Source organism: Aythya marila (genome assembly GCF_965140915.1).
Source record: "Aythya marila genome assembly, chromosome: 1".
NCBI lineage: Eukaryota > Metazoa > Chordata > Aves > Anseriformes > Anatidae > Aythya > Aythya marila.
In genome coordinates, this window is record NC_139042.1 from 146,263,138 (window position 1) to 146,673,298 (window position 410,161).

Below are 410,161 nucleotides of genomic sequence, written 5' to 3' on the forward strand. Positions count from 1 at the left end.
TTTGATAGTAAAACTGATTGTTAAGAAAAGATAAATCCAGCATTTATTTTCTTTAAATTGGTAAGCAAAACAAATGAGTCTAAGTTCAAGCCACTGGGTGCTAGCTTGCATGTGTGTAGGATACTAACTGGATTCTCCCTACCACCAGTTTCAATCCATATTTTGTGCCTGCTCTGATCCCATGACAAACAGCAGTAGCACAGCTTGCTCTTTTGTCTTGTGGTTACACCAGACCTCATTAGACTTCTTTATTTTATGGATACACAAGTAAACACTGGTGACTGAATTACTGGTGTCTGAGACCTGAGTCAGAACGCTGAACTGTGTCTACAGTGTTATGTGGTGTCATGATCAGAAACCTATACCTTGTGGCAGAAAGGTGAGGAATGAATTACCTGCTTGTCTGGAAATTGCTTTTGCTTCTTCCAGGCAAGTAAACGGCTTCTCCAAGGCCACAGTAAGGCAAGCATGAATGCAGCTGTACCCTTGAGCAGATCATTTTTTAACTGTTGTGCTCGGCTCACACTGAGATAAAACCATTTTGTTGTTGTTGTTGGCAGGTACGCTGGTGTTTGAACTTGTGGGGTAAGGAACTCCTTCTTATTCTATGGACTAACAGAGAACACCAGACCAGGCTAGGCTCCATCGTGCATTATGCTCCCTTTAAAAGGGAGAAGAAAACAAAACAAAACAGAAAACATTCCCCTATCTATTGTTTTAGGGTCTCAGAATCAGACTTTTGCCTTGTGTAAATGCGTATCAATGGAAAGAATGTGGAAGGCTGCAGGCTGTCCCCTCCTTCTCCTCCTAGTTTCCCACTTAAAGGCCCAACAGAATCCAGAAGAACAAATCTGTTTCTTATTTTCTGCACAATAGGGATGCAACTCTTAGCTACAGGGAAAGGAAGGGGAAAAAAAAAAAAAAAAAAAAGACACAAAACAAAGTGCATAAGTTCATGAAACAAGCCTCGGTACAAGAGAGACTGCAGCAACTAGAAAACTCAATAGCAGACATATACTGCAATAAAATTTGCCAGATGTGAGGTTAAAGAAGTGGGAGACAGGGGACTTGCAGGCCTGCTGTTTTTTCTAACAGTGGTTTCCTGGGTGCCTTTAAGTAAATGATAGAAACTACTCTTTAGATGGATTTGGTGTTTTCAGTTCCTGATATGGAAAGTCCCATACATTTAGTGTTGCCTCAGATTACCAAAGTGGGGGCAATAAGATCGCATTTGTCAATTCATGTTCCTAGCTTTTCACAAGTACTTTTTTTTTCCCCCTGCCTTTTGTTTTCTGTTTTTATATAACACCAAGGAAAGCCTTGATCTAAATAAGGGTTCTAAACAACAATATGACCCCAAACACCCTGACCAAACTTGGAAGTTAACCCTGGTTTGAGTTGGACCAGATGTCCAACCCAACATAAATTAGCCTGTGGTTCTATGTCACTGCAATAGAAATTCAGTGCTTTTAATAAGCAGACAGGTTGGTCATGAAAGTCTGCACATTGTCAAACTGCAGCTTAGGGAACTAGACAGCTTGCTGCAGTTCCTAAAGTCAACTTGTTGGACATTACTCACAGTGACTCCCACATTCATCTTGGGTTCAGCAGGCTCATATATCTGTGTATAGTTGGTGAGCAATAACCCATCTCTCAGATTAAACAGAAGGTGCAGTTAAGCCTATTGCTGATGATACCAAGGAACAGCAAAGACAATTCATGAAGGCAATCAGTCACACAGTGAGAGCTAACCCTTTCCTTCTAACTTAGCTTAATTTCCTTTTATGACAAGATTACCCATCTAGTCAAGCAAGGGAAGCTAGCAGACATAATTATTTTGTATTTGCAAGCCCTTTCCAACATGGGATATTCTATGACCCAATGATTCTCCCCAAAATAGCCAGTAAAGTCACTCAGAATTGAAAAGGCTTTGTGCAACTCTCCCAGTAGTGGCAGAACTGGAAACCTCAAGAAAAATATTTACCCCTTGCAATTAAGGATCTCTGCTGTATTCAGCAGAAGGGGATACTGCATGCATTGCCTATGAGGAAACAGACACTGGAGAACACACTGAATTTGTAGCATCCATCTCGTCTCCTGTTGAAATAATCCATCAAGCTTGGATTAAATGCTATGGCTACAGAACTTAAAGTGAATTTTCTTTCCAGTTAAACAGAAAAAAAAAATAAAAAAAATTCTCTTGCTGTATGTCCAAAGAAGGCCCATACCAACCAGCTTTTGTTTGATTATGTTGTTTCTGAACTCGTGAGGATACATGGCAAAGGGCTACAAAAACTAAATGCCCCATATTGTTTAGAGTAGATGTGAAGCAGAAACAGGGAGGTTTGATACGTCTGGGTAAGACAGAAATGCAGATCTGAGACAATTATAAATAAGCATCTCAGCCTGGAAGCAGAAAGTTCATTTCTGACATCAAAAAGATCCAACTCCCCAGATGTTAGGTAGGGAAAAAAAAAAAAAAAAAAAAAAAAAAAAAAAAGGGCTAAAGGGAAAAAAATAAAAAGCACTGCACTTGCAATGATATTTCTGAACCCCCAGGTTCCTGAATCTAAGGCCTTCACATACTTACCACAATTTTTATAGATGTGATTTTTTTTGGATGTCTGAGTTGCAACAGTGAAAAAGGCTGACACTTAGAAGTATCTGTGAATCTGTATTTTGGAAAAACTAATGTAAGTGTTTGCTAATTAAAAAGTAAAATAAAATAAAATAAAATAAAATAAAATAAAATAAAATAAAATAAAATAAAATAAAATAAAATAAAATAAAAATCTAGATTGCTGGCTTTTAAGATCAGAATACAGAAAAAAAAGTGTAAAAGTTATAGAGGCTTTGGAAAAAAAAAAAAAAAACACTTTCAAATATGAGAATGTTAGAAAATATTAATATGCCAAATCAAACAATGACCAACAAACCTAATTATTCCTTATTCTCTTTTCCTCACATAGGCACACAGATGCCTAACTTCCAGCTACAAGTCTGACCTCCCTCATTATCAAAGGGAAAAAATATCCAAAATGAGCTGCAAATCACTGCAATACCAAACTAGGTCTCCCAGGGGGAGGTCACTTTTTAGAAATGAGCACTACAAACACAATTCAGATTGACTGGAAATCCAGTGTCAGAATTTCAGGCTGACTTGTAGAGTCATGCACTCATGCAGCTACAGACATACTGCTCATATGGTTTTATATTAGGGGACACTTATTTCTGTCTACAAGCTTAAATCTAAAATCTACAAACTGTCTAGCAGTTTACTGTAACACATTTTTGGTTGTATCTGTTATTATATCCCAAATTTCCATCCCTCACTGCAACATTAGATTATGGATAACTGAAAATTAAAAGCTCAAGTGACTGTGAAGACTACAAAGAACTTTTTATATCTGTATGACACTGAGAAACTGTTGGTTACTGAGTGACCTTTTATTCTGCTATCACCTCGTTCAGTTGGACACAACTGATTATATCTGTTCTTCCATCTTACATTTGATGAAAGGCAGAATGGAGGAACAAGGAGAACAAGAAAACAGCCAGAATAATGACTCTCAAAAGTATATATGGTGCCTTGCAACCCACTATTACCTACTTATGGGAGGATACTGAGACCCATTAGCAAAATGCAGATACTCCTGGAGATAAATATATATTCATCCATGGAATAAGAAAGACCAGAGCTTGTTAGAACATCATTAGTTCTGCCAGCAAAGAAATGGATGTGATACATGCACACATTAACAGAAGTAGGCAGGTAATCATACGCTATTTCTAGAGAATACAATCCTCAGGCCACTGGATAAATATGTCAGCAACAAAACCACAAAATTTTAGACACAAAATATTATTCTGAATCACACAATAGCTTTGTTTGATTTGTTCAGACTGGATAGGGCTACAGGAGCCAAAATACCATTCAGAGCTACCTTTTAAATCTTACTATTACATTTTTAAATCTCTTCTTTATTCTCCTATCACCTTTAACAAACAAAGGAAAAAAAAATAACTTTCTATCTACAATGTGTACTCAACCTTTTGTCCAGCATAAAAGAAATATGCACCTAAATTGACCTATACCCACCCCTTGATGAGAGGCCTTCTACTTCCCTGTAACTTTGACAGAATGCTGCATCCCAAAACCAAATACCTCTCAAATGACAGTGAATTACCCCATACAGTTCCCTCTCAGGCAATTAGATGCTTTGGTAGCAAATGCAGAACAGACTAGGCTGACAACAAAAATTCCTCTGATACTCAGTGCTACTGCTTTCTGTTACCTCCCTTGTTAGATAGCAAATTGATTAGAGATATTAAGCAGGCAGTGATTCACCTGGTTTCCCATCAAGCTACAGATTGTCCATGTGAGTTTAAGTCCCACAGGGTAGCTCCTGTTTCAGGTTCATGGGATACAAAATCTTCATTTTTCTGGGTCTTGGGATTCACAGCTCACTTTCCTACCTGCAGGATTGCTTGCGTTAACAAATGAGAGCAGCAGCACCACTCATCCCTATTTTTTTTTTTTTTTTTAATTTTTTGATTTCTCTGGTAGTACCCATGTAGTTGGCACGGTCATAGTTAAACTACACTTATCACTACAGTCAGTCAATCAGAAATACAAATGTGCACCTAGTGCCACGTAAGATTATAGATGGATGGATCAGAAGGAGAAAAAGGGAGCAGCTCTGAAAGTTCCCCTGTCCTGAGTTACGCCTGCTGTGAACTAATACGGCTGCAAATGTAATACCCATCTATCAATATCAACACTTCAACATGAAAATATGAGAGCCAACACCTTGAAATTATGGGACCACTTCCAATATTTACCTGTTTTTAAACTTAACAACCTTGGCAACGTCTCTTACAAGCATCACTACCTAGTTTAAAAGATCCCTTGTGAGAGAGAACAGCAGTTTAACTGCAGGGAAATACTGAAGTCACTTGGCTGAAGTGAAACTGCAAGGATGGTTTTTGTTGTTGTTGCTGTTGTTTTTGTGTTGGTTTTGTTGTTGTTTTCCCAAAGCAAATGATTCCCATCAGGATTCTTTCTTTCTTTTTTCTCCTGAGAATGGCTTTTTTTTTTTTTCCATTGTAGTTGCAATTATGAGAGGCAAAGATTTTTAAAGAAACATTTTTAAAAAATTACATTTCAGATGTAAAAGAAGGAGGGAATTCCCCACTTAAGAAAGTGCATGAGAAAGATATTTTTATGTATGTGTGTGCATATGTTTATATGGATACACATATATATGAATTTCACCAGCTTTATGAAAGATTTTTGTAGGGTAAGTTGGCTAGAAACCAGCTTTGAAGCAGCTAAAACAGCTGAACTGATGAAGAACAAGGGAAAATTACAGCAAGAATTTGAAGCAAGAATTGGGCTCTCTTCAGAGCTGCATCCACACTCAAGAGTTTTGGGGTGCAAGGATTGTATGCGAAGCTGCACAATCTTTCAATCTTTTTTTTTTTTTCTTTTAATGGCAGGCCAAGCAGCTCTGCCTGCAGGTGGTGGAACACCTCCAGATGTTGCTGTAAGGGCAGCTCTGAACACATCAGAGAGCACCTCTTCTCAACAGGCATTCCCAACGAGCAGCTGCCAGCCATTTGGCGCAGCTTGTTACAGCAGGGTACCCCAGAGGAGCTAGTGCTTTGTACCGCAGCACGTACAAATGTCAAAGCTGTGCTTGGTACTGCTTTTGTATGGTGCAGGAAGGCCCAGAATAACCCACAACCAGACCAAATCCTTTGCCAGCTCCAGCCAGTCCAGTACAAGCAAAACTTTTAGTCTTCTTAGCACCATTATTATTAATAATAATATTCTTGGGCTGTCTGAGACAGCAGGAAAAGGGCGTTTAAGATATCTTTTAAAAGAGACAAGCACACAGCTGGCTGCTAGCAGCAGTGGTGAACATCAAAGGGCCCAGGGCAGAGGTGGGGGCCAGAACCATATGTGAGGGAGGTGTGTTTGTGGCATGCCCTGTCCCAGGCAGACAGGGCAGGGGAAACACCACGAAATGATTCAGGAATATGGCTTCAGGATGGAAGAGTGACAACAGAACCGTGGGGAAGTACCACGCTGCACAGGAGAGTCCACAAGGATCTCAGTGCCTGAACAGCATGGAAGCTCACAAGTGTGGCAGGCAGGGCAGCTGCTGAAGAAGGCGAGAGAGCAGGCAATGGACATGACAGAAATTTTGTCAGCCACACACAGCTGGGCAGAAACAAACGACGCCATTATGTGATTATGGGTTAGCCCGAAACAGTGTTAAATGAAGAACCTAAACTAAACTGGGCAGTGAATCAGTGCGTGCACTGGCAAAATGCTCTTGAGAGGTATAGATACAGCCCTGAGGTGACCTATATGCCTGTGTTACAGTCCTGCTGGTCTCTGCTTGATCTCTTCTAACAATTTGGGCATACTAAGAGACTGAGAAGATTTAACCCTTTTTGTTACCACAAGTCTGAAGATGGCCTACCTAAAGGCCTACCGCTCCCTTCCCATCCACTCCCCCACCAAGGCACACGTGCAGAACTTTTATCCTTGCGTCCCTTTCTTCCACTGCCCCTAACTCCTCACAGCTTTTGAGTCACGCTAGTTTTACAGCTCTGCCAGAAGCAGCAGCCCAGCTCTGCTGGCAAATAACAGAAGGAAACAGCCCAGCCACGGCATGCGCTTCTTCACTTTTATTCTGTACATTTCCACACAAGTCACAATACAGAAAAAGTGTCCAAAAGGAACAGTAACCAGCTCTTTCACTGCATACAGATTTCCTCCTTCCCCCTGTTTAAAATCTCCTTGTTTAGCAACACAGTGATCAAGATACTTCATATAAAGAGGAAATGCAAGAAAATGAGGGAAGAAAATACTTTCTTAGTTAAAAAATAATAATAATAATAATAAATAAATTGAAAAACACCTTCCCCTTCCCATGTCCCTCTTCACTGCTGGTTACCTGGACCCTAATTTTCTGTTAAATGTAGCTTCATTTCATGGGTGCTGCTGTGTGCCTCTGATTCCTTTTGCCAGCTGGCAGCCTCATGACGCACAGCTCCGGGGCATTATGCATGGGGTCAGACAGCATAAAAGAGCCCTTTGTGATGTTATTACTACTCCTGGAGCAGATGTAGGTTCAGATAATAGGATATGTACAAATACTGGAACTCTGGATGCCCATGAAATGTTGGCTGAATATGCGCATTTATTATTTGGCTTTACTATTCTGTGTAGGGGACTAAACACATTACGGATTCATCCAGATTCTGACCTCTGTCACACCTTCGTTCATCTGGAGCGAATTCAGATCAGGATCTATATTTTATCCTCTACCACCTCTAGGAAGCAGCAAGTGAGTATCCATTGTATAGTCTGATGGAAACAGCCTTTCCATCTTGAGCCTGTTCATCAGCATCTCTCCTGACCACAGCTCCTTCTTTGATAAACCACAGTCTTAGCCTTGTTCTTTTTTGCAGGTGACATCCCCAGCTCTCTAGCTCTTCACTTACTCTTGTCCTTGTTCATCGGTTTTTATCTCTCACTTCCCCAGTGGCCAGAGCAGATACCAGTGTGAAGGCCAGGGAGTCTTCTCCCTCAGATGTTTGGCTTCCTTCCCTAGAAACATTTTGCATCAACAGACAGGATGGTGATTTCTGGGTTGTTGGAAAAGCTACTGTGATACCTCAATGGTAGAACAGAGGCAACAGATAGAGGTGTTTTCTGAGACAAACCCAACAAGCCCTCACAAATGAAACCCACAGTGCTCAATGAACTCAATATGATGGCATACAACTGCTCTAAAATTCAGTAAAATATCCTCTGGAGGGAGGGCCTGAATGCTTTTATTGACTAGACATGTCACCTGAGCACTCTTTACTATTGCAATTAAGTCAACCTAACTAAAAAGCATGGGACAGAGCTACTCCCACTTTCCATCAGGAATGATTCCAGATGAAGCTGGATATCATGTGGGAGCAACATTACTATACACAATGAGAAACTGATGAATGGTTAATATACATAAGTTTTTGGCCATGCAAAGCAAAACACCTTACTTGAGTGTGTGGTTGTGGGTGGTGGTGATATCATTCCCATCAGACAGAAAAGGAAACTGAGGCACAGCAAGGTTAAACAACTTCCCCAATAGAGACTCAAAGACAGTGGCAGGAATAAAACCTCAGCCCCTTGATTTGTTACCCTCTGCCCTATTCCTTTAACCACAGTACCTCTGGTGAGATATGCTGATTAATTACAACACACAGTGTTTCCCTATTCTGTGACATGTTCATGTGACACATGATCAGACTTGTAAACTACCATGACACAGTAGCATATCATTAAACATAGTGATCAATTTTTTTATAACCTTTATGTTTTTTAATAAAATAAGAGGTCGATTCTTGCTCAGAATAAATCCCCACTGAGCTAGCAGTGACAGCCTCATAAACCATCTCCAGCCCTTACGTACATTGCATTTTCATTAGCACGCATTTGCAGCCTGATATTTGTATCCATAAGAAAATAATCTTTCCTCAGAACGCATTTTAGTTTTTCCCAGTGAGAGGCTACAAAGCCATAGCTGTTGTAAGAGCTGTGCAGAAGAAAAGTGGCAATAACTGTGGCACAGAGGAAGGCCTGTAGTTTGTAGCAAAATGTTCTGCTCACTGACTCAGAGAGGACACTGAAACCTCCATGGACTGCCAGAAGGTTTGCATGGGAGACGCAGAACACAAGTCCTCAGCTACATCATTTTTTAGATTTTCCAAAATCATTCAACAGACTCCTGTTTCTAAAAGACTGGCTGCATCCAAAATGACTGGCACAGAGCTTACAGCACAAAATAATAAAGATAGAAGAAAAATAACTTTCATTTCCCTCTGTGAAAGCACACTTTACCTTGCAGACACTTCTAGAGAGATGCTGGCAGTCCCAATTCTCTCCATTCCCCTCCGCAATGCACTGCAGGCCAATGGCCAAGTCTAGCAACTCCCAAACCCATCAACCTAGAGGAGGGATTTTAACCCTTATTTATGTTGCTTTCCAGTGGAGTTGCAGGACATGGAGCACATGCAGTCCGCAGTGTGAGGGTAGCTGGATGTCACCACAAAGGGCAGTCCAGTGCTGTCTGCTGTGCAAGGAAATAGGTAAGAGACCCCACTGCCACTGGAGCTGCTGCCCTGCCCCAGCACTAGGAAGAGAAACACACTTGATGAGAAGAGCTTTGAAGAGCCCTTATGTAAAGAAGGCAGCTCCTACAGGCTTACCAATGTCCTTACGTATTTTAGATTCTGCCTGGCTCGTGGTAGGGTGCCTAGAATACGTAGCCTCCAAAGAGGTGATACTTTTGCCAGAAAGGTGATATATGGATTTTTCTGCACGTAAGCCACCCCCTTTCCCTAGATCTGTGAGGTGCAGCACTGAGCTAGAGGGATGCGAAGTTCCCAGGGGCCTCTTCAGGCTTTGAAGGCTCAGCCACTTATTTTCTTTTCTCCCAAAGCTGTTTTGTGATCAAAGGAGGCAGATGGAAGAGAATCACTCTGCAGTGACATGCAAATGGAACAGAAGAAAAAAAAATTATAAGCCTCTGCCATCTCCCTGTGATTTTTCTGAGATGCAAGCTGAGCAGAAAACAGTGCGGCAGCAAGGCCAGCCATTTCACACCAGAGACCAGCACACTTGCTCGCCAATTGAAAGCAGCTGCCACTTCTTGCGAGTATGTCACAGAGCAGTATGGTCACATTTGCCTAGGCAAAAAATACTTAACAGAAAAAAAAAAAAAAAAAAAAAAAAAAAAGACTTTTCCCCTCTTCATATTAAAACTAAGCCTGGAAAGGTTGTAATCAACCCCACAGGTGTGAAATGCCCCAGCCTATCATGCTTCCCATCTGCTTAATCCTGGCACGTTACAGTTATCCTCAGAGGTGCCTTTAGTGCTGCATGTCTGACTCACTGCTAGCACAGCAGAATTTTATTATTCCTATCCATGTTTGGGTGTGGTCAGAGGACATCCAGCCATCTGTGACACTGGTCAAGCAAAAGTGTCCCAGAGGCAAACAACTGAGCAGGGTTTTGACCTTTCCATCAAAAATCAAGGTAACATGAGTTAAGGAAAAGTGCAGTGATAGAAGAAGCAAAGACTTCAGTGAAAAGGGACTGAAAAGGACAAAGTAGAAAAAAAAAAAAAAAAAAAAAAAAAAAAAGCATTCAAGATGATTTTAAATCAAATTTAAATAAAATTATGTTCCATTTCCTTCCTGCCATTAGCTGTCAGCAAGCGTACTTCTTTTCTTAGCTTTGACATGAATGTGCTGCTCCCTTGTGCGATGGAGATAGGGACACTGTTACAATGGTGGCAAAACCACAGGAGAAAACAACTCACAGCTGCACCCAGCTCCTATTAAAGTAAACGTAACTAACAACAGTTGTCCCATTCTGATCAAGAAAAAAAAAAATGGTTCTGGGAAGAGGTCTGAAATGGAGAACAGTAGAGAGAAGACCGCAATTTGCTTTGTGGCCTGTAGTAGTCATATCTTTTGATGTGGCTTTGTTTACATTAATTTACAAACAAAATCTTTGATATGGCTAAGGAAAAGGGAGAGGTGATGTGCATCTTATATCGCCTCATGAGGTCTCAAGACTTGCAAAGAGAACAGTGAGCTCCAGAAGCTTGTGTGGTGATACCAGTGGGGGCAGGAACAAGATGCCCCCTGCATATGGATGACATAAATATTGGGAGCAGTAAGCTTGGAGAAGAAATAGCCCCTTCTCACATTATTAAAAGTGGATAAATCTGATTATGGTGCAAAATTGCTCATTACAGTGATCTTCAACAACTAGCACTGCAACTCTGCCCAGAAAATAACAATGACTATGGAATCCATTCTGTAGGGTCCCCATTCCCAGGTTCCAGCTTAGTTTTACTTTTCTAATCTTGCCTTCTTTCATTTCCTGTGTTAATAGCTAATAATAATAATAATAATTAATAACAATAAAAAGAGAGAGAGAGAGAGAAAGTGAAAAGGAAAGAAAAAATCCTAGAAAAGGCAGACTACCCATTAGAGCCAAACTAGCCAAGTAGAATTTGTTCATGTCTGTTGAATCATGCTCAAAACCTTCTTGAGTTTCTCCTCCATACCTACAAACCTTACTGGTTCCTACAGTTCCCAGACAGGACCTACATTCCTGAATACCTGTAGGAACAGGTGCTGTGTTCTCCCTTTGCTTGGCCACAGGCTTGAGTGAAAAAAAAAAGGAAAAAAAAAAAAAAAACAAAAAAAAAGTGATAATTGAAGGTCGTTAAGACAGTTGGAACCAGAAGGTCATTTTTCTCATTAAAATAAAGGGTGAAGCTTAGAAATGAATTGCGGCTGTGTTTCATGCATTAGCAGTTAGCTAATTGCTGCAGCACTTGTCATAATGGAGCACCAGATTGGCACCACGCACACTTTGCTGAGTGGTAGGTTACACATCAAGCATCCTCCTAGACAGGGACTAATTGAAGAGCCAGGTGTTACACTCTGCCCGCAAAAGGAGGCTGGTCTAGATGAAGCAATTACATATGTAGTACTGTATTGCTAAAACAAATAGTGCTTATTTCTCGCATGTCAAATTGCTACAGCTTCCATGTACTTTGTATATGAGAGCTGGAGCTGTTAGCATACTTGGGAACTCTGAAATAGCATTCCCAAATCAGAGTTCTGTCTCTAGTAGATGAGGACAAAATAATATAAACCATTTTCTGAAGATTGTCTGTCATTTGCTCTCGGAGGTATTCACCTTTTGTATGTCTGTGTCAAGAGAATCACTGCTGCCTTAGATTCCCCAAATCTCCTCCACATAAGGGAGGCAGGATCATAAGCTGAATGCTTTTAAAGGGCTAAGTATAAAATTCTTTCCAGAATTATAGATGTGTTTATGTCAAAACCTGCTTTTGTTGCAAGGCACCCCCCACTTAGACTTCTTAGAAGAAGACGTGCTACATCAGAATGAGGAATTTTAAAACAAGCTGCTTGTCTTCCCCACTCCCTAGGTAACTGAATACATGTGTACTGCATAGGATAGATTGTCTTTAAAAAAAAAAAAAAATCTGGGAAACAAGAAACTGCAGCTGAGATTGGAATGTGGCACCTTATAAATAAGGCAGGAGACAAGATGCACTCTGATGGCTGAACACAGTAAGGTTATTCAGCTCTAAGCCTGCCTAATCACTGAAGTCAAATGTAATGAAGTTACTGGCATGATCAAGGCCTGAGGGAGGAATTTTCCCCCTTTGCAGTAGCAGCACCATAGGCAGGCCAGGAAATCCCTTGGCCAAGGTAGGGGGCACTGCGCCAGCACATAACTACGGGGGGCAAGAGAATGCTGCTTTCTGTTGGCACCGTCCTGGCCAGGGGTGCTGGAAATGTGCTGGGGAAAGAAAGGGGGGCCCCTGAGCTCTGGTACCTACAGAGGGCCTCAGGCAAGGCAGTCAGAAGCAGCATGGTGCCCCACAGCATAGCTTGGAGTACGCTTAACCACAGTCACTGCTTTGACTGCCGGGTAGCTCATCCCTCCCAAGCCAACTTTGAAAGAGAATTGTAAGTGAGGAACTTCCCAGCTACCTATAGCCCACTTTTGGGCAGCCTAAGCCAAGATGGTGCTGTCTGTTGGCGTTGGTAATGCCTCAGCAAATGCTGGGACATGTTGCCCCTCTGTATAATCTGTTTGCCCTGAGTGCTGGGTTAGGTTATAACTCCTCTTAAAGCATTTCCACAGGGCAGCCATGCGCTGCCTCTGGCACTTCCAAACGGAGTTAAAGCTCTGAAGCTCAAGACCCATTCTCCATATAAAATTCAGGTCTTCATCAATATGCTGGCAAGTCACTTTTGGCACATTACTGAGTCTCCATTGCAATCAACTGATCTTGGCAGGCAGCTCTGGGATTTAAAAGCTGCAGCTATCCATTACTAAGAAAAATAGTTGTCTGCATTGTTGCTAAGAAAGCAAAATGAAAAGATGAGTACCACCGCAGCGAACCCTGTAACACTATGTCCTGTAGCTTCACAAGTATCCAGAAAGGCACAGATTTATGGTAAGGTCTTTTAAAGACTGCTGAAATAATTGAAGATACTCACATTTGATTGTTTAGATTAATTAGGAAGCAAACGACCCAATATTGTTTTGGCTCAGATTTAGTCAGGAAAATAAAGGGAGGAAATAATGTCTGATGAATGGAAAAGAACAGATATAATGGAAAAAGAAATGTTACTTTCAACATGGTAGAAGAGCTGTTATACAGAATTTTAAACTCCATTCTTACAAAGTACTCCTCCATGGATGTTAAGTCTGATGGAAAAGAAGCAAAAAAATGAGGGAAAGAAAATTACACACTCATATAGATCTGCAGGAGAACTGCTTCCCTTTTGGAGGGAAATGCAAGAACAGAATTGTCCTTGGAGTGACTGCAATGCATTCATGTTTCCAGTACATCCATAAATTTCTTGAGTACCATTAAACACCTGCAAGACTAAGGCTACTTGAGGCTACCAATGTACCATGCCCATGTCATAGTTTTTGCCCAGACAGATCTCCTCCACATGTTCTTGACAAACTGGAACACATAAACACACCCCATAGTAGGTATCTGGGTTGGCTGAAAAGAAAATAGCTACCTTCCAGGTGAGGTTGTGCGTTACTGATTTTCATTACCATGCATGTCATTGTCACAGAAAAATAATAAGTTAAAAAAAAAAAAAAAAAGACAAAAATGAGCAAAAGAATACAAAAAATACTGCTAAAACAGAACTTACACTTCCATACCACCAGGAAAAAAAAAATAAATCTATTCATCTACAACGGCTTCATCTCTGCAAATACAACTGGGAAGATCGATGGCAACAAACATTGGTTTTGTTCTATTTTCTTTGTGCCTATAGTGCTTCTATGTGATGGTCCTTATGTAGCAGGGGACATCTCATGTAGTCAGAAATCCAGGCTACAGCATCATGAGTGGAGACTGAGCAATTCCATGTCTGCTGGAGAAAAGGAAGGGTGACAGGTGTCAGTAAAAACATCTACAGACATCTTAAAGTGTAAAACCGTGGAAAAGCCACCATGTAAAATGGTGAAAGAGCCACTGGACTCTGAGGTACATTTTGTAAGCCAGTGCAAATATTTGCCTTGAACTCCTGTCTTATATGAGTCATTCAGACTCACACCTCACACTATTGAAGGATGCTATAATTAGTGAGAAATGTATGACACTATCGTGCCTTGGAACACATAAATATATTTCTAGCACTGAAGTGTGAAATAATAAAAGTAACTGATGCTATTAAATAACAAAAGTAAGTTTATTTTATCAACATTATAAATACTTTATTTCCCTCCATGTTACTCCAGAATGAGATAGTCAAACCAGTACAATGGAACAGTTCAGGAGCTCCTCAGTTCTACTGAAAAGGGTCCCCTTTAATAACAAATTAAAATGGAAAATGACATTTTGTCAGTCCGGCAACCTCAGTAGCTGAGCATCCCTAGGTACTTTGTCATTCAAATGGCACAGTTCTAAAAGTGTGCATGAGTCTATATATATGCATACTGATATTCATAAATATACATATATATAGCAATATACACACATAAATAGACACAGCCACAGACAATTTTAGTAAATCAAAATGTTTTACATGTAATTTAAGTGGGCTCCCAGCTGCATGCTGAAATTTGGGCCCTGCACAGTGTAGGCACAACGATACTGTACTAAGCTAAGCCCCCAGTGCTCAAGAGATTCAATATGTATGTGTCACTGTTAACTGCTGCAGAGCCACTTGTGGTGGCTGTCCAAAATTGAGAATACAGTAGCACTGGGGAAGGAGTAGGAAATAACCCTGCAGTATCCTGGCCCCAAACTCTATCCCTTAGTGAACCACTCTCTGATATCCCTGGCTGTGTGTGAGCCATCACAGAAAAAAAAAAATAGTACATGCTCTGTTATCTACATATACAATAGATTGCCAGTATCTATGCATTACTTGTGCAGTGCTTTGGGACACCTTGAATATTAAAAGGCACTACATACAGCCAGCTCCTCTCCTATCTCCAGTGCTGGGGTTTAATTTTCATCACGCAGTAACTGCCTCCTACCACATATACACAGCAGGAAGCTTTCCAGAGGCATGACCACCTCACTCTGATCATAGCATGGCACTCCAGCTGCCAGGGGAGAAAGCATGCCAGGCTCTGTTGTGTGCTCCAGCTCCTTTCAGCAGCCTGAATGGCACCAAGGAGCTCGGGAAGTCTGACCATTCCTGACAAGCTGCTCCAGAGCCAGTCCCTGCTGTGGGCACCCCCCACAGAAGAGGGATGCATCACAAGGGATGGACTACTGGGGATGGAAAGGGATCGGACCTGGCTTCATTGCAACAATTTGCACGTGGCCTCTGGAGGCTACCTGTGATCAGAGCAAGCCTTTATTGTTCCACCTTCTTCATGGGACTTCAGGACGAGGGAGCTGCAAGGTGCTCTCTCAGCATCCTCTGCTCAGGCCCCAGTCTGGCCTCAGCACAGGACGGAATCCAGCCCCCGGTATCGTTGAAGCTTCCTTGGTTTCTTACATCAGTAAAACAGCAAAAAGATACAACTGATACTAATATCATTCATATTTTTAGTCAAATATATAGAAATATTACAGTGTTGTCTTTCCTCACAGCTGGGAAATGATGCAAGGCCTACTATGAAACCACAGCATGAGGATCTTCCTTATGCAAGTTTCACATACACAAAAATTATACTCGGATGTTTTAACATTTGCCAAATTCTGTTCTAATATATACACCTTTGCCACAAGCCCCTGGATTATTATCAAGGGAAGGAATTTGGCTTTCATATTTTATTTTTTAAACAAGAAAGGTAAAGTAAAGATAGAAAATAAGACAAAATACATTTCATGTCACCATTGATCTATAGATTACAAATATATATAGTTTCCTTCCAGAGGAAGAAATACTAAAGAAATATTTTGCTCATATCAAATGAACTTTTGAAAACTGAAAAAAAAAAAAATAATATATATATATTTTAGCTCTTCCCTTTCTGCCACAACAATCACTCTTGTCAAGAAAGAAAGGAGGAGAGAAAGGAGAGAAGGAAGGAGGGACAGAGGGAGAGAGAGAGGAAGGTAGGAAGGAAGGAAAGAGTGAAAGAGAAGAGAAAAGAAAAAAAAAAAAAAAAAAAGAAAAAAAAAGAAAAAAGGAAAAGGAAAAAAATGAAAAAAAAAATAAGAAAAAAGAAAAAAAGGAGGCAGGAATGAAAGAAGGCAGGGAGGGAAAGGAAGGGAAGGAGAAAAGAGAAGGGAGAGAGGGTGGGAAGGAGGGAGGGAAGAAAAGAAAAAGGAAGGAATCTCATTCATTTCATTTTTACAACTTCTAATAAGGAAGAAGAAAATCTTATCTGAATAATGACCTGAGTTATTTCCATGGTTTCCAAATTGCATGTAATCCTGATGATCACCATCTAATGGAGACCTTCCCCTAGCAATGCATGTGAAACCAAACACCATTGGATCTTTCAAAGCAAACAGCAAAGCAAAATTCAAAAATCTATTGCAAGAATTATGCCAAAAGTGGGCCATGAGGATCTTCATAAGAACTGAGCAAAGTGGAAGCTCTGCTATTTCTGGCAGCTGAATTGTCTTTAGTGATTGAAAACCTGAAGATGAACATTTTACGTATGTCTGTGTATGTCTGCTTTTTCTTCTTTTGTGGTTATAATCTTTGAGGTAAGACAGAGAACAGACGAGTACAGTAGACACAACTGGCCTTTATAGCGGCTAAACAAGTTTAAGTTTCCAAGTCTATAGAAAGTAATGAGGCAAAGAGCTGCTGCCTGTCCTTCTCCAGGGGGAGATCCTCTCTTTAGAACTTTGTTCCCCATCCCTTGGGGAATCAGGTAGTTTACAGGCTCAGCCAGAGGATGTTTTCCTATTCCCAATATGACCAGGGCAATGCCTGTTCATTTGTTCATGGCTGACAGATAGCCTTCCAGGTTTCCTCTCCCCATCGTAAAACCCATCTTGCCAGAAGTAAAAATAGCTATCAGCTTTTAGATTGGTCTGAAACCTGAGCAAACCCAGTTGGTCATTATAAGCTCAACGGTGATGCAAGAAACCTTAGGGGTAGATTTCTGCTCTGTCATACAATGCTTAATATCCCATATAACTCCTTTCCAATCAAACGCCTGTCTCATGAGGATACCGTAACCACATACCCAGCAACAATGAGGACGTTCGATTTTGTTACTGCTGTAAATTTAACTGTGTCCCACACCCTAGAAAGCAAGGCAATAGGCAGAATTCTCTCCAACAGTGAGAAAACTCCCCAGTGATTGAACACTGAGGAAGCAGCTTCTGATGGGACAGCAAGGGAGGGAACACAGCAGGTAAAAATGTTTTTTCCTAAGGGCATCCAGAGCTCCTCAAAATTTCTGCTACTGCCTGACCATTTGTGAAAACACAGAGATAACAGGTACTATTTAACTGATGACAAGTGAGATGAATGGGAGAATTAAAGGTATGCAGGAAAATGTAGGGATGGAGGAGGGCCTGGCTTGGTGTTTTAATGTCCCAGTTAGTTTGGTTCCCCCACACCAACTTCTCTTTTTTCTTTTTCTTGTTTTTTAATAAATTGTACAGATGAACATGGGAGAAGTTCATGCTACTTGCTGGAAGCAATAAAGGTAAATTTCCGTGGCCCATGGATTCCACAGACCTTTGAGTGTCCCACCTCATCCATCATGGGCTATCTTATGGAACCTAACTGTTCCGTGGCAAGACTCAGTAGCCCTTAGAAACTGGTGGCATGTCCTCAGATATTTTCCACGAGGGCAAGAGACACGTTGATTCCATCAGCTTCTTCCTCACACGATGCCCAAGTGCTCAGGTGCAGCCTTGCTATTTCCAAGGATCCTCTTTGCCGCTTTCAGACATCAGACTGCTGTCTCCAGATCCTCATGGGGAACCATTTGGTAGTTCTGTCGACTCTCCAGGTAGGAGGCCAGATCTGGGTCACCAGCTTGCTGAGCCCTGTCACGAGGGGTCTTACCCTAAAACAAAGAAAGATGAAGAAAAAGTCTTGTGCCAACATATTTAGAACAGATGAGAGTGCAACCCAGAGAAATTACTACAGGAAGTACAGAAGTGCATCCAAAGAATTTACTTATTTTCCCAACAAATAAAGTTGGTATCAAGTCAAGGTTTTCTATGAGAGTCATGAGATTCTGAAGATTTTCAAAATCCTTGTGTGGTTTAGGACAAATAATTCAGCTCTATAAGGACATGCTATTTGATACCTTGCACAGAAGGACTCACATGCTGGAAGGATCTGAGTTTTCATTCAAGGGCTATAGTCCCTCTGTGAATGAATATAATGCAAAGTACTGTAGATAACACTTGAAAAGCATACTTCACAAACTACGCACAATTTTACTAAGGATGTGGAGAGTGAGATTCCTAACATTTGAGATGAGCTCAATGTGGTTCATTCTGTCTCATGTCAATTTTTTTTATTTTTCAGTGCATCACTTTGCTATTTTGTTATCCGAGCTACCCTACGATTACTGTAGAATTGGACAGTCTTGATCATGAACCATCAAAAATATTGAAAACACATTAATTTATCTCCACAAAACCATTCTTGCTTCCTGGATTTCTGCATAGATGAAAATTAACAACTTAGAAGCCACTTATCTGGATTTTAGATGTTGCAGAAATTATCTTTTACAATGTATAGTACTCTTATATGAAAAAGTGATGGTCTCTCTGGTTTATAGGCTACTCCATAGAGCATAACATGGAATTTTTTGTCTTGTTGCAGTGAAACTGCTTCTAACTCTAGAATCCAGACATCCAACCAATTTTCAGATACTGGTCACAGGTCTGTTATGTTTAGAAATGCCAGAGGGGCAGCTTCTGTACCATGTTCCCAAGCGATCAGATTGTTGTATTGAGAGGCTGTTCCTAGGATTTATTTTTTCCCAGACATCTTCCTCTGCTAAGCTTACATGGAGAGAGGGTTGTGGTTAGCTTTGCATTAATAAACACGGGGGCAAGTGAGGGCAGTAGATGATGGTTAGCCCTCCTCACAAAGCGAGTCAGCCACAACAATCAAGCCTCACAGACACTATGCAATCAAAAACCAAGACTCCCCCTGCCCACAGGCCTCTCTTTTGACCACACAGGAGAAGGATGTTGCTGTGCCATGGAGATGCCTCATTCACACCCAGCACACTGAATAGTTTGAGGCCAGGCTCTCACTATAGTGAAGATGACCCATGTTGGGGACTGAACTGAAGTCTCTTGTACTTGTTTCAATCAATACAGTTTTCTAAATAAAAATAGCTTGCGTAAAAAAGAGCTGCTCTTGGCACACACAAGGAAGCCTCAATCATGCACACAGCAGGGACGGATGCTGATCAGTCTCGCTTGGCTGCAGTGTTTTATAACTGGTCGACTGGGCTGGGTTACCTTGGAGTCCGTCTTTCTCAGCGAGGCTCCTGCATCCACCAGGAGCTGGCAGATGGCACGATGGCGCTGGCAGGCTGCCTTATGTAATGCCGTCTCACCCCTAGACCAAAGTACAGAAACCAGCAGTGAGATGCATCCCACCAATGTACATTTATGAAGTATAAGGTGCGATGAATAGATTATGTATTTCTGCAAAGCTGCATTTTGCCAGCAGAGGTGGACTTGTACCCTCTCTCCCTTACCATCTACATCGTTTGATTCGGTAAGAAAACTTGTAATGCGCAAATTGCAGATGGAGAACTTCTGAGGAGTGGGAAAGAAACATGCACAGATTTTTTATATTCAGAGAGCTGAACGTCACATTCCCATCCAACCAGCACTTCTGTTAACTGCTGCAAAGGCAAACCAAAGACCTTATTTCACAGTAGGCTAAACTGTAACAGCATTTTTTTCTTCCTACTATTTCTTACGTGAGCCTCTTTCTTGGAGGCATAATAGAAAAATCATGTCCATCAAAGCCATGACAGCTACCTTTACTGCCCTGGTTCTGACACCTGGCTCTCATGGATATATGAGAGGAGTTTTGTGGTTTTGTTCTCTACCGTTGGACTAGTAAGCTACTAGAGAAGCTTGAACACATGCTTTTCAAAACAGAAGGCTGTGTAGTCAGTGCAGGTTTATTGCAAAGCTCCTCAACTCAGGCCAGAGCTACATGTAACAGGATTCTGAGGCTGGCTGTGCCAACAAGGTTAAAAAAGTCTGTCCAGCTTTGACTAGAAAGAAGAGGAGGTATGCTTTGTGTGGGTTGCAAGTGGTGTCCATAAGACTAGTGTCAAACAAGAACAGCTGTTACATATCCCCTAAAATAACAAAGGACAAGAATTGCCTTTAGTAGGGCAGATCTTGCACATACCTGACCAGAAAGGAATTTCAGTCTCAATCCTTGACAGGGCAAGTTGAAATATTAATAGGCAGCATTGCAATGAATTTCTCTCTGCTGCATGAGAGCTAAATTAAGAATGGGGTGCTACCTGATTTCACACTGAGGATCAAAAGGCAAATTCATGCTGGCACATACAGCTTGAACCTTCCCTTTTCAAGAGTTAGGAGTAGAGGAACCTTTGTAAAGGGAATCCCTCATAGCTACATTCACTTGAACTTTATTTCAGTGTCTGTGCTGTTACAACTGCATGAGGAGAAGCAGGCAGTCCATCTAGACTCCATCACCCCTGGATTGCCCACAGACCCTGTGCAGAACCTTCCTGACATTCTTCATTAGCTGAGGACAACTGTGGGATGGGGAATTATAGGCTAAACCCCTATGAGAAAGGCTGTTTTGTTTCCCATATATTTCATATGCTTTCCAGGATTATTCATGGATCCCTCCCATACTCTTTGTGATATCGTGATTATACAACAAGATATTGAACAGCTGGGAATTGGAAAGTAAAGACTTTTTAAATAATATCAGAGATGACTGAGGTTCTAAGTAATTGATAGAAATCTTTGCATTTGCTCTGGCCATTTAGAACAGCTAAAGCAGAGCATTCTGGATGAACCAAAAAGGGACTAAAGAAAAGGCATTGAGCAAGAAAAGTTACGTCTTGACTTTTGGAATTAATCCTACATGTTGGTCCCTCAGCTACTAGACTCTGGAAACACTGAAGCACAATGCTGGACTTGTATCTCTCTAGAAAGACTAATGAGTAATGGGAAGCAATAGAGAGGAAAACCTTTTTGGAGCTCGAGAAACATTTGTTTTAGGCCAGAAAGCCATATGTGTTGCTGCTGTTGTTTGTGTTTGGGGGGGGAGGGTTATAGTTGATTGATTGTTTTTGAAGAGATGTGCCACTATGAAAAATGAGAGACGTCTGCTACTGTAACACATGTATTGAGGAGATAGGGTAGATTGTACTTACGTTTCACTGTCTGTCATGTCCAGTAATTCAGATGGACCTGCAAAAGACAGTCAAGTATGTCACGTAGCATTTGTTTGCATGACTTTAGGAGCACAACTATCAGGAGAAAGTATTCAGTGCAAATATGTAAAAGAAACCAACTGAAAGCTCAATTAGCACGCATATGCTAAACTTCAAGGTAATGTTTGCACAAGCCCTTGCACTAGCAAAATTCTGAATGCACAGTCACTGCTGGAGTGTCAGCGTCAGAGAGGAGCAGCCTCTAAATTATACTGGAAATGAATATTCATAGATCTTATTTTCTCACTCTTCACCTTGCTCAATTAAGTGGTTCACATAAGTACAGCGCATTGAAAATGCTGATATACTGGAAACCCTGATATATAACAAGTTAAAATCTATTGTTAGTATTAGACGGAAAATGTCATTAAGAAGTTGAAATTAGCCAAATTCTGTTGTGAATGACATCCGTGTGCTACTTCATTTAATAGCACTATATAGAATGTAGATCAGGGTGGAATATTCCCAGCGGTCTTTATATTGATATGCAAATCCTGTACTCTACTGGTCAGCAATGATCGGGAAAGTAAGATTAAGAAAAATAGAAAAGATTTTTGTTAAGTGGGACAAAATAATTCATTTACAATAATGTCCTTTTGTTCTTGATATTCACTGCAGGCAGATGTTTATAGCAGTAAATTCCATCATTGAATCACAACGATATGGAAAAGCTAGGATCTAGATTGCATTTGAAAAAAGAAGAACTTTTCCCTTTGCAGTCTGCTTTATTATTCTTCTCTCCACTGCTCTGGAGCATAGTGCCAGATGGTATGGGGCAGTTAGCAAGGGGAACAGTGAAACTTTATAGGAATTTTACTTCTTTTTCATGAATATTTCTCTTCATCACAGTGTGAGTTTCAGATTCAAGGGTCCTCAAGCTTACAGCAAAATCTCACCTGAAACTGAGGAATTTCACACTATTTACTTACAAAGACCTACACACAACTTCTCTTCACTTATTTCACTGAATATGTGTTGAAGTGGGTCAGTGCTGTTCGTCTCTCCCTCACTCCTTTTACAACATATACAGGCAGTATTGTCGGGGAAGCTGGCTGCCATAGCTCCTGGAACTGCAGATAGCTCCTTACCTTTATATTCCACCATTCTGTGAAAGAGGTGGTCAAAAAAACTAGCATGCCTAGTCCCCAGGGCACAGTGCACCTGCATGCCTACTATGGCAATTCTCCAAGCTCATTAGCCTCTCTCCTTTTTTAAAACACAGTGCATTCTAAAGAAAATCACATCACGTTGTTCAAAAATAAATGTGATTCCCCATGGCTTACTACAACACCACATCCCCCAGGTGGGTAACAAGGAATGACCTGCAATGTTAACTTAATAATAGTCTATTTCTGTTCATAGATGGGACAATGAAGGTTGTGATGCAATGGTAGAGCACAGTGTCTGGACTGGCTGTACTGGGCATAGAGGTACTTACCCTGGTAAGTTGAGAAAAACAGAAAAAAAAGGTTAAAACATTAGGAGTAAAGAAGGAGATAAGTTAGAAGAATATGATCTGAGAGGACAGAAGAGCCAGAGCAGAGCAGGTCTGGTGAGATGGAAAACCAAGGATAAAGGAAAACTGGTCAGGAACAGGAAGAAACAGCAACACTATGTCAGAGGAACCAAGTGCTGAGGACTGAGTGGGCAGTCCATGAGTACAAACCTAAGTAGGTGCCACGTACAAAGAGGGCTCTCCAGCAAACTGTTCCAAATAAAGCATCTCATGGGAGCAACCCAGTTCCACCCCAGACATACTTAAGACCTAGATATTGGGGTTACTCAATTTGCAGCAACATCCAGAATTTGTTCATTTCATTCCCTCTGCTCTATCTCTGAAATTAGATGGTTCCAACTCACACACAGTCTGATCTGTGCCCCGCACTTCTTTATTTTATTTTTGCTTGTGCTTCTCTTAAACCATCTCACGCCCTCCTCCTAATTCCCTTTCCCCTCTCTTTTGGACCTCATTTTTACATCAGTCTCCCTGGCGCTGCCAACCGACCATTCCAAATCCCCCTCTGCCCTGGGACAAAAGCTGCACAGATGTGGGAAGGGCTGGTACTGGGAAAGCTAACAGCACTGTCATCCTGGCCCAGCAGGGAGGCGGCTGTTTTACTCTAGGACAAGAGGCAAAGAAAGAAAAGGGGACCAAGGCGCAGAGAGAGAGAGGACAAAATAACCCCATAGAAATCCGGAAGGGAAATGCATGAGTGAGATTTCTATCAAGGAAAGCAGCAGGGGGGGAAATAAAAACAAAAGATAGAAATGTGTGGAGAGGTGGAGGGAGAAAAAAAGAAAAAAGAAAAAAAAAAGAGAGAGAGAGAAAGAGAGAGACATGGGGACTAAAGAATGGCAGGATGGGGACGCAGGGGGAGAAGTTCGCATGAAAGGAGCTGAAAAGCATGACGCACTGAGGGGAAGCCCAGCTGAGATCACTTTCTTCCCTTAACATCTCTGATAGACTGTCTGTGTAGAATTATTAACTTTTTTCCTTCTCTCCTTCTATGCTCTTTCACTCCACTAAAGCCCCTCTCCAATTTCTCAGGAGGCAGAGCAGCCTAAGCTGGGGATGGGAGGAGGGAAGGGAAGGAGAAGCAGCTGCCCTTTAGCTGAGCTCACTACAACATAAAAGAGAGGCAAAATGACCATATTTCTGAGGCATTTCCAAAACATACAGCACCATGCAGTACAAAAGGCCTCCAGGCCTGCAGCACACCCTGCCCTCTCCAATGGAGGTGGTTACAGCTACCCCCAGGAGACCCACAGCTATTAACCCCTGCCAGTCCCTTGTCTTGTCAGTCCCTTCTTTGTAGAACTGAGGAAGAAGTGAATTTACCTTAAACAGCAACGTCTTCCATTAGCAGCATTTCTGGGTGTTTATCTGTCAAAAACCTCTTTGGTCAATAATTTGATTAAGGTTTTTAACTGTGGAACAAAAATGTATTTGGTTCCTTACAGCTGAAGAGAGAATATTTTTAAAACAGCAGTAATACGAAAAGGCAGAACTATTTCAGGTTTTCACCCAACTCTGCACTCCTCATTTTTACCTGATGTGAAGATTAATAGTGTCTCTTTTGTACTACTAGTGTCTTTTGGCTTTGAATTTCCACTGTAACATGGAGTGTAGTCTGATTACAGGATCACACCTTCCATTTGAACAGTCTCTCACCCATGTTAACCTGAAATTTGGTAAATTTAGAAAATAAAATAGCCTATTTTATACCTTGTGCCTTCTAGGAAAATTGAGCTGTTTTCTGCTTAGGGCCCTCACAAATGTCCTCCCACCATAAAACACTCTGCAAATCTAGAGATAGTAGTGAATGTCAGGCATACTCACTCTCCTACAGTGTTACTTTCTGATGGCTATCCAAATTTTGTCCCTGACATACATCTCTGTCACAGAAGAATTTGCTTTCCAATCATAACAAAAAAGTAACTAAAGACTCTTCTTGCTTACTGGAGGATGCTGTCCAGTGGACCAAGGACATTGAAACCTGAGGTTACAGAAATGCTCTACCGACTGACTATCCCACTAGAAGTTTCCAACACAAAATCCTAAGCAACTGTAATTAACTTTCCTATATTCTGTTTAAAACTAATAGAGAATTCTTGCTTGTCTTTTGAGCCTCTAGAGAAGAAGATAAAAGAAGGAGAAGATCAGCCTTGGATTGTTTGTCTTGAATAACGGTTATAGATTATAAATAGTTCAGAACTGGCAGATGAAGATTCCAAGTCAAGTTTGATTCCAAATACAAATGTTGATTTAGGAGATCTTCTTAAGCCTTCCCTACTTCTGATTGTGTTAAGCAAGTAAACAGTTAACTCTTTTATAATGTGCAAGCATTGGGTTGTGAGACAGTTGCTGACTGCAGCCATAAGCAGATGTGGTTCTGATACCTACTGAGTTTGGCCCTCAGTTTCTTGCGAAGTGTTTCTTAGCCTAGCTACAGACAGATCTTAAAAGGTGACCTTCCCAATACAAGCAAAGGACCCCTGATTTATGAAGGCCCTCTTGAACAACATTTAGGTCTGTGTTTCTGCCCTTTGTACACAAAGGATAAAGAGAAACTGTTTTGCAGGAACAGCAACCAGCATGACCATTCCTGCAGCAGTAAGCAGCTGTCGTTCCACCACCTACTACATCGGTGCTTCAGCTTCTATTCCAGGCTTGTGCTAGTCCTCTGATAAGTATCTGGCAACACTGCACAGCAGTTTGTTTGTGTGACTCATCTCTGCTTTTTTCTAGCTTGAGAAGGGTTATTTTTTTCCCCTTGACATCTGAAATCATTCTGATCGAGATCACAGAATAACCTCTTGTATTAATTCCCCTGCATGTTTGCAGAAGGTGTAAAGCCATCACTGAAAAGAACAGCCTCAGCATCACAACACCATTTTTCCTGCCAGTCTTATGGATGTGGTGTGTTTGTTGGGGAAGGGGGGGGAGAGAATTTCCCACCTCTTTACCACATTTGATTCACACCAGTAGCTTCACATGAGGTAGTTAAAACTCTTGGTATGGTGGGTTTTGTCTTGCTGGTTTTGTTACTTTAAAATATATTCAGAAGATTTTCCCTGTGATTAATAATAGGTTTTCTGTGCTGTGTGCTGGAGGGTATTTTGCTGTGGAACTCCCGATGTTAATAATCTCCAGCCATGTATGGAAAGCAGACAAACTATGAGGGAAGTAAAAGTGGGCGGAGGTAATTGCCAGAACAAGCGTAAGATCCATTTTTATCAGGGGTGGGTATCAGCAGAAATGAGAAGCTAGATACAGGGAAAGACTCAGATATTAGTAGCGTTGGATTAGGTCTCATACGCTAATTAAAGTTGAGAAGATGCCAGGTGCCAGAGAACGCAACAGAAAAACAAGGACATTATGATGATGATGATGATTCAGCAAGAGGGCTCGTTTGTGACTGAGAAGTACCCGGGGTAGAAATGAGTTTCATTAATTGCTTGGTAGAATAGAGAAGGCCTCTTTCTATTACAGTATTGTCCCATGCACTCTCTGATCCCTAGAGAATGTTAAACAAACAATGCATTTGGAGAAGCCCAGAAGACATATGTCTGGAAAGCTGCAAAAGCTTCCTGCCATCCCTGGGGATAGAGGGGGGAGAGAGGAACTGAGCTGACATTTGCTCAACCTTCTGGTTTGTCTTTGTCTAGCAGCCCGTAATCCCTCACATTTCTCTATTCACTTCAAAAATTCCCATGGATATCCTACTCACATCCTTACCAGCTTAAATTACCTCATTCTAAACCTTCACCGAAGGAATGGTAACTGGGTCAGTTTGTAAACTAAGGCATATGAGCCTAAAAAAAATCCTGGAGAGGCATCCATGACAGTGAAGTGGCACAAGTCATGTGCACTGAGAGAAGAAACTAGAAACAGTAAACCAATGTATGTGTAATTACACCTATTTACTGAATTTAGAGGCACATATATGAACTGTGACTAATGAGATAACCCAGAGATGTTGATAGAGTTAGTAATACTAGTTAGTAATAATAAGACTTGTTGTGAGAAAAACAGCTAGTATTTGAATGTAAGACCAACTACACATATCTAATCTTATGGAGGTATTTACACATTAAAAAGGGCAATTCAGATCCCCCTCAGCCAAATATCTGGGGCGTAGTTCAGTTGCATACACTTTTTTGTTGTTGTTTTTTTGTGCCATTTGATCTCTTGAAGGGCAAGCCTTGGTTTGCATTTGCAATGACAGGGATGTTTTCCTGGCTCTAGCTACCAGTCCAGAAGGATATGAGCCTCCAACAGGCCTTTATGTTACCTTGTACACCCATGCAGATGTCCTGGATGTTCAGGGGCAAATTACATTAGACAGTTATTTTTAGCTAAATGAATGAAACACACAGGTAGCTGTAACGTGGATCACTTGCTGGGCTCCAATGTCTACTGTGCCTAGGATCTCCCTTTAGCTACTCACACTGGAAGAGTACTCTATTGAAGAAGCTCATCTCACTTCCATCTGACACTGAAAGAAGACGTCTTCTCTAGTACCTCTATCATACATGGACAAATGAACTTAATCTCTCTTGACAGTATGGGAACTTACACCTATAGACTACATGACACCTGTATGTAAACATCTAAATGTTAGAAGTCAAACTGAAGTTAAATACCACCCCAATTAAAACAAACATTAACAGATGAATTATTGTCTCTTCCTTTACTATGAGGAGTGGTTTTTTCTCCTCTCTGTACAGTTTCTGCAGTAACTTTCAAGCATTAGCTAACACATTCCATTTGTCAGAGACAGTCTCTGTGTTTAGTGCTAAGACTTCTGATGAATTAATATATCTGATTCTGACACCCAAAAGTCAAAATAGCCATTGATATTTTGGAGAGGGGGTCAGAGAATACTTACAAGAATGTTTAAAGGACTCAATCATATCCTGCAGAACAAGAGGATGATCACTGGACTGTAGCTCTGCATTCAGAGCAGTGACTGTTATTGTCTGTATCATTCTCTAGCAACCATGGAACAAGATTACTGAAGTTCCAACAGGCAGAGAATCTACTGCCTCAAACATATGGGCACACACAAATTGTTGTATAGCCCATGTAAGCATGCCTGCAGTCCTGTTACTGACAAAGATAAAAAGAGTCCAAAGGAAAAAAGGAACATGGCAAGATCATAGACTATAAATATATATACATAAAATACAGATCACAATTTTTGTTACAAATCTTGAATTTAACTGAGACGTAATATTGGAAGGTTGGAGAATACACAAGGCAAATTTAGTCAAATGCACGGTTTCCTAAGCAGAGTGTTATTAAACACTGAAATAATATCAGTGATAGCAGGGGCTCTCCATCGCTGTAAATGTTTTCATAGAGATTAGATGCTTTCTACAACAGATGCTCTAATTGAAAAACAAATTAGTTCAGAGGAGTCCCATGCCAGAGATCAAGCTAGAGCATCACACTGGGTCTTCACAGCCTTACAACTGATGCAACTGTGCAAATACCTATTCTCCTCAAAAAGAATAATTATTTTAGTTTCCCTTTATCTGGAGTCACCACTGCCATTTCTAACACGCTCCAAGCCTCTTGCTCACACATGCTGCAGATGGGCATTTGGCTGAGGGTGACCATAAGGAGTGAGGGCACTCCCAACCATGCTGTGCTGTGCAATTTTACCTACTGACACTTGGCTGAAGTACAGTTCTCTGTGGGTTTGCCCACTGTGACTCACCGTGCTCCAGGATATATTTCACAATCTCTCCGTGCCCAGTCTTGGCAGCGTGGTGCAACAAGGAGCCATGGTCGGGTCCTTGGATTAACAAATTGGCTCCTTTTTTACAGCATTCTATGAACTGGAAAAAACAAATAAACAAACAAACAAACAAAAAAATGCATACACACACATGGGAAAAGGATAAGGAAGGAGAAGCAGAAAAACAAATATGAAGGCAAATCATTTATCATTTTTTTGTAGGAAATCAGTACAACAATGCAATGCAATGTGATGAAGTATAATATTACTTTCAAGTCTGTTTTTAGGCCTCAGTGAATAACATCTGAAACTGGAAGTATTGACAACTGTATGGGTTAATAAGACCAGGTCATATTTCCTGTATAATGAGGCATTGCTGCTTTACAAGCACTGAGTTACTGTTTGCTAGCCATGCTTGCAAACCCATGTCCAGTGAAGTTGTTGGGATATTTAAAAATATACATATTTGATAGAAAATGTTGGTTCATTTGCTGAAAATTCCATTTTTTTTTCCTCAGTAAGGGAGGCATACCCAAGGCAAACACTTTCTGAATAAATCAGAAAACTCAGAAATCCACAGGGAGCTGGAGTTGAGCTGCCCCAGATCTCCCTTCTCACACACTCTACCTTGTCCAGGGCGCTCTGAGGGGAAAACACTATCCAGGGTAAGAAGGGACAGGGAACACCCACTGGTTAGCTCTCAGAATTGCTGCAGACTCTGTGGGGGCTTCCAGTACAGATTAATGCAGAAAAGAAGCAGCAGCTTGTCACAGTGGGGCATTATTTATGATGTAAAACATGTGAATGAAGGCAAGAAATTTCCCTGTCAAACCAAACACGGGCAAAAAGCTTTCAAGAAGCAGAAACTGGAATATATGTTTATGACTGCTTGATTGAGGAATGCTCCCTAGGTTCTACAGCCACCACAGCCAAGGAGGAGGTATGGAAGGTGCACCTGCAGGCAAAGAGTTGGGCTAACAGTACTGTCATTTTTACAAATGGCTCCAAGCTGGCTTTTCCCAGATAATATTGCAGTCATTAATCACAGCCTTCATCCAAATTCTGGAGCAAGTTTGCAAACCCTGACTTGGCTACTGAAAAACACAGCCTGAATAAATGTCAGACTTTGGGAACAAAACTTTTTAACACAGGTGCCTTTTCCTCCCAAAGCAGGGTACCAAAATCTGACAATACCAAGACATTATGTGTTTTGAGATGTCCATCAGACCATAAGACACTAAACTGAGTTTCACTCTACCTGATCCTGTCACTATGTAGGAAGAAGTTAAGATGTCTCTAACAACTCTAGTGGCTTGGTCACCAATATCACTACAATAAAATCTCATTTACCGTGTAAGGCTGCACCAGAACTACCCGGTTCAGTGCTGCCTCTGCTAGTATAGTAATTTCCCTGTTAGTAACTGACACATTGCTCCACACAGTGCACTATGGATCCTGGGCTGAAAGGTGCTGCCTAACACCAGATCCTATTCACTCGAATTTCACACCTCACCTGACTGATGTGTTCCCCTAATATTCAAGGTTTCCTGGAAAGGTTGTAAAATAGCATTTGCCAGCAGTCCCTACAGCAGTCTATTTATGTTCTGAGCAGAGGTGTGATATAATTTACAGTATATCAGACCTGCAAATAGCTGTGAAAACGTGGACACTCAGTGCTCTGTGCTTACCTTCAGCAGATCACCAGCTATGACTGCCTGTAAAAGTGCTGTAAAAGACAAACAGAAAACTAATGTTAGTCAGAAAGTATTCTGCATATGGCCTCTCAGCTGAGAACATACCTCACAGTATGTCTGGATTAAGACAAATGCCTCAACCCACTTGTGCACTCATACACTACCAAAATTGATGAGGACTCTGGACTGACACGTGAGGAAGGCAGAAGGAAGATTGCCCATGTTGAGTGAATGCTATATGGACATCAAGGCAGTGTTTCCAACGCTGTCCTGGAATTTCATGCTTCTGTCGGAATTATTGCCTTGAAGCACTTTAGGGAATTTTCAACAGTGTTCACAGGTTGGGGCTGAGACCCTGGCACCTGAGCCTTAATTGAGGACACCTATGTCCAACACAAAGAACCCTCAGACCATTCATAGTGATGGTGACGTGGTCAGTCAGTGTCAATGACACAGAGAGTCCCAAGTGACAGATGACTGAGGGGCAAAATAGAGATTTCTTAATATTTATTTGTATTACAAGAACACCTTGATATGCCAGCTGGACAGCAAGTACTGCCAGTTGTGTAGGCAGGGTCAAACACAGAGCAAGAGTCAGTCCTCACCCTTTGTAATGTAAAGGGATGCAGAAGGAAAGAGAGACAAAGAGAGGAAAAGTAAACAAGGGCTCACAGCAAGGCAGGGCAGAGCTGTGAATAGAGCCCAGGTCTACCCACTGCCAACACCTGTTGGGACAAGTCCAGGAGAAAGAACAAGTTGGGCAAGAGCCTGGAACTCTGTATTGCCCTGGGTATAGGCTACATTCAGTAACACTACAGGTAGCAAGCAAGTAACCACCTTCTTTTCTCCTTCTCGCTATCATAATATTTATAGTAAAAACAATTATGAGTAGTCTTTCTGGGAAAGCAGTTATTTAGTTTGCTGATGCGAAGAAGAAGATTCAAAGAAAGCTTTAAACATTTGCCTCAGTTCGTATCTTTTCAAGTGTGCCTAACCCCATTTCTACCCTCAAGGCTAGGCAGTGCAATCAAGTGAAGCATTTGCTCAAGTACTATCCTTGATAAAGGCGCCAAAAACTCAAGTAGAGAGGAACAAGGGGGAAAGAAATCCATAGTACAGACTTGCCCCTGAGAAATAACACACAGGAACTGCACAGTGTGAATTTCATGAGGAGCTTGTTATAGCTCCAGAAGTGACAACACATCCAAGCTAAACACTGCAGAAGAAGAAGGGTATGCAAAGATGACTCAACAAATGTCCCTTTCTCTGAAAACACCTGGAGTTGTGTGTGGCTTTCAGGGGTCTCAGCAATGCCTAATGCCCTGGTCTCATAGCAATGGGAAAAGAAAAAGAAAAAGAAAAAACAGTCTAGCTAATTCAGGAAAGCAGGAGCTGCAATCACGGGTAATTCTTGTAACATTGGATTTGGAGCTGTTTTACAGTGAGCATAAGTTAAACTAAGTCCTGTAAATCCCCTGGCATCTGTTGGGGGCTAGGACACACTGCTTTGAGGAATGGAAAAAACAAACACCAGCAGGTAAGATAACGAACTGGAAAAATACAGACACATCTTTTCCTCAGATTTCATTTTCAGGGGGGGACAGCCTTTTTTTTTTTTTTTTCTTCCCAGCATTTCTAATACTGGCTCAGGACAAATTAATACAAGAGCAGAATGTGGCCCTTGTGCCATTCATTTCATCTTTTTCCTCCTTAATCACAGGTTGGATCTCAGAGATACAGTTACTGGGTGGGCTGCTGCAGTCTGGGATTGTATAATTATTCTGCTCTCCTCACACGTGCAGAAATCAAATGAATTGGTGACATCAGCTTTTCATTGCCATCTACATCCAGTATTTTAATACACAGTTGCCCTGAAATTACTTGTTAAGAGACAAAGATGCACTTTCTCATGCAAAACAGAGCTGCTAGCTAAGGTTATAGCTCAGAAAAGACAGCAACAAGATCTAGAAAATAGTGAAGTCAAAAGAAAAGCCTAGCAATCTATGGCAAATCTTCTTCATTGAGTACTCATAACCAGAGGATGGTCTGATGATATTAGGGTAAAACAGCTCTAAAACACATTCAACAAAATTAAACTAATCTTTTCCTATATTTTCTAAGCATCCAATCCAGCAAAGCATTTAGGCAGGTACTTAGCTTTGAGCTAATCACAGTCTTGTCACCAAGCCTACCTTCAATCTTAATTTTAAGTGCTTTGTTAGAGTAGAACCTATTGCATAAATGAATACATTACAGATCAACAAAACCAACAGGCATAACAAGTAGATTAGACTACTGTAAAATAAGCCACAACTCTGGAAGACTTGGAAGGTATTGAACTAGAAATGGGGAAAGTTTTTTTAGAACAGGGTTCACATTTGCATACGTTTATGAATATTGCTTAACACACTAACCCAATAAATTCAGATGGGACTGCTGGGCATATTCAGGAGGAGGGTGAAGATAGCAAAAATCACCTGATTGTAAAAGAAGTTGTTAAAACAAGCAAGCAGATGGTATTGAAAAGAGAGTTGAATGAGAAATTGGACAAAAACATGGTTAACATGCAATGCCAAACTACCTTAAAATTAGAAACATTAAAGTAAGAATGGTTTTATTTCTTCTGAGCAACACTGCACCACTCATGTAATATATAACATGAATTATTCAATTGTTTTATATCATAACATACCTTCAGGTCTTAAAGAAGCCTCAGAAATTACTTGATTTAATAAATATTTAAATTAAGTCTTTTTTTTTTTTTTCCTCAGCTTTTCCTGAGACAAGCATTTGTCATGACTAATAGAAATGTTTTATTACCTTTTTCATTTATTTAGCAAGCAGATTTATTGCTGATGAAATGTGACAGCTTGACAAGACTGGAGACTCAAGTGCTCTGTCCATATAACTAGGAATCACTCAGCCTGTCGCAGTGCTAGACACCCTGGGCTGCCTTCTCAGCAAAGTTCAACCCTCTGTACCAGTACACCCCTACAGACAGCCTCTATCCCTTCTCTGCAGCGTCACCAACTGCTCTGCTGAAACAGCCAGCAAATATAAATCACTGACTGGGGAGATGGATCTTGACAGAGACCTTACCTGCAAAGATATGGACAGACAGAAATTCAGTTTATGTGTATAACGGCTGCTAGGGAGCAGCAACTTGGGGTGAATTTTGACACATGGTTCTAGCTACCTCCCTAGGTCAACTTACAAAAGGTGCTGCATTAAAAATAAAAACGTAACAAAACATACATTTGAATTGTAAATTAAATATTAAACCATTCAAAGTGAATAATGCACTAACAGGGAAAAAAAAAAAAAAAAGAAGAAAAAAAAAAAAAAGCCAGGTTAAAAAGGCTGCTAATTGAATTCTGGTAATTCTGCAAGCTAGTGCAGCTTAAGAAATAAAAATTACCTCCCAGCACATCCACATAATAATACATTTCCTGTGGTATGCCTTATTCATGCTATTTCCATGTTAGCACCCAGTTTTTCTATTGGAAACAGCTATTTTTATTTCCTATTCTAAGAATAAATTTTAAGGTCACAGAGTTGTAATAAACATTTTTGTTTCCTATTCATATAATTAACCTACTGAGCCACAGTTGCTCCCTGGTTTTGTATATGTGTTGGCAGCATTACAACTTAGCGCTGCAAAACCAGTCATTAAACACTGGGAAGATAACAAAGAAGTCAAGTATTTGCACTCAGTAACTTCAGATGCTGTGAGATACCTAGAGGAGGCTGGTCTCACAGAGCTGCCTGGATGGCCAGAAGAGAAGTAATCTTCCAGAGAAAGTAACTGGGAACCCCTGCTACAGCTCCTGTTGTGCATCACCCTCCACAGACAATCTAAGTTTTACAGGAAATGACCTCCCAGCTGGAGCAGCTAAATTAAGAGCTGAAGTAAGACAGCGAGGAGATTCTTCAGGAGTGCATTATGCCAGGAGACATGCCCAAATGCCTGCAAAAACAGCCAAAAATGGACAAAATGGAGCATCCTCATTTCAACTACTCCTTAAAATGAGGATGATACTCCTGGTACCAAGCAATGCTCAGGATATTTAGCAAGTTACATAAATAATCGTTAGTGAGACTGATAGCCATAAACACTCTCCAGATTTTAACAGTCATATTGCACATTTGATTTGACCCTTCCCTGATCATAGTTGCAACTGCTGACATTATGCAAACTAAACCCCAGTGAATGTTGATAAAATTCTGTGGCTCCTTTGAAGCTTTCACCATCTCCAAGGAATCCTTCCATGGAGGGTGTAAGGAGAGTCACTGGAGGGAGCAGAATTATTGAAAACTGCTTTAAAGTGTAAGTACTGCACAAACGAGTTGTCATGTCCATAGATAAAATGAAGCTAACTGGAGGCCTACGAATGAAATGTGCTGTGTGAGAGCAAAGTATTATTTATGACAATACACCTTAAAATGGGTTAAAAAATGCAAGGCTAACTATGCATCTGAACAGTGTATAACAATAAATAAGGATTCATGCATTTAAGTACATGGGGAATTCTGTTGGGATTTACCTACTATAACTCCAACACATAACAAAGTTAGGGCTGATAAAATCTTTAGCTCTTTCAAAAGACAGAGTAAGATAGCTGATGATTTGAAGGGATCAGGACCTTGCAGAAATTTCAGTCGGACAGTGCCTACAGCTATCCATCTCATTCTAAGATACAGAACATGGAATTAATACACCATCCACATTGCAGTACTGGGTATTTCTTTCTGGTTAGAGGCAGCTAATTAATATATTAGACATTAAGGCTTTTCTGTCAATCCTTCTGAATTTGAATCTTAGTGTGCAACACCATTTCCTGCTAGATTTGCTCAAGGGAATTCTTAAGGATCACCTCCTCAAATACTGCCTCACTCAAACCTTGCTGAGCTGATAATGATAAAGAAACTGCAGCAGAAGATGACATCATCAAATTTCTTGACAGTTATTAAACTTAACTTGGCCTATCATTAACTTCCAGAACATTTCCAGCTCTTTATTACTGTAGAGGACTATGTGAAATTCATAGAACTGGAAATTTAAAGTAATTACTGTTTTACACATTGAGAAGTTAAAAGCAGACCCAGACTAGAAGGGTGTTCTTTTTACACAGCTGGATTCTTCTGAGCTATTAAAGATCAGCAATACAAAAATGGTAAGAAAACAAGCTCTTATTCCTAATTTCACACCGGTTTCATATAAATCAATAATAACGTATATTTCAATCACTCGAAAAGCTAAGCTTTCAAGTGAGTGTGAAGTCCAGATAGATTATCATTCAGAAATACATTGTTTTCTCTATAAAACAACAATTTTCTTGTAACAGCTTTGTACAATCCAGTAAAGATCAAATCTAATACCAAAAACTGACAATAACATAACTTTCCTAGAAATGTACAGAACTGACTCTTTTTCTACTCTAGCCACAATCTTCAGCCTTGGCTGGCAGAAGGTGGTCTGTGGACTACTTGCCTTCCAAGATGACTATAAAAACCAAGCTTCTAAATTATACAGCAGAGCATACACATGACATATCTGAAGGGTCTGCCAGTCCCATAGACAGATTTTAGGGATCCACAGAAAAGAAAGGTTAAAAATCTCTACATTTGAATCTCTACATACAAGCTAGTTACTTCATCCTACTATTTAATCTGCTTTTAAAGTTACAGGGAAAAAAAAAAAAAAAAAAAAAAAAAAAAAAAAAAAAACCACTTTAAAATATGTTTGCCAAACTATCTACAAAATAGAGAAATTAAATTTAAAAATTAATAATGCTTTATTGGAATGAATACAAGCTTTCAGGTCTTTGATTTACAGAAAGTCTCAGGGCTTACCAAAGCTGGTGATGCTTAAACATTTCTCTTTGAAGCTAAGCTAAGTGGAAAGAGCAATTAAATGTTTCTTCATGTATTTTATGCACCTGCGAGTATTGGAAACAACTACTGGAGATAATGAAAAAGAAAAGTAAATGGAAAAAAGCCTTGTTGGTAGATGGGTTTCCTAGATGCTGAGACAAACAAACAAACAAAAATAAAGCAAACAAAAAACACACAGAAACAAACAGCTCTACGTGGGTATGAGAGTCAAAAGACTAGCTAACAAAAATGTCCACAACAAATCAAATTGTCCACTAGAAAGACTTGCTTGAATTTCTGCACAAGAAAATAACTTCTATGTTCACTGAAACAGGACTTTGCATTAAATAGCTGTCTGACTCTTACAACCAAATTTTCATCAGCTGGGCCAAAAACCTGCACCAAGCCCTAGTAAGGGATGCCCACTGACTTTGGAACCTATTATTACAATGGTGCACAACAGAATGATTTTTTTCTTACTGCTGCATGTAGGAAAAGGGAAAAAAGAAAAAAAAAAAAAAAGAAAAAAAAAAAAAAAGCCCACTTTCATGAGAACACACTGTAAAATCTGCCATGGGAATCTGCCTGAAAATAAAGCTGAGTAATGGTGTTTCATAGCAAGACTCTTGGGTATATCTGTCAGATGATAACCTTGATCTTGTTTTCTTTTTATGCTGATTTTTACCTTCACATTAAACTAAAGCTCATGTATTGCAGCAGGAAAAAAAATAAAATAAAAATAAAATCTTGCACCAAACAGAATAACATTTTTCTGTTGTTTTTGAACTCTGACAATTCTGATGCTGAGCAAAAAGATGGTTAACATACCAGCCTCACATTTCAATACTTGAGAATTATAACCAAACTGTTATAACCATTATAACCAAACAAGGGATATTTTGGCAGGAAATTTGCCTGTAAGCCCAAAGAGACATCAGTTTTTAAAGTTATTTATAACTAAAAATAAAAAATAAAAAATTAAAAAAAAAAAACCCTCTCACTATCCCTTTTGAGAAGTTTATTCCTTACTGAAGGAGCAGTGTGGCATGCGGATTGGGAAGAGGCAAAGGTTTCTTGACTTCCTAGAGAAGTTACACCTCAGCCTAAAGACTGTTTAAAAACCATGATGGAAATAAGACAGGAAAAATATAAACAATTTGGTGATTTCTTGCCTACAGGACACAGTGTTTCTCATGCTGACTACAGCAAGGATTGATTGATTTTGAAACTTTACAAAACGTTTCTGTTTGCTGCCACTATGCAGTACCCAAAAGAAACTGATGGTAAACAAGATTTCCCCACAGGATTTCAGCTTTGGGAAAGGCTTAGGCTTCTTAGGGAATCTGAGAGTTTCAGCACTGGTCTAGGTAGCTCACGAGAGCAGTGCTGTGAGGCACTATTTCCATGAAAGAAAACCAGATAAAGAGCCCAAGAGTTCAAAATCTTCCCAAGAGACCAAGAAAACACAATGCAGCAACCTGCTGCAACCAAAAGCTCAAAAGCACATCAGCTGAACAGCAGCCAGACAGAAGTCTGACAACTATTCAGCAAGGGGAATATTATGAAGGCCTTCACATAGCATCTCCAGCTAATCCATCTGTACAGGAAAAACATGTGCATAAGCATACAGTCTCCTGTGGTTTAAGAGACACCTTTGAAGCATGCTGGACGCCTGAATAAGTCATACTTCAATAACATTTATTTCTAGGATTGCACAAAGAGTTAGAAAGTCTTTCTAAACATTTTGGGTTGTCCTTTAGCTACAAAAGTACCACATCCTGTGCAAATACAAAGGAGAGAACTGACACAGTTTTAACTGCAGCTGTTTGGGAATTAAAAAAAAAAAAAAAAACTTATCATGAAAAAAACATCCATTACTCAGGTGGTTATAAATATGCATTAAAAACCTTTTCCTTTTAAGAATTTTAGATTTAAACAACACGCAGTATCAAAACACTGTTTAGAGAGAAAAAAAAAAAAATCATACACAGGCTTCATGAAGGAAAGGAAGGCCAAATTCTCGCTTACACAGAAGTCCCTTCATAAAACTCTGGAAGGATAAAGAGGCTTTCAAGCAGATGTAAATTACACTCAAACTGTCTTTAAGGTCCCATTTGCACTGTCAGACTAGTTTAAAGGTAATTTGATGCCAATTAGAGTCCACCCTGAATTGTTTATGTGGCATTGGTGCTGAGCTAAGAGTGCAATTAAAAGTTAGGAGTGAAAGTATTCAAACACTAATGCTGAACTTTTCCTGCAAGACCATTTCAATCAGTTTTACAAAGAGAAAGGATAACCATAAGGAAAAAGGACTTCCTTTATAGATGGTCAAGAAAAAAAACAAAAAAAAAAAACAAAGAGTTGCAGATAAACTAAGTACTATCTGGCAGGCATCGTGACTTTTTTTTTTCCTTTTTCCCATCCACCATTTTTATTTTTAAGCCAAGACAGGAACAATTACTGTCATTTTCAGGAGTGATGTGGTGGAAGAGAATGTCTCTGATCAAGCAAGAACACCAGGCAGGGAGACTTCGGCTGACTAATGCAGCCACTTTATCAGTAGGGTTGTATTACTTTGGCAGGAAGGGAGTTCTAGGTAAAATGATTAAGCAGTGATTTATTTTTATATTTAAAAATAAGAAAGCATAACAAAAAAGGAACACTGTGAGTCATGCTATCCCTCCCCCTTTCCTAACTTGGTAGATCATTCCTATCCTAGGCACTCCTATCGCAATCCCTTCAGGTTTTTGCCACTGCAAGGCTGGCTGCAGTGCCTTTGCCTAGGAATATCTAAGTAACTCATCTTCAGCAAATAGGTCTTCATAGTAGGACTAAATAATCTGAAAGTCAATTCAAGCATTTATTTGCTGGAGGAGGTCTTGAGTGGGTGGAGGGAATTGTTTTCCTCTTTTACATTAATAGGTTACCACATTTATCTGACCACAAACAGCATCACTGCCTCCACCAGAAACAAAAACCAGGAGTGAAGTACATTGCAAGGTTACTCAGGGCTTCTGCTTGAAAACAGGGCCCCTGATCCAGACAACACTTTCATTGCTCCTACTTCCTTCTAAGAGGAAAGGGATAAAGATAGTGGCCAATGGGAAAGAAACATTTCCCATTTTTCCTCTGCAAGTCATTCAGATGCCCACATCTGCCAGATCTCTCCCTCCCAGCTGCCTACTGATCCCTCAGCCTGCTTAGATATTATAGGAGCTGGGGTGTGGGCACCTTTTAAAGATTTCAGACTAAGAGGATCTCCCGCATGCCTGGAGGAGTGGTTTGACAGAACACTTTCTCTTGCCATAGGTACCATGGCTATACACCAATCCCACCCTCTGCTGAGCTGAGAAGTGAGTGAACAAATTCAGAGCAGATCCCCACACAACTGTTGGCTCAGCTGGCCACAGACAGACTTTCAAAACACTGTCCAGGAGGGCTTTCTTCCCAAAGTGGCTAATTAATCAAAATAAATACCTGCAGTCAGGAGCCCCCCCACAGCACTGTCTTTGATTTGCGCAGTGAAAGCATTCCAAGACATCTTAATTTGTTGCTAGGTAAATGGCTGCAACATCACTCTGAAGAATATAGCTTCTCAGTTGGAGCTGTGCAAAACCATCACTCTCTTTTGATGGAATGATGGAATATGGTGTATAAAAGAGAGGTGCTTTTTTTTTTTTTTTCTTTTTTTTTAAATGATTCTACCAGCACTGAGAGGTTTAGGTTCCTCTGAAGTTCTCTGCTCTTCCTTTTATTCAGATAGCAGAATACTTAAAAAAAATAAAAAATACAAAAAACTCCTGAGGAGACTGTTCTTTTGCAAACTATGACTAGCAAGACTAACAGTAACTCCAAAAATAGGAAAGAATGTTGACAGCATGAAGGCCAGCCTCCCAAGGCTTCCAGGGAGAACAGGAAATCCTCATGTGCCAGTGTGTTCTCAGCTCTTGTGCTCTTTTATGAGACTCCTACAGCCTTCTTCTTTTTTCACGGGTTCTGACTTCTCCTTAATGGGGCAGACAGTACTGGAGTACACACCATAAAGCACAGCACATCCTGCCTCAAAGGGAGAAGTTTGTATTGAACAGCAAAGCATTTTGCTGTATGGAATGGAATTGTCACCACCTTCTGTATAAACACTTGATCACTCCCTTCCTTATAATTCATACAGCAGCTCTCTTCTCCCAGAGGGGCATCTAGAGGTTTGTATCTCCAACCCTAAGCTTCCAGTTTGAAACTATGCCAAGCAATTCCTGTAGAAAATTCTTCAAAAAATGTTAATTTGAAGGTCACCATTTAACCCCCACTTCACTTCTAATGTACCCCTAGCTCTGCAAAAATACCTCCTAAGGACAATATATCCAGACTGGGTGACTATCATAAAAGCATTCCCTGACAGAATCTGAGAGATCTTTGGGTGTCTCCGTTTGTCTTTTTAAAAAGAAAATCACTCTTCATCTTCACCCATTGTGTCATATTATGACAATGTAATAACTGACTGTCTCCAAAATATCTCCTTTGAATATATTTGCCTCTTGCCTTAATTTCTCATTTGTGCCCTACTCCCTCATGAATTTGGAATGTAATGCAGCAAAAAGATATTAAGTTTAACATAGCAGAGCCTGCTAGAAATTATGCTGATGCAACATAAAGCTCATCTGCTAGAAGAAAAGGCAAAAAGCTCAGTTTTGTGGGCTTCCACTCTAAGCTCCTCTCTAAACTACTATGCTTTGAATTTTACTTAGCTAGTTCCATTTTGTCAGACAATTAGGGAATTTGGGGTTAGCTTTTCTATCTGTTCTTTTTGTGTTTTGGTGCTTTGTTTTGTTTAAAAACAAAGAAAGTGGATGAATTTCATTCTTTAAATACTCATTTCCTAAATACCTGTACCAAAGACAAAGACAAAAACCTTCTCAAAATCTTTGAGAGATTTTGTTTATTTGCTTGTGAGGCTTGGGATTTTCTATTAGCACTGTTTCCCTTTCTGTGGCAATTAAAGTGGTTCTGTTTTGTAGCTGATAAAGGTGCCTTTAACACGTGTTCACAACAAGGAGCATTGTGCACTACTACAATTGTTCAATAGATGCCCAGTCCCAGACAGATGGTGCTTTATCCTCACCCTCTCCTCATACAGCACAATGCGTTGTCCTTTCAGGGATTAATGGAAGTGACATATAAGATGCTAATTCTGATAGCAACTCTGTTACTACACTACAGATGCTAAAACTACTGCTTACAACTAGAAACAGGAAGCAGGTGCTGAACACTGAACATTGAGAAACCAAAGTGATGAGCACAATGCAAGAACCTATTCACAATGCAACCAGAAGATCATAGACAAGGAGAAAGAGACATTTGAAAAGGAAGACAAGGATGATGGGAAAGAAAAACACAGAAATTTTAGGGGAAAAAAAAAATACCAAAGATTAAAGAAGAAAAAACAAAGACCAGGAACCAAATGGGAAGTTAATATAAAAGATCCAACACAACAGAGAAAGTGTCTTTTCTCGGTTATGGCCAACACATCAGTAAATCAGCACTAGAAAGGTGCCTCATAATAGGGAAAACCAGCTGAAAAACGCGATGGCATTGACGTAGATTATTCTATGGTTGGATTTTAACCCGCTATATACCCCAAAGCAATACTGGCTTATAAATCAACTTATAACTGTTTAACATGTTGAATAAGCAGACAGTTGAGTACTGGTTATTAATGAAAATAAAAGTCCTAATACTGATTCCTGGATCCCTACTCCAAGAAAAAGTAGAAGTGTGCATAAACACTTTAAAAGGCAGACAGGTCAGAGAGAAATTTTCAGCTCTGTCGTGGATTAGCTCATTTTGTGCTTAGATAGATTTCAGATCAAAGACTAATTTGAAATGCTTTCTCAGTTATGCTTAAAGTGGGCTGAGAAGCACCTAGGCTCAAATCAGCTTGTGGTACAGCACATCTGTCATGTTTTCCTTTTGGTATTGTGCTCATTTACCATGGTCTGCATGTGGCACAGCAGGGCAGAGGAAATCCAAAGTATTGGTCCTCTCTTTCTGAAAAAATCATTGGGGCATGGGAAATCTTTTGTGTTTGAGATACATTCTTACATATTTAAATGTTTGACAAATCTAGCCAGATATGTCACAGTCATGAAACATAAAAATTTGAATAACTAGCACTACGCCATCAGTAATTGGTCAAGGAGACACTGGCCTTTCATCCTGCACTTCAGAGAAGGTTTCTTAAAGCAGAAAGGGAAGAGTGAGAAAGAGGAGGCTACTCTGAGATGTTTATCAAGGCTGAAAAGCCAGACCCTTCGCAGCAGATGGTAGATGGAAAACAGGAAGATTTTGAGAAAGAATAGAACAGTATAAAAATACTGGAAAGAAGGAATGCATTATGATAGTAGAAAATACTGAGGTTTAAAGTTATAGTGGGAAATACATTCTACACTGTCTGTTTCTCCATTAATAGATAAAAAATGAAGCAATAGAATAAATAGAAGGGAAATGGAAAAGCAAGAGCAGTCTATCACTAACAATCTTATCCACTAAGAAGATTAAGTCCTGATCTTGAAACAGCATAATAAACCATAATGTTTTCAAATTTATTCTGAGGGCTAGGGAAATGGTAAATACTGTTAACATCTCACACGTCTCTAGTACTTTGTATTAAGAAGATATAGTCATGATAAAACACAGATGAACTATTAAATAAGAAAGCTACCTTTCGCTCACAAAGTCAGTGTGCTGCAAATCACTGGAAGTAGAGTGAGCAGCAAAGTCAAACTGCATGCATCTTGTCAGGGGATCCACTGCTATCAGGCAGTAGGAATGGACTAGGTGGATCTTTGGTCTAACCTCTTTATCCATTCCTATAGCTTTCTTTACTAAGAAATAACATGTCAAGGAGATAGAAAAAAAAAATATTAATGATGGTATGTTTGACAGCCACTATACTGGATTAAAAAGGTCTCGGTTGAGGCAAAGGACAATGCGGGTCAATACCTAACTAGTAACCTCCCACTCCACGCAAACATACATCAGTTACACTCTGTAGCATCTCTAGAGTCCCACAAAACCTCAATTAGTATTTTTATTGCTCACTTGTGTAGCACTCCACACATTTCCATGCTCAGACTCCCCTTACATCTTCATATGCAATTGTCTTTGCTATTTCACATCTGGACCTTTCTTCAATAATGCTTATTGTATTGTCCGGAAATTTTGCTGATTTTGTAACTGCATATAATTTGGATGCCAGAAAAAAAAAAAAAAAAAAAAAAAAAAAAAAAAAAAGATATTTATTTCTTTTGCAGTCCAAAATAATATTACAGATTCAGAGCTACATAATGAACTTTCCCCTCTCAGTTTCATTCTCCTCTTTTTTTTTCCCCATTCCTTGTGCAACTCTGCCAGTGTGATTCCCTCCTGACTTGCAGCATGCCTCTGGACCTCAGTATCAGTGCCACCATACTTTAATGTCCTCTAAAGGGATATATGTACAACTTAGCTCTAAGAACCTAAGTTGGTCAAGTTATTAACCAGCTAGTCACTGCATTCTTCTGCTTTAGTCCATAGGGAAAGATTAAACCCTTCAGCCTTCTTCAGAACAAGCACATTACCATAGCCTCCAACTCTTGCTACTCAAACAATGATATTTTTACATGTAGAAGCTCCTAGCTGTGCTAAATTCCATACCCTGCTACTGATTTTATTTTTGAGGTAACCCAAGATAACTTAGGTTCAAGCCTTTAAAGCATAATCCTCTCTACTCTGTTACAAAAGTACTGTCCTGTGAGCCATAAGAGATCAGTTCATCTTCACTAAAACCATGTATCGTTCTTTAAGTCCACAAATAACTTTCCGTAGGTTCTCTATGCAGTCATGTGTATAAATTGCAAACACTTCCAATGGTTCGGGTTGCTTGAGCAAGGTTCATTTTACAAATAAGTCAGCATAGCCTTAGCTTCTGCCAGGCCCAACTAAATGAACCAGTACTTCAGGTCTAGGTGTGAATGTTTGAGCAACATTGAACTTTCATTTTTATAAAGTCATTTTTGCCCAACACAACTGTCATTAATCTCATTTTTAATGTTATTTGTATACATAAAACAGATCTTACCTTGATCTTCTGAAGAGACGGGTGACCTGAAATATAAAAAAAAAAAAAAGAAAAAAAAAAGGAAAAAAAAAAAGAAAGAAAAAAAAAAAAAACACAAAGTCCAATCAAACTTTGGCATGAAAAGGTCACAAAGAAGTTTCAAATTGTACTGTGGGGAATTGGATATGGAGGAATTGAAAGGTTTTATTCCTGGGCTTACTTAGAAGGAAGGAATGGAAGACAGCTAACAAAAAAAATGTGCAGAAAAATGCAAAGACCTTCTCTAGCAGCAGGTCCTGCAGACCAGAGCGGCCATATAGAATTATGTTCATAAGACCATGATCTCACTATTAAGCACTCAGGAAAATAGTTTCTTTTGGATACATGGCAAAGAACTTACCTACTACTGTTACTGTCAAAAATAGCTGATGTTCCTGTTGAGAAAGTCCTGATCCCCCAGAGATTATCAAAGGGACCATAATTAAGTGCAAGCCGGGAGGAAACCTCACAGCTAGAGGTGGTGTAAGAAATAATAGCCTCAGAGGAAATAGCAGTTACTAAGGAGGCCATTTCTCTTACTACTCATAATTAATGAATTAATAATAATAATAATAAGCCAATGCTGCTTTCACAAAGGCAACAGAAATGGACAAAGAAAAAAAAAAAAAAAAAACAAACAACACTCTCTGGACAGATGTAAGTGCTGCAAAAATAAACTTAACAACACCAATGCAAGAGTTAGAGGATACCCTACCATTGACTTAAACCTCTGACAATACTCCAAGAGCAAGGCATTATAAAACGATATCTCAGTGCTCTGGCTGATAAACAGAAGGTCCCCACTAAATTTCAGGGATCTGTTTCACAGTTCCCTTCACTAAAGAACTCACTCCTCATCGTATTGCCCAACATACATGACAAAAAGAACATAAGAGGTGTAAATTATTGGCCCTTCATTTTTGCCTTTGCTGCAATAGCTTGGCTCAGAAAAATTGGGCTAATTGTACAGCCAAATCTGGATATGCCTTGCTCATTGAGACTCAGTTTGACAACACAGTGGATTGGATCATTGCCTCAGCGCCTCTCTGACAATGATTTTCAACTGCATATAAAGTCTTCCCACACAGGTAACAAGAAGTTTGTTCCTGCAGTGAATGGAACAACTTATGCTTCCTTACCAATATATATTTAATTCTGCACCAATATACAAAACTAACAAATTACTAAAAATTTAAAACTGTTAGAGTCGTCAACAAACAGATCAAAGCTGACATCTGAAAATCAGCCAGAGAAGGGAAAATAAAGTACACAAGGAACAAAAGGGGAAAGAAAAGATATATATTTAACTGAGTCAGTGGGGGATAGAGGGAAAGCAAAGGGTTGGAAATCCTGGATTTAGAGGAACAGAGGAGCTGGGGAAGGATTCTTGGTCTTATTCCATAATAGGGGTTTGAAAGGTAAGGTTGAATGATCATAGGACATCAGAAACAGATATGCACACATGTGGATGGAAAGAAGGAAAAAAAAAAAAAAAAAAAGGAAGTTTTCCTAATGAGGTATGCAGATTTTTATTTTTAAAATATAAAATTGCAGAGAAAGAGATGAAAGAGTTACAGCATGGCTGGAGCAACAGTCACTGTGAAAGGAAAAACGTGATTACCTAATTAAGATTCTGACTGTGCTAGAAGCCAATGTATCTGTATGGATCAGAATTAATTAATCCCTACTCCCATTAAATCCTCGCACTACTGCTGCACATCATAACTATGTTTCCCACTCTGCTGCCAACCAAACCAGCTATACTCTTCAACTTCAGCCATGTCTCTGGAAATATGGTACGAATGCAGGTAACCCAGAGGATTAGTAGGCATCACTCAGACTCCCACAGCTTTAATCAGCAAGCCAACCCTCAGCAGAAGCCCTTATGAGGGTCAAAACTCAAGACATAGAATTTCCTAAAAGGTTACACCATGCAGAATGGGCCATATCAAAAGGTGTAATGCTTAGGTCCTTAAAGATATTTTTACATGCAGGAGTCATGCCAGGGTCCTTCGTTCACCTATCCTGACACTAGACCCATTTCCAAACACAGTATCCCACAGTATCAGAGGAATTTATTCCTTTGTTTCATTTCTTAATTGCACAGTTTCATCACCTTTTAGATCTTTATGTGAAACAATAAAATAAACTAAACAGTTGGATTATCACATAATTTAGATCATCATTATGTATGGTAAACCATATGTTACTTGCCCCTTAAAAAATAAAGAGATACTATTGCAATAACGTGACTATCTCCATACAAACACTGAAAAGAGAAATGAAAAATGTTTGTGCGCATTTAATGAGCCCAAAATTAGAATGTATTTTAAAAAATGCTAATCCCATGTACTTCTGATCCTTTTTTGCATTCCTTGAACTTAGTGGTTAAACAGTGAGTAATCTAACAGGTAGTACTGTCACTACTAGCAGTGTTTTCATTTGTAAAGCTTCATCAAGCATCTTTTCCATAGGCTGGTATCCTAAGAAAATAAGGTCTATGCACACACCAAGGTGCTCTGATTATGTGTATATCTCTGCCTCAACTTAATAAAATTTGAGCCCATTGGCTGACTTAATCCTTTTTTAACAGAGGGGGCAGAGACCCAATTATTGCTTTCACAAGGAAATGCAATAACATGCGCTCAAACTTTCTGAGGTAGCTTTGAAGACACAAAGAGAGGTTCTGAATACCTCAGCCACAGGAAAGCCTCAACAAGAGCTTCCACAATGTGTGATACTGAAGGATGAACCATAATAAACTAGGCTTCCTTTATTCCACTACTCACAGAAAGAGCATTTTGGCAAAGAGTAGAGCAGACTTTCAACACTCTCCTACAATTTCAGGCCATGCATTTAAGAAGGAGAGATTTTTCCAAAGCATTCAAGCACTGTCCTAACTACGCCCAAGGAAGTCTTGCTTGTAACTATAGCATAAGGAAGTGAGGCTGCTGAGTTTTTTTAGAGTCCAGGCTGATAGTGCTGGGCACTTTATGCACTGTTTGGGCTACCCCATGCTTATGACAGGGAGGAAGGAAAGAAAGAAAGCCTAATGACCTGCTCTAAACCACATCCACTCACTCTACAGTCACAGGGGGCTTGCCTGACAGCAAAAAATCTGGTGGATGCTCATATTTCCGGTCACACATCTTTCTTTCAGTTCTTTAACAAGTGCGAGGGATATACTGTGGCAGCAATGGTCACCAAATGGGTGTCCTGAGAAGGGTGGATTCTCAGCTGCTAATGTCCACAAAGAAAACATCTAGCTAGCCTCTGGCAGCTGCCCTCTGAGTATGATTTTAGTTGTTTTACAGTCATAAAGAGTCAAGTTATCATTCTCACAACTTCCATGTCTTAAAAAAATAGAGAAAAGTCAGAGATATTTCAGAAGAACTAATATGATGTCAAGATGTTTGCCCCCACCTGGATAAATACACTTTACCAAATGAAATCAAGAAAAGACTTCCATTTGCTTAAAATAAAATAAAATTAAATTAAATTAAATTAAAAACAAACAAACAAACAAAAAACAAACAAACAAACAAAAAAAAAAAAAAAAAAACAGGAAAAGCGTCAGGCACTGCAATATCCTAATCTTAGCCATTTCAGAACAGAATTGCTTATTTTCTTATATCGACAGTTACTTGCTTGTGTTCTTACCTTCTGGAAATGTAACTTGCAGAAAATTAACGGTGCTGCTAAAATTAGCTTCTAGGCTCATCACCCCACCACCCCATCCTTCCCAGAAGAGCGTAAAGAGGATAGAATGTCTATGGCTGGCTACATTTTCAGAATTGTGACATTCTTTTACCAGCAATGCACTTTCACACACTTAAGTGTGAAAGGGAAGCTCAATTTCTAATATTTTCACAAAAAGGTAGCAACTTGACTTCTCCCCTGCCCTGTGTTGGCTTTATGAAGAGTTATTGCTTTAGTGACTAGTTAGACAAATTTTACTGTGATGATAAGGAAGAGGATGAGAAGAGAGGAGGACAGAAATAATGTTACCACCTCCATTTTCTTTCCATGCTGTTTGTACCCCTCTTTTTGCTACAGGTCCTGCAGTGGCGTTCTCTTCCTGCTGCAAAGTAGCAAGCTCTGCTCAGAAGACATATCAGCCCTTGCAAGCCTCAGTCTGAAGTGGAAGCTGCACTTTACCTGCTCCACCATTCCTTATGCAAACAAAGCAGTACTTTCTGTTCGTACATGAAATGCACAAAGCCCTCCCAGTAAATATTTAGAATGCACAAAAAAGCCTGAATAACAATGTAAAAAGCCTTCTAATCATACAGTCATGAGATGCTTCCAGGAAATTGGAAGACTTATGGTACTGACGGCATGAGATGTGCCCACCTAAAGCAGCACCGTGCTTCAGAGTTCAGGGTCTGATCCAAAGCACACTGGAATCATTCCACTTTTACAGGCTTGGGATCAATTACTGGCAAAACTCTAATCCCCAGTATAGCCAAGACAGCCTTCAGCATCATGCAAACCTTCCCCAAACAGCCAAACACTTGCAGCTGTTTCCCAGTGCGCTCTCCAATGTGCAAGCACAAGATTTATTCAGCACTGGAGGGATGAAAGAGGGAATATTCATTTCCAAGGAAGGCAGGGCAGGGACTGTCACAATTTAGAGCCTAGTCAACCAAGGCTTAAGAACCTAGAGAAACACAGCCAGCCTCCAGCAGACAAATTCTAACAAAATTTCAGGAACTGGGTACATTATTCATGAAGACAAAGCCTCTGGAGAAACAAACCCAGAGCTGATGTAAAGCAGCTATTTTAATCAATAAACCTGTAGCAGAAAGCATCTGCACCAGGTCTATTTAAAACCAGCCATTTAGAATTTAAAGGCCAAATAACAATCCATGTGCAGCCTTTCTGCTGGGTTTTATGACCATTCCTCTTTTTCCCTGCTTAAGCAATGTATTTCTGCAAACTTTCTCATTCACTCTGACAATACCTGCCTGTGAGCAACGAAAGGGAAGAGCTTTTAGATTAAATCCACTCCTCCTCATTTTTTGCATACATCTCTTTGGAACTGACAGTGGCATCCCCGTGGCATTTATTCACATATTCTCCGGTTGTAATGAAAGAAAAGTTTTAGCAAATTAAGTATTTTTTCAAATAAAGGCAAAGAAACGCCCTCATTTACCACTCTGCATCAATCCCTCTGGGACTGGCAAGTTTCCTGCAGCCCTTGCTGCAGATGGTTCCTTGTATTTTACTGGCAGAAGAGCAGAACTGCTTGCTTTCCTGCTCCCTCAGCATCTCCTACTTGGAGAAACCCAATGAGAGTTAAATATAGTGTTCAGCCTGGACAACACTATTTTCTTCAATGGCACTTGATGGAAAATACAAGTCTAGGAATTACTGAGAGCTTCCCCACCTTTCAACCTACACATGCCCAATTCCAACCCTGACAGGCTGGAAGAATGGGTTAGCAAGTCCAACACAGGCAGATTCAAAGTCCTGCACCTAGGAAGGAACAAACCCATGCAAAAAAGGCAGGCTAGGGGCTACCAGCTGGAAAATAGCTTTTCAGAAAAGGGCGTATGATGTTAGCTGACCACAAATTGAATGTCAATCAACAGCGTGATCTCATGACAGTGGAGGCCAACTGTATACTGGGCTGTACTCGCAAGAGCATAGACATAAGGTAGATGGAAAGGACTTTTCCCCTCTAGTCAGTACTTGCGAGACTGCATCAGGTGTATTGTGCTGAGTCTGGAGTTTCCCAGAAACAAGACAGACATTGACAAACTGGAGTGATTATCACAAAGATGGTGAGGGCAAGGAGAGGCTGAGGGAGCTAGAGTCATTCAGTAAACGAAGAAAAGGCTCGGGAGAAATCTTATTGATGCCTTCAGCTATCTAATGGGAAGGTATAAAGAAATGAGAGCATTCTTGAAGTAAGAAGGAGGAGGAAAAACAGGATGAAAAGCAACAGTCACAAGTTGAAACATGGAAAATTGGATAGTAGGGGAAAAAAAAAAAAAAAGTTATCATGCAGATGACCAAAGGGGAAAACGGGTTGTGCAAAGAGATTGTTGAATCTCCAGCCTTGCAGACATTCAGAACTCAACCAGACCAGCCTCTGAACATCTTCATCTACAACACGACTTATTTCAAGCAGGGGTGTGCATTAGACCTTCAGAGGTCTTTTCTGACCTATTTTTTTCAACTATCTTATAAACCTCTCTACAAGGCTTTCTTCTACTATTACTCCAGCTTTTCTGTCATTCTTTTCTCTCAGATATTTCTCATATGCAATGATGATAAATAGGCAATGGCAACACTGTCTGTTGCATGCAGGAAAATTCTGACCAGCTATGCTCCCTAAATCTAAAAAATTCCATCCAAGTTTTTTATTATTTTGCAGAAATTTGTTCAGACATACCCTGTTAATCTGTACCAACAGTCTGGAGAATCTAATTTTTTTCTAATTCTGTTAAAGACAAAGATCAGCATAGCATTTTTTCTGGTGTCTCTGTAGCTTCTTCCTGCAGCCTCAGTCTATACCTGCACATAAACTGCTGCCTCAGGCTGTTCATGAACAGCCCAACATGCAGGATTGTAATCTGGTGCTTCTTACAAAAATGAAGACAGCTCTGATGTATTCCTTACTGTGTCTCAGGCATGTCTGTCCCTTAAACATTCCATATCTTGTCTCACCACTATCTAAATTTTTACCTCTTAGCATTTACTGTATTTCTCTGTCCACTGTAAAATACTTTGAATGAAGGTGTGGAGCACCACAATGCTGCTATACCTGAAATTGTACTGACACCCAGAGGAGTGTTCTGGGAATTGCTGCTTAACTAAGGAATAAAAAAATCTCAGAACAAAATGTTAAGAGAGGAGGGCAGGGCAGGGAAGAATGTTCTAATGTCCGTATTAGAATAGAATGCTTTACCTTGGAATCACCATCAAAACATAAGTTAATAAAACTGTATTGCATCCATAGAGAAGAAGGCTTTTCCAGAAAAAAAAAAAAAAAAAAAAAAAAAAAAAAAAAAGCATGACCAGCATGATCAATGTAGGGTGATCTAGGTGATTTTTTTGTTTGTTTGTTTTGTTTTAATACTTGGCTCCTGTTTCTCTCACCATCACATGACACCAAAGTATCTCAGGGGAACATAAGACACTCGGTTTTAAGAAGGCTTATCCAAGCCTCTTTGAATAGGTATTCTTCCATTTCCAGACTTGAATTAAATCTTTAAAATTTTCACTGGTCTACTCTGACAATTGTTGAACAAATCCTGGGTGGGGGGAGAGATTGGAGGAGGAGAGGCAAAAGAAAGGCAGTGGCTGATGTGGCACTAGCCCTAAAAAAATAAAGTGAGATCTAGACAGATCATTCAATATTCAGTTGAAATGACAGACTGTTAAGGAACTGGCTGCTGGATATAAGCACCACCTTAACTTCCTACGTGAAATTTAATTAAAAAAAAAAAAAGATGTTAAGAACAAGCAGGTAGCAAAACATCTGACTTCTTTTCTCAATAACCAATTTGTGTACTTTTACATTTCTCAGGAAAAGATTACCTCAAATGTCTTTTTTTTTTTTTTTTTTTTTTTTTCAACCTTAACTTTTTGTTTAACACAAAGAAACAATTGATTTTTGGTAACTGCAAAGTCATGCCAGCCACACTGCTTGCACATTAGGTATACCCTGATTAAGTCACATCCCAGTTTTGCCCTGAGGCTGGATAAAGGGAAAGCACAACAGCAGCTTGGTATCCTGAGACACCATCCAAATAATTTCAGGCCATCTTTGGTTTCTAAACAGCTTAGAAACTGCCCTAAGTGGTATGTTTGTTACCACAAAGCAAACCAGTGACTCCTGGTAAATTGCCTTTAGTGGTTTTGGGAGAAGGGAGACTGAAACATAGGAATCCTTTACAAAAAGGTGCTTGCAATAATGTTCATAAATAAGTGGCCTGATTTTCACAAGTGCTAAGCATCAAGCAAACCTCACTTGTTTACCATCGATTTAAACAGACAAACAAACAAACAAAAAACTTCAGTTAATGAAAATAACACACAGGTCTTTCTATAATCCTAGGCAGAGCAGAATTGCTGAGCTCTTTACACTTCTGCTATGGGATAAATAATGAAGAATAAAACTTTGTAATGGGAGTTTCATATATGGTTTTGTGCTACACTTTTAGAGGCCTGGCAGACAAACAAGAATCTAGGAGTCAGGGTTATACTGGCTCTAAGCCACCTCTGGCTCTCTGATTTCAGCTCTTGGCATAATTTAGCCAGGTCCATCTGTGTCTGCTTGCCCATGGGCATCAACGCTGCCAGGAACTGCAGCTAGGCTATGTGCTACGGCCCCACTCTTCATGTATTTCACTCTCAAACACACACCTCTGTGCCAAAACTGCTAAATGCTCACTCAGTCTCAGCTCCTGAGACAAAGCTGTGGGTTTTAGTGCTCCTTTCCCAGCACAGAGAGGTAGCAGGCAAGCAGGGACAACTTTTCTCCCTCTCACTTTGAATATTTTCCAGATGTCAGGATTTTCTCCTCTTGCTCAAGATAACCTTTATCAGGCTTTTCAAGAACAGACAGTGTCTTCTACATCGTGACATCTAAGGCTGCAGCCAGGGACCTAGAACATGCAACCAAGGCATGGAAGAACAAGGGCAGCAACACCAAGACACCCAACCTGGGAAAAGAGCTTCCTCATCCTCAACAGTTCCCAGACAAACTGGAGAGTCTCTCCTCAGCCTGAGCATGTTAAACCCAGGCCATATTCACAAGTAGTTTTTCAACAAAGCAACATTTTCCGTAGAAATAAACCTCTGGCACACACACAACTACACCAAGCAAAAACAGATCACCAAGATATTTTTCAAGCAGCCCTAGTGAAAAAAAAATCACTTTTAATTCAAGATTCCAGTGAATATTCATGTCAAAATATTGCTCTCAGCCTCATCAAAATTCTGTGAACTTTGTGGGTCCAAAACACTAAATTGCAAACCTCAAACAATGACCTATTTCACGTGACTGTGCTTAGCCTCTAACTTTTTCTGCATAGTATTTTGACACTCGCCTTTTCAGTTTCCAGGCACAGCTGAAATTAAAACATGTAGATATCTAAAGAGTTAGAGAAAGTTGGCAAAGGTTTAGCTTTTAGGAGTGTAACACAGTCAATTCAGACAAAGTAGTGCTTCTGTGTGATAATTTAGAGCAGCTTTTTGTTTGTTTGTTTTGTTGTTGGTTTTGTTTTATTTTGTTTGTTTGTTTTACAATATTGCCTTTCTATTCTTGTTGCAGGCCTGTTAAGCCAGAACTTAAGAATATGAATAGGAAGTCAATAAATACAGTCTGAATTCAAATTATGAGATGTCCTAGTGTGAAAGATTGGACACACTATGTATTTAAATGCATGTGTTACATATGTACAGGACTATGCATCATACCCGTGCCCTGAAGCTCTAAAAGCTTATTAGCCTTGGCTTTGATAAAGCTTAGTACTGAATGAGAGCACATTAAGAACTGGTCTCCTCTCCAAACAGATGGCTGATCCTTATGGCAGGGACATAGAACAGGGACACAAGCTTGCTGTTCCTCAGAAAACTAAGACCTAGATGTTGGTGGGTTTTGTTGATATTTTTTTTTTACTTCAACTCTTACAAATAAAGAAAAAGAATACACAAATACATACGTACATGTTACCTAAGACAACAAGGTTCACTACTTTTCCAGTATCTATTGGACTGGAATCTTATAACGCTGGAGAATATTTATCCTATATTTATCAGATTGCTTAAAGCAAGCCCAGAATAATACAGGCTCCCTTTCTGTCAATCATCCTGTATCACACTACTAAACCTAACTAGCCCTTCTTCCCGTGTCTGTAATGTCACTGGGGGCCCTGGGTCTGCTATTTCCACTCCAGAAAGCCATTTATATCCCACAGTGGCATCATCAACTCCACTCTCTCCTCTACCCATCTCTTGCCAGTTACAGTTACCACATGCCTGATATTTGCAGGACAGCAGTAGGCCCTAAAGATCAAATTATCCAATGTCATTTTCTTTTACCCAGCAAAACATAAAACAATTGTACAAGAAGTGACTGCCTTGATACAATCCCCTGTCTTCCATGCTATACAGCTGCTTTACTTCTCAGCATGGATTTTGCTTCTCACTCCAGGGGCTAAACTAAGCAAGCCAGAAGAATGGAAGCAAATGAAAAAAAAAAAAAAAAAAAAAAAAAAAAAAAGTTGAAGTGAGAAAAGAGAAAAAAAAAAGAAAAAGAAAAAGAAAAAAGAAAGAACTTTTCTACTTTGGCCTTGGCAGTCAGCCAGAGAGCAAAAACAGATTTATAGCTGTTATGGTAAACAATTTAAAACTAAGGCACCCAGCTATCTGTAGTCTGTCAACATCAATTTCATCCTTTAAACACACTCCAAAACTTCCATTCCACTTTGAAAACTCATTTCCCTTGCCTTATCTACTGGAAATATTTGGTAAGTGTTTTCAAGCTAGATGGCAGTTGACTTTCTCAACATCCAGTAGGTAGGTGCCTTTCTCAAGCACCTGCATATTCTGTTGCTTCAAGTCATATAAGAAGAAGAGAACTGGACTGCTTACATTTCTCTTTTGGAAAGTGGCTTGCCAGTCTAGAAGCAAGATCTCTCTAAGATGCCAATTTGTAGTCTCATGGTGCATAAGAACATTTTGCATGTTACTGTCTGCCAAAATAACATGTCAGCAGGGTGAATATCCTCAGCATCTCAGTTGAGATGCTACAAAATCCTTAAGAGCCCTCATTCTGAGGGCTCAGGGGCAGGTGGGTGGGAAAAGAGGAAGCTCAAATCCCACCCCATCCACTCTGGGGATCTATATCCTGAATAACAGAATTATTTGATAATAAGTACTGACGAGAGAAAAAAACATCCTACAGGATACAGTACAGGATGTACTCTATTTCTATCACATACTGAAGGGGCAGAAACACAAACCCACCACCTCAGATGTGCCTGCTGTTGTTAAAACCCCTTAGCAATTCAGCATCTCAACAGCATAGGCTGGAGACTTAATTCTGGAAGAAAAAATAAGAACTATTTGCATTGCACTCACATGCACAAATAAGGTCATACACATGCAAATCAAAATCAAATTCTAGTTTCTTCCTCTTCTAATTACACTCAACAAGAGCAGAAGCAAAAGACAATGTCTTAAAGCTCAGTAAAAAAAAGCTTAAAGCTCTGGGAAAGGGGTTGTCAGGATGATGTGTCTAGGTTGTGTAAGTACCAAATACTAATGACTATTGAAGACATTTTAGTAAGTAAAAAACATGTTTTTCTACACAGCACAAGTTCTCTGTATATAAAGCTAAACTTTGGCAGTAGTGACATCAAAATCTTATTAATTAATGGAAGTGGTGATTAAAGAAGGTCTTCCCTGGATTCAGTCACTTAACAGAGACAGTACAAGTTGCTAAAAGTTCATATTAACAGTTTTCAGAATCATCTCATTTTCACTGTTTGCAGAGTTCCCTCAGGTCTGGTGGGTGCAATAACTGTAGAGGTGTGGTTCATCCCCTGATACAGCAGGGAAGGTATGTGGTAACAAGTTCCCAGTCCTGTATCTGCATCTTCAGGTGTCAGAGCAAAATGCCATAATTTTCCCATGCCCAGAGCTGTCATTGAATTGGTAACATCATGGCCAAGGTCATGCAAAACCTCTTGAATCTTGAGTTGAAAATGACTGTTCTCGGGTTTAGCCTCACATGCGCAGTCTGTGTGTGATACAGCCAGGATACACCAAAAACATTTTGTGGGCCAGTCTTTGGAAAGAAGTATTTGGGTAATAATATTCCTCTCCATCCCCCATGATTTTAAGCATTGCTTTTCTCTCTAAACTGTGTTCTTTTCTTCTGCAGTTTGGTCAAGGTGTAGTTGACTGTATTCAGACATGTCTAGGAATCCGTCATCCTGGCTATGATAGGGATGAGTATCACTACAAGATACATTTCCCAGGGAAAGTGGACATGAATTAATTAACAAGGTTGGAGAGATTCAAGACTAACTTGTGAATTAAGATTTGTCTAGGTGTAAGTCTTATTTCCAGTTTCATGACATGCCATTTAAGAAATTCATCTATACCCTGTATATACAGCTGGATATGATCAAGCTTGTTGTACAAGCAGCACTTGAAGGAAAAGGAAAAATTTTTCTAGAAAAAATGTCAGAGCTGGACAATTAAGTTAGCTTCCAGATAGTAACAGATACCAGCAGCATCAGGTGTCATTAAAGAAACTTTTGAAATCCCACAGGCTACTAAGAAGCACAAGGCACTAAGCAAGATTTTTATTTGCTGTCAATCTGGAAGGAGTACGAATTTCACTGGGAAGTATTTCTATCCACAGTTCTACAGTCTCCAGATTGTTCTTATATACAATGACTGTACCACAAAATCAAAATAACTATCCTGTTTTTGAGAATCTCTTTACTGAACTGTCTATATTAAGAAAATAAGAGAATCAAGCTTTTCAGGCAGGGCTTGATCTTGAAGATATAGATGTCACAGAGAAAACACACTTCTTTTTGTAAGCCAAATTCAACCATTTTAAGTGTGTTGCTATTTGTCAGGATGAAAAAAAATAATATCTGTATAGCAAGAAATGAAGCTTGAAAACAAATTACTCAAGTAATGCCACAATTCTCTTGGATTTTCATTGTTACATAGTAAGTTTTTTTAAGGAATGTGAAAGGGCATGAATATTTCTTCTCAGAACCGCAGGCACCTATCATCAAGGTAGAATTCCAAAGGAAAGCAGTAACTGCTCCTTTTTTTTTCCAACTGAAAATCTCCAGAAACAATGAAGAAGGCCAAAATATTGAAGTATATGGAGAGAATAAATATTCACATCAGGAGCATAAAGTACTTGAAATTCACTATTCACCATGTCTGAGTGCAATAGCATAGAACAATTAAGAGGTGCCTTCTTTGTCAAGAAATGGGAACAATGGAAGATTTACAGGATCAACTATAAGATTTTAGCTACTGTGACTGCATTACACTGACAGTAGTGAGAGTTTTCAAAATACAGGACCAGACTCCACATTCAGATACATCAATTTTTACTGCTCAGTCTTACTGAGGAAACTTGCTTTCACTCAAACAATTTATTACCTATTTGCTACATTCTTATAATTACATGATTTTTTTTTTTTTTTGCATTCTTCAAAGTACTTTCCTATTTAACCCACATGTACCTTTCCCTTAACCATTCTCAGCTTTCTATACAGCATTTTTCCTTTTCTTTTAGTCCTCATCTTTCTTTCGCTAACATCCTTCATTTTTAATATCACTATCCTAGCAAGAGATGGAGAGCTGATTTAAGCACACCTTTTTCATGTTCCATCTTAAGGTAATAAGAATGATGCCTTACAAGCTATTTGTAAAAGTATCTAGACAACAGAAGAAAAAGGAAATGGAGCTGAGTACAGACGCTGCATTTCATTATGTTCTAATTCTATTATAAGGACTACATGAGTGTACAGTGAAAGTGAGATATGATCTACACCATCACTCAAATAAGGCTTCACTAAAAGTAATCACTACTCATGTAGCCTCACCTGGGACTTTAAACAATAGAAGAGTCATTTGTTTAGTTGTACACAAATAGGTGGTTAAAACATACACATTTTACTCTTATGGCTTTAGCCTGTAAACTAAATCTGAACCAGAACACTAATTCACATTTTACTATCAAAACTCACCAGGACAGACTTATTGACTATTTAAGAGCTGATGCAGAGTTTTCCAGTGCAAGAGTTTTGGGGAAACACTGGAATTTTTCTGTCCTTCGCCAACCTTTAAACCTTTAAATGTTCACTATTACTAGGCAGCTCCTGCTCATTACATTCAAATGCAAGTGACCTCTTCATATTTTCCTAACTTTCACTAGATGAGCATTCCTTTTCCTTTCTGCATGCGACCTTGTATCCCAAATGCTCTTTTCACCTTGTACCACACCAAAATTTCTCTTAAAAACAAAACAACAACAAAACTTGTAATGTCTGTACAGTCACACTGATTTCCTGGGCAATGATCTGTTTCTTGTGGTTGAGTTAAAACACTTGGCATTTAGCCTTTTTCTTCTTTCCTCTCAGGAACTAGGTTATTATTGCCTCATAAAGCAGTGCCTGGGTGGTATTACTAGCTAATTAATGTCTATTTAGTGTAAAGAGCTTCCAGCCCCTTTAGCTGCTTTTTCTTTCTTTCTCTGACAGGGCCAGATGGCACTCTGGCCAACCTTCATCCACCCTTCACGAGCCATACACTCAATTCAGACAATGAATCTAGCAGCTTTGGAACTCATTCCCTTTACATGTGTTAGGTGGGCAGACGCTGGAAGAGTGGTTGTTATTGCTCCAAACAATGGGTAAATAAGTGACTTCACTTAAAAGACATAGGTTAAACATCTATGAAGCAATAGTCACCTTTTCATTTTTGTACGCCGTTGTGTTATTTGTTTTTATTTTCTATCTTTCATCATAAAACAGGGTGACAAACACATACCTACAAAAAGAAATACATGGTCAACAATGAATACTTGCAACAGCCTGTAAGGCATTGATCATGCCCACCTCACCATACCATTTGATCACAGAATAAATTAGGATGATGAATCCACTCATGTTCAAAGAAAGAGCCCAATTACATTCTTCTGTGAAGCCAGCCCAGAATACTTGTCTTTTTTCAAGATCAAGCACCAGTAATCCAAGTAACTGTCTTCCCATTGGTGTCGTATGCACCTTTCACACTGATTTGATGTTCCTATTAAGATATGATCCTCCCCAGCTCCAGATTACTGCATCAAGATGCTAATTTTCATGTCCTTTACACTCCACAAATTGGTCACACATCAAAGAGCCTTCAGAAAGGGTAAGGGAAGGAGGAACAAAATGTAAAATATCATTAACCAAATGCCATCTGAAAATTAATTAGCATGAGGCTCACCTGATTAAAAGTGTAAATAATTTTCTCTCAGAAAACCACTGCCTCAGAAACATTACAGACGAATTGTTTTTTACCCCAAAAGGTTGCGATCAGGAAAAATTCCAAATCTCACCATTATTTTTAGATAACATTCTCATCTCTACTTTCATTGAATTAAGTCATTTAAGGCATCTCTGTATTAGTAGATTTTGTCTTTTTATCTTCATTCCTCACTTCTCAGAAAGCATTATTACATCTTAGAGAGATTAAATATATATATAATAGTGCCAGAGACACTCCAAGCAGCCTGCAGCCATACTATGATTGGCTGTGGTCTAATCTGCTTTTAACATCTGAGGAGTATCACTACTGATTCATGTTTCAAAGACAAATGACTACTGAGAAAACAGCCCCAGCTGGTCAACTGACTGACGCGTTCTCTCACTGCAAATCCCATGTCACTTGCCCTAGTGACAGGATATAGGGTCTCACACTTTGAGCTGGAGGTGATGTGCAATATTTCAGGCCAAACATAAAACACTGGACAAAGATGACCTTCACAGGGTCCATGAGAACTCCATGGGTGGGAGGAGGTGTCTCCTTCATGCTCTGCCATATTCCTTTTTAGGGAACTGTACTCCAACTCATTAAGATCCTCTCTGCAAATTCTATTTGAAAAAAAAAATAAAAAAATCTGAAAGGACAAACCTCTGAGCTGCTTTCAGCTGCCAAAAATATAAAAGAACTTTCTAAGCTTTTGCTTTAAAATGACAGGTTATAAATGCTTGACTTTCCAACCTAAGTTTGGTTGGAAAGTCAAATGCTTAGTTGGAAAGTCAAATACTCAGAAGCTTGGAAATACCAGAGCTCGTGTTATCTGAACATCATGCTCCAGCCCTGTTGCACTCATACGTTACAACAACCTTTAATTACATTGCCACGTGCTACTTTCTTCTATTGGACTCTTGCTTTGATGTTTAAAAAGACCTGCTTAATATCCTTTTGCATTCTGTATAAGCAGCGCACAGCCTCGAGGTTCATTTATCCCACACTACCAAAACTGTGCACAGAATGTAAAATGATTAATTTTCTCCTAAGCATCTCTGACAGAGTCTCCCCATAATATCCAAGTTTCTTGTGACTGTGAAATTTACCCTCGCTGTGTTCCTCTAAGGTGAGGTTGCAACATTATCTGTATTCCGCAGGTGGGAAAATGAGAGTCGGAAGAAAGAAGGCACAAACTTCCCATTAATTTTAGTAACACAACCTAAGGCACACAGGAAGCATATTACTCAGTTTCCAGTCCTTCACTCTGTTTCAAAGTCTCCTTGCAATGGCCTCCCAGCCTACTTCATAGCAGACATGCATAAAATGAGGAGCCTGTTGTTACTGGCCATTTGTGAAGTTTGTTTTTAATCTGCATCAGTCAGAAATTTTGTGGAGGAAACTGAGGAGAGAAACCAGTCCTCCAGAGTAGCTTTCAGCTGCCTTAAGTGTAATATCTTGCTTTCTCCACTGCAATCCTCTGCTTCATTTACAATACATCTTTCAGCTTTGCAGCAAATGAGGCAATGTCTAAACATACTTCAGAGCGTGCCCACCTTAATAACGAATAATCTGCATCAGCTCAGAACTCTAGATTCTGGAGAGAAACGGCCACCAGGTCCCTAGCCTGTCTCCTTCTCTTATCTATCCTCACCCCATGTTCTCCTCCTTTTTTTTTTTTTTTTTTTTTTTTCTTTTTCTTTTTTCTTTTTATTTTTATTTCCCGTTGTGATTTCTTGTTCTTTGCTTTCTCTGCTTCTCTCCAACAGCCCCCTAAGCCTGCACAGCAGCCTGTCTCTTCTCATCTGTTACAGCCCAAAGTCCCTGCGGGCTGACATTTTCTCCTTCACTTCCTTTTCCTCCTGTTCCCTCTTCCTCTTCCCCAGATACCTGACTGTCCTCTGGGCTCCTCCATGGCTACTTCCCATCTCCTAATGCTGCTCCCCAAGTTGCTGCATACACTCATTTGTTTTTTTTTCTACTCCTTCTTTTGTTTTTTTTTCGTCCTATTTTCCCTGCTCCTCCATACATCTTTACCAGCCTATCCCCATTTGACCAAGATTGTTCCTCCTGTTTTTTTCCTTCCTGCTGGAGATCAGCAGCACAGTGCCCCCTCCTCAGCTTCTGTGAGCCTCCTGCAGCCAGGAGTAAGCACAGAGAGACCCCACTCAAAACCTCCCTGAGCATGTACAGACACAAATTTTTGAAAACACAGCTCCTGAATCTGAGGTCTCCAACAGGTATCAACAGCCTCAGGGCAAACTCAGGAGCACAAGACAGCAAAAGGCATTTCCTCAGTATAATGGGGATACTTTTAAATGTAAAGCCTCAAAAACTTCAGTGCACTAACAGCACTAAAACTTCTCAGAAAACAATTTCTGGATTTATTTAATTTACAGAAAGTAATTTAAAGCAATACATTTTCCCCAAATCTTGTATTCAGAAACTACTGAATTTTGTTAAACTTTAAACTAGAAGAAAAAGAGAAAGATTCAAAGACTGAGTCTTACCAAAAAAAAAAAAAAAAATCAGCCAAAACAATTACAGTTTAGAAAAGCTTTAAAGGAAACTATGCCTTACAGTAAACAGTGACGGGTACACTTTACTCTGGGCAATACTACTGTGCTGATAATTAATAAACCTACCAGATAAACATAATTGTTCCAGCTAAACAAACATTTCCAGTCACACTGGCGTAAATAAAATCATTCCTTTCATCAGTTAGAAGCAAGTCCACGTGTTGTCACCATCTCTCCACACTGCCTAGAAGTGTCTAAGCATCATTTTTCCCCCAGCTTGGTAAGACCCAAATTTCAGGCTGTCCATTCCTGTCTGATGAAAAGTGCACCTGAGTTCGCTATCCCTAGCACAAAAACAAGAACTGATCCAGAATTCCCCCAGAGTAATGGGGGAAAGCCTGGTGAGCATTTTCTGTCAGTGAAACTGCAGATTACCATTCCTTCCCACAAAAAATCCTCCTTTCAGCAGCATCCATTTTGCTGCGAAGTTTCTGGTTTGTAGCCGTGCAGCTACAAACTCCCACCCACACTGTATCTGCCCTGAAGCAGTACTCAGCAGGCACCATGCAGCCTCAGTTTGAGCACATCTGAGACAGAACACCTGGTTTCAAAAATCTAAAGTTGAAGGACCAAAAAGCTGAGAAACACTTCTAAAATGGGCTAGAAGAATTAGAAACAAAGCAAACAGGATCACAGAGTCCATAGCCTATTTTTTGAACTTTAAAGCTTTTCCTCTCCTAGGACAATGCTTTTATTCCAACTGGAGTTTTTATAATTTATTATTCCTTAAGAAATATTTTTAAAACATACTAGTGTAGAAACTGATGCTCATTTTACTGAATCTTTGGTGAAGACACAATTTTGTATACCTTCTTAAAAGGACAAAGCTGCACATTTTATTTAAACATTTAATGACCTAAGATGTCATTACTTTAAAAGCTATTTTACAAACATCTTGCTCAAGAGCTTTCATCATGGTCATGGCAGCCAAAAGGGCCAACCATACACTGGTGTGCTTCAGGCACGGCATTGCTAGCCAGTTGAGGGAAGTGACTGGCCTGCTGCGCTCTGCCCTGGTGCAGCCTCATCTCAACTGCTGTGTGCAGTTTTGGGTGCCTCAATGTAAGAAGGAGATAAAACTATTAGCATCCAAAAGAGGGTTACAGAGATGGTGAAGGGTCTATGAGGAGTGGCTGAGGCCCCTTGGTTTGTTCAGCCCAGAGCACAGCAGGCTGAGGGGAGGCCTCATGGCAGCCTGCAGCTCCCTCACGAGGGGAGCGGAGGGGCAGGCGCTGAGCTCTGCTCTCTGGGGACAGTGACAGGACCCGAGGGAACGGCATGGAGCTGGGACAGGGGAGGGTCAGGCTGGGGGTTAGGGAAAGGTTCTACACCCAGAGGGTGGTCGGGCACTGCAACAGGCTCCCCGGGGCAGTGGTCATGGCACTGAGCCTGACAGAGTTCAAGGAGTGTTTGGAGAGACTCTCAGGCTTGATTTTTGGGTGGTCCTGTGTGGAGCCAGGAGCTGGACTCAATGATCCTTGTGGGCCCCTTCTAACTATGTATATTCTATGTTTATCAACAGCAAAACCACTGTTTAATCATAGAATCACAATGTCTGAGTTGGAAGGGACCCATAAGGATCATCGAGGCCAACTCCAGTCATCCTATACCTGCAATGATATCACTGGCTAAAGACAATATGAAAATTATTGCCTACAGCTTTGAAAGTAAGCAGTAATTGTAGAAGTTTCTGCTTTTGCATGTTGCATCAGAATTACCTTAAGGGTGAGTGCATCGGTCTTTTTCATTAACAATTGTTGTGAAGGTTCCTACTGGAACATCAGACATCCTAAAATAATGTATTTACTTTTGGAAATATGGATATACATTTTTAAGAGAGTGGAGTGACACGGAGGGGGGGAAATAAATAAATAAATAAAAAGTAACAATTAAACAAATAAAAATACCAAAGGCAAGAACATATAATAATGGAGAAAGAGGATGAAACAGAAGTGATTAAAAAAAGAGAAGAATTAGAATGACTTCTGTTATTTTGGCATGTCAGCACAACTCAATAGCTTAAAAAAGCCACTAGTCTGTGGTGATGGTGACAGTGTGTCATCAAGCAGAGAAATGCAGAGGGCTCTTACTGCAGCATATGGGTCTGGCTGGCGTCCTTTTGTTTGTCAGGTACCTCGTAGTGTGGGGAAATCTTGCTGAGGCCACTGTCACTCAGCATCCTCTTTCGAACTGCAGGGTTCCATCGATCTGATATTCTAGGGAGGGAAAAATGAAGAGAAAGGCATTCAACTCCAGAAATTACTTTGCATGCACCACTTTGAAGCTCTTTTATGTCTGTTTGTCCCCATGATTTTTCAGCCCACAGCAAGCTAGTTTAGCTAAATTCACCGTAAGTACAAGACTCTTCCTACAGAAGATAAGGAACATTTCTGGTCTGCCCAGAGGATGAGAAGAAAGAGACATTTCACCACCATTCTGAGGCTCAAAGGACTTCATGGACTTATATACTGGTATCAAAGCCTTGACCATGCAGAGAACAGCTTTGTAACTTGTTAGATACAGATTTATGCCAGGGGCAGATGGTCTGTGAGGGTGTGAGGACATTGAAAGGTGCTGAAGATACCTCTTTAGTCCTGCTGTTTGCTTCAGGATGTGTAATACAGTAGATTTTACTCTGCTGTCCTTCTGACATTACCATTGCTGCACCTGATCCTGTCCCCAAGTCCCCACCCTTTACCATAACACCCCCACCCTCTTCTGAAAAGGGGACCAGAAAAGGAATGCCCAACTCTAATGTGGCTGCTGAAGGCCAGATTCTAGCACCACTCACCCAGAGGCCTGCTCCACTACCAGATCAGGCATTCCGGGTGGCGTCCCCCCCTGCTGTGACATTACCAGCTCTGGGTCCAGAATAAAAATCTCGTCCTGCGAAATTTCCGTCACAAAGTGCAAATGTTCCTGTCGGAGTGATATAAGGAACAGATAACAAACCTGTGGCATCACTGGTCAAACAGAAAGCCCAAATGGCTACAGGAAACCTGGCAGTAGATCAGTCTGAAGAGCATTCATGTGACTCTGTGTGTGTATTTATTTAAGTGCATACATATACACACACAGTAATAGCAATGCTACTGTGGTTGTAAATAAGCAATTCTTAGATTTTAAACAAAACAAGATTCCCAACCAACAAGCTTCACATTCACAGCAACACTTAAAAGGCTGTTGCTCAGTGACTCAGGCCCTGTCAACGCCATTCAGCTGAAAACTGGACGTCTACCCAAAAAGCTGAGGTTTGCATTTCCAAATGAGGACCATCATCTAAGATCTGCCCTCAGCTGACATCTGACAGGATTTTTCATAGTTTGCAGGTATTTTCTCAACCCTCAATTGCTTGTATATTCTGTTTTTGCATCTCCATTACCAAAGCTCTCTTTCTCAATCCCTCTTTTCTGTTATTGACACAGAAGTCCCATTGTCTTTCAAAAACACTGAGTGTGAGTAGGCCTGTCTAAGTAGGTGGATGGACAGGAAACTTCCGACATTTTGTGCACAGGGACCATCACATAGCATTGGTCTTTTGCCCACAGAAACATAGGGCGATGAAGTAGGAGGGAAGGATGACAATTTGTACAGAGTCTGAATTAAAGAAATGCAGAATAAACCAAACAGAATGACACTGTCCAGTTTAACCTATAGCAGCATCTTCTTCATCTTTGCTTTACAAATGTTAAAGCACAACTTCATTAAAGCATGTATATGGCTGTGTGCAAAGGCCCTTGGTGGCTATATGCAGACACTGAACCTGGGACCTCTGAGCTAAAGTCACAGCTTCTTCTGCTTGAACTAAAACACCAGCTGCATATGTCCATGTAATTCAAAAACTGCTTACATAGTTCTTAGGGGGACCAGGTGCAAATGACCAATAGGTGAAGCAACAGTTTACACTTAATGCTGAGCCACTAATTGATCTGTTCTGGCTACAAACCAGGAACACCAAAAGCTCTGTAAAATTTTCAGTGTCTTTCAGAAAATAAATTCAGATTGGCAGATCTACACCACAGGTTTGAATCTAATGAAACTACATGCTGTTTTGGGTTTCCTTGGGAATATTTGATACAGCTCTGCTCATCATTCTCAACTTGTAACATCACATTAATTTCCACAGCTATTTCATGTCACGCAGAGGATCAGGTCTTCTGGTGACCAAAAACATCATTAGTGAAAAGATAAAATCAAATAAGCTAGTGTCACACAGATACCCTTAGAAAGACATGATAAGAATGACAAATATAGAAAATCTCGATTTGTATATCAGGTTGGCAGAAAAGCACACCATCAGCAGATATAAATCTTCAGTGAGCTCAGTGAAATGATGTGAATTATATCAACTAAAAAAAAGGCCCAGAGTTTTTTCTCTGATTTTCACAAGGCATCAGCAACATCCTAGAATACATGAAAGCAATGGCAGATAATTCATTTTAAGCTGCATGTGGCATAGCTTTAGAAAAAGATTTATAGAAACAGTAACCAAATAGAGATTTACCTGAGATCTGTCAATGCGGTAAAAACGATCAGCAGAAGTTGCTGCAAGGAAAACAAACAAGAAAGCAGCAGTGAAGCAAGTGGTCTGAGCAGGACTGCATGAACAAGATGGGCTGAACTGACATCGGCACCATGTAAAGACAATCTCTGTGTCAGTGAAGTGACATGGGTTTCATAAGAATATAATTTGATTCATTCATCATTTCCATATTTCTACCCCATTAAATGATGAATTTAAATGTTGGGCTTAACAAAACAAATATTCACTGAAAGTACTGACTTGAAATAAATAGTTAAAAATGCAAGAAAATTGGGTTTCAGGCATATAAGAAGACTTAATTACATTAAAATGTGTGACAGGAAGAGATGCATTCTTCCAATGACAGTAGAGCAAGCACATCGTAGAATTTATAGGTCTAATAGTATTAATTCAAATTTTGAATCCAAAAAAAATTGTAATGTGCTTGGAATCTCCTTGTAAATTAAATGCTCAAATATTCAGCCTGAATTACCAATACACTCAGGAAAATTTATTCTGCTCATGAACAGCACATGAAAATCACACACAGTGATTAGAGAGAATCACTAAATGAAGTCCTAATATGAATTTTGGCATTGCCAAATAATCTATTTTGATAAAACCAGATGTATTTTATCTCCTACAATTCACTTCATCAGATGCATTTTGTTGTTGTTGTTTCTGCTTTGCATTTAGTTTGGCCAGTGAAATCACAGATTTGTTCATTCTAGGCTTTTGACACAGCAGTGCAGTAATATAGCATTGTAATTTTTGGCATTTCAAGGGAATATCAAATACCTAAAGACAAAAACTGAATGCATCTACCCAACCAGCTTTATCTGAAAACCAAACAGATCCTAAATGCATGTTTTATCAATTTCCCTCATGAGAGACAAGGAAAAGTGATTAGAAACCATCAGGGAGAAACTGGTTTTGTTTTGAACAATAAAAAATCAGTCACCACATGCTGAAGCTTCTGCAAAAGCAGATGCCATCCATTTTGGCTGCTAATTCTAGTGCTCTGGAACCTGATGTAAAGCCCAGTTAAACTGTCTGCTTTGGCAAAGTTTGGGTCAAATACAAGAGTTACATGAAGTGCACTCTTAACAGGGGAGGGCAACACTTTTCCATCACCTAAACGCTGCAGTACTTACACAGAAAAGGGAATGAAGAACATTGTCTTGCTGACAGCAGTGTGCTGCCACAACCACCTGCACTATGAGTCCAGATACTGCCACGTGATAAGGGCTGCATCACAGCATAGACGCTAATAACACAGATCCCAAACCACCCGTGGAAGAACATGACTCCTTGGGGCAACAATGCTACAGAAGACACTTTGATTGCTAAATGAAGGCCCTGTTTCATTTTTCAGAGGAGAAAGGGAGACACACAGCTCTCTTTTCAACTGCTCAGCATAGCAAGAAAGAAAGCTACCCCTTCATGGTGGTACTCTTAGATGCGTTATCCTCCACATCTGCATCAGAAGCAAGCACTATGCTAGGCACAACAGAAGGGAGATGCACTTACCATCTAGGAAGCACCATCTAGGAGAGAGCCTCTGAACAGAAAGGACTCTTGGGAAAGAGCTTTCTTGGTCCTGGATAGGGCAGGGAAATGACATAAAATAAAAAACAAATCTCTTAAAAGAACTATTTCCTAGTATCCACTTTTTTACTTTTCTCTGCTGATATCACACGATTTGCAATACCTGCATAACTCAAATTCCCTGGATATGTTCCACACTGACATCAAGGTTTTAATGTATTATAACAATTGTTATAATTAATGTAGATAATATAACGTATTATAATAATTGTTATAATTGTTAGAATTATATTTAATGTATTATAACCAATTTAATGTATTATAACAAGAGAGCAAACAATTTACTCTTTGTAAGTAAACTTCAACTACATCCTCAGCTATCTTCCCTTCAGCTCAGCAATACCAAAAAGTGTTGCATCAAAACTAGCTTTCTCAGTTGTCTACAGCTCCCTTTATTTGTAGGGACAGGAAAAGAGAGGGAGGTGAAAGAGAAGGTCAAAGATACACATCAGTAACAAACAACAGCTATGAGCTCTAATTACTATGCTTGTTTGATGTGTGCCTGTCATTTTCATTTATCCCAGAGCAGTGTTTTTATGCCCTTTCCCACCTCTGTCAATCTGCCACTCAAAGCAATTGCCCACTTTGCTTGTTCCTAGTATGTCCCAAATGCACATCAGGGTGAAAAAAAAAAAATAATGTTATTCTCTGCATCCAAAATACAGACAGTGTAGGCATGGGGACCACCATCAGCCAAGACAGCAGACATCCTGCATCAATATATTCCCATTCTGGCTAAAAAGACCTGCTCCTTGGGGGCCAAGGAACATTACTTCAAGAACCAAACCAAATGTCTGGGGAGGAACAAAGGACTTCAGACCGCCTGCCCTTTGCTTTCTCAGCTCTCACTGAGCTGGAGACAAAAGGGATCTCAGAATGAAGGTGGCCATGGCTCTGTGCCATGCTGCCAGTGGATGGCCAGCTAACTTCCTAAAGCCACTGAAACACAACATCAAAACACAGATTTGCACAAGACAAATCACAACAGCATGGATTGTGGACACCCACACACAATTTGCATAGAGGGAGATTCTTTCCTTGTTTATATCTTAGGCAATAAAATCAGCGCACCTTCAAATGATGTAAATTCAGGCACATACTGGCTCAAGATTAAAGTTTATTCCTCCTGAAGACAACAGACTATGGGCAGATATACCAGTGTGCAAGGCAAAAAAATGAAAAGTGGAAGCAATGGGGAGGAAAAGTGCCTTTAAGAAAAGTACCTTTAAGAAAAGCACTGTGCTTTGCACAGAAATCACAGGATGCAAATAATCCATGTATATTCATAACATAGAGAGGTGACCACAGACTAGGATACAATCTCACTAGGACTTGCCAGAATATCGTGAACAAGGTCACCACCTTTCCTGACTGCAGGATTCAGGACAAATGACTTCTGTTTTGGAGATTGTACAGCTATATTTAGTGAGTAGTCATTTAAAGGTCTAGCATCAGAAAGCAAAGGCTGGCTGAAGGAGGAAGTTCCAAAAACAGATTTCAAACAATCATGGGTTTTCAGCTAGCCTTCTAACAGGGCTATGAACATTTAACCACTAGCATAACGCAGAAATCCACACTACAGCTCATGCTTCAAAGTTACCACTCCAGTCTGAACTACAGCAGACTTTTAGAAAGGCATCCAGCCTAGGTGATAGACTCCAAGAGACAAAAAAAAAACACCAATCCCTCAGGCAGCTGGCATCATGTCCATGGTTTAAAGGAGGAAAGTGAGACTGCTTTGTATACAAGAGGGAAAGTGCAGAAACACCACAACAGAAATCGAAAGTTTATGCTACATCATGCACATCCAACACACCTGGAACATTCATACAGATTCTCAAAGGTTTGAATTATTTTATATATTTCACTCTGGTTATACTGCCTGCTGTCTATATCATCAAGAAACCCTAGAAGTATTAGCTATTTCTTGTCAATTTATCTTACATTTTGCAAATCTGACATATTCCTAATACATTTCTAATCCAAATTGCCATGCATGAGAAAAAGTTAAGAAAAAAATAAAGAATATGTCCACAGAAAAATGGCTGTTTCACTGGTTCTCTTCCCCAGACTGCCCACTCATGACTCAGTAAGACTGAGAGGAAGAAGCTAATTGCTTTCTTCAACCTGAGGAAAATCTCAGAGAATACTGAAGGAAGTTGTCATTTCCATTTGAGGGGATAAAAAGACTTCCAAACTGATTACAGAACAAATGGTGCCCTCATATGTCAAGAGACAGACCTCACTCTTTGATTTACATAAAGGTATCTGACACATTTTCAGCTGAGAAAAAAAAAAAAAAAAGAGGTTGTGTTGACGTTGTATGGATACAAGCGAGTCTTTGGTATCCCTATATTCCCAGTCAGCAGAGTGTCTGCATGCACTAAGTGTTGTTTTCAGGCAGATGTGATGACAATTAGCACTTTAAATTTTGATAGATACTCATTTCTCAGCCAGGTGAACTGATCTCAGTGCCTGGCATGATGCCACTGCAAAATGTTAACAATTTTATCTGGTATCATTACAGGTTTTGTATGATTCATATTATTAGCTTCTGCCACTGGGATTGACTGAAACTTCCTATTATTGCCTTTCCTTTCTGGTTATCCAGGACAGAAAAGCAAAGACAGCTCCAGACAGCTCATGTGGCTTCTTCTCAGTGCCCTAGACTTTGGAACTTGGCTATTGTCCTGGCAACAGATCTTGTCTGCAATGTTACAGCTTCTTACAGATTTTGCTCAAAACAAACAAACAAACAACAAACAAACAAATAACAACAACAACAACAAAAACAAATCAGAAGAGATTCATGAATCTATATTATGAATCTGCATCTATAGCCACTCTGACAAAAATCAAACCTCAGTTCTATCCCATATTTAGACTCACAGATTCTACTTGATCCCTTAAACATTGCCCTAATGTACTGGTTTTGTCTCCAACTTCTCTGCATTACAGGAGAGATGAAGAGGACAGCATAAAACTCAACAACGTGAACTATTTCTGCAGACATGGACCAAAAAACATATCTCAGTCGTTGAAACGTCAGGTTTAAAATACACTTATTTCTTTCTCTAGTATGGGTTTATTGAGTTGTGGGATTTAGGTCTACTTCTATCACAGCTGAGGTGTATGTTTGAGAATCAAGGGCTTTCTGAAATCCACTACATTTGCTAACTTCAATATATCTAAATGCATAAAGCTGTATGTGTCTTAATATTTACCCCACTATTTGAGTAAAGGTTTGGGCTGAGATACAAAGGAAAGAAGGAAGAAAGCACCCAAAGATAATTATTCATATGAAAATGGTAGATGATATGAACAGGAGACATGAGTAAAAGTTTTTAGAGCTGGTACAATGGGAAAATGAAGATAGTGATAATGCTGGTAAATGTAAATGTAAGTCACAAACTGCATGGGCTCTTTTGAAGAATGTCCTACAGCTCAAAAGAAGAACTAACTTGGGAAGTCTCAGGCCCATGAGAATAATATTTCTTATACATTTAGCTTGTTAGAGAAAGAAAGCAGAATGAAGAACAACTCTAGCATCATTTTTCTCATTTGCACTCAGGCTTGCTGATATTGTTTTTGCTGACTCCACATGTGTTAAGCTGCAGAGGAATCACACAAGAAAACCATGTTTATGAGACCTAAAAGAACCCGTGACACCTTATTAGTGAGATAAGAAGTTTCATCAACTCAAGAACTTTTTCATACCCTTTATCCCGTTTTTCTCCCCTTCTGTAATTTATAGAGAGATGCCAGCAAATGTGGAACAAACTTCAAATTAACCTAGCAAGACAGTTTGTAGAAATGATCTGCTGAGAATAAAACAGTATTTGAAGAATTCAGGATAAACAAGTACCGAAGACAAAACACAGAGGGGGTGCATTCAAAAAGCAGCATCATAAAAAATTGATAGCAAGTTAGGGATCTCACACTGATGAGCACCAGAGGAAATGGCTGGGCAGTTAATTTATATACTGCTGTAACTGCAGAGGTTAGAGCCGACTATGGGGCTGATTTCTGACATTTCATTCTCTGTTTTGGCCCTCACCATATGCACAGATTTAGTTCTTCATTTTACCTCAGGCAGTTTCCTACACATGGAACAGTCAGCAGCCACTCAGGTTAATTTATAGGGAGTGGAACAGAATAATACATGCTGGTTTATTAGGCAATTCACTAGACACTAATGTTGTGCTAAAACTCAGTTCCAGGGCAATGATTGACACAAATGTCAAAAATATGAGGTTAAATTTGGATGCTGAAATGCAGAAACAAACCATGAACTGGTATGAAAAAGACAACTTTAGAAAACCATGCCAAATCTGCATTTTCTCATAGTGTCTTCCTAGGTTCAGCAAATTTACTGGCAGTCCTGCCAAACTGGAATTCTGTATCACCCAGGTAATCATTAAGCCCTGAGAAATCATCTACAGTTTCACCACTATGCATTCTTATCCACTGGATCTCTGCATGTTTTCTCAGTGAACACATTCCTGCTGATCCCAACAAGACTTTCATTGTTAAACCTAGGAAAAGGCTATCAACACCATGCAAGCTTCAGTCTTGTGGTCCCAGGCACCGTGTCAACTGACCATTGTTTGTGTCAAGTCTCTGCACTAATGTCAAGTTAGCTGAGGAGTCAGTAGAGTTAGTCTAAATTAGTTTACTCCCAAATAAAGCACTGTGCAGTGCAATATTTTACTGAGAGTAATATGTGCTCTTGAACAATGCTTCCAACTATAAAGCCAAGTTCTGTATTTTATAAACTGTAGAATATAGCTCTAAAGCACACAAAGAACACAATTTTGAAAACTAGCCACCTAGAAATAGAATGTCATCACATACAAAAGACAGATTCATGTTCAGAATGGATCCAAAAATTACTCTGCAGATTATGTTAAATGAGAGGTAGATGACTGTGGTGCACAGAATTATTAGAGGTTAGGCCTTCTAGTACACCTCTTTTCTCAGTGGTAGACATTATTACTACATCTATGCAATATACCATGTTGTTCCATTTCTCAGAGAAACAATTTTACTTCTGTCATTTGTCCTAAAGCAAACATTTTCCCAATCACTTCAAGAGGCAAGGCACATCATGTTGTGTTAATTTTAAAGATTCCATAAGGTTGCAAGGAAAAGGATTGTCCTAGGGAAACCAGAATGAACTTCCATCATTTGGGGGCAAGTGATAATCAAAAATTCCTCTAACATGTTTTCTCATAAAAAGAAAATCTGGGTTCAAATGCAGAGTGCAGTTTACATTGTTTAGTGTCTTTTTTCTTTTTCCTTTTTTTTTTTTTTTCTCATTTAATAAAAAGAAAGTTCATCTTACCTGGTAGTGAACTCTCTGTGTAGTAGAAGATACCGACTGTAGGTCCTAGTAGGAGGATGAAAGACATGCCAATGATGAAAAAAATAAATTATCAGAAGTTATTTACAGTTCTGCTATATGAAGTGGTTGGGCAAACACCATAAAATAATTTTACAAGTATTTCTCATTGTTTTTAAGGGCATTAAACAACTACCAAAGAATAGCTATGGAAAGCTCACTTAAAGCTTAGATTTGCATGCATTTGGTCAAAAAAGAAAAAAAGAAAAAAAGAAAAAAAAAAAGACGTCTACAAAAACTTTTACAAAGGTTATGTTAATGGATCTTTACCATATCGTAGACGTATTTGTTCTATAAAACCTAAATTTAGAAATATCAGCAGCAAAATGAAATAAAAATGCTATAAGCCCTAAATCATTTTTGGAAATATTTCTGAGCAATTAATATACTAAAGAAAACCACTGGAAATTCTCCCTGTTTTAAGACAACCTCATGCCAGAGAGGTCATATCAGAATGACTGTGCTGCTTAGCAGGCTTCAGGAATCTAATTTATTTTGACAGATATTTTGTCATACAATTTTAGCTTATGATGTAGCCTACCAAAAATCCTGACCTACAGGCTATAGCTCCCCATTTAGCATGCAAGTTGGCAGAGTGCAGAAGGCCTTGGCACCTCCATTCCCAGCATATGGGACTGAGCCAAATCAAGCCAAATAAATAAATAAATAAATTAGACCCTTGCAAAAGGCTGGAAAAACACAATTCATCCACAACCACTGTGGGTAATTCATTTTCTAGCTATGCTTCCTCCATCGCTGCAGAACCACTCTCCATCAAATACTGTCCATATTAGGCAGTTTTGAACTCAGTCTGAGATCACATGTGATTTGTAAACTGCTGTGAACATCATCCCAATTATTTTATTGTATTTTTCCATCATCAGATATCTTAAGTATTTAACATTGCTTTACAGTAAGCTTTTATGCCCAATAATAGTCATAAATCTGGTCTGAAATGCAAAAAGGTGAAAGCCTGTAGTCTATACAAAGGTCCATATTCTGGATGCAGGTGGCAGAGTTTCATAATCACAGCAATTCAGTGCCTCTCAAATAGTTTAATGGGAAGAATGAGATCCATAGCTCCCATGTCAATTGGGACAGATATTTAGAAACCCGTGTAAAGTCCTCACACTTTAAAATGGTTTTGAAAGATATCAGTAAATGATTAAGAAGCAGTGAGAGGTACTATGTTTATGAAAATACATCAGCTTTATCACTAATGCATACACATTTAAAATTATTCAGGTAATGGGGTATTTGGATTCTCCATTTTCCATACTGTACTGTAGAATGAACTCTCTTATGGCACAACATTCAAGATGATAAAAGCAACATTATTTTTAGTTTATCAGCATACATTTCTGTATATTTGGAAATTTCAAATTGATATCCACTGTTGGTGTCTCTGTTTACTCCATAGCAGTGTTAGAGAATGATATTTGCATAATTAGATCCATTCAAATACTATATTTATCCTTATATAACACACTTTCTAATATCTATTTTGCTTAGAGATTTGTATAATTTCAGCAATGTACATGAAGAATCCTAGTATTTTGTTCATGTTCAAGCAGAAGCAGACACAATCATCCATGTCAATTCTTTTATCATTTAAATGGTTTCAGTGTGATCTATTATTTGCTGTTTAAGAAATGTTCTTCTTTTGTTAGCATATCAAAACTCTAAGTTTTGTTTTCAGCAGTAGGCAAACTGCAGTACTCTCAATACAAGGTTGTTTCAACTATTAGACCTCTGCACTCGGGACTAGAAGAAGCAGAGCACAGATTAATAAATGACACTTAAATTCACAAACAACTCACCTCCTGAAGACGGTCAATGTACATCCGACAGGTCTCCAAGTCACAATCTCCTCGTACAACTATAATTCCTAAGGGGATGGCTGGGAAAGCAAAAACAAAGAAAAAAATGTCCTTAAATGAGGCCTGTTGCACTTTAAAAGAAGATTTGCAATATTTCGTTGTTGTTGTGGCTTTTTAGTATCCTTACTAAAGCTCTCTGTTATCTATATCTTAACAGTCACTTAAAAACAGGAATAAAATATTCATTATTATGATGAAAAATATCATTAGTCTTACCCATTTGTAATTATTAAAGATTCTGGCTTTCAACTGCCTTTCATACTGAAGAAGCTAAAGCAGATTCAGTTAAATCCTGTACTTCATTGTCTAATGTGGACATCAATTAATTAATGCAATGAAAAGAACACCCTGCAGAACAACAGTTCAGGGAGGAGTTCTTGTGCATTCAAATATGAGTGAAATTTCATTTTCAAAACTCTTAAAATTCTACAGAAATGATTCAAAGTATAGAAAAATAAGAAAAAAATACTCAGATGGTTAAAAAATAAATATATTTTCTAATTTATTTTTAAATTCTACTAGGATTTTGTTGTAAACAGTATTTTTGGGTTTTCCTCTTTATTCTCCAGCAGATCTATCGTGGAACTACATCAACTAATATGAAAGAATAGGGCTGCTTCAGTTTTCCAGCCTGAGCTTGTTTGTTTGTTGATATATATATATATATGTCAACAAACAAACAATATATATATATATATTATATATATATATTCTATGATTCTATGATAAGTAAGGATAGAGATTTATTTTATAATTATACAAAAAAAAAAACACACTGCAGCATGGGTATTACTTCACTTCATTTCATACTAGTATTTAAGGGAAAAGAAAAAATACTCAGATGTTATCAGCTTCAGCTTTGTATCTCCAAAGCAATGTGGCAACCATAGAAAGCATCCATAGTAAAAGTAAACCAAAGTTAAAGGGTATCCCTGAAGTCACAGCCTCACTTAAAACAAAACTGTCCAGCATTGTACTATTTTGATGTAAGGGTGCTTTTAAATCAAAACAGGTATTATTCCATCTACAAACAACACTGACGTATGTCCATATTTTCTCAGGAAAAAAAAAAAAAAAAAGTAAAAATACAACAAATAATTTCCCTCAGATGAAAGCAGCATTTTTAATAACATGGGTTTTAGCTTTTCACAACCATTCAATTCGTGCAGCCACTAGGAGGAAAAAAAAAAAAAAAAAAAAAAAAACAACAAAGAGAGAGGGACTGAAAACGTGAAAACGTGTGAGTCTACCAGGAAGGTATCAGGAGAGCTGCCTACTAAATCTCATTAAATAAAAGGAAACAAATAAGAAAATCCTCAAGCACCTGAACGCCTGAAACTGAATCTCTAAATTACATTATTTTTCCTCCCTGGAGAGTCTTTAATCAAACAATGCCCCCAAACATAGGGAAGCAGCAGGAGAGAGATTTAAATCATCATATGAAATATTCCAGAAGGAGAGAAGAATATCATCTCATAAACAATTTTGGTAACTGAAAAACAAGAAGCAACTTCAGGTCACTGAAGGTACTGAAGTAACTAGAAAAAATAACTGTGCTGCAGCTCCTCCTGTCATTCAAAAAAAGTTGATTAAGAGGGAGCCTAAGATACTTATCTACTGAGAAGCTCTCCATTCTGATAACGGAACAAGACAGTGATAACAGGTAATGGGGAAGGTCTCTGTGGCCCACTGAGGCTGGAAGCGCACAGAGAAATTTAGTGGTCTCAGGGAGGAGAGTCAGGCAGCACCTACAGCTGCCAAGGTCATTATGGGCCTCAGAGGCCAGTGCAGGACTCCAGAGATACATCACCAGTGCTGGCAGCATCATATTCGGAAGGCAATTTAAACAGCAGAGCAGCTATGAGTCTGGGAAAAACAGAAACAGGAAACAAACAAACAAAACACCACCAAAACAACAACAAATGGCAGGGAGGGAGAAACAAGGAAAGTGCTAAGTAGAAAAACTCGGAAAGAAAGGAGCTGCCTGCACATCTCCTGAAGTAACACTGACATCTAACAGTGATCCCAATCCACCTGCTCTTTTTCAGAAAGGCCAGCAGGCAACAATGCTTATTTCAATCTCTAGGGTTTTTTCATTACCCAACAGAGCTTGTGAGACAAGTGCAACAAGGGTCAATCGCCGGCTGGGTTTGTTTTACGTCTGCTGACACTCTGGGTTACAGACTGATTCTCTTTGCTTAGTGTTTGCTATTGCTTAACCTGCTCTGACAGCAGACCCTTAAGCTCTTTGCAAAGAGTACTTAATGACTATCTAGTTTCAATTCAGGAGATCCCTCTGCAGCCCTTACTGAAGGAATGTTTGTTAAGATCTTTTATAGCTCTAAAAAGTGAATTGCAGCAGACATAGTCCTCCAACAGTTACAAAGGCACTAGGGAGCTACACCACTGACTCATAAATTGTCACCACACATTTTGTCTTGTCTATCCAGTTCCTTCCTCCATGAAGGTGTATATGCACTTAATGGGGACCAGAGCTTTGACCCACTGAAACAATGCAGCTAACACAGAACGGCAATCCTTAACCATTACCATTCCTGACAGCCCAAAGCAGAAGGACCTTAAAAACATTTGGAATTCTAAAGAAATCCACAAAAAGAAATAACAAAAAAAAATAAATCTGAAAATAAAACATTAGTATGCAATAGATAGTTTAGTTGTGGCACTTCTGAGCCTTATCTGCATGACTGAAAAAGCAAGTGATAATTCACAGGTGCAATTAAATTATATCACATCTGTTCTCGGTGGCTATAGAAGAATTTTTGGTCATGTGACCTTGCTCTTAAAAAGAGCTGTGTGACTTCTGCTACCTGGAAATCTGGAACAAGCACAGCCTCTGGTTTTATGGGTCAATGGCTAGCCAAGAGATAAAGTGTGTGAGGTGGGTCTCAGATGGTTCCCTCCCATGTAGTTCATGCTTTAAAACCTTTTTAAATGGATAACAGAATCACAGAATCATCTAGGTTGGAAGAAACCTCCAAGATCACCTAGTTCAACCTCTGACCTAACACTAACAAGTCCTTCACTAAACCATATCACTAAGCTCAACATATAAATGTCTTTTAAAGACCTCGAGGGATCGTGACTCAACCACTTCCCTGGGCAGCCCATTCCAATGCCTAACAACCCTTTCGGTAAAGAAGTAACGCTACAACACAAGCTAAAATTTTGCTTGCCAAAAGTTGCTTTTGGGGAGGGTGGGATGTGGGTTGGGGATTGTGAGGCCCATTTGCCTTCCAGCAAGTAAAATGTTTCCAGCCCTCATTTATATCATAAACCATGGTAAGCATGCACAATACATCGTGCAGCCAAGATTTTCAAAACACTTCACAAGAGCTGCTGTTTGGAAACAAAAGCAAGCCCTTGCTGGTTGACAATAGGATTGAAACTGCAGGATTGTTGCTCCTTCTAAATATAGGGCAACACTGTGTAACAAAGCCAAAATGGGGTAAGTTATGATGAATCAGTTAAAGGCATAAAGTTAACCTGCATACAATGCCTGGCATTCAATGTCATTGTGGACGCTTTCACTGGGGAATAAAGGGACTTCTACCTTTCCTGAATATCTCAGTGTGGATGAGGATGTGAACAATACAAAACAGTGCCATGGGACACGGTCATTACTACACGTGTCAGGTCAGAGGTGGGAGGGGAAGACAAAGCCTTGCACGTGTTAAGATCACAAGCACCGCAGATCAACTTTCCCATACACCCACACACTGTCCGCTCCTATGACTACATGGATATATCCATGCGCGGGAATATGCCAAATATCAGATAGTCTCAGATCACGGGCCAAGCCACAGCATTCGAGTGCCAGAAATTTTTCTCCTGAGGCGCCTGCTCTTCTGGCTGCTTGCATCCAGCTCCCAGCTTCTTTGTGCTCCCTGAATGGTGAAAAGAACTCTGTCCAAGGAGCTGTGGATACAGACTAATATTGCAGTGATGAGCAGCAGTGCAAGAACCCTAGGAGATGAGACAGGCATGCAGTTGATTCATATTCTGAACCAGCACTGCGGAAAGCTTTTTTGTTCCTAGCAGTGCTAAGCACAATCAAGTATCAGCAGGAGGAGGGTGAGGTAGGTGCAGCAGTATGGCTAATGTGATGCTCTAATGACTGCAAGATTAGTAGTGATTTCCTAAGTCTTCATGAAATTAGATATGGAATTTATAAACAAAGAAGAAATATTCCTATTAACTGTCCATTAGGTTGAATACCTAAAGCTATCAACCTCTTTAATAGTACCGAGAACATAAATGGAAGAAGCCTGAAAATATTGCATACTACACCATCAAGAAAAAGTAAAATTCAATTAACTTCCCCATTTATTGTTATGAAAGGATTCAATTTGTGATCTTAACACCATGATTAACCCACACAAATCCCAAACAAAACAGCCCCAAGACAGATCATTAAGGTAGATGTGAGTGCCAGGAAAACTCATTCCTATTCTGACATACCTCAAGGGGGAAAGGGAAGATTAGACATTAGACTGTAAATGTTTAATGTAGCAAATAAAGGATCCTCACTACTGAAGATGTTATAAGAATGTCATTTTCCTGAGGGGTTTCCACTGATATTAGAAGTGTGTAGAACCAAGTTCTTGTGAGAGAAATCTAAAATATTCAGACACTTAAATTAAGAGGTTTGACTTTTCCAGCATGGTTTTAATACAACTAAGTTTATATGAAAAGATTTTCTTCCCAAACAAATCTAAGCCATGTGTCTCTTCACATCTTTTTTGTTTATTCTACTGACAGAAATTAAGCCTCATTCAGTTGGCTTGGCTGTTTGCTATTTTTTTTCAGCACTAGTGATTCAATTTTAAAATCCTCATATGTCAGGAAGTAAAACACAATGGAGGTAGTTACCAGACCTGTTTTAGAACATTTGAGAGGGTGGTCATCCCCTCCAGGCTGTCAGTGACTTCTCCAAAACCTTGCCACACCAAGGACGAAGACCATGAAGAGCTTGGAATTGAAACTGGTAAGGAAGAGGTATTAGGGCTAAGAGCTGAAAGAGGCCTGACTAAGCAATGCATACATGTACGTGTTTAGCATTAAGAACAGGAACATGAGCTGTGAGATCTGGAGAAATATACAAAGATGGGCAGGAAGGATATGAGCGGGACAGGACACCAAAGGGGAAGACCAGGAATACGGTAAGAGGAAATCACACAAGGAAAGTGTTAGGAGACAAAACAGCAGAAGTGGAATATGCACAGAAAAATCTCTCAGAAAAGTCTATGCCATAAAGTCAAACTACAGCATGATTTCCTGTAAAGTCTGCAATGGAACTCAGTATTTTCTTTCTCCTACTCCTGTGGGGTCAATATATATTTATGAAATGTATTGGAATACTGCCCATCTCTTCTAGGTCAAAGAGGAGGACAACCTACATGTGACAGTTCCCCCACTAGCTCAGAAGGCAAGAGACTGTGTTAGTTGTGGATATTGCTGCTCTATGTGGAATCAATGCCACGATGTGAGATGGAAGTTCAGTGGTTTGGGTTTATTCTTATGTTGTTGTTGTTTTTTTAATCCAGGCAATGAGATATTCTGTTAAACAAATGTTGTTATGACTACAAAATCAATAGCTCAAATTAGAAAAAGCCAAGATTAAAGTTGCCTATTTCAAAATGTGTGTGTATACTTATATACTGCCTTTAATTATCTGATCACATCATATTTTTTCTTCTGTTGGACTCCTGTGTCTTTCTAATCTTTGAATACATGTGTGTATGCACACATGCATGCGTGTGTGCATGTGTCAAAAAGAGAAATGTAATTTATTGTGCTGTCTGGACAAAGCCCACAAGGTCTCATCCAACAAAAGATGGAAAAAAAGATTTTCTTTGACACAAACAATGCCTTTGGTAACTTCATCTTTGTTTTTGTCATTTCTGTTTCATTTACAAACATTCATCACTGGTTTACATCTGTAAACACCAGCATGAGAATCTAGGAGTACAGAAACAGCAGAGTTTCCAATATTTAACTCACAGCTGACTTCTAATCCTCTTGGTTTATCATCTTGCTAAGGCAACCCATTCAACCCTCTCAGTTTCAGATCTTATTACACCACTGTGAGAGAAAAATACATGAATTAGCTAATATCTGAACAACAAATGTTGAGAAAGCAAAGCTGTTAGAGCAATATGGTGACTTTTAAGCAGAGTGAAATCTAGTAGACTTTGGGCAATGTTGCCTTTTACAGAACCTCTACAAATAAGCCACCATGTACTCTAAGACACCTCCTGACAAATAAGTGACCGTTGGTACTTATGTTATAGGGCAAAGGAGGGGGGTTGTGCAATGCATTCCACCTACACCCATCCAGATCAAAGTAGCCTCCCAATCTGAGCACATTTCCTTAGGTGGCTAATCAGCCTTGCCCTGACTTCATCTGCTAGATCAGATTTCCCTCTTTAAAATTGATGCCTAGTAGAAGATCCTATGTCCTTTACATTATGAGGATTCAAGATGTAAACACCAAATCCTCAGCACTGACCTCTTCTTATTTAGCTAGTTGCTCAAAATCATATGAAATACTCTCCAAACTGTCTTCACCCACTATATCCCTGAGCTTTAAAGAATCATAATACATTTCATAGATCTGGGATTCTCAAACTGTGCTAAGTACACCGCTGTGCTTAGGGAAACCACGTTACCTCTGTACATGTACACAACTCAAATTACCCACAACCTTGTTAGCCCATGTACTCAATAAGAACTCATCAGATGACCCCAAAACCCTCAGATAACCTACAGAAATTGAAGGCAGTGACATATGCAACATAGCTATTTGGCTAGATATAATCAGTAAGGGAAAGGTTACTGGAGGAGAAATAAGAATCTGAGGTTGATGTCACATCATGTTACCCTCCATCCCTACACACACACAAACAAAAAAAGCAAGGAGGTAAAAGAGAAAGCTATTTAATTTACTGTGCCATCTTAATCCAGAGGAGATGAGGAATGGCTGGTTCTGTGTTAAAGATGGTGGTGTGAGAGACTGAGAGCTGTCACAGAGCTGAGACTTATTTCTGATACTGCTGCCACTGTGATTGAGTGTGATTCCCTCTTAATTTTAGTGGTGTTGAGCTACTAAGATGGGATCTGCAGGACTACGGTATGCAAAACATGTAAAAGGCACTAAGAGCTGACAGGTTCTATTAAAAAAATAATAAAAATTATAAAAAATAAATTTAAAATATCCTGTGCATTTACTGCTGCTGGTGAGCTAATTCACCCCTCCATCTTCACAGTGCAAATCTACAACAATGTTGCTAGGAAGGACGAAGAAGGTGTGAGGACCTCTTGGTCACTAATTAACTTATGGATGTGTTTGGTTTTAATAATTATTTCTGCATATACCTCCATTGTCAAGAATTCCTTAGTGGCAATGGAATGGGGAAAATTGGGTATCATAAACAGAAAGATTTTGCCTTTTTTAAGAATAATCCTATTGTTCCCCCATGTTCAGAGGGTTGTGCTTCGCAGTGCAGTCTGGCTGGAGGCCTGTAGCTAGTAGTACCCCCCAGGGGTCAGTCCTGGGTCCAGTGTTCTTCAACTTAATCATCAAGGACCTAGATGATGGAATGGAGTGCACCCTCAGCATATTTGCTGATGACACAAAGCTTGGAGTTGCTGACACCCCACAGGGCTGTGCTACCATTCAGAGGGCCTCAACAGGCAGGAGGGTAAGGCCAAGAGGAACCTCATGAAGCTCAACAAGGGCAAGTGCAGTGTCCTAATGTTCTAATGGTAGGAATAATGCCAAGCACCAGTACAGGCTGGGGGGGGGTGCCCTGCTGGAGTGCAGCTCTGCAGAGAGGGGCCTGGGAGTCCTGGTGGACAGCAGACTGACCGTGAGTCAGCAATTGGCCCTTGTGGCCAAGAAGGCCAATGGTATCCTGGGGTGCATTCGGAAGAGTGTTGCCAGCAGGTCAAGGGAGGTGATCCTCCCCCTCTACTCGGCCCTGGTGAGGCCACACCTGGAGCATTGTGTCCAGTTTTGGGCTCCCCAGTACAAGAGGGACATGGAGCTACCGGTTCGAGTCCAGAGGAGGGCTACAAAGATGATCATACAAGGACAGGCTGAGAGAGCTGGGCCTGTTTAGCCTAGAAAAGAGAGGACTGAGGGGAGACCTCATCAGTGTATATAAATATCTGAGGAAAGGGTGTCAAGAGGATGGAGCTAGTCTCTTTCCAATTGTGCCCAGCGACAGGATAAGAGGCAACAGACACAAAGTTAAGCACAGGAAATATTCAGCACAGCTGAATATGAGAGGGCACTTCTTTACTGTGAGAGTGAAAGCACTGGAACAGGTTGCCCAGAGAGGTTGTGGAGTCTCCTTCTCTGGAAATATTGAAAACCTGTCTGGATGCCATCCTGCGCAATGTGCTCTAGGTGTTCCTGCTCAGCAGGGCCGTTGGACTTCAGAGATCCCTTCCACCTCCGGTCATTTTGTGATTCTGTGATTTATAATGCTGCTTTGGATCAACTATCATATTGGGCAAGAGGAAGTGAAACTGGTGATTAGGGTGACAAGTGCTTGGGATATATAAGGAAGGCATTAGAGTTGACAATTACATTTGCAGCAACAAAGAACATTACAACATAAAATGGAGAGGATATATCCCTTTCCTAAGAGAGTGCATGGAAGCATTCACCCCCTCACAGAAGGATCAATAAGCATCCCTTGTACCAGCATCAATCATCGCACAGACAATACTGAGATGCTGACAGAAGAAAGAATGAAGGAGAAGAATAACATAGGAGAGAGAAGGAAGGGGAAATTCAGAAACAGTGTCTTGGTTAAATGGCAGCTGCAGTGCTTTAAAAAATAATTAAATAAATAAATAGAGAGCAACAGAAGAGACCAGGCTAAGAGGAGTTTTGACCTTCAGAGGACAAAATGACATTCTTTAATTGCTCAAGTTTTCAGAATGAGGTGTCTGCCTCCAGTACAATGAAGATTAATCTTCATGGAACAGTTTGTATGATGAGTTGTTAGATGTCAGGAAGTACAATTTCAGATGAAGCAGCTGATAGAATCAAATCAGTATTTCAAGCAAACAAGGGGAGTGAAATGTATTTACTGTGAGTTAAAGTGATCCAGATTATTACACTGATGTCAGAGCTTTCAAAACTCTATTATGGAGACATGTGACAGGCAAAAACCATAATAGCTTCTTTGCTATTGTTCCTTTAGGGATAACAGCATGATTTGTTATTAACTGGCTTCCCTTTCCTTTTCAGATTGCTGTGGGATTCTGGTTTAGTTTTCAAAAGATCTGGGGAGGTAAAAGTGCTTTTAATTGGTGTGGGCAGGGAATGAATGGTAAGGCACAGTATTCTGGAATTAAGTTGCAGGTGTTCTGCCAAAGCCTTGACAGATATGCAAAGTGAGTCTCTTGTGAGTATCAAGAAAGACACACATGCACCTGAGAGCTGTATTTGTGCTGTAGGAAGCTACCCCTCTTAAAATAGGCGCTGAAGAAATACTACTGTAACAAGACCCAATGTGAGTGCTTTTAGAATCACAGAATATCCTGAGTCAGAAGGGACCCACAAAGATCATTGAGTCCAACTCCTAGCTCAACACAAGAATACATAAAAAATAGAACATATGTTTGGCAACATATTGCCCAAATGAACACTGGCAGAGGCTCCCTGGGGAGCCTGCTGCAGTGCCTGACCAACCTCTCAGTGCAGAACCTTTTCCTAACACCCAGCCTGACCCTCCCCTCCATGCCGTTCCCTCTGGTCATGTCACTGTCCCCAGAGAGCAGAGCTCAGTGCCTGCCCCTCCACTCCCCTTGTGAGGAAGCTGCAGGCCGCCATGAGGCCTCCCCTCAGCCTGCTCTGCTCTGGGCTGAACAATCCAAGTGGACCCAATGAGGACCTCAGCTGCTCCTCATATGTCTTGCTCTCTAGATGCTTCAGCATGTCCATAGTCCTCCTTTGGATGCTAATAGTTTTATGTCCTTCTTACATTGGAGCACCCATAACTGCACACAGTAGCGAAGGTGAGGATGCACCAGTGCAGAGCAGAGCAGGACAATCCCTTCCTTCAGCCAGCTAGCAGTGCTGTGCCTGATGCACCCCAGAATGTGCTTGGCCCTTTTTTCTTCTAGGGCACACTGCTGACTCCTATTCAACTTGACATCAAATACAGCCCTCAGATCCCTTTCCATGAGGCTGCTCTCCGGTCTCTCATGCCCCAGTCTGTACATATACCCACAGTTGCCCCATCCCAGGTACAGAATCTGGCAGTTACTCTTGTAAAACTTCTTACTGTTGGTGATTGTCAAGCCCTCTAATTTGTTGAGTGCTCTCTGCAAGGTCTCTCTACTTTCAAGGAAGTCAACAACTCCTCCTAAATTAGTATCAAACTCATTGTATTTTGCTAGTGCACAAATATTATCTGTGTTTTAATTTTAGATTCAGACTGGCAAAATTTCAATCATTAACTTGTCATGGTGATTTATTTTGGACAGCAAAACTCTTTCTCCTCAACCCACCCTGCCCATTATAGACTCCTAGGTAAAGAATAGGAGTTACTTCTTATGCCTCATCACTCCCCTCTTCCTCCTCTAACCAAATAAATTCTAGTGGCAATGCTCTATGAAAAAGGTTTGCTAGTGAGGACTGAGGTGGCATGCTTATTCCACAGATGTGTTTAGTAAATGATAGGGACAGGCAGGCAGTGATCTATAGAATTCCCATCAGAAAACCATTTAATATGTATCCAATTATCTATGTCAGAAATACAATTAAAATGGCTATCTGCTCTTCTTAAAAGGAACATTTATGTGATTTTCCAACTTCCTTCCTCAAAAACTGAAGTTGTACAGTCCCCTAGTATAATGATTCAGCTTGATGTCTGACTACATCTCAGTTCCCAGAGGAGATACAAGCATCTTGCCGTAAGTCACAGGGAAGCTGGGATCTTAGTTCCATGCTCAGTGAACCACAGGGATTTTCCATTTTTCTGCTTCATGGAATTCAAGGAGCTCATATTTTAAACAGTTTGATTTCTGACTGTTTAGAGAGTGCTTCTCTGCCCACACAGGATTTTCTTCAGTCATAGTTAGCATTAGCTAGGAGTCTTCAAATCAAGATCAGCCTCCTGTAAACTTGTTAGTCCAACCCTTAGGTTAGACAATTCTGATAGGACACATTAAGATTTATGTCCAGAAAAACAGGCTGATGACTATCATTGTATGCTGTGAGTTGTGTGCCTTACACAGGGCTTTCCTAATACCTGCAGAGGGTAATGTGAGATATCTTTTCTGATTTTCTTCTTGTAGGCTGATGGGATATTATTTGCTTTCTGATATTTTAATGTGAAAACAGTAATACACAATAATCATTGAGACAGGTAAAGGAGGGCAGACAGGAAAAACAACCTCATGAACACAGTCAGGGAAGAATACTCTAGCCAAGCTATGTTATATTGTCAAGCTGACTATACACAAATTTGAAAATGATACAAAAGGATCCCCCTGAAGATAGTCTGCCAATGTCTGAAAAGAACCATTTTAACTTTTGGTGTGCAAACATCTACTTTTTGAATGAAAACCTCTTAAACACATGATCAGCAAGTGATCAAATGCATGTGTAGTCTAATACCAAGTTTCAAAGCAGCAAGATCATTATCTGGACATTTTCTTTTTAAAATGTTACCATAATGGTTTTGAAGGTGACAAATAAATACTTATTTGCAGTTGCAGTGACAACAGTGTAAAAGGTTGTACATCTCTTGTCAGACCACATAAATAACTCATAAGGACTATTTAATGAATACTAAATAAACAAAATTTACGTCTGTAGTAAGGTTGGATGAGAATAGTCATCCTCAGCTAGAAAGGCATAGGAAGAACCACCAAAGGAACCAGATCATTTCCAACAGGGTTGGAAACATCTATCCAACATGGCCCTAAGGATACTCAAGGTCAAACTCTCAACTTAAACATTAAAGAAATCCTTCTCCAGTGAGCCATAATGCTCTTCTTGTTATTATTCCTCTCAGTCCAGAGATGAAGGCTTAGATTGCTTTAATTATGGCTCAAATGTACTAACAAACTTCAGAAAAAGACTATCAGGACCTACATTAAAATTCAAGCCATTTCAGTTCTTTTGTTGGAAAGAGAGCAGATGAACTGAGAGAAGAATAAGGAGGGGTGGAACTGGAGGGGTGAAAGTGAAACAGTTTAACTATCTTCCAACAGTAAGATAAGCAAACCAATTAAAAGGAGTGTCATCCTGTAATTACCAGAGCACTCTATATTACAGAGGGAACTGAAGCTTTGTTACACAACAAACAGTCATGCTTATAATTTAATATGAATAATGAGCCAGATGCATGAACAAGACTCTATTAAATTGTTATCACAAGCAGACGTGTCCCTCATTGATTAATGACTGTGTGTCACCAAGGAAAGGAACTCCATTTCTAAGCATGGATCATCATCATCAGTGTTGCCAACGCAACCGTCTGTCTGCTTTTGACTTACCCCTGAATGTGGCAATTAAACCATTACATGAGGAAACAAAACAGTGATTATTTTCTTATGTGCAAAACTGAAGGCTCTTAAAGAGTAAGGGAAACCAGATTTGCTTCTCAAGATAAATGCACCTGCACTAAAACCATGTTCAAGATCAGATTGCCCTTGCAATATGAAATTAATCGTGGTCGCTCATTCAGTTTCAAATTTGGTGCTAATCATAAAACCTTAATAAGTTTCATATGCTAGGAGAAACCCAGTAGAATCAACAGAGACACACAAATAAAATAAAAGAGGTATGAAAAACACTTATTTTACAGCAAATAAAATCAACTTGCAGAAGGCATAATTAAGTAAGAAAACACCTGAATTCTCTGCGTATGCCCTTTATACAGGCAGTATTTATATAGACAGAATGTATATATGCATATGCACAGATCTATAGATGAACGTATAGTCCATATATGGCTCATTCAAAATGTGTACTTGACCCTGGTTTGTTTTTGTTTTGTTGTTAATGCTAATATAAGATCTATATGGAATGTTCTACCAAAAGCAGCTACAACCTGGCTTCTTCCAACTTACAAGCTTCACGCAGTTTTTCCTTGTCGTAAAGTAGTCCCTCATATTCTTGCAAATTAATCCGGTTCACTCTGATCCGCAGGCGATCTGGGATGGAATGAGGACTGTAAGAAAAGAAGAAAACTTGTTAGACAAGGTTTTCCATGGAAGAATAAAGATAAAAATAAGATATGAAGAGATTTTAATCTTCTGTAAAAGAAGAATAAGAGCAAGCCTCCTCTAAACTGGGCCAGCTCCTCCCAGGCCCATCACCATGTTTGTACAAGATTAGGACTACCCACTGTACAAAATACCTGTTACATCCTAAATGACAAGCAAGATCAAGAAGCCCATTTACTGGCTCTGTGGTCTGGAATTGTGCAGGCTTTTCTGAGCTCTTCAGTCTCTATATAAATAGCCCTCCCTGCTGCAATCTGCCTTTTTGTACATATCTACAGACCTATTAAAGTTAGAAAAGCTTTGATTCAGGATGCAGATGATTTCTTGGGACATCTCTCAGGACAATTATTTCTCTGTCCATGAGAACATCCACCCAGATCTTCAGAAGATCCTGTTTCAGCAGCTCTGTCCTGGGTAGCAGGCAACAAACATGTTGCCAAGAACTGTATTTCTAAAGTAGAGTCCCATACACAAATTACAAGGGGACTTTCAAAAAAAAAAAAAAACTGACACTTCTTTTCTACTGATTTAGATACCTCAGCTGCCTGCATACTTTTGAAATTGTCCATGGGTTCCCATCTATAAATTTAAGTGCCCATATGTTGACAGAAAGTTGTTCTGAAGTGCTTTGTTTTGTTTTCATATTTCATCTTGCTGTTACTACTTTATTTTTTTTAACCAAATGCTATGTAAATTAACTTCATCACATTTGCATTTTCCAATTCTAAAAAGAGAAAGATAGCTTGTGTATTGTAATTCACAGATCAAAAGTCTGTCCTGGCAGGTCTGTCCCATTTAAAAGTAGATTATTCATTCAGTGCTTCCACTGAAAGACTATTTTCACTATATTTTATTTTAGTTGATGACAGAGCACCTAACATACACACAGCCTTTTAAAAGTTAGCATTCTGTGCACTGCCGTAGACAGACTTACTGTTCCCTTCGTTTCAGTTTTAAAATATTTGACCTACAGCATTTGTACTGCTAGTTTAAATACCAATGAGCACAATCCACATTTTTTTTCCTTTTTAAGTGAGCCATTTTCTTTATGGCCTGAAAATACTGCAGATCTAACACATAGTTTGGAACCATCTCTTGGTAAAGCCACTGAGATGGTAATTAGCAAATATTTCAGAGTTTTCTTAACTGCATACTTTTTGTCTGTCACTTATGGACAGCTCTGTCACACACGGACAGATGAAAGTAGAGATTAAAAATCAAATCCCAGTATAAAAAAAGCTCTACTGGCACAAGTACTCTCAGCCTAAAAAGTGATAAAGGATAATGAATTCAGGGTGCCTCAATAATTGAAGTGTAAGACAACATGTTACAAAGAGCTGCACTCCTTCTGTTCTGAACAGGAATTTCTGTATTAAAAATGAAGATAACCCTAAGATACATGGAGAATAACTTAGAAATAAGTAATCCTTAATAGTAGCTGTAAGACTGATGCACCCAGTAGCACGTAGGCTGCCCAATGTGTTTCCTTTGCTGAATGACGGGGACTGTTGCATAAAGACATAGGCACACTGTTCATATTTAAGGTAAGCTTTTGCAGTTTGCTTGACAGACACCTGGGATGGTAACTTTCAGCAGAGCTTCAGGGGCAGGCTGCTAACTCAGGTGCCATTATATCATCCTACAGATCCACAGTCTCCACCTGCAGACTCTAAAGCTGGCTCAGCAACCCAGGGAATATCATCACACACAAGCTGGAGGGAAAGGTACGTAGATGGAAGAAGACTGTAATTGCAGTGAGTCTGACACTTCTTTTTTTTTTCTCATAGATAACTTTATTGTCACATTGCCGGATCAGAAATGAACACAGTCTAAGGAACTGTGTTCCTTCCCTTCCAAATTATACAAAATGCAAGTCTCAAAAATAAAAATCATGGGGGGTTTTATTTTTAGCCAAGAAAAGATAATAAAATGTTTAAGTCAGGAAACACAGGAATTTAACTGCATAGTCTTTGTCTGAGGGGAAAAAAATGAATTCATTGCACTTAGGAGGGTTCATGAAAATGACAGACTGACAGCCTTGAAAAGTGAAATCTTTTATGCACTGGTACAACATGAGACGAACCTATGCTGCTACCACCACATATTATTATGACGGTAGCTCAGTCTTCCAGCAGATATGCTTATAACCTGGGGATTATCATTAGGTCTGGAGGAGTGACTGGTTATGAATCACCTCTTCTTTGAGCTCAGCTGGAAAGAAAGGGGATGGAGAGACAGGAGAACTCAACAATGTCTTATTTCTCCTGTAACACTCAACCATGCTATAAAGACAGACATCCTTGTTATGCCCTGAATTAAGCCAAGTGTAAAGCCAAACCAAAAATTGTCTCAAACTGTTGTTTTGTCTGAAACCAGAACCAAATCTATATTATTCTTCTGAAGTCTGAACTACCAAAACTGGAATTGTATTGCACACACACACACACAAAATAAATAAATAAATAAATAAATAAATAAATAAATAAATAAATAAATAAAAACACACTTTCCAATCCCCACTGAAAAATAAGCATTTTACGAAAAACTCTTACCCAAATAGGACTTTCTTAGCCCAGGACTGGTGATGTTTGCACTCTGAACCAGAACCATCTGTTCTCTACTCACCCTTTTCCATTTCTTCCTTGCTACACATCTCATTAGTGTGTAACGTTCAGGCCTCCCAGTTCCACTCTGTGACCACAGCACTGCTCTCCATACCAGAGGGAAAACACTTCAGTTTAATTCACATGGTAAGCTGCAATTGCAACTCCTAAGAGATCACTTAGTCCTTTTTCTCCTTGATTAATCCTTTTTGATCACCCATAGGAGATATCTGACTGATATTTGTCCTTTTACCATATATTGTTTCCCACCAGACTGGTTCATCCAGCACCTGCTGGCATTCTTCACTGTGAAAGATGATTTTTTTAATGTGTTTTTGTGTCTCTGCAATGTCTATGTGGGATTTACTAAGGCTGTGAAGTCTTTAGTACTTCGTACTCAACATTTCACTTCCTCTCTTTTCACACACTGTGGCCTTTCTTGTGTTCCTTGGTGCACGGCAGGACAGGAATGTGTCAGATACAGGCAACTGCAGACAAGCTATGCTCTACTGCAAGAAATACTGGGTGAATTTCCTGGTACATCAGTGCACTGAATATCTCTGAATTAGCATCCATGATGAAGCAAGAACACTATCTTAAATGTAATGTATTACTTGAGGAGAAATAGCTCCTTTCCAGGTCAAGTGCAGGAGCATAATCAGCTGAAAAGTGTCATCAGGGTTTCCTATTTTCTTCTCCTGCTCACCACCTTTCTTCAAAGACACGGAACATTAAGATACTACTACATAAATAAGATGTATGTGTTAAAAGATACAACTGAACTTGCCATTTTGCCCATTTGAGAAATTCAGCTATTTTACTCATAAAAGCATAACCTCAGAAACTACAGTTTCTAGAGAAAATTAGCTATTTTCAGAAACATGAGAGCTCAGAGGCCCTTTCTGCGGGGTAGAGATTTTATATACTTAGCTAAGTCCAGACACAAATAATGCAGTTGCAACTCAAATACATATAAGTACATGTATGTGTATATATGCACAAATACATACACATGCAAAAAAATTTATTCAGTGGCTTAAATCTGAACTTTTGGTTATGATTTATTTTCAAATACTCTTTGCTCTATCAGAATATAGTTGTTGGCTGACATTATACTTTCTTACGGAATTTTATAACCTATTTAAAATAGCTTTGCCTCTAAAAATTCACTATGAATATTCACTCTTTGTGATATCTGACGTGTTAAGAGTATTGTCCTCATCAACTAAATAATTGACTCATTCAGTCACACAACTCATGAGCTGCATACAGAGCTCTCTTAAACACTGTTGAGCAAAACACTTCCACCATAAATACTTCTGTAATCACCACAGATACTGTATAATAATCCTTACTATTATACAAATTGCACTATTCCTTTTGTTTAGACATATTGAGCATATTCAGAAACCACAAGGCTCAAGGACACAAGTGTATCTATGCAAAAACTAATAATACAGTGCTGAATGTCACTGAAAGCAAATGTTGACATTGTATTAATAGAAATTGATGTTTCTAAATACTGCATATAACAGCTTGCCCGTGTGTAAGGACAGGAAGAAAAGCATTCCAGATAGAGCAGTAGAAAATTTATATATAAATCTTCACAAACTGCTGCACTGCAATTCAACCTAACATATTTAAATTTCTTGCACCTATTATTCTTCAAAATAGTGTATTACATAGTCAATGAAAAGTAATTTAAAGCACAGATGAATGAATTCCATTAGTTCCTATAGAACCTACTTAAGAACCTCATTCCCCAAGCGGGTCAATCCACAGAATTACATTCCAAAGGTCATATGTCCCACAGGACCATAAGTACAGATTCAGGTCAACTGAACCATTCTGTTCATTCGTGTTGATTAGCTATAATGGTTTCATTTAAATACAAACCTAAATATCAAACTTCTCAAAGCAGGAGCATGGATAGGCTATTTTACCATATTGAATTTTATACGATGGACTTTTGATTAACATGGACCAGAAGTGCACATTTGAGACATTATTTAATAATAATCCAAATGAGCCTTGTAGAAAAACCTACAAATATTAGTTCATTGAAACAAACTATAAATGATTGTATGCAGATGTTATGAAGTCTTCTCAAAATTACTCTAATTCACCCTCATCAAAAATTATGTAATTTCAGTAATAAAGAATTATTTTCTTTCCTTTTCTGGCTTGCAAAGTAGCTGTAAAGTACAAGGAAATAGTATTAGTTTCTATCAAACAAATATGATTTCATTTTTCCACAATACAGAACATGACAGATATTGAATAATTCTTAATTTAAGGGAAATGGGATGTTTTCTGGGAACTCTTAAAACTTGTAGACAGTCATAAACATAGTTTAAAAAATTAAATGTAAATAAAGCATAAAAATTGTTTGCTTTAACCTAAAAACGGCAAAAAATATATAAAAAATAAGTAGTATAAATATAAAAAATAGCATAAAAATTGTTTGCTTTAAAGCCTACTCCTCTCTAAGTAGATATTCATCAAATGGCACACCAGGGTGCACACTGGAATTGAAACCACTCTACAGAGGTAGCTCTTAGAAAGTCAATGTCATGCTGAATAAACTGTTTATAAGGTGGACTCATTTTTAACACACACACAAACCCCCATACCTGCTGCAAATTGCTTACTGTAGAGGTATGTTTGTTTCCCTCCTACACCTGAGCCATAGCATTTCTGCAATTCTAGCAAGATTGGGGGGGGAGGAAGGAGGGAATAATAAAAACAGCAAACACCTTACAAAAATGAGAAGAATGAGAAGAGCTTATTTTTTTCCCCGATTCCATTGCTTGCGGTTCAAACCCCCAGAAGCAGTCGCATGTACCTATTCTGAGACTGTGACCTGATCTATTCCACTCACCAATAAAACCCACTCAGCTTTGCCTAAAGCTGTAACTTCCTCCTCTCACCCCTATTAATCATTCAGCAACTGGAAAGAGGATACCAGCCAACTCACTTGGAGCACAGCTGTTTCTCCTAAGAAATGTACTCCTGCATCCAGTCACCCAGGAAAGAGAATACAGGCAGAGCAAGATTAGGTCCTGTCCTAGGTGCTCCTGCACAGCAGCTGGATAACACTGCTACTATGTCACCAGCCTGATACAAATGGGAAGAGAAACTTTTAAATTATGTATGTCCTAATCCACATATTAATTATTAATAAACCCTGTGAACCATTTCGTATTCTTTGTGTCTGCATAAAGGAAGTAATGATGATGATAAAAACGGTCCAACAATTCTACAGTATCCAGTGACAAATTTCTGATAGGCCTTCCAGAATACAAGCCACATCAAGCTACCCACATACAGATTTTAATTTGATTAGGCAAACAGTAAAGGAAAATAAAATCTTCTCCTGCCCCTCCCTTGCAAAAATTAAACTTTAGAAAACACCACATTCCTCTGGGGCACGTTTGCAGTGACAGATTAATGAATTGCCTATCTCCTAGAGAAGAAATAAACATGCAAAACTGATTAAGTGTTCCAGTGTTTAGAACAATTGTAAAAAGGAAAATAGCAACCAGAGGAGAAAAATAATTTAACCTTACTTTTGAGATCTCATTCACAGAGCTTGCAAATGATATATTAAAAATGTGTTTTTGACAGCTATTCTCTGCTTAATACATAAGTACTGGCACAACAAACCAGAATAATCTAGCTTCTTCTAATGGGCAAATTTCAATACTTAGCAGTATTTGCTATTAAAATAGCCGTCCGCTGCTATTTTAAGGCAAAGCTCTTTCTGAGCTTTTTACCTAAAACATATATATATATATATATTTATATATATATATATATACACATATATATAAGTTTCACTGTTCCACCAGGGAAAGACTTTTTTTTTTCCTTCTGTTTGGTGAGTTTTATCCCAGATAAGCCAGGTTAACCCAGTTCTACTAAACCTTTTTGCCCTTTTTTACTTCACACTTGCTTCAGCAAGAGTTCAAAAATTTTTCTGTGTAAAAGCTAGACCCACCCATACACTTAAAACACTTGCCCAGGTGCCACATAGAATCCCTGTCTTTGTTTTCTTTAATTTCACCAGGCTAGCTCTGGTCCTCCCATGCTTCCCTCCACAAGCACTGTGGATTCTCCAATAGTAACGATCCCACTAAACAGGTACCCACTTGCTAAACAGGAAAATCTGTCAAAATAAATACGAGACTCAATTTCTGGTAATTCATTTAGTAAAGAAAAGGAAGATGTATACAAGCACTTTCATCTTTAATTATGCATTTGGAGAATAGCTCACTTTGTAACACTTTCTTCCTTTTGCCTCATTTCTCCCTGATCATCATTAGATTCTCCTCCTATACACAATACCCATATTCAACCCAACCCACAAAGCTGATCTCTATACACAAAAATTATTCCTTTTACCCCTTTGCTATTCACATAGCCTGCATGCCATGCATACAAACTTTCCAGGCACACCCTATTGCGATCAACTCTATTAATAAAATCTCTTTACCAATAAGGCAGTGTTCACATTCTCATTTGCACAGAGATTATATTTAAAAAAAAAAAAATCACAGTATATCCACAGTTTGTTTTGATTGTAAGAAGAACTGTACAGCCTATGTGAGTCAATTTTTAAATGGGATTTTTTTTTCAGAACTTCTTTTAATTAACCACATAATGCAGATGCACTGTCATATGTATATCCTCCTGCAAGTCTTTACCTTCCTTTTAAAACAGTCCCAGTTAAAATTTCAGCACTTGTATTTACACCCTGTACAAACATTTGAAACAGATCACACTACAGTTCTACTGTCTCTACAACAAAGACCATATGTGCCTAATAATTTTGGCTGCCTCAAGCTCCCATGCATACACTGCTGCAAAAAAAACTTGGAATTTATCTAACACAAGCTGTATCTATCACCATGACTCTGAAGAATCCATCATGCTGTTCAGTACTAACTATAATTCAGGCTCTTTATATATTGTTCAACAAACAAACACCAAAAAAAAAAAAAAAAAAATTGAATCTCAAAGCCATCACAACCCAAATCCTTGATACCTCATGGGTTCTTATTTTAATTTGTCAGACACATTAATTGGCAGCCACAGTACAGAAGCGTGTTTAATCTATTTTTGTTTGTTTGTTTGTCTTTTACAGATTTTAGGATAGAGAATATCTTTGACTTTCAAATTAGTTTGTGACTTATGAGTCTCTCTGTTCTCTCTTCCTTATCCTGAGAACTGATATCAACTGAGACATTTAAATGAAGTGTATCAAAACTTGGATGTCATTCTCCAAGGGATATCCCTCAACTTGGCAACAATCCTCCTTCTCCCAGACTTACAGCTTGTTTAATGTTCTGTGTAAGCAATAAGGCATATCTCAAGTATTTTTAAAGGCTTACTTAGGATACTAAATCAATGATAGAGAAGTTATTTGTATTATTTTTTCCTCAGCTGAGTACAGCCAATATGACACAATGGCACACTGAATTGGAAATCATTCCTTGTTTGCAAAATAACAAAGGAGGAACTTGCAGTTTTCTGAAATGTGACCGAATCATTGAGGTTGGACAGGACATCTGGAGGTCATCTTGTTCAACCACCCTGCTCAAGCAGGGACACCCAGAGCCAGTAGCCCAGGAGCATGCCCAGACAGCTTTTGAGTATCTCCAATAAGCCAGACTACATGACCTCTCTGGACAGCCTGCGCCAGAGTTTGATCAACCTCACAATAAAAACACTTTTCCTTATCTTCAGATGGGACCTTCTGTGTGTTAGTTGGAACCCATTGCCTCTTGTCCTGTTGCTGGAAACCACTGAAAAGTGGCTGGTTTGATGTTTACATCCTCCCTTTAGATATGTAAAGATCCTGATGAATACCCACACCAAGCCTTCTCTTCTCCAGATTGAAGAGTCACAACTCTCTCAGCCTTTCTTCACAGGAGAGAGGTGCCAGTCCCTTAAACATCTTTGTCACCCTTTGTTGGGTTTCCTCCAGTATGTCCATGTCTCTTGTACTGAGGAGCCCAGAACTGGACCCAGCACTCCAGGTGTGGTATCACCAGTGCTGAGTAGAATGTAAGGATAACCACCTTTCACCTGCTGGCCGCATTCTTCCTAACACAGCTCATGACACCATTAGGACTTCTTTGCCACAGACGCATGTTACTGGCTCATGGTGGAGGACCTTCAGGTCCTTTTCTGCAAATCTGAGATCTGCTTTAGAATATATATATATATATATATATATATATATATATATATATATATATTCAATCAATTTTCCAAATAATCCTTGATTGGCTGAAAAATTATGTCGTCTATTGCACATACCCATTTTTTAGGGCAGGGAAATGTTGGTGTTTTTTTTGTTGTTTGGTTTTGTGGTTGTTGTTTTTTTGGTTGGTTGGTTGGTTGGTTTTGTTTTGTTTTACATAATCCATTGCTTTTCTTCTATGATGAAATAAGAATTATGCCTGGAATCAAGTTTCTGCTGTGAATATTTGGATTTATAGCTCAGCACTTTACTATTTTCCATCATGCATCTCCAATTTATTTGGTAGTCCCATTTGAAAAGATATCCAGCATAAGACTGGCAAAGCAAGAAGACAAAAGGGATGTCGATAAAAAGAAAATTTGTGTGTGTGTGGTGTTTTGTTTGTTTTTTTTTTTTTTTTTGACTGAATAATCAGGAAGTATTTCTGAAGACACACTGTATTGCCTGAGCTTATATATTAAGTCGGGATTTTTTAAATTTTTTTATTTTTTTAATTGCGCACACAAAGATCTTTTCATAATACAGCATGTTTCCATAAAGGGGATGAATTAGAAGATACCTACATATAATGATAAAAGTGCCAATTCAACATATTTAAAAATATTAGTATTTTCAATATTGTAGCTGCAATCTAGCAAGTTACTACATGGGACTTGCTAACAATCAAAACATTATTGAAGTGGGGGGGAGGGGTCTCCATCTTCAGTGCAGCTGCAGTCAATATCATGACATTTATCATGCTACTTCTTTGGTAGACCAGTTTTCTATTTTGTTCATTTCTTATCTAGAAATGTTTTATGGCTGTGTTCATACCATGTTTTCTATTTAAACCAAAGGACAAATGCCTGTCATCTAAACTTGTCTTGTGGGTGGTACCTGGCACTTCTCAGACATGCCTGTCACTATGGATTTGTCTGGCAATCTGTACTCTGGGCTGAATATAGTCACAATTACCAGACCTGCCCTGCCCCCTTTCCTTAGGTACTGTGCGACTGCACCTTAACTGGCTAGACCATTGCTCCACGCCTGCCATGCTGTGTCCTGGGTTCCCATTTCCCCTTTGTTATTAGATTTTACTGGCATGTCTTCTGGTTGAACAATGCACAATGTAAGAGCAACAAATTATGGAACTTCAAAGGTAGAAAAAAGCTGGATACTCACACAGTGAAGGAATCAGGGGGAGCTGAGACTCTCCTCAGGTCAGCAGACTGCACTTTATGGATACTATAGGCAGCAGGAAATGAGTGGCCAGGTGAAAGGCAGCACAAGTGTGGACAGACAAGGAAAAAGGAAGAAGAGAGAGAGATTGGAAAGAAAGAGCAGAAGAGAAGAAAGAAAGAGAAAGACATACAACATTTAAACAGAAACAAAAAGAATGTGTCACATAAAAGTTGAATGAGAGACATGCAGAGCTCCAAGGTCACGCTAAGAAGCCAAGAGCAACAGAAGACATGCAAATGGAGAAAAACACTTCTACACAGCACTTAGGAGCTTTCTAAAGACATGAGCAAGGAGGACCAATGACAAGCTAGGTACACAGCTGTACAAAGAAGACTAGGAGCCCCAGGATATGTGTTCCACAGGCACTGAAATATTTCAAGGCAGCAGACTTTGGAAGCAAGTCCAGAAATGCAAACGAACATCAAAGCCAAGATCCAAATGGATGGAATTGTCTACAAAGACTGGTTAACTTTAGTTAACTTTTAAGAAAGAAAAATACCCTTACTAGAGATTTTGTATCCACAATGAAAAATTGCAGTCTCCATTCTTCTTTCATGTACCTTAGGGAAACATGCATTTTATATAAAGTGTCTCCCAAGACTGACTCTTAGTGTTTATATTCAAATGGTCCCTTTGTTTTCTTCAAGCATATGAAACATCATTTTACCTATAAGCTGTTCCTTCTTCTGTCTCTTCTACCATGCAGACCATTCTTCCTCAACCTGAACTAAAATCTATCTTTTGGGGTTCACACAATGATCACTAACTGAAACTCACTGAGCAGCATACTAAACTGTAGTTTCCAACTAGAAAATGATTCCTATAAAATTGAGCTATGGCTTCTCTTGTTATTCCACACACATTTTACTTTTAATTCACAAGACCACATTCCTTGCTTGATCGTAGAAAACCAAGCTCTCATGTTGTCTCTTTTGCAAACTACCTTCAATAATGGAGATTCGGGAATCAGAAATTAGCTGGTAAGTCTTTTTAGAGAAAGAGAGTAAGAACATTATTATTATTATAATTTAAAAAAAAAAAAAAAATCTGCTGATCTGACAGTAGCAAAAACTTGCTTTTGCTGGTGCATTTAGCAAAACACGATGGGGAAAACCAACAGAAGAGACATATGAGAAGAAAATAAACCTGCCTTTTTTGCCACAACCTCACTATCTGCCTTGTTTCCATCCATAATCAAGTGTCAACTGCATCACCTCATTCTTGCACCTATATTCCTTGCATCTAAAAAGTTGTTTCTGGATTGAAACACTTTACTGGTTTGTTATTTATCTCTATTTTTAATGCATTGTAGGATAACAAAGAGATTATGTCTGCCTTTTATGTTTGATCAGCCTCCATTAGAAACAAACTAGAACAAGTATTGTAACTGTGTTCACCAAGCAATGACTGTCCTCCACTGTGCTGCAACTCAAAAATTTAAAATCGTCACAAGAGTACAAACTGAAAATAGACCATCTTCTCTTGCTCAAGAGTATGCTTATAATCTGTTTGTCATATCAAAAATCCTTTACCTTCCAAAAGAAAATATTGAGAAATAAATGCTTGATGAACAATAAGAAGAATTCACTATTTGCAGTAAGTAGCCCATAATTAATTTGAAATATTTAATATACCAAGAAAGTCATTATTTGTTTGCAGGCAATTCAGCAGTGAAAGAAAAATTAAGTAACTAAATAAAATATTAATTACTAGAAATTTGCTCAGCTCAGACAAAATTCAGCACAGCATATTTACTCGTTCCCTAATAGCTTCAACGAAGCTATTCACTCTGTTGCTGCTATCAACAGGAAAGGCATGCTCCTTCAGTTCAAGTAACCCCACAAAAACAAGTTGTTGTTTTTTTTTTCCTTAATTTAATTGCATAGTCACTGGTTTTATTAATTATTTTTAACAAACTAAGAAATTTTACACTGTTCTGAAGTGCTGCTTAATTTCCCTGACACCTTGAAAAGGTCAAATTATTCAGTAACAGATAAAACAGAATCAACATAAAGGAATTTCAACCCTGAAGGGCTGCGTAGAACCATGTGAGGCAATGTCTGTGCAATTATAAGGTGCTAGAAGCATAAAAGTAGGAAAGTGGAGGGAAGAAACATGTCAAACAAGGTCCAATCCTTTTCTGCTATATACAGGTGTCCTCTCTAGGAGCATCTCCACATTTGAAAGGAGAGCAGCTGCAATCAGGAAGATGGGCAACTGTTACAGTCTCAAGAGAACCGTGTTTCTAAAGCCTTCCTGCTCCCAAGCAAGAAAAGGATGTAATCTCAGTTCCTTCTCAGTTACACTAAATATGGGTTCTTCAATTTTACAATACTATTTTTCCCCAGAAACTAGAGTACATCTACAAGGCAAATGACAAACTCACTATACTCTATAAACACTTTCTCCTCAAAACTCACAGAACAAAGAAAAATATAATAAGAAAACAAAAACACAGTGTGAGGCATCTTAAAAATCATATCTTTTTCCACTTATGACACTGGATTAGATAAAACTGCAAAGAGCTCTCCTACTTATTCTCCTTATCTATCAATAACATTGTGGCCAACAATAATAGCAACTCTGAGTTACTGTGATACATGATAATTTTATAATCACTTTCCTTGCAAGGAGCTTATGAACAGCTGCCTAACAATTGAGTGAGTAGCTCCAGACCCACCTACTAATCTCAAACATATAATATTCAGATGACAGTCTTAAGGAAAAAATAAATAAATAAATATTATGTTCAATCAAATATAAGAATTTCTAGTAGATTTTAATGGAATGAGGAGACATTCTAGCTATCAAGTTAAGCATAGATAAACATATTTAATTGAATATTTTCTCTTGTGAAATACTGCAATACAGCCTCATAATGAATGTACTTCTTAAAATATTAAATGCCTCCTCGAGTTTAACCTTTAACGTGTCATTTACTTTTTGTCACACTAGAATAAGCAATTCCTATCTCTCATTCCCCTTCCACATTTCAGAGCAACGTACATAAACATGCATATATAGATATATTCACACTATTGTCAATACATGAATCTGAAACTAAAATATTCAACAGATCATTTGTACTTTTACAGAACACAGATCTACAGGGAAGCTTCTTAGCCAAATCAAAAGACTCAGATAACAACAAAGCATGTCATCATAACTTATCCAAGTCAAGCTAAGTCAGAAAAATTATCTTCTTTACAACTGGCATACACTACGGCTGCATTTCCCTATGACAGTTCAAATTCAGACATCAAAATCCAAGCCTAGCCATGCTAATTATCAGATCAAATTATCAGATTAAAATACCAGGAATTTTCTTTTCTCATTTGCATTAGCTTGCATTGGTGTAAAAAGAGATGCCTCAGGATTGCTCTCCGTCCAATTCCAGCTTTCACAAATGATTGAGCTGTGGTGGCTGGATGAAATCAGGCATCACTGCTCACAGGCTATTCTTCACTCTTTAAGAGCGATGAGCAAGCCCTATGTATTTTCCTGACAAACAGGAATTGCACATTACAGATACAAGGGTCTACTGAAGCTTAAAGCATCAGTCTCGGTAAGAGAACACTAAGTGCTAAACTGAATAGGAAGATGTTGAAAGTAACCAAGGAGGCCTTGATTACATGAACAGACTGACAAACAGAATAACAAGAATCTCTGAAGGGTTGAAGACGAAGTTTGAAGAGAAACAATATCTTTCACTCCACAACACAGACTGAAAACACAGACAACCTTTAAAATACCTAAAGAGAAAAAGGTGTATCTGAGACCTTGTTGGCTTTTTCCAACTAGATTAGTCTAATGAAAGACATTACTTCTCTTCACAAGTGTTTCCTCACTTATTCCCTGACACGATAACACCTGCAACAACAAAATCTCTCACCCAGCTCCCCAGAAAAGTGAAATCTTCAGTGCATGGATGCATGAATGAACTGTGTATCCTTCATAACTTAAAACTTTTAGGTCAGTACCTCTATGTATAATGGACAGACTATTTTGCATCACTTCTAAAATTTGATGAAAAACTGCAAAGGCACTTATCCCTCATTTTAGCACAAATGAAGACCTCCTGTATGAGTAGTATAATAATTAGGTCTACAAAAATAACCTGAGTTATTTTGTTGGGTGAACATTTTCATAGGTTAAAATGAAAATATCTTTTTTCTATTAAAATATTGCTGTAATACTTATAAATAAATTGTAATTATGAAAAGGAAAGTTAGTCTTGTACTTTCTTCTTTGCGTGTTCCTGGTTTCCAGTTGCTTTTGCTTTTCCCTGTTCATCTTTACACTACTTGTGCTACCTCCATCTCATGCTATATATTCTTATTTTCTGATTATCTTTCCTTACTTTTCCCCTAGTTGCTGGTTCCTTAATCCACCAATCTGATCTAATCTTCAATAGTACAGTCTACTGCCATTGAGCACAGGAGACTAGAGGAAGATTTCTTACTTTTAGCTAAGTTGCACTGGATTTTCTCATTTGGGTTTCTATACTGGAACAAGGTTCCCTACAAAAGTGCAAAAATCCCTTTCCAGGACTCCAGGACTCTCTCCTTTAGCAGTCCCAGGCAGCATGCTCTCACAGTACAGACTGCAAGAAGTCCTGAGTAGCTCTTGATTGTGGCTATTTGTTATAGTCTCTAATGGAGCTTAAAAAGCAGGCTGATAGAGCTCAGAAAACAAATCATAAGAACTGTAACGGCAAGTAGCATAGATAATGCAGAGCTGCCATAAGCCAAGAGGCATACTGCTGAGCCTACGCAGACTTCTCTAAATATATAACTGAAAGATACAACACCTTTCTAAAAGCAAGACAGAGGAGAACCCAGAAGGTAAAAGAACAGGAGAAAGCCCGTAAATTAATTACAATACAGTAGAGAAAAAGTTCAGGAGATGTGATTTTTTTTTCTTTTTAAACACACTGCAAGTCCAGTACATGCAAAATCTATAACTGAATACGCTGCCTCAGACAGGCTTCCTGGCATAGGACATGCACATATCCAACTCACTCATTCAGCAGAGGCATGGATGTTCTCCTCTTGCTCTTCTGCACCATGTTGGCTTGGTTCCTTAATGAAATCCGAATGAGTGAGGGAGCCAAACGACAAGGTTCGCCATCCACTTGCATGGGGATAGACTTGTATGTTAAAAGCGTCACCTCACGACACTGATGCAGCCTCTCTCCATGACCACCCACTTGGAGAGCAGCCTGGAAGAGGGGAGGGAGGAAGGAGAAAAATACACCTCAAAACAGGTATTTGAGTCAGTTAATAAAATCCAGAATACACTGTTTTGCTGACAGCATGAGTTACATAGCATATGTGTAAGACATTCCCATGAGGGACAACGGATGTACTTTGATTCAAAAATTTAAAATTTAAAATTAACATTTTACAAAGAAAAACAGTAGGCAACATCAGATATATCAGGACAGGTACTAACCATATATCACACCTCATCACCTTGTGTAAGTCAAGGATATTTTACACAAACTTACAAGATACATATACACAAATGCATATATGTGTTCATTCCTAAGGGTTTCAATATGAGTTTTGTTGCTTTGTTTTTAACACTAACAGCAATGCTACCTTTTTTTTTTTTTTTTTGTCTTTGAAACAACCACCATAATTCTGTAAATCTAGGAGACAGAAGGATGATTTCCCCTTCCTGAACAGAATAGAATCCTTAATGCGAATTAGATAAATCTAAAATCCTTAATTATGAGAGGTTACGCTGCAGCTCAACATCAAGACCAGACAGGCTGAAAAGAGCAAGCAGAAGGACCTTGTTAAAAACAATTAAATATAGTGTTCAAGAATTCATTCCAAAGAAATGAGACAATGAATGCATGGACATGAGCAGATTCTTCAAGTTTTAGGCAGACATGTTTGGGCAGAAATGTATTTTATTAGTGAGGAATATGACCGTTAGCTGTCAACTGCCATATGCAGGAAAAAACAAAACAAAACACTGTATTAGTGCACTATTAAGAGAGCAGCCTAAATACTAGTCAGAAACTTAGTGTTGTTCTGTACACATCATATTATGGAAAAAAAATATGATTAATAATACTCCTTATGAAGTAGTTCTCCTCATAGGTCTCACAGACCTTCTTGGGTATGATCAAGCTCATCTGGGAGTCCTACAAAGCAAGTCAGAATTATATGTGTGTTCTAGAGTTACATCCTCAGCACCAAAAGCAATGCAGATTTGTAGATAATCAGTTCTGAACTAAGTTTCTTTTAGAGAGAAATAGCAGCTCAAAGGTCCATGCTTCTTAAAAAATATATAATAAATAAATATTCAGGAATGAAGTGATGAAAGTTAATTCCACAAGATCTATGATGCTAATAGAGTTTTTCCTACCTATAGGTTATTTCCCTAGCTCACTAGGATTGATCAAAAATAGAAGCTATAAAAGAATCCATAATCTAAACAGACAAATGATTGCTGATCGAAGTGACCTTTTACTTTTTCTCACTTTGAAGATCTGATTTGTCTAAATATATCTTTGAGGAAACAAATAACATTATCAGAGGTATTCAGTCATTAAGAGCAGGGGCCTGAGCATGATCTGTACAAATTTGCTAAGAAGCCCAGATACCTGGCCACACTAAGTACCTTTGGTAGATTAACACAATTATGGAGATATCTACCACTGCATATAATCATCCTCTGAAGAGACTGACATTGTGTTTGACCACTTTGATAGTAGAACTCTGGAGCACTTTTGTAACTCAGCTTTAGATCACTTTAAGGATAGCATTGACAAAAAGTTAACTGCCAATTTAAAACTGTTGGTTGAATTTTCTTTCCATAATGGAACAAAAAGAAAAATAATACTCAATTTTCACAACATTTTGGTTGGCCATACGGAAGTTATTACTATTCTATTTTCAGTAAATGGATTTAGACAATTATATTAACAAGAGTCACATGGAAGTAGAAATGGCGATGTTTCTGGATACCAGTCCTATGTTGTCCTGTTATTTTGTACATTTATGTTATGAATATACAAGGTGATGACCTGGTACTAAGACTGATAAGGGATGCTCGTTCTTGTTTGTGTACATCTTCTGTAATAATACACTAGCATCACCTTAGGTACTGACATACAGTATAAAAACCTATTTTTAATGTCTGTTTTGTTCGAATTAAGTACAAAATATACTGATCCCATTGGCTTTATGCATGATTTATGAGCCTTGTATACCTTTAGAGCAAAGAACAAACTATTAAACTGCAAGGCAAAATAGATATACTGTACAATATTTCAACAATTTCAACTTAATATCTGTATTGGCTAAACTTATATTGCCAACAATATTCAGAAAATTCTGATTTTCTTAATGCTTTTTTTTTTTTTTATTCCCCAAGTGAAAAGAAAAAAGAATGTTTTTAGGACAGTAGTACAGGCATTCAAATAGAACCAATTAAGTTGTCAAGAATGACCCAGACTCACTTTCAAAATGTAGACATTGCCTTCAAAGACTGCTAAGTCCCTATACTGCAAAACACTAGCAGGGTGCAGATCACTTCCACTTCTACAACTTGACAATCAACATCGACAGTACATATCTTTCAAATTGCGTCTGTCTCTTTTGCTCCACAGCAGCTGAGAATACACTCATCTGAATAGCATGCAGTCTTTCACTAAGTACCCTAACCTTCAAAAGCAGAAGATTTTCCAAAGTATTTTGAGATAAACATTATTTTAATGTGTCAAAACAACTTTTTTTTTAGGAGAAAAATATCTAAGGAAAATAATTAAATATAATTTGTCATAATTGTCTCCAGAACAGAAGCCAGTTTTAGGAAAAAAAAAAAAAAAAAAATGGAACTTTTATGTCACAGATTAAATTATACAAAATCTAAAAAGAAACAGCAGTAATTATTTGACCATAGAATATTCCCACAGTAAAAACATGCCTACGTGCTGTTTGTTTCACTGTCATGATCTTGCTGTTTAATTTGAGAGCATTTTAAAGCACTGCTAAATGTGTAAATTAAAAAATTCACTGCTTGCAAAATATTGCTATTATTAAAAAGCACTTATTATATTTATAAATTACTGTTTTTCCCCCTCATTTAAAACCTAACAGCAGAGCATATTTTGGCCTTAGCTGAAAACACAGAATTGTGGTGTTTTTTTTCAGTATTTAAAACAATTTTTCCTCTGTAATGCTGCCCATAGAATTTACTGAATCTCCTCCTACCTTCAGGAGGGGCAGCACCTGCCATATACTCACCAGTGAGGCCATTGTGAACCCAATGACTTCAATGTAGCCATCATCATGCCGCTGAGGCTCGAAGTCTCTGTGATCTCCAGGGTTTCCCCAGGGCATTGTGCCAGCACAATACCTACAGAAAGTTTGGAAAGCAAGCTTTGAGAAAGCAGTTTTCCCTGATGGGTCCTGACTATTAGCTTGACTATTGGCCTGCTCTGATCTCCAGAAGAAACACTGAAACATCTATTTCAGGATGTAGTCGAGGTACAATTAAAAGTTATGTTGACATGGAATGGACAAAAGGAGAAACTTGGTCTCTAATTTCTAAGCTGGTACAGCATTCACAAATTTAACCATCACAGTCTTTGGAAGGTTCCTCCCCAACAAGGAAGTGGGAGAAACACTAAGCAACAGGCAACAGAGCAGCAGCATTTTGTTCTTCCTATTTGCTCTGCTCTCTGCAGATCAGGATTCAGCTTCACTGGCACCTGTGATTTGCCTGCCAGAAATTTGCTTATCCCCTCTGCTAGGAAGGCACAGGGGTGCAGCAGCAGCCCCAGCCTCAGAGCATTGTTTTTTCTCTCTCTGCTGTCTCATAAGCTCTGACAGCACAAGGACTGCAAAAAAAAAATGCATAGCTTGAGGAGGCAAGGGAGAAATAAAGAGGAACAGATGCAGCCATCATGTATACCTTTCCTACCATTATAGAATGGATATAAAAGTGATCTAAAAGCAACAGGAGAGAACTTTGTAGAGGAGACACCAAGTGTCTCCTTGCAGAGAGGGCAGTACTGGACCACCAGGTGTTTGGGCTTGCACATGGAGTAAAGAGATAGGCTCCAAAGTGTGGGGCACAAGAAAACCCATTTGAGGCGCAGGAAGAAAGTATTTTTCTTACTGTTAATAAAATTATTATTTCAATAGTGTTTATTTCATCTTTGTGACTTCCTTTTCTAATTTATCTTTTTGTGTCTGTTTTATAATGTACATATTAGTATACTAATACTTGTATGTAAGTTGTAAATAAACATACATATTCATGCTCATTTTTTATTTTTTTAACATTAGGGGTGCACAAACAAAAGATTTTGGAGACCACTGGTCTAGAGAGCAGGAGACAGACAACTTTTAAAGATACAGACTTACTTCTATTTGGGCTATCTTCTACTAAATTAAGAAAAAACATTTATTTCAACAAATTTCATGTTTGTTTCTTTAAAAATATTGATTTTCTTTTTCCATTTCCCACATTGTTTCTAATTAGGCAGAAGACCAGTCATTCTTGTCTGGTTTGCTATCTGGTTTGCAGGTTAGGCACACAACTTTTGAAAGCCAGTTTGTTAAACAATCCCTTCTACTAATTCCATATCAAAGGATATTCAACTTTTTAAAGAATATTGTTGCACCCTGAACTCCCATCCTATTCCGTGTTGCTAATTAACAGTATTATAAGCACCTAACTCTCGGGAAAGAAGCACAGTAGCAATATGTTTCCTGCACATCCATCCAACAGAGGACAACTTGCAGATATTGATTTTATTATTAATATTATTTTCTATTATAACTCCAAGCATCTGTCTTGAGCTTACCTGGGAATATTTAAAAACACTATACACTGGAACTTCAGCTCCTGGATCTTTGGAGTCAGGTCTGTACCATCACACTACAAAGCCAAAGTGACAGAGCACAGAGAAATTGCTGAATGGAGCCACAGACAAGAGAAGTGTTGCTGCTTTGTAACAGCTTTCCCAAGACTTTCCTTGGAATGTGTTGCAAATGTCATGCTCAAAACTGAAAAGTAACAGAGCCATTAAACTCTCACCTCACTCTTTCTCCATTCCCCCTCTTTCCAAAATACTATGACACAATTTCCTATACTTACCACAACTTTAACGTGCTTGGATAAATCTTTTGAGCTTCTTTGCAGAAAGTCTGAAAAGGCTGCCTACAACAGAAATAAGAGTAGGAATCATCATCGTCTTCTCTATTTCCTCATTTCTTATCCCACCGAAGAGCTTATAACAAAATGCCATTATTTTGTCAAACCTATTCTTTCCTGATCTCAGGAAATATGATTTTTTAAATATATATATATATATATACATATACACGCAAGTATATATATATAGTTATAGTTATAAAACTTATAATACTTCTCCTTTTGAAAGGTTAGCAAGAGAATGTCCTTGGGTAAAATATGATCAGTACTGTATCCAATACTGTAATACAATCAGCACTCTCCAACAGACATGTGTCATTGCCAGAAAGAGTACATCTGTATTTCTAAATTGCAGCAGGCAAAATGAATCAGTACAAACTGCTGGTGTGAGAATGGAAGGGAGAAAGGATACAGTAAAACATTCAATAATATAAAATAACATTATTCTGTAAAATGAATCACAACTCACCCCTGCATAAAACATTTTATTTCTAAATCGGCTGTTGAATTTCTCTGGATTCGCTTCTGTGAAAAGATACAAAAGAAAAATATGAACACCTTAATAAATTGAGTAGATTCCATTGTACTTTCAGATTTTCTATGAACACTATAGTGCTTTCAGCACATATCACTCAGTAAAAGTATTAACATGAATACATTTTTCTCATGTGAGGTTCCTGCATCTGTGCCATTATCTGCTATCAGATTCCAAACATTGATATTGAATTCTTCCCCTTTCCTGTACAGTGAAAATAGATGGAAACATGAACAAAGGGGTAACAAAAATAAAACCAGCTTGTTTAGCACCTCTCAGACTATTCATCTCAAGACCCCTCCATACCATCTGTGAGACTTCTGTTTTCACCAACATAGAACAGATTTCTTTAAGAGTTATCAGAAACCTATGAAACACTAACCCATGCTCCAAAGCAGGACTAAACTGTTAGTAAATTATGAGATGAAAAATAAATTCTGATGCATTACAAAGAGGATATCCAGAAAGGTACTCAGGAATTGCCATCTCTACCCGAGTATTCCTGCAGCAAATTATGTGGTTATTCCAAAACCTATTTAAAGAGCTGTTCATTTGGATTAGACTCAAAGGGATAGGGAATTTTAGTAGTCCATTAGTAACACCAGTGCAGTGGTTAATTATTCTCACAATTAAAATAAATCTGTGGATTTTTTTTTTCTTATTTTGAGTGTTTCTGGCTTCTACTGCTAACTGCTAAATCTTATCATATTTCTCTGTCTATTAGATTAAAAGGCCCTCAACTATCAGATATCTTCTCCCTGAGTAAATACTTATGGGTGGTGATTAAATCTCCTCCTAACCTTCTCTCCGATAAGCTAAATGGAGCTCCTTTGATCTTCCAGTACACAGCATATTTCTCAGAATAAAGGTCACTTTCATGCCTCCCTGGGGACTGCTTTCCAAGTCTGCAGCATCCAGAGGTTTCAGAAGCAGTTCTTCTGATACTGTATACAGCAATAGAACCATTCACCTACTCTTGCTCAGTGATTTTCTAGCAAAATCATCCAAGAAATGACCTTAGTCCTTCTGGCTAAAGTAGAACACTGGTATAAACACTTCCAAATTACTTCATCTCAAATTATTATTTGTAACAACTCATCTAGTTCTCTTTGAAGTCACTACATCTCACAATATAATGCTCCATTTCATAAGAGTTACGTTATTTCTTGTGTGATTGTCTGCCCCATTATTGTATCATGCATTTGTTCTGTTGTGCAGTCAGGGTCACCTCTTCTTAAAATTATTCATTTAATTGCGTAAGTAAATCTCATCTTTTATTCACTTACTGAGCTGACAGCTCTACAGAAATTCTCAGAACCCCATGCTAAGAAGTGGGTGGCTCCCAAATGCTCAAGTGCCCATGCTTCATGTTCTCTGATGTGGTTATCCCCAGTGGCAGCAGCCACCAGGGTACTGACTCTTACACAGATCTTGTGACAAATATTGACCTGAATCAAAGCCCCGTTTGGAGGCAGCTAAACAGAAAAGGAGACTTTGTGAGGCCAGGGACTCAGCAGTCTTTCAACATACTAAACTGCTCCTACCATTGGCATGGCAGATGAACATTGGCAGGGAGGAAAGACTCTTTCTACCAAGCTGAATAGAGCCTAAAGTTGACTAGAGTGTGATTTCGATTGTAGAAGCAAATCAATGACTGCATATCCAAAGCTCACTCCATCCTCACCCTTCAACACTATCAATGTCAACAGGGATGAAGTAAAATGCATAGTCCCCGCTCCACCAGAGCATAAGCATAACAAAGGGGGAAACTGTGGCTCTGGAGAGTTGCTATCCAGAATGCTTCCTGTAGAAGCAAAGCTTGGAGCCAAGCCTCAACGCTCAATCTCATTAGTCACAAGAAAAGTGTAGAGGTTGCCATGGAAATAGCCATGGTCACATACAGGTTCCTCTGAGACACTGCAATCACTGTTTAGTTAAAATATAACAATTTAGCAATCTCCATAGCTTAAAATGGCCTGATAGCCTAAGAGTTCAAATCAATCTTAATTTATTTTGGATTTAGGTTTTCTGTGTTTTTGTTGTTGTTGTTTGTTGGGGGGGCGGAGGGGTTGATTGGTTAGTTTTTGTATGTTTGTTTTGACGCTACATGTGATTACAAATGTTCCACATAAGAAACTGCATACAACCACTTGTCTTATCGGGCCAAGTGCAAAGAGATCAAAATCTGTTCTGTATTGCTTAATTCCACATGAAACACAATAAAACCCATACATCAGCAACACCTCCAAAGCTATAAGCTTTTCTCTCCTACAACATATAGGAGTGACTTCATATCTTTTAGCATTCAAGAGGGTAAGGAAACACTAACAGAATGACTTGTGAGAGCATGCACTAGTGCTATGAAAAACTCTTCTGTCCATACATACCCACTCACAGATAGACAGCTTGCTCTGCCAAGTATTTTTCACCCACATAAATTTTTAAAGCACTGGCATCTCTGGAATAACATTCATTCTTTATAGGGCTCCATAACTTCATTATTAAGTAATGCCTCCATTAAGTGAGAAAGTAGCCGTGCATTTCATCTATACAGTATATTCACATTCACATTAGCAATTCATGTTGATATGCATGCACACACAAAAAAAAAAAAAAGCATACAGCTGTCATCATTTCATTCGTGTGCCCTTTTATGCCCCCTCATTATTATTCCTAAAGCTTGAAGCAGTCCTAAACATTATAAAATATGCATTAGCTTATTCCATCATGTACTCTGCTCTTTATTTAGCAAGGCATTCAGGTGCTATCTTTTTGTTTTGTAATGACACTGATGATATGAAAGTGAAGATAAGGGAGGCTGCTGTTCAGAAGAAAAACATGAATATGAAGCTGAAATGATCAAAAAGTGAACACAGGCAATTGGACAAGGTCTGTTTATACAAGCATGCTTGCCTAAACCATACAAATCTAACAGTTCACATCACTCCAAGGTCTACCTGTTAAGCCACGTTTGGATTGTGTGGTAATAACTGCCATCAGCAAGGGGACAAGCAAGATTCTGCAACAGCTCAAATTGCTGGCAGTTCATTAAAGCATTTCATTTGCAGAGATACCTTCTGGGTCTGTACCAAGTCCAATGACATTATGTTATACTCATCCATAGGTAACAGTTGTGCATTTCTAGATCAGCTATCCTCCTGCTACTTTCACATCCTCACTGATCTTATCCTTTCTCCCCCTTCACATGGCAGGAAAAACTTGCACCTGGCTTGCATTTGTTCTTTCTGCTCTTATTCTGACACTTGTATGTCAGTGTAAGCTGTCTTTATAATTGTATTTGGCATCTCCTTTAAAAGGTCAAGAATATGAAATCTCCCCATTTAGCCATTTTACTCCAGTGAATGCCATTTTTTCTTGTACTTTTTTTATTTTTAAATCACAAAATCCCTTGGAAACTCATGATACAATCATTTCCTTGCTACCTGTGGTGTGTACCTTGGGTTTGTATGTTCCAACACTCTTTGAATTATAAGAAAGCATTAAATTCAAATCCATTTGTAATTCATAAAATAACTGTCCAAGGTTTAAAAAAAAAAAAAAAAAGCTCCTCTTACCTCTAGATTCATGGAACTCCAGTGTAACATGTGCATCAAACCCAAGGCTGAAGTAATTATTGAAGACACTGAGTGGAAGCTATAATTGGATAATAGAAAGACATGTAAAAATAACACAAATTAAATATTCCGTGACACACCAGGCACTAACTATTTTAAATCCGGCACCTCATGAAAAACTAAGGAAATGGAATACATCAGGGAAGTGTATGCAGAAGTTGTTCTGAAGCCTAGTAATAGCTTGTGGAAGATATTCAAATACAAAAGCCTAAAGAACACAAACACATCTACAGAGTTTTATGATCATATAAGTATCTTTGTAAACACATCACAAGGTTCTTCATTTATTTTCTCATTGAGATTTCCCTGAACATTACTCCACTTAACATGTCAATACAAAGGTTTTCCTAATTGCTGGCACTTCAAGCTCAGCATTGCGAATGAAACTCAAGCTGTGTTCTTCCTGCTTCATATATAACCAGGAGCAATGCAAGTCCCAGACAAGAAGGCCTAATTCTACTGAGGATGCATGAAGCAGGGAAGAACGCATCTGGCCTCTTCATCATTATACTGACCCATCATGGCCATAGAGAGATAAAAATAACATCCAACAGATAAACTGGAAATTATAACTGAGAAGAGGAAAATGGTGCACAGAATCATTTTTTGATGATAGTGACACTTTCAACATCTCCAGTCCAAATGACATACCACTACAAATGTGATCCCCTCACAAAGATTTTACTGTTCTTCAACTCTCAAGGTACACTAATGGAGATCATATGGAGACCCCCACAAAAAGATGTTAAATCTAAACATACACTACTCCTTGCTGAAACGAAAGGAACAGTTGGTATCCATCAGCAGAATCCTAAGGAATATAATTCTACATCATTTTTTAGATGTGCCTCTAATGGATGGTGGTCATACTATTCCTTCTCCTGCCACCTCAGGTTAACTAGAGAAAAAACAGTGACCTTTTAGATAAGATGCCATGGGGGTTTTGCCAGAATTTGGTTCTTGAGATAAATGTTTGAAGTCTGAGAGTATAACAACAAATACGATGGCTGATATGCATTATGGTTCGCATGTCACTGGAAGCACTGAGACAATAAAAGAGCAAAAGGTGAAGATGCAACTAGAAAATTAAAAAGTTTTGGAACTTCCCCACTCATACATCTTATGGTGTATCTCAAAAATCCTCTTAAGCATACTATAGTGTCCCTGGGAAAAAGAAGGCTCTAACCTTACGAGCCCCATCCTCCAACTCATCCTGCGGTAAATCTGGGTTGCGCTCAACCTGGAGATTCCACCGGTCCAGCTGGACAATGGTTCCATCTTCTACATGGCACAGGATCTTGGACACTGGTTCATCCGTGTAACCCTGGCAGTGGAATGAGTGTCACCAGAATATCAGCCATGGATAGCCAAAGCAAAGCAAGTTGTTCACCAATTACCTGGAAGACCTCCCTCTTTTCATGCAGATTTAAAACAGTGGACAAACGTTCTTTAGAACACCTCAAAATATTGCTAAATTTTGATATATGAAACATTTTGAAAAACTGTTGCTTAGGAACATAAGTCTTGGACAGGCATGGTAAGACCATAATGAGAAGAACCAGAGTGTATTTGCCCTTTATGAAATAACTCCAGTGTGTAGTCAAGGATAAATATTGAGAGAAAAAAAAAAATGTTAGATATATACTTAAAATATAAATCTACCTATTATTCTCAGTATTTGGCCTGAAATACCAGACAGATGCGTCTATGCCCACTCTTATTACAACAATTACATCATTAATAATTCAAGCCACCAAACTGGAAATTGAACTGAGCTGTTGTGTGCAAGTGAAGCAGACCTTGCAAGAAGCCCCACCAGCTATTTTAGCCAAAAGGAAGTTCCACACTACTACACTATAAATAAGAGCAGCAAGTTGAGAACCCACATGTAAGGGTAACCCCAGTCAGTGCTTACCCCACCCCAGTTGAGGGTGCGGGCAAGGTCATTCCCAGTGCCAAGTGGAAGGACAGCCACGGGAGGCTGGGGGTTGAGCTGCAGTTCATCTAGGATGGAGAGGATCCACCCAACCTATAAAACCAGAAATGCAAAAAACTGTTAGTCATGATGATGAAGAGGGAAGCAATGAAGGAAAAAAATGCATGTTTTAGTTGTATCCCCACCACACAAAAGTTCAAATAAAGCAAAAGAGAGAAGGAAAAATTAGGATATCAGAAATTTAACTGTACAACTGCCCCATCCAAGGTTTTGCCTTCCAGAGAGCTAGTAAAGGAGTCTTCATGAAGCTCCTGTGCAAGCAGAAGCAATAGGATGTAAACACTGGCTATTGTTAAAGGCACACAGAGGTTCTAAGGAATGTCAATAGAGAAGTTGCTATTCTTAAGAAATAATAGCACGTAGAATCATGCCAGGTATTTTTAAGGCTGCCTAAAATTTTTCTTAAAAATATAGTAAGTTAAAATTAATGAAGAGTGATTAACAATGAGTTAGGAATAATATGGACAGCTCAAGCAAAATATTTTAAATTACCCTTACGCTAAAGGAAACTAAAACTTTGAGAACTGCCATGAAAGAAGACTCAAGAGATGCTTTAGAGCAGCATGGTATCTCAGAGCATGTCCTGGAATAAAAGGTCCCAGTCAGCTCAAGCACTGATTCACCCAGAGGTCTCCCATTCCCCAGATAATTCATACCTTAGTGCTGAATTATTTCACTGTGAGCAAAACATAATATAAATATATATATTGATACAGGACTTGTCTTGATAAAAGATGAGCTAAACTATAATGCTGAGGACTGACCACTGTGGGTTGGAAAAATGAGTCTGGATCTTTTGCACCATAAGCCATTGGTTATTTTAGAAAGCTGATTCTCTCTCTTCCCCTGTTCAGGACTACATAAAACTTTTCAATACAAATCTGGCTAAAAGGAACAAAGTACCATAAATGTTTTGTTTTCTTTAAAAGGTAATTTCCATCAGTGAAAGGAGTGTTGCTGAAAATATTCTCAAGCTTTTTATGACTGAAATTCTTGCTCTAAGAAAATAGCACCATTACTTAGGTTAATTCTCAACTTTAAAAAAAAAAAAAAAAAAAAGTTAAAAGAATATGGGGTGCATTTTAAATAATGATTATTAAAAAAAAAAAAAAAAAAAAAAAAAAAAAAAAAAAGCAGATAAATATAAGGGGAAAAAAATATATATATATTTTTCCTGATACCAGTGTTCAAAGATGCCATCACTACTGAAAATGTAAGGTTTTAAAAAGACATGAAACTACTGACTTCACCTGGAAAGGACTTCTCTTCTTCCAACTATTATTTCTGTGATTTCAAATCTTACCAGATTGTCAGAGGTAAGTAACCTTCTAAAAAATAAGTCCTCTGGTATTGAGAATGGGAGAGAGTAGAGACTTATATAATTCCAGAACTATTTGAACAGCCCTTTGTCATTGTCACTGACTTAATCCATACATCTGCACCTCCATCTCACACTGGGACAGGTAACATTACAAATACCAACCACTTTTGTAAATGCTTGTAACTGATAAACAGAAACTTCAAATTACTAATTTATATTTACAACATTGCTCTTTAATTTGAGGTCATTTCTAAACCTTGTTTTATAAAACATCAAAGATGTTTTATAGTCAATGATGAAAAAGAGTATCACTTCACTCTAAAAGGAAAGCTCCTGACTGCTTTGAAAGCTTACACCCTAGAAAGGAACAAGTAGCGATAATGGAAAAGTTACAATAAGTTCTGACTCACCTCAATAATGCAAGATAACATCTGGTCTCATTGAATATTCACTAAGTCCATTTGAGCCAGATTTCTCATTTCTAGATGTAATGGCTTTGGGAATAGCTAGATATTAATTTGCTTCAAACTGAGAAGCAGCAAAGGTAATAGTCGAGCGCTGCTCATACTAATGCGAAGGTGCTGCCCCCTGTTGCTTGCAATGCTCAGTGAAGAAAAACCAGGATGCTAAGATTCAATATAGTTGTATTAATTTCTATTTTAATTTTTTCAGAAAAATAAGGTTTTCCTCCTATTAAAATTCTGGCTTCCTCAGACAGCAACTGCAAACACTTTCAGAAACTGACTGAAAACCTCTCTTTTTTGCAGCTAATACCTCTTTTTTTGCAGTAATACCTCACAGGTTTTTCAAGGAGTGTTCCCAGTTCAGTGACAGTAATATCTTATTGTCCCAGGTACCAGAAAGATGGCATTCAAATCACATTTTTTCTTTATTCTTTCAGGGGAAGCACTAGAATTAATAACCTTTACATCTGGGGGTTTAAAAGAACCCACAGAAGCTGAACAGAAGCTTTCCCCAGAAATTCAAGCAGAGAGTGTTTCAGAGCAGGTTCGGCTCACTTATTAAAAACAAACAAAAATAAATAAAACCAAAAATTATATATATATTAAAAAAAATAATAATAATCTGTTTAGGTGCCCTAAATATCTTCTTATATATATATTTATATTTATATATCCTGGCCTACCATTGTACCTTTCAGTCAGAAATGCATTTTATATGGTTATGAATATTATATCTATGTGGTTATGAGTATTATATCTATATGGTTATGGTTATATCTATATGGTTATGAGTATTATCAAATGTTATGTCTGGGGAACTGAGCTTCACAGAGACTAAAGGTCAGTTTTTCAACTGTATTTTGACACTCGGTGGCACAGAGTGAGATTTATAATATTCTTAAGTACTGGCAAGATTAACACAGTTGTAATTACTTCATTATTACTCTTGGCCTCCAGGCCCCAAAACTGCAAGAGCCTGTCCTCATCTGAAGGTGCCTAAATTCTTTAAAGATCTGATCCTACTCACTTATCCAAGAACACATAGCAATCAATGGCAAGGAAACTACCGAACCTAAATCTTCCAGATTCCAGGCTGATAGTATGACCACTTCCTCACAGTGAATTTTTAAAGAAAGTGAGGAAACTTGAGGCACAGAGACCCCATTTGACAGTACTTGGACATCATGAAGACAACAGCAGAACATGACAGAAGTTAAGATTTAATGACCCCCAGACACTAATTTAACCTGTTAGATCCTCAGATCTGTGCAAATATTAAGAGAAAGCCAACAAAGAAGGTCTTTATTTTGTAAGCGTTGCCAAATCTTAATGCGTAAAGCAGACAGAACCTAGGACATTAGGACAGAATGATATAGCCCCATCACTAAGCAGGCCAGATCACATAGAAAAGACGAAAAAAAAAATAGTAGATTTAACAAATGTAAGGTAGGTTATCTAGCTCTGCAGGCACCACAAGGTGGGAAACCCATGACTGTGACCCCTTTCATCTCTCGGCAATGACCAAAGGACTGCCAGGCACTGGTCACCTACCGTCCCATCCCCACCACAGGCCAGGATCCGCAGGTTTGGCACTTTTCTGTACAGCTCCAGCCTGGTCGAGAGAGGGGAAAAAAAAAAAAAAAAAAAAAGTGAAAAAAACAAAAAAGTCAATAGAACAATGCAAGTAATATTCATGCATTTTGCTGAGTGACAGTTTATCAGCCACTTATTTCTCTCTAGAATATTATCAGTGGCATAGAGTGGAGGTAGAAAAATAAAATTTAAAAAAATGAGATGAGGCCTTCTTTCACAGCTAGACAACCCCTCCTGAGAAGTATTTTATCTGTTTAACATGGGAACATGTATTCTGAAAGGCCAGATGCTCTTCTCCCTCTGGAGATGATAACACCTTGCATTGCCCTCTTATCCTAAGGCAACAAATGTAAACATTGGGGTTTTTAAACCAAACATAGTGTTTCTCATCAGGGCATGCTGAGCTCTATTTCTGAAGCGTTTAGAGCATGACAGCTCCTTCAACTGATAATTGTATTTCTTTAATACCATGGAAGGCAATATCACCTAACAGAGCTCCTTCTCTGGCTATCTGATATAAGATACCAAAAGGAAAGCCAAAAAAGGCCTGTTCTATCAGTTGTGTGAAAGAGAGGCCTAATTAAACATCTCCCAGTGGAGGGGATACATTCACAGGTAGAGACATAGTGAACTGAGGATCTAATTCTCCTTTAATTCCATTACACAACTCTGAAAACCATAAATCTACTTGAAAGCTTCTGTACATCATGAGAACAGAGGCAGGTGTTTCAGCAGGAAAAAAATAAATAAAAATGAGTGCTTTAGAAGTATGAATAGCAAACACTTGGTCCATTCATATAGGTAAATATATGATTTTAAATTATCAGTGTCCTTTTGTGCTGCCTAGGTTGTCAAAATATCACTGAACAGATAGTTAAGTAAAGCAAAAATCCTTATCTCAAATAAAAATTATCTCAAATAACTTTTAGCAGTGAGAATCACCCCTTTAAGGACAGGTCCTCCTGAGGGACACTCACCCTTCAACCACTGCCCAGATAAGCAGCATCAGATAGTCAGCAAAGGGAAGATAGTTGCATGCTGCTGTCATCTATGGGAATATAAAAGCAGCTTCACCCCTTCATAATGATCAGCCACTAGTCAATGGTCAGGCACTGTGGGATCCACAGCACATAGACTCTACTGAGATTTAGGCATAGTGTACTGTTGAGTGAACTCCCTACTTCAAATATATGAATCTGGTCACCCGTGCAATTGCCTTCAGTTGGTGCTCTGATGTACATTTTAAAGCTGTAACTATGAACAAAATTCAATGATGTTTTCCTAATACATGATTTTGTATTAAAGGATAGCCTTCTACAGGTTTGTCCTTCTTCTCTTGTAGACAGAATTCTTAAAACATCATCTGTGTATCTGCTTACAATATGAACAGGAGATCATGTAGCATCCTTTATCTCTGCTTCTGTCACTTGCTGTGGGCACTCCCAAGTCATTTAACAAAAGGAACAACAATCAAAATCTGGCCAATAGAGGGTGCTCCTTGACAAATGTAAAAGATTGTATCTCAATAACCAAGCTGCCATACCTCTCATACATCTATTAGAATGGTGTATATACCATCCCCATCTTGTTTCATATGAACTACCTTTTCTTGAATATTTTCTTTCACCCACAATACCAGAACATCAACTCCAATTGGTTGTCTCCACATATGTATATACATATTTATTTAGATATACATCTTTATACATGAGGATGGAATTTGCAGACAACACAACAGAAAAAATGTAATAGAAGTAACCTCCTATTTAACAGATAACCTACTAACTTGTCATAGATAATTTGAGTTTGAAGGAACTTCTAGTTCAGCTCCAGCTCAAAGCAGAGTCAACACAGATCAGACCATGTTTCTCAGGGTTTCATCAAGCTGGGGCTCAAAAATCTCCTCATATGAAGAGAACCTATTCCAATGGGTAACCGTCCCCACAGTGAAAAAGTCTTTCATTATATCCAGATGGATCCCCTCTCATTTCAAGCATCTCTTTTGACAATTTGTCCACTGTTTCTTGCCCCTCCTGCCATGCTGCTGTAAAGGGTCAGGCTCTGTCTTCTCAGTAGCTTCCTCATAGGTATTTAAAACAAGTGTTAAGACCCCCAAGCCTTGTCATTTTCATTCACATGATTAAGGACCTTATCTGAAGTCATTTTAAGGGCTTAACTATACTCTGAAACTCTGATTCTAGATAACATATATCAGCATCATTAGTCTACCAATCTATCCAAGTTAGATGTTCATCTGCTTTCCTGATATAAAAAGAATTATGGTTCACATGGTGAGTGCTTGAGGACTTACGCATCTTTTGGCCCTTCCTGAGAGAGATCAAAGACTTGGCGTGGATTCAAATACCACATAAACGTTTGGAGAATCTTGGTGCCCTGGGAAAAGAGAAAAATTAAAGGAAGGGAAATTATGAATTGTATAATGATTATTAGAATTAATAGTGCTCATTATTCACTATATTTGGACTGCTTTTCCTTCCTCTGTGCTTTATAATGCAAAAATAAACCAATAAAAATACAAAATAAAAAGTGGTGTAGCCGATGACCCCCCAATAGAGACCCAATAATTCATGCAGGGTGCACATGTATACATATAAATTGAATTTAACCACACAGATCACTAACAGTTCGCAAGAACAAGAACTCGGGTTCAGACCAAAGATTCATTTCCTACAGAAACCTGTTCTACCTCTGACCACATGCAACTATAAACCTCTGTTATCCCACTCAGCCTCAGCCTGCAATCCATGACAGCAAAACGATGAAAAAGCTTGCAGGCAAAGTCACCACAGTGAACAGTGTCCTACCCAACATCCAAGCAATTATGCTTCTTCGACATCCTCCATCACCACCATGAACACTTATAACTGTAAGCTTCTACTATCTTGTGAAGCAGAAACCAAGGACTCTGTGGGCAGTAGCTGCACCACTGCTCCCTCAACTTAGTGCAGATTGGTCAACCTTTCACCGAAATATCACCTGGTTCTATAAGGTATACTACAGGAACAGAAGTGATTTATTAAATGCCATAACAATGTGGCATTTCACATTCATTGGGCTTTCCTCATAAAATTACATCATATTTTGCATAAAAGAAGTCTAAGACCGTTCACCAGGAATCTAAAATTTCTGTGGAAAGTTGAGTTCTGAAAACTTCCAAAATAATACTTCAGATTCCTTTCGGCTTGAGACAACCGCTCATATGTTCAAGTATCCTTTCCTTCCACTTCAATAGAATTAGATGGAGGTATAATGGGCATTCAACAGCAAGCACTTCTTTTAGGAGACTGCAATTCAGTTGCATAGAGTTCTTATTCATAATAGACTGAGAACTATTCTTATCTGCAGAAACACTTATTAGACTAAACCTTACCTGGTTCCCTCCACTTTTTGGATTGACAAAAACCAGCAATGGTTTCATGAGTGGAGAGGAGATAGGCTTTATCACAAATGGCCGACCTTTGTTATCCTAAGAAACAGAAGCAAGAAATAACTTTAGTAAAAGCTACATAATGGGTAAACTTCCCTGGCATAACACATGCAGAAGACCCAAAACTACTTTGGGTGTTAGAAGCAGCATAGCCATGATAATATGGTGCTCAGCTGAGACTAAATGTATCCAGCTAAGACAATTTAGTAAGAAAATAAGTAAACCTAACCATAGGACCATTAGTATGATTTTTTTCTCTGTGGCCCAACGTCAAATTTCACACAAGCAGAATATCTCCAACTGGAGATCAACCAAGGGAGACATTCTCCAACTGGACCTGCAAACCACCCCCAAACTGAGACCCTTGCAGTCAATACACTCACCATGGATCTCACAACCCCATTTTTACAATCCTGTTCCACCTAGTTGAAACCAGGTGACTAAGCTGAGTCTTTTACACCCCAAGGGAATACTGTTTCATTAGTCTGGTGGTAGTCCTGGAGTCTGCTATGTTGTTTCTTGAAAAAATTAATTCAGCAAATAAGAGACTTCTCATGAGTTTTTGACAAAATATGTCTTTTCTCACAACATATTCAGTAATATGAAATTTTGCAGTAAAAAATAATATTTTTTAAATATATATATATTAAAAAAAAAGTAAAAAAAAAAACTTTAAAATCTGCATTTATATATTCAAATAAAAGGAGACTGATTTTCAAAGCTCTGAAATACTTACTTCATTGCCTCTTTTGCTGGCTTTTCTTTTAAAAGATGTTCTCTTCTTTCGTCGCGTTGAAGTCTTTAATGAGTTCTATGTCAAAGAAAAAAAAAAAACAAAACACATGAAAAGCAAAACAAAATTGAGAAGACAGGCACAGACAGAGCCCCTTTATGAAGCTCTTCCATGCATGTCCACTTGGAGAATGATAAGAGTATTTGGCTCATGCTCAAGATTTAAATCACATGCGCTGCATGCTTTACACTTCCACACCACCGTTTATGGAGAAAGCCACACACGGAGACCAGACTGGTGCTTTGGAACTGGAAACTTTCCCACGCTGTGAGGGGGGAAAAAGATCAGATGCTCCCATAGACTCACATAACACCACATGTTGTACCTGCCAACCCTCCCAATAGGGGTAGGAGACGCCCATTTCCCCTTCGGGGCTCCAGTCTCCTGCCCAATCAGGCTCGTCTCCTGGTATGGAGACCACCTGCATAAAGATGTAATAAAAAACATGATAAATGAGATATTTTTCATGTTTTTTTTGTGTGTGTTTTGGTTTTTGATTTTTTTTTTATTTTTTTTTTAGGAAAGAAAGCAAGTTTTAGCACTGGCAACCACTATGACTCAACATAACATAGGCACTATGGTGTATGATGCTGGCACTGCAGAGATAGTTCCAGCTTGTCAGGAAGCTTGTGTGATCATCTAGTGAGGAACAGTGTGACCTGTTAACATTTAAGGATTTGTGGTTTTTGTTTGTTTGCTTGGTTTAAATAATATCACTGAACCACAGGGAGAGGGAGGGGATGGAATGCAAAATTGCTTGCATTTTTGCAGAAACTAAAAAAACCTGCAGCTAATCCAGGTTGGTAATAGCCTACTTAATAACACTGAACCATAAAGGTCTTCTGGTTGATAAGAACATACCAAAAAAGGAATTATTGTTTTTCCTTAAAATGTATTACCTGATATCATATCAGCAGGAAAACCTTTCCTTTTCCATATGAATGAGATTTTGTATTATAGGAAATAACGTAAATGTTTCCCAAGTATTTCAGCTCTTAGTCTATGCATTACTAGGAAAGAAAGTAACACAGGAAATTAAAAGAAAGTTAATTGATTTTTTCTGGCTTCAAGAGGGAAGCAAGATCACTCAGCTCATCCAGAAGTTAATTTCTGTCCCAATGTTATTCAAAAGTGTATTCAAAAGAAATTAATGATCAGAGATCACCAAGCCTGTAAGTAGTGATATGTCCCTACTTAATCCTGTTCACTAAGCAGTAATGCCATTATGTTAATAAGAAAAGGTACTAGATTCTCTCTTGGTATACCTAACAGCTACTTCCAGAATTTCAAAACCCCAGTACAACACATCAGATGCAGAAGTTAGTGTTTCCTGGCTTCTCTGAAATGTGGAAACATTAACAGTTAATTTAAATTGCTAAAGACACTATCCTCTTCTTTTTCAACCAGACCAAGAGAAGCCTGCTGTAGAGCAAAAGGTCCCAAACTTTTTGTCACCTCCCAACTTTTCTTGTGGACATTGATGTATTCGTGCCTCATTGCTTACTGAAAATACTGAAGAAAATATGGCTCAGCAAAGCAATTCCTTGGTATTTGCCCTCTTATGTCATAGTTTGAGAAACTATCTAAGAAGGCATTCTTATTCTTCCCTACTCTGATACCAAGTGATCTTGAAAACATGATAAATCATGAAGACTGCACTGACCACAGAAGTGGATGGACAGTATCACCTTCATAGTCTTTCATTGCCCTACATAGGAGTCAGACTGAAGGTAGACAAAAGTCTTTATATCAGTATAAAGGTACAGTACATTGGCCTCAGAGCTCCAACAGGCAGCCGCAAGCAGTAGGGTTCTTGGCCTATTTTCTCAGCTGATTTCTGTTAAAGGATCCTCCCTGAAGTGGGGCAAAATAGGACAGATGAGAGATTAGTCTATCCACAGTTATATCTTCCCAGCTACCTGCTGAAAGGTCATGGGCATATCAAGACTTTTCCTTGTGCTCCAGTCTCTCCCGGTGTAAAATTTAAAATACTTATCTTATTGGTAATGTGCAGTGAACTCTACGGGCAAATCATAGCCTGTAACTCAAGTCAGGTATTATGTCAGGAAAGTACTTAACTGTACCACTTGAAGGACTGTACATGTTATTCTGCCTCCACAATAGATGGACTTAAGGCCAGTGAAATTCTTCTGGAAAGAGTAAAGATAGTTCAACAAAGTATTGCCTACTTCAACAAATAATTTAAAGACTGTTTAAGTGTAATTGTCATTAAATCCCATCATAGCATAACTCTTTTCTTGCCTATGGTTGGGTTGGGAAGAGGCATACAACTATATTACAGAAAGGGTTTTAGTCTAAGCCTCCATCATAATATTTTTTTCATTTCTACACTCAAAAAGCAATAACATATGTTACCACACAACTATGTTATTTTGCTTTTCTTTTTTTTTAGCATGCTTATGTGTATAGTGTTAAGAGAACCTAAATCTTTGTTATAATAATGATAACTGCACATCTATAGCAGACGAAAGGCAAAAAGCTGATTAAACATATGCAGGTTCTCTTTGCAAACATGCAGAATAACAGCCAAGAGTAATCATCAGTCTTCACACATGGAACTGAAGAAATGGATGTGTACTACCTTGTCCACATAACAAGGTGATGAGTATTTTTACAAACATATAACGTTATTCAGCATAATACTTGATAGCAAAGCATACCTTTAACTGTGCACCATAAGTAAATCCTAACTTGCATCTAGAGAGGAAACCTCTCCTTTGTGGATGTCAGTTTGGCCATCTTCAAAGAGAGATTTTTGGTATTATTGCATGGTCACTATAGTTCTAAGCAAGCTTAGCTAAATGAACAAAAGAATTAGAGTCCTTGCATGGTATTGGTTGGTGTGAGGGCCACAGACTATCTTGAGCAGATTTAATGAACCCATTCAACCTTTTCCTTTGGAACATTTCAGTCTTCACTTTCAAAGGCTTTAGACATGTTGGGCTTCAAATGATGTAAACAATTAACAGCTTCTGAGAAGGTCAATCTTGACCATCTTCTGGTTGTTCACAAACTGCAGTCGGGCAAGACAGCTGTAGCCAGCAATTGAGGAAAGAAATAAACTCAGAAGTATAAAGATTCACTAACACTTTTTGAAGGTCCTTGAAGGAGGAGTAGAAGGAGAAAATATGTTTACTCACCTTGAAGAGGAAAAATAAAATAATAAAATAAAATAAAATGGAATCTTACAGTTACTGCCTTTGCCTTCCCAAACAGAAGAGAGATGGAATTATTAAGTTCATCAGCCAGATGTACACCTTCTCATTGTCTTCTTTTCTCCCAGAGCATACGCACAGATAGTCTATTCCTAGCACTAACACCACTTGCACTACCAAGCCTGACTTATAACAAAATGCGACAGGTCAATAGGGTTGACAGCTTTCACAGACTAGAAGACAGAATTGATTTGAACCCCAGGAAATCAGAGGTGGTATCAAAGTGCTGCTAACACAGTACATAAATACTGGAAATCAGTAAAGGCATTACGGAATTGGCTCACATTCTGAATAAAATGAAATCAGTACCGGGAATTTTCCATTTATGAAAATGGGTCATTACAGACAGGGCTACCACCTATCCCAGAACTATTTGAACCATTTGTAATATTCTTCTTCTTGCAATCAATTGCTTGCAAGCAGCAAAAACTCCCCGCTTAGAAAGTTAAGGGTATAAGCAAAGATTTATCCTTAACCAGTTACATCAAGTTTTACTACTACAACATTGCTGGTAATCAGAAGGGGAGTATGCTCTTTATTCAAGTCCAATATCTGAAAGGTGGTGACCCATGTTGTAGCTAAGCATGTGAAAACATTTTTCGTAGCAGTAAAAAGAAAAATCAAAAATCAGGACAAGGATTTGCTAAAAAAAAAAGCCACCTTATTTGCTTGAAACTAAAAAACAATAAAAAGTATGAAGGCACGACTAAAATCAGCTTCATGAGTAGGGAATTCACTTCAGGAGTTGCCCGTGATCAATATGAGTAGTTAATTAGAGCTGAGAAAATAATTTATAACCAAAAAGCTTCTAGCCAAATTTACTCCAATTATGGAATTATGTGAAAAACAGATTGCTCATTACACATACTTATTTACTATCTGAATTTACAAAAACTTGAATATTGTGTTTGTATTATGTGGATTGAATGCAACCATAGTGTTCACCAAACACACATATAGGGTTAAAGGGGTCACAGTACACAGAAGTAGAGCTGGCCAGAAACAGCAGGAGGAAAGAAAACTTCCTAAAATAATAATGATAATAAAATAAGAGTAAAAGCAAACAAGATTTCTGCCAAAAATCTAAAGATGCATCTGAAAGATGTATTAATATTTTCCACAGCAACAGATGCATTCCACAAAACTAATACTGCACTGGGTATTGTTGTTCAGAAATGTTGTGGAAACTTGCCCATTCTCTGTGCTACGTATCATTCCAATTTATCTAAGGCCTCAGTTATTCAAGGTAAGATTTTTGCATGCTACTGACCATGAATTTCAAAGACTTGACACATGATGGGAGGGAAAATTGGACTGAAGTACTTCCTTTCCATTCATGACTCAGGCAGACAGAACTAATAGATATTTTCATTAAGCCTAACTTTTACAACATGCATTTAAAGTACTTTTTTCCCCATGAATTATAATTAACTAGATAAGATTCTCTTTTGAACTTTTCTGAAAAAATAATGGACAAGAAAGCAAACTGTCTAAAAATATTCTAAGAAAATTATCCTTCTTTGGGCAACCATCAAATCAGGAGAAAACTACAAGTGTATTTTTTAATATAAAAATAAGACAAATGCAAAATAAAAAATGAAAAAAAAAAAAAAAAAAGCAAAAATTAATAGAAACCCCCAAAATAAATAAAATAGACCAAAATAAAAGCTTAAAAGAATAAAGAAAGGCTTCTTAATTAGTTCAAATATGGATAATATTGTTTTTATTAGTTTATTTTCTTTTCATTAAAATTAGTATTTGTTGTTTTTAATAACCTCTTCCTGATTTTGTTTATAAATAAAGGTAACAGTAGTGTACTGTTGGCTCACAAAAAAGGGGGGTGGGGGGAGGAGGAGGGTTAGTAAGCTAGAAATTATGTAACAAATTCAATAATCTTCCTGTTTTTGTAAGGCACTATACCAAAAAGTGTATGAAAGTCGCTTTTGTTCAGTGTGTGTTTGTCTGTTTCACAGAATCACAGAATTTTCTAGGTTGGAAGAGACCTCAAGGTCATCGAGTCCAACCTCCAACCTAACACTAACAGCCCTCCACTAAACCATATCCCTAAGCTCTACATCTAAGCGTCTTTTGAAGACTTCCAGGGATGGTGACTCCACCACTTCCCTGGGCAGCCTGTTCCAGTGCCTCACAACCCTTTCAGTGAAGAAGTTCTTCCTAACATCTAACCTAAAACTCCCCTGGCTCAACTTAAGCCCATTCCCCCTCGTCCTGTCACCAGGCACGTGGGAGAACAGGCCAACCCCCACCTCGCTACAGCCTCCCTTGAGGTACCTAAAAAGAGCGATAAGGTCACCCCTGAGCCTCCTCTTCTCCAGGCTGAACAAGCCCAGCTCCCTCAGCCGCTCCTCGTAGGACTTGTTCTCCAGGCCCCTCACCAGCTTCATCGCCCTTCTCTGCACCCGCTCAAGCACCTCGATGTCCTTCTTGTAGCGAGAGGCCCAAAACTGAACACAGTACTCGAGGTGCGGCCTCACCAGAGCTGAGTACAGGGGGACGATCACCTCCCTAGCCCTGCTGGTCACGCTGTTCCTGATACAAGCCAGGATGCCGTTGGCCTTCTTGGCCACCTGAGCACACTGCTGGCTCATATTTCTTTCAGTTCTACCTGGAATCAAAACAACTACAACCACCACCTATGTCTTCCATGACAGAAATCCCCTTTTAATTTTTGGCCAGTTCTCTTTTGGATACCTTCTCTCCCTATTGTGTTGATTAGTGAATTAACCTCTCTAAAACATATCACATCCATTGCAAAGCTTTGAACTCTTGTCCTTTTTCCCTGCAACTAAATGAGCATGTGGGCTTACTGCTAGCAGTAAGCTGATGTGAATAAGACATGATTGTTTAAGAGTTCTTTGATGAAAAATTCAGAGGCATGTCAGATCAGTTACAGTGAATTCTTACTGCAGTTCAAGTGAATGTTTGTTAACAGTTTTTCCCTGTATTTGCTCAGCTCTATTTAATGGAGCATGCTTGACCTCCAACACAGTGTATTTCTTGCAGTATGCTAGCTGAAGTCACAGTTAAGAGGAACAAACCTGAGCTGCATTGCTCAGAACAAAAGTCATGTTTGCTAGTAATCAACCCAAAGAGGGAAACCTACTGATGGCTAGATGGAAGGGAAGGAGGATACGGGTTCATAGTCACCATGGATGTATGCTGGGTATCAGGGAGAGAGACAAGGTTGAATAAGCATGCCTTAGTGGAGGACTACTGAGTGCCGAAGCCAGGCTGGCCCTGTACAGCCATACAGCTTCAGAAACAGACAGCAGCATGCAGTTACCTGAGGTTTCTTCACCTTAATGATCCAGGTGGGAGGCACAATGACAGCTGCGTGAGCCCCCAGGGAACAAGGCTCCTCAATGTGATGTAGCATGAAGCAGGTGACTTTGTTGTGAAACTGGAGAGAAGCAAATGAGTACAGTCAATAAGGAGGTCACGAAAGACAAAGGAGAAGCATGGAGAGGAAGAAGAGAATGACACTGAGAAAACTGGACCAATGCTCCCAATTGTGTCATCCTCAAGTTCACCCCCAAATCCTAGGAGCTTTAAGAACATAAAACTAAAGATCACCTTTCTTAGCCATGGTTTATACCAATGGGGAAAAAAAAATCTCTCCTACATAGATAAACAAAGATTAAAGCTCATAAACCATCCTGACAGTGCTAAATGTGTTAAAATCCCTTTGACTCTTTGAGCTGGCAGCAGTGTTGTGTTGATGGTAGGTAGCCAGTGACTACACTGGGCAGCAAGACTCTTCTCCTGGAAGGATTCATGTGTTAATCAGCTAAAATTATGGTGGTTTTGAGCAAAAGGAAAAGAAATGGCAAAACTGGGGGTGATTCACTGAGAGAAGGAACCCTGAAAGCAGGGACAAACAGAATTAATTGCTTTGAGGCCACTCAGTGAAGCTGCTACCACTTGCCTTGAATACTGTCCACTTACCGCCAGCTTGCACCAGGAACAACTGATGGCCACAATCTCTTTACTATGGAAGGAGAACTTCTGCTGAAAGCCCTACAACAAACAGGAGAAAAAGAATTAAATTCCTCCTGACTACAACAAAATTTACAACTTAAGCTCTTGTTGGGAAACTGATAGGCTAAATCAGTTCAGTGCAGTCAGATACTTTGGTCCAGCCTCCAAGCTCTTAACCATCAAAATGATTTTGTAGGGATATAATAATAACAGGATTCATAGAGAAGGTTCTTCAGCTAAGGCATGTGCGCACTCCTCTATCTCTCTATCTCACTCCCTCATCCCCACCCTCCCCCCAGTCTTTAGAGACAGAAACATTTTAATGCATTTTTAAAATTGTAGAGTTAAACAGGGAAAGGAAGAAGAAGAAACAGACAAGGAATGACTATTTTAATGGGTTTCTAGAGATATGACTAAGATTCAGATTTTCTGTGGAACAGAACATTCTTTCATTGCAGTCTTTTTTTTCCTAAATATATACATATATTTAAAAAAATGTTTTTTTTTATTATTGTTATTATTTATTTTTTTTTAATGCACAGTTGAATCAACTATGTTGTCCGTCTGGAAATGTTTCATTTGGGAAATTAAGTTTACTGTTTTATTAAGCTGACTCAGATCAAAATCCTTTTAGTCAACTCAAAAAAAAAAAAAAAAGTCTAATTCAAATAAAAAAGTTATTTATATGTATATTTCTATAGGTTTAAAGAGAAAAAAAAAAAAAAAAAAAAACATTATCATCAAATATGAGATTTTATTCTCCTACAGAAGAGTTTAATTTTGTAGAATGCTATTTCAGCAGATGTATCTTTTTCCTCTAAATTCTAAGTCTGGAAAAGACCATTGGGTCAAATATACTCTTCTTGCACATAACACAGGTGACAAAGTGTAACTAGAGTTATAGCCTAAAAATTTGTGTTCACTTAAAGCTTATTTAACCTGAAAAAGAGTTGATCTGGGTTAATGTCCAGCACTCCACTGAACAGTTTGTCATAGACACCTTCAATGTTAAGTCTAGATTTATTTCAATTTGCAGTTGTCTGGATCCTTTTTTCTCTGTCTTTTATCAGGCCTTTCTTTACCACATTAAGTAGCCTTTCAGTACCCAGAATTTTCTGCCTAATTGAAAGTCTCTCTATCAGGTCGTGAGGTTATGAGTCAGTTTTCTTTTTGATAAACTGAGTACTACCTAAATTTCCCACATGCTGGTCAATATCCAAGACCCAAGGAAAAGAATTATAGTAATCTGATTTAGTAACATCTAGAAGGACGTTTCTTCACTGCATCCATAATTAAGGTCCTAGCTGCTGTGGAATGAGATGAATATATGCAAGACGGATACATGCAGGAAAAATGAGACTATTAGGACACTAATGGTATGCTTGACAATGACAAACAGAGCAAGGAGAAATAAACAACCAAAAACTCATCCAGAGGTACAATGCTCTTGTCAGCTGCAAGACTGAGCTACAGTCTGTCCATAAGCAGGAGCTGAGGACAGCCCTATCAGTGCACTGATGGGGAGGAGGTTCTCCCCATCTACCTGCTATGCAGAAATATACACTTCAGCTAGTTCTTCAGGTGTCCCCAGTGTGTATTCAAACCAACTTGCCAGATAGACCACACCACTAACTTAGGACAAGTCCCTAAACTTTTAACTTACGCCACTTCTGTCTAGAATTTTTTTTAAATCCTTACCCTGGTATCTAAGGTCTTAAATTCAGAGAAACTCAAAGAGCAGGTTCTTCATAATGGGGATGATTTAGTATGTTCGAGTTTAGTAACAGATCATGTCTAAATGGCTTCACAAAGACAAGCCATCCAGCTGCTTCTGCCTGGGCAGATCCAATCTTCTATTCAGTACAAAAGCATTTCCATTGCACAAGAGCAAACAGAGAGACAGTATGTATACAAGTGCTGAAACTGGACAAAGCACTTTATTCTTATTCACTTAGTCTAGTGCTTCTTACTGTTTCTTACAAATCTTACTCTTTCTTGTCCCAAAGTATTAAAAATAATCATCCCCTCATGGTCATGAAATGTTTAGTTTTGTTCTGGTCTGTAACGAGCAGGAGAGAAATCGTCTCCCAAAATCTATACTAAAAAACCTAAAATTCAGGACATTAATTCCTCAGCCCATCAATGATATATTTTAAACACATGGACTGACTGAGCAGCTTGTCTGGTTCTGGGTGGACTGCTTTTCATTTATTCAGTAAACTATTTGTCTTTTAGGGAGTCATAAGAGAAAATGATACAGCAATAAAAATATATTAATGGTAAGTAACAATGAAACACTTTTCACCCTCAACTTGCATTAAAAATATGAACTAATTCTTCCTAAAGATAAGTGTTTGAAGTAAGATAGTAATTATTTGAAAGCTAAATTTTCAAATAAAGAAAGTGATGAAATAAAGTGATGTACTACAGGTCACAGTGAGATTTGATGTGGACTATTAGGTTGAAACATTGTGGGACCCCATACTCCACCAAAAATTCACTCTTCCTCCTTTCCTCACTGAGAAAAACTTTGTGAGAATATCAGTCTATCAGTACCTCATTAGCCCTGATTCACTGGCAATCAATTTCTGTGCAACATATGAAATTCCTTGCTGTGAATTGTTCCTGTGTAAGTAAATATTTGTGCATACCAGAGGAAACACATTTGGAGGAAAAGAGCACCTGAATCCCCAGACTGAACTGGTTATTACAACCTGCGTAAATAATTGGGGATCAAAGCCCCCATTAATAAAGGCACTCACACACACATACATAGCACATAGGGTTCCATAGCTCCAACATATTTTGGCTATATCCTCTAACCTCTTTTAACCTCTTTATCATGACATCTGCAGAAAAATACAATTCCTTCTGAACTTCCCCCCACCAGTAAGGACTGATAGGAATTTTAGGACAGACTGGTTACACTGGCCACATTCATGTAACCAGCACAGGTCTTGATGTAACAGACAGCAAAAACTCCCCTTGCAAAATGAAATCCAAATGCCGTTAGGGGAGATCCAATGTAGAATGGCAGAGATGGCATGCCATACAAATGCTGCCTGTGAAGTGCCTCCTTGCACTGTTCACATGTCACTTTTTATAAAAGGGTACCATGTTTGTATGGTGTGCCTTGCCGCAACTAATAATCTACACCAGCATTCAGATACAAATCTGATTTCTTCTGACTAAAGTGCCACGCCATGGAGATTAGACACAATCTTTCTTACCAGTTGATGGTAAGACGGAAACAAAAACATAAAAAAGTGCTAGAGAAAGAAAATCAAATCCCTGTGTTATTTAAATATCTCTCACCAAATTTCAGAGGTTCATAAAATTTCAGAAGAAATGTCCTCAGGAGATAAGGCTCTTCTTACTCCTTTTAATAGCTTTTTGGAAACAAATTTTTGTTTTGCCACATCAATAGTGAATGTGAAGCAGTCTCACAAATCCTAGTCTGCTGACAGAAAGCAACAGCGTTTTTTTTTTTTTTCCCAGAAGCCTGAAAAAAATATGCAATCACAATTTTGGTGCAGAGAATAGTACTATAAGAGCACAATATTGGCACAGGGTTGATTTAACCAAGAAAAAAAAAAAAACTCAAGGAGCCACTGACTTCTTCCTCATCATTTTCATTAGCCAGTGCAGCACAATGGTCCAGTTCATAGGATATGCTCATTCCTGCATAGGTGTAACTGCCTTTTCTCTTACCATGCGTGAATCAGGGCTGCTACCACTCAACACATCAGTCTTGTCATTTTCTGCTTAAGAGAGGTTAAGTATTTAGCAAAGAAAAAATTCCATGACGGGAAGTAGCTACTGACTACCCTGAAAGCATATGTGCCTAGAGTTGTGTTTGTGCTGCATGGGCAGTCTTACCTTTCCACACTGCTTACATTTCCCCTCCTGTCTCCGCCTGTGCACCCAGTGATGTCGGACAAAGTTCTGCATGAGAAGGACAAGGAAAATGTTACAGAAAGTGATGGCAGCTTGCATTCAGAAGGTACCACCTATGTGAAATTGATTTACAGACATCAAAGAAAGGGTCCCTTCCCCCCAGTCATTTCTGGAGTAAAATGCAGTAGTCCCCCCTTGAAAACCTCAGAGACAATCAAAACTACATGAAGCAAAAGGACAAGACAGGGTTATTTATCCATGTCAAAGTGTGTCCAGAACTACTTCTTTGTTGTCCTCCTATAAAAAGAAGAAAGCACATTACATGAAAATAAGCAGTACCTAAATAAAGAGCACAGAAGGACCAAAAGGCCAATGTATTTAGCCACAACACAGGGCCTTGTTATATTTTACTTGGAAATACACCCTTAAAAGGCAAAAATATTGCAAGTCAGTGAAGTAGTCTGGAGTCTTTACACCCTGGATGGCATCAAGAGGTGGGCAAGAGAATGGAGGATGTGCAGGATTGCAGTGCTCCTGTGCAGGCAAGGGTGTTAGAAGGAGCCTCACTTGTGCCCTGCTGTTATGCCAGCCTGCACAGCAGAACTCACGTGGCAGGGAACAGAGCTACCTCTACTAAGAGCAAGCTGTGACATGATCCTACCAAAGAAAGAGGAGGAGAGTCTCTGAGTTTCCCCATCTCTGCTTTTGGGGAAATGAAGATGAACAGTGGTTCTTTCTTAAACAAGTTGCATTATATTTCTCCCCCATAGCTACCAAAAATGAAACAGAACAAGCAACAGAAGTCACTTCCAAGTCTTCTTCTGTACTGTGATTACTCATGGAAAAAGGGCTTCCATCATACCAGACTAGCAGCCAAAACAACTATAGCAGTAAGGGTTGTGGGGTTTTTTTTGTTTGTTTGTTTTTTGTTTGTTTGTTTGTTTGTTTTTTGTTGTTGTTTTTTTGTTTTGTTTTTTTATTCCCTCTTTAATTAAAACAATCAAACAAAAACAACAACAAAAACCACCACCACAATCTAATGTGTAAATAAGTTTCAACAACTATCCTTTTTTGTTGGTGGTGGTTTTGTTGTTGAGGGGTTTGGGGATTAGGGCTTTTTATTCATTTGTTTTGTTTTCTTTTGGAACCACTGACTTCCAACTCTGTAAAAAATATATAAATATAGCTATAAAAACAGATGTAAGAACAGTAAATACCCAGTACCTTAAAGGGAGCTGAATTCATACAGTAGTTGGATGCAAACCATGGGGTTTTAGAATGATATTTTGACTAACAAAAACCTTTGAACACTCAAGTTGCTTTAAAGAAAATAATAATAATGATGAGGGAAATGTTCAGTGGAAGTTTAGGAAAGCACAGAAAAGCCAAAATACTAATTCAGGGTCCTAAAAAGGGACCTAAAAAGGTCAGAAAGAAAAATGAAATGCTACAAAAAGAAAAAAAAAAAAAAAAAAAAAACAGAGAGAGAGAGAATGGCTGAGTGAATGGGAAAAGAGACAGCAGAAAGACAAAGTGGTTCCTGTCAGTATAAGTAATGTAGCGATTCAGCTAGAATTCATTTTACATTTATTCTGGGGTGAAGAACAGGTCCCACAGGAAATCAATACTCTAAGACTCCTCTGAATCTAGAAGCACTGCTGCAGCTCCACACCAGGTGAATCAGCCCACAAATCAAATGAAAAGCAACCATCATTTGTCCATTACTTACCTCTCTTGGAGACCTGGAACCCCCTTCTCGGAAAGTTGGTTTGCAGCGAAAATTAATCTGGCATTGAAATAAAGGTGTTAGAACTGAAAATGAGCTGAGAGGTTATTCCAATATGTTGATCTAGTCCACACTTCCACAGTAATTGTTACCTATTAAAATATTTATTTCACTAGTTGAAGAAAGTAACTTACCTGGATGTCAGAAAATCTCTTCACATGCCAAAATAATACTCCTTGCTAAATCTCTACAAAGCCTTCACCTTCATTAAAGCTACGGCTGCCTTCTCAGTTCCATTATTTAAACCATCTCTCCCTTGCCAAGAAGGCAACCATTTCATCTGTGTTTTTTTCCTGAAGAATGTCATTTGCAACCAAAGTGTACTTAAGTTCTCAGAAGTTTATAGGATCTGGAAATTTAACTCTTTAAGACCTTTTTGCACATCCCAGCATTATGCCTTTATAAATAAGTTCTGTGCAAAAATCATCCTAATTTACGGGGGGGAGGGGGGGGGGGGGGGAAGTGTACATTATCCTAAATTTCTACCTTTTGTTTAGATCAGGCTGCTTTTATCCACTCAATCCCCAATCACAAGCCACTTGGGGAATATAATACTGTCTCATGCAGTGGTATTGTCTCCTTCAGATGGGAGAGGAAAGGCAGAAAGAGGACAGCAGGAACTTCAATGGAGAGAAGAACTTTTTAGGAAGTCAAAAAGAAAAGGCATAGAATAATTAACAAGGGAATCTGATGAGAAAATCCTAAATAATTTACTAGTGACTGTAATTATAAGACAAGGGATAATGATTTTTAAAGTAATACAGTAGATTTAGATTAGAGTTTAGAAAGAAATTCTTTGCTGAGGGATAGGGGGTGGGGGCAGGGAGGAGGCACTGGAGCAGGTTGCCCAAAGAAGTTTGGAATGTGCCATCCCTGGAAGTGACCAAAGTCAGACTGGATGAGGCTTTGAGCAACCTGATCTAGTGGGAGGTTTCCCTGCCTATGGTGGAGCTTTGGAACTAGATGACCTTTAAAGGTCCCTTCCAACCCAAACCCAAATCATTCTATGATTTTATGATCTTTTGAGAAAAGAAAATCAACAGAAATGTAAGCAGGGGAATATATATATACATAGACATATTTATAATATATTTTGAAGAAGGGAAAGAGCCAGGAGAAAAGGCCAAAGGATAAATGAATTCACTAAATTGAATGGATTCAAACTTAAGATGACTACTCTTTGAAGAGTAAAACTCTTAAGGATACTACACAACCATGCTTTTGTTATGGAAGTAGAAGGATCGAGTTCCCCAGTTTTGAACACAACCTCCTACTTCCCACAGAAATAAGTTTTTATTCTCATATAATCATGGCCTTCAAAATTATAGCTCAAGGGAGGAAAAAGAAAAAAATGAATGACATTACTTAAAAAGAAAACAAAGCCATAACACAAACTGTAGCCATAGTCATTTGTCTTCCTCCATTGCTCTTCATGAGGAATTGTAATCTATCATTCCATTTCTGAGTCCTAGTAGGTTAGAAAGATCTCTATTTCTTAAATTTATTTTACTTACAACTTAGACCTTTGCAGAGAAAAACAGAAGACTTATATACCAGTTTTAAACTCCACAGAGTTTAAGATGCATGCAAACTTAACAACCTTCTGCCAAGAGGTGAATTTTATGTTTTCTAGAATAGCATAGACAAGCTCAACAGAATGGGTTTTATCTAAGTGCTCATTTGCTACTGCTGGCAAAGCCACCACCTTACTGGGCTATGGAGAGCCAGCATCCCTGATGATTGGAAGTCATGAAAAATTCACTGGTAACATTTTGTGCTGAAAGCATGTGCTAATGCTAATTTCACTGTGGGTAAAAGCATTGGGGGTGGAAATGGTACCTCTCCAACTTGGTATTACGGCAATCACTGTGACATTTGTCAACACAAGCCCAAATACTGGGAAAATAAAAACCCTTTCCAAAGGGTTGCTGCTATAAATTTGTTTTGCATCAACTTCTTTTATGGAGAACAACACTGCAAAACATCTAGGAGTGAAAATGAAGCTCCTATAAAATCCATGGGTATATTCCCACTTGTTTCATCACACATACCCCACCAAGAATGAAAAACAGCAGAGGGGGAGGATTCCTTTTTCACATTCCCAGTTAGGTGTAATGAACAAGAAACACTGATGGGAAGCCTGAACTCCATAATCAATATTCTATAAGCACTTGGAGGGAAAGAGGGCTCCCTGAAGAAGTTGATAAACAGAAAAGATGTCCATAGAAATAATGGCACTATAAAGAAAAGTTTCATGTTTTATACCTCAGAAACAAGAATTTTACTTCTGACGCTTTGAGGAGAAAACAGCATAGCCTAGTAAATACAGTGGAAAATATTCATAGTAGCACCTTATGCTGCATTGCTCATAATAAATATAGCTGTCATAAGATGAATTATTCTGGGTTTAGCTGGGAATTTTGAAAGGCCAATTTTGCACATGACAGAATACTGCATTTTCTAGTTTCAATTTTCAATCTAGAAATAAAAGGAAAATATCTTTAATTATAAAAATGTGAAAGCATTTTTTTTCCCCTAACGGTTCACAGGGTTTGAAAAAAATCTATTTTAAAAGATAAGCTGAAATTTTAAGTCAACTTTTTAACAAATACATTGTCAAAACAGCTCTGAAAACCTAATTTGGCATATGGTGTTTTCCAGACTGAAAGCTCAGTATGAGAATTAAATAAACGCGTGTTGCCTGCATCATGCTCCAGAAGATGGCAATGTCTTACCTTCTCTAACTGCTCCATACAAGCATTGTGGACCACAATCTTGCACGCAGCACACTTCCTCCGCAGAGCAGATTTCTGCAAGAGGAGAAGAAGTATGTGGATGGACGTGCACTATTCTCTACAGGAAAAAAAAAGTTAGCTGTGAAACAGATGTTTTTCTCTTTATAGAATACACGTTTTTTCATCTTGGTGTTCTCAGCTGTCCTGTATATTGAAAAAGGATTCTGAAGCTCTTCCAGTTAAAAATCGGACTTCATGAAAGACAGAAGACAGTGGTACTCCAGCTTGTGAACTAACCGTACAAGTCTCATTTTAGGTAGCAGATAAGGAGGTTACAGCACAGATCACCATTCTAAGAGCAAGCAGCCTACAAAGAGTATTGGCAGAGCCAGTGAAAAGAAGAGAAAAAACATACAAGCAAGTCAGAGGACTCAGACCAATTAGGAAGAGTGTATCATCACATCTTTATCATACAATATTGATTTTGATGTGCTTGACCACTGCCTTGTAGAAAAAAAAAATGAAGTCATTTATCTGAGAATGATAACCTTCTCACTGAATGTTCTTAAATGTTTATGAAATGTTACAACAGGGACAAAATTCTCAACCTAATTATGTTGGTTAGTTTTATTAATTTCAGTAGGGCTTTTAAAATAATTTCCATTGACTCCCATGGGCCAAAGCATAACATAGAGAAGAGAATGCATCCAGGAGAGAGAGTACATTAATTTTTTCTTTTTTTTTTTTTCATTGCATATACTCAATTTAATAAACCAGATGAAATTAATTTTATACAAACTTTAATTTAAAGACCTGCACTTGAGGGACAGAAATGTTATAAACACACAGTATATTGAGACTGGTTTAAGATTTTTACATTCATTTTTTTCAAGTTAATTTAAATTTCTAATAAATTATTTCATTAGAATTTTCAGTAAATTGTAAATAAACTCTAGAAGAAGCAGGGAAAAATACATCTTTGCCTTACATTATAGTCATTAAAATTTTTATGGAGTCTCATAATTAAGTAAAAATACCCTCATTCTGTGTGCTTCCTTGTACATTTTAATGTTTCACCAGAAGAACCGTGGCACTATATAACTCTCCAATATTTCATGTGTTTTGTGACACGTTAACTTTCCAGTCTCCGTATTTACCAAAGAGACTGAGGAATAATACACAGGAATCAATCCCTACGATGAAAAACTGCAAAAATCAAATAAAGATAATGCCTTACAAGCAGCTACTTTTGAATATCTTGATTTGAGTATGTTGCTGGTGGCACTATAAGTAGTTAAAGCCATTTATATTGAGAGAATAGTAAAAATTCAGGCTTTGTCTTTTATACTACTTCTGACTTATTTGATTTATCACAAAATTTCAGCTCCATATTCCAAAGAATATGAATTAATGTTCTGTATAGGCTAGCATTTTTTACAAAGTCTTTTCATTTATAGCTTAGATATATTTTTGGCCATTTCTCCATTAAAAACCTCTGGTCTTACATAGGCCACAAGTAAAAGAGCTAAGACAAACAAAAATCAGGATAGACATGAAAGATTCAATGTCTTCAAATGATTGCAACCGGAGAAGCATTATCTTTTTGACAGTTCAGATTAAACCATCCACAAATAATATTAACTGCATTTCCACCTCCATCTCTCTAAACTAACAAAAGCCTTTTGCACTGTAACATGTTATAAAAACAGATACCACTTTTCCCAAAGGGAGCCAATAGTACTTAAAATAGAAAATAATCTCAGTCAGGTCAAGCAAAGGCCAGGCAATTAAAAACTGAGCAACTTTAAACTCTGCTTCTTCCTAAATGTGACTTCCTAAATGCTGCCATGTAAAACATGCTCCAACATTACCAAATAAAAGTGCAAGTCAGTGGGTGTAATTCACCAGCTATTACAGGCAGTGTTTCCACCTTCCGTAGAGATGCTCTTCTAAAAATCTAAGTCTCAGCCTTGCAGTCATATGCAACACATTATAACATTTTCATGCTACTCTCAATAAGCTAAATCATGAGAAGATGTTTATTTGTTCTATTAAGAACATAAGAACAGTCATATTGGCAGACAAAAATCCTGTCTCCTGCCTTTGCCCAAACCCATTGCCTCAGGACCAGTGTAACTGCAAGGCAAACACATGATGTTTCACTTGAATATTACCCCACAGTATGTATCGTAATATCTGCGACTTCAGCAGTCTCTGTAAACAAGCACACACTTCCCAGGTTTGTCCTTCACGTTTTACACCATGAAGTAACTAATTTGCTTGAGAAGTTATGGGAGATGGATATTAAATTAGAATCATAGAAATTGGAGCTACATGAATCACTGCTGGTTTGGATCAAACAATGTGCTACTAACACTGGAGGTAACTGGTAAATCAAAATACCTCAGTTTGAATCAAGTGATCTGAGTTCTTGTTGCGTTTTTTTTTGAGGCAGGCAGCAGGGGCTTAAACGAAGCAAAAAGACAGCATCGCAGAAAAGCAGAGGCACTATTCACAAACATCACAAAGAAAGACTCCCATTACATTTTGCAGTCCAAGAGCCAGGAAACTCACTTGTGCATTGATTCAAAGCAAGGGTTTGAACACAGGATTGCCATTCTCTAATAAAATTTCTCACCTTACCAAAGGAAGTATATTTTTTTTCATTTCTTTTCATCTCTTCTGCTGAAACAATTTAACTTAAATATTAGGAAAATGAAGAGTTACCAAAGAAAGTAGAAAGTATAACAGCGACTCCATAGTCAAAGAATAGAGGAACATGAGTTAGAGCCAATGAAAATTTTTAATATACAGCAGAAAAGCCTCAATAGAAGTCCAACTTTGAATATTCTATTCATTGCTGGTGAGTGCACTCAATAGTTCAGAAAATTCAGTTCAAATACTTGCAGTGAGAAAATCACAAAAATGTGATCAGAATCCTGCTCAGACATCCCAGCAAATGATAATGTGTGTATATATAAATGATATAGGCTCATTCATCTTAACATTTCTGAAATATCTCAGTATCTTAGTTTTTTTTCTTGCCATATTAATCAAAACTACTCATTAAATTCACTCTCATTGCGTAAATAATCTGGGTCATTCAAAATTGTTTGGGGCTTTTTGTTTTCCATGCAATGAAGTATTTAATCAGCAGTCTTTTGTCTTTTTTGCATTCTTTCTTTCAGAACACAGGCGTCAACAACAGAAGCAAACAATTCAAACTACCAAGCTTCCGAGCAGTGCACCAATTCAAAGTCAGGCTCATTACATCAGAAGCAGAGAAGAAAATCTGAAAATAACTCACTGAGAATTTGACTTGGCAGCTTTCCTCCCCCAGGTAGCACAGGTCCCCAGAAACATTTGTCTCCAGCCACAGATGCTCTCCATTCACAGCATTTTCCTATGAGAAAAAAAAAAAAAAAAAAAAAAAAAAGATAATTGTTAAACTGGTTTGTGAAATTCAGCCATGAGGACAGAGAAGGAAAAAATGTTATATCCTATTTTCACCATAAATAAAATAAATAATAAATAAGTAAACACACCATGTGTTGTTTTGATTTTCTGCAACACTAAGACATGAAAATATTAAGCTAGCTGAACACCCCTCTTCAAAGTGATGATGCAAGGAATGATTTGTCACCAGTGAGAACCAAACTATTTCAATGAACAGCACAGAAAGACTTCACCCATTTTCTTCCCACTGTGCCTAGTTTAACTGAGACTCTAAATTTCATCAATTGATGCTTATGAGTTTATAGGACGTATACAGAATTCTAAAGAAATAGAAAGCAAGAGAAATGAAGCTAAATGATGACTAGTGAGCTTTCAATTACAAAAGCTCCAAAATCCAAGAACTGGCTCTAGAAATGCAAAAATGACATATTGCTTTAGGATGACAGGATAGTTTAGACAAGGAAAAATAAAATCTTTAAAATAGATGGATCAGCACATGCTTATGAAAACATCCACAAAATATGAACTATCCAGAAGAGACCAGACTTTAAATTTTTATCTGAAAGTATGATGCATTCAGCTGAGCAATACTCTCAGAAATCTACCTAGCACACTGATAGTTATTAGTGATTAACAAGGCAATCTGATTTTCTTCAGCAGTCTCCTCATTTAACCAAATCTGCCCCTTACTTCTTTAAAAATTCTTGGTCTGAGGAAATTCAGTTGTAGAAAGACTATGGTTTTCACTCTGCTATAATTCTGGCTCAGCTAAAAAGACTAAGAAGTTTACTGTACACTATTTGAGCAAAGTGAATAAACAGGATTTCTGCTCAGCCAGAATTAGAGCATGATGGAAAACGCTTTGACAGTCTCTGACATTTGGTTCCCACACTGCAGAAGTCACAAACGATGACGCTTACCAAACAGATGGCGTCCGACAGCAGGATGCTCTGAAATAGCCATTTTGGCTAAAATAATTTATTTTAAATTCCACTGACAGTTTCAAAGTGACTAAACGATAAAGTTTCTCTTGCCATGTGGATTTCTTAAGTAAAACAGAGAAGCAGAAGTGGCAAAATCCTTTGTGTTCTGGAGTACACGTGCATCCACAAAAGCCAAGATTTAGGCAAATCTGCACATGGTGCCTACCACAAATATGATGCTCACTTCCAATAAAACAAAAGGAAAAGAACAATACAGGTTTTTCTGGTGAGAGACCTACCTGTCCACAGGCCACCTAACTTCATCAGAAATTTTCCCATTAACATCATACTCAGTATTACCTCTCAGCACTAGGAGCTGGACAAAAACAAGATGTGGATTCCAGTCTACTGCCATTGCACTAACTAAACTTCAGTTGGCTGCACACTATTCTGTACCTTCATTCCTTCTTATCCTATCTGCCTGAATCACAGGCTCTTTGGGACAGAGATTTTCCTGAACTGTACTGTTCAGTACATAATAGCTTAGAGCTGAGGCTTCATAATTCAAAATAGCTTCCAAGGACTTGAACTCACTTAAAGTTTTCAAGCCTTACTCGGACGATAAAAATATATTGAGACTAGAAATTCTTTCCCTTCAAGTTTATGCTTATATTAAAGCAGTTTTCCCCAGCAAGAACTGTATCAGTTTTACAGCACTTCATGGAAGCCTAGTCACATCATGCTAATAAAATTACTATGCCCACAGTATTGACCAAAATATTAAATTCCTGTCTAGTTTATGAGGAGACAGATAGAACGAGGACCAAAGCATGAGGATATGAGCTCAGAGTGTTTGACCTGAGCAGTTTCCCTGCTGAAGTAGCAGGGAATGCAAGCTCACGTTATAACCCAGAGTTCAATTTTACAGATTATAAAAGATGGTTAGGAAGGATCAACTTGGGAAGCTAAGTAAGAAAGCTCAAAGCTCCTGGGACATAACTTTTAATCAGGAATAAAAATTCCATTAAAAAATAGATTAAATATTCCTTCATACAGACTACATGCACATAACTTGCCATCCAGGATTTCTAAAGATAAAGTGGCCTATTTCCATAACCTAGTTTAGACTGATTGAGTTTGTTCTCCATTGTTCCCAGGCTCTATCATAGATTCATGTCTGATTTTCCATCACAGTGTAAATAAAGTAAGTAGTCTACAGGGATGACCTTTCTAGTTCATGCAATGAGAGAGTTTAGACAAGACTAGATAATAAGAGTGTAAATAACCTGATCTGTGCCTCCAGATATCCACTGCCACAAACAATTTCACAACATTGTGCAAGAAAATTCACAATTTCAATTCTAGCAAACTGACATCTCAAAAATCTTTTCATCCTGAATCAGAGAAAAAAAAGAAAAAAGAAAAAAAAAAGCTTTCCCAAAGAGCGAAACCCTCCCCCAAAGAGATTTGACTGCAAATTACTTTGTCTCAATAAGATCAAAAGGAATTATTTGGACTTCACCATTTTGAATTTTACAGGGCACTGTCGTACCACAGATGGCATGTTTTGTTACTGCTTATGAAAATCAAAATTATATAGTCAAAGGAAAATGCTTTGACCTTTTCCAAGCCCAATTTTTCATTCACTTACAATAGGAAGATCTGAAAAAAATCAATACATTTATACTATGCATTTTGACTTCAACAAATTGGTATTACCACTCAAATTTACAGGCAGTATTCCACAACTTACTGGACAAAAGGGTATCCGCCTGCCAATGCATAAGCTGACAGAGATCACTGGGATCACCTCTAGAATGAGCTTCTGCATAACACAAAACTGAAGCACAGTAAAGTCTACATCATCACATGTGGATTTTGACAGAGATTTTTCTGCAGAAGATTTGAGTTCAGCAACCTTTTCATAAATAATTTGCCAGTTTAGTTCATTTCGCACTTGATGTTTTTATGTTGGGTTTAGGCGTAAATGGCAGCTAAAGAGGCAGCCATCCTCTTTCTGTCCCTGACCCCACAGACCCTACTCTCATGCTCTTGCCATTTCCCTCGTGTTAGATCTGGTGGCTGTGAAGCTATACATGAATCAGTTCTACTGCTGGGAAAAAAATAAAAAACCTACTAAAACAGATAGACAAACTGACTCACCCTGTGACCCCACAACTGCTGGATCTGACACAGGGAGTGGTGGGTTAAGTAGGACTGATGCTTTTGGTACCAACCCAGCATTAGAACAGGTTAGCTGATATGTCAAATCATGCTTTTAGGCTGATGTGCTTTGCTTTGACTTGCTCTTTAGAAAAGGGACACTGTCCATCATCTTGGATAAAACAAGAATGAGCACGGCCTGTTAAAAGGAGGACTGGGAACTCTGATTCCTCACCTGGCTTTCCAACTGTTGCAAGTGTGTGCAATGCCCTGTGATGAGAAAGAGCCCCCGCTCACTGATGCAGAGGCAGCAGTGCTTTCCTGGCAGATGCAGCCTGCCCCACAGGGGCCATGCAGACTCAATATGCTCTCCCAGATGGAGACCTCCCATTTGATTGTTCTTGATCTGCTACCACCTTATAGCAAACTAAAATAGTTTCAGTATGACAAACATTCTTTACATATGAAACAAGAAATGTGCAATCCCCCTCCTCTCCTCACCCCCCCCCCCCCCCCCGAGTGAAGGAAAAACAGGAAATCATAGACTAGGAGTCTGGGAACAATGTAATTGCATGCATCTGATCATAACTTGCTTTGCACATTTCACTACGTCAACTTGGTTTCTTCATTTAAGTGACCCAGCATGGTTAAATGACAGAGCAGGTGTTACAGGTTTTTTCCTAAAGCCCTCCAGTATCTCCATACTTTACTGCTCTTCAAGCTGCAGTCATGGTTTCAAAGGCAATGCAAACAAACTTGAGGAATTTGCTGTTAAGGATACATGGACATTCAGCCAAACAGATTAGCCAGTCCTCCCAAAGTTTTAGTTTTAAGGACCTGTAAAAGCCCTTGTAACAGGAGTGGAGCTCTAGTCCACTCCTGCCATGGCTGGCATTTGAAAAAAAAAAAATAAAAATCTGTAAGATAGATTTCTAAGATACATTATTAAGGTGTTTTTTTTTTTTTTCCTTTGTTAACACTACAGTGACAGAGATTAATCTTCTTACACATACACATTTGGATGATAAAGTTATGATTAATATATAATTAGTGTTCATCAATACTAATGTAATTAAACATATTTGCAAGCAAAAATGATCAGATTTAGCCCTTTTCTTGACAAGGGCACTATCAAGCAGAAACAAATTTGTTTCAATGTCTTTTTCCCAACTGTCTGTTTCTTATGCTTGGCTTATGTTTTACTCTAAACCTTGAAATTTCAGAGTTGGTAATGCTCATGTTGGAAACCAAAATATCCCAAACATTTTTTGTTGTTGTTGACTTATATTCTCAGTTTTAACTCCATCTTCACACATTTCAATTTGAGAATATTTTTTTTTGTAGAAGTCACTTTCTCTTTAATTATTACAAGTGTAATGCATGAATATAAAACAAAGTAAAACCCAAAACAGAGATATGATACTGTATCATTATTTAAAAAAAAAAAAAAAAAAAAAAAAGATAAAAAAAAAGCAGCCTTGAAGATATGAATATCCAAAATTCTGAATTACTTTAGGGAGCTTCAGCTTTTAAGTTTAGGTTCACCACATTCTCCATCTGTTTTCTGCTATTCTTGTTTCCCACCCCACCAGGCTTTCCCATGTCCCTGCATCCATTGCCCACTCCTGTATTCTCTGCTGAGCTTTTAAGATTGTCATTACCATCATCTGAAAATTTATCTTTATGCAAAAGGAGAACAACTGTATTTGTCTTCATGGAGGAGCAATGTCCAGATGCTATCAACTGAGATGATGATTCCCTATGCTTTCATGAACCATTATTTTAGCTGACAGTAGCTCAACTTCAGTCTTTTTGGCAACAATGGGGAAAAATATTTTAGAAAGGGCACTTTCTGTAATATCATTGTAACCTCTATACCTCTGAGAAATTACAGATGGCCACCATTTTGAAATATGACAGCCCCCTTTTCCTCCTTTGATCTCTCTAGAAAGAGCATTAGTTCTTCTCCAGGAAAAAAGAAACAGCAATGTAGGATTATTGATCCTGAACACATTGCTTCATAAGTCATTTGTACACAAAATTTCTGCAGCTTTTTTTTTTTTTTTTTTTTTTTTTTTTTAAGTATGCATGGGCTTGCACTCATCACTATTTCAGGGGAACTAAAGTTCCCAGTGCCTTGTCATGTTTTTATGTGACTAATGGAATACCCATACCCCAGGGTCTTCCTTTCTCATGTGAGCATGTGATGATGTACATGTATTTTCAATTGAATTTTCAGTTCCCAATTACAAAACTTAGTCTTGCAGAAACTGTAATGAAAGGGAAATATCGTTTGGTGTAAAAATGAGTATAGCTTTTAGGAAATGATGATACAGAAGCCAAACCATTCACACGGAAAAGAAATACATTTATCTATGTTAGTGAGGGAAATACTTCATCATATGCAGAAGACATATTAATATATTAATGTGTGTTAATTATCTTAAGTGTCATATATCACTAGGCTCTTATACAAACGCTCACTGTCCATGAAAATAAGTGGTCAACACTACTGATTAATATCAAAAATATTCAGAATACAATGCAATAGATTCATTGCAAAGTCACATTCAGTGATTACAATTTTATCTCAGGCCAGCTCACTGTATTTATCTAGCCCGTAACTCCATCATTTCTACTACAACAATGTTATAGGAGACAGTGTTGAAAGCTTTGCAAAACTCAGTGTAACGTCCATTACTCTCCTCTCATCTACCATGACAGTCAATTCATTATAGAAGGCTGTCAGGTTGGACGGGCATAATCTACCCTCCATAAATCCCTGCTGCTTACTCCCAATCACTTTCTGATCCTTAATATTTTTGGAAGTGGCTTCCAGGAGGATTTGCTCCATCACTTTCCCAGGAATCAGTATAAGGCTGATCGCTGTAGCTCCCTGGTTCCTCCACTTTCTTGAAGACAGGAATAACACTTGCTTTGTTGCAGTCCTCAGGAACATCCTCTGATCACCACAACTTTTCAAAGACAGTAGAGTGGACTTGCAACGATATCAGACAGCTCCCTGCATGCATTCCATCAAGTTCCTTGCTTCAGCTGCTAGTCTCAGGGGGCTGGGATTCCTGAAGGCAGGTCTTAACAGTAAAAATGGAAGAAGAAAAAAGGCATTGAAGACATATTTTTTACATGTCTTTTGTCACCAAAATCCCTGACCCATTCAGCAGTGGCCCAAAATTTTCCACAGCATTCAGAATCACAGAATGGTTATGGTTGGAAGGGACCTCTGGAGATAAACTGGTTCAACCTCCTACTCAAGCAGGGAAACTTAGAGAAGGTTGCCCGGAACCATGTCCAGGCAGCTTCTGAGTATCTCCAACGTGGGAGGCTACAACCTCTCTGAGCAACCTGTGCCAGTGCTCTGTCACCTGCATAGTAACGTGCTTCCTGAACCAGTTCTCCAGTTTGTGCCCATTGCCTCTTGTCCTGTCACTTGACATCACTGAAAATAACATGGCTCTGTCCTCTTTGCATGTTACTTTGTTCTTACTGTTATTGATATGTCTACAGAAGCCATTATTATTGCCCTTCTTGTTCCTACCAGATTCAACTCCAGATATATTCTAGCTTTCCTTAATCCATCCCTGTGCAATTGGGCAGTGCTTGTGACTACATTCCTCCTGGCTGGCCTGACTCTGTTTCCAACTCAGTGTGCTTTTTTATGTTTGAGTTTTTATATCTGTTTTTCTGTCTTAGTTTTGTCTAGAGCTCTTTGCACATCCATGCAGACTTTCTGCTGCTTTTGGTTGATGTACCACATGTGGGGATGGATGATTCTTGAACATGGAGGAGGTATCTTTGAGTATTAACTAGTTTTCTTTGTCGCCTTTTCTCTTCAGAGTCATATCACATATTATTCTTCCAAGCAGGTCCTTGAACAGGCCAAAGTCTGCTCTCCTGAAGTCCAGGACTGGGATTCTGCTGTTTGCCATGTTTCCTTTTCTCAGGATCCTGAACTCCACCATCTCACAGTCATTGAAGGCAAAAATTGCCAGTGACCTTTACAGTTCTTGCAAGGTCTTCCTTGTTTGTAATATGAGATCCAGCAGAGCATGTCCTCTCATCGATTCCTCAGTCACTTATGTCAGGAAATTATCAATGTATTCCAGAAACCTCCCGGACTGCTTGTTCCCTGCTCTTCCTCTAGCAAATATCAGAGTGGTTTACATCTCACTTGAGTACCAGAGCCTGTGAACACGAGGCTTCTTCCAGTTGCCTGAAGACCTCATCACCTCCTTCTTCCTAAAGACATCCGAAGCAGGCACCCACAGCATCACCTGTGCTGGTAAGCCCTCTAATCCTGACACATAAGCTCTTCATAAATTTCATCATCCATCCCACAGCAGAGCTTCAAGCATTCTTGCTACTCTCACATGTGAAGGACAACTTCCCCTCCTCACCATCCTAGCCTCATCCTTCCTAAAAAGTCCACGTGTATACATTTTGACATTCAAGATGCAAGTACTATTATACCATGTCTCTGTGATCTCGGTGAGGTCATAGCCCTACAATCTTCTACTGCTTGGTAGAAAATAGAAAAAATATTTTTTTCCTTGGATGTTAAAGCATCCTATAAAACTAAATAGACCTTCTCAACCAATTAGTTTTACAGGAGCAGGTATATGTAAATCCTCCAAAACTGGTATTTCATATCACTAAATGTTATAGCTTTTAACTTCTACTCATCTGCATAGTGTTTTTATTCTTGTTAAGACCTATAAGTTTGTTCTCTTTAACATGATAATTTATGGTTTGAGGTTACAATATTTCTCCTCTGGAGAACATTCAGTTTGCACCTACATAACTGTGTTGTGCATTCACAGTACATAAAGTACAGACCAGTCTAAAGTTTTCTCATTGACTCCAAGAATGGAAGCTGCATGCTTTCAAAAACCCCTTAAGGGACATAATAGCTATGGGTCCTGAGGCTGTGTGCTCATGGTCCAATAAATACCTACTAAAAAGAAGATGAGACTTTAACCAATTAACAAATACATGATGGGCAAATATAAGAAAATAACGACACAGCTTTGGCCAGTTTCATTAATATCCTAGTGACTGTCAAGATTTTTTTGTAGACACCAAAAAGAAGGTAAAAGCTAGAAGACAGCATTTAGAAGGAAATTACAAGATGAATTCACACAAAAAGTTATGGTTATTTTCCTTGGGGAAAAAAAAAAAAAAAAAAAAAAAAAAGGAAGTATGAAAAATAAAAAATGACCAGGATTCTCAATGATATGCAGGCACTGTATGACTGTATGAGGTGCCTCAATCCATACTTATTTGAGGATCTGGGCTACAATTGCTTAGATCATTATTTATTTATTATTGCTAACTTTATTATTATTATTTTGTAGGATGGTTGCCTAAAATCGTGGAGAGATAGAGAAGGGGTTGGACATAATAAACATATCACAGGGACAAGCAGTTAAGGTGGTTCCTTTTGGTAAGGCATCTTCTGCATTGTCCTCTGGTTATATCACCTACTCTTGAGAATATATTCTGTATGACTGCTGTGAATAAATAGCATTAAATTTTAAAAAGAAGCTGCACGTTAACTTGAATTAGGTGTAGAAAATATGATGAAACTAGGTATCTGTAAGTATGTGAGAGAAAATAAGCCTCAGGGATGATCGACAGTAATCACAGCAATGCAATAATATTGTTTCTTATGTAAAGGGTCTTTTATGTAAAGGGTCTTTTAAGACATCAGAATCATCACACCCATTCTACAGCTAGATCAGCTGATGTTCCAAGAGGCAAAACAATTAATCAGCTCACTCACAAGGTCAGTAGCAGAGCAGGGAACAGAAATCCCACTCCCTGAATCACTGTCCCATTCACAAGGCCATCTGATAATGGCAAATCATTTGCAAAGAATAATCGAAAATGGAGAATATAGCCAAGAATTTTTTCATCATTACTGTGAAGACAAGGACAGATTCCTACTGCATTTTCTGCTGAAAGGTCAAGCAACAAGTTATGTTCATGCCACTTGGACTTCGGAAAGATCTCCCATCATGGGTCCTTGGAGAATCATGTTGGAAATACCAAAAGAAAGAGCAGGATGATATAGATGGAGATACAATATGCACCGATTAATGATAAGTTCCAGTGATTCAATACAAAGACTTCCTGTCTGGCTCCAATATATCTTAATGCAAACAGCCATTCACTTTACTAAATACACCTCAGGAAATCAACATCAGAATTGAAAATTTAATGTATATATATTTTTTAATTGACGTTCATTACTAATTATAAACTTCCATCCATTTTAGCTTCTTCACACCTCCAAACCACCTCCCTGTTATCTCTTTTTCTTGTGCTGCACCTCTGATTTGCAGAAGTCCATTTCTCCCCCACATTCACTAGTTACTACAGCTGGTCAGTGCAGGTTCCTCCCATCCTCAGGTATCTTCCACTCATATCCTGTGCCCTTCCCCACATGCCTCACTTCTCCAGTCAAAGTGTTAGGTAAAGCAGCAGTGCTGATGTGAGACACTGATCAACATCTAATTCACAAACCAGGAATTAAAATGCAAAATGTAAGTATTGGGATTACAAGAGGAATCACCTGGCAAAAATGAGTAGCAGACAGTGACACTCTTAAGAAGGTTGTTTTTTTGTTTGTTTTTTAAATTACAAATTTGAAAGGTGTTTAATTTACACCTCCTGGGTTAAGGCTCAGCTTCTCAACACACACCAGCATATAACCACATGAGAAGGTGCAGACAGTGCTAAACCAGCCCCTTCTGAACTGGTCCAGAAACAGAAGCAGGAGAAGCAAGACTGAGGAGATAGAAACACACTCTCTGTGTCTATAGCCCAGCTTGGACCCAAACAACATTTTGCAATGCTTGCAAAACATTATGAACAAAGATTTCTACTACTGCTCCTACAGACTCAGCAAACCCAACATGTATTCTGAGTCTTAAATTTTGGCCCACAAAGCAAAAATACAAAATCCTGCTGTGCTAAAATCAGTTCACCTTTGGATGTCAGACCTTGTCAAGACAGCAGTGAGCAAATGTAGCCAGACAGTTCCTAAGGTGGAAAGTCTTAACAGTTCTGTCCTGTGTTGCTCAAGTCACCACAAGTTTTCAGGTCTCTGACATGTGCTTTGTTTCATAATAGAAGTTCCTAATAACCAGCACTAATTCTGATAATGATGCAACATGTAATGCTGTTTTAGGGTTGGAGGGAACACTAGCCAGAGATACAGCTCAAATACATTGCCATAGAAACAAACACCTACAGTCCACTCTAATGCTGCTCTTGGTTCCTTCACAGGTCCATTGGAGACTGCAATGTTGAGGGAATGCACAGGAGCCAAGTGCTGGAGGCCTGACCTGGAGATAGCTTTCCTGCAAATTGAAAAGATAAAAAAAAAAAAAAAAAAGGAAATAAATGGTGCATATATCACATATAATCATCCAATATTATTATCCACCCCACCCTTCTCCAGAAATCAGAAGAGGAAGCACAGCATCTAATTTCAGTTTGGGTGAAATGGTGCTTGAATGCCATCTTCTGCTAAAGCAGTTTAGGAAAAGCATAAAGTAATCTGATCACTGAAAATTACTGTTTAATGAAGATCAGTTACTCATCTGGCACTAAGCTGAAACATCAATCCAGTGGGCTGCATATGGTTCTGTTTGCCAGTTTCAGCGGAGTCCCCATTCATTACACTTATTCTTTACATACCAGCAGAACCTGCTGAATCAATTTATGCATAATTCCAAATAGCTTTTATTGGAGGAATGAAATATGAGTTTATGCCAAAAATGCAACATCTGGCAGCTTTACTTTGTAGGCTGAGGAAAGTCTTCCATTCAGCATCAGAATATGTAAACATGACACTGGGACACCACTTAGGAAAGAGAGTTATGCACTACCCTTCCTGATCGTATCAGCATGCCCTCAAGGTATTACAGCTGCTTTCCACTTATATTTCAATTCTATCTTTTTATTCCAAAGCCCTTCTTGAGACATAAATACGGCCTCCTTCAAAGGTCACAGATGTTGACCAGAAGCACTCCTGGAGCTCACAAGGACTGTGAGCATTTCCACCAAGCTGCTCCCCCAGCTGCACTCAACCCTGCAAAATCAGTCTTGAATAGCAAGACATTAGGTAGGAGAACAACACACTGCTGATACAAAGTTCAGCTGCTCCTGGATGATAGGATTCATAAAGCTTCATAACACTATTGTGTTTTATATTTTAGCAGCTGATGGCAGCAGCCAAAACAATCTTACAGATCCAGCAATGATTTAGAACAGGACTTAAAAATAAGCAAAACCAAAAACCAACTCTCAAAGAGAGATCTCCTTTCATATGCCCCATGCACTCATCCCTCACAAAATGAAGTGACAGTCTGTTTGGGTAAAGTACATTTTTGTGATACCACTCCCACAGTGCAACAGCTATTTATGGCTATTTATAGCATCTCCTAATCTTACCACTGTCCCATGGCAATAAAGGTCAATTGAGCCAGTGATGACAATCCAGGTCAGCCATATGCTAAATAAATCTTTTCATTGTCCTGAAAATATACAGTGCAGTACATATCCATGGTAAAGGAGCTCAGAAGCATCGTTGCTCACAGCATATGTCCGGAAAAAACAAGAGGGCTGAGTCAGAATGTCTTAAATTCCCTTTCTTGTGGGTAGCATGAGCAACTCAGCACATTAACAATAGCCTCTGGTCATCCAGTGTTCCCTTTCCACTTAACAGTGGGAAAGACATTGACATTAAAAGGTTTTTCCAAGATATTTTACATTTGACTAAAACCCATTAGAACAAGCAAGCCAATGAAAAGACTGTCACTACTTGGCAATGTATCAGGAATGAACAATTTAGCCAAAAAGATTGTATGCCATATATTTCAGCACAACATAATCTAACATGCCTTCTCAATGACCAGTTGAAGGCCTTAAAGAAATGAACCAAAAGAAACTACAAAAATACATTTTCAAATATTTCTAAAAAAGTCCAATATTTGGCAGTATCCTTCCATGTTGTTTTGCTATCAATTTAGTTATTAATTATTCCTACACACAATGATACATCCTCTTGTCTAGTCAGTTATAACATTACAATTTGTTCTGGTGAAAATGGGACTGCATCACATTTTCCATCCTGCATCACTGACAGCAATAAACTCAACTAGTGGTTACTTAGTCCTGCCCTCATAGCAGAGGAAGTTTCTATTTTGTGCAAAGTACTTAAGCAAAAGTGACTGAATACGTGTTAGCAATTAATCTTTATTTGATGAAAAAGACCAACATTTCAGCTAACTCTGCTCACAGCCTATCACTTGTCAGGCAATACAACCAGTAAAGTTGGATCCCTCCACTACAATAACCTAATAAAGCAAAGTTTGCTATGACTATTCCATGAATAAATTCATCTGACCAGTCTGAGGACAAGGCTTCCAGCTGGAAGGCAAATTCAGCAGACTTAGGTAAATATATCTAATGAATGGCTACAGGCATCACAGCATCCAGCTTTCGACACTCTTTCAAGTCAGAATTAGAGACGTGTAAGCCTCCTGTAGCAGAACCCACTCAAAGGCAAGCCGAGGTCAATGAGTCTTTTGGGGGAGACTTGGCAGAGCTTTATGCAAACAGCCAGCCATTCCTTCGCATGCCAGGCTGGATCTAGGGCTTTGGCTGGAAAACACAGGCATGGAAATGCTTTTTTTTTTTTTTTTTTTTTTTCAACTTTGTTTGAACACAGAAGCCTTAAAATGATCTCAGGGATCAGGATATTGCATGAACTAGGCAGAAATGACACTTAGACCCAAGGGCAAGCTAAAAATGCCTACTCCCACACAGGTTCTTATCAGAATTTTGTCTTGGGACAAAGAGAGACAACACAGTGTGCACCACAAAAGCAAAAATAATATATATATTTATACACATATATAAGAGGTTGGACTAAAGAGCAAGCAAGTGCATTTCTAAAAATTTTAATTCAGAAGAGAGAGGGAAAAATAGGGGAAAGAAGTGCAGAATAAATTCAATAACAGAGCAGATGCAGAGTATCCAGGTGACTATCGCATATTGCCCTAACTAGCACATCACACCATCTGGCATTTTTCCAATAGAAAGGTAACAAGAGGCTTTCAGTTATCTTCCCCAGCAATTTCATCTCTACTGTGCTGAGTGCATGAATGAAAGCAGAGGCTCAACAGGCAGCCTTTCCCCATAGAAGTGAGAGTAATCACTATTCACCTGATAAGAGATAGCCAGGAAAAGTGAATCTGTATCTTCCTAATATATTCCATTCTTCAGACAATGAAGTCCACAACTTTGCTAAAATGGGCACACCAGCCTGCTTGCAAACTCAGGAGAATAAACAAACGTGGCAACAAGCAGCAAGAAAATGCTGCATCATAATGTAAAGAGTTGTATTTTAATAATTACTTTTACAGACCAAGTAGCAGTAATTTGCAATAGATGGTATTATCAACTGATTTCACACACTACTACTGTGAACAAGCATAGGTGTACATACACACGTATGTCATTAAAAATACAGCATAAAAAAATTCTGATACTAGTTCCATATCTCATGCTATTAGAGAAGCTCCAACACAGAAGCCAACTGCCTTATAAAGGCCTTTTCCTCCAACTTGCACATAAAAAAGTCCTCCAATGTTTGGTTTATACTGAATAGTTATGCCCAAATCCTCAAAGACCATACAAGTCAGTAGTGTTTGTCTCATTTAAATTTTCACAAAAACTACCTGCAAAGGAAAGAGTACGGTAGAGCTGCACATGGTTAATAGGTTTGAGCATGATTTCAGCCATCACTGGGGTTGGAGCTGCTGCATTTCCAGGCTGGGGTTATTATCCTCCTTTTCACAGGAGTGTACATTAGCTATTATTAGGATAGTATTTAAGATGGAAGGCTGAGAAATCAGAATAACACAGGGATTGACTTCCACAGGGCCTATGGCAAGGACACCCACCAGGAGGCATATTTTGGGCGTCTTTTCTCAGATGGAGATAACCTAGATATTTAGCAAGAAAAGAATAGTCCGTTGTATAACAATGTTTAAGTTACAGTGCTCTGTTTTTCTTAAATATTCAGTGTAGACAAACCCTATACTTGCAAGCTCTCAGGTCTGCCAACCACAATTAGAAAATTCCTGCACACAGCCAGCCAGTACCTGCACTCTATATGAACAATCTTTGTGCCAGAGTCTGTTGGAGGTGGTTTTCACTCCTGCAATTTGGTCCTTATGAAAGTCATGAACAAAATGTACTGGCTAAACTCTGACATTATTTCAGTTTTCCACATGCATCTCCACTGACTGCACTGCACTCCTGCAACCTGCTGTTCCCAGTTTGCCTTCAAGGCATGTAATGTTCTCCTTTGCAGCTAACTACAGGGCAACATCTCAAATCCACTGTAACTTTCAAGATTTCTCTTTCTTCTTTTTTTTTTTTTTTTTTTTTTTTCTGCATTAGATATGAAAGGAGCCATCTTCAGTTAAATAAAAATAAAAAATAAAAATAAATAAAAACGTCTGGTCCGCTATTACTTTTCTGGCTACAGCCAGTAGCAGGTGCTTAGAGAAGCACTGGCACAAACTGGGTGATCCTTCCCCTGACATAGTCCAGTCCCAGCTTCCAGTAATCAGTAGTTTAAGGACTTCCTGAGCTGGAGGCTGCTTCCAGACCTTTGTGCTTAATAGCCTGTAATGGCTCTTTACTCTAGGAATGTGTTGGTCCTTCCCTGAACCATTTATACTCTTGGTCTCCACAGCAGCCTGTGTAATGAGCTCCACAATTTGATTATGGGCAGTGTAAAGTACTTCCTTCTGTCTGTTTTTAAAATTCTGTTTGATAATCTAATCCGTGTATCATATTGTGAGGAACAGTGAGTAATCATCTGCCTCTCTACACCTTCTGTGATTTTATGAATCTCTGTTCAGATACCCCTTCATTCATCCTTTTTTTTCCTTCCCCCAACTTGAAAGCACCCTACACCATTTGGGCTTTTGCTGGTGCTGAAATTTTTCCAACGTTATCAACATTTTCTAGCTAAATTCTATATTTTATTTTTTTATTTATTTATTTTGGTAGGATTGCCAGAACAAGAAGTATTCAAGTTCTGGCTGTACCAAAATTTATTCAGTGACATCATCAAATTTCGTGTTTTGTTCTCTTTTTCTATTTCCTTCATATTCTCAGCCTTTTACTCACCTATCACTGTGAGAATAAAATTAACCATTTCATAGTACTCATTTATCCAAAGATCCCTTTCCTGAGTGATAAATGCTAAAAAAAAGTCCAAATTTTTAAACTTTCCCCACCTCCTCAGGTGCATGACTTTTCCCTCATCAGTCTCACTTTCAGCTGCAATTCATGGCCTTCTTCATCAGAAGATCCTTCTGCAACTTACCGATCAGCCTATGGTCACCCCAAGTGGCTGTGCAGAGCAGCAGCAAGCTTGCCCCCCTCACACTTTGCTCTTTGCCAGGCCATTAAACTGTGTGTTGAACAGCACTGTTCCCATTACATTACCCCATGGTCCCCATAGGTAACCTCCTCCCACTTGAAAACCCATCCCCTGGTTGCATGCTACATTTTAATTGTTATTTGAGCACATGAAGATCCCTTTTACCCCTACTTTCTGAACCAGGAGTTTTTCCCCCCACCTCAATGGAAGCTGTGTGTACTCCCTCAGCCAGACCACCCCAGGGCATGGCCCTGGTGCCTCTGCCAGTGATGTCTGCGAGGCTCATGAGCCCTGGCTTCCCTGAAAAAAGCAGCGCTGGCTCTCCTCCAGCACATCACGTTCAGTTCTGTGTTTACTAATCCTGCATTTTATCAACAGCTCTACCAGTTTACCTCACAGATTAGAACTTACTGCTGGGCTACCCACAGCAGCACCGTGTAAGCCCTAATGTGATCGCCCCTGCTCATTTTGGACTGAGGATGATTTAAAAGAGAGATTATAAAGCTCTCTCAGCTATTTATTGTTTGGATTCCTTCAGAATACTTAGCAAGATGAAATCCTATCGATTAGTTATTGGCCCTTATGTCAATGTATTCTTCAGCCTCTTACATTAAGTCTCCCATTTTCCTCAGGTTCATCCACACAAATAACAGCTCAGCCTACAACACTCTCAGGCATCCTCAGCGGTGAACACTGATGCAAGAAATTCAATTAGTGGTAAGGAGAAATAGACTCCAATAAATACCCGCTTCTGCATGTCACTGACAGCCCAAGGAACAGGGTATGGAAAAGCAGAGATGTAGGTAGCTTCCCAACCACTCAACATCCTCAGCAGATCCTTTCCTCCCTCACTCTTAACTCCTCGACACACAGACCAGCACAACAAAATCTGCATGGAAACTGCTCTGTCTCCACACAATGCTGCAGCTCCAAGCAGCTCTGACCAGCTCTGCTTGCAGCCTTCAGCCTCCTCCACCTAGTAAGACAGCTCACGTCCGCAAGAGACCAACCTAGAGACAATGAAATAAATTTCATTAATTATCTAATTAAGGATTTCCAGCAGCAAGCCCAAAGCTGGGAGGCAACTACTGTATGTCAGATCCCTGAGTAAATTCTGGTAGGAGCACCCAGATTACCAAATAAAACACCATACCCAAATTTAAAATTTAAACAAATTTTAGCTGACCAAAGAGAGACAGCCAGACTTTCTGTCATCACTTCTCCATAAAACGGCAAATCAACTAGAGACACAGGTAATACATGGGACTCCTGGGAGAGTCTCCTAAAGAGGAGATAAAACAAAAGGAGTAGAAGACCTGCCGAAAGTTTGATCAGGACAAAAAAGAGCATCTACCACATGGTGTTGTGTTTTCAGAGCATACACATCCATTCCTGTGTTCTGCACATGAAGAGATACTTCTTTAAAATGTACTCTTGCTCCCCAGACTCTGGGTACAAAAGTAGTAGGTTACTTTTCCTATCCCAAATAGATTATGAAACAACCTGTGTGTGAAAAGAGGCAATCCCAGCCTGCATTATGAATATGCTGGTGGGTTCTTAAGCACGAACATGGAAATTGCCACTGCCCTACAGTTATGCTTGGAGCTTAGGTTAGTGTCAAATAGCACAGGTCAGAGTAGTGCAAATGCCAGCCAAATTTCTCCAGCGTATTAATTTCTCTACTCTCTGCTCAGCTTCACTCATAGGCATATATTAAGTGCCATTTTTTACCTTCTAAAAAGTAAATTATGGATTTAATTAGATGCAGGGTTATGCTAAATTCCTCAGTTCTTAAAATCTTTTCTTACATCAAGAGTACATCTTCTCAGAAGTCATTAAAAGCTTACATCATCTTATCAATTCTTGCCAAGGGGACACTGACAGTAGAAGACAACTAGATTTTAGGATCAACAAGGTCCTTCCCAAGCTTTTACTTAAATATGCTGTTTCTGACATAAGTACAAATGTGGTAATTCCTCTTACGGCAAAAAGCGACAGTCCTTGAAGGACTCCTTGCCATAACAGAAATGTCAATGTAAGTTTGTGCGAAGAGGAAAGGAAAGAAATGATGCGGGTAGTAATTTAACAAAGACAAAGAATGCCCTTTATCCCTGTAATTCACCATGAGAGAGACTAATAAAGGTGCCTAGGAAAGCAGGAAGAAGGAAAAAAATGCTTTCTTGAACTAAATTGCTTTGCTTTATTTTTCTGCAGTCTTCAGTGTTCAAAGCCTTGAATGCCAGGTTTGGAAAAGACCTGGAAAATTTTTCTCTGTTAGGCAAACTTATCATATGTTTGCATTCATGAAGTTGTCAAGACCCATCTATTTGGTCCGGTTGTTCCTTTTTTTTATTATTATTTTATTTATTTATTTATTTATTTTTATTTCTACTCAGCATCTACACCAGTTCTTCACTCCTCTCATGATTTTTTTTTTTTTTTTTTTTTTTTTTGTAATTTTCATCCCATGTGTTCCCTGTATAAATCCTTAAATTATTGTTGTTAGGACTTTTGCATTTTATCCAGAGAATAAAAACTGAATCTACAAGTTCCAACTTTTACATGACCCTTCTACAGAATTAAAGGGATCAAGGCACCTTAATGCCTTGATTTAGAAATCTTGAAACTCTTTGGTCCAAACTCTTTGACTGAGGTTATGTTAGGACAGAGGCATGCATAGAGATTTGGAATCTCAAATTTCAGAGATTCTGGAATCAATCGAGCAACTGGGATGCTAAAATTTAATCACCGTCTTTCCAAGTAAACAATGAGAAACGCTCTAGGGAACTCTGAGTATAAATGATTTCCAGCTGTATCACAGAATGGACATCAGCATCACAGAAGATTGATATGTTTTTACTGTTTCAGAAAGCAAAGGAGTCTGAGTGTGAAGCCTTTTCATGAAAATACATTTGATCCAGACAAAATCATAGCATATTCCAGGACCTGTGTTCTGTAGTTCTACTGTAGATACAAAATGATGAGCAAATCGGATGGAGATGACTATGGTATAATTATGCTATTTATGTCTTCTATCATATGCTGAAATCATATATACTGATTTTCAAAAGGGGTACTGATAATCTATAATAGCACTCTGCCAACCAGAGGAAAATAAGTAAAGACTGAAGTATTTTTTTGAGTGAGATTCTTGGTGGCATCAAATATTCTTCATTTGATCTAGAAGATAAAGAATGGGTGGGGGGAAACAATGCAAGACAGGGAGGGAATGGTACTAAATCCTCACTAATTCGGAAGAGCAAATTAGGAAGAAAAAAAAAAAAAAAAAAAGGAAGGGGAGAAGATTTTTATTTTTATCTTTTAACATTAGTCCTGAAAATGTTTTCTTGCCTCTCAGATGCTAGCACATTGCTTTCAAAAATAAACTAATTTAAGGTAATTTCTGTATCAGACCTGGATCCTCTGCTGGCATAAGCTATTTACACAAGCTGAAATGTCATTATGACTCAAGAACTATATGGCCTCACACAAACTATGTAATGAAGTATTCTGTTTTTTTTCTTTTCTACAAATCTAATGTGTGCCTTGCAGTTTTGCACTGCAAGCTACAGACAGTTGTTACAAATGTGAACGTTTTAGAATCTATTTCCATAAGCCTGAATCATTAAGTGTTTTTCCTCTCTGTTGTGTAGTCTCTCTTCATTGGATATGGAAACAATCTGAAATCTTCACTACCCATCTCCACATTTGTTCCCCATTTGCAAGCTTCCATTTAGTAAATATAAGGGATTCATGGATTAAAAATAAAGAACTTCCTTTTTCAGAGTATGAAAACAAAAATTGAAATAGGGAATAAAAATCCATAATCACTAGTCAAGTGAGAAATACTTCAAGAGTTTTTTAGGTTGTAGATTAAATAGAGGAATATTGTGTTTTATGCCAGAAGAATTTTGTTACCAAATATTGATCCAAGAATCAAATTCTCTTCCTCCGGGACACACAAATACCTAGGACTGAAGGAATGATCGAGAACAAAAGCAAGCTTTAAAACAATCTAGGAAAACAGTTTTTCTAACAAGAGATTCTGAAAGCACAAAGGACAGACAAACAGTCTTGCTTCTGAAAAGCCAATTAGACTTAAAATTCCAAATACGATTTTTACAGAAAGAAGAGAGTCTAGATAACAGAGCATGGATAGAAGCTCAGGCTTCGCCTGCATGGTTCTTGAGGAGGGAAAAAAAGAGAGAGAAAGGAAAAAAAAAATACATTTACTTTTCATTAGAGTGACACTTGAGAAAGGCAGATAAAAACTAAAACTATCTTCAAAAAATAAATAAATAAAAATAAATTCTATTTTCTCTCCAAGGAAGGAAGCCAGTAACTGAGATATGACAAAGCTTTTGTTCCACCCTCCCTCTCCAGGATAGTATGAGAAATAAAAACAGAGACCAAAAAAAATAAAAATCAACCAGTACCCTTTTCTTTTCATTCCTCACCACAAAGACTATACAGTTCAATATACAGTTCAACAGCAGACAGTGCTGTCCTTAGGCAACCTTATGTATTGAGCACCTGGAGCAAGAGGCCCCTAACTCCTGCTCACAGCAGTGAACAAGCTCTACCATGAATCTGAGCCTTTGTCCCCTCCACAGCATTTCTGAATTCCATTTCCTCTGGCATTGTGTGCATGGCTCAGCCTAAGTCTCAAGGAAGTAGACACATGCCCACTGCTCCCAATTCCTGCGTCTGAGACAAAGTACAGCACAGGGTAGAGAAAGAGGACGGAAGGTAAGTAAAATGCAGACAAAAACAAAACAAAAGTGAGATTCCCGAGCAAGTCTGCGTAGCATCCTGCTCCTGCAGGGCCTCTGCAAAGCTCATCCAATTAAATCAAAAGGTTTCACCTATTTTTAATAAGTTTCAGGATGAAAGACTGGAGACTTGGTGATAGTTCTTCAGGTCTTTACAGAAGCAAAAAACACCTTCTTTTTTGTTCATGGAACTTGTGCCTGAACAAGGAATGAGTGATCTGGGTAGTAAAACTAATTCATAATAAGTCACCGCCTTTCTGACAACCACCCCACTCCTCAACAATTGGCTGGCAACACCAAAGTGAGAAGAAAAAAGTACACCTGATGTCACACCCGATGTGACAATATGCTCGTGGCCACCCTCTTTCATTGCAGAGAAAGCAGAAAACTTAGGAAGCTGCTTAAAATAAACTTCTAGAGCTGCAGGAGAAACAGAGAAGGGCTTGAGTCAGAGAAGCATTAACCTCAGAATACCCAGAGTGTTTATAAAACATCAATTCATACTCATTTAGTCCTGAATAAAACATGAGTTGTCTACCAAAAATACTTATGTTCTAAGCTTATTTGTGATAATCAACTTTGCAGTTACGTGTAACCATTCACAAATCAATCTCTTTGTACCAGACTCTAACATTTCTGCCCGGAGGAGCATTTCACATCAGATTAAGAAAGCATCGTCTGTGTCATGTAACGTTACAAATCTCTCTGGAATTATATGGAGGGCCTGCTGCCTTCAGCATGCTGTGGGCACTAAAGCGGTGCCCTGGTGATACTCCAAGGCACCATCAGCCAGGAGGGAAACTTCTGCACCCCTCTGACTCCAAGGGACAGCCATCATGGGGCCATGCCCAGGTCTGCTTTGAGTGTTCGGTTGGGGAAGCTTCTGGGGTGACACAATGGCGAGGAAGTGCAGATGTCCCACCTGCTAGAGCAAAGATCTTCGTGGGTGAGAAGAAAGTGGAGGTCTTCAGCAGTCATTAGCAGCTCTGCTAGCTTTAATTAAAACGATGTTGTATCTGGAGTCTTTTTATTTGTTGGAACCAATTTCAAAAATGCTCATTTTTCTCATGACCTGCCCTTTAAACAGTTTCTCTTTTTTCATCTAAATTCTGTTAAAACATACATATGGGCTTTTTCTTCCTCCCTGTTGACTCACCAGTTGTATATAAGCAAGCTAAGAGAGACAAGACAAAGCACTGTCAAATGCACATAACAAGCAAACAGCAGGGAGGAAAAGATTTATTTTCCTCTAATATCTTTTTGGCTACTGTAATGCTGGATGTTACTTCAGTAGTGCCTATACAGCTCCAGAAAAGGAGAGTAAATGGATGGTGCTCCTTCAGGGTCAGATAAATCTCAGATGCCACGACTTGACAGCAGCCTCGCAACTCCAGCACACCTAGAGCTGGGACAGATCTGGACATTAACCTCACAGTGGGTCATGCCACACTACTTGGACATTTTTTTAATCTGAAAGATTTTGACAATACAAAGGGGACTTGTAATGGCATGCTCTTGGCTCCTGTGTTAGGGTATTATTTATTTGCCAGAGTCATTTGGAGAGAAATACTGATTTGAAATGAAGTCGCTGAACAAGACTGCCGTGGGATCAAAGTAAAATAATACCCATTTATGCATTGTTTTTATTATGAAAGCAAAAAGACCAGTTTCTGAGGCTTCCTCCTACCAGCGAGCATTAAGATGTGAAGATAACAGGATGGGAGAGTAGAATCCTTTACCACTAAATTACCAGAGCAAAGAGGTGTCAACTGTACAAACATCCTGCCCACTTTCACCCTGCAGTGCCTCATCCTCAGCACAGAAGTAACACTTACAGAAGTGTTACTTCTGCAAAGTAGGTCAACCACCAAAGTCAATCCACCTTTGACCTTACAATTTTTCATCCTGTATGCCATAAAAATACACATCCCCCAAGATTTGGCCCATGTGGGAACGTCCCCTCATTTTACAACTGAGCAGTCTGGCATTCTCAGCCAGAAGAAACTCTACTGGCTTAAAATCAGCTCACAAGGCCTTGAACCTTATGGTTACTTCTAATATCATTTTCCCAGGAAAAATAAATAAATAAATAAAAATTTTAAATTTAAATTTAAAAAAGTAATTCTCCCCCAAGCTCCCCTCTGTATATCTTTTGAATAAAAAGAGCTTTCACAAAATAATGGTGGAGAGCAGAGATGGATTGAAGGTGAGAGAAGAAATATTGTAAATACATTTCTACTGAAGTGGTATCATTGACACCATTCCAGTAATATTACCAATATAACACAGCACAGCTCGAGCAGACTTGAGAATCAGCCCCACAGAGTACAGAGAAGGAAGACAGGGCAGCACAGTGAAGACGAAGGAACCCAAACAAATATCTCATAGCAAAAAAAAAAAAAAAAAAAAAAAAAAAAAAAAAAGCAAAGAGTGAACATACACATCTACATCTGCAACTGGGAATGAGAGAGGCAATTCAGAGCTTCCAAATTTTGCAAGTACCACCTAACTGGCAAAGTTACTGTGACCACAAGAGCCATCCTTACCCACCCGTCATCGCAGCAGGTTGCCCTGACAACTCCACAGGCATCACTACCTCCCAACAGCAGCGTTCAGGCTTTCAAGCCACAAAGTGATACTAAAAGGTTAAGAGAAGTTCTTACAAATTAAAATCCACCAGAAAGGCAATTACAAACACTCATCAGATCCCAGCAATTGCATGCAGGTCACTTCTGTAAAGCAAATTTCCAGGGAAAATTAAAAAGATAAAGAAAACTCTCCAATTTGTATAGCTGTTGGAAGCATGTAAGCAGATAACTTTTATGAAGACAAGAGCTAAGATAACATTATAACCCAAACAACAACAGCAAAACAGTACAGAACCCGGAGAAAGACAAACACCTTGTTTATGTGAGAAAATTGCAGTGCTACAACTTAAATGAGTGTTTATCTACTTTAGTCTTAGTAGTGCAAATTGGAAAGTGGAAATGACTTCCTCTTAATAACACCTTATTGTGACTGAGATCGAATCTGTGCTTCATGGATTTAAAGTAACCTTAAACAACTGCTCTGAGTGCCTACAGAGGAAGCTGTGAACTTGGATAGCTTCAGAGCACCTACCCTGGCAGGTGACTCAAGTACAGACTTCCTGCTTAGTAAAGCTTTAAGAAAAAGGAAACACTAAATCATGTACAATAAAAACTGTCCAAACTACTGTGGAATGAATACTAAGTGGCAGATTCCCACATGTCCTCCAGGACATCCATATATTTTGTTATTCTGATTGCCTGGGTTTTAAGGCATCTGGTTACAAGGAGAAGTACTGAAACCACAGCCCATCCATAATGCAGCAGCAACTGCCTGAATTTGCGGAGAAACTGATGCAGTAATTTTGGTTATAAAGGGGTCATGATTCAAATGCCAATGACATTACTTCAACACTGTTGACAATGCACTGCTAATTGAAGCATGTAGGAGAGATGAGGATGAATACCTACACAGCCTATTTGAGTGACTGCTCATTTTGAGTAGGCTTTTAAAACAACATTGCTGGTAGCAGCAGCAGTACTGTTAAGTTTCATTTTCTTGGCAGGTCAGGATTCAACTTTCCGAAGTTGAGAAATGTTGCACTAACTGATGAAGACTGTAATTCCACCTGGGGGAATGTGATAAATTTGAGCTTTGTTCTTGTGGTCTATCATGTCACCAGAAACCTTTGCCGGAGCTACAGAAGTACTGCATGCAGATGAGAGTGCATCAATAAAATGTTTCATCAATAAAATGTTTCAGGAGCTTTTCCAGAAGCAGCAGAAGAAATATAAAGAGCAATTGAACCTTGAGAGAAACTATTTGTTCTGACTTATGAGATAATTTATAACGCCAAAATATACTGTTAATTAAAATAACAGTGTATTTGTGACTTCACTTTAAGCTCAGTGACAAAAAACAACTTTATAGCACTTTAACTTGTGGAATTTCATTTCTGTAGTGTTGTTCATATTGTAGATTTCAAAATACATTATAAAGCAGGGAGTAAGCCAGCATCATGCAGACATGAACCGACAGAGATATCTGTTTCAACCACAGGCTGTTCCCACAGAGCTCTGGATCTCAGAATCAGATTTGGCCAGAGTAGCTAATATTTTCATTGGATTCTTAGGATTAGGATTTGTGGTGGGTTTTTTTTGTTTGTTTGTTTGTTTGTTTCCTTTTCAAACAGAAATAAAAGGAACTTTCTACCATACCTCAACTGAACTACTGCATCTCAGATGCAGAGCTGTGTCTTGACCTCCTAATCTATACAAGACCTTGTTCATTTTACTGTCTATTGTCACTGTCTTCAAATTCCAACAAGAAGGGAAAGCGCTAACAATTGTTTTCTGAGAAGTACATTTAGGGAACATCTTTGGGAAAGGGAGTAAATGATTATTTGACACTATCATATACATCATCTCTCTCACTAACATTACCTTCTTCCAAAGGCCACCTGAAAACAAACTTCCCATTGAGCTAATCACCCCTAATTGCACAGCTCACCAACTTCATCTCTCCCCATAAATTCACCTGACAAGAGGCACTCACAAGAAAATGAGGCCAGACCCTATGCAGAGGCAACTAAACTAGAAACTTACAGAAGTAGGTTGCCCAGAAATAAGCGGTCTGTCACAGGTGCTTTGAGCCTCTCCTGCATCCCCCACATTTCGGAATTTCCCTCTCGCACTGAAGAAAAGCAGCAAACCTGGTGCTAGTCCCCCCAGCTGGAACATTTCCCCCCCAGACACCTACACAGCCCTGTCTTCTCATAATTTTTAGGAGCTGCCTGACACTGAAGCGAAAGCAGATACGCTTGCCATCTTTGGTTCAGCTCCTTATGTGATGTCCTACATTCAAGGAGCTCAAAGCGAAAATATGTTACCTCCCTTCAACAGCAAGGTTCAGGGAGGCAAAACTTGATTTTGTCAAGGTCGCAGTACATGAAGGAGTCAGATGGAAACAAAATTAACACCACTGCTGAATCCAAAGCCACCTCAGTGTTCTCATTTTACTATTTATAGGTGATGCTTCATGCAGGTATCTTGTCACGTTCTAGGTTTAATCATCTACACTGCTCCTTTGCCATGCTGGCAAGGGAGTAAAAGGACATTTATGTACATAGTTCTCATTATTCCAAACAGGTTTAATATTTGCAGTTGGAAACTTTTCTGAAGGTTGTGACAGAAATGAAAGAAGTTCAGATGCAGCATAAACAGGAACAGTTTATATTCAAGTGGAGAGAGAGAGAGGATGTTTTTAAATCAGACCAGGGATTTGTCTCAGATATGGAAGAGATTTCGTGGTTTGTGAGGGAAAACAAATGGATGTATAATGTGAAATACCTTTGGTTGAGCCAGATTTCAGTTAAGACAATAAAAATATTACCACTGGCATTGACTGGATTAGTATTTTATTACTCAACTTCAGTATATGGGTTAAAATTGTATTTTTCTATACCACTAGGTTAAGCCTTTTTAACCATCTCCTTTATTTTGCCTTTTACACATTCCATATTTCTGTGCATTTCTGTACTTTCTGTACCAAGTATGTTATACAGTATTTTATTGGTGTTTTGCAGTCAATATAATGCAAATACCCAAAAAAATGGAATATGAAAAAAATATATTCGTTTGTACATCTATCGTACTAACTGGCTACCACCGTTGATCTAAAGAGGAAAAAAAAAAAAAAAAAAAAAAAGGAGAAGAAAAGAACTGTTTGCACAGTTACTAGCTTCCTTTGACACTGAAAAATAATAAAAATAAAATAAAAACAATACATCTTATAGATGTTAGATTTAATCAATCTTACATCAGGAAATCAGAAAAAATGTTTTAGATGACCCTGTTCATTCTGCAGCAGAAGTAGAACTTATATTTCAATAGTTGTTGAGAGATTTACCTTTTCTAGGCTCAACTTCCAATCAACCCACAGGGTGCCGGAGCTCTGAGACAAATTCCTGGCTGTTGCAAACTGGTCTAGTACCCTTGGCCTCAGTATTGCCAGACTGATTTCCACCAGCTGATACATACATCGTTACAGGATTAGGGAGCAGAGAAGTTAAATGTCATCCATTTTTATAACTGTCCACCTCATTAAACATGGTAGCTCTTAAAACAAAGAAACCTACAATGCTGAAATGTTTTAAGTGCTTAAACAGGAGACAAAATGCTACCCAATAAATAAGGGACCTTTAAGTCTCTAAAGCCATTTCCCCATGTTTCCATGGAAATAAGGACCTAGCTCCTTAACCAGGATGACATTAATGATCAGGTGTCTGCAGTCGCACAAAAGAGAGAAAGGGGACAGAAATTACCAGCTACTCAGTGGTGTGTCAATCCAACTCACAATTCCCCCAGTTAGGGGTAGGATCCGATGCTCCTTTTGTACCCTCAGAGTTCCAGCAGAAACAGAGCTCACAGTGTCAGAACAGAGGAGGGTTGTTGCTTTATTTTTAAAGCTGGCTTGCTAACTAAGTTTGCTAACTATAGAATTAAAACAAATAAAAAAAAATGTCATCATCATCTGAAGGAGGAAGAGGAGGAGGAGGAGAAAGAAAGGGCAGCTTTAATAAAAGCAACACTATAAATGTGTTGCCACGCTCCAGCCCCCTCGCAATGTGTCTGTATCTTGGTTTAACCGAGCACTGCCACCCATGGCTAGATCCTGGGGACTCAAAAGGACTGCCCTAGATCACTGTGCTTGAGATTATCAGGGTTACAGCATGACCTGAAATGAAAATCAAGGATTTCTGAGCTAGGGAAACATGCTCTAAATAAAAGACCCTGCTGGGTTAAGACCTATCCATCTAAGCTGAGAATGGAAAGGGAGCAGAAGGGTGAAATGGCTCACCCAGGCTCACAGCCTTTGCCATGGCCAAGATGAGAGAACCAGGTTTCCCCAAGGCCCATCACATTTCTCAGCCACTGGGCAGCGCTGCCACAATGCTGTGCTAAGACTCACCCTGGCCAACCTGAACTCTGGATGAATCCATGACTCCAGTCATTCTTTTGCTTTGTTCATTTGCTTCAACACGTCCCGAGTCTCCATTTGTCCTAACTGGATTATCGTTGTTTTCCACTGAGCAGAACTAGAGTTTTTAAAACATTTCAAACAAAGTGCAAGATTGTTTTGCATGGTGCCCATCCAAAGGAGAGGATTTGAGTAAAGATTTGCCACCCACCATAGGGGTAGTGAAGTGTCAAGGAAACAGTCCTCCACACGTGGGTCAGAGAGTGCCTTCAAGTGAAGCCTTCAGATCCAACAAAGGGAAGAAGAAAAAAAAGAAAAAAAGAAAAAAAGAGAAAACACTGCATAGGACAAATAAAAGTTGTATGTCACACACACTTGGAAAATGCCTGTCAGGTTACTGTTTTTCAGGACATCAAAATTGTATACCAAAACCTACATAAGTAAAAAAAAAAGAAATCAGACCTAACTGTGTGTGTGTTCATCTAGGTACACAAGGCCATAAAGAGATAGCATATAGAAAAAAAATATTTCCTTTGCCCTCCCCAAATCTGGATCCATAAAAGAGAGCAGCTCAAAGTCAGTCCACAAAGCAGACCTGTCCAGGGTCCCTTACATGACAACAAGTTGTGAAGTCAAACACTGGGGTTCTGGGGCATCAGATCTGGAAATCTTGGACTCTTCTTGCCAGGTCTGTACAAAATGGGGCCTTGGCCTCTGCCCATATGTGCTCAGGGCACCACAGGGTAGAAGGAATGCCAAAGGTGATTGCTTTGCATAGATTAGAATAAAACCTTGGCAACCTTTCAGAAGTTTTTAGGTTAGTTTGAACATGAAACCCTCAGTAGATCTCACTGTGAGTCAGATACAGAGAAAATATATGCAAGAGAAACCTCTTATACACAGAATTTCCCAAATGCTGCAATGATTCTACACATTAATCTGGAAAAAATTACCATTTTTCATAGGTAATTCAGAAGAGCTATATTAACCACATGTTGTACAAAGACCTGGAATTCAGAGAGCAAGACTAATTTTCGGAGTAATATGCATTAAATATGCATACAGTACTACCTGCAACAAACGTATTTTTAGCAAAAAAAACAATACATTTAGATGACTCATACTACAGTTGTGTTTCCCTTCCTTCGATTTGAAATATGGTCAAGTCAAAAAGCCCTAGGGAGGTCTCTCAAACAATCTGATCCTACACTGACCATCATGATCACCTTTAAGCCTAGTCACAATGACACCAGCCCAACTATATCACATTGAAATAGGACTCTTCAGGCACTTTGATGAAGTGGAGGACAATGCAGATGAAAAGAACAGTTAATTTGTTTCATTTTAAACCATACTAATCAAATGTAGCCGTGCTTTGCCAACTCAGACTCCAAAACTCAGCTTTACAAAAAGACCAGGACCAGAAATAACTTCATGTTTTGGGTAAACTCAATGAAAACAAAATATAAACATTAAACACAATCTGTGATATTGATTACAGCAAATGTATGAATCATGGTGTCATATCTACAATGTCAATGTATTTTATGCTGGGATTGTCTTTGAAGCTAATATACCTGTAAATCAATTAAAATGTAACCATCTGAGCAGAACAACAATCAACTTATTTAGCTCTCACTACATATAACTATTTCAGCATCCTCCAGCATTTATTGATTTTTTCTAATAATGTCACCATGAGAAAGAGAAACAATAATATTTTGACTTTCAGAAATGAAAATGGAAACATTAGTGTTTTACTCAACTCCTTACAAAATCTCAAAAGCACTGAAGGAAATGAAAGCGAGAATCCCACACCATTGCCTGAAGACCCACCTGTTCTTTTTCATTTCTACAAACACTTACCAGTAGCAGACTGCTGTGCCTACCTACCAGCTTAGAGAAAGCTGATGGATGACATTTAAATCTTCTCAAAGCTGTTCTCACAGCAAACAAATGGAAAAATTTTACTGAAGCAGGCAAGGCCAAGCACAATGTGAAAAGAGATGGAAAGCGGGCGTAACAACAACATTGTCTTTCCCGATCTTTCATATTTCTCTCCCCTGTCATTCTCTAAGCATTAATTTAGGAAGTGGCTTGGGACTTTATTCTGGTACAGATATCTGTAGAGAAGGTTTAAAAGCCACAGAGATAATAAAAAATAAAAGAAAAAAATAACAATTTAAAAAACAAGTAAAAGCAAAATGAGCAGCAGTTTAGAATAACATACAGTTTTGGGGGTGAAAATTACAAACCCACAGTCCATTACAGTAATCAGCACAGTTATGGATGCTGAGAGGTAAAGTAATAAAAAAGACCAAGCTGCTCATGAAATTCTTCTTAATTGTATTTATGAGGCAGAATCTGTGCTATCTGAGCAAAGTCGAAATTACAAAGCAGCAAAGACATTTTTCTAAATAACTTCCTTTTCTTCATGCCTAAACCTAATGCAGCTAACTGCTTCTGAAAGGCACTGCAAGAACACCTCTTGAGAACTGAGTTTAAGCCTATGCTGCAGCGTGTCATTCCATGTCAAGGTGCTCTGGCATCGGAGGACGTACAGACACGTTAGCACGACACTTGGGCTGGCATAACCCACCCTGGCAGGAAGCCCAGGGCTGCTGTGCCGAACCACAGAGGTGCTTCAGCCTGTACCAGCTGCTCGTGCCTCTGCACAGCACCGTGCCACACGTGGCAGCTGGCCACTGAGGAATCTACCAAGAACCGAAGCCAGGCAGGAGGGGAGACTAAACCTTGGTCTGGGATCTGATGTGGGAAATCGTGAAGATTGGAGGTAAGGAAATCAGAAACACTTAGCAAGGCTGACTGCCTGAGGAGACTCAAAGACACTCAGTGTTGTTCCTTTCCCAGTTCACAAATGGGGACAGCACAGCATCCAGGATGAGACGGGGCCACTGCAAAGAGTGCCCACCAAACACCGCCCACTTGTGCTGTGGTGAAGACCAGCAAAGAAATAAAAACCGCACGGCCATCAGTAATTCTACCCCTGCTGCATGGCCTGAACCATGTCACAAGAAACCACAAGGAGGAAACAAAATATTGAATAGCTTCTCGTCCAAGCAGCAGTGGACATCCTGTGCACAGAGGGACGCAGGAGTTCCATGGAAAAACAGCGTGCAACTGCGTAATTAAAGGCTGAATCATAACACATATGCGCAAGCGGGTGGGAAAATTAATGTCCTGGCATTTCCTAACTTTTGCACGTTTGATTTTGCAGTCCTGATGGCACTCTTCTTCTATAGGGCATGAATATGTGTCCAGTATGTAAACGAACACTCGAGGCTGCAATTCAGCATTGTGCTCCCCGGATCAAGCGCTGCACCCTGCTGAACCACTTCTGCACAGGTGCGGCTGTCAGTCTGTGCCCTTGCATCACAGCGAGGATGGCCATGACCTGGCGTAAAGGGTACTGGGGAGAGCCCAAACCTGCGACGGTTTTCCCTTCACACTATGAAAATATCCTGAAACAAAATTAGAAGAACAGGTCTGTTTCGATATCTACCCCCTGGAAAAAAAATAATATATATATATATAATATTATTGTATTTTCATATTTCCATTATAAAAGCTTCACTATATATATATATATATATATATATATATATATATATATATGTATGTATAGCATTGACTGGAAAGGTAATAAATGCAGTGCAAAGGGTGTGGGTACTGCAAAAATAGCCTTTAAAAGAAGACTGCAGTCAGTGCATAAAGACTATCATGCACAGGCACCTTACAGTAACTCAGGAGATGGGAACCCAGAGGAACAGAAGTCAGTCGCTAAGGGAAAAGCTTCCAACACCAAGCTGTCAAAGGATTGTTGCAGCATCAGTGAAGGGGTGGGGGAAGAAAGGAGGAAAATCTTAACAGTGCCTCCTTTTAAGGGACTTAAATTGGCTACAGCCACCTAACCCAGCTCATATGCCACACTAGTTCGGGCAAATTCTCCCCCTTCCTCCCATAACTCCCGCCTGCCAACAAAACATGTGATAATGAATAATTGGATTCCGATAGTCTATTTTTTGCCACTTGAAGCATTATGTGGGCAGTTCAGAGGCTGTTGATATGCATTGTTTCCTCCTCTTGCAGAGATATGCTTTGGGTTTAAATTATTCCACCTCAAAGCCAACGCAGTGACTCGAGGACTCCAGGGGCTGACTGTACTGTACTCACTTCCAAAGAAAGAAAGGAGGAAGGTCAGGTTTTACATTTGGATTACCTATTGAAAAGCTTGTGATTCTTCCAGTCATTTGATATTAGGTGTTATTTCATAATGAGTGAACTATGATTTTATTATATAGCAAGTTTTGTAATTTTCACCTCCCCTGCCTGTTCACTGAAAGCATGTGGAGGAACAGGGGGAATAGAAAACAGCTATCAAGAAACAGAGTACCATTGTGTCCTCGGAGTAGCTGCATCTCTGCCCCCAGTCCCATCTGCTCTGACCATTCTTCCTCAGGTAGCACTGTTCACCCTCATTTCTCATGACACCCAATCCTCAAACTAGGTTCTGGGGCACACCAGCATCTCCCAGAAACTACTCCTAACATGCTGATTCAACTAGGGTTAGCTAGCTTCTCTCCTTTTTAATAATCAAGTCATGGACGACATCAGAACAGAGCATCATTTAAGACGAGTCCTAGGAACAAAGCACAGCAGAGTAAAAAGCTTGAGGAGAGGGGACATGACAAGCTGTCTTGCTAGCACGATCTGTTTACAAAGCCACAGGCAGATGTGCTTTAGCATCTGGATAATACGGGTGCCTGCTTTTTCTCCCTCTTCCCTGTGCTTCAAAGCCCATCTTAAAGCCACCCATAATACTTCTCAAAGCACCCTGGGAAACTCAGAAGAGGGTGAAACTAGATCAACAAAAATGGACGTGCCTTCGGCTCTGTAGGCATACAATGGATCCATTTCTTCCTTCCAGCACGCGCTCCATGACAACCACCTTATAACCTTCACAAAAACACATGGTAATATGTGCAATAACCCAGCCAAGACTCCATTTTAATAGACCATCACAGTCTGTTCTAAATCAACTGCACACAGTTTGCTCAGAACATTCCCAGCTAGTTCTTCCCATATCTCCTACTATGTAGCATGAAACAAAGAGTTTGCAGCTTTGTTACCAAAGCAAACCAACCCTCCATAGTGTAATAATACATACAATGAGGGACAGACTAACAAATGACAGAATATGTGCTGCAAGTCAATTTAATCCAAGATTATCTCAAGAAAAACATATTTTTCCTGTGTCTTGGGAGCTATAAATTCACATTAGGGCATCAATTCTGGTGCAGAAGTTCAGTTCAGTCTCCCCAGAAACATATATCTGCAGCTGGTCCACGTAGACTGCTTCAGAGGAAATAAAGAACAGCAGCAATAGTGGATGTGATTCTTTCAGACAGCTCTGTTGCAGGTAGAAAAATCCCAGCACGACTAGAAAATTTCCATCCCAGTTCCATCTGCTAACCAATTTATGCCCTCATTCTTGAGAGTTCCTTCCCTTCAGCATTAACTCAAATTGCTGCAGTTAACTGCTTTTGGGCTACTGCCCTAAGTTATATTTATTTATGCTTCCACTGCCTACCACCAGCAATTCACGCTCAGATTTGAACTCAATATACAAGTAAACCTGGCAGTCATAATTGCTAGAAAATAATTTCCAGCAACATTTCATCTACTACCAGTTAGCTTCAGTATGAGTGAATCGTGGTTCTACTACAGCAGAGCCCCAGTGCAAAACTTGGTTCATTTTAAAGTACTATTTTGTAAGAGGTGTTCTTTCTCTAGTTTCAAAGAGGCTTTGAAAACTGAGAACAGTTTTCAAAAATGCTTAAGAGCTTGAAAACCTAAAAATAGCCTCAGAAATTTAGTGCAACAACTTGGCAGTCAAGTCTACAGTTAGACTACAGACTGAGGGCAGAGACAGGAGACAAGTGTCAAAGGAACACAAACTGAAGACAAGGCGTTCTCAGCAGGGAATGCAGTGGGAGAGGAGGGCAGAAACCTGTGCCAAGGCCACGAGGGGAACAGAGGGGAAGCAAACACCTGGAGCAGGGCTGAAGCCAGCCCTACTGGAGGCTACACCATGGGCTCAGAACCCAGTGATGCACAGAGAGCAGTCTGACCCGGTGGCCCTAACACATCCATGTCCTGGAGATTTTACTCTGGGGACACCCACGGACAGCTCCTGAAGCTCCTGTACCTCCACCAGCTGCCTCAGAGCTGCCCAGGGAGCTGCCCAGGGAGCTGCCCAGGGAGCTGCTGGTTCCTCACCCATGCCAGTAAATGAGCAGACAGAGGCTCAACATAAAATGAAAGCTCTGAAGTCACCTAGGTATTTTTTAAACAGCTAGGAATGCTCCGTTCATTTGAAAGTGATAGGAGAACTATATGTGTATGTGTGTGCGTATATATATATATATATACGCACACATATACATATATATATATATATATGTGTGTATATATATATATACACACACACACACACACACAGTGTGAAGCCCTGGACTTGGATTTAAAGGGTTTCCTTTAAGCCTGGCCCTAACAGTCAGCCAAGGCTGCACTAAGAAAAGTAATGTCAGCAAAAATATTGGTGTCCAGAAAAATACTGTGAAATTAAATTTATGTCAGAAGTTAAAACATTGCATCTTCCCCTCTCCATACAATCTTACTTTGCCAAATAATTTGCCTCCTTAATCATCTCCATTTCTCTTTTCTTTGGAGATTCCAGAAAAATAAATAAATAAATAAAATACAAACAAAAACCTCCTAATATAAAGTGCATCCTACTGCATTTAGAAAAGCAGAGGAGCAAGAATGCAAGTATTTGCAATGGTAATGTGAAAGAGAGAGAAAACATAAGAGCTACTTTGACACATAACATCCATAATGTGTTGGAGTCGTGCCTGGTTCTGTTCAGCTGCTTCAGACAAATGAAGTTAGTCCATGCAGGTTGGGAAATCAAAGGGGGAGGAAATCCTCACTGCAGTGACCTGGGCTAAAATAGTCTTGATTCTCCACTTGGGCTCTAATGAACTTCTCATGCACAAAAGACCGCCAAATACAGACACCATGTAAGAGGTCTGGAATGAGCAGCATGAGTAACTTGAATATTCTTCCTTACTGTCCTGGTGATCCACCACACAGATTAGATTCTATATCCCTTGTTTACTTCCTGTCCAAGTTTAAATGATTATCCTCTTCCCTTTTAAATCCCATATGAAGGCCTATGTCTCCCGTGTTACTTATAGGAAACGAACTCAGCATGGTCTTCATTCTCTTCACCTAATTATCGTGTGGGCCAAGAGTCAAAGCACGGGAAACGGAGCTGAAGTATAAAAAATGTTGAAAAAAGAGGAACAGGGATCTTTTTAAAAAATAAATGTATAAGTCAAACAGGGCAACAGCTACTGAACTACACGCCTATCACTTAGGGGCATCATTAACAAACCATACTGCTTGCACCACCCTTCATCCCTCCCAGGCCTTTCAATTTCAAAGCAATGATTATATTTCCCTTGGGTTTGGACAGTGCCTAGCATGCACCAGATGTTATCACAGCTTAGATATAAAGAAAAATTTAGCCATGATCCTTAAGTAGGCTAGCCCAATGAATTAAAATGCAAAATCAGCACAAATAGTCATGAAACTTTTTGAATCGATAGAGGGAATGAAATCCAGATAATATTTTTGTACGTCTACTTTAGGATTCCTAGTACACCGTCATATTATTTATTAATTTATTTCAGTTCATCTCATAAAGTATCAGTTTTCACAGGTTTTTTTTGGTTGGTTGGTGTTTTTAATAATCAAAATTTTTGCATGCATCAGATCTATGGTAAACAAAATAGAGAATATCTCAAGTATCAGAATGACATTTCTTCCATCCTCTTCAAGAAAGAGTTGTGAAAAATATCTTTCATCCATACTGCTCCTCTTCTCCCACTATAAACCAACATGGAGTGAAATGGCTTTGTGTTCTCTGCCTAAATGCCTCTTAAGTAGAAAGAAGCAGGACTTTCCCTTCTGTGTTAGGATAAAAAACCCAGGTTCTGGAACTACATTGATACCGCATGCTCTCCTAGTATAGAGTTAGCAGCTAAATTCTTTTTGTGGGATTGTTGGGTTTTTGTCATTTTTTTGTTTGCTTTTTTTAAACGCCTAACCAAAAGAATGGAAAGCAGGAAGGTACGTTGCTTTTTTTAGTGCAGAACTTTCTGTCAAAGTGTATATTTTCTGTTTGGTGCGTTACCTTGCGATACATTATGTGCTGGGAAGTCATTTTATGCACTGGGTACACCTCAGAAGGGTTCTGAAAATAAGCAGCCAGAAGGGCAGGTCCTTGTGTGAACTCAGAGTCTAAAAAGAACAGAGGGAACCCCTTGCAATCAATCTTTCATGTGAATATCCAGGTTGCTCATTTCAGGCAAATCAGGATACCTTTATTACTTGTATTATACTAATGACTAACAAATCCCACTCAACTGGCACCCCCACCGTGAAGAAAAGAATTAAACTCCCCCAAAACTTCATTTCCCCATATCTTAGATAAGACTGATATTTAACAACACCTACAGGATTTTGTTTTCTTTTTTTTTTTTTTTTTTCTTCCCTCTCTCTGAGCTGAACTGTCTGGGAGGAAAATGTCTCTCCAGCCAGCAAAAACAATAAGCTGCTCATTCACCATGCCCTTGCTGCTGGAGCTGAGAGGTGCCAGGGAGATGTACAAGATAAATGAGAGCAGGTAAAGGACACTGCTCCTTTGGCTGGTAGTTTCATCCAGGAATGTGTCAGCACCTGTTGTACCAAGAAGGTGCCACCACCTGCATCATTCCTCAGCTGTTCCCAAAACCAGGACTGAGACAGCTCGGGTAGCACCGGCCTCCACTGACCCAGTTCTCCTGTTTCCATACCACACACATAACTTGCGTCTCTAAAGAGCCATACTGAGCAGGACTCACCAAGCCAAGGGGGAACACCCCAAGCCCGAGCATCCTGGTCTGCTCAGAGGCTGAGAAACCACTTGTTCCAGGTTAGGAAGGCCAGCCCTGGACCCCACAGGGAGCAAGGCAGGTAGTTTTGCCCACATCATCACAGTGCCAGGAAAGGCCATTTCCCATGGCCAATCCCACAGACCAAAGACAATCCCTAAAAGACCAACACAAAGGTGCGAAGACCTACTTGAAGGGAGGCAATGTTATCTGACCTCTGCACCTCAATTTTGGTTCTTTATACACAATTAAGAAATTATTTTTTTCTTCAGATAGCTTTTCTTCTCTCCCCCACATTTTTTTTTCTTTTTGTTAGACCCACTTTCTCTGTATTTTGGGGATGGGTTTTTTAGTTCGGTTGCTTTGTTTTTTTTAAAGGTTCTTTTCCTCTCCCCACAAATTGCTTTGCACAGGCAAAGCAAAACATTTCTTTTTTCTAGTTTGCCAGAAAATTGCAGATCCTTGAGAACAAAGGTAGGTAGACTAAGGTACTTGAAAAATCACTTGACCCTCTCAAAACTTTTGCTTTCTTCAAAGGAGCCACATACTTCTTGGAGTAGAACTGGGGAGACCACCTTGAATTCTCCTTTAACCCCTGCTACAAAGAGTCAGGGAAGAGAATCAAAAACAAAACAAAACAAAACAAAAACAAACAAACAAACAAAAGAGACAGAAAAACAAGACATCTGAACTGGAAACTACAGCAAAGAAATGAGGTTTACAAAAAGCCAGTGTTTTCTTTCTTTATACTACATTACTCTTCCTTAATGTGACAGCCAAGCCTCAGAGGGCTGGTGGAGGGCACCGTGTACGCATACACAGGAACTGGAAAGCACTTTTCATTGCTTTTCCTGGAAACTATATTCCAGTTTCTGCAGAGAATCTCTTTTGGCATGGATCTCTAGGATGCCACATGCTGAAGGACAAGTGGATATAAACTGAGCTCATTGACTTCAATGAGCTATAACTTTTGACCAAAAAGCAACTGCTGAGCTCCTCACACTTCAGATTTTCAGCTGATACAAACTACAACGGCACGTCTGAGCAACAGGAGTGTGCAGTGGCCCACATTGCTCTGCACAGCTCTGCAATGAGAACTACAGCATCAGGACAGTGGGGAGACAGTTTCCATTCTTGTCTCCATTTGTAAACACAACCAAAATCTGACTGATGCGATCATTTCCCTGCCTGGCAGCTCAAGTAAACTCCTTTATTCCAGACTAATTTTTATGAAGGAAGAGGGATTTTCTGATCATGGATTACACATCTTCAGCAGCAAAACTAGAATCATGAGGGTAACACATTATTTCCAAGCTTAGTAGTTCTCTGCAGTTCCTAGTTGTTTTTAGGCTATTAAACCACACACAGGCACAGTGAAAATTTTGGCTTTCAGCACAAGTCAAAACATAGCAGGAACCATCCATTAAATAAAAAAGAAAGAAAGAAAAGAAAAGCTTGAGGCATGAGAGAACTGTTTTCAAGCAGAGTTTTGCAATGCATCATTTTTAGATAACTAGCCCCAACTCAAGAAATATGGGCTCTCTACATATTGTTTTATGGAAAGGAATTAGGTTCCCCCAAGCCACATTTTGACTAAGCTGGCTAGTACAGAAAGGCCAGGAAGATGTGGCAAGGAAAGCCTCCACCTCTGCTCCAAACTCACACACGGTCCAACGCCTCTGCAGCTGCAAGCCCCTCTGCATCGGTACCACTGCACGTGGAAGGTATCAGCCCACTCAGCACCGCCAGCCCTGCTCTGAGCCAGCAAGATCCAGCAACCCTGCTGGAAGAGCTTTTTGGATCAGACTCAACATGGTGAGATAGATTTGGGGCACAAGCTCACAGCTAGTGCTAGCTCAGGGCAAGCAGTACAAGCAGCTCACCTCTGTGTGCTCCAACTAGAACAATCTCAATGAGACAGCCCACGTGTTTACCTAAGCCCATAGCCAGTTGGCAATGGATGCTTACAGAAAGAGCACGACAGCAAGACAAGCACAAAGGTATATCGCCTTCCACATCACCACCTTGCCTTTAGCAAAGCAGAACAAGGTTTCCCTGGGGTGTGTTGGGTCAAATCCTCCCACTGTATGCTCACCACAGGATTTGTACAGTGTTCCTTCGGCTGGTCTTCTACCATTGTGTGCCAATGAGTTCCACCGCATAATAATGAATCACCAACAAAAATAATTCCCTTTCTTTTAAAGCTGTTTGATAAGTTTATGTGATGTTCTCTGCCTTTTATGGCATGGGAGAGAATAAATTAGCAGTCGCTACCTGTCTTCTGCTTGCTGCTTATGACACAGAGGTTGGTGAAACTTTTTATATCGAGTCTTTTCTCATCCATACGCTGTTCCATTTCACTGACCAAATTACTATTGCTCTACTTGGCTTCTCTGACTTCTATTTGCTTCTGTGATCAGGAAGCAGAAATATTCACGGAATTATCTACACTGACTACTAAATCTCTTTCCAAATGGGTAATAACTAATGCACAGTCCCTCCTTGCATGTGAGTATAGTTAACAGCAAAGTAATGCAGATGGAAAAAAGCAGCCCTATCAACGCAGGATCGCTTCCTCCATTTTACAGTCCATTCATTTACTACAAAGAGATCCTTCTGCAACTCGGCAGTTAATTTTCACTTCGAGTAGCCTAGATACAAGTTTCATCACCCTGTAGTTCATTTCCTGTTTCCAAACTGTTTCCAAGAGTGCATTTAGCAACAACTATTCTAGCTCTAGTCCCTGTGGGAATCACTGATAACATCCCTGTAGAACAAAAAATGATAGTTTGCCTCTAGTCTTATTCTTTAATCAGTTTAGGCCAAGAATCTTCACTCAGGGACTGGTACAACTGAGTTTCTTCCAGACTAAGATGAGGAATGCTGTTCAAAAAAAGAAGAAAAGGAAATGCAATTACATTATGCCAATCAGATCATAAAATAAACAAACAGCTCTGGCAGAGGAACCAGAAGTACTGTGACTAAATACTGCCACTTCAGCCCGTCATCAGCCTTGAGCATTCTTACAGTCAGGCTAAGGGATTTGTCTGCGTATCAATGGTAAATCCAAATCCCCAGAGGATTCATGGTTATCTCAAAGCTCACATGTATCGGAAATAAAGCATTAGCCACTCGCCTCTACAGCTGAAACACACCACAGCTCTCGCTCATGACAGTGTGTTAGTGGTGGTCCAGAGGAGGTGGCAGTAAAGGGGCAATGCACTTGAAGACTCAGAGGCTGAGGTGAGATGGAATAACATTTTTTAGCTACTTGAGAAATAAATCTCTCACTTTCTAAAGCACACAACTTGAATACTTTTTGCTACAGAGGTAGCAGGCTTGCTCAGCATCATCTTTATTTTTAGATTAAATACATTTAGATGCATTTCAATTAAAATGCAATCAGAATGTGCCTCAATAGCCTCTTCCACTGCTGCCATCAGACTGCTTAGAGACTTACGCTGCCTTTCAGCTGCCAGTTAACTCTGACAGAGCAACTGCCCAGCACTGCTTCACCAGCAAGGCTGGCATGTCCCATGTGCCTGCAGAAGGCTGGGAATGGCTGCACAAAGGAGAGGAGGAGGGAAGGAGTTCATGGCCTCCATGGCATGGAGCTTGATACCTTAGGAGGACCCACTAAACAAGCTTATATCATTTTAGCCCACTAGTAAGGCTTCACAAGCAGCACTCACAATGAAGAAAGAAGTCTGGGAGCTCTGCTGCATGTATTTTCTTATTTTGCAATTCCACTCAGTTCACTGGGCTGTGCAGACAATCATTTTCTATGCAGCCCAATAGCTCCATTTGTTGTCTCAGACTTCTTCCAATTTCAAGCCCTGTAGACCTCAGTTTTGTGTTGTTTTGTTTTAAGAGAAACATTGTAAACCTATTCAAATCCACGCACATCTCTAAACAAAGTGCGCTTCTGAAGTCTTTCTCATCTTCTCCGCTTAAGAGCATCAGCATCCCTAATCTGAGACAAAGAGTACAACCACAGTTCTTCTGTATCAACGATTTTGATCACAAAAAGGGACAACAAAGATTGAAATTTGCTATCCATAAATGTATGTCTAAACACAACAAGCGAGAGTAGACAAAAACAAACAAAGAGGTCCCTCTCTTACAAATGAATTGCGAAAATTGTCGCTGGCACAGTTTTCCTAACGCAAGCAGCACAGACATGAAAACTTTATTGGAAATTGTAATATAGGGCATAACTGCAACAGAAAAGACCAGCATGCTAAATAAAACAGATAAAACCTGGGTACATCTTGTGGAACAGAAAGTACCGTGGTTAACTGTGTTTGAACTTTGCAAGGCTGAGGTAAAGTTGAGGAAGAGGTCTGAACGCAAGCCAAATCATTTGTAAGAGAACTGAACCTCATTTTAACCAGGACCAAGAAGTGCCAGGCTATAACTGAACCCCAGAACATATGGATTTGTTTTGTGTTTAAAAGCACTGACGAAGATATCAGCAGAAATGTTTTTCAGAAAACCATCTCCTTCCCATATAGGGAACGGCAGAAAAGGATGCACTTCAGAAAATGTCAGAATAAATCGATTCAAGGGTTTATTGACTCTACAATGACAACGGTTTTGTATCTTCTCACAGAACATCATTGTGAACTGCTCAAGGTGCCGCTTTGTTTGAGTAAGACCCTTTCTGGGGAGACAGCCAGATATTTACAAGTTCACCAAAATATGAGTGGACCCCAAAAGTCGGTGGGCTTTTAAGCATTAAATAACAGGAAATATGTTTTGCTCTGTAACTAACTTTAGGCACGCTTTTTGTGTAAACCACATCACAACGCAAAGCCAAAGCTGTAACAGGGTGATTCAAGACCAAGGAGAAGAAAGCTCATAAATGATAACACTGCTACCAATTATACAGTGCTAATTTTCTCACCTAAAACATCCTGCAGAGTGTTTTACCTAAGGTGTACAACGCAGTTATAGAGAAAGGTCATCTGTCTACCTTTCACTGAAGCAGGTATAATGCACCTGAAATACACACAGGACCTTATAGGAGAGAACCAAAGGATGCCAGGCAGTACACAGATACTGTGCTGAGCTGGGCTCCTTGTTTGCCCAGAGGAGTGCCTCTCAGCAGCCACCTGACAAACCCCATGCATTCAAACAAGAGCTGACCCCACTGGGAGCCTCTCCTACACCCTCCCCCATCATTCGCCTCCCTGCCATAGCTCACCCCATCTCACACAGCCCACACGCTTGATCCTGGCCTCATCTCTGGGGAGGCGAGCGGGACGCTGCTCCTACATGATGTTGCTGTGCTCAGGAGCTGCTAAGTGCTTTTAATAGCAATTTGTACCAGTCATGCTCATTTGGACACCACCTGCTGCACACAACAACATGAGACATGTTCCTGTTGGAAGCCAAGCTCAGACTTTGCTTGGTTTCTCCCCATGGGTTGTACACTGCTCTGCCTCTGGCCCTCTCCTCCCAAAAAGTTCAGATGTCTTGCTATTTCTCTCCCATGCAGAGGCATAAATCCTAACCTAGAGCTCAGTAAAGGGTTAAACATGCCAACCCCTGCTTTCTCTGTGCCCCCGCACCTCCAGTACTTCAGCTAAATGCACGACCTTCACTTTTAAAATAATCTTTTCAAACCTGATTTAAAAGTAGCAGTTTCCCACTCAAATCCAGGGCCATGAGCTGCTTTCAGTTCTTCACAATTACATACATAATTGCCAAAAAAAAAAAAAAAAAAGAGTAGAGAAGCGACAAAACAAAACATTTCAGCTGCTTTCTTTAAATTAAAATAAAAAATAAAGGTCTTTGGCGGTGCAGCACTGTGCTCCTCATAGGGACTCCTCTCCAGCCAAAGGACTCCAGTGATTCATTCACAATTCATAATGATTAGAACAACATTTACTACCCTGAAGCTGAGGAAAACCTTGAGTTAAGGGAGTTTAAGTAAATATGGAAACACCTGGAGAGTTTCATTCAAGATCTGTGCAGGCAACACAAGAGTAGGAGTTAGGCAAAGGTTTCCTACCTCGGTGCTGCTTTTGATTAATTACAGTGGAAGTGCACTCTTTCATCGAGAATTTGAAATTAGAATAAGATTATTGCAAGAGAGATTTATCCCTGAGAAACTGCAGAAGACATGGATGAACACAGATAGTCATTTATACACAAATTTCTACTTTACCTTTCCTGTGTTACTCAGAAACACCCTCCTTTTCTCTCTCTCTCTCTCTCTTTCCTTCAAACTGCAGTAACAGTGTAGATATCCTCACAGAGCTATCCGCAGTGGCTTTTATTCCTTGAGGAACCCCACAGCTTCAGAGCACATCACTGTGTGTGAGTTTAGACCATTTTTGCTAGCACACATTACCTGACATTTAGAGAAGTTACATTCCAAACATCGTCGTGATGCATAGACCCTGGTGCACTGAAATCTACCAGGAGATTTTTGTCATCCTTTACAGTCTCTACCAAGCACTTTCTCCTCTCCCTTTTTTCACATATGAATTTATTGCAAATAAAAACTGCCCTGCTGATAGGTCTATGCAATGCTCCACTTCTCCAGCGAATGCACAGGGGAGAAATGGATGAAAGTTTTTACATTCAGCCTTACCTCAGGATGCTGATAGCATCATGCCATGGGATCACTCCCGAAAGGAAGGGGTGCCCAGGGTGTAAAGCCCAGGGAGTTTTTCCATTTCCCTTGTTCCAATGCCAGTTGGATTACCGTATAACATCAGGGCTGACAGCAGGGGGCTGTGGTGGCATCCAACCACTGTGAACCATGCAGCTGCTTCCAGACTCTTCTAAATGAAGTCACAGCACCCCACATGTATTTCCGTGTGCTTGCAGCATCCTGCATATTCACAAATCCTCATCTGGAGCTTTAAAAAGTATACGTCCTGACTGCACTCATCTTTGGGAATTTGAACGTGTTTGTTGTTTGAGACTGTTCTAGCATTAGTAATGTTTGATGAAACAACCCGCTGCATGCAGATCTCTTAGAAACCAAAGAATAAGAATACTCTGGTGAGCTATGTTCAGCCACCTCCAGGGTGAGATATAAAATGTAAGTACTGGTTCAGACCAAACTGATTAGGAAATGTAAGAACCTACTATCTAAAATGAGCATTTCACTGGTGGAATAGAGACAAAGCTGGCAGAAATTATACTAACTTTCTAATTGTTATCGTCAGCACTTCATGATTCATATTCCAAGGCCTGACACTTACTCAAAGTCTATGGAAATGCTAGTAACTCAAGTCTACTGCACTATATAGAGCTTATTCTGCATTTACATGCTACTTCACATCTGTGTAATTTCATTCTCCACAGTCTGACAGGTGTAAGACTCCATCTTTCAAATGCAGTGGTAATTTGACCTCGGATTCATGCCCAGCCAAGCACAGCACAACGCTGTCCTGAGGTTCTCATGCAGCCCTCCTGCAACTACAGGGCAGACACCCATCTCACGATTTCCTGTGTCTCGGCCGCTCCATTTTGGCATTAGATCCCACATTGGTGGAACTGGTGGCCAATTGTCATGAACAGCTGGTGATTTTTCAGGATGTATCCCGTGTCCTCATCAGCACCTCTGTTATTTCACACTTTACTCCCTGCAGTAACCCGAGATGAGCAGCATCCGGCCTAGATGGCTGGCTGCCCCTCGGGTTCTCAAGTTGCTTTATATAAAACACAGGCACACACAGATCAAAATCCCAGAGTACTAAGAGTATGTAATCAGGAGTAATGTTTTGATCCTGGTGGAAAAATCTTATGTTTGCTTGAAACAAGTATTTCCATATGAGGCTAGCACCTTGATTTTACTTTCAATCCTTTGGGGGGGGGGGGGGGGGGGGGGTTGGGGGAAACATTGTCTCTAGATGACCACAAACACACACAAATCAGAGTGTGCTATCATGAATCCAACCATGAATTGCTGCTGTCTGAAAACTTGGAAATATAAAAATAGAATGAAGCTTTACTTCTCACGGATTCAGCAATCCCATCAGACCTCCAGCTCCCTCACTGGCATTTCTGGTCAATTCTCACAAACATTTCAAACAGCGGAAGGATGAACCAAGGTACTGGGCAACCAAAAACTGACAGAAGAGCTTCCAGCATAGGGCAATTATTGTCACCTGTAAGGAGCTGTGGCCAATCAGTTAGAGACCAGGTGAAAAAAAGCCTTCCAATTGCCTATACAGTTGCAGGTAAAAATTTGACTCCTGATTTTACTTTTGATCAGAGGAGACTGAAGCTATCAATATTCAGTCTAAAAACAACTTAAGAAATGTTTATCATAATTTTTATATATACATATATACATATGCATTTTATAGATGAGGAAATGAGCAAATAAACCCCATTATCCAGTCAGCAAAGCAATTATCTCCACTGAGAAAAGCACACCCAGCTGTAATCATCCAAACAGGCCATACTGGTGACAGCCCAAATCACTCCAAGCTGCCAGAGCAAGAAGCTCACAGCACCCACCACTGCCCCCACCATTACTCTCAATGTTACATGATGAGGTGGGGTCTGGGCTCTCTTTATGATTTTTGCTTTGTTTGGAATTTTGTTTGTTTGTTTGTTTTCTTACTGTTTCAGTCTATCAACAGAGCTGGATAAGCTTGACTAGTAATTTCACTGAAGAATCTTCTGAAACATGTACTCAAATTTCATTGCTCTGCTCACACACGTGAATTCTTTCTGGAAACTGAACCCCAAAACACTTAGATTTGTGGTTCAGGCAGACTTCCATATTTTTCCAGGAGCTTATTCTGATCGTCCAAGCTTTTGACCTGCAATATTGGTCTACATATACCAAGGGGACCAGCTTTCTTCAGAGCTCCTTGCTACTTGGCTTGTGACACCTCAGCTCTGCCTGGGTAGGTCTATGAAAACCTCAAGGGAACATAGGCAAAGGGCTGTGCTTATAATACGGGGTCCCCATGCTGAGAAGAAAGGTAGAGAGACAAAAGCAGAGAGATGAAAACAGAAAACAACAAATAGCTAAACTTTCTAGTACTGAAATGAATGATTTCTAATTCCCTAGAGATGTTTTGGCAGTGAAAGGAGGTTTGTTTTTATCTTAGATGACCTATACATCAGTAATTAATTAGTAGTCATTAGAAAATATTTTCTACTGGAAACCAAATGTACTTGAAATAGAACTCTGTAAATGCTATGAACTCAAAATGAGGCACAATGCTTACAAACACATAACATAGTTTTTTCCATTGTCACGTAGATCTTATTTCACAGAAAAATGACTGAAAGTTCAAGCAAAAACTGGCTTCAGAAATGCAGCTCCTCCATGTACACATGGCTATTTTTCCTACTCCGACAAGTACAAAATGTGAAGGACACAACATCCTCTAAGCAAAACTGCAACATCCACGGTTCTGCTAGGTCAACTGTTACTTTGTTCTGGAGAGCTTGATTTCAAAAATAACCCAAAAGTTTGGAGGTGCCTTGCTGCAAACAAGATGAGATCCTACACAAGAACTGGAACTAGGGTTGGAAGACAAGTCCTTCAATTGATTATTGTCTGAAATATTCTACTTTTACCAGATCAATCTTAAACCTGTAGCTGAGGGTCAAGAATTATTCCCCTGCCTCCTTTAGAAGTGACGAATGAGAGCAATCTTCTACAGTGGGAATGAGAGAGAAGTTTTCAGGTTTCATCAATACATGTCAGTACGGTATTAATATAAACCTTTCTTTGAATACCTCCACAAGCTATCTCAAAGAGTTAACAAGTGATTTTTCTCTTCTGAGGGGAATAAAATGCACTTAGTAAAGACTGCCGACTAACTAGTTTTTTGCATAGAAATCTATTGCCAATTAATATGATGAAGTTCCCTTGCTTTCCTAATTAAGGAGCATTATTCAGTATGAAATCTTTTCTTTTTATTATTTCATTTTAAGTGCAATTGATGAAATCAAGTGCAACTGCACAACAGGATTCTTCTGGTCCTTACTCAGTATGATGCAGGAATTGTTGTGAAGGTCACAGGCAAATAATTTCCTGCCATTATTGTGCGCCTGGAAAGGGAGTTAAAAGGTCTACTCAGGCAAGTGGAGGGGGGGTGGATCCAACCACAAAGCAAAGCAGAATTTCACAGGAACCAACCTGAGCCTGACCTGAACCACCCTGCAGATGATGGCAGGCTTTCCAGCTCCTTCAGGATGCTCTGAGTCAAACCCTTGTCGGGGCATTATACAGCAGTGCTTGGCTCTGTCATAGAGCCTGCAACAAGCAGGCAGGTTGAATTCAACAAGCCCTCGTTTGGCCGGGATGAGGATGCCTCTCCAAAGACTGTCATCTTCTGAAGGGAGTCCTGTTCCTCCCTCCTCAGCCCAGATTTGCAACAGAGAGCCTTTCGGGTGGTGAGGAAAGGGTTATACATGTGCAGGAGGAGGAAATCACAATTCTCAGGTGTGAGAGCCACCCAGATCCTGGTTTCCAGAAGACAATTCAAACATTGCCCTACCCCCCAAAATGAGGAAATTGCTGACTGCTGAGGACTACAAGCAAAAAAAAAAAAAAATGGCATTTCTGAATGCCTACTGTGCCATCCACCCACCCTTCCCAATGCCCCTCTTCTCTCCCCACCTCACTCCTCAAGCCATTTTCCACAGCGCTGCGTGCGCTCAGCTCGGGATGCCATGAGCAAACATGACCCAGTGCAGTCGGTGAACTGTGCTGAATAAGGTGCATCTAAAAACATCAGCAGATACAGCACAGCACCGCGCGTGATGGTAACTGTCACTCTTCATGTATTATTAGAGGAAGGAGAGAGAGAGAGAGAGCTTGAAACGCGTTCAGTGCTTGCAGCCGGCAGTCAAACAAGACTGGCCATTATGTCACTGAACAGCTCATAATTCAACGGCTCCTGCAAGAGCCCACTTACCAGCTATCCAAGGAGCCTGGCACGGACAATTTACACCTGTTCTGTTTCCTGCTGCTTTTGCAAAAGAAATCCATGCATCCCACACTCATAACTTCCAGGAAAAGACAAAAATGTGAAAATCCTGCTCCTCAGAGAGCCAGGCTAGGTAGGAAAACAGAGGTGTTCAATTTTCGAGGAAATCTTCTCCGGTGTCAGTTCATAAGCCCCTTCCCCTGCCTCCCACCACCATATGCCAAACTGAATCGGGGAAATCTAAACCAGGAGGAAGAAAGAAGCATGAAAGGCCAATTCTCGTAAAAGAAGTGGCGCTTGCGAGCTGGTCAGTGCGAGCCTGCTGAAATGATGTATGGCTACATGGGGAGCGTATATGTGCATGCACATGCATGCAGACGTCAGCCCCTTCCTTGGAAGTGGATTAAGTGGCAGATGGTGTCAGAACCTGAGCCGCTGCTGAGAGCAGAGTTCATGCTGTCCTGCTTCCCGGTGCTGAGAGAGGGGACCAACAAAGGCGAGCCATCCAAAAACGGCTGACAAATAGCTAGCAACCGGCTTTGTCATCAGCAGCGAGTGAAATGGCAGCCCTTTACTTGCTCCCTTCTCCCCCCCCCTACACACACAGTCCCTGCATGCAAAATTCTCTCTGAAATGGAGACAAAAGAGAAAACAGGCGTAGATGTGCAGTCTCCAAGCCTGAGAAAAACCAGAGGCTCAGTTTTACACAGGGAAACTAGAACCTGCTATTACCAACCCAAATACCAGAACCTGGGACAGATAGTGTGGGGGGAGAACACCCAGCTTAAGCTCTATTAAAAGCAGAGGGAGAACAAAGATGAAAAAACCACTGCCTTTGATTGCCAACACAATGAAAATAAATGAGGGAAATAACATTTGGGAGGGACGCACCAGCTGAAAGCAGTCACAATGACTTTGTGCAGGCACCCCTGTTATTAATAATTATTATAGATAATAAGGGTTTTCAGACTGAGCAAAAGGATTTTTTTCAGTTCCTGAGACCTCATCTCTCCCTGCCCTGTCACCCACCTCCCCTTTTTCTCTCTCCTCTGAGCACCTGCTTTACATAGTTTTCCTTGTATTATCATCAGCTTCATGGATAATTGATAGCCGAGCTCGTCCAGCTGATGCTAAGAAAAGAACGACAAGGTGGTTCGACACACGCCTACTATAAATAGACACACAACATGGCCAGCATTTGCCAACATCTGATGACGCTTTCCTCCCTCCTGGGTCCTAAAGTTAGCTAGTTTCTGAAAGTCAGGGAAGCAAATGAGAGCAAGGTAAAAATGCTTTCAATTAATTTTGCAGAGATTGAAGGGATAAAAATAAGAGTGGGGCTTTATATTTTTATGACGTGCTAAAAATACCCATTTTAAGAAACCTTAGGCTTAGTTTGCAAAGCATGGTTTAATTTCCAATCCCCCTCTCCCCCTTTTTTTCCTCTTGGCAGCAGCCACGAAGCTCAAAATACTTAGCTAGTGCCAAGGTCTCGGGAGGCAGGGCCAAGAAGGGTCATGAGCAGATCTTGCTGCTACCACAGCGTGCAGGAGCTAGACAGAGAACACAGCAAAGCTCACAACTGCGCCAAGCCCCAAGGTATCTCTGAGGAGCACAAGTGCTCCTGCTCAGCAGTTCAGAGGCCAGACTTGGAGGGCAAAGGCTGTCAATCAGCCAGTGCAAGGGAATCGCAGCTGTCTCTGCATGGCTGGCACCAGGCACAGGCTGCTGAGGGCACTGAGTCAGCAGCAAAGCCTCCAGCCCCACTGCCAGTTCGGTTCTGGACACCGGGGCAATCTCCTGAGCTGTCCTTGATAGGAAATGCCAGAGGTAGGCTTCCAGCTGGAAAACCCTTAGTCGTGCTTGGCTCGTCCACCAGCAAGTGAGGCAAAAGCTGGGAGAGGTTCGCTATTCCTCCATGCAGTTGCTCTTCAGCTGCATCTTCATGCTGATGGCCCTCCTCATGGCCCCCTCCAACCCTTCAGTGCAGGACCATCCTTTGCCAGATGCACTCAGGCTCCCCGGCATGCTCACCCTAGCATACAGCTCACCTCTTGGCTCAGTTACAGTGAGCATACAGCAACCGGTCTTTCACAAGGCAGGTGGCACTTTCTGCCTTCAAGCGGGGCAAAAGTGATGGCCCAAAGGTCCCCCTGAGCGTTTCTACCTCTGGCCGTGGAGGCTGAGCACATGATGCTCTCAGCACGCTTGGTGTGCCTTTTACCAACAGCTAACCCAACATGGCACAGGCTCCAAATTGTTCCTGGACTGGAGCAACTGCTCATCTCTTTTTGTCTTAGTCACTGTGTCCAGTTGCATTAGTTGCATTTTGCTGATCAGATCTACTTTTTTTTTTTTTTTTTTTTTTTTTTTTTGGCTCATGTGAAATGCTTATTTCTGGAAATTCTCAGCACTAACACAGGCTTTTTCTGTTTGCCATGTTTCACTCTCTGGCAGCCAACTAAGCTTCACCAGCGCAAATAAGGCAAGTTGCAGTTTAAAATCCATCCTGCCTAAGGAAAGCAGCCACAGCCAGGCGTTTGCCCCAGCACGTACTGAGGTATCAGCGTTGGTTTTGTCCTTGCAGTAGCTACCTCTCTTTTTGGAGCTGATTGAGTTGCACGTGGCACATGCACTCAGGTCTTTCTCATTGTTTTTCCTGGTGGTAATCTCAGCCTGAAAGCCATTTTAGACTGCAGGAGAACAGCTATATGAAAATAAACTATCAGTTCTAATTCCCAATCAAATCTTCAGATGAAAAAAAAAAAATGTCTCTTCCAATAAGACAAACTCTTTGCCTCCTGCAATTTACCATAGTCGGGCTGTCATTGCACACAGACAGTGCCCAGTCATGACAAGAGCTCAGAGTACAGGGAAGAGGAAAAGAAAAGAACCTAAACCAAACGTCAGCACAGCTCTGTGCCAGGCAGCAGGCACACAGAAGGAACAGTGGTACAAAGCCACGCAAGTTTGAGGAGTAGGAGGACTTTTTCTTAAAAAAAGCTCTAGAGATCTGCATAAGGTGGAGGTTTCATCTCGAGAAGCTCGTAGCCCAGAGCTACCAAGAAAAGCTGCATCAGGAGCAACAGAAAAAGCTCCCTTTTTATAAAATTGCTTACCTCGCCAGTGCTGGAGGGCAAGCACTGTACAGGGGAAAACAAAGGATTGAAACAATTTTTCTTCTCACCAGCCAAAACATACATACACCAAAATGGAAGCTTTAAATATTTAATGTCTAAAACAAACAAGAGAATTTCTCCCAAACGAGACTGCTGGTTCAACACAAAGCAGCAAGGCTCGCAGTAAAATTAAGAGAAGTTTTAGACGCAGCCTGCAATAATACCAATGGGAGATTGATAAAACCCATTTGGAGATAAAAAAGAAGCAGCTTCCCTTTGCAGTAGGGGAGAGCCAGGGATCAGGCAGAGAACGACTGACCTTCCCTGTCTTTGCCAGGCTTGCACGAAGTGGTTAACGCCACCAAAAGAGTGGGAGGCAGTTAGCAGGGATCAGCGCTAGGAGTCTCAATAGATTATGCTATTATTTTGAGATTCTGTAAGAGAACAAATTAACCTCCTTTATAACTCTTGGCTCACTTTAATAGATTTAATGGATGTCACAGGCTGGAAATACCATCTTACATTCCTTTAATTTCCACGCTGATTGTCCTTCTTACAATGGAAAACCACTATTGGAGACCTTGGGTGGGGACACGGGTGCTGTTAACCGCACGGTCAGGCCCTCGGCTGCCTGGCTGCTGCCTTGCTCACACACTCATGACTAAAGTAATCACCACCCTGGCACCAGAAATGCCTTTCCTGCAAGCTCAGAGCAGCAGAAGCCATCAGGATTTTTCTGCCTTCCCTTATAACAGACAGCACCGTGCATTTCCTCAAGCTCAGCTGGGTACCTTCACCTACGGATCCCCAGGACCCAGGAGGCTTGCAGTGCCTGACAGCCCTCTTGGTAGCATCTCGTGCCACTTCTGTGAGTTTTTCAGACTTGCTGCTAAACAGTTTAATCTTACCACAGGGAAATAAGAGTTCCTTACAATTCGTGATACACAAAAATTCAAAATACTTTTCCCTACAAACTCAGACTGCAGCAGCTAAATGTTTACCTGTGCTTGCAGGGATGAGTCCCGCTGGTCAGCACAGTCCTACCCAAGCCTTTGCTCCCCTCACCACACACAGACCTTTCTCTTTCCCCCTTCTGTTGTTTTCCCACCATCATTTCAAACATAATTTTTTTTAAAAAAAAAGGTTGGTTGGTTTGTTTTTCACCTGTATACAGGCCTGAACACCTCCCACAGACAGAAAGGCAGAAGGAGGTTGAAACTAAGCCTGGGACAGGAAACCTACCTTACAAACACCAGTGTCAGACTCCACACAAATGGCTCAGCCAGAGCCCAGCAGACACTGTCTGTCTGAAGCCTCCTGAGGCCTCACCCTGCCCATCTACCACTTACTCTGTTCACTCAATTTTTGACTGTAAATACCAGAAGCTTATAAAGGTTCAGGTGGGCAGAGGGGTGGCACAGCTGCAACCCCCTCTAGGAGAATTCTTTCACAGTTTTTATGAACTGGAGCATGTATTTGACATTTCCACAGGAGGCACTTCCCTCTCTGACAGAATTGAGCCACAAGTGAGTGCCTGGGGTACATATCACAGCTTTCCTTAATGTGCTGCTTTGCAGGCAGACCAGAAAGACGGAGAAATAGATGCCACAGGCTGCACTCGTGAATTCATTCAAAGCGTGAGATGCTGCGAGGTCTGGCGTAGAAATGGTGGCATTTTGAGACACATCACTGTTGCTGCAAGAACTCGATGGACCCGCAGGAGAATCCCACACATCCTCCTGGGTTTTGCCATTACTGGCTGTCCAGCTCCAGCTAACAGCTTTTCATCACTGCCCCTAAGCTAAGTGAAAGGGAATGATGATAATCTCCCTCCCAGGACTGTTTGGGCATTGGTCACAGGCCAGGTTTTGAGCATTGCAGGGTCACGTACTGTGTGGTTCAGTCTGCCAGCCACTCAAGATGCACAGACCGCATCTGCTTCTTGAGGCCCCTGCCAACATACCCATTGCTTCTCTGTGCAAATTGCTAAGGAGCATGTATGTAACCCAGGCAGCAAACAAGAAGGGCACTCTTTAAATGGCAGGAAGGCACAGGAAACAGGAATTAAAGTGTGCCCTAACCCTAAATTTATGTTGTAAATGTACGGGCAGAGGTGGCTTGGAGGACATTTTTCTTTGTGTGTCAAGATGGGCATACCCCATAGCCGTGGAGATTTTGTTTCCTTTGGGAGAGGCGTTGGTGCCCTGCCCTCCTATCTAGGTGGAGATGGGGTTTTTACAGACTCTGGGGGGAAACAAAGATAAGCTGGAGAAGCGAGTTCACAGCAGCGTGTCTATTTGAGGAGCTCCTGATGGCACAGCGTCTGCAGAGTAACACGCACTGTCTCCCTCGGCTCTTGCTTCTTTTTTCTTTCTCCTTTTACTTTTCCCACACTTTTTCCTTTTATAGCTCTATCTTTCTTCTGACATTTTTGATGTCCACAGCTCTCTGCAATTAACCTTATTTTTCCTCCCTCATCTTATTTTTAAATGAATGCTTTGTCTCTCTAAAAACCTTTGCTCTCCCTAGCTAATAAGACTTTCTTTCCTCCTTTTTCTTGCTGCACCTTTTGGTATCCCACCCCCCTCCCCACCTCCTGCCATGCTCCTCTTTTTAATTCAGTATTCTCATTACTTTGCACTTATTTTCTTTCCCTGCCTTCTACTTTCTACTTTCTCCATCAGCCCCCTTCCCTCCCCTTGCCTTAAAATCTCTCCCTGTCCCACCCAGCTCCTTTTTTCTGCAAATCATTCCTCCCTTCCCCTTTTAGCCTGCTTTCTTCTTACTCCCCCATTTCATTCCTACCCACACAGCGCGCATTATGCCCTTTCTCCCCCCATGTATCAAACCTGTTCATTACATTTCACTTCCCAGATTTCAGGTTCTTGCATCAGCCTCCTCTAGGCTCAGATGTTCTCTTCTTCATGTTACTGTGCATTTCCTGTCGCCTACCCTTTCCTTTCCCCATATGTTCCCCATCCACCCTCTCCCCTCTTAACTGTCCTAGGATACATCCTTTTACTAACAGGCAAGACCTATCAACGTTTTGGACACAAGTTTTTCTGATCAGGACTAAAGTCCTTGACACTGGGGGCTCTCCCAACATTCCTCCATCCCTCTATGTGTCTACAAGCTCCCCACATGTGCCTCAGCCCTGCTACAATCTTCTCCCATCAATCACCCTCCAGCTGCTTTCCTCACCTGAGGTAAACCATATCATTTAAACCTGGATAGCAAATGCTCACAAAGCCAGGCATGTACTATGCCTTACAACTCTCACAATTCTTCTTTCTGGTGGGACAAGCTTACAGCTTGCTATTTAAAGGCATGGATACCAAAATCAATTTTGGATTTTACCAGCAGTAATCTGATTGATAAGCTACCTGTCACAGCCTTACTGGCATGAAGTGATGTGTGCACATGCACATGGGGATGAGCAGGGAATGCTGCCCTGTGCCCACTGCTCAGCAGTAATGTGTGCTCTAATGGAAGCTACAACCACCACCAGACACCAAAGGAAAAATACAGTTCCCCCTCAGCATGAAGTGTGTTTTTCAGCAGACAGAAGGGCATGATTGTAATGAATTATTTAAAATTTAAAAAAAAAAAAAAAAAAAAAAAAAAGTTAAAAGAGTAAAAGAGTGAGATCGACAAACAAAATCCAATTAAGGAAATCTCTCAATCAACCTCCCAGGTCTGGGGTTGATCAGGGAGCCATTCAGTAGGACCTCCAGTACAGAAGCTCGAGGCTGTACAAAGATGGTTATTTTCCATGCTGTGCTGATCTAAACAAGAGCTACACTTAACCTCCTCCAGCCTCCTCTCACTCCCTGAATTGAGCGACTGCAGGCTTTGGTGCTTTAGTTCCAAATGGGAAACCCACAATACCTGGTGAGAGATGTTGTTGTCACTAGGGGGCCTGGCAGTGAGCAGACAGCGTAAGAACCAAGCACCCAGGCTCTTGGAGCTACAACAGCAATGTAGCAAAACAACAACAACAACAGAATCACCACAACAGCCAAAGACTAAGTTTTCTGCTGTAAGAGTAAGCTTATACATGCATGTATTCCTCTGATTTTGAGATGGGGTGGTGTGAAAGCCAGAAAATAAAGCTGCTCTTCAGGCATTTACTGGATCAGGAGAAGGAGCCATGGCTCCCAAGACAGTTGTGTGGAAGCACTGTGACTGAGACCTCCAGGAGGAGTGATGAGCAGACATCCTATCCACGGGCACTAACTAATGCCCCTTCTGCACTTGCCACTCAGCCCCCAAGTTCCCACCATCTCACCTCTCATCACCTGCAATTTCCCACTCCTCCTTCAAACCACAGAGGGAACTTATTCCAGGACCACCTGTGAAATACTCTGGCTCATGATCTTAAGGCCTAGCTGAACCCACATGGAGAATGTGTCCTCTGCCTTTGGTGCAGATTACACAGAAGGGGTGTTCCTCAGCAGAGAAGCTGCTGCTGTTGCAGCTGCAAAGAGGTCTTTTAATTCACAATATTGGGGCCTTGTGCTAAACTATTTCATCATCCCCCCCTCCTCCCCAAATCCTTGAGGTACCTCTGCTGGTAGCCAGTTGCCATAGGAACTTTATCTGCTTTGCTTGCTAAATAAGCGAGCATCAGTACTCTCTTCCATGGGCTGCTCAGCCCCTCTCCTCCCTTTAACCCTCCCTCCCCCAAAATAGGGATCAAAAGGAGGAGAGTATGTTTGACAACCCTCCTTGCATCCCCTCTATCCTTCTCTGTGGCTTCTGTGAGCTTTTTAAGTCCAAAATCCAGAATGTAGCAGAGGCAGCCACCATAGTGCAGAGGAGTGAAACTAGGCCTCTGTGTTTTCCAGATTCAGTAGATAGGAAAGGAAGCAAAGCCAACGCAGATAGCAACAGGTAAGGTAACACAGCTTAAAAGCCAAATGCTACAAAGACCAATCACAGTTATTTTAGATGAAAGCTTTCCAACTCTTCCAATGACACCTCCCATCTCCTGCGATCAACACCATCAGTGTGTTCCACTTAAGCAATGCAATTTTAATGCCACTCAGGAGGGCACAGCCCTGAAAAGACATTTCGGAGCTGCAAACTGAAAAAGGAAAGCAAAAATACCTAAGCATACAAGAAACACCAAAAAGAGAAGGTGTCTGCCATGGCCTAGAGCTTTTTAACACGAAGCAGGTTTTTAGTTTCCACAGACCACAGATCCAGGCCAGAACTATGTAGGTCGCAAGCAAACCTTGTTTCAGCTGGTCTTCAGCCAGCTTAGAAGGTGATAGCTCCCACTCAAACACACCTTTTTTTCTTTCTTTTTTTTTTTTTCCCCCCCTCCATGTATTCACTTGAGATATACAAAGAACCGAGATGGTGAGGGATGCTGGGTGAAAGAATAAAGCTGTCTGGCTTTACATCATGTACAATTGTCTAGCCATGCTTTCTGTCTCAGTAGGCATATGCATATGGCAAATGCACTGATTCTGAAGCTGTTCTTCCCCTCAAAATGCTTTCTAGCAGAAATATATGTGTATATGTATATTACCGAGAGAAAGAATGATTTGATCTCATTCATTCATATGGAGGAGAAAAAAAAAAAAAAAAGTCCTGGAATGTTACCAATGTCAAGATAGAAAAGAAGAGGAAGAAAAGGAAGCTCAAGAGGCTGGATTCATGCTGCATACAACATTTAAACAGGCTAGCAAACCAGAATGTTCACACCGACACACACCATGGAAGAGGAATCAGTTTCAGATCATTTGGGCACTGCCGGGCATCTTCACTGGCTTTTCACCAGTGTATGAATCCTGTCCCCATGGAAGATTTTGTAAGGATCAGCCTGCTCCCAGAGGGTAGGGGGGCAGCTCAAAGAAGTTGGACTGATGATTTCCATCTAATTCCACCTAAGACCTGGGCAGATCTTAGATTAGCTGGAAGATTTGGCAGCTCAGGCAAGCCAGAGACAGAGGAGTAGCTGCTGTTCCAGCAGATTTTACAATTAGTTGCCTCATTACTGCACATAAGGCCCCTTACTTGCCCAACACATATGGATGCTCTTGCATCTGCTCAGCTTGACTGTAGCTAGGCTTCCTCTCCTTACCCACCCCTTTTAGGTATATAATTTCTTGAATAAGACACCCTTAAATTTAAGATGCACAGTATAGGGTTTAGGTGCAGTTCAGGAGAAGAGTCAAACATCCAATTCTGGTAATGCATACTGTCTCCACCCTAGCCCATTCTCTGCCAAACTGCAGTCTGTTTGGATCTGGACCTCTCAATATTCCTCCTACTTTTAACTCCCAGAGGGCTGGAAACAGCACTCAGACACTCTTCTCTGGAGATATTTATGCATGTGTGGTCAAGCTCACAAAGCGAAGAAAAAGCAAATAAAACATTAATTGAAAGTTCTACTAAGGTTCATTCTTATTCTGGCTGAGGATGTTGCAAATTTCTATTTTAAACGAATCTGCCTTCTGTCAGAAGTTTCTTTTCCTTGATAGACATGGTCTCTGTTCTTCAGAAATGCAGTTTTTCAATTCATCCTTTCTTTTCCCCCTTATTTTATTTTTTAATTTCTTTGTGAGGGTTGCCTTTTTAAAGAGGTGAACGCAGAAATCCCAAGTAGCTTTTCTAGCCCCCTTTCTGTAATGCTTATTCCAGGCTGGCAGAGTGCACGAATCAGCATTAAAACACTGTGGGGGTTCTTTCTTCTGCTTCAAATGCCATGAGCTTCCCACCTCCAGGTTTGCTCAGAGATTCACTGCTGAACAACCTTAAAAGAAACTCAGCTAATACAATTGAGCCTCCCCGAGTTCATATCTGAACTAGAAAGAGGTGACCAGGGGACAAGGGGAAAATTGGGTAAGATTTATCCAGGAAGCATTAATCATTTGCTGTTTATTTGAAATTAGACTTCCTGTCACTCTGGAGTTTTGCATGCTCTGTTTTCACAAACTTCATAAGGCAAGCAGCAGTAATGAACTAGGTGGGTACTTCAAAGAGCCTGAGGGCTTCGCTGCGAGAGCTTGGCACAGAGCTTGTTTCATTGCTTCCCCTCCCCAGCACATCCCATGCCCACTTTCACAGGGTCCTCCTCAGTTTACGGATTCCTGCTGCACTCAGACTTCTCTGCCACCACCCCCACTCTCAGTGACTCAGGCTTATTAAGATAACTTCTCTTTTTCTAGTTCCTCACCTCCAACACACACTCAATGCATTAAACCACACAGTCCTGCACATATGTAAAATCCTCCCCCGACCACCCTCTCTCATCCAACTTTCCTCCCACAGTTCTTGCACTCCCCCATCCCGGGATGACAGAGCCAGTCAAAACCCACCCAAATGAGCTCAGCTTTTACCCATGTGCATGGCTCCTCTCAGGTATCTTGGTGTGAGCTGGTAGACACCAGGACAAACAGGGCTGGGGCAGGAGTACAGGTCTCTCCTTCCCTCAGTGCAGCTCCTGGTACAGTGGAGGTTTGTCATCTGCAGAATAACAGCCGTGACCAGGCACGTGGTGGGGAGAGGACACAGCTAGGTGTGCGTGAGGCATAGGAGGTCTGGCTCTAACCTGCAGGTAGCATGCAGACCACTGGCATAATGTCCCACAGGCTGCTTTTGCAGCCTACTGCCTCCTCAGCAGGCCCAAGCTTGGTGCCACACAAGAGGGATTTGTATGTCACTATTTGCTCCTCCTTTAATGAAGTTTCAGGCAACAACAAAAGCTTCTCTTCAGGTTTTAGGGCCAGCTGGTACCCTAAGCTCTCACCAGAGCATGGATGCTGTGCAGGCAGTGTGTGATCACCGTGAGTGAACAGGATGCTGAGAGAAGACAAGAAAAGAGCTGTTCCGGCCCCAGCATCCCACTGCCTGTGCTGGCAGCAGCAGGACCACGAGCTGCAAAGAAAAACTGGCACTGAAGGAAAACAGACCTTTGCCAGAGCTGGGGCTTTGCTCAGATTAGTGGCTCTGCTCACATGCTCACGCTTGCCTTTGTTCCTGCTCTTCCATGACCGGCAACGGGTGGGGGCAAGTGGGGTGTGCATGCGGAAGGAGGATGTGGCAGGAGCCAGCACACATGTTTCTGACATTCGGGGATGTGTGCAGGGAGCCTTGTCTGCCCAGATCAGAGAGTACCGCAGAGACAGGGGCTTGTGAGCCACAGGTCACCCAGATAGAAACGGGGACAGACTGCTAATGCTGACAGCTGGCAAAGGCATCTGCATCCTTAGCACCAAATGTAATAGTTCTTACAATCTTCTGTCTCATTTTTGCACTGATTAAGAGGCAACATTCACATCCAAAGCATACTTCTGTGCGCCTTCATTTCATAACCACCAACAACCTGTTAGAAACACCTAGAGCAGGACAAATGGCCTCACTTTTTGCACAAATGGCTCTGCTGTTTCCAATCAGTACAGCTGCGTTTGACATGGACCATTTCTTCCTACACTAATATCAAGGTCTTTTTTCAGCAGTGACTTTCAGATCCAACTGACCTGTGATGTGCATAAGAGAGTGACCCTGCTGGAGACCTAGAAGAGGATTTGAACTGCATCCGTCTTGGGTGAAAGATCCCTACATTAATTGCATTTTCAACCACTGTCTCCAGTTGAACAGTTTTCTAATTTGCCCTGCACTATTCTGCTTTCTGGAAAACAGGAGTTGGATTCACTTTGTTCCGCACTCAGAGCATTTATCTTTCTCTCAGTGTCCAAATGTGCAGCGTAAGCATCACACATAAAACACCATCAGAGGAAAACAGAACTAGGGAGAAGAGACCCAGGAGAAAGATAAAGGTTACCCTCTTCACTTCTCCAGGTTTCTCCAGCAATGCCACAGGAATATTTTGCTCAGAGGTGTTTAAACACTATGCTTATGGGACCTTGTAAGTGGACAGCAGACTTGCAAGTTGAGTTGTTCAGAGAACAGCAACGCATCAGCAGTAACGGTGACAGCAGCTACGCCACCCTGCCATGATTTCTCGTCTTTGAGCCTGAAGATATCGCTCCTGCCAGAGAACAAGATACCGACATCTGGACACACACGAACCTGGGCCTCTGTCTGTGATGAGCTGCCAATAAGTGCCTCAGCTCTCGTTAATTATGGTGGTGTTTCTACAATGATGAGACCACTTCTCTGTGGAGAAGAGCTCTCATCAGGAAATTGGTTCTATTGCAATTAACATCTTTGAATATCCAAATTTAACATCCTCCTTGAGCCTTCTCTCTTATTTCAGGAAGTTTGTGATCAATCAAGTCCTGAAATAGAGATGGAGATCTGAGATTCAGAGGATGGTTGGAGGAGGGGAGAAGGAGAGAAGAATTGCATGGTTGGCAGGGGGGGTTAAGTAAATAACGGCTTCAAAATCAGCTGGTTGATGTCTCTAGCAGCATTTTGACCTCCCATTCCCATAGGAATTATTTCTGAGAAAGGTACCATCATCAACATGGCCTCTATTTAAAGTCAGAACATGCAACACATCCAGTCCCTCAACTCAGCCCTGTTTTCTGGTTCAGCTATAGAGCAGGCTCTGAGACAGAGCTGAAAAATCTTGTCCTTGGGAGGTTCAAACATCACCTACCAGAAAAAACAATACAGCACCCCACACAAAACACCTTCCCTCCTTTTTCCTCCCACAAAACACACAAACTCACCACTTCCTAGGGCTTACACTCCATCTGTCCCTACCTGCCACATCTTCTCAGGGAGCTGAGTGGAGCACAGGCAGACACCTAAGCAGAAAACTAAAGCAGCAACACATCTTGCTCTGGACCACAGTGCATCTGAAACATCCTATCTCACAGAAAGAAGCCAAATATATATTCCCAATATACGTACATTCTGTGATGAAAGAAAACAGGTTTTCTGTCCCAGGCATACTCAAAGAACAGCTTATAGACCTATATTCTTGTATCACAATAACAAATATGAGTAGTAAATGCATTTACTTCATATCATTATCAACGACTTTTCCCCCTTCGTGTATAGTAATTTTCCCCAGTAAAAACCTCACTGCTAGATAGCTATTACATTTTTAAAGAATAAAATTCACAACCAATGCAATCAAAAGACTGAGTTTTATGGCTTTTGGGTCATAACTTAAATAATTTTTTGTTTGTTTTTATAACTAGGAGAAAGACCCTGAACAACTTTGCTGCATTATATTCAGTTACATAAAATTTGATTTCTTGCTAGATGGCATTAGACCTTCGACAGCTTTAAAAAAACAACAAACACTGACTGCTTATAAACTCAGTTAAGAAAATCACTTTAACTTAGATAAATGCTAGTTTCAGTGAAATTAAAATGTAATGCCACTTTCAAGTTCTACACAGCTAACTCTTGTCACAGCTGTACAATAAATAAGAAATAACAAAAATAAATAAGAAATGATAAAAAACACTTTGGTGAAACTTGAAAATAAGTATATATATATATATATATATATATATATATACACACACACTATATATATAAGGGCCATAAGCAAGTAACAGTCTTGGGCTACAGCTAGAGCTGCTCATAGTCATACATATCTACCCAAAAATCAATAAAATATGCTCTAAAACCACAGCTAGGCAGTAAGGACCAATGTAGTGACAATGGGAATCACTGGGAGTCTAACTGTCTTAATGGACACCAAAACAGACATGACTTGAGCACAAAATGGAATAAATTGATCCTACAGTTTTTAATAATGGGTCCGTTTTAATTTTGTTTGTATGTGGCAGATGCTGCTGAAACAGAATGAAATGGGAGGAGACATGGATGAAGCCTGCTCAAACTAGTCTAAGAACCAGAGTAAGAAGTGGGCACTAGCAAGCTGATGAGGAAATAAACCAGTGTGCAGCGCGATGGTTAAATAGCTGAGAAAACAGGACAGAGGGGACTTGTGATGTTCAGTGCCTGCCCAGGAGTGGGTTCAGTAACAAATGGCCCTGAGGCAGCAGAGCAAGAGTGTCAAACCTTCTGTAGGGCTGCTCCTTCCTGCTGAGCAGGTGAGAGAAGACACTGAAATTATGAATTCACATTTATGAAGAGCTACACCCAATATTATGACTAGTCAGTAAAAATTAAGAACTAATAATTGGGGTTCCCTTGTCCCAAGTTATTCTGTTAATTCTATTAATACACTCTGTGCTGTGGTTTATTAGGAGCTTCCCTTCTACAAACTCCCCACCACTGTCTTCCAAATCACTGTGATATGGCTGCAGTAAGAGTGGAAAACAACCTGTCCACAAGGAGTTTCAGAACACATCAAAGTTTTGTGTTGTAAACTGCAAAGTTTGAGGCACTCAAACCCAGTTCATTTTAACAAAAGGAGGAGGAAAACAGGAAATCCAGCTCTGGGGATTTCCACCCGCTGGTGGAAATCAAATGGGGAATAACCATTAAACATGAGCATTGGATCTACCCAACCAAGTAACCAGAGGGACAGGCATGGAGTAAAGGTTGCTTCAGTGCACCAAAGCAGTCACAAAGTAACCCAGCTTTCTGAGCCTGCTGCCAGCGGGTCAACAGCAGAGAGCATCTGCCGTGCTCAGAACATCACACCCTCATTGCATGGGGAACGAGAACTGCAGAAGCATTAAAGCAAACTTTATTCCCAGAGCAGGTCAAATTTGGGTCCTCTCACCCTTGACAAAACCCCTCAAAAATTTTTGCACTTGAAAGCATACATTCACAAGAGGTTATTAAAAGTGTAACATTATTCAGAGCCTGCGAAGTCCTTCGTCACACGCCAGCACTTCCAGTGTTCCACACCATCCATCTACAGCCACTTAGTCCTTGGTGACATTTCAAGAGAAAATTCCCCTTTAGCTCCTCATTCAAATTGCCTTGTCAGAAAGCAACAGGGTGAATCATTTAACCTTAAGTAACTACGTTGCTCCTCTACTACATAAACTCTATTCTGGCACACATAACGGACAGCACATTGACACCCACACTATGACAACTTGGACTATATAGATCTGCACACACAAATATATATAAAAGTTTCCAACCTCCGTGTATTCCAAGGATGCTTGTCTTTCCACCGGTCCCACATCCCTGAGGACTTTTGCCAGCTCCTGCACCTCCTGTCCCCCAACACGTGGAGCCCAACTTTCTTGCCGACTGCATGAGCTGCCTGGCACAACAGCAGAAAAGCAGTAGACCCTGGTAGGCTTCAGATGCGTGTGCCCTGTGGCTGCCCCAGTGGGCTTGAGTGGAAAGAAAGATGGAGGAGGGGGAAGAGGTGGCTCCTGAGATGTCACTGGAACTGCTGTCATATCAACATTCCACTTCCCTTCCCATTTTTATTTTTTTTTTATATATTTAGGTCAAAGCATGAGTAGCTGTTACTTCTAAAAGGAAAAAAAAAAAAAAAAAAAAAAAAAAAAAAAACTCCTTAGCTTATTGTTTCCATGGAGGACCTGACAATGTTTGAACATCAGGACAGCAAGTAAATTAAGAGCAAGAAAAACCCACACAATTCCCAGATCCTCTTGAAATCCTTATTTTAAATAACTCCAAGGACAGTGAGCATCAAGAGTTAAGAGTACAAAATCAAGAATCCCTTGCCTTTGCTTCAGATAACAACCATTGTGACTTTGCTGAAAGCTCTAAGTGTTGTAGCCTTTCATAATAGGTAACAAGGTCTGGCAAAGCACATAACACTTACCTTTGTAATAGTGTAATAATACACTACCACATTTTGCTAGTACATCTTTACAAGAGTAGGAAGAAGCTACTATATTCATCTTATAAACATTAGGAGCTTTGCTTACAGCCACACACAAAGTCAGATTGGACTCAGAAATAAATTTACTTAATTTGCAGTGCACAGCAATACTTCATATCCCATGTTAATGGCAACTCTTCTGCTTTTTGTCAATTTGTCCTTTCTGTTGGGAATTTGGATGGCTGTTTAGTTGGTTCATTTGCTGTTTTGTGTCACACATCATCAGTTCCTTACTGCTGGTGTTTTCCAGCTTTACAGCTGAGAATTATCCCTTTGGGCTGATAGTCCCTATTCCAAAAAGGCAAAGCTATGAAATATGGTAAGGAAAAGGTATAAAAAAAAAAATAAAAAAATAAAAAATAAAATGTGAAGAGTATAGTGCTTTTATAGATATCTGTTACCTCTTTAATATTTCCATTCCTTGAATACACACGTCCTGTTAACACCTCCTACCAAAATGGAGGAGCTTTTGCACACAGAAAGAAATGTCTTCCCTGGCTGTTGGTAAAACCACTGCCTCCTGCAGCCTGCCCAGATTTTGCTGGCCAAAGGGCAGCAAGAAGCTTCCACGGTCACTTGTTAACCCCCAGGCCCAGCTCCAAAGGCCACTGAGCCAGTTCAGCCAGGTAGCACTGTAGTCTTCTCCTTCCTTGGACATCCCACTAATTATAATTTTCTGACACCTCTATCATGTAAAACAAGGCACCCACTGACTTGAGCTTGCGTTGCTGACCTTGATCTATTACTTCACCTAACATATCTGCTGTTTCTGCTATAAAAGACTAACCCAGGACACTGGGCACGATACTCCCAAAGCAGCAGCTTCAATTTAGAGTGATCTCATCATTACTACTACTTTCAACACTTGCTATCATTTCTGCATGGAGATAAATAAATCTCCATTTCTATCAGAGACTGAGACTCTTCTGAAATATTTCCATTCAGCATTTTTTCCAAACTGCTTCTTTAAAATGTCTTTTTTTAAAACCAAAGCTGACTCACTCTCTAATGCACGATAGTCTCTGACTCACATTTAACACTTTGATCTCCACAGTTCATTTTGGTCAGCAGCTGGCCTAGCCATACCCTTGTACCACTTGTAAGGGGTAAGAAAGGAGAAAGCAAAGTGTACTTGAAACATTCATTTAGTTCCAGACCACTGAGAAATGTTCAGGATAAATCTGCAGAGAAAGGAAAATTGTTGCAGCACCCAGAGACCTATTACAAATTAGAACACAAATGATTTTTTTTCAGCAAGAGACAGATTTGCACTTTCATGTTCCTAGATTCAGATGAAAAGGGGGCTCAGAAGAAGAGATATTTTGCTAGAGGGGTTTCTCTTTCTCATTTAGCTTCATCAAAATCCTCCTGATAAAACTGAACAGCTCCATTTCAGAAATGAAATAACAATCCGGAAATAATCTCCTGTTCACACACAACTCGCAGTGGAATTTATTACTTAATACTGTTAAAGTACCCAAAAAGGAGAGCTCTAAAGAGTGAGGCCCAGGCTGAGGCCTGATACAAACCATCACCACAAGTCACCAGGCCACCAGCCAGAGCAGCACAGGCAGAGGCAGCATGAGCACCCCATCAGTCACACGGACTTGATGGCTCCCACGAGGTGGATCTGATCTAACAGCCTACAACCCTTTTCCAGAAGAAAGGAAGAAGCTGGAGGTGGGGGAGAGCAGATCCCACTGACATTAATAGGGTCCAGCCCATTGCTTCCCTTTAGCACTCGTTGAAATATCTCCAGGTTATTGTCAGTGCCTAGCCTTGACCTTGGCGTGGAGATGGCTAATAAAGCCAGAACAAGGTCTTCACCCACAGAAATAATCATTTTCTGATCACGTCAAATGAAAGATTTTTACATAGTGACTGGACGTTGATTTTATGCGATGAAAGGTGGAACAAGCTTGGCTTACAGCTATGTTTTGGAAAGCACAGTGTGCAGACCTCGAGGCACCCATGTATGCGCACACAAAAGCGGCTTTCTCACAATTATTACCTATATATCATCAGACAGAAAAAATCCCCTTACTTAACATATTTTCCCTCTGCTCAGGCTGACATCAGGGCACAGACAGCTGCACCCACGCAGATGCCTCTGGTGCACCTCTCGCAGGCACCCTTCAGCCGGGCTGTGGCCTCTTCCCCACAGAGGCCCAGTGCTGACCCCAGCACCTCTGAGCTCTGCACAGACTTTGAGAAAAGCTGTGCTAACTCGCACACACATCTCGTACCCCACCTGAATGGAGCAGCAGCCCTGCTGAGCTCCTTGCTGCCAGCAGAGGCCTGCCGTAATGCCTCCAGTCATGAGGAGCACCTCCATCGCCAACCCCAGCAGGGGAGCGAGTGAGCACAGCTCAGTTTTTCTCTGGTATGAGGTAGCCAGAGGTCAAATTCACCATGTGTTTGTCAGCTGCCTGTGATCAGCCATGAATCATATTCTCCTGACGAGCTCAGAGGCATGTACCATGCCCCACTGACCACATGCCGCATGCAGGCCAGCACACCTCTCCCATTAAGTTGTGCTCACACAGTGCTTTACACACAGGTTAACATGTGAATAAGATCCACGTTATATCAGCCAGCACAATTTTCGTCTCAGGCACACTGACACTTTGCCTCCTTACCCCTCAGCATTAGGGGGTGTCTGCATAGTACCTCTGCCAGATGACAATGCAGCATGCCAGGTGACAGCCCTGCCACCACTCTAATGCCACCACTCTAATGCCACCACTCTACCATCCACCCCTCCTGCCCTCAATGGGACACTTTTCCATCAAGTTTCACACATCGCCTTTGTTGTTACCAAAAGGAACATGGAAAAACCTGTTGAAAACAAACAAACCCCTCTGATTTCATAAGGGCAATGTCTCTAAACCATGTAGGACTTCAGTGGAAAAAAAACATCTTCAAGAACAAGCCAGGGCTGAGCTTGCTCCCAGACACACTCCCTGGCCTAGCCGCAAGACTTTACAGCTAAAATCCCTGCAGAGGCTGCTCCAGGTCCAGGCACAAATTTGGGGGAAGCCTGGTGCTGAGCTGAGGCATTCCAGGGCAGGGCACAGCCCTGAACCTCTGGATGTGCAGGGTACAGTTTGTAGGCTACCAGATGAGCACACATGAAGGAAAAAAAATAAATAAATAAAAATACATCGTCACTTGGGTATCACAACCTCTAAGTGACTGAAGTTGCATATCCAATGGTAGGAAACTCAACTACATCACCTGTTCTTAAAGGGAACCAGTCAGGTCAAAGCATCAGTGGGTTTTAGCTCCCAACCAAAGCCCAGGTTGCGACACCCTGTCCTAGCATCAATCATCTGCTCACCTCTAGGTTTTTAATATTGCCCTGCCCTCCACTTACTGCTCTGGGGCTTCACAACACAGAGCTCCTCAAAATGGCTGCACAGCTCAGAGCAATGGTGTTTCTACTTCTCAAAATATCTACCTTTGTGGCTAGGACTAGCCACAGCACTGTTCATGGCATTTATAAGCTGCTCTTCCCAAAGCACTGCACTACAGCAGGGTAGGATGCTCGGCAAGCAGATCCCTTGCCCAGTGGCACTAGGGCAGATTGGGGTAAAAAGCAGTATACTGGGCAGCTTCAGCTGCAAGGAGCTGTGGTCAAAGGCTTTGGGAGAGAGGACAACTGACTGTGGGAACAGTGGAAGGTGTCCCTGCCCATGGTAGAAGGGTTGGAATTAGATGATCTTTAAGGTCTCGTCCAACCCAAAACATTCTCTGATTCTGTGACAGCTGAAAGACCATACGAGGAAGGCAGCAGTAAGTGAAGGAACAGCCAAACCTGCCTGCGTAGCACCCACTGAAGTCTGCGATAATAGCAGAAAAATCCTCAGCCTGACTAACTCAACAGAGTCTCCTAAGTGCCCCAGGCTCATCTGCATCCCCAAACATGTACCCAAAAGAGCTATTCACCCCTATAGCAAACTTTTGGAAAATTCACAGTTTAGCCTTCATTCTTGAATCTCATCTTCTGAGGTAAAAGAATAACAACTTGCCCCCCTGCCATCCCAGTGGTGCTGTGGGTATTAATTTATTTCTGTATGGTGTTTTGAAAATCACAGTAGAAGTCCCCAGAATTTACCATTCTTCCCAGAAAACACCTTCAGAGAGGGGCTCATGCCTGGCCAGCCTCAGCCACTGGTGACCCAGCAGAGCATCACAGGGATACCTGGCGTACTGGTCACTGCCTGCAAGCTCTGGCAATGGTATCCATGCACTGTGATGGAGGATGCAAGAACAGCTATGCTTGAGCACTCAGCAACAATAACCAAGCAGTGCTGTTCTCATTCCTCTTAGAAAGAGGCAACAAGAGACCGTAGCATGGCTAAGAGCAAGGATCCCCAAAAAAACTCAGGACTTCTGTTGTTAAGCTCCCTCACAGGCAGAAGAATATGCTCTTCTCCTGCAAAAAGAAAGAGAAGGAGAGAGGCAAAAAGAGCTAGGCAAATGTCACAAGAGCAAGCAACAAAACAAAAGCACCAACTCACACCCACACACAAGCCTTCAGGCAGCATCTTGCCAGCAATACCATCCCCAGTGCTATCCTCAGCTATTCACACCACTTTCTGTCCCCTGCTAGGTATTAATAATTCTTGTCAATGGCCCTTCTGCTAATACATTACTGACCGAGTGGCTCAGGTCAGAGCAGTAAACAGCAGCAAAAAGAGTCAAGCTGAGCAGTTCCTGCCTGGCTCCAAGGGAACACCCAAGAACACCCGAGAGGGCAAAGCAGCCAGCACAGATATTAATGCAGAAATAATTCAGCATCTTCCAAAACTTTGTTCACAAATTGCATGTTGTCAGCAGCAATTAAAGACAAAACAAAAGAAAAAGAAAACCACAAACATAAAACAGAACTTCCCACTCTGTAAATGTCAGTAGACCCTCCCAGCAAGATAAGCAGTTACATAGGTGGTTAGTGAAATTGTGTGAATTGACCATTTAATCCTGTAGTTCAGATCCTAACAGCTTGGGCACTAGATTCCGATTTGCCTGATTTAGTCTGCTCCCTGCTAGGAAGCCCTCTTAGCCTTAATAGCACAGGCAAAAGCTCAAGTACCAATTTCCCTATCCTGAAATATTCTAGCTCCAGAGATCCTGATTTTCCTGACATGAACAAGTCCAAAAAGACAAGCCAATACAATTTGAAACATCCTTAGCTAGCAAGCAGTTAGGTTGCTACAAAATTTGTTTAGCTTTTGAATTTCACTACCATCATGTTACCTATGTTTATTTTTTTAACCAGCTAGGGTGAAATATTAACCCCAAATGCACATAGTCTTCCACATTTAAAACCTCAACAAAAAATGATTCATAGAAAGAAACATTGTGGATTCACACCTAGAAAAGCCCATACAAGACAGCATATCTGTTGCTCATTCTAGCATCTCTCTACATAAACAGGATTTCTTTTATAATGCAGCATCCTGAGAGACCTAGAAGCTTAGAGCAATATCCTTTTGGATACACAACTGTTCCTTCAGTGCACATTTACTGAATTTCTCCTAACCCATCTCTCTTTATTTGGAACAATATCTTTATGCATAAAAATGGTAGCTTTCAGAGGAGGCAAGTGTTATTAGAAAGTTCATCTGCTCCAGCTGCTTATTCCTCACTTAAGCTCGTAATTAATCCTCTTTTTATGACACCATAATTGTTCCTATGGTAACCAATTATGATGTCACAAACAGGATCAGAATTTTAGATAGGGGAACAGAATTAGCTCCTTGGTTATTTGTTTAGGTCCCTAGTGGCTGTCATGGCTGATCAAATCACTGGTCCCTGAATTGAACCCCCCCCCCCCCCATCAGTTCAATAAAACACCAATACCTGGTGTTTTAAGGGAAATCAAGCAGAAAAACAAGCAGCAGTGTGCCCATTGAAGGATGGAAAGTTGCCTTGCATGGAGATAATCCCTTTCCAGCCCTGGCAGGTGATTCATTTGCCCCCTGAAGCAAGAAAACATTGGCAACACTTGCAATAGTATGAGTATACTCAGTAGTCAGACTTGCTATGAATATGATTCATTTTCACATAAAAGCCTAATCCTTCTTTGGATCCTACTAAATATTTCCCTTCTATGATTTCCCACAGCAGTGAATTCCCTATTAAATACACACAAAACAGTCATGTATGGCAAGTAAAGGAAGAGCCCCTGGGCTCACTTATTTCATCATATTTCCTTCTACTAAAACTAAATAACCACAGTCTATCATCTCTCTTCCTGCAAAATAATCACAAATTTGCTTGAATGCCTGAAGTGGTGTACAGTACTGTTCTCTAGTCTTTTTTTTCATGTCACCTGCATATTTTTAAGCTCACAGCAAATGAAAGAAAGAAAGAAAAAGAACAAAAAAGGTTAAATATAAGCCACCCAGGTATCATTCAGCACATCATCAACATTTTGAGATGTAGCATATTCAAGACAAAGATGCTGTGTCTCTATTTCTCCCCCCACAGTTTAGTCTGCCTAGCTCTGATGAGGTGAATGAGTTAGGGTGCCAGGGAGAGCCAAGCTAACATCAAAGCTCATGAAAAAAAGAAAGGGAGCTGGCCTCTAGAATGAACGCCAAGAGCTGCAGAGACACCAGATCCCCTCTAATAAATGCTCCATTCACCAGATGCTAGTATGTCCAGGTCTGCCTCTGAACTGTTAAGGAACAATCCTAAAGACCAGCATAGTCATGAGCAACGCATACATTTTACTTTCCAAGTAATTTATTGTAGCTCACAGAAAACACGACAATGTGCCCAGATACCACAGATAAGAGAGGCAGAGGGCAAGAGATTTACTTTGGTGTTCTGCACTGGGACTGAAATACAAAACAACAACTGTCTCCCAGCTGCCCTTGCAGCTGGCAAAGGAAATCCTTTTAAAGATGCAGTTCACAGCAGGCAAAATGGCAACATCTCCATTTGGCTGTAGAGCTACTGCAGCAATTTTTAAAATTGACGTACTTGCCAGCATCCACTAAAAGAAGTCACCACCTCCACTTCAAACCAGATTTATCTCTTGCCAAAAAAAAAAAAAAAAATCCCCCAAACTCTCACCCTGTATTTTTTACAAACAGAGTTCCCATGTTTTGCATTTTCTGTTTGGAAACATTTGTCAGACGTTAACGAGCACATGCATCTATTCATCCTCTTTGTAGGAGGGGTCCATATAAAAACTAATTTTAGCTTTGTAAGACTGTTCACCACAGACTGCCTGCAGTCAATAGAAATGGGCTCTTCCAGAGGACAATTTGGAGCCAGAGCCTGAATTAAGCTGGCAAAATTGTCCTCTGGAGAAGACTCTCTTGCTTGCTAATGACTATTGAGGACACCAAGGGAAGGTAGCCTTCTTAGCCCCAAATTATCCCTCAAGAATAGTTCCTCCCCTCCTTATATTGACTTCTTCACACATATTAGAGCTCACATTTTTTTCCAAAGCCAGTAAGAAGTGACACTTAACATCAATGCATACACGTGGGGACTGATTCATCACAACAGAGCCATTAGAAGGAAATGCATTAGTCTTAATAGCAAGAACTGCACACACACACGGTCTCTTCCCAAGAAAGTTCTTAAATCCTGTGGGAGTCAGATGTCGGGAACAGCAAAACCAGCACAACCAGACACTATTCTTTTGACAGACAAGTCAGCAATCTATTGCCCAGACATAATGTATTATAATAAATACCATCCTGCTATCCTGCGTTTCATCTATATTCCTTTTCATGCTGTAGTTATCAACACCCTTCGGTCTCAAACAGAAGATGGTCAGTGACGCTCCACATGTAGCCATTAAAAATATGATGGCTCCCTCCTCCTCTACTGCCCAGATAGCTGGATGGGAGCTCCTTGGTCCTGAAAGCCAAATCTGACAGCAACTTGGCTTCTACAAAACCCTGCTGACTGGAGCAGACCGTGGCACAAGCCCAGAACTGGGGGGAGACACTACCATCTAGCCAAGACCCACTACCCTGCCACCCCTCACTGAGAGTGTAGATACCAATCTGGCTGCTCTGTGGTCAGAGGGAGAAAGAAGACACAGACATGCAGGAGGAGAGGAAGCAATATTTTCCTTAGGCCTTTCCAACCCTAGAAACCAGTGGTCACTTTCATTCTCTGTATAAGGCAAGAGTTAATACCCAATAAGTGAATTCTTGGGTTTTAATGTTACTAGGTGCATTCTGCCAGTAGCTCTGGAGGCAGGTGCAGAAGAGTCTCAGAAAGAGAAGCAAAGAATAAAACAAAATAAAACAAAACCCTAACTGTATGCCTTGTGTACATTCAGCTTTCAAACCTCCCTGAAGAATGACCTCCCTGTTTATCCATAAAAATGTGAACAACCATCCAGTACCCAATATTAGCCCCTTAATATACTTTAATCATGACATCAAGCAGCTCCTGCTAGCAGTCGGAGGACAATTCGTCTTTCAGGTTCTAGTCTCTGGTCCTTCTGAGGAGGCTAAGTATCATTTGGTTGATTAACACTAAATATGGTTATGACAACACTATTCTATCATAAAAGATTAATCATGACCAAGCTAGCTTCACTGATGCTAAGAGATAACAACTTTGGCTTGCCAGAACTCAGCATTTCCATTTGTTGGGAAATTTTGATATTTCAAATCAAAACAAAATAACTTTTCTTCTGAATCTGAAGGAAAATAAAAAATAACTCAGCATAAAGATATTCTAAAGAATTATAATATCAACTATTCTGTATTTCAGTTAATAGGATCAGAAGTTATGATGAATATTTGAATTCATTGCTCATCTATTTTTTGAAAACAAAATTAGCATCTTCCCCAGAAGACTTCAGTTGGAAAACATGCTTATGTCAGCAGACTAAAAAACATTTCACGGCAAATATTTCAGCTTTCTCCACCATAGAAGAACCGAATTACAAGTGAATATGCATTCTGTGGTACCTTCAGAGGTACTACCTCATATACAATTTGCCTTCTCTTTCAATTTAGAGTGAGAGGTCACTATTTTAAGGAACGGTAATAGGTTTTGCCATCGCTGCTCTGTTTGAACAGCTCTCTCACGGAAGTCTGTGAAGCCACCCTCAAGTTTTTGCATGCACCTGTGACTCAGGATTGAACCCTTCAGACACACCTGCTGGTTTGCATCACTGACTAGTTTGTATTCCTCTGCCATCAGAGTTGTACACCGACATGTACTATTGTGCCTGCGAAAGCTTAATGATACCTGGAAAAGATTCTTTAAGATGATCTCACTGTTTTGCATTTATCCCCCTATTATTTATGTTTTCACACATAATAGAAGCTGCTTTGTCTGCATGTGTAGTAAATTCGCCTCATTGTCTTACAACCTCGCTGTGAAAAGCTGTTAGATTTGATTCACAATAGGGCCAACATTTCCATCAAGCAAATATCACTCTCAGCACCTGACAAATTGTGACACTGTTTTCAGAGTGACTGAATCAGAAACAAAGCTCTGGCTGGGTGCTGGGGCGGTGAGGAAGGGCTTGGGGAAGGGGGTATCTGGCACGCCTCTGCGTAGACACTGAGGGTAAGTGCTTGGGCACGGCTCAGACACAAGACCCAGGAGAGCCCCACATTCTTTGGCCACTATTCCCAGCATGAGGGGGTGGAAATCTGACTTGGCAGCCTTTTGAGACAGCAGGCTGCTTCTCTCAGTGGAGGGGATTTAACATCTTTCTCTCATTTTTTCAGCCTTTGGATCAGAGAAGGGAAAGTCGGGCTACAGTTTTCCATCCCAGCTTATTTCCTCCTCTTTTTTTTTTTTTTTTTTTTTTGTTTCACATCACTAATGGCCTCTTTTAAACGTGGGAAATTTGCTGCATTAAAGCATCATCTACCTCAGTCTAAGTGATACTTCACACCATCCCATCTTTTCCTCATCTCAATTATATGTGACCCAATGGAAATTCCTGTCTTTGGTCAGCTAAAGGCCCAAATGTATGACAGAGGCTGAAGTGATTAAAATGTATTTTAATGACCAGGAGATCCATCAAATGCAAGCAGATGGGAGAAGCAAGCATAGCCTGAGCTTCCAGACCCAACTGGGAACCACATCCACATCCTCCAGGAGACCTTCAGCTGCAGCTTTCATTTAGGACATTGCACAGCTGCAAAGAATAGCAAAATAAGGTCATTGGTGGCAGAAAGGCAAGGCCATCTGGTGTCTTGGCAGTTCATGTGTGAAAGAGAACGATCTCTGAATTTCAGGAAGCAAAAAGCATGAGTAATCTCAGGATGAAGGCCAAAGACTAGAAAGAAAGTGAATTCCCTTTCTTTTCTGCTAAGTCAGGAGAGAGGTGCAGTCTGCACGTGATGGAAAACATAGCTGCTGCTCTCTGTGCTACAGCTTTCCTTGGGTAAACAAAGGCCTTTGTCAATTAGGGGGAGCTAGGAGGTAAGAACACAGCTCTTTCACAAACACGGGTTCCCAGTTCTTTCCATTTCCCTCCCAAAATTAGTCATTCCCTTTTGTCTTCCAGCAGAGAGACAGCAGGGGCTGTGAAGAGAGAGGAACCCCACACAGGGGTTCAGCAGCTGTGGCTTGCTCTTTCTCTGTATTCACTTTGTATATTTGTTTTATCTGTACAAAACCAGGTACTAATATGAATGCTAAGCTGCAAGTCTTTCTTAGAAAAAAGGGAATTGAAAATGTAAGCAGCTATTGTATGAACAGGCTGAAGCTATTTTCACAGCCCTATCAGAGCTGATGACAGGATTATATTTGGTTACTTTCCCTTCTGCACTTGAGGAGGTGGGTAGAAGGAGAGAAGACCATATTGCCCAACCCAGGAAGAGGCTTTTCTTTAAAGTCTTCTATTATCTGATCTCTCACATTTTCACTGGTCTCGAGGTGAAAATTGGGAAGAATGCATTACTTGGTCTTGAATACACTGACACTGGGAGACTACAGCTGAGGAAATTAAAAATGTTTGTGCGTCACACTGAAGATGTCTTCTGGTTACCAGTAATTGCCAGAGATAGCTTAGCTCTGTGCTTTTTCATAAAAGAAAGAAAAGGAAAAAAAAAAAAAAAAAAAGGGAAAAAGAAAAAAAAAAAAAAAGAGCAGAACTGACTTCATTTAAATTATATATATGTGAGATTCTTTTAAGACATGTTCTTCAGTAATGGGAGAGCTCACAAGTTCTCTGGGTCCATAGTGCCCTGGGAAGCAATTCATAACATGCTTCCAGCTTGATTGTGCTTGTTCAAGCATGTAGGCAAATGTAATGCTTGGAAATGCAATACTTGGCTTTTGTTGATGGTCATCACGCTCCCAAGAAGGATGAGGCAGCGATATGCACAAAAACTTGCTGTGGGCTGGAGGAGTCCAGGCTATTCCCAGGGAAAAAATACTTGCAGTATCCTTTCTGGAAAGCAGAAAAGCTGTGCTCCAGCCAGCCCTTCCACTGAGGGGCAGCTAAGCCCTCCAGGCCAGACTGTCAACAGCCACCCTTGCTGAGGGTTAGCTTTTCTCCCTTTCAAACAGATAAGGTTTGTTAGGAAAAGAGATATTACAGGACAGAACTGTCACTGCTAGCTCACTTGTCTGAATCCTGGTCAAACGGTTAGTTTCTGAACACAGCACACAAGCTTTGTGAGGGGACATCTTGACTGTTATATTGGTCTCAGTCCAGCTCATAATTGCCCCAGCATCACAGCCAACATTAGTCATCCCTCCCACTATCCACTGAAAGGAAAGAAAATAAGAGCTGACAAGACAGAGACCAGATAACCCAGCGCTTTGTAAGCTTGCTGTTTACCCCGGATCATAGCACATTTGTCAAGTGATGATATGGCCCACATCAGACTCAATGAAATGAAAAAAACATTGTTCCAGCCTGACCAGCAAAGAGCAAATCAAGATTCACAAGGCCAAAAGAGACCATCCAAGCATCACCATGATACCTTGTATTCAAGCCACTGTTAGTCTACTCCAGTACTATTTGTCATGTATCAGCAGGGTCTGCTGAGCACTTCTCAGCATTTCTTCAATGAGTTATGAAGCCTGAAAAGCTGAAGAAAGCAACTGTTGCCTCCTTCCTTTTGCTATAGGATTGCAATGACTCAGAGAAGTCCAAAAGCTGTCTGTCTTTATATCCGGTTGCACTTGAAAGATGTACTACTTTGCAGCCACTGTAACATACTCTTCCACAGTAGAGCTTGAGAAACTCCAGTACTACAGATGGAAAGGGGGAAAGGAAGCAGCATCTTGATCAGAGATGCAGCAGCAGACTATAAAGCTCACACTGGCCATGGCAGACAGGAAAAAACCTGTTGGAGCAAACTGAATAATTTAATCTTAACCTTGTAGAACGTGAAGCATGGTGTCTATGTAGCTGTGTGTTCTTTGTTCAGCGTACATGCACCACACAGATACATAAACCCACACAAAGCACCAGCGTATCGGCAGGAATCGGGAAAAAGCCAGAAGCATGCTGCAAGGCTGAAGACAGGGCAGCAAAGGCAAGCTACAGAATGCAAAGGGAGAAAGAGCAGCTCACAAAAACTAAAGAAATCCAGGAATTCAATTTCAGCAAAACCTGGCCAGGGACAACACAAGTACAATGAGAAATGACCTGCTTCAAAGCAAAATGTACTGCTCTGCAGAAGTGACAGTTGCTACTGTTGGCTACCTGCAGAGGTAAAATGAAGAATCGCTTAAGTTGCTCTCGGCTAATGGAAGGCCACCTGCAACCAAACATGCTGGCTGCATCGCTACAGCTACTAATTCCTTCTTCAATGTCTTCTTAAATTAGGCTGAAACCTGGAGGTGACTGCAGCACCAGCAGCTAAGGATCCTATGAGCATAAGCAGCTGGCAACACACTGGTACTGGATATACCTGAAGGCAACAGCATCAAAGGCATTTTTCTTTTGTTTCCTATCTAGACAGGTTTTTAACATGAGTCTCAGTGTCTCGACTTACAACTAACCTCAAAACTCATAATGAAACTTTATTCACATCACTGGCATTTCACTTGTTCCACAGGAGAGTCCATTGCCCTCTAGGGCATCATCTTGAAACCATAACTCAAGCTAACATCAGCAATTAATACCCAAGGACCTGGCCTTGCATGCACCTACACATGGCATTTCATTGCCTTCAGAGAACCTGCAGGATGCAGCGCTCCAGTTGGAATGAAACTCGATGTGTTTTCACAACAAAAGGATGTCCTCCTGGGATCATTCACTAATTGGATAAAAGCATAAGAACTACCCCATTACCATCCCTAGAGGAAACTCATTAGCAACCTAATGAAATAAAGTGATGACAGGAAGGTATTTTCTCATCATCTTTTAATGCTAACAGGCTTCAAAGCCATTTCACTTCCTCACCCTCTCCTATGGTGCCCAGAAACCCCACGGCACCTCTCAGGGCATCACAGACAGTCCCCTCTCCTGCATATTACACAGCATCAGGGAGCAGTTTCAGAGCACAGAGGGATTCTAAGTTGTCCAACTCATCATCTTTGATGAATCTGTGCAATTGAAGCTTAATCCCTGCCCCACTTGGAAAATGTTCCCCAGTGGGTCAAGTTTCCCAATGAGTCATACAGCTTAGAAGGCATATAATCTGCCTGTTAGGGGGTTCACTTTGTTTTTAAGGAAAGTCAAGCTCAGAAACATTAGAAAGAAATTACAAATATGAAACAAGCACTGCATACGCACAAGATTTTTTTTTTAAATAAGTGTTTATATTAAATGAGAATTTCATTTTCTCCTCCTGTAAACAGTGTCAGGTCATACTCCCAGACACTTGTGTATTGTAGATCTAAAGTATGTTTGGTTAGGACTGTACATATTAAACACATTTAGTAATGGAAAGGGAAAAATGAATTTTTAATCCATCTGAAGAAGATAAAACAAGGCAAGACAGGGTATTCACCTACTCCTTTCCCACTATATGCACCTACACCTCTCATACCCAGACAAACAACGCCCTCCAAGTCCATGAACATTCAAAGAGAGCCCACATCTTTCCACCAGGGGCTCTTACATACTGTCAAACAACCAAAGCCATCAATATTATTCATCTCTGCAGTGGATCTATAGCCTAGCTGAGGCTATAGGGCAGCCAGCGGCACCATTCCCTGATCCCAGTGAGTAAACTCATTGCTCACGGCATATTCCTCACTGGCAGCCAGAGAAAGTAACATCCTCCAGCTACTCGTACCCCATGTTTACCCACAAAGATATGCAGGAGGAGCAATGATGCAGAAAGTTAGTGTATGCCTCAATTAGACACCTCTATTCTCTGTAAATATGTGGCCATTTGTCTACGACAATGGGGATTACTGTAATGTACTATGGAGGGCCAATGATCTGGAAAACCTTCTAGGAAGAACTGGGAACTGCTACCCCTCAAAGTGCAGACACACCAGATGATGAAAAGCAGTTTCCCATCGTGAACTGTAATTTTTGCAGAGAGATAAGCTTTCGAACAGCTGTTAATCAGAAGGGGAGCCTGGCAGTGCCATTCAGAACTCCACTTGCAGGGAAATCCAGGACTGAAAGGTTCAGGACCTCATTACCAAGACTTTTTCTAGAAAGAAAAAAAAGTTGCAATCCACCGTGTTTCCTCAAAAACACAGTACAGAAAGGATGGGAGAAGTATCAAGCTCAGTCCCAAAGCATCGACAGACCAAGCCCTACACCTACTTACTTTGCCAAGAGTGCTGTAATTGATGACCACTAGAACAAATAAACTCTTCCCCACCACCACCACCACCAGTCCTTATTTGCATTTAAGCGGAGCCATTTTATTACATTAGTTGGAGGTGCTAGGAAATTCAGAACAACCAGTTAGTGCCCTGTGGCAGCCTCGGGCTAGCGTAGCTCTTTAAAAATGAACTGTCCCACTTGCTCCATGCACAATAATTCAGAGGCAAAACCTGGGAATATGGTACTTGCTAAGAAGATCCAACCACAGTATTCATGCACAGATGTCCTCTACTGCTTCCCCAGAGTTCAGGTTTTCTCTGAATTTTGCAGTTTTAATCCTTCCTCCTTCCCCTAGAAGAGCGGCTTGCTGTCAGAGCTAGAGGGTTGAGGACTGGTTCCCAGCTTAGCACACAGACTCCACATGCCACCTTGAATACATGTAGGTCACTATCTTCCTTTGTCTCAGCTTTCCCCATCCATAAGTGGTAACACCTGCCTAACAAAGGTAGTGCAGAATTTGACTATTTGCAAATCCACTTTGAAAAACACTGTACAATGGACAAGCAGTAGATTTTCCACTTCAGGTAAGGATCTGACCAACAAACCAGGTTTTTTCATGTTAAAAAAGCAAAGCATTGTTCCTTGACACTATGCTGTCTCCTACTCCATTCCCAGTTCTCATCTACAGACAGGGAAACTAAGGTCTGTTATAATTGAGACACAATTCTAGTGAAATTTAAGGTGAAATACCCCACTTCTCTTCCTAACCACAGTCATCCCAAGCCCAGTGTTATCCTCAGAGACACATTCAGGCACAGTCTGGATAGGGAAAGCTGTGCAGGATCATGGCCAACCTGTGGCATGTGACAGCCAGCACACACTAGATGAGGTGGTGTGGGTGTGAGGGCTGCACATATCTTAATCTTGATCGATGAATTCATTTAATAAGCAAAATGCAGATGGCACATTTCCAGGGAAGTTAGGGGAAGGCTTTATGAGTTGACTGGGTTTCTATCATCTTCCTTGCTGGCAGCATCAGATGGGTTGCACATGCATCAGGGATGGCCTTACCAGAAGCTCAGCACAGGAGAGCTGAGGGACTGCCACTACATGGGCCCCAGGGCAGCAACTGTACACACAAGCCAGCACACCTACACCAAGAGAAGCAGGAAAGAGAAATAGAAAGAATAGTATAAAGTGAAATGAGAGCTGAAACCAGAGAGACCTGGGGGCTTTAGATATGGCTACAGCTCTTTCAGACAGACCCAAGGCCTTAACCATGAGCAAACACCTTATTATTTTATGTTCATAAATACCTATTACCTCCACAGAAAGACACTTAAATAAAGGGAGAAAAACTGCACACAGTACACTGAATTAGTAATGTAACAGCAACCCTTCAGCTTATGTTCCTGCACATAGTCACAGAGCAGACAAAAAGAGAAGTCTCGGCCCACACAAAATTATTTACTAGAAAGTACAGGTGATATTCCCACATAAACACAACCTGTAAAACACACAGTGGAGTCCTCCATGTCCCTGTCCTGTCACACACCTTCCTTTGCCCTAAGGTTATGCACCATGACATCACCTTACCCACATAGCCAGCAAATACCCAGCACTAGCCCACACGGAGACGTCTATGGACACATACAAGCTTTTCCCAATGTACTCTTACACCTTTTTTTCATACACACCACATACCCCACAAGTGCATAACTGAGTTAACACATCTCTTCCACTTACAAAGTGTTAATAAAAACTTAGGGTTTGGGAGTGTCGGGGAGAGAGAAAGGAGCTCCAGCTTTCTGCATCCCTTTTACTCCAAGGTGAGGCTCCTCGTAGTCAGTTCTGAAACTAAAAGTGGCCACAACACTGCAAGTATCCCTTACCCAATTTCTCCCCTCCTTCTTTAATATCTGGAGAATCCTTCAGCCGATTGCCAGTGTCTCATGTCCAGGCTGTGAAGCACAAGAGCACAGAAGAGTAGTGCATGTATGCATCACCTCCCCGATATCCCATCTATGTTGCCAAGTTGGCCAAACGAAAATCTGCCAAAAACCTGGAGAAGCTTCAATCAAATCATTTAGTCAGCCCCATGACCAGCCCTGGTAAGACCTGCCTACCTGCTCATTTCTTCCCAAGGAATGGCCAGAACAACAGTGCCTTTCCACCTCATCGAACTTGCGTGGCAGCTGATTCAGCATTTATTACCTGATAACATTTTCCATCTGCAGGAGTCCCAGGGCAATCTGAGACTACAGGTTTGTGCCAGTGCTACACAACAGCTTTGTCATGCGCTCATAGAGGCTCCCCATTTCAAATCCCTTGTTTTTTTTTCTACTTGTGAGCACATACGTAATGCCACTGCAGCACACATACAGCTTTACTCAGAATTATCATTCACAGTGTGTCTTTTGCAAAGTACTGCTAACTTCATATAAAAAGGGAGAATGGAAGAGGCATGTTCTGACTTCAAAAAACTAGTCCTGTTTCTTTGTGTGACCTTGAGACATTGATGGCCAGCCTTGCAGCCATCTCTCTAAGTCAGTAGGGAATTTTAAAGGTAAACCTGTTTTTCCCATGGTATTAGTCTTTGTTTCTGAACTACCCTAGCCTTTCTCCGCATTTGTTCCAGCACAACACAGGGCTTCCATTTCTTTCCTCAAAGCTTTATACATGAAAGCCAGCATTACAAAGGTTCCTTCATGTGCCTAAAAGTAAGAAGTGGTGTCCTTTGGGAGAAAATGATGAAGTGGGGATGGGTGTTTTGGGTGACAAAGTAAATTGAGTCACTGTTGTGCGAGTGGGTGGTACCAACCCTGTATAGTGCATACCCGAAACTCTAACAAAAGAACGGCATAAGCAGATCTTACAAGATTAGGCCAGAGAGCGAGCATTATTTTCTTGACATTTGATAGAAGATAAAAATACGTCCATCATCTTCATGCAGAACAACCTTGCTAATTTATAGAAATAGGACATATCAAGATGCAAGGAAACCTGAATATAAGAAATAAACAAAAATCAAAAGATCGGCGGTTTGTGTTGGATGTTTTCATTTTTACAAATGTCAGTCAGCTTTAATTATTTATAAGGCTTCACAGTACACTAGTAAATGCTGTCATATTTCATAAAATAATTAAGTTTTAGTAATAGGAGACACCTCTACCATCCTGTTCTCTATTTAACGTTTGCTGAGATGTGATGCGAGTCCTATGATCATCATCACATCTGTAAATAAATAAAGCAAAGCCCAAGGATGTTTCCTGTCCTTAAGTTTCTATTTTGGTCCAAGGATTCATCTGTAATCCCAGGTACTCGTGTTCTCTGTCTCATCCAAACACATCAGCAGTGATGAGGCCTGTTGAATTGGGGAACTTCCCAGGATTCCTCAGCCATGACTTTTCCCCTGCAAATGCAGGAACAAAACCCACTCTGATTATCATTCTGGCCCCTTTTTGCCAGAACTACCAGCCACATATTGCTGATGGTGTGGGCGGAGAGGTCAGCTTGGTTCTTGGCGTGTTTGCAGACCTACCCACTTTACACGGGAAGGCACCAAGCAACTTTTCATGGCTGGTCAGAGAAGCACCAGGTGTGGAAGCTCAACCCACCCATTTCAAACAGAGACACCTCTGAGCGGATCTGGGCTCCAACGGGCATGGCAAGATAAGAAAACCACCACCTCTGTCCACTTCCATTACTAAAAGTGAAACTCAGCATCTCCAGCTCAGGCGAACAACCTGAGCCAAACAAGCACACCACCAGCCTGCTGCCTACCAGCAGTGGGCCGTTCCAAGGGTCTCCTAACAGCCCCAGTTTTGGGGAATCCAAGCCACATACAAGTAAGAATCCTATAGTCTGCCATGCACAACATCAGGCAGCATTCCTCCACTTCGTCGAAGTGAAATTACATTGCTCTAGACAAACTATCCCCTAGTGACAAATGGTTGCCAAACGCCACTTGAGCTCTCACAAGAGGGCCATTAAAACTTCAGACTTACTTTGTTTTCCTTCCCAAGGCCGCTAACCAAGATTCCCTGGATTTCTAGATAATAATTATTAAGAAATTAAAAACCGTTTGCATTATTGATGGTTTGAGTTAGTTTTTTGCTTAGGTTTTGTTGTTGTTGCCGCTGTTTGCGTTTTGGATATTTTACCATTTCTTTAAGCTTAAACAATTAAAATAACATGATTATTTTTCAGATGAATCTGCAAACACCTGCAGGAAATCTGCAGGGTGGAGCTTTATTGCCCAGGCTTTCTGTAGCAATAGCCTTTTATTGCACAAATATTCTTATTGAGCTTATCTTTGGTAATAGCTTAATTTATTGTAATTTCAAAAATTATTTGGAGGAAAGTTCATTTGTACTTTAGCTAAAAGAGACTGTAGAGTTCTTCACAGCACCCCGCAGTGACAAAAATAATGATAAAAATTTAAAGGAAAGAAAATTTTGCCTATTGCTCATGTCACAACACCTAGTACATATCAGCCAGACCTAGCAATAGAGGAGGTAAATACAACTCCAAGAACCAGTCAATCTGCTGAGAGCATTTCTCTTTAGCAGGGATACATATTTGATTCATTTTTTCCCCCCTTCTCTCCAGTTGCCAATTTCTTTGCAGTGAATTTGAGTTCTATCAGTTTATGAGAAAAACATATTTTTCACTCTGAGCCCATGGTTCAGATTTGTAAGCAGGAAAGCCAGAGTCTTTAAGATGCTTATTTTCAGATCTGTAGGGTAAAAATTAGCCCTAGAAATGGCTGTTTATCTGCTGGCATTCTGAAGTTCACATGCAGCTCCTACATAGTCTGTCCTCATTTAAGTGCACGAGGATGAAAAAGGCGACCATTTCTCTGAGTTTCCATTTGGATTGCACAGAGACCAGCTCTGCAAGATGCCCCTCACCAAGGAGGGGACACCCTGGGTTTCAGACTGCCTCCCTGCTCCCTACCCAGCCCCACAATGGGACAAGCAGTAACCTCCAGCTGTGGGCTGAGCTGTGGCAGCACCGCTGCTCACGGCGTGGTGTATCGGGAAGGGCAGGCACCCCGTCTGCAAATTAAGATCCGCTTAAGTAATGTGTGTTGGCAACACATAGACACGCACACAAACAGGCACGCTTTAAAGCCATTAACTCACGCACAAGCACAGATAAGTGGCGTATCCCCACTGCGTATGTATACATAATTATATCACATTACTGGAAAGAAAACAGCAAGCAGACATCTATTCTTAAAAGAATTAAGAGTGTTTGGTGCGGGGAAAAAAGCTTTGGGAGCATGAGATGTAAGGTGCTATGTGATGGCTGGGAACACAGCGAGGTCAATGGGGCTTGGGAGCTCCCTATGCAACATACCTGTAGTATTTACAGGAACTTTTTCCTTTAAATCAGAAAAACTTATGGCATGATATGGGGGAGGTGCATGCCTAATACATGTATTTACCACACAAATCCACTACATATTTGCCACAGCCATTTCTGTATTGTAAGCTACCGGCCATGCCAGTGCAAAATGCTGTTTTCTGAACCCTGTTGCTCAGATTTTTGTACACTTCTGGAGGCATCAACATGTTATGCATATGCAATAAAAGCTATGTCATTAGTTAAATAGTTATGTATTACAATAAAATTCTTGCTTTTTAGCAACAAAAATAAGGAAAAAAAGGATAATACTTTCAGCTAAATTCAGGTAAATCATGTTTGCATGATAGGGAGTGATTAACATAGAACTGGTACGGAAAATGTGTTTTTTCCCCCTTGTAGAAATACCTTGACCTCTCTTTCAGCCACATATTTCATTTCTTCCGTTGTCAACAACAGAATTGTTACGTGCATTTGCAGATATCTGTATTATTTAAAGCAAGTTCTAATTATGTTTTTTGCTGTTGTTGTTTTTTCTGCTCATATAAATAAAGATATATGGGTGTTTGTCAATGTAACATACGTATGGAGAATCCTATATGAGCTGTTTGAAAGGCACTACAAAGCCTTGAATAGCTTCCATTGTACTAGTGGATAAGGGAGCCCAAGTACCACCAACATAAATAGATTTAAAAATATATATATAGTCATTTACATTTACAAATGTATTTCAACACCATAATTTATAGGGATAATGGTAGCAATTTGAGGAGGCTGGGGGTTGCAGGGTGTGGAGAGCTCAGCAGAGGTCCTTTATGAAAGTCTTCTGTTCTTCTATCTACTCCGATCATTCCCATGGATAAATGAGCGCACACACATAATTTGTAGAAAACCAGTTCCAGAGGAAAAAGTGTGGAAATCTAAGGATACAAAGAAAAAGTACTTTCTAGCACGTAGTCTAAGTCAAACTGCATGAGTAATGTGCATCAAGAGGCACTTAGGAAAAGACTTTCTTATCTAAAGGTTCAGGAATTGTCATACACCTGCCTAGCTGGAGGAGGAGAAAAGCAGGAGGAAGAAGAAATAAACCCTGCATTTCTCCTACTAGCATTTATTATAAAACCCTTACAAATATACACCATGCAGAAAACCTGAATACCCATGGCTGTAGCACACTTCTAGATAGTCTAGAGAGCAGGGTACTACAGATTTTAATATCCCCCACCTCTCCTCAGAAGGGGAAGATGCCCAAACTAACGAAATAAAAATGAAAACGTACAGCCTGAGTAGAAGCATCTCCAAAAACATGTGTTACAAACCCCATGACTTCTCTGCTAAGATGATACCCATTAGCAAACCTGCCTCGTTAACCATTACTTCAGTAGCCCACCTACAGAATCTGCCTTTACCAGCAATAGGCAACGTGCTGCTAAGCGGTCTGTGCTAGAGAAACTAGCAGGATAGAGGTGCAAAAGTACCAAGAGGTTACTGGTGTAACGTAACGCCCTTTAGGTGTTCATTAAGTTTCTCCTTTTCATATCACTCACCCTACTGAATCCTGGATGTATCACCCCAAACTTTACACTCACCACTGAGACCATCACCCTTACGAGGAGGTCTCCCTGCATAGATGATTATATAAAACTTCAGCTCTGAAGAGTGTTTAATTACATCATTCTTAAGCCCTACCACATGCAGGGACTCAAACCATTACTAAGCTATCTCAGATTAAAGCTGACAGCATGAAAAAAAAAAAAAGTAACTCCGTGTCAGAGGAGATTCTTCTCTTGCCTACCTAAGCCTAGAAGCCCTCTTTCGCTGCGGAGAGGGAACGAGGAGCAGCTCAGTGCTTCCTATCCTCTCGGCTAAGAGCGCTCATCCCTAGCACGCTCCAGCACCGGTAGCTGATGGCGTGCTGCCTCTGCAGCCAGAATTAGGTAAGACCGAAGAACTTTTTTTGCATGAAGCATCTCAGACGGCGGTGCCTGGCTGTCAGCAGCTGCTGACCGCGAGCAGATCGCCGGCGGTAGGAGCAGAGCGGCCAAACCCCCACCGCCCACATCCCCACACAGGTGCGTTCCCAGGAGGAAGGAGCCGGTGTGCTCGGCACGGCGGGCACGGGATGGAGGCAGAGCGGCAAAAACGCAGGACCCTGGTTATGAAAGCAGCGCCCTGCCCGTGCTCCAGCGCACCGCACGGGGGACAGCGGGGGCAGCAGGGCACGGGCACCGGCACCCACCTGTAGGACACCTGCTTCCTGAAGGTGAGGCTCCGCAGCTTCTCCTCCAGCGACTCCTCGCCCAGCCCCGGCTCCTCCGGGACCCCCGCGGCTCCCACCGCTTCCCCGCCGCCCTCGGCCCCCCGGCAGCCGCCCGCCGCCCCCGGCTCCTCGCCGCCGGCCGCGGCGGGGGGATTCATTGCGGCGGGGGGCCGCGAAGGAGGACGAGGAAGAGGAGGAGGAGGAAGAGGAGGGGGGGGGGGGGGCGGCCGGGGGGCGGCGGGCGGCGGCTGCAGGCGCTGGGGCGCGGCGGGGGCCGGGGGGGCGCCGGCGCTGCCGGGGCCCCGGGGCGCGCTGCGAGCCGCGGCGGCTGCAAATGGCAGCGCGGGCGCGCAGCATCCATCGGCGGCCGCACCGCAGCGGGGCATTGTGGGAAACTCCCGGCCGGGGCACGCCCCCCCGGGGCACGCCCCCGCCGCCGGCCGCCAATCGGAGCGCGGGGAGCCGCGGGCGGGACACGCCCCGCCACGCCCGGACACGCCCCCGCGGGACGGGGACCGGGAGCGCGGCGGCCGCTTTGGGGGGGGGCTTAATAATTAAAAAAATTGTTTTATTTTATTTTATTTTATTTTATTTTATTTTATTTTATTTTATTTTATTTTATTTTATTTTATATTCCATTTTATTTTATTCCACTTTATTTTCTTTTTCCTTTTTCTTCCTTTTTCTTTTTTTCCTTTTTCTTCCTTTTTATTTTTTTTTCTTTTTCCTTTTTTTTCCTTCCCCTTTTTCTTTCCCTTTTTTCTTTTCCTTTTTTTCTTCTCTTTCATTTTACTTTTCTTCATTTTCTTGTTCTACATTATTTTCTTTTTCTTTTTTCCTTCTTTTTTTCTTTTTTTTCCTTTTTCTTCCCTTTTCTTCTTTTTCTTTTTCCTTTTTTTTCCTTCCCCTTTTTCTTTCCCTTTTTTCTTTCCCTTCTTTTCCGTTTCTTTTCTTTTTTTTTTTTCTTTTTTCTCTTTTCCTTTTTATCTTTTCCTTTTTTTCTCTCTTTCATTTTCTTTTTCTTCATTTTCTTTTTCCTCATTATTTTCTTTTTCTTCTTCTTTTTTTTTTTTTTTTTTTTTCTGGGAATCTGCCTTTACATGCTCACAGCCCAAACAGCCAGCCCCACAGAGCAGGGTACTGTTTCCGTCACAAACCTCATAGTGTCTAATAGTAAAATGACTTGTCCTCCCACCACATTAGCCCCCTAGCCCACTGGGGGAAATGAAGAAAAACTTTGGAGGTGGGTCCTGTTTAAGCACATGATCTAGCATTGGGAATGAGACTAAAAAAGAATGGAAAAGATCAAGGTCTGGGGCTATACAAAAATTGTAGCACAAATTATGCTTTAAGTGCTTTATCTTCTGCATCCAAAACCCATCCAAGGCAAAGTGATAGAAAGCATGGCAAGCTGAAAGAATAAATAAATAAATAAAAGAGGAGAAAACTGAACATCACTGCTCTCCTGAGAAGGCAAGCCCTACAGGAAAAGATTTCATACATTTTCATGAATTTCCATTCCCCTCCCTCTTTGTGATACTTTGTGATACTGCACCAGCACAGCCCGTGACAAAGCCCAAAGGCACACAGGAAAGCAGCATTTACGTGCTGCCATAGGCACCAGAGTTACACCAGATGTTGCAACACCTTGGGTGTAAGTGAGCCAGCGTTAAGCCAGTCAGTTGGCTCTTTAAACCTGAGCTTTGCTCCTCCTCCAAGCCTATTTAAAGTTTCAGCTTATCCATACTTAGCACACATCATGTGTACATCACTTGCTTCGACTTCAGTAATGACAGGCTCCCCGAGCTGTCCAACCAATGTTTTCCCATCCCCTGTTGGCAGGAGAGAAGGGTGATGAAAAGTATCTCTCTTTGCTACACTTCGAGCATTTTAAAAGTTTAGCCAACCTTCAAAATTATATTCCATCCATATGCACGAAGGATCTATGTGCACACGCTTCCTCCAATCTGTACGTACATTTCCTCCCGCAAACATCAGACTACTTTTAGTTACTAATGAAGCACATGGAAGAAAGCACAGTTAAACAATGTAAAACATGGCTTCGGAGAAACACAACTAAAGCTGTTGTGCAGAGCTGTTAAATTACGGTCCGGATCCTGCTCTCAGCTGCGTACAGAGATCTGCAGGGCAGCAGGAGCTCTGCTGGAAGCTTCCCTGCCTCTTCCATGGGACCTCAGAAAGCCTCCAGATGAACTTGCAGGGAAGCTAACAGCCAGTAGTGCTAGTGAAAGCATCCACTTTAAGAGCATGTGGCCACCCTTTTCACAGAAAGAAGCTACAACATTTTGGGATGGAACCAGAGATCTTTTAAAACCTACCACAAAATCCAGCTTCAGGGACGTGAAGCATTGCTATAAGCCCTGCTCCAGTCACTTAAAGCGCCTTTGAGCCTTTGGTGTTGTTGAGAGCCATATGTGCTGTTGCTCTGGAAAGATGCCAGTGGCTTGTGCAAAAACACTTTGGTTCCACGCGAATTTTGCACTTGGAGAGCAGAACAGTGTTCCCCATCTCACAGCCCTGCTCCTCTTAGCCCTCGCTCCATGGGAGAGCAGCTCCGTGGGCTGTGCCCCTGCAAACTGCTCCTGTTGCCCCCAAGCACTGGTGCAAAGCCCAAGAGCAAATGAGTTTCCAAACCCTCCTTCAGCCTGCATCCATACCAGTGAGCCACATGCTCCTTTCCCAGCAAAAAACATATTGTGGCTCCTGCTCATTGGTAGCACCCACCGTGTGCTGGGATTACCTGCTTTGCCTCTGACTGCTGCGATTTGCATGACTCATTTGCAACGTGAAGTCATAAAGCAACTTCCTATACCTTTTGCTGAATGTGAGCGATTGTGAGCGAACCCGAGGCTGGAGAAGGAAAGCCCTGCTCACACAGCCACACCTGCGGCACAGCTGGCAACTGTGGGGGTTTTAGGCAGGCAACGACAGCAAAAACTTCCTCAAATTCACTTGTAGGTGTGCCTGCAGACCTACTGCTGCACCAGGGGGGAAAGAGGAGCACAGAGATAGATTTCCAGCAGGTTTTGGCAATATCTGGGAGCACTGTGCTGGCAAAAGCCTGAACTCCCACAGCAGGTATCTCCTTCCTCGAGCTGGCTCAGTGGCGGGGCCCCCTGCTCATCAGGGGAGCTGGTGAACTTTGGTGTGTAGCAGGCACTTCTCTTGGGGGGATCTTACAGCAGGTGGATGGAGGAATGGAGCAGGAAATGCTGAGGAAGGAGGGAATTCAGCCTTTTGGAGTCAAGCCAGGAGAAGGAGGTTTATTCCGTCATTCATGTGCCTGCTAAAGCCTGTCCTGAACACCCCAGTGTGCACAGGCTGATGAGTTTTATTCAGAAGGGAAAGGACTGAAAATCTAATTCCTAAGAGTAAATAGGTGAAAATATGAAGAAAAATAAAAAGGGAGGGGGAAGAAAGGGGTGAGATAACCTTACATGGTTGGTGTGCCAGGCTGGCCGGGGAGGAGTCTACTAGGAAGGCCCATACTCCTTAGGGTCATACCAAATTCACCCTCAATATAACACAAATAACAACCCCTCACTTGGGGTCAGTGCTTGAGGTTTAGGCACTGCTTATTCTGCAGGGACTGACAGTGGCTGAGGTGACACATGGAGATCTGCCCTCGCCTCCTCAGCTTCTCCTGCTGGGCAGAGCAACCTCACCAGGCAGTTTGCATCTGGTGAGCTTCGTTTTTGTTTGTTTGTTTGTTTTAACCAAATTTCAGCTATTTTGCAGCATTGCTGCTCCCCTTCCTCCACGCCTGCTGCCACAGCTAGAAGCAGGCCCTGGCTCCTGTTGCTGAGGTGCTCCGTGGCAGTGACAAGGGCCTGCTCCTGGCTTGGAAGCACCTCGGTGCTGCACCTCACAACCTCCACAGATCAAGCCCAGGAATTCACCAAAACAGCTTAAAAGGGGGGTAACCAGAACCTCAGCACCACTTTGACCAAAGGGAGACAACCCAGCAGCCGTGGATTTGCTCTGCAATATTTTTTTTTTGTCAGTTGTGTCACAGCAAAGATAAGGGCCAGGCCATGCATCTTCCTCCTTACTGGAGGTACTCAGAAAAGATAACTTTATAGTAATATCTACAGCTCTTGCAAATACAACTTCAGATTAACTCAATTATGAAAAGTTAAACAAGTCATTCCTTATAACATGGCTCCTGTGTGGAGTGCTCAAAGCCCTTGTGAGACAGCACCAAGAAAATGAGAAGTCAAATCATCCGCTTCAACTTTTTGAAGCACAGATCAGAGGGAGACAGGGCACACAAGCATTATTCACTCTACGTGAAGCAAAATATGATCTTGTTTTTAATTACTAATTCCACCAGATCTCCTTTCTTTGGTTTATCTTTATGTAGAGGAGAAAGCCATTATCCCCCTTTCATAGACCACGAAACTGAAGCCCAGAGAAGAGTCCGCCAAGTTCCCCGCACACCATGGGCAGGGCTACTCCCAGGAGCTCCTTTCCTCAGTCCCTGCCCTTGCTCTCTACATGACTACCGCAGAATAATTTCCTTTATGGCAAAGGTGTAGGCTTTTCCTCACTGCTTTTAAATTCCCATCTAATGGGGTCTATTTTTCTAAAAAGCCCCAAGCAAACAAACAAGGAAAGAGAGCACTGCTAATGCATCCACCACAAAATATCTGCAGGGCTGAAGTCCGTGTGATTATAAAACAGGCATGAGGCTTGTACAAGAGCAAAAGATGGAGATTCGCTACCCAAACCATGCTGGGATGGGCATGTGCAAGCTGCACTGCATCCTTCCTCCTGCTTCACAGAGGGAATGAGCCTGAGGAAGAGTGTCAGTGCCCTGAATCCAAGCAGAAGCAGGCTTTCCAGGGAACAGCACGTACCGAGGGGTGAGAGGTAGCGAGCACGACAGCTCATCACCCAGTGTTTCTCCACTGGATGCGTGGGTTTCTTTTTTAATCACAGGCTCCCTGCGGCTTCGCCTGCTGTATGGTGCTGTAAGGGTGATGCTGAGACCCGGTGAGGTTTTTAACCCATTGTTAATCCCCCACTGGTGTTTGGTGTTCTCGGAGGAACTGAGCTCAGATAAAATGAGGCTGAGGGTGACTTCCACAAGCAGTCACGGTCTAACAATTTCCCTGTAAAAATGTTTTGCGAGGCTCGATGCTGCTAACAAGTGCCCCGGATCGATAGCTCTGGCCTGTGAAATTATCTGCTCAGAAAGCAAGGGGCATCCAGCAACAGAGAGACAGCGGCTGCAGTGCTCTCTGAAACAATGAGAGCAGAGAAAAGGAGCGGGATGCAGATCTGGAAGGGCAAAGCAAAGCCCCTCTCTCCCCACATCTTTCATGACAGAACCAGGCTCCACCTTGAAGACTGTTCCCGTACAGCACTGCACAAAGACAGAGTGTGAGATGGGGCAGACCAAGAGGACAGGGCAGACAAAACGATGCCTCTCGCTCCAATCTCCTTCTCTTCTGATATGAAGTGGTGGTGCCCAGCAAAGGCAGTCCTTGGGTTAAAGCACCGGTGTATGGATTAGGAGAGAAGAGCTATTTTTTGCTTCACTGCAGATTTCTTGTGCTACCTTAACCTCTCTGGCCCCAAATCAAGGCATTTCTGAAAATCTGCATCAGACACAAATTCAGTGCGGGCCAGGGTGTTCCCGTGTTCATGGTACACTGCCTGCCGCAGCCTCTACACGAGATGCTTTAAGAGGCCTCAAAAAGGAGGCACCAAACCCATTTGTCATGCTCCCATGGTCGGTTCAGCAAAATTGGAACCGTTATTTCCATCGCTGGCATTTTCTGCAGAGGATGAGCTCTGTGTTGCCATTTTAGAGATGCATGCTATTGGTACACGAGGTCCATTTCCTAGTAGAAAACTGGCAGAGCACAGACAACCACACCATTTGTGAGAGCAGCTCTGCAAATGGTGATAGTCACATCTGCACTAGGCCATCCACTGCCAAGTTGTCCCCATTGCCAGAGGGAAGGGAAGGGAAGGGAAGGGAAGGGAAGGGAAGGGAAGGGAAGGGAAGGGAAGGGAAGGGAAGGGAAGGGAAGGGAAGGGAAGGGAAGGGAAGGGAAGGGAAGGGAAGGGAAGGGAAGGGAAGGGAAGGGAAGGGAAGGGAAGGGAAGGGAAGGGAAGGGAAGGGAAGGGAAGGGAAGGGAAGGGAAGGGAAGGGAAGGGAAGGGAAGGGAAGGGAAGGGAAGGGAAGGGAAGCTTCAGCAGAAACCCCACTGCTGCTTTTGCCCTTCTGTGTAGTACTGAGCTTCTGGGTGGCTGCACCATGCTCGGCACCGCGCTTGGGAAAGCCAGGAGGCCGGACCTTTTCCAGCCAGCAGGAAAGCAAACAGGTGATACTTGCTTTTTCTACAGAAAATATTTATTTGCAAGAAATGAAGAGCATAACATACTTAACTACATACATGTTCAGGCTACAAAAGCAGGTAGTCTGTTCTCTTGTAGAACTAAGCCGACAATTTAAAAGGAAAAGAAAAAAAACAACAAAACAAACAAACAGCAATTTCTTTACACCCAATGGACATGTTTGCAGTGTGAAAAATCAGGTGGGCACACATCCAGATGACAGTGCTTGTACAAAAATAGAGAGGCCACTGAGCACACATACACAGAGTTAAACAGGCTGTTGGAAAAGAACAGGGATATCTGCAGTCAGAAGAGGCTCCAACGCAGTTTACCAAGGATTTTGGGTGGTGGGGGTGCTTTTGTATTCCTATCACTGTCTTTTTTTTTCAAAATAGATTTAAGTTGTTTGTACAAACCCATACTGTGTTCACGTGTACAGAGGGAAAGGGAAAGATCAGCTGAAACTTTTTAGGGGTGTTACACGCAGAATGACTCAGAGTCACACGGTATTGTTTTTCATGGCCCCAGGCAATGGTTTTTTACCTTCAAGAGGGTAACATCAGGTAACTTGCCCTGTGGAAGGCACAGCAAAATCTCAGCGGAGACTGATGTACTCACAACATGGACACACCAGCCCCAGAGATCAACTCTCCCTCTTCCCTGAACCTCTGGTCCTCCTGGGCCATTTTTTGGCTAACTTACAGCTTAGAGAAGAAAGCATTCGAAAGCAGAGTTCTACACAACAAAAATGACACCCGAAGACTAGATACAATTTTTTTTTTTTTTTTGTACCACGCCAGAGCTGTCCTACAGACAGGCCAGTCTGTGCACACACACAAAAGGGCAGCACAAGTTTCAGCTGACATTTGCTAACAAGACAGACATCAGACAGCAGTGCACAGACGGATTTACGAGTGCTTGTTGGTGAGGAATGTGAGCTGGTCTCAGTCTTGGAAAGAAACACCCGGGGTTACTGTTGCACCAAGTGGAATGTGCCCGCGGCGTTCAGGTAAACACCTTCATTTAGGGACACTTACTGCATTAGGAAACAACTCTGCATTTGCGTGGTTTTTTGTTTTTATTTTTAACTGCTTACCATGCACAGACACAAGCACTCACGCTCATCCCTGCTGACAGTGCAAACAAAGACAGTGAGATGCCATTACTTCAACACCAGTGAATTCAGATCTGATGGGGCAAAGTCAGGCATAAGCACAGTTCTATTAAAAAAAATCGGCCACTGCCTCTGCTTCCCCCTCTACCTCTTCCACTCCCTAAATTATGGGATGCTGAAGTGCAGAAAGATTTTTACCTGCAGGTTGGAAGGGAAAATGGCATTCAATACAGAGGTTAGATAAGCATTCATTTTACCTAAAAAGTACTGCACAGTGTTGAAGAGCAAGGGGAAAAGTAAAGATTAAACAAGGGGGGAGCTAATGTAAAAGACTGTCATTGCTGCTTTAAGGAATTAAGAACTAGGAAGTTTCCCTGGGATGTCAGGAGTCCTTTCATCTGCCATTTCTTTCATCTTTTCTGCAAGACAAGTTTACAAATCCAGCTTTCCCATGTTTCATTCTCACCTATGTGGTTTTATCTCTTGGGGAAAAGTACAGAGATGGGCTTTAGGGCAGAGCAGGGACTGCTGGCAATAGCTTAAAATAATATACAAACTCCATTTCAGCATTACAAATGAGTTTTCTGAGACATACTCTTCTACGAAGGAAGTCAGTTCAGGTGTATACGCTGGTAAAGCAGAAAAGGCTCGACACGATAATTGCAAAAACAAATGGCAATCCCCCTCTCAGCCCCGTAGTTGGATGGTGATCCCCTAAGCATCCTGGCCCGTTGGCTGAATCCTTACCTCTCATTTATAAAGACCTTAACATCTAAATCAGTTCTCACACCTTTGTAGTCCCTAGTTGTTTATCCTTAACACCGCAGCACAAAGCAGCCACATCACAGCACCAGGCTACTTATATAGGCTACTACAACTTTTGTAGCTACAAAGGACTGACCTACCATTTCACCTTCAGAATACAAAATGTTCCCTATCTAATTAGCGACTTGAGAAAGAAATATTTTAGTCACTAAGAGTATAAAAATACTCCGTATGCTTCTGTTCTTAGCTGCATAGGCTTTGTACAACGGCCTCTTGGCATTAGCTAGAATCTGGAGCCCAAATACTCAGTGGAAATCCCTCCCAACATAGCAATTAGTATCATTCATTTACTTGACCCACATTCTAAATGCGTCTAGACAGAATTCACCGCTGATAGTTTGGGGGGATGGGGTGGAGAGGTAGGGATTTTTAGCTGAGGAAAAAAAAAATAGAAATTTTGGGATTCTACATTAAAGAAATCAAGAATAAGCTTGTATTGAAATACACTTTTACAGAGCAATATCAAAGAGGTTCCCTGCCAGTATGGACCTGCAGCCTCTGAAATTGGTAAGTGAGAAGCATGCTGCGCTGCATCAGCTGGGAGCTGGCCGAAGAACCTCAGCCTAATCCACTACTGGTTAGTGTTGCTGGAAAACATTGAATGGTATGGATGAAATAAGAGAAATGCAGCAAAGAATTATAAATAGCCTTGAAAAAAAAAAAAAAAGAGCAAAAACCAAACAAAAAACAAAACACCAACACCAACATTATCTACACACTGGTAACAAGGTTAGAACTGTCACTTGCTCTGTGCTTGACACTTCTTAAATATATATATATAAAAAATAATGCCCTACATTCCATTGTAGCTTATCTCCCTAGAAGCAAAGACCTGACAGATCTAGACATGCTTTAAAGCTATGGGCCAAAAGCTAAGATTACTTGTGTGAAATCACACTGCCAAGCTGCATAGAGTTATGGCTAAAGACTCTGAGGATCGCTTAGGTCTTCTAGTCGAAGTGGAAATTGGGCAGCACATGAAGTCTCTGCCTGCCCTGTCCACAGACACATTGTTGTGCAGCACTGAGCCACCGACCGCTGCAGAAGGCATACTGGCAGAAGGCAAAGACCTCACGTAATATTGCTGAGCTAACGATAAGCACTTACACCAGCATCGTTACTGCAGCGACAGCAGGTCCTTGTCACAAAGCAGCCTACGGATGGGTGATGGCAGGAGAAACTTTGGCCCCTACTACCTCCAAGAGAAACCTGCTCTATTAAGACCCCTGAAGAAAAAATGATCACAAACATACCAAAGTCAAGCAAAGGATTTCCTTATTCTAAAGAAGTAGTATTTCATGATAATAAATCCACAAATAATGTGTGTGCTAGCTCAAGAGATTCCCAAGAGTACCAAAAAATCATTTAAAGGATGGGATGAGTTAAGATTATAGAAGTAGATTATTAAACAGTTACAAGAAAATTGGTATTGCCATACTGGTTTGGATGAATCAGTTCAGTGGTGTGACCCAAATCGTGGCCAATTTAAAATGCTTCAGATGAAAACATGACTATCTCCCAATCAGATTTGTACCAATAGGTCCAAATTAAGCAAACAAAGGCAAAGCTCCACTGGTGACTGCTGCAGTAGCTTTCAGAGAAGAAGGGGTTATTTGGGTATTGCAAAACTGTCTGTCCTTAAAGTATTGGGAAATAATTCAATTTTGTCTTTAAGACAGTGAAGTCAGCAGTATCTGCAATGAAAGGCGATCATTTAGCTGGCAGTGGGCATGAGCTCAGGCAGCTTGGCCTCCTCTTTATGCACAGTGCAAGCCGCAGCACAATTAACAGCAGTGTTGTGCTTGACAGCTTGGTGCTTCTTTTGCAGAAGACTTAAGCATTCAGTTTCATCCAGACAAACCATGGGTGCTCTGAAAAAAAATAGTAATAAAAAGACCATTTAAGGGATTTTCTAAGCTGTGACCTTGCCCACTTACATGGGCCAGCCATATTATAGTGGAAGGGTCAGTCCTGGCTTTCTCCTGTCACTTTGCTGACCTCATGTGGCTAAACTATGCAGCCATCCCTTGTGTCACCTTCAGTGGCACCCACCAGTGTCCATTATTTATGTGAAGCCATTGCTCCAAAAAAACATCCAAACACCATTGGTAGATGCTGGAATAATACAGAGGACCCAACAGGATCACTGTGAAGAGAAAGAAGCTTTAGGGAGGACACTGAGCCATGATGAGCGGGGAACTCTTGCAAAATAGACTACAGTGGCATCCTTCTCTCATTTCCACCAAAGGTAAAATAATAAAAAGGCACTTGCATAGATGAATTGGGCATAAACTAGAAAGAGTGTCTGCACACCAAAACTCACCATTAGCTCACGGAATCAGGCACACGTTTCACAATCACTAATGTGAAACACCTTTTTAAAATGGCACAGTGGGGGTTGATCCAAAGCCCACTGTAATCCACCAGATTCTTTCCACTCCCTTCAGTGAGCTTTGAGTCAGGCCTAAAGGCAGGCAGCAAACGGGATATCAAAGGGAAAAGGTCTAAAGAGAATGAAGAACAAGGAAGGAGCAGGTATGGCAGCTGCTGTAATAAAATACAAATCCAATATTTTACAAAATAGAATACTTGCAGGAAATATCTACTGTACATAGTAAAAAATTACTTGTAAGGCTAGGTTAGTTTTTCCCTTATTTATCACAAGAAAAAAAAAAAAAAAAGCTACATTTTTTTTGTGTGTGTTTTTGTTGTTTTTCTTTTTTTTGTTTGTTTTTTTTTTTTTTTAATTGACTTCTGGTAAACCATAAAGTAGCTATGCTAGCCTGCTGAATTAGGATTTCCCCATTAAATCCATCCTCAATGGAGTCTGAGTGCCCTTCTGAGCAATCAGATAAAACCCAGCCCAAATCCTGGGCTAGATTTGGCTGTGCCAATCCAAGGATAAATTCCAAGAAGCACAGCTCAGACAAAGGCATGAGCAGGGTACCAAAGGGACACAACCCTTAAACGCAACAGCTATATGGGACAAGAAGGAAACAGTGAAGAAAGAAGTGTACTGGACCAGGATCAAAAGTGAATACCGCTCTTGGCTTTTCCACTAGACTTGGGCTAGTCGCTTCACCTCCCCATGTGCCTTTCTCAGCTCTCTTTTTCCCTGTCTGCTGCGTGCATACAAAACCCTTCAGGTCAGGGACTGTCTTGCCATGCAGTCACCTCCAGGCCTGAACTGTACACATCTTTCTGGCTAAGCGGTTGGTCTGAGATCACATCTCTGGAAAAGGACATAAGAAGAGGAGACCCATAAGAAAAGGTGGGGAGGAGGTGGAGGAGGAGTGGGTGTTCAGTGATATTTGTATGTCCAATTTCAGAGCTTGCCCAGACCACGTGCAGGGTTAGGGAAGGTTAATTCTCTTCATTGTGACTGCTTGAACAAAATCTTGCAAAGCTAATAAATACTATTTACAACAGTAACAGGAAGATGGCAAGAAAAAGAAAACACAGGACAATTTGAGACCTGGTCTACATGAGAAATTCCATCAACGCATCTAGAAGCCAATAAATAAAATCCATACGGTGCTCTCAGGAGGCACTTCTGGTTTAAGCCTTATATTGATTAAGTTTGTTGGGAAGGAATTGATCCAAACTAAACAGATTAGCCTTAAGTAGACTAAAGGACATCCACCCAAAACATTGCATGAAGTTAACAAAACCTGCTTTCTAAATAGATTTAGTTAAACTAGTCTAATTCTCCCACACAGACAAAGTGTGACCAAGACAGTGACTGATCTTTGCTTGAATTCCACATGGGTGGAAGCAGTAGAGATGCCTACCAGGACTGCTTCCAACCCAAAGAAAAAGCTAACTCCACTAAATGACAAAGGGGTTGGTGGGGAGAAGAGAGGAAGATGTAAGGGAGGACAATGCAGCACCATCATTGCACACCCCTCTCCTGCCTGTGCTGTTCACAAAACAGAACTGGGGCCCGTTCTTGTGCCTTCAGAGCAGATGAAGCACATGTTTCTCAATCTTCCCCAAAAGGCTCAAATGCTACAGACCAATAGGCATGGAGCTGTGGCTAGATTCTGAGCAGCATCGTGCCGCCTCTCCTGTTTCTCTCAATTACCTCCTCCCAAGGATCCCATCACCCACATGCTCCCATCGGTTTTGCGTATTCCACTCTTTTACCAAATGTCTTTGTGCACAGATGATGATGTGTACATGCAAGCACAGGCACACATACACAAATCAATCATCAGCACACTGCTGGTATCTTTTGCAATCATAATTCAATCCTGCCCTCGCAATATCAGACAGGAAAGAAATAAAAGCAAAGAGGGATTGTGTGTGAAGTAAGGAAAGGAGTTACAAGACAAGAGATCCCATCTGCAGTCACAGCCTCACCAGTCAATGCAGAATTTGGTGAATTCCCTCTCTTTTGTGCTTTGGTTCACTGAGGATGACAAGTCAGGGGGACTTTGGTTGAAAATATGTGGGAAAGAGGGAAGTCAAGAAAAAAGGCCTTTTTATTTTTAAGAGGTGGCATTGACTCTTCTATCTATTTCAATTATCTTCAGTGTTTCATTTCCTTCTATTTCAGAGTTGACTCTGTAGGAAAAAAACAACAACAACAACAACAAAGGTTAACACTAATAGTTAGTCATTTTTAAAAGCACATATCCTGCTCAAATTAGCTAATGCTAAAAAGGCGCTCAGTATTTACCAGGTACCCATCAGTTGGAGTACGGTAACACATTGAATTAGTCATCTCTTTGGCCCTGGGTATAACTTCGACACAGACGCTCAGAAGGCACGCTTGGTGTGATATGGCTCAACCTAGGCCTCTGAAAAGCATACTTCTAAACACAACCCACCTCCACCGTTTGGTGTGCTTGCTACTGCTTGTTAGCAGAGACCAAGACCTGAGCCATCAGGATAGTGGTGGGACAAACAAAGTTACAGTGGAAGGAAAACTGCACCCACATATTTAAACCAGTAAATTTGTCTTTTTGCAGAGGCTCCAAACACAAACTTACGTTAAAAAATAAAAAAATGAAGGAACTTCATGCTAAGAAGTTCAGATAATAGATTTGCCTTTTAAGTCTGAATCCTGCAAACTTTCTGCAGCATGCATTAGTAAGATCACTGCTGTGAGAAGCTCCAGCTCTTCACACCCTAACCTCAACAAAGCCCAGTGAGTCACAGCCTCACACTTCCACCCAACTGGTAAAAGCTTATTCCTTTAGGAGACACGCAACTAAGTGCTTAAAGAAGCGGAGTGGGCATAACTAACAAGCCTACAAGGGCTAGGTTTCTGGTAGAAGCACCGAGCTTGGCAGCTTTGTTACTAAAATATTGTTGCAATCACTTCTCCAAACAAGAGCAGCAATACCTTTGTCTATAAGCTCCCCAGACAGAGAGTCCAAACTCTTGTTTCACAAGCAGCCCATCCGGCACTCACCTGTGCTGCTGCAGGCCCAGCAGCACTGATTTCTCTAGCCTCGTCTCGTTGGCTATTGTGAACTCCATGATATCATCCCGCTGCATCCCCGGCACAGCTTCCAGAGCTAGCGCCGTGTACTTGGAGCTGTCTGCGTGCCTGTCATTTCGATCTGCAAAGGAGATCGGGCTTGACGACTCCTCCAGCTGGTGAGGCTCTTCGTATATTAGCAGACTCCTTGATCTCACTGCATATAGAGAGAAGGGAAAAGAGAGGTGAGAAGGAGGCAGGTCAAAGAGAACAGCCCTGGTCATTTCAGGAAATGGAAACCATCAGAGCAGAACTAGAGCTGCAAAGGTCTTGTCATTGCAATTAACTGGGTAGGTTGATAGCAGTGGGAAGATACCACAGCAGTGGTCCGAACAGGCATCAAAAAGCTCTAAACTCTTCACAGAACAAGAGCAAAATGAAATAATCACTTTAATAACATACGTTTAAAGCAACTTGTTCTGAACTGGCATGCAATACTAACAGCTTCTCACTCAGTCCTTGGACCTTTAGTTGACACTGGCAAAGGAAGCACCAGCTGACAGCCGCTGTGTTTCCTGACAGTATGAGCAAGTGGTACAGAGCAGAAAGCAAACTCTCCTGCTACCTTTTACAGACTACTAGCCTTAACTCCTCAAACAGAAACATAAAGGCTTTAAACAGAAGTACCAAGCAGGCTAGTGGAGAAAGGCTTTGCTCATCTTGATGAAGTCTGCTGCCATCAACACACTTTGCCAAGCTATCTTTCTTTGTTATATACCCTTCTTCTATATCGATGCATGGCCAGCTAAGGAGCAGAAAAACAAGAGGTGCTTGGGGATGGCTGTGGGGATGGGGGTGAAAAACAAATGCCAAAGAGCAAGACTGAGGTGGTTGTGACTTACCAATGGAGTCTGTGTAGGACTCTGGTGAGGAATGTTGCCTGGGCAACACCATCTTTGTAGCAGAAGGATATGGCCCATAGCTCTGAGAGAAGCTGCCAAAAACTACTGCAAAGCACAGCACCACCATCTGGCAAAGGGAAGAGGCATAAGAGGTTAATTGCACCACCTCTTGGCCCATGCGTACACATCAAGACTAAAAATCGACACAAAGCAGATCTCATAGGTCTTTGAAACAAAAGACTTGAGGCTATTTTCATCGCTATCTACCATGCCTCTTAGCAAAGGCACATACACAAGAACAATTCAGTGCTTTAATCCTGGGGTTTGTTTTCAGTGTCTGCCATCATTTTGGCCTGTTGCCTTATTTACTCCCAAAGTTGAAAAGCAGACACAACCGCCATGTGTGTTTTACAGATACTGTCGGGAATTTCCGAGGTTATTTCTGCTGCTGGCCCCAGTCTTGCTTCAAAGTGACAGAGAGGCTGGCAGCCGATGAGAACAGCGTAGGCCTTGAATATCATTTCCATCAATTTATAGCACCAGCATAAAGGGAACTTGCTGGCTGGGTGTAAGGTGGGAAGAGCTTCATTCTAACCCTTTTCATATCCTGACAAATATTACTGAAATAGGAGAGAGGTAGATTTACAGCCTCAGTCATATTTTCATTTGGATGAAAAGGTTTATTTTTACTGGTATCTGAAAATCCAAGCATCAAAGGGCACCCGTGTTTTCATTTTACAACTCTAGACACCATTTCTCACATAAAATATTGTAGGAAATAATAAAACAGGTTACTCAGAGGAGCAGTGCTGCTTCTTTCATCACTGCAGCACCCCGCCAAAAGCACAAGCCCAGTCTCCTCCAGAATTTAATGCCCATTAACAATCATTAATCTTCATCAGCCAGGATTCTCACCTATCTCAAAATTAAATGTGAAATTATCAAGAGAAGTTTCCCAACCTGAGCATTTGGAAGTGAAGGGCTTCACAGAACAGAGGATGTGCCTTTGAGCAGTGGGAAGGGAATCTCATTCCCCTACAATTCCCAGTTTTAGGGAATACTCACCATAAGACAGGTCCCTGTCTGTGTGCTAGCTGCCTTACATGAACGGGACACCTTTCCAGCAACTATGGCTTGGAGTCTCTGCAGCTGCTGAAGAAGTGTTCTGGAAAGCAAAGATGAGGCATGACCATCAGACGTAGTGATCTACTTGCTGGCTAAACAGCTTTTTGCTTCACATTCCACACCTGGCAATAATGCATTTAGTTCTTGTGACAAGGTACAGATAATTAAAATCACCACCTTGAAATCAGAAGTAAGGAATGTTTTTAACTTTTACAAAGTTCTTGCATGCATTAGCAATGAATCTTTCAAAAATATCTTTTGCCTTACCCTCAGCTGACGTCCCTGAACAATGACTTATTTACCTTTTTCAGAAAGTTATTACAAATAAAAACTGCTTCTAGGGTTTCTATGGGAAGCAACTCTGGTAGGTGTACGAACAACTGAAACTCTCTCCATGCAAGTGACTGGCTACTTATATAACCTGGTTCTATGGCATGAATTGAGCAGGAGTTTCACCATTATTTGAAGTGGTGCAAAAGCAAGCTTGTAGTTGCTGTAGTTGATGGTACAGGTATATATGTCTACCCCCTTTTTCTGAAAATGCCCTGTACAGTGAATTGCTTCATTTTCAAAGAAAGGGATTTAAAACACACACTTCGTTTTCCACAATTTCATTTAATAAATAAACTATTTTATTGCAATTTGTAAAAACCTCCAGGACTTCATGAAAACCACAGTTGCTTGAAGCAGCTATTCTGACTGTGCCGTTCAGAGGTAACCTCCATGGCAATTCTGTTCTGGTTGGAGTCAGCAGTCATGGACCAGGAAGGTATTCTTCTGCTTTTCTGACTATGTTTCTTCTGCTGTAGCATCATTACTTGCTACAGTCAGGATATTAGTCATTCAAGACGGCAATGATCTCAAAGAATAAATGGTATAGGGTTTTCACAACTGTTTTCATTAAAGCTTTTTTTTTAACAGAGGAGTAACCCAAATGCCTGTCCTCATCACAGTCAGATATAGTACTATTTTGCCTCAAGATGTTAACTTTGCTGTTTGTTTCCAATTTTACTTTTTGCTTCTCTTGTACGTCTCACTACCTATTGCTGAGGGTAACCCTCGCAAAACTCCAGGCAACAGCTTTGGAGACCATGACGTCAAACGCTAAAGCAAGAAGCAAGGTTAGGGTGTCAGAGAAAATAGAAGGTTTATTTTAAGATCAAACCAGCTAAAAGCTAATTGTAGGACAGACCCAGAGGTGCCTTTACAGCTCAATATATACTTGTCTGCCTATTATTATAGATTTTTTTAATCATCAATGATCATTGCTAATTAGGGTTTAATGAATTCAAGGACTTCAGGAATGCATTCTGAAATGAGCACAAGGCACTACAGCACATTTATCTGGGCCAGCAGATCCTTCCCAACTTATTAAGGAAGGATGTCTTGCATGCTCTTGAGAGCACCCTTTATTCTGCAACTCAGTGTTAAAAAGAAGAAAGCGGTTTCCTTTTTCCTTCTTCAGTCCTTTATTCACAGTTAGAGACCACAGGCAAATTAAGAGATGGAAACAGCATCCATCACATAGATGAGACCAGCCTAATGCTCTGCTCCCAGCTAACATTTCTCCCCAGTGTCTCCCTTCCGTCCACTTCATGGCTTAGGGGTCACACAGACTTGCATACAAGCTATGTATCATCTTCTGGCACCGAAGAAACTATTCCTTCCATATGCCATGTTACACAGCAATGCCTTTTTAACCCTGCAATCTCTGAGCTATTACAGAAGACTAAATCCCCCCCAACCTGCTTCAGGCCTGAGTCACTGCGACTGACAGAGAACAGCTCTGAGGCATGAGAGGAAGGAGCTCTCCTCCTCCCCAGTTTGGGGGCTGGCAGCAGCAGCAGACTTGAAATACATATCACTCCTGCCTCTTTTTGTGGAGGCGTCAGTGAGAAAACAGTTAATGGCTGTCGAGGATAACGACAGGGAAGAGGCGATTCTCCTTGGTTTTGCTCATCTCGGCCTTTTTGTGTCCAATTTAAAAAACCTGCTGGGCAGAGCGGGCCCAGAGAGCTGACACCAAAACACTCTTGTTTCGGAAAGTGTAATTAAGCAGGTATTTGAATCTGAAATGTTGGAAGATTGGATTCCAGGATGTGAAGACCTTTCCAGCACACCAGCTGCCTTCATTGTTACTGGATGGCTACAGGGATGGTCTGGTCTAAGAAGAGAGGACCAAGGAGCAGTTCTCCACTCTGAAGAACAAGAACTTGGGTTATACCGTTTCCTCTAAATATCATCAGGAAGGCCAAGAATGCTCTTAGTGCAATGTACTGCCAATGGCTAGATCCTAACAGGAGAAAATACAATCCCACGGCAGCGTGTATAAGGGGCTTTGCACCCACAAGGATTATTTTCCACTGTGTCTGACACATTTCCCAGTGATATTCAATTAGAGGGTCACCTCTGTAGGAGGTGTGAAATGTGCTTTCACGCTTTTCCCTGCCAAGGGAAGCACCTCAAAGGAAAGCTGTAAAGTGACTGAAGACTCCTGCTCTCCTTTCCAGCACTCCCAGCAAATCCACTCTGCCCATGATGTCTTATTTTCATGTGTGAATTCACATAATTATCTTCAGAAGGACCCCTTTCACTACCAGAGTGAGGAACAAGTCAAGGCTTCCCCTCTGCTTCCAGTGACACTTTCAGTATGGAGAGGAAATCTGTCACTGCAGGACCTAGCCACCTGCGAAACTTCCTCAATACAGTATGTAAATTTAAAATCCAACATTGATTTAAATAACAGCAAATAGCTTCTAGGGGAAAAAAAACAATGTTTATTTTGACCTTTTTTACTTCAGAGAATGTATCTACTTTGCGAGGCACAAAACTTATCATAAATGATTAAAAAGCAAGAAAAATATTCTCTTTCTTTCATCTCTACACACAGAGTCCTTCTCTGCCTGTCCTATCTGTAGGACAAAGCAAACCCCAAAGTAAGGTTTTCATTTAAAGACCAGAATACCTCAAAGGAAAAATAAACCCAACAACAACAACAAATCATGATTCTTTCTGTTTTGAATTACAAAGGAAAAAAAAAAAAGAAAAGAAAAAAACAGCATTTTTTTTTCATCAGTGTTGCTTCAGCACAAAAACACTGTCCTGCTGCTTTCAAAATAAAGAGTTGGGTCCAGGGCTGTCAAGCTTTGTCAGCTGTTATGGGGGTGGTCTGAAGCGAAGTGCAAGATGTCTCACTGTATGTAAATCCAGATCCTTCTCGTCTTGAAACAAGACTTGGTTAAAGGGATTTATCAGCCTCAAATGAATGAAGGGCCATGTAAATCAGTACCTTTCAGTACCCTAAAGGGGGCCTCCAGGAAAGCTGGGGAGCGATTCTAGGTCAGTGAGTGTAGTTATAGGACGAAGGGTAATGGATTCAAACTAAAAGAGGGTAGGTTTAGATTAGACAGGAAGAAATTCTTTACTGTGAGGGTGGTGAGGCACTGGCACAGGCTGCCCAGAGAAGCTGTAGATGCCCCATTCCTGGAGGTGTTCAAGGCCAGGTTGGATGGGGGTTTGGGCATGCTGGTCTGGTGGGAGGTGTCCCTGCCCATGGCAGGGGAGCTAGGATTGGATTGTGTTTAAGGTCCCTTCCAACCCAAACCTTTCTATGATTCTGTGATTGTCTATTTGTGATAATAATATTTATGTACTCAACCATATGCTAATTGCATCCTATTTCTATCTACTTCTCCAGGAGAAGTGAACATCAGTGTATTTATTTATAAATATAGACTTAACAGAATCGAAAAAGAAAAGTACATCTCACATGTCATACACATAGTACCCAGTCTTTCAATTCTGTCTCTTTAAGCCCAAATAGCCACAGTTTCCAGTTAGACAACACTGGTGTATGGACCACAGTAAAAGCCTAGACTAACATCAGTTTCTGTCTTCGGTCCCAGTGCCACCATGTGAGTGGATCAAGCCCTCTTGGTGACAGGGACAAGTCGGTTCAACTCTTGATGTCAGCCTCTTCTCACACCCTTCTGATACAGCAGTGCTCAACATGTTTGGACGCTACCCAAACCAATGAGACCCTTGCTCACTTGCGGCTACAAGGCATAAGAGACGTGCATATAATAATGTGTTCCTGTAGTTTTGAGAAAACTCCTTAGAAAGGAACTTGGATGGGTTTCTTGCAAGGCACTGAGTCACATAAATTAGGAGAGGAAACATATGCCAGTGTTCTAATACTGAAGATGCCAAAAATGCTGCTGTCACCCACTCACATTAATGAAAATTAAAAACTCCCCCGCATCTTGATCCCACAGCCTCCTGCCTTGCCTTATAAGATACATGAAAGTCAAGGAAGATTCTTCTGGATACATTTTTTTTGGACCACATTTGCACCTCTTACATCCAATCTTTTCAGTCCCAGAATTTCAAGCTGAGGCAGGTTCTTGGGAAAGATTCTTCTAAAATTTTTTACGCTGCTTTTTTTAGCAAGAAATTGTGGTGCTTCCATGGTTTGGAGCCAGACTTTGAAATGTAAGCAGGGTTTCCCTGAAGTCCTAGGTATGTATCTGTGTAAAATTTGTTCTATATATAGACTAACAACATGCTCTGAAAAACTGATTGCACATACTGAAAGAAAATCCTGCTGCTCAATAGTTGTATGTGCTGGAAATTGCCTGTCAGCTCTCCTCAACTCCAGACAGACTATAAAAACACAATAGTGACTGCACATGCATGTCCACAAACTTTTAGGTGAGCAGCTATGGCTCACTTTTCCAACAAGGAAAAAAAAACAAACATAAATTTTGTCTTCATCCACACTGAATGCAAAAGGATTTTGTATGTAATCAAAGTGCTATTTTATTGTTATATTTTTCCAGTCTTACATTTTTTTGCTATCAGAAACAGCTCTAACACTTGTAGATCTACTTTCATATAAAACTGTCACTGAGGTCTTTATTTTTTTTACTACATTGAACACTCAAAGTTGCAGCTGAAGTCAACTTGGACTCTGATTTGAGCATATTAAATAAGTCACGTATGACTGCGTGCTTAGGAACTTTGAGAAATAAGGTCCTAGATATTTAAATTTGGACATCCAAGAATAAAATTGGCAATGCATAATTTGACCTTCGCTTCTCTATGAGCTTCGATCTCTGACTGTAAGTATGAGATGAAAGTACCAGCTATAGGATGCTATGAAGACAAGTTCTGAAACATTTGAGTAATTTCTGGATGACACATCAAGGCAATGTACCAATGAGGAAACTGGTCATTTTGAGTTCAATGTAGAAAAATGGATTATGTATATTAAGCAAGGACCTGGAATCATTCTCTGAACAAGACGTTTACAAAGCTATACACTAAATTAAAGAAAGTGTCTCTTTGGGGTGAGGTTTAAAAAAAATGGTGTTACATAATTCAGGCTTGATGAAAGCAGGCACTCTTACAAATCTCCCCATACTTGGATTTGCAGCTTTCACAGTTTTTAGGTACAGTTTGCATCTAAATACCCAAACCAGATCACCATGAAATACAAGAATTTCTGTGAGGAGGGTCAGGAACATCTGTTTCTCTGCAGGAGATTACAAATCAGCACTGATGCTCGTGCAGAGAGAAGAAAACAATGCAACTCATCCCATATGCCCAGAATATGAAGATTTCAGAGATAATATCATGTAGGTAGGTAAATAGTTTTAGACCAGTTAGCTTTAGGGAACTAAGATTATACAATAACAGAGAAGAGGTCCTAAAAGAACGGAAAATATTATTAACAAAGCCATTCTCATGACTTCATCCACAACAAGAGATGTAAATCTGGCCAAATTTAGCCAAACTAGGGAGAACAATTCAAGGCTTGACAACTTCTTGTCCCTGAGTGGATCATCCACAGCTGCACCCTCCCTTTTAGCAGCTGTTTTCAGCACCTACTGGGATGGATCCTAGGAGAAAGAACCCTATTCCACACCTGCAGAACAATTCCTGGCTCTTTTACATAAAGCACTGCAGGAAGATACAGGAGGGACAGAAATGGCTTGGCTCTCTTCAAACAAGCAGCAGATGTCTTTATGCATGAGCAGTGTGTGGGAGACACTCTCTAGCAAATTACAGTGCTACAGGGTCTGGCTCCATGAAATTAGAGATTGGATCCGGAGATTAGAAACAACACATGCCACTCAATTAGCAATACATTGGCTGCCAGACAAGCTCTGGGGCCATTTTTCACGATCGTGGGTCTTATCTTGAAAACCAAGTTTCCTCCCACTTCAGTGCTACCATCATGTTTAGTGGTAATATTCAGCCATCACTTCAAATGCCTCTAAACAGAAGGTGTTACCAGTGGGCTCACCTAGTACCTACTCCTTGGAATTTGCCTTCAACAGAGAACATGCTGAGCATAAGCCATGACTGACACTCCATTCTCAGCTAACATACAATTCAAAGCTCAGCTATAGATCATTTTCTGCCACGTATCCTTTGAGAGTCACCATTGAGACACCTATTTACTCAGAAATGAAAAAATGAGAAGAAGCTGATTCCCCCTCCAAAGGAAGCAGTATTTCCTAAAATGACAGATATTCTGTGGTGTCAGATGATCAGAACAGCGTACAGTAACTGCAATGGTAGCTAGTAGTCCAGAACAAACTAATACTGACTCTTGAGCTTCAACAGTAAGTTCTACGAGTGTCATGTTCCTGGTCACGGCCTCCTGTCAAAGCAGTCTTTCACAGACAAAAGACAATTTGGAGAGTTGGGCTGCAGTCTTTTGTTTGTTATGCATCACTAATCATGTTTCCTTGGGCAGTGGAAGAGCTCAAGGAAGAATACTAAAAGGTTTCTCAAACACACCACAAGCTAGGAGACAGTTTAGCAGCTGACATCAAAGGCCCTGCATTTTACATCGTGCTGCACTGTCATGGTAACTGTTCTCCATCATCTTTCTTTGACACTAATCAGATCAGATACAGCTATTCTTCACATTTCGATTGATCTCTTAACTTTAGTGTTTTCCTTTTTCCCTGTAAAATCATGCTACAGTTTTGTTTTATTCCCCTCACACCTTACCTGTTAGTATTCTCCAAGACTTCGACCTTCTTACGCAGCTCGCTATTTTCATTTGAACAGTTCTCAACTCTGGAAATAGCAGAAGGAAAAAAGGATATAAAAAAATCAGTCCTTTATTCAAGACATTCTGAAACAAAACAAATTTGCTTTCACAGAGAGCTCTGTGATTCTGCCTGTATTTACAAAAAGTTACACCAACTGACTTTAGTCATAACCTTTAATCATGCTTCAAGGTGCAGAAGACATTGCATTAGATACTACTCGCTATAGAGCATCTGCTTACAGTGCTCAACTACAACCAAGTAGGTGCAGCTTATTCAGGGTAATCTGTAACTACTTTTTGCCCCTTGAAATAGCTACAGCAAAGACCCTGCTCCAACCTTCTCTGTGCATCAGGCCACAGGACAGATACTTAAAAGTCACTGAACATGTTCCATCTGTATTGTTAGCAATTATTTTGTGCAAGGGTGTTCCATGTGTGCATTTCATTTCTAGGATGAAGCACCGAATAATTTAACAAATACCATGCTTCTGAAATCAGATCCTTGAGTTTCATAGAGGTTCAAGTAAAAATATGGCATTCCTAAAAGACAACTATGCTATTACCTGCCTGAATAGCTTTAAGAGGAAAAAGGCAAAGGAAATACTTTCAAATCTGTTTATGTATGCTAGAATTTCACAAAAGTCTAACTCTGAGAAAGCAAGTCTCACCCATAAAGACATGAGAAGAACAATAGGAAATTTAATCAAGGATATCACTAAAGATAGTACACAAGAGTTAGCAGATCCATCTGGTGAAGTGCATAAGAAAAATACCAGGATACTTGTCTCTTGGAAGACAGATTAATTTGGGATATAAATCACTAACTGGGGATTTGGCTCCTTCTTGTTAAAGGAAGTCAATTGGTCACATGTTGTTTTCCTGAGCCCTGCTTATTCTCCCAAGCAGTCTTGACTCACCCACTTCCAATTTCTGTCTCCATCTGTGCTAGAAGACAGAATATATTCCCTCTGACCCTGCCTTTTCCTGGACACTGCCCACCCACTAGACCAACACAGTTGCACAAGAGAAAGGCTGGTAGTAGATGGGTCTTGCCTTATTTGAGGTTTAAGGTCTTTGGCAGCATGTTACCTAAGCGTTGGAGATAGACACAGTTATGTATGGAGCATCTCAGCACATGTACCACAGAAGCCAGAAGAAGGGCCTTTTCTCAGTCACAACCACGAGATGGCAGCTGGCACTTTGTGCACGAAACAGTCCCAGCATCAACAGCTGGATCCCTTCCCACTGCAGCAACCAGTGCTATTGGAACGTTTGAAACAGGAAGGAGGCTGGCTTACTTTTTTTCCAGACTGTCCATGTATTCTTTCTTTTTTCTTCTACTTTCCTGGGCAGAGATCTAAGGAAAAGGGAAGAAAAACACCAAATATTTGCAAAGAAAAAAAAGCAGCAGAGATGAATTAATAAACTGGTAAAGAGCCCTGACATTATTTGATTCAAGCCTCGGTACTGTTCTCATTCCTATTCCTGGCAAGCAAAGCACTGACTTGGTCTGTTTCCACATCCTGAAGCAAGACTGCTCCCTCTCAGTAGTAGGAAAAAGATCACTCTGCTCTTACAGAACTATCCTTAAAAAGCAAATCAGATTCATCTGCAGAGAGTATCTTAGGGCAAATACTAAATACTAAAAGATGATGCCAGGAGAAAATCCTGCAACTGGGAGAAGAAAAACCCATGCATAGGTTAGAAAGCAGCTTTGCAGAAAAAAGACTTGGGGAATCCTGACGGACAACCAGACAAACATAAGTCAACAATATGCCCCCATAGCAAAGAATGACAACCAGAGCTGGGGCTATGTTAGCAAGACCATAGCCAGCAGGTCAAGGGAAGTGTCTCTTCCCCTCTATTCAGCATCTGCAAGACTGCAGTTGAGAACTGTGTGAAGTCTGGGGCTCTGAAATAAATACTTTGGACATATCGAAGCAAGTCCAGAGCACGGCCATGGCTATAACAAGTATGCTGGAGCCCACGACATAGCAGCAGAGGCAAAGAAATCTGGATTTGTTCAGATTTAAGAAGATAAGGAGGGAATCCTATTGCTAAAACAAAAATGAATTAAGTCTTCTCAGAGGTGTATATCAAAATGAGAAGAGCCCTGAATACAAGTTACAACAAGGGAAATTCCAATTAGACATGAAGCTTTTATTTTATTATTTTTATCCAGAAAAACAGCCTAACTTGGAAATAGGTTGCCCAGAGAGAGGCTGAGGACGCAGCACTCAGACAGTAAAACGTGACTGGACAAGTCACTTAGTAACTTGATCTAAGCTGCCTGCTTTCACAGCAAGGGGTTGGACCAAAGGACCTGCAATGATACCCTTGAATACAAATGAGTAATTATATGTAAGTGGTACATAAAAAGCACAAGGAAATTTAAAATATTTTTGAAAAATTATGTTAGACCAAATTTCAATTCAGTGTGGGTAAATTTACACCTGTCTGCCAAACCAGTAACAGGATGCATTAACCTTCAAAAATGTGCTAATATCATCTAGAACAAGCAAATTTGCCAGGTCTGAAAAAATGCTTTCCTCCCCATCACTAGCCCTTTGCCATCTTGGGAGAAAGAGGACTTGCAAGGCATTTCACAGCCTTGATATCAACCATTCATCTAAAGGTCATGGAATTCAGTGATAAAAAGACTGGAGTGCTGAAATACGCAGTCAAACTTTAAAACATGAAATGGTGAAAAACACCTTCATCACCATGGAAAGGACACAGAGGTTCTTTGCCTACCCATAAGAAAAAGATTGTACTGTTTTTAAAATGGAGCCAGGCAACAGCAACTTGATACTCTACTTACTAAATACTCTATTGTTCCTGTGTTCAGGTAAATACCTAGACAGAGAGGCAGTGTCACAGTGACAGACAATTTGATGGATGTGTTAAGGAGCAAAGAAGAATACTTTGTTAAAAGACATCTTACAGCATTCAGCAGTACTACAGACCATTGCTACTGAAATGTTGCAAAAATTTGTAGTGAAGGATGAGTAGGTATTACCCAGCAAAACTGCTAAACAAACATTGATTTACCTTGTTCTTTATTTTTCTGCGGATTTTCTTCAGCACTTTCTCCTCTGCTTTTGTCAGGGGCAGTTTGGTAGGGATTGGGTACCCCTCTGCTATAAGTGTCCTCTTCTCTTCCTCTGTCAGGATGAGCGGGCCAGTCCCCTGCAATTTCTGCAAGTGTCACAGAAACAAAATAACATCACAGCAAGAGCACACAGCCCTAGAGAAAGGGGGTTAGGGAACAGTGCAAGGCAGCAGCTCTCCCACTTCAGAGTGGATTCTGTCTACTAACCCAGCAGTTTCTTGCAATTGGGAGTGTGTGGAAGGGGAAGACCTTTTAGGTAGCTTCCATTCAGAGACTGAACCTTTGGGGCAGGATTGCCTCAAAACAGCTGCTTTCAACCCTGCTCTGAAGCCAACAGAAAAACTCCCCTTGGCTCAAATGGGAAGGAGACAAATAAGAAGCACTGCTGAAAACACCTCCCTAAAAATCACCACTTGATTTCCAAGACATAGCAACAAGTGGACAGATCTACCAGTGACAAGTTAACCCAGCAGAGCTGGGTGCTAATGCAAAACACAAACCATGATGCGAGAAATCTCCTAACACTGCTCAACCCTGCCTCAAGTCAGAGGAGAGGCACGCACCATTGCCAGTGGGAACAGGACAGACAAGAGAGCAAGAATTGCTGGATCTCCAGTTTTGACCAGAGCTGGACGCATCCAAAAAACAACAGAAATTAGCAAATGTATGGCAAAAATAGTAATTAAAAAACAAAAAACAGATTCTAGAAAAACTGAGCCCAACTTACATGTGGTGCAGTCAGGAGAGGGGAATTGGAAAGCGCTGAAGCTGTGCGCGACGTGACTTTAGCCGTGGCTTGCAGCTGGATCGGGCTTGAAGGAGGGAGCGATCTAGCTGGGCTCTGCCCTCCTTCCGAGTCACTGCCATGACTGCTGGGAGGGGTTGGAGGCAAATGCAGGGGGTCGACTGCTGAATGGCAAGAGAGAAATACAATGTAAGATTTGGAGGTGCTAACCTAAACTTCCACTAGAGCCACTGCCGCCACCACCACCAGCAGCTTTCCAGGGCTAGGACTGTCCGCTAAAAGATGGGTCAAGCAAAAGTGGAAACTTGAAAGATTTTCAGAGCATGCAGGTCTCTAAAGGAGGCATGAAACACAGCAGCTCTCTTTAGGTTCAACAGACAAAGCAGGGCTATGATCATGTGCTCTGATTATTTCTACCTACCCCTTCAGCTTCTCCAAATGCCTTGAGATTTAAGTATAAACCTCCAGTACAAGTATCCTACTTGTGAAACCACATTAGCAGAGAGGGCTCTGAGCCACTAGACCTTTCCAAAAACAACAGCCTTTCCCAACCTTTCTATGGATTTAACAAATTGCCAGTATTTTTCAAGAGAAGATAACATGCCCAAGATGTTACATCAACAGTAAGAGAAGAAATATTTTAGCCCCTAAGGATCTAGTCTGGCACAACTGGCAGTTAGTGACAACCTTGTGATTGCTTTGCCATACCGATGGAGCAGGAATAGCATAGGTAGCCACCGCAGGAACCTCTTTCATATTGTGCTCTCCAGAGCTATAAGCAAACTTCTACTGCACTTGCAGACAACAGAACTTGTGCTGCAACTGGCAAGCAAAGTGCTGCTTATGACCAAATGGGGTCTGGACCAAGAGAAACGGTGCAGTCTCAGATTACATGGACAACTTAGTTATGGCTCTTTTGGATGTCCACTAACTCATTTTTCCTCTGATACATTTACAGCAATCACAATTGGGAGTAGGAAGATACAGGGCTCCATTTTCCACCTTCCACTTCTTTTACGCTTTGCAAATTTGAGTTGAAAAGCTCAAATCGGCGTGGAGGGAAGAAGGAAAAAAAACAGTAATGAAAAAGTTATTACAAAAAAAAAAAGTTATTAGGTCTTTTTGGCTAGCATCTTAACTCTGGTTGCCAGATGTACACTTGTAAAACAGTAATGCCCTTAATTGCACAAATTGAGCAATCCCATCTATGTTTTGGATTAAGATATAGGCTTTTTTTTTCCACCTGCTAAATCAATTGCCTCTCTTCCTAGAGCAGTTCTACTTGTCTACATAAACGAATTCACTAACAGAACACCAAGTGTTCCTAACTGAGATACAGTTATCTCCTTAAATTTCAGTCAAAATACTTGGCTTTTTCAAACTTTTCCCAGGTTAACAGATTATACGCCACAATTCCATGTTTTACATTTGGGGCAGGGAAGATCACTCCTTCCCCCTCAATTTATATATTTCAAAGGGACCCTGGTGGTTTTTAAACCTGAACTGTAACAAATATGCTAAAACCAGATGTGCCTAACTTAATTTCATATACACTCTCTTCCTTGCTTTTGCAGCAGAGGTCAAAGAGGTTAAAACCAGCCAAGTTTCCACTTGTGCTCTTCGTATTTTCTGTGCCTTAGGTAAGTTCCCTCAAGCTGATTTCTCTCCTAACCTAAATAATCCCATACTTTAAGGATTCATGCTCCCTCCAGCAACTGCGTTAATTGTTAGGACGTTGCAGACAAAATAGAGATAGTTTTCTTTGTGATGCGCAAGACAAAAACAAAGAAAAGGAAGATATAAATGGGTCAGAAAGGCTGGCTTTTTAACCGCCTGAGTCAAATCCCTAGAAGGCAACAGCTTCAGCCTAAAGTTTAACATGGTAAACAAGGAAGCCAAATATTTAATCAGGGTAAAGTACATTCATCACGCATTCTGGTCATCTCCTTTGCATGTGTTGGGTTGGTAATTAACAGACCTTCCTTAGAAGAGAGGTTCAGAAACTGATCCACTTCATGGGGCTCCAATTTAATCTCCGGAAGCACTTTCTGGCTCAGTGGTTTCATCTAGAAAAGAGAAATTAACAGCATGAAAACCCAAAGCACACTTCTTGAGGTCTTTATAGAAGGATACAAGGATGATTTCTCCATAAATGGAGAGCTTTCCCTCTCATACTCTGCTACAGGCCATGCCTGAACTGCTTTACACAGTTTTGCTAAGCCAGGCTACAGAGAATGCTGCCCTGACTAGTCCTGCCATGGCTTTTCTTATTACTATATTTAGCTAAATAAAAGATTACGCCTCAGAGATGACATTTCAGACTGAAAGCTAGCAGGCAACCCACTCAAATTACTTCTCTTAGCAACAGAGCTGCCGCTAGGATTTGCCGGACTGCACAGCCAGTTTGAGCAGAGACAGAAATGCTCCTGGAGGCGGGGGAGAGCCTGTTCAAGGCCATTGTCACCTGGGAGCGAGATCCAGGTGCCACTCACTGAGCCCTGGGTTGTCAGACCCAAGTTCATTTCACAGTTAGGAGGAGAAGGAACAGAGACAGCCATGGCCAACAGACTTTTGGAGGACACCTGACTTGCCCTGTTGACAGGGCTGGTTCACCAGGCTGCCAAGCTGCTGGCCAATCTGCCTGAATGCTGCATTCCCAGGCTTGAGGAAGTCAGTCTGGCATACCAGCATGCTCAGTGCAGCCAGAATCTCTCCCAGTAACCTGTGTAACTAATCCATGAGATGGTAGCGAGCCACCAGTTAGTCCCAAGATGCTCTTTGTAGTATCACAGCACCCCAAGCTACAGCAAGGCTATGTACTGGGGACAGTGCATGCAGGCTACAAGAGAACTATGGGAGAGATGTGTTTCAGTTTTCCCAGTTTCTCATGAAACAGTTTATGTCGCACATATTTCTGACCCACATCCTAGTGGGAATGTTTATTTCCAACATTTTCTAGCTCCAGATGGACTGGGCTGCCATCACACCCTGGGGAACAGGGATGTCACAGTACTTTCTCCACTGGTGGGGAGCTCTGGTGAGCCATCAGCTGCTGCAGTTTGTTCTCCTAAACAGCCAAACTAAGCCCTTGTGAATGCCCACTGGCTGCTCCAGCTGTGGTCAGAAAGGGATCACAAACACCTTACTAGGCAGGCTGGAGTGAAAGCAGCAGCACCTCAAAATGTCAAAGCTTGACAGGCCTGGCAAAAGTGACTTAGTAGGCAAAAAGAAAAACACTCCAGTCACGTCAAACAAGGAGTCTCACCCTGATGAAGGGAAGGTGCAGCACTAAAGCAAGTCATTGTGGAAGACATTTAGCTTGTCAGGGCAAATGGGTTAGTCACTTAAGGTGAGGAGAGGAGAAGAGAAAGTCTGCAAGTACCAGGGCATCAGCCTGCAGCTCGGCTTGCTCCCCGTCCAGCGACGTGGCCGTGACAGTGAGACTGACGGAGGGAGTAAGGCCTGACGTCTCGCACAAGGCTGGCTCAGTCTTTATTGCTGCTGGAGTCAGCTCGGTACCCAGACACCATTCCTCATTTTCCAGGTCACCTGCCAGGGAAGGAAATTGGACACCACATGTTTAGGTCAGAGACAGAGAGACTACAAACGAAAATGATGTCATCCCTCCTGCAGAGAAGGGAAACAAACACAGAAGGTATTTCAGTCCATCAGCAACACTCTGCCCTTACTATTCAGCTCTCAGTCAATGCAGACAACTGTTTTGGGGCTGTAACCTAATCTTAGCCCCAGGATACAGAGAGGAGCAGTGAGGAAAGACACAGAGCACTAATCACTGCACGCTGCTGAAAGCTGCTTACACCGAGCAGAGCAAGACTAAACAAGCCTTCAGGTAGAGCAGCCAGGGAGCCACATCCTACACACACTAATGCCTGTTGACTCAGTTTTATTCCTCCTTGCAGAGGTAGTGCTTAGCCAGCCCTCTGCTCCTCTCACTGCCTGCAGTCACCACATACCTGGAGTGGTGGCATTACACTTCTAAGAACAAAGGATTTCACACTTTCCGGAGCTTTCCCCAATGACTCATTTAGTAAGTATAAAAGAAGGCAGTGGTTTTGATGATTTCACAGGAGCACCAGTGGCATGGTGATGACGCTCATTTCCTCCCCAGAGCATCTGGGGGACACAGCACTGGATGCATATTTTGGCAGCAACAAAACATGCATCATATGTTGGCAGAGCTGGCCCCAGCCCCCACTTACTGCAAGCTCACTAATCAGAAGAAAGCCATGCAACCTTTAATTGAATAAAGCTGACCAGTTTGTCTTGCACTGTCAAGAACTGGAAGAAGGTTGGGCTGGTAAGTTGCTAGCTCCCTGTTTCCATTCCTGGGGTAGCGACTGGGGAGGAAAGATGTTTGGCTTGCTGAAAAGGGATTTATTTTCTTGGGTACAGAGTATGACAGAGGACCAAGAATTCAGGATTCAATCTTTAAAATAATTTCCCAAGGCCATCAAAATCCTTATTAAAAAAAAAAAAAAAAAAAGGCAGATGCATTTTTGGCAGTTGCAATTCTACCTTTAAAAAATCCCATTCCCATTGCTGCTGCTGGGGTTCAGTTGTATATGGTGGTGTCTCCTCCTGTGGCAGATTACCCCACCTCATGACCCCACCCCTCTGTACTGTACCCCAGCAGCACACAGCGCAGTCCTCTGCCACAACTTGTCAGCAGCTGCGAGAAGCGCGTCCATAAATCAAGCAGCTGGAATCCAAGGCCAAACATACAGAAGGGAAAAGGGTGTTGATTTTCCTTTCAGAGCTCTCTCCTGCCTTCATCCTGCCTCTCCTGCCTGCAAGGCTGATACAAGACCTTCACGCATCTCGGCGGACCATGCTGGTGAGATGCCACCAGAGCCGAGCTGCAGGTAGGTAACAAAAATAAGAGCAGTCTCACAGCCTCCGTGTTCGCCTGCCGCTGCTGTTAGGACCACACAGACAGGCTGCAGGATGGGAGAGGTATGCACAGCGCCGGGGCTGGTCCTTGCTCTGTGGTGGGACCTAACCTCCGCCGCTGGCAGGGAAAGGGGTAATCTGAGCAAAGGCACAGCGAGGGATTAAAAATGAAAACACCTATCCTGTAATCAGACGCTCCAGAGCTGCCAGCCCAGCTCTGCCAAGAGGAGTAGCTGTACAGCAAGGGCTGAGCACCGTAGTTAAGTTGTTGAAAGGCTCACTCCCAAAGCCTTCCGGGAAACGCAGAATTATAAAAATAGAAGTATTTACAAAAAAAAAAAAAAAAAGAGGTAGCATTGTCTAAATATTAACTCAGGAGAGAAGACGTTGCTCTCTTTCCACCCTCCCTCCTGCACCTCCCTCCTTACACACACAGAAACGCCATTCCCTCCCCCTGCCAGTTGTAACGAAGTATTTGGTGGACTCCCTCTCGATTGGTGTGTGTAGATCATTCAGATAAGAGCTTTAAAGGGGTAAGTTTGCCTGAAAATCCCGAATCCCTTGGCAAATGCAGCTTTCAAATGTTTATTTGGATAACTTCTGCCAAAGCCTTCCCCTCGTGGTACTGCGTGGAGGCTCCGCTTGCTGCCTGTCTCACCTCAGGGTCGAGCTGGACTGTGGCAGTGCCAGCAGCATCCACAAGCTACCTCAGCCTCCCTTAGGGACGGCAGGCTACTTTTAAACGGGAGTTGTCAGTGAACCAAGTAATTAGCCCTGAACTTTCTGAGATTTCTATCATCATGCAAGTCAAAGAGGCTTTTTCCAAGGCCATGGGTGCCCAGCAAAACAGGGCACATCCTCTAAGCCTGCGGGTCTTGATGTTTATCACCTCTCATCCCCTGGCTCATCATAAGGGCTTAGCTGCTGTAAGGCAGCAAGACATGCTAGCCTTCAGCCTGTCTCCGTCCTCCCTGGAACCTGACCGTGCTGACAAACCTGACGTCCCTGCCACCGCCACTTAGCTCTGCACTACCTGCTCCGAGTTATTCGAGGCATTAAAGCCAGTCTAACCAGTTCACGGGGTTACAGATGGTTTTGGAGACAGCAACACAGTGCATTTGATACTGAGGTAACTTTGAAGGACTGCATTTAACTCTTCTTTGACATTGCCTTTCATGCGTGCATGGTAACAGCTGTCATTCCAGATGAACCCTCTTGAAGAGCAGAGATGGAGCAGCACACTGGTCAAATCCTACCTCAACACTCCCCTCTCCCTGCTTTTTCCAAGCCCCTACAACACAGTCACCACCTTGGTCACCAATGAATCACTTTCTTCTGACGTCTTCCAGCTCCTGAAGTCGCCGGTGATCTCTCCTCCAAGCCAGGAGAGCTGCGAGTACATTTCCCCTTCCCCTTTCCCCTCTTTCTGAGCACAGTAGTATGACACTACCCGAAAGTCATTATAAGTTTATTATTCTAACAACCCCTAAGAGCTTTAGTCTACTCTGCAAAGCCCTGTACTAGCCAAACAAGGAGCCCTTGCCCCAAACTCCTTGAGAATACCGCACAAAACAAGATACATTTAGGCACACAGGGGAAAAACTGACCAGACTACACAACACTGGTCATATTGAAAGGCATGGCACACCCTTCATGACAACATTATTTCTGATGGAGAGGTCTGAAGAACCATGACAGAAGGTTTATGGGGGATGAGAAGAAGCAAGAAGGTGCACATGAAACCTTGAAATGAAATACACACTGGAGAAGAAGGGCAGCGTCTTCTCCAAAACAAGCGAGACGTTGTAAGAGTAGACGACTGGGGTCTGGAAGTTGAAGGTGAGTATTCATCTTTATATCTGTCATAATCTAGGAGGCACACATGAAGTATTGAGACAGAGTCCAAAACAACAGGCTGAGAAAATGCCCTTGGTGACTGTATTGTGGATGGATATGGACAGGGCAGCACTGCATTGCCAAGTTGAGATAAAATACGCTGCAAACCACTCAAGAATAAGAAAAGAAAGCCTGAATGAGAGATTTAGCTATCCAAATGGCTAGGAAAATCCACATCCTAAAGATGGTCACTTTGGCTGTTAAAGATCTCTTCTCAGCCTTCAAATCCCTGACACCAAGGTTCACTGCCGAGCAAATGATCCTGGCTGCTAGGACCCCTTGCCCAGATGAAATTTCCTATGAACTTCACAGCTCTGTCATGCAATGACTCTCTAGCTGAGAAGCATTCCCCTTCACCTACCTTCTCAGTAAGTCCACAAATGCGAGGCCTTTTGGCACATGAAATCTGTCACTTAAGCCATCCATATACTTTGTGAAACCTCAGCTAAAGATCCTACATGCAATGTACTAGCACTGTTAAATTGCACATACAGCGTATGTTAACTGAACATACTGTTACAGCTGCAAAGCACCCTGGTATTCAGAAATACCCATGAAGGTTTATTTCAGTGTGTCTTTGCATATTATATAAATCTAAAAATAGCAATGTTCCTAATGTGATTGAAAACGTTCTCTGCAGCACCTGAACCTTACCCAACACACAAAGTGCACGGCACTCCCTTAGCTGGGGTGAATGCCATGTTTTGTTATTCCCATTGCCTCTTGCACAGCCTCAACTCTCCTTTACCAAATACATTTCAAATTCAGTTCCTACAGAGTTGTTTAATTCCCTCCTAGGGAACAATCAAAACGCTTCGCCAACTGGAATTAATTTCCACAGCAGTCCTGAAAATTCAACTGAGCCACAGAGAGATTAAGGCCAAAAAGTATCTATTAATTTAAAATGACCAACTGGAGACAACCGGAATTGGATTTTTAAGATGATTTAGCACTGTTGTTATACTTCACTTTATCAAAACAGTATGCATTGAGTTCAGGTGCAGCTGTGAGCATCTAGCACTTCTGCAAGTTAAACTTCCATTTCAAATCAAGCATCCAGAAAAACAATTTACCACAGTACCCAAGAGTTTGTGACATGCATCTAAGATCTCCCACGTCCAAGACCAAAATTACATTTCTTTAGAAAGCTTTTATGTGCTGCTTTGGTAATTAAGCTGCCTCACTTTTCCTGCAGGCTCGTTTAGCATGCCTCTTCTACCTTCTTTTTTTAAAAAAAAAAAGAAAACAAAAACAAAACACAACAAAACAAGGCAGGAGCCTTACAAAGCACCAAAGAAATTCAGTCAGTGTAATGAACAAAATTGTCACTGATAGGAACAGCTTTTAATATGGACTTTTCTTTGCCAGCTGAGCTCATCGTGTGTCCTGCATGGTCCGAGGTACAACACTGATAACACGTTCTAAGAACCGGTGTATGCAATAGCACAGGAGAAGAAGCTCAAAATAAGATGCAATTCCCTCTTTGTGTGTTTAAGTACTGCACATGGTGCATATTTACACTAACTGTCCAAGTAGCAAGCAAACCCTTTCTGTCCTCCACCTTTAGTTTAGAGCCCCTAATCCTACCCCAGGTTCAATCATCTGCAGTTAAAATGGACGATGCTAGTAGGACCTACCCAACATACCACAAGTGGACTTTCCCTTTTTCCTTTCCTTGCTCCACATCCTTATATCCAAAAGGGAAAAGGTTGTTCAACGTTTTGCTCAGTGAAAGCTTAAGATCTTTAAAATCCATTATGAAGACTGAGTCACGTCAAAGTGCTTGGCTTTCGGTGCACAGCACACCCAAATTCTTAATTTCTCTCTACACTGCTCACCACATACATTACAAAAGTAATTTGCAACAAAAATGGAGTTCACTGCTTCTCTAAGCATCACAGCTGTAGCAATAATCAGTACATGTGATTTAGGCATACATGAAAAACATACACAACTAAAAAAGGCTGTGTTTGTACAGAAACCAAAATACCACCTCTACAGGTTCCTAACTTTGTCCTTTCAGCTGCCAATATTTCCTGTGAAGAGTCCTGGAACTAGAGGGGGAAGGAAAGCAAAATAAAGCAACCCACGTGCTTTGCTATAAGATGTTTATCAGGTCCCTTTTCTATGCAAATCAGTCAAAACTCTCCCACAGAGCTCTCAGGTAGCTGCCAGCTGCTAAAGTAAGAAGCCAGGTTTCTTCGTTCTTTCAAAACAGCACTTAGGAGGCTGTGGTAACTTAGAGAAAAGGACAGAACTACTTTGCTCCTCAATGTGCTTAAAAGGCTGTTAAGAACCTATAAAAATATGTCAGGATTAATATATATATATATATATATATATATATATATATATATACACACATACTACTTCTGTATTCATTAAAAAACATGTACACACATACATATATACATTTATATATTTAGACATATTCTCTTAACAGCACCATGTGGCACTTTCTGGGATACTCATATTTCTCTGATGACCTACAACATTTTACTTCTTCCTTGGCTTTCCCTTTCCTTTTTTTTTTTCTTTTTTTTTTTAATTATTTATTTCTATCCAATGTATTGCTTTGCTTTTTAAATACAAATTCTTCAGTCTCACCCAACATACCAACTCCCATCCTCAGAAAATATGTGTTCTCCAGTGTCAACTGAATTTCACCCTCCACAATAGACGTGCAAATAGAGCTTATGAAATAACTGAAAAGACATCCCTTGCTCTTCACGTTCTGCACTATTCATTGAAGAGTATAACAGAGGCACTTTTTGCATGCATAGCCAAGTTGAATCATGAACTTGCTCTGTATCTGAAATGAAATTAGAGATGCGCTACACATCTCCACCCGTACCCAGACAAGTGGTGAGAACACGAGCATTCAGCAAAACACCATCTTTTTCACCTCTTTCCTGCAGTAAAAAGGAAGGCAGCACCACTAGGCAAACTAAGCCACACGAAGGATGTACCACAGAACCTAATCTTGATGGGCAAAAAAAAGAAACCCAACCAAAAACCAAGGCATACCACCCTTACCATCATGTCAGATGGCAATCACACTGAAAACAGATGTGTGTGCTGCATCGTCACTTGAAACAAGCCTGCAGGTAAGACATGTAAAAGCATCAAGGGTTATGCTTATATGTATAAGCAGAACAAAGAGGCTGTCCTTGCCTCCTCAAAGTTCACTTTCCAAGGAAAAGATAAAATGGCTAGAGAGGGACAGAACGGGAAGCTTAAGGAGACAGCAACAGACCACTCGTCCAAGTGCTTTGCACATCTATCAGAAGAGACAACTCAGGACAGCATAACACTAGAAGACCCCTAATGTCTCCAAGTACTCCCCAGCTCCCATTAAAAAAAATCCCCTCTTCAGCTGCTTCATGGATTTCAGCAAGAGGGCTTGAATTTGCTCCTTTCAGTCCATGACAGACCTCGCAGTGCCTCCCAACGCAGCACCCATCACACGTTAATAAGTGGCTCTCAGTCAGAGCAGGAGCTATGCTCACACCAAAGGCCTGCGTGTGCCAAGCATCCAGCCCTCCGCCTGGCCCCACCAGCAGCAGGATGACTGCTCCCTTGTCCTTGCAGGGCCTGGGCTCATGTAACCGCCCGTCAGACATAAGACACCTTCACAACACCCGAAGCACTCAAATCCCACCTCCCCTCAGCGAGGCGAGAGCCCGCAGCCATGACAAGCTGACACCGGGGCCCTTGAAATGGCCTCCACAAAGAAGATGCTGTTTGACTGCCAGACTGGGGGCCTTTTTAAAACATCAGGAAGGGGAAATTAAATAAACGGGGAGAGATACAGAGCGAAATAAAGCAGCAGCGATACACGGACATCTCAATGCACGGCAGAAGCGGCCTATCATCTAACGAAGCCTCCTCCCCTCCAAGCAACCCAGAACCCACCCAAGCCCCTCACATTACTTGCAGCACTACCACAGTTGTTAGGACAGAAACAGGGACACATTGTTCCTCCCACACCTAAAGAAAGCAAGGTCAATATCCTCTTTTCTGGGGAGAACTTCATAGTTTTTAAACCAGAATCAGCTTCTCACATAAACCCAGTCAGGAGGTATCTCAGGGTTACAGGCTTTGCTTCAACCACTCTTCAGGCTGAGACTGCACAAAAACACAGTTCTCGGTAGTTTTATTTTGTTTACAGAGAATAAAATGTTATTTTTATAGCATCACCCTTAACACATGTGGGAGCGAGATGCTGAAATAGGGGCAAGCTCTCAAATGCCAGCCGCCGAGTTGATGTTCCGCAAATGGGCTTTTATTGCCTCCACAGATTTGCTCATGCCTGACAAAAAAAAAAATTCTGAGAAGCAAAAGCCACCATAAAAGAAGATAAATTCAGTCTTTCTAATCATTCCAATCCCTATATAGGCTCCCCCATCACCTTTCTGGGCAAAGTACACTTTGCACTGTCAGGGAGGTCAGTAGAAAAAAATTATATATATATGTATAAATATATATATATATTTGACTTACTGACAAGAGGTGCAGACTAAGGTGGTGACTGGGATTTACAACCTTAAAGCTCAACAGTATAACGTGCTATGAAAGATTTATTTTTTTTCCAGATATGTGACAATTACCCATAGAAGCACTGTGTTCAATTTAAACAGTTCTCTCTCGGCACTCTGAATTTTTCTCCCCACACGGATGCTGTGAAGGCACATCTGCATTAAGGCAGCAATCGGGCTTTGACGCACATTAAAAGGACTTAATGCTCACAGCAAATCACTAAGTGAGCATGAGCTCCCAGTGCAACAGTTCAGCTAAAAGAGAATGAGATCACTGGTTCCAGAAACAGCAGGACTGGAAGTGGGAGCAGTTATTCCCCTAATATTCATCATCTGGGACATTATTCCAGGGAAATCAGCTCCCACAGTCACTTTATACAGAGTTTTGAAAAGGAACTGCAAGCGTTCCTTTGTTTAGAAAGGAAATGCAAGAATAGCTCCCTGTCCAGAAGATACACCATATAGGGCAGCACCAAAGTGCAGTTCATTTAAACTGTATCCAAGCAGAAATCAAGAGGGAACATAATCACAGCCTACAAACACCTGGGGAAAGAGGTTTCTGAGCACAGATGGTTCTCTACTCCAGCAGGGAAAAGGCCATAAAGAGATCTCACATGTGGAGCTGGAAGCTAAAGAGGGTCTGACTGCAAATACGGTTGTCAGTTATAACAGTAAGCGTAAGTGATCACCAGAATGCCTACCTCTAAATCAAAACTAACATTTTTCAGACACGCTGATGCAGAAGTAGAAGTTCCAGCTTGATTCAGAGTGACCTATTGAGATTTTGGACCTCAGACATATGGAAGGTCAAAAGTCTTTTCATTCTTTCGAACTGCAGATGCTGATAAAGCCTGATTGTTAACCTTCCACATAAAAATCACTCAAATACAAGTTATCATCACCAAACAGCTTCCTCCCCATAAGGAAACAAACAAAAGCAAAAAATCCACATAAGAAAAAAAAGTAAAAAAAACAAGTGCAAATCAAGTTGCATTGGCATGCACTCATAAAAATTATCGGTATGTTTTTCAAGCATCTTTTCCAATCACATATGAAATTATTTAAAGAAAAGGGAACTGGACAAAGGCAGCATAGAAGAGATTCCACTTCCATTGTTCACATCCCATGGATTTGGAATTGGGAGAAAAACATTGTCCGAATTGTCCGAAGCAGGACAATGCATATAAACTATATACATATAACCTATTATACATATAATAAATACATGAAATATCAGTTATACATATACTATATATAAACATATCTATTAAGTATGTATATTCGTATAAAAAGTATGAAGACCACCCTGAGCCTAAAGCCCATGGGTACCTCCTGTGCAAAAAGGTGGCACGCGGCAGATCACTGCATTGCAGACTCTACACATAAGGAAGCATTTTCCTGTACAAAGCGCTGTCTGGGATGAGGGCTGGATTTGTCATTGCCAGGCTATTTGCACTGGAGAAGTGGGAGCCATGCACAGTGATTTTGTGGGTGTTTCTTTTTCTTCTCCAAACCATGTAGGGAGATTGAGTTGAAGCTTACAAGAAAATTTTGGCTTTAAAAGCACATTGCAGGAAAACATAACCTCAACAATAAAAGTTAAAAACACAACAATACAGGTTATATTCTGGGGCCAGCCCCAGCTTTGGCACAGGCAAGCATAGAACAGAAACACGCCATTTCTGCAGAAATCACTGTCAAACCTTTAGCCAAGGCAAGCTGCTTCAAATCCAAGTGCAACTTCAAAGCATTCCTGAGAAGGAAAGCATGAACAGGAGGGCAGGTGGGGACCAAGACAGGCCTCAGAAGCAGAGCCTGTGGGGGACTAGGAAAGGAAAGCACCCAGCCACCTGGCCCCAATCTGAGGAGAAAAAAACAAGTAAAGGACTAGTCAGCTGTTCACTCTCTCACCTCTGCAAGGCTCACCAAGTGAAAAACAAACAAAAAAAACAAATGCACCCATTGCTAGCCACTGCCTGATCATTGTAGCTTATCCCAGTGGATTAAAAGCCCCACACAGATGCTGCAGCCCCTGCCCTGTAGGTTTTCACCTACTGACCTAACAAGTCCAAAACAAGAGGCAGCTGCTGTCCCAAGGAGTTTGTCCCTTACAGCAGACAACGAATGGTGAGAGGGCAGGGCTGGACCCCAAGCCATACAGGAGGCTAATCACAATCACTGCTGAAATTTCTGGCTCACCTTGCTTGCCTTCTTTTCCAACCACTGCAAAGACAACTGGAGAAAGACATGCACCAACTGTAACAGAAAGCTTTTCTTCCCTAACCATTTACAACTACTGGAGGCAAACCTGTGCCCTGAAAGACCCCACTGGGTCCAAGAAGTTTCCTTACCCACCAGCCTTGTTCTCAGTCTCCCCTCTCAGCTTCTTCATATGAAGAAGCATTTCCAAGAAGCATTTTTCACTTTGTAACAATCCACCATGCATCCTCACAGCTACTCTGCAGTTATGTCTTAAAAGCCGGGGCTCACAACCAGAAAGCAGAAACCTGCTATGAGCAGGGCAGCAGCCAGTGGTGCTGTCAGTACCTGGGATGCAGTCTCCTTTCTTGTCCTCCCCTGGATCCCTCCCCAAGCCAGGATCCTTACTCACCGACTGGTTCCAGCAAACAAAAGTGTATGGTCAGCCAGCTGCAAACAAGCAGACCTATAAACCTTTCTCTCAAGTATCTTTAGTCTTAAAAGTTTATGCAAAATTGAATATAAGAATAGATTCTGGGGAAAAAAAAAAAAGGCAACAACGTACCAGATGTCTTGCACACATCTGCTTTAAAATAGTTACACCTGCGAGCGCATTCATAAGCTGGAGATTTCAGGACTGGTGCTTTCAGAGAGTGCACATGTTAGCAACAACCTGTGAGTGCTTGAAAAAGCTCTTCTGCACAAAGCCAGGGAAATAATCTGAATACAAACAGGTCAGAATGAATAATTGGGAAAAACTGGCGCCTGGACCTTGATCTTATGAACACTTATAAACATTTTCACCTTGCAGTCAATGGGACTTCTCAAAAGAGCTGAGCCTGGGCTGACACACTTGCCAGGCTTTATACCTCCAGCACTGTTTTTTTCTGTTGTTGTTGCCCTTTTTTTTCTTTTTTTTTGACTCTTTAGCTAAGATTGCCCAACAGGACGCTGCTCCAGCTGCCCCAAGGTGCTGCTCCCATGGGAGCCCCCAGCCTTGGCCAGGTTGCAGGATGCACACTCACAACCACCATCTGCAACGCACCCATTGCCAAGGAAACAAACTTCAGGCTATTTTTAAAGGCAGCCAGGCAGGAAAGGACACCAGGTCCATGCCAAAAAAGCACCCTCCCGGCCCCCACTGCCCTCTGTGGGGGCATCCTCCTCCCTCCTGTCCCACCTGAAGGCTGGGCCAGCACAGGGCTCACCAGCCACCTCCAGCTCTCAGATAGCACCCAAGGGCTGAGCAGCAGATTAGTCTCACGCAATTAAAATGCACTGAGTTAAAAGCAGCGACGCGCTGGAAGCCAGCTGGCGTCTAAATATACCGAGGCACATTGCACTTGAGACTTTACCTTTGTGGCAAGGAGCTAGCAGCTCCAGGTTACACTGACAGAACGCTGCTGGCATGACAACTCCAGCAGGGACCAAAACAGGTGCCTTTGCCAAGTACATATTCACTACTCGTACAGGCTAAGGGGTCTGGCCCTAGAAATCCCTCCTTTTCCCCTCCCCTTGCACGTTCTCCCTATTTGCCTGCCCATAAACTCCCCCTGACAGAGGGGCCAGCAGTGCTGCACACCCTGGAGATCCAGCCACCAGCACTCATTGCTAGGAGAATTACAAAGGGTCTAAAAAGAGAGTTAGAAAGAAGAAATGTCGCATTATTGACTTTACTGTAAAACGAGGACAAAGCCTGTTTACCACATGCTTTGTGCAAAACCCCAGGCCCTTAGTCCTCTGGAGCTAAAGGTGAAGATCTGAAACAGCATCCAAGCTCCGCTTGATCACTGTGTGCCCTCTTCTTTTTTGCACCACTCCCACCGCAGGCAAGTGCCCATGCATGCACACACGCATGCAAGAACCTCACGCGAGCCTCCTCATCAGCCTGTTTCTGCCCTCGGTCCTGCAGGGCTGGATCCATGGAAATGATCATGGAAACACAACAGCAAGAGCTCAGCAATCTGCCCAGTAGGGTAGTTATTTGGAGAGGCTGGATATTTTGCACATTTTTTGTATTAGCCCCTTTGCCAAGGGAACTGGAGTTCACCAGGGTTGCCAAGAGCATTGTGTGCCTCCGCTGTCTAACAACGAAGATGCTTTCAATCTTCAGCACCAAATCCTGCAGTACTGCCACCTGCAAAATACCCCCTCTCTCTCCCTCGTGGGCTCGAGGACTGAAAAATTATCAGCATGATGCAATTTGAATATATATTTCAGACATCCACGTTAACTGTAACACTGTGATTTCCTCAAGTGTTTCTCTGAGCTTCAACATTTTGAAGTCAATACATATTGAAAGGTTCATGAGAGTCATTCCAGGGTGAAGATTAAATAAAATCCCAAACACCAAGAACAACTCCTCCTCCTCCTCCTCCTCCTCCTCCTCCTCCTCTCTTACGAAACACTGCAGAATGAGTAGAAGATGAAATACTTTCCATTCATTTTCTATTTTTAAACCCACTTGTTAATGTTTCTTGGCTTTTTAAAATATCATTTGACTAGAGCTCTATTAATTACCCAGTAGTCTCAGCAGTATGAATTTCTTCAGGATTTTTCCCCAAAGGAAACTCCCCTCACTTTTAGCCTAGTTTGGAGCTTCTCTCCGTTAACTTCTGGGGAAGCTTGTTTTCTGAAGTTTCTTCTGCTTGTTCTCCTGCCACAATAAAAGTTTCTATCATCTCCTGTGTGTATTAATTTAAAGATATTCACATAAAACAGTTTGGAAATACAAAAAGGGAAGGCTTTATGTATATGATGTTTCCAGACCATCTCTAAAAACCCGGTCTCACCTTGAAAAGCCTTCTCACAGGTTTTACTTGTTGTCCTCAGCGAAACACAGCCAAACTTGTGAAATCTGCAGCAGGCCCCACCTTGTCTGAAGAGAGTGTTTTGGACTACAAAACTGTCAGCCTTTGTAAACTCATGACCTGGTGGATCTTCATAAACAGCTTAGCCTGTTAATGCTCAGACATAAGCACTAATCTCTCTCTGCCTTTTATTGCGATGTAGCTTAGTACTCTACTGCATTTCACTGTAAACCTCATGTTGAACACATAAACAGATCATTAGGAGTGAAATTCTGCCACATCGAGTAGTCCTAAGAGATGCCAGTTATTCATGTCCTCACTCCTCCACCAGCACTAGCTTTTAACTTGAACTCCCCTCCCTGCCAGCAGGTATCTTCATACCAGAACAAACAGGTTGGATCCCATCCTCCCACCGTTCCTGCATTTCCATTTTTTTCCCCTCCAGATGTTTATAACAGCTGAATTAAACATGACTGCTAAAAAATGCCAGCGGCGTTCATCATATCCTGTGCATCACCATTTCCCACAACATTTATAATGCTGCAGTCACTGCCTTCACAAAATCACCAATGGCTTCTTGATGCTTTTCATTCTTTGCCTTTGTTTTCTTCTTTTCTTAGAAGTAAAAAGACAAAAAAAAAAAAAAGAAATAAAAAAAAGAAACAGGACTTCAGCAAGACAGCTTTAAAGACTGGAGCACCTGAAGTTGCATTCCTGCACATGTATTTAAAAAATAAAATAAGATGAGCAAGTTTTCAGTTGGGGATACCAGAAAGCTCCACATACTCACTACTAAAAATAACTTTAGTTTAAAGGGAGGGGGGTGTTTTTTATTAAACCTGAAGTGATGTAGGTTGGAAGAGACCTGTGGAGATCAGCTTTCCCAATCCTTTGCTCAAAGCACAGCCAGCTCAGATGAGATTACACAGGGCCTATTCTGGCTCAGCCTTGGATACGTCCACAGACAAAGACAGACTCTGACACCTGTTCAAGCATTTGACCCACTCGTGGTGAAAAGGGTTTTCTTAGCATCCAACTGGAATTCCCCTTCTTGCAACTTCTATTGTTACTCTTGTGCTATCACTGTGTATCTCTGAGAGGAGCCTGACTCTGTCTTCTCTGCATCCTTGCATCACGGAGCTGTAGACAGCAATAAGATCTCCCCTCTGCATTTTCTGCTGAAGACTTCCTTACATGTCCCATTCTACAGTACCCAGACTTTACTCATTTGGTTTATCGATCTCCATTTATCTTCAACAGCCACAGATTCGGATATATGGAAACAAGTGTATTTTTGGACCTTCTCCCATTTCTTTTGGATGAACACTTCAGTTTAATTCAATACGTTAACAGTGAGAAGTTAGTGATTTCTGTTGAACACAATTTCCTTGTGTGTGGACAAGTTTCTTTACCCACAACGCCCACAGACTTAAAGAAATCCCCTCCATAACTTCACTGTAGGTATCCCAGCTAGCACAGAAAGTCCACATGCACCCTTGGTGCATCACCACCCCACCAGGAACATTTCATTACTCCATCACCATGGCAAGCAAATGAGGACTCAGTGGAACAACATGATTTTTGCACACATCAGTACTACCTTCATTGAAGTTGTCATCGGTGGAGATGTGGGTGAGGGGAGACTGGGGCCGGGAGTCCCCACACAGGGAATAGCTGTGCTCTGCCTGGATGAGGGGCGCCGGGGATGCTGGAGACAGCTCCACCTCCATCACTTCATTCTTCTCAGACAAGAAGGGATCGTTCAAGAGCTGGCCTAGGACATCTGGAGAGAACTCATCCAGGAACTCTGTGAAGTGCTGTGGAGATAAAAGGGGGAAAAAAAAAAGTCTATCTCCTTGTCTGTCTGTCTTGTCAACAACAGGAGAGCACTGATCAGAAGAATCCTAGTATCTGCACCAGGCATCTGTGCCAGCCAGCAGCAGGAACTACCAGCCCTGCTTACAGACCTGCTGCTACAATCACTTCTTCCAGTTGAAAAACTACAGCTAGAACAGCTGTCCTCTCATAGGCATACACTGAAACAGAAAGGTCTGTGATTAACTCACAACAAAAACGGAAAATAGAATATTTTTTAGTAGCCATACCCTGAAGCAAGCTCCTTGTTCGCCCCAAATGTACTCAGCACGCCACCACCAATGTGCTACCACACGTCACCAGACAGCGTGAAAGCTCCTGCAGGATTTATTGTCAGAATGCTTTGTGTGTGGAATCGAACATACTGGGTTAATGTTCACTGAAGTACAGAGAAAAAAAAAGGAAACGTACCCCGGCACAGACCCTCTGCCACTGCCAAATGACAATTCCTACTGCCAAGACCAGGCGATGTGCTCTAGCAAAACAGGTCCACACACGTCTCCAGACAAGCAAGCAATGCATTTGCTATGCAGTAGACTTCCTGGCCAATTTATATATCTATTTCAGAAGTAGCATTCCAGCTAGGACAAGAGCACTCATCCAGTTTCTAGGCCCCACAGCTGGAGCTCCTGCCAGCCAGTACTAATTACCACTTTATTTATTACACTGGGTGCATTACACTGACAATGCATGGTATGTCTGTGTGCACCACAAATAACTTTGTGCTTGTTTCTTATTCAAAATGAGCACAAACCAAATCTCCTAATCATGATTTGCTTCCTTGAGACCCCAATGCAGTTCCCATCAATATCCAACAACTCTGTGGCTCTTTCTGTTTTCCTTTCAAATGTCAGAAGACATCTTGGACAGACCAAGAAACTGCATTGCAAAAAACTATTCCTGCTCATCTTATTCACACAAAGAATTCTATTTTAGTACAAAAATGTTTGTACAATGAATTATAATGAGTTTTTCCAAACAATCAGGCATTATCTACCATTTTATATAGGAGTCTTTGTCAGCTGGGGCACAGTCCTAAGTCTGTTTGATTTGCTCTGTTTTTGCAGGCAGTATTGATCTTGGCTCTTCGTCTTGCTCTCTCCTGCAAAACAAACACTGAAATTCAAGATCTGACTTCCTGTAGGCTAAATTAAGAATTAAACTAGTCAATATTGCATGAATCCACGAGGGAAGCGGTGTGCTTACACCTCTCGCATGCACACTGCACAACTCCAGCAGCATTTGTGGCCTCAAGGCCTGATGCTGGAAAACACTGAGCTCAGTCATCTCTTACAGAGCCCGTGATACATTTGAAGGGACACCAGCGCCTCTTCCAAGATGCTCACTAATACTAACTGGAACTTCTTTCAAAATTAGAAAGGCTTCAGTCAATTCTGACAGACACTGAGGGAAAGAAAATATTTACTAAACATAAGGCAACAAACAGAGAACCACAGTTACTATGCACAAACAACAAGCTGGCTAAAATAAAGCATTTACAAATGGCAAAATGGATTCATAGTCTTGTATTAGCTTGCTGTGAATGATAGCTGTACTAAAATTCTCAGACGACTCAGCAAGAAGGTCATCACCACATTAGAAAGGCATTTTTATTTTAATTTCAATACGCAAGGACTCACTCTTCACAGCCAGGGCTGCTTCCCAATATCTGCAAGGCTAAATGTATAAACTACTGTTCCCTACTAAGCAAAGCAGAAAGAGAAAGGATGCTCAGGACTAGCTGAATACCCTCATGTAGCAATAAGAACACTGAGTAAAGCAGGGTAAGCAGCTGTCAAAGTGTGAACAGGGGACAGTAATGCTTCCCCACCATGATAAAAGGCAAGGATGAACCTACAAAAAGCAGTGCTTTGCTTAGAAATAACTTTTTTCCCCATAGTCTACGCGCTTCTTTTCCTTCAGGCTAGTAGTAAGTGTCAATTATATTTGCTTGCATATTGTCCTAAAACTGGCTAGAACATTTCCCTCTATCTAATTCCTGCATACATTACTCTGACTGATGACTAACATAAGCTGAAAATGGGCTGCTACTGCATTTGTACACTGGTTTCAAGACACAGCTACATTACCAGCAGCAGCATCTAACCTGAGGATGTCACCCTGGAAAATATCATACCTAAGCGCTGACTTAGTCTGACACAATTCAGTTGTTCTAAATTAAAACAGACCCAGCTGAAAGACAAAGTGACCACAAACTACTCAGCTATTTTTGGCAAATTCACACAAAGATTTCTGCTTGCTTTCTACATAACACTGCTTCAATACGGACGAAATTCGTATCAATTGCTATTTTACTACTTCCACTTGCTTAAAGTTAGTTTAGATTTTTTTTTCTTTCTACATGAGAAATTTTCCTAAAACCAGTTCAGGGAAAGCAACAGAGGAAACAAACATTTAACTTCCCGAAACCAGACAAAAAGAGGAGCTTGGGGTAAGGAAGGGAGTTCAACATGTTCCTCAACATGTGTCCTTTCTCCTTCTCAACTGCAGCTGCAAGGCTGACAAGCAGCAAGCTGTGAGGAAGAAAAGAAAGTGCACGTACGACAGAAGTGTCTGACAGTAAATAAATGCTCCGGCCATTTTTAAAATAGTTCTTTCATTTTGTTATCACATTTTAATCTTATTTTTAGTGATCTGTGATGTAACTTTGAACACTGACCAACAAAGAAGCCTCCAACAAGGACCACAGGCCAGACTGGTCTCAGTGAAGAGATTCAGTTTTGGGGGACCTGGACTTCTCAGTCATTAGAAAAAACAACAGTGCTTGAATCACAGGAATATTTTGTTTATACACGTCTCTACTACAGTGAACACGTGAAGCTATCTTGCTTTTTTTTTTTTTATAAGGAAAACAATAGTCTCATTGAAAGCAGCCCTGTTTGCTTACAGAATTAAAAAAGAAAAGGCATTTAAGCAGCAGCTACAGCTGAAGCTTTTAGTAGTTAGGCAGCCAGCTCCTCACAGTTTCCACCTAACCCTAAACTGCTCTCCTATACCTTTTCAAGGCACATCCTCCCATCACCAACCCTCCTCCTCTCCTCACTGTTTCCACACACACTGCAGGCATCAGCAGCCACTTCCAGAGCCAAAAAGCCACCGAACAGCCCTCCATCCTGACAGTGCAGCAACCACCCCTGCACTCAGGAAGAGGAAAGGGCAATTTCGGGAGGAAACGGAGAATTTTACACTGCCAGAAAGTGAATATACATTTGGTTGGAGAAGAAAGAAGTCCTTTGTCTGCGGCTTTCAACTTGGCATCTTTCCCCACCAAAGTTTACCTTTTAAAAAAAAAAGACAAAAGAACACTTGCATGAAAAAAGTGCTTTTCAGAAAACAAACAAACAAACAAACAAAAGCCTCTGCAGAGAGCTCTGTTGCCAGCTTCCTGCTATCCTCACACACCACTGCCGGTGACAGCACTAATTGCAGCTACACTGCTACAAGGAGTCCACTTGAATTATTAAACTCTCCTCCCCACAGAGCAAAGTGATGTGTTCAGCTGGGATTTTAACCTCCGTAAAAAGTCGTGGATTTAGGACAGCTGTAACCTTATCTTCCACTTCCCCTTCTCCCAGAGCACTGCAAAGACAAACAAAACACCAGGGCTCGCGTTTGCAGGGGGAAAGCTGCAGCTCCACAGAGTTTCGCCGCCAACCTGCTTGGACGTGGGCTCCCGCCTATGAGCCAGGCGCTCTGGGGGAACACAAAACACCTACAGACATCGGCTCCACGGTGAGCAAACAGGAGAGAGCTCTTGCATCCGGGCACGCGGTGGATTTTGGATGGCTCTTAGAAAGTCCTATCTGGCTGCAGGCCAAGTGAGCCGCAGGCTGCAGCTCTCACAGCCTCGGACTGTTCCTGCCAGACAAAGCCCCTTTTCTCCAGCTCTGCCTAAGGGACAATTTTTTGTCTTGCTTGTCTGCTCAAATGAGCATCTCTGAGGTAAAAGACTTGGTCAGGTTTTGGTAGTTTCGTGGGAGGGCTGGCTTCTGCAGCAGATAGCCTGAAGGGCAGAGATAGCGCTGATTATCTCAAGGTGTCACGTTATCAGGACAAAGAATGAAACAGGCGTGCCCAGGAAAATGGCTTTCGAAGAACTCACTAAAAAAGGAGTGAAGCCGAGAACCCCAGACATTCCGTAACTACGGTTAAATTATTAATCAAGTGACATGCTTGGCTGAGCCTGGAAAATGTACTGTGTCAAATAGGAGACCTACTACGTGCTTCCCACAAGAGTACACACAAGGTTTTCCAGCAAAGATATCCCAGATGGGAGCTGCAACAGCGGCACCTTGGCCCACCACAGGCACCAGGACCCTGCTTGCCAGCCAAGTGCTACAAGCAGGCCGTGCCCCACACTCCAGACAAATCCTACAAGCACGCCGTGTTCTTGAAGTGTCAATCCAAGAGCAAGCCAGCCTACATGCAATGTGCTGGGGCGAGAAACAGACACAAATTTAAGATATTCCCCTCCAGGGAGTCACTGCTCCTGCCCAGCTCCCTGAGTCAGGGCAGCAGGCCTGCTGCTCCTGGAGGGATGCACAACGGGAACCCCCTGTGTGGGAGCATTGCTTCTGTCCACCAGGCACTTGGGATAAAAGTGAAGCCCACCATTGGCCTGTGGGTAAAAAACTGCCCAATATTAACCACTTGTAAGGTCTGAGCTTCAATAACGGGAGCAGGGAGCAAGGCAGAGACTGCATCCTTTCCTCTGTACCAAAAGAATACGCATAGTGGACATCATGTACAAGGCAGTACTCACAGACAAGATATGGAGATAGGGGAGACAAATCAGTCCCCATCTGTAGGGATGTAGATACGCACCCCAGGCATGAATTTGTCCCCACCCACAGTTTCCTCTCTCCCCCTAAGTTAATTGGGAGAAGAGGGAATCATCTCTTCCACAGCTCTTTCATGGTTTGTATAATCAAAGGTGTGTAGGAGATAAAAGAGCATCACAAAAGACAGCATCATTTCCAGTTAATAGCATCAAACACCAAGAAGAGTGGCTACATGGAGATACCATCTCCTTTTCAAGGAGCCGAACACATTTCACAAGCATCTGGCAGCTGCTTATATGGTAGCTGAGGAGGTCTGACTAGGAGTCACAGCTGTTAACACAAGGCTTCAAACCCTGGGGCGTCCAGGCAAGGTGCCAGTGGTTAAAGATGGCACATACGTGCTATTCTGTCTCAGTGGGCTCAGCCCTAGACTTGGTTGTATGACAAGAGCTGTCAAAGGCACCACACACAGCTCTACCTGGGTTTGAAAGTGCGGCATCTCCCTAAGTCCTGAAGCAGAGATCTGCCCTCTCCAGCTAATGAAGAACCATGCCTAGAGACGTTGCTCATGGAGGACTGCATACACAATCCTACCAATGGTGATGATGCAGCAGAGAAGTCCACGACTTTCTGCATACCCCCCCCCCCCCCCCCCGAAGGCAATTTCTAAAAAGCTCTCTGAACACCTGTGTTTTCTTCCCAGACATGTTGCTGGTGGTGCAGTTGGCCTTCCTGTTTCAAGTTCACCAGCAATGCCCTGGAGGTGTGAGCCAGCTTCCAAACAACCAAGACAACTGTGCTGAGCACTCATCAGCACTTGGGCATCAGTTCATTTTCACATAGATTCAAACACGAACTCTGCAGATTTTCAGGTACATCGCATCCCTCAGCTTCTTCCTCTTCTGGCAATTCTTTATTTTTGCAGTAGGGAAGCTGGCCAACACACATTTTTCTCCAAACTCAGCCACGGCTTGGATCACGCAGTATTCATCTTTGTCAGCTTTGAGAAGAGCTACCAATGGAGCCCCCTATAGCCTCACCTCCACAACTCACTCACATATACCCTTGAGGGAACAGAAAAGCTCATCTACTGGCATAGGATGCGTTGATACATCACTGTTATGAGGCACACATCCAAGCTCCTGCTGAACTGCTCTTACAAGGATGAAAAATGAAGGACGACCTGGCAGCAACACAGTATTTTTCCAGCAGACTGATTCCAAAGATGGGGGGCTGAAAGAGAATCAAGGCCAACTCTCTCCAGCACCCCCACAAGGAAAAGAGTGGAAGAGCAGATGGCTGCACACTATACGATTTGATATACTAGGGTGCTTACCTTTGGTATGTGTTAATTTGGGGAAGGAGAAGAATAGGGGAAAAGAGAAACCAACTATGTTTGGCAGTGTATAATTGAAAAAAAAAAGTCATCTGACTGTACCTGAACCGGCTGAAATTTCAGTTCCCCAGAAGACCTCTTGGACAGACCATAGTATTAATGAGGATGCAACTGCAGGCACATCTAACTGCTCACTCTTAAATGAGACACAAAGACCCTCCCTTTTGGCCTGATTAAGAACCAGAATAGCTGGAAGAGCTCTCTGATGGCAGGAGAAACATCTTACACACAGCCACTGCAGAGAACAGGGAGACTGAGGACTGTAAACAGTGCCCACTAGTCACGCCTCAAACAAGCTGATAAAACAGCAGAGATTGGCTTATGTACCTGCCCAGGACAAACAGAAGGAACCTCAGATTTCTAGGTGTATATCTTTTACAGTGTAAAAAAAGTCAAAACCAAGATGCAGAGGAATAGTTGCTCAATTTTTTTACTCTACTATAAAATTCTTTACTATATAGTCATTGACTACACTGAAATTGCCTCATTTGCAGGAGGATGTGAAGAGTAACATGAAAGTGGTATTTGAAAACAGCGAAGAGATCTACCATAACAGCAGATAGGATCATTTGGAGTCTCACACCAGCAATTACTCATTTTAATCACAAAAAAAAAATAAAAAAAAATTGGATGGATTAAAAAAAATCCACTAAGTGAATAACATTCAGGTTGTGTCATCAGCAAAACAAATGCCAGGAAATTCAGAGCTAATGGATTTACATGGTAATTAAATCTGCACATCTTCCCAACTTGCTCAGGTTACACAGCTGGAAATGCTGAAGTTCATGCTGAGCAAATCTTATAATCCACCCCATTATGCACACATGCATGCACACACTTCCATTGCAAACACTCAAGTATTTCCAACCCACAATCGGCAAAGCAGCAGCCTACTTATTTTTAACTAACGGGGGATTTTTCAAGCAGCATATTTATTCCTTCGCCGTTCCTCGTTCAAAAATATTCTTCTACTTTCTGTAACCTGTCCTCCTCCAAAGAACTTTGGATTTGAAGAGGGAATTAAAAATAAAATTAAACTCTGTAATAACTAGGGGTAAAGAGGAGTTGAAAGAAAAAGGAGGAGCCCCTGCACAGTCAAGGCAAGGGTGAGAAGAGGGTGAACCCTGAAGTTCAGTGTCTCTTAAGCCCAGTGTCCGCAGACAGAGAAAAGGATGCTATTGCTCATTCCTAGCACAGGCCTCTTGGGAGCCATTCAAAATAGGAAAATCCTTCTCACATTCCCCTGCCCTCCCCCCAGTGCACAATTCTTGGACCCAGTCTAACTTTTCAATAGGCTGGGTGCATGTTTTTCTATTTCCCCTCCCCATAGGAGCTAAAGTCAGAGAGGAGTGAGTCACGGGGGGCAGCACACCAGCGCGGTGACTCAGTGAGCTGGAAGCCCTTCAGGAAGGCTCCCCATCTGGGTCCCTGGGCGAGACCTCAAAAAACATTATCAATTTTGTGTTGCAAGCGTCTGGATTATGCGCTCAGGTCAGACATATTCATTTGTTTGTTTCAACTACCGATTTTTTTTTCATTTTTAAGGGATTTTTGGTTTGAAGATTTTTTGTTTGTTTGTTTGCTTGTTTGTTTATTTTTCTCCTCTGACACCAGGGTCACTGCTATGCACTTCATTTGTCTCATAAATCAGCTCTTGGGCTGCCAGCTTGAGCTGCAGAACTACAGAAAACTGAAGCTCTCCCTCACTTTTCCCCATGCCCTTCACTCCATCCGTGAGCAGCATGGCCACAATTATTTACCCAGAGTGATTTGAGAGGCTCCGAGACAAGCCTGGCTGACAGGTCTGCCTTTGACAAGCCTCCGAAATGCCAAGAGCAGCAGCAAGCCTCCCCCTGCCACCTCCAGCTGACGTGACTCACCCTAGACAGAGAGGGTAGTTGAGCTTCCAAACCTTAGTCATTCGTGTCTCTGGTGGTTTCTGGCATCCAGGCAAGGCGTTTAAACAGACCAGTTATGTCTTTTTAAAAATCATCCAGTGAAGAGCAGATGCAGCTGGTTTTGTTTGTTTTATTTTCTTTTTGCCCCAGCTATGCTCCATGCATTTCATGCCAGTCAAAAGCATTTGCTGTGCGGGTTGGTGCACCTACTGCCTCTTCGGAAGGAACTTACATTTAACTTATATTTGCTGCAAGTTTTGCATCGAACTAGCGTCTTCTGGGCAGCCACCCAGTGTTTAGCCAAAAACAAGCAGTGAAAGAAAGCCTTCAGACAGGCTGAAATCTCTGTATACAAATTTTACAACTCACCAGTGGGCATTTATGGTCTTGTTAGCTGCCCAAGAGCTAGGCAGCGGGGATAATACGTTTTGTCATTGCACAGCTGGTTTAACTTATTGCCACTTTTGAAAGAAAACAGTTACTTTAGTTTCTTCTTAAATACACACAGAACGGCCTTAACATTAGAGCACTATTTCACAACATTTGGGCACACTGCACTTGGTTTCATTTATCACCTTCGCTCACCGGGGAGGTGGGAGGGGGGGGAAAGCAAGGAAAACTTGTCTCAGTCCTGGTGTATCAGCATGGCTTGTTGAAGGGCACAAATAAGCCCTTTGTAAAGGGCCTTGCGCCCATCTTAAAGTGTAGCAGGAAGAAGAAAAGGATAACCAAGAGAAGAAATCAGAAGTCACGGGGATTAACCAGCGGGACTACAGCGGGGCAAAACCCTGTCCCCATCACGGACTAGCACCACACCAGTCAGACAGTTACTTAAAGCAGAGATGCTGTAACCTGCCCTGCAGGCACTTGGCTCATCTGCTCACCCCACAAAGTCTCATTACCATCCCCATACATCAAAAGCAACACCTGAAGCTGCCAGCCTCAGGCCAGGGGCACAGCCTCTCAGAAACAACCACCCCAGCGGGCACACTGCACGGGGATGCTGGCAGAGCCTCGTCTACCTTCCCCTTCGTGCAGAGGGCTCCTGCAGAGCACAGATGCTCCCCAGCTCTGCCTTTTTCATGTTTTAAGCATTCCCAACAGCCTCCTCCCTAAGGACCAAACCAGTATCTTTCAAAGGAGGATCCTAAATTAGTCTGAACAGTGTAGGTAGGAAACAACAACTTCTGCTCCATCGCTGGAGCTCGCTGCACGCTCTCGCTTGCCACTCATGACTGACAGGACACTTAACATTTAAACCAAACATCGCTATTTTAGTCTCCGAGAACTTTACTTCTTTAAGGGCTGCGAAGTTTAAATGGCAGAGATCCAGCTTGCAGAGGTTATCGTTCCTTCTTTTTTCGTAGCAACAGCTGCAGACCTACATTATGACCACAGTCATCATTCAGGTCTTTAATTAAGGTTTTCTGGTTATTATAAAATAAGTAAGGCTTTACTACTGGTATTGGGCAGCTTAAGGGTAGACTTAAGGGTAGAGTGGGCGTTTTATTTCACTAAAGAGTTATCAGGTTTTGTTTTACAAATGCATTTTTAGTTGGAGGGAGGGGTGTCTTTTGGGTGTGCTTGTTTTAAGAGTAGGAGTATGGAAGCTGAGGCTGGAAAAGAAAGGACACAAAGTTAAGCTCCTAAATGTTTATTTAAATGCTCTTGATTTTTGAAGAGTCAGGCTCTCTCCAGGTGTCCAAATGTGGACTCCGTAAGTTGATTATGGAGAACATGATAGCTTTTATAAAGTGCTGCCTAATGTATGTAGACATAGGGGCTAACATTGCAGATGCATGTAATATTTTAGAAGCAAAAAGAACACCGCACACATATAATCCTTCCTTGAGCTCAAAACAAAAACAAAAGCCAGGTGCTTGATCACAGGGCAAGGAGAAATAAATAAATCAATAAATAAACAAACAAACAGTGGTTCCGCAAAACAAATGTGAAGAAATCCACAGGTCACAGCACCTTACCTGGGAGGTGAACTGCCCGGCCTGAATCAGAGCTCAAGGACCAGCAGCCTTTGGCTGACGATGACCTCAGCTGCCACGGGGCTTAGACCCTGCCCAGCAGAAACTGCTGCCCCCTCTATCAGACAGATATCTACTATCAGGCAGGAAGAGAAACAACACTGGCAGGACTTTGTGTTCTGTGCTGCTATCGTGGAGCGTTACACATTAAGCACTGTGCACTAGGACAGGCAGTTTGATGTCAAATCCCACTCCAGCATGTGATCGAGCCAGACAGTGGAAAAGCCATCATGTTAAAGAACCCCTTACCTGTAAGCAAGTCCTACACCTTGCTTCCAGTAAAAACATCCTCGGTTTTGATCTGATACACCTCTCATCCCTCCCACAACCTTGCACTGTGGCAAAGTGTCATCTCTGTATGCACCCAACACCGGGTATAATCAAACCCAGACCTTCCAAAACTTTTCCAAAACTTTCAAAAATCTTTCACCTTGCACCTATTCCCTATGCTTCGTGTCCACACAGCTACTGCCCTGGGAAGCTAAGAAAGCAGAGTAATAGGACTAGTGAAGACACCTGGGGGGACTGCCCCTATCTTGTACCTGAAGCCATGACACTAGGGAGCTGCACTGAAGCAGCGAGCTCTGCCCAAACCCACCCCACAGAAGTACACCTTGCATTTCAAGCTGCCTCCAGTGGCCCTCCTCACCATGAGATGGAGGCTTCAAAACACCCACTGCACCGGTACATCCATAATTCTGCAGAAATCCACAAAGAAATTCACAGAAATAGTTCTGGCACCGTGCTTTGTATGGACCAGTACCTTCACCAACCTCTAAGAAGAAGATGCATTTTGCATTACATCACCATGAGAGCGGTGGGGGTCACTTGCTATTACTTGTGTCGGAGGCAGACCAGTTTGTTTTGAAACTGTACTGAAAGCTGGAGAGAGAAAGGAAACAAGGAGACAGGATGTGAACGAGATAAAATAAATATACATAGAGAAGTATGCGCAGCATTTGTCTAGACACATTATTTTAAGGCACCCCATACTTTAGAGACAGAATTCCAATTTCCTACAACAATTCCTTTGTCATGGAGCCAGAAAACATTACTTCAGTCATCTTTATTTATATTAAAAAAAAAAAAAAAGGAAAAAAAGGAATGGTTCTGAATGAAGGTTCAGGCCTTAAAATAGCAGTAGATGGAAACATCTGTATCCTAACACACGGTCTTAAAAAACGAAACAAAACAAAAACCAAAACAAAGTCTGTAAGCTTCGTTCTCCATGCTTTCCTGAGATACAGGAACCAGGGGAACAGCTTATTTAGTAGTATGTGCACTGTCTCTCTCTCTTCACAAGTCTTCATGATACAAGGGAGACTTTTTAATTTGGCTGTGAACAGGCATTTCAGCATCTTCTGACAGCCCTCCCCCATTTAGAGCGTCATAAATCATAGGTTGGAATAAAGCATGGGTTTGAAGGGACCTCAAAGATCACCTAGTTCCAACCCTCCTGCCATAGGCAGGGACACCAACCACTACACTGGGTTGCTCAGGGTCTGATCTAACCTGGTCTTGAACACCTCCAGGGATGGGGCATCCACAGCAGAATTCCTGCTGTTCCTGCAGTTCCCTGCAGACCTCTGCATCTCACAAAGGTCTGGACATCAACATTTCATTTCCAGACCTTTGCTCCCAAGCAGCAGCACTTCTCAGGGTGTAAAGGAGTTCCTGGGAATTGGGAATGATGCTCCAAGCTACAGGCAAAGGCTCCAGGGGAGGAGCAGAGCAGAGGCATAGGGGCAACAGAGCCAGAAGAGCAGAGATGCACAGGGAAGGCAATGGGATGGGAAAGGGGAAAGTCACCATGCTTCAAAAGGAATAAAATTAAATCTACAAAAGATATGCAGCACTCTAAGGTTACACAAGAACTTCCTCTGTCCCCAGTTACGTATTTTTGCCAAGCGTCACTGACTTCTGTGCCATGATATTTAAAAAAAAATAATAAATCATAAAATGGTCATTCTTGCCACTGTTATGGACTTACTCTGATTTTTTTTCTTCTTCCACACCTGAAGCGAGTTCAGGAAAGAGATCAGAAATATTAGGGTACTGCTGGGGGCTCCAGCATCCCCAGGGCAGGGGGAAGCTGGCATTCTGCTGTGGGAACACCACCGTCAGTGCAGCCCAAGCTTGACTTCACTGAGATTTCCCTACCCTTCTGCAACAAACCACACAAAATATACACATTTCCTCCAGCCCATGCTCTGCAGTCCTGATGAGCTGGTCAAGCTCTTCAAGCTGCCCCTGTACAACAGAGGATCAAGAGAACCCAGGAGAAGGCCTTTAAACAAGAAGGCATCAAGGTAGAACCAGATGATCTCTGAGGTCCCTTCCAAGCTGGGCTTTTTGGATTGTAAATCATTTATGAACACTTCAGTATATGCCTAAATAAACAAATAACAACAACAAAAAACCCTGCCAACTCACCGTGGCAGGTAAAGAGAAAGCCATACGAGGCAAACAACCCTGCCTACCACAGATATAAGAGCACTCACAGGACTCTTACATATTTAGGCTACTGGAAGAAAGGAGAAAATTAAGGAGAGTTAACATGTATCAGAACGTAGAAAACAAGAAAGAGTTAACAGAAAATACAATTCAGAGGGAAACAAGACCACTTCTGAGCTTGTTAGGCCCTAGAAGAATGTTAATTATATATCGGGCAATTGCTTGGCTGAAGCTTTGTGGGGGAAGGGGAGAGGACCAAAATGTTTAATTGAACACTCCTGGGAGGGGGCGGTTCTGAATTACTGCTCTTTATATGAGAAATAACAGATGATACAGCCATCCCACAGGATGGTAATGAACCGATTTTCAGCCCAACAACAACGAAGGAGAAGATAAAAACAACAGCTACTCAAAGCTGACCATTTTAATTAGCAGGCCTAGGAAGCCTCCATCTGAAAAGTCTGAGCAGAGCTGCTAAGGAGCTCTTGAAACTATTTTCAGCAAGAGACAATACTGATGGACTGAAAAAAAAAAAAAAAAAAAACACAAAAATATTTAAGTGTAAATAAGGCAGCCGAAGTAACAGCAAATTGACCTACCTGCTGTTCATTCCTGACTAAGGGAAGAGATGGAGAAGGAAGAGAGTAGAGTCCAAGAACAAAAGGGAAAGAAGTCTAATTTTTGCTTATAATTCCAGAACCATTTATAATCCAGCTTTGCAAATGTTACCTCTTTTTGTAATAATCTTACAAGCTTAATACACCTTTTCTCTGGTAAGGCAACTCGCATGGTTGTACAAAAAATGAAGCCACAGCGATACGAAGTCAAGATGACACATTCAGTGGGCAAAATAAATAAGAAATCTTTTGATGTGAAACATAAACCAGTAGATTGCGCCATATGTTTTCAGTGGGTTCCCTCAGGGATCAGTTCTTGGCCCCAGACTCTCCTATTTTATCAGTGACCTGAGAGGAGAAGTCACAACCACTGAACTTGCAGATAAGGCAGCTCCAGCAAGAGCAGTGAGTAACGAGGTCAGGTCACAGAAACAAAACGCAGATTAGTTGACAAGTGGCCATAAACAAGCACCATGTGTTAAATAAAGCCAAAGGTAAAAAATCTTACTGCTACAAAAGAAAGGCCCCCAGTCACGCTCACCTGATGGACGAGTGGACAATCGGAAGTGGAGATCTCAAAGTGGAGTTGGGTTTGTGGGAGGAAAGTGGCCAAAGGAGCACCTGCCAGGCAGGTGCTGCAGGCTTTGGGGCCTGGGGAGGAATTCCTGCACCAGGAGAGCCCTCCCCTCCCTTCAGCCCAGCTCATGCCCTTGGCCAGAGCCAGAGCATCGCTGCCTCACACAGTCCTGGGCCCAGCCCTGGGATGCTCACGGCCATCCCGAGATGGGGGCTGGCACCCGGTCCCCACAGCTAAAGAACTGGAGGGAGGTAACAGTACAGCCTGCCATGCAAACCTCTTGCTTTTTTTTTTTTCTTTCTTTGTATTAAATGAAGGAGGAATTTATTTTCTCCCTGCTCATTGTGGATGAAGCTGCTACTGGCCACAGCCACGCTCAAATCCTGTACTGCCAAATTCCAAAAAAAAAACAGCAAAAGATGTTGATCAGCCAGGGAATTCCAGAGGATCGTCAGAATCACTGCAGAGCTGGAAATCCTGCCTCAAAACAAAAACAAGTAACAAAAGCAGAAACCAATATATTTAGCTTGTCAAAGAGGAAATGAATGCAGAACAAGAACTTCAACTACTGAAACTGGGAGTAAGCACTGGCGAATGGCCCTACCAGCTTGCAGATAAGTTTATATGTTAAAGTCAGATCCATTCATAGTGGTTATAAAGGAACATAATATTAAAAAAAAAAAAAAAAAAAAAAAGGAATAAAGAAAAAGGAAGGATGATCAGTCACCATTGACTTTCTAAGCTGAAGCCAGATCCATTCATAGTAGTTATAAAGGGACACAATATATGTATTTTTTTTTTTTTAATAAAGGTGGGGGAGGATAACCATAAAGGAATGGCACGAATTCTTTGACCCAAGACATTCCGAATCCAAGATTGGAGGTTTCCCCACAAAGATATGCAGGAATTCAAACAGGAAACAATCTGGGGAAGTTTTACAACCCTCGATTTACATAAACGTAAACTAATTAATCATAGTAGTTTCCTTTGGCCTTCTTGCAACAAAACAAGGCTGTTCACTAGAGCAGCAGCACGTATAGGAGAAACCTACACAGACTCAGAGCTGGGAAACCTGCTGATGCTGCTTTGCATTCCTACACTCCAGATAACTCGCTATCCTTATCAGGAAGGCAGACAGGGAACACAGTTCAAGACCCAAGGTTTAAGACCAAAGGTTGCTGCGCTACACACAACCCACCCACTCGGGAGCAAGCTCCAAGCGAAGCGCTCGATAAACTCAGCACTTCAACTGGCAAAGGCAAGTGGCAAACACATCCTGCGGCACCAGCCCATGGAAAGCCTTCTCCCTGCATTTATTTTTAAGGCTGGGCTCCCGAGCCCTGCTGTGGGAGTGACTCAGTGCTGCTCCCCACACCCGAGCTGGTCTGGTGAGGGCTGTGGACACCACAGGGAAGGAGAGGCAGGCAGGGGCTGTGAGAGGGAGCACTGGACTTCAGGGTTTCTCAATCAAAGAGATTGAAAACAAAATCAGCCAGCAACACCCACACATACAAACTGTTCCTTACCCTTTTGATACGGATTTTTTTCCTTAGGGGCAGCTGCAGTTGTACCAAAGCAAAAGTAAACACTCGCAACAACCTGCAAGGACTCACAAGCAAATGCTATGTGATCGTTTTCAGATCCCATACTGAATTTCCAAACACACCACACATGATAGATGCCTGTTTTCAGTGGCAATGGGAAGTTCCCAGCAGGCTGGGTGAGGGCAATGCCGGGGCACGTGGGGGAATTAAAAGGAAGCCTCCACGTGGAGGGAGCGATTTCAAAGGAACTCATTCAGCAATTGCTCTTTTCAAAGTCTCCTTTACACTTCTTAGTTAGCAAAGCTGCACATGTCTGGGCATCTCTTTAACAGCCTCTCCTCCTTTCCAAACACTGAGTTTGCAGCATCAGAAGGCTGTCCATAGCAGAGATCATCCAAGGCAAGTCATTTTATTCTTGCTTTCAACCCAAGAAGAAGCACAAACACAAGCATCCCCAATTCAAGCACACAGAGAACAAGATACTTTGGGCTTTTAATAAATAAAAGGTCAATAAAACTTCCTTAATGTTTTTCTTTATAAAATTTAAAAAATAATTAAATAAATAAAAAATGAGCGAGTGACAGAGAGGAAGCAGAGGGAGCATCTAAGGGAAGAAGGAGTTTCATCCTGTTTCAAGGATTAATTACAGGATTAACTCCACCAGGCGATGCGAGTTTCTGGCACTAAAAGCAGAGCTGCGTTCTAGCCAACGCCTCCAGCCAGCACACACACACGCACGCACCCCTTCCCAATCCACATCCCTCAAATGCTAATGCACAAACAAAGGCACTTTCCCTCGCAGCGCTGTGATTTAATTAATTGCCTGTATCGAGCGAGCGCACCGCGCGGAGCAGAGGATGACTCTCCCGAGACAGCCAGAGAAGTTTGCCAGAGTCCTGGGGATAGAGACGGGCGGAGGGAAATTTCAGACATTGCATAAGCACCGGCACATGTAATCGCTCCCTGGCGCTATCCCAGCCAAGGCAAACGCAGACCTGTGCGAGCTGCAGCCAAAAGCTTACTCGAGCCATTCAGAGGCAACTCGGTGCCTGATGAGCAGGCAGGAAAGGGACCGAGAGGCGCAGCCCGTGCGGGAAGGACGGGCACTCGGCCTTCTCTCAGACATCCGCCCCAGCATCCAGCAAGCGCTGGCTCCACGTCCCCACAGGCTGACCCCTTGGCCCGTGCTTGTGTAGTGATTATCCCAGAGCTCAGAAGACAGAAAATGGTGTTCTCTTCCAAGTTCTGTCAAAATTTCTGTAAGGCATGAAATACTGCCTGGCACCCAACTGCCCCTGCCCAGCCTGCAGGGCCACCAGGCTGGGCTCCCCTCACCAGCATCCCTCCCACTGCTCAGCGAGGGATCTGAGAGGGGGCAGGCACCCCTGCTCACCCATCAGCCAAAACACCCTGGCACGTAGAAAGGATCACTGTGAAGCAACAGGCCCCTTTCTGGACCGAAGCAGCAGCAACCAGAACACAAATGGAGGACGTCATGTTTTTTTTCCACGCATTCTGCGAGCCAGCTGCAACGCACAGCCATGTGAAACCCTGTTTATCTCCCAGCCAGCACTGCCCCCGGCATTCTGCCTTCTGCTAGCTCAAGCACAGAGCACCTGGCGGAGGGAAAACACTTTCCTGGAACCAAATGAGTCTGTCTGGTTCTAGGAAAAGAAAGGTATATAGCCAGACAAACAAACGAGGGAACCTTGCACTACCTATCTGCAATGCACAACTCCAAAGCCAGTTAAGGCTACGCACACATACACACACAGGAAGATATATACTTGTGCGTGCATGTGTCTCTGTGTGTATTAAATATAGTTTAGTTTTTCATACGGCACCGTTGGCTGCGGAACAGCTCCAGCGAGCATCTGCTACAGACCATCTGGGCCGGGAGGGAACGAGAGAGAAACGTTGCAGGACTCCTGAGGAATTGGAAACTTGCTGAGGATTTTACACACAAGGTCGTTGCGCAAGGTGCACCAACAAATGTGTGATACCAGGAAGGTTCTTGTAGTTAGAAGGGGGAAAAAAAAGAGAGAAGTGATCCTGAAACTGCTACTTTCTGCTGGGGTTGGAGTTGGCTGCAGACAATTCAGCGATCTCACCGTCTCACTGTGATCTCACACCGCTGAAATTCAGCATCATCAAAAGAAACAAAAATCAGATTCTCGGGGCACGCATCAGCATGGCAGAAGATGTAGAGCTAGACTGGGATTGTCCCGAAGAACTGAAAATGGTGCTTGAAGTTAAATGAGTTACAATGGAGTATCTTAATCTTCCATTGAAAAAGTTAAAAAAAAAAAAACAGTATTTTTATTCCTTACATTAAATTAACAAGCACACATGGAGATGTTATTTAGCTGTAGTCTTCTCCAAAGGCTACAGCTAAATTCAGTAACGGAGCAAGATGTTATAAATCAAGGCTCACGGTGACCATGCCTCATCTATGCAGAACCAATACAAAGACCCTTAGATGTGCCAGAACTAAAACCCTCTCATTTTCAGTCCTGCTGAGCACTCTCCTCTGGGTTTTTTGTTGTAGTGGTGGTTACAAGATCTACAAAGGATAACAAAGGAAACTAAACAACATCAAGTAAGTTCAAGTTTGCAGCGTCCGCCAACTTCCCCAGAAAATTGTTCAGCACACAAAAACAAAAAAGGGCTTGAAAACCACTGCTCTGGTTCTACTGAGAAGCTGCAGTTTCAGGTGGCTTGGGAAGATCGGGTACTTGGCAAGAGCCAAAATGACCACAGTTGGCACTAATGCCAAATGGGAACTCAGCATTTCTGGGATTTCCACAAGCTGAGTTGTACTTGTTCTGTAACAGTCTCGGGATGAGAGTATATAGACACCAGGAATTCCAAGAGACGACAATACAGAGGAATAGCAACTCATTTTTAGAAAGAGTAGTTCCCCTTCTTTTCCCCACTACCAATCATGCTTATTTTCCCAAGATTGCAATAAACTTTATCTAATAACAATTCAGAAGGGGCAGCAGAGCAGCATTTTGTGAAGGGAGCCCACAAGCCTATTTCACAGAAGGGCCTAACAGCTCCGTTCCACAAAAGGATCCAGTTACACAGGCTTCCAGTTTGAGCTTTATGGAGACAGTCAACCATAGAGCAAAAAGCCTGCAAACAGATGGAGATAATAGAAATGTAAACGGACCGGCCAGCTCTCTATCAGTATAACAACTGTATGCGATATTTTAGAAGTTGCCAGGTGAGTGGGAGGGAGGGAGGGAGGAAATAGAAGAGATCATTGGTGTTGCTCCAATCTCTGGTTCATGCAGTGCCAACCAAAACTATACCCCTCTTGAAAGGGATTGCTAGGTCTGTCACGAAAGGTCAGGCTAAAACGTGGAAATAGATTTAGACAAGATGTCCATGCTAACAGCAATTCAAACTCCATATTCCTGATCTAAAATGCCAATATCAAACAAAAGCATGACATTTTGATATGCTTTTAAAGGTCTAGTGCTCTAGCCATTTTTATTTAAGCAATTTGTCTGATCTCAATGCTAACCAATGTTCAAAAATTCAAGAAGTGAGGAAGGATGCACACTGAGAGGCAACTCTTTCTCATGTGTTGAAATCTGTGTTCATGGCTTTTTGGTTGGCAAGACAGCTGCCACACACAGAGCTAAAACTGCAGGAATAAAAGCTTGATATGAGTTTTCATACCATATAATGCACTGTAAATAAAGCTCCCTATTATTAGGCAGCATTGCTACCATACAGCTCCAGGAGGTGCAACCAGAGCAATAGGAAACGAGTTGGCTTACTGACCCAGACAAACCATGTGAAATTTCTCATTGCTGTGGGATGCCCATCAGACAAATACCATGTGTGTTCAGATGCTTTCCTAATGCACTCTGAAGCTGATGTTTTGTTTAGGGAAGAAATTAAGCAGTTAAGAAGGACTACAAAGGAGCTGCCTGCTAGTACCTGTGAGAACCATGGTACTGACCTGGCTAAGGCCATTGGTGATGAGACGGGCAAAAAAGAGGTAAAAAGGCACAACAGAGGAGCAGTTAAGGAATGCACACAGCTCCTTATCTTGCTTTTCAGTGATTAAATTTCCCTGGCAATGACTGTTTCTTATCCCAGACACCACTTGCATAACTAGCACAAGAACAGCCACAGGCAAGCCTCCTCTGCTGAGATACCCAAGTTTCATCCCAGGCAAGATAACCTGGAGCAGCAAAGAGATCATGCAGTCGTTCACCTTCTTCAGCCTCTCTGCCAATAATGCCACAAGAGCACTCTGCTTGTGATGGGGAGAGCCCTGGGGGTATTGGAGACGGGGATGATACTTAGCTAAGAGCCACCCAGAGGCACCCAAGGTGCATTTTGCATGTGATACCTGCCCAGCCTTGGGATACCCACACCCTTCCATCTCTGCAGAAGAACTAACAATTTCTGGAAAAAAAATCTACAAAAACAGCCCTTGTTCAAGATGACTTTGCCCTCCTGCTCCCTGCTCCATCCGCTGCCTGCAGAACTATCACTCTCACACAAGGAGGAGCACATCTTTACCCCAGTCATTTCTGCTCACAGGATGGGACAAGGTGCACAACTCATCTTCCTCAGTGGTTTAAACTAAAAAAAAGGGCTCATGAGGCCTAGGCAGCTCCTCCCAGGGAAGTCTCCAGCAGAGAAGCAAGACAGACAACCAGAGGTGGTGGCAAAACTCCCCTGCCATGGCCATCAGTAGACATACTTTAAAGTGTATTTTGAATTGCAAATTTTGTCTACTCAAAATAATACAGTCATTCACCTTTCCTCAGTCTTTAGAGCAACACCAATAGCTGCGTTTCGAAGCCATCTCTTTTAACAAATTAAGTAAATACAGCGTCTTTCACACTCAGCACCACCCCTTAGGAGAATCTACGGTTTGGAAAGCAGCAGAGTGACCAGGACAGAATGCAACTGGAGTGGCTTCGGAGCTATTTTGGCCTGGAGCACAGACACAAAAAGAGCTACTGTCCTCAGAAAGAGCAAAGAGCATCCCCACAATTCACCGCACGGAAGCGCTAAGCAGAGCCCCAGCCCTATTTGCACCACGCTCGTGCTTTACGCCCAACTGACACCACCTGACGTGCTAAAACCCCCTGGTTTTAAAACCCAGAACTTACATCATCCAAAGCTACACACGTACGCAAGGCTCAGCAGCCCCAGGATCTGAAAAGCCCAATTGTTGGCACCGAGCCCTGCTCCTTCCCCACCAACCCAAAAGGAAACACAGGCGCGTTTGTTGTGGCAGCACTGCCAGCACACAGAGCAGGGGCTGTGCACAGGCGGCACGGAGCCCAGGGGGCTTCGCCTCGGGCCCAGCCACCCCCAGCGCGGGGTGGTGTGCTCATTTTCCCCTTCACATCGGTTTCTGAGGCTCCTTCTTTCGTTAACGCAGCCTGCCCGTGGCTTATAAACTACACACAGAGAGAACAAGTGTGAAATTCCTGCGCTGAGGTAGCTCCCCGGCACAGCTGGCTCGCATGTGCCTCGTGCAGACAAAGAGCTGGGGTCAGCCCCAAAAGGCAGGGGAGAGGAGCGGCGCCAGGAGCTTGGAAACCCAATTTCACTGCTCACAGAGAAGGAACAACACCCCTGGGAGGTGAAGCCCAGCAGTGCCTGCCAGCCCCCCAGGGCTGCCCAGCCAGGGCCCAGGCATGCACGCTCCCCAGCCAGGGGCCCAGCCACCCCGCGAGCCTGCAGCTGCAGGAATGTCTGGGACCGAGCAGGCAGCTTTTTTTAATTGCAGGCTCACTGGCTCAGTCTGTCCCGGCTGGGTGGTTTTTTAACGTTTCTTTTTTGGTCTATTTTTTTTTTTTGGTGTGCTTTGTTTTTGTGGAGGGGGAGAGGAGCGGTTATAAGGCAAGCCGCAGCACACTCCCCAGCCTATTCTTAGGCCCAGTCCTGGGGGCTTTGATGGGACACCCTCCATCCTGTTCGACCACAGTCTTATCTAACCCTCATTTTTGTGTAACGGTCTCCTTTTAAAACTCTGAGAAGTCAGTTTTCTCTGTGATAGCGGTGGAGAAAACAGGGCTTTCAGGCTATACAAACCAGCGCAGTAAAACCAAAGGAATACATTTCAGAAAAACCTCATGTGCATGAAAATCTAGTATGTACAGAGGAGTGTTATAATGGTATCAAGCTACACAATGTACATTGGGCAACTGGTCTTTTACAGCTCCAGATGCAGTGCATAAGAGCACATCTTGAAAACCAAGCAAGTCTGGGCAGTTGCATGCAAGCTACTCAGGTATTCCAGCTCTGTAACCAAAACTCGGACTGAATACAACTTAGAGGCATGTTCAATCTCCAGTATTGGGTTTGATGCCATCATACCATATTTCAGATACTGAAGGGGTTGATAAACATGCAATTTCTTACATCTTGATCTGAGGATCTGTTTCACCAATTGGCGTGGTCCAGTCCTTTTCAACATCCTGCAGCAGCGGTACTCCTCACGAGAGTATCACCAAGAAAATCCCAGTGTTGCTGTCACTTGAAATTCTGAGATAAAGTTATTTAGCAGACATAATCTGCAGAGATTAGTACTCCAGCTAACAAAGACCATCTTGGCAGAGCAGTATGAGGAAGCTGCTCCAGGTTCAGTTATGTCAGCAGATGTAAACGGGTCCTGTGTTCCCAGAAGAGCACACCTGACCAGAGTCAGTTACCTGGTTGTTTCTTGCTTTCTTTCCCAAGGATGGTTCCTGCCGTCTCTGACCTGTGTGGCTGATCAGGACAAACCTCACTTAAGAAGCCAACGAGACAGCCCGCATCTCAGACATCTGACAGCTGCTCATTAGCAGCCTAAGCATTGAGTGCTGCATTAATTCAAGCTTTTCCAAGAAAACGGGCATTTTTTTCACCCACCTCTCAAAACTGCATTGCTTACAGTGGCAGCCTGCCTCACAGAGAATTTCTGCACCTGGGGCCTGCCTTTTAGCTGTAGGCATTCCCACAGCCTTTGACCCTTCCAGAAAGCTTTCACTGCAATGTCACCAAATCCAGAAGTTGTAGCTCTGACTCATGGGAAGTGTTGCAAACACATACACTCATCAACTGACAACAGGGTAAAATCTGATCAAATCCTGCAGGGTTTGTTCTCCTTGGAAGCTGATGCTCATCCACATCCACTTTTGGACCCACTACCTGCATGGGCACCATCTCCACACCAGTTTGCTACCAGCAGAAACCAGCTTCCATATGCACGATTGCCTTGCTCTGCTCAGGCCTTAGCTCCCACCAAGGCAAACCAAAAATACCCTCTTAACAGGTGTATCATTTGATCAAAAGGAGTTTTCCTCCAACAGAAGTCAGATCACTGGATGGGAAGAACCTCAAGAGAAATGCCCTTGTGGCTGCTACAAACATGGTGCTGTTCCCTATTAACAGCACTACCTTGCACAAAGCACAGCCCCCTTCACAAGTGTTAAGGATGATGCAATGTGTGATATAATTGTATCAACTAGCCCATTCTGGCTGAGATCAGCTCCACAGAACTCATTCAAAGTGTGTTTCTCACCATAAAGCAAAAATAAGAGCCATATTCTTGCAGCATATCTTTCTCAACAACTTGGACAACCCTCCTTTTTTTGTATTTACTCAATAAAACAAAACACTGAGAAACCTCTTTATTTATTTTCCAGATACAGCGATGCAAGTTATTTCCTCAAACTAGAGCAGCATTTGGCACTGGAAATGAAACAAGAACTTGAATATTCCTGTACAAGGATATGTAAATCTACCTATTGCTTTGTATGAGGCTGGAACTCCAATGTCCTCTCTTTAGCCCTGAGAAAACCAGTACAAAGAGTAGACATCTTTACAGGTTCCCTACAATGAATAAATTCCTACTTACGTAGGATGAGTGATTTGAGCTCTGTCAGCAACTTCACAAAATATTTGTGTGTGAAAATGCACTTTACAGACCAATTTCACTGCATTGTCATCCCCTGATCACTTGAGGAAATTTCATGTTGTCCAAGTTTGCGTTGTGCAATCCTAACGCATCTCCAGGCTGAACTGCTGTCTCGTACAGACCTCTGCGTGGTTCCCTTTCCTCGTGAGCTCATGGATCAGCCTGAAACTTCTCCGGCTGTGCTGCATCCTGATCAGAACATACCGTCTCTCAAAATGTTGCAACAACGACGTTTAACTGCCTAGCATGATTTTGCAGGCTACTTACCACAACCCTGAAACCCCCAATGGGTGGAGCTGTCAGAACTCCTTTAAATCAGCAGGATCAGTCCAGCAGTCTGTATTTACAAGGCTGCCACCACAAGCCCTAGGAGAATGCTAGTAATAATGCTTCTCTGAAGCGTGAGCACTCATGTGTGTCATCCCTCCCTCCTGAAGGAAACATCTGCTTCCAGCCTATGATGTTCCTAAATGCCATCGGAAAAGACTTGACTAGGTGGCAAAGTGCTTTATGATCAACACAGAGAGCCTCAAACTGAACTATCTGCTGGTCCCTAGACCACTTGCCATCCATCAAACACAAAGTACTTGACTTGCTTCTTACTACAGAAACGATACAGACATGCTGAAGCAATTAGAAAAGAAAATTCAGCTGAGGCTCTTTTGGTAAGCAGCCTGACCACTGCAGTGTTTTTTTCTGGTATTCCATATATAGTTGTGACAATTGCAGTAAAATATTCGCTCAGCCGCCCTCCCCTAGCCAGCCGAGTCTGTAACCACCCTCCCACACCGCAGATGTACCCTAGAAGCAACAAAACCCTCCCTCGCTATTTACACAGCATGACAAACTGGGATGTCGCTGCTGCTGCAGCGTTAGTGCTCCAGCCCTCTCACCAGATACCAAATCTGTGTCTCCTGAGCAAGGGCGTACCTACACAGTGCCCAAGGAAAACAGACAGGCAACTTGGACAGCACCTTCTGTTCAGCAGCAGGGTACTTCCCATGTGGTTCTGGCTCGCTATAGGATCCGAAGTGGCTACCAACAACCCAAAACTCGTAACAGGAATGATTTTAATACACAGTTATTACATCACATTTTAGGCTTTGCATGTATAGGGATGGACTGCAAAGTATTTCAGGCCTCCATGCTTTCTTCTTCAGATAGGCTTCCATCTAGTGGAACCCCACAATATTAAGGGGTAAAATCTTCACGTTACCTTACCACTATGCATAATCACACTAAACAAATGTGTACCAGTGGCAGGAACAGAGTGATGCCCTCTGCAGCATGGCATCAAATATGCCCCTGCGTGACACAGCATCCAGGGCAGGAGTTGGCCAACGCAACGCACGTTTCTCAGTCTCTCTTTCACTTCCCTCTGCCCTTCCCTGGTGTCCCTCACCACGTCCTGCAGCTGAATCCTTTCCTAGTATGATACTAGAAGCCCTTTTTGCTCCTGGACTTGTTACACTGGCGCCTCTTTATGCGAGCCTGTGCACAAATGAAGAAGTTGATGCTGGTCTTTAGCATTTAAATACCTTTCTGCAGACTGCTTGCCAGGTCCTAGTATAGAGGCCCTGTCGTTCAGTCCGTATGTGGGGAACATCCCTGTTTGGCTTGGCTCGGCTCCCCGGAGCGCCGCGTCAATAACTGGAAGCAGCCGGGCTTGCACGGAGCTTCCAAGAACAGACTCGGAGGAATGATGCAATGCCAGGCACCCTCCCCTCAGAACAAGCAGGGGGGAAACAGGGAAGGCTTGAGGAACTGGGCCTTCATCGAGTCCCCAGCTAAACTGACTAGCAGCATGTTCTGGGAAAAGTGATATAATTTCATCGGCGTGTTTACTGACGGCTGGGGCTTAGGTGTCTCTGTGGATCGCAAATGGAACTGCTGTATAGCCACAGCCAGAAGCCTGAAAGCGCTGGTTACGTTAGTCATGCTCTTTCACTTTGCAGAGATCCTTGACAATCTGTTTAGAAATCAGAAAACCATGAGGGCTACCTCTCCTTTCTGTTGCTACGAGACACTGCATCAAGCTATATATAACCCCTGGGCTATTTCAGCTCCAGGCCCCCTCCTCTCCAGAGTCCCAAGGAAAAGAAAAGCGCCTGAATGCATACGACTTAGAGTGGGGAAAAAACCTCTCCACTTTGAGGTACGTTTCAAATAACTCTGCTTAATGCAAGTACTGAAACAAGGCGGCACACAGACACTTTTTGGGTAACTATACCATGACCTCAAAGTTCACAGACGCTGCAGCATCTGCTTGTTACAGACCTTTTCGACAAGCTGTTTCTCAGCACGCGTTTCGCACGGCCATTTCTCTCGGGTATGCTTTGCACATCGCAGGAGTTACAGCCTGGTCTGGTTTCTTCACACCCCCGCCTGGTCCAGAACGCCTCTGGAATCTGTTTCGCTCACTTCTGCTCACCTCCCGGGCCTTTGACTCACATTCCTTCCCTGCTGCTAGACTAAACTGGCGCAGCACAGTCTGCCTGGCTCAAACACCAGACCTCTAGTCAGACATCTCTGCAGAAGCATGAATCAAGATTTTTGGGACACCTGCCTGAAAGCGCCTTAAAAGGGCTCAATTAAGAGAGGGCACGTAGCTGAAAAGATTTGCCTCTAAGGCATTCTAGCAGGACTATGAAAAGTCAGAGTAATCTAAAATCATTCCCTGTTCCTAGGAAGAAGAAGAATAAAAAAGAAGAGAACTTTACAACTATCTTCTGCTTTTATTTCCATCTTTTCTGATCCGTTTCACTGGCTGTAGCCCAAGTGTCCAGCTCCCAAGTGGGTGCTTCAGCGGTGAAGGCGGCAGCAGCCCCACCATATGGTTTCTATATGGGCACATGTGCTCCAAAAAGAGATCTGTTCCTCATCTGCCAACCATGCACTGCTGTTCCTACTGTCGTGAGGAACTCAGCTCCACGACATATGCCAAGCAGGAACGAAATAAGGCAGCTTACCAAAGATAAATCCACCATGTGTCCATAGCAGGAGAAAGCTTAGCACACATTCAGGCTACGGGCATCTAGAGGGGTTTGAGGTGTTGCATCCATCTTGTACTATTGCTCTGCTGCTACAGGTGATCATTCCACAGCAGAACGACACAGGAGCACTCCTCTGCTCCACGGATTAACTAGTGCTGAAGGACTCGGGTTGCTTATCAGTTCTGTTCTCTGGGGGCTGGAAACGGTGATTCCCAGCAGGACACTTGATGCTGAGCAGCAAGCCAGGAAGGGCGTACTTCATGAGCTTAGCTCCCTCCACACCAACAATTTGCAGGTGCACTGGGTGCTTTATGCTGAAAGGAGAAGCAGCAACACTGCTTTAAGGAAGCTGAGCATGCTTCTGGTGACTGTTGTGCTTCCAAGACAGATTTCATGCAGTTTTTCAAACCATACCTGCTGTCCACACCAAAGATAGTCTTTTTTCTGCTAGCACATTTCAAATAAAAAAAGCTAAACAAAACAGTACAACCCCTAGAAGAGATTATACCATACCATGAAAGCAGTTTAAGGCAGCAGCTTCTGTCTGCCAGCTATCTAAATACAGAGCATGTCAAGGAAGAAAAAGTTCTCACCCTTCTCAAACATCCTGGGCACTCTCCTCCTTCTGTCTCAACCTGCATGCCAAAATTAAAATGGAGTCCCCTAGAAAATATGGGAGACTGCCTCCACACCAAAAAAACAAGCTACTCATCTCATAAAAATGATGCAAAGCTTCTGGGTAGACAGTACTAAGGTAAAGTCTGCCACAGGCAATGGATTTGAAGTCCCCTCCAGGTGGTGGTGGAGCAAAGCATAGGCTTGAAGTATCACAGCAACACAGGTGGAGGGACAATGACAAGCTTCCACCGCTACAAACTGGGGTAAAAGTCAGTACAATTGGTACAAATGTGATCACATTAGCAGCCACCTCCACTACCTTTACTTTGAAAGCTAGAAACCTTCTTTTTGTGCAGGTATTTACCCACACCTCCATATTCAGCCTATTGGCTTTTCCTCTTTCTCATCGTATTTGCTTTGTTCCTTTCCTCTGCCTTTACAAGAACAGACTTCTTCCACCTGAACAAACTGACACAGATCAGATGTATTTTAGCAAATCCATCCGAGCCAGGTACAGGGAACGCAAGGCCATTGTTGGTACTTGACTCCAACAAGGGAGCATACGTAAAAGTGACCTTTGGGACAAATGCCTTTCTCTACCAGAACGTTTTACCCTTTCCCACATGTTTTGTGTGTTGTCCCCTTTCTTTATGTGCCAAGAGATGACATGATAAACAGAAGCAGTTCTGAACAGCTCAGAGCAATTAAAACGTTTATTTGAACTTCACTGAAGTCATCGCAGTTTAGGTGAATGGCCAAATGCTGTGATGCATTTGGAGAGATAACGGGAGTCACTACGTGTGCTGCTACTCTATGTTCTGCCTTGCAGCACGCAGAGTCAACAGGTACAGCAGTAAAATTTTATAGCATTTAAGCCAGGAAGGACTATGAAACCTGCCTAGTCCGACCCTCCAACACATCCCAGTCTACTGTTTCCCTGAGGTACCCTCTTACAGGGTCTGATAATTTGCCCTTTGTTGAAATATAACCTCCAGAAAAGCACATGGGTGAGCTACAAAGATCAAGAAATGACCATTTCATTAGCTAGCCCTGCAGTTTGTTTCAGCAGTGATTGTCTCTGCTAAAATGCCAACCTAGTTTCATATTTGAATGCAATGGGCCTTGAAGTCCAGCTGCTGATTCTCGTTCCGTGTTTTTCACAAGATTAAGGCTTTATGCTTGGTATCTTTTTGCAGAACCCAACACATTTATCCTCTGATACCATCTATTAGCAACTACTTTGAGTCAGTCCTTTAATTTCGTATATATTTTATAGTAAGTTTTTTAAAATATGTTGAAATAAGTATCCAATTACTTCCAAAGGGTTTCCATTTGCTTTAAACCTTTCATCTGAAAGAATCACAGAATCATCTAGGTTGGAAGAGACCTCCAAGATCATCTAGTCCAATCTCTGACCTAACATCTGACCTAACACTAACAGGCAGCCTATTCCAGTGCCTCACAACCCTTTCAGTAAAGAAGTTCTTCCTAACATCCAACCTAAACCTCCCCTGGCACAACTTATCCCATTCCCCCTCGTCCTGTCCCCAGGCACGTGGGAGAATAGACCAACCCCCACCTCGCTACAGCCTCCTTTAGGGTACCTGTAGAGAGCAATAAGGTCACCCCTGTGCCTCCAAGACATTGTTCATCTGACTGTATGTGCTTTTCATAAAATGATTTAATCCTGGTCAGCAGGATATCTCTATCCTTCTACTTTAACTACAGGATGCTACAACAGCTTTCATATATTTTTAATACATTTGGTACCAAGTTTCCCAGTGTCTATTTTTTATTTCCTTCCCTTTACTCTTCCACTTAATCAATTTAACATTTTCAAACCTTCCACCACGATGGCATGACCTAATGAAAATCAGTGTCAACAAGCCAAACTTCTCCTTTGGGACCTTTTAGCCTATTTGGATTTCCAGACTCATTGGTTTCAAGGGGTTCTGTAACCTGCTTACTGGCAATGGTTCATTTTCATTAAAAAAAAAAAAAAAGTCCCTCTTCTACACTTACACCTGCCAGCGCTGCATTTTCCCTTTGGTTTTCTTAGCTGATCATTATCAACTCCTCTCTGCTTCACCAAGTCTACTCTACATTGATAGTTATTTACTCCTTTCTTCTCTACCCTGTGAGTTTACTTGGCGCAAAAAGAGAAAAGATATTTTCAGAGGATATCAACAGAAAAAAAAGAGTAGGATAATGATAGCTTAAGATTCATATACCCCTTCACAATAACGATAATTTTATTCCAAGCACAGAGCTCTGAAGACATCTTCCTGCGAGTACAATGATATTCATTACCTTTGTGTTACAAGAAGCACATCTGAAACCAAAGCTTTTGCAGATTCTCTATTCTGGTGTTGATACCGAAAATTGCCTTATATACTTCACCCTCATATGAAACTGAGAAAGAAGCCTCTATAATATTAGTGTGAACATAACATAAACTGTTCTCATCACATCACTTCTACATCCTCTTCCAAACACCTGTCAGAGCAATACAGATTGAATGTTTTTAATCTTTCCTCGCAGACCAGCTACTTCAGCCACTTATTTTTGCTGTTCTTCTTCGAGTTCCCCCAAATTAGTCTCTCTTTCAGATATCCAGGTGTCGAGAATTACAAAACCCGCAGCCAACCCGTAGCATACTAATGCCTACAAGACGCAGGTTTCCATGCATCTCCCCAAACTGTACTTTCCAACGCCGTGATCACCACTGTAACTACACCACTGCCAATGGGCCATCTGCAGTTACAACCCTTGCTCCTCTGAAATACAGACTTTACAGCTTTATACACTGAATAACATTTCAGTTGTCTATCCCCTTCATCTTCAGTGCTGCAAGTTTCTGCAGATTCCCATGTCTTGCCTCTGTTTCCAACCTCTGTTTTTTTCCTCCCCCTCAAATGCCTACACATTTGAAACACAAAATCAAATGTTTTTTTTCAGAGATTCCCTGTAGCCCCACCCCACCACATCACATAATGCCCCTCATAAATACTGAAGCTCCATCTTAAAATCAAGTAGGGTTTTTTTTTATCCTCAATTAATCTTGCCAGAAAGCTGCTCCAAGCAAGGTACTGAGGAGGGGGTTGCCCATATGTCTCTCTTCCACATCTATTTCATCAAAGCTAAAAAAAGATGTTCTGGACACAAAAAGCCTTTAATTTTAGTTTTTAAAAAAATAAGGCATTTACTACACAGTTTTCAGTATTATAGTGCCACTTTTCTTTTGGTTTTGGTCTTGCAGACATGTTTGAATTTGAGAAAAAACAGCAGCATAAATCGAGTCCCCCTCTCCCCTGTGATTTCACAAAATATTTGCAGCAACCCAACAATCAAGTAAAGGCCACAGGAAAACATTCCCGATTCCTGAGCAGACTCCCTGCAGAACTTTGTCAGCAGATATGGACACAGTAGGCAGGAAACCAGCTGAAATTTTGCACAAAAGCAAGACAGCTGAAGCGGTAGCCACAAGCCACCCTGGGCAAGATCTAAGGCAAGGCTTTTCTCTCTCCTTTGGTCCTCTTTGTCCGCAAATGAGGAGCATCCCCTGAAAGCTCTGAGGAGCAAAACCAAACAGAATTGCAAGGCAGGAGAGGAAGGCAAGTTGTGCATCCAGACAGCTCACCCCTTAAAAGCCATATCAAGGGAAATTTGGCCGCATTGGCTTCTCCGGGGAGCCACGACTGAGCGCAGCCTTCCAGCTGCCGGTGGTGTGAGCCGGCTGGGCACCCCGAGGGCAGGGCTGAAACACAACGAAACCGCACATCTGGAGGCCTTCTGCAGTGCAGGCATCAGCTCGCTCCCTCCCCTGCTCACTTACGAGTTTTTGTCACTCCATGGCCATGGGCACGAGCCCTGGGTACCCAGCTTCATTTCCTTTTGGGTGTGGAGGAGGGAAGGAGAGGGGTGCCGGGGGAGAAAGGGGCAGGAGGAGATGCAGGTGTGCTCTCCAGAGTTGAGGGGAGAAATGATTTCCATAAGTCACATCCCCAAGGCCGGGCAGAAGGCACGGGGCCAGCTGCCATGGACATCCCTCACGGCATGCTCAGCCCCCGCATCAGCACATCAGGGAGCACCAGAGCCCCCGAACAGAGCCTTGTGTGGGCAGGTTCGGCTTTCTTTTCCTTCACATTTACGCTTTGTGAAAAAAATATGGCTTGCCAGCCTCCCCCAAACACCACACCATCCCCAGCCCCTGACCACCCGTGCTGCTGTGTGAGGGGAGACGGCGCAGAGGAGGATGAGGAGGAGAGAGGGTGAGGGACAGGAGCTCAGACAAGACACAAAGGCAGTGCTGATGACGAGGACAGTTAAACCCGAGATGAGAAAGGCAGATGTTTGTAGAAGGTCAGCTGCTGCCTCATATTACAAGGAATGAAAACAGACAATTCAGACGCCGTATTTTCCTCCATTCTCATCTTTTGCTAGCAAGGACAGATTCAAGAAAGCCAGCTATCTCGAAATAACATCCTTCTTAGCCTTGATTCCTCGTGAAGGTCTCATCTCGGCCATACTACCAGAAGCCTTCCCCACAGGCGCCAGCCCTGTTGCTGCTTCTGCTGTAAAAAGGCAGGAGGAGCAGTTCAGTTCACTGCATTTTGCTCTTAAGTTTTGGTTCCACAAATACTTAGGCAAACGCCTTCTTCGTGTGCTAGAAGCGCCAGAAATGAAAACACACATTTTCAGACAGCATTAGAGGGAAGCAGATTAACGAAGCTCACAGCAGAACCTATCGGAGGCCGGGAAAAAAGCAGCCTTGGGATAAGCTTCCCCTTGTGCCTGACGGTAATTGCTGGACTGTGGGGAAGAAGGAACAGAGACACGCTTAGTATTCCAGCCTTGGGATTTGTTTTAGGGTTATTTTTTTTTCAGTTGGCTGGTTTTTTTATGTCTACAAAAGTCCCTGTGAGCTAGTCACATGAACTCTATGCAGGGTGGTCTCTGCCCACAATGAGCGTTTTGGGGTTAGCCCTGACAAAGAAACAACACAGGCAGGAGACAATCCTAACAGGCATTAGGTTGGACAAAGAGCCTTGAAGCAGGCTCTTACACAGTCGTATCATACAACAGAGGAGCAAGGAGGAGTGGTGCACAAAACTTTCTGAAGAAAATTACGGGTGCATAAACAAACCCCAAGACCAACACACGACCCTGCACATCATGTTTGCTGCACAGAAGCAAAATGCACACACAGAGCAGCTGGAACTCGGTGCAGTTTCCTTCTCCCATTTCAGTAAACCCAAATTAGAAGTGCAAAAAAGCAAACACACCACAACCAAGGCACTGCTTCTGCAAAACCGTGTTCATCAGGAACACCAGCTTCCTAACAAAAAACCAGCAACACCAGGTGGTCTCCTTTGCTTAGTAGTTTAATGAAGACATGGAAAACTTGGGGATCGGACTCCTGCCTCCCAAGGCAGTATCTCGATAAGGCAGTCCCTTGGGTTCACAACTGCTGTGGAAGTGAAGGCTGGAAGGGGCCTCAGGTGGCCTCCACCTGAAGCAGGGCCGGCACTCAGCTCACCCCGGGTGGCTCGGGGCCTTATCCAGCCAGGTCTGGGAAACTCCCAAGGATGGAGGTGGTGGCAGCTCTTGGGCAGCCCGATCCAGTGCTCAGCTGTCCTCACACCAGCGCATGCTTGAAAGCATTTTGCCACAGCTGAGGGCCCTGCTTGCATCGCAGCACTCTCAACACCCTTGGTACAGAACAAGGGCATGGGAACATCCCCTCTGTGCTCTAGATCTAGCAACACCAGTTCATTTCCCTCGTGCCCCTCGCTTGGGACACACTGGAATTGGCAGAGGAAGGAGGCCAGAAGCTCCCAGTGCCCAGGCCCTGCCCTAAGAGCGGCCTGGTCTCCCTCTTTCACCCCATACGACTAACAGATCGCACAGAAGGACAAGGCCAGCCCCAGCGCGACTGCTGCAGGGGAATGTTTTTTCTTGGCAGAGAGGAAAGAGATGAAGTGGGTGTCACATTTTTCCTTCAGATTTTTGCTTGTCACCACAGCAGAGCCGGATCACACACACAAGGTTGAAAGCTGGTTAGTGGCAGATGGCAAAAAAAAAAAAAAGGGAGTAGTTTCCAAGACACAGCAGAGGCACAAGAAGGTCAGTGGCACTATTAAGCTACAAATTCAGACAGGTGGCAGCTCTGGGAACAGCTCTAGCAATTCAGGTCCATGCCATTTAACCTGTCCTTATTTTCTCCCATTGCCTTCCCTGCTTCCCAAATTGCCCTCGTGAGAGGAAGCAGTCCTTATTTGACGGAGCATTAGCTCCCGTACTGCACACACGCAGTACTGAGATTACAACCCAGCTCAGCTTTCTGTGGGCACAAACTACACCTGACAGCGAGAACAGCAGCCCCAGCACCTCAGGCCACAGAAGGCAGCCTACACACCTTCACTGAGCCTCGCTAAGCCTCGCCATTTTTGACCTGCTTTCCTTACCAGCTATTACTCCAAGTGAGATGAAAGGGCAATCAGTCTGCCAGGAAAAACGTGGCTCTCAGCCAAGATTATTTTTTGCACACCTTGTTTGTTTCTGTTGCCTTCACGCAAGACGAACAACGCTGCATCCTCTGCTTCTCACCAACACGCTGCTCCATGGTGGTGCCATCGGCCAGGTCCAGGAGGAATGTTTCTTTGAACCTGCCTTCTGTCCATTGCTCTTCTCAAACAACTTCTCTTCCTACTGACCCTTGAGCAACTGCCTCCTCCAGGTAACCCCCTTCCTTCCTGAGGAAAACAGTCCACTGGTATCAAATAAATACATAGGCTCTTATCAGGATTATACTTTGTACGCTTACCAGGACTACACCTAGGCACAGGCTCCTGAAGCTGGCCAGATGACTCCCACTGCACGTTCCTTTAGCCCAAAACACAACTCCACCACCCTCTTCCCCAGCCAAGCATTCTCACCTGCCCTCTCACCTCAGCACCAGGACCTGGGCTGCCACAAGGTAAGCTGCATTGGGAAACTGATACCACCGAAAACTAATTTCTTGCTTGCAAGAAAGACATTTTTCAACTGGATGAGCTCCCAGGGAGCTGCCACAACAGCCTGCAGTTATATCCAGGTGCAGAACTGCACTGTCAGGTCTTGTCACTCGGAGAAAACACGGCCAAAGGGCATCCAGACAGCGCTGATTTCTCACCTGCATGATTCAGGGAGAGATGAAAAGGGAGCAACAGCAGAAACGAGCGTGCCTTCCCTGGAGAGCCAGGTGCAGAGCTCTACTGCAAGATGATCACTGGGGGATGTACCCTGAGTCCATATCCCGTGGAAAAAGAAAAGCTGCACCAGGGAATGGGAGGAGTTAGATCCTGTAAATTCAGTCTGAATTGGCTGTTCTCCCTGTGAAACATGCCACTGTGCTAGGAAAACCAAGAAAGGTGGCTACCCATAACCATCAAGCCTCACCTACAACATGACCCTTCTCCAAAAGGGAGCGAAGCAGCCCGGGACAGAGGGAAGAGAGGATGGCTGTTTACACCAAGCACTACAGAGCGAGTAGGGAACAACTTCAGGGAACGCAGGGAAGAAAGAGCGTGGTCAGAAACGAAGGGCAGCAGGGGTAAGCCTTCAGCCCCTCCACTTTAAAAAGAAAACAAAAAAAAGCCTCACAGGAAGCTTAGGGCAGCAGCTGCCTCCCTTCCACATCTGTCAGACAGTGGTGCAGGTGACAGCCACACAGCAAGAAGCAAGGACAAGGAAAGAGACCGCCAGAGCTGGTGGTATGCCGGCCAGTGGCCTCTTTGCTTTATTTTCATATTTATTGTATCTTTATTTGGTCTGCCTTTGCTGGCACGAGGTGATCAGCTCTGACAGAGCAGAAGCAAAAGCGAAGGCAGGGCTGCGGAGAAGGAGCACGCTAACTGCTGCGGCTGGAGCCATGCCTGGGAAGCCAGGGGGACAGAGATCCGACCAGACCGCACCACCCCAGCCGGGATCTGCAGCTAGTCGGCCTCCTCAACAGGCACAGATGCTCCTAAAAAAGTGAGAAAAGACTGCTTTAATAAAAAACTAGGTTGGTTGGTTGTTTTTTTTTTCCTTCCCCCCAAAGGCTGGCGGAAACTTACTTAACCCCAGCCATGAAAGAGCCCCTAAGAAGGGACTCCTGACAGCACGAACAAAGACCTGCAGAGAGCACAAGTTCCCACCATCCGTGCAGGAAAGTTCAGCGGCTCCAGACACAGGAAAGCACTGTCTGGTAGTACCCTGAATGAAATTCCTTCACCCCGGCTATCACGCACTATCAGCCCCGCGCTTAACAGCGGCCGACCTTCCAAAGTAAGGCAACATTTACGTAGGACAGCGCAGAGCGGCCGCTTCCACGAGGGGGGAAACAAAAAGTAGTGTTTTCATACGCCAAACACTGGCTCATTCTTATCGACCATGCTCCAAAGGCAGTCCCGGGACAGACTAACATTTTTTCCAGCTGCCGTCCTCACGGCAGATCAAGCTCTTCACTGAGACCAGCCAGCAACTCGATGTGCTTATTTTTCTAATTTTAACTGACAGAAAATAGGAGGGTACAAAAAGTAAAGTTTCAAAGCATCACGTGTGTGTTTATCTCAGCTTTCAGAGGAACTGCGGATTGCTTAAATCCATTCTGACTATCTGGCATGGCCCTTGGCAAGCTGGAATGGTTTTCTTATTTAAATTCAGGAGGAAAACATGGGGGAAAAAATGACTTTCAGCACAAAGCACCAAGTACAACCAGTTCTGATGTTCATCAGTTGTGACCCTGAAGCTTTTAATATGGAGAGTTATTCTCAGAACTTAACATTTTGTAGAAAGTCTGTATACAACTATTAAAAAAAAGAATCTCACCTTCATATTTTCCCCCTCTTTGCTAGAAGAGTTTGGCAAAAAAATCCCTGAAAGTACTGATTTTAGATAACTTGAGGTGAAAAAAATTCTATCTAATCCTCCATTTGCAATTATATATAGAAGAAATAATTAGAGATTTCAGTTTTCTTATTAGCAAGCAACAGGCTAAATCCCATTTTCAAGTAAATTTACTACCTTCCCCTCCAAAAAAAATGAATTAGCCTGTATCAACGCCAGATTTTACAGAGAGCCACCTTATGTACAGGCAAGCACTACAGAGTAGGACCCAGCCAGCTCTGCATCCACACACGCCGCGACAACCACAACTTTTAATTAAATCCACACAGCACATAAAAATGAAGCACTGTATCCCATCTAAATTAAATAGTGCCACTGCCGTGCTCCGAGAACTACAGGCAATCCACGGCAGCTCGCGCAGACGCCCGATTTCTGCAGAAATCATCAGAACACGGAGCAACAGCCCCCAGTGTTTTTGTGGCAGAGGAAATGAGTCACCGCGGGCTCCCGGTGGGGCTCGGAAGCTCGCAATGGGCAGTTTTTAATCTGAAGAAGGAAGGCTGGCTCGAGGTTTTTCCTGACCTATCTTAGGGGACAGGCGACGATGAAGAGGTTGCGGGACCGACGGTGCGAGGTGTGCCACCCTAAAGCATGTGGCACACGTGTGATTTGAGGGTGGGATTCCTGTAGCACCTTCGGAGATATGGAAAGGGGTTTACCGAGCTCTAACACTGCTCAGAAAATGGCACTGGCACGGTGGTGTTTGGGGCATTTCGGTTTGCTGATGATGAGCCTCCATAGAGCAGTACTCAGGCCTGTTAGCAGGAGAGCAATACTCCCCCGCTAACTTTGGGCTACTTTGAAGCAACAAGTAGCTAACGTGTTTAAAAACACCAAAAATCATGAAAATGGAGGGGGAAGGATAAAAAGCCTGCCTCTTCAGGATTAAATAAAGAGGTTTTAAGTGTCCAAAGCTCGTAAGAAGCATCTGCCTTTCAGCTGCCCTCTAGCAAGGGGACAGGTAGCTGGCATCTCACAGCGCGTTTGCCAACAGCCTTCTCCATCTGCACCAGACGGGGCATTTGCCCACCAGTGATGCCAGGACGTGTACAGCCACGGATCAGCCCCAGCAGAGACCTAGGAGCCGTGCAGCTCTGCCACTTCGAGCCTGCTGGCACTGCACACAAGAAGCAGGCAAGAAAGTGAGGAGCCTGCAGCCTGGCCGTGCTCCTGCTCCCTCGGGGCTGCTGCAGGCTTTGTGCTTCCTTTCTGGTTGACTGCCAGGAAAAAGGAAAAAAAAAAAAAAAAAAAAAAAACAACCTTATAATGCATTGCAAAATACTAGGGTATGGCATTACCAGCACACAACCCCAGCAAGCCACGGGCCAGATGAAGATCATACGCAGACACGCCACGCGTGCCGTGAGCACACCCTTGGGAAGCCTTTCAGCCTTTTCTTCCATGCGAAACTCGAGCGCTCTGGAAAAACACGCTGCTGCAACCTATCTGGCAGCCAGGTGGCTACCATAAAGCACGCAGACTCCAAGGAGCTGCCAGAAGGGCTGCTGCTCGCCCCGGCCCGTTCGGAGCCCCCCGAGGCAGCGGTTTCTCCCAGCACAGGCGATGAGCTCACCGGCGGAGCAAGGCTGCTGCGGGCGCTGGTGAAGTCATCAGCTGGTGAAAGAGAAATGTAAGTCCCCGGGAGGCTGGAGTTCAGCCCTGGTAATTAGGGCTGGAATAGTTTAAAGTGGAGGCTGAGTCTTTAAGCATATGCATGCTTTCGCACTTGCCTGCCAGCTTCAAATTCACCAGATCCACGAGCAGCCTTTAGGGTTGTTTAAAAAAAAAAAAAAAAAAAGGTTAAAATTTAACTTAAGATACACAAAAGGCAGCTGGCACGGCACTTCCACCCTCCCCAGCCTGCACATGGTGGGTCCGGCTGCAGAAGGAAAGGGACCCGCTCGGTGCTGCTGGTCCGTCCCGTACGGTGATGTTCATCCAAGGGAGGAAACCAACTTCACGGCTTCAGTCACAGCTACGGGGAGCCACAGGGCACGTGCTCCTCGGCTGCGATGGTGATAGCGCCGGCAGGGTGTAGGAGGCTGGGCTCCACACAATAAAAACAGCTGGGGTAGACCAGTCCTCCCAGGCTGGGAGCATCAGGCGGGAGGTAACTGGTGTTTCGTCCAGAGGGTTTTTTGGGTGGGTGGCTTTTTTTTGTGTTGGTCTTGCTTGCTGAGTTTTTTTTTGGTGCTGTTGTTTAAGTGATCCTGTGAACTTTGAGCCAGAGGTGAATGGAGAGTTTGTTTCATGACGGCAAGCAGGGTATTTTCCACCACACGGCGGGACGCACTTCCCAAAAGAAATGAAGTTCAACGAGCAGAAACGTGCGCTTTCTCATCCCCGAAGAGCGATCACTTCGGAACCTTTTTTCCCCATTAATGACCCCGATACCCTGCTACGCTTACTTCACCTGTAGCGCTCTGCTGCTTTTGCTTTCCTTTACCGATCGATCCGCTTGGAGTTCTTCCAAAACCAACAGAGCAGGCAAACACCTTCCACGCTTTTTATTAGGCTTTAAGGTGGCCTTTTCTTTCCGAGTAGCCCCTGAAGGTTCCTTTTCAAGTACCCAAAAAAACCCAACCACCAGACCCCGGAGCCACGCTGAGGGCAGCACGTCGCTCCCAAAGGAAGCGAGCCCATGGTGCTGCTGCCTCCTGCGAGACACATGGTGGGGGAGCGCTCGAAGCCCCAAAACCCCAAGAAACGAGGGGAAAAGCAGAGGGTTTGATGCCGTGCTCCTGCCCACGGGGCACCGCGTGCTGTCACCTCCACCCGCACCACGCCGCCGGCCCCACGAAGCGAGGCGAAGACACACGAGGTGAGCCCCAAACACAGGAGCTCATTTAGGGCGCTAATTAGGAGGGCACTAATTAGGACGGAGGAGGGCTCCCCAGCCCCAGGGCAGCCCCCAGCAGGGGGGCAGCACCTCGAGGGGCGCTCCGGGGGGCTGCAGACAGCGGGCTCCCCACGGCAGCGCCCCCGTTCCCTGCCCCAGAGTGGGGACAGCCCCGCGGCTCGGCTCCCGTCCCCTATTTCCCCCCGGTTCCCGGTCCCGTTGGCGCTCACCGTGTGTCCCAGCAGGGCGTCGGGGTCCGCGGGCTCGCACAGCTCGCTCAGCTTGCGGTCCCACTGCAGCAGCAGCAGCGGGGGCTGCTCGCCGCCCTCGCACGCCTCCATGGCGGCACCGACACCGCCACCGGCCCCCGCCCGCTCCCTCCCCGCGGCCGCCGCCGCCGCCGCCGCCACCGGCGCCGCTGCCGGGAGTGCCCGGAGGGGCGGGGCCGCGCCGCCAGCTGCGCGCCGCGCCCCCGCCCGGCCCCGCCCCCGCCGAGCAGGCAGCCAATAGGAAGGCGAAGGAGAAGGCGGGCGGAGGGGCGCGGGCCAATCGCCGCCCGCCTGCCCTCCCGGCTCCAGCTGCGGAATGCGGGCGGGGACCCGCAGGGCGCGGCGTGGGAGAGGAGAGTCGCCCCCCCGCGGCGCCGCTCGGCCAATGGAGAGGAGGGGGCGGTGGGAGCGACGGGAGCGGCAGCCAATGGGGCAGCGACAAGACTGCGGCCGCCGCGCGGAAGCCCGCCCCCCGGCTGAGGGCAGCGGGAGGGGGAGCCCCTGAGGAAAACAAAGTGGGGGGAGGGCGCTGTGTGGGGCAGGGCCGGCCCGAGGAGATTCGTTAATCCTCCTCTGACGTGACCAAACAGTAAAAGATTAATAAAAAAGTTTAACAACAGCTGTGTCCAGTGGTCAGGAACACGAAGGGAAGCCCCCCAGTTGTGGTACACAGTGCTGCCAAGTCCTCATAAACACTATGAAAGATTTTCTTTTGGCCACAGAAATATTTTAGTACACAGACACTACCCATTTGTGGGGCTGCACACTAATCTAAAGCATGACATCGGTAACTAATAACTAGACAGTGGTAACCAGGTGTCCTGTGCCTGCCACTTTACTGATATGGGTATTGAAGGCTACATTTCATTTGAGCTTGAGTGTTTCTAACACAACTCCCTGGGACTTCATAATGAACCGTGACCAATTGGCCCTGCAGTGGGGCAACTAACATAGACCACACTGAAGTTTTTGTGCTGCAGAACCAATTATTCTTGGGGAAAATAAATGTGTATTAGAAAGTTTCTGCTAAAAATTGGCAGCACGTACAGGGCATCAAGAAGCAGGACACGAACGTGAAGGAAAAGTAATCCTGTCCAGAGGATATTAATTAATCAACACACGGGACAGCACTCCAATGCCTTGTGCATTAATGGTCACAAACTGACTACACCTGAAACACACACACTGGAAAGACAGCGCCACAGAAACATCAAGAACATTATACAGACACAACTCTCCTCCTAACTTTTCCCATACTGCTTGGAGGATTTTAAACAGTGTATTTCAACAGCTACTAGCATGCTGAAAATCAAGGCAGTTTTTCTGTGTTTCATAATTTTCCTCTTCGGGCAGATTTAGCAGCAGTTTTAAATTCCAGCTCAGCTAATTCCGTGAGCATTTCAGCCTCTCCTTTTGCATAAGACCATTTCCTCACCACAGTCTTCTGAACTGTGTTCAAACCCACCCTACCCTCCAACGCAGGGGGACAATAGAAAACCAGACTGTCAAGCTACAAGAAGAGAAAAGGTGGGGTTTTATTGCATGCAGAGATGCAGCTGAAGGGAAGAAGGGAGAGCTCAACTTTCTTTTACTCTTCTGTTGCCTGTTTGCAAGGAGCAGAAAACCCACACTGAAAAGCCACACACAAAACCAAGCCAGCTGAGAAGGAGGTGGCTGGTAAGAAGGTAGAGCTCCAAACAAACATGACTTACTTTAAATATCAAAGAAAAAAAAAAAAAGCTAGCAACAATACAAGCCTGTAAGTTAAGTCTCAGAAAGCCTGGCAAAGGAAAGGTGCTCTCTTTTCCTTGCAGATCCGGGTTACAGAAGTCACTCCAGTGACTGCATCGTTACCCAGTTCTTGATCGGGTCAGTTGCACAAAGGCTCATTAAATATTTACAAGTGACATTTTTCTGACTTGTGACAACCAGGATCAAGATAACCATCCATTTTCTAAAGCCATTTTGTTCAGGTGAGTTTGAAAAGTCAACCAGCAAGAAAAGGACAAATAGCAACAGAGCCTAACCTATAAAAGGATAACAACCGTGTGCTTTTTTTTTTTTTTTTTTTATCAGCTACAAATGAAAAATCATACTCCTTAAAAACCATAGAAAATGGCCATATGTAGAAAAAGTGAGTTTCTTCAGCAAAATTAGCACCTCTTAAAGAGCACAGGGCCCAAATTTCAGGACTAAGAATGACACAGAGAAAGACCAGGCTACCAACTTCTAATCACAGTGTTTTCTGGAGATTGTGCTGAACTTGCAAAGTATGGTAACAAGCTGTTTTTTTTTTTGTTTTGTTTTTTTTTTTTTTTTTTTTTTTTTAGGTGAGAGACAAAGCAACCAGCAGAAGAAAAAAAATTTACATGCACCAACGCACGTTTCCCACAAGTGGATGTCTTGGTAGAAATCCCATGAAAGGTGATTTCTTTGCATATTTATCATCTGCAAACACATCACTTACACTAGCCAGCAACTGATAACGCACTAACAAAGGGAATTTATTGTGTAAATGAGATCTGCCATGTGAAGAAGCTCACCATCCCCAAGGGAAAACAGGACAAGACCTGGTCAGAACAGCCACCAAGTTTTAGTTTGTACACACAGACATGCTCAACTATTTGCAAAAATGCTCCCACCACAGAAATTTCAGTTAAAAATAGAAGGTGTGCTTGAGAATAGCAAAGTTTTCTTCCCACAATCCTGGCATTATTTTTTTTTTTTTCTGACATGAATACTTGTGAAAGATGTGGGATTGCCAGTACTGGAGACAGCCCACTGCTGAAACCACATAATAGGTATACTGACAGAAACACAAGATCCCTTTACCAGAATATTCCTCCCTCCTGTACCTAGGGACTTCTCAAAGCACTAATTCAGCTTTCTTGCCTTTGCAATTCAAGACCTCTCTGCATGAGCTTTTACCAGGCTCCCACAGGCAACGCCAGCCACACTCACCCCTTCATATGAGACACCAGTCACACCTTTTGGCTGTGACAGAAGTCAAGGCAGGTTCTCGTCAGTTTAAAAAAAAAAACAAAACAAAAAAAAAAAAAAACACTCTAGTAATTCTGTACTAGTCCAGGCCCTCAGTCACGTTTAATCGTGTTCTTATTCTGTCCTCAGAAACTGAGTCCTGAACAAGAAGCAAGAGAAGCTGGTTCAGTCAAAGACATCCAGTCCTGCTTCATGAAGCAGCCCTCAAGGTACCATGTACGTTGTGGGTGGGTGGGGATTGTATCTACATTATCAATTGCACGTCACACTTCCATTAAATATGTTCTTTGCTGTCTGACGTTTTGAAAGCTCTTAACAGGCACAATGCCTGCGGTATTTCCCTCAAACCAGAGCAAAACAGCCACTGAAATGAGCACAGAAGAGGGTTTCCTACACCTTGCACTACAGTGACAGAAATAACTGAGTGGCACTGAGGTGCCTCACTGACCAAAGGAGCTCTGTCTCAGCTCTCTTAAGAAATACTCCAAACACGTAAAAGAGATCTGTATTTATTTTTTTATCTCTTCCAATCTACCTGAATAAGTACATAAAATAAATTCCTTGGGAAGGTCAAACATGTCTAAATGCCCCAGCTGTTGCAAGCAAACAGGGCTTTCCTGATCCAGTTTACACAAGAGGTTATCAGGGACAATCAAGAGCTGAACGCCATTCACCGAGGGACAGCACGGAAAAATATTGCCCAGCTATAAACAAGGTATCATTGTATTCAACTTGGTGGATACCGCTCCACTCTAACATTTCCTCACAGAAGAAGTAACTAGCCATAAAAAAAAGACCCATCTGCTAGATGAACGTTGATTTCACACCTTATTTTCTCGTAAGCCACATTACTCACTTATACATTAACTTCACCCAGTAGCTGCAAGGTGGAGTTGAACACACAACTTTTGCCACCAGTTGCTTTTGCTCTGTCTATTGCTAGTAGCATCTCGAAGGAAAATCCACCCTAATGCAAAATAGTGGTGAACAATTAACGTTGCGTGTGGCCTCTCAAACACTGCATTCTCACTGTAGATGTGTGTTGTCTTTGTAGCAGGTACAACACAGCAATCTTTAAAAAAATTACCAGCAACTTTAAGTAGAACAACTGGAAAAGCAAGAAAAGTTGAAGCTCTTGAGCAAATATTTTTTTTGTTGGCACCCAGTCATACACCTTGTGTTTGCTCAGCTCCATCCCCATCCTGTGCCATGGGCAGAGACTAGGATGAGCCCTTTGGCACTCACCGAGAGTTGCAGGTGCAGCAGTGAAGGCAACCATTAATGCCACCTCAGTACTCTGACTTCAGAGCACAAAGCCAGCTCCCAAACTCCAAAGCAGGCAGTCAGAAGCAGCATTGAGCTCCACTGTCACGGCAGGGTGTAAATAAGGAGGCAACAACTAAATGAACAGGCTTAGTACATTCACTCCAGGCCTCCTAGCTATGAAAAAAAAAAAAAAAAAAATCTTAGCTGAAAGCTGAGCTTTCTCCTACCAGGAAACTTCTGCATGGACCAAACACAAACTGTGTTTGGATGATCACTGTACAAGTGCACCACAATAACCCTGTGGCAGTTCACATTCTTCTCGCCAGTGATCAGGAAAAAAACAATGCCACTTTCTACTCCAGCATCCGTAGTCAACCCTGCTATTAGTCACCCTTCTCAGAAAGTACTGTGCACTACAGGAACCTGTTATCAAGTCACACAAGCACCCTTGGAGGAGCTTATTACCTGCCACCCCTGGAACCACCTGAAGGTCTGTGTTATTAGGGGTTTACCTTACCCCACAAGGACTTGGTCTTTCTGTCCAGCACTTCCTTCAGACAGAAAGAACAAACGCAGAAGAGTTGTTTGATTTTAATACTTAAGTGCTGACCTTGCATACGTCTCTCAGTCGTGAAGATCTGCCCCTCACCTAGCGTGCTTTGCTGTAATAAATCAGTTGAGGGTGAAAGGAGTATCACATTCCTGCGTGACTGTACTTCTGCTGGCCTGACTTGAAGCAGGGAGAACAACATGGGATCACGCCGAACTAACAGCAGTGTTGTGTTGAACCAACTTTGTGTAGAGATGGAAGAGCCAGCAAGGAGTGGGAATTGCCAGGTTCAGCCTTGGGACAGCTATGTTTTAATGCACGCTGAAGGTCTAACCACGAAATCTTTGCTCTTTTCTGCCTCTGAAAGCCTGACGTACTCCTCATGCAGATAACTGCACTAAGAGAAGAGACACTTCCCCCCTCAGTACAGATCAGAGCCTCCCAACAGACTCAGATCTAACAAAGAGTAGCTATTGGAATTCAAATCTGAACTTTCTATTTTAAAAGATACCACATTCTCGTGTGGATAGCACAGCGAACTAAGCACTTCCAGCACATCTAACACCTCAGCATGCCAGCGATGGGGACCAGGATACTAGCTGAAGCAGTAACTCCACCCAGAAGTAAATGCCAAAATGAAAGTTTTTGGTAGTACTGCCAGTGCTCATAAAGAGGAACGTAAGACCATTCTATAGGGGGAAGAACTGAAAAAAATACACATAAGCATGCTTTGTACTGGAATCAAGGAGATGAAATAGCAAATCCCACCAGCTTTGAAGGCAGGAAATTGTCACCCCCTACAGTTTCCTTTCCCTGTTCACATCTTACTGTTACAGTGGGAATTTTACCACTTCTACATGTAATAATGAAGCACCTTTTAGCTTGCATATTTATTTTTTTTAATAAAAACACTAATAATATTCAGTCTGATACTTGAAGTCAAAGCACTATAACCACCACTCCCCCAGTAACAGAACCTAGGATCAGCAATGTTTTTCACAGTACCATTGGCCTCCCTTAAGGGAGGGACAAGGCAGTCGTTCTGCCAGCTCCTCCCGATGGCAAATGGCAGGCATAGCACCCTAACACAGCACTGGGTTGGGAATACGGTATCATATGGACATAGTATGTCAAAGGCCATAATAATGAAGACCTAAGCCCGTGACCAAAGCAGGCTTTGGTGAAAGACAACATCTGATTTGATCAGATGCTAGAATCGACACAGGGTCAGAATCAAACGCACAGAAGGTGTTTCTCCTCCAGGACAGAAGAACAATTAAGGCAGATGAGGATATAAGGTTTGAAAGTGAGGATTAAGAGAGGTGATTTCAACTTAGATATTCATCAGCTCAATAATTAATATAGTTTCCTAGGTTATCCTTTCCTTTAAGGAAAAAAAAAGGTCCAAAGTAGAGATGATGATGAAGAGAGGAAGCACACAGGAAAACAAAACAAAGCACACACATAACGGGTATCAAACGTTATTTATTTTTTTTAAAGAAACTACAGCAATATACATGATTACAGGATTATGAAGCACTGTGATGCACAAGGAATGAAATGGCCTCAAGTCCAAGCACTAATGACCTCACACCTTTTCTTTCACATTATCGCTCAGAAAAATTACGTTATCTGAAAAGAAATAGAGAATTTATACTTCAGGATTATTTTGCGCTGTTGCACGCCTGCACATCCACAAAGACAACCTATTTCTGTAGAAATAAGCTGCAAAGACATATATTTCAGAACAGAACATTTCACAAAACTGTCCAATACAGGGTTCCAGTTTTATCTCCCCAGAAGGCTGGGAATTCAAGACAACCACACGCTATGGAACAAGTGTGCTAAATGTGATGAAAAGTTGCTGAACAAAGATATCAAAAACATTTCAAAATAACGTTTTAATTCTTTAACTATGATCTCTATCAGTTACAGCTTACTTTGTTTTTATTTTCGCATTTTCATTACGCACTATCACATCATTAGCCCATGGGACTATAGTATTTTTTCATCATTATTTACAGTATTAGTATTTCATCAAGCCTCAGTTTCTGCAGCATCTTGAGACCAGGGATTTTGAACACTAACAAGAAATCATTAGGGAAAATACCAATTTAAAACAACAACAACAAAAAAAAGGATTTGCTTCTCTCCTCCAGCTACTTATAAACAGCAACCAATTGCTCATAGCTGCAACTGCTCATGTGAAAGTTTGATTGCTATCGTTTTAAGGAGGTTGAACTGTATAAACATCCAGAATATTTTTTTTCTTTTTCTCCTCTATTTTTTTTTAGATATAGCTGTATAACAGAAGTGTTCGCTTTACTACCCAGTTATTTCAGCCCTTCTTCAAAAGCCACGAGACAGTTGCTCTACCCACAGTAAAGGAGTAGGACCAAGTTGTTCTTGGCTATCCTCATGCTATTTAAAGACAGTTCAGTTTCCCACTTCTATTCTTCACTGTGTTTACTCAAGGGACAACACTACTCTGTCCATTCTGTGCTCTTCTTACCACTACTGGCTACAAGACTGAGGTCTTTTTAAGTTCTCCATTAAATTATCTCTCCATAAAAAATCTATCACAAACAAGGGTCCTTAAAGTTGGTGAAGCCTATCTTTGAGGAAGTAAAAATTTCTGGCCAAACTTAAAGTACTGAATGAACTCTGCTTTGGCTAGAAGAATCTGCCTGACCTGCAGCACTACATGGCAACATTCTTAAAACACGCAGTATCTGCCTGTTGCACCAACTGGTTTGCGTAAGCGAACTATGCAATAGTCTGCAACCAGAAGCTCTCACTTTGTCCCTTCACACACAGTGCCAGAGGACATCTAGTGGCACAAGCTGGAAACTGAAGAGAGCCTCTTCATTCTCTCAAGCCTCCCCAACTACAGATTCTGAGGATGAAGACAGACTAAGCCCTATTTCATAGGTCCTCCACCCCCTCCCTCTCCATTTTAAAGATACAAAGTGGACTTTGGTGCACTGTTCCTTACCTGCAACAATTGTTGTTGCCTGCCGCCTCACGTTGTTTTTGTCTGTATATTCACCATAGTCTAATTTCCCTTCAACGTAGAGTCGAGAACTGAAAAGTCAAGAATTTGGTTCTGGTCAGAAAACTGTACCACTCTTTTCTCATTTACATCTGATTCTGAATCCATAGGCTTTTGCATCACTTGTGTAGCACATTTGCTAGCTTACTGTAAGGCACTTCTATCTTAGTACAGCTCCTGCTCACCATAACTGAGCAAGAATGTCCGTAGCATCCTGGCTTGTACCAGAAATAGCATGGTCTGCAGGACTAGGGAATTGGTTGTCCCCCTGTATGTGGCACTGGTGAGACTGCACCTTGAGTACTGCGCTCAGTTGTGAGCCCCTCGCTACAAGGACATCAGGTTCTGGAACGTGTTCAGGGAAGAGCAACAAAGCTGGTGAAGGGAGTAGGAAACAGAAGTTATGAGTGGCTGAGGGAGCTGGGACTGTTTAGTTTGGAGAAGAGAAGCCTGAGGGGAGACCTCATCACTCTGTACAACTACCTGAAAGGAGGCTGCAATGAGGTGGGTGTTGGTTTCTTTTCTCAGGTGACAAGTGACAGGATGTGAGGAAACAGTCTCAAGGTGCACCAGGGGAGGTTTAGACTATCAGGAAGAAGTTCTTCACAGAAGGGGGTGGTCAGACATTGGAGCAGGCTGCCAAGGGAAGCGGTGAGGTTGCCACCCCTGGAGGTATTTAAGAGACGTGTGGATGTGGCACTTAGGAACATGGTTTAGTGGTGGTACTGGCAGTATTACGTGACAGCTGGACTTGATGATCTTAAGGGTCCTTTCCAACCTAAATGATTTGGTGATTCTATGAATTCTTACATCAACTAATTACAAGGGCTTTATATCCTCTACCACGTTCACTTACCCTTTCTTCACATACTGATACGTAACATCCCTGAGGCCTGGTCTGAAGACTGAGATCCTGTGCCATGTTGTCTTCTGACTGATATCACCTAAGGTACATAAAAATAAGTCAGATGCCACATCCTCTTTTTCAGGCAAGCCTCAGAAATTAGTTTCAACATGTTCTCAAATTATGAAAAGTGATTTAAGAAGCAGAAGTACACTAGTATCCGATGTTCCACCCATCTGTGTCCAAACAAAAGCGCAGGAGCACAGTTCCAACCAAGAGATCAGTTTCCCTGTAAGCCAATGCTCATACTACAAGACTTTTTTGCCCCTTACAGACTCCACATCAGACAAAAGTTAGAGGAAAAAAAACAAACAACTGTAGCTACAGACTGATGGAAGAATCATAGAGCAAATGTATCATTGTTTTTTTTCCCCTCTTGGAATAGAGAGTACAGAAGCTGCTGCACCTCTGGCAACCCCAACAAGGCAGAACTGCCAAGTCAGTGCTCTTTCCTTTCCTCCAGAGGAGGGTCAACAAGCAAACCCCTATTCAGCACACGCTGTTGAGAATGAGTCTGGGACATACAAACATCCTTACTGACCTCAGAGGAACTTCTCTGCACCTCAGAAATTTACAGAGCAGCCTGAAGGCAAAGCATGGTGCTACTGAATATGCAAACATGACCACAAAACAGGGCAGAAGCAGGTTGCTCAGTGCAAACTCACCTCCCTGGGCTTCCTCGTTTTCTCCTGTTCGCCACATCTCATTGGTTGCAAGAGAAAATATGGTGACAGGGTTTTTTCCATCCACTTGCCTCATGATTGGGTCCTGTCCAACGCGACCAAGTAACTGAACACGATTCATGGCTGAAACACAAGAGAGTAAATGCAAGAGGAGATGCACTACTGAGTATGGGACAGAATCCTGAAGACTCAATAATCATTTTCAGTACTAGGAAGAGATTAAAGATTTCAAAGAGGCTTACACAGGTGAATTATGATCCCTCTAATCTTGGCAAATTGTAATCAGAAACTTTTGTCAAGGACTATAACAATCACTTTCCTCAATTTCTGACCATTTTTCCAGCTTTTATCACTTTTGGCTAATCAGACCCTGCACTGGTTACTATTTTAGTATTGTTATCACTGCTGAATAACCTCATTTAGGGAGATGAAGGTGTGTTTTTTTTTTTGTCATCTTTTCCACAGACACATCCATACGTGCTTTGAGACTATTTTGCATTAGTTTAAAAATACCTTGATTATTTAACTATCATAAGACCATAGTATATCATTGCTCTTTTTGTAAAGAAAATGATATACTTTCAACAACATTGCATTATTACACCACATCCTCTGAATTACAGGGTCAACATTTTTAACAGATCTGGATGGACACAGGTTATTCCTTCTTGTTGAAGGCAGAAAGCTGGAGGAGATAGTGGAGCACCACTCCTACACTGTGAGCATGTGAACTGGAAGGTAAACTCTGAAACCTACACCCGGTGTGGCAGCAGCAGCACCCAGACAAGCACTGCAGGCACATGGAAGTCCAGGCAAAGAGCACACAGAGCACATAGAGGCAGGTGCTGGGAAGCACAGCAGCATACCCACCTCACCACGCAGCAGCTACTTACATCTTTCCAGGACCAAGGAGCCAACCGTATCGGACTCATGCCTTACAAACTGGCGGAACACCTGCAGGAACAGACAGATATCAGTCTCTGTGACACAAATCACACCCACCACACCGCATTTCCTGAGCCCCTACAGAGACTTTGCAATCCCATTCTCTCCCAGCAAGGCACGGGGGCTGGGGGAAGAGCTCAGCCGCACCAAACGGAGCCGGGAGGATTATTCAAAGCCTGTTTTGTTCATTTAAGAGGCTATTTTGTCAAGCTGGAGCCTGACAGCCGCCTAGGAAGAACATGAAGCTCAGAAACCCGCCGCCTTGTTGCACGCCCCCCTGACCCGCACGCACACAACCCGCGGCGGTCCCACGCCTAGCGCAGCCCTCCCCGGACACTCCACAGCCGCAGACCGCGGAGTACCGAGGGCCAGGGCCCGCTGTCCCTGAGCACAGCCCCTTTTTTCCCCCTTTTTCGCCCCATACCCGCCATGGGGCCGGTCGTAGCATGCCGCCGCCCGCGGGAGGAGGCCGGGGAGCAGCGGGCCCGGCCGCGCCCGGAAGCGGAAAGGAGCCGGGGGGAGCCGCAGCGCCACCCCCCGCCCGCCAAAAAGAGTCAAAAATCGCAGGAATAAATAAAGATAGCCACTCGGTCTGAAGTAAAAATAAGCGTTAAAAATCTTTATTTGCACATTTCGGGGTTTGAAAGGGGGTAGGAGGTTAAAAGGCGCGGCTGTGCCAGCGCTTGAGTACAAACTGGTAGTGACGGAGCCATCGCTTCTCGCTCTCCCTCACAGAACAGCACGGCCACCGGGTGTCACAGCCACACAGCTACCGACAGGAACTCGGGAAGCTACATTTAGCAGGGGGAATGAGATTTATCACACACTTCACAAGGCAACTCCAAAAGAAACAGGACTGACAAGGCCTAAATGCTTTCTAGGCAGCCACCTGGATAGCCCAGGCAGGCCGTGGCTCCATGTGGGAGATACTTGCATGGAAATAGTGCCACAGATCCACCTGCCAGGACACACTGAAGTCATCCCCTCCCCGCTTGAAGTGTAGAGTCCTTTCCAATCAGCATAATCCACACCAGGCTTCAGGAACTCTTCTGCTAAAGCTTATCGACTTCAGTTCCATAATTTCATGCTGAGAGTTAAGGGAGGGGAAGTTTCCTTCAGCTTCCTCAAGTAAAGCCCCCTTAACCAAAAGCACTTCCTTCACTCTTTATCTCCCTCAGTGAAACACTGCTCCAAATTCATCTAAAGTCCATCAGGACCATGATGTAACAGGTCTACCTCCTGACATGTAGTTAAAAATATTATTCTCACCCCCCTCAATGATGCTGTACTCCTCACACAACCAGATTTCCTTCAAAAATACACAGGTGGCCAAAGTGTTAAGACCACAGAAACATCAATAAAACATTAGTGGGGTCTAAACAAAGGGAAGCAGAAAAAAATGCCATCCTTCCCTTTGTATGTGAAAATATTCTTAGTCTAGAGCAAGACCAGTTACACAAGAAATTAAACAGGTAAGGCTGAGGAAAATACACTTGAAATCACATCTTACACTTCTGAGCTAGTCATTCTTTCCTTTCCTCAGCCAGCATCTCATCATAGCTAAAGAGGGAAACAAACAAAAAAAAAAACAGGGAGAGCTAATATGGGGTGTTGGTCTGGGCAGACCCTCTGCTTTCACAGGGCCATTCAGCAGCCAGAATTTTCTTGGACAACACAAATTCAGTAACCCAAAGTAAAGCTAAATGAGCGGCAGTTCTTCCCTCCCACCAGGCGTTTGCTGTTCTGCTTAGAAGAGGTTTCAGACTCTGGTAGCTTGGCACTTAAGGGCTGGTCCTTCATGAGGCTCTGGGCAAGGCGTGCTGCTTTTAATTCCCTGCAGGGAAGAGACAAAAAGGAGGAAAGGAAGAGAACTACATTATATATGAATCCCCATTATCTGTGAACAATTTTGCACAGGAGGGTTACTGCAGTACTGCTGAATGGTTACTTTTGGCACTAGGTTTGACATGAAAAGTACTACAGGTTTCTCCACAGTTTCTGTTCCTGACTGGATTGACTTTAAAGGTTTAAGTAGTCCATGCCTCAGGTCATGAAACACACAGACCAGTATGAAGAATCCCTACCTCAATCTTCCCCCTCCACATTGTTTCAGTATTTGTATTGTTAGAATCAGTGTCACTCCAAGCAGCAGATATCTAAAAAAGGCATTTACTTCTCCTCCATTGCTTTCCTTCCCTGATGCTTGCTGCTCTCCCATAACATGTGCTCTTTTGTCTACACTGAAAACCTATTCCCCAGCTGAGTATTACATTATTATATTATGACTATTATTATATGGTTGGGTGACTATCTAAGCACCTGAAAACATTACTGCCAACAACAGCAGCAAGTGAGCATGGGGAAGGAGGATGTCCGCCACCACCTCGCATTTTTCTCATCTTGCTGTGCAAGATCACTGTCTGTTCAGTAGACTTTTCTTATCTGGCAGTACATTGTATCAGTATTTTCCATCACCCATGCTTGCAGTAAGTGTGCAAGTTCACTGCTCTAGTTCAGCCAGTGTCTCAAAGCCAGAAGTGAACCACAGCTGCCTTGGCACCGCAAGTCCCTAGCTACAGCCTCACAGCCCTTCCAGCTCCAGGCCCTTTAACTGAGTGTTCCTGCATGCTGGGTCTCCCAGAACTGCCTCCCTGCATTCAAGCCTGGTGATCAGACCTGTCTTCTCTCCCTTGTGCCCACACAAGCCCTACCTTTCCAGCATGGCAGTCTTACACTTCTCCACATTCAGCTGCTTCTGAAGCTGCACAGTTTTTTCAAGTGAAGGACGGAGAACTGGGTGCTTCGTAAGAGCTGTGGCAGAAGGTCTTTCCGCTGGGTCAGGATGGATCATGAGCTAGAAGGCAAAGGAGTTCAGGGTTTAAAACTCCCTTGCATGTGAACTGGAAAAATCCTTATCCTGTTAGGCTACTTACTCACCTTGAGGAGTTCAAGAAAGCCATCGGGAAGCTTCTGAGGGATCGATGGGACATTCCCTTTGCGGATGTGGTGCCACATGGACCCGTTGTGAGGCAGTGGTCCTGCACCTGCTGCTAAAGCTATCGTGAGTGACAGAGCAAAGATGTCCGCCTTCGGCAAATGGCAGTATTGCTGCAGAGAGGAGATGAAGTGTTATACAAAGAAAATACCTTGTTATAATTAGAGGTGTTGGGCTATCACCTCAAAAAGCAGCAGCTAAACAAGTACATGATACTGCCTCCACTGTCCCAGTTAGTTTTCTCCTCTTTAGAATAAGAACTTTGGCCAGTAATATTGAATTTTGTAGTATTGTTGGCTAATTGTTAGCAGCACATTAGCTTTCACCCACTCGTGAGGAGCTTGCAGCCCACACTAGAATCACCAGAGCAAGTCTAGGGGACAAACACCTAACAAATATGTGCCACCTGCCCTTTACCACAAGGCCATAACCCAGGCATACCTAACTCAAACCAAAAGACTGCATGTGATATATTGACCTAACAGTTCCTAAATCCACATGCAGCACAGGAAAAATAACATCACTTAAATACCTGAGCTGATTAACACATCCAACCTGGTTGTTACATACAGATTCCCTTTCTGCTCACTGGCCAGAGTGACAAAAATACTACAGGTTTAAGAGGACTTGCATCATTCCTCAGCTGTGCCTCCTACCTCTCCACTACCTAACTGGTGTTTGTTCCTAATTGGTGTTTGTTGTACAAAGCATTTGCCTAGATGCATATATTACTCAGTGACGTACAACAGTTATGTCCTCTGGATATGTCACATGAAGGGGACTTAAAGTTTTTGTCCCCTTTACTCATTGCAGGTAAAATAGTTGCAATAATCTAAAGTTGCTTCTGAAGCACAATACCCAAGCCTCTACTATTTCAATTATTAACTTCACTGATTTCACAGCCAGACCTGGCACAGGAAAGAGGAGATAAGATGAGAAATATGCCAGAATAATGGTTTTACTATGGTTGATCTCTCCAGCTGCTCACCACCCTGTTCTCCCACCAGCAACTTTACCTCTTGCAATACCTCATTGGCCAAAAAACGTCTGTCCCCTTCCTCCACTTGGGGATTTGTTATTGATGTCACATGGCCAAGGTCACCTAAAACAAAAAAAAAGTGACCAACAGAGCAGACAGAAGTAAGTCTCCAATAAAAGCCAGCTTTTTAAGAGCACCTTTTAAGAGCACCAACAGAATGATCAGAAACAGAATAAGAACAAGCCTGCTTCTACACAGGATTCTGGGTTTGGAAACACGCCAACAAGTTTTCTAATGCTTGTCACTGCAGAGGAATTAATTCTGGTAAGTACAAGAGGTATTTAGGATGATGCTATCAGTTCTGTTATGTAAATCCCTTCAACAACTAAGACATAGCAATATCAAGCAGTAACGGGCAGCCCTAAATTTAAGTCAGTTGTAAAGTAAGCAAAAAGCCTACCAATCTTATACATCACACCAGAGGAGAATTCATCTTCGCTGTCGCTCTCTTCCTGCCCAGCATGGCCTTCAACTGCCAGCTTGTGACAGATGAAGATATTGCCTGCAAGACAGTGAAGTTTAGCAACTATTATTTGAGCAACCTGACTGCAGCAGTCAGCAGTCTGACAACTCCGTAGAAATCCCACCTGTCAAGCTAGCTAAGCTTTGCAGCCAGAGAAATTATGCATGTGCTTTCTGCCCAGCTTACATATTCAGCAATACAACTGACAAGACAGTTGTATCTTATGCATAAAATATCCCAGCATAATCAACTTCTCTGCCCCTCCCTTTGCTCCACAAGCTGGGAGCATGATTTCAGCATACAAGGAGATCCTCTGTTAAGGATGCACAGAGAAGAAGGCTTGTTACTATGTTTTACAGAAACTTCATCCCTCTGGGTAACTACAGAAGAAATATTCACTTCTCACTGCAGCTCTCACAAAGGTTGAGCACTGTGCAACAGAACTGCAGCAAATAATGAAGTCCCTGTCTTCTTTAGCAATCCTACTTGCTCCACCAGTAGGAAAGTGATTCCCATGAACCAGGATTATGAGGATCATAAGAATTAAAGTCTGCCAACTAACAGAGAATGTTCTGTTCTAGAGCCACAGCAGTGGAAAGCTTAGAAATCCACAAGACACATTCACTTTCTAGGGCAAGATACTCTTTCCTTCAAAGCACTGTAATGCATCCAGCCAGCAGCACTTACAGGGCAGAGGGAGAGTGCTACACTTACTAGGTTTGATATCCAGGTGTACAAGGCCAGAGTTGTGGATGTATTTTAGCCCCATGGAGACCTGTAACAAGATTTCCTTCAGCTCTGCTTCAAGGAAATACTGTCCACGTTTTGCATTTTCCAACAGTGCATCTTGGAGACTTCCACCTAGGAGAAAATAGCCAAAGACTTTATGGAGCAGCATGTTTAGAATATAAGTTATGGACCAGAGCACTTGCAGGCTTACTAGTGACAGCCCTGACCAGACCCGGATATCACCGCTTGGCACCAGCCTTCCCATTGCCTTGGAGCACCCTGCTGCCTGCCAGGCACTCAGCAACTGCAGTTCTACCTACAGCACCAGAAGGGCTGACCTAGTAGCAATGCTGCTGCTGCAAGTTTACAGGGGAAAGGTTCATTGCTTTTATCTGTACAGGCATAAAGCAGGATGTGAACAGTGGAGCAATGAAATTAATCACGTATCCACTAGTGGTAGTTAAAAAAATGCAACATCTGACAAAGCAGGGAAATTCTGTGGGTCTCCATTAAGGCAGCTTGGCTATTTCACTTTTTCGCAGGACTAGCAAATAGCATTGCCTCACTCCCCATCAGTTTCCTTTTCACCACTTCTCCTGTAGTCTCAAATGTTCATTCACTAGCACAAAAATACATCAGTGATCCCCATGTTTCATGGTTACCTCCACCGGATTTAGAGTAACTACTCCAAACTGCTATCACCAATTATCACAGCTGCCAGACTAACACCAGATAAGCAAGGCGAGCTATACACCAGCCTTCACAGCTCCTCTGGCTGTCAGGTGTCTTTTCCAGTATTTCCCAACAAACCATACAGCCAGAGCAAACCTGGATGAGCGTACCACACTCCTGCCTGCAGCACCAGTGGACATTTCACCCCATTATTTAACTCCATTCCTCTGCAGCTGATGAGGCCTTTCTCCTAGCCAAGAAAACTGTAAGATACTCATCTTAAGTACACCCCATCCCAACACCTCAGCCTTCAATAGCACTGCTCTTACCATTACAATGCTCGTTTTGAATAATCATGTGATCGTCCTCTGCCCACGCTGAGTAGTAGCGCACAACATGGGGGTGGTGTCCAAGGACAGCGTGAGCATAAACCTCACGCAACGCCAGCTGCCTAGAGAAGCACGCACAGAAAAAGTATTGGGGACAGGGCATCAGGGGCTGCTCGGGTTGTAGCCTGTCTTGGGAGATGGAACACAGAGGTATTTTGGACTTTCCCTTGTGTTTTGGCAAACTAACTAGCTCTCTACTACTGAAGCAAAATCCAGCCCTTAAAAAGGGTGTTCAGAAACACCTCAAACTGGTTGAGTAGCTGTCAAAAATACTGAATGAGTCTTTTATTGAAGAGGAGGCTTTGAAGCCATCACTTCAGCATGTCAACATGCAGGACAACTGCCTGGTCAATACAGATGCAGAAAGGCTGCACAGCAGGGCAGGGCAATGCCACAGATGAGATGTTTAACAGTTATTTTAAAGACAGACTGGCTGTATGGATCTGAGGAGCTTGGTAAGTTGCCATGTTGCTTTATAATGCCTGGGTATACTTCTCTGACATTCATGCTCAGCAGACCTAAAGCAGTAACTTTCTCCACCTTCCCACTTGATAGTGACAGCAGCCAGCTTTTGCTCCTACCACACTTCTCAGATACCTTTAGGTCTACATTGCCTCCTTCTCCATCACACCTCCCAAAAACACGTCCATCATTTCAACCAACAGTTTCTAGCCAGCACACTCACTCATCCGAGGATCCTGCCAGAGGCCTCTTGGAGCGTTTGATGGCATAAACGCATCCATCAAGGCGCTTGATGCACTTGTAGACAGAGCCAAATTCTCCCACACCAATCCTTTCCAGCTCCAGAAATTCCTTCTTGTAGCGGGAAACCATATTGCTCTCCTTCAGAGGACATCTCTAGAAGGTCATAAAAACAGCAGAGACAGCAGGATGAGTTGGAAGTCAGGTAACACTTGCCATGTTTTTAGAGATGTGTAGCATTTACCTATACAGAGCAACCATCTTACTCCCTCTCCCATTCTGGATTCTACATATGCATGCAGATACACTTCTAGTCCTTCCACTTAAAGAGGTTGCACTCTTCCTGGCCACCTAACAAAGGCCACCTTGACCTGACTTGGCCAAGATTTTTTTTTTTTTTTAATTTTTAAATCATGACCTGCTAGCCATAGTTAGAAATCACTACCATGACTACCATCACTACAGTGACTACCCTGGGCTCAGGAGAAGCTTGGTGTCCTAGCTTAACGCAGCCCCAGTAACATAAGAGCTGCTTTACTCTGTTAGTCAAGAGTGCCTGCAGCAAGGGCATTCTGCATCAGTCCAGGCTCTCATCAGGCTTGATGCACCAGCTGTGACTAACTGCATATCATCAGGTCTCAGTATTTGTATTTCCAGCTATTTCCTCACTGGGAGCCACTTTTCCACAAAGGGCTGAAAGCCTGCAGAGCAGCTGGAACATTATTGCTACAGTAATAGTCCCCAGGGAAATAGAGAATGCTGGTACTGCATGTAGAGTCATGTCTACTGGCAGGGGAGGTAAGTAAAGAAGAAAAGATAAGCAGTGGAGCATGAAGTGAACAAGAGAGAATGGGCTAAGTGGTTTTTCTTTATCATCTGCGTCCCTTACAGGGATAGGGGCTCACGTTGGACTGCTTTCCAGATAAGCCACCGCTGTGATTGCTGCTAGACTGACATGACCTTAAAGCAAAGAGGTAAAGAGTTGGTTCCTACAGCCAGTCAGATGGGGCCCATGTGAAAGTAACTCTTCACAACAGGCCATCTTTCATAAGGCAACTGTATATTACACTATCTTAACTCAGGAAATAAATACAACTCCAGGTAGTTTTATACCTGTAACATGCTCATTATAATCATTGAAGCAGAGTAATATTTCAGTAAGTTATTTGAGGCTTCCATCTACAGAACACAGCAATTGTGGTAGCCCCAGATGTTGCATGATAGAAGAACTACAGCTGCATAATAAATCTGCTGCAGTGATTTTTCTGCAGTACCAGTTTTCTCTGCTAGAGGGTACCGTTATTCTTCCAGTAAGCCTAAATATTTCAGTTACAACAAACAGTTCCACCTACCTGCACAAGAGATGTTTACTTAGAGGTGCTGCTCAGGAAAAATGAGCTTTTTGTCACACCTGAATACAGCTGTGATCCAGAAGTCACCCGTTTAAGTGGTTTTCCCCCAGATAAAATGGGAAAGGAAGGGCAACTGGACCCAGCTCTGCCAGCATGGCTGGGGTCACGCAAGACCTTGTTCCTGCCCCATGCAGCCAGGCCAACACAGCCTGCCACAGAGGTTTGTCAGCAAAGCACAGGCAACAGCAGGACAGTTTGGTTCTGCATTTCAAGGCAGTATCTGCTGATCTGTTGCTAAGCAAACCATAGTGGGATCTTATCGTGGACCCAGAGAAGCACAGACACACCAGCTTTCTTGTCCAGCTCAGGGCAGGGAGCAAGGGGAAGCCCAGAGCCCTTTGCACAGCTCTCCCACCGCACCAAAGACCAGCAGGAGCAGAGCAAAGGGCAGCAGCAGGGAGAGGCCCGGCAAGGGTACACTGAGCTCTTTCTCCAGCACTGCCAGCAAAGCTTCAGTGTGGAGCCAGATTAACACCCATTCACAGCTGGCCTCATTTATGCACTGGTCAGAGTGGGATTTTCAGCCAGCAAAAACTTGTTTTCCGTACTTGCTATAGCAAAGTACACAGGTCCGTGGATATAGGTAGCTCTGCATTTACTGACACTATCACTTTTCTCTAGATTAGTCCCTTTTTTTCCTGTACCTCAGCTTTCCTCACATAATAGTTGTACACAGTAGCCAAGGTAGTTAACTAGCACAATATATTGTTTGTGGTATTCAAAAATTAGAAGCATCCTCTTGGCTCACCTGACAAGAGCTACACCAAAAAAAGACATTTGCCTACTGAAGGTGAATAAAAAGTTTGCTGTCTCCTTTCAGCAGTTTGCCATTGTGACTACTGCAGTTGAAGCTCAGACCTTGACACTCATCCACACCAGAGCCATTCAGCTCAAGTCTGTGTGTTTGTGGTACAGGTACATATATTATTTGCAATATAGAAACCATATTACCTTTACATCCGAGGATGCTCAGTACACTTGTTCATAGCTATGGTAATACACCTGCTTCTTCAAACCACAAAGGTACTCTCATTATTTACAGTAATATAGCAACACAGTAATTACTTTCTCCCAAAGACAAGGAGCCCAAGTTATTATAGTTCCCAGAATGCCCTACTGACCAAAATAGATGAGTCTTAGGATCACTTGTCAAAGTTTCAGATCTGCTTTATCACAAGTTTCCTTTCACAATTATTTCCAAGTTTGCAGTCTCAAATGTTAACATCACACATCCAGCTTGGAATTATTCTATCAGAGGTACCCATCTTCTGTCACAATGCCATGATTTAAACTCCAATAGGTGAATAAATTTCATCAAGCACCAAATCTTTGCTAGTATCTTATGCTCTCTGTGGAAGATTATACAGAGGCACTCACCTTGGTCTGTAGTTCCTGTTTTAACTGGCTTCTTGGATCAGGATTCCTCCTGTAATGGAAGTTCAGGAAAGTCAAGATGCATCACTTCAGCCCAACAACCAAGATTTGACATGAAAACATTGCACAGAACAATCAAATCCCATCCTACATATGTATTTTGTAAAGGATTAATATGCAGTGAGGCTCTAGGTGAAGCCTGAAAGACTGCAGACTCAGGCTAGAAACTCTCAGTCAGAAAAAATCTTGCATAAGTCAATTTTTGTAGTGTCCACAGGACACAGAAACATCATCCAAAGCACCATTCTGCTGGCTACCTTATTTCTGGTGAAGCTACATGGAAAATAGCCTTGCACAACAAGCTCCTAGTGATGGAGAAAATTGCACTGATATGCTTTCAAGGGGGTAAGGGGAAGCCTTTGTCCTGTTACAGCTGGGACTATGAAAGAAACATCATTGTAGTGCACAGGGACTTGACTAAGCCTGTGTGTTGGCTATCCCAAACCAGATTTGGGCCAGAGCTTTTGCAGGTCAATGATGTCAAGTTCCCACCTTAACAATCTCCATTACATCCAAACATGCACATCTTCCAAGTCCCAGATATGGGCATAAACCAACCTAACTCCACCCCACCCATGGTCAGGAGACAGTTGCAGTTTTCTTCTGAATCCAAAACACTGAGGTGAGCTGTTTATCCCCCACTTGCATTTCTGAACAAGTGAAACTACTGGTTTTACTCATATTTGTTCTATTACCCTCACGTCTGGTGAGGTTTGTTTTTCATCAGTGAACACTACTGAAGTGGATGATTCATCACTAGCAAATAAGTCCGGGTACTGGATGTTTCCTTCATTACTTATCTCCTTCAAACAGACTCCTTCCCACCTGTTATTTAAGAACAGTTCACTTACATGTCTCCTCTGACTTTCCGCTTGCCATTAGGAAGAAAGAGCATTTGCCGGTATGACTCTGGTGTAAAGGGATTAATATTGACAAGAGAAGATTGGGTGGAGTCATCCGAGTCAGCGCCAGGAGTAAATCTCAGATGTCGGAAGCCTTTGGGTGGGACCTTTGACCCAGATGAAGGGAAAGCTGTCTTTGATAACAGGCTCTGTATTGAGGGGAGGAAAAAAAAAAAAAACACAGTAGATGAGCCAACAAAGTGTGTTTGGTTGCTGCCATGTCAGAATAAAACCACTGCTGTCTTGCAAATGAAGGAGACCTCAGCTCCCTTCCTCAAGACAGGGAAATCTCTAGAGCTCTGCATGCTTGACTTAGCCCTGACAGTTTTCTTCTTCCACAAAATGCTACAATCTTCACCAAGCCCTCTCTCTGTTCTCTGCTGTCTCGGGTGAGAGCTGCAAAGACACTTCTACAAGCTCAGTCCTCAAGAGGAACCAGCTGTTCATCTTCCCCACCTACAGAGCCACAGAAATTGCACCATGGTTGCATTAACACAAGACCAATTTCATCAAACCTGGACTGTTGCATCAGTTTGGTCAGGACAGGTTTGTCAGGAAGATGAAGTGGGACATGACCTGAGTTCCCTTCTGATTTGAACCCTTCAGTTACTACCAGCTTTTTTTGAAAAGAAGTCTAGCTTTTCAGTTTGCATTCAACTTGTTTCAGCTTCAGGGTGGCAGCGTAAGGTCCGCTTTTAATACACCTTTTTCCTAGAGAAAGCCCTTAGAAAGGGCTTTAAATCCAGCCCAATTTACCCAGGAACCAAGAAGCTCTGTAGGCTTGTGGCTATGTTCCAGTCTAGCCACAAGTCAAGAAAAGGATATAAAACACCATTGCAGCCTGCTGTTGCATGCTTGCAGTTCCCATCTGCTTTACTGGAGCTCTACTCCATAATCAGACTTGTCTCCTGTAACATCACCTGAGAGCAGCTGCTAACACAGGGTAAGCAAGGCAGCTGCCACAACTAGCTGTAGCAATTTGTTCAAGGATGGGGTATGGCCACAGCCTGTAGTTGTCTGCCTGCTCTGCCTTAGAGGAGACTCCAGAGCTCATCTGCATGCAGTTAGATGTGGCTCTGCTCATACTCTTTCTCCCACCTTGAAGTGTTCCACAATCCGTGCTCCCAGCCACCCTCACAGGCAGATTGAAGCCTCTAGAGCCTGTCTGCTGCAGCTTGCCAGAAAACAAAGTGGAGTGAGGCCCTTTACAGCCACTGCCTCTGGAGAGGGGCAGGGCACTCTGCAGCACCTATGGCCACGTAGTTGGTCATGTGTGGCCGTAGGGCCACCCTTCTCTCCACAAAGCCACATTTCTGGAGGGGAGCAGAAACAGAAGCCCTTTGATAGAAGCAAGAAGTACAAATCCTTACTTGTGAGGCCTGGAAGAGCTCCATTTCATCACAAGTCTTGAATGCTAGAAGCCAGTACACACAACAAGAGATCTTTAGGGGCAGAGAAGCTGGCTTCAAGCCCACACTTGCACTCACAGAAGGCAGGATCAGCTGTATTATGTTCTATACAAGAAGCTTCACAGAAAATAGGGGGCTGAGACCATTCTCCCAACAAGCCAGATAAGTAGATAAACGACATCGTAGAAGAGCAATGCAGAGGAAGATGGGCTAAATCTTCCTCCACAAGCACACATTGATTTGTTGCCCTGAGAACAAACTCCTGCCTTCCCCAAGATCACCGAACAGCTCAGTTACACGCTAAGAGAGAAGCAACATCAATGAACAGCGAGCTGGTTGGAAGCCTTCCAGCCTCGCTAGACAAAGTAAACCCCAGCAGCAACATCACTCCCAATGTGCTCTTTGAAGAGAAAACCCACTTTCATCCAAAAATGAGCTGAACAGAGCACGCAGTGTGGGCAGCTGCCTGCCTCCAAGCTCCCCCCGGGGGTGATGAGCACCTCAAAGAGGCGCATTTGTCCCGCTGGGAGCACAGCACATGCTTCCTACAGGTGATACAGATGTCCAGTGCCCCAAGCAGAGCATGGGCAGCCAAGGCACATGGCTGCTTTTTTTTTTTTTTTTTTAAATTTGGCTGAACTAATACCAGTTAAGTAGTTTCAACAACAGCTTGGAAAGAGTCAAAACACCTGCTCCCACACACAGGTTTCTATTCACACTTGCAGAATAATCACTCCTTAACTAAGGAGCCTGCGGTCCAGGTTTCTAACAGAAGAGAAGGCCAACAATCATTAGCAGTAAAAACATGTTTTCCACAGAGCTAGCAACAGACTCCCCACACCACACACACAGAGCAGCACCCCAGGGATGCCACAGACCCTGATTGCTGAGACACAGAGGTGGGTGACATTACCTTGGGAGTGTATGGGGTGTCACAGAGCCGCAGCTTCTTCCAGGTGATGTGCAGCGGTGTCTCAGCATTGCCACGGCTCCTGGTCACACCCACAGGAGACTTCAGGGTAGGACTCACCCAGGCTTTCGTCCTGCTCAGGAAAATCTCACCGAGTTTCCTGTGAGGGGTTGCAGGGAGAGGGCTGTCCCCTTGCCACTTCTGGGAGTCGCAGCTCCTGAGAGGGCTCAAGGCCAGGGCATCCTCCTCGTGTATGCTTCTGTCTTCACCCTCTTCACCACAACTGGAGAAGTCCAGCTTCTGAATGAAATCATCGCTACTGTCCCAGTCATCCATTTCACCATACGAAATGGAACAGATAGAGCTGATCCTGGCCTGTTTGGTTAGAGGGAGAAGAAGGCAGCATTATTTACACAAGCAGAATAACTGCCCCCTCCCTTAGGGCACACACAACTAACATTTAATTGCATTGATTAAGGATTGTCCCAGAACTCCCAACTATAAATCCTCCCAGCTATCATTCATAGGACAACAACAGCTTTGACTTCCGCTTTGCTAGTGCAAATCAAATAAAACCCAGAACTCTCTACCTTTCCCAGTGAGCTTCCAAGGGAAGTTCTCCACCTACCAGCACTTCATCAACTACTGCCATCACAGAGACTGAGCTACCAAACCCTACAGAGCAAAGCACGACAGCCCTCCCCCTCCCTTTTCCCTCTCCAATTCCTCAAGCAGAAAAAGGAGACCCCACTCCACCTACAGCTGTAAAAGCAGAGGGATCCCTAAGCTGTTACCAGACACCTTACAGGGAACCCTCCTCCTGTGCATTTATAACCACCTTACGCCTGCCCCATTGCTAATGGGAAGCAGCTGGAGCTCAGCAGCACCTGTGTATGGCTGCTGTGGGTCTGGATCTGCCGTGGGTCTGCAGCCAGCTCTGCAGGGAGCCGGGGCTCCCTCTGAGTCATCCCCTTGCTTCTGCACGCTCTTCCCTCCTCCAGCTTGCCGGCCCTGCGGGGAGGTGATGTTTGCTGACAGCCAGGCTGCTTCATGTTAATCCCACGGGGGATGCAGTCTTCGTGGGCTCAGCTTACATAAACGATCAGTCTGATGGGGACGGACCCGCTTAGGTCTGAATTTGGGCTTCCTGCATTTAGACGTGTGTTAATTTGGAAAGCATTGCCGCCTGCACTGGGAGGTTCATAGCCTAAGTTATAATGTGCTAGACTTCGTGAGGGGACCATATGTGGGGCTCACTGTGGGTTCCCATCTCGAGGTGTCACGTATGTGCCCAGGGAGAGGAGGGGGACACTGGCCATGCTGATGCCAGTGGCACACGCAGGTGGTCTGCTGTCGCTCAGCAGGAGCAGGATGAAGCCTGCATTTTGAACAGGGATCAGAACGAGCTTTAGTGAGCTGGGAACGAGGTTGGAGAAGCCTTTTCTCTTAGCATCAAGGAGGGCTGCTGGAGGGATGTGCAGAAAGTGGAGGCAGTCACAGCCCAGAAGAGACCGGGGCTTGTCAGCATTGGCGTGTAGTTACCAGTGCACAGGTTAAAGGGAAATCCCTTCAGGAAATAAAGGGACATGACAATCTGAGGTCAATCAACCCTCATAGGCTGGCCTTTAAATTAAAAGCGTGGCCATCTGGGTCTCTGAAGTTGCCTGCTAAGACCATGGCCAGCAGTTCCCTTGACACACACCACCAAAATGGTATTAGGACGTGCCAGGCGCTCAGCCTTGTTTTCGCAGCTCGCATCTGGCCCAGAGGTTGCAGCGTTTCTTCCAGGCTCTTGCTGCCGCACAGACCCACTTCTCCCATGGCACTTGCTGTCCCGCTGTCCATTTTTTGCCCTTTTTTGTTGTTGTTTCTGTTGTTTTCAGGGGCTGTGGATAGCTGTTCCTCTAAGAAGGAATGGGAGGTGTAGAGGAGGAAAGTTGGACGGGGTGTGAAGAAGGCTCTACTCATTACTCTTGCACCTACCTAAAAGCCACCACATTTTCACTTCTTATTTTTTTCTGGAGATATGAAGACGATTTTACTAGCCCTCAGTTGGAGGGAAAACGTGCTCATTTTCTGTCGAAAGAGACTTTTTTTCTCCTCAAACAGTCCTATTCCCTCTGAGCCGAGGTCTTTTTGACGTGCGGATGACAGAGTGGGGAGAAGGGAGCTCCCCTATTTTTGCACAGCAGCTGCCGGAGGTGCAGTTCAGAGGGAACAACCCCTGGGGGGGCACAAGACGAAGGGAACAACCCCAACCCCAACCCCAGCCCCAGCCCCAACCCCAGCGCCGTGCCTCAGCCTCAGGCCCCGCCCGGCCGCCATGTCCCCGCCCGCCATCCCCGCCTCCCGCCGGCCCGGCGCTGCTGGGCCCGGCCCGGCCCGGCTCGGCTCGGCGCGGCCATGGTGGAGCGGGGGGACGAGGCGCCGCTGCTCTTCTGGGCCGAGGGCCCGGCCCTGGGGGTGCCGCCGGCCGCCCCCGATGCCGGAGGAGGAGGAGGAGGCGGGCGGCGCCTGGCCGGCGGCTGGAGCGCGGCGCCCTGGGGAGGCGAGGAGGAGGCGGCGGGGCCGCCGCGGGCGGAGGAGGACCCGGACCAGATCGTGGCCGTCTTCGTGGTCACCTTCGACCCCCGCACGGGTGAGGGGGGAGACGGGGATGGGGCGGCTGCAAGGGGCCGTGCGGGGGTCCCTGAAGCGCCGTGTGGCGGGTCGGGGTGCTGGGAGGGACGGCCCTGAAGGGTGGGCTGGAAGGTGGGCTCTGTGCCCCCACGCCACGGGGCTCCCAAAAATGTCCCCGTCCCGCAGCCCGGGGGCTGCCGAGGTGGGGTTGGTGGCATCTCCCCAGCTGGGGGGGTTGTCCTCAGTGTCCAGAACAGCAGCAGGTTGTGTGTCGGTGAGCTGCGTGCCTGCCACGACACGGTGAGATTTCCCTGGCTGGCTCCTGGGGAGCAGCCGCTGCTTTGAGAGAAGTCCCGGGAGAGTTGGGAACTGCTCCCCTCACGTCCCGTCCGCAGTTTGCATGGGGTGGCATCGGCCTCGGAATAGCCCGTCACGTCCAGGAAGATTCGGAAGCGGTGCTGAGTGTAAGGGACACGGTAAGGCTGCGAGGGACACGGTAAGGCTGCGAGGGACACACCGACAGATCGCAGCGTCACGGGTGGGAGGCGTCACCGTGGAGGACGTGGGCTCGGAAAGAAGATTTTGGAGCTGCAGTGGTGTGGGGTTGTTGGGGCCAAGAGCAGGAACTCCTGGGTCAACTGCGTCACATCTTGGAAAGGACTTGTGCAGGGCACCTGGAGTACCTGGTCCCCGATGTGGTAACTGGGCAAATACAGACCGTAACAGGTTCCCTCCCGAATTTAAAAGGGTTTGAAGCAGACAAGATCAGTGCCTCCAGCAGGTGCATGTGCTGGGCATGACCTAGGGGTCAGAGGCAGCGTCTGGACCAGTGGTGGTCACCCCACTCCCAGCATGGTAAACCCGTGGGACTTGTGAGGAGCTCTTTTCATGGCTATTGCAAGGACAGCTCTTGCATTAATGTGCTGCGAGCTAAGTGCAGAATGGTGGCAGCCCGGCAGCCAGCCACGCAGCCTTCTCTTTGCTCCCTGACCGTCCGCAGCCCTCTCCTTAAGGGAGTAACGAGCTGGGAATGTCCTGAGACTTGAAAAAGTGTGAGCGCCTGGTCTGTGCAAACACTGCCCCACAAAGAGCGCAGTCACAAGGTGTTTTAACGAGTTTAAACTGAATTTCCTGGTACACGTGTTCTCTCGGGCAGTGAGTAACTGGAGGCCCGAGATTATGCTGGGCAGCACTGGGGATACACCCGCTGGTGTGACCTACTTGGCATTAGGCTCCAGCCCATGTGCTCTGCTAGACTCATATTTGTCTTGGGTAAAGCAAACAAAAGTGAACAGGACAATAAATTCTGCTGTGGGAAGAAGATAAAGAAAGATAAAGTGAAGTCAATGGCCACATCCTCCCTATCAGAATACTGCAAAAGAGGCAGAACCGTCTTTTCTGCGATGGTGATGACAGACAACCTTGTGGAGGTCCTGCGCAGTCTGTTGGCTTACGGGCTGATGGGAGTAATGGGGGAGGAAGCGAGGGAAGAAATGCATTTTCTAGCAGTAAACATAAAAGTGATGGTTTTCTGTCCTGCATTTCTCCCATCTGGGAAACTGAGCCAGAATACTGCTAGGTCTCACTTGGTGCTTCTCCTGTCCTGGCACAGCACAGTAGCACTGCATGGCTGGGGACCCTAAAGACCTTGGAAATCCTAGTGGTGAGGAGGGCCAGGTGATGACTACACTGCAGCCACCAAGTGCTAGCACTGCAAGGATATAAAAATCCAGAGGAGAGAAAGGACGAGGAAAAGAGGAAGAACATCCTTAACTTTGTACACCAGAAACCAAGAGCGCAGTTTCTGACTTGGCCTGGTGCTGGGAGATCTCCAGATCTCCAGGTTTGTCTCAGCAAAACCTCTCGCCAGCTCTCTAGCACTGCTTGACTCTCACTTGGAAAGTTTCCTGTGCGCACGAGAGCTGCTCTATGCCCAGAGAAGGGAAATGCTTCCTGTTTTTCTGCATTACTCTCTCCTCCCTCTTGTTTTTCATGCAGGCTGGCAGTTGCTATTGCATCTGGGTGAAGTCTTTCCTTTGTTTGCTCTGCTGTTTCACCAGACTGACTTTCTTTTTTTTTTTTTTTTATCTCCACGTTTGCTCTCCGACTGCCACGTCGCCAGTACATTCATAGGGCAAGGTGGCGTGAGGAACTGCCAGGAGCACAGGTGTGGATTGCTTATGCCAGCTCCCAGTGACAGATCCCAGGGAAAAAAAAAAAAAAGCTACCTGCTACGCAAGTAGGTTTCATGGATATGCATAGGTTAAGGCTCTGTTTCAAGACATCTTTTCCCTCCTTGCTGTTGCAGCACACCTGTTGTTGGAGCCGTGTCCACATCGATGCCTCTAATAAATGGTATAACGCTTCGCAGCAGTACTTCTGACTAAACTGAGCAAAGTTTCCTGTGCTCGATGGTGCTCCTGCTTACAGATGTATTAATATACAACCAATACAACCAGTAGGTGATTCTCTGTGATGCGAGGCTTAAAAGAGGATCTAGCCCTAACCCCAGTTTTGCGGTTACCAGGCGATAGCCTTCCGGGCTTACTTCCTGGCTCTGCCAAGGAAGGGTCTTGTGCCTTTAAAAACAAAACGAACCCACACAACAAAAGCCAACATCTATATATAATATGCAAAGCCTACAGGGGACCGTGCAGGCTGCCATGATGTCACTGGCTTTCTCTGCCAGCCTTTCACACTTCTTAAAGGCGACAGTGCCTCCGCTCCGTGCCTTCCCCCGGCGGTGCCCAGGGTCACCAGGCTGCTGCTGCTGCCCCCCAGCTGGCTCGGCGCTGTGGGAGAGGTGTGCTCGGGGACTGGGAGCTCGCAGCTGGATGCAAACTCTCTCTGGTTGCCGCACTTCTGCTGCTGTGTTTTGAAGTCCTTGCCAGGCAGGGCTGGGGGAGGTCTGCTGAATACAATATCTGTGTGAGAAGAAAAATAGCCCGCTTAAATGTCAGCAGCTAAGCCCAATTCCTGTGCGAGTTTGCATGCATATACTTATGCGGGATGAGTAATAACACAAGAGGCAGGCCTCAGAAATAGAGCTATTTAAACATGAGGCATCTATTTCTAAAAGTCTGGGCTAAGCACAGGGCCCTTTCAAACGTACGTGCTGTGTCCACGCAAGCGCGGCTGCGAGGCTTATCCCTAAAGGCAGGAGGAAGGACTGGGCCAGTTGAAAGCATCTTTGTGCTGCATCTTCCATTGTGTTATATACCAAAGAACTTTGTTTTTCCATTTGCTTTTAAAAATAAGTTGCATTATTTCAAATCCATTCAAATGAAAACATGATTTCAAATACCATGGCCTGAGCCTACAGCACACGTAGCTGCAGTAGGGGTGTCCAGAAGAGCAGGTTAGGCTCTGAATTGTATGGAAAAGCACAAGAAGTGCCCATTTTCATCTGTCGTAAACTTGCTAGTGGCAAGGCAAGACTTTGTCAGCTCTAGGGACTTCTTGTGACCGCTCTGGTATCATCTGTTCCAGGATCAGGCCCCTCAGGTGGCCTTTTCTCTTGAACTGCGTGCTTTCTGGCTGGGCTGTCAGGTGACAGGCGTTTGCTAGTTTTGATCTAGTTTGTAATTCATGTGCTTTTTGTGTGGTTATTCTAGCATGCACAAACATGTTGCAGCGCTTGGAACTCCCCGGCCTCCAAATCAAGCTTTAGCTGACTCCTCCTTCCCTTCCAAAAAAAATAGAGAGAAATTCTAGGGAGTACTGACGATCAGGATGCTGGTTTAGGGGTTCCTGTTTGATCCTACAACGCGTAGTCAAAGGGAGATATTGATGCTGCTATGATCTATCACATAAACTCACCCTAAAGAGCAGCAGTCCATGGTCAGGGCTCTGTCTGTATCAGATACTCAGGTAGGCAGCCTGAAGGGAACAGTACTGGTGCTACACCCTGTGCACTGTCGGAGTGCCCGGTGGGGCAGAACGGTAGCTGCTCTGTGATAGTGTATAAAGAATAAACCCATAAAGTACCACTAGGTTCCAAAACAACCGGGAAGTTTTTGCAACATCTGGGTGTTGTGCTGCAACAAGTAACATTTGCAAGAGAGGTGTTGAGTACAGTATCACTGCCTCTGTCCAAAACAGGTAAGGAGTTCAGGGGCTGTGTTGGTTCAGTGACGCTGGCATCCCAGCGGTGTAAAGGCAGCAACTTGCAATTGCTGGTGTTGACCCTTTGCTAATGAGCACTGCATCCATGCTCACTCCAATAAATTTGCTTATTTGCAGGCAACATGGTGGAGTGGTGTTTACCTCAAGATATCGATTTGGAAGGCGTGGAATTCAAATCCATGGCAAGCGGGTCCCACAAAATCCAGTCAGACTTCATGTGAGTATCTCGGAGCTATCCTGCTGCTTCCCTGAGCTGTGCATCTACACCATCCCTTGATTCAGGACATGCAAGGAGAATACCACCTATGAAATTAAATTCCTGCACTGCTGTGCTGCCAACACATATCTAGCTAAGCAAAAGATACTGATCAGATTCGCTCAACAAGGTACAAAGTACCAGCAAACTATGTGGGATCTGCTGTGTGACAGCTTTTAGCTGTGGAGGTCAGCCAGTGAATGGGGAAGGCCAGCTTCTCGGTGATGTGCAAATTTTAATGCTTATTGAGCAAATCGCACTGCACTGCAACCTTTCAGACAGTCAGCAGAGACATGCTGTGAAGGAGAGAGAATGGCAGGAAGGATTTTGCAGAAAAAAAAGAACTTAGAAATGCTGTGGTTCTTAATGCTGTCAGTGCTTTTGATCCTTTAAACGTTGTGTTAAATGGTCCTCACTTACTTCTCCTCCTTCGGTGGAAAGGCTGATGGCTAGTTCTCCTTTCTCATGCTCTTGCTAGCCCAGTGCTGCAATGCAGCACAGGTTTGCAATGAGTTGCACTTACACCATGGCTTTTGGTCAGGAATAACAGTTACTTTCTCAAAGACATATGGATTTAACCTTGCACTCAGCTAGAGCATGCTTCCACGTGCAGGCACCCAAAATATGGCTGGGTAGCCAGACTACTCACAACTCCATGTGCTGTGGGGTTCTCTTCCTTAAAAGAACACCGCTGTGTTGATTGGGTCCTGCATCCTCACCTGGCTTTCCGAGTTCTTCCCTTACTGGCTGCCATGCTGTGATACGGCTGCTGGGGCTTTAGTGGCAGAGGCACTGGGAACTCCTGCCTTAAATGTCCTGGCCTGTTCCTGGGAAGGCTGAGACACCCAAGGCCAGCCCTTAACCTTTCAGATAGCAAGGTGGGATTTCAGGGGGTTCCTGAAAGAAGGAACGGTGTTCCCAAATCAGTGTTTCTGGTGATGACACAGATAGATACCTGTCGTTCATTCCCATCTTTTAACCATCTTTTAACATTAACTCTTCTGTCAAATGTCTGTCCCCAGTTATTTCCGGAAGGGGCTCTGTTTTGGCCTGGCCTGCTTTGCCAACATGCCCGTGGAGAGCGAGTTAGAGCGTGGTGCCCGCATGAAGTCCGTGGGGATTCTGTCCCCTTCTTACACCCTGCTCTATAGGTACATGCACTTCCTGGAGAATCAGGTCAGGTAAGTTCCCTTGGCTGTGGGACTGGCCACTCCACCAGGGGAAGGTAACATTGCCCCGATGGAGAATGGTTTTAGGTGGGAGTGAGGACATGGGGAAGATGTCAAGATACAATTTGAATGACAGGCTCACTGGAGAGAGGGTTACAATTCACAATAGGGAAGGAGAAAAGGAACCCATTCAGCAGCAGCCTGCTTGTTGCTGACAGCCTAGTGGAATGCTATCCAAACCCTACTTATTTTGAAGCACAGTGGGGAAAAAACTGTCAGGGGAAAGCACAAGAATTTAGCATCCTCTTGTTGAGAGGACAACAAGTTCTCTCTCCTTTTGAAAACTATTTTTGTAAGGGCTCACAAAAAAGCCTGTCACGGTGATCCTGGCCAGCTGTATGCCTCAGCTGCATTGAGTACACCTGGCCAGGAAAATGGTTGTGGTAGCAAGGAAAGCTGTTCCTACCTGAACGTACTTTGGAACAGGATCAGTCCTGTGCATAAATCAGCTCACTGTCTGCTTCAGTCCTGCCCGTGTTCTTTGACTGTGTTGAAAGTCGGTGTTACCCCTGATCCTCAGGCTGCCCTCCTAGATTAAGTCTGTGCAACTGAGGCACCCGGGGCTCCTTTGCCACGCAGGAAAGCAGATACTGCCTGGGGCAAGGCACTAAATAAGCAGAGTCTGGAGGTGCGACAAATCTCCCTTTTCCCTTTCTTTTCCAGACACCAGCTGGAGATGCCAGGGCACTACTCCCATCTAGAGGCATTCTACGATGACAAGAAAGGAGTTCTCCCTGATGGCAAGGGCACTGCATCCCAGCAGCCTGTCCACTGGCTGCCGTCTATCCACAGATACATGTACCCCGAGATGAAGGTGAGGCAGGGCCTCTGGGGCTTGCAGGAATGCGCAGCGTGCTGCTGCTTTTTACTGATGTCTCCTACTTCTTTACATAAGCAGTCACCCCAGCACTTTGTAGGCTGCTTTAGATGAGATTTTGTTACTTGGGCTGCTCGAAGCTGCCGTTCCCTCATTGCCGTGTGCTGGTCTTGCTCCCACATTCAGACTTAGACATCTGTGCATGTGTCCCTGTTTCACCTCTGAGCTGTTTTCTTCCCTTTCCCTCCACCTGCAGATCACACACCCTGCTGGCTGTATGTCTCAGTTCATCAAATTCTTTGGTGAGCAGATTCTTGTCCTCTGGAAGTTTGCCCTGCTGCGCAAGCGCATATTGATATTTTCACCGCCCCCAGTTGGAGTTGTCTGCTACAGAGGTACGTTTCCAGGGACATCACAGAGCCCTTATATAGTAGGCTGAAGAACTGCAGAAATGCCTGTGGGTATTGAGGGTACAGACATCATGCAGGTCTTAAAACCCCATCACAAGCGTTCCTCATGGAGATACAGTTTGGCCTGCATTTACCTATTTCTTACAAAATGCTTTTCTTCGGGCCTTTTGGGTAAGGACATACCTGGGGCTGTCAAACACGGGAAAATAAGACTGCTGAACGATTCTGTGGGATCCAGAACATGCAATTCCTGTGGGAAAGCTGATTATTTCCTATCCAGGATAAGATGTTCCCACTTGAGAAGTTCTGGTGTTCAGAAGTATTTCAAAGCCTTAACCATTGTTTACATAGGAGCGTGTGGGAGAGCTGGGTAAGCGGGGTTCGTAATGCCCTTGCAGAGACTACTGAAAGCATCTCAGCACATCCTCCTCTTGTCTGCAGTGTACTGCTGCTGTTGCCTTGCCAACGTTTCTCTACCTGGTCTTGGAGGAACCGTCCCAGAGTCCAAACCGTTCTTCTATGTGAATGTGGCAGACATAGAAATGCTGGAGACAGAAGTATCATACGTGGCCTGTAAGTATGATGGGTTAGACACAACTTTAACCTTGGGCTGCAAAATGTCTTGAGACACCGGCCTGTGAATTAAAACTGAAGATAAGATGTGCATGGAATGACTGTCTGCAAAGGCAGGAGAGAACAGTTGGTCTGCAGGGAAAGCAACACGCTGTTCTGACTAACCTTCTCTGATTTTGGCAGGTACAACAGAAAAGATCTTTGAGGAGAAACGGGATCTCTATGATGTCTATGTGGACAACCAGAATGTGAAGACACATCACGAGCATTTGCAACCACTCCTGAAAATTAACAATGCTGACAAGGAGAAGTACCGACGGCTCAATGACCAGAGGTAACACTAGAGATCTGAGTGGTCCCGGTTCTGTTAGCAGAGCAATACTGTGTGGGATAGAGAGGACACTCCTCTTTGGTACTTGCCACCTTCTCTTAATATTTTTCAAGTTTTCCACTGCTTCAGCTCATCTCTTTGATTCTGGTTCCACTGTAGCTGGCTGCTATGAGACTCCCTGGATACTCTGCATACCTGTGATCACTCCATCAGTGAACTGGTGGAGCAGACAGAAGGCAGGAAGAGAAGCAGAGTGTGATTCTGTGACTGATCAGTGACGCACCACTGATCAGTAGCAGAACTGAAAACATGACCCTTCTACCCTGATTTCTAGTCCCGTGCCTTATAAAGGCTCCCTTGCCCCAGATACTGGGCCAGCGGGACTAATCTGATTTGTCACCAAGAAATGGATGTGAGGTTTTCATTGTTAATCGTTATTTCATAATGCTTTGGGCTTCACTGGAGGCACGTGCATTTAATCCGTCTCCCTTCTCTCAGGCAGATGTTAATGTATTCTCAAGAAGTGGGTGAGGATTGTAGCTCGTGTGAAGAGGACCTTTTCATCTTGTAAGTGGCTACCTCTAACACGTAGTTGGTCACTGTTGGGCTTTGGGAGCATCTTTCACTGATTTCAAGTTGCACTAGTGTAGCATATTATCAGACACCATGGCTAACACAATTCCATAGTCAGTTCTGTGTTTCTCTAGGGATCTAGAAGCCAAACTGGTTCTAGCTTTTCAGCTCATCCCTCTTGCAATTTGAGATGCTAAAGGCAGCCATGTGTGTCTCCACGGGGGACTCTTAAGTGCTGGAACAGAGAAAGAAACTTCTAAAACAAAATCAGAAATGCAAGAATCCCCTCCCATTCTTGAAAACGTAAACACCGTAGGACTCTCCATGCAAGAAACATTTGGCTCAGGAAAGCACAATGTCTGTGGGAAGCAGGCACTGTACTGCACTGGGGGAGGTACAGCGTGGAGATAAGACCTGAGTGTGAAGGATTAGCCCATTGATGCAGCTGGCTCTGTACTTGGGACACAGAGGAACCAGAACTGGATGTAGACTGTGAGGTACAGAATGAGATGAAAACCACACCTATACCACCTCTGAAGCCCTCCACTGCCTGTTGCTATTGTTCACAGGCTGCAGCAGCTGGCGAGAAGTTCTAGGATGAAATTGTTTGAGGGACTGTCAGGGCAGGACTTTGTGTTGAGCTGCACAGCCGTAGTCAGAGCTCTTTTTGAAAAGCCTTTTGTGTTCCTAGGAAAGCACTACGTAAGAAGTAGCTCCCTTTGTTGTGTTCTGCTCCAATAATGGAGAATTTATTTACCCAAGGGCTTACTTAGATGGATAAAACCATTGTTTCATCCTTTGCTTTACGGAGCTATAGGTCTGATATACCCACTTAATTACCACAAAGTAATTGTCAGCTCTAGCTGACATCGTGGCTTTCTTCTGAAAAGTGAAATGCCTACCATAACTCAACCAGACAAAAGCACCACTGTAAATTAAAAGATACTGCTTTGTTTATTCCACCCTCTGTTACAGGGTGGATAGAAACCTACTACAGTATCACCTAGCAGGGTGGGATCTGTGCTTAAAGTGGGTTAAACATGATTCTGGGGCTCTGCTGCCGGTCTGGTAAATATGCTGTCTTTTTGGGGTCCAATGCCATCATCTCAGCTGACTTTACCCTACAGGTTTTTCATGGAGCAGAACAACCGGATATTTCAGACCCTGATGGAAGTGTCAGCCAGCCAGGACAAGACGCTGACAGCTGACCACGCGCGAGGCATGGGTCTGGATCCCCAAGGGGATCGAAGCTTCCTTATGGACCTCCTGGAAGTGTATGGCATTGATGTTATGCTAGTCATTGACAACCCCTGCTGCACTTAAACCAAGGGCCAGAGAGATGGGGAACAAAGATCACTTTTTAAAGACTATCAGACATTGCTTAGGGGCATCACTGGAACTCACCACAGCCACTGGACAGATCTCTTTTTATTTAATAACTCTATATGGAAAGTATTTATAATTGTACAACAAAACGTGATTTTATTTTTACCACCTTGATTTCCCCAAGAAGTACCTGCTCCATTTTTTTGTTGTTGTTTTCGTCTCCCCTTCTTTTTTTGTTTTGTTTTGTTTAGATATGACCAGTGGCACCCCTGCACCAACCCTCAGTGGTGCCAGTGATAGCTAAGTTTTGGCCTAGTCTGGATGCCTGAGGGCTGAGGCCTTCAGGAAAGCACTTTGTCTGATGGGGACCAATGTGAAATGCTGTTGCTGAGCTCTCAAGACTTGACTGGAAAACCATCCTATCATTCCCTCCTCTACGTGGGGACTGAAGAGAGCTTCAGCACAGGCTATTAGCAGCCCAGTCTCCTCAAACATCTCCTGTCCCACCATGCTTTTGGGTGGGGACAGTTAAACCAATGATAAAGAACGGGACTCCTTTAAACACCCCTCAAACAGCTTTCAGCAGCTGAATTGGAATAAAGCCACCCTTCCTCATCAGTGGCAGAAGCAATGCTGGGCTGAGGGGGTGCTACAGGAACTAATGACTTTGCTTACCCGAGCGGCACGGTTTCACTTTCAGCACTGGAGGTGGTGTAAGCTGTCAGAGACTACACCTACCTGTCTCTCAGCTGGAGAAGAGCACCATCTCTACCTAATCCCTCCTTCCGCTTCCTCTGGTTTTCGGTTGTATTGAACCTGCTGCTTTGGATTCAAGTCTTCAAACCAGCAAGACGGTCTCGCACTGCAGAGGGACCACCGTCACTGAGCCACCTTGCAGTCACTATGCTCGCCAGTCTCAGCTCAGATGAAGCTGGGCAGGATTGGGTTGAATTAAAGTGTATTCCAACTAATGCCACTAGCCCTTTCTTTGTAGCAGGCAGTACTTGCCCCTCCTGTGAGTTAACAGTGTCTGCCAATCCTTTGTCAAGCAGCCTCCAGCACTGCCTGCCACTGTCCTTGTCTTCGGTGTGAGACAGACAGCAGTACGCGACCTTCCAGCTGGGACAACTGCACGGTTTGCAGGCAGCTCCCTTGGAGTTTGTTGTTCCTAACTGGCTAAAAGCTGCAAGCCTTTTTCTTCCTGAGCAGAGGAGCTGCAGAATCAGATGAATAGCGTTCCTCAGTCTTTTACTGTGAAAAGATAGGATTCACCTGCTACAGGGCCAGTTTCCCTCCAGAAAGGCTATGTCTGCCAAGACTTGGCCACACCAAGTCCAAGAATGGTGCTGTGGCTTGTAGGTGTGACGTACTGCTTTGTCCAAAATCCTCTGGGCAGTAGTAGCATCAGCTTTAAGCTACCTGTTCTTCCTGAACTATCACCAGGCCTACTGAGCTGCTGCTTCTACTGTAAGAGACTTCAGCACTTTGGAGCCTTTCTGCAGTTTGTAGAAATGCAAGCTGCAGTTGGTGTGTACATTTACCATAGCATTTTTATAGAACGGGACAGCACCCGAACCACAGAAGTCTCACCTGCTAATTCTATTTAAAACAGGTAAAGTAAATCTCCAGGAAGACCCCCTGTGGATTTTGTCACTCAAGGAAGGAGGCTGGCATTATTCCTTGACAGCTAGCTGCAGCAAAGAGGTTATTTTGCTTGCTCTGGATTCAGAGGTTTTAGTGAAATGTGGGATCAGAGGCTTCACAAGATTTATTGCACAGTTCACTGGTATGAGCTTCAGCCTATTATGTTCTTGTGATCTGTTTCTGAGTAGTTGCTTCACTGCTTGCTTTTTCAGTGCTTTGAATGTTTTCCTACAGGGCAAAACATGCTGCTGCTTGTATTGCCAGTTGCTCACAACTGTAACATGTTCATCCTTAAAAGGTTAGGGAAAAATAGAGTGAAAAATGGGACCTGAACATTGTGTAATGGAAGGGTCAGGTTTTGTTTTTTTTTTTTTCCTCTTTTTTTTTTCCCTTGAGGAAAGGCTTTGTTTTAAAATTGACACTTCTGGTATAAAAGCAACTCACAACCTCCAAGCCTTCCAACTTCCACTTCAATTTTAACAAGGTGTCTGCACTGAAGACCCCTGGGAAAGTGTAGTGGACACCACATTACTGTGACTTAACTTCCTTCAGATATTAAAAAAAAAAAAACACAACTGAAACTAGTCTCTAGCAACTCTTCATTTCCTATGCAGTTTAGCTGTGATCAGCTGTTAATGACTTTCTGTTCTCCTTGATATCAGTAATTCTTTTGCTGAACTGAGTAAGAACAAACCTTTAATATGTCATTGAGATTTTACAGCCTCAGCAGTCAAGAGTTTTTCTAACAAACTACATTACAGCACCATGTTCAGGAGCTGTCAGAACATCGTGGCTACAAGACAGCACTGCTAGAATCTATTGAGCAAAACCCCCTGAATTTATTATTTAGCATTTATCTAACCTCTACTTTTCAGAAAGTAGGTCTTCAGCTGCTAGCAAGAGCGTGGGTGCAGATGCATCAAAGCAAGCAGATTACTGTAAAAGTAACATCCACATTACATCCCAGCTGGATGGCTACAGCCTATTTTGCTCTTCCTTGTAAATCTGTTTCTCTACAGCCTTTCTTGGAAGATGACTGCCACAAAAGCCAGGAAATATCCAGACAGAAAACAGAACAAAAAAGACTTCTCTGTCCTAGCCCTTTTCTTTTTTAATTAATTCTCTGCAAATGAACTCTATCAGCACTATCTGTCTCTCTATCACTCTTTCTCTGTCCTTTTTGAATATAATCGACGTTGCTTTTATTGGTGTTGCATGTGGAAAATCCTTGATAAATGGGTACTGAATATAAATGAATGGCTACAGCTTGTCCCATGAAGGCTTGTTTAGCAGGCTGGTTTTGTTTTCTAGCCTTTGAGCTAATTTCACTGAATGTTATCTGTCCAGGAGCTAACTGTTATACCTTGAATGAAGTACAGCTTTTTAAAATCCCCTTCTTGGAGCTTAACAGCTCTTTTTTTTGGATACTAGCAGCTGGAAGGGAGTCAGCTATTTGGTATATTTTGAATTAAAAGAGGAAGGAAAGCGTGGCATAAGGTAGGACATTGCTGATTACTGCAAGATCCTCTTCTGCATTTAAAGTACTTTGCCTTTACAGTGGTGCCTTTGATTTCTTTGGTGTGATGTCTCTGGTCTGTAGCTGGTGATGACAGGCCAGGTTAAATGGTTTTAGTAACCATGTCTATCCAGTGCCGCAGTAAACAGCCTGGTATGTTTCTCTCTAACATTTAGGCCATAGTACAGCCGTTACAGATTCTCAATTTGTACTTGCATGGGTATAAACAGGAGAGCAAGAGCTTCACAGTTGTATCTTAAGTTGGACTAGATGTGTAATCAAGTAATGAATTATTACTACTTTACTCCGGAGTGGAAGGTAAAGCTCAAGAGAGAAATAAAGGCTCGATTTTTAATTTCAATAGTGGATATACTCTTCTAGACATTTAAATCATGAGAAAAGTCTTCCTTCCCACTGCGAGTTTAGGCCAAGCAGCACAGAGCTCAGCACAACTAACAATGATAATGGATACTAAGAGGGAGGTATTTTCTTGAATTACAGTTCAAATTTGTCTTAGAGACACGCTAATACCCTCTTTTCTGGTATAAATGAAGTAGTTACTCCAATGCATATTAGAGCTAATGATTCCATCTGTCACAGGAGATGAGCTCTCCTACCCAGCGTCCTTAAGGGCAAAAGAAAGTACTATTACCTTTTCAAGATAAAGTAGCTTACTGCACAGGCTTATTCTGGAAAGGGAGTGGTTTCTGAAATAGTGGGGCAAAAGTATTCTGTCCTCCTGCAGAAGTCTACATACAAAGCATGCTAACCCAAATTCTCTCATCATTTTTTTTTTTTTTTTTTAAATCTCTCTCCCCAAAGATAATGGTCTAGTAGTGATTGTGAGAGATGACAACACGCATCTTTTGCAAGGGACTGGAATGCACCGACTTCACGGAACGATGTCCGTCTAAACCAGAGGGTGATAAATGTGATAAATGCCAGTGAACCAGGATTTCAGATCCTGGTTAATGCAACATGCCATTCAAATGGAAATGTTTAATTGTGGTTAAAATAAACAGGTGCCTTGGGCTAGTCTAATATTAGATTGTTATCCTTCATTTTTATTTATGTTATAATATTTTAAGCCATTCTAGCCATACTGTAAGTTGAAGCCAGAATAAGTGTTCTCATGGAGTGGGACTCCTCCTTCCTGCCTTAGAGTTAATACAAAAAAAGTTGTTTGTCTTGCTGTCAGACAGAAGAATAAGCAAAGAGTCCTTTCTTCTACCCTGTAGACAGTGGGTTCAACCTCCACTTATTTCACGTTACAATTTCCTCACACCTTCCCCTTTGAATGTTGCCATTCAGACATCTACAACCACTCCATACTGGAAAACCTCCGAATTGTAAAGGAAGGGGAAAAAATCACCTAAATAAGCTAATTAACTTACATGGATATCAATATTTAAATATTGGCCCGTATCTCAGCCTTTCCTTGGTACTTTTAACATCAGAACAGCATTAAGAATACCAGTTCTGAAAGGAGCTCTTAGTTACCCTTCAGCAAGGAATCACACTGTGCAAGAGCAGTCTCTCTGATGCTAGGGAAGGGAGAGAGTCATTTTCCCCTTAAAAATGGTCCAGATCAACCAGGAGCTGGTTCTTACCTTGCCCCTTCAAACAGGCTGGCTGTCACTGTAAGAGCTCTGATGTTATTTGCATCTTGCAGATGTGTGGTTGCTCCCATAGGCCTGTGGCTGTGTCGTGAAACTGCTTACTAAAACATGGGTATTTTTAAAAATAATTAAAGCTTACCTTTTTGAAACGGCTGCTGCCTTGTCTTTCATGCTACTTGAGCAAAACCAGTGCTGATTTTCCTAGAGAAGAATCAGCTTGAGGGAAAACTCTCCTGGTGAGAACTGCCCCGACCGTGGCTGCAGAGCACTCCAGGTAACTCTGTGGCAGGCAAAAAGAGCAGAATACAGCCAATGTTTCTGAGTGACCCAGGGGTCTGCTGGGCACTCGTGATTGCTCTAGATCAAATGACAGCTCAACAAAGGCCCTTATCACCAGCACAATTATTAAGAACAACTAACAGACCTCTAGCATCCTATACCTCAGTCAAAAAAAAGGTTAAGTACTTAGGTAATTAGTTTTCTCCCTCTAAAGCCAAGGGAAGGACAGCATCCAGTTTGGTTCCAGCATCACTTAGAAACCAAACCAGTTCCTTTCCAAAGCATTTTTTTTCCTTAGCAAGCCTCCAAAAGAGGGTGCTGTTGCAGCAGCATGGAGCCAAGCTGCATATTAAAGAAAAACAAATGCTACTGGAAGTCGATTCGCAAATGTCCTTCGACTACAGTAACAAATCAACCAACAGATGAACTTAGATTAGACATGGGGGCTATGTACAAACAGCAATCACATCAGAAAAATAGCAATCTATTTTTGTTCTCAAGTAAGCAAGGCAGAATCAAATAAATGTGTAAGTTATAATAAGAAGGCCAACAGATAACCTTGATGAAGTCAATAACATTTCCTTTCAGCAATTAAAAGTGAAGCTATTAAAAAAACAACTCAGAAAATCAACAAAACCGATTATGGAACTGGGGCTCAGAGGGATATGGGATGCGTAAGGAATGATGAGCAGTGATTACATTAAAGAGAAGAGCAACCAGGTACAATGAAAAAAAAAAGTTATTTGGATGCTCTCATTTGTACTGTATTACTACAGGAATAAAAGGAATACTTACAAGCTCAGTTGGCTTGTTAAAGAGTCTTTCCACCTGGATTCCATACAGCCTCAGGTCAATGAAGATATTCTCCAATTTGCTTCTGTGTAACATGCCTAAACTTAATCAAAGGAATATGTTTCTACTGTGTTAATAACTGGAGCTCTACCCTGTTGAATCTAGCAAGATGAAAAGATAACATAAGTATCTTACCAAGATACATACTGGAAGTTTTCAGTCTTCCTTTGAAGCTTTGTGTCCCTGATCTCCCATTTATTTTGCAACAGAGTAGACAACCTATCACCTGTTTCAATATGGCAATTCCCACATTTCATATACATTCTCCACATTAGTCCCTCAAAACAATTTTTCCAAGGTCCCAGCCTTCTTGAGATTTATTCATAGGTAATGCAGACAAACTCTTCCAACACAAGGACAAGTGTGCTTTCATTTTACTTTAATATACAATTGCATTAAAGCAGTAGCATCTGGCACATAGCACTTAGCCTGCAGTGCTGTAAATGGAACACTGATGACTTCTTCAGGGGAGGAAAAAAAAATGCCATCAAGTTAACATGCAATTCTTAGAATTTTAATTTGCATTATTAGCCCCTTTGAGGCTAGCCAAATAGCTACCTTCAGTGGAAGTTCCTTGTGCATTAAAATTGCCAAATGGCTCATTAATCTGGTAGGGTTAATCCATTTAGTGAGGATATGCCTTGAAGAGAACCTGATAAGACTGGTGAACACTGGCCCCTTTGACGTGAAGTCTCACTGTACTGCCGCACGGAGCATCTGCTCTCGCATTCGGGGATCGCAGAAGAACCGGAGCTTCCTGGGTAATAGCTTCACCTCCACAGGCATGGCTTCATACTCCTCGTTATCAATACCAAAGGATCCCTCAGCGCCCTGTGTACAAATAACAGTGGTGATTATTCCAGCAGTGCTCCAATACTGATACCTGCTTTTACTAATTGGCTACAAGTTGAATGCTTTGCTGTGCTAACCAGGATGACCACCTTCCCATGCCTTCCAGCCCATTTGGTCTCAGCAACACAGTGAGAGCTATCCTTCACTGCACATACCGTATTAAGAGCCTTCTGCATAAGATGTTACCTCAGTTAGTTGCTAATTGGTGATAATTAAATGCTAGGGAGCCTTAATGACCCACATTGTTTATACTGAAAGATTCTTTGCTATTGGAACTATAATTATATGCACTTAGCTCTTGGCCTGCCAGCGGTGACACAAGCTAATCTGCAGAAGTGCCTGTTAAATAATTCCTATTAAATCCATGTTACAAACACCTTTTGGTATTTATTGATCTGAAACGTGAGATGCAAAGTAATTCACTGGTCAGGAATTACTCAGCAGAATTTTCCCGAGCTTTTTCTTTAATGCTGATAAAGTTACCAGTGATTAAAACCATTCATCAAAATGTCATGTTGACTTTAAAAATAATCTGGTGTCTGCTTTGCACGTGCTACGCTCACTCAAGGCAAGGCTATGTCACATTGATACTTAAACTACTCCAAATAAGATGGTACATCACAACAGCTCAGACTGGACAAAGTAGCATAGGTCCTGTAAATCACAGAGCCACAGCAGTCCACCAGGATCAATGTATCCTGCTTCTCTGCAGAACTGGTGAGGCTCATCTGAACTGTCTCCAGTTCCTTCATCAGATCTAGGTCAAGGATTTAAAGAACAATGCTGCTTTGAGCCATGCACAAATATTCTGAAGGTCTCAGCTGCAGTATGAAGAGTTCATTTTATACCACAACTCTTTCTGAGCCCAACACTCCAGAGTATTCTTTAAGAAATGCAAGACTGCCATGAGACTAACTGGATGCAAATATTAGGATGCTGGCTCATCATTACATCATAATTCACAATTTTTGCTTGGTAGATACAGATATTTTCACTTTTTGGCATGTTCTATTATCCTTTAATATGGAATTCTTTTTCCAAATGGTATGAGAGCTCTGTATCATTTGAAGATATAAATGATCTATGAGATTGACTTAATGCCCCTGCAAAAACAAGGAAGTCCTCTCCAAGGCCATAACAGTCTCTTCTTTATAAGACACAACAACAGAGTAATCTAAACAACACAGGTAGATGCAGTTTTGGCTTCTTTTTCAGCTTAATCTATTCAAAGTTTCAAGACACTTCCCTATGTTAATCTGAGCCCCACTGTCTTGTGTCTCCCTCCCGTAACACTTCTAATATTTATCTTCTTCTCTACAGCATAACCCCTTCCCGGCTAAAATGTAACTGAGAAATTCAGTCTTTAATACTATGGTGAAGGCGCGCATATTCAATGCACCTCAGTAAGAGACCCTTTACAACCATCACTGCTGTACACATGAAGTTCTGTCCCTATTTACTGGCTGAACGAAGCTTCCCTTCTAGTTTGCAAACCACTTGGTCTGTAATTCCAGTACATGTGTCCTGGACAGGGACTGAATTGCTCCACTGAGGAACTGAGTGTCTCATCAACTGTGTAATTAATTTCCCAGATTTGGAGTAGAGAGTTCTTAATGCATGGCATTAACTGGCACCAAGAAATAAAGTGACAAAGTTTCCTATCTCCCTTAACTTCTTACCTCTGGAAGCTGCAAGATGCATCTGCTGGCTTGGATGCACTGACTCCCTTCAGGGCACGTATGTGGATCACGCATCTTTTGACTTCTGTTCAAACAAAAAGAGGCAAGGTAAGGAGAAAGTTCTGTCAGAAACAGCTATTTTTAGAGCTGACACATCTTTATGTGTTGGTAAATCACTATGCATTTGGTAAACTTGGAGGTTATATACATATACAAAGACTTGTGGGCTTAACTGTGAGAAAATAAAACAGACATTGCCTCTTCTGCTGCAGTCAGTACGTATCAGTATGCACTGACAGACTCCAACCAACTTCTGCTCCGAGGTTCACTGAATACATTTGCTTGTACTTTTATAACACTTCTGTGCTCCTCGCTTACATGCAGAACTGTACAGCTCCCACGCTGGATGGCTACCATCTCCTCAAATTCCCTGCACACATGTGACTTACCAGCAACTTAAAAAAAATCTAACCAAAAAAACCCTGATAGTTATATTGAGCCACTAAACTATCATCGAGCCAAACCAAATGAAAAATCCCCTCTTCTCACATCGCCACCACCCAGCATGGCTTCTAACTAGTTCCTTTCAATTGTTCTTGTGTAGAAACATGCAGATTATCAGTTTATCCATTCCAAACAGAATGCAGTTTTCTCAGTTGTTCTCTCTCTTTCGGTGCCCATGAGATTCTTGGTTACACACAGCACTTTGAGAAGTGCTGCTTTCCTACTTTTGCTGATGTTGAGTGGGAGCACCTAGAAGGCAGTTGCTTGTCTCAGGAGGCTGGTGGTACAAGTGCAATTTGGTGTGTTTCAAGCCTGAGGTTGCTGTCCTGTCACTGCATCAACCGCTGAAGAAGAGCACGGTGCATTTCCTTTTCTCAGTGCGTGCTGCTGCACAGTGCACACAAATCCTTGGGTATGCTGACCTCTCCCCGGTCTCCTGACTGAAAGCACGCAACCCTTTGGGTCACCTTTCACACAAGGTACACCACATCCCACCCTCAGTTCGGCCTCCTTTCCAGACAGACAGCAACACACAGACAGTAAAGTGGACAGCAGTTACGTGGCTAATATACCACAGCTCTCAAGCACAGTTACCGCAGGTATTTCTAGGACAGGCAATCCCAGCTGTCCCCAGCTACTCTGTTCTGTTGGCTGATATCAAAGTAGATTATACATGTATTTAAATAACCTCATGTTGTCCCCATAAAAAAAAATCGCAAAAACATGTCAGACACACCCTATACAGCAAATAATCCATGCCCAGAGGAATGTATGCTCACTTTAAAATTCCAGAAAATCCCAGAGAGAAAGGCTGAAACAGGTGAGGATAACCAAAGACAAAGGAAGAAAAGCAAAGACACTAAAGGAAAGGGCAGGGAAGGACAAAAGCAATATTAACTATGGGAAGTTTGGTTTTAATCCAATATGTATATACTAAAAGATTAATGAGTGATTGTGAGGGAATTAAACATCCTCTTGGCAATATAAATTATAAATCATTGCTGGCATGCAATACTGTCAGTTTATACAGTGCTGTACAAACAAGCACAAAATATTCTCTGCTTAAGGTTTAATCTGTTCGAAGTTTAACATGTAAGGTCCCAGATACTGCACTCTGGTGAGCACGTAGATTTTTTTGATTAACAGAGGTAAACAAGGCTCTACATAAATGCGAATATGGGATCAAGATAAGCTCAACAGGGATGAGACACGTAACTAAGGATTAGTCAAGGGAGAATGCTAGGAGAAGAAAATAGACACAACTCCTCCTGCAGTGATCGCCTATCTAGTGACCCTGTGTAAAAGGATCAGGAATCATTTCCATGTGATTCAGCTCCTTACTCAAGACAAGACAGCAAAGCAAAACAGGAGCAAGAATAAAGCCCAATAGCAACATTTTCGATTGATCATCTTATCCTACTCCACACACTGAATTACAAAAATACAAGCAAAGAGAACCTACTGCAGATAAAACACAATTTTAACCTAATTCTCATCTTCAAAATCAGCTGATGTGAAATTCTGTAACAAAAACAAAGAAGTCTTCTACATTGTAACTGGTAACTGCACTCATGCCCCAGAGTGACTGCTCTCCGTGTTTCCATATACAGAATCTGAGCTGGCTATCAGGACATAGATTACTGGTGCTACACTTTCTGTCTTCCCTTCAGCACTTCCTAGCAGACACTACCACCTGTTCTTCCCCTGCCTCATTTGAAATATCGCCTCTACACCTGCTGCAGATGCTCTTGTTCACACAAATCTGATCCACAGCCGGCAGGTGCTTCTATAAACTTGGGATTTCTTTGAGATTCAACAGCAGCTGCCCTCCAGCGTTCTGATGCATTGCCTCCAACCACACAAACGCAATGCCTGAGCCTGCATTGTAGTTTCCCCTGCAGGATGCATGGTTTCTGTGATCTACCAGTTCTGACCAGATCATGTCAGTGTCCTCTTCAACAGAAAAATAACTTGTTAACTGTATTGATATAGCATTTTCCCTGAAATCATTCTCGACTCCTCCAAATTCTGGGTGTTTAGAACTATGCTTTGAAAACAAAACAAGCAAAACCAAAACAAACAAACAAAAGCTTCATACGTTTCTAAATGCAAACCCTGCTGGTGCTAGGCATGGGGGAACCTGTAACAAGGGCTTGATTCAAACGCAGCTCCAAAAAGGCACTCACTGCACAGTGGAGAGCCACTCTGAACACCCTGATTTTGCCTTGCAAAAAGAGGGCACTTTATTTCTGTTCTGACTCGTCTCTGCAGAAGTAACTGGTCCCTCCTGTTGCTCCATCACGTACACCCCTCTTTCTCTTTTGTTGTTACCTCCAGACAGTGGGCAGTGTTTAATCAAAAAATCTTGTTTCTTTGAACTTTGCTTGAAAAGCAGCTCAAAGCTTTCGGCACTGCCTCTGATTACCTAGCCAGCAGGGCACGTTACCCCTCAACTGAGGCTTTTTCCGTATAGCAGTGTAACTGCAGTCAGAAGAACGTGACACAACTGCATGAAGCATGCCCAGTTCACGTGGGAGACATTGCACACCGGGTGTACATTTGAACACCTCTCCCTTAAATCACCCCAAATCATCCACGTTTTTTCTGGTAGCAAAGCGTTCAAGAACCCAGTATACTGGAATATACCTTAAGAGGTCAAACTCCTCTTGCTGCTAATGGGAAAATCTCCTCCTCCTTTCCTTTCCGCAATCCTTAAAACAAAGATTTCACTCTCAAGCATATATGGTCCACATGGCTCATGCAACTTAAAAGCAGTTGCAGCAAGCATCCGAATCCACTGTGCATCCATACATCAGAAGATATTCCCACAGAGGCTCATGGGATGCTCAAATAAGGGGCCTGCTGCTGCTATTAATGTCATAAACAAGACACATATGCAGGAACTCTTAGGGTGATGACAACCAGGTAAAAATGTATCCCTATCTTCCCATCTGCTTTCACTAGAGGGGGCCCTTCGACCAGAAAACAGAATTAGCAAATATAACAGTAACATATAAAAGAGTTTAGTAGGACTGGATTTAGTAGGAAAATCAATTGCTAATAAAAACTGCACGGAAAATGCAATGTATTTGCTAGTGAGATGGTATGCAGGAGCTGGAAAAGGCAGCTCTGATTTGTATTTGGTGATAGCAGATAAACAAGCACATTACAAGACAGCATTCCAAGCATAAGTAAGGCAATACGTGTTCACTCCTTTTCTCCATGCTTCTTCGTCACACCTGCAGCCTCCTTGCTCCACATACAGGGAGCACCAACACATTTAGTTAAAGTCACTGTTTCAATTCACACCTTCCTAAAGTTCCTCCAGCTCAGATCTCATATCTCAGAGGAGTTACTGAGCCAAGGGAGCCTTTCATTTAAAAGCTGGGCCTATCTTATCAGAGTGCAAAAATTCCAGGTACTGATAGTACAAACACATCAGCTCTGTGACCCTTCTCTTAAACCATTGAGCAGCTAGGGCTAAAAGATTCTGAAGTCTTTTGGGCTGCCTACAAAGCTCTGGGTTGTGACAGTGTTTTCGAAGCATCATCATTCAATGCCAGTGGAGAAAGAGGTGAAAGGTATAGGAAACTGAGAGGCCAGGAAGAACTCAAGGTAGACTGATCTGCCTTGTTTCCAGAAAGAGGAAATCAGTAAGAATTTTGAAGAACAAAACCAGTAACCTCCATGAAGCATTACTGACTGATGACCTCTGCTTTGGAATTTTGAAGCACAAAGTAAGGGAGAAACATAAAACTCCTCAAAATTAGCACTCTGACTTGTACGGAGATTTGGACATCTTTTTGCAGCCTTCCCATACTCACCCTCTGTTCACAAACTGTCCCTTGCTGACAGTATCTGCTTCAATGCAAATATCCATGAAGTCTTCAGTGCGCTAAACAACAACAACAACAAAGATTCAGAAATGAAGCAGTTAACATTTCAAAATGTCACATCCATGATACTGCAAAAATGCCCAGTTCTGAGTCTCACAAAAGGAGGCAGATGCACTTCTGCATTTAATGCTTTTTCCTTTCTCAGCTTGAGATTTGGAAAATCTCAAGCTGAGAAAGCTTGAGAAAGGAAACGACTGTCCACTTCGATGTCCTGTTTCCTCCTGGGTAGCCCTAAAGCTTTTGTTTGCTTAGTGAAACTTTCTTGTTATATAGACTCCTCCTGATCTCACCACATTCATTTTTACGTAAGTCTCCAGTGCTTTTGCTTTTACACCAGCTCTGAAGTTTGCCCACTCCTAGATTCAATCATGGGCCTCTACTTGCACAGGGCAATGAATTATTTAGACAAAAGAACGAGAATTTAGCAAGAAACAAAACCTGTGTGGGCAGGGAACATTTGGAATCCAGTTATACAGTCTTACCGTCAGATCAAGCTGTCTGTTCTGAGTTGCAATGGAAAACTCAATGGTGGATAATTTCAGTTCTTCCCAGTCCTCTGGGGCTGCCTCCTGGGGGATTTCTGTGAATCAGAAACAGAATATAACATTAAAGGGAATTTACTTATACAGATCATCATTTCACTGCTGTGAAGCACAAAACATCAATGCCAGCCACAAAAATCACTTTGACCCATTGTGACCACTAGCTTTCCTTCTTTCAAACATCACGTGTTTTTTTTTTTGTTTTTTTTTTTGGGGGGGGGGGGGGTTGGAATACTGAAGGAAAAAAAAAACACTGGCATTCACACAGTAACATGAAAGACTATCAAGCATATTACCTGGCAGCCCTGTAAATCCTTATGCCAAGGATTAACAAATCTCCTGAACTAGCATTACAGGAACATGAAGTGCTGCTACCAGAAAAAAAAAAAAAAAAAAAAAAAAAATCCAGTGTTCAGGATGCTGTGGTAACGTACCTTCTATAAGAGAAAACCCCAGGGTTCAGTTCTCACATACGGGTCACTTCTATCTAAATACTTCTATTAAATCACCTCTACTAGGTGACAAGCCTCTACTAGGAACAAGCAACTGTGAGCCCACAGCACATACTGGCTTCTTCACAAATCCACTTTTGCTTATGAGACCACGAGCACTGACTGAACTACTCGTTTCATTTCTGACAAACGCCACTGTAACTATCTTGACAAAGTCACAACTTAAATGTTAATTAAAAAAAAAAAAAAAAAAGGAAAGGGAAAGTAGTAAGAGAGTGGAAAAGTAGGAAAAGTAATACAGAAAAAAAAAAAAGTAAAAAGCACCCACAACTCTGATTGATTAGACAAGCAAAGGCTGTCTGTAACTTTACACCAAAATAGACCCAACTTCACCTTTTCGGGGAGGTGACCAGTATAAGCGAAGTCGCCTGTAAAGCCTCACATACAAAGGAGGTCTGGACGGTTTCTCCTCTGGCTCTTCTGGAGGTCTCTCAGTTGGACCCAGGTACATGAGATCAGCTTGACGTTTCTGAGGCCATTCCTTGGATTTACATGGAAAGGAAACACAAGAGACAGAGGGCCTTTTGTTGAGCACCTGCCTGTTTATTGTGCTTAGTCCTTCAGCCGATTTACTCTGTGCTCACAAGCACTCGTTCGGAGCTACCCAGATCCTGCCATGGCCTCAGCCTACTTTTTGGCTCTTCAGGCTCCAGATTCCTATGCCAGATGACATCTCTGCAGCTTGAGAAAGATCACCCCCAGTTCCCAAGCCTACTAATCCACTCCTTCCCTACACAGAAGCGGGGTACTTTCCCCACCAACAGCATAGGGAAGCGTTTTTTTTTGCTGCCAGTGCTGGGTAGGGTGACACAGCTGCTTCTGAGGGAACAACCAAAACTGGCAAGGTCAAGAGTAATGTCTGAAAGCACAATTGTTTTCTGCGTGGCATCAAGGCAACCTCAAAGAGAGCTGCACAACAGGGTCTAGTGCCAACAGGCAAAGACAACAGTGCTGTGTGCAGCCAAGGGGCTCAAAAATCTGGCCAGCCTTTGTCTTTCAGCACCTTAAACAACTGAGATGTGACCGTATTAGAGCACCTGACTAGACAGGTGCACACAATGGGTCTTAAGGCAAGTCAGGTGAGCTCTATAAAGATCTGAGGAAAAGAAATACCGTGTTATTCTCAGTGATGCTTCAGATCCACTGCCAGAAATTGATGACCTACAGCAGAACCTTAGCTCCTGAAAGCCTCCAGCTGCTGGCAAAGTTTATTTCCTCTCATTTAATTTTAAAACTAATTTCTGAAAATGCTTAAAATAGAGGACGTATGGATAGAATAATAGGATCTTTTTTTAAAATGTATTGCCATTTCAAAGGAGAGCTACAGCAAACCCAGCAATGATAAAGCACACAGCTGCAAAGAAAAGCTAGGATAAGATTAAACTCAACACGTTGGAGCCATTTCTTACCCAAATTAACAAAATGATAACATAGGAGGCACATAAAGCAATGGAGAGCACAACTGGGGGAGATCAGGAAGAAACTTTTTTATCTTAATAGCAGTAAAAGTGGGCACTTCTCTTTAACCTTCAGCAGGTTAAACATATCTTTTAAATGTACAATGAATAACTCACCAGTGAGACTCACTATCAGTGCCGCTCACCGAGGCTCAGGCCTCAATAAAAGCGAGAAAGGGGCTGGAGAGAGGTGAAGAATAGGTTTCTACCTAGATTACCAGCACACAAAATCATCATCTCAAATCTCTTGGGGATGGGGAGCGGGGTGGAAATCTTTCATGAATGTATTACAGCCTTAACTCCATGGCTGCACAATCTCATCTACCACTGCAGCTCCTGGGTATTTCCAGAGCCTTTTCATGAGGCTCCTTATATGAGAAGAGAAAGGCATGCGAATGAAAATGCCTCATCTTTCATGCAGGTCAAATTTTTAATTTTCCAGGATCATTTTAAAGCAACAGTTAAAGGTAAAATAAAAGCTATTAATCTTCATGTTCATTTTACTACACATGGAAGCCTGATTATCAACATTCATGAGCAGTCTAATTATGGACAGTTCTGCCAGATGAATAAATCAGAATGAAATGTTTTCGTAAGAAAGACTGTTTAGAAAAGGTGACGGAGCACTTTAATGGTTATGTTCAGCACCGCTACCGCTCTCCAGCTTCAAAAATGGTTACTGGCTCCCCCTGGTGACCTTGCAGCAACAGATCTTTAGAAATTACGTATTTTTAAAAGGTATTCTGCCTCCCCTTCATCTCTTCATAAATTAAGTCTATACCAATTGCTACATATTTCAATGAGTTGAGTTTCATTCCCAATGTATATATTGTTACCAGAACTTCAGAAAAAAAATACAGATAACATATACAAAGCACAGTCAGCCTTTTCATTTCTCATCTATACAACCATTATAAACACTTCCCCCAATTATTCTTTACCTTTAAAGTACTGAAAAAGTGAGCTGCTTTAGTTTTCAGAGGTCCAAGGTACCAGTACCTGAAAAAAGAACACAGACAGAACTCCTGAGATATCCAGGAGATGATACTGGGGAAAGGGAGAAATCTTGCTTCAAGTTAGAGCAGAGTTGTTTGCCGCTGAAGTTAGTGCTCCCCTACAGCTTTAGCTTCATGATACTACAAGTATCCACACAGCAGCTTAGCAGTGACATCCCTTTCTTGAATTACAGACTACCAAAATGCAGCATACAATCTTCTCTACAGGCAGCCTGACACCTCAGTAGCAGAATTTTACCTAGTTATGAAACACAAATAGGAATAATTTAAAAGTCTATGATCTAATCGTTGATGGGATGCACAATACCTCCACAATATCCCATAAAGAATAAGGTTGGAGGAAACAAGGAAACAAACAAAAATCATCAGTTTAAGTGGCAAGAGAACAGAACCAGAAAACATTCATCTGCCCCAAAGTACTCTCAGATCAAAATCAATGTTTTAAAAAATAAAACTCCTGTCAGCCATGAAATATTGTATACAATCTAAAGATGTGACTATGTTTAGGTAGGCTTGGTACACATTTTGATCACTGTCTTGCATCAAAGAAGGTCAACAAAACACATTAAACACCATCAGCTCAACAGTATTGAAGATGTAAGGATATCATTAACTATTAAGGCATGCGACAGTCACACCATTCCCATCAAGCCATGAAATTGTCTGTAAAATAATAAAGCCTCAAAAACAAAGCACACCACCATGTCTCCACCAGAACAGTACTTAGCTAAGGGATAGCCAGACACTCTGGAACTGTGGCTTACTGATCAACTCTCTTTGTAGTAGATGCCTTTTTTTTTCAGCTGTCCTGGAACACACTAAATGCTTATATAGCCCAATATCCCCTCTTTGACAGGCCAACAGGGACCAAAACTGTATGCTTATGGAGAAGTATAAGAAGAGGACAAGGACACTGGGCTCTTATCTCAAGCACACTGAGCCCCCATTCATTCGTGGCTGAAGTGCTTTCCAAGCTGGGCATGTTTTGTGTGCATCCAAAACCATTCATGGAAAAAAAGGCTTGAAGTTGTTCACACTGCCCCAGGTACAAAAGGTGCTGTCATACCTCCAGCACACGCTCCAAGACTCCTATGAAAGGTAACTGCTGCAGGAAAAAATGTGACTAGACCTTGCCTAGACCAACAGTAGGCAAGAAACAGGGCACAGGCAAACCTAGTAAGAACACAGAAGGGCGAGAAGTGCTCTTCCTTAATCCTGGGGCTGCAATTAGCAGGAGAGCCCACAGCACAGACAAGTCAGCACCTACTGACATAGCCAAGGGCTATTTACTGCATCTCTCCCATCCCACATCACCTCTCAAACCTACTCAGATATCTACCAGACTCCAGAGGCCTGCTACCGCCTGCTTCCTCACAGATAGCTCATTCTCAAAACACACCTCATTTCCTTACGGCTGTGCAGCAGCAGTCTGTGCTGCAATTCCTCTCTAGCAGTCTGAGAAGTGAGCTGATTTGGCCCTGCTGCTCCTTCACCAGATAACGCTGGTCATTTGATACACAGACAGAGGCATATAAAAGGTCCATTTGGAGAAAACCCAACAATTATTAGTTTAGCATTCAGAAAACAGTCCTCAGACAGTACGATCCACGCCACTCCTGGCAAGAACTGAAGGGCATTTCTACTGCATCTGATGTTCCTCATTGGAATTGAGTTACAGAGTCTGCATGCATCTTTTCATTGGCAATTGACGAAAAACAATGGTCAACTACTTTACTTAGACTTTCCTCAGGGGACAGCTTTTCCCACTGATCCAATCTGAATGAAGTTCCAGAAATGGGCACCAAAAGGCAAGCAGAAAGCAAATACTTTAAGAAATAGTCGGCATTAAATAAATGATTATTTCAAATGACAAAAATCCTGACATGTCTTACACTTAGTGTAACGATAGACCCAAAAGGAGGGGGTGCTTCTGCCTGTCAAAAGTCTACACTTAAAAAAGACTTCTTTGCAACAGGGGGGGTATTTCTTTTTAGACAAGATGCTAAAAGAGGTACAGCATCAAAAGAGTGGTGTTTTCTTACTTGCTAGCTTTAGCTCCTGCATCTCTGTAAGATCCCCATCTTAAACCAGTCACTGCAAACACAGGCTGTTCCTTTTCCCCCTGTAAAGAAAATTAAACAGTGCAAAATTACGTCGTCTTACCTTTTTTCCAACTTTGTTTTTTGAAACTAGAAAAATATCATTTCTATATAAAAACTGATTTCTGATTAATCCCAAAAGAGAAATTTTGCAGGAAAGGTATGATAAATAGCTAACATCAGTAAAGGTTAAGCAGGATTTAAGTATTACACATTCCATTTACTCCCAGAGAGAAACACAAGAGGTAAAGATTTTAAGAGGTTGACTGATCTTGACTGCACACCCAGCAACAGCATTTAGTTTCGTGGATAGCGTCAGCCAAAAGCAAGGTGCTCTTGTGCAGCAACATTAAGCTCTTGCTGCAAAAATGTCTATTCTACAACACAACAGAAAAATAATAGATATTTTAAAAAAAGGAAACATACTGGGCACAGTCAAAAGTTTTCCATTTCACATATTGCAGTTTAAAAAAGAAAGCTATTAATTCAACAATACATATGAATGTATTAAATCAGCTTAGACAGCTATTGTTATCTTTCACCATTTCCACAGAAGCATCAGCGTTAGTAAGTTTTGCATTCGTCAGAACTCTCTAAGCCTCCCAAAAATACATTCAGGCATTCAAGTGTTTTCTCCAGTTTAAACCAGCTGATGTCACAGAATACAGTGAAGAAATGACTGCCAACCAAACTGCTGATATCATAAGCTAATATAAAATTCACAACAGCTTTACACAGAGGAAAATTAGTCTATTTAAACAGAACCACATGAGAGTAGGGAAGTTTTAGAAATATTGGATGCCAAACAAACGAGTGTTTACCTTGATCTGCAAGACATCAAGTGGAACTGTCTCTCCCTTCAAAATGGCCAATGTAGCATTAGTAATATGCCTGCAAAACAAAAGAGAAGGAAGAAAAGGAAAACAAACAGGTAGAAAGAATACACTTAAAATGAAAAAGAATACGTTTTAAAATTATACTTTTTTTAATTTTATCTTGCAGGCCCCGCTACCAATTCTGGTGGGGCTTTTTCTTGTAGTAACCACAATACAGCCTCAAGAAAAGAGCTCTGACAAAGTGCTGTGCCTCTCTGAAATCAAAAAGCAAAGTAGGTGGCTGCAACATGTGACGAAACCTTCATTTTAACAAGCAGGAAAACTTTTGACAAGCAAAAGGAAATTCCCAGACAAAGCTTTCCAGAGAAGTGCCAGATCATGCAGGAAGTTACCTGCTGTTTTGGCTATTCTATGGATCAAAACATGGCTTTATTTTATTGGTGGCAAGTGTAATAATCTCAGAGGGAAGCAAAGAGGTATGAGACTGGTCTCAATTCACTGCGTCTGGGACTGTATTACCTCCGTATGTTAACTTGAAGTTTTTAATCAACATAAATCTACCTATCAGCAGTGGTCACGTTGTTTTGGTCTCCATTATGTTGTGGACATTAGTTAAGATAATTCTCATTTCATGTCATAAAAGGTGGCTTCAGACCTTGAAGCACATATTTCATTAAAACCCTTGTTGTTTTTTTTTTAAGGAAAAAAAAATCTAGGTTCAGTTAAATTTAAGTTCCATATTGTGCATAATTCATGTGTTTCAGCTAGAAAGGAAAACAAACAAACAAACAAAAAACACAACCAAGTGCACTTTTCAGATCCAACTACCTATGTGAATCAGCAACAAAAATTGCCCTTGGCTTAATCACACTTTGGATAGAGTAGGAAGCTGGTACTCCCTTGGGCCTTCTTTTCTCCTAATTCATACCTTTCTGTAAGACCTCTGCAATTCCTACACTCCAAAGGAAAGATCTAACAGTGATGAAGGAACCAAAACTTAAGAATTTCTTTTTAAAATATCACTTCTGCACTTCTTAAGTCAGGTTCTGTTACTGGTGTAGGTTGTTAAGCAGCCTATTGACCAAATTCCTTTCAACTTCACCAATATGCTGCAGTCTAACTTCCACAGTTCATTACCTGGGGACAAGAAGATCACTCATTTCACACAGCTTTTTTAGAACCCAAACATAAATTATTATTTTAATCTTCGCTGCTGATTACAGCCTTGTCCATCTTGCTGAGCTTCAAAGCACTCTGGTGGTTTTAATGACGGATGTTATGCCAGTTGGCTCGTGGATTTTATGTATGATGGATACCAGCAAGGGTTCCGCAAAGAAGAATGCTAATGAGTTACTGGGAGAACCAGAGTGAGCGGATTTCAGTAGCAAGGAGAAATATATTCGTTAGTATGGGAGGAGAGGAATGTAAATTGAAAAGGAATGTGTGGGGAAAAAAAAGATTAGCCGACCAGACTTTGTATTTTAAAAGTGGACACAACAATCTTGCACCAAACTGAAACACAAGCAACAGATACTGCCAGGCTGTGTCACATCAAGGGTGCTGATAGGTAAGAGTCAGGTTGTTGGACAGCTGCCGTCACAGTGAAGGGCAAGAAACTCTGAAGTCAGTAATGGGATCCAGCTTTTCCCATGGAGGCACTCATCTGCCTTACTATGCAGATACACAGCAGGCTACGTGGGGACTGTTTTCTAGAATTCTTTAACTGAAGAAGGGCTGGAAAAAAGGATTTTTTTGTTTTGTTTTCATATCCTGCTATTGTATTTCTGAACATTCCTAATAGGTTTGATTCTATTGATCTTTTTTTTTTCTTGGTTTTGGGTTTTTCGTTTTTTGGAACATGCCAAACTGAGCATCACACAGTCAAAGAGCAGTTAGCAACAGTAAACAACTTTATGCTCTGATGATACATACTTTTCCTTCTTTTAATTTTTAGTCAGCTTTTGGAAGTCATTAACACAAGCAAGTCCAGAGAAGGATCAGGCTCCCCAGAGACTGCCAACTTCTATGTAACACAGAAGAAAAAGAAAGCATCAAACTACCAAGCTGCATTGCTCCTTGAAAACAAACAGAAGAGGCGTTTCAGAAAGGTGTAATACTTACTGAACTTGGTTCGTGCTCTCAGGGTAGAGCGTGTGGCTCAAAGTACAGGTCTTTCCAAGTGGTATGAATCCTATAGGAATCTTACTGAAGGCAGCCTGGACACATAAGGGGAGTAAATTACCATTTGCATCAGCTGAAAGAAGCTTTCTGTGTGGAGATCACAGCTGTGTCTGATATCACCCCTTTGGCACTAAGCTGCCAGGCACCTCCTTAAATGAGGCAGTAACACATAATGACTCAGAACATGGCAGCCGAGTCTCTGAGCCCAGCGCTGCCAACAGGGTACAAAGGAGCTCTCTGTAATCATTACGAGCATTGTTACATGCAGGTTGGCAGACACGTCCTAACTAATGCATGGGTTCTGTCAGCAATCTGCCATCTTTCTTAATACTGATGGTGGCAGCGCAAGCTCTGCATCTCATTTACCATTGCCGAAATCCCCATCTGATAGAATACCCTTGCATGGCAAAGACATTTTCCCAGTTAAGGAAATTAATTGATTCCTCTGGCATCCAAGTGATGAGGCAGCAGAAGGTCTAGTTTTTGGAAATCATTGACCGTGTTATTTTTCCGTGCCACATTTCAGTAAAAGGGCTTGTTGAAGGTGCAAGTTATTGCACTGCACCTCAAAATAAGCTGTGCTTTCTGGAATGTTTCAGCAAATCAACGTGAAGCACTGCATATCACAATGTACCATCTCCCTCCGGGGTGGTGCTCCTAGCAGTGCCACGATACTGCAGATCCCCACTGGCTAGATAACATCCCTCTCACTTCATGCCCACCTGCTCTCCCTTGCTACCTCTGTCTCACCTGCAAGTGTTAACACGCTTCCAACACCCCTCTCTCATTTTCTTGAGAATTCACAGCTTATTCAGTCAGGCTCTGCTCCTTTGGCCACTAGGACCAACGCTTCTGGAATACCTTGCACAGGCTCTTCTTATCCAGACAACCGTGGTATGACACACCCGAGTAAAAAGGGAAGCAGAGCACAGAGTGAGGGGGCTGAACTACAGATCCCTACTCATAGGACAGATATGAAGGATGAGGAGAATTCCTTGGCCACAGACACGATGGCAATACTACAATGCACTACTCTACCCAAAATAGTGCTGGATGCAGAATTTTCTATGCAAATCAATCCCAACTATATCAAGATAATAAGTTAAAAATAGAGATGAAGAACTAGCCAGTAAAGCCTCTAATTTTTTTCTTCCAGAATCTTTAGATTATAGAGGTCTCAGGGATCAGCTACAATAATACTAAATTTAAAAAACTGATGCCTCAGAACTAATTCAGCTAGCACCCCCTTAAAAACACTGGCAGAGTTGCAGAGCTTCTCTTGTCACATTCAGACAAAGCAACTGCCTAAAGAGATGCAATTCTAGCTGCCAAGTATATCATCGTAATCTTGTCTGGATCATTTAATTGAGTTTTTGCCAGCTCTTGCCGGGAGGTTTTGGGAACAATGATCCCCTCCTATCTTCGATAACACTGTCCTCCCTCCTTGAAAAGAAAAATCTCTCTCATTTCCATTCTGAGTGTTCCACCTTGAGAGGTTACAATTTGCTTTCCATAGCCATCTACATAGGTAGGTATTCACAGCTTGAAAAAATGGCAAAACAACCATAAAACAACAGGAGCACAGCCATAAGCAAATTCAGTTTCAAGCCTCTATAAATACAAGAAAAACAAGTACTTTTGCCCAATGCTTCTGCAAAACAAAGCAGAATACAGAGCTGTCTATGGATCTTTGAAAGTTGTGCATTTGGCTTCTCAAAAATCCCTGCTCTGAAGCTGGAAGCTTCCCAAAGTCGAGGCTTGGGAGCCACTGCACTCCATGAGAAAGGGAATGAAGACCAATGGGAAGAACTGCAGGACACTAGCATGGCTGACTTACCATGCAGCACGCTGGCTTGGGCTTAGTAAGCCACAGTATCTGCAGAAAAAAACTGGGACCAAGGGTTCACAGTGGATACACAAGACACTTTCCCTAAGAAACAGACAAAATCCTAAAAGTGACAGACTTCCTCACCTCATCAGCTCTGCGGAGAAGTCCAGTTATGACCTGAAAAACATGGGAAAGTCTTAATCTTGGAGAATTTTATTTTGCAATTGCCATAGAAAGCAATGAAATTCATATCCAAATTTATTCTTTTGAAAAGATTTAAGAAACAGCTTCTCTTTTGGAACACGCGACTGTTGCTTGCATGGGAAAGGAGGCACGCTCAGTGTGCAAACATGATGGGAACAGCGGGGTTCTGAGTGCTTATGAGTATATGCTGGCACCACAACTGATGCCAGTGTAAATGCTTTAACACTGAACAAACCCGGGTAAGTCCCTTCTGTATAAATGCAAGAACCACAACTGGTCAGTGTGTGATTAAGAATTATAAATTCTAAGCTCAGGAGAAATTAGCAGATGTATTCCAACCACTTTCTTTTAAAGTCATTGTACTTCATTTAGCCATTGCCTTATGAAGCCAGTAGTTAGCATTCCTGGAAATGCTTTAACAGAAAAACAACCTGCCTTGAAAGAGAGTACTCCCCAGTTACGCTGGCAGTTTGCTCCTGTCATTAATTGTCTTGACAACAGACATTTATTAAATGCATAACATGCTTTGGCATCACTCCCACTTAATTTTTAAATTATTTGATTCCCACTTTGCAAAAAACACATTCATCCTGGGCAGTACAGATAGGCTAGTAATAAACTTTGAAAATTAAACCATTAGAGCTACATTGCACAGAAAGAAAAAGTTGGAAACATTTCTCCCCAGATATTTTTCCCATTCTAAAATGAGAAAATGTCAGACATTCCTGTTCCCCACCCCATCTCCCATCATCACTTTTAGGCAAAAAACAGCTATCGCAGGTTTCTTTTTCCCAGAAGCTCAAAATATTGAATGAAAAAATGGATGCTAAAACAGACAAATCTTCAGGACTATCTGTTGTGACGTTGTTGTCGTATTACACAGGTTCAATCTTCTCACCCTCAGCTTGGCTATGATTCTCAACAAATAGGACAAAGCTCCTGAAGTACCTCTTGTACTGTGCCATCTCCTCCTGCAATAATGATCAAATCAGTGTTCTCCATCAGTTCCAGCAGCTTTTTGGCTTGCCCTTCATAATCAGTCTGAAGAAACAGAAATACAAACATGAGAACTCAGGTGATTATTTCTAGGATTTCTCTTCTGTAGAAAAAAAAGAAATCTACCCATTTGTTTACTAATTATTCTCATATAAGCACAAAGTACTGTGCACTTCTTACATCACATTCACTGAAATTTCTTCACCTTATGAAACAAATCCCATACCTAGTACAATACAAAAAGTAAAAACACATACACAAAGCCTATAAGAATACCACAGTAACTCTCATTTGGTAGATCTAGATTACCCAGCAATAATCAAATTTCCAAATAGTTTTACATTTAAATAAAACCACAGGCAAACTACACTCTTGCAGATAAAAGTCCCATCACCTTTAGCAGCCAAGGTGTTCAAGTGCATCTCCTGAAATACAGGAGCAGATACATGAAATGCCGCTGCTCAACAGTGGCTAGGAAGCTGCTGACAGCTGCTTCAGCAGTAAAGAGTATACTGACTTTCTAAACCACCAGAACTAGTTTTTGTTTTGTTTTGTTTTGTTTGTTTGTTTGTTTTTTTGTTTTTTTTTTCTCTCCAAAATGAATGTTTTTTGCAGGTACATTTCAGTCCCCGTTACTGGGCTGGCCCTGTTTTGCTAACTTTTGAGATCTGAAGTTAGAACGTGTCAGTTTTAATTCTTGCAAAACATTTTTTGGTCGTAGGCTAGGCCTACACATTTTCAATGAACAGAAGAGGACATTAATAAAAGCAGCATTTTAACACGAAACAAAATCTGACAAAATTATTCCAAGACAGGAAGACAAATATTCGAGTACTTCACTGCCAAGACATAGTGACTACTAGATAATCCACATATCACAGCCTCAAAAATCTGCAAAAAGATCAGAATCCCTTCATGTTTATTTTTTGTTCTCTTTCCAGTGAAAACTCCTCTGCTAATTCAGGCCTTTACAGCTCAGTTTTCTGCTTTTGTGATGGGGATGTTGAATTAACTGGAGATATACTGAAAAAAATATAGTAAAAGGTTATTTTTAATTAATTTGAAGAGTTCCACTGCACATCAAAGTTCCTTACTTCTGAATTCTGCAAGTTCAGGCAGAACTGACAGTTTCAACAGTGATGGGCATGCACTGCTAGCCAGCACGCAAGTATTTAGAGATTTTCCTGTCAAACATGAATTATAGAAGGGCTGCTTTAGACAGTCAGACAAGTACATGTGCTGCTTTAGCTGAAAATTAAAAAGTCAGTACAGAGTTTGTAAATTAACTGTGAATTAAAACGAAAAAGATTAAGTACTATTTTAAAATCTCAGTAATTATTTCCTCCCATCAGATGCCTGTGGGACAACTAAGAATTTCAAATATACCCCAAATTGAATTTCAGTTCTTCATGAGCAGAAAGCAAAGCAGACAATATATCTGTATTAACAGAGCCTATCAGTTCTTACCTTAACCACAGTTACATCCAAGCCAGATAAGTGCAAAATTGGAGCAGCATTCTTCTCAAAAAGGTTCCTGGCTTTACTAGTTAAAAACAAGGAAAAACTATTTCAATAATCTGGTAGTTAAAAAAAAAAAAGGAAGAAACAAATGAATAACAACAAGAAATATAGTTAAAAACAGAGCATACAATCTACACAATCAGTCACCAGACCTGCCAGTCAGGAAAGATGAGATTTCATTTGTTTCAAATGTATTATATTTCTAGACTCGTATCTCAGATGTCAGCTTTTTTTGTTACAGTTTTAATAAATGCAGAAAAGGTTATCTGGCTTTCTACAAAAATAATTTTAAAAATCAAAACAAGATCTCCAGAGAGAGATTTATTAGAAAAATTAATGACTTACAGAGCAGCAGGCTTTAATACAACAAAGAAAGTCCATTTGGATTTTCAGAAGATTAAAAATATATATTTATTTTCTTGTATATATTATTAAATAAGTCTGGAAGCAAAATTTGATCTGACCGTCTTTTGTTAAAGGACTCATGCATTTTATGCTTGTAAGCTTTTAATGAAATAATTATTCATTAACTATATATTACTTAGAAGTGGAAATATGAGACCACAAGTCAGAGACTTTAATTTATTGACACTATGCATTTTTTAGTCATGGGTGTTTTGAATAAAAGCACGTAAGCTCAAGTCCTCCCATGTCAGATACATCATTTCTCTGATACCATTACTGAGATGCAACTGATAGCTTAGCTGATTAGCAGAAATAGACATACATCATATCCAAGATAACTGTTTTCCACTAATGAATATGCAAAAACAGCAGCTGACCTCTTCCAGGAGTCTTGCTCTCAGCCCATATTTAGCCTCCCAGTTTGTAGGCACATCCCTTTCAAGGACAGGTTCCTACAGAAGTAAGATCACTGCTGGCTAACTTCAACTCTTGAAGCAATCAAGGTCATCACTTATTTCTATAGTTTTTGAGGAGGGAAATGTGCCACATACAAAGGTATGTGGAAGAATGACAAAGACCCAAACACAGAATAAGAGAAAATTTGTATATATGTATATATATTTGAAAATCATTCTTTCAACTCAAGCATCTAATTCTGTTCTTCATCGTAATATTTTTGGTGATAGATATTCTGGCATAATTACACAGCACCAGCTTGGCATCAGAGGGGGGGCAAAAATGAGCTCAAAAATTTGGCCAGCTTTTATAGTGAATGGCAGATTAGAAAAACAGAACGAAGTGTAGGGGAGGGGGAATTTTACCCTTTGCAAGCTGCTGGGTTGAGGAACACTGTCGCTTTCTTCAGTGGCATACTGGAAGGAATCAGCTGGTTGCCAAAAACCTTAATAAGAAAAAAAGAGCACAGTTCAGTTTCTCTTTTAAGCACATTAGTAAAGCAGTTCAAAATAATGCATCTCCCCAAATGTCAGGAGGCTTTCAAGCCTCATGACAACCAAATGACTTCCATCTGCAGTCATTGTACAGGTCTCCTATCCAAAGATCACTACTCTTAGCAACAGCTGACACTATTGTCATAAGAAATCTTTATCTCAGTTTTACAATTCAACCAACATTTTTTTATTTTTTTTTTTTGTCAAATTATAGTTTTCTGGTATGGGATATCCAGGGAGAACTATCCTTGACTCTTAGGTTACTTGATTTTCCCATGTAATTCTCATGCACCTGCTTGCCACCTTCTTGCAGCTTTTTCCACTTCTGCCCTTCGTTTCTCGTATCTCCTCTGCTTATTTTTGTATTTTCTACGCTTAAGTTTTTGAAAATATGAAAGACGATAATCACCAGAGAGTTTGTCCTCACCTATGTGCAAACCCACTGTTTCCTCAGACACTTTTTCCTCCTCCTGTCTCTTTATTACGACCACTGAATTATCTTCATCTTTTAATCCAGTTCTGAATAGATGTCTTCATTTTAAGTTCTCCGAGAGTTATTTCATGCAGCCTCTTGTGCCTTTTAGCCATTTGTACCTGTGTCCACAGCTTTTCAGCACAGGAGAGGCATGAGAAGGCAAGGCTTCCACACATTACTTCCCACTCCGCAGACCTCTTTTAGCTCACCAAAGGCATCCTCACTACCACACAAATCAAACTGGTTTGGGATACAAGGCTGACAACACTCAGCAGAACCAACCAGAAGCCCCGAAAATGAAGCAGGAACAAAAGGTTACTGTGCTGAACATGACAGTCATCTGTCCCTACTTTCTTTTTCCTTTACTTTAAAGGTTAATCCCCTGGCAGGAGTTTTTATATTGAAGAAGGCAGACACTGTGCACAAAACAGTGTAGATTTTAGTGATCATTAGCTGTTTAAAGTTGAAATTACTTCCCCTTGCCAACTTTGCTCAGGAAGCCTCAATTATTAAGTGCGCAGCTGGCTATGTCACTTAAAACATTCAAATTTCTTCTTCAAGAGAGAAGAAGGATAAGAGAAGTTGCTGAGAGTAAAGGAATGGTCAAAGAAAGGGAAATAAATCATCAGCTCCTTAGCTTTACCAAAAAAATAGCTGGCAAAATGATCTATGTGTTTTATTGCATTTAGGGGAGAGAGTGGGGACAGGATTGGGAAAGATAGGAGACCTCTGGCACGTTACAGCTGTTAAAAACAATTAATTATTTACTTGGGGGAGCACGGTGTGATGTATTTGCTTGCTCTAAACAACCTAAAAAGGCTTATAAAAATTTTAGGAGTACCGACATGATCATTTCTTTATGTAATATACTTAGACATTTATGTTACATATGGGGGCACTTCGAAGGCTAATTCAGATTTTTAAGACAGGAAATAAAAAAATAATAATGCAGCATTTTCAAAGTTGTTTTTTTTTTTCTCCCAGAGCCCAACGTAAGGAAAGCCAACTTAAAGCCATTAAAAATTGTTATTAAATATATATGAAGCTATTATTTAGGAAAAGCAATTCCTTTTTCAGCTCCTTGTTAAAGCAAAACTCCAGGTGTTGTGTTTCTGGATTCCTAGCATGAAACTTACTATTTTGCAATTATGAAAAGCCCATTACACAACGGCTTTACGGTGTTTTATGAACACAAATAGAGAAACAATGTTCCATTACAGAAAACCATTCCCGCTCACAGACTGAATTTGTCACCTAAGCAGGACCTGCCTAATACAGACAGTCACTGACATCAGTCAGCGAGGCCACGTCTGCAAAGCCCATAGTCGGCTGAAACTGGTTTGTTTGGGAGAAGGAGATGTAAAAGGTTTTCAGTTTAGTACATGGGTTCTTCACTGGGGAACCTTTCTGTAACCATTTGCCACCCCAAGGCTGTCATTGCGAACCGGTATTTTAATTCGGACATGCACGGTGGAGTTTTTGCAGTAACTAGGGCTATAGGAGATGCTTTGGCAGCAAGGCAGGTTATCAGCAATTTGGTGTTGTTCTAGGCTTAAGAACTCAAACAACTTATGTAAAAACAATAGGGAGCCCCTCACATTTCACTCTGACCAAGGTTTTTCTTGAGCGAGCCTGCCTCTATTTTTCTCAGCACTTATACAGCACCAGAAACACAAGTAGCATTTTTCAAACAATTACAGATTGCTGCTATTCCAAAGATCAAACCAGACATTTAATGCCTTGATACTATATTGCTGTGGGTTTTCAAGCTGTATTTGGCACGGACACATCAGTGAGAACACAAATTACAGCATGAACTGATTACTGAACTTTCTGGTTCATTCTTTTCTAATGCAGGAGTCTTCTGCAGGATATCTTCCCAAGCTTTACCCCCTGCAATTGTAGGAAGCTTTATTTTATTTAGAAGAATAAGCTTCAATTACTGAGGTATTAACTGCTATTTCTGGAAAAAAATTAAAAGCTATTGCTTTGATATCTGTGCAGTGAAAATGACTATAGAAAACATAAAAATGAAGAACAGGCACTTTGAGTTGGTATAGTCAAATACTAAATGTATTCAGCTCTGAAGGTATCATTTTTGAAAGCAGTATTTTCTTTTTTTTTTTTTTTTAGTTATTACTATATTTTAACTATAAAATTATTATAATTTTTTCCTCATTCGTTCACGAGACCTGAGCTCCCTTATATCTGTTTTGGCAAAAAAAAATCCACAGTCCAGATCAAGCAGCTGTGAACATCTTCCCTTCAACATCTGGCAGATAAAAATTGGGATTATGCAGGTGCACCACAGCTATAAAACAGGGTAACCTCAAGCAAAGGTCTTTAATGAGAAAAATAACATTCAGCATTCTTCTGCGGCCCCAGTACACAGCAATGGGAGCAGTATCACGCCCTGCAAAATCTCCAGCATCTGGCATGGAGAAGGGGGTTTAAAATTAACTTTGTTTGAAGGAGGAAGAAAGACTTAAAATGCTGCATGACCCCACCGAGGCAACCTGAGCTATCAGCACAGCGTCCCTGATGAAGGCGCTCGGGGACGAACAGAGAAGGGTGAAGCCTGCCCAGCGGAGCGCTAACGGGAAGCAGTTTGCCCTGCCTCTGCCCCAACAACGCGCCTCGTGGTGGATCTCAGACTGCAGCCTCCTGTCTCGTCTTCTTTCTACCGGAAAATGTCAGGCCCAGAGGAATGCAGCCAGCAGAAGGAGAGGCGACTGAGGTGTTTTACCCCAGCGACAGCACCCCAGCTTCGGGCTGGAGGCCGGCCGCCCTTCGGTGCTTGAGCAGCAGGACACAGACGGCAGCGTTGTAAGGCTCGTCACGCAGAGAGGGCCCGCTGGGAGAATCCCAGGAGCCCTGCACAGCCAAGATAAGAGGGGATTTTAATCTAATTTTATCACTTTAGACGGTATTACCTCGGCTTCTTGGCACGCAGCTCTTCGTAGCAGGTTATCGCTGTTAGGTAAGACAGAACAGAGCGGACATTAGGTTGAGTAAGTTTAAAACAATTTGCTCATTTTCACCATATCGGTCTGTACCCTTTTAACACACGCTTTGACAGCTCTAAAATAAAAAATACAGGTTCTTTAAGGCCAATTTAACACATGTTTAAGGATAAAATGCCCTTGTAAGCACATGTGCATAATTTTTGATGGTTTTTTTTTTTTTTTTAAGTATGTGCACACAAACACAGTGTTTTTGATAGTAAAGCAAAGCAGAAAACAAAAGATGCCAAGTGTGCTGAGATTATGAAGGCCATGAGACACAGTACAGCTATGGTTTAATTTTAAATTGCTACATAACTGCACAACTGCACTCCAGATCTCAGGGTTTTTTTTTAAATGCTAATATTACCTGGTTTTTACATTGAAGGTACTTCCCACTCTGACAGTACAGAAGAGCTTTAGAGTAGACTTAAGGGTAACTTACACAGACTTCAATCTGTGAGCCTTACAACCCTGAGCTCCCCCATCCTTCGGTTTGTCAGCTGGACATGTTAATGCAGCACATGCCGCCCAGCCAGGTCTGCGCATGGACTACAGCTGTAACCCAAAGAGGTGAAAACCACTCACCTCACCAACATTTAAAAATAAAAAAGAAAGTATCGGTATTAGACACGCCACTGACGGTCATGTCAGAAAGAGATTCCAGGCTAATCCTTGTGCTTGTCATTGGTGATGGACAGCATCAGCACAGCGGCAGGCAGCCATGCTGGAGACTGAGTTACTGAGTGCAGAACACAACTCAGCTCTTCCCCAGACCCAAAAATGCCCTTTTGGGCCTCACAGACAAAAAGGAGAATCCTGTTGTGCAAGACCCCGTCTCACCTGTCCTCTAGGTACCAAACACTTCCCTCTCCTTGCTAAAACCAAAAATCTCCATCAGTTTTCCCTTGGCAGTATCTGGCAAGACGGTACAGTCTTACCTCAAAAGTCTCCAATACAAAAATTCAATAACAATTATAGTCAGCGTAACACATACCAAAATTAACATACTAGACCCATTAAAAGGGAAAACAGCACACTCCTGCCCCAAACTGTGGCTCACTGGGCACAGTCTGCACCCGAAATGGCAGAAGAAAAGGCAAAGCCTTGGCTAGAACAATGCATCCAAGGAGGAGTGGGATCTGTCCCATCCCACGAGCCTAGACTATTTATCTGTCACTGGAGCCATATAAATTACTGCTTCTGACATCACCAAAAGATGCTGCAGTGTACTAAAAGGAGACGTCAGCTGACTTTAGGTGAGATACTGAGTTCTGAGAAAATAACTGTGAAGCAAAAAAAGACAGATTTATTCTTAGTAAAAGCAAAAAGACTAGGAGAGAACTCATGCACGGAAAAAGAAAACACGTAAATAATACCCCATGAAGATAACAAGTAACTGGAATGTCTAAAAAAATTTCCTTGGAGGCATACCAATGCGTTTAACTGCCACGTTATCTCCTTCACACCGAAGCAGCAAGCCATTTGTATTAACTACCTGAAATATTACCGAGAGGAGCAGCAGGCCTGTGTTTGATTGCGCTAATCTCGCGAAAGAGCACCATTAAAATAACTCTCTCTGCAAAGGTTTGTGTACGGAGCCAAAGCCGGGTGCTGCAGCTAATTCCCCTTCAATCAGGACAGCACGGGGGCTGTGCCCACGCTGCCCTGCTGATTACAGGCCCTCACACACGGACTTTTCCCCCCCCTGTATGGCTAGAGGAAACACAAAGCAATTGCGATGTCAATACATAAAGCTGAAATATTACGGGGTACCAAGAAAACCCCACGACCAGATGATGGCCACGCAGCTGATCCGTTTGTGAACTGCAGTCCTGACCTCGTTAACAAATCCTAGTCAAGTCTGTGTGATCTGATTGCTGCACATCGCCGCTGCTTTGCTCAGAAATCAACCTGGGTCACACCACCAACTGCTCTGCCTGCCTCCTCCCTGCAACATTATAATGCCTGCAGCGCTAAGAACCTCTAAAATTGAGTCCAGCACAACTTTCAAAAGCACTCAGAAGATACTGCATCGTCTGTCCCAACCTGCAAATACCCCCAAAATAGTGATCAAGAAGCTGTGAGAGGCCTGCAGCCACAGCCCATGGCTTGGGACAACCAGCTCCCCTGGAAGTGACTGCACCATGAGCATCTAAAGCAGCTCAGATCCCCTTTCAGGCAGGGTTACCAGCATTAAATCCAAGACTCTGAAGTATGTTCAGCCAACAGGAAGCCCAAAAGCAGTCTGACCAAAGCTGTGCACACCGGACCAGTCTCCAGAGCTACCACAGAACTCCTTCCAGAGTTTATCTTCACAGAGAGCATTTTGGCTGCTTCCAATGCAGCGAGACCACAGCATCCTCTCTGCTTGATACCAGCACTTCCGTTCAGCTTGGCGTTGGAAGGACATGAAAGACAAACCTAGGTTTGAATCAGCTTTACCCAAGAATCAGACTTTATGCCCCACGTTTTTTGATGAAGTTTTGATGAAATGAAGTGGGCCGCTGAAGAAGAGAGATGCAGAAAGGTGACCAAAGTGAGTTATCAGTTGGCAAACACTCAGAGACCAACGCTCAAATTACAGATAAGAATCAGACTCGGATTGCTGGCAAGCAGTCAAAGGCCCAAATGCTTTGCCAGCATTTTCTACGGAGGAAGTCAATACTTCAATGCATACAGAGCTGAGTATCTGAGGGGTCCACTGCCTCGGCACGATGCACAAGTCCCCATCCTCACCAGGATGATCACTTGCCCAGCAGTACCACTGCAACGCTCTGGCCAAACTGGACAACCAGATAAGCTGAGATTAAACTCCTGCTGGCCTGCCGTAGCTGGTGACTCACTGCACCACCTGGACACGCAGAGAGCACCAACAGCCCTCCTTGGGAGAGCAGATCCAGGGCAGGAACTGGGCAGTGAGAGGGGATTCCAAATCTGGTGGAAGCTTTAAAATAATCATATGGTATCTTTTCTTGCTGTTTTATTCATCAGTAAGGAACCATCTCAAGAAAAGACAAAATACAGAATACGATTCAAAAGGATTTGAATTTTATCCTGTGACTCCTTACACTAATGAATTCAATGAGCACCAGCAGTTACCACACAGAAACACAGCCAGAATTAAGTTACGTGCCCTCTTTCCATCCTATTAAGTAAGAAGAGATCCAAAAAAATAATAAAAAAAATAGCAAGTTGCTTACTTCTCTGCAATCAATCTCATCTATGTGAAAGAGAAGTACAGCACTGCGTATGAGCATGTATCTGACAATCTGCACACCCCCTAAGGTTGGATCTGGTGTACCTGTAGTACGATATAATATTGGTTAAAATGAAGTTAACATACACAGTCACGTAATCCAGAGAAATTAAAGGGAAACAACCTCACATGGGACAACACTGAGTTCTCATCTTTCTTCTCCAATATTACAAGCGTATTTGCTATCTCAAATGCAAGGCAACAGATTTGAGAAGCATACTCCTTTATGAGAACCAAAGGAATTTTAAGGCTCACCATGGTTTTATAAGACTAGCAATAGGGTTTTATTTAAAAGTAGTTCAACCAGACGTTATGTCTATCACTCTGCACCTGCAAAGCCTTTGCCACCTCCTGATTGATGTCTCTTTTGAAGAGGTGCCGTTGGTTGTATTATGTACCTAGAGTGGCTGAATCACAAATGGTGCAGGGAAACCAGCACAAAGCTTCCTCTGTACTCTTCCAGTTCATTTAAAAAGCCCTGACTTTTAAACCAGTCAGCACTTACACAAACACCTCCAGAGATGAAAGGCTAACACACTGATCCGAAACTAAACGCTGCATGAAGAAAGTCAGACTGGGCTCTGAGGCCCTTACTGTCACCGACAACCTTCAGCCTCACTCAGTGAGGAATCCTCTCGCTCCAGCGCCCCTCTCTCCTGTGCAGCCTACGCAGCACAAGGGCATCCACATCAGCCCCCTGGTGCAGCCTGCTGGAAGGAGACACCCAGCTCCATTTCCCTGCAGGGGAGATACACAGGGGGCAAGTCTGGTGCAGACAACATTCTCCTTGTCCCTGTCTGCCCGTGTAGCATCCTCTGAGGTCCTACACCAGTACCCCAGAGCTCTTCTGTCCCTACAGGCGTGCAGAGACTGACTACGGAGGAGTTGCCATTTATTTGCAGGACGGGCGGTTTCTTGCGATGGCTCCAGTTGATGCAGACATCACAGCCTCTGCAGCCAAAAGAAGAACAAACCCTGAGAAGTCAAAAAAGCGAATTATCTTCTCCTTGCCAGAGTAATAACTTAGAAATTCCATGAGGATGAAAAAAAAGCCAAGAAGGAGGATGCAGGAGGGGAAGAAACTTTCCTGAGCTGCAAATAAACGAGCAGGATCTCAGACAGTTAATTCCAGCGAGTCAGAGGCTAATCTGAACCAACGCTGTGCTAAAGCAAGCCCCTTCGTCAGGAAACCCTGCGATGCCAGAAAGCGAAGCGCAAGGCTTCACTAAACCTTAAATCTGTGCTAAAAGGGCAAATCCACGGCTAGCACAGCATGCCTGGTGCACAGCAACTCGGCCTCGGCTGTGGGCAGCAGCAAACCCCACAGCCGGGGCAGCCCAGGCGCGGCTCCCCCACAGAGCTCTCCCCCCTTACCGGTGCCGGCCGTGCATCCAGCTCGCCCCCCAGCCCAGCAGGCCGGCCCCCAGCGCCGTTTTCTTCCAGTGGTTCCTGAGGGTGGCCAGCAGCCCGCCGGGCCCGGCCATGCCGCCGGGGAAGGGGGCCCGGCCGCCGGGAAGCCGCGCTCAGCCCGCGGCCGCCGCCGCCGCCCGGCTCGGCTGGAAACGGCTCCCCCGGCCCCGCGTTCCGCCCTGCCGAGCCCCGAAGGGAGGCCCTAAAAATGTCACCCGCTAATCCATGTCCCCAAGCACCGCGTCCAGTCTCTCCCTAAACACCCCCAGGGACGGTGACCCCACCGCCTCCCTGGGCGACCCGTCCCAGTGCCCGGCTGCTCTTCCTGAGGAGAAATGTCTCCTCATCGCCAGCCTGAACTTCCCCTGGTGCAGCATCCAACATACAAAACAGCCCCAGAAACTATTTCTGGAGGTCCAGCCAGCTAACCAGATGGCATCTCGCCTAGGAAGCATCTGGGATTTGCTGTCTAAGCCCCAGCAAGTGGGTGCACCAGGAGAAACATCTCCAGCCTCTGCTGCAGAGCAGGGTCTGCTGGTGGGGATGCCATGTGGCCCCAATGCCCTGCAGAGCGAGGAGGGTATGTGACCAAGTGACAGGACCCAGCTTCTCACGGGGACAAGCTCTGGGACAACCCAGGGGTGACAGCCCAGTCCAACCTTCATACCTGGCTTCATCGGATGCCTGGAAGAGCGCAAGCAGCCTCAGAGATACATCAGGGAGGTGCTGAATGGGTTGATAAACAGAGATCCTCCCCGTCCTGTGAAAAAACAAAAACTGAGAATGAAACATTGGCTAAATAAGCAGGGTAAAGAAGCGCTTTGCTTTTGGAGAACGCTGCCCTCCTTCCACCAGGGCTTATAGATTTGTGGTGACAAAGACCCTGTCTACGTGGGACCAGCTGGTTGGGGCAATGAACTTAAAGCTGGGGAGAAAAATTTGTCTCAGAATGCTTTTTTTTTTCTCGATAGCAAAATGCTATCTTCATCAACATCCAAACATTTATTAGAGTCTAATATAAAGAGTCTAATATGAAAATATTAGAGTCAATAAAATTATTTTTATGTAAAAATCTTCCCCAAATCTTTCTCCTTCATGATGTGTGGTTGGGATGTGGGTAGTAAAAAAAGAGGGCCGATGGAGGCCACATGTGGGACTCTGGATATGCAAAAGTCTGTTCTGAAAGAGTCACGTTGATGCAGAAGAGAGTCCAGGAGCAACTCTGTTGTTAGTGATGAGGAAAGCAGATTAAAACTTGAAGGTTGGTTTCTCTACTGTTGGTTTTGTGTGTGTGTTGCTTGTTTGTTTCCCTCATTTTGTCTAGTCGAAGATTTGGGATTTGTTTTTCTAAGAAAAACATTAAAAGATCAGCTCCTGATGAATATTTCAGGCACATCCTTGTCCAGTAGACATTGCTTCCCACTTAAATATTCCAGATTCATCTGTCCAGTGCATCTCAGCACAGACACTTGATGTGCTGCTGCATGTTCCAGGTGGTGTAGAGTGATTAAATGTCCTACTTTTTTTTTTTTTTTTTTTTTTTTGGTGATGTCCTACTTTCTGTAAGGGTTCAGGTGGTATGGCCAACTGCTCACAGCAACAATAGGAACAGATACCAGTACTCTCGTCCTATTCTCCTTAGCTTATGAAAAGATAAACATTGCTTGCTGATGAATACTTTTCAAATTTGTAATTCTTATGAGCTGCCACAAATAATTTACAAAGACCTGTAGGTTCCTATTTCGCAACCAAGTCTACTGAATATAGTTATGTTTATTAACAACGCTTCCAAAACAACCTTGAATTTTTAAAATAAAGCCTTTTTAGTATGCCGGTACATGTTCAGAGAAGTCAGAATAATGCTTAAATATGTAAGGGCCTGAATATCTCTAAGATGGCTGAATGATAATTTTCCTGAGTTCATATGCATGAAAACACATTTGATTTAATATAAATGAGACATTTTAGCTTGAATAATAGTTGTCTTTCCACATCGCTAGCGAAGGGTCTTGACCCTGCTCTAAGCAGCATGGTCGGGCTGGACGAGCTCCAAAGGTCCCTTTTCCCACCCCAGCCATTCTGGGACGCCATCTGAGAATTTGGCCTGGGAAATCTGAGATGGTGCTTTTCAAAGACAACCGCCCTTAGAAGAAACACTGCAGAGAGCAATGACAGATTGTGTGCTTATCTCATTATCTGGCTTTACTTAGGATGCAGTGTCCATTCCGAAATCCCTCCTGGCAAACATGTATGTCCTAGTTTTTGGCTGCGGCAGTCTGATCACCCTCAAGGTGGAGCGCACCTGCTGTGCTGCCGCATGTACCAGGTAGTTCCTTTTTAGCTCTCCCAGCTTTTTGCATGTCAAATCAATAGAAGTAGGAATTAGAGTATGTGCAATGAAAAATGAGAGGATAAAGGTCTGCTTTTGAGCATCCTCCACATTATAAGCTGTAGTCATTTTTTGGCCAAGTAAAATGCCTGCTACCTTTTTCAGAAAACTCTTTGGAGGAGGCTGAAATGTGTGTTTATTTTTTCTTTAGCTAGATGGTTTGTGTAAAAATAAGTCAGTGTTCGAAAAGCTGCTCCACAGCTGTGACACCTGACTTGGGATGTGTCACCTAAAATCACCACACAAGTTGCTTGTGAAGACAGGTGTGTGCCTCAACCCAATTACTCATATCTGACCCATTTTTAAGAACATTTTTTTATCATCCCATCTGTACCATCAATGTCAAATCTGTTAGCAGAAGAAGCTTCAGATACATGATGGTGCGTCAGGGACATACTTGTTTGTAACTTCAGTAAAGTCACATGCTTGACCAGCTGAGCTCCCTTCTTAGCTAGAGAATACGGCAGAAACAGTAGAGTTGTTTTTTTTTTTTTGTTTGTTTGTTTCTTTCTTTCTTTCTTTCTGCTGCTTAGCAATGCCCTGCAAGTATATGTACATAAGTATTGTCAAGGACAGAGAATGATTTGGTCTCCTCTTCTGTGCAGCACAATCCGTCCTTAAAGCCTCACCTCAACTAACTCATCTGTGTTGGTGTTTTTCTGTCACGGTTTTTCAACTGGGAATAGGATTGAAGTTACTGATTTCATCACTTGGTATGTAGTTTTGAGTGGAACCTTCCAAAACATCTAAGGAAGCTGAGAAGTACTGTTCCCAGCCACCACTTGGTACCGCTGGGGATTTATTCAAATTCATGGCCTGAAAGCTAATTCTAGCCATGTAGTCTGTAGGTAATCCTCATACGGCTGAGTTGGATGGCCCCATCCTGCATCTCCAGGAGCTTCTGCATCAGCACTCTGCACGGTCAGAGGGGAGTTTCTTTGCATAGTGGTAACATCAAAGATATGTGCCTGTGTGTAAATAAAAGAAAGGGACACCCCCAGTCTGGTGTAGCTGTTCTGTTGTCCTTACAGCAAAGGAGACTGGTTATTTTGGCATGTGTGACTTGGCTGAGGATGGGCTGAGGGTATCAGAGAGCAGGGCTGGAAACCACATCTCCTGCCGTAGTGGTGATCCTACATGTATGTCTTCAGGTGCTTCCTTCCACGTAGAACACAAATAATCATTTGTATTGCAGAGACTGCATTTGTTGCCCTGTAGGAGCTGTGTGTTTGCCACAGCAATGTAAGTCTGTGTTCCTGCCAGACCGAGGCAGCATTGTTTCTGGTTGTGGTCTGCCCTCCTCAACTCCCTTTTTACACATTTTTGATATTGCTGTGGCCAGAGTGACATGGGGACAGCATCTGCTTTTGGCACAGAAATCCCCAACTGCAAATCTCTCCACACCTCTGGCCCAGCAAGGGAGATTATAATTTGCTTCTCTTTAATTCCGCAACACCTGAACACCAAGCATGATTTACGGAGGGGAAGAGCCCTTTTCCTCAGTCCCACAGGGTGTCTCTCCAGATCTGCCTGAGAGATGGGAGCTCCAGCCTCGCAGGTGCATACACCAACTTTTCTCTCCCAACAAGCCACGGGCACAAGTTGAGCTGCAGAAAGAGAGCTCTTTCTCTCCCTGTCCAAGGGTTCCCATGCTAGCTGAAGTCTCTGGTGGGTGTCCCAGTCAGTGTTTCTTTACTTGCATTCTCCAGCTTGTGTGTCCAATGCCTGAAGCCGTTCTTCACCCCATGTCCCAGGTCCCTCTCCGTTCCGCCACTGGTCACAGCCCTGTGTAAGGGCAGGGAGCACTGCAGCCACTGAAGCTTATCAGAGAAACTTCCTATCTGTGAGAGCAGAAAAAGTTCATGATGGATTCTCTTGCCCTCATTTCCAGCTCTGCCTGAAGGTGCAAGCCCCCAAGGCAACCCTGTCTGCAGCCAGCACCCGCTCCACTGGCGTGGAGAAAGATCTGAATTACACGGGCAGAGTTTGTGGTTGAGTAACTCGGAGAAACTGCACGAGAATAATCCCATCGCTAAGCAGAACACGCTATGAGCTTCACCCTCCCTAGGTCAGAATGCAGGAGCGTGCCTAGCATACTTCTACAGCACAAAACACTGCCTCTGCACCCCGTCTTTTCTTCCCATGGCTGGACTATTACACAGAAATATTCCCTGATTCTCAGAGTTTATTAACCTATTTTTCCAAGGGAATGAATGGAGATATTCACAGCTTTTGAACAGCCACAGAAACCCATTAAGCTTCTCTGTGGCAACCCTGTCAGGAGGCTGTTCCTGTAGCAGAGACACATTTCAGGAGGCTCTGCACTTACTCCCAACCTATTTGGGCTCAGTGAATGCAGGTGCCACGGAGGCATTAGGGTGAGCAGCTCTGGGCTCTAAGCTTTAAACGTAGCTGGGCATCAGACAAAATTGCCTTTAGGCTTGTGGTCTCAGAGCTGGCCAGAGGTATTAATTCATCCCCAGCACCAGTTGGCTGTCCCTCAGGTCTGCTCTGAATGAAGGAACAAGGACAGTCCCCCAGCCTGGGATCAGTCCATGCACCAAGCAGCACAAAACCATGCACAGAAAAACCCGTAGCAACTCCTGTGTCTGCTCTACTATTGACTTTCACTGAAGGTCTCAGCTACACCAAGGACATCACTTTTATCACTTTTTTTTTTTTTTTTTTTTTTTTTTAGGTTCCTGCTCTTTAGAAAGTCCCGCTGACCTGGGCTAAGGTCACTCATCCCTGAGCCGGTGCTGTTGCCATGGTGCTGCTGTATATCAAGGGACATAGAAAGCAGCAAATGCAGGGAGGGAGAGAGAAAGAGGGAGACCATGCGCAGTGTGGAAGTGCTCATGGGACGTGCATGCCTCTGTAAGCAGCATCCAGCTAGAAGGGAGGTAGCTGGCACCCAGCACGCTGGTAACATCTAGCCTCTTCCTGGTGTAAATCCACGGACGGGTATTGTCACTGTCACCAGCAGAACCTCAGAGTGGATGGTTTAAAGACACGAGAATCTCACAGGGATTTTGCTCCCAGCAAAGAGTAATGCTCATTGTTTAATAAAAGTAATAAATAAACGTGTATTTTCTCCATTTGACCCTGTTGTACATCTGGATGAGAGAGAGGGTAGGAAATTAAGGCTTCCACAGTGGTTACTGATTGTTATGTACCACCTACCTATGGTTACATGAAGGTATCTCCTACCCGAAAAAGCAGCCGCTGCTCCATACCATCCTGGTTGCATCCTATGCCCAGATGATGCTATATGCAGAGAATCTCCCAAAAACTACAAATACATCTGTAGCAATGATTCATTTACTGAAGCGGTGACATCCTAATCTAGGGACCAGATGGAATGGGGCCTTGGGCAATTGTAATCAAAGAGCAGCAGCCAGATTTTGAAGGAAGGAGAGATTCCCAGTTGGTTTCCTATTAAATGTTTCTATTTTCATTTTGTTTTGACTCAGTTGTGTGCATCACCATGGCCCACTGCACACATCTGGCTGACATCTTAGATCGCATACCCAGCACATTGCTGCGCTTGCTAGAAGTTTCACTTCTTCCAAAGTCAGTGCCAGTGCCCTGTGACAGCGTGCTGGTTTATCCTTGTCCTTAGGCAGAGCTGGGGGACAGCAGGATCAGTCGCAGTCGAAGGCGGGATGAGAAAATCCATCACTGTAATGAAGTGCCACTCCCGTTCTTCTTCACCAGCAAGATATCTTTGCCACTGTAGGAGCTGGAAGATTAATTTGGCTTGGATTCTGGAGCACAAAATATGGCCACTTAGGAAAAGTGTAATCCTGCTCGTTACTGTAGATTGGTCTAGTTCAGCCCCTGCCAAAAGATACATCCTGCATCTAACACTGATACTGATCTTAATGCATACCTGTAGTGTTTGTTTGTTTTTTTTTGTTTGTTTTGTTTTGTTTTGTTTGTTTGTTTGTTTGTTTTTTTCTTTTCTTCCTTTTTTTTTAGATTAGTTAAAAGCTAAAATTCAAATCAGAAGAAAATCTGATATCTTGCTTTTTCATTATCTCATATCTTCCAATTATCTCAAAGGTCATCTTTTCATTCTTTCCTTTAGAAAATTTGCTGGAGTTCCAGATCTGTCTATCCTATCATATCTATGCTGTTTCCTTAGGTTTTGGAAGGCATCTGAGAGTTCTTCTAAAGATATTCTCTGTATAAATTCTGTGCATTTTCAGCAAGTGTATGTCAGCAAGCCATGTAGCTACTTTGTGTTTTGTACAGCTTTACATTGCATTTGTCTTCCAGAAAGTTGCTAAGGGATAGGTTTTAAAAATAGTTGTAGTTATTCTCATGTTGTTAATTTATGTGCTAATTATAACACAGACACTGGTTTTGAATTCCATGGAGTTCCTTTCATTACGTATAGTGCATTTTCTTTGAATTCATATCACATTGTGATCTGGTGTCATTTGAAAGGCTGACTTTGCTTTTCCTGCTGTGTAGAGACTATTCTCCCTTAATACGCTGCTTTCAGGATCTATGGTAAGCTGATGTCGGGGGCAATGTAAGACTCTGGGACTTGACTAGGCTAGATTAGAACAGACTTGTATTTTGCTTTAAATGAAAGCAGTTTGAGCCACAGTTACTGTTCTTTCCAAATGCTCAGCCGTTGCTGACTCCATTTATATGACATCTTTGCTTGCTTTGATTTCTTGCTTTCCCGTTTTAAGAACAGATGGGAAAAGTAATTTAAGTACTGAACACCATAAGGTACCTAGAGTAAAATAAATTAAGGAAATACCATGAGTGGAAGGATAAAGCAGTTAAACCACTAACAGAAGATTTACAATTAAGAATTAACAGATGATCTAAACTTTGCCAAGTGACAGAAATCACCTGGTCCAGGGTTAATGCTGCAGAGCGCAGACAGGACTCTCACATCACAGGTATGTGGAGAAACCCAAGTCGTCATGGAAGAGAGGAGACTGGAGAAGGCAGACATGGAGAACCAGCACATGGAGTTATACACACAGTAATAAGATGGGAAAAGAAAGAAAAAAAAAGGACAGCACCATTTGCTTAGATGAACATAATATAGCAAAAATGTACAATGCAGCAGTCAAAGATGAAATTGTCTAGCTGGAAGTAAATAGGACGCTTTAACTGTTATACAGAAGCAAATGTGTTGCCAGGAATAATTTTAAAAGACTCCTGTAGCAGAATTACACATAGCAGAAAGCAAACAGGGAAAACTGAGTGGACAGTGCTAAGCTTATTAAGAATAAAGAGGTATGTGAACAAGGCTGGAAAATAAATGGGAAATATATTGGAAAAGGCAGAATTGCTACTAGTTCCCAGGAAAAATCTCAGCTGAATACAGAATAGGCCTGGAAGTGCTCCCCTTCCCTTAGCCTCGTACTAGCATCTCCTCCCTGCAATCCTTGAAAAAGAAGCTAAATCAGAAGCTAAATTCTGATGCTAAACCAGAGGCGAAGGGGGGATCTTATAAGGGTCATTGGCCAGAGGATCATATAAACAGGCGCTGCCCTGTTCTTTGCTGCAGGGACAAAGCACGGTATCTCCTAGTAGCAGAACTGTCAGCACAAAGCTAAGCAAACAGAACTGAAAATTCTAGATAAATGGAAATACCATGTGAATAAATGGCATTAACACAGAGAGTCGGTGAGCAGAGGGTGAATAGACAAAGGAGGGTCTGCCCACATGGAGAATGTGTAAAAATTCTGTGGGAAGGTCAGCAGCACAGCAGGGACTTTTGCCTCTAGTCTAACCACTTGCAGCAAGCACCTGGAGCACTGCTGCATGGTGATGTTTAAGGGATGGGCATCGCCAACATTAATCTGGGGTCTGAGAAACTGGAGGGGTTGGTTAGGGGACTCTACTCCAATGATTCCAAGCACAAGAGGTAAATTATGCACTTATGCCTCCGAGGACACTATTAGTTGTGTTGCAAAGCTATGCTCAAAGCTGCTGAACAATGATTTCTGTGCCACGGATGCAGTTGAAACTTGACGTCAGCATATTCTAGTAAATAAAGAGATTTTGGCTTTAATACACGGAAAACAGTGCTTGCTGAAATTGGCCATGTAACGCTCGCTGAAATGGTGAAGCCAGTTCCTCCTGGGAAAGCACATTTGCTTTACTGTCTGCAGGTAAATGCTCCGTCGGCAGACATTTGGGGGGCCCAGACCCATTCCCAGCTACCTCTGTGTGAATGCAGTAGGTGCAGCTTGGAATTAGTTTTCTGTGCGATGACCTGACTTAGAAAAACAGCCAACCAAATATATCTGCCTACTTTGGACAAAATAAGGACTGTGATTGCCAGAGATACAGCTGAGGGTGAGACAATGGAGGAAGTAAGTAATATTATTAGCACAATTCCCATTAAAACATATGTGGAAACACTAATTATTAGACAGGAACAAAATGGACATGTGAAAGTCTTTCAGGGTCTGAAAAGTCTCAGTAAAGAACCAGGAAAATCTTCCACATCCCATTAAAGGTACTGACACAGCTGGTAAAACTCACCATGTATACACAGGCGATTTAGGTGGTTTGTTTGGATGGCAGCAGACACACCAGAGTCCTCTGCTTATCTTTGTGTGGCTGTACATGGGTTGCCATCACTTTATCCACACAGCATGCGGAAGGCTCCTTGCACTAACGCTGATCCTGAAATGTCACTGAGGATTGATTTGGAACAGAGGATAAGGTCTGAAATCTATGACTTTGTTAGTGAGCATCCCTGTCACTGTTGTGCTGTCAGGCTTTTGTCGCTGGTGCACACGGATGACGGGAGCTGGACAAAGCACGGAACAGAGCTCTCAAAAGCCAGTGGCTCTCTGAGTGCCCTGTTCGATCGCTTGGGCTCGTCAAAACCTCACAGTTCACACTGAAACTGAAACCGGTGGCACAGCTCCAACAAATGCATCAGGTTGTCTGAGCTCAGCTGAGTCCTGCCTTGCAAGTAGATGAGGGAACCTCGACCAAGCATCAGTCGCCAGGTAGTTCACTGTAATGAAATGTATATCCTGGTAATTTGGGAATAATTGTATCTTAGGCTAATAACCACCAGTATCTTCCTTCACCAAGTTTATTTAATCCACGATATAGTTACTGTGTCTTAAACAGAAATCACCCTCAAGGTATCATCTAATTATCTTCTCATCATTCTGCAAATCTGCTTCGTATTACCAATAATCTTGTTACTACAACTGCAACACTCATTAAGCAAACAGAGGACAATAAAAATATATACAAAAGTAGTAATCAAATTGCATTGAAATCACACAATGAGTGATGGATAATTTTGGAGCAGATTGTTCTCATAGATTATTTCCCGAGAAAGGTTGAAATAGCTCAAGAAAATCCTATTTCAATTACAGGGCTCTCTTCTAGAGTCTGGCATTATGTGACTCGATGACCACCAAAAGGCACAGCTAGGACCAGAAATGGTTGCAGAGCCCACCCCATGGGAGCGGCCCACACACCAGTCCCTGCACAGGCTGGCCCCAGAGGGTGCCAGAGACAAGATGAAGCCGAACTTTGTGACAATGATCCAACATCTCGTGGGTTCCTCTCACACTTCTTGGTGGTGTCCTGGATGGTCTGGCCTGGGACTGGGAAGCCGTCACTTTCTTCTTGACAGGCAGCGGCTCCTGATTTTGCACTGAGCACAGCAAAACCACAGAGAAGTTCTGAGCCATCCATGTTTAAATCATCTGAGGCCTGATCCTCAGCTCCTGAAAGGTGATGGAAATACATTCACGAAGAGCAGACAGCCAGATTTTCAAGCTGTTATTGCCTCTCATCTGCGCCTGGTTATATTTAGCTGGTGCACCTGCACGGAGCCACTTGAACGTGTATCAAAACAATTCCCGTTCCTAGCTTTGATCCATACTGTCTGGTCCAACAACAGACCATCATTTGTCTCACTGGTAAAATAAATGCTGACAAATTTGAGTTTTTTTGTTTGCTTGTTTGTTTTTGTTTTTGTTTTTCAGCAGCAAACACACAAAAATATATTTGGAACATTTTATGGGTACATTGCACACCTGATGGAAACATTTATGACTTTTTCTTCCTCAGGTATATCAAAAATATCCTCATCCAACTTGACTATTTTTATCAATTCCACTCCTAAATATAATGTTCACTTTGGCACGGAAATTTTCCTGAGTATCACAGATGAGGCCATGAACTCTTTGCTACTCTCAGCCAAATGGCTAAAAAAGAAATCCACCCCTTGAAGTAAGTAGGTCCCATTAGATGACTGGTGAAATAGTAAGTTATGTGAGCGTGTGTGTGCAAATTACTGCATGGGAGAGAGCCAAGGCAGAGAGAAGTGCCTGCATTTAGTTTGGACTCTGGAGAGGTTACCAGTCACTGCCTTTTTGTGCTGGCCCAGCAACTTTGTATTCATCCAAACAGTTGAAATCCCTTTCTCTTTTAATATGCAAGTTTGCATTTAACTCAGTAATTCAGTATTGCTACTGCAAATATAATAGAAATATAGAAGTGCACAGTTACATTTTTCAGTAAAGTGGGCAAAAGGACAAAAAAATTTTATTTTTTTTTTTTTAGAAATACAGAACTCTCCCTAATCGATAAAGAAAGAATAAAATGGGAAGCTGGAGGATAATATTCTACCCCTTGTGGCATAAATGCTTATAAGTCTCTTGTTCCTTTCCCATTTGTGTTATGTGACCCACCTCATCTGACCACACTTGCTTAAATCCATTTTTTTTGTGGAGAAATGCACCACAAGTGGTGTTTGAAGCCATCTTCAGGAGAAATGAGGGGGGTCCCAGGGCACTGGGGCTCCCACCTATGTTGTTAGATAGCAGGGCAAGTCTTCCAGTGCCTGAGGAGCAACACAAGGTCAGTGCTTGCCCCATGAACCATGTCCTGCACTGTGCACTTCTAGTATTTGTTCTGCTGTCATGTTGCCTGAGCTCAGTCAGGAGACACAAAAATGCAAAAAAAAAAAAAAAAAAAAAAAAAAAAAGCAAATAAAATTTAAAAGCAACAACAGTGACCCCGCTTTAGCGCTTGCTGTGTGATTAGCAGAGATCTGCCAGCCTGGCTCCCCAGAGCCTGCAGGAAATCTCTTTCTAGCCCACTTTCCTCGCAGCTGCAGGGAGACACAGGGGCAAAGAAATACCTTGTGAGCTCCTGGTGTGGTTTGCAGGTTTAGAAATAACCCGTGAGACACTGGAATTTAGTTATGTGGTTCCTCCAGTCAGCCTCTTGGTGGGGTGGAAGCTGAACAACAGCCCATGGGGAGCAGGGTTTGCCCTCAACCTCTCTGATCTCTACGAGCAGAAGGCGAGCGTTTTCCGAGCTGGCAGGAGTGAATGTGACAGCAAAGGAGAAATGAGATGGGAAGGAGGATAAAGGCCTGCACACAGAGGTGACACCCGTGAGGGTAAAGCTTGCTAGCTGAGGCCTTCGTTTGTTGCTACAGCGTGCGCTATTTGTGACTGGATGCAGAGAGCAGGGAGGCAATAAAAGGCTTTTTATTTAAGGCTCTGACACTCCGGGAGAAAATGAGGAGAAGAGAGGTGCTAAAAGAGAAATACGTGGCTTTTCATTTGTCCGTCCTCTCTCATCTTCCTTAACTTTTATGGCATGAACTTGCACAATTTAAGCACCTGCCAGCAAAGTTCTGGCCCTGGGGAAGGTGGGGAACCCCCAGGTGAAGTGTGGGCAGATGCACTGGTGCTGCCTGGGGGTGTGGGGCTGCTCCCTGGTTCCTCAGGCACCGCAGGCAGTGAACCCAGCGCACACCCTGCTGCACAGCCTGGGCCCAGCCTCTGGGCCACAGAAACACACTCAGAGTTCACAGACAGATGAACGTGTTGCTGATAAATGTGCAGCTCAAGTCTAGCTCGGCCGAGAAGTCACAAGCCTGGTGTCAGTTCACCCCTTGTGACTGGCAACATGGCAGCAAGGCGGCCCTCATCGCCCTCCCTGGTGGGCTGCAGGAAAGGCTCAGCCCCGGAGCAAGGCCTCCAGGCATGGCAGAGCCCAGCATCAGGACATGAGGCACCTGTGGGGAGAAGGGCAAGGGCAGCTGAAAGGGGACAGAGGTGTCACCCGGGACACACTGCTGCCACCACCTGTGTCAACTGACTTGGCCAGGCCTCACGGGAGGCTGTGCATCTTTGTGGAAAGAAGCTGGGCTCCGAACATGTATTTTTAGCCAGGTTTCCTAAGGAAGCGAAGAGTCTGTCACTTCTCGTCTGCCCATCTGTCCCTGCCAACCTTTGAATCTGCCGGCTACTTGCAAGCAAACCTGATGGAGCGTTAGAAGTCTGGCAATCACGTGGATTTCTCATTGTGCAATTGGGTAGCTGGGAAGAGCTGGGGAATGGCAGGCGATGCATGAATACCCCTCTGACAGAGGGATGGACAGGAGGACTCAGAGGTCACCCCTCCTGTTTGGAAGCTCCTCTCCAGCCTCTGCACGTGGTGCTTCCTGCCACAAGCACGTTGGTAGAGAGCTCCCAAAGGGAACGTGCTCGGCTAAATGAAGCAGAAACTGCGGCCTGTCAGAGACACATCCAGCGTGGAGCTGGAATACCTGCACTTTGTTCGGTGCACAGAATGACTTGCTTCATTCGCAGCCCCCGTTCCTCTGACAAGGACAGGAAGCTTGTAAGGAAACATGACAGACAAGGAGGAAATCTGCTGTGCTGTGAAGGTGGAAGCGCTTCGCCTACCAACCCAGGGTGTGTGCAACTCCACGTGCCTACTCTTGCTATAAAGGCTTTGCCTGTGTGGTTTATTCCCTTCCCTCACCCTTTGGCTGTCTCTGCTTTTCCAAAGGGCACACTCCTTAGGGCAGGGTCTCTCTCCACATCTATATGATGAGTTCCTGGCATGCATTTTGAGCATTGCTGTGAACAGTTAGTAAAAGCCAAGGCAAGATCCCTGGTACCTCCACTTTTGTACAATGCCACCCGTAATACCACCTCACCTTTGACTGAGAGGGTTGTCTGTGGGGAGATGGGGGATGGATGATGTCCCCAAGCTTAGCTGCAGTCTGTGATGTCTCTCTGAGCGTATCGCTGGCTGAACACATCTCCTGCTGCTGGGCATGCCCTCGGGCCACCAGCTCATCCCCACGTGCAGAGCTGAGCTCTTCCAGAGGACTTTGCTGTCACAGGGCTGTTGGCTTCACTCTGCACAGCCAGCTGCCATTGAGGGCCTTGCTGCCAGGGACGGCCACTTCAAACTGCAGAACTGAGAAGACCAGGGGGTGATCTGAGTACGGGAAGAAATAGCAGGGAGTGAAGCAATCAAGGGGAAAGGGTGTTTTTTATAAGGAAGCAGCCTTTGTAAGTCCACAGCAGTCGTGGGGCAGTTCAGGCATGCTGGGGACAGGCACACCAGTTTGCTTGGGGTGGGCTCACAGGCTGACAACGTCACAGCTGAGCTGGTGCAGCTCTTCCACTTCTCTTCAATGCAAATGAACAAAACCATGCTCCCTCTGGGCAGGGAGGGAGGGCGAATTTTAGTAAATGTGGCTTGTTAGGTGGTCTGGTTTTGGTCTCTGCAGGAAAAGAGCTCAGCCTTGACTCTTTAGAGGGCCCCTGGGGAAGAGCTTGATAATGTAATGGGATAATGAGTGTTGAGCTATAAAAGCATTTCATTACCAGCATCCTCACCCCATGCCGCCCCAGTCTGTTGCAGTTATCATGTGCTCCTGACAAGAAAGGTCACCGTGAGATCATTTTGCCTCTGAAACGGAGCAGCTGCATTTCAGCGAGAGGATCCGTGCTCCTGCCTGGGCACAAAGCATTAGCAGACACCCCAAAGCCAAGGGGATGCTGTGCTTTGGGGTGCTGCTTAGGAGCAGAGTGAGGGCATTCACTGCTTTGAAGGACTTTGGTTGTTGCCTCTTGTCCCTGCCAAGGCTCTGCTGCATGGCTGACAGGTAAATATCTCTCCTCAACCTACTTTTCATTACTTTCCTTTTTATGCCAGTAGTTATTTCCTGTCACGACCAGGTGGTATAGACAGCGGTACTTTTGTTTGGAGGTGATGGTGCTAATTCAGAGCCAGGGTTCAACCACGAGGACTGGAGCTCCTGCTGCATGTCCCAGGCTGTGGGCTGGGGAGTGCAGGTGCCTGTGCAATCAGGAGGCAGCATCCCGGTATGGCAGCCTCGGCCCCTGCATTCCTGATGGAGACAGCTTACCTACAGGGAACTTGTGTGAGGCTGGAAGAGTTATTTAAATCCCTCCCTGCACCCTTTCCTCAGTGGGGAACTACACCTAATGAGCCTTCCCTTCTCTTTGTCTCTTTCTGCTTTGTCTACAAGGATCTCAGGCTCCTGCGCAGCCCAGGAGGGTTAAAATTCAGGCTTCACATGACCACTGTGAATCTGGTGTCTTATGCATATGTCTTTCCAGAAGCCAGACCTTTCCACAACAGTGCCTCCAGCTAACCCTTCAAGGTGCAGCTGGCTCCTTCCTCTCACGTTCTTCTTCCCCCTCCCCAAAAAACACCAAGCAGCTGAGCCCTGTGCCCCTGTGGCCACATTGACAGAGCTTTCCCTGCCATGGCTGCTGCAGAAGGGGGCACCTGGTTTCCCCCTGGCTGCAAGGGCAGCACTGCAGGCTTCCATTTTTAGCACTGAAGAGTCACATTGCTTCTGCTGATGGCAGAGAGCGAAGACCTGAGCAGCCCCAGTCACTGGTCTGCTTCTGGCCAGGGAGGTTTCAATGAGTCGATGTGTTTAAACTGCAGCTGTGCCTGGCAGCACCTGCAAAGCTAGGCAAAGAGAGGAAACTTTTTATCAAAGGGGTTTAATCCTGTGCAATGATCTACATGCAGCTGTACAGCCTTCATTCTCTTTGTTTGCCTTTCAGGTTTGCCATTTCTGCACCCACTGACTGGCTCTTTCCCCTTGCTGCTCTGTTCAGCCCCACAGGGTTTATGTACAGGAGCAGGCAGGTTGCAAGTGCTGGCTCTCTCAAAACATGGCAAAAACAGGTGCATCCTCCATCTTCTGAGTTCCATCCATCACCACCGCTGTTGAACTGATTTCTCACTTCCCCAGCCACTAATGGGAAAAGCTAGAGGAATTCATGCCAGTACCAGAGAGATTTTTGACTGAAGATTTTTATGTTCCTTTATGCTTTTTATGCTCTTTTTATGCTCCTCAATTTTTGCCCTTCATTCAGTTCCTTGTTGCAGTTGGTATTGGTGACAGTACCTCCCTGGTGGTGGGCAGGACTCCATCTTACAAAATGCAGGATATTGTTTTTTGTCACAACCACCCAAAATCTCTTGCTAAAACCTATTCAGCTCAGAAAGAACTATCAGGTAGAAAAGCATGCCACCTGGTAGGATGCTTTAGGTACATCCTTATATTTGTCTGTCAGGTCAAAACACCCAACACATACAACCTCAATATTTCATACTGTATCCAATAAAATAAACACATTTTAAAAATCTTTTGCCTGCCTATTTTTTTTTGTTTTGTTTTGTTTTGGCAATAGTTTAGTTTTAGGTTAATTAATTTAAAACTCACTGTTTAAAAAATTAAAAAGTTGTACTTCTCCATTTGATCTACTCTTTTGCTTTCCCTCTGCTATGATAGTTGAAAGCACTTTTGTCCATTCCCCATCTGGGATAGTTTTACACCCTTACATGATTTGAATACCCTGATCTTTGGCCATTTAACCTGGGACACCTGAGTAGTTTTACACTCAAAACTGCATAGAAATGTGCACCTGACTCATTATTGCTGCACAAGTGCAAGGAGGAGACAAGATTACCAGCACAGTGCTGTGCCTGTCGGGTTTCCCAAAGCTGTGGTTCACAGTGTCATGCTGTGTTTTTGACCAGAAGACATCAAATCATTATTATCTGTGCCCCACACCACATGAGCCCCCCACTTTCCTGCTCTGTTCTTTGTCCTTCACTGGGGGGAGGCATGGCGAGAGGTGGCTGGTCCCCTCCAGACACAAGCAGACACAGCCACTTAAAACACACAACATGATTTTTTTATTTATTTAGTCAGTTTACATTCCACAATTGACAGTTTACTTATTTATTTTTTTTTCATTTTCCATGAACAGGTTGTTTAGTTAGTTACCAGACGAGATTTTATCGATGGAAATACAGTATTCTTTGCCAATTTGGATAAAAAACGAAACCAACCAAACAAAATCAAAACAAAAGGAAAATCGTAAGATGCAGCCAGTTTTTTGGCAAAGTCCTGTGACGCTTTCTGCAACTTTTGCCATTTCAAAGTCACAGGCTTTGTCAATTCCCCGTGTTAGTTCCCTGACCTCAACCCTGCTATAAAATTAGTTGTCCTTCAGGGCCACGGTCCTGCAAACACCAATGCACATATGCAAATGCCCGCGTGTTTGCAGATTAGCACCTTGGATTAACGGAGCAAGAATTTTGGGTTTGTGTCATGTTTAAACAACTTCTGTTCATCTCTTCTGCAATAATTTACAGGAAGAAATGGAGAGTACAATACATTTGATAAGATGTAGCATTCCTTGTGAAATTAGCCAACACAATCGCATCTTACCAGAACAGCCTAACGTAGTAATCATTTGCTGTTAAGTTTTTGTTAGCACCAATGGCCACAGGAGCCACATTGCCTCTTGCAGCAGTGCAGAAGTGAGACTCCTGCAGTACATGCCACCCTCGATTACTTCCGACAGCTGGATGCTACTGTCCCAAACACATTAAACTCTTTGCTTGTTGGCTAAAGGTGGTCCTCTTGGTTGAGCTACTTCAGACAGATTGCACTGCATATGCAGTTCAAATGTCCTTGACAATGCCTGAAACATTATCAGAAATGAACACATTTTGGGAATTTCCAAAGACTCTAAAGTTTAGTACATTTTAATGTAATTCCCAGTCTAGCAAAGCAATTAGGCATGTGCCTAGCTTTAAGCATGGCGATAGCATCGTTAATGGGACATTCATGCTTGAAATTAGGCAAGTGCTTACATGCTTTGTGGGATCAAAGCTTTGTAGCAGTGCTCTGATGAAGTCGGGATCTCCCGAGTGTCCTAATCCTAGCTTCTGCATTTACAGCCACTGTAGATTTGGATAAACCAGCTACAGTCTGGATTTTCAAAAGTGCTGGAAACAGAAGGCCCACCTGCAGCTAATGGTAGTTGTGAGGGTGCAACAAACCACTAAACATCAGGTCTTTTCCCCGGCTTTTGTATTCCTACCTCTAAAATGGCTGTAACACCTACCTGCCTCTGAGAGGCCTGGTATGACTTGTATTTGTAAAATTTTCTGAAGAGAAAATATGCCAGGAAAATGCAACATACCAGTGCATTTCTCTGAATAAGCCTGAGTTGTGTGGCATTCTAGGTCTTTTCTAATCCAGCTTTGATACATATGTATTGCACTTAGAGGAAACATAAACATCTGGCCAAGATGCATTCACATGACAAATGTCTTGTACCAGTCATATCATTTCACTTGGGAATGCCCTAGAGAAGTGCTGACATGATTCAGTTTGCAGGCATTTAAGTGAATTATTATGCTAAGTCTCCCAAACTGTCAGTTAGAGAAAGTGTGACTGCAACTTTTGTCATCACTGAAGGAAGGAGAGGTTCTGGGACTTGTTTCATTGCCTCTCAGCAGAAAGATGTTTTTCCTTAAGGAACAGAGGACTGACAAGGGAGTCACAGAAGGGGAACCCTCCAAAAATGTTTGGTCGGTTGGTAGGTTGTGTACTGTGGCAGAAGAAACTCTAAATGCCCGTGTGAGATGCACCAGCTGTGGATGGAGGAGAGCACAGCAAGTCTGATCCGAGGCCTGTGCAGAAGGCCCGTGCCTTCACACAGCTGTGCTTCTCCATGGCTGTAGGACCGTGTGATGGCACAAGTGTCAGACAGCGAGGAGTCAGCCCCACAGAGCTGAAGTGGCCAAATGGTTCATGAAACACAGTGGGATGCTTTACTGCCTCGATGTGAGACGGCCACATGTGCTGGGCCTGCTCTCCTGCCCACTGTTGGGATCGCCCCGGTGCCAAGGCCTTGCGGCCATCCCACTGGAGGCCATGTGCTCACCCCCTGCTGCAGGGTCACAGGACCGATTATGGCTTTCATTCAGAGGTGAAGTTTTTTAAAGTTTTTTAAAGAGAAGGTAGAGCATTCTCCAAGAATGTAATCCAAATGCAGTGTGGAGAATGCAGCACTGGGGGCGGTGCACATGGCTGGATGCACAGGGCTTTGGTAAAGAACAGCAAAGAAAAGTAAACTGGGACAGAATCACCCCACAGAGCCTCCCTCCCAACAGATGTTTTGCACAGGGCTGTCACTGCCTTTGAAAAGGAGGTTTTCTTTGACATTAACCCTCCATAAAGTTTGCAAAACCCTCATGGGGCCCAGTGAACTCTACAGCAATCTCTGAGTCCCACATCCCAGGACCATCCCCATCCCTCTCACAGAGAGAGAGGGAGAGGAAGACGATGAAATTTTGTGACCGTTCTCAAAAGTCATGAAGAAAATGGTGCTGAATCCTTAAATTTGATTTATTCTCAAGCTTCTCCTCATTTCCAGAGTTCACTCTTAAAGCCTTTATTTCTTTTTCACAGACATCTCAAATAACAAAACAGTCACATATGCAAGAGTCGGTACGGAATGGGATTTAGAGATAAACGTCTTTACAGGAAGCATCTCTATATTCTCACACAGAGAGGAAAAGGGAGAAAGAGAGATATACACATCTGACTCCTCAAAAGAGGGAAAGGGAGAACAGGAGAGGAACGTCAAGATGAAACAGTACAGATTAGACAAGGAGGTACTGTGCTGAAAAATATCTTTTGATCCCTGGAACTCAGTTTTATCTCCCACTTTCTTGCTGAAGTCTCTCCCTAAGTATTGGTACACAATATTGAATATTTACTTTGTAGGTCCCTGCAGGCCATCTGAAGTTCTTCTTGCCATAACCCTAACAGTATTTCAAAAAATAAATTAATTCTGAGAGATGGGTGAGCATTGTCAAGTTCCTGACTTCACTTTAGCTGTGGAAATAAATAGTAGTGACCATCTGTTGCCACCACAGCCAAAGTTCACTCAGCCCTGGAGTTCTCAGAAATGGGTTTAATTCCTCCATTCCCTGACTGTGTTTATTCTATTCAGGTAAAATATGGGAATATACAAGCACTTCAAAGTTCTTATACTGGATTAACTTGCTGGTCTTTCCAACTTGGTGTCAATATGTGATTCCAGATTTCAGCTCTGAGAGACTCCCACCATGAGATGGAAATGCATGTTCAGCCTTGTCAGAGCAGCTTTCTGAATAATACAGTCACAGTTCATTCTCTTGTTGAGTCCCTGGTTCAGTTTTTTTGAGGACAACTATAATCCCAACAATAAGGGATGAAATTGCAATCTCTTTAAGCTCCATGTAAGCTGTTTGTAAAGCAGTTGTTAACATTGAAAAAAAAAATAAAACAAAATACCCAAACTGTACCTTGGAGGGGATTTTTTTTTTTTGCTCACTACCAGCTAGATGACATTTTCCAGGCTAGTTTGGAGATGGAGCAAGAAAGTAATCTCTGAGCAGTTTAGATTTTCAAACTTTTAGGATGTAAATTCACCCATTGCACTGGTTCAGCAATGCCCAAACTGACAGGGAATGGTGAAGAGTTCAGACCAAAGGTCTCTGACCTCCAACATTGGGGCCATGCAGTGGTCTACAACTGGAGGACACCATAAGGAACCCTCTACAAATGCAGTTTCCAAAGACTGGAGCAAGCCCTATCCTTTGCAGCCATGTTGCAGTTTGGGGTGGAGAAGGCTGCTGTGAACATCTCCTTTTGCTGCATGGTGCATGGTGAGCACCACAACTGATCTCCTTATGGATGTTCTTCTGCACAAGGTCCTTGGGTCATCCCACTGGGATTTAAGATCTTTTAAAATAGGGGAGTGGTCACTCCATGGGGGGAGAAGGAACTCCAAAACTGGGTCAGATCTCAGTTCTCAGTTACTATCTAGAAGCAACGGTCTCTCTTCATTAACTATACAAGAAACCAAGGCAGACAAGACCATCAACACCAACAGCTCAATTAAGTGCCTTAAGGTTAATTGGGATGGATTCAGGTCAGAAAATCCAGGCCTTTGTGTAATTTGACTTCATCCATGGAGATCCTCCTCACAGACAAACACCTAGTGCAGAAGAAGAGCATCTGTACAAAGGACTTCTTGGTAGAGGATAAGTGAGTCTTAGAGAGCTGATGTGGAACAGAAATTCTGCCATGGCTTTTAAAGTCCATTAGAGAAGCCCTTGAGACCCAGTCCTGTGACTGGATATATGTGTATGGGTGTGCATACCACCGACTGTAGCGAGATACCCCTCCTAGACTGGTGCAATGGCAGAATCAGGGTTTTCCTGGGAAATAATACTTTTTCCTTTGTTTTGATTTGTATCTGAGATACATGAGGATTGTGAAAAAGAAACAGTCCTCTGCCTGAAATTCTGTACATCGACCTCAGGTTCCTTCAGGCAGTCATGAATCTATGGACATTTTTCATAAATTTACAAAGATGTATACATATATATACATATATACATGTATATCTGCATCAGCCTATGGGCTACAATTACCACTGCATTATTCCAGCCACACATGAGTATAATGGTTGAGGGTTATTTTTACAAAAAGATATTGGTATAAAGTAGGAGTGACTTAGTAGTGACTGTTCCTGCATCTATGCAAAAGATCCTGGAGCAGGCTGACATACAAATACAGCCCTCCTAGCCTAAGTCCCCCATCACATCTACACATAGGTAGGACCCAGTCTTACAGTTTGAATGAAACAAACTTCTCATTGGTTCCAATTACCTGTAATCAAAGGGAATTTTACTTGAGAAGGAACTGCAAGTTCAAGCCCATTTTAGGGACAGTTTACAGCTTTCAAAGTTGTAACCTCTGCCATACAATGTCACAAAATGCTTTAAAATAATTTAAGTTACTGCAGAAAAATATCTTCAAAAGTCCCCAAATAGGCATTTTTACGTAAGTCGGGGAAGTTTTGTCCTGCACAAGATCAAACAACAAATACATGAATATAAACACGTTAAGTGATGGAAATTGCCAAGTAAAAATAGTAACAGTTTAAATTAGATGTCTGTGATTGTTGTCGGTGCCTAGGAGTTATAAATAATTCAGTACCCTCTTACCGAATAGTCTAAGGCTGCACTTTTATTTTGTTGTTAAGACTACTTGAACTTTTTTCTTATGATCTATATCGTTAATGAAAAATCCTTCACAAAAAATGTGGCGTTATGCTTCAGACGGATGAAGACTATTCTTGAGATAAAATATTGCAAGAGCTTAAGCAAATCAGGAGCTTGTGTGTTGTTGTTGTTTTTTTTTTTTTTTTTTTTTTTTTTTTAATTGTATCAGCACCAAGAGCATTTAGTGTTTTACTCCTAATCACTGCCTGAACAGGAATTGGAGGCTGCAGCTCTTTTGTGCGCCAGACCCCAGGAGACTGAGCCCAGTCTGATTGATGCTCCTTGGTGTCTACATCGGTTTGAAACTGGAGTGAAAGCCGCAGGCCACACAGCTTTTTGAAGACGTGACTCTTCCAGAATTGCTGTTGCTGCTTGGGAATTTCCGACCAGCTGGCAAAACAACAAGGCCACTTGAAAGGAATTGCCTTTGCAGCGCTATTCCTGTGCTCCATTGCCGCAGGTAGGGCACGGAGCCACGGGGATGTGAAGCTCCCTGCTGCACTGGGCAGCATTACCTGCGGTCATGGTGCTGCCAGCAGCCTGCATGAGCCCTCTGCAGAGGACAGAAGTAAGACTCAGGCGGCACGGCGCTGCCTCTCAGTACAGCAGGATTTCCACCTTAGGGGATTGCAAACTTTTCTGAGTTGGAGGTGATATGGTGCACTTTTTTCTCTTGCAACTAATGTGAACACTGACCATCTGTTTTAGAGAAACACCTTGCAACAGTGGGTTGCAAGAGCCAATCTTGCAAATACCAAGGCTCTCCTGGTGGGATTTCAATTTTATTTTCCTGTAGCCTTACAGTTCAGAAAGCAAATTCCACTTGTACCACACCGGCAGCGTTTACTGCCAAGGTCTGTGGCACTAGAAGGTAGTAAGGACTTGTGGGCACAACTGCATTTTCGGAGGTAGAATTGCTAGCTCAGGACTGGCTGGACACAGAAGTAGGTCTGTAGAAACCCCATATTTAAGAGCACTGATGGTCAGCTCTGGAGAGTCTTGCTGCGATGTTTCAGGATGTTACTGCCCTGAGCTGTTGTTCCCTGCCCCCCTTTTTGCTGGATGTATCTGTCCAAAGGCAAAGCAGGCAGAAAGAAAGACATATGCTTGTCTCAGCTGCTTCCTTTCCCTGCACCTCTGGGATCAGAACAACATTGGCAACTCTTTCCTAAATATCCAAACACAGGCTAGTGGTGAATATCCAGTTCATCCCAGCTGTATGGTGCCTCCCCACTTCTCTTTAGCAGATAGCTTCTGTGTGATCTGCACACACAACCTAACACCTGAATTGCATTGCAACTCCTGAGTTAAGTACAAAAGAATAGAAAACAAAGTATTATGCTGCATTTTGCAATGTATTTCCTCTCCATATAGTACATGTATTTACAGGTTACTAGCACCCACATCATGCGGGGTATGTATGTGTGTGTGTGCCTAAGGAAGGAGGGGAGTGAGGGTGTCTGTCTATATACACCCTACACTAGAAAACTTTTGAAGTTGTTTTCTGCCACTGCAGGAGTGTTAATCAGTAAAAGAAAAATACACAAGTCCCTGCCATGGCAGGGACTGGCAATTCAGGCTGCTGATGCTGTGGGTGACATCGGATCGTCCTTGTGTAACTCAGCCAATGCCCATCAGGTCTGACTTACAGCAACTGGTTTCCTTTTTTTCTCTCCCTACCTTCCTCTGGAGATAACCTATCTGAGTCTCAGTTATTTTCACTGCCAATCTTTCCTGAGCAAGGAAGGACAATTGATCTGTGACTCTGGAGTGCTTTACTTAAGGGGACCAGCATTTCATTTCCCTCTTGGGGCCTATATTGAGGCAGTCGTCCAGTCTCTTTCTCCAGGTTATATCCTAAATATGTGCAAGGCACACTGCAGTTAGATTGACAGCATTGTATCAGGCTCCAGTTCTGCCACTGATGTCAACAGGAAGCTTGTCAGAGCCCACTGGCACCAGCAGTAGGTTCTTTGTCCTAAAAAGCATTACAATCTCTAGCTATGGCTCTGAAGAAAGCTGTAGGATTGGGGTATTAGTGATTCTGGGAGACAGAGAGGCAGACAGGATGGAAACCATAAATCACAAAACAAAACAAACTGATTTCTTCCTAAAGCTAAACGTTAGATGTCCATGTGTGTGAGCATGCATTTCATTTTCAGCGCTAACCAGGACAGCACTAAGATATTTTTTGAGACACCTGATCCAAAACTCACTGGAGCCAAGGTGAAGCTTTCTATGGGCTTCTACAGAATATGATTCAGATGCATTATATTCCTGGCTGTTACTGGAAACTGGGGGGCTCTCAGTGTGGAGTTAAGCCCTGTTTTTATGAGCTTTCCAGCTCAGACTGGCAGAATCAAGATCTTATGGAGAGCCTGAAGTCAGCAACAAAATTAGGTTTCTTTGAAACTTAGCCCCTGACCTTGGATATTCACTTATCACTAACCTTTACGTGCCTCATGCACACTTTTTGCTCCTTGTCTGTCCGTGGTGCCTGGCAATCCTTCAGCACTGTCTCAGCTTTTCACCTTGAGTCTTCCCTTGCTGACTGGATGAGCACAACAGGATTGGGCCATGGAAGCCATGCAAAACCTGAGGGCAAGGAAATGCAGTGTTGATACACGGGGCTGCTTTGTGGGAATGTGCCTGAGCTCCCCTATAGCCCTTCTGCGCCTATGTAGAGACACAAAGAAGAAAGAGCCTGAATAATGCATGTTTTTATTTAAGCTATACTTGGTAACATATTATTTCCTCTCCATTTCACTCCTGGCAGTTAGCTTGGCACTCAAGAATTAAGGACAGATTACAGTGATTTTCTTCTGAGCTCTGCTTATCAGTGGGGCTCCAGGGATGAGCCTGGTTCGGAGGTGCTGCATGGTGGGTAAATGGACAGCCATGGAGAGACAGGCTTCCAGGAACACTTGGGAATCTGAGATATCCCCTGCATATCAATCCTCTCCCTTGCCGGTGCTGTTTTATTCATCACCTGATGAACCACACAGCGAACGTGCCACAGCTAAAAGTGCTCCCACATGGCTCGCGTCTGCAGGAAAGCAGAATACCTGCACTCTGGCAGGTCTCTCCTGGGAGGACAGGATCCTCTGCTTAGAGCACTCTGAGGGTTTTTTGGTTTTCTTTTTCCTTTCATTTGTTACTGTAGCTGGCATAACATTTTCAAAAGTAATGACATTTTTTCCAACAGCAGTAATTCAAAGAAATTGCTCTTGGTCACCGGTGGCTTGTGATCCACTTGTGACTGTCCCTGGGGTAGAATAGAAAGAAAAAGAAAGCCCAACTAGAAATATAACTCGAAGTACTATTCTCTTCAGATCAGGGAAGATCAGTTGTGTGTTTGCAGAGAAGGAGAAGGCAGAGATGATATATACAGGCGGCCAGCATGAGTCAGGAATTTCAACACGCAAACAGCTTTAGCTTGAAGAAGGTGTCCTACACAGTCCAGAAGATACAGAGCACACGGACTCCTGCCACGTAGCCCCCTCACCTACACAGTGCAGGGCCGGGCAGCAGAAGCCCTTGTAGCTAACTCCCTGCCATCCCGGGACAGCCCCTGTAGGAGAGCTGGAGAACAAGAACCGCTCCTGTCAGAGAGAGGGAGTCCGAGCACCCGCTGACACATCGGGCTAGGGCAAGGGCGTCACATCAGCCACAAGGACAGGGTAGGGGAACAAGGACGGGGCTGGACTCTGCGGGAAGCTGAACATCACCCAGCAAAGCACATTCTTAACTTTAAGCATATGAATAGTCTACCGAAGTGAATGGGAGCAGTCACATGCTTGAAGTAAAGCACATGCTTAAACACCGCGCCGGGGCAGGCCAGAGAGACTGGGTCAAGCCTCTTAACGTGGGGACCACAGCTGACAGACCTCTAACTACTGCTCAAGCTAGAAAACCAGACACTAGTCAGAAAACTTGAATCTTTGCTCAGAAAGGAATTTCAAAGCCTCCCAGAAATGCAGAAATTCAGACTAGATGGGAGTGTGCTTTGGCTCAGGAGGGATGGAGACACGAACTGTCACAAATCTGGATCTGGATGTCTTTTGAGTCAGCCCTGCAAAGATGAGACTGGTGCTTGGACAAATGGTCCTTTAGGGACCCAGCTTGAGATTAAGGTTATGCATTCACCTGCTGCTTCAGGCACTTACACCCACAGTTTTTAACACAGTTCATACTCACACAGGCCTTAGGGAGCCTGTGCTATAGCGAGTGGAAAATCCCAGACCTGGCCTAAAGATCCAGGGTTAACACTTCTCTGCTGTAAGGAAAAATAAACCTGTCTTTCTTCCACCATCGCCACGCACAGACCAACACTCAGCTCGAATACAGCTTGTAAACCAACCAACACCTTCCAAGAACACTTCATCAAGGCAGAACTGCTTCCACGCCTGCCGCAGAAAGATGTGAGAGGCCATGAAGCAGCAAAATGCCTTCCATTGCTTTAAATCTCACTGCTATACCTCCTTCCAAACTCCTCCTGCAAGAGAGCACACCCTGTGCATGGTCAGGGGGCACACCAGGCTGCACCTCGTCACAGCAGCTCTCGTACTGCTTCCCATGCCACAGGGCTGGATGGTGGACACCAGCTAGAAACCTCCGTGCCCTTCACCCAGGTCGCTCCAGGTATCAGTATTCACACGAAACAGCTTCCCTAACACATTCATAACTACAGAGGAGGAGGAAAGTTTGTGTTCAAAGATGTTTTAATCAATTACCAGTTTTCTAAAGCATTAACACCTTTGTGAGATTTTTTTTTTCCTCAAAATTGTTCATATTTTGAATTTTTTCACAATTTTTTTTACAGGTCCCTTTTGGTATTCAGTGTTTGGTTTTCTGCATTCAGTTGTAATTTAGCTTTCCAAGAGCTGTTTTTAGTTTTAATTGCCTTCTGCCCAATGGTAACTCATCAGCCTCCTTGCCTAGTGGGCACTTGCTTATTCGGTTTCAAAGCTTCCCAAAGCCACTCTGTTTGAAAACACAGCCAAGAAAAAAATAATCCAATCTACTTTAAGAGAAAGTTTCTTCAAAAAGCTTACATTTTCGACATGAATAAATACTTAGTTTCTCCAGTCAGATCTAATGGAGAATGAAATGACCAAATTTGCTTGCCAGCAGTGGCATTTCAGTGGCAACGCACTGCCTTGGCAGCTGGCATTGGTGCGTCTCAGGAATTTGCAAACCAGAGAAGAGAAAAGCTAAGTAGCTGGGCAAGAGTGCAAGAAAACCAAATCTCGCCTACTCCAAAATGCCCTTCAGAAACTTGATTTCTTCGGGCACCGTTAATAAAGCAACATCATCACACAAGGTGTAACAGGGAGGGGAAGCAGGCCGGGAAGGGGAATGGCTGGCTATGCGACTGGGCTGCATGACAATCAGTTGTTGGTTGGATCTTTATTTATTTTTTTTTAACAAGGCAAAACGCTGTTTCTTGCCAGCTGTGTAAATAGCATGATCTGGAGATTAATGCCTTTATTTCTGTGCAGCAGGCACAGTTTCAACTGGTTGCCTCCTTCTCCCGGTGAGTTTTTTGTAGATTCAGGGGCTGCTTTTTATTGACTAACGAGGACTGATGGCATGCAGTTATCGTGGGTAAGAAAGGGTTGCTGGAACTATCCCTGAATTAAGAGCATGTTGGGTCAGGTTGGTTGGGAGGGGGATTTTTTTGCTTTGCCCTGCCTCCCTTTGCATTTGTCGGTGGTGCCACTGCTCCTGCACACGGCCACCCCGTAGTCACCTCTCCCAGCTCCCTCTGGCCCTACACCACCTTCCCCTCAGCCACAGCTCCCCTGCACAGAGCTGCTACCTTGCAGCCAAAATGCTTTGCTTCCCCCAAAGGCTCTCATCCCCCTTATCCGTTCAGTTAGCTCTTCTGGGATCTGTGGCCTGAGGGCTGGGAAGAGCAGAGCAAAGGGAAAAGGAGGCAATGGGAATAGGAGCATAGGGAAAAAGAGAAAGACCAAAAGAGAGAGAGAGAGAGAGAGTCCCATTTGCGGATTCACAATTATATCATACGAAGCTTGAGCTCATGGGAAATGGATCTCCGTTCTCTGCATCTGACCCTTTCCTTTCATCTGTACACAGTTCCCCCAGATGGAGAGCGGAG

General features: G+C 42.2%; 6 protein-coding genes across 10 annotated transcripts; 1 reads left to right on the top strand and 5 right to left on the bottom strand.

Moving 5' to 3' along the window:
• Window positions 1-17,630: 17,630 nt before the first annotated feature.
• On the bottom strand, window positions 17,631-228,767 carry DGKI (diacylglycerol kinase iota; the record flags this gene model as incomplete). Of its 3 annotated transcripts, none has more annotated exons than XM_082760600.1 (34): window positions 17,631-18,088; window positions 19,509-19,608; window positions 21,428-21,464; window positions 28,714-28,834; window positions 30,423-30,460; window positions 44,419-44,444; window positions 64,118-64,243; window positions 64,819-64,946; window positions 66,532-66,572; window positions 68,080-68,149; window positions 73,502-73,546; window positions 75,379-75,458; window positions 88,558-88,658; window positions 98,746-98,808; window positions 103,827-104,026; window positions 107,070-107,181; window positions 108,638-108,711; window positions 108,931-108,993; window positions 109,457-109,512; window positions 113,098-113,176; window positions 114,344-114,481; window positions 115,073-115,186; window positions 118,490-118,550; window positions 120,843-120,925; window positions 121,923-122,018; window positions 122,716-122,790; window positions 129,313-129,429; window positions 129,975-130,046; window positions 133,887-133,952; window positions 135,634-135,690; window positions 138,426-138,500; window positions 141,733-141,828; window positions 152,241-152,349; window positions 227,315-227,493. In XM_082760600.1, the coding sequence occupies 34 exons, from the start codon at window positions 227,491-227,493 to the stop codon at window positions 17,972-17,974; spliced, it is 3,015 nt and encodes a 1,004-aa protein (XP_082616726.1). In that variant the 3' UTR covers window positions 17,631-17,971. The 3 variants fall into 3 exon arrangements, with proteins under 3 accessions (XP_082616726.1, XP_082616725.1, XP_082616724.1); XM_082760599.1 differs by lacking the exon at window positions 98,746-98,808 and adding an exon at window positions 123,098-123,193; XM_082760598.1 differs by lacking the exons at window positions 98,746-98,808; window positions 152,241-152,349 and adding an exon at window positions 123,098-123,193 and having other exon boundaries at window positions 227,315-228,767.
• Window positions 228,768-233,937: 5,170 nt separating this feature from the next.
• Window positions 233,938-311,651, bottom strand: CREB3L2 (cAMP responsive element binding protein 3 like 2). 3 transcript variants are annotated; one of them, XM_082751780.1, is made up of 12 exons: window positions 311,131-311,651; window positions 271,976-272,192; window positions 257,404-257,570; window positions 256,000-256,087; window positions 254,004-254,182; window positions 253,216-253,362; window positions 251,463-251,521; window positions 250,122-250,190; window positions 243,039-243,138; window positions 241,974-242,100; window positions 241,063-241,288; window positions 233,938-240,209 (listed from the first exon to the last, which is right to left on the bottom strand). In XM_082751780.1, the coding sequence occupies exons 1-12, from the start codon at window positions 311,239-311,241 to the stop codon at window positions 240,134-240,136; spliced, it is 1,566 nt and encodes a 521-aa protein (XP_082607906.1). In that variant the 5' UTR covers window positions 311,242-311,651; the 3' UTR covers window positions 233,938-240,133. The 3 variants fall into 3 exon arrangements, with proteins under 3 accessions (XP_082607906.1, XP_082607905.1, XP_082607907.1); XM_082751779.1 differs by having other exon boundaries at window positions 254,004-254,185; window positions 311,131-311,649; XM_082751781.1 differs by lacking the exon at window positions 311,131-311,651 and adding an exon at window positions 273,248-273,266 and having other exon boundaries at window positions 254,004-254,185.
• Window positions 311,652-317,450: 5,799 nt separating this feature from the next.
• SSBP1 (single stranded DNA binding protein 1) lies at window positions 317,451-322,062 on the bottom strand. Its single transcript, XM_082751563.1, has 6 exons — window positions 321,994-322,062; window positions 321,518-321,578; window positions 320,607-320,747; window positions 319,894-319,981; window positions 318,981-319,069; window positions 317,451-317,617 (listed from the first exon to the last, which is right to left on the bottom strand). Exons 1-6 carry the CDS (start codon window positions 322,015-322,017, stop codon window positions 317,574-317,576), a joined length of 447 nt encoding a protein of 148 aa, XP_082607689.1. The 5' UTR covers window positions 322,018-322,062; the 3' UTR covers window positions 317,451-317,573.
• An 897-nt stretch (window positions 322,063-322,959) lies between these two features.
• On the bottom strand, window positions 322,960-334,961 carry WEE2 (WEE2 oocyte meiosis inhibiting kinase; the record flags this gene model as incomplete). The annotated part of the gene is made up of 11 exons (XM_082762271.1): window positions 322,960-323,403; window positions 324,281-324,423; window positions 324,507-324,677; window positions 325,581-325,666; window positions 326,004-326,105; window positions 326,781-326,927; window positions 327,797-327,918; window positions 328,542-328,714; window positions 331,348-331,396; window positions 332,256-332,455; window positions 334,629-334,961. The coding sequence occupies 11 exons, from the start codon at window positions 334,959-334,961 to the stop codon at window positions 323,250-323,252; spliced, it is 1,680 nt and encodes a 559-aa protein (XP_082618397.1). The 3' UTR covers window positions 322,960-323,249.
• A 2,035-nt stretch (window positions 334,962-336,996) lies between these two features.
• DENND11 (DENN domain containing 11) lies at window positions 336,997-352,742 on the top strand. The gene is made up of 9 exons (XM_082783780.1): window positions 336,997-337,263; window positions 341,487-341,586; window positions 342,648-342,806; window positions 343,518-343,668; window positions 343,928-344,066; window positions 344,523-344,654; window positions 344,838-344,988; window positions 345,484-345,552; window positions 346,686-352,742. Exons 1-9 carry the CDS (start codon window positions 337,029-337,031, stop codon window positions 346,879-346,881), a joined length of 1,332 nt encoding a protein of 443 aa, XP_082639906.1. The 5' UTR covers window positions 336,997-337,028; the 3' UTR covers window positions 346,882-352,742.
• A 135-nt stretch (window positions 352,743-352,877) lies between these two features.
• Window positions 352,878-382,547, bottom strand: AGK (acylglycerol kinase). Its single transcript, XM_082783796.1, has 15 exons — window positions 382,383-382,547; window positions 377,681-377,720; window positions 374,144-374,223; window positions 372,864-372,939; window positions 371,349-371,441; window positions 370,341-370,373; window positions 368,309-368,403; window positions 366,173-366,242; window positions 365,295-365,374; window positions 363,178-363,235; window positions 361,113-361,260; window positions 360,208-360,305; window positions 359,654-359,724; window positions 355,326-355,410; window positions 352,878-353,625 (listed from the first exon to the last, which is right to left on the bottom strand). Exons 1-15 carry the CDS (start codon window positions 382,490-382,492, stop codon window positions 353,488-353,490), a joined length of 1,275 nt encoding a protein of 424 aa, XP_082639922.1. The 5' UTR covers window positions 382,493-382,547; the 3' UTR covers window positions 352,878-353,487.
• Between the last annotated feature and the right edge of the window lie 27,614 nt (window positions 382,548-410,161).

Coding starts and splice junctions, on each gene's coding strand:
- DENND11 (XM_082783780.1), top strand. CDS start 337,029: ATGGTGGAGCGGGGGGACGAGGCGCCGCTGCTCTTCTGGGCCGAGGGC. Junction 343,669..343,927: donor ACATGTACCCCGAGATGAAG/GTGAGGCAGGGC, acceptor CTCCACCTGCAG/ATCACACACCCTGCTGGCTG. Junction 345,553..346,685: donor GAAGAGGACCTTTTCATCTT/GTAAGTGGCTAC, acceptor TTTACCCTACAG/GTTTTTCATGGAGCAGAACA.
- AGK (XM_082783796.1), bottom strand. CDS start 382,492: ATGGCCGGGCCCGGCGGGCTGCTGGCCACCCTCAGGAACCACTGGAAG. Junction 365,375..366,172: donor TTGATGTCTTGCAGATCAAG/GTAAACACTCGT, acceptor TTTTCTTTACAG/GGGGAAAAGGAACAGCCTGT. Junction 353,626..355,325: donor GCATCTTGCAGCTTCCAGAG/GTAAGAAGTTAA, acceptor ATTTGTACACAG/GGCGCTGAGGGATCCTTTGG.
- CREB3L2 (XM_082751779.1), bottom strand. CDS start 311,241: ATGGAGGCGTGCGAGGGCGGCGAGCAGCCCCCGCTGCTGCTGCTGCAG. Junction 243,139..250,121: donor GTCTTGGAGAATACTAACAG/GTAAGGTGTGAG, acceptor TTTGCTTTCCAG/AACACTTCTTCAGCAGCTGC. Junction 242,101..243,038: donor AGACAGGGACCTGTCTTATG/GTGAGTATTCCC, acceptor TCCCTTTGCCAG/ATGGTGGTGCTGTGCTTTGC.
- SSBP1 (XM_082751563.1), bottom strand. CDS start 322,017: ATGCTACGACCGGCCCCATGGCGG. Junction 320,748..321,517: donor CTCCTTGGTCCTGGAAAGAT/GTAAGTAGCTGC, acceptor CTTGTGTTTCAG/CCATGAATCGTGTTCAGTTA. Junction 317,618..318,980: donor GGCAACAACAATTGTTGCAG/GTAAGGAACAGT, acceptor ATTTCTTTTCAG/ATAACGTAATTTTTCTGAGC.